General features: G+C 49.6%; 1 protein-coding gene across 1 annotated transcript; it reads left to right on the forward strand.

Annotated features, from left to right (window-relative positions):
* Positions 1-49063: 49063 nt before the first annotated feature.
* LOC138803600 (testican-1-like) lies at positions 49064-397366 on the forward strand. The gene is made up of 11 exons (XM_069987667.1): positions 49064-49139; positions 50005-50184; positions 196051-196096; positions 293559-293673; positions 311894-312020; positions 350345-350459; positions 385239-385355; positions 388125-388346; positions 391272-391334; positions 394982-395119; positions 395455-397366. Exons 2-11 carry the CDS (start codon positions 50005-50007, stop codon positions 395598-395600), a joined length of 1269 nt encoding a protein of 422 aa, XP_069843768.1. The 5' UTR covers positions 49064-49139; the 3' UTR covers positions 395601-397366.
* Positions 397367-576716: the final 179350 nt, after the last annotated feature.

Below are 576716 nucleotides of genomic sequence, written 5' to 3' on the forward strand. Positions count from 1 at the left end.
GACTGTGGAAGAAACCTCCCTCAGATGTCTTATTTTCACAGAAACCGCACTGTGGTTTCTCATGCTGTATGTTTAATAAAAGCCAAACGGTGGTGGAAGACTTTCTCGTGCGTCATTTCTACACTGGTGGGTCTACTCATCATCTCCGACGGGAAATGGACACTGAACTCCCAGCTGGTCTTCCGTGGATAAACTTCTCCCCCCTGACCCGTGGGATGGGGGTCTGCCTTCACCTGACCCCAGCACACGGTCAGACCCCAGCATTGAGGCCTGGCGAGGAGACCCTCTCCAGCGGGTGTCAGGGGGTGTGGACTGTGGTCAGGTGTGTGCACTGGTCCTGGGGCTTGAACTCTGGGCCTGGGTGCTGTCCCTGAACTCTTTAGCTCAAGGCAAGCGCTCTACCACTTGAGCCACAGTTCCACTTGCGATTTTCTGGTGGTCCATGGGAGATCAGAGTGTCATGGACTTTCCTGCTCGGTCTGGCTTCGAACCATGATCCTCAGAGCTCAGCCTCCTGAGTAGCTGGGATGATGGGTGTGAGCCACCAGCTCAGGGCTACTATGATCTCTTTGAACTCAACACTGAGTTCGGGAAGGGGCCTGAGGAGGGGGCACGGGGCTGGGGGAGGGGAGGAGGCTGTGTCATCATCAAGAGTGCGTTTGCTGTCTGCCAGGCCTGGTTAATCTGCACACCCCGAGTGCAGTAGAGCGTCAAGTTGAGTTCAGCGTTACTCCCATACTCTGAACCTCCTCCTCCCCGGAAGAGATGTCCAGCAGCGCCTTTGAGTCACACTCAAATCCTAGGGGGTGGAGGGGGGGGTGCATTTTCTGCAGGTACATCCTGAAGCAGGAGTTCCCGTGTCTGGCCCTCAGGCTGGCTCCACGTCACCCAGCATGGCTAGAGAGAGGCCTTGACCTGCCGTGGCGTGCCAGGGGCCTGCATCGCTGGCCAGAGGAGGAAGGAGGCCTTGTTCCTGGCGGCATGACCTTTGCCCTCTGCTTGTCCAGTTCCTGTTACTGCTCCACGAGATGGCACTCTGAGAGGTAAGAGATGGGGGTCGCTGGGGCTCGAACTCACGTCTTCTGTGGTGGTAGCTTTTGACCGTTGCGTTGCGTGTAACTTTAATCTCTTAGGTCCCTGGGCGCTGAGCTTCAACACAAAACAATACAAAACAAACGACACAGGATGATGTTTTGACACATCCTCTGACATTAAGCAAACTATGCGTGATGATGTGTTGACGCATCCGCTGACATGAAGTCCAGTGAGGGTGACACATTTGGCTTCAGGTCTTTCCCTTCTCCTCCTCAGATCCCGGCTGCCTCCTGGACAGTCTCCTAGGGCTGTGTTTTGTGGGGTTTTTTTCCCCCTCCATTATTCTCTGTGTCCCTGTCCCACTTCAAAAAATAGATTTGTGTCCACCCCCGTGTGCCGTACAAATCACTTGTGATGCCAGTGCACGTGTTCCCCGCTCTGACACAGAGGTGAGAATCTCACAAGGGTCAGAGTCATGTCCCCACGCAGCTACAAAACCGTATGCTGGTGGAAGAAACACACACACACACATACACAGGACAGACAGGCCTGGGGAAAGTAAGAGATTGACAGCCAGAGAAACAGCATGAGAGAGACCAATGCACGCACACGCATGCACACACACACACACACACACACACACACACACACACGCACGCACACATCAAAGGACAGCCAGCCAGAGAAACAGAAGGAGGTGGAGTAGAATCATCTGACGTCTGTACTGATTTTATGGGTGATTTTTTAAAAAAGCGGATTGTCGTAATTAGGTGTATTTGACAACCTGAACGTTTTGCACTGGAAGGAAAAAAAAAAGCAGCAGGGGTACAGGGAGAGGGGGATGAGGGAGAGAGGCGGGATCGTGCCTTGGAAGGGAGATAACTCAGCATGGCAGCCCTTCACCCGGACGCCAGGAGATGCAAGTTCAAGCGTGAGCTGCCGGCCGGGCGGTCCCATGGCTTTGAGCCCGGCCCCGGCCTGTAAAACCCAGTTGATACTCCAGGAGGCGGACGGGGCTAGCTGTCCTGGCTGGCACCGTACCTAAACTTCATTTCTGCACGCTGCCCAGGAGAGGCCTCCAGGGAGAGCCAGACATCACCTGAAGCCACTTGACTCTTCTAGTTTGCCACACCTGTGCTGACGTTCCCTGCCTGCCTCCCCCTGTACTTTTGAAATTGTTGCAAAAAAAAGAGGAAAACATTTAAAAAAAGATCTACAGGATCTTAGTCTAAGAAAGGTTTCTAGCAAAGCAAAGAGCACACGGTCCAGACTTGGGAGCAGGCTCCTTCCATTAACAGGTGCAGAGGGCTCTCTCGAGCCAGGACTATTGATGGTGAAGTCGTTGTAGGTTGCAGTCTGGCTTGAGTTTGCTTGAGGGAGGGGGGCGTGTCTGATCTTGCTGTCACTGTTACACTGATGTATTGGGCTCAGAGACTTTAAGGTTGGTTCATGCGTACATGTTGGTGCATCCATTTAAACAATGGATAGCTTCTTCCAGATGGTCCACTCAGGACAGATGTCTGTCCACGAGATGAATATTTTTCTTTTTTCTTTTTTTCTTTTTTCTTTTTGGGTCCGGTTGTGGGGTCTGAACTCTGGGCCTGAGCGCTGTCCCTCAGCTCTTCAGCTCAAGGCTAGCACGCTACCACTTGAGCCATAGCACCACTTCCGGCTTATTTTTTTTCTGCTTATTCAGTGCTGAGGAATCGAACCCAGGGCCTCATGCATGCAAGGCAAGCGCTCTACCACTGAGCCACCTTCTCAGTCCCATCAATATTTTTCTTTGTGAACCTCCACCCTCTTTCTTGTGTGTGCTGGTCCTGGGGTTTGAACTCAAATTCTGGGTGCTGTCCTTGAGCTTGTTTTTACTCAAGACTGGCTCTCTACCGCTTGAGCCACAGTTCCACTTCTGGCTTTCAGGTGGGTAATTGGAGATAGGAGTCTCATGGACTTTTCCTGCTGGGGCTAGCTTTGAACTGCAATCCTCAGATCTCAGCCTCCTGAGTAGCTGGGATTACAGGTATGACCCCTGGCATCTGGCTATGAACCTTTATTTTGGTGCTAGAAGAGCCTTTTTTTTTTCCCTCAGAGTTTTCCAGCATAAGTATCTTTCGTGAAGATATCCTTGCTCAATTCCCAGAGCACATCGATTATTTAAGTGGACAGGGTTAGAAGGAGAGAGCTGATCTGCTTCCTGTTCTTTTTACTCAGTTGTTGTAGCTTATTGAGGGACCATAAAACTCAAGGAAAAGACAGTAGTGTGTGTGTGTGTGTGTGTGTGTGTGTGTGTGTGTGTGTGTGTGTGTGTGTGTGTGTGTGTGTGTGTGTGTGTGTGTGTGTGTGTGTTGGTTGAACTCAGGGCCTGGGCATGGTCCCTGAGCTTTGTTGTTATTGTTGTTGTTGTTGTTCAAGGCTAGCACTCTACCACTTGAGCCACAGCTCCTCTTTTGGCTTTCCTGGTAGTTAATTGAAGATGAGAGTCTCACAGACTTTGCTTGCTCAGGCTGGCTTTGAACTGGGATCCTCAGATCTCGGCCTCCTGAGTAGCTGGGATGATGGGCCTGAGCCACTGGTGCCCGGTTCCACAGCTGTTTGTGCAAAACAGGCATGACAAAGAAGGGAAGGAGAAGGTGGAGTTAGGTGGTGTCTGCAACAGGGAGGCAAAACCCTCCCAGAAACCCCTTGGGCGATCGCTCTTGCAGGGTCGGGGCCCATGTGAGGTGAGCAGATAGATACTTTTCACCAGTTTTGTTGTTGCTTCAAACAAACTATGAAGTTTGGCACGGGCCAAAGTGGACACTGCGTGGGCAGCTAAAGATGTTGGCCACCATCAGCGCCATGATTCCCTCTCCACAGGCCAGCGTGGACTTTGCTTTCTTGGATTCATAAATCTATATTTTTTTATCCCCTCTTCTTCCATCTTTTTTTTTTTTTGGTCGGTTGTGGGACTTGAACTCAGGGCCTGGGCCCTATCCCTCAGCCCTTCAGCTCAAGGCAAGCGCTCTACCATTTGAGCCACAGCTCCACTTCTTTTCTGAGTAGTTTATTGGCACTAAGAGTCTCATGGTGGCTTTCCTGCCCAGGCTGCCCAGGCTGTCCTCTGTGTCCCCCAACACAACCTCACGCTTAATGGTGGCCTGTGGAAGGGTGTCCATGCAGAGCTAACCCGAAGGAGGTCACACACACACAAATGATGTGTGTGGTGGTGGTGTCAGGGGACTGTCCTGTCCGCTCTTAACTGCTGTTAACTGACTCCAGCCTTGGTCTGGGGCTGGGCAGAAGGAGGATTCTGAGCTTTACGCTGCTCCCTGTAAGAACGACAGGGGCTATTGTGAGACAAGGAAGATGCGGCTTCAGTGTCAGGAGCGCAAGCACAGGGCTTTCACAGAGTCCAAGCCCTGCCCGCCACGAACGCACAGTGTCCTGATAATAAAAGCAGGCGCTTGCTGGCCGCCGGTGGCTCACGCCTGTCATCCTAGCTACTCAGGAGGCTGAGATCTGAGGATCGTGGTTCAAAGCCAGCCTGAAGCAGGAAAGTCTATGAGACTCTGATCTCTAATGAACTGCCAGAAACCCGGACAGAGAAAGGCCGGATCTGCAGAGGACGCATAAATGTATTTTGCAGCCGCAGATCCATCATTTTAATGTAACTTGGCCTTCCCATTTGAATGATTAACTAAGGGACTGTCGGTCCCAGTGCTGGTGACCGACCCTGCAGAGTCCCGATAAGCCGCCCATAAAACTGTCTCCAGGCAGCCCGGCCACAGCGGTGGCTTGATTATTCTAGCAGCTTCTAGCAGCTTCTTTTCTGCCCAGTACTGCAAAGCACTTAGGAGCCAGTTCCGTACACACTGCACAAAGACCCCAAAGACATGATGGGGCGGATATGACAACTGGGCTTGGCCGTGGTTCTAGTCACATCCTGGGGCTCACGCCTGTCACCCTAGCTTCTCAGGAGGCTGAGATCGGAGAATCGCCGGTTCAAAGCCAGCCTGGGCAGCAAAGTCCGTGAGACTCTTACCTCCAATAAACCACCAGGAAACCAGAGGTGTGCTGTGGCTCAAGTGGTAGAGCGCTCACCTTGAGCTGAAGAGCTGAGGGACAGCGCCCAGGCCCAGAGTTCAAGCCCCATGACTGACCAAAAAAAAAAAAAATCTATGGTTGGTGCTTTTCCAAGAAGTAGAGTCCGAAAGGCTGCGTTGTGAGGGCAGATCTCAGGGGTTTGGGAAACGAGGTAACCAAGGGAGATGCTGAGGTCTAAATAGCGAATGAGTTAGCAGAGGCCCTGGCCAGTCCTGTGGGGAGCTGTGTTGTCGGTGGCCTGTTAGTGGGGTTGACACAGGGAACAAAGTGAAAATCCGTCACCAACACCTAAAGCACAGTCGAAAAAACAGCGGCGAAGAACTCAGAGAAAATGCGATTCCTTGAAACGATAACCAGGTGCTTCAAATGAGTAAAAAGACAAAACCTGGAACGGGAGGAAATATTTGCACCTCACCTAGCTGATAAAATCCTAGCATTCAGACTCTGTGAGGAATTCCCACAATGCAACAGGCACCAAGATAAATAAGACCAGCCAAGAGCTGGTGCTCAGGCCTGTCATCTTATCCTGGCTTAGCCTGAGATCTGAGGATGGCAGTTTGAGGACAGGCTAGATGGGAAAGTCCGTAAGACTCTGATCTCTAAACCTCCCAAAAGTTGGCTGTGGAGGTGTGGCTCAAGAGGTAGAGCACTAGCCTTTAGGGGAAAAAAAATCAAAGTTAAGGGACAGCAGTCAGACCCTGAGTTCAAGCCCCAGGATTGGCACGTGCCAAAGGAAGGCTCTGGGGAGGCGTGTGGTGTGGAAATGAGGTGGTGGTGGGCTTCCATACTTTGGTTTGTCGGAAATATTAAATAAGAGGACACAGAGAAGGCAGGTGTGGGTGCAAATGTAGCCACGTGAGCAGTTTCTCTGAGGGCAGTCTGATTTTTCTCACTTTGTTGGCTAGAGGGAGGGAAAATGCTTCAACGTTAGTTGGGTAAACTGAGTCACGGCCATACGCCGACCCAGCACTCAGCCTTCTTCTCTTAGACTCGCTCAGCTCTCACTTTTTTTTCCCTCTGACCCAGTGTGGCATCTTCAGTGTGGAAGAGAATAAGTCTGATCAGAATTCAGCCACATGGAGAAGGAGAGACAGCAGGACATTTAATGGCTTGTGAAATTGTTCCGGAAAGATCAAGAAACAGACTCCTGGTTAGTCTGCCTCATGTCACCTCTGCCGTGTGCATTACACACCAGGAGTGTGCCCCTGGCCTGTGTCCTGTCCCCGTAAGCCTTGGTGCCCAGGCCCCATTTTGTTGGAAAGCATCTGATTAGTAACCTGTACACTGCACCCATGAACCCTAGCCAGCTGCAAGTGCGTCTGGGAAATGTAGTTTTTATTTTGTGTTCTGTGGGGCTCTCCGTCTCTCTCAGTTCTGGTGTTTTGCCACATCTCTCCCATCGGGCGACTCAACATCCACTCATCCCCTTCACCCTCTGTGTCTCAGTCACCATGGCAACCTCAGTGCGCTTCCTTGGAGCCCCTTGAGACTCTTCTGGGCAGACATCAAAAGGTGCTCACCTTTTCCTCAGAATGAAAACCTCAATGTGTCACTGGTTCTTGGGGCTCTGGGTGATGCACCTAGCTCGGTCACAGTTCTGCCTTGTTATCATCTAACCCAAAGACTAAATATAGGGTGAACCACAGCTTATACAAGATATATATATATATATATATATATATATATATATTTTAAATTATTTTATTTATTTATTGTCGTAGGGCCTGAACCCTGGGCCTGGGCGCTGTCCCTCAGCTCTTCAGCTCAAGGCAAGCGCTCTCATGCATGCAAGGCAAGTAGTTTACCACTGAGCTACCTTCCCAGCTCATTATTTTAAAACAAAAAAGGAGACTAAAAGAGTAACTTGGAGTTTCACTCTGGTGGCTCATGCCTGTCACCCTCACTTAGTCAGGAGGCTGAGATCTGAGGATCACAGCTTGAAGCCAGCCTGGTTAGGAAAGTCTGTGAGACTCTTTGTATCTCCAATGAACCACCCAAAAGCCGGGAAGTAGAGCTGTAGCTCAAGTGGTAGAGCACTAGCTTTGAGCCAGCTAAAGGACAGTGCCCAGCCCCTGAGTTCAGTCCCTGGTATACACACACACACACACAGATTATTTGGGTATACTGTGTGTGTATTACACAACTTGAGTATACATCCATGTCCACTAGTTAACTGCTGTGTAAGAAAACACTCCTTAGTATAGAGGGTCGGCTGGGCAGCTGTGGTTGAACACACATCTGTAGTCAGCTGATAGAGGGTGGACAATGTAGCATCACCTGGATTTCATTCGCAGTATCGGGCTTCAGAGCACCGTGAGAAGCCTGGCCTTTTTAAAGGAAGCTTCTGCTCATGGACCATTGCCCAAAGCCAAGCCACGTGGCCTCTCAGCCCAAAGGATGGAGATGTGGGTAGAGGGCTGGGAAGGTGGCTCAGTGGTAGAGCGCTTGCCCTGCATGCATGAGGCCCTGGGTTCGATTCCTCAGTACCACATAAGCAGAAAAAGCCAGTAGTGGCACTGTGGCTCAAGTGGTAGAACGCTCGCCTTGAGCTGAAGAGCTGAGGGACAGCACCCAGGCCCAGAGTTCAGGCCCCACGACTGACAACAACAACAATAAATATATATGTATATACCATAGATCACAACAGACTATATGCTGGGCCCCAACTCATGTCTTGATAAATTAAAAAAAAAAAGGCTTAGATTCCTAAAAAATAGATCCTCTAACCAAAATGGAGCTAAACTGGAAAGGAGTAATATAGGATCTTTGGGTGGTAGGAGGAGATCAAAATACTCAAAAGTTAAGGAAAAAAAAAAATCCTTATCAAGCTTGAAGGAGAATAGCAGGAACTTGTCCCTGTCGGCAGCTTCCTTCACTTCCATCTGGTCTTGATATTTTTTTCTTCCCCCTCCTAAGAACGGCAAAGATTTGGAAAAATTGTCAGCTAAGGGTTCTTGATTCTTTCTTCCTTGGCACAACCTGTTGACACTTTTTTTTTCTGACTTAAAAAGAATTCCAACACCCTCCCTCCCCCCCCCCCCCGGGAATTAATGTGATCAAAGATGCTATTTTTCGGGATGGCTCTCATTACATTCCATCACCTCCCGGGTGGCCCAACTCTGCAGTTTCTTCCGAGAGACACAAACAAAGCACCACTGCCTCCTGACAGTAGTCTTCTCTCCATCATTCTTTTCCCTGTTTGCTCCACAACTGAGCAGAATCTGCTTGCTATTTCTTATTTTTTTGCCTTCCTAAGATACTGGAGAATTTTCTAGAATACAGCAATATCTATCTATCTGTCTGTCTGTCTATCTGTCTGTCTATCTATCTATCTATCTATCTATCTATCTATCTATCTATCTATCTATCGTGCTTCTGTTCTGAGCCTGAGACAGACATCATCAATCAATTACGATGCGCTGGCTCTCTGACAGCCTCCAAGATGAGCCCCGCACCAGGCAGGCCCTGTCAATCAAGGAGTTGACACCAGAGAGAAAACACATTCGTCAGCTCACTGTATAGCACCTGTCATTTTGTGCTTTTCTCTGGCTCAAATAAAAATCCACTGTGCTGACAGTCCTGATGGTGGAGGTGGGGAGAGAGGAATTGAAGCCCTGGGGATACGGTATCGCGTCAGGCGGGTATGAAGTAGGGTCTGGACAACAGGGAACCAGCCAGCAGCTGGTGGCTCACGCCTGTCATCCCAGCTACTCAGGAGGCTGAGTATCTGAGGATCCAGGTTCAAGGCCAGCCCGGGGAAGGAAAGTCCGTGAGATTCTGAATGTCCAGTTAAAAGCTGGCAGAAAGCCAGGAATGGAGCTGTGGTTCAAATGGTAGAGTACTAGCCTAAAGCCCAAAAGCTCAGGAACAGCACCGAGGTCCTGAGTTCAAGTTCCAGTACCAACACACACGCACACACACACACACACACACACACACACACACACACACACACACACACACACACCAGTGAAATAATGCATGCCACCCCCAACCATTATAATTTTATAAAATTTGCAAAAAAACCCAACCTTGAGCAACATTACACAAGGGAATGAAATATGCTGTGTTTCTCACAGATTCCTCCTCAGGAAGACTCTAGAAACTTCCCCCTCTCAGAGGAGAGAATCAGAGATGGGTTTGTATTCATGTGTGTCTTTTCTTTTCTTTTTTCTTTTCTTTCTCTGTGTGTGTGTGTGTGTGTGTGTGTGTGTGTGTGTGTCTATGTCTGTGTGTTGGCAGTGGGGCTTGAACTCAGGGCCCAGCGCTGTCCCTGAGCTTTTTTGCTCAAGGCAAGAGCTCTACCACTTGAGTCACAGCACCACTTCCAGTTTTCTGGTGGTTCATGGGAGATCAGAGTCTCATGGACTTTCCTGCCCAGGCTGGCTTTGAACCACGATCCTCAGATCTCAGCCTCTCCCATAGCTAGATTGACGGGCGTGAGCCTCTGGTGCCTGGCTCCTCATTTTACTTATACTGAGTAAAACCTTTTGTGTCTACACAACGCCCTGGTCTCTTCCAAGGAGTACCAATTGGTTGTCCTTTGGCAACTTTGGACTGTTCTGGAAAAAGAGCTGTCACCTCTTGTGGGTTTCAAGGTGACTACCTAACTATTCGAGGTACGGTAGGGGGATGTAGCTCAGTGGTGCAGCTCTTGCCTAGCATGCGTGAGGGTCTGGGCTTGAACTCCAGCACTATTGCACATGCGCGTGTTTGGAGTCAGATGGTCTTACACCGAGCTCGAGATAGGAGGTGGAAATTGCCAGGCAGAAATTGAATTTCCCTCCCGGGGTGGTGGACAGGCGTCTTCACCGCGCATGCTTTCTCTCCAGCTGTGCAGGAATCTGGCATCGGTTCCCCCAGCCCCCAAACGTGTCAGCTGGAGAGTCGGTTTTCTGGAGCCTTCTTGAGCTTTCTCTCCCCATCTCCTGAACCACTCGGCTTCCTCTGCGCTCAAGAATATTAGATGGGGAGTCCCCAAAGGCCCTCACTCAGTGGACCCCAACTTGGCGAGAGGAAATGTGGCCTGCCCTGTCTGATGCACCCCAGTTACTCGATTTCCTCGGGGTGCGGGTCGGGGTGGGGGGCGTTGATTCTGACTTGCTTGGTGCCAGAGGGGCGCTTGCTGTAAAATCTTAGACCTTAGCACGTAAAGATCAGCCTGTGGTGTTAGACCCAGGGCCTGGAGAAAGCTCTATTCGCTTGGCACTTAATAATAGACCTGGATGGCGTCCTCCGTGAAGAAGCCAAATGACAGCAGGGTGACATCTGTGTCACCAGCCTCCTGGCCTCCGACCTCGGTCTCCGTGCCAAGCGTCATGCTGGTCCCAGCACCGTTCTTCCCCGTTTTCATGTAGATGGTGACCTTATTCTTTTCATGCAAGAGATTATCTTTGAATTACTTGTTTTCTTTTCAAAAATCTCTGGGCTTGGGGGTAACTTTTGGGGTATAGTATAGCCGTCTTTATGGATTTCTGGAAGATATGTCCCGTCTCTTCGTTCATCTGTGTCACAGACTTGTATCTGGCAGTAGAGGAAGTATGTTCTTGCCACACAGACACAGGAGTTTCGATCTGATCCTCGGATCGCTGCATCTGGGGTAAGAAGCACTAGCACGTTCCATTGCTATGAAGTCGAGTCTCATCAGCTGAGAAAAAGCTGAAGTGACTTTGGTAGGACACAGATGTAGGCCCTCTGTTAAGTATTCACTTATTATTATTGTTGTTGTTATTATTTGCCAGTTGTGGGGCTTGAACTCGGGGCCTGGGCGCTGTCCCAGCTCTTCAGCTCACGGTGAGCTCTCTACCACTTGAGCCACAGCGCCAATTCCAGTTTCCTGGTAGTTCATTGGAGATAAGAGTCTCATGGACTTTCCTGCCTTGGCTGGCTTTGAACCTCGATCTTTAGATCTCAGCCTCCTGAGTAGCTGGGATGACAGGTGTGAGCCACTGGTGCCTGGCTTTAAAAAAAAAAAAAAAAGAAATCCTCTAGGAAACCAGCTAAAAAGCTGGAAATGGACGTGTGGCTCAAGTAGTTCGAGTGCTAGGCCTTGAGTGAAAAAGCTCAGGGACAGCGCCCAAGCCCCGAGTTCAAGCCCAGGACTAGCACAAAACAACAACAACATGAACAAAAACCAAGCGCCCGGTAACAGCGCGAAGTTGTTTGCTGAGTGCAGGAGTGGAGGTTGCTGGGACACTTGGCCTTTTGTCTGTGTTGTGAGTGGAGCACCAGGGATGGAGCTCCGGCTCTGTCTGGCCTCCAGACCTTGGCCAGGGCCGGGGCTGGTTTCCCAGAGCCCGGGTTCAGGGCCCCTGCTCTCCTTACAGCAAGGTGGTGGGCATGTGCCAGCCAGTTTCCTCCCAGAGTTCTGTGCGGCCCTGAGAGTCTCCTTGTCTGTGAACCACGCCCTCACTTCCCTACATGCTCTGGGTGAGCACCGGGCTCTGAGCCAGGCCCATAACAGGGCCACGCTTAGACTCCAGCCATGGTAGGCCAGCTCACGCCGCCTCTCACCCACAGCTTTCCCATCTGTGGAGATGAGTGCCCAGAGCAGAGATCGGGGGGTGCTGAGGCCTGGGGCCTGGGGGTGGGGGTGGATTACTTGGGTCTGTGTTTGGTCCATAGGAAACAGCACTAATGGTTGTTGAGCTTGCTTGTTGGCTCCTGCCGTGTCAGTAAAGGGAAATCATCACAGCCGGGCGCCCGTGGCTCATATCTGTCATCCTAGCTACTCAGGAGGCTGAGATCTGAGGATCGCTGTTCAAAGCCAGCCCGGGCAGGAACATCTGTGAGACTCTTATCTCCAATAAGATGTGGAGCTGTGGTTCAAGTGGTAGAGCACTCGCCTGGAGCTGAGGAACCCAGGGATGGCACCCAGGCCCTGAGTTCAAGTCCCCCACCCCAAATAGAAATCTTTACTTCCATTCATCCTCTGAGCAACATCGCTTAGTCTCGGATAGGGTGAGTTCCTGCTGGGAGGGGTGGAGGGCTGAGGTGGGGGGCGGGGGTTGAGGGGCTCTGTGAGAGGGCCTTAGAAATCCAGCAGCCCTGTGGGAACCCCTCAGGAAGTTTGTTCTAGTGGGATGTCTTGTGGGGGTGGAGGGGAGTCTGGGGTTCTCGCTCTGCTCGGCATATGGCACCCTTGGCTGGGGGCCACATTTCCCTGGGGAACCATGGGCTGGAGGACCGGGATCATCTAGACAGGGAGGGTTGGGCGGATGATCCCCTCCACCTGTGGGGGCTGAGGCTCTCTTAGCTTTTCGTGGAATCACAGACGCCTAGACCCAATAAAGAAAGGTGGAGGCAGCCTTAGCATTGACCAAATTAATCATGCAGTTTAATAAAAAGGAGCACCCAGTGCTCAAGTCAGCCGCTTGACTTCGTTGTACCTGTTTCCTTCCCTGTACGCTCAGGGACATCAGCTTCTCCTCTGAGGCACTAGGTGCTCAGTGAATTGAAATCTCTTCCTCCGTACTCGTAACTTCCTGTGCTCTGCTCCGTTTCTCTTCTAGCCCAGAGGAGACAGGGTAGATAGAAGAGGGGGTGTAGGAGAGGGCTCTGGGATTTCTCTTATAATGTACTTCTTGTGTGTGCATCCTGAAAAGAGTCTCAGAACCGTGAAGTTGTAACTCTGGATCTCTGTCCTGGTACTACTTAAGGGAAAGCCCTCTGACTTGGGCAAAGCCATCTTGGGAAGTTGGTTTCGTCTATACAGAGCTGCAGCAGACCCCCGTTCACCAGGGGACCTTGTAAGACCGGAAATGCTCTGCCACGCCAGGGGTATTGTTGTTGCCCACTCTTTCTGTTGTCTCTTCTGTGCCCAACGGGGTGGGGGTGGGGGGTGAAGTTCTGTCCAAGGAACAAAGTCTTCAGCAATGAATTCCGACGGGAGTTTGCCTTACAGTGTGATCTGTGAGTCTCAGAAGTGTGTAAAGACCGCGAGCTAGCCCAATGGATTCCCACCTGCGATTGTTCCCCTTCCTTTCCTCTCTCTCCCCCCTGATTTGGGTAAAAGCTGTGCAGGCCATGATTTTTTTTTTTGTCTTTTTCTTTTTTTGTGTGAGCAAGGGCAAAGTGTTGGTGAACCGGCAGGAAATGATCCCAGACTTGTGAGCCCGTGCACCAATCCCATCCTAACTCAAATTAGCTAAGGGTTGAATTTCACCACAGAGCAGGCAAGTCTGTGGCTTATTATTTTATTTTATTTTGCCAAGAGAAGAGGCCATTTAACTTGATGTGCCCAGGACAAGGTGCTTTTACGAAAACAACAATAACCCTGGTGTCTCTTCTTCATGTTTCTCCACTAAATGGCTTTCATTCTGCTCTCTCTTGCAGACCCGCTTAGCAAAACCATCTCTTTGTTCTCATTAATACAGCCATTCCTCTTCAGACGTTTACTGTGCTTCATTAATCAGGTTAGAGGATTAACAAATATTAGGACTTTTTTTTCTTTTTCTTTTTTGTGAATCACAAAATAATAAGAACTCCAGTCTACTGATGGCTTCATTTCCCAGCCTGTCTTTAGATGATGAAGAAACTATTTTGTTTTCTTTGTGGGTGTTGGAACTCTCAGCCCAGAATCTAGGGCTTTGGGGAATGAGGAAGGTAAAATCATATCATCTTCTGCACACACAGGTCCTAAGACCCCCTGTGTGCCCTGTATGCACCCATCATCAGTTCAGAATTCAAAAGTGATTATTTTAGACTTGGGGGCATGGCTCAAGGGGTAGAACCCCTGCCTGGCAAGAAGTGAATTAAGGAGAAACCTTGAGTTCAAGTCATAGAACTTCCTTTATTTTATTTTATTTTTTATATTTTGGGGGCTGAGACTGGGACTCAAACTTGGTATCTGATGCTTTTGCTCTCTGGCTGGTGCTCTGCCACCTGAGCCACGCCTCCAACCCTGAATCTTGTGATCTAGCTCATAAGCCTTCCTGAAGCTCTGATACCTAGATTTCTTTCTAGGGAATATGGAAATGTGAACAATGACATGAGTCATAATGAGCGTTTTCACTACTTGAAGATTCACCATGCTTGCTTCTTCACATGAATTTCCTCATGGACAACCCTCATACGAATACAAAAAAGGGGGTGCTGATTGGGTCTTCTTCCACACACTAAAGGACTCAGGCACAAGAAAGGTAAGTAGTGCATCTGAGGATACACAGACAGTTGCGGTATTGCTGGGTTGATTACGTACATGATGTTAAGGACTGGTTTCCAAGCCCTGATGGTTTGCACTGGGTCTATGTCCTGGAGGGTCACATGAGCTGTCTGGATTTCATTTTGTTGTTGTTGTTGGTCATGGGGCTTGAACTCTGGGCCTGGGCGCTGTCCCTCAGCTCTTCAGCTCAAGGTGAGCGAGCGCTCTACCCCATGAGCCACAGCACCACTTCTGGTTTTCTGAGTGGTTCGTTGGAGGTAAGAGTCTCATGGACTTTCCTGCCTGGGCTGGCTTTGAACCGCCATCCTCAGATCTCGGCCTCTTGAGTAGCTAGGATGACAGGCGTGAGCCACTGGCGCCCGGCTGGATTTCAGGTTGGTTTGATGGTTCTCGTCCTCGTCTACTTGTACATGAGAACATTTAGAAAAGATGAACTTCATTTCAGCCTCTTTCTAGCTCTGACTTTCCACAGCCCTGAGGAGTTATATGGAGGGGGTGGGGATAGTGGGAGCCGGCACGGAATTATCTCCCATTCGGAACGCTGCATGCGGCCTTCATTTCCAGTGGTGACACCTCTGTGTCTCTGCCTGTGATTGCCTGGCAGCCACAGGTCCTGCTAGGCTCTCCAAGCCTCTCCCAGCTGAATAACCGCCTTCAATTTTGCAGTTTCCCCTCAGCGCCACCGAAACCACGGTGGTACATAAACAACCCAGCCAAGAGCGGTCATTCTGTTTCTCAGTATAGAAGAGGCGTGGATCCATTTTCATTTATTTTTTCTTTTTCTAATTCCTTGTAAGAGAGTGGGCATACATTATCATGTTCAAGTGTTTTGGAAATAGGCTATGAAGAATCATCATCTGCTGAAAAACAACAACCTACAAACGTGTCCATTTGCGTGTGTGTGTGTGTGTGTGTGTGTGTGTGTGTGTGTGTGTGTGTGTGTGTGTGTGTGTGTGTGTGTGTGTGTGTGTGTGTGTGTGTGTGTGTGTGTGTGTGTGTGTGTGTGTGTGCTGGTCCTGGAGCTCAAACTCAGAGCCTGGGCACTGTCCTTAAACTATTTTAACTATTTTGCTCAAGGCTTGTGCTCTTCCACTTGGAGTCACAGTGCCACTTCCATTTTTTTTTTTTTGGAGGGGGAGGAGGTGGTTAATTGGAGATAAGAGTCTCACAGACTTTCCCACCAGGGCTGGCTTCAAATTTTGGTCCTTAGATTTCAGCCTCCTGAGTAGGCTGGGGTTACAGAGTGGAACACTGGTATCTGGCTCCAGCCCTTTATGCTTTCGTTATTCTAGAGTAGACTTGCTTTTTGCCCTGGCCCATCTGGACTTTGATCCTCCTGGTTATGCTTCCTGTATAGCTGGGTTGATAGACTCATATCACTGTACCTGAGGTGGAGTCTGTTGAACTTTTTGCCTGGAGTGACCTAGGACCATGGTCCTCTTGACCTCAGCTTCCTGAGTAACAAGGATTATAGACATGAACAAGTATGCCCAGCTTCCTTCCCTCCTTTCCTTTCCAGAAATCTTGGAAGAGGTTGTTTGATGACCACCGCTATCCCAAGGTTAGGAAGAAGACCGCAACCAGCCCTATGCCTGTAGACGCTTTTGCAAATCAATTTTAATTGTTAACTTGAAACATATCAAGCAACATCCCTTCAGGGCAAGTTTGAACCGTGTAGGAAAAAGTTTAGGGCTCACTCGGAGTCTTGGAGCTGGAGGTAGATGGATAGATCCCCTGTCGTTCGAGGAAAGGAAATATGGAACTCATGGGAGCCGTTGAGCCTCAGCCAAAATTTGTGTCAGAAGTTAATTGTTGCCAGCTGTGATCTGGGCAGGATGATTCTGTGACAGCTGGTGAGGTCAAGGGAAAAGAAAAATCCAGAGATGACTTTGAGCAGAGTTGTGGGGTTGGAGTCGGGGACGCTGGCTCATGATGGAGGAGCTCCTGAAGTTCATCGCTGGACTTGGGCCACGTGGAGGACCAGTAGCTGAGCTGGTAAGCTTGTTATTTGTTTTGTTTTCGTGCCTGGATCTAGGTGCAGTCCCTGAGGTTTTGTTTTGCTTTGCTTTCTTTTGCTCAAAGGTAGTGCTTGACCAGTTGAGCCATACCTCTACTTCTGCTTTTTGGTGTTTTCATTGGAGATCAGAGTCTCATAGACTTTCTGGCCCCAGGGCTGGCTTGGGACTGCGATCCTCAGATCTCAGCCTCCTGAGTAGCTAGGATGACAGGCATGAGCCACCAGCGCCCGGCCCATGCTAAGTTTTAATTCCAGCCTAGGCAACATTGCTGGACTAACAGCTCGGCCTTTGCAGTGGGCATTTAACCTCTGAGGGAAATAACAACACCTTCCTGCAAACTCTGCGCTTCCCTCCAATAATGTGTGAGAGATTCTAGACACTGAGAGTGGGTGTTGAACCCATGGCTTGGACACTGCGCTGAGACAGACATCATACCACACTGTAATAATAATAATAATAATACAACCAAAAGTAGTAGCCAGCCAATGACAGGGCGGAGTAAGAAGGTATTGCTCTTTAAGCTCAGTGTATTCTTGTGTGGATTGTTCTGTCTACGCTTCTGGCACTTTGTGTGTGTTCTGTCACTGCTTTGGTGTGTGTGTGTGGGGACAGCCATTATCAGGGGCACACCCACTCTCTCTGTCGATGAGAATATTAGGTCTCGCCCTGGAAGGGAGCCTGTTGGAGCGTGGTTGGTGATGCGCTGTTGTGAAGAACTGGGACCGAGATGGGGGGAATGTGAGCTTCAGAAACCCAACATGTGGGTCCAGAAGAGGCCGCCGCTAATGGGGTTGCCTTGCAGATGGTGTGCCGTGAGTGATGTGGGGTTCGGATGCCCTGGGCGGCCTCCTCTGTGCTGGGACCCCTGCGGGCTGTCAGCATCTGTGAAGGCCTGGGTTGGGGTGTTTGAAGGAATCAGGCGTGTGGGGTCACAGACTGGTCCACAGGGGCCTAGCGCCCGGCGTGAACCCCTTCCTGGAGACAAGCTCATAACCACATCTAGATCCCGGGGTCGGGGAGACTCAGAGGGCTGCCCGAGGAACCTCAGGAATTCAGGGAGGCCAAGCCGATGCTCCTGAGTGGCCTCTCAGCCTCTCCAGGCTACACAGGAGCCAGCCTCAGAGAGTCTGCCACAAGGCCGTGAAAGGAGTTCTTGTGTTCGGTTCTGTCCACGTGGGCAAGTACAGCAGTGGAGGGCGTGACCCGCTCTACCACTTGAGCCACAGCGCCACCTCCATTTTCTAGTGGTTCATTGGAGATCAGAGTCTCACAGACTTTCCTGCCCGGGCTGGCTCTGAACCACGATCCTCAGATCTCAGCCTCCTGAGTAGCTAGGATGACAGGCGTGAGCCACCATCACCTGCCCGGCTGGAATCAGGGTTTTCTGTCTAGGGAGAGTCCATGTCTCTGGGAAGACATGACTGGAGGGGCTGTGGGGACAAGAGGGAAGGAGGAAGATGCCCTGGGGAAGGATTCTCTCTCCCCTTTATGTGGAACAAAAGGGGGCATGTGTGCAGGAGATGCTGGGTTGTGTGTGTGTGTGTGTGTGTGTGTGTGTGTGTGTGTGTGTGTCTCAAGCCAATTAGGAGAATAGATTAAACTGCTTTGGTGTCAAAATAGCTGTGTGTGTGGGAACCTTAATAGCAGGTTGCCGATGAAAGAGGATGGAATGGGAAGAAAGCAATCAGCCGAGAGAAAATAGAGGGAGGCGATAAAGCCTGGCATTTTATTTTATTTTATTTTCAATTGAAAAGTAGGCCGGGGCCGTGCGTGCGTGTGCTGAGCGGCGGGCGGGGACCCCACTCCCCTGGCTTCCTCTGGGCCGCCCCCCCCTTACTTTTCTCCATGTCTGAGTTAGGAGACACTGTTGGGCTGTCACCAACAGCTTTGGGACCGGGAGGATCTGCTCTCGGTCCCTTCTCGGCTCCAGCTTGGTCACTCCCTGCCATCTGCCCTCAGTTTCCCTCTCCTCAGAGATCCCCGGTCATTCCATTCTTCCCACGCGTGCTTCCCGCCGGCTTTTAGAGGATGGTTCTCCAATCCAGCTCCCCAAGCCGAAGGGCCTCTCCCCTCCCCCTCCTTACCTTCCTTTTCCCCCCAGTCCTCGAATCCTCTAGCTGGTGGTCCTCTGCCTCTAGTACCATCTCATTTAACTCTCCACGCTGCTGCTGCTGCTGCTGCTGCTCATGTGTTCTCCTCCCTGCTTCCTCGTCGCCGATCACAACACCACCATCTACCCTGCCATCCACGTCTGGAAACTGGGCGTCTTTATGGACTCTCCTCCTGTCTGTCATACCCCCAAGAAGCCAGGCTCTGAGTCTGTGTGTGTGCTTGCTTTGTGACAGAGCCTTAAAACCCAGGATTTCTCTTCCCTTGGCTGCTACCATCAGTTCATGTATACAACTCCACACAGCCCAGAGAGTTCTTACTCCTAGCCCGGTCCATACCCAGCTAAATCAATTATTTGAAGCCATGAGCCATTGGCTCACTGGCTACTTTAGGAGGCTGAGATCTGAGGATTGCGGTTCCAAGCCAGCCTGGGTAGGGAAGTCTGTGAGACTCTTCTCTCCCATGAACCAACTCCCTCCCCACCCCCAAAAAAAGATTGAAACAGAGCTGTGGCTCAAGTGGTAGAGCATTAGTCTTGAGTACAAAAAGCTCAGGAACAGCACCCAGGACCTGAGTTCAAGCCCCAGGACCAGCACAAAATCAAAGAGAATTTTAAAAAAAGAAAAGCCAAACATTTCATCAGATGTCCTAGTCTGTGGGTCGGGAAAATTCAAGGCCGGGCTCAGCGGGGAGATTCGGTTGGGGCTTGCTTCCCCGTAGACTGGCTTTTCCCATACTGCAGAGCTGCGGCCAGAGCCGTGGAAGGCTGAGCTGAGGCTGGACTGTGGTTGGGAGCATCTGTATGCGGCTCCTGCAGCCGAGTGCTCGTGGGGAGCTTGGTCCATTCCCTCAGTGGCTCACAGATCCACGGGTGACAACTGAGAGAAGGTGGTAGATGCAGCCGCCTGGTTCTATGGCTTGGTCTCAGCGGACCTGTGGCACCAGTTCTGTAGTCCTCTCTTGGATGAGGTCAGCCGTTTTCAAGGACAGATTTAAGGTGACAAAGACCCCTTAGTCAACAATGCCCAAGATGGGCAGCCATGTCCTTTTTGCTGACGTCTGGTGGAGGATGGCATCCCAGAGCACAGTGTGTATGTGTGGTCCTTGGTGGCTGCATTCTGCTCACCTTGGCACTGCCAAACTTATTCCTCTTTATTTTTTTGTCAGTCGTGGGGCTTGAACTCTGGGCCTGGGCGCTGTCCCTCAGCTCTTCAGCTCAAGGCAAGCGCTCTACCACTTGAGCCACAGCGCCACTTCTGGTTTTCTGGTGGTTTAATGGAGATCAGAGTCTCACGGACTTTCCTGCTCTGTCTGGCTTTGAACCATGATCCTCAGATCTCAGCCTCCTGAGTAGCTAGGATGACAGGCGTGAGCTACTGGCGTCCAGTTTTTTTTTTTTTTGTACCTGAGTTTTGAACTCAAACTCTGTCATTCTTGCTAAATAGGCATTCTGATTGCTGATCCATGCCCCTGGGGGGTTGTTGTTGTTGTTGTTATTGTCCATTGTGGGACTTGAACTTAGGGCCTGGGCGCTTTCCTTGAGCCTTTCCATTTACTAACTGGTGTGTGTGTGTGTGTGTGTGTGTGTGTGTGTGTGTGTGTGTGTGTGTGTGTGTGTGTGTGTGTGTGTGTGTGTGTGTGTGTGTGTGTGTGTGTGTGAAGTTAGGGCCTGGGCGCTTTCCTTGAGCCTTTCCATTTACTAACTGGTGTGTGTGTGTGTGTGTGTGTGTGTGTGTGTGTGTGTGTGTGTGTGTGTGTGTGTGTGTGTGTGTGTGTGTGTGTGTGTGTGTGTGTGTGTGTGTGTGTGTGTTTTAGAGAATTAGTTTACTTTTCTGTCATTTCAGTTTCCTGTAAGTAAGTTGTGGGTAATATTTGTTGTAGAAGAGATCATGCAGTAAGAACAGTTTTCCACAGAACACGGTCAGGACTCCAGAATGAACTGTGACAGTTTCTGTGGTATGATTATCCATCTTTTTATCATTAAAGTAAGGCCTAGGTCCAAAGTTATCTGAATTCCCAGAGGTGACTTGGAACTTCGTTAAGGAGAACAAAATGGAAGGGTCCCAATTTGACTTGGGCAGTAAGCTTTGAAACTGAACCTGGTGGCAAATTGTGGCTCAGTCCTGGGAAATACTTCTCCAGTATTCTTGTCACAGCCCTAGTTTCAATCAAGACGTCTATAAAGGACAAAGAATGACAGCTTTTCTAACAAGCCAGATTGCTTGACCAGAGAAACATAATTTTGTCCTTGGTGAAGAGAGGGAAGAAATGGCAAAAGCCAATAGAAAACGATTGATTTCAGACTCTGAATGTGTGTGTGTGTGTGTGTGTATGTGTGTGTGTGTACATGAATGTATACCAAATGTATACCAATCTAAGAGGGGTTAGAATCAAATTCCCCAGAATTTGATGTTTGTCATTGAGAATGACTTAAGGTGAAGTTGAATTATAAAGTTTTAAAAATAACTCATTACCTGACTTATAAAATGGCTAGCTCTCTGTATAACACCTTAATAATAACAATAAAATCATATGTTTAAAAAATAGTAATAGGCCAGTCAGTCTCTGGTGGCTCATGCTGTAATTCTAGCCACTCAGGAGGCTGAGATCTGAGCATCATGGTTCAAAGCCAGCCTGGGCAGGAAAGTCCCTGAGACTCTTACTTCTAATAATCTACCAAAAAGCCGAAAGTGGAGATGTGGGTGAAGTGATCTAGTGCTAGTCATTAGCAGAAAAGCTCAGGGTCGGTGCCCTCACCCCGAGTTCAAGCCCCAGGACTGGCACATGAAAAAAAAGGAACAAAATAAGTTGATTATGAAGTTTAGAAACTCAATAATTTGGGAAAAATCAACAGAGGGCGATTATGTAGAGACCTGGCACTGTGTAGAAGACCCGGGGAGCAGCAGGAGACGGTTAGGTGTTAATCTGATTTTGGGAGCGTTAATGCACAGAGCTCTCCAAGCAACAATGACAAATGCACTTTTAATCATCTCCATATTAAATTTGGAACCCAGGCGAGGGGTACTTTTCCCTGCTCCATTTCATAGGAATGCGATTAACATGGATATGAGAAAAGGCGAGAGGAGAAACAAAATCTGATTTGAACTTGATGGTGGGTTTCAGGGTGGAAATTAAGATGTATTTGTAAGATGTTCGTGGGGAGGTTTCCAAGGGACCGACTGTCATTGTGATTGAACCCATTTCATCTTGTACTTTTCCTCTCTGGCTCTCCCTTTTCCCAGAGGTCTGAGTCAAAGGAAAAGAGCAGCCGGTGGGGAGAAGACTCCATGTTGGGGTGAGGAGGGCCTTGGGGTAACACTGGCCCCAGCATGGAAGGTTTCAGGTCCAGCTGGAAACAGGGGTAGTGAACCCCCAAATCTTTTGTGGGCATGAGAATGGGCTCCCCCTTAATCTTGGACAAGAGCGTTGGATACAGACCAGTGACAAGAGCTCTAAAACAATGATAGCCATGATGGTCAGTGGTGGGCTTCAGGGTTGACAAGGAAGAGGCTATAATGTCAGCTGTTACTTCCGGATCCTCCTGCCAATCAGGACGGGCCACTGCCGGATCCTGTCGGCCAAGGTAGGCCACTTCTGGGCCCTTCTGCTAGCGGCTCTCCCTAACCGGCGTCTAAAGCGTGGGAATCAAACACTCGGGACTTTCAAAGCCATCTGCATCTGGAAAGGTCTCTGCTTCGCTGAGTCCCCTTCTTTGGTTCTCATAATTTTGGGGGGGCTAGTGAAGGAGAGGAGAGGAGCTGTGGGGTCCCTTGGCTTTGGCAATGAAGGTACCTGCAGCTCTCTTGTCATATCTTGAAACTAGGGTATGCTTTTGTTTGTCCCTGTCTTACTGGAGTGTTTTAGACTCATGTATGTATGTATGTATGTACGTACGTACGTACGTACGTATGTATGTATGTATGTGCCATTCCTGGGGCTTGAACTCAAGACCTGGGCACAGTCCCTGAACTTTCCTGCTCAAGGCTAGCACTCTCCCACTTGAGCCACAGGTCCACTTCCAGCTTTCAGGATGCTTAACTGCAGATAAAGAGTCTCACAGACTTTCCTGTCAGGGCTGGCTTCAAACCAGGATCCTTAGAACACAGCTTCCTAAGTAGCTAGGATTACAGGCATGGGCCACTGGTGCCAACTCTCATCATCATCATCATCATCATCATCATCATCATCATCATTATCATCACTTATTTAGTAAAAGAGTATCTGTACAAATGGATGTCTTCCTACAGAGGGACATTTTTAGTACATGCTCTGCAGTAGTGTAAGAAACACAGAACTTTGGTCTGGTTAGATGTCAGAAAACAGGGTAATTAAAAGGATGTGTTCAGTTCATTCAGAAATTGACCTCACAGGCCAATTTATCCCGTTCGGTCGGGGCCAGATGAGCCCAGCTCACACTGGTGAGCTTGGCCGTCTCCAAAGCTGGGGACGGAGCTTGCTTGATTAAGATGTTCCCTGGGACATGGAATTAAGCCTAATGATTTCCAATGGAAAGGACTGCTAACTGGGACGCCTGTGGGTAACTAAAATCTCCCTCCCCATTGCCTTCCCCACTTAGGGCTCTGGGAGGTGGAGACAATGGGAGCGATCTGGGCAATCTCAGCCCTGTAGGTCCAGGTTCTCCTCAGGTCTGATGTCTAAGGCCACCAAACACGGCTCCTTCCTACTCCTTAGCGTGATGTCCTTCAAAAACACGAGGAGCCTGGATGAGTTTCCAGCTCAAGCTCAGCTGCTACTGGGGGAACCTGAGGGAACTCTCTAGAAAGGCCAGGAAAAGGCAGTGAGGATTCATGGCCGTGCCTAGGGAGGGCCCTGTGGTCTGGTCACGGCATCCAAACCCTCGGGACCTCTGTTGACCGTGACTCTGCTGGCTGGCACTGCGACTCGGTTGTCCCGACTGGAAAAACAGGAGTGATGACCTCTCACTGTGGACCACCCGCCACCCTGGCCTCCCAGGGGCTGGAAAAGGGTGGAATTTCAATCTCGGTCGGTCGGTTCCATTTGGCGGGAGCCTTGCCCCTTGTGAACCAACACTTGGCGTTGGGTGTCACCGATCCTACTGGGAGAGGCCACACATCAGAGCTCCCAGAGGACTTCCGGGGAGGGGGGACACCAAAGAGAGTTGATTGGGAAGAAGTTGGGTGGCTGGGTGGGGCAGTAAGGGGGTTGGGGTCCCACACCTACAGATATTGAGGGCCCCTCGTGAAAGTGTTGCTGGCCGAGCATCTCCGTTGGGTGGAAAGGATGGAGACTATGGAGAAGAAACAAGCTGGGGGCAGGGGGAGGGGGGGAGGGGAGCACATGATGACCACCATCATAGGAGATGGAGCCTAGGACTAGGCCCTGTGCGCCTTGCTTAGTCTCCCTCGAATGGGCCCAGAGTGATTATTGAGGAATCTTCACTGTGGCCATGAGTTTGAGAAAAGCCACGATTCCAACTGGGGAGCTGGAAAGTTGAGGGGTCCGGGGTGGTGGTGGTGGAGATAGTTGGCTAGCTGTTAGAACAGTCTAGAAGGTGGCACCAGGATCCTAAATCCAGGCTAAAGCAAGGGCACCGTTTGCACGGGTATCCTGGAAATGCTCTGGCTGCAGCTGTGTCTATGTCTGAGCTTCCGAGAACGCAGGAATCAGAGTCCCGTGACAGCCCTTTGTCCCCCTCGAATGAAGCCTGCCCCCGCTGCGTGCTCTGTGAGACAGACTCTCCAGGACCTGGCTTCGCAAAGCAAATGCTGGGGTGGCCTGGATTCTCCCCACATCCGGCGTCCTCAGATAACACCAGCGAAAGAGGAGAGGAGCCTGGGGCCTCTCCCCTCCCCAGGAGGCTTTGGAGGGAGGCCCCTGGGGAGACAGGTCCCCACTAGACTTTGAATGGCGGGGAGGATTTAAATGGCAGCCAAGCTGGGAAGACGGTCGCTTCCACCCTACCGGCCATCTGATCGTCTTGTTTTTCTCACGGGGAGACTGGGTGATGGGCACGGGTGGATTCAAGTAGGGTCTCATTTCCAATTTTGTTTGGAAAGCTATTCACCAGCGTCGGGTCCTCTTCAAGGCTTGGGAGCAGCTCTTGCTGTCGATGAAGACGCTAGGGTACCAGAGCGATTCTCTGCTAGCCTCGTTCCCAGCAACGTCAGCATTTGGGGTTGGAAATGTCCGGCTGTGGTTTGCTAACTGAGCGCTTCTAGTAACAGCAGCTGTGCAGAGGTGAGGAGCGGGGTCCTGGCAGGCCGCCGAGGGTTCTCTTGAGCTATGGCTGGTTCATCCCTACGGTCCCATCTTACCTTTCCCAGCCCTGCCTACCGTGCAGCTGCTTATGAGAGATGCCTGTGTGTGTGTGTGTGTGTGTGTGTGTGTGTGTGTGTGTGTGTGTGTGTGTGTGTGTGTGTGTGTGTGTGTGTGTGTGTGTGTGTGTGTGTGTGTGTGTGTTTTGGTTGGTCATGGGTCTTTGAACTCTGGGCCTGGGCGCTGTTCCTTCAGCTCAAGGTGAGCATACCACTTGAGCCACAGCGCCACTTCCGGTTTTCTGGTGGTTCATTGGAAATAAGAGTCTCAGGGACTTTCCTGCCTGGGTTGGCTTTGAACCATGATCCTCAGATCTCAGCCTCCTGAGTAGCTAGGATGACAGGCGTGAGCCACTGGTCCCTGGCAGGGACCGGTTTTAGTCCAAAACCATGACCTGTCCAGGTAGAGCCTCCACTGGGTAGGAGCCAGGGACTAGATCTTGGTTCCTGCCCCGAGCTTCTGAGGTTGGGTGATGGTGGAGATGTCCAATGGCTGAGTTCTGCACCCACAGTTAGATAGAATGACAGCCTTAATCACTTGATAAGAAGAAAGGTGGTCTGTTGGCACAGAGCAGTTGAGGTAACCCCTCATGGTAGGCTGCCATGTGCCAGCATTGGGACAATTACCCTGGCACCCGTGGATACCGTTCCTGTCCATAGCAGACTTGAGTACAGACGTTGGTGCCTGTGACCCATTGGCCTTACAAAAGGCACCCTCCCAGGCTGGGAAGGTGGCTCAGTGGTAGAGTGCTTGCCTTGCATGCTCGAGGCCCTGGGTTCGATTCCTCAGCACCACATAAGCAGAAAAAGCCAGAAGTGGTGCCGTGGCTCAAGGGGTAGAGCGCTAGCCTTGAGCTGAAGAGCTGAGGGACAGCGCCCAGGCCCAGAGTTCAAGGCCAGGACTGGCCAAAAAAAAAAAAAATCTCCCTCCCCTTTTAAGACCCTAGATGCAGCTCATTTTTCTCCCCCAGTTGGAGTGTTTTCCTTCAATCTCTTACCCCTACCCCTCCTCTTTTTTTTTTTTTGTGTTCAGGGCTAGTGCTCTACTTCTTGAGCCCTAGCTCCACGTCCAGTTCTTCCTTCCTTCCTTCCTTCCTTCCTTCCTCTCTCTTTCTCTCTCTTTCTCTTTCTCCCTTCCCTCCCTCCCTCCCTCCCTCCCTCCTTTCTTTCTTTCTTTCTTTCTTTCTTTCTTTCTTTCTTTCTTTCTTTCTTTCTTTCTTTCTTTCTTTCTTTCTCTCTCTCTCTCTCTCTCTCTTTCTTTCTTTCCTTCCTTCCTTCTTACTTTCTTTCTTTGTTATAGGTCATTGGAGATCAGAGTCTCACAGACTTTCCTGCCCAGGCTGGCTTGGAACCAAGATCCTCAGATCTCAGTTTCCTGAGTAGTGGGAGATTATAGGCGTGTGCCCGCTGAGTGGTTTGATGTAGCCACTTTTGAAGCACTTTTTTTTTTTTTGAAATGATTGCTGTTGAAGGTAACGGATCGTGCGGATGAATGGTGTTATTTGCAATTTCCCAAGTTCTGTCGCTTTGAAGCAAGGGTGTAATAGTTCTTAATGGCTAACTGAGAAAACCAGAGGAGAGAAGAGATGGCTGTTGCCTGCCTTTCAAACAACTTTAGAGGGCCTGGGGGAGGGGTGTGTGCATTTGAGGTTTCGTGTATGCTCGTTCCTGAACTCAGTAGGCTGAATTTCCAAAATGACTGTTTCTCATTTTTTTTTCCTTTTCTATCACTATTGCATTTAAATGCACACACACATACACACACGCACATTTAATTATACAAACTAGAAAGACAAGTAGAATAAAGATTGCTGGAAAACCTACCACCTGGATCTAACTGGTAGATAAGTTGGTGAAAATTTTCCCCAGTATTTGTGTGTGTGTGTGTGTGTGTGTGTGTATGTGTGTGTAGAAAAATAGCACTTTGTTTTCAGAGAGCAACATTCTGTATAGACTGCTTTACCATCTACAGCCCCTCCCCCACTTAATATTCTGTGATGTTTTCATGTCAGGGGATATAGTGCTCCATCATTCTTTTTAATGGCTCTATAGGACTCTCATTGTATGGCCGTTTCATGATTAATTGAACCTGTCTCTTATGATGCACATTTATCCACCTTCATGTGGCACCATAATTATCCACTGATTCACCTCTTCTCTCCCTCTAGGCTGTGTGTTATTGAGGCCAGAACATATCTAAGATCCATAGTCCCATGCTAGGTCTCCCATAGATGTGGGGATAGACCGATGGACGAGCAAGGGGAAAAGGAGAGAAAGGAGTTTTGTTTGCTCTTTGCTGTGCTTTGTTTCTGGATGCAACTCTGTCCGTGAACCCAGGGCTGTGGAGAGCACTGCGGTGATTCTTAGGGTGAGCTGTCACTGTGTCTTTACTGTCAGAAGTTTAAATCCTGACGCCAATCGTACAGTTACAAGTCCTTGGGTTGGTTGGTTTGTTTGTTTTTGATCCTGTGGATTATTTTCCATGGGACTGTATCCTGCTCACCCGATCACACAGACTTCCCAGCGGAGGTGCACAATGTTTGTAGCAGCAAGCAGTTGTGGGACTTGAACTCTGGGCCTGGGCGCTGTCCCTCAGCTCTTCAGCCCAAGGCAAGTGCTCTACCACTTGAGCCACAGCGCCACTTCCGGTTTTCTGGTGGTTTATTGGAGATAAGAGTCTCAAGGATTTTCCTGCTTGGGCTGGCTTTGAACTACAATCCTCAGATCTCAGCCTCCCGAGTTGTTAGGATGACAGGCGTGAGCCACCTGCGCCAGGCTCCTTTTGTTTTGTTTTGTTTTGTTTTTGATGATGTTACTCAGAGTTGAACTATGCTCTGGCAATGTTTAGATAGGGTCTCACGTTTATGATAGGGTCTCACGTTTATGGTAGGGTCTCATGTTTATGGTAGGGTCTCACAGTTATGCCTGAGCCCATCTGAGTTTCAGTCTTCCTATTTGCACCTTCTGGGTAGCCAGAAATGGCAGGCTTGGGATGCCAGGCCCAGATTGTATTGATTGAGATGGAGATGGAGTCTAGCCTCAGCTGGCTTCGAACCATGATTCTACCCATTTCTGTGTCTGCGGTAGCTAGGATTTCAGGCGTAATCCACCGTGCCCAGCTCTTAGGGAGCATTCCAGAATCACAGGTTGTGAGACATTTAAGGTCAAATCCGTCAAGTGTCTCCTTTACATCCTCATTTGCAACTTTTTAATCCTGGCTGGGGAAAAATAATGAATCATGAGGCATCCTGAAATTGCTTAGCAAAGCAAGTGTGAATGAGGCCACAGTGCAGACCTTGAGTATTCTCTAGAATCGAGTTACGTGTGTGTGTATGTGTGTGTGTGTGTGTGTGTGTGTGTGTGTGTGTATGTGTGTGTGTGTGTGTGTGTGTGTGTGTGTGTGTGTGTGTGTGTGTGTTTGGTAACCACTGTTCCAGCCCTTTCCATGTCAAGGTCTTCCAACCTTGTCATGTTCAGGAGCTCTTTCTAATGTACAAAAATTGTGGGTCCTCATAGCATATGATTATATAATTAATACAGTCTACAAGATAGGGATATCTATATGTATATATATATATATATATGTGTGTATGTATGTATGTATGCATCTATCTATCCATCTATCTATCTATCTATCTATCTATCTATCTATCTATCTATCTATCTATCTATCTATCTGTCTGTCTGTCTGTATCCATCCATCCATCCATCCATCCATCCATCCATCCATCCATCCATCCATCCATCTATCTATCTATCTGTCTGTCTGTCTGTCTGTCTGTCTGTCTGTCTGTCTGTCTGTCTATCTATCTATCTATCTATCTATCTATCTATCTATCTATCTATCTATCTATCATAGGGGATAGAGAATCACCAGAAAGCATCAAAGGATTCAGTCCCTTTAAAGACAATTCCCATTGTACCACTCACCATGGCTCTTATCCATGTTTTGAAGAAGGAGGATGCTCTATGTCCAGCATGACTTACGTGTGGAGGAGACAGCTGGTGTGAGCGTGGCCATCTGGCCCCTGTAACACAGTCAGTTTGGGCCACGGGCCCATTGAGGGCAGAGCAGAGGCCCCGCTGTGTGCCCCCTACTTCTTTGAACTACTTTCTGCTTAGGAATTAGGAGAAGGTGGGTGGACTTGGGGCTTCTGGGAAGAATCTGGGATTAAAAATAAAACGACAAAACAACTTTGTTTTCCCAGCTACCCTCTTCAATTTTGAAGGCCATGTTCTCATTCCAGTGTTTCAGGAGTGGCTGAAAGAAAGATCTATATACCATCCTCTTCTTGGCCATTTTCTTTCCCAATCAAAGCATCTTTAACCCAGAAAAAAAAATAGCATGTGGCTTTCCCAAAACCCTTTGTCATTTTGTGAGAGAAGGTGTGTGTGTGTGTGTGTGTGTGTGTGTGTGTGTGTGTGTGTGTGTGTGTGTGTGTGTGTGTGTGTGTGTGTGTGATTTGGAGCATGTCTGCTTAAAGGAGATAACAAGTCGGACCCCATCCCTCACCCCCATCCTCCCAAACAGCACAAGACCTGGCCTACAGCTCATGCTCAGGAAATCTTTGCTCTTCTCCCTTTCTGTCCTCTGAAGCAAGTTCTAGCTCAGAACGCTGATCTCATAGCAAATATGATTTGGCTTAGTGATGAGTCCACTTGACATAAAAAAAAAGAAAGAAAAGAAAAAAAAGAGCAAGAACTATTTAAATTATTGAAATACCTTCATCCACGAGCTCACTCACATCCACAGTGTTTGGAACTAATGGTTTTGTTCATTTTGGAGCCGGTCTCGTACTTAAACATCCCAGGCTTTTGATTTGAAAATTCCTTTTGTGTTAAACTTGCAGTGGAGTGTTGGATTGCTTAGCACATTTTTGTGTGTGTGTGTTTTTTTCCCTTTCTTTTTCTTCCCCTCCCCAAGCCCTTTATCAAAATGTTAAGCTTGGTTAATTTGCATAAAATATTTCCCCTGCAATTTACTCTCTATTACTTTTGAGACACAAATCGCCTATGCTTGCAGCACAGGGTGGGGGGGAGGGGAATGTGGCTGTGATGGCCTGCAAGCTATGAGGGCTTTTGCTTTTGGAGATGAGGACGGCTCAGGTCTGAAGCTCAGGGAGAGAAATTGCAATCCGGCAATGCCTGACTCTTGGGTGACTGGAGTTGCTCTGAAGAAGAAAAGCAGGGGGGAATAAAAGGAAAGGAAATGGAGGTTGCAAAGGGAGAATCTGAATGCTGAAGCGTATGGTTGTGATGTGGCATTATGCACATTATTAGAACAGTGCTTCTGGATCATTGGCTGGGTGGGAGGTCTACCCACCATCCTTAGCCAGGTCTTCCCGCAGAACCCCAGCCTCACCCCCGGCCATTGCTCTACTCCACAGCCAGCCGCTGGTAGCCCAGCATCAACTCTATGTTCAAACAGACGGTCGGAATAGCTGATGGCTTTGATGCTGAAGGAAATGGATGAGCCACCCCCAAACAGCCTAGCCGGAAACCAGAAGCTCAGAGATGTTCCTGGGTTTAGTTGATTTGATTTGGTGTGTGTGTGTGTGTCCATGCCACTACTGGGGTTTGAACTCAGGGCTCTTGCTTGGCTTTCGTATTCAGTGCTGGTACTCTACCCCTTGAGCCATGCCTCCACATCAGGCTTTTTGCTGGTTCATTGGAAAAGTCATGGATTTGCCTGCCTAGGTTGGCTTGGAACCAGGATCTTGAGCTCTCAGCCTTTGGAGTTGCTAGGATGAGAGGCATGAGCCACTGGGACCTGACCCATTCCTGGGGTTGTGTGACAGGGGACCCTAATATCTTGTCTCTGTCCAAGACACCTGTCTCTGAGCCCAGTATCCTGACTCAGTGAGAGGTCCAGAGCCCCAGGGGGGGCCTCTACATTTATCTCACCAGCTTCCCTTCGAGGCAGACTTCCCAGCCCGAGAAACCCTGGCGTTCCCAAATAGCAGATGGATGGGCTATAATTAGAGCTGCTGTCTCCTTCCCCTTTTCTTAGAAAGGGGGAGACTCAGAAAGAAATGGATGGGTTACCCTAATGGGGAGGGGGTGCTCTCCCCTTTTGCACACTCAAAGTTCCTACCTAACCCATCCAAAAGCCTTGTCCTGAAAGCCAGAAGGAGCTGGTGCGAGTCGGAGCGCACGCATGCGTGCGTATTTGTTGAGAGGTAAGATCTGGTGTGCAAAGACAGGAGGTTATATTTAGATCTTGGGTGATTAAAGGCCCATTTATGTCTGAGCATCCTTTCAGAGACAAATATAAAGCTCATGAATACCAACTCCTATTTGGGTAGCTGGCTGGGAACACACACACACACATACACACACATACACACACACACACACACACACACACACACACACACACACACACACACACACACGAGTTTGTACTTGTCTCTGGCTATCTGGTTAGAAGTCCAGGCCACATTGGGCTGCTGAGATGCCATGTCCGTGCCCCATCCCCCCCTGCCCCTCTCCCCCGCCTCCCCCCTTCCCCGCTGTCCCAGGGTTGGGGCCTTTTCTGCTTCAGCATGGAACCCAGCCCCAGCTGAGATGGACCCCCACCAAGGATGGGCCGGGTGGTTCTTCTCAGCCGCTTTTCTCCCAGGAGACGAGTAGAAATCATATCAAACATCTTAACAGAAAATAAGAAAGGGAGTCAAGGATTGGTACCTATTGAAAAACAATGTGTTTTCACCTAAAAATATTTCCAAAAGAAAGAGAAGCACAGGGCTGGGAAGGTGGCTCCGTGGTAGAGCGCTTGCCTCGCATGCATGAGGTCCTGGGTTCGATTCCTCAGCACCACATAAGCAGAAAAAGCCAGACATGGCGCTGTGGCTCAAGTGGTAGAGTGCTTGCCTTGAGCTGAAGAGCTGAGGGACAGCACCCAGGCCCAGAGTTCAGGCCCCACAACCAACCAAAAAAAAAGAAAGAAAGAAAGAAAGAAAGAGAAGCACAAATTCCCAAATTCTGAAAAACCTAGCCTGTCTTTAAACTGGATCAAGTTCCTATTTATTATTTATATATATTCATATATATACATGTATATATATGTATATAAATATATCTGTATCTATTATATAATATATAATAAACAACACATATATAGTATATAAATAATATGTATTTATATACTGTATATTTAAGTATAATACTTATATAATACTTATATATTATTTAATTAATTTTTTGCCAGTCTTGGGTTCCCTGAACTTCCTTTGCTCAAAGCTACACTCTACTGCTTGAGCCATAGTGCCACTTGGGGCTTTTTTGAAGTGGTTTATTGGAGAGAAGAGTCTCACGGGCTTTTCTGCTGGGGCTGGCTTTGAACGATGATCCTCAGATCTCAGCCTCCTGAGTAGCTAGGATTGCAGAGGTGAGCCTCTGAATCTAGCTCATTTACATATATATATATATATATATATATATAGTGTGTGTGTGTGTGTGTGTGTGTGTGTGTGTGTGTGTGTGTGTGTGTGTGTGTGCCAGTCCTGGGGCTTGAACTCAGGGCCTGGGTTCTGTCCTTTAGCTTTTTCCGCTCAAGGCTGGCACACACTCCACTCTCTGGCTTTTTAATTGGAGATAAAAGTCTCTTGGGTTTTTGCCCTTCAGCTCCTCAGCCTCCTGAGCATCTAGGATTACAGGCGTGAGTCACGGGCTGAATTACAGTCTTGGTGAGCTTGATGTACAGGCCGTTGAAGCTTTGGAGTCTTGGTTTTAGTAGCCTTTGGCCCTTGTCAGCTTTTGCGATTGGATTCTCTGCCTGCGGCGTTGCTGGAATTGCTCGTGGGCTTGTTCGCTGATGACAGGTGTGTTTTGTCCCTGCTCTCCTCTCTCTGAGGCCTAGCTCCTCTGTGGCTAATGTCAGTTTGCCTGGTGCTATTTCCAAGCACATTTATAACCAGAACAGCCAGAGTTACTAATCAGGGGTCCCCTTCGAGGAGAGTTTTCACCCACCCGGATATCCAGTGGCAATGTTTCAAGCGTGGAATTTTAAGGAAAATCTAGGGAAGAAAACGCAGCCTGGGAATGCTACGGGTCTTGCAGTCAGACGGCTTTGCATATGAATTTTAACCCGGCTGTTTTCTGTGTTCTTAGAAAAGCCTCTTTCCTGCACTCATTCATCTGCTCATTTATTCATTTCATTCACAGCAGGTAATTGGCTACTGTCTCTGTGCCCGGCTCTATTGGAGGCATTTGCGATATAGCGTGGCACAGACAAGCCCAGAACCCCTGTCTTCTGGGAGTCTAAGGGCCTTTGGGAGGAGATAGTACATGCTAAATATGATCAATATGGAAATTATATAATATGTAGAGCGATGATAAGCGTAGTGGAAAAATACAAAGTAGAGCAGGGGTGCAGGCCTTGGGGTTTGGTAATTCAAGCAGGCTGGCTGGGTAGAGCTCACTGAGAAGGTGGCACTGCACCAGCAACCAGGGAGGTGAGGGGCGGTCCTGGCATCCACGCGCCAGATGTCTGTCTGCCAAAGCCTGCAGGGGAGAGGCTGGAGGGGCCCGGGGGGGGGGGGGACAGGCCCTTACTTGTTTGTTCAGGTTTCTGTACATCCACGAAGAAGGGATCAGATTCCTAAGGGTGTTTTTTTCCTTTTATTATTATTGTTATTGTTGTTGTTGTTGTTATTTGACTACCACAGTGCATCATCTCAAACTGGGTTGCTTAACACCATGTGAATGGATTCTCTTAGCGTTCTCAGGGCTGAGAGTCACAGCATGCCCGGCGTTGGACAGCTCTCTACTCCCAAACCAGGGAACTCCTGAGAAGCAGAGCCAATTGTGTGCAGCAGTGTGCACGTGTGTGTGTGTGTGTGTGTGTGTGTGTGTGTGCGTGTGTGTGTGTGTGTGTGTTTCTAAAGAGATTTAGTGCAAGTTGCTGGCTCTCATGATTGTGGAAGCCGACAAGTCCTCAGACCTGCACCTGGAGACCCAGGCAGGTCAGAATGCATGACATCCGGTGTGAAAGGGGGCGCCCGTGACCCTCCATAAGTCAGAAGCAGGCTTGAGACGTCCCACAGCAAAGGCCAATGTCCCAGCTCAGTGGTCGGGCAGGAAGAGAGTTCTGTCTTATGGAAGTATTATCATGATTACTATGTTCCATTCAGGCCTTCAACCGATTGGACAGGATCAATTTGCTTTGCAGCTGACTGATTGAGATATTAATCTTATCTCTCCCCCGCTCCGGTAACACCCTCTCTAGCAGACTCAAAGATTAACGGTTTGAGTAAATACTTGAAGTTCCTGGGATCTGATTTTCCTTATTTGATTTTCTGATCATTCTGATGTTCTCATAAAGCAAGGCATTTCCGGGACTTACACAAATGAAGTTCCTTCGCTAAGGGATAAAGCCTGGATTTTCTTGCTGAATCTCTCTCTCTCTATATATATATGTATGTATTTCTTATTCTCTCTCTCTCTCTCTCTCTCTCTCTCTCTGTTGTGGGGCTTGAACTCTGGGCCTGGGCGCTGTCCCTCAGCTCTTCAGCTCAAGGCGAGCGCTCTACCACTTGAGCCACAGCACCACTTCCAGTTTTCTGGTGGTCCATTGGAGATAAGAGTCTCATGGACTTTCCTTTCCTGGGCTGGCTTTGAACCACGATCCTCTGATCTCAGCCTCCTGAGTAGCTAGGAGGACAGGCGTGAGCCACTGGCGCCCGGCTTATATTTCTCATCATCTTGACATAGAATAAAGTTGGCTTGGAAGGCAGGGTGATCTTTCCTCTCACTGGGCCTCTCAACTGCTTTAGTCCATCCTAACTTTTGTCACATACCAGGGAGTTTTGCTCCTTTGGAAAGTACCTGTTTCCACATGAACACTCCCTGTAAAGGATGGACTCGGGCTGTCTATCCCTTTTTAATTTATTCATTATGTTATATTGATTTATTATTTTTGTGCCAGTTCTGGAGCTTGAACTCAGGGCATGGGTGAGGTCCCTGAGTTTTGGTGTTCAAGGCTAGCCCTCTACCTCTTGAGCCACAGCTCCACTTCCATCTTTTTTTTTTTTTTTTTTGGTAGTTGATTAGAAATAAGAGTCTCATAGACTTTTCCTGCCAGGGTTGGTTTTGAATCACAATCCTCAGATCTCAGCCTCCTGAATAATTAGGATTACTTCATCCCTTTTAGCTGAACTCCACTGGAAGAATCTCAATTGGGTGGGGGTATGGCCCAGACGTGGGGACCCAAGTCTCCTGAGTTGGCCTCCAGTTTCTTTCTTTCCAAATCCTGTAGCTCTTGTCCTCCCTCCCCCAATTATTCCCCGGGAATAATTTGCCTAGCAACAATCATGAGAAACATTAAATACATCATTATCTTCCAGAGTCCAGAGTAGAGAAATAGCAAAGACAATTTCTTAGGAGATTGTGGTGCCCACTTGAACACAAACTCTCATTTCCTGAAGTCCAGCTCTGTTTTGAAGAATGACCTGATGGATATTCCTTTTAATCGAATTTTGCCATCAGGAAAAAAAAAAACCCTGCCAATAGGTAACTTCCAGAGTTGTTTTTCTTAACATATTTCTTTCTTTCTTTTGGTCCAAGCCCGCAAATATCAAGAGCTCCCTGCTTTCCTTCCTTCTAGAAGTTCACTCTCAACTGCGTGAGCAGATCGCTCCATGTTGCTCAAGTTCTGGCGTGGCCGGGAGATACGGCAGGCTGACATCTCCCGCTCTCTTCTTGTAAACTGTAGACTTTCCCCCCCCCAGGGGTATCTATGTAAAGGATGAGGAGAGAGGGCAAACAATTCTCAAAAGTAAGAAGAGTCTCAAGGGAGTCTTTTTCTTCTCTTTTCTTTTTTTTCCTCAATGACCATAATCAGCAAGTTCAGAGGACAAAGAAGTGTGCTCTCTTTCTCTCTAGCGGGACCTGTTTGTTTTCTTCACCGTTAAAGAATGAAAATGTTGGGCCAAATGGCTCACGCCTGTCATCCTAGCTACTCAGGGGGCTGAGGATGGTGGTTCGAAGGAAGCCAAGGCAGGGAAATCTGTGAGACTCTTATCTAATGAACCACCAGAAAAGCCAGAAGTGGTAAAGTACTCGGCTTGAGCAAAAGGAGATCAGGTTCAGTCAGTGCCCAGGCCCTGAAAGTACTTTGGGATGGATGGAGCCATCTATGAATGGATGCAATGGCCTGAGAGATCTTGTATACACTTCAGAACATCTTACATTTAGAATCTGCCCTGGCATGGTTCCATGAGATACGGGCTACCCCTTGAGAGAAGTCCAGCCTTTCTTTGTGGTGGTCCAGTGGGAAGTGGTTTTCTTTCTGGGGGAGAGTCGCAAAGCATGCTGGGTCTTGGCTGAGGTTGTCCTGACCCATGTGCGGTCCCCGCCCTCTCCGGAGACCCCCACATCCCACCTGGTTCTTGAACCCACACAGGTAACGGCCTGTCATGACCACCCTAATCCTTGGAGACTTGACACCGACCTGTGGAGCTATCAGTTCGGAGGCGATGAGTGCAAATGAAAAATGAAAAACAGATAACATTTTGTGCTTTTTTTTGTTCTCCTCCTCCAAATGATGTCATACCAGGTGGTGGTTGGTGGCTCAGGCCTGTCATCTTGGTGAATCATCAGGCTGAGGTCAAGGATGGAGGTTCAAAGCCAGCCTAGACAGACAAATCGGTGACCTTCTTATCCCCAGTTGACCATCAGAAGAAGCCCCGAACCAGAACAAAACCGGAAGTAGCAGGTGCTGGTGGCTCACGCCTGTCATCTTAGCTACTCAGGAGGCTGAGATCTGAGGATCTCCGTTCAAAACCATCCCAGGCAGCAAAGTCTGTGAGGCTCTTACCTCCAATTAATTACTCAGAAAAAGCCAGAAGTGGCACTGTGGCTCAAGCGGTAGAGTACTAGCCTTGAGCAAAAGAAGCTCAGGGACAGTGCCCAGGCCCTGAGTTCAAGCCTGAGGACCAGCAAAAAAGAAGTAGAGTTGGAAATAGAGTTGTGGCTCAAGTGGTAGAGCACCAGCCTTGAGTGAAGAAGCTAAGGCAGAGCATGAAGCCCTGACTTCAAGTCCCTAAACTGGCATATTACATACGCGCACATGCGTGTATGTAGATGTGTGCATGCGCGTGCGCGCGTGCACGCACACACACACACACACACACACACACACACACACACACACACACACACACACACACACACACACACACACACACACACACACACACACACACCCCACACACCAAGTAAGGCATGTCAAGTCTGCCGTTGTGTCATCTTTGGATATGAACTCTTACTTCTTCTCTTTCCCCAGTGGAGATTGTTCACCTCACAGCCTGTGTTTTCTGATGTCTGCCCTGCTCAGCTGCAACAGCTGAAATCGAATGTGCGGTGCGCTTTTCCAACAGCCATGTGCCTGCTACCCCTGCCCCCCAGAACGCTCCATTGTGGGCTCTCTTTGGGGCCTTGTGGGTCAGAAGCCGAGTAGCCCCTCCTCAGACACCCCTGATTGCGGGTTTGGGGGGGGGGTAATTGGCCACCTGTGTGGAGACCCCCACCTCTCTGCCACCCAGAGCATCTTCTTAGTCTCAGGAACTTCACTTTTGAGAACCCAATGGGCTGGTGACAGCAGATTTTTTTATTATTATTATTACTATTATCATCATCCATCGTGGGTCTTGAACTCTGGCCCTCAGCTCTTCAGTTCAAGGTGAGTGTTCTACTGCTTGAGCCACAGCGCCACTTCCGGTTTTCTAGTGGTTTATTGGGAAGAAGAGTCTCATGGATTTTTCCTGCCCAGGCTGGTTTGAACTGCGATCCTCAGATCTCAGCCTCCTGAGTAGACAGGATGACAGGCGTGAGCCACCGGCGCCCGGCTTAGGTTTGCTGTTTTAAACATTTTAAGTGCATGCTCTGATCTCACTAAATGTCTTCATTTCATCCTGCATTCTTCTTTCCAGCTGGAAACTCTGAATCCTTGCAATAGTAACTCCTCAGTCTCTCTTCCGTTACCCTCTGCTCCTAGTAACTCTGTCACCGTGAATAGTGTCTTCAAGGCTCATGGGGCTCCTGCCTTTTTAAGGTGAGTCATCTTCTCGTCTAGGTACCTAGTACATGTTATTTACATATTCATCTCTGCCCTTCACTCATTGTGAATAATAACACTGCCGTGAATGTGGATGGACGGATACCAGTTTGAGTCCCCATATTTTGTTCCCATGGCTGTATTCCCAGACATGAATGGAATGGTTGGGTTACCTGGCAGTTCTGTCTGTAATTCTTTCTGGCAGCTCTGGGGTCTGTGCTTGCTTGGCAGGTGCTTCCTTCCCCTTCCCTCCCCTTCCTCCTCCACCTCTCCTTTTCCGTCTGAAGGAGAGGATGAAAGTTCACATTACAAAGATCAGATTGTTTATCATTGTATAACAGAGAGAGTGACTGTAGAGACAGCTCTGAGTAATAAGATTGTAAATAAAAATTTTTGTTTGGAGCTGGGTGCTGGTGGCTCACCTCTGTCACCCCAGCTACTCAGGAGGCTGAGATCTGAGGATCTGAGGTTTGAAGCCAGCCTGGGCAGAAAAATCCCTGTGAGACTCTTAATTCCCACAAACTACTCAAAAAAAGCCCGAAGCGATGCTGTGGCTCAAGAGGTAGAACACTAGCCTTGATCGTAAGGAAGCCCAGGGACAGTGCCCAGGCTCTGAGCTCAAGCCCCAGGAAGGGCCAAAAGCAAACAAGCCCAATGTTTGGGGGGGGGGCCTTGAAATCTTGATTTGTAATTGTTTATAATAAAGGTCAAGCACTGTATAATGCTACAGAGAGACGGAGCTGACAGTACTCAAAGCTGGGAAGGGGAAGAGGAAGAAGGAGGGGAGGAAGAAGAAGAAGGAAGGGGAAGAGGAGGGGAGGAAGAAGAAGAAGGAAGGGGAAGAGGAGGGGAGGAAGAGGGAGGAAGGGGAAGAGGAGGGGAGGAAGAAGAAGAAGGAAGGGGAAGAGGAGGGGAGGAAGAGGAAGGAGGAAGGGGAAGAGGAGGGGAGGAAGAGGAAGGAGGAAGGGGAAGAGGAGGGGAGGAAGAGGAAAGAGGGAGGGGAAGAGGAGGGGAGGAAGAGGAAGGAGGGAGGGGAAGAGGAGGGGAGGAAGAAGAAGAAGGAAGGGGAAGAGGAGGGGAGGAAGAGGAAGGAGGAAGGGGAAGAGGAGGGGAGGAAGAGGAAGGAGGAAGGGGAAGAGGAGGGGAGGAAGAGGAAGGAGGAAGGGGAAGAGGAGGGGAGGAAGAAGAAGGAAGGGGAAGAGGAGGGGAGGAAGAGGGAGGAAGGGGAAGAGGAGGGGAGGAAGAAGAAGAAGGAAGGGGAAGAGGAGGGGAGGAAGAAGAAGGAGGAAGGGGAAGAGGAGGGGAGGAAGAGGAAGGAGGAAGGGGAAGAGGAGGGGAGGAAGAGGAAGGAGGAAGGGGAAGAGGAGGGGAGGAAGAGGAAGGAGGAAGGGGAAGAGGAGGGGAGGAAGAGGAAGGAGGAAGGGGAAGAGGAGGGGAGGAAGAGGAAGGAGGAAGGGGAAGAGGAGGGGAGGAAGAAGAAGGAAGGGGAAGAGGAGGGGAGGAAGAGGGAGGAAGGGGAAGAGGAGGGGAGGAAGAGGAAGGAGGAAGGGGAAGAGGAGGGGAGGAAGAAGAAGGAGGAAGGGGAAGAGGAGGGGAGGAAGAGGAAGGAGGAAGGGGAAGAGGAGGGGAGGAAGAGGAAGGAGGAAGGGGAAGAGGAGGGGAGGAAGAGGAAGGAGGGGGAAGAGGAAGGAGGAAGGGGAAGGAGGAAGGGGAAGAGGAAGGAGGAAGGGGAAGGAGGAAGGGGAAGGAGGAAGGGGAAGGAGGAAGGGGAAGGAGGAAGGGGAAGAGGAAGGAGGGGGATTGTGCATAGTAGTGCTGCCCCAGCCTGCATGGTTCCCTATCACCAGAGAAAACAGACCCAATCTTCCCCTGAAAGTCCAAGGAAAGTTCTAGAACTGAGCCTCTTCCAGTCCCTCTTTGAGGTGCCAGGCCCTGGTGATATCAAAACCCACACACCCAGAGTTTGTTGTGTTAAAAAAAAAATGCATTCACCTAGGTACATCCTCCTAAAACAAGTCCCATCTCCTACACGTCGGTGCATCTCGTATTGTTCAATGAATACCCTATGGAACTTTCTAGAAAAAAAAATTTTTTTTTTCTCCCCAAATGATTTGGATCTAAGTTGGATGGAAGTCACAGATGCAGAAACAGAAGGTGGGGACTGAGAGGTTTTTGCTCCTTATTTTCTGGAAGCCATGGGGTCGGGGTGGGGGCGGTGGGAATGGGGGGCAGGAGATGGCTCCACTAGTTAATGCAAGACCAAAAAAAAGCAGAGAAAAAATAACCACCGAGAATCCTGGGCAGACAAAAGCCACAGGTCTCCCCGCCTTTGTCCACACAGCCCCGTGTTTATTTACCTGGACGTTGTCTTGTGTGCAGAATGAAACATGGCCCTTGAAAGGCTGGTGTTGAATAGCAGCGCTAACCTCCTTTGCAGGAATATAATTATAAAGCATCCCCTTTTCTAATTTCCCTACAACCTCTGTGCTCGTCACAAACAGAGAAAATGAACAAGGCGATTGCATTTGAATGCAGTCACGGATTTGTTCCACCGGAAGGACACCTGTACGCACACAAGAGGGGACATTAACTTAATTACTAATGGATCCAATATCATAGGCCATTGCCCTGAGAATTTATCTTGTGTCATACCCGGACAGAGGAGCTGGGCATATTTCTAAACACAGTCAATTTCCAATTATCCATGCTAATAGAAGAAACACAGCATGCGGAGACTCTAAATACAGTTTCTGTTTGGTTTAAAGACTGGACATGATTTTTTTTTTTTTAAATTTGCCTTCTTGGGTTATTTGTCTTGCTTGGGCTTGTATGAGTTTGTATTATTTGAGGGGCTACGTGATTTTTTCCCCCTTTTGTTCATTTTACAGATGCGAGTTATAGGTTGATTGTTTTTACTTGGATTTGGGGAGAGAGAGAGAGTGTGTGTGTGTGTGTGTGTGTGTGTGTGTGTGTGTGTGTGTGTGTGTGTGTGTGTGTGTGTGTGTGTGTGTGTGTGTGTGTGTGTGTGTGTGTGTGTGTGTGTGTGTGTGTGTGTGTGTGTGTTGGTCCTGGAGCCTGAACTCAGGGCTTGGGTGCTGTCCCTTACTTTTCTTTTTAGTCAAGGCCGGTGTCATACCACTTGAGCCACAGTTCCATTTTGGACTTTTTGGGTGGTTCATTGGATATAAGAGTCTCATAGACTTTCCTGCCTGGGCTGGCTTCAAACCATGATCTTTGGATCTCAGCCTCCTGAGTAGGTAGGATTTCAGTGCCTGGCTTTTTTTTTTTCTTTTTAAATTTTCACTTTGAACTAATTTTACATTTATAGAAGATTTTCAAAACAGTCTGGAGAGTTCTTTCACAATATCTGATGTCATTTGTTTAAAATCATATATAACCATATGCTAAACGCAAGAAATACCGATTCATCACTATAAATGAAAATAGAAACAGTACTTGAGTTTCACCCGAATCCCATCTTTAGTTTTCCCTCGATCTCAGATATAGCAACCACAAACTCACACTCCTGTTACGTAAGTTTCCAAGGTACTCCATCCACTGGAGTCTTGGAGTTGGTGTGCCACAGGATTGGAGTGAATTTAACGTCACAAGCAAGTGGGTATGAGCTGTGACCTTGTATTGACAGTCTTGTCCTTGGCAGAGATATTCTGGGATGGTTATACTCGCCTCCAGCCTGGCAGTCAACATCCAATGCCATGACAAGACACAACATCAGCTTCTCAAGGGAGACCAATGAGTTGTACCAACTCTGTGGTCCAGAGTTCTCCAGGGATCAGACTAATGCTGGTATCCATGGCGACCAGGCTCGCTTGGCTTTCTTCCATCTACCCATCTCCTGTTTTCCTTTGCTCTCTTTAGTGCCTACCCTCAGTGAGCTGCTTCCGCCGGAGTCCTGGTAGATAGATCACAACTGCTCAGTATTCCCTCGTGATACCACTTTTAATGGTGGTATAATGTTCTATTCTGTAATCAAACGTTGTCAGACCCTATCCACTGTTTCTAGACATTTAGATAACTTCCAGGTTATTATTCTGATTACCATAATAAATAGTTCAGAGAAGAATATTCATTGCTGATAAAAAAAAATTCTCCGTTGTCCTTTTTGTTTTTAAATTCCTCTGGGGGAAAGTGCAAAGTGGAAGTTTGTGCACATTCTGTGGCTCTTCGTGTGAAGGTCAGGTGCTTGAGCCCCAAACGGTTCAGGAGAGTAGCTCGTCTGTGCCTTTGTCAGCCAGAGACGTTCCCGCAACTTTGGTTAGAGGACCTCTAACTTGAAATGCGCTTGTTTTCACTGCCAGGCATGTAGGTACCTCATTTACAGCTGGGCCTTTCATGTTTTTTGGGTCAGTTGACTCTTCAGGCCTTCCTCTTATTTTCCCACTGACAGGTTTTTTTTTCCCTCTCTCATAATTCATTGGATTGTTCTTTGCCATGGACTCAAACTATGTGGACCCTTCGAGTGTAGACGCAAGGGGAATCGGCGTGGAATGCCGGGGTATGGGCATCGTGGCCCTCTCCTCTTATCTTTATTATTCTCCATTTTGTTTTACTTATATTATATTTTAGATGAAAAGAATATCTTTGGCTGTATCAAGGGGTTTCCATCCAACATGTCTGTGTGTGAGGACAGTGTGATACATCCTCACCCCTTCCATCATTGCCCCCCATCGTTCCCAACCCCACCACCCCTCCCCCTGATTCTCCCCGATCCATCTCCGCAGGTATTCATCCAATATGGCTGCATTGGTCCACCTTTCACCTCTCTCCATGGGCTTCCCTCCCCTTGCCCTCATCCTCCACCCCCGACAATGCACGTTCCAGAAACGAAATCCCAGGGCCACCCAGGAAAACACAGAATTACCCGAGCCCCGGCCTGGTGTCTCTCTCTCCAACGGCGGCCACTCTTCCAGTCTCATGGCAGATGGGGACAGAGAGGAAGCAGGGAGGAAGCCGGGCTTGGGGCTTCTTGTAAATGCTCACCTCACATCCATCCGGTACTTGTTACTGGTCTCTCTTCTCAGAATTCCCGGTGGCTTTGTGTGGATGATCGTCGCCATTTAGTCAGGTCATCGGTGTCCTCTCCCTCCTCCTCCCCCTGCCGAAATCACTCTCTACCACCAACTTCCTAACTTGATGTTTAGAAAAAAAAATATTTTTTTTACCCTATGTTTCTCCATGTTGCTTCATGGATTTTATAGCCATCAATTTAATTCCCTGTGTAATATTCCTTTGTTAGGCAGATGCTCAATTCTTGGGTTTAGTGCTTCTCCCCCTGCTCCCCCATGGACGGTGTTGGGAGAATTTCCGGGGACCCCTGCTGTCTCCCGTGCAATTCTCCCTGGATGGATAATTCCATTTTCCCTTCCTGTGATGAGTTCCACGACCACAAATTTAACTTGCAAATTGCCTGCGTGTCTCTCTTCGTTCTTCGTTTCTGGAAATTACACGTGAGTGTCTGTGTAGGCAGGCGGGTTCTTGCTCATTCTTTGACCTGAAGGAAAATCTCTCTGGGCACTGGGCACTGGTACCCATCACCACCCTAGCTACTTGGGAGATGGAAAATGGGGGAGGGAGGGAGAGAAATCACGCTTCTAGGCCATCCTGCAGAAAACACGGAAGGAAAGCTGGCGGTGGTGGCAGGCGCTGATCTCAGGGATGATGGATGCCTCATGATGGATGCTTCTAGGTGGACCTAGAAGGAACCCATTCCATCGTCACCCCCATTTCTCCCACAAGCAGATTGGCTCAGGGGGGATTGCCAATGAATCTGAGGGTCTCTCGCCGGGATTTGAACTCAGGCCTCTCAAAGCCTGAGAGACAGAGTAATGGGTTGATTCTCCTGCCTCCCACTTTCATCTTAAGTTAATGACTTCCTTCCGAAAATATCTCAGGAAGGCCTGCAGCCCAATTGCGGACGATCTTTCACTCTATTGAAAAAAGACCCACAAAAACATACATGCTGAAGATGCATGGAGAGATTTCTCCAGGGAAGTCGTACAAGTGGCCGATGGGTACGTGGAGAGATGCGCTGTGACTAGCCATTGAGGGACCTGGACACAGAGCCCTGTCACCCCCCCCTCCCATGCGCGTCTGGGCGGCTGAGTAGCAATGGGCTGAAAACATAACAAGTGTCGGGTAGGCTGATGCTTGCACGGGGGAAAGCCAAACCCTTGGCGGCTGTGGCTGGCGATGTGAGAGCTTGTGGAAAGCAGTATGGAGGTTCTTTGGACCCCACGTCTGGGTAATTCAATACAGCGCCCTGCGGTCTTGAAGAGGGAGAAGCGTTCCTGTCAGTCTGGGTAGCCATGGGTAGCCACGGGAAAGACCGTGGTGTGGATCGCGAGGAGGCCGGTGCTGGCCCATAGGGGATCAGCCCAGAGAGGAGTGAATTAAGTCGAGATCAGTGGGTCACAGGACAAATAGGTCTTGATTCTGTGTCTCCTGGATCACGACACGGGCACCCAGTGCGCTGTCCTTGTGTGGCTGTTACTGCGATTTCCCTCGGAGGTATGATTCATTTCCTCCCGAGCTAGATCGGCCATTCAGCATGGCTCCATTCAGCATGGAGGCACAGAGGGGAAGGGCAGGGGAGGGCTGGGGGAGGGGATGGAGAGAGGCAATGGGCCTGCTGTACCCAACACGTCATCAACAGATGAAACCGAGGTGTTCATGAAAGTTCCAGGCCTTGCTGGGCGAGCTGTTTCCTGTGGGGATGAGAAATGCATCTGTGGGCTCCCTCCTCCCTCCTCCTTCTGGGGCCAGGATGCTCTCCAGAAGCAGAGCATGCTGGGAGTGCAAGGGTCATGCCATCCTGCGTTGTTTCCAACCTTTCACCTGAGGATATTTGGGGTGAAAGCTTCCAGAAACCCCTGGAAGCGAGGGCACACGTGCTGAGTTTTGAGGATCCACTCATTCGGATAGTATTGGTTGTAAGGCTACTGTACAGGAGATGTGTGTGTGTGTGTGTGTGTGTGTGTGTGTGTGTGTGTGTGTGTGTGTGTGTGTGTGTGTGTGTGTGTGGACTTGAACTCAGGACCTGGGCACCGTCCCTGAGCTTTTTCACTCAAGGCTAGTGCTCTACCACTTGAGCTGCAGCTCCACTTCCGACTTTTTGGTAGTTGGCTGGGGATAAGACAGAGTCTCACAGACGTTCCTGCCCAGGGTTGGCGTCCAGCCGCCACCCTCAGCTCTCAGCCCTGAGAGTAGCTGGGATGACGGGCGTGAGCCAGCTGGGTGCTGGGCAGCTCTCTTGAACCCTGGGTAGCTGCTGAGACCCACCCTGGCTTCGTGCCCGTGAGCATCTGGTGGGAGATGGACTCAAAGCCATCCTTCAGTGGTGATGGAGAACTCTTTGTTGAGGAGTTGGAGTAAGTCTGTGGTTTGGGGTAGGGGGCACCGTGGGGGGCTGGACAGGGACCCTCCCTCCGGACAGTGGGGAGGAGGGTGTCCAGGCCTCAGGGAGCCCATGGAAAGAGCCTGTGGGGCAGGGGTGGGGATGGAGGATCTGGGCATCAGGGAGACGAGCTGGGGGGACAGAAGGGTCTGGAGGGACCAAGTGAGGGACTTCTGGCCTTCATCCTGAGGGTATGGACATAGAGAGCAGGGCTCCCATTTCCATGTGGAGGGGACCCCGTGAGTTGGTTCTGTGTGGAGATCGCGTTCCACAGGGGGAGAGATGGAGACCCTGGACGGGGGTTCTGGGGAGTGAAGGTAAGAGCTGGGGGGGGATGGAGGCAGGTAGGAGGGGGCGGAGAGGGGCACAGATGTGGGGAAGAGAGGAGGAAGGGAGCAGGGCTAAGGTGGACTTGGCCGGTGTGTGTGTGACTGAAAGGAAGGGGAAGGTCAGAGGGTCAGCGGGGTTTGGGGTACAGGGAGGGGAGCAGGCTCGATTGGGGGTGCAGTTCCCACGCACCACGTTGGACACAGTGAGTTCGGAGCAGGAGAGACAGCGCATAGCTAACGATGATGACGGTGCTAAGAATGAAGGAACCCACCGGGGGAGCTCTCATTCCATTCTGAAGTCCTTCTAGAACTTTCCACTGCCAGGCCATCTTCTCTTTCTGTGACCTTCGCCATTTATCTCGACTTTCCTGGGCCTCCTCCTCCTCCTTCCTCAGCATAAAATGGCAAGAGTTACATCTGCTTCCGTCCAGCCGGCAGCCCGTGCTGGAGCATGCATTAAACTGGAAATAAAGCATGCGGGCCTCCTTGGACGTAAGAACCATGGTAAAACAAGGAGTTATTATCGCCGCGCATGAGCCGATGCGGAGCAGAAATACAGCTCTGAGGCTCTGGTATTGATCTCGGTCCTGGGCAGAATCAATCTGACATTTCTCCCTTGGAGTCTGGCTGAGAGAATGGCAGGGGTCCAGCTTCTAGCCTCTTCACCCCACTTCAAGGTTGTGTCCCCTTATTAGTGTTATTTTTTGGCTCCATCACCCCTCATCTCCCCCCTCCCCCTGCCTCCCCTGGCTGCCCTTTCTGCCTGCCCTGGTAAGGTTGGCGTGTGGCCAAGAACGAATGCCCTCTGATTAAGCTGGAGGGAACGGGTCACCCCCACCCTCCTCCAGAATGGGCTCCGATCCAGAGACCGAAGGAGAAAAACCACGTGCTCAAAGCAGCTCGAAGGTTTTCAAACTTCAGGACGCATGCAGGGTCATGGAATCGGTTTGACCCATCTGTTCATTCTGCAAATCGCAAGACATGTGTTGATGGTGTGTCCGTCAGGCTGAGATAAAATTTGGGGGATCTGAGGCCAGTGTCCTTGGATTATAGGTCCAGGATTATACCCTGGACCCTCTCCTCTCAGGACAGGAAAGGAAACGGCTCAGGTGATGGCAGAGGGTTGTGAGACAAACAACTGTCCTTTCCATCAAAGTGCATTGCTTCCAAGTTCCTATTTTGGCCCAGGCGGCTTGGCTCTTCTTGTTAAGGAAAAGAAGATGTGGTCAGGGATAAGAAAAGCTCTGTGAGATGCAAGGTTTTATCTTAAACTGGTTTCTTTCCGAGATGGAGTCGCCACAAGCCCCCAGATAGTTCAAGAAATAGCTGGAGGCTGCCGGTCTATGTTGAGATCACTCCTGAACTCTTCATCGCACTTCAAAAGATCATCTGATGTGAACAAGGTTCACCCTATTCAGACTAGCCAATAGCAAGCAGACTGAACCTGAGCTCAGCCAGTCGGAGCCAAGGGGCGGGGCCTGCGGTGCTAGGGATAAATAGGGGTGCGGCCTTGTCTGCTCCTTGTGCTTGCTTGCCACGTTTGTGGCTGATGGCATGCCCTTCTGCAGAAGTCCTTGTGACTCCAGTGGTTCTTGGAGAGCATATTTATGACGGGGCGTAGAGCAGCTCCCTGTGCGGGCAGGAGAGCTAGGAGGGCAGGTGACCCACGGGCCACAGAAACTACTCAGACCTGAGTGTGGTGGCCGAGAGGAAATGAGCTAGGCTGACAGAATAGGCTGATGAGGAGCTAACTGGGCAGCAAATCCCAGGGGGGACTCTTTGGGGTGCTTTTTTGGTCCAACTGGGCAGAGAAATGGGGCCCCTTGAGTGGGTTTCTCCACACATCAAGAATGTATTGTTCTCCATCATCCCTGGGCCTTTCTCTCTTGGAGGCCCACCCAGGATGTGACACCTAAGATGTTTCCATGTCAAATAAACTCAAAGGGCCAGCTCTCCTTCCCTTCCCTTTGCTTCCCAGAACGCTCTCAGTATGCCCCAAGTCACCTCCAGGGGCCTGAGACGGTTGATGATTTGTTTTGTTTTTGTTGGTCTTAGGGCTTGAACTCAGGGCCTGGGCGCTGTCCCTCAGCTCTTCTGCTCAAGGCGAGCGCTCTACTACTTGAGCCACAGTGCCACTTCCTCGGTTGATGATTTTAAGAACGTCGTGATCCAACTTAACCTAGCCATACAGGAAACAAAGCGGAGGACCACAACACGAGGTCCGATTGAGCGTACCTGCGCTTGCTGGCCTGCTGGCTGGGAAGTGGGAGTCTCTCATTCATCAGCTGTCTCTTGCTCTACGTCCTTGGAGTCTGGGCCTTCGGCTTTGGAGGCCACCCCACGTGGGAACATTCTGGGTGCTCATGGAGCTCCTGTCCATGGGGGAGAGACACAGGAAATGAGTGACTTCAGGGCAGAGAGCTTGAGGATTTCCCAGGGCATGAATCCTGGCTCAACCCATGGACTCTGTGAGAATCTCTTCTCTGTCAGTAAGCAGAAGCTTGAGTTGGGGCGGGCACTAGTCCAGGCCCAAGTGAGCTCAGTTTGGGCAGGACCCTGTCTCCACGGGGGTCCGTGCCCAAGGCCAGCCGGTCCTGTGGGTCAGGGGAAGGGGAGGAAGGAGGGGATGGAGGCAGCCACAGAGGACGCTTGCCTTCCCTGTGGCTGCAGCCACGGGGCCAGGTCTTCGCCAGGAGAGCCTCACCAGGTGCTCTGAACTTGTGTGTGACCAAGTTGCTCTGATTTTGCTTCCTTCTCAAGAGGTGATGACAGAAGCAGACTTCCTCCCGGATGCCCACACTCAAGGATCTCCTTAGGATCAGTGTGGGGACAAGGATGGGGAGACAGCAAGGAAACGGTCCCAGGGCATAGACGGAGGCGGCCGGAGGGAGTAGCATGGAGGACAGGCATGCCCTTTGGTGCAGGACCTGGCTCAGCGGGTGCAGAAATTCACTCAATTTTGCGCTGTCTGGTAACAGCACTAAGGGGACTTGTTGAAAGTGCATATGGGTTGTAAGGCCTGTTAGTTTAGCAAGCTGGGGGGCTGGCACCAGGTGTATTCTCCTCCCTCCACACCAGTGCCTTCATTATTTGACTTGCATATATATTATATTATATTATATTATATTATATTATATTATATTATATCATTATATTATATTATATTATATCATATTATATATATTATATTATATATGAGCCACAGCTCCAGGCCTGGTTCCTTGGAGATCAGAGTCTCACAGATTTTTTTTTTTCTTTCGCCCCCCGGGGGTTGGCTTTGAACCGTGATCCTCAGGCCTCAATCTCCTGGGGCTCCTGGGGGGGGGGGAGCTGTGCGTGCGCACGGCCGCCAGGGGGCGCGCGAGACCCTCCCCCTCCGCTCCCCGGGCTGCGCGCGGCGCCCCCGACAGCGCCTGCGCACGGCCGCCAGAGGGCGCGCGAGGCCCCGGCTGTGCGCCGCCCCGCCCGCGCCGCCGCCGCGCCGGCGCCGAGCCGAGCGGAGCCGGAGCCGGGGCCAGAGCGCTGCGGCGCGCGGAGCGGCGGGAGCGCGGGGAGCGCGGGGAGCGGGCACCGCGGCCGGCAGCCTTCCCTCCGGCGACCGCGACTCGGACGCGGGGACCCGGCGGGCCCGCAAGGTACGCGCCCCAGCCCGCGCCCAACTTGGCGGGGCCCCGGCCCCGCATCCGGGCCCCGCGGGCGGCGGCGGCGGCGGCCGGGCCGGGACCCCCGCCTCGGCCCGGTGCTGCCCGGAGCCGGGTCCGCCGACGGCGGGGAGCGGGGCGGGCGGGGCCGGGCCCGGGGTCCCGCGGCGGGGTCGGGGGTCGGGGGGTCGCGCCCGGGCCCGGGGTCCCCTGAGGCGGGGTCGGGGGTCGCGCCCGGCCCGGGGTCCCGCGGTGGGGTCGGGGGTCGCGCCCGGGCCCGGGGTCCCGCGGCGGGGTCGGGGGTCGGGGGTCGCGCCCGGGCCCGGGGTCCCCTGAGGCGGGGTCGGGGGTCGGGGGTCGCGCCCGGGCCCGGGGTCCCGCGGTGGGGTCGGGGGTCGCGCCCGGGGTCCCCTGAGGCGGGGTCAGGGGTCGGGGGTCGCGCCCCGAGTCTGGGGTCCCGCGGCGGGGTCGGGGGTTGCGCCCGGGCCTGGGGTCCCCTGAGGCGGGGTCGGGGGTCGGGGGTCGCGCCCCGAGTCTGCGGTCCCTGCGGCGGGGTCGGGGGTCGCGACCCGAGTCTGGGGTCCTCCTGCCACGGGGTCGGAGGTCGAAGGTCGCGCGCCCCGTGTCTGGGGTCTCCCTGCGGCCGGGTCGAGGGTCGCACGTCGAGTCTGGAGTCCTCCTGTGGCGGGGTCGGGGGTCAGAGGTCACGCTCCAAGCCTGCGGGGGGGGGAGGCAATGGCGGGATGGGGGGGTCAGGGTTTCCTCTCTCGGGTCGGTCGGCTCACCTCGGCCCCTCCCCCCTCCCTCACCCTCCCCCCCGCACCCTCCCCCCCCCCCCCCCCCCCCCCCCCCCCCGCAGATGCCGGCCCTGGCGGTGCTGGCCGCGGCCTGGTGCGTGCTGCAGGTGCAGAGCCGCCGTCCCGACGCGCCGGCCCCGGGCGCCGCCGGCCTCCACCGCGGCAACTTCCTGGACAGCGACCCGTGGCTGGGCCCCGCCGCCCAGTACGACGGGGGCCGGTACTGGAACCGCTTCCGAGACGTGAGTAGGGGTCGGGGGTCGGGGGGGCCCAGGCCAAGGAGGAGGCCTGGGGCAGCGGGGACGGGGGGGTGGCTGCCGTCCTGGAAGGGACACACCTGGAGCCCCGGATGGTCGCACCTGTGCCTCCAGCCCCTGGCCCTTCCCAGGGGCAGTGGGGGGTGGCACCTGGTACCCCGCTCCCAGCAGGCCGCAGCCCCCCCTGCACCCTGGGAGAGGCCGCCAGCACCTCCCCACACTCCCCACCCGGACAGGCCCGGCCCGGCCCTTCCCGGACACAGCTGGTCCTCTAGGACACTTGGCATCATGAATTGCCATCTCTGACTGTTTAAATCCTGTAACAACAACAACAAGCTGTCCACGGCAAAGAAAAACAGCTTGTCAGGGGCAAATGCGGCTTTTTTTGGGGGGGGGTTGAGGGGCTAAATGAATAACATATATTAATATGCATTTATATAACATATCTGTCTGTCTGCTGGTACTGGGGCTTGAACTCAAGGCTTAGTTCTCTCCCTCCATTATTTCACTCCAGGATGTCGCTATGTCTCTGCTACTTGTGGCTTTTTTGTGGTTCATTGTAGATAAAACAGCCTTTTTCCCACCCTGGCTGGCTTTGAACCTCGATCCTCAGATCTCAGCCTCCCCAGTAGCTAGGGTGACAGGCATGAGCCCCCCCCTGCCCCCCAGTGCCTGGCTCGGCTGCGATCTGAAGAACCCCACACCTTTGCCTGAACCAGGGAGTGTGTGTTCAGAGAGTCACCTGGGGCTGAGGGAGTTTTGCTTTGGCTCTTGCAAGGAGTTGTGGGAAGGGGAGCATGTGTGGCTGCTGATCAGTTGAGTTGTGGGGTGCTCTGTCACCCGTTCAGGCTGGCTCACAGTGTGGTTGTGTTCTCTGTGTATCACGTGATCCCAATATCTCATTTAGCTTCACATACAAACAAACACCTGATCTTTATTTATTCTGGATGGATGGTACTGGCTTTGGGTTAATGTTTTTTTTTTGGGGGGGGGTGGAGTGGATTCCATGTTTCTGGGGGTCTGTATTTTATTTCATTTAGTTATTTTGGTCGGTCGTGGGGCTTGAACTCTGGGCCTGGGCGCTGTCCCTCAGCTCTTCAGCTCAAGGCAGCGCTCTACCACTTGAGCCACAGCGCCACTTCCTGGGGTCTGTATTTTAAACAGATAGGCCAGGCAATTCGTAGGATCTTGGAAAGCATGAAGACAAAAGAAGAAAGAAAAAAAAAGTGATGAAGGCTTTACCCTTCCCCAGATGAGAAAAGGTTCAGTTGCATTTCTTTCTTTTTTCTGAATTGCTTTAGGTGTCAAGGTAATACTTGTTGATTGGAAAAATGATAATTGGATCCAGCCTGCCAGTAACAGATTGACAAGTGTTCCCACAAAACTTCAGGCCTCGTCCATCACCCACCATTTTCTCTGCTTCATTGGTGCCTTCCCCCACAGTGGCTCAGATGTCGCTTAATGCCATTAACCTCTTCCTGGTTTTCTTTTATGAAAGAGGACAGAGCCACGCATCTTGTTTTTGTCAGTTGTGGGGCTTGAACTCGGGGCCTGGGCGCTGTCCCTCAGCTCTTCAGCTCAAGGCGAGTACTCTACCACTTGAGCCACAGCGCCACTTCCGGTTTTCTGGTGGTTCTTTGGAGGGAAGAGTCTCCCGGACTTTCCTGCCTGGCCTGGCTTTGTACCATGATCCTCAGATCTCAGCCTCCTGAGCAGCTAGGGTGACAGGTGGGGGGCGCCGGTGCCCGGCTGGCCTGAACATTTTCTCAGAGCCAGGCTTTGCTCAAAGAAGACAAAGCTGCAGCTTCTTCACTATTGTTCCTCGCCCCCCCCCCCCCCAAGTCTCTGATAAGCTTTGAAAGGCTGTGTCCTAAGATGACCGTGAGGCTGGAATGCGTTGTCACTTTTGGAAACTCACTTTGGAAAAGAACTTCTCATCATTCTTGTTACTTGGTTGGACAAGAGAGATTTAGACAGTGATCTTTTTTTTTTGTTTTTTTTTTCAATCTTGGGAAAATGAAGAGCCCAGGGCTCTGCTCCTTATGAGGGCCCAGTGTGAGCTGGAGAGGAGGCTGGGCCGTCGGGCATGGCTGTGTTCTTGCTGGTGACTGTCTGGCAGACTCGACTTTCCACTTTAAAATGTATCTCATTGCTCACGGTCTGCTTTCCGGAAGTAACGCCTTCAGAATGGCCCCGTGGCCTCTCTCCTGGGGTTACAGATGCCGGAGAAAAATACCAACTTGTGGATGATTGTTCCTAGAGGCATTTGGAGTCTGCTAGGCTGATCCTTGTTCTTTGATAAAGACTGGTTGTTTGGCCAGAAATGAGGCGTAAATACAATATGAAGCGGGAGGGGGGGATAGGAGGTGAATGCCGTGTTCCCTAGTGTAACTAATTTCACATCTGGCTGGTTTGAGGTGGAGAAGTCAAGGCAGACCATCTCAGTGATTCTGACTTCTCCTTACTCTCACTATAACAGGAATTTCCTGGGCTAGGTCTTCATATTCATTCATTCTAATAAATAGAACCGTCTAAGCACTGGAATCTACAGGCGAACAAGATTAATACAATCTCTCCTGTATTGTAACTTCTTGTGTGCCATTATTTTATATCACACATTCCTTTCTTATCCTGTGTATGTGTGTGTGTCTGTGTGTGTGTGTATGTGTGTATATATGTTTAAAAAATACATTTCTTTTCCTGAGGATCATGGTTCAAAGCCAGCAAATCCAGTAGACACTTATCTACAGTGAACCATCAAAACCCAGAAGTAGAGGTGTGGTTCAAGTGGTATTGCTCCATCTTTGAGTAAAAAAAGCTTAAGGACAGTGTCCAGGCCTTAGTTCAAGACAGACAGACAGACAGACAGACAGACAGACAGACAGACAGACAGACAGACAGACAGACAGACACACACACACACACACACACACACACACGATTATGAGATTGCAGAAATAACCAACATTTGTGGACCACTTAGTGTGTCAGGCATTGTTGAAGAATATATATACATATGTATATTATTTCACGTAACATGTACACCATCCTAGGAAAGAAATGTATTCATAACACCGCCTCTCTCCCCACCCCCCATTTCCTGGGGCTGCTTGAGTCTGTTGGCTGGAATGACAATGCTGGAGCCAGTCAAAGTGAGAGTCCGCTTCGCGGTCACACAAGGGCTATTCCCCGCTTCCTGTCCAGGGTGGCTGGCAAAGAACCTTAGCTCTCACACAGCTGTGTGGGACACAAGTAAACAATAGGTGTGTACCTGATACCAGGCCTCAATCTTCTAATAAGGAGCATCTGGCTGGATGAGAGTAATGCATTTTCTTTTTTGTGCTTGAACTCCCAGCCTCCTGCTCTTCCCTCAAGGCTGGTGCTCTACCACTTTGAGCCACACCTCCCTTTCTGGCTTTTTGCTGTATACGTGGAGATAAAAAGAGTCCTAGGAGACTTTTTTTGTCCTGCCCAGGCTGGCTTTGAACCTGCCTGCTCATCACTCAGCCTCCTGAATTGCTCGGATCACAGGTGTGAGCCACCAGCGCCTGGCTAGATTAGAGTAATATTGTTGCTTACAGTAAATATGGCATTTTCTTTTTTCTTTCTTTCTTTTTTTTGCACGCATGAAAATCGCCCTGACATTTAATTCCAGGATAATTACCTTTAGGAATCTGGCAAAATCAGAAGTGTTGCTTTGGCTGGCATTTCTCTTACTCCCCGGTGACCTGGGGTTTGTAATCGTGATGAAAGATTACAAGGACCTGCCCTTGTTCTGGACTTCTTCCTTCTGGAACATTCTCTGTGGGCCAAGGCTGGCTGGTTTTGGGGGGCTGGTAATGAGAGGTGGGGCCTGGCTTCTGTCACCACAGGAGCTCGAGGGGAAGTAGCAGAAAATCATTCTGATCCAACAGATTCAGGAAGACAAGAATCAGTCTGTGATCTGGACTGTTTGGAATGAGAAACCATCTTTCCTCCCCTGGGCCAGATGACGGCCGATAGAAATCATTAATTCACACAGACGGTGTGAATTAAGAGCATTCTTGGCTTCTTCAGTCTGAGAAAAAGCCAGCTCTGGCCTGGCGGAAGTGGTAGAACTCTCGGCTCTGGTTGATCTTCCGGGTCCCCGCTCCGAGGCTGCAGAAGCTACTTTTCAAAGCTGAGAAATAGCTCTGCCCAGTCGGATAATTGGGTCTGTGAGAGTCTTTCACAGGAGCTTGGATCTAATCGTTAGTACCACTGTTTCATCTTGCTTGAGGATACAAAGTAATTTTTAAGTCATTACCTATTTTATAATACTATGTGATTTCTGACGTATTACACGTGCACACGTACACACAAGATAATTACCAACAAGCAATTTCCCAAGGTTACAAGTAATTTTTTATTTAAAAACATCTTTTAACCAAGTTGTGGGTCTTGAACTCGGTACCTGCGTGCTGTCCCTCAGCTCTCCAGCTCAAGGCGCGTGCTCTACCACTTGAGCCACAGCGCCATGTCCGGTTTTCTGGTGGCTCCTTGGAGATGAGAGTCTCATGGACTTTTCTATGTGGGCTGGCTTTGAACTGCGATCCTCTGATCTCAGCCTCCTGAGCAGCTAGGATGACAGGTGTGGGCCACCAGTGCTGGCCATCACTTTATACACGGCTAACGAAGAAGCCAGGGCCAGGGGGGTGAGTGGAACAACCCTGCCCCTCCCCCCCCATGCCTGCACGCGGGGCTGCGGAGGGCCGTGTGAGATAGGCCACCTGTCCATCCTGGCCTCCATGGATGGCCGGACAGGGACAGACAAACCCTGAGCCTTCCCGCAGGCTGGCGCTTGTGCAGATGTTTGGCTCAACTGCTCACCACTTTGCCACCCTCACCCCAAATCGTGCGAAGCCAAGTGGGAGCAGCCTGGGGTCGCTTGCCCTCTCTGAGCCCGCTCAGGCCTCAGGGGGAAGTTACAGCCCTCTCCCTGCTGAGCGCAGAGACCCCGCCCCAGCCGGCTTGGATGGGGTGGAAAGTCTCATTGATGGGCGTGGCTTTATGTGAGGCAGGGGTGTGGGGGGCAGGCCTGGGCTTTGATGTGCCTGTCGGGATCTCTCCTGTCCCCCACTGCTTTGGGCTTTGCTTCTCGCCACGCCCCCGACCCCCATGTTGGTTTTGATCTCAGGTTTGTTCTGGGCAGCAGCTCATGGTGACTGAGAGTTCCACCTCTGAGTTCTGTGCCTCCACCGTGCCAAGAAACTTCCAGAATCGAGGCTTGGGTCTGTCGTTTTGGTCAAGTGTTACGCAGGGTTGCCCCAGGGGGTTCCATGGTTTTAGGGAGGGGACAGAGGGGCAGAGGCTGTTCCTTTCATTCGTCTGAACTCCAGCCGCTGTGACTGTGCATCTGTGCCCTGCCCCTCCTTGAATAGCAAGAGCCTGAGGTATTTTGTTCTTTGTTTTGTGCCAGGCTTGGGGCTTGAACTCAGGGACTAGAAGCTGTCCCTGAGCTCCTTTTTTCATTGTTCAAGGCTAGCAGTCTACCACTTGAGCCACAGCCCCACTTCTGCCTTTTTCTTCTTTTTTTTTGGTGGTTCATTGGAGATCAGAGTTTCATGGACTTTTTCCTGCCTGGGCTGGCTTTGAACCACAATCCTCAGATCTCAGCCTCCTGAGTAGCTGGGATGACAGGCGTGAGCCACCGGGACTCGGCAGAACCCTGAGTTCTATCACACACACACAGTGGTCAGGAGGGTTTTGTGGGCTTGATTGGCCCGCCCGGCGCACCCCTTGGCCAGCCCCTGGGAAAGGGGGCAGTGAGGCCCCAAATGGGCAGAGTGCCGGCAGGCTTTGATGGGGGAAGTTTTAGGCCTCACACTAAACCTGGGTTTGTTTTCCGGTCTGCCCTCTGTATGTCACCCAGCAAATTGCCTGGCCTAGAGATGTTTCTTGTTAGCATCCAGCAGTCCCCAATCCCAGAGTGCTGTAGAACCAACTAGAAAATACAAACAGGATCCCCACTGCTCCTTCTGGCCCAGAGACCCAACTCTCTTCAGTCCGGGCTCATTAAAGACAATCCGCAGGGCCTGTAACTCACCATGGCCCGTGGAGACGCAGGGTGGGGGTGGGGGGTGCCATGCTGGCGGGAAGAGAGTCTCCCAGGGCTGACAGCCCCAGGGCTTTGCCCAGCATAGAGGGGGCAGGGCAGGAGCCAGGTGAGGCTCATGCGGGCCTGGGGCTTACAGTCTAGCGTCAGCAACGAATGAATGATGACCGCACAGGTGTAGTGGAGAAGGAATCCACCGAGACAGGGGCACTTGGGCACGGGGAGGGGAGGCCCTGGCAAGTCAAAGCTGGGGGTCAGCTCCCAGGGGGAGGCCCTGGATGTATTTCTATGTATGGCTTGCCCTCAGAGACCCTGGAGGAGCAAGCTCTCGTTTTCTGTGCTGCGAAAGCCCTCCCCCCCCCCCCCCCAGCTTGGGTGGAACACACATTTTGGGAGGTGTGAAATGGTCAAAACCCTTGGGAGACTCCAGTGGAGGTTCAGCATGTTTAGAGGCTAAACATGGAAAACCAGGCTTCCAATCTCAGGGATCATGGCTGAGAGGGAGGCTCCTGTGGAGACCCCAGGGCCACGGGTGGGGCGGGCTGTGCGTCTGGGTCTGGACCCCGGGGCCACGGGCAGGCGGGCTGTGCATCTGGGTCTGGACCCCGGGGCCACAGGCAGGCGGGCTGTGCGTCTGGGTCTGGACTCCGGGGTGGGCTGTGTGTCTGGGTCTGGACTCCAGGGCCACGGGCAGGCGGGCTGTGCGCGCCCTGCGTCCGTCCCCAGGGCAACCTGAGCAGAATCATTTCTCCTGGGGAGGAGGGAAGGCGGGTTCACAGCCTGGGGGGTCTTTGAGAAGCAGCATCGTAGTGTCCAGGTGAACTTGGAGAGAAGATGCTGTCTTTCTGGAGATGGTTCCACTTGATGTTTGAAGGTGGACTCTCCCTCGTGGCGCGCACGCCCAGGGCAGGACAGAGGGACATTTCACACCGCTCTTGGCAGTCGTGGTTGGGTTTGTCCCGTGTGCTCTGTGACCGACACCCTATGGTGGCGCCATGTTCCCAGGATGGGTTTTGTGGTCAGCAAGTGGCTGTTGACACAGATTCTGTGGGCTGGGAGAGGCAGAACCCGCCTCAGGTGTCCCACGCAATCAGCACACATGGAGCGCCGGGAACCAAGCCGGTGGGGGTGGGGGGGGCTCTTCTTTCTACCCCGATGGGGTGTCCTTCCCGCCTCTGCCTCGCATCAGTCCAGAGAGAGGCCAGGCCGACGTAGGCGATCCGCCAGGGCCACGGTAAACACAGACGTGCTGCAGAGTGGACGGGGACCGGATCCTTCTCTTCCTCTTGACAGTCTTGGGGAGCCCTGGCCGGGCTGGCCTCAGAGTTGCACCTGCTGCTAGCCTGGAGCACAGCACCCCCTCCGCAGGAGTGGCACCCGGGAGCTGCCCAGGGGACCCTCCCATGGGTCCGTTCTTCAGAAGGGAACGGATTGTTAGTTCAGAGAGCCAGTGAAGAATACAATCTACCGAATAGTACAGTCTCAGACGAAATGGACCTTTTATTTGGAAGACCTGCAGTAAGTTATTCCAAGGCTGCTATTTTCCCCTCTAGGCTAGCAGGGCAACCATCACCGTCAGCAGAAAGAGCACGTCTTCCGGTGTATCTGAGAAGCAGGAGGAATGGCATCTGGCTTTTCAGTCCCGGGACATGGAGATGCTTGCACGCTCAAACCAGTGCAGTGGAAGGCATGGGGCGGGGAGATGGGGCAGAGAGGAGAGAGCCCAGTTCCAGTCTCCTGAGGGCCTGCGTGCAGCCAGGTCTGGTTTGCTCTGTTGCTAGGCACCGGTGGCTCCAGCCTGTCATTCTAGCTACTCAGGAGGCTGAGACCTGAGGATCGTGGTTCAAAGCCAGCCCAGGCAGGAAAAAGTCCATGAGACTCATTTCCAATGAACCACTGGAAAACTGGAAGTGGCGCTGTGGCTCAAGTGGTAGAGCACTTGCCCTGAGCTGAAGAGCTGAGGGACAGCGCCCAGGCTGACAAAAAAAAAAAAAAAAGATTTGCTCTGTTTTTGGCACAGAGGAACACAGGGGAATTGACTCTGAACCTTGCCTTGGTTTTGGTGAACGGGGTGCCGGGGGCGAAGTAGTGTAGGCAGGGAGGATGTAGCAGAGTGCCCACTCCAGCAGGAGGTGTTTTCTTAGGCGCAGACAGTGGCAGCTGAGTGCCAAGAAGGCCCTGGGTCTGGGCTGCAGGGCCGGCGCTGCCCGCTTCTGCCTTCTTGGCGTTTGGTTTGGTTGTCAGGCCTCATTATTCTGGAGAGATCAGAAGACACCCAAATCAAAGGCGCCTTGAAGTTGAGAATGCTGAGCTTCACCAAAAGTTGGCAGGGTTTATTGTTTGTTCTGAAGCCTTTCTTTTCTTTTCTTTTTTTGGGGGTCCAGTCGTGGGGCCTGAACTCTGGGCCTGGGCGCTGTCCCTCAGCTCTTCAGCTCAGGGCTAGCACTCTACCACTTGAGCCACAACGCCACTTCTGGCTTTTTTTTTCTGCTTATGTAGTGCTGAGGAATCGAACCCAGGGCCTCATGCATGCAAGGCAAGCGCTCTACCACTGAGCCACCTTCCCAGCCCTCTGAAGCCTCTCTTCCTTCCATTGCTGGCTGAACCGGCCCTGGGATCTTGCTTTACTCTTTGACTGTACTCAAACGAATAGAAAATAAATGGTGCCTAAAGGAAGACAGTTGATACACAGGGGAGACTTGGCTCTCTGGCCTCTTTCCATCACCCCATTGCTAGGGGCCATATGGGGAGTTTCTAGGCCTTTCCATGGTCTTGGGGGAAGTATGGATTGGGTTTGGAAAATTATTGCAGTAGTGTGTGTGTGTGTGTGTGTGTGTGTGTGTGTACATACATGTATGTGTGTCCTTTAAGGAGCAGCGTTAGCTTTCGAAGGCCAGTTACAGACCCCATGTCCCTATTGACCACGCACGTATGGGCCAGTGTATTGAGGACTTTCAATCTGGGAAATCAACAGGAGGTACTTTTGTTTATTTCTATTTGCCAACTTCCTTCAATATCTTGGTGGGTTTTTTCTCTCTCTCCCTCCCCCCTCTCTCTATACATATATTCACATATATATTATTATTTTTTGTCAATTGTGGGCGCTGTCCCTGAGCCTCTGTGTTCAAGGCTAGCGCTCTACCACTTGAGCCACAGCACCGCTTCCAGGTTTTGAGTGGTTCATTGGAGATGAGTCTCACGGAGACTTTTCTGCCTGGACTGTCTTCGAACCGTGATCCTCGGATCTCAGCTGCCTGAATGGCTAGGGTGACAGCGTGAGCCACCGTTGGTGCCCAGCTGCCTAATTTATGGATATGGTGGTTGGACTCCAGGCCAGCCTCTTCCTCCTGTTTCCTGGTGTTAGTGGGGTGGGTTACTCTGGGGGGACGGCTCCAGAACAAAGCACAGATCTGGCTCCGGGCAGCCAAAGCTGGTTTCCACCTTGTGCTCTGTGTCTCTCCAAGGCTGGAGGCGTTCCGCTCTGTACGGTCACCAATCCCCACATCAGGGAGGCCACACACACAGGAATGGGAGGGGAGGGCGGGGGGGGGGGGGGAGGGCTTAGAGAGACAAGAGTAGAGAGGAAAGGAGAGAGAGAAGAGAGACAGGGCTGTTCCTCTGTCCCCTCAATAACTTCCATGCGTCACTCTGCTGAGCAGCGGGTTCGAAGGCTTCCCTGAGTCACCTCTCTCCTGTTGGATGAGTCAGGTGTCAGATTAGCCAGCCGGGCATGGCAAAAGTGTCTCTCCTTCTCATGGCTGCTCTGGCTCAGCGATTCTCTAGTCAGCCCCTCTACCCTCAGTGAGCCTTTTGTTTAAAAAAAATTACTTGTTTTATTTCTGTGGTTCCAAGGAATTGAACCCAGGGCCTCCTGCATGCTAGGCAAGCACTCTACCACTGAGCCGCATCAGTGCACGAAAACCCTCCACTGGGAAAGCCTTGTGGAGCGCTGTGTCCCCAAAGGCTGGTGACCCCCTCTCCCCCCTCTGCTCCTTCTGGCTAGGGGAACAAGGGAGGGCAGGTTCGGGGTGAATTTCCACCCCCTTCCTCAAAGCCTCCTTGTTAAGAGTTGTGCTTTAGTGCCAGGCACTGGTGGCTCACACCTGTCATCCTAGAGACTCAGGAGGCTGAGATCTGAGGATCGTGGTTCAAAGCGAGGCCAGGCAGAAAAGTCCATGAGACTTATCTCCAATGAACCACCAGCAAACTAGAAGTGGCACTGTGGCTCAAGTGGTAGAGTGCTCGCCTTGAACTGAAGAGCTGAGGGACAGCGCCCAGGCCCAGAGTTCAAGCCCCACAACTGAAGAAAAAAGAATTTTTCTTTAGTATCTGGGAGTTTGGTACCTTCCCTTAACCTTCCTTTAAGAACATGTAGGAATTTGGTGCTGAGCTTTGGTCTTATTAAGCATCTGGGAGGCCGAATAAAAAGTCTTCTTTCAATGACGCTGTCAGGGCAGGGTCCTAACTCGAGGCTCGGCATCAGCGGTGGTTCTGACGCGCGGGAACCTGCATTACGCTAAACCAGCTCGGAAAGCCTCTGGATTCCTGACCTGTATTCCATTGGTTAGCCTTGAATTCTTTGCTCAATGCAAATTTCCTTTTCTGTTTAAAAAACCAGGGAGAACGCTTGTTTAATTTCTTAAAACAAACATTTTATTGGGTCATTTAGCTTCTGTTCCATTTAGAGTAAAACAGTGATTATTTCAGTGTCTCTGATCTGAGGGATTTGTGGGTGTGTTTAATCCAATAATTCATATTTCTTTCCCCTCCCTCCCTCCCTCCCTCCCTCCCTCCCTCCCTCCCTCCCTCCCTCCCTCCCTCCCTCCCTCCCTCCCTCCCTCCCTCTCTCTCTCTCTCTCTCTCTCTCTCTCTCTCTCTCTCTCTCTCTCTCTGAGGGGCTAGTGCTGATGCTTGAACTCGGGGCCTTAGCTTTTTGTGCTCAAGGCTAATACTGTCACTTGAGCCACAGCTCCACTTCTGGCTTTTTGGGGATTAATTAGAGATAAGACTGCCATACACTTTCCTGCCTAGGCTGGCTTTTCTCAGATCTCAGCCTTCTAAGTAGCTAGGATTATAGGTGTGAGCCATCAGTATCCAACCCAATGACTTCTTTTTTTGGGGGTGGGGGTTATGAGTGCCAACTTTTAATTCCTGGAGACAGTGAATCTTGTTATAGGTTACTGTTTCTCTAGTCTTCCAGCTTGTGGTCTCTGATCCGTTAGTGTCTAATCCTGGATGACTATTTAAAAAAATTATTGTGCTTGTACCAGGAATTGAACTCGGGGCCTTGCCTTGTACTCTTGCTTAGCTTCATTGCTTAAGGCTGGTGTTCTACCACTTGAGCCACAGCTCCACTTCTGACTTTTTGGTGCTTCATTGGGAGGCAAGCACTTTCCCACCTGGGCTGGCTTGGAACCATGATCCTCAGATCTCAGTCTCCTACGTAGCTAGGATGCAGGTGTGAGTGAGTCTCTGGTGCCCGGCTCCTGCTCAGCAGACGGGAAGTTGATGGGATCTGGGACTTTTTCGGTTGGGTGACCGGAAGCCAGCCTCCCATTGCCACGTGGGGAGGAGGAGGTGCCAGGGTGGGTGGCATCCTGCAGGGTCCTCGGCCTGGGTGCTGGCTGGCTGAGTGGAGAACCTCGCACTGAGCAGGGGACTTGGGGAGCAAGCGGGGAGCACACCGGGAGGCATGGGGGGGGTCATGCTGAGAACTTTCTGCATGTGGCTTTTCCTATTTACAAACTCACCATTAAAAACAGAACCCCCCCCCCCCCGAACCTCAGAATGACCTGAGAAAAGTAAATGGAAAAATTAAAATACCCCTCGCCCAGCACTGCCTGATAACTAGCTCACTTTGTGCATTTATGTATTTATATGTGAACGCTTTTCTTGTTTTGGCAGTACTGCGGATGGAATTCAAGGATGTTGCTCTACCGCTTGAGCTGCACACCCCCAATTCGTTTTGCTTTGCTTTGTTTCTCCGGTAGGGTTTCGGTTTTTGCCGAGGTCAGCCTTGGACGGCCGCCCTCCTACCTCTGCTTCCCAAGTAGCTGGATGACAGGCGCGCATCCTTGCGCCTGAGTGACACACACTGTATATTCCATGTTTATTTTAAAAGGCAGCCATTTTCCAGGTCCTTTCATAGACTTTGATCACATCTTCTTAGTATTTAACTCATGTAAAACTTTTTTGCCCCCTTTGGTTAAATATTTGGACTATTTTTCGTTTTTCTTTAGTTTACTGATATGATGAGCATTCTGGTGATGAAATCTTTGTCCTTATAATTGTTTTGTTAGAATAATTTTTAGCACAATTATAAAATTGCTATAAAATAAAAATACGTATATATATGACCTAATATATATACATACATATACATACATACACACACACACACACACACACACACACACACACACACACACACACACACACACACACGACTTGTTTTGTACTAGCACTGTTCTCTTAGCACTGTCCCTTAGTTTTTCCACCTGAAGTTGGTGCTCTACCACTTGAGCCACACCTCCATGTCCAATGTTTTGCAGGTTAATTGGAGATAAGAGTCTCATACATTTGTCTTCCTGAGCTGGGTTTCAAACTGCAGTCCTCAGTCCTCAGCCTGCTGAGTAGCTAGGATTGCAGGTGTGAGCTACGGGAGCCTGGCTGAGTTTTCATCTTTTATCATGAGTGAAGCAGAACATCTTTTTCAGATACCTTTTCTGTGGACTATTTATAAATTTTGCCTCTTTTTCTGTGGGTGCCAAGTTTTTTTTAGAGGTGCATAGTATACTATTGTGCACATACATTTTATACATTTTTATTTACCTGGTTTCCTATTGGTGGAGACTGGAATTTCTACTCTTCAAAAGAGTGCTCAGAGAATAATCTTATGGAAACTTCATTTTATTCATATACTTCTCTATGCCAGTTAGTTTTCGGAGGTGGATTTTTCGGGTCAAAGGGCAAATCACTAGAGCATATGTGCACACTAATGGATATGAATGCATTTTACTCTCTTCTGTGGGCACTCTGCCTGGCCGTGTACGTGAATGTCTACTTTTCCTTAACCTTTGTGAGCCAAGCCACTGGGGTTATTACTTTTTTGGGTCTTTGTCTTAATAGATGAAATATAAGGTGGCCGGATGGAGCTGTCTCCTCTTTGATCCGGAACTCATCGAGGGCTTCACTGTTCTAGAACAAACTGCTCCTGAGGTTCCCTGCCTCCCCCCCCACACATTCTGGACCCCATTTCCAGTGGGCACCCGGGCAGGGGGTGGCTCTTGGGTTGGGGTTCCCCAGTGCCCAGTGGCCCCTGCTGCGCTGACCCGCGGTGCCGTCCTGTGGGGGAGGGGGGGAGGGGAGCTGGACTCTGCAAGGCTCAGGACCGGGTGGAGGGATGCCAGCGTCTCATTTCTGCTCGCTCTCGCCAGCTGCCTCTCCACCGAGACGAAATCACTCTGCCCTGTCATTTTCCACACCCGAGGGGCCGTGGCAGGTGATTATCTCTCTGTTGATTACAAGGCTGTGGAGTTCCCTGATCACCTTGCTCTCGGGCCTCTGACGTCTGAGCTGAGAGGTATTGGGAGCTACGAAGCCCCTCCTGCTCAGGGAGATGCCGCCGCCGCTGCCGCTGCTGCTGCTGCTGATTTTATTTTTTAAAATTCTTTTGCTGCTGAGCGCCGCTCTCTAGGGGCTGGGCTGGAACTTGCCCTGGGTCTCAGCTGCTGATTGCTCCCCTCCCCACCCACCAACCCCCACAGCCACCCAACTGCTCCTGGCAGCCCTCTGTAGGATCAGCCCTTTCAGGTGATTGCAGAGTATTTAAGAAGAGCTACAGAAGGACCCCGTGCTCGGTGGCTCAAAAGCTGGTGATCTTAGCTCCTTCTGGAGCTAGAATGGAAAGGTCCTGGTTTGAGGCCAGCCTGAGCAGAGAACTTTGTGAGATTACCGCCCCCCCTCCACTTCCCCTTCTCAACCAACAGCGGTAAGCAGTGACCTGCACCTGTCAGCATCATGGGAGGCAGAGATCAGTACCATCACCATTCCTCCAGGCCATCCCAGGTAGAAAACTCCACCGGCCTGGGTCTCCGTGGAAGCAGCTGGGTGTGCTGGTCTGTACTCCGCAGCAGCGGGGAGTCTTTAATGGACACCTGGTTGCCCGGGTGTGCACCCAGGGAGGAGGTGAGATCCAATGTCAAAATCACCAGCGCTCCTCGCTAGCCATTACCCCCCCCCCCCAAACTGGAGGCAGGAGCAGGATTTCTCCATTCATCTCGGTGAGCCAGTCATGCAGTGGTCTGGTCTGCACCAGGCAGACAGGCGGGATGGGTCACCAGGCCCTCAGCTCGTGTTTCCTGGCTGGTGCGCAGCCTGCACCACCAGGAGGGATTTGGAGATGTCCCGCAGCTGGATGGGCGCCGGGCCAGAGGGACTGGCAGCCTTCTCTCCCCCTGCAGGGGCTGCCGCGGCGGGACCTGGTGCCGTCAGGGGCCCCAGGCTCTGCCCTGAGCGCCTGCCCCTCAGCATCGGAGCACGATGCAGTGGTGGCTGGGCCTGCCACCCACAAACCAGCCAGCCATGGCCTGGGGAGAGGAGACACCTTCCACAGAGCATCTCCTCCTCCTCCTCCTCCACATCCCATCACGATGAGGACCGAGGCCCAGGGTGGGGGCTGGGGGCAGCAGAGCATGCACATGGGAGGGGGCCACGCCACGCAGGCTGAGGGGGAGCAGAGCGGCCTGTCATCCCGTGAGCTGCCTCTGCAGGGCATCGTGTGCTCCCCAACTTCCCAACCCACTGCGTCCCAAACTTACTTAACCATGAGACCCCTCCCCTCCCCTCCCCTCCCCTCCCTTCATCTCCCCTCCCTCCCTTCCTCTCCCTTCCCCTTGCAAAATTAATACCCAATGGAACCAGTGTTTGTGTTTTAAAATATTTCGGGAAGTCACGGGATAGAATTATACTTTCCGTACTCTTTAAAAGCTTTTATGTATTTAATTTTGTTTTAAAGATCGTGGCGGCGCCCTTCCTGTGGGTGCTGTGGACTTGGTTTTCCTCCCCAGTTAGAATGTTAAGTCCTCTGAGGGCAAGCGAGGCCCCTGCACCGCCTTGGGAGCGGCCCCTCGGCTCTCTCCGCGCTGCTGACGGCTTCTCAATCAGGACTTGTTAATTGATCGATTGAAGGTGTTTATTAGAGGCCAAAGAGTTAATTAATTGAGGCTGGAACCAGTTCTTTGAATCTGCAGCCAGAGGCTGCCGTTGCCGGCCAAGCCGGCTGTGCCTGGAGGGGCTTCAGCCGCCTGCAGTTTCCTGAAGCCGCTTTGAAAGCTAAAGGAACTTCTTTGTTCAAAAATTATTATTATTAAGTGGTTTACTCCAAGTGCATCCCTCTTGACTTCTCTCCAACGTGGTAAACCTCAGATGCATTGAAGTGGGTGAGTGAACAGCATGTGGGCAGGTGCTGTGTGTGTGTGCGTGTGCGCGCGTGTGTGTGTGTGCGCGTGTGCTGTGTGTGGTCAGAGCTTCTCCCCGTAATTTCTCTCACCGAAGCTTCTTGCCTGTGGAAAGCATGCAACTTTGATCTCTTCTGCTTTGTTCTGTCTGTGGGCTTTGCTTTGGGAATTCCATCCTAGTGGAAGGAGGGAGAGAAACGGGGATGGAGGCCTGCCTGCAGCCAGAAGAGGTTTCCGGCCGGGTGCTGGCGGCTTAGCTACTCCAAAGGCTGAGATCTGGGGATCGCGGTTCAAAGTCAGCCCAGGCAGGAAAGTCTCTGAGACTCTGACCTCCAATAGGCCACCAAAGAAAGCTATTAGTGGAGCTATTTATGCTCAAGTGGTAGAGCACTAGCTTTGACAAAAAAAAAAAAAGAGAGAGAAAAAAAAAGCTAGGGGACAGTGTCCAGGCCCTGAGTTCAAGCCCCAGTACAAAAACCAGCAAAACAAGAACACATCAGTCTCCATTGCATTGCCAGGTGTGAATCCACCGTTGACAAAAGACTTCGCTACTAAAGCTTACGCAGAATCAGTAGAAAAGACACGAGGTCCTTTGTGCCTGAGGTTACAGCCTAGGCGATTTGTCATAACTCTCTCAGACGAGGTCAGCATGGTATACAGGGAACCTGCTAATTCTTCTCCTTTTCAACGGTAATCCGTGCATTCTAACACGTCTTTGATGGCTGTTTGGCACAGGAGAAAGCCTGGAGCACTGGGCAGCATCTGCGTCCATCTGGTCTATACTCCAACCTTGGGGAATAACAAGAAATGCATGTTGGCTTTTGACCGAGTCTTGCTCCAGCTTGGTGTCTACAGTGCCCTGTTCTTTGTAACACCAGGAGTCACTTTGGAGCATCATTTATATAAAAATGGATTGAATTTAATGAAATGTATGAGAGAGAGGAACATGAGTGTCCGGTGGTTAGCAATAGCCGTTGGCCTGAGCTCTGACGTTGGGTTGGGGGTCGTGGAACCTTCCTGGTCAAGGATCATACAATAACCGCAAGGCCCCAAGGCGCTGGGTGTTTACAAGTCTTGAATGTTGAGACCTGAGTGGGTTTTATCACCTCTGTTTATCTGGATACTTTGCTTGTGGGTATAACACAAATTATGGAGGGCCAGTGTTTCTGAATGACTTCGTGCAAATTTACTTCCGTTGAGAATTAGGGGCTACTTTGTGTCTTGCCCATCTCCTGTTGCTTGGCAGATCTTGCCCATCTCTTGTTGCTTGGCTCTGCTAGGAGCAAGATACTTTCAGCTTAGTCTGTCCTCCCTCCTTCCCTCTTTCCCTCCCCTGCCCCCCTTCTTCTTTCTTTTTCTGGTGTGGCAATACCTCGGCTTGAGCTCTACTGACTTGAGCCACAGCTCCACTTTCAGTTTTTTGCTGGTTAATTGGTGATAAAATCTCAGACTCTCCTATTCCAGCTGGTTTTGAACCACAGCACTCAGTTCTTGGCCTCCAGAGTAGCTAGGATTATAGGTGTGAGATACCAGTGCCAGGTCTTTTTATTGTTGTTGTTGGTCATGGGGCCTGAACTCTGGGCCTGGGCACTGTCCCTCAGCTCTTCAGCTCAAGGCAAGTGCTCTACCATTGAGCCATGTTCCTAGCCCGTGGTCTCGATTCTATTGTATCTAAACAGCGGCTCTCTTTCCTGGCCCTACGCTTTGTCTTGTCTATTTTCTTTTTCCTTGATCTTTTGGTCTCAGCCTTCCTCTGGGAAGGCTTCTTTGAATTCTGAGTAGCATTCATTCTATAATTTTATAAGATTCCTCCCCCCCCTTTATAGCACTTGTCACTAAATCCATCCTAATCCCTCCCCTCCCCTCCCCTCCCCTCCCCTCCCTTTCCCTCCCCTCCCCTCCCCTCCCCTCCCCTCCCCCCCTCCCCTCCCCCCCCTCCCCTCCCCTCCCCTCCCCTTCCCTTCCCTTCCATTAGAGCTGGGGATTGACCTCAGGGCCTGGGTACTGTCCCTTAACTATTTTGCTCAGAACTGGTTCTGGCCAGGGCTGGCTTTTGAACTAGGGTCCTTAGAACTTCAGTTCCTGAGTAGCTAGGGCTCCAGGCATGAGCCTGGTTCTGTTTTTTTTTCTCAGATGAGAGAAACGGGTCTGAGCGGTGGAGTCTCTGGTCTGTGGGGTTGGCAGACAAGCACCAGTGGTGGTGGAGCGTGTGCTGGGTTCACGGCCAAGGGTGAAGTGTGTGCCCTGGGAGGGGGCCCGGCTGCTTTTCCATTTCCATGCTGGGCCTCCTGGCAGTGCCACCACTGGTCTGTGCGGGGGTCTGGGCAGGAACAGCTTGGGTCTGCCTCTTCCAGAAGCAGGACTAAGTCCTCGTAGGAGAGATCAGCTGTCGCTTTATTTAGGCACGACCCTTTTACGGCCTGGAGAATTCACACTGCTTCCTATGGAAGCCCAGGGAGATGCTTCCAAGTCCACCATACCTCCCTCTGGTGTCTAAGAATAAAATCCAATCTCACGCAGGAAGGACAGTAGCTTCTGGAATAAAATGAACAGCATCCCGTGAGATTAGAGCTTGTTTTTCAACTTGCGCATGATGAAATTAAGTTGAGTAATTGTTTGCCTATTTAACCACATGACTCTGATTTGTCTGAGGCAGATTGTGACATGGCGAATATTTACATCAGTAATAAAGTCTTTTTGAATGTATGTATTTAGGTTTTATTTTTTTTTCCTCTCACATTTATCCACAGATCTAAAAATGCAACTGAGTTAAGAAGGATTTTTTCTGAGGAAAGGATGGATGTTGGGCGAGATCACCGAGGGTTGAGGTTATGCAGTTCCAAAGCCTGGCTTTTGGAACTGATTTTGTGTGCAGATTCTACCATATACGTTGTTCCAGGGAAATCCTGGGAGAGCAAGGCCCCTGTGGGTGTCTCCTTGCGTTCTTGTCTGCCTCCTGACCCCGAATCGATTTGGCTTTTCCCCTCGAGCACTGTGGAGTTACATTGTAATTGCTCACTGAAATAGATGCATTCAGAGTGATGGACAAATAGCCAGGCATGCACAGATGACAACCGAGAGTTGGGATTACAACCTGTTGGGAGCGTATACTAGGAAATCTCACTTCAGGATCAGACCTTATATTCTGCAGCTGTACCTGCATCTCATAATCCAAACAAACAAACACACAAGAAACCCTGTATGCTTTCCTAGAAGCTCTACCAGATAACAGCGATCGGGTCTCAGCTCTTAGGAAAATATCAGCTTATGCTTTGTCAGACGCATGAGCACCAGTCTTAGTGCTTTATTGGATGCAAGTTGAGGTTTAAGAGTCCAAAGCGTTGCTTGCCTTTCCCGTTCAGCTGCCATGATTTTGGCAGCCTTTTAATCCTGGCATTGGTTTCTTACCTGAGTGAAGTTGCGCATGAATGCAATCAGTGTGTTGGGTTTGACCCATCTCTCTCTCTCTCTCTCTCTCTCTCTCTCTCTCTCTCTCTCTCTCTCTTTTGGTCAAGCATGGCTCTTGAACTCTGGGCCTGGGCGCTGTCCCTCAGCTCTTCAGCTCAAGGTAAGCACTCTACCACTTGAGCCACAGCGCCACTTCTGGTTTTCTAGTGGTTTATTGGAGATAACGGACTCTCACGGACTTTCCTGCCCGGACTGGCTTTGAACCGTGATCCTTGAGTAGCTAGGATGACAGGCGGGAGCCACCGGCGCCTGGCTTTGACCGATCTCTTTAACCAGTGAAATGTGGAGCGCTGTGTTCGTTGAGATGAGCTGCTTACGTTTTCTTCGGGGAATTTTATGAGTCTAACAGCCACCACCATCACAAAAGGACGGCCTGAGTGTCACTGATTACCTCTTCCCGTTCAGCCCCAAACCCTGGATTCGGGTGTGATCCGACACTCTTCCCTTCCATTGTGCGCTTTGGTGGCTTTCTGACCTGGCCTTCCTGGTATCTGTGGCGCTGGTTTTCTTCTTTTTCTTTTTGGTCTGGATAGGTGTTTTCCTTCAGCCCCTGAAGTACTGGTGACCCCCCTCCCTTGCTCTCCCCGCCCCCAATTCAGTGGCCTGGTCACTCCCACAGCCTTCTGTACCTGCAGAACTGCCCTCCTTTAATGCCTGGACCTTTCCTACTGCCCCGTCCCTGTCAGGGGCACTGCCGACCCTCCCTCAGACACCAGGTCTCTAGGCTGAGTCACCCACCCTCCCCCCCCAGGCCCATGCTCTCAGGCCCATCTTCTCTTCCCTAGCGTCTTGTCCTTCCTTCCTTCCTTCCTTCCTTTCCTTCCTACCTTTCCTTCCTTCCTTTCCTTCCTTCCTTCCTTCCTTCCTTCCTTCCTTCCTTCCTTCCTTCCTTCCTTCCTTTCTTCCTTCCTTCTTTCTTTCTTTCTTTCTTTCTTTCTTTCTTTCTTTCTTTCTTTCTTTCTTTCTTTCTTCCTTTCCTTCCCTCCTTCCCTCCCTCCCTCCCTCCCTTCCTTCCTTTCTTTTTTCTTTCTCTTTTTTTTGCTAGTCCTGGGGCTTGAACTCAGGGCCTGGGCACTGTCCCTGAGCTTCTTTTGGCTCAAGACTAGCACTCTACCACTTAAGACACAGCACCACTTCTGGCCTTTTCTGTTTACGTGGTGCTGAGGAATCGAACCCAGGGCTTCATGCCTGCAAGGCAAGCACTCTACCACTGAGCCACCTTCCCAGCCCTGTCCTTTGTTAATGACACCTTTGCCATGGTGTCTCCAAGCATGCTCCATATGCCACTTGCTCCCAGCTCCTGCTCAGGCCGGGTAACCCGTCCCCCTGGAGTGGTCAAGATGGAATTCTGAGCCTGGCAATGTAACGATAAATCTGTCCCTCAGTGCTGTGCCCAGCTTCCTGGGGCTGGAGTGGCTGTGACCTGGTTGGTGTGTGTATGTGGGGTTGGGGGGAGCAGGCGCAGGCTGGAGGTCCAAGGATCCCCAGCCTCCTGACTGGACTGGGTGCTTGGCCCTGGTCTGTGAGCCGTGGGGCTCCCGCCGGCCCCAGTGCTGCAGCGGCCTGTGGTGTCTCCAGAGCTCGAACTGTCTGGAGATGACGGGGCGGTAATCAAACGCCTGGAAATGGAGGCAGGTTTATTATTAGATCAGTGAGGGGCTGGCCGGAAGAGGGTTTGGAATTATCTAAGGCTTTCCTTTTTCGTCTCGTTAGCCTCAGTCTGTGAGACCTGTCTGTGTTTTGTGCTTTCTGGGCCATGAGGAAGTTTCATAAAAGGCAGATCTGCTTTTCATAAAGCCTCATTAGACCCCGAAGGAAGGGGATGGAACAAAGACACGGCCCGGGCCACACGGCCACTTCCCGCCCCGGCTTCCAGGACACGTCTCTTAGCTCAGTCACTAGGGCCTGCTGGCAGTGTCACGCTCTCCAGCCCTGACCTTGCTAACAAGGGAATCTCATCATCCTTGACAACAGGTTTAACGGGCCCTTGACAACAGGTTTAACGGGCCTTCCTCATCAGCCACTTGGCGAATGAAGACATTTCTAGAAGTTTCTTTTCTCAGGGACTGTGCGTTCAGCAAGTTTCCCATTTAATGTGAACATACACATACACACACACTCACACACACACACACACCCCAGCTGCCAGTGTTTGAGGTGCAAATGAGTGTGTCACATAGTCCTAAACAGATTTCCCTACCCAGGGAGGTAAACTTCCATGGATTTTTTTTCCCCCTCATAAGACATAGATTGATTAATTAATTATTCCATTCATTTAACAAGTATTTATCGAACACTGCTATTGGCTAGGCACTGGTGTAGACCCCGGAGCGGCAGAGGTGAGCAAGACTGAGATGTCTCTGCTCCCTTGGGTTTTGTGTTCTAATTTGGATAACAGCAAACCAAGCATGCAGCACGGCGGGTAGAATCTGTGGTAGGAGATGTGCAGGGTGTGGATGGCTGTGCTCGGCTGGAGTCGAGTGGAGCGTCTCCTCCCCAAAGGTCTGAGGAGTCACCAGTGTCTGGCGTCCACTCGGGACACAGAAGCATGGTGGGAGGGGTAGGCGCGACCTGGCAGGCCCCTGTCAAGAGTTGGGTCTTTCTTTCTTTCTTTCTTTCTTTCTTTCTTTCTTTCTTTCTTTCTTTCTTTCTTTCTTTCTTTCTTTCTTTCTTTCCTTCTTTCTTTCCTTCTTTCTTTCTTTCCTTCTTTCTTTCTTTCTTTTCTTTCCTTCCTTCCTTCCTTTCTTTCTTTCCTTCCTTCTTTCGTTCTTTCTTTCTTTCTTTCTTTCTTTCTTTCTTTCTTTCTTTCTTTCTTTCTTTCTTTTCCTCCCTCCTTCCCTCCCTCCCTCCCTTCCTTCCTTTCTTTTTTGTCAGTCTTAGGGCTTGAACTCTGGGCCTGGGTGCTGTCCCTCAGCTCTTCAGCTCCAGGCGAGCACTCTACCACTTGAGCCACAGCGCCACATCCAGATTTCTGGTGGTTCATTGGAGATCAGAGTCTCATGGACTTTCCTGCCCGGGCTGGCTTTGAACTGCGATCCTCAGATCTCAGCCTCCTGAGTAGCTAGGATGACAGGCGTGAGCCGCCGGCGCCCGGCAGGACATGGGTTTTATGTGGGGTTGGAGCTCTCCTCGCTTGCGCTCCCAAGTCAAGTGCAGCAGGTGGGAGACCTGGGTGCATTTGCCTGGAGGGTTTTGCAGTGCTACCTTAGAGAGCGTCCCTGATGATTCCTCACGTGTCCTGGGTTCAGTCTTGACCTTGACCGGAGCTTCTTGGAGGGCTGGAAGCACTGCAGTGTGCCCTGTATGGTTGGGGCACGTGGGTAGGGGCAGGAGGCGGCCCTCCGTCTGGCTCCTCTGCGTCTTCTCAGGGCATGGAATAGGCCAGTCTTTAATTTGCTTCCTGGCCTGGAAGGTTTTCCCTGGAGGTCCCCATCCTAGGGTCCCATCCCCCTGCCCCTCCCCCCAGAATCATCAGGCAGATGGACACCTCAAGTTACAGGGGGGAGCAGAGTGGTCAGCCTTGCCGACATGGACGCCTTTCCCCATTCTCTATCTTCCTTCAGCGGCCAGTTCTGGGCCGGGGCCTCTGGGCTGCCTTTCCCGACGGCTTGAGCTCACCGGGCTGTCTGGTTTGCCTTGCTTCTGGAGGACCACCACCTGCTTGCTTGTAGATGCACGGCTCAAGGATGGTGGGGCTGTGGCTTAAGCGGTGGAGCGCCTGCCTAGCGAGTGTGAGGTCTGGTGTTCAAACCCCCTCTCCCCCCCCCCCCCGCCCACAAAACAGCCTACGAGATGGCAAGAATCTGTGAGTTAGAAACCACACCTCTCTCCTCTGGGTCAGGGCAGGAGAACATTCTAGATGGGACAGTCCAGAAGGACGGAGTATCACCACTTAACTTTGTAGAGAGTTCCGATCAGCTCTAGAGATGAGAAGGTTTCTTGTGGAAACAATGCCTTCAAGTGAGGTGTGTGTGTGTGTGTGTGTGCACATGTACATGTGTCTGTGCTTGTACACGCTGGGGGTTGAACCCCGGGCCCCGCAGGCTAAGCATGATCTCTGCCTTGGTGCCACATACTGGCTCTAGAGGAGTGTTTGTCATGGAAGGCCTGTGTCTTGAATTGGCCAGGACAGCTGACTCTTGGGGGTGGGTGCTCCCCCGGGGCGTTGGGGGTGCCCTTGGAGTCTGAGCTCTGCGGATGGCCGTGTTTGGTCACAAGGACTGTCTTCCTGCTTGTGGCATTGGTTTGATGAACGTTCTGATCTCGGATGTCTGGGAGCTGCTCTGCCCTTGGATTCAGCAACGAGTCTTGCAAGTTTTTAGGGCCCGGGAAACTACAGGATGCAGATATCCACACCCCCTCACCTTGAGCGCCGGACACCCCCCTACCTGCTTCCACAGTCACCACGGGGTGTGCAACGCGTCTGCCTCCGGCACCGCCCAGCCACACGCGTGTACACACGCAAAGCCACACGCGTGTACACACGCCTCACCGAGAAACCAAAGTCCCCAGGCGAGGAGGGCCACGTGTGAGTTCCTCCTCAGTGGGTTCTGTTTTTCTGTGAGGGAATAGCATTTCAGTCTCGTCGGCCACCCATTCCTATGCATTTGGGATACCATAAAAGTACCCACAGGGGCCGCCTCTGATACGCACCCCAATACCCGTTTCCCGTGGTGTGTTGCTCCCCAGGGGAGAGGAAGGAGTGTGATCTGCGTAATTTGGTTTGGTGCCTTTCCATCAGACATGCTCCTTAAAAGGGACGATCTGTTATATCCGAGAATATTCGCTGTGTTCCCACCTGTATTGGAAAAAGCTATCGACACAAGAAATGAAGCGCTAACTCTAGAAGGCAATGAAATGACAGAAGAAAATAATGCTTCTTAAATTCCATCACACATGAGTTCTTAAATGTATCTTACCATCAAATGTATCTTGCCTGAGGGGGCTGCCAGGTGGCTCACGCCCATAATCCTAGCTGCTCAGGAGGTTGAGATCTGAGCATCAAGGTTCAAAGCCAGCCCAGGCAGGAAAGAGAGACGCTTTTTTTCCATTGTACCATGAAAAAGCTGGAAGTAGAAGGTTTGCTTAAGAGGAAGCATGCCAGCCTTGAGCACAAAAGCCCAGGTCTATGTGTCCTCTCTCTCTCTCTCTCTCTCTCTCTCTCTCTCTCTCTCATGTATTCTCCACAAGAAGAGTGGATTATTTCTCAAAATTCAAGTGTGTCTAGGCCTGAAAGATATCACCCCCAGCAATATTTAGTACATCCATTTAAAAAAAATTCTCTTATGGCAAAACTAATTGCCATATACATTTATTACAAGACACTTAGAAAATAGAGTCAGCTCTCGTTTTTGTTTGTGTTTTTGTTTTGTCCCTCCCTGTGAGACTGCTCTGCATCGGCAAGACAGACTTGAGTGTAGAGCCAGGTTAGGAAACAGTGATTGAAGCCTGGGGCTTCGTTAGGAAGTTTGCTGGCCCAGTGCCTGGGCCCTGAGCCTTCGGAAGAAGCTGACGCCTGCGTGGGGCTGCCAGGTCCTCTCTCCCCGTCGAGAGCCGTGACGCTGTGTCAGAGCGAAGGCCCAGGCCGATCTGGGGCGAGGAATGGTATTACAGTCCGTGGGGAAGCAAGCCCCAGAGCGAGCAGACACCATCACACTTCCGGAAGCACCTGCTGCTGTTTCCCGGCCACCACCCTTTATTTCCAGGAACTCCCAAACCGGATTGATTCATTCCTCTGGGCTGTCGTACTTGGTGCCCTTCGATTTCTTGCCCCACATAAAGCTCCCACTTGGTTTAAAATCAAAGGGCATTTATCTTGCTCGAGGAAAGAATCTCTCCCCCTGCCCCATTTCTCTGAGATAAGTAGAAAGCCAACACATTCCCTTGGACTAAAAGAGAAAGGATCATTTTGAGAGTTTTTAATTTAGCACGTGCTTTCACTGTGTCTTTCTCCACTGTAGCACATAGTAGGCATTCAAACAAGGCTAAGTGAATTAGTGACTCAAACAGTGGTGCATTTTTAGTGGTCCTTTCTCCACTGTGGAATGACTGAAGGCAGTAGCTTTGTCTAGACTTGAGTTGGTCTGAGACATGAAATTGGCATACCAACTTGATGTCTGGTATGGTTTAAAGATTCTTCTGAGGCCAGGCACCGGTGGCTCACGCCTGTCATCCTAGCTACTCAGGAGGCTGAGATCTGAAGATTGAGGTTCAAAGCCAGCCCTGGGCAGGAAAGTCCATGAGACTCTTATCTCCAATGAACCACCAGAAAACCAGACACGGTGCTATGGCTCAAAGTGGTAGAGTGCTAGCCTTGAACAAAAGAGCTCAGGGATAGGACCCAGGTCCCAAGTTCAACTCCTATGACTGACCAAAAAAAAAAAAAAAAGATACTTCTGAGGTCTTGGAGGTAGCTCAGTGCCACCTGCCTGGGTTCACTCCCCAGTACCAAAAAAGAAAAGACACACACCCCAAACCCAGTTAGAGAGATGCGTCTGATAGCAGCACTGCATTTGTACGTCTGCAGCTGCTCTGTGTGCCCGCCGTCCCACACTGGTCCCGTTCTTTGGTCTCCTCCAGTCTGGGAACACTGGATTCTGCTCAAGGTCATCCTTCCTGAGTAGGCTTTATCTAAATTCCAATCCACGCCAGCTCCGCTTCCCTTCCTATCATTCTGCTCCAACCCATTCATGTCTATTTTCTCTTTGATCTTCCTCTGAAAAATTCATAAGGACCTCTGTAGGTTGCTGCTCAGAGCCAGCCATATGTGAAACTCCTTCTTGATAGCAAAGCCTCATCTGAGCGAGTGATTTTCTTCATATCAGAGGAGTTACTCTTGAGTTTAAATTTATTCTCACCTGGATAGTGGACTACGCTGGGAAGGCCCGGGCCATTAAAAGTGAATGAGTTTTCAAAGACGATGCTACACAACCAGAAGACTTTCTTCAGATTTGTTGTGTGGTTTTCTTCAAACAAAGGTTAATATAGCTCCCGTAAATGAGCAATAGTTGGTGGTGTGCAGTAACGGTGACTTTCTTCTGTAGGAAGAATTTCTGTTGGATGCTGTGTTGAATTATCAAGAAAAGTAGCTTCTGTTATAGTCTTGTGGGTAAACTGGAGACTATACCAAGTTCTCACTGGCGTGAGATGACTCGCTCTTATTTGGAACGAGGTATTATGGTCTTACTGCAATCGATCACTGGTAGTTATTCCTAGGGTTCATTTGACTGATGGTGTGTTCCTGCGTCTCTCATTCATAATGGTCACCTTTCTTCATATACATTTTCAGGGGTGATAATCGTGCCACGCCGTAGTAGTGATGCATCAATACTTGTCAAGTGCATAAATGCACTGAGGGTTTTCATTGATCTATTGGGATCAATACCATCTGGGATCAGAAATGCCCCCTATTCTTCAGCACTTGGTAGAATTGGGAGATTTAGGGGCAGAGCAGAAGGGCACATGGCTCCCAGCTCACCGAAAGGAAAGAAATCATGCTGTGTGTAGGAGCTAAAAGTAGGCCACCAGCAGCAACATGAACTGTGACGTGCGAGTTATTGGTTATGTAACTACAGGTACCTTCCGGTCAAATAGGGAACTCCAAGTCCAGGATGGAACAGGGACCTCTTGAGAAAACACGAGACATACCAGGAAATGCAGGAAGAGGTGCACCGGGTAGCTAGCTCAGACACAAGGGCTTCTCAGGTGTAGACCGTGGCCCAAATCCATTCCATCTAGCTTATTAAATTGTGCAAGAAAAAGAAATTAGTCCCTCAATTTTAAGTCTGTGATCCAGAGAGGATCCAGCTGGATCCAGAGAGGAGGCCTGGCCCCGAATGCTGGGCCTGCAGGTCCCAGACTGTGTGGGAATGGCTGCCTTTCATCCTGGGCCGTCTCAGAGCTAGGACTTTGGCTGGTGCCTGTCTTTAGTAATCTCTTAATTTAGGCTCCACAAGGCAGTTGCTTTCCTCCCGAACCCTGTTAGACCAGCGTGGGCCCGGGCAGGATATCCTGACAGCAACTATCTTCGTTTGATTTGAGTAGGATGGTGTCTGCAGGAAGTAGGAAGGAAAGATCTCTCTTCATGACAGCTCTGACACCCTGGGCAGATCCCTTCATCTTTTCTAGCCTTCCAACTTGGGGAGGAGAACTTCTTGTTTCATTTCTCTTTTTAAAAATTCAAGTAGTTATACAAAGGTGATTTCAACTGAGTGTGTCAGATTACGGACATCAGAGACCTTGATCAATGGGGGAGAGAATGTCTTCCTCATTGAATCAAGGGGCAGTGTGTAGAGGACCGTCCCCTTGGAGGGAAGGTGCTGGGGGGATGACGGTGCGGCGGTTACGTCAGGGAGCGAGCACACTCTCGTGTGAAAGGGACTGCCTGTTAAAGCTGCCAGGCTCAGCTTTATTTCTCCATTGAGCATCCAGCTCAATGAACAGCTAGGAAATGGAGCCCAGACTAGCACGGACGCATGCCCGCTGTCAGCCTGGCTTCTCCAGAGGCTGAGAGCTGCGGACCATAGTTTGAAGTACTGGCAAGCACGCGCGCGCGCCACACACACACACGCACGCACGCACGCACGCACGCACGCACGCACGCACGCACGCGCGCGCGCACACAGATTTCTTACAGCATTCTGAGAAGGACTCACAATGATTAGTACTCTCATTCAACGTGGATAGTGATTCCTCCATGGACGGATTAATAAAGATGAAAGTTACATGCTTGTATGATGAGCATGAACTTGGTTTTGACAAAGCACAGTGAAGGCCCCTCAACAACTCGTGACAGTTGAGGACTTACAGCCGCGAATGACCCCAGACCACATCGCTGTCACGTCGCCTCTGTGCAAACAGAATGGCTTTTGGTCTCTAGGTAACAACGTTCAGAAAAAGATGCCGCACATCATTTGGACCATTTGAAGACTGAGCATAAATTCATCTATTGCTTTTCAACTCAGACACTATGGGACACAGGGGAAAAAAAGGGTTTCTGTTCTCCAAATGAAATCAATTACCCCAACAGACCTCCACTGTGTTGAAGGTTAAGCTTTTTCAGATAGGTATTCACTTATCTCTGTGTGTGTGTGTGTGTGTGTGTGTGTGTGTGTTGGTTGTGGGGTTTGAACTCAGGACCTGGGGACTGTCTTTGAGGTTTTCAGCTCAAGGCTAGTGCTCTACCGCTTAAGCCACAGCTCCACTTCTGTATTTTTGGGGGGGATACTTTTATTAGAAGAGTCTCATGGGCTGGGCTTTCCTGCCTGGGCTGGATTCAAACTGTGATCCCCAGGTCTCAGCCTCCTGAGTAGCGAGGGTGACAGGTATGAGCCACTGGTGCCTGGCTGAGGAATTATTGCTATTATTTAAAAAATATTTTCTAGGAAGACTGTCTTCCTCCCTACTCTCGCAGTCTTTCTGTCTGCCCCCCTTCTCAACAGGTTCTTTGGTACTTGTCTGGACTTTTAGGGCTGTGGCATTTGCTACAGGCTCTCTTGGTGCTATAGAAGAGATTTTAAATGATCTTTCATGAGAATATTCTTAAAATACTTCAAACAGGAGCTCAGGGATTCTCCTGAATGTATTTCCTATTCTAGGTATTATTATTATGAATCATTATTATTGTCTCTTAACTTTTTAATTCAAGGCTAGCACTCTACCACTTGAGCCACAGTTCCTCTTCCAGCCTTGGGGTGGTTGATTGGAGATTAGAGCCTCACAGACTTTCCTGCCCTGGGCTGGCTTCAAACTGCGATCCTCAGGTCTCAGCCTCCTGGGTAGCGAGGATGACAGGTGTGAGCCATCAGTGCTTGGCCAATTGTTGTTGTTATTTTGGGGGATGAGCTTTGCATTTAGCCCCATATCCTCCCTTGTAGTAGAGCTGCCCTCTTAGAGCTGAGTTGTCACCCGTGCCCAGTAGTGCCCAGGTTCGCCTGTCAGCTTCGCTCTTCTGGGTGTGCATGGGCCGAGGTCCGTGTGGAGGGGCAGCTGTGGATCTTTGGCGCTTTCTTACATAAATATTTGCCTTCTCATCGGTTCTGTCCTTTAAAACAAGGGGGGGGGGGCGCACTCTGGGATTTTGTTTTCCTTGCATTTCTCTTCTGGTCTTGAAGTACCTTCAGGTTTTGCCAGTGACACTCTTATCCACCATGGTGCATTTGCCACTAACGAGCGTAGGATGTTGGTGCACATTATCCAGGCACAAACAGGTAAATGTAGCTTGGAAAAAAGTAGAGCCCAGGGGATTTGGGGACTCCGTTCTAGTCATATTAATTAGACCTCTGAGACTTGTAGTTGTCATTTGCTCTGTCCCGTGAGAGCCCTGCTCCTGTAAACACCAAAAAACAAGACACAGGTGGGCGCCCAGATCCCCCTCTGAGTGGCCTCACTGCTGGGACCCCTCACATAGGGCACGGTGGTAATGTGTGCTTCCGGATCTGTCCATGGTGCTGAACAGGCTCATGAACCTGTACCTGAGCCAGAGCACAGGACGTACACCGAATTCTTGATTGCATTCTCACCCTGGACCGCACCCGTTTCAAGTACCTTCTTCCTGGTGTGTGCTGTGTTGAACTCCAGACCTTGCCTTTCTGAAGGAATTACACTATTTGAGTTCTCCCTGGAATCTACCATATGTTCGTGAATTTATTTGTATCCACGTACCTTATTCGTTTGTAAGCTAATTCTGGCCTCCACATATGAGGAAAACACGCAGTCTTTGTCTCTCTAGGCCTGACTTCCTTTGCTTAGTGTAACTTTTTTCAAGGTCCTTCCCATGTCTTTGCAAGTGGTACCACTTCATTCTTTCTAATGGGCTAAGATTCCATTGAATACATACACCACATTTCCTTGATCCATCTGTCCACTGAGGGACATCTGGGCTGATTCCATGCCTTGGTTATGGTGAATCATTAGCTGCAATGAAATTAAGAGCAGTGAAGGAAAGAGCTGGTTGAGAGGCACCGGTGCGAATGTGAAAAGGGGAACATTGTATGTGTTCATAGACGGCTTTGTAAAGTGGCAACTCCTTTATACAATGACTTAAAGTTTATGCATCTATGTACCTATATAGCTATTTATCCATATATCCATTTCCAGGGTTATGTGCTGACACAGGGCAAAGCATAGCAAATTGGTGATGATCACTTTCCTGCTTTGAGCCAAAATGATATTTTGAACCTGATTTCTCTTGGTCTTAAAAATTGGGGCAGATTCGAATGTCTGGGCTGTTTTCTGTTGGTAGCAAAAGCTCACGTTTTCCTTTCTTCTTTCTTGTAGCCACCCCAGAGTGTCACACAGGCCGCACAGGAAATTGACAGTCCTGGGGCTTGAACTCAAGGCCTGGGCACTGTCCCTGAGCTGCTTTTGCTCAAGGCTAGCACTCTACCACTTGAACCACAGCGCCACTTCTGGCTTTTTCTGTGTATGTGGTACTGAGGAATTGAACCCAGGGCTTCCTGCATGCTAGGCAAGCACCGTACCCCTGAGCCATATGAGCTGTGGAGAGAAAGCAGCTTCTCATCCTCAGTTCTCTGCAGTGTCCTGTAGTGTAACCAGGGGCCATTTCTGGTAATGTTTGAATCAATGGCCTCTCATATTCTGGAAGGAAAAATAGGTTTTGGTTTTGAGTTAAGTTTCCAAAGTGTGTCTTCTTTTGCTCAGCAAGCCAGCTTTCATTATAGAGGAGAAAACTGTAGCGTTCTAACATCTGCCTTTGGTTTTAATGAGGGTAACAAGCCAAGTATGGTGAAGAAGAACTTAAGCTTGATTCTGTCAAGTCTTAACATCCTCCATCATGATCCCCTTAAGACTCAGATTTATGGGCGTGGAGACGTCCTGGATTCTTAGGGTACTCATGTCTTAGAAATTTCTCAGGAAACAACAGAGTTGTTGTTGTTGTTGTTTTCTATGTTACCCATGTCGCCGTGCCATTTTGCTACAAGTACGGGAAATGAAAGTGATATTCAATTTAATGTATACTTATTGAGAGTTTACAGCTGGACCCTGATTGAGATAAGAGTTCAGTGGAGAAGACGGATAAAGGATAAATAATTGCCTGTGTGCTGTGTAAGCCGCGTGGAGTTAATACCCACATGCAGGTCGGGGCCCTGTCGTAGAAATCTGTCATCGCTGTGTTTGCCTAAAAATATGACATGAGCTATCGTACGGGGCCTTCCTCTCAGGAACATCGAGAGCTCATTGGTATGTTGGTGTGTGTTTTAGGCACATGTAAATTCAAGAAGGAAGTTCTTCTTCACCCCTGGTAATCCTTGAGTCAGATTCACTTGTATTCTGTCTCCAAGTGGCAGTGTATAGTAGCCAATTCCAATGGGAACACATAGAGAGTCAATTAACCCTAACTTTTCAAAGTGGCAGCTTCATAATGGCCTGATGAAAGACTCTGTTTTTGTATTTCCTTAGCGACAATAAGCCAGCAGAATAGATGAAAAATATATCTCATTGGCAAAGAGCCCTGCAACTGGTCATAATAACATCACTGGGACAAAAACATGTGGGGAACACAGAATGCGCTTATGTAGACGATGATTTATTTTGCTGGTACTGGGGCTTGAACTCAGGGCCTGGAACAACACTGTCCCTTAGCTTGAGTTTGGTGCTCTACCACTTGAGCCACACCTCTACTTTCAGCTTTTGGTTAGTCAAGTGTACGTGAGAATCTCACAGACTTTCCTGCTTGGGCTGGCTTTGAACTGTGGTCCTCAGATCTCAGCCTCCCAAGTTCCTAGGATTATAGGCCTGAGGCTGGTGATCTTGTTTTTTTTTTTTTTTTAACGTATATTTAAGGCTGTTTATGTAGCCAGTGGTAGAAAATGCAAAGTTATTATAGGGTGTGAAATTATACTAATCAGACCTGGAAAACAAGCTGGGTACAGGTGGCTCACGCCTGTCATCCTAGCTACTCAGGAGGCTGAGATCTGAGGATCATGATTTGAAGTCACACCAGAGAGAAAAGTCCCCATGAGACTCTTATCTCTCAAAAACTGGAAGTACAACTGTGGCTGAAAGTGATAGATTGCTAGCCTTGAGCAAAAGAGCTCAGGGATAGCATCCAGGTCTTGAGTTCAAGCCCCACAAGTGACAAAACAAAAAAATGAAAAACAAAAGCCACCCTCAACCCCTGGAAAGCATACATCCATACTTACCGCATTAACCCGTTCTTGGGCTCACCGGAGGAAAGCAGTGTACGTGCTGGGGACAGACACAGTGTCCTCGCCCACAGCTCTCCACATACCAGAATTAGTGTGCTCCAATAGGATTATGATCTCAAAAGGAGGCATAACAAGCAAAACATGCTCTGATGGGGCTAAATCCATTTGTTTTGTTCTGTATAGATCTAGAGGGAGATGTTTACCAAGATGATGCTTGTTAAATATTCAAATGTGGGGGAGGCAAAGCGTATTAGCTAGCTTAATGGAGATCTTTCCCGTAAGGCGGAGGTAGATTCCAAGAGTCTGTCTGTGCGTAATGTAATTCTTCTTTGTACTTTGCCATTAAAGTAAAGGAGCCAAAGCTGGGCACTGGGAGCTCAGCCTAGCCCTGCTCCTAATCCTAGCACCTCAGAAGGTTTGGATTTGAAGATCATGGTTCAAAGCTAGCCCAAGCAGTAAAGTCCATGAGACTGTTACCTCTACACGAATCACCCAAAAGCTGGAAGTGGAGCTGTGGCTCAAGTGGTAGAGCACTAGCTTTGATTGAGGAAAAAAAAAAAAAACCAACCGAGAATGCGAGGCACTGAGTTCAAGCCCTAGTACCAGCAAGAAAAAAAAAAGAAAGAAAAAGAAAAGGAGCAGACAAGATGGCAAAGGTTCTGCAAGCCTGAATGCGCTCCCATTGAATTCCCCAGAACATTGAATTGGCTAGAACACTGTCAAATGTGCCAGAAGAAATCACTTCCAACAAATTTCCTACTGAGTAGGAGAGGTGCTTGAGGTCGTCAGAAATGGACGGATTAAGCATGAATTCGGACCTGGGAGAGCGAAGTCAGGCATTAGCCCGAAGTCAGGCATTAGCCCGTTGTGTTTTAGAATAAGGATCTAGGCATCACAGGGGATTCAGCCCCTGAAAGGTTAGAGCCCGGGGCAGGGTGAGCCCAGGGGAGGAGAGACGAGAAGGGAGAGGGGTCGGGGTGGTGGGAGCAGGCCAGCAAGCCAGCACACTGGGAATGGGTAGGAAGACACAGATGCGCGATGGTAGGAGAACAGACAGCCCCTGGCAGCTTTCAGATGTGGAGGTGAATGGAGGGAGAGGATGCGTGATCTCAGTTCCAGGCAGTGGGGAAGGTTGTAGCGCCATGATTGGAAAGAGAGGGAGAACCGGTTAGGAGAAATGCTGCACTGTCAGCTGTGGTGTGCAGGATGGATGAAGATGCAAGGCCGCTTGTTAAAGATTAGAGTCGGCAGCAGCAGAGCATGGCCCTGCTACACATGGGTCCCTCTGAGGATGTACCGGAGTGTGGAAAGGCGCGTGCACCCCCACATCTTTCCTGGGCACCAGCCCCGGGTCTTAGCTGGCCCAGGTGGCAATGTGGAGCATCTGTGCACAGATGTGCACAGAGGTGTGGGAAGCTGAGGGGTCAGGACCACAGCCAAGCAGGCTCTGAGTGGATTGGACCCCATCCTTCCCCGTGGGAGGGTCTTAGGCCAGTACCATCCCCTCCCCCAAACAGATGCCCCGCTGGAAGGAAGGCTTCTGAGGGTGGATGAAAACTCTTTCAGTCAAGAAGACTGTCGAAGGAGCTCAACGTGCTACCAAAGGGTACGGGCTAATGCATGGAAAGCCAGGCATCCAGTCCCAGGGCTTCTGAGCAGAGCCGGGTCAGATTTTATTTCTTGGGTTGTTTGTGATTCTGGCTGGGGTGACTCTGGTGGCCATAGCATTGTTCATGGTCCTGAGAGGGGACAATCATCATCCACCACACTTGGATGAGTGGGTCACGTACTGGAGTATGATTCAACCATTGAAAGGAAGGAAATGCTGTCACTTACCGTGGCAAGGATGAACACCAAGAACATTATTCTAATGAGAGCTTTCTTTGCTGGCTTCAGCTGCAAGCAAACAGCTACCATATGACTGAGCTCTAGGAGAATCAGAAAGAGGCAGCGGGGCACCGATGGCTCACGCCTGTCATCCTAGCTACTCAGGAGGCTGAGATCTGAGGATCACGGTTCAAAGCCAGCCCAGGCAGGAAAGTCCATGAGACTCTGATCTCCAATAAACCACTCAGAAAACTCGAAGTGGCTCTGTGGCTCAAGTGGTAGAGCATTTGCCTTGAGCTGAAAAGCTGAGAGACAGCGCCCAGGCCCAGGGTTCAAGCCCCATGTCCAACAAAAAAAAAGGCATTTTTTCCAAGTGCTGGGGCAGAACACATGGAGGAGGAGTTGTTGGATGGCTATAGAGGTGGGGCAGCTACAGAGAATTCTGGACATCTGTTGTAAAATGTTGCTAATACCCTGTTGAAAAAAATGGAGAAGATGCTAAATTCCATGCCAGGCCTTTGAAAAAGAGTTAACGCATGGGGTCTGCAAGCCCGGTGGCTTGCTCCTGTCTTTGGTCTTTGCCTAGGCTTCGGCACATTTCCTAATTTCCCTCTCGCCATGCATCTTGCATGCCTCCTTCCCCCTAGGAGAGTTGCTAGAATCCAGGTTAGACTTGCCTCCAGAGCCTGCAGAGACCTAAGGAGACTGCGCGGGCTGCGGGGCCCTGCTGGGCCGCCCCTCCGCTCCTCCTGTCTGGGCCAGGGCTGTGTTTCTCCCGGTGCAGCTGTTCTCTCCAGATGCTGGCATAGGTGCCATCTTCTGCAGCTGCATTGATTAATTGCAGCATTTGGTCTGGTTTAATTGCAGCGAGTCTGCCGTTAACCGTTTCACACAAAGTAGAGCGAGGCAGGGGGAAAGTTTGCGCATACTTTCATCTCTCCCCAAAGATAAAATGTAACCATTTCTTTTTCGCCCTGCATCATTTGAAGTTTTTACTGCTAATAAACGCCCAGCACCGCTTCTTGGTATGATGTTTAAGTGTAAAGGGATATTGTAGAACCCACATCCACATAATTTAATGTGGAATACCGAATGTTTTTAGAGTTGGGAAGGAACTTGGAGAGCTTTTATTTTTACTTCCTTTGTTGTATAGTGGAGAATTTTGAGGAAAGTCATTAACAGGGTGGGCAGAGCTGTGTTGAGGTGCTAGTTTGAGTTGTGAGCACTTAAAATTTTTTTTTTTCTGGAACTCAGGGCCTGGGCACCATCCCTGAGCTTTTTCACTCAAGGCTAGTGCTTTACCATGAGCCACACCTCCACTTGTGGATTTTTGGTGGTTGACTGGAGAGATAAGAGTTTCACAGATTCTCTTACCCCGGTTGGCTTCGAACTAAGATCCTCAGATCTCAGCTTCCTGAGTAGCTAGGATGATAGACATGAGCCACTGGCACCTGGTTTGGTCTTTTGGTTCTTTGGAATGTCTAGAACTTTACTAGTGGTGCCAGGATTCTGGGACCACCCACTTGAGAGCGTACTAGCAATGTGGGCTTGATGTGATCATGAATGGTCTGGAACCTTCCAGAGCCACTCTCCTGTACTTGAAGTCTCGGGTGGGTCATTACTCTCTTCTTTCCTCAAAGGTGGGATTCCAATGCTGTGTGTAAAAGTCAACTTTTTGGACTTAACTCTTCCAAGGAGCCAGCTGTTGGAGGACGCTGGATTCCATCAGTTTGAAAATGGGCAAGTTCTATGACCAGGAAAAGAAAAATCACCCTCGAATTCACCTTTCTCGGGGAGGAACATGGGGGGGGGGTGCTCTTCTTTAAGTACCTTTCCTTTCCTTTGGGACACTGTGACACATCCCTCCTCCACCCTCAGGGTGGAGAGCGTGGAAGTTCCTATGCATGTCGAGTGAGCATCCGTGGCTCCCGTGCGGTCCCTAGCTTGGGGTCCGGCGTACAACAGGGGCGCCGTGTGACTGTGGCTGAGCCGAATTTAAGTTAGACCATTTGCAGAAAAAGATGCGGCCACACAGGAAATACGGCATCCTCCAACACGGCGACTAGGGTTTTGTAACTGGATAGAATCATCTCCACAGAAACCGCCACCGAGTAGTCAGGTGCCTTGATTTTACCAGCTCAGAGGTTCGATAGGGCGTTCAAGGCCAGCTGTCAGGCCAGCGCGGCCGCCCCGTTTCCTTTCCATCCCTTGCCTCCCCTTGAGACTGAAGATCGGGGCTGAGATGAAGGCTGCGGGTGCAGAGCACCTCCAGATTCCAGGCAGGTGGCCACTCTGGATGCGCGTCTGAGAGCATCACTGGCCTTGTGCTCCGGCTTTCCCCCTGAGCCCGGCTCTTACTGGAATCCTGGGCAGGGAGACGCTGTCTCTCCTGGAATACGGAAAACAACGTTAGTCGTTTAATTGCACTGTGGATTGTGGCCAGCAGAAGAACCTAGCAACAAACTCATTTTCTGTGGGGCACAAGGCACATGGGATGAGCGGTAATTAGTTCTGGCTTTCCTTTCCCTCTTGTTGGCAAAGCCCTCTCCATTTGTTGTTGTTGGGGTTTTTGTGTTTTTGTGTTTATTTCTTTCCTGTGGTGTAAGGTTTACACCCAAGGTTCTGGGGTTAGAGTTGGCAGATTGTCTTGAGAAGAGTTTGAGAGGTTCTATAATTTGTACAAATGTGACCACACACACACACACACACACACACACACACACACACACACACACACACACACACACACACACACACACACACACACACACACACACACACACACACACACACACACACACACACACACACACACACACACACACACACACACACACACACACACACACACCATCACCACCATCATCATCATCATCTGTTGTATACCTGCTGTGTACAAAGTTACACCCGTGGAGGGTTATACGTGCATTATCTTATTTAATTCTTGCCATGTGAGTTTGGTGATAGTACTATCCGTTTTACTGTAACATCTCTGCTAAATGGGGAAAGTTAATTTGCCCTAGATAACCTGGCTAACAAATGTCAAAGTAGAGACCGGAACCTAGCTCTCTCTAACTTTTCCAGTCATTCTCTTCTCTGATCTGGCATTGTATCCAAGTCCGAGAGAGACCCATGGACGTGTGTTTGTTTCTCTCCTGTAAGCAATGGCTATTCCTGATGACATCAAAGAACACGCAAGCCTGCTTAAGAATGGCTCACCCCTACGAGGTGCTGGTGGCTCACACCTGTCATCCTAGCTACTCAGGAGGCTAAGATCTGAGGATCACGGTTCAAAGCCAGCCTAGGCAGGAAAGTCCATGAGACTCTGATCTCTAACAAACCACTCAGAAAACCAGAAGTGGTGCTGTGACTCAAGTGGTAGAGCACTAGCCTTGAGCTGAAGAGCTGAGGGACAGCGCCCAGGCCCAGAGTTCAAGCCCCACGACTGACAGAAAAAAAAAAAAAGGCTCACCCCTGTCTGCAATCCCTGCTACTCGGGAGGCTGAGATCTGAGGATCAAGGTTCAGAGCCAGGCAAGTCTGTGAGACTCATATGTCCAGTTAACCATCAAAAAAGGGACAAGTGTGGCTCAGGTGGTAAAGGGAGGCTGTCAAATGCTGTGTGGTCCTCGGGGGCAGCCCGGGGCTCCTGGTTGTTGCAGTGTGGATGCGGTGGGGCCTGCTGGCAGCTCCAGGCTGCCTCGCTGCGACCGGCTCACCCCCAGAGGGTGCGTGTGCTTTTCGGAAGCCCGTGCCTGAGTGCGTAGACAGAGCAGCGCCTTTCGCTTGAGGCCTCTTGCGTATGGATTTTCTTCGGCACCACGAGTGCCTCTGTCTTCTTTTGCTAACGAATTACCCAGGTGTCAACAGTCCTGGTGGATCGATGCGGTGGCTCAGGCAGCTGAGACACAGCTGCCAGCCTGGTGTGACAGGGACCCCTGGCCACAGCTCCCAGCTGATGGCAGGGCTGTGCCGTGAGCTTTTGGCGACTTCCCCCTCGTGGACGCCACGCTGGCCTGCAAGTACACATCTGCTCGCGCGTCTGCGCCGCTGGCGAAGATGCTGATTTGATTGATCTTACTGTTAAGTCACATGTGTTTGGATGGAAGTTGGAATGGCAGATGGATGCTTGAAAGAGTCTGGGGGTTATTTCCCTTTACCTTGCTCCTGGGAAACTGAGGCTGGAGAAGGGAGAAACTTTGCCCAGGGACTGGTAACACACTCCTGGAATCCTAACTACTCTGGAGGCTGAGACCTGGAGGACCTCAGTCAACTGGGCCAGCCATGGGGCTTGAATGCTGGGCCTGGACCCTGTCCCTCAGATCTTCAGCTCAAGTTGGGCGTTCTACCACATAAGCCACAGCACCACTTCTGGTTTTCTGGTGGTTCATTGGAGATATGAGTCTCACAACATTCCTGCCTGGGCTGGCTTTGAACCGTGATCCTCAGATCTCAGCCTCCTGAGCAGCTGGGACAAAGGCGTGAGCCACCAGCGCCCATCTCAGATCCCTGAGGCTTTAACTTGAGTCGACCAGCCTACTGGAGGTGTGGCTCAAGTGGTGGTAGAGTACTATCAGTGAGCAAGAAAGCTGAGCAAGAGCGCAAAGACCCTGGGTTCAAGCCCCAGGAATTCCACCAGCACCAAAGAAACCATGAAGAGTTCAGAGAGATTTCATTGGCCTCCCACTGTCGGTTGGGCGGGCCTTATTCTCAGACAAGCTCACCTGTTGAGTTGAGTGTTGGGCTCTGTAGTTTTCCTTTTTCTTTCCGGAAATCCAGGAATAGTTGTGACAACTGCTCGTCCTGTGAACAAGGATCAGTTGTTGTTAGAAAACTCCTTTGCCCTCTGGGTTATTAGAGACCCATTAGAGACCTCTGTCAGTCTCAGAACCGATGACACCCGGGAGGCTGGATGGCAGCCGTCAGCCATGTCTTGGTTGCACCAGGGACTCACGTGGTCAGCGGGATGCTCGTCAGTGGACATCATAGGACGTTTGCCTCCCACTTTTCATACTAGGTCTATTTTCTATTCCCTAGACTCTTGGAGCAATAGAGGAAGGGGAAAGGAAGGAATATACAGCTAGTAGATTGTAGAAATAAAACCTTGAATCAAATTTATGAATTAAAAATACCTAACTTCCGGGGAGCTAACTCCTTTAATGCTTCCATTGATACAGCATGTGAGTGTAGCGTGGCTTAGATTCAGAACTCACTTTTGAGTTCTGGGAGATGATTGGGTGCAGGAACGATGCTGTTATGTCTGCTAGATAGCTCCCAGGTAAGTTCAGAAAAGACTGTTGCTCTGAATGGGGTGTATCTCGGGGGGCAGAGCTATCTCCAGCATGTATGGGGCTCTGGTTCAGGCTTTGACACTGGAAAAAAGAAAAAGGAGCTTGTGAGCCCTGGACTGATGGCTCACGCCTGGAATCCTAGTGACTCAGGGGGCTGAGATCTGACGATCGTGGTTCAAAGCCAGCCCGGGCAGGAAAGCCCATGGAGCTCTGATCTCTAATTAACTAGCAAAGAGCCAGAAAGGCAGGCCTGGCCTCAGTGGTTCATGGCCTAGCTACTCAAGAGGCCGAGATCGGAGGATCTTAGTTTGAAGTTAGCCTGGGGAGGAAATCTGTGAAACTCTTTATTTCCAGTTAAATACCAAAAGAGCAGGAAGTAGAGCTGTGGCTCCAGTAGCAAAGCACTAGCCTCATGAAACAGCTGGGGGACAGCGCCTCGGCCCTGGGTTCAAGCCCCACCCCAGCACAAAACCGAAACAATGCTAAGCAAAGGCCATTTTACTCATCTTCCTGGGCATGCACTCGAAGAAAAACAAAGCAACACCCATGTTGATTGCCGGTATTTTCACAGTATCACACTACAGTCAGTCTAACTCTACCTTGCGGTATTAGTGGATAAAGAAAAAGGGTGATATATATGATGGAATATTATTCAACCATGAAGAGGAGCAAAAGCCTGTCACTTTGGGAGGAAAATGGGTACAATTTGATGTGCATATCAGCGAGGCCTTCTTCCTTCGGGCCTCACCTCCTTCAGAATAAAAGTTTAGTAGGAGACCGCTTTGCCTGAGCCCACACCTGGGGCGCAATCAGAAGGGGTCAGAAGGGAGGGAGAACACGGCACGGGGCAGAGCCCTGGAAGGATCCGTGTGATCGTTTTCGGATGATTTTCTTTTTGCTTGCTGTGGCACGCGCTCACTGCGCTCCGCACACAGGCCAGTGCTTTTGGCTGCCACTGTCGTCCACTGTTCATTCGTTTGTTCATTCAGAAAGTGTTGAGGAGGGCCCCGCTCTTCCAGGCCCCCGCCAGAGCAGCGGAATGCAGACGTCCCACGTCCAACCCCCTTCGCCCGCGCAAGTTTGCTCAGGAATAAGAAAGTAATACCAAACAAGCAGGAATCGCAGAGCCAGAGACACTGCCAGATCCCAGATGAGGAAAATCACAAAGATGTAGCGGCAGACGTAAAAGAAGACTCAGACGAATGGCCGTGTGCACTGCTGGTTTCTCTCAGTGTGGGGAAAAAAAAGATGTCAGTTCTTTCCAAAGAAATGTACCCTTTCATCCATTCCTCAACATCTCAGCTGAGATTTTCTTTCTTTTATTTTTGGACCAGGGGGTGGGGGGAATGTGTCAAATTTTTCTCAAATACTTGAAGAAGAAACTGGCTGGAATTGCCAAGGAAATTTGGAAAATGATCTCTCGTGAGAGGAGATTTGCATTTCCAGATATAAAATTTCCTCAGAGGATGCTAATTGAGACCACATGGCTGTGTGTATGGGGACGTACCCATCCGTGGAACAGAATATTCCAGAAAGAACACAGCGTGATGAGGGCTGGGTGCCCAATGAAGGGAAATACTTAATGCATCCTAAACTATCCTTTTGGAAAAAAAATAGTATTTTAAGGCCTTTCTTCACACTATATACCATATTAAGGTTTGGTTATATTTGTTTAAATTCAAAATTTATTCCAGTAGAAGTAAAAAATACTTGCCAATTTAAGACACTAAACACAGGAGAATTCATATGGTACTCTGGGATTAGGGAGTTAACAGACACAAAAATCTCAACAGAGAAAATAAACGAGTGCTACCCATAAAAATTAACATTTTTATAAGACAAAAGCTCCAAGAAATGGAAATTAAGATGCAGATTAAAAAACAAAACAAAACAACAACAAACATTGGGCACTGGTGGCTTGTACCTGTAATCCTAATTATTCAGGAAGCTGAGATCTGAGGATCGTAGTTTGAAGCCAGGCTGGGCAGAAGAGTCTGTGAGACTCTTATCTCCAATAAAGTACTCAGAAAAAAGCCAGAAGTGGCGCTGTGGCTCAAGTGGTAGAGTGGTAGCCTTGAGCAAAAGAAGTTCAGGGACAGCGCCCAGGCCCTGAGTTCAAGTCCCTGGACTGGCACACAAACAAATAACACAAACAGCTTTGAAGCTGGGAGTAGTTACTCAGGAGGCTGAGATCTGAAGATTGCTGTTCAAAGCCAGCCTGGGCAGGAAAGTCTGTGAGACTCTTCTCTCTAATTAATTGTTAAAAATCTAGAGTGGAGGTGCGGCTCAAGTGGTAGAGTGCCAAGCCTTGAGCAAAAAAACCCAAGAAAGCATACAAGGCCCTGAGTTCAAGCCCTGTCCCAGCACCAAAAACAAAACAACAACAAAAACTTGGCAAAAATACCTGTAGTAAATTTTGTTACACTATAAATAAATGGAATTGTCATGAATTTACATACATTTCATATGATTTCTGTAGGTTTGTTAAGAGACACATTTTTATAAGTAGAAAAAAAAAGCACAGAAAAAAATCCTGTAAGATGTTCACTGAAAATTTAATAATAGTATGGGAAAAACAAAATAAAAGATATTTATTATTTGGCCAAACCATTAATTAGACTGTTGGTAGACATGTATAATGAATATAACTTTTTTTTGGTCGGTTGTGGGACTTGAACTCAGGTCTCTTTTCCTGAGCTGCTTTGTGCTCAAGGCTAGTGCTCTACCATTGAGCCACAGCACCACTTCTGGTTTTTCAGTGGTTAGTTGGAGATCAGAGTCTCACAGAGACTTTTCTGCCAGGGCTTTGAATCGCAGTCCTCAGATCTCAGCCTTCTGAGTAGCTAGGATTACAGGCGCCACGGGTGCCCGGCTATGAATATAACATCGTAAAACAGCTTTGCCTATCTTATTACAAACCTTATAAACTCATTGGACATTGTCCCGGGAGATCTTCCTTTCCTTCTTTTTCCTTCTTCCCTTCTTCCCTCCCTTCCTTCCTCCCTTCCTCTTTTCTTCTCTTTTCTTCTCTACCAGTCTTATTTTTGTCAATATTGGGGATTGAGCTCAGGACCTTGTGTTTGCTAGACAAGCAGTGTATCACATGGGCTGAATTTCTAGTCCTTTTCTCTCTGTTTAGTTTTTTTTTTTTTTTGGTTGGTCGTGGGTCTTGAACTCTGGGCTTGGGCGCTGTCCCTGCGCTCTTCAGCTCAAGGAGAGCGCTCTACTGCTTAAGCCAATACACCACTTCTGGTTTTCTAGTGGTTTTCATTGGAGAGTCTCACGGACTTTCCCTTCTGGGCTGGCTTTGAACCGTGCGATCCTCAGATCTCAGCCTCCTGAGTCTCTAGGATGACGGGCGTCCGGCGCCCGGCTCCTCTGGTTAATTTTTGAGGTAGCATCTTGCCTTTGTCCCAGGCTGGCCCTGACCTGGCATAACGTAAGTACCACATTTGCTCAGCGAATGGTTGGCATGAGCTCTCGCAAACATTTTGCCCGGGCTGGCTTGGATCTTCGATCCTGTAGGATTTCAGACTCCAGGCCTGGCCTATGAATTTTCTTTCTGAGAATCACTCCCAAAGGAATGAATCAGAAAGATGGCCATAGCTCTACCTAGGTCAATGTCAGTTTATTGGTCAATATGTAAAAATTAGGAACAAGCTATAACCCCAATCACAGGGGCTTGCTTAAAGAAATCAACATTAAATGACCTTGATATTTCACATAATATTTAACGAGAGAGTAAGATGTAAGATTTAAGAAAGAACATCCCCCAGTTGTGATTAAACGTGTACTCCAGACACACACTGTGAGGACAGAAGCTAACATTCGAATCTGGGTTACATGTACGTTGTGAGCTGGTTTACCACCATCTTCCCTTTCTTCTCTGAACTGTCGTGGGCTTTCTGTCTTTTGAGCACTTATTGCTTTGATAAATCGGAATCATATCTTCCGGAAGTGCTTTGTTTTTGTTTTTTTTAATTTAATTTTATTTGTGAACATACTGTACAGAGGAGTTACAATTACATGGGCAGGATAATGCGTACATTTCTTACCAAGCATTGCAGCCTCCTCCTTTGTTTACCCTTCACATCCCTTCCCAGCCTCCCCTCTCCCCCCAATCCCAATCCTTCTCCTCTCCCCCCTCCTCCCCCCACCACTTTATTTGACATTTCCTGACTTGTGCATCTTCCTGGGCCGTTAATATTTAACCACTCCCATTCTCACACAATGGAAGGAGGGACACTTTCTCTCAACCCTGTAGAATCTGTACCTGCCTTGGTTAGCTGTGGTGGAGATCTGGGATTGACACCTGGAAGGTAAAGACTGGGAGATTTCCCTCGAACTCTCTTGTGTTGTTGAAGTAAATTCTCTGATGAAGGACTGGAGATCAATATCGAAATCTCTTTCTCTCTGCCTCTCCCCATCCCTCCCCCCTTTTTCCCCCAAGTGACAGTTAAGGAAAGAAGATAGAACATCACTCTCTGCCTTTTTGCAGGCCATTCACGAAACGCTTTTAAAACCCCGTGCACGGTCCAGCGAGCCTGCCATTCCTTCGGGTGGACTCGTCTCGGCACGTCGATTTAATTAGATTTCAACACAGCGTCTGTAGCCCCAGTAAATTCAGATAATTAAGCTCCATGATTTCTTGTGTGTCCGAAATGTCACTAGAATTACTGTCGCAGAACGCATCATTTCTTCGGCAATCGTAATTTCTCTCGTGATGGTTTCATCACGTGGAGTGGTGGATGGGAACTCTGAGATAGAATTTTCTGGGAATTGGGCTCAGTGGTAGGACTTTTAGTTTTGGATTGAGTCTCCTTGTGCCTTTTTGGTTCTTCTCCTCCTCTTCCTCCTCGTCTTCCTTGTCTCCTTCTTTCCTCTACCTCCTCCTCTTATTCCTTCTTCATTAGCCATCCACATAGAGAAGGTGGTTGCTGTGGAAGAGTCCAGCGTTGAGGTCAGGCTGGGAAGAAGCTCAGTGTCCATTGAACCAGCAAGCCAGGCTCTGATGGGCGAGACCCCAACCTGAGTGTCAGGACTGACCCACAGCATCCATCCGTAACCCAGGCCATCTGTGGCGTTTGTGTATTGGCCCTGGCGCCTTTGGTTCCGTGAAAGAAGGCTAGGTGGTAGTGTGAGTGTGGTCTCTGCCTTCCCCCGTTACCAGTGCTACTCAGCTGGGGACAGGAGAGGTCTGTCTCCTTGTGGTAGGGGATAGAAGATGGTTTTGTAGTAGTGGGGTTTGGACCCAGTACCTTGGGCTTGCTAGGCAGGCACTCTTCACTTGAGCCGCCATATTGCTAACTCTTCTTTAATCCCCTTTTTTGGATAGGGGCTCACATGTTCCTGGACCATGATTCTACTGTTTTTGCTTCCTGCCTATCTAGGACCGCGGGCACTGGAGGACAGGCTGTGTGAGGCTTCGCTGGCCTCTTGGCCTTTCTGTTTCCCCGGTGTGACATCCCAGACCCTGAACCATCCCTCCTGCCCTACCTTATTTGCCGCTGAGCAAGAGCTCACCTGTCTGGGAGCTGAGTCCTCCGGTTGGACCAGCGATTCTGTGGATAGCGTGGGGCTTGGGTATGCCCATGGAAGGCTGTGAAGTGGACAGGAATGGAAACTTCTGGACTGTACAGCACAGGTACCAGTAAGGGTAGTTGATTCTGGACAGGTGAGAACTTAAGGCACAGAATCTGGGTGGGGGCAGGACAATTCACCTGCCGTGCGGCCCGATATTGCCTTACATGAAGAGGAAGTTGTTTCTGGACTCGGGCGGGCGCGGAGGCTCAGAGCGCTCTTGTGAAACCCTTTGTGTTGGTGGCCGCCATGTTTGGGGTTGGGTGGCTGGCATGACCACCAACCTCAGGATCCTCAAAACCTGGATCCCAGACCTCTTCCTGAGCCCAGCACCATCCCGATGGTGTCCTCTAAGACGAGGGACTGGTTGTCTTGGGAGAGGTAACAATGAGATGTTCATTGGGGAATGGGGTAAGGGACAGTACGAAGATCACCACTTCTTACCTGTCAGCCCGAGCGACACAAGCCATTTGCGCTCACAGTGCTGGCATCTGTCCCACACTCCTGGCTGGTGGGGAGGGCAGCTGTCCCCTCCTTAGGACCACCTGTGCTCTACCGGAGGGCATCGCGGGTCTTGGGTGAGCCTCTCAGCTCTTTGAGCTGCTCGTGGCAGTATCGCAGACGCCATATTTCTGGCAGAGGTATCTGTGTGCTTCAGATGTTGCCAGGGTAACGCGGAGCGATGAGCCGTCTAGACTGGGAGCATTCTTGGTGAGCTCATGCCTTCCAGGGAAAGTCCCGGAAGCAGGAAGTCTGCTATCCCTGAAACCCAAGGTACACATGGTATGATTCTTTTTCTTTGCTAGGGGAAGATATCCAGATTGTCTCCGAGGAAATGTTCCCTTGCAGGTTGTAAGAGAATAACTCATCAGGGCGCCATTGTTGGAGGTCCCTCTGGAGCGCGTGTCTGGACTTGATCCTGGTCTCCTGAGCCACTTTCTGATCTGTGCTGAACCGGGGACAGGTCCTGCTTGTGTGGATGTCCGGGTCTTGTCTAGAAGTAATACTCTTGATGTATATGAGTGGATGAATGGACCTCAAAAGTATGCATTTGTCTTAGCCTTTATTTTTGTTTCCAGCAAGAAGAAAGCAGTTTGTTGGCCCATCTCCACTGCTGAACTGAGAGATTTTTGAAGCTCAGCCTCAAAAATTCTCCATTCCTCCCTCCTTCCCTTCACATTTGTAAAGAAGCAGTCAGTAATCTAACGGCTGAATGGATTGCAGCTCATAGCCAGAGGTGATGTGACAGTACATGCAGCCGAACGAAGAGTAATAAAGGATAGTGACCCCAGACGGCTGATATGTATCCATCAGCTCCCATTGGCCAGGCTTCTGAGCCTCGCGTGCTTTCTAAGTCAGCCGCTGTCATACGGAAAGTAGGACAGTTCATCTGAGACTCCGCTGTAGCCATCATGTGGCCAGGTCAAGGTTGGAGCCTGGCTGTGGGAGGCGCAGGGCAGGAGGACTGGGCGGCAGGCTGTACACGCTGTGGACATGCCACCTCTGGAGTTTGAGACCCATCAGTTTAGAGAAGTGTGTGTGTGTGTGTGTGTGTGTGTGTGCGCGCGCACGCGCCAGTATCCTGGCTTGAACTCAGGACCTTGTGATCTTGCTTGGCTTTTTAAAATTTTTTCTCAAGGCTGGTGTTCTGTTCCTGGAGCTACAGAGTCACTTCTGGCATTTTGCTAGTTAACTGGAGGAAAGAGTCAAGGGGCTATTTCTGCCTGAGCTGGCTTTGAATCTTGATCCTCAGATCTCAGCCTCCTGAGTAGCTAGGATGCCAGGTGTGAGCCGCTGTTTTGATCCTATTCTGGTTCTCACAGCAGCTTCTTTTCTTTCTTTTCTTTTCTTTCTTTCTTTCTTTCTTTTATTGAGACAAACCCCAAGCAGGGGGTCTGGATCCCGAAGAGTCTTGAGAGCTTCAGGGTTTTAACCTGAAGCATCTGTTGGAGATGGAAAATGTCTTTGATGTGTCCTTTTAAGCATGCTAACAAACCATGTGCGTTTTGCTTCCCCTGACATAAAATAATGTGACTGTTGGATCTCAAACATTTCCTCCCTCCTCAAGTTCCAGGAAAAGGGATGCTCCAGATGTGTGCACCGTAGGAGGAAGCAGGTCCTAGTTGGATAACTAGGATTATGCGGTTTGCTACTCGAGAGGTTACAGATGTGTTGCTAGTGTCTAGGATCTGGGGAGCCCCCAGGGACTGCTGGGCATGCATCTGCTCTCTGCAGGCCTGTGAACCATCTATCAGTATTGCTAGAGTTGCTGTTATGTCAGCAAAGACACACACACACACACACACACACACACACACACACACACACACACACACACACACACACACACACACACACACACACACACACACACACACACACACACACACACACACACACACACACACACACACACACACACACACACACACACACACACTCTCTCTCTCTCTCTCTCTCTCTCTCTTTTGAAGATTAATTTGGCCAAAGAATTTCAGGTCATTCTCTTGTTTTGGGGGTCCGAGTATGGAGGAGATGTGTATGAGTGGAAGGATGTGGAGGTGAGGAACGAGAATGTTCCGCTGGGTCATGTCTGCGTTGAATATCGTGCTCTGTCTCCGGCCATCATGGGCGTTGCTATTTCAATGACTTTAACAGGAATCCAGAAAAGAAACAGTGAACGCAGATCGGTGAGTACCCAGGAAATAAATGTATCGCGATGAAGGAAGCCATCCGGCCCACTGTTAGGTGTTAGTTTAAAATATTAGTGTCCTAAGATCCTTTTAGAAATAATCAATAAAAAGCAAGGGACAGCCTGATTATATCAAGCATTTTGAAGAACGTACTTACGAATATAGACAAATTCTTGAGTAAAGTTTTGGAACAAGAAAGCTCTTACTGTTACCGGGAAAGATGGTGTATTTTTTTTTAAACACAAATCCATTTCATTGAGGAATAATCTACATACAGTAAGCTGCACTGGTTTAAGTGTACTGTTTGAGCGTTAATAAATGTTTGCACGGGTGTAAATCCCAGCACGATCAAGGTTTAGAGCAGTTCTATTACTGTAAGTCTCCTTATTCTCCCCCGCTTTCCGTCTGTCAATCCGTCCCCAGGAGACTGCTAATCTAGTCTTATCGCTGTAGTTAAGTTTTGCATATAAATTGAAGCATACACTATATAATCTGTTCTTGCTGGCTTCTTTGTCTTAGCATGATCTGTGTTAGTTTGCCCGTGGTATTTGGTGTATTAGTAATTCTTTCTTTCTTCTTCTGCTTTTATTGCTGTCTGGTTTCAACATAATTTGTTTATGCATCTGCCGTGAATAAACTGTTTCTAGTGGCGATTATTCTGAATAGGGTTGTCCTGTGAGTTCACGGGTGAAGCTTTTCTCTTGGGCTAGCAGTAGATTGTTGGGTCATGTGGACAGATGTGAAGAGTCTAGAAGTCAGCAGACACATTTAGGATCAGCTGAATTTTTGTTTCCCACACCGAGGTCAAAGTCATTCACCTGTGGAGAAGACTGTTTTCGCCCAGCAGCACTGGACCTATCTCTGTCCTCCTCTTCTCTAACTCAGGGATTATTCAGAAGTCTCCACTGACATTTATATTCTGAGATCCCTTTTTGCCTTATCTTTTGCTCGTGTCCCTAGGGTAGGACTTAGAAATATCATCTGGTATCTTCTTTTTACCCTCGTTCCAAAATTGGAGTACTTTGCTGGTTCTAATTGGGTACTCCTCTGTGGGTTTTGATCTCGGAATGAAAGGGCTGTGATTAGCGAGGACAGCATTGAAGGAGGGATGGAATGTCCACATATTGAGTATCCCCTGTCACCCCATTTATTACCAGAACATTCAGCATTCGAAACTCTGGCCCTCAGGGGACCAACTTTGACATCTTGGAAAACACATCCCAGACACTCAAAGCATTTATTGCAGGAATTAGTGAAAATGTAAACCTTTGTGGTTTCTTTAATTAATTAATTTATTTGCTTGTTATTTATTTATTAATTTTTTTGGTGGGGGGAGAAGGGCCAGACCTGGGGCTTGAACTCAAGAGTCTGGGTGCTGTTCCTGAGTGTTTGTGCTCAAGGCTGGTGCTCTACCACTTGAGCCACAGCTCCACTTCCACCTTTTTGGTGGTCAATGGGAGATAACGGGCTCACAGACTTTCCTGCCTGAGCTGGCTTCCAACCATGATCCTGATATCTCAGCCTCTTCAGCAGCTAGGATGACAGGTGTGAGCCACTGGCACCTGGCTCTGTTTTTCTTTTCCTAGTGATGGGCACAAGGTCACATCCCCGTTTAATACTATTTCTCCCGCAATAAATCATTACCAGGAAGGCAATTTTCAGCGTTTTTTTTTTCCTTCTTCTTCTTTGCCACCAGCAAGCGAATATCTTCCACTTATTAGAAGGAAATGTAAACAGAGCCAGCATCCCCGTTTCTCCAGGCTTTAGGAGTCATTAATAAAGATGTCTTTTCTCTCTCAAAGGGAAGGGTGGTTGCACAGTTACATTTTTATTATGCTACTGAATAAGCGAATTTACCCAGCACATAAATTAGCAAATACATTTCCTCCCCGAAGCACATGTTGACATTTTCCCGCAGATGGCGTGGCAGCAGGGAGAGCCGGAGAGGTGGCTCGTGACAAAGACAAGGCATGTCTGGTCACTGCCTCTCACCACCCCGAGTGCCTGGCCAGCTCCTCTCTCTGACCCACCTCCTGCCCTTGCTGGGAGGAGACGGACTCTGCGCCCAGGCAGGGCCAGTAGAGACAGAGCCGGGGTGACAGGACCTTTAGAATTTGTTTCCACGGACCCAGGCAGGTCATAGGCCTTTCCCCCTTTGCTCCAGGCTGACACTCTTATCATCTGAGCCACGGCTCTTTGCCCTGTGTCTCTCTGCCCTCTTTTCCCTGGTGCCTTCCACTTGGGCACGTTTTCCTTCACTTGTCCAACACATGCCCCGCCTTGCCTCCTGCTCTTGAGAACACGCCCCTGTCCGCGCGTCCTTCGTGTTCATGGGAACACAAGCAGCCAGCCCGTCTTCTTCCCGGGCAGCCCCAGGCTCCCTCTGAGTGATCGGCCTCCGTTGGGTCTCATTGAGCGGTGAGGCGGGACCCCCCCGGTCCCCAGCTCCGCCGTCTGTCTGTTCAGTAGGTCACCCACGCCGTGCCCAGGCCACAGGACAATGCTGAGATCGCGGCTGGGGTCAGCCTCCCCGTGGTACCGGCACCCATGGGGGCTTGTGACTTGGATCTTGGATTTTTACCCAGGGTGAGGATCTCAAGGCCCCCAACTTGAAGTGCTCATGCGGGAGGAGGTCAGCCATCTCTGCCTCTTCCCCCTGTACATCGTCAGCTTCCTCCTCCTCCCTCACTCTCTCCCTCTCCACCTGGCTTTCCCAAGGAGAGAAGGTGGTCCCCTGTATCTCAGTGATGCTTCATGACACGCCCCGGTACCCCGCCCCCCCTCCCCCCAGTGTGTGCTCAGAAGGGCGCCCCAGCGATCCAGCCTACCTTGCCTGCTGGCTCTTCCTATTGGGCCCTAGGCTGCTGTCCATTGAATGCTTGGGGATCCCGTTCAACTCAGAGCTGTTTTCCGGGCCGGTTGTACAATGGGCCACACACGGAATTTAGTTTGGAATAATGGAATTGATAACAGCAGCCCCCCATGGAGCATCTGTGCAACCACCACTACGAGGATAATTTTTCCCTGTCCTACAGCCTGCCTGCTGGGAGCAGCAGCTTAAAAAGGCCCAGTTTTTGTGATAAGACTATATGGTCATCGTTTTCCCGAGGCTGCTTCCGCCTAACATCTTGATTCATTTTTAAAAAAATTAATTATCCTCAGGAACAAATCAAACAGTACCTGGGATAGGTCTTCTTAAATGCTAGCAGGCCCTGCGGTGGAGTTCTCAGATAAGGGTATGAAATAGATCAGGCTGGAATGGCTTGGACTAAACCATCAGAGCCCTGTCATGAAATGCCTCCAAGTGCTGAGTAGCAGGAGTATGGTAAAAAGGAGAAAAGACCAAGGCAGTAAGGTCTGTAATGAGTCAGGTTTGCCCTGGAACTGGGGGGAGGAGGGCAGAGGGCAGCTAGCTAGGGCGTTGGCACCAAGAGCAGCTTGGGATGCTCTATTTCCCACCTGTGTCTCAAGCACGTTGGCATCTTTGCCTTCCACCCCAGCTCTGAGCCCTGGCCTGAAACAGGATGTACCCAATACACACAGGCCTAAACTCAGTTTCCCTCTGACCACAAGTTCCCCAAGGCCCAGATACCTGTTTCGCTCAGCATTTAGAGTGAGCCACGCACTTCACAGATGTCCAGTAACTGAATGAATGGAGTGCGTGTGCACGTGGGAACAACAAGAGAAATTTAACTGTCGCCACCCGATGATTACGAATACAAGCACTGCATCCCCACTCCTCTGGGCTTCTTCCCACGGGGCGATCGTGAGCCGCTGGTTATTTCACTGTCTGTTCAGATGCTGCTAAGGTTGACCGGGCTTAACCCTCGTGGACATGCCTACAAAGTGGGTTGTCGTTTTGCCATTTGGTTTTCGTGTTAACTTACTTTGGGTTTGGTCGTCCCTGGTTTGAGCTCAGGGCCTTGCACTTTCTAGGTAGGTCCTCGTGGGCTTGAGCCACACCCTCAGCCCTTTCTGCTTTAAGTTATTTTTCAGATGGTGGGGTGGGTGGGTGGTGTCTCCTATTTAGCAGAAACCTGTCTTCCATCATGATCTTCCTCCCTCCGTCCACCTCCTGAGTATCTGACCACGGGTGTGCACCTTGATCTTTGGGTTACGAGGTTGTCTTACAGAATGGGAAATGGGCTTACAACGGTGAGCTCGTGGCAGATCTGTGTGCGAGCTGGGGCTGTCTGACTCTAGGCAGCCCACCTCCTCCGGCGTTCCTCCAGCTCAGTTGCCCCCAGCCGGGTCTCTTGCGGACACCATGCCCTGTGTGCGCAGCCCAGCCTTCTCTCCACCCGCACCAGGACCACACGGGCAGCCACGCTTCTCAAACCGGGCTTTCTTTGATCTGCTTTGGGAAGAACAGACAAGAGTTTCCTGCCAGGAACCAGTGGTTCACGCCTGTCATCCTAGCTACTCAGGAGGCTGAGATCTGAGGATCACAGTTCAAAGCCAGCCCTGGGCAGGAAAATGAGACTCTTATCTCCAATGAACTACAAGAAAACCGGAAGTGGTGCTGTGGCTCAAGAGTGCTTGCCTTGAGCTGAAGAGCTGAGGGACAGCGCCCAGGCCCAGAGTTCAAGACCCATGACTGACAAAAAAAAAAAAAATAAAAGGAAAACATATCTAGGGGGGAAATAAGGAAGCCAGGAGTGCTGGATCTTGAGGCTAAGTGATAATGGTGAGGAGCAAAATGCTGTCCTGTCTTTGGTCTAGCCGTGTGTCCCATCTCTCCTCCTGGTCCCCCGCACCCCATCTCCTCTCCCCTCCCATCCGCCCCTCTCCCCTGAATATTTGGGAAGTCAGATCCAACCACTGAGGATTCATGGGATGTACTGAAGACACAGCACTAAACAGATCATCTCTTTTCACCTAGTGGTGAGGGCAGTGGAGGATATAAATCTAAATTCAGTGCAAGGATGTTCTAGCGTGACCCAAAAGCATCTGCAGAACTTGGCCGGCTGTAGGGGCTGCCAGGAGCCCCTGTGGCTGGGGGCCGGGCTGGCGTAGACCCCCGCAGGGCCCTGGCCACTTGGCTGTAGGACATGGGATGCCATCGTAAGCGTCGGGAGCCATTGGTGAGGTTTAAGCCAGGGAGTGATGGGACCCACCAGGCTTTCATGGTACCTGGCTGTGTTTTCTGCTCTGTGTAGAGCAGAAAGACCTGTGACTGAGGGCTGGGCCAGGGAGAGAATGAGGTCCTCTGTGCCAGGCTGCAAGACGAGAGTTCGCTGTGTAGTGCAGCCACAGTCATTTGTGTTTTCCGTTGAGCTCAGGACTCTAGAAAGTAGCATCTCCTCTTGCCTTTGCCATATGTGTTCTGCAGGGACCTTGGGGAAGGAACAGATGCAGGCAGGATGCAGGTGTCCTCTGGTCTCAGGGCAGCGCTGTCATAGGATAGATTCTTCGTCTGATTCCCACCTCTCCTTTGCAGGTATACCTGGCAAAACCCTCAGGGCCCATGTTCCAGACAGACGTAAAATCCGAACCACATCCCACTCTCTGGGTTCAGCCAGTCCTGATTCTTCTTTCTCTGACTCCTGTCTCTTCCCGCATTTCTCTCCACGTGTGAAATAGAACTTAAAGCAGAAAAGCCTAGTGTTGTCACCTTTCTCTAGAAGAGAAAAAGAACATCGAGGTACTCCAAAATGACTCATTCTTCACGGACAGCAGCTGTTTCAAAGTGACAGCCATGGAGTTGAAGATCTTACATCTTTTATTCCAGACCATAAAATTCTCTCCTGCTCCAGTTTATATCTTTGGTATAATTAAGCTGTTAATTCACTCTGAGTTTATTTCTGCTGCGTTCTAGAGGCTTCTGAAGCTGCTGTTAAGGTTTCCCAGTGGTTGAGGACCAGACCTCAGTTCAAGACCCAGCCCTGCCTCTTTACTAGCTCTTCAACTTAAGGCAGATTCCTTTCTTCTAGAAGCATCTACATCCTTGATTTAAAACTGAGATAATTGCAGAAGCTAACGGTCACACTCTTGGACTGCTGTAGCGTTTTCACTCAGATAATTCGTTCACTTTTCTGAATAATCCTGCAGGGCGCCGCCGTCGTGATGTCCACTTTGTAGATGTGAGCGCTGAGGTACTGGGTGGGGGGGGGGGTCACTGGGCCAGGTCTGTGCTGTCAATGCCTGACCATATACCTTTGCGGAACTCCCTCTGAGCTCCCTCTGAGATTCAGGTGGAAACATGGGCTCCCAGAACCCAGACACGCTCCTCCTACCTCTGTCTCCCTATGAGCACTGAGGAGCTTTTCTCCGAGAGGAGGGCGGCTGCTTTAACTCCGCATGGTGACAGTTTCCTGGCACCAGATGCTCAAAGAAGGAAGGCGTTCTGCACGTGTGCCCACTAGGCGTCCACAGGAAAGTCTGGTCCCAAAGTAATGGCCACGCCAGTCCCCAGCTAGTGGCCTCCTTCAGCATTACCGAATGCACTGGCTGCTTGCTTAGTCCTGGAATTCACGGTTTCATTCAGGTGACCTTGGCATCTGTGGCGTTTGCCACCAGGGGCTGACATGGCTTGGACAGTCACCAGGTGTGACCGTCCAGGTGTAAAGTCTGGCCCCGGGCTGTGAACATCTGTCTATGGCGCTGTCTCACCTGCTGGGCTCCTTGGGCAGGCGGGGGATGGGATAGGGGACACACAGCTTCTCAGTTCACCTGCCCAGAAGTGTCCTCCTCACTGGCTTAAGACAGGAGTCCGGACAGCAGCCAGCTGTCTGGGGCCAGGGAGGGAGGGAGGGAGGGAGGGAGGGAGGGAGGGAGGGAGGGAGGGTGTGTGTGTGTGTGTGTGTGTGTGTGTGTGTGTGTGTGTGTGTGTGTGTGTGTGTGTGTGTGTGTGTGTGTGTGTGTGTGTGTGTGTGTGTGTGTGTGTGTGTGTGTGTGTGTGTGTGTGTGTGTGTCAGAATCAGGCCGCTGCGTGGCAGCAAACTTGTGATTTCTTTTCCTTCCCCGATGGCTGGACCAGCTGCGTGAGCCCAGCTGGAGAGGTGGCCAGTTGCGGGAGGCCCATGGGATGGCTCGGCTGCCCAGATGTGGGCATGTGACCCAGGACACAGGGCCTGGACCTGCGCTTCCTCTTCTAGAGATGGGATTAGGAAGTTAGGTCTGCAGCTAAGCCAGGCGTGGATCAGCCCGCCTCTCCTCTGCTAGCCCCCTGTCATTCGCGGGCTCACTCAGAGAGACCCCACCCACTCCAGGCTCTCCTCAGCCCCCAAGGCTGAACTTCCCATTCAACTGATTTAGGGGCTAAAATAGGCGCCTTGTGGGGATTGTTGGCAATTATGTGGATTGATGAAGGGGTTTTTCTTCACTTCTTCTTTGGGATGCGTGCAGAGATCACTTCGGGTTGATTTTGCTTTCCCGATGTGAACGGTGGTGAATTTAGCCCTTAGCCTTTTCCTGTCCAGAATCACTTGCGGTCTCCGTCCGCAGCTGTGGCTGTGGGGCCAGCTTCTCCTGGGTGAGCGCTCAGAGGAAACCCCATGGAACCACGGGTGAGCAAGGGTTCCTTGCATCTCAGATCGGCTGTGTGGTCTTTGGTGTGCTGATCATGAACTGCTGGAGAAGGGTTCGTCTGTGGAGACCTCAGGCTGCCGGCTCTTGCTATCAATGTTTGCTGCCTTGGCAGCTAGACTCAAAATGAACAGTGGAAGGTTCTAGAAGGCGGAAACCTGTGAGCACCCTGGGACATTATTTGCTGACAGTGTGGAGGCGGCGCGGCTCTCCATGTGTCAGCAGGTTGGGACGTCGGGGACTTTTCTCTGAGCCATTTATTCCCATCTAAGTCATCTCATGCTTTCTTCCTTTAAAAAACATGTGGGTTATTTCCCGCATTGCTGTCGTAGAATGTGAGCCGCACAATGCTGGGGGTCTGGGGGTGGGGGTCCTCGCTGTTCATCACGAGGGTCTTCAGTATTTCTTCAGAAAGCTCTATTGGGTGGCGTCGAAGCCCCGGGAGTTTCCCAAGAAGCTCTTGCCCTGTCGGTGCTCTCCTCCTCCTCCTCCTCCTTCCCTCCGAGACCTCCTGGCTTTCTCTCCTGCCACCGAGCACAGGGGTGGCAGCTTATGTGTCAGATAGAACAGAACGGTGGCAAGAAGGAGGGATCAGAGGGATGCCTCTGCCTTGCGGGCACGAGCTGTGTGCCTCGGGCGCAATTCTGGGCTTCCCTGCCCACCGGCCAGGGAGACCCGGGAGACTCGGGGCCCACGCTCATTAGCAGCCCCGCCCTGCTGTCAGCTGCTTCCGACAAGGTCCTATGGGGCCTGGTCCACCCGTATCTGGTGGGAGAGCTGCGGCATTGCTACCCTACCCCTACCCCTACCCCTCCTCTCCTCTCCTCTCCTCTCCCCTCCTCTCCTCTCCCCTCCCCTCCCCTCCCATCTCCCCTCCCCTCCCCTCCCATCTCCTCTCCTCTCCTCTCCCCTCCCATCTCCTCTCCTCTCCTCTCCCTTCCTATCTCCTCTCCTCTCCCCTCCCCTCCCCTCCCCTCTCCCCTCCCCTCCTTTCCCCTCCCCTCCCCTTCCCCTCTCTTCTCCCCTCTCCCCTCCCCTCCCCTCTCCTCCCCTCTCCTCTCCCCTCCCCTCTCCTCCCCTCTCCCCTCCCCTCCCCTCCCCTCCCCTTCCCCTCTCCCCTCCCCTCCCCCCTCTCCTCCCCTCCCCTCCCCTCTCCCCTCCCCTCCCCTCCCCTCTCCTCCCCTCTCCTCTCCCCTCCCCTCTCCTCCCCTCTCCCCTCCCCTCCCCTCCCCTCCCCTCCCCTCTCCTCCCCTCTCCTCTCCCCTCCTCTCTCCTCCCCTCTCCCTTCCCCTCCCCTCCCCTTCCCCTCCCCTCCCCTCCCCTCTCCCCTCCCCTCTCCCCTCCCCTCCCCTCCCCTCTCCCCTCCTTTCCCCCCTCCCCTCCCCTCCCCTCCCCTCCCCTCCCCTCTCCTCCCCTCCCCTCCCCTCCCCTCTCCTCCCCTCCCCTCCCCTCTCCCCTCCCCTCCCCTCCCCTCCCCTCCCCTCTCCTCCCCTCCCCTCTCCTCCCCTCCCCTCTCCTCTCCTCCCCTCCCCTCCCCTCTCCTCTCCTCCCCTCTCCTCTCCTCTCCTCCCCTCTCCTCTCCCCTCCCCTCCCCTCCCCTCTCCCCTCTCCTCTCCTCCCCTCCCCTCCCCTCCCCTCCCCTCCCCTCCCCTCCCCTCTCCTCTCCTCCCCTCTCCTCTCCTCTCCCCTCCCCTCCCCTCCCCTCCCCTCCCCTCCCCTCTCCCCTCCCCTCCCCTCCCCTCCCCTCCCCTCCCCTCCCCTCTCCCCTCCCCTCCCCTCTCCCTCTCCCCTCCCCTCCCCTCCCCTCCCCTCCCCTCTCCCCTCTCCCCTCCCCTCCCCTCCCCTCCCCTCCCCTCCCCTCCCCTCCCCTCTCCCCTCCCCTCCCCTCCCCTCCCCTCTCCTCTCTCTCCTCTGCACTGTGTGGGAGCAATGCTGGCCCCATGGTCGTGGATGGTAGTGAAAAGATACTTTTCCTTCCTTCCTTTTCCCAGCAGGAATTCCTTTCGGGGTTCAGGTATTTCCCCCACACTCCCCTCAGTGAAATGCAAAGTGACTGTACAGAGTGTGTGAACGCGGCCTTTGCCGTGCATGCCGGCACTGGGGCTGGACCTCAGGGCCCGACCTCTCTCTCTTGGCTTTTCAATTTTCGTAATTTCCTTTGCTGCTTGAGCCAGCCCCACTTACGGCTTTTTCACTGGAGACAAGAGACCCATAGATGTTCCTGCCTGGGCTGGCAGAGAACTACGATCCTCACATCTCAGCCTCCGGGGAACTGGGATGACAGGTGTGAGCCACCCTCACCCGGCTTAGCTGTTCGTGGGCGGGTGGGGAGGTGGAGGCTGGTTCCTCAGCCTCCTTGGCAATAGTGTTCATGCTGTGCTGTCTGCTCCGGTCCCCAGCTCGCCTCTGCTGCTTCTTCTTAGTGGAGAAGTACCTGCAGACTCATAGGATCTAACACAGGCCGGCCAGCACCTTGGCCTGGAGGAGTAAAACGCACCTCATTTCCACTCCAGGGGTTGTCAATAAAAGGTGACATTTAAAAAACGCTGATTCAATGCAAGGCCGGTGCAGTGCTTCTTCTATCATTTAAATGCCTTTTTTTCTTTTTGGTGGGGGGAGCTTTGTAAGTGTGTTCTATTCAGATGCCTATAAGCATATCAATCTTACACGAACGAGGAAATCTACCGTGGCCGTACATGTTCCTAAAAGCTTTTCCAAGAGAAACTCAACAGCCTCTACCAAAACAATTGCAAAAAACCCCTGTAACTCAGGGGAAACGGAAATAAATGGACCTATTTTCTCCCAGACACGACAGCTCTGCTCTTGTAACCTGCCTTCCCTGGCTTTTTCAGTGCTGGCCTCAAGGTGAAATCTTCATGAAACAGATGGGGCTCCTGGGGAGGAAGGCAGCAATGCCTCCCAGATAACACTAATAAATGTGCCATTTCAAAGCCTCCTTTCTTCCCAGAGAAACCCCAGGCTCCAATCTCGAGATCTCAGGTGGGACAGAAGCCTTTTCTGAGCAAAGACACTTAAAAAAAAAAAACCCACCAAAAAAAAAACCCATCCCCTAAAACAGTGGGACGTGGGGATCTCAAGGCAGCCAGGGACGACGCGGCTGCACACAGCTGACCTCACCTGCTCCCACAGCTAGCGTTTGTGTTTTTGTTTTCCCTGGGAGGGGGTGGAGTGGGGACCTGACATGACCTTCCTGAGCCTCGACTTCACGCTTGCAGATGAGAATATTCAGAATTCCTGCTCCCTAAGATCATTGCAAAGACGAGAGATGGGATGGCTTATGCAAAGGCTTGTCCTGTGACTGTGCTTTGATTCCCCGCTTCACACCCCCATCCCCTGTTGGGACACTAGAAAGACACAGAGAAGGACCCCCCCCCCCCGCCTTCTAGAATCTGCAGGAAGCCCCTGCCTCTTAGCCCTCTGAGGTGGGTTGGGCGGGAGGGTGCTGTTCAGCCCAGGCAGGGTGACATACTGTCCCTCGGCCTTCCCCCAGCCTCGGAGTCCGCAGCCTCCAACTCCAGCAGAGAGGCCAGGTCCTATTGGACAGGCTGGGGAGGGCTGTCCACGGGTGCTCTGCGGGGAAGTCTGGACGTGCCCGCAAAATGGGGGCTCCCCTGGGAAGAGCACGCACCCTGAAGAGCTCTCTGAAGCTCCCAAGTGCCATGTGGTCTGTAAGAGCCAGCCTGAGGCCACTAGGCTGCCATCTTGCCACAGCTCTCTCTAAGAGCCCAAGGTGGAGTCACACTGAAAGCCCTTCCTTGTCTTAGTCTCTCAGACAGGCGTGATCTGGTGCTCCAGGCAGTGCAGCACAAAGTCCTGTAGGTTTGCTGTGGATGAGGAAGGGGCAGGGGTGTGAGGGGCCTGGCCTTGGTGCTCTCCCTGCCCACGGGTGGGTCTCCCACACGGAGCTGGCCCCCGCCCCTTCTTGCTGAAGGCTGCAGCTGTAGTGAACTCTTTCCCAGAGTTAGGACCGATGATTGGTTTCATTTTTTAAAATATATACACGTCCACACTTCATCCCATTTTGAAGCAGAGCTTGAATGCGAACGCGTTGACTTGTAATCCGCAGCCTTCCTCTGCTGTTGGGGAAGGGTCTTCTCTGAAGTGAGAATGTTCTGGTCCCTCTCTCCAAGCCCAGGTTAGGCCTCGTCTTCAGGGCCTGCTCAATTGTGGGGTGGGGAGCGGTGGAGGTGGTACTGAAGGCTTCTAGTACTTTCTCATGATGGAGTCATGTTCGCACCTTTTCTTTTTTAACCCTTAGAAAGGCAATCCAGTAAGGAACGGTGAGGATTTCGTGAGGATGTATTTGTCTCCAAACTCTTTAGGTTGGGTGCAATAAATATCTACAGCTTTTTGTAAATCATTTATGTTTCCGGAGAGTGGGTCAGAACTGGTGGGGTGCTGTAATCCTAGCTCCTTGCGGGGGCAGCGGTTGGCCAGTCACTATTCAAGGCCAGCCCAGCCCAGGCACAGACGTTCACAAGACTCCATCGTACTCGACGTCTGGGGACAGTGGCACATCCCTGTCACCTCCAGCGACATCAGGACCCACACACAAGAGGCCTGCACCCCGTGCCAGCCCTGGCAGGAAGGTGAGACCCTCTCTACAAAATAACTAGCACAGAAAGGGACTGTAGGTGTGGCTCAAGTGGTAGAGTGCCTACCTAAAAAATGCAGGGCCCTGAGCTCAAGACCCAGTACCTCCAAAACAATCAAACAATAACAACGAAAGAGATAAAATCGCATGGCCACGGAGAGTCTGGGCTCTGGATAGTTTCTCCCTGGGGCGGCATGATGGAGACTCACTTGTAAAAAGCTCACAGCTCGCCGCGGCTGGTCCTGCCTTTGAATTATCATCCGCGGTTACTTTTTACAGCCTTTGCTTCTTGTCCTCATTCCCCGGCGTATTTCAAATGTTCCCTAGCATTACTTTTAGCACCCAATCTGGGCTACTGTGATGCAGAAAAATAGAATTTTTTTCGGGACAAAAATAAAGGGCTTGCTAAAATAAACGTGAAGTGCTCATCTCTCAGGTGGCACACGCGCTGTCTCCTCGCCTCCCTCGGGGCCTCCTTTAGCGTGGAGTCATCTGCTCCACCGTGCCCTGATTCATTTGGCAAAAGTCACTCGCCTTCTTGGGCTCTGCCTGGCTGCCTGCGTCGTAGGTGGGTAGAATGTCCAAATGGCTCCGAACACACTTTGCCAATGGGCTGGGCGCTCTACTCCATCTACAGTGGATGGAGTGGGGGCTCCGCCCCAGCATTAGATTCTCATCCATCACTTAACTCGGAAGGAATGATGGAAAATCTTATCTAGACACTCACCATCAAAGCCCAGCGAGTCTACCAAATTTCCAAGATGAGAGGACCCCCTAGGCTTGTTGTGTTTATTTGTTGAAGCTGCGGTCTCTGGTCCTGCTTTTCCTACGCGTTGTCTCTCTCACCCAGAGATTTGTTCTTGTCTTCCCGAGAGAGGAAGGTGTGCACACCCCATCGCCAGCTTGCTGGTAGAAAGGAATGAGCAGGGAGATAAATTAAGCAAATATTTCAGATTTGTTACTGTATTTTTTTCTGCGAGCCGTAGAAGTTAATGATCCAGGGCCAGATACATTGCTTAATGCCAGACACAATCACACTAGATGCGGCTTTTCCTGGGGGAGCGGTGGATGGATGGCGGATCCGGGTTTCTCTGGCTGGTCTCCTGGGGGTGACGGGTGTCTGCTTCGTGTCGTTTTATCTGGGATTGAGCATTCTAGTCTCCAGGCACCAATTATTGCAAAGGTATGAGTTACTGTCATAGTGCCACCTCCTTGCAACCCATCAGCCTAATGAGGCTGTGTCTCGAAGGTCTGCACATGCCCAGAAGTGGTAGGCACGCCAGCCAGCCTCATTGAAAGTCTCCTCAGGTAGCAGAATGGGCTCATGCATAGGTAATAATGACAGCCGTCAAGAGTGGGTGAGCTCATGGCTGGACAGGGCCCGGGGAGGGCTGTCCACACTACCTGTGATTGATCCCATCATTACTCTTCCAAGAATTGGTTTTCCTTTTTATAGGTCCTGATGATCCCTATTCCTTTAGAATCCTCATCAGATATTCCCTTGATCTATCTATCTATCTATCTATCTATCTATCTATCTATCTATCTATCTATCTATCTATCTGTCTGTCTGTCTGTCTGTCTGTCTGTCTGTCTGTCTGTCTGTCTAATCGATTGATTGATCAAGCTTGCGCTGAATGCTGGAGGTAGCCTCGCCTCAGTGAGGGGGATCTTAGGTGGTCTTAAGAAGCCTTCGTGTGGCTGGTGAGGTCTGAGCCCAGGCTCGAAGGGTGTGTAAGAGAGCTAGGCGAAAAGATTTCTGTGAGTTCCATTCCTTGGACCTTCCAGAGCTCTAGAAAGGAATGGAATCTCAGGGAAGGAAAGGACCTTGCTCCAGGTCAGAGGCTACTAGTGAATTTAGGAGTCTCTCTCTCTTCAGAAACCATGTGCTCAACCAGTGCATTTTAAGTAACACTTCGCTGTTGTTATTGTTACCGTGGAGGTGGTGGACAGAGGGTTGCAGTTACATAAGTCAGGTAATGAGTACATTTTCTTTTTGGATGATGTTATCCCTTCCCTCACTCTCTCCTGGTTTTTTCCCTCCTGACCCCACCCACAAGCTGTGTAGTTCATTTTCACATAGTGTCCCGTTGAGTACCACCGCTGTATCTGTTCACCCTTTGTTCCACCATGTCTGGGCCTCCCCCCTCCCCCTCCTGAACACAGATCAATGAACGGACAAGAGAAAAAGGAAAGACAACAGAAACAACAACAAAGAAAAAAACCCACTTGGTTCAATTTCCTTGAGTCTATTTTGATAAATATTATTTTCATCAGTGTATCTGGCCCACAAGTTGGCCCAGTGTTGGCAAAGAAAAAGGAGGAGACAGAATGAACCCGACCTCCTTCAGGGTTGGCTCTGTTACAGGTGCACAGCTCGGGGTGAAGGCAGAACTCAATCTCTGTCCTCCACGAGTTGGTAATCCTGTTAGAAAAGCCAAGTCCGGGAAGACTCTAGCTGGCAGAAATAGATAATTGCAGCCCTGGGTACAGCCCAGACATCACTTGCCAGGACTTGGCAGCAAAATGGTGCAGAGCCGCGGCCCTCAGCACCGGCTCCTCGCTGGACGCGGTTCTCAAACCTGCAGCGGGCGTAGCCAGCTTGAAGCGGTCCTTGTTGTGTGGGAGACCCCTACCCCAGAGGCCGGAAGCCTCTGAAGGAATTCCCTGAAGGAATTCCCTGGAGAACGCGCTGGCTCCTTGATGCATCAAGTGAAAGGATCAAGGGGTGGGTTTGAGCTTCTAGACCTTAAGAGTTCCGCAAACGTTAGTTCTGATCCAGACTCATGTGGCTCGCACGCTGGGGCAGTTCTGGCTCATCTTCATTCAGCACATGGAGACCGTACTCTAAGGAAGGGAACATTTGTGACAAGGGGATAGAAGAGTAAGGCTCTTTGCAGAGTAAGTTCTGAACATTGTAATGCTGAACACTGATGGCGGGGGCAGGCGTGGACAGCGAGATTCAGTGTTGCTCAGTCTGATGGCAGGGGCACACGTGGACAGGGAGATTCAGTCTGGCTCAGTCTGATGGTGGGGGCAAGCGTGGACAGGGAGATTCAGTCTGGCTCAGTCTGATGGTGGGGGCAGGCGTGGACAGGGAGATTCAGTGTTGCTCAGTCTGATGGCGGGGGGCAGGCGTGGACAGGGAAATTCAGTGTTGCTCAGTCTGATGGCAGGGGCACATGTGGACAGGGAGATTCAGTCTGGCTCAGTCTGATGGCGGGGGCAGGTGTGGACAGGGAGATTCAGTCTGGCTCAGTCTGATGGCGGGGGCATGTGTGGGGATTGCTGATGAATGAAAAGCAGAGATCCAGGTCGAGTCAGAAAGATCTCACTATTACAAAACGTGGCGGCCTGCGAAAGACAACATCCAAGAAAGCTAAGGAGCTGTCAGCGCTTCTTTCAAGGCGGGCGAAGTGCCGTGTTCTGGGACGAGGTCATTGGCATAAACAGGGTACATGATGGACAGTCGACAAGGCAGGAAGGACCCCAGGAGGGAAATGAGGAGATCCGGGTTGTTTGTTCTCAGTTCTGCCCACTGCCCACTGGTCACCAGAGGGCAAATCAGTTCATCTCGCTGGAACTCAGAATTGCCCTGTCACTGACTCCACCTGAGTATGTGAGCAAGTACACACACACACACACACACACACACACACATTTATATACTATATAATATAATTATATATATCCTATATGTAATTGTATTATATATTATATGTAAATTATTTTATACTATATATCATAGGTAAGTATATAATAAAAATTATTTTATATATGCAAATATATAATATAATATATACTATGTAATAATTGACATATAATTATATATATTTATAAGTTATTATATGTATTATGTATTTTTATATTTATATATAATTGTACATATTTATATACATATTTTGCACAATGCAAAGCTTGGTGGACCTCAGGTGTAGGATCTGCAGATCTAATGCTTCCTTTTCCCATAATGCCCTGGGTTACTCAACATCCTACGTTGGCAGTGAGGTGATGCCTCCCGCCTGACCAGGCATGACGAATCAGGCTTCCATACCTGCGGCCTGAGAGCCGGACCCATGAAAGCAGAACCAAGGTGGCATGCGCACAATTCACCAGGCCATCAGCGCAAAGCCTGAGAAGGGAAGGTCAGCCAGGGGAGGAGCTGCGGGAGGAGCCCCCATCCTGGAACTCTGCAGTTTCTGTACTTTTCAGGCCTGGGCGCCAGTCCTCTACCCCGCCATCCTCTTTTTTCTCTCTCTTTAAAATAGAAATGGAGCCTGCAAGGAGGCTCTCCCAAGGACCTTTTTCCTTTAGACAAATAGATGGGTCTTCCTATTAAAATGGTAATTTCCTTTGTTTAAAAAGGCAGATGTGGTCAAATTAAGCTAATCTAATTTGCAGTTTTTCATTAAAAATATATATATGAGTGAGTCCGGGAAGCTGTTCGGGTCCCAGGGGTCACTGCGTTAGCAGCCAGCGACAGGAACAAACGTCCCTTATCTGCTTATAGATACAACCCATTCCCAGGCAAGCGCCATTTCCTCACACTGACTTCTCCCTGACCTTGTTCCCCACCACGGGGGATTTTTATCTGCCAACTTGTCTTGTGTGTTGCCCTTTTTATTAAACAGAAAAATCCCTAAGTACCTCTAAGTTACAGAGTCCCCAGTAAAGAGACGAGGAGAAAGGGTCTCCTCTAACTAATGAGGGACACAGGACAAAGACACGGGCATTTTTATATTCAGAGCAAGGAAGGCCAAATGTGCTGCCGGCAGATGGGTGGAGTGGAGAGCCTCGGACCTGAGGGCAGTCCAGTGGCAGGGCAGGCCAGTGGGTGTCCTGTCTGTTGCATTCCAGAATCTGCTGTTGTTACGTGTGGACTACGATCCCCCCTCTCCCCCCCAGAGAACCACAAAGCCTGTCTGACAGGGACATGTCCCTATTTAAGCCTTGATGAAAATCCACGTTCTTGGCCATTCGGGTACTCACCGACCCTGCTACGAGAAGTCCACCAAGGTATGGCGAGCTTGTGGGTCTTCCAGTGCGCTCCTTGAGATCTGGGTTTGAGCGCCATCTTGCAGCGTGGTGACCCCAGGCCTAGAAAAGCATGTGGCATTCCTGCTGGGCACTGAACCTTCGAGGGCTCTGTGGGAAGCTTGGCCCCTCAAGAGACGGTGCCTCTTACCACCACTGCTAGCTTGGGCATGGCTGTCACGAGTCGGGACTTCACGGCACAGTCAAGGATGGCGGCTTCTCCTGGGGTACCCTGAGCCTGGACGAAGAGCCTTTGATCCAGAAATTAAGGCCTGGAACAGTGCTAGTTGGTGGGTACCAATGGTTAGGGGGGAGGGGCGTCGATAAAAGCAGGCAGCACGCTCCACTAGACAGTCGAACATCTTCTGAAGGATGGACAGGACTTGAGAAAATTGTGCGTGGAATTCTAGAAAGTTCTGGCCCTCTCTGGGGGTCCTGCATGGAAATCTGTAGAACTTGAGAGGAACCGGCAATGCCTCTGAGCTATTTTAGAGCGGGTTGACATCCTTGCGACTGTGTTTATCTGCATGATCATTCCTAAGAACCATCTCCCGGGAAGTGTGAGGTGCGGGGTGCTGTACTGGTGCTTCTTGCTTCCTGTCTGATTGGTCTTTGGAAGGAGCCTTAGGTGTTTTGCTGTAGTTGTCCTATTTTTCTTCCCTACCTAAATGATGCCAATTTGTGCAAAGAGCTACATACAATGACAAGCGGATGGGCGGTGGGTGAATCCTCTCTCCCTCAGTCCTCTCATCAGTGTCAAAGCTCTGAGCGTTGGCAAGTTCTCTAGTTAGATGTTTTTCTCTCTCTCTCTTAAATGTGTGTCTAAAATTAAATTTGACTCTTTTGAAGAGGTTGCCGAGCAGACGTGGTTTTGCAGAAAGAGTCTGTAGGCCTGGCAGAGGCTCTGAAAGCTTCAAGCCTGGGGTGATTAGGCCTCTGCTGCATCCAGATGGGTGGGCCGTGTCTGGGTGGGGCTGTGGGCGGGGCCGGTGTGCCGAGTAGCCATCACATTGTTGAGCAGACCCGGCTGGGCCCGCAACTCCTGTCTTGGAACTCCAAGCCCAAGAGATGGCACCGATCAGACTAGACGACACACCCTGGGCGTTTGGCTGTGTATCAGAAAAAGCGATGTATTTTATTGAAGAGTACGTGGGTCTGTGTGGCCTTGCCTCTGCTACGCAGTATTGTGTGAATTCACCATCACGCTCCCCTTTGTGCCCTTTGCCCCCAGAGGTGGCATCAAAGAGCACGGGAAGCGCTTGGCTCGTTCTCTGAAAGAGCACTGGTGCTCGGTGGGTTCCTTTGTATGCCTCGTGTGTGTGTGTGTGTGTGTGTGTGTGTGTGTGTGCGTGCGTGCGTGCGTGTGCGCGCGTGTGTGTGTGTGTGTGTGCGTGCGTGTGTGTGTGTGTGATTTCAGTTGGCACCTAGCAGGGTGTCCTCAAAGGAGGAGGAAATGCTCGTCCTCTAGGCCGTGGGCTCCGGTAGAAATGGAGTTTGCTGGGTTTCCTGCAACACAAATCTCTACTGCCCGTCAGGGGCCAGGCACTTCAGGAGCTGAGCTTCAGAACGTGGCTCCCAGAATAATGATGTGCGTGCATGTGTGTGCGCGTGAGAGATAGTTCACAATTTGTATTTGTTGGTTGGATTTTCCACAATTTGAATCACCACTGTGCCTTCTGGTGTTGTGTATGTGGTGAGTTTTTGGACAGATGATACAATGACATACCTGCATTATTATAGTATTGGACCCAATAGCTTCATTCACTTAAAATGTCTTCGTGCTTCTGGGCATTGGTAGCTCACGCCTGTCATCCTAGTGCCTCAGGAAGCTGAGGCCTGAAGGTCAAAGTTCAAAGCCAGCTTGGACAGAAAAGTCTGTGAGACCCCCATTTCCAATTAAACAACATGTAAGCCAAGCTGGAGGCACGGCTGAAGCAGCAGAGCACCAGCCAACTGAGCAAGCGGAGCAAGTAGGAGGTCTTGGGTTCAAGCCTTGGTTACCAGTAAGAAAGAAAAAAACCCTTTGTGCTCTGTCCATCCATCTCTTATAAGATCTTGATCGCTTGCAACCACGGGCAACCATGGAACGTCTTAATCACTTGGTGATTTTCACTTTCCTGGAATGTTGTTTAAGTAGAATCACACAGCACGTAGACTCTCCAGTCTGGCTTTTCTTCCACTTAGTAATATGCATTTAAGCTTCCTCTGTGTCTTTTCAAGGCTCATTTCTTTTTAGTGATGAATAATATTCCATGGTCTGGTATACATACCACAGTTGACCGTTCACATGTTGGAGGGCATCTGGATTGCTTTATACAATGTTAGTGATTATGAACAAAGCTTCCGTAAACATCAGTGTGCACTATGCTAGCTTTAGTGTGGATATAGATTCCAAATTTCTTTTTTGGGGGCGGGAATACAAAGGGAGGTGTTGGCTGAAAAGTATATCAAGTGTTGTAAATAGTCTGCCAAAGTTGCTGAGCAATTTTACATTATCACCCACAAATGGGAGTTCCTGTTGCTCCTTATATCACCATGTTTGATGTCATTGTTTGGGTTTCTGGACACTCTAACTCACCCGTAGTGCTGTTTCATGGGGGTTTAATCCACATTAAAACAAGTTCAGTGATACGCTACGTAACAGTTTTTTTTGTTGTGGTCATGGGACTTGAACTCAAGGCCTGGGTGCTGTCCCTGAGCTCAAGACTAGCGCTCTATCACTGTGAGCCATAGCGCCACTTCCAGTTTTCTGGGTTAGCTGGACAGAAGAGTCTCACAGACTTTGCTACCTGGGATGGCTTTGAAACCTGATCCTCAGATAGGATCCTTCTGAGTAGTTAGGATTTACAGGCATGACCCACCAGTGCCCAGCTGTGAAGAATCTTTTCATTTGCTTATCCGCCATTTGTATACCTTCCTTGGTAAGGTGTCTGTTTTTGGATTTTGGCCAGTTTCTGAAATTGATTCATTTCTTCTTTTTAAGTGTTCTTTGCATTGTTTCAACGACAGTACTTTACTGCTTTTGCAAATATTTGTTTTTCCAGCCTGTGGGCGTATTGTTCTACTTCCCTTGGTAGTCTCTTTTACAAAACAGCAAACTTTAACTTTGAGGAAATACCACTTGTCAATTCTTGCTTTCATGGATTAAGCCGTGAGTGGTGCCTATAAAGAAGTCATCAGCAAACCCAAGCTTGTGCAGATCTTCTCTTCTGCTATCTTCTAGGAGTTTTTTTTAGTTTTATGTTCTCTACCGAGATTTGTGATCCATTTTGAGTTAAGTTTAGTGGTGGGTGTAAATCTAGATGAAGATCTAGCTTTCTTTTTGTCTTCCTTTTTGTGCTGTCTCTGCATGTCTATCTATCACCTTCTGTCTCCTACTTTTTTACATATAGATGTCTAGGTCTAGTGCCATTTGTTTCTCCTTTTTGCTCTCCTCTGTCTCGGTCACAGCTTTTTAGGAAGTCTTGATGTTGGTTGGTCTCAACCCCACACTTTGCTCTTCTCTTTCAGTGTGGTTGAAGTATTGACTCCTCTGGGTCTTTTGACTCTCCTCCCATATAAACTAGAGCGTTACGTTGTCAACACACAGAAAGTTAGCTGCTGTAATTTTGATTGGGATTTCACCAAAACAATAGAACAAGCTGGAAAGGGGTGACATCTTGACAACACTGTCTCCCTATCCATGAACATAGGATGCCTTTCACTATGCTTAGCTCTTACTTGATTTCTCGCATCAGAGTTCTGTAGTTTTTCTCATACAGCTCTTGTACATAATTTTTAGATTGATACCCGAGTATAACATTTGGGTGCTTAATGTAAGTGGCATTGTGTTTTTAATGTCCAATTCTGTTTGCCCACTGCTGATCTATGTGAAAGTGATTGGCATTTATATATTAACCTTATATTACTGCCACATTGCTGTCATTGTGTATTCACCAACACCTATTTTTTATAAATAAGATGCACTGGGAGTCAGATACGTTTGTTTGTTGATGTTTTCAGTGGCAGCTTTTTTTTTTTTTCTCTTAAAAAAGTTTGCCCATCCTCCTTTAAGAGCAGTCAGGAGTTGCTGAGCACGTGGTAGGAATCTGGCAAGAGTGTGTGTTCTGTGAAGGTCTGAAGATGGGAGGAATGCTCACCATTCAGCAGGTGTTCATTTCTTTGGGGTCCGGAGGAGGTGAGCTTGTGGACGGCCTTTAAGTAACTCCTCCACCCCACCCCACTGCCTGTAAAGGGCTGTGGAGGGCCTGGCTTGACATGCTGGCTCTGTGGATCAGGAGGAGGTGAGGTCGGTGGTGCCCATGTATTTAATCATGAGACATGTATTGGCCTGGTTCTCGTGACGAATCCTCACTCTCCTGATGGGTCGTGTACCGCCGCGCGTTGGTCCTGTACGTGTGTGTATTGTGTGAATGTTCCCAGCCTTCCCTGGAGCGGGTCATCCTCCTGTTTCTCCGAATGTAAGGGTGAGATGTGAACACGGCTTCTCACGACCCAGTCACGTTGTGAGAGTGGGGGACCTCAGCGCACCGTCCAGTGCAGGCCCCCGTGACGTGGCCAGCGAGCCCACAGGTGTCTACAAGCGCTCGACCGTCCCCAAGCGTGGCCTTGCTCTTGAGGTGTTTGTAGTCTAGGGCGAGTCTGAGGGAGCTGGTGTGTGAGGAGGGCTCTCTGGAGACAGGCGGGGATGATGGCTGTGCTCATGGCAGCACGGAAACACGGATTGTTCGTGGCTGGCTGGGCAGAGCATGCAGCAGCCTTTTCCTTTAATCTGGGTGTTGTCCCCTTCCCTCCCCGCCCCCTTCTTGCTCTGCCTCTGTCCTTAGCGGGTCCTTGGTGGAAGATGGGGAAAAAAACAATCACGGTGTCCCAGCATTTTGAGTCCCGTCACACCCCACGTTTACTCTGCCGGGCTGGTGGTCTGGCGCGTTGATTCCGTGTGGGTCTCAGGGAGTTTGCTATGTTGAATAGGTTAGAGGGAGGAAAAGAGAATGCAGGGAGCTTGGAAAGCGCCCCCCCACCCCCCACCATGCTAATTCCTCCCCGCTAAGTGTTAAAGTGGCAATGTTTAGTGTGATGATTCAGTCTGTGCTGGGGAATTGGTTTTCCTGCCTCTGCCATTGCAGCTCGTGAGGGTCGATCTGCCGCCAGAGGAGTCGGGACTGTCTGAGAGACGAGCTCATTTGGCCTTTAGAGAGGGAAGACAGCCCCAAACCCCACTGACCTGACGGTCTGTGTCGTCACTCTAGGCCTGACCAGCGGCTCGGGCAGTAGCACTGCCGGGCTGGTTTTGATTTCACATTCAAATCAGATACTGACTTAATGCACGCTTTATAGCTATTAGGCCAAAGAAATGAGTACAATTTGAAAGCACTGGCTTGTCTGGTGTGATTTTTAAGTAGCACCCAAATAACGCTGGATGGTAGCCTGTGCCACAGACAAGCAGGTGCGGGCCGTTCGTAGCGGGTAGAGGGGCGGTATTACAAGATCTTGCCACTCAAGCAGGGTCTTTAGCAACATTAAACAACCCTCCCTCGTTTTCTTTTTCTTTTTCTTTCTTTTTTTTTGGGTAAAGCCACAGGATGGCTCAGACATGCATTTGCATATTGCTCAGGATTTTTTTCCCCCCCTTTCTTTTTGGCAGTGAAGATAAATCTGTATGTGTTTGATCTTTCTTGTGTTTGAAGGAGATTAAAATAGATTCATTACGATGAAACTCATTTCCAATGGTAAGTCTGTCTTTGCTGTGACAGAAAGCTAGAGTGGGTTTTTATTTCTAGAGGCTTCCAAACATGATCCTGACACGATCAGTTCCCAGGAGGGGGGGAGAAGGAGGGTGTCCAGGCCAGTGCCCCTGGCTGGCCACCAGATGCAGTGTGGGCGGCGGTGGCGGTGGTGGCGAGGGGGGTGGGCAGCCTGGAGGCTGCTGCACCTCTGCGGTCCTGTTCTTGAGTTCGCCCAGGCTGCTGGGGGCTGAGGCGTGCCTGGGGTGCTATGGAAACCCGGGATCGTTTCAGGCAGAGGGGAGGAGGAGAAGGCATAGGACAGCGTCTCAGTTGTACAAAAGCCAAACCTGGCCTGGCCTGGGAAGCAGGTGGGGGCAACAGCAGACATCTCTACAGGCATCTGGCTCCCAGGGTATGGGTATCAGATGCTCACACGTTAGCCCCGATGCCTCTCTGCCTGCCCCTCACAGCCATACGGGCTGTATCACTAGATGTGCCGACCCGGGGGTCATGGAATCCCATCGGGCCGTGGGGCTCTGAGGGGTGCGGCTGGAGACCTTGCTCTCTTGGGCTCACGAGGCCATGCCAGCCTCACTCACTCACTTTGGGGTTCATTGAGTGTTTCCAGCTCAGAGGCTACACCCTTCCATGCCCGAGACAAATGACTCAGGCTTCTGATCATGAATACCCGCCCCGTTCCCGTCCCTCATCTTACGGAGCAGGCCTGGCTCTGTCCAGCCCACCTGTACCACCAGAACCAAGTCTCTCTGACCTCCCAGTAGGTCTGCTCTCCCCTCCCCAGCTCCCCAGCTCCAGAGCCACGGAGGCCACGCGGGGCCTCCATGCAGAACTCGCGCGGAGGGCAGGAGCGGGTTGCTTTGCATCTCCACCGCTGCTGCGGCCTGCGTCTCCCGTCTTGCCCGGTGCTTTTGCAAAAAATACAAATACAAATCGTGCTTTCTCACAAGGAGAGGGCTCACTCGCAGCCCTGACCTCAGCTAACGCATTGATTTGGGAAGCTGTAAACATGCTGGGAGAGAGTCCCGGACTCAACCACAGCCGGTGGCCACACAGAAGGCTAAGACCTCCCCCCTCTCCCCCCGGCCCCCTTGGTTGGCGCACAGTTGATCTGTCGGCTTATTGAATTGCTTGTGTCTCCACTGGTTCCCCAAAACTCCATTCATTATTCCACAAGCAATCCATGCTCCTTGTAGAAAAAAAAAATTCAAAAAAAAAAAAATGGAAAGAAGTCGTGGGAACAAACGGTTCCCTGATATTTGGAGACTACGACATGGCGTGTGCAGATTTCCCTTTCATCTCTGCTCGGCACCGCCCCTCCCGCCACTGCACCTGACCCGCCAAGCAGGCTCGCCTTTGGAATGCTTCCGTGTACTTCTTGCGTGCTTCCTTGTAGGCCTCTTGGCTGCCCGTGGCTTGTCTGCCTGTATTGCTCATATTGCCAGGCTCACAGATGATGTCATAGGGATCTGCCCTTGGCAGAGAAAAGCTTCCCCAGCCCTGACAGAACCCCCCGGGCGACCCACAATCCCGCCGTGATGTCTTATTAGCCGCTGCCCACCTTTTGTGCTGGAACTGTCATCTAGTACAGGGGTGTCTCAGAAGTTGGGGGAGGAGGGGTTTCAGACTCTCAGAACCAAGAATCATTCACAGAAGAAACAGAAATGCGGGACGAGTGAAGGCCCGAAACTCAGCTCTCTCTAGGATTGCCTTTCTCCCCCCTTTTTTTCTTTTTCTTCCCCCTGTGCTCCAAAGGCTCGTTTCACAAAGAACTTCAGAGTGAAACCTGTTCCTTGGGTGGCTCTAATTTCCTTTTTAAATTTTTTTTTTAAATTTTTTAATTCCATACCCCAAGGCCCCCCCGGGAGCTCCACTCACCGAGGACCTTGTAATTGCTAAACTGCAATTCAAATCAGAGTGTGATTGTGATCACCCAGGACTCTCGTTACTCCTTTGCCTCTTAAATCAAAACCCTGCATCCGCGGTGAGTCCCTTGTTGCAGCACGAGGGCCTGCGCTTCCCGGCAGGCCGGCTTCCAATGCTTTTAATAAGCAGGGGGGAAATGGCGTGAGGGGCAGGGTTGGCTAGTGCTGGCTGCAGGCGGCGGCACCGTGCCCGGAGAGAGCCTGTCATGCATTTCTTCCTGGGACCAGGAGGATGGCGGGGCGGGGGGAGCTCTGGTTAGCTCGCTGGGAGGTGTCACCGAGCGGATCTCTGGGCTTGCATTCTGAGTCTAGCCTGCTCTCCAGCCTGGAGCTAATTAGAGGCAGGCATGCCAGTGGTGGTCCAGAATAGGGTCAGAGCCTGGTGGGCGGTGGGGCTTCCCCTTGTGATGTGCATCCATTTTACCCCATGCACCTGCCTCTGGACATGGCCAGAGACAGTTTGACTTCAGCCCAGGCTTTGGAGATGAGTTTCTTCTGGGGCCTTCTTAAAAGGCAGATGCTCCTCTAGGTCACCAAGAAGGGAAATATCCTTCTAAGTCCCTTTGAAGTGGCAGGTGGGAGCTTCGTTCTCCGCAGACCTGTCCTCCCCCAGTCTCACTGTGGGTCTCTCCAGCTGTGCAGGTTAGGGATGGCTGTAGGGAAGGGGGCGGGGGTCAAGGCATAGCTTTCTGATTTTGGGGCATTCAGCTCCTATGGGCTGATTCCCTTGCTTGGATGTTTTATTGTTGCTGAATTTTGGAGATGACTGCCACTCCTTTATTAAGTGCAAGAGTTTTGTCTTTTTTTTTTGGTCTCTCGTGGGTCTTGAACTCAGGGCCTGGGCGCCGTCCCTCAGCTCTTCAGCTCCAGGCGAGCGCTCTACCACTTGAGCCACAGCGTCACTTCCAGTTTTCTGGTGATTCATTGGAGATAAGAGCCTCACAGACTTTTCCTGCCCAGGCTGGCTTTGAACCATGATCCTCAGATCTCAGCCTCCTGAGTAGCCACCGACACCCAGCTTCAAATTTTTGTCTTGAAAACTATCTGATTTTAATTTCCTTCCTTCCTTCCTTCCTTCCTTCCTTCCTTCCCTCCCGATCCCTATCCCTCCCTCCTTCTGTCCCTCCTTTCTTCCTGCTTTCTTTCTTAAAGGACTGTGGTCCCCTTCTTACCTAAAAGTAAAATCCTGGATCAGATAGTTCAGTGACATCTTCTTGAGTTCTTGCTTTACATTTTTATTGAGGCATTATATATATACAGGAATGGGCACGAATCTTAAGTGTACAGCTCAGTCACTGCTACAAATATTCATCTATACCCTTATTCTGATGAAGGTGTAAATCATTAACAGCCCCCAAAAGCCCCTTGTGGTTTTTGGGGTCCCCTTCTGTCACCAGACTCAGTTGTGCCTGTTTTTGTATTTGATATGAAAATCAGCTCCTTTAGGGTATATTCTGTATCTTTTTTAGTCATTTGGCTACTGTCTGTCTATAGCCCCTTTCCATTGCTCTGTTGTGTTTCCTTTTTTTGTGCTGGTACTCATGGCCTTTGAACCCTTGCTCAGCTTGTTTGCTGGCATTCTATCATTTTGAACCATAGCTCTACTTCTAGGTTATTTTTGCTGGTTAATTGGAGATCAGTATCTCTTGGATTTGTCTGCTCAGGCTTGGTTTGAACCACAATCCTCAGATCTCACCCTCTTGAGTAGCTAGGACCACAAGCATGAATCACCAGTGTGTGGCACTGGGTTGTATTTTTTGTTGTTGTTGTTGTCAGTTCCGGGGCTTGAACTCTGGGCCTGGGCGCTGTCCCTGTGCTCTTCAGTTCAAGGCGAGCGCTCTAACATTTGAGCCACAGCGCCACTTCCAGTTTTTTAGTGGTTTATTGGAGATAAGAGTCTCACAGACTTTCCTGCCCAGACTGGCTTTGAACCTCAATCCTCAGATCTCAGCCTCCTGAGTAGCTAGGATGACAGGCTTGAACCACCGGTGCCCAGCTAAGGGTTGTATTTTTTTAAAATGTGAATTTGTAAGTATGATTTCTCTATTCTAATGTTGATAAATATTTTACTAAGTCTTGTTTTTTTTTTTTTTAAATCTTAGTTTATAAACCTTCTTTTGCTATCAGGTATCATTTGCTACAATGATCTTATTTTTCATCCGAAGGGAATTTTATGTGCAATCTGGTCACAGAAAAGCGATGGGATGTGAACTGTTATGACGGAGCGGGAAATGAGTGGCGTGGATATCCGCATCCCGCAGGCTCTTTGCCTCTTTTATTTTTGCACCCATGGGTGGGACTTTACTGAGATGGCTTAGCTCGCAGACTCAGAGCCTGGCTTATTAGCGATGCTCTACATTCCTGGACCAAGACTTTAACCTTCCCTGTCAGGTGGAGAATGAAAACTATGGCATTTCTATAGAATACACAGGAAGGAAGGTAATTCAAGGTAAGTTGTACACTGAGTTCACACTCGGGGAGTGTGTAAGCAGGTCGTCGGTGGTAAGTTGTTCAGTGAGTGTGTAAGAAGCAGTCTGCTCAGCCTGCTGCTATTATCACGGCCAGCATTGTTTCCCTCTCTCAGATCCCAGGTCTCCCTGAGACACCATCAGAAAGCCCTGGGTTCATGTCAGAGTAATCTCGGCACCCCCCCCGCCCCCCCCCCACCTGGTTGTCCCTCCAACCCGTGAAGATGAGAGGTGTGTGCCCCCGGCTGTCTCTGGAGTAGTCTTGCAGCTAGTGTGGGAGTGTGGGTGTTACAGGTAGACAGGTTACTTGGTCTGGGAGGCCGGCAAGCTGGTACTAGCCCGGCTGGGCACCCTGTGTCCACAGAGCCCGATCTTCCACGCCCACCTTCCACTTGGTACCTGAGGGACTGGGTTCTCTACATCCACAGAGCCCGATCCCCCACGCCTACCTTTCACTTGGTACCTGAGGGAATGTTTGGGTTTGCTAAATGAACACAGTCTGGGGCTCAACCATGTGGCTTGAGTCCCAAGATTCCAGAAGACAGAACATGGATCGGAGCCTGTTCCCGCTTCCGCCCTGGCTTCTAGCCTAATTGGACATTTGGAACGAGGCCCAGCCTCAGGTATAGCTGGGAGAATCCAGATATTACCGTTGTTACTCCCTGTGACAACAATAGATAACATTTATTTAGCCCACACAGTCTACATTGGGTGAGTCCTTGAATCTTCAGGGCGGCCCCATGAGTGAGGTGTGGTTATTCTATCTATCATTAGGCATCGGAAATGCTCTCTGGGCAGCCTGCTTCTAACTAGCAGGAAATTTCACGAGGGAGAGATTTTCTGTACTATTACTCTCAGATGCCAGGATAGCATGGGCTCAGCCTCCCAAATGAATGAGCGATGCTCTTTGGGATGGAGAATGGGGTGGGGGGTGCTCAGAGCAATTACAGAGTTCACTTGGGGTAACACTGTGTAAGGGGGGTTGGTTGGTTGGGTATGGAGCCCCTGCTGGCCACTTGTCCCCGGGAGGGTGGGGTACAGGCCTGGAGTGGAAGAGACTGGGGGTGGGGGGCATGAAACTCCAAGCTCAGCATTTGTGGGTACTGACGTGTCCCGTGGACCACGTGGAATGTGGCATCCACCACCAGACCAGGGCTGGGTCATTTAGGACTCTTATGTGTGGACCCAGGTCTCAGCTGCCTTCAGACGGCCTGAGGAGAGGCCTGGGCCTGTCTCAAGCCTTCCAGGCATTGCAGACATAGGAAGATATATTTTTTTTTTTTTGGCCAGTCATGGGGCTTGAACTCTGGTCCTGGGCGCTGTCCCTCAGCTCTGCAGCTCAAGGTGAGCGCTCTACCGCTTGAGCCACAGCACCACTTTTGGTTTTCTGGTGGTTCATTCGAGATAAGAGTCTCATGGACTTCCCTGCCTGGGCTGGCTTTGAACTGTGATCCTTAGATCTCAGCCTCCTGAGTAGCTAGGATGACAAGTATGAGCCACCCGTGCCTGACAGGAAGATAATTCTTTAATGAACCATCAGAGAGGGGTGTTGCGTAGACTCAGCAGGGCAAGAGGTAAAACCCACCCTTATCTACAAGGACACTGGAATGGCTTTAAGTGTAGATGAAGGACTATCCATGCTTGAGGGTCAGGGGTGGGGGGACAGAGAGATGTGTATTTTCTTTCTCATGAAGTTGTGCCTATTTCTACCACAAAGCTGTTGGTTGTGATAATCTCATAAAAGCTTTTTAAGCTATCTTTTCTGTGTGTGTGTGTGTGTGTGTGTGTGTGTGTGTGTGTGTGTGTGTGTGTGTGTGTGTGTGTGCGCACTAGGACTTGAACTCAGGGCCTGGGTGCCATGTCTTAGCATTTTTTTTTTAATCAAAGCTGACTTTTGAGCTACAGTTCCAAACCTGACTTTTTGATGGTTAACTGGAGATAAGAGTCTCAAGGACTTTCCTGCCTGGGCTGGTTTCGAACCATGATCCCCAGATCCCAGTCTCTTGATTAGCTAGGATAGCACACCTGGCTCCATCTTGATTCTTGAGTGTACTTCCAATCTCAGTTCTGCAGTGGAGATCACCACGCTACCATCTGACTGCGCATGGTTTTTTGTTTTTTTTCTTTTTGCAAAATTTCTATTCCTGTGATTTTCCTGTCTTTGAGGAGAAAACTCAAGAGGGGAGACTTGGCCAATTTGAAGCTCCTCCATTCAAGGCTGTCTCTAGCTAAACAGGCCTGTTCCCCATTTCCACTGAAGAACGAAGTACCTGTTATCTTGTTTTGTATTTTTCTATGCTTACCATTTTTTTTTCTTTCTGGGAGTTTTTTTTTTTTAACATCAAAATTCTTATCCAATTGCAACAAATCTCTGTAACCTTCATTCTCTTTTTTGCAACTTCCAACACAGAGTTGAACATCTTATTCTTCTTTTTTTCCCCTTCCCTGACAGATCTGAGACTCTCCTTTGACACATCAGTTGGGGGCTTTGAAAAAGTACTTGTCTTCTCATACCCTGGGTTCCTTTTTTTTTGCAAGTTTCAGGGATGGTGTTTGCCAGAATCTTTTCTTTTTCTTTTTTTTTAAACAGCTACACAGCAGGTGTCTCTTTTCTCTGCTTGCAAGGTGGGTGGGCCTTCAGTGCTTACAGCAGCGAAGGAAGGATGAAGCTCCCATTGTTCAGTGCCCGAAAAGTGTGGAATTTAATGCGTCCAGCAAACAACAGCCTGCTTTCTTTAAGCCTCGCAGTCCAGTTCGGGTAATGGTCAGCTATATCTGGAATTCTTGAAATGAGGCTAGTCTGTGTTGAGATGGTCTATGAGTGAACATACACACACAGACACACACACACTTACACACACTTAGTAAGCAGGAGCACTCATTTTTTTAGATATCAATGGCATGTGGAAATGAAGCTTATGTTATTGAAATCTCACCTGTTTCCTTTGACTTCTTAGTGTGACTTGTAGGACGTTTAGGTTGTACTTGGGAGGTCACTATCTCCCTGACAGTTTATTTCTATTGGCTGGCACTGATCTCCACCAAGGGTAATGACTGATGGGTGGTTGTGACCGTTACATTGGGAGCTCCTAGCTAGGTGACTAGTGTTTAATTTGACACGTGGCATGTAATAGCTTTCACCAAACTATTGGGCCATTATCACCATTCTTGTTTTCCAATCCAAGATGGCGGCCTAACCTAAGAGGAACGAATTTTAGGTGTGGCAGCTGCTGGGTTTTGGTTTGAGGGGAACTCATCTTCTTTCTCCTCAGAGGCTGTACATGATTTTTCTTTTCTTTGTGTATGTGTGGGGTCTCAGATGGGGTAGGTAGTCCTACTGCCTTTAACTTCCAGTCTTGGTTCATAATGGAAGGTTGTTTGTGTTGTTCAGGGTAATTCTTGTTACCTAGAGAAAAGTGACTCCTTTTGAAGTGCTCTGTAGAATCTTCTAAGGATCTATCCAGCATGCTGTTACATGCATGAAGAGTGTGTGTGTGTGTGTGTGTGTGTGTGTGTGTGTGTGTGTGTGTGTGTGTGTGTGTGTGTGTGTGTGTGTGTGTGTGTGTGTGTGTGTGTGTGTGTGTGTGTGTGTGTGTGTGTGTGTGTGTGTAAATGAAATCAGTTACCTTTAGGGTGTGCTCAGTACTTTCTGTATATTACTTTATCTCTTGTATGTGGCAGCCTTTCCCGCTAAGCTCCGGTCTCTCTCTGATTTACATCAGAGTGAAGTGCGGCGTGAGTAGGTAGCATGTCCCGAGTTTTCAGAGCCACTGTGTCTGGATGCTGAGCCTGGAATGCAGGTCTGTGCGATTCTACTGTTCCTACTCCATTTATTCCACCTCATTCCAACTCAAAAGAGCTGTCTTCTCATCAGGAAACGTCACACAGCCCTGACTGGGTATCCCTGAGATCCTCCAGAGAGCATGAACGCAAAAGTGGAAGAGGCCCAGGGCATGGCTAACCCTCCTCGATGGGGTCCATGGTGGCCAGGGCCTGTGATTGGCTGTGAGGCACGCAGCCCACGGTGGCCAGGGCCTGTGATTGGCTGTGAGGCACGCAGCCCACGGTGCCCAGGGCCTGTGATTGGCTGTGAGGCACGCAGCCTCTGCCTTGCAGATCGGATTCCCTTCTTCTAGCCCCTGAGTTCCATGTGGAGAGAAGGAGAAGGCCTTCTGACAGTCCACAGACGTAAAGCACCTGATAAATGCATTCATTTCACTTATGCTGCTCAAAGGAGGCATTGGAGAAAATGGTCCCCAAACTCCAGTACTTTCTAATTTGGTTTTGTTTGTTGTTTTGTTTTTGTGTTGGTCTCGGGGGTTTGAATTCAGGGCTTGGGCACTATCCTGTAGCTCTTTTGCTCAAGGCTGATGCTGTACCAGCCACACTTCTGCTTCTAGCGTTTTGGTGATCAGTATCTAGGATGACAGGCATGAGCCACTGGCACTCTAGCTGGGTTTTTTTTTTTTTTTTTTTTTGGTTGGTTGTGGGGCCTGGGCGCTGTCCCTCAGCTCTTCAGCTCAAGACGAGTGCTCTACCGCTTGAGCCACAGCACCACTTTCGGTTTTCTGGTGGTTTATTGGAGATCAGAGTCTCACAGACTTTCCTGCCCGGGCTGGCTTTGAACCTCGATCCTCAGATCTCAGCCTCCTGAGTCGCTAGGATGACAGGCATGAGCCACCGGCGCCCGGCTGCTTTTTTTTTTTTTTTTTTTTTTAAGAAAAATCTCACACCAGTTAAACTCTTAATGACTGCATGTGTCAAGAAAAGGTCTTCTGTTCCATTCAAGCCTGTTGTAAATTTGCTGGTGAAATACCACATTAGCTACCTGTCAGGAAGGATCTACTCCACAGAGTTGGGTGTTTCACTGCGGGCAGACGCTGCGTGGCGTGTTCATTAATGAGTGAGCGCCAGGGATTGGAGCAGCTGCTTTTCCGGGAGGCCCGTGCTATTGAATAAAAGATTTCTATTTAGTAATCCCAGTTACTTCCTCTTCAACACACACTCCCCCCTCCCAGCCTCCCTTCAGTCAAAATATGCAAGGCTTATTCCTCACCTCTTGACATCCAATGGCTGTTAGAGTCTTATTAGCATTTGTTCTCATTGATGCTCAGTGCACTTTCAATCTGGCAGAGACGTGATTAAGAGGTGGAAAATTACCGGACTTGGTTGGTTGGCGTGTGACTGTCAGATCGTGGCTTGATGACCAGCCCAGCATTTAATCACATCTCTTTATCCTTTTTTTTTTTTTTCTTTCATAACCCTGGGGATGGGGAGGGAGAGAGTTCAATTCCAAGTCATGCTCAGGTTCAGCGGCGGCAGGCAGAGGTGAGGCGTGGAGGGGGGGCCCTGGGTTGTGCTTGCCTGGAGGAGAGAAGCTGGGGTGTGAGTGGGAAATGGTAGCTGCCATTATCCAAGCGTCTTTCCATCAGTCGGCTCAAGGAACAAGGAGGCTGGCAGGGCCGTTGCATGGCTGGGTACTGTGCTTTGCAGTGTGCAGGGGAGATCTCAGGACAGACCCATGCTAGTCTGTCTGTCTGTCTGTCTTTTTATTTTTTAGTTGGTCGTGGGGCTTGAACTCCGGGCCTGGGCGCTGTCCCTCAGCTCTTCAGCTCAAGGCAAGCACTCTACCACTTGAGCCACAGCCCCACTTCCGGTTTTCTGGTGGTTTATTGGAAATAAGAGTCTCACAGACTTTTCCTGCCCAGGCTGGCTTTGAACCACAACCCTCAGATCTCAGCCTCCTGAGTGGCCGGGATGACAGGTGGGAGCCAAGGGCGCCTGGCCCATGCTTGTCTTTCAAGGCTGGTGGTGGCTGTGGACCTGTTGTGTCTCTGGTCTGAAATTCCACACCATGGGGTGATGGATTTTGGGCATGAGTCTTTGAGGAGGGGGTTGGGGTTACATGAGTTCATAAGGATGGTTTCATCGTGATGAGAAATCAGTGCCCTCATGGGAATGGGGGCCAGAGAGCTTTCTCCGTCATTCTCCACGTGAGGAGCACACAGTAGGACAGCAGCTGTCTACACGCCAGGAAGAATCCTCCCCATACTGCCGCCGTTACTTTGACCTGAGCCTTTTAGCCTCCAGAACTGTGAAAAAAATGGACCTCGGTTGTTTCAGTCACTCGCTCTGTAGTGTTGGGTGGGTTATGACCCTCTGAGCAGAGCCAACTTTGAGAAGCCGACCCAAGGCCCCCAGCCAAAAGGCATGCGCAGGCCGGTCTGCCGGTACGCCCGCTGTGTGGTGTTCCCGGTTCATCTCTGCTTCTGTGTAGACATCGCCTCTGCGTGTGTGTGCGTGCATGTGTGTGCACGTGTGCGCTCTTTCTTGTGTTTTCTTCGAGAGACTGTCCTGTGGTCCTGTCACGTATCCCTGGGTCCAAGCTGTATTTAGTTCAGACACGGACTCAAGGTACAGCTGTGAACACGGAATCAGGTAACTCAAGGGGACATAAACTGACGCGCTGAGTTGGAACCCCCTCTGTGCAACTACTTAAAGACAACAGCAGTAACTAAACTCTAGAACCAGAGTAGACACTGAGCAGATGCCACAACGCCATGAGAGGAAGCAGAAGCTGGGGATGAAACTCGCTAGGGACAGAGAGGAATGCGGGAGGGGCAGCATCCTCTTTCCTTTTCCCCAGACATACACGTCTGGTGAACGTCACGGTCATCTGAAAGAGCCCACTGGGGGCTCCTGCCCCTCCCTTCCCATAGAGGCCCAGCTGATGCCCTTAGCTGACACCACCCTACTGGGTGTCCAGATCTCTCCTGTTCCCTGAGTGCCTGGCTGGATGGCAAAGAAAGAGTTAAATCCTGCAAGTGTGAGTCCCTTACCCAGAGCAGCAGCTTCTAGGTCATCCTTCCGTGCAGGGAGCCTGCGGCTCTGTGGGGAATGTGGCCAGGCCAGCCACCAGGCCATTCTCCTCAGATGCAGCGAGATCGATCAGGGAGCAGGCTGCATGTTCCTGGGGGACATGTGCTCCACGTGGTAGGAGAGCACAGGAGGACAGCAGTGGGGATGGACGGGGTCTTGTGGGGGACAAGAAGCAGGGATTGCAGCCCTGAGCGAAGGCCAGTCCAGGGAACTTCCTGAGGGCAGGGTAGCATCAAGCCGCGGTGCTTAGCAGTCTGTGGTGATGACCTAACATTTTTGTTTTTTGGTTGGTTGTGGGGCTTGAACTCTTGGCCTGGGCACTATCCCTCAGCTCTTCAGCTCAAGGAGAGCGCTCTACCACTTGAGCCACAGCGCCACTTTTGGTTTTCTGGTGGTTCATTTGAGATCAGAGTCTCATGGACTTTCCTGTCTGGGCTGGCTTTGAATCTCGATCCTTAGATCTCAGCCTCCTGAGTAGCTGGGATGACAGGCATGAGCCACCAGCACCCGACTGATCTAACATTTGATGGTCCCATGCCACACACATGCATGGCTCCTTGTGAAGTGCTCTGTAGCCAAGCAGGCTTCATTTGTGTATTTGTTGTTCCTCTTGCCTGGATCATCATCCTTCCCCCATCTGCGTCCCCCCCTCCCTCCCTCCCTCTCTCTCTCTCTCCCTCTCTCTCTCCCTCTCTCTCTCTCTCTCTCTCTCTCTCTCTCTCTCTCTCTCTCTCTCTCTCTCTCTCTCTCTCTCATCTCTGGCTCAGCAATTTAAACCGTCTGAGGTCTGGCGTTTGAAAATTGCAACCACAATCATTTGCTATTCTTCTTATTTGCTCGGTCTGCTTTTGCCTTGTTTTGCTGGCCCGAGGCTGGAGCATTTCTATCTCTTTCCTTTCATGTTTTTTTTTCTTCTTCCTCCAGGGCTATGCCCTCTTCCCTCTGGTCCTGGCTTTCCCAGCAGAGGCCTGGTAGACTCGCCCCCCCCTCCCCCCGCCCCGCCCCGTGCCTGATGGAAACTCCAGCCTGATCATGGGTGTCTCTGCATCGCTCTCCGGTCTGCCTATCAGAGGAACTGGGCTGGTTGCACAAACCAGTGGGTCCACGCGGAAGGGCAGCAGTTCCTCCCTGGGAACCGAGCGTACTGCGCAAGCCCAGGCGCGTGCTTTGACCTTCTAGGCCAGTCTGGGGAAAGGGTGCTGGGCACAGGGATTGGAACCCCTGCTCCAACTCAGCTCCGCCTTTGGTCACGCGCCCAGTTTGTGAGCATCTCTGTCATAGCTGCCAAATGACGATGGCCACCTCCTGCCTCCCCCCAGGAGCTCTCGTTGGGGACTAGATGAAATCTCGCCTCTCTACGACGCTTCAGCCCAGCGCCTTGTAGAACGTGCTTCACCTGAGTTCTGATTTTCCAGCTTAGAGATGGCTAAGTTTGCTGATTGGGAAATAGTGAAATGGACTCTTCCCCGCTCCGTGCCATCCTGGGTGTCCATAAGACTAGATAATGCTGTCTCGTCCTTGGAGTCCTGGGACGGTGGTCTTGGAGATGACATCTACGACATTTTGGATCAGGGTGCTGACAACTGCCATTGTTGTCACCTCTGCTTCCCTGCTCAGCGGTCTCAGCTTGGGGAGGGTTCCTGGGAACCCGTCCCCTTCCCCTGCCTCCTGTGGCCCCAGGTGGGACTCCAATGTCCCCCTGGGGACAATTCCTGAGGATTGGCTTTTCTTCCCCTCAGTGCCTCCAGAAGTTTTGAGGCTGTACTTTTGTGTGCCGACGCGCGTAAAGGATGCTAGAGAATATTTAATAAGGTCAACCATAATACATGTTTGAAAACTGTGTAAGTTGAGTTAGGAAAACAGCTCTGATTGCATGAGTAATATTTAAAGTGCCTGCTAAAAATGCAGTAACTTTTCTGTCAATAAAAGGAAAGCCGTCTGAGTTCTGCCGAGATTTTTTTTTATTATTATTTTTTTTAACACAAGATTCAGTGGCTCTTGCCCGCCACGGTGCAGGTTTTCCATTAAACAGATGATTCATGCTAGGAGAGCAGGGTGATTAACATGAATTATGGGAAAATTATTCTGGGACTCAGATGTCTCAATTTATGAATGATTCGGAAGCAGATTTCTCCAAAATTTTCTTTTTAAAGGAGGATTTTAGCTTACTGTAGAGCCTCAAAAAATGAGGTTGTCTTTCTTCCTTCCTTCCTTCCTTCCTTCCTTCCTTCCTTCCTTCCTTCCTTCCTTCCTTCCTTCCTTCTTCCCTCCCTCCCTCCCTCCCTCCCTCCTTCCCTTCCTTCCTTCCTTCTTCCCATCGATCCTGCCATTCCTGAGGCTTAGGGCTTGAACTCAGGACCTGGGTTCTGTCCCTTAGGTTCTTTTTTGCTCTACCACTTGAGCCACAGCTCCATTTCTGGCTGTTGGTGCTGAATCAGAGATAAGAGTCTTACAGACATTCCAGCCTGGGCTGGCTTCAAACTGTGGTCCTCAGATCTCACCCTTCTGAGTAGCTAGGATGACAGGTGTGAGCCACCAGTGCCCAGCTTGATGTTTCTTTAAGGTGGCCTTTTAGGGTTCTTGATTTGAAGAGGGATATCAGAGGAGCTACCCGTTTTCCTTGATTTTCAGAGTAGAGTGTAGAATGACTCCCAAGCCCGAAGGTCAGGAAGGTCAGAACTCACCCTCATCAGGGGTGGGACCGGTCTGCATAGGGACCTGTACCTTCTGACATCTGCAGAATTAGCTCAAGCTGGACAGAGCTTCCAGCACCTGCTGACTTGCTGAGAACTCCAGCCCAGGAGGAGAGGGGGCTACTGAGTTAGGAGCAGCTCTGAAACCCCATGCTCTGTAGATCCTCCTCCATGGCAGGTCATTGTGTGCGTCCCATGCCTGGCCCTTTGCTGGGCGCTGGGAGGAGCTTCCTCGGATGAGGAGCTCACCTCGCATCTCCAGCAGGGAGCACTGGAGACGTGGCTGAGCGATTTACATGTCCCCTCCCCTTATCCTAGCCCCTCCCCTTATCCTAGCCACTCCCCTTATCTTAGCCCCTCCCCTTATCCTAACAGCCCCTGTGGCCAGCCCCCGTGGCCAGCTCCCATAGTATTCAGATGAGGAGATTTCCTCACCCAGCACGGCAGATTCTCTTCGGAGCTCTTTAGGCTCCAATTTGTCTCTTGACTTCTGAAAGTCAATATTTACTGAAGCTTTGCGCATGAGCTCACCTATTGGCAGTACCCTTGCATAGAGTAGCCGAGCCTTTTGCAAAGAAACCAGTGCCAAGGGCTCGTGGGCAGTGGGCATGGGTGTTACCGATGCCCATGCAGGTCCCGTGGGCGAGGGTACCGGCGGAACTCTGGGGGGGAGATGCCAGAGGACTTGAAGAACTTCGGGGAAGGGTGGGGTGGGCCAGATCTGCATCTTCCTCGCTGGGGCTGAGGATGCTGGTGCAAAAGCCTGTGCAGTATGTTCACCAGGTGAAGATGCCCACGGGTCGAGGCTGAATAATCTTATGGAGCAGTGTGGCTGCAAGGAGGCCAACCCTCCCGCTAAGAGCAGAACCTACACAAAGGAGTTGATCTCCCTGATGCTTGGTATCCTGACTAAAGTGTGGCGAGAGAAAAATCAAGAGCTCAGATCCGTGGCCTGCCACACGGAACCAGGCCTCAGGCAAGGCGGTCACGGGTCCATCACTGATTACCCAACACAATGGTGCCTATTCTGTTGTGCGTCGTCCGTGACCGCTTTTGAACCATCAACCACAGACTTCAGCTGTGACAGAGACCACAGGGCCCCACCGAAGATCAAAATGAATACTCCCTGTCCTTTACCGCGCAAGGTGGCCACCGTAGAAAGCACTAAACAAACGGTGAGTACAGTCGTCATGGTAATTACTGTCACTATCTCTAACTTCCATCCCTGCTCCTTCATCAACGCAGCGTTAAAGCAGCGGCCTTCCTCGAAGCTCTCCGGCTTTGGGAATGCTTTTTCGATGGCTTGGTGGCCCCAAAGCTTTGGGTGGATGGGTGGAGTTTCCTTCCCAGTCTTTTTCTTCTGCTCTGATGATGCCTCCTAGGTTTGGCTCTGTCCTCTGAGGTAACCCTTCCCTGTCCTTTCTGTCCTTACATAAAGTTTTATTTGGGTAAGCAGCCAGATGAAAGAGCTTTAAGGTGAGGCCTTTCTTGCTTGTGGAGAAGTCTGGAAACGTGGGAGCTTCTGAGCTCTGGGGACATGGATCTAGACAGAGTCCTGACCTTCTTTCCCTGTCTCTCTGACATTGATTTGAAGGTGAAATCTCTTATGGATGTGGAAGCATACTTTTTTTTTTTTCTTCCTAATTTTCTTTTAAAAAATGTGATCTGATTTTTGGATTACAATGTAATACGTGGCATTTGTGGGAACATGTGAAATGCGGGGAACCACAGCAATCAGTCTACATCTTACCACCCTGAGGTAACCGATATTAGTCTTTTCAGCGTGATTCCTCCCAGACTCCTAACCATGTGTAAATGTTTACATAGTGCAAATCACATGGCTTGTGTAATTTCACTTCCTACGTGTTTACCCGCTATGTCATAACCATTTCCTCCTGCATTGAGTGTTTTTTTTCCTCCCCAAACCGTAACGTCTATCTGTGTATGTACATACGCATCCACACCCACACCTCCGCCTGCCCACCTGTTAATGCACACGTCCCTTCCCTAGGTATTTCCTTAGCGCCTCTCAGATGTCATGTACCATGTCAAGTGCATAGCTAGGCTTTGTCTCTCCTCTGCCCTTTGGGCTGGTACCAGGGCTTGAACTCAGGACCACATGTTCTCTCCTGGATTCTTTTTTTTTTTTTTTTTTTTTTTGCTTAAGGCTGGTGCTCTAACCACTTCTGACACCTCTAACACCTCCACTTCTGACCTTTTTTTTGAGTTAATTGGAGATAAGTCCCTTGGATTTGTGTGCACAGGCTGGGCTTGAACTTCGATCCTCAGATCTCAGCCTCCTGAGTAGCTTGGATGACAGGCGGGAGCCACCAGTGGCTGACATAATCTCTCCTTTTGAGGAGCTAACAATTGAGTAGAATGTAGACAAATGATTGTAACCTTGTATCCACTTGGGCTTCTGTAACAAAATACCATAGAATTGGGTGGGGTGTCTGCAACACCAGACACAGGGAAACGCCTCAGGGTTTTGGTTGATTCTGTTTTTGGTGAGTTCTTATTTTCAATTTGGAGGTGACCATACTCTGGCTTGTATCTACACGCAATGCTACTAAATGTCCATTTCCGAGGTCACCTCTTTTGGGGGAAGCATAAGGAATCTTGACCTGCCAGCTCTCTTTGGAATAGTAGAACATATTCTTAGGGGTGTGTGTGTGTGTGTGAACACAAATGGAAGGAAAGGAAATTGGTAGTTATTTTCTGAGGCAGAACCCCAAATATTGCTGCGCCGTGCTATTACTGCCGCTGTCTTCCCAGCATGGGACTCTTTAGAAATAAAAGGAGGCACCGCAGAGAGGGAAGCGGGCAGAATTACGGGCAGCATCCAGCCCAGCCAGGAAACAGAAGGCACCGTCCCCCAGGAGATCCCTTCCCTGACACCGAAGGGCACGTGTTAGGAGGGGGAGGATTCAGACAGAACTCAGAGACCCAATGCGTGTCCAGAATCCTCTGCGCGCCTTCTTGTGCTCACCCTGCTTCCTGTGGGCCCGCCCTTCATTTCCCCTGAGAGATGGCCATTGTCATAGACGGATTACCAATGGCGTCTTGTGCATGCAGGGGGGACAGCAGAGCTGGGCCCCCGAACTTATACCCCCGTGAGCATTCTCTGTCCATTCTCTGAGGCCAAGATGGAAGTGGCCACATTTGTTCTTTTCTGGATGTGTCTGGGAGGGGGTTGGTCAGGGGCGGCCCTGTGGGCACTTGGTATCACATCTGCCACCGAGGGGGCCTGTAATGGCTGCGGGATGAGTCTGTGGGCCATGCCTCCTCCCAGCAGCCCACGCAGAAGCCCATAGTTACAGAAGCGACAGGAAGAAAATCCATAGCTGCCCGGAGAGCGGGTGGCACAGGACCTGAGATCCTACCTACTCAGGGAGCTGGGGTCAGAGCACTGAGATTTGAAACCAGCACAGGTGGGCTAGTCCTCTAACCGTCAAAAAGCCAGAAGTGGCTCACGCCTGTCACTCTAGCTACTCAGGAGGCTGAGATCCGAGGATCATGGTTCAAAGCCAGCCTGGGCAGGAAAGTCCATGAGACTCTTATCTCCAGTAAACCACCAGAAAACCAGAAGTGGTGCTGTGGTTCAAGTGGTAGAGCGCTTGCCTTGAGCTGAAGAGCTGAGGGACAACGCCCAGGCCCCATGACTGGAAAAAAAAAGTCAGAAGTGGCTCAAGTGGTATAGTGCCAGTCTTGATCAAAAGGCTAAAGGATGGCACCAAAGTACTGAGTTCAAACCCCAGTACTGCCCCCTTCCTACCCCCAAACAGTGCTCAGTGATATTTACATCACAGAAGGAAAACAGAATTCCAATTTAGCAAATGTATCTGTTTCTGCATTTTTTCCCCTTGACTTTGTATCTTTATTCAAGTTGGACAAGCAGATAAAAATGCTGACTGCATTTGCTTCTAAGTATGGACTTGCAATGCTTTATAAAAAAAAATAAAATAAAAATGTCTTTTCATTAGCAAACGCCTGCAGGCGAGGCAGAGAGGAACAACATTTGCATTTTCTCACCTTCATTTTGCAAAATGTGGAACTACACTCACACTACCCCATAGGGTCCCTTGTTAAGGATTAAATTAGAGATTGCAAATCCTTAACCTGCTGCCTAGGATGTAGTAGGTACTCAATACATGGAAGCTATTATTTTTATTGATATGATAGCGGAGTTTGATTCAGGGTTCAAAGTGCTCTGCCTGTATTAACTCTCTTAATTGATTTTATATGCTCTGGATCTCGGTACTTTGGTCTTTAATCAGAAGTGGGGCTGCAGAAGCGAATGCCTGCTTGTGTCTCGCTCATCCTCCTTGGGGTGAGCTGTCTGGCTGCTGTCCATATGATGAAAGGTTGGAGAAAGACTTTATAACCAGATGAGTGGAGCTTTCAAGCTCAGTCCCTGGACTGCTCCCTATGATACTACTACAGCAACAACTACTACTACTTTGTGATGTTACTATAAGGTGACTCCAAGTTTCTATTCTTTAGATGGTCCTTTGCTCCAATTAGAGGGAGTATTCCTTTTTTTTTGGTCGGTTATAGGGCTTAAACTCTGGGCCTGGGCGCTGTCCTTCAGCTCTTCAGCTCAAGGTGAGCGCTGTACCACTTGAGCCACAGCGCCACTTCCGGGTTTCTGGTGGTTCATTGGACTTTCCTGCCTGGGCTGGCTTTGAACTGTGATCCTCAGATCTCAGCCTCCTGAGTAGCTACAGCCCGGGCGCCCAGCCTAGAGGGAGAATTCTTATTTCCTGAAGACAAGATGCTCAAAAGATGGCTCTGGCTCGTAATAATAGGTCTTTATATCGTAGGCTTCCTCTGCGGGCTTGATTTATTTAGACATCCTTTGAGGCTAACTGACTGCGATAGACAAATTTTAGCCTTCATCCCAGAACCGCTAGCTTATGAAGCTGTCTCCTGTTCTGTACTGCAGGCTTTGTGATGAGTTCATACTTTCCGAACGATCCAAGCAACTATTAAATTGGAGTTCAGGGTACCCGGATTCTTGATTTGATCGTGTAAGTCTCGAAATTTTGTCCAGGAGGCATAGAGGAAGAGAAAAAAAAAAACCTTCAAAGTTTTGAGTGTTTAATCTCTTTCAACAGAGTTTGGGAAAAGGGTTAGCCAAGAAATACCAGACTCTGATAGACACCATTTATCTAAAACCAACAGAGAATGTCCATTAAACACACAACCACCCTATGCATTCACGTTTTACAGGAGATGGCTGGAGAGCTGTTGGATGGATTCAGTGTCTTACCATGATGGGTGGAAAGGATGTGATCGGGGAGGAAGTCCTTCTGTCTGGCTGTCTGTTTGTCTTTATTGCATGCAAGTGACCAGAACCAAGTGATTTGTACAGATGAGGGGTGAGACAGTGCTCCCCAGGGTCAGTGCTTTGTTCCTTTTTGTCCCTTGGCAGATAGGAAAGATGGTGAAGGTTGGTTTTATGTTTTTGGCCTTGGCAAAATGCAGAGTCTTAGTTCTGCCACCTCTCAGAATTGTCTCTCGTAGTTACAGACTATAGAATGCGGTGACCAGCACACATCTTGGGAAGGAATCAGGGCTGCAGAAGCCCTCAGTCCCTCCCTCCCCTTTTTCCCTCCTTTCCTCCCTCCCCCTTTCCCTCCTTCCTTCCTTCCCTCCCTTCCCTCTTTTCCTCCTTCCCTCCTCCCCTCCCTCCCCTCCTTCTCTCCTCCCCTCCCTCCCCTCTTTCCCTGTTTCCCTCCCTCCCTCCCTTCCTCCCTATCCCCTTCCTTCCTTCCCTTTCTCTCTTTCTCTCTCCTTCTCTCTCTTTCTTTCACATTTGCCTCTTAAGGTGAAGTGAATCTGGCAATGATTTCTTGATTCCCAGGAAGATCCGTGAGATTTACATGGGATGGGACCTTGGGGTAAGAATCTTTTATTCTCTTTGGAAGATGGATTATTAACGGCGGCTAGGGAGAGGTGTCTGTAAGAGGTCCAATTATTCTGTTAGGAAAGAATGGGAAAAAAATCAATTTCCCTTCCAGCTTCACAAAGTTGGTGTGGGTACCATTAGTCACAGATGGGGTAGAAAGACTTTTTTTTTTTTAAATAAAGGAAATAGTCTACCAACAACATGTCCCAGAAATTCATGGCTGGCTTGTGTTGCAGCCCTCATGGCATTTATGAATGCTAACCTGCCAGCTCTTTGGCAAGAAAAGCATTCTGTGGCTCAGGCTTTTGTACATGTTAGTCATTTTCCTAGGCTGCTTAGCAAACTCCTACTCAACCTTCAAGACCCAGCTCGGGCATCTCTTCCTCAGTGCGGCCTTCCTTGATCAGCTTGCCACATACCAGGGCTGATCTCCGACTCTTTTGCTCCCCCCCACTGGCTGAGGACATTCCCTGGTTTTAATTCCATCGTCTAGTGTCTAGCAGCACAGGCCCTGGGAGCTGATCTGTTTCCTACAGCACCTGCCCTTCTGGCCTGTGCATACTCTATTAGCAGAGTATGAGTTCTGTTCATCTCTGCGTGCAGCAGTCAGTGCCATCCCCGGACCATAGTTATAGCTGTTCATTTTATGATGCACGGATGGATGGACGGACGGACGGACGGATGGATTGGGCAGGGTGCTCTCACACTGGATGGGGAAGTCATTGATGGTCTCTTCATTGTAAGCACTTCTCCTCTGGCCGGGTATTTCCATCAGCATCAGATTGAGCTGTGGGTGAGCAGAAATCAGTTCTTTGCATCGACCTGAAGGGGGAGGGAGGGAGGGGGAGGAGAGAAGTCTCTGCTAATTACCAGGTCAGCATGAAGTGATATTTCCCTTTGTGTTCTGGAGAAGAAAGTCAGCTTCCTGCCATCCCTGTGGTCTTAGCGGTCACAGGGGTGGGTCTTGGCCTGTGGCCAGATCTCGGACCCTGGAAAGAGCCACCAGAAGGAGTTGACACCCCCCCAACCCTCCCGGGGGGTGGTGGTGTCTACACATGGCTGGGACTCGGTTTCAAGGGGTGGTGGATGGAAGTCGTTTGCTGGGCTTGCTGGCAAAGGAAATGACAGCAGGCGCAGAAATCCAGGGATCTTTGCTCACAGAGGCGACGCTGGACAAATGCCCGTTCCCTTTTTAAATTTCCCACCAAGGTTCCCTAAAATGTCCAGATGGCAATTTGTGACTGAATAATTTATAACCAGACAGCTTATGCATTATGCAGGGCCCGTTTAAATTATACATTGACCTCGCCTGGCAGTTTACCTTAGTTAATAAGTGGACTTGGTGGTGGTCGGCTTGATCTGCTAAATTGGTGCTGAGTTAAGTGTTAGTCAAAGGGAAATAGCACGTATGGCTGGATCCCACCTGCGGGGACGAATGTGTTTTTGTGTGTGTGTGTGGTGTGTGTGTGTGTGTGTGTGTGTGTGTGTGTGTGTGTGTGTGTGTGTGTGTGTGTGTGTGTGTGTGTGTGTGTGTGTGTGTGTGTGTGTGTGTGTGTGTGTGTGTGTGTGTGTGTGTGTGTGTGTGTGTGTGTGTGTATAAGAGTACCCTGGAGACTTGGACTCCTCCAAGCCCGCTCTCTGAGGGTGAGCTGAAGACAGCTGATCGTTCATTCTCTCTAGGCCTGAGCTAAGTATAGCAGGGAGAGAGAAGATTGCTAGAATCAGGCCTCCTCTCTTCCTAGTCTGTGAGTTCCCAGAAGGAGGATGCTGTGTTCCGGAAGGCACATCTCGGTACGGTGGCGGGGGGGGGGTATTTGTTCCCCCACAGGGGTTCTGGTCTGTGTAGTGGACTGTGTCCAGTAGCAGCTCCCGTGACTGGAAGCCCACCTCGCCTGTAGGGCCAGGTCCTCTCTTGGAGGCTGGTAATCCAGCAGGGAACAAGTAGACAGGTCTCCGTCCGTCTGATGGCTCTATTCGGGTTGTTGGGCACCAAATAGAGCTGTCACCCAACAGAGTGCCTGACGTCTTGTGGCTGATACGGAAGCCTTTGCCCTTAAACTCCACGCTGTATGGATTGGGCGGATGGGGCTCTTCTGCAGGCATCGATCCACAGCCTGCATCATGGAACGGCGCTGCACCATGAATAATGTACACACAGACGAGATGCAGTCTGAGCTGGGTAGGGCTCAAATTCTGGGAGACGTCGATCACACATGGCATGGGAAGAGGGCGTGGCTCCGTGGGGGCGTGGTTTGGGGAGGGAGGGGCTTCACAGGGGCATGACTCTGTGGGATAGTGGCTCCGGGAGGTCCTGCCTGGACCCTGTGGAGCAGAGGGAAGAGCTACTCACCTTCTCCATGCACCGGTGTGGGTTGACCTCACGGAGGGAGGTCGGGCTTGAGGTCACATTGAGAAGTGAGGGGCGTGCCAATGGGGACAGAAGCCCCTGTGGGCTTTCTGACTGGAGTGAGAGTGGTAAGTAGATGGATGTAGGACAGTGGGAGCGGAGATCAGAACCAGGACTCAGGGACATGTGTCCAGGACCGGGTTGTGTGCGGGCGAGAACCAGGGCACTTGCAGCCCTGGACGGGGGATGAGTCAGGACAGACTTAGAGGGAACGTGGAAGAGGGCCGCGAGGCTGAGTGGCTCCCACAGGCCGCTTTCCCAGAAGGACACGGGCCTACCAGGGAGACAGACTTGGCAGAGAATGAGGACAGGGGTCAGGAGTTTGAGAGCATGATCTCGTGTCCCACTGTTTTAGGGAACCTTTGATCTGGTCATCACTTTGGTACGTAGTGGTCAGATAGTAAAAGTTCGTTCCCAGGAAAGTTCTGGAAGTAATTAAGAGTCGGAAGAGGTGGACCCATTGCCACAATGAGATGTACTAGTCGTTACATAGAAAAATGAACTTTATAACTTTGGCTAGGGAAGGGGTGGAGGTGAATGGGAAGGGGAAACCAAGGAGGAGGTAACAATGCTTGATAAACGCACTCATGACCTTGCTCATGTAATTGTAACCCCTCTGTACAGTATTTTCACAATTAAAAAAAAAAAACAGTCAGAAGGGGTAGAATAACTGGTCTTTTAAAACGGATCCTTCTGTCATTCTGGTCAGAGGAGTTTGTTTCTGACGTGTAACGAAAAGCCAGCTTTTCTGATAGTGCTTGGTGCTGGGACGGGTTCAGAGGTCAGAGGTCATGCCGTTGTCTGCCTGCTTCGTTGACTTTGCTTTGAATCTAGGTCCAGTATATATACCCTCGACTGGAGTAGTACTTGGAAAATTCAGATCTGCACAGGTGTCTTCTTTGTAAATGCCAGAAAGCCGTTAGAAGTACTTGGTACTCCCCCCCACACCCCCAGCCCCTCAAATACAGAAAATAATTGTGTGTGCAAAGAGAACAAAGAACACAGAGATGAGTCACCATGGTGTCTATGCCCCTTTAACTCACACAGCATAATCCACCCCCTCTACCCGGCCTCACCTGCTCTTCCAGCTAGAGAAGTCAGTTCATTCCCATTTGCCAAGAAATGGCGGCTTCTCCTCTGCTCTAGCCTGTCAGTGTTACAGCTGCCTTTCCTGGAACCTGCTGGCATCTTCCATCCCCTTCCTCCTCCCTGCCTGCCCTCCCTCTTCTTCTTCCCACTCCTTCTCCACCATGGCTTCCTGCGGAGCTCCCAGGAAAGCCGTGAGCCAGGCGCCTTCATGGCCCTGGAACAGATGTCGTCCTGTTTTTCCAAGGAAGGAGAGTCACCTGCGTAAAAGGGGACATAACAATTCGATGAGAATATAGGGAATCTCACGGCCTAAGCGTGGTGCACCTGTCCTTCGGTTGTCACTCCATTCTGACTACTGTACCCGGTTCTACCTCCATAGTCGATGATTAAATCAAGGGCTTATCAAGTATTTAATGATCAGCAGACATTTCTAAAGATGGGAGCGCTAGGCTGTGAAGGAGCAATAGCTTTTCTTACTGGTATACTTAGTGGTATACTAATAACTGGTATATTAATAGTTGTTGATCATTGAGGGTCTGGGGCGAGTCAGCTCCCATTCTGGAGATTTTTCTTCAATTTCCTCAAGCCCTCTCAGCAAACCAGCGCGGCTGGATTATACCGCAGTTATGCTGAGTTGTGCAGCAAAGGCCTAGTGGCTCTGCGGCATAGGAAAGTCTGGACACAGACACAAACATGTGCAGAGAGGAGGCTCATGGGAAGAGTCCCAAGAAGGTAAAGGCAGAGCTCAGAGTAGTGCCCACGAGTTACTAAAGATTATCAAGAACCAGAGGCTAATGGAGAAGCCTGAAGCGGTTTGTGCCTCGTGGGTCTTCAGAAGGAACTAATCCGGCCCACCTTGATCGTGGCCTTCCAGCCCGCAGAACTGAGTCCATAAACTTCTGTGTCATTCCAGCTTCCTGCTTTGTGATCATTTATTGCAGCAGGGCTAGGGAACTCTGTTGAAATGATCTCCCTCGCTCCCCTCCCTCACTCCGCCAATGGTCATCCCTTAGTCCTGGTCTCAGCAAATCGCTAAATCGCTTCTCCATCTATTTATCAATTTGCTCAAGCCGGAAGCCAGACTCCTCAGCAGCGAGAGCTAGACCGGCTTGAAGCCAGGCACTCAATAATATTGACGGTATAAATAGATGCCCTCAAAGATGGTGGGTCTTGGGGCGACAGCCCGTGCGTGATATCACCCAGAGGAGGGGGACATGCAGAGCAGGCGTGTGAAAAGGTGTCCTCAGAAGTGTTCGGCCGGTCCCTGGGTGTTCCGGGTTTCTAGAGGGGAGCTATTGATTTCTTCTGTCAGCCTCGGGTGCAGACATCTTTTCAGAGCCACGTATATGTAAATAAGGACGCAGTGCCGGGCTGCCTTTCTATTCTTCAGAGAACGATTGATTTTTTTTGGGGGGGGGGAGCGACTGGGGAAAAGTTCCCTAGAAGTCCCCCCTTTCTGCTAGCTAGACTCTTCGTCTTTATGTACGTCCCTTACGAGGGGGTTGAGGTGCACAATATGGTCTTTGTAACGCATCTTGCGAGTCTGGCGGAGTTCTTTGGAAATCTCGGGGTGAGGAGGGCTGTCTCAGAGTTATGTATTGATCTGAGGCGGGTTATTGAAGTTTTTCTAAATGCTTACCTCCATCTCCTCCCTCCCCCCCCCGCCCCCTGCTTCGCACCCCCTCCATTCAGTAATAACTCAAATCACTGGGCTGCAGAATTAAAGCGTCAGGTTTCCAAAGAATTGTTGTGCTATTCCCCCCCCCCCCCCAACCCCCTTGATGGTGATTTAAACAAGTCCCTTGGCTCCATCCTTTTCAATCATCTGTATTACCCCCGGCACCAGAGAAGCAATGTAATTGTGGCACATTTATTTTTATATTGAAATGACTTCAACACATTTCTGATGCTGGCCGGGGTCTTCTCCCTCCTCCCCCCCCCCCCCGCCCGCCCCCAAAAGGAATTATAGTTGTGTGTGTAAACCCTTAGCAGGGCACAAAGACATCAAAGTCCGCTCTAATCATAAAAAGCACATGCAAATCTTCCACATTAATAATTCACAGTTAAGCACGAGTCTGGAACTGCAGCAAGTAGCAATTTGTTTGGTTTGAATAAAAGGGCAACAGCATCACCGGGTTCAGATGCTCTATGCTGGCCTCAATGCTGGCCTCGTACTTGGCTTTAGGGATTTGAGTCAGACAACTCATTCTACTTTGTAAGGGGGTACTTGCCTTTTCTCCTGGAGGTCTGGTTTGTAAGGGACACACCTGTGCATGTACCACCATGGCAGGCTTTGGATGAATGTGTCGGTGGCAGACTGTGGGCTATAGTCGGGGGAGAGCCAAAGCAGAACTTCCGGTCCCTTAGAATTGGTTTGATTAGCTTTTCCAGTCATGGGAGGGGGCAGGTTTATTCTGTGGGCTAGACTGCTCTTAACAGAAAGCGCAGATTTCCAGAGAAGTTAAGACTAGGCTTGCTGTGGGAAAGAAATTCATGGGCGTCTGTGTGGACCCCAGCCTGACTGCAGGAAGGTGGCTGAGGCTCTTCTAGAAGACAGAGCTAATTCTGTGTGGTGACCAGTCTAGTGCCCCCAGAGGCCCCTGCGGGAATCTCCATTCAATCACAGTTTTCCTTCTAAAAGCTTCAGTGACCCACAACCACCCACGACCTGCAGATAGGTTAAAATTCCAGAAATAAACAGTTCATATCCTTTGAAGTCTCTATGGTAGCCTGGCACTGGTGGCTCATGCCTGTAATCCTTGCTAGACAGGAGGTTGGGATCTGAGATTGCTGTTCAAAGCCAGCACAGGCAGGAAGGACCATGAGATTCTTACCTCTGGTTACTTTGCAAAGAGCAGCAAGTGGAGCTGCGGTTCAAGTGGTAGAGCACCAGCCTTAAGTGAAGAATCCAAAAGGGATTGTGAAGCCCTGAGTTTAATGCCGCCCCTCTCCCCCCAGGATGGCACAAAAACACAACATGTGCTCTTCGAGCAGGGTGAGGAAATCCCTCTGGGTCCTGGGTAAGAGGACCTTACCATATTCTGCAGGAGATAGGGGGGAAGGGAAGGAGGTTGGGAGGGAAGGATGAGAGGGAAGCGTAAGAGCATGCGTGCACGTAGCGCAGCGTTTACTACAGCGTACAGTCATGACTCTGTTTTTATTAGCCAGCCAATTGGTAATGTCTTAGTACAGGTGCAAACAGGGCTTGGTGCTAGGTTTCAAGAAGCTGGTGTGTGTGTGTGTGTGTGTGTGTGTGTGTGTGTGAAGTCTTGGGGTGTATTTCTGGAGGATAAGGGGTACTACAGAGTACAGTTAACGTGTCCACTGGAAGAAAATCTATTTGGGGGATGGAGCTACACCCCCCGTGGTGTCATCTTCCGGAGCCCAGGCAGGCGGTGAGCTTGCTGGTGCTGCCCAGTGAGCAGCCGTGTGGGGTGGGCAGCAGAGAGGCAGCGGGAGCCTCTTCCACCTGTTCCCTGCTGTCTGCTGGGGGGCACCATTTCATCCACTGTACAGCAGCAGTGTTGAACTTGAACTCCAACTTCTAGGCACTGAGGGCCAGTCACATCGTGTGGGGTTTGCAGGTCATTTGTCCTGGGTGGGCTTGCTTGGATCTTGTCCCTCTTGGGGTACAGAGAAGGGAGAGAAAGGAATGTTGAAATATGATTTTTTTTTTGGGGCGGTCATGGGGCTTGAACTCTGGGCCTGGGCGCTGTCCCTCAGCTCTTCAGCTCAAGGCGAGTGCTCTACCACTTGAGCCACAGCGCTACTTCCGGTTTTCTGGTGGTTCATTGGAGATCAGAGTCTCACAGACTTTCCTGCCCGGGCTGGCTTTGAACTGCGATCCTCAGCTCTTAGCCTCTTGAGTAACTAGGATTTCAGGCGTGAGCCACCAGCACTGGCTTGGGTAATTTTTAAAAAAAATTGGTAGTGGAGCTTGAACTCAGGTCCTGAGCACGGTCTCTTAGCTTTCTCTATTCAAGACTGGAGCTGTATGATTTGAGCCACATCTCTACTTCTACCTTTATGGTGGTCAATTGGAGATAAGAGTCTCACAGACTTAACTGCACAGACTAGCTTTGAGCCACAATCCTCTAAGTTTCAGCCCCCTGAGTAGCTAGGATAACAGCTGTGAGCCACTGGTGCCAGCTTGTATAATTTTTAACCGTAGTCTAATACACGATGTCACATTAAACTGAAGGACTGGCAGCACGGGGCTGTGAGTAGGTGAGTGTCTTTGAGTGGAAGTTCAGCCAAGCCCACGCCCACGGGCTGGCCACTGGCCACCTAGGAGAGGAGTGGGGGGTCTCAGCCACGTGAGGGCTGGCCCCTCCCACACCTGCTGTGCGAGGCAGAGCCCTGTGGTTCACGCCTGCACCCCTCTTCCGGTGGGAGGCTCCAGCCACATTTCTTCAGCCCAGACAGTCCGTGAAGATCCACATCCCCTGCCAGGAGCCTTCCGCCAGGCATTCCACAGCACCCCGGCCCTGCACGCCTGCCTGACAGCTCCTGCAGGAAATCAACTTGGTTTGGTTCCGAGCGAGCAGGAAGGAGGTCAGGAGAAACCCCTCTCCAGGTTACAATTATTTTCATCCTCCGTGGACGGGCGAGAGATGGACTGGGCTCACAGATGAATATTTTATTTGTGTTTTCAATTATTCACGACAATGGGTTCCATAGAGTCAACCCAAGGAAGGGCTCAGAACAAGATACAGCTTAGTGACAGAAGACAGGAAACAACTTCCAGTCTTGTGTTTTTTGTGCTCTCCCATTGGAAGAAATGTTGGTGCTAGAAGAAATTAGGAGCGTCCCCTGACACCTGGGGCTTCCCATCAGAGGCTGCCACGGCTGCGGTGACTTCTGAAAACAACTTTATTAGTGTGTATTGGTTGTACAGAGGGGTCCCATTTTGATATCTCCAAATATGCATACATTGTACTTAAATCCATCTCCTCTGTTCTTCTTATTACCCCTCAGTCACTCCCCTCCCCCACTTTGTATTTGTGCGTTGGTCTTGGGGCTTGAACTCTGGGCCTGGGTACTGTCCCTGAGCTTTTGTGCTCAAGGTTAGTGTTTTACACAACACCACTTTCTGTGTGTGTGTGTGTGTGTGTGTGTGTGTGTGTGTGTGTGTGTGTGTGTGTGTGTGTGTGTGTGTGTGTGTGTGTGTGTGTGTGTGTGTGTGTGTGTGTGTGTGTGTGTGTGTGTGTGTGTGTGTGTGTGTGTGTGTGTGTTTAATTGGATCTGAATCTTTCCCTGCCCAGGCTGGCTTTGAACTGTGATCCTCAGATCTCAGCCTCCTGAGTAGCTTGGATGACAGGCGTGAGCCACCATACACACACACACATGCATATATAATATGTATGTAGATATCCATATATATTATATAAACAGCTGACGTAGTTTCATTCTTTTTTATGGCTGAACAGTACTCCATTGTGTGTATACATTACATTTTCTTTGTTTATCAGTTTTTTGGGGCGCTGTGATAATTCTGTAACTTGGACTATGTGATTAGTGGGGCTACAAACGTGGATTCCCAGAAAGTTGACTCGCATTCCTTTGGATCTATCTATTCCCAAGAGCACAGAAAAGTCACAGGTAATTCTCTTTGTAGTTTTTCCCTCCAGATTTCCAAGTGGCTGCACTAACTTACATCCTTACTGCAACCTTGACAGCATTTGTTGCCGTTGTTTCTGACGGCAGCCCTTCTGGCCTGGTGGGATGTGATCTGTGCTGTTTTGGTTTGCATTTCTGTTTTAGCTAGGGATATTGACCATTTCTAAATACATTCATTGGCCACTTGTCCTTACTTCTCTTGAGCATTCTCTGTTTGATTCATCTGCCTATTGATTGATTAGATACCTTTTGGTATCTTTATATATTCCAGATGTTATTCTCTTACTGGCAAAGGATTTCTCCCATTCTGTAAGTTGTCTCCTGGTCCTGGTAATTGTTTCCGTCGTGATATTGTGATGGTTTTGTGGAATGTTCTCTTCAGAGAACTGTCACTCACCGTGTCTAGTAGATCAGACTTTGCCTCATCAGGGATATTTTTGCAAGGCTTTGACCATCTCTTGGAGTTGAGAAGCCCCCACCAGCCCCCATTTTGCAGGTCTGGTCCTTCTTCTGCTACTTATGGGCATGTTCACCAGTAAAAGATCTGAGAGGACTCGCAATAAAAAGTCTATCCTGTCAGCGTTAAAACCACCCGTTCTCTGCTAATTTGACCACAGAAGCTTTTTGTTTCCCTTCTGTGACACCTTATTAGAAGAAACAAGTTTTTTGGAATGTTGCTGCTCCACCAAACATTTTCTCCTCAGATTTGCTGTTACTCACTTCACAATGAACTTGGAGGTTTTACAAGCCTGTGGAAGCCACTAGCCGGGGAGGCAGGAAGGTGATCATCTGTCTGGCCTGGTCAGCGGTATGGTCTCAGCGTGGACCACTGTGCCCAAGCATGTAGAGGCTCATTGACAAATGGAAGCTGGTGCTGGTAGCTCATCCCTGTAACTCTAGCTACTCAGGAGGCTGGAGTCTGATGAGCACATTTCAAAGCCAGCTTGGGCAAACATATGTGTGAGACTCTTACCCCTAATAAACTAGCAAAAATCTGGAAGTGGAGGGAAGGCTCAGAGTGGTAAGAGTGCCAGCGATAAAAGCCCAGTGGTAGCACGAGGCCCCGAGCTCAAGCCGCCACAACTGGCACGAAAACAAAGGGTTACAAAAACAAAATAAGAATCAGTAAGGCGAATAAGGGAAGGCTTATTTAACAGCTGGATCAGCCTCTCTAGTTCCATGCATGTCCTCCGTGCTCAGGAGGTGACACATTTCACCTTGCCTCCCCTTTTTTTTTTCCACCACGGTTTTTCCAAACCAGCAACAGGATCACTTCCCCACGGCGAAGCCATCTGCCCCAGCCGCGCCGGCTTCCTTTTCCTCTGGGAATGCAAGGAGGTTCAATCGCAAGGAGTTTCCTTGACGCTCTGGAAATGGAAAGGCCCTGGGAACAGGTTTTGTGGATTCCGAGTCGTCCTTAAAGTACAGCTCCATGTATAACATACCCGTTAGATGGAGCTTTCTTCTTGTCCCTTAACCTTTCTGAGTGCAGTTTTGGCGAGCGTGTGCGGAGCATCCGCTTGAAGTTGTTTCCCCGCCGGGAGACTGGGTGGTGCAGGAAATGCAGGCGGGCATAGAGGCAGCTAAGAGCGAATCGCCCGCGTGATGGTGCATGCTGACTTCCAGAGTGGTGGAATGCTCAGGGAACCGGCTGGTGTGCCAGTGTGGGGAGCGATGGACCTGAGTCCTGCAAGCATTAGTTCTAGGATGTCAGTCTTCTTGCATGTATAACCACAGTTGACACCTGCTACCATCCTGCTCCTCATTGAGGAGCGTGTGTGTGTGTGTGTGTGTGTGTGTGTGTGTGTGTGTGTGTGTGTGTGTGTGTGTGTGTGTGTGTGTGTGTGTGTGTGTGTGTGTGTGTGTGTGTGTGTGTGTGTGTGTGTGTGTGTGTGTGTGTACTAAACCCTGGAGCTTAAACTTAGGGCCTCACACCCTTGATCAGGTTTTTTCACTCACACTGGCTCTCTACTACTTGAGCCATGCCTCCAGTCCAGCTTTTCTGTTGGTTAGAGATGGTGACTTAGACTTTTCTGCCCAGGCTGACTTCATACCTCCATCCTCAGCCTCCTGAGTAGCAAGGATTGCAGGTGTGAGCCACCAGCATCTGGCTACACCTGTTCTTCTTCCACAAACGCAGGCCGTAAAGGCCATTGAGAAGTAGGGCCACTTGCTCTAGGGTTAGGAAGAGGCGATGCTGGGAACTCAGTCAGATGCCTAGGACCGGCCACTCTTCTACCTGCTTGGGTGAGTGGTCAACAAGGGCTGGAAGGGAGGGGCCAAGAGTGAAAGTCCAAACATGCTGCATGGCTTCCCCCCATGCAGCGGAGGAAGGCAAGTCTCCCAAGCATTCCAGTTTCTCTTTCTCACTTACCGTTCAGGATCAAGATCTCCTTTAGTGGTCGCAGCTGGAGATTAAAGTCCTTTAACTGTCCACCTCCTTTGTGTGTTCCCACCAAGCCATTGGTCAAATAGAATTGATGAAGTCCTTCTGCCCCATGCTGCAGGGCACACAGCCCTTGTAAATGTCGTGGTACTGCCCACCCGCAGGGACGAGAGAAAAGTCAAAAGCCCCACCATTTCCTCAGCGCATCTGTGCCACAATCCAAACGCGAGTCAAGAACCTGGGGACTTGGAAGCAGTGCCCCGGCTTACCAAGCATGATCTGGCTCTCTGCTTGCTCCCCCTGGTGCTCAGTCCCCCCATCCCCCAAGTCTCTCCGTGTCCCAAGACAAAGTGCTTATTTCAAAAGAAGCCTATAAGGAGAAATTTTAAGGCCCAAGCAAGAATTGAAGAGGAAGTTCTTGCTTTAAATTTAGCTTGATTTGGGGCCATAGAGGGTAACAAGCTCTGAATTCTAATTTCTTATCCTCTTGGGCAGGGCAGGTGCATATAGGGTAAGCTGGCCGCAGCAGCTCCTGTCATCATTTACATTGAATAGCAGTGGTCTTTCAGCCATTCTCACAACATCGTAGTGCATTTCCTTACCTCTGATTGTATCATGCATCCATCCATCTAAAGGAAACTGTCATGCTTTGGTTGGCATGGATTTGAGTCAAGACTCCCATCCTGGAGCTGGGAGGTCTATATACTGCCAGAGACTAAGTGTGATCTGTTGTTCTCATAGGAAGCAAAATTAATATTGTATCCTGTCCTTATCTAAGAAGTTAAGACAGATAAAAATGTTTGCTGCTCCAGGTTAGCTTGGTCCCCAAGTTGCTGGAGGATGGGTGTAGTACATAGCACATCTCTGTGCAGACCACAGAGTGATATCTGTGCTCTGGCCAAGTGCTCACATTAGCATGACAAGGCATAAAATCAGGAACAGTGATTGTGGCCATCCTTTTGAGTCCCTACCCCATGGCATGCACTTTGAGATACACTTTGATGTAAGTTCTCTAACGCAGTCTTTGAAATAACACTGCAGAAGGTGTTACTAGTCCACTTAACAATGGGAAAACAACCCTTGGAGGTGTCAGGGCTTGCCGAGTCACGTTGTTAGTGGAGAGGCCCTGGGGAGGAGGCTCCTCCTGGTGAGAAGTCCTTCTGCTGGAGTGGCCAGGAGTCACTCATTCTACCACATCACCCATGTCCCCCCAGGGAGGCTCCCCTGGGCCTGTCGCCTGGACGTTTGACCCTGGAGGCCTTTCTTTGGGAGCTTGGATTTGAAGCTGGCCTGTCTTCCAGGCGTGAGGAGGAAAAGGAAAACGTCTGGTTCCCCTGGCTGTCATTTTGCTGGTGTTCCCAGGCAGAGAGAGCTGAGGGAGGTATTTTCTGTTTGCACAGTGGAAGTTGCTTGTCCTGCGTCCAAGGCCTCTTTGGATGTTGATCAGAAACCCAAACAAACAAACAAAACCGATTCAGGCTGAAAGAAAGTAGCAATCAGAAGGCCGAGGGACAGCCCTTTTTTTCTATTAAGCATTTAATTAAAAAAAATTACCTGTCATTGTCCAAAGGAGTTTCAGTTCAACATGCCAATCCTGAGTTCCTGTGTCTGGATCAGTGTCACTCCTCCATCATTCCCCCTCTCTCTCTCCCAACCCCTCCTGTCTTCTCAAGTTACCTGACTCCATATTTACCTATGTTCGTAGAGTGTCATGGCTGCATTCCTTCTCTTGAATGGATAGTTTGTGCTGTCTGTATTTCTGTACCGAGATACCCCAGGCTCTCACATCTGTGTGTTCTGCTTTTCTTCTTTACCTCACTCTTTTGAGCCGAGCTTTATCTACTTCACCAGGTACATCGGTGTAAAGTAATTACCCTTTGGTTTCAGGATTCACAGATCCATCTTTCAAATGACAAGTGGAGAGTCATAGTAAATTCCAGCCCCTAGCATCAGAGAGGACACGTGGGCCGGGGCTTTCCACAGCCTCCGCAGCTGTGGTCTGAGACGGGCGAGTGGGGTTTGCGTTGCTAACGGGGTGGAGCTGGGGGAGCAGGGAACATTCATACATCAGTGCCCACAGGCAGAAGATTCTATTCTCAAGGTGTTAGGTCGGGCCAGGGCAGTGAAACACCATTTTGCCTCAGTTCACGATTGTTCTTCACACCAGCAAACTGTGGGATTGGCCTCGGCTCACCTTTGTTCTTAGTCTTAACACCTCTGATGTAGAAACTCCTGTGTTAGCATGGTACTATTTATTGTCTTAGAAACTTCCCTGTCAGCAGTGTATCTAGACATCCAGTGTGCGACATTAATCTCAAAGGATAGAAAATCACTAGTTGTGGTCAGTAGATTCCCCTGTTACAGTAAGACCTTGAATTACAAGGAAATACAGAGACTTTCTTATTGGGTGTGTGGGTGTGTGTGTGTGTGTGTGTGTGTGTGTGTGTGTGTGTGTGTGTGTGTGTGTGTGTGTGTGTGTGTGTGTGTGTGTGTGTGTGTGTGTGTGTGTGTGTGTGTGTGTGTGTTGTTCTATGAATATGTTGTTCTGAGTTACAGATAGGCACCTTTAGGATCATTCTTGCTAATTTATATTGACTTTGGATTGAACACATAGAAATGTGTTCCAGAGTTCACAGTAAAGCTTGATGGACCTGAGATTCATGACTGCCTTCTCTGTATGGGACCCAGCCCACTGAGCAGAGAGGCTATGTGCTTGTCTGTGCTTGTCTGTGCTTGCCTGTGCCTGATTGCTTATTACTTCATTGGTTTTTGCCCCAGAGTTTCATCAGCAGCCATGGTGCTAAATACCTCCTGCTGTCCTCAGCGGACACACACCGAGTGGCATCTTCTCACGTTCATGCCTTCCTGCTTGCCCTCCCTGCGATGCACTCTGCCAATCACTCCAAACCCACATCGCCCAAGCGCAGCTTCCGTTCTTGGTCACGAGAGCCATCAACATTCATGGTAGAAATTCAGAACACATAGAAAATAGAAAGAAGAAGATAAACTTCGGGTTCTACCGTATCAAAGATAACCCAGGGGAGCCCTTTTTGGCATATTGCTTTGTCTTATTTCTTTATGTCCGTGTGTGTCAGGTATGTGTTTTTTAAAACTTAGGAGCAAATGATGTATTCCATGTTCCGTGTTGCTTTTTACCTTCTATTTCTCCTTATCGTTAACTACTCAGTGAGTATGTTTCTTTTATAGGCTTATAATTTAGTATCACAACTCAAGCCCGTTTCAGACGTACAGCTCGGTGAGTTTTTACTAATGTATCCCATTCACACAACTGTCCCTACCATCTTGTTTGCGAGCATTCGTGTCGGCCCTTCAGTTTCCCATTTTACCTCTCACGTGGGACACCTGCTGGTCTACCCTGGGCTTCTCTGATGTGTGGTGTGCAGAGTGCCCCCGTGGTCCTCTGCATCTGGCTTCTTCTCTGAAGGAGGCTCCCGGGGCGGGGGGCAGCATTGGAGTGTCTGCCATGCCAGTGTGGGTTCTAACACCCAGCTCTTTCCAGGGCATTGGGTGCTGTCATCCGGATATTGTCTGTAGAGAAAGGAGCGAGGTGCCTGTGGACAGGATCATGTTCTGAGCCTGAGAGGCCAGCGATTACACATGTCCCTGACACTGTGAGGGGACCATGAGGTATCCATCTCAGGATCTTATTGACCTCATCTTAGGGCCAGGGTTCCTGCTTCATTATGAACCAAAGACTCTGTTACAGGTATTGATTTTCCCCACGAAACCCAAGGGCTGCTCTGGACACAATGGGAGACAACGTGAGGCAGGCAGGAGGCCGAGGGCCTTGGTTCTGTGACAGAGCCCGCAAGTCCAACATCCTTGCTCTGCCTCTGCACCCAGCTAGTTAAAGGTCTTTCTCCAACCATTGCCTTTCCTGACTCAGAGCTTAGCAGGCTCCCTAGAAAAAGCCAACCAGGATGTTTACAGCCTGTCTGCCTTCAGACAAGTGGAAACGATGGAAATGATGGCTGGAACCTTGTTCACCCATTTCAAAGAGAGACTCTTTTCACAGTCACCTATATTGTGTTCATCGCGGCAGAAAGGAAACTTGTTTGGCTGCTCACACACTCTGTCATCTTGTGTCCAAGTTAAATATGTACATTGTTTTGACGCTAGTGTGTCTCAAAGAACCAGTACCTTCTGGTGAAGACACTGACTTAGATGTCGCTTACAATACAAGAGCCCCCAAGTACCAGGATGGGAAGAAGACAGGACTCCCCTGGCAGAGACCCCAAGGGAGTGGGGATCTTCATGGGGACCCAGTGGGCATCCTTTAAACTCCCGAGTCAGGGGCAAAACTACCCAGCAGGTCTCCATTCTAATAATGATACTTTGGCTATGAGGTTCATAGATTTTTCTCCCGATTCTTTTCTTTCTTTCTTTTTCCTACTGAGTCAGAGAGGTCATTGCAATTTATCTCCCCCACAAATGGGCAGACCTGTTTGGGAAACATCAGTGTTCACAGAAATATGTGAGTATTTATAGGTATGACGTGCATGTAATGCTTTTCCTCAGAAAAGCAAATCCTTGGCTTTGAGTGGATTACAGTGATGATGGATTTGTTTTCAGGAATTGGGACATCCAACATATAGCAGATCACTGTCCAACCTAGGACCTGGGCACTTGAGTTCTGAAGGATCTCTTGACCCATAAATAAGGCTTTCCCTCATGCATTGAGGTCCCGTGTGTTTCCCTAGACCCCTCTGAAGATTCGTGGCAGGCTGGTCTGCATCCTGTGTAGGCCTGAGTTGGCTCACGTTGGATTCCATAGTGGCACAACAGGGATCTGAGCACGGGAAGGGGGCTCTGTTGGGTTCAGGGTCTCTTGGAGACTTTGTGGCCTCCTGTCTGTCTCTCCGTCTCTCATTTCCCAGTCTCTCCCGAGCCGTCTCTTGCCTGGACTTGACATTCCCAGCCCCACCTATGATGCAACCTTAGCCTTTGGATTAGTGTTAGCGTGTCTGACCTTTTCTTCCCTTTATCCTGTGTTCTCTCAAGTGACCGCGTTCAGAAAAGAGCTGTGTGTTCTGGCCCCTGTCTCATGATGGGCTTGAGGTTCCTCATCGTTCATGTGATCAGAATTCCCTTTGCGTGTACTGAGTGTGCAGAGGCCCAGGCCCAGCTCCCCGTGTTTATGCAACCAGCGTAACCGAGAGGGTAGAGCCACCCGAGGCTCTTCTGGCTGCTGACCTATGCAGAGCTGAGCCTCAGCCCAGGGCCTGGCCTCCCCTGGGCCCTCCTGTGTCTCCCACCCTTGTTTCTCTAGCGCCGGTGATTTGTGATGCTCATTTTGCACTTAACACTCTTCTGCTTTGGACCATGAGTGAAATGTCACACCTGGGCGCTCACACTAGTTATAGCATTCAAAATCTCTTCTATTGAGTTATAGTCTCAAGACACGTGTGTGTGTGCCTAGTAGGGCAGAGGCCCCGCTCTCCCCATGCGCCTTGGCACCTCCCACTCCTCGGTCAACCTTCAGCAGCTGGGCAGGGCTGTGGCGTGGGCGCCAGGCCGCAGGAGGCTACAGCTAGGCCTGGTGAGGATCAGGAGTGTTTGTTGCTTTGGACATTGGGTGCGCATTGCCGATGGCCAGTCTTGCACTAGGTCTTCTGTTAGGTGCTGGGTGCTGAGTGATGGGACTGGGAGGGAGGTGCGCATTGCCGATGGCCAGTCTTGCACTAGGTCTTCTGTTAGGTGCTGGGTGCTAAGTGATGGGACTGGGGCCTTGTGGAGGGGAGGGAGGACCATCACAGACGAGAGGGAGGAGCAGGGGTCTTCAGAGGGAAAGAGGATTCAGAACTGGAGGGGTGGAAGCGTGGAGCTGGGGGTTATGGGCTGAGGCCTGGCCAGGGAGGGACACAGGAGCCAGAGAGATTGCCGGGACCGTGTAGACCCCGGACAGGACTTCCCATTTGATAAAAGGCTTCTTTCGACACAGGAGAGTCGTGTGGTGTGAGTCATATATAAAGAGTGGCTCTAAATCAACACGTACGGTGAAGTAAGGGGAGGGCAGTGAAGTGTGTTGCAGGGGGTTGTGCTAGCTGGGAGGTGGAAGAGGCAGGGTCTGGGGGAAGCTCTCTGCATGTGGAATCCCTGCCCGGGTCTGGTTGTGGTTCTGGAAATGAACTAGGAATTCTTGGCTGTGCCCGGCAGGTTTCCGGTCACAGGCTCAGAAGACTCTAGGGGTGGGAAGTATCTCAGGGATGCCCTGGTTGACTTGTTTCGAGGATGCTGCAGTCTCACCAGCAGCTCTCTTCTCTTTCCCTGGACAGGGGACCACATGATCCCTTCGCACAAAGGAGGGTTGGCCGCTGGTCCTGTGAGAAGTAGGCCCTTTGGGAGCCCTTGGGATCCAGCCGATGCTGAGATTCAGATGGGGAATTTGAGCCCTCCCTCTACCCAGCATTGGCAGAATTATATGACTTTGGACAGCTCTTTGAAGTCTCGCTGTCACTTGTGAAACAATAGTGCTAATGGCCATGTATTTTGCAGAGGTAGCTGGATGAAGTGACATGATGATGAAGAGAATTTGTCCACGTCTGATATTGTAGGTAATTAGTAAGCACGATGATGGAGTGATCTGTGGTTGAGCGATCCCTTAGCCGAGAGCCAATGCAGGGCTGGGCAGGCCTCTGCAAATGTCCACACAGCCTTTCCTGGCGCGCGTGCGCGTGCGTGCGTGCGTGCGTGCGTGCGTGCGTGCGTGTGTGTGCAGGGGTATTGAAGGTACATGGACCACAGCGAGCTTCAGTGGCCATGGCCTCATTTCTCCATCTTCCCATCTTCACTGCCTCTGCCTGGACCCGAGTCCCCCTCACGGCTCAGCGGTGGTGCATGAGTGGGTATGTTTACTATCAGTAAGTGAAAACAGGGGCCATAGACCCAGATCCCAGCCTTGCGGTTGTGATTGCAATCATGTTGGACTTTGCTTCTCGCTCTCCCTGTGGATCTTCACACGGCATCTGATGATAGGTTGGGAACAGGTCATGTCTTCAGATCCGCGAGAGGTGTGGCTTCCAGATCAATGCTGATGGCCTTCAGCGGTGAGTGAAGTGGCTTCTGCCTGTGTCGGAGGAGGCCGCTTTGCTTTGTGGTCTGGGAAACGCAGGAGGACTCTAGCCACGTAGCCCTTACCTTAAGCATCCCCTGTGGCCGCTGAGGACCCCTGAGTCAGCCAGCCAGAGGCGCTGAGCACAGACAGGGAATGGACAGGATCATAAATATTATGAATTGGCCCCACAGGGCACCTCTTGCTCCTGTGCTCTGGGTGGATTGTCATGATGGAAGAGCTCATTTTCAGGAGCCAAGCGTGGAGGGAGGTCTCGAAGAGCAGAGGTGAGGTTCCTGCTCAACGGCCCACGTGACCTGCAATAATGGCTGGCCCGGCCCCAGTCCCATGACAGATGAATCCCCACCAGGCCTCGTTGGAGGGCCGGGGGGGGGGGGCTGTCCTATGGATGGGAATGGGGAAGAAAGGCGAAGGAGAGGAAGTCGGGGGGAGGGAGCAAGTGGGAGAGAGGAGACCTGCAGAGAAGCTTTTAGCTTTAAAGCAGCCTTCTCTGCTACTGTTGGCACAGACTCTTCTAGATTCTTCTGTAGGCTCAGGGATATGGGCAGACCCGAGGGTGGTACGCCAGGGGGATGTGGCAGATGTGGCGTGTCAGCAGAGCCAACGACACAGCTGCCTGGGAAGCGGGTGCTGAGCACAGGGCAGACCCCCCGCTTGCCGCTGCGCCCTGCCTCGATGGACTGAGTTCACAGCGGTTACTTTTCAGGTTCAACATCTCTAAAGTTCTGTTTAAAAAGCTGGGCTGCTGGATGCGTTGTGTCCAAACAACCCATGATAAAATCTCCTGGCTTAATGAAGGCTTTGATTGGATTTCTGTGATGATTGGCACCTGTATTGTCATATTTCTTCAGGCCAACAGCCTGATCGGGGACAGACCGATCAATTGATCCATGGATGTATGGATGCATGCATGGATGGATGGATGTATGGATGTATGGATGCATGGATGTATGGATGCATGGATGGATGGATGGATGGATGGATGGATGGATGCATGGATGGATAGATGATACAAAAACAAATGATAGCTTATAAGCAATAGCCAGACACACATTAATTGGCAGGTCCAATCGTGTATCACTATTCCTTCTGCAATTAGAAGCATGAGGAGCCGAGCTGCCTGCCGAGTGAATGTCAGGCAGTGGCACAGGCTGAGATGCTGCTGCTGCTTCTGCTTTAAGCGGAATTTCATCTATGGACCGTGGATGTCCACAGTGAATGTAAGAATCTGGAACCACACCGCTCTGTTCTTTCTTCTTGTTGAGACCCCTTCCCCCATTGTTTGCAAGGCTTGAGACCCGGGACAGCTTGGCAGGTGAAGGCCCACTGTGCAGAAAGCGGGCAGGTGAGCCTTTCCCAGTGCGCCTTCAAGTGCTGTGTGTGAATCTCGGGACTTTAAGCGCAGCAGCCCTGGGGGGGGGGGGGGGCTGGGTGTCTTTATCACTGCCCACCTCACAGAGGAAGAATGGAAGCACAGACTGGCTATCCGCTTTGCCCACGGTTACAGAGCGTGTGTGTAAAAATGAAGGATTAAATTACTGCCGAGAAGATACCAGCCTATTGGGAGAGGATGGCTGAGATACCGTTTAAACAGCCATGAAAGGCTGAGCCTCTCTTTTCCTCTTCTCTGGCGGTTGAGAGGCTCCACCGTTGGAGAATGACTCAGTTTCCCTGACTGTGAGATGGAGATACTTGTGTTGACTTCTGCCATTGTCAGAGGGGCCATTTCCCACCCTAATATTTCATGTTTTACGACTGTTTTCCTACTTATCCTTTGGGGCTGCTTGTTGGATTATGAAAATGAAGCTCTTCTTAGTTCATATTGGCAAAATAAAAGGTGATTGAAACCCCACAGCTCTGTGATTTCGGTAGAGCGCATCCATCTCTACTGCTGGTTGGGGTGGGTGAGCAGGGCTGGGGCGTGGGCGCCATTGTGGGTCAGGTCTTTAGTCCCCTGTGTGGTTCGCTCTGCGGCCGAGGCTGAGCTGGGACTGGAAAGTCCAGGCAGTGCCAGTCTGTGCTCACTCCCACGATGCCTCAGCCCCTCCCTGTACGGACAGCACCCAGCTTGGACTGGCTGAAAAGTTCCATGTAAGTCAATGATGAATGAAAATGATCCCTTTTTAGGATTTAAATGGAGTGTGTTCACCGTGAGGCTCTCTCGGACAAAAAAAAAAAAAATCTCACCAGAGATAATGAGATGTAATGCAATATGTATTAAAATGCACCCCATTTGAGGACATCCCAAGAGAAATTACTTGGTTGGTTTTTACAATGGACATGAACACAATGGCATGATAGGCTAGACAAATTCAGGTAATCTCCAGATTAAAATTCAGAGCAGTGAAGGAGGCATCTTTCGTAAAAGGTTGAATCGCCTGATAAGCTCCAAATTATATTCCCACCTTATTTAAGAATATGTGTTGGCAGGTTTAACAAGATCTTGGCACATTCTAATTTGAGATTTATTACAAGATGTGTGCATGTTTAATAGGGGCTTAATTATTCATCTCCATATCTTCCTGACAGTAACGTACTTCAGCTTTAGATAAATTCCTGGCACATTGGGGAATATTGGCTTCTGCTGTTAAAAAGAGCCAGTGAAAGGAAAGCAAATGCATATGCAAGAAATTACCCTGGACAGCCAGTACTGCTCAGGCTCGGCTCCTCTCCGTGGGGTTGACCCCAAAGCGCATTCATGTCCCAGGATAGGTGGTAGGGAAAGAGCTAAGAGTCAGGACCAGCTGGTATCAGTTCTACTTACACAGTAGGGGTTTCTGTGCCTTGGCTCCTTGTAGTCTTTGGCCTGAGGTATTTCTGCATGAAGAATCGGGCTCCCAGTGCGTCCTCAGAGGGCTGAGGGGAGAATGAACTGACACGGAGGCCAGGCAGGGAGAAGGCTCGGGACATTTGCCCTCCATCCCCTCCCCAGCCACCATCAACTCCTTTAAATATATCTGTCCAAGGTTCTTGAGGAGAACACTGTGAGGCAGTTATTCATTTACTTACTTACTTAATTTTTGTAGGAAATACAGGTGAGATGGTAGTGAAAATGTTGGGAAACAGTCAGATCTAATGATAAACACAGATTTGGTTTATCCAGGGAACTACTTTCTTCTTTCATTCTTAAAGAATCCTTCTGCCAGACTGGGTTCTTTGCTGGCAGGTTTTTTTTTTCTTTAATTTCAGCACTTCTGAATATATAATTGCATTCCTTTTGAGGCTGTATGATTTTTGTGCTGAGAAATATTCTGCTAGTCTTCGGAGAGCTCCCTAATACAGTTTGATTACCATGTATCTTGATTACCACGCCTCTGTGTTTATCCTGCTTGTAGTCCATTAGGGTTTTTGGAGCTGGGTGCCCATTCTTTTTTCATAATTTGTAAGGTACGGTAAGCTCTCTGCCCAGTTCTCTCTCTCTCTCTTCTTGTAAGATATCTATAGCGCACATACTGGAATGCTTGGTAGGCCTCAAGTTTCTCAGATTTTCTTCATTTCCTTTCTATTTTTTACCTCTCCTATGATTGAATAACTTCAAATGATCTATAATTTATCGATCACTTATTAATTTTTGCTGAACCACTGTAGTGTTTCTTTTCAATTCATTTACTATGCTCAATTCCCAAATTTTATCTGTTCTTTAAAAGTTTGAACTCTTCGTTAGTATTCTCATTGCATTTGTGCACTGAGCAATGTTTGTTATGAATTCTTTCTCAAGAAACTTATATACCTCTGTTTCTTGAAGATGAATTCCTCCCTCCCTCCCTCCCTCCCTCCCTCCCTCCCTCCCTCCCTCCCTCCCTCCCTCCCTCCCTCCCTCCTCTCTCTCTCTCTCTCTCTCTCTCTCTCTCTCTCTCTCTCTCTCTCTCTTTCTTTCTTTCTTTCTTTCTTTCTTTCTTTCTTTTCTTGTGGGGCTTGAACTCTGGGCCTGGGCACTGTCCCTCAGCTCTAGGCTAGCGCTCTACCATTTGAGCCATAGCGCCACTTCCGACTTTTCTATTTATGTGGTGCTGAGGAATTGAACCGTTCCCTTCTGGCCACATCCCCTCTCGAATCCAGGGCCTCATGCATGGGAGACAAGCACTCTACTGCTGAGCCACCTTCCCAGCCCCTTGGAGATGAATTTCTGCAAGCTTACTTTGTTAATTTGATTGGGTCATGTTTCCTTGTTGTTTTTATTATTGTTCTGTGTGTGTGTGTGTGTGTGTGTGTGTGTGTGTGTGTGTGTGCGCGCGCGTGTGTGTGTGTGTGTGTGTGTGTGTGTGTGTGTGTGTGTGTGTACGTACTTTTGGTTTTGTCTTGGGATCTGCCATTTGAAAATTAGCCTCCTCTTTCCACAGATGTACTTTCTCAGAGAACATCTCTGACCAGTCAGACCCTCTAGAGATTCCAGGCCCCCCTTTTCTGAGGAGACTTTTTCTGGGGACATGCGCTCATATGCTTGTAAGTTGCTAATGAGAGGTTTGCCCTCCCTTGGGCTTGTCCTGGGGCCTGCAGGTTTGGGCACATTTTGGGGCCTCCTGGGCTCTCTTCTGTGTTCTGTCGTCCCTGGGTATCTAAGCTGCGCTGGGCCTGTCAGTCTTGGAGGCATGGTCACCCTCCTGGCAGCCCCTGAGGAGCCCGATATTGGATGCACACTCTTCCTTCTCCCCCCAGCCCAGCAGAGAATGCAGGTCGCAAGGCGCTGTGGCTGCTTGGTGGTGCAGTATTCCAGTTTGTCCGGGGTTACCCCATCTGTTCCACCTCAGTTTCCTCTGCTCCCCGCTCATCTAGTGCCTAGTCAGGCATGGCAGGAGGCAGTCAGTCTCGGGCATGCCTCTGAGGAGCAGACACGCCGGACATACATGCTCCCGTCTCCCTCCTTTCTGAAGGAGAAGCTGTCCACCAGGCCTCTCCGCCTCATCCGGAACGGTTCTGGGAGAAGCTACAAGGTGGGCTTGTCCTCAGGTCCTCAACTGTTCTGGTGTCGGGGAGGGGTTAACATGACTGAACTGAAATGGCCTCTCTTTCCCATTTGGTGTTCTTGTTCTTGTTTTCAAGCTTGCCTCGGGGTACTTCAACTTTCTAACTATCTCCCAAACTCTCAGGAAGGCTTTTTAGACCATATATTTTTGTTAAGTCGGTGTTTTGATGGGAGAATGAAGCCTGGAACTTCCTGTTCCACCATGGTTTTTGTGTCCCTTGAAGAGCAGATACACTCTTCAGCATGTCATAAAACTGCATCCCACACTTCTGAACTCACTCTAGTTTCATCATTGACCTTCTAAGAAACCATTTTACAAGTGTTTGAAGGAATTACTCTTCAAGAGGTATCTGCTGTGAGTTATAATGAGCAATGAATTATTGGGAAAATTTGCTGCATGAGAGAAAGGGGTTATGAAGGTCTTTGGATTCATAGATGTTTGATCTAACGCTAGCCCTAGAATGTTATCCCAAATCAATTAAAGGCCAAAGAAAACCTCCATCATCAAGCTGTATGGGTTTTTACTGACGGAGAGACTTTCCTTTAAAAAAAAAATCTATGAATCTTCAGTTCTCAGAGGAGAAGCAGCTTAAAATTCAGATGGGTTTTGTGATGTCTCAGACAGCCTTCACCACCTTCACGATAGATATACAGTCTTGAAACCAGGCAGTGTGTACCACCTCTTTCCTCTGGAACCTGGCTTGTGGACTCCGTCTTTTCTCTAAAGCAGAATTGGGACAGACTTGAACTGGTGAGGAGGAGGAAGAGACTTCTGGCAATTTTTGCTTACAACTGCATGGTGGCAAATTGTAGGAGCCAAAGCCTGAATTGTATGCCCTAGGAAACCATGGCCACAAAACGTTCTCTGTGAAGGAAGTTCTATTTCCTGAAGGGAAGTTGGCCAGCAAATCGGCATTATTTAGTGACTCCGCTCTCTTCTTGGGGTTAGGAAGAAATATTCTGTCAGCTGGGTGAAAGGTACGAGGCCGGCCTAGGCTGTGTCTTCTTGTGAGTGGTCTGGTTTTTGGACTTTTTGGCTTTTCCGTCCAGCATCCCTGCTTATTTATGAAGGGTGAAAACCGAAACAATAGATAGTCGATCATCTGTGATTCTCATTTCACCGTGGGGGGGGGGGGCGGTTTTTCAGAACATCCCGAATCTGTCTGCGTGTCCATTCCTGGTGTGCTTTGCCTAATAAACAATGTCCTGGCTCACTGCCCACTACGGGACAACCGGGGACGGGCCTACCTTTTCCTGAGGCTCTGAGGCAGGCTTCCCCGGGGGACAGCCGAGGAGCCCGACCAAACGCTCATCACCCTCAAGTGGCCCTTCAGGGCTGAGGCCTGAAGACAGACATCCTGCTTGACATTCCAAATAATAGAGCCCCCCCCCCCCCCTTTTTATTATTTAAACACAGTTTTTCTTCCCTCTCAGGTAGTCGACAGCTAGCGATTTAAATGAGCTGGGTTTATGGATGGCTGCAGAGATCCTCTTCATTCAAACTCAATATCTATCCATCAGCCTGTGCAAGGCGCTCTGCCACGAGCCAGCCAGGGGACAGCTCATCAGAATGGCCTCGGTGGAATGTCGGGATAGGAAGAGAGAGCAATAGATTACATATTTATGCGGTCTTTGAAAATGCAGTGGGACAGGAGGATTGCTTGTAACGCGTGCAGTTACATTAAATGACTATTAACCTTCCTAGTGGCCAGTGTCTGGCGCATACGTTGGTGCCCACGTATGTTGTATATCTTGAAACATTCATGAGGATTTACAAATAACTCAAATTAAGAATATTCGTTAGCCCAGGTTCTGGCGATCGATCAAAACAAAACTGAGTAGAGCTTATAAAAATAAAGTATCATCTGAGAGAAAGAAAAAAATATGCAAGTAGAAGAGAAGGAAATGCCAGCTGCGCAGGAGTGGTTAAGCTGGTCTCATTGGTGGAGAGAATAGGTTGTGGATGAAAGCGGATGTGTGAACTCTGGGAGGGAGCTGTGCGGGAATGCTGACTTGTGGGAGTGGCTTCCCAGACCTGGCCAAGACTTCCGGAAGTTTCCAAGTGGCTTATATAAACCAGGGCAGTTTGACTCCATTGTAGGTTTGTTCATGCTGTCAAACTTCGCACGTATTTTGTCCCCACCCCTTTTACCAGTCCACCCTCCGTCTTCTGTTCTTGAAATCCGCCCACTGGTGATCTGGTCCGCCCAAGCCCCTGTTCTCCAGTGTCTTTCCCCACATCCAGTCAGGAGCAAATCCCCTGGATGAGGAGCAGCTGCCTGGCTCTGTGGCCATTCCAGGAGAGAGGCAGGGAGGTAAGAGTTCCAGGAAGCTGGTTGTAAGAGTTAGAAAAGGAGGCACTTCAGGGGCTGGGAAGGTGGCCCAGCGGTAGAGCGCTTGCCTTGCATGCATGAGGCCCTGGGTTCAATTCCTCAGCACCACATAAGCAAAAAGAAAAAAGCCGGGAGTGGCGCTGTGGCTCAAGTGGTAGAGCGCTAGCCTTGAGCTGAAGAGCTGAGGGACAGCGCCCAGGCCCCACAACCAGACCCTCCCCCCCCCCCCCCTGCAAACTTGGAAGGAGAAGCGCTTGGGGTTCACCATTCAAGGCACTTACCAGCTTGAAGGAAAAAAAGACTGATCCTGAAAAGGCTTAGAAGGTGGGGCCCAGTGGGGAGCCCAGAGCAGGCCTATTTGTCCTCCCCTCCTGAATGTGTTACTTTAATTGTTAAGCCAGAAGGACCAGGGTTTGTGAGTCAGGCTAATTGATCTGCAGAATTCTGATTTCCTGCAATTTAAGACTCCATCCTGGGCATGAATGAAATATTCAGAGGGCAGAGGAGCTAGAGATAAAACCTGTAGGGGGGAAAAACTAGTTAGAATACAGTTTCACAAGTACAGTTCTGAAGTGCAGGGATTTAAAAGCCCAGGTTGCCACCCAGGCCTCGGTCATCACAGCCAGGCCGCGGGTAATGAACCTGAGAGCCGTGAGCCCCGGCCGCAGGCCTGGGTGCCGGCAGGTGGGTTACACCTGGACAGTCCTCTGGCCCTTAGCTCTTTGGTGAAGAGTGAGGTCCCCAAATCATATGCCATCAAGAGCCTCGGGTAGAGAATTCCAGCCGTAGCTGAGAGAGCAGAGCCGTAAGTTGTCTAGAAATGAAGATCCTTCCTGGAGAGTAGAGGGTTTAGCTCTCCGTGCCGGGGCCTCCTGCAATGTGGGCCTGCCCCTCAGGGCCAGCTGCTTTTCAGAAGCCCATCACCTGGGGGCCTGTCAGACTCTTGGTGACTCTCAGTCCCTTTCAAGACCTACTGAGTCTCACACTCAGTATAGCATGTTGACATGCTCCCCCTGGGGGATTCCTATGCGCATAGAAATTCGAGAAGCAGAGACAGCCTGGCCTGCCACACTGGATTGGAAACCCCGTGCCTGGTCTTGGGGACCTCGGGGTCCAGGGAGAGGGCGGCATATGATGATCACGGGGTACTGGTGCCAGTGGCATGCGTCTGTCATCCTCGCTACCCAGGGGGCTGAGATCTGAGGATCATGATTTGAAGCCAACCCCAGGCAGGAAAGTCTGCAAGTCTCATCAGCAGTTAACCAACACAAACCCATAAGTGGAGGAGCTATGCCTCAAGTGGTAGAGCGGCAGACAGTCTTGAGGCAAAAAGCCAAGGCAGACGTGAGGCCCTGAGTTCAAGCCCCAGTACCAGCACAAATATAAACATACAGACAGCGTGACCACAGAGTGCGTGGCTGATTTGGGGGGAGCTCTGTGGAGCGTCCCATGGTCCCGGCAGCCCCTGCATGGGGTTTGCTGCGCGGTGGGTTTCTTGGTGTATTCCGTGAAAGAAGGAAGGAAGGCCAGGTGGAACTCTGACCCTCTCCAGCCTCAATTTCCTCAAACAGACGCAGCAAGGATGTCTTCTTCTCAGACCTAGTCTGCTGTGCCCGAGAAGTTTGCTGAACCTCTATTCTGGAGTGGAGAGAAAGATCCTTGGAGCTTGCAGCCTCCTGGGAATGACAGATTAGAGGAAGGGGAAACAGCCCGTGACCCGTGATTATTCAGCGAGGCACTGAGCATTGGAGTGTGTGCAGTGTGGGGTCTTGGAAGGCTTCCTGGAGGAGGAGATGGAATGTTAGCTGAGATAATGCAGCTCTTCAAGGGCCGAGTTCCAGCTCTAGGGCTTGCTGTTCTTCATTCCTCTCAGAGCTGCACAGGGTCCCTGGTAAACTCATGCAGAGGAGAACAGGGAGTTTGGGAAAGCCACAGGATTTCCTACATACATGGTTGTTGTACGCACAAAACGACTGTCTCAGATGTTCCTGAAGACAGCTCATTTCTATACTGGGTATTGAGGCCGAGCCACGCACGGGAGTGGACAGAGAGCTTTAGATGCTAGTGACCCACTCCTGCCAATTAAAAAGGCGGCAGTGGCTGGGGATTCATGTGAGGAGCCCTCTCCTGTTGCTGAGCTGACCGGGAAGACACGGGCCAGGCACTGGCAGACTTTTAAACATGGTGGGGTCCCATGTGGTCTTTTAAGTAGAGCCAGCCGAGGATCCTGGCCTAAGCAACAGACGTGTGAGTACCCTGACGGTACCCTCTCCCGTAGAACGGGATCTGCCCCTGAGCGGCGGCCAGCTTTACCAGGGCCATTTCCGCTGCGTCCTCACGAATCCCAAGGCAGGCTTTCTGATGTCTGGGGTGCGGGAGAGGATAAGGGGGCCTGCCCGGCTTTTCACCGGCAGAGCTGGCCTTCTGGGCAGCTGTGTCGGGTGTCAGGCTCTGTCTTCTTCCTGCTGGAGCTCTCCTTCCAAACTCAGAGAAACGGGGCTAGCACAAGCCCAGGAGAAACTGCTCGGCTTTTGTGCTGAAGGCTGAGCCTCTACCACTTGAACCACACACCTCCACCTCCAAATTTTTTACTGGTTCATTGGAGATGAGTCCTGCAGATTTGTCTGCCTGGGCTGGTTTCAAATGGAGATCCTCAGATCTCAGCCTGTTGAGTAACTAAATTATAGGTGTGAGCCACCAGGTGGCTGGTAAAGATAGTGTCGTTTTAATTGAGTGCCGTTTTTCAATTTAGGGGAAAGAGAAAAGTAAATAAAAAAGCAAATTCTTGCTGCTTTTTCTCACCATTGTGATTGAATTCTGGGGTATGGGTTCCCGAGGGCTTCTCAAGTTTTTCTTTATGTCCCCTCCCCTCTCCCCTGGAGAGCTGGGGCCCTGAGCTCACGTGATGGTCTCCTTTGGGTGGTGGTGGCTGAGACCCACTGGGATGGGAGACTTCCCTGCCTTCTTCCCCTGGCCGCTTGGGTAGAGACGCCTGGGCGGGGCATGGATTCCGCTCTTCCCACGACTTGCACTGTAAGGGAGCTGAGTTTGAATATTGAGTCATATCCTGGGGGATTCCAGGCACGTTGTGGAATGAGATGTATCTGGAATCCCTTTGCCTAAGAGGTTCCCCCCAAAGAACCAGCACATTAATGCAGCTGCGTACGAAGCACTGGAGCACATGTGCATTTCCAAACACCTGATTTCCCCAGTTTGGGGATGGAAATGGAAGAGGAACTTTGGTCAGGCTGTAAAACCTAATTAGTTCAGACAAGCTAAGTAAATGAGGGCAGAGGCACGCGCCGCCATGCTAGGCAGCCAGGAAAACGATGCTGGAGAATATTTAATGAGGTGGAGAAAAGTTCATGCCTTCTTCAGAGTAGAAAGCAGGTTACAGAGGAGTGCAGACGTCCAGTTCGCCTATTTGCCTGTAATTTAAATGCAAGTGTAGAGAAAGACCGAGAAGACAAACATGGGAATGTGAACTGAGGCTGTCTGTGGCAGTTGCCTTGTAGGTGATCCTTTCTTTTCTTTTTTCTCTTCTTTTCTCCTCTCCCCTTCTATCTCTTTGCAGTCCCCTCTCCTCCTTTCCTCTCCTTCTCCCTTTCCCTTCCTCTCCCTTCCTCTCTCTCATCCTTTCCCTCCCTCTCTTCTTCTATCCTCGCCTTTCTCCCTCTCTCCCTTCCCTCTTTTCTTGTGCTAGTCCTGGAACTCAAACTCAGGGTCTGGTACTGTCTCTTCGTTGTTTTGCTCAATGGTGACATTGCCACTTGAGCCGTCCTGCCGCCTCCAGCGCTTTGTTGGTCAATTGGAGATAAAAGAGTCTAGTGAATTTGTGTGCCAGGGGCTGGCTTTGAACCAGAGTCCTTAGTTCTCCATCTCCCGAGTAGCTAGCATGGCAGACGTGAGCCACCCATGCCTGGCTTAGTTGTGTTTCTCACACCAACACCAGGGGCTCTGTCTCGTGGCTTGAGAGATGAGGACTCCCTTGAAAACACTCTTTTTAGGATGAAGACAACATAGATTTCTAGACTGGCCTGCTGAAAGTTTTCTCTTGACCAGGAGGAGGATTCCCGCAGCCTGTCTCCTTGTGGACGGCGGCACCCGTGTCTGTAAACAGAACAAGTTGTCTCTGTTACTTTCTAATAAGATCCAAATTGATTTTTAAAGCTTGTATCTCACCTGCCCCTGGGGGAGGTTTTTTTTTTTCTTATCCTGTCCAGAATTAGTTTCTCATTTCCTGGATTTCTTTCGCCATTTTCTATGCTCAGGAGTCACTAGAACACAGCGAGTCAATCTTCCCCAAGTTTTAATTCATTAATAAACCCATTAGGCCCTCAGCACTTTGTACTGGTGAAAGGCGGAAGCCCGTCTTCCCCTGAGCTGTCTTGCTCACACCCGCGTTCCCAGGTCAGGGCCGGACAGGGGAAAGGCCCGAGATGAATTGTGGATGACAGACGGTCGTCTTTTTGTGCAAATTTCCCTTTGTCACTGAGAAAGCGCGCGCGCCTGCATGCACCGTGTGGAGCCGGCTCCCCCAGCCCACGTTGCTGCAGTGGTGATTAATGATGCTGGCTTGTTGGTCCTTCCTGCTCGCCTCACAACAGGTATTCCAACTGTCTCCCTCCCCAGGGAAGTGCTTCCTACGGCTAATAAATCAGTAAATGACTTAAAACTCTTAAATGAAGATGATACTACTGTGGCTCCACCTGCATGCCATTATGCTCTGGTGTTAAAAAAAAATCATAGCGAGCTCTGCCTGATTTTTATATCCACTGAGATGAGCCCCACCATTCCCAGTCCTATGGAGACTCATATTTGTAGAGACCTCTTATGCCAGAGGGTGCTGTGTTAAGTACTACATATGTTCTTCACTGACTCTTAATAGAATTTCTTTGCTTTATTATTGTTTTTGCTGCTGTAGGATTTGAACTCAGGACCTTGCGCTTGTTTTGCTTGCTTGCTCAGCTGGTATCCTGCAATTTGAGCCCTACTTGTAGCCCGACTTTTTGTTCTGGCAATGGCGTTTTGTGGCTTCTCCACCTGGCAGGCTTTGAATCATGATCCACCAGCATTCATTCTCCTGAGCGGGAGCCGGGATGACAGATGTGAATAGAAATCCATCTGAGGAAAGTGGCATCGGTCCTGTTTTTCAGGAATGATTCAGAGAGGTTCAGTAATTTGTCTGAGACCCACAGCTAATGAGTGCTGAAAGATGAGATTAAAACATAGACCTCTGGTGCTCAAATCTAGGCTGTTTTTAGGTATTTATGCCTCTGGGGTACCAAGAGACTGGGGATTCCAAAAGAGGGTTTCCCAAGGCCCAGGTTAGTGTCATGTATGAGAAAGAGCCATTAAATCAGAGCTATCCTAGAGAACACCAGGGTGTGTTGTGCGTGTGTCTCCCGTGAGGGGGACACCGGGGGACCTTGGAGGACCTGGGATGTGTCTGAGCTGGAGTTGGGAAATGCCTGGCAAAGCTCGGAGGCAGGCAACTTGGCATAAGGGCTTTTATACGTCTGGAAAAATCCTTCTTAGCACTAATTGTTTCTGCGCTGACTGAAGTCCACTTGGGCTCGTGGGATGTGACCCTGCTCTGCAGCACATTCACAACCGCTGCTGCGCGAGTATTTACAAAGTGCCTCGCTGCACACTAAACGCTTCCTGTAATCATCATCTGAGCCCTCCCATCCCGTTTCGTTCCCCATTCTGTGAGCGCATCGCTCTTTCTGTGTGGGATGTGTTCTGGTCATGAACGCGCTGTTTGACTGATCAGGACCCCGCAGGGTGTGACACCTGCGCCTCACAACGCGCTGTCCCTGACAGTCACCCTTCCAGCCACACGCCCAACGCTGTGCCAGGTATGGAGGCCTGTGTGGCTTCGGCTCCCTGCTTCTCCGAGTTGTGGCCCAGCCCGCGCTAGGAGCAGGGATGTCTGTGAGGCCTGAAGCCACCAACATGGCCCTTGGCTCTGGAAGGCCCAGAGGTCTTCGCTGTCTGTGTCCTGGAGGTTTTCATCTGGTCGGTGGGAGTTAACCTCGCCTGCCTCCCCCTTCCTCCCGTGCTGTGTGCTTCTCGCAAAGCATTCTGGGTGGGGCTCACTGCGTGCACATCTGTTGACCAGGCCACAAACTAGAGGGTGGGGAAAGAGGCTACCACAGAGTACACACACCCTGCAGAAGGAACCCAGCTCCCCAGAGGGCTGCAGAGCTCTGGTTGGCCATAGCAGTGTTTGTCCTCTCCGGGTGGGGTAGAAGTATTCTTGGAGAAAAGCAGATGCTCATTAAAAGTGTACCTTTGAGGCCTGGGCACACATTTTGGGTGCTTAGGGAAGGATTATGGAGTTTGTGGTTGAGCGATGGCCCTCCCCTCAGGGGAGGTCTGCCTCTCACGACTCTGTCTGCCCACGACTGTCTCTCTAGTTGCCAGCATAGCACTTGGAAGTGGCCCATGGCATGTTAGGAGTTAAACCCAGAGCATTGCACATCCTGGATGAGAACTCCACCTCGGAGTGACATCTCTATCTCAGGTGTGGAATCGTCCATAGGAACTCTCCCAACTTTATGGCTGAGGAAATTGAGTGTACAACCACCAGATGATAGATCTGGGGAAAGGGTGGTTCCGTCCCGGCCTGCGCATGCCCTTGCCTGAGAGCTCTGCGCGTGCACAGTGTGTCCAGAAAGCAGCGTATTGGCCAAAGAAGCTCCCAAATCCAGTTTCCTCATGGCTCAGGTGCGTGTCAATCCCGTGTTGGATCCAGTGCTAAGTTGTCTGGAGCTGGTCATGTGTAAGGGTCTTGTGTGTGAAAATAGATATTGAGATTATTTGCTGTTTGGGCTGAGCAAATAAATAATCACAAAACGGCCAATCTGGTAAAGCTCCCTCGGGTGGCAGCGATCCAGTCCGGGAGAGAACAGATTGGTGTTGTACATTGGCTGCCCAGCACAGCTCCGTAATGAATTTCTGCTGCGTCTCCTTTGCTCGCCTCCTCGTAGGACATCAATTCTTTAATCTTCTCTACAGAGAGATCGCACAGATAATTCAGCCTCTCCTCCAGCGTGCTGATGAAATTTGGTTTGTTTTTGAGAGCTGCACGCCCAGTCGCACAGCTTCCAGAACTGTCTGTAGAGGCGGCGTCCTCACGCACGGGCTTCTCCTGATCTCTGTGCCGCGTGACTCCCATCCACACACAAAGGACGGCGGCCTGCGTGTTAGCCCGTGCGTGCCGCGTGACCCTCGGTGCTCTGCCCTTGGAGCAGTCCCCCCCCAGATCCCCACTTCCATCTTGTGCGTGTGATTTCTGGAACGTTGTCCCCCCAGTCCGGATCCTGGAACGGTGTGTTCACATAGCGTGGCCCCTCAGCACCGCGGATCCCTGGCTGGGCACCGCAGGGCACCCTCCTCCCCCATCTGGCTTTGCCGTTCTTTCCTGTTACCTTCGCACACCGTGAGTGGACACATTCCCGAAAGCCGTTTGCACACCGTGATGACGAGCTGTGATCCCACCCATCCCAGAAGTGACTGCAAACTCCGCAGCCACACCCCCTCCCCCTTGGTGCACCTCGAGACAGAAGGGTCTTAACTGTGGTTAAAAAGGATCTGTAGCCAGGTACAGAGGTTCTTGCCTATAATCCTAGCTTCTTGGGAGGCTGAAATAAGGAGGATCACGATTGGAGGCTAGCCTGGGGAGGGGGTGTGCGAGACCCCATCTTAAAAGAAAAAAGCTGGACCTGGTGGTTCATACTTTGTATCCAGCATAAGCCGAGGCTCCGACTCTGACTTGACAGTTTGGTTATAGCTGAGTGGCGAGGCAGAACAGGAATGGCTCCCCCAGAGCTGTCCACGGATTGACAGCAACCGTGGAGCTGCTGACCTGTGTCCGGTACTTTCTGCGCAGGTGCTGTGACAAGTGCTTCCCCGGCCCTCTCCTAGTTACCATGGCACTGTGGCTCCAGGATGCCTTGCTCGGGTCTGATATCCCGGCACAGAACCTTAGCTGGGAACAGGGACTTACAGATGTAATGAGCTAAGCTAAGGGCATTAGGGCGGGCGCTGATCCCATAGGACAGGTGGAGGAGCCGTGAGCCTGGGGGGGGATGACTCGGTCAGAGGCGGGGACTGCCATCTGTCCTGGAAGCTGGGAGAGGCGCGGAGGGGTCCCTGCAGCGGGCAGGCACGGGTGCGGGCAGCCCGCTGCTCCTGCCTACACGCTGTCTTTGCATTCCGGCCTTCTGGGAAACTCTGACAGCACGCTTGTGTTGTTTGAAGCCGCCGCTTTCTGCTGGTTCTTGCAAGAAAATCGCATGCTCCCCTGGAGCCGTACGAAGTAGGGAACAACACAGTCCCCTCTGCAGATGAGGAAACTGAGGTACGGGAGGCCAAGCAGCTTGCCTGGATCTCTCTCTCTCTCTCTCTCTCTCTCTCTCTCTCTCTCTCTCTCTCTCTCTCTCTCTCACACACACACACACACACACACACACACACACACACACACACGAGAGACTCACTTTTCATTTTTGGTTTGGCTGCACACACACACACACACTGCACACACACACACACTGCACACATACACACACTGCACACACACACACACTGCACACACACACACACACACACACACACACACACACACGAGAGACTCACTTTTCATTTTTGGTTTGGCTGCCAAATGTGAATGAATGCTAGACAGGCGCTCAGCCACCCAAACAGAGCCTCTAGCCTTCAGCCACCTTGAAACACCTCCTCTTCCTCTTTCCTCCCTCCCCTCCCTCCCTCTGGCAATACTGGGTTTTGAACTCATGGTCCCAAACTTGCCAGATACTCTACCACTTGAGACATGCCCCTCAGCCTGGAGAGATGTCCTCTTAATTCGATCTCCTTAACCATGGGAAAAGGTTGTGTGAGTTTGTGGTTACCTATTGTATGCGATTGCATGTGTGTTTCCCAGGGCTTGAACATAGGCCGCTGCACTAACCACTTGCGTCAGACCTACAATTTGGCTTTTTGCTGGTTAAATGAAGTTTTGTGGGCTTTTCTGCCCAAGCTCATTTAAAACAACAGTCCTCGGCTCTCAGTCTCCTGCGCCGCTAGGGGTACAGGTACACTTTGGAGAGCACACCAGACCTTTAAGTGATCTGGAAGATCCGTGTGTGTGAACTTCCTTCCTTAGGAGAGAACACAGTTGCATCAGACTGTGAACGGCATCCAACACTGATTTCAAGGAACTTCGAGATGACTTCTCCCTTCGTGATGTGAGAGGTCCGCAGCATACGTAGACGCGTGCTTTGACACTAAGCCTCCCCGTGGTTTTCTCCTCGCCTCTGCGTTTGTATTTCCACGAGGAAGATCTGGCTGTCTGTCTCTAGGCCCGGTGATGGTCTGTGGAGGGGAGCTGGGTTCGTTGCTATCTAGAGGCCTCTTTAGAGCCCAGAGCACCTCGCTGTAGAAGCTTCGAGGCCTTGGCCTCCACTGCCTGGCCTGGGCTTGTGCATGTCCGTCAGCATACGGGCCGCTCACCTGTACTCCTGAGAACAGCTGGGACTTCCCTAGTGCTTACTGTCACCCGCCTTCCCACTCGCGGTGCTGAGCGTCCCTTCTCCCCCTCCTCCTCTGCTGTGGTTCCTCAGCCTGTGAAGGCTCCGGGGGCGGGGCTGTGTGGCTCTGGGCGGGGCTGGAGGGCGGGGCAGCCTGGGGTCCGGGAGCCTGCTGCGGCAACAGGGGGTGGGTGGGCCTGCAGCTGGCACCAGCGTGGCGCTGGCCGCATTCTCACCCTGCTCTCGGGGATGACGATTTTGTCTCGTGCAGAATCAGGACATTTCCACAGGTCCTTCCAGGGGGGCCGGCCCCCAGCCCCCGGGGGTCCTGCATTTGTGTCAGGCCAGTGGAAGCCGCCCCCTCTCCCTACCGTGGACTGAGCCAGGAAAATGCCACACACACAGCAGACACTCCTGCAGGAGGGCCGTGGGGCTTCCACAGACAATCGTGGGTAGGAGCCACTCACAAGGGGCAACCGAACAGGAAGCAAGCCATGCGGATACCCGAAGGAAGACCGCTTCAGGGAGGCAGACAGCCAGGGCCAAGGGCCCGAGGAAGGAGGGTGCTGCAGGGTTGGTGCTGCAGCAGAACAGCATGACTGGAGCAGAGTGAACGAGACGGGGCATCAGGGAAGCACATGCGCCCACCGTCCCCCGTGTCCCGCGTGGTTCGCTCGGGGGCCTTCCCTTTGTCTGTGTGGCACCGACTTTGCCTACAGAACCTTACACAGGGCTCATCCGCCCAGAGGCAGTTTGTGGCGATGGACCTCGGCAGGTGTTGGGGTCCCCACATCGGCTCCCACTCTTGGCTGTCTGGCCCAGCCAGGCACGCTGGGTGATCACTTAGCCTCTCGGATGATAGAAACTCTCTATTGCATTGTCTCTCCCGCTGGAAGAAATGGCTGCAGATTTACAGTGAGAAAGGAACATGGTCTCACCCTGAGAACTGATTTTCTCTTCCGCTCTGCCCGGGGCCCCTGTGAGGCCCACAAACCCGCCTCTCACCACCACCCGTATTGATAATACTACGTGACCCAGGGCTGATGTTACAGATACCTCAGTGGCTCTGGGCAGAGGAAAGGTTCCATAATGAAGCCAAACGACCCATGTGGCCATTTAAGCTAAAATTAATCGTAATTAAATGAAACAAAATGCTGAAATCCTGCGTCTTCTAGTCGCGTCCCCAGTGCTTGGCCAGTGTGTGTGGTCACTCCGCCTTTCTCCATCACCAAGGGCCTTTTGAACAGTGCTGCTTTTGAGTTAGTGGCAAACTTGATTTATTTTGGGTCTGACCCGTTTGAATATATGTGTGTATGTGTGTGCATGTGTGCACACACACAATCACTGGGATTTGAACTCAAGAGCTCTGAACTCAGCTTTCTTCCCTGGCGGGCACTCTACCACTTCAAGTGTGCCTCCAGTCCACTGTTGTGCTGGTAATATGGGAGACGGAGCCTCAGGGACTTTTCTGTCCAGGTTTGCTTCGAATCACGATCCTCAGATCTCTCAGCCCCATGAGCAGCCAGATGATGCGTGTGACCCCAGCGCCTGGCCCATAGCATGCTTCTCCATGGCAGCGTTTCCGAGGGTCGTCTCTGGACCTCTAGGGGAGGGGATGAGGTGGGAGCTCAGAGCCCCAGGACAAGGCCCAAGGGCCCCTTTCCCACGTCCTCCGACCCCGGTGCACCGTGAAGTTTAGGGTGAAGGACACTGAAGCGCATGGCCACACACGGCTGTCCTAAGTGCTCGGATGATGCCAGCCACAAAGCTGCAAAGTGTTATTAACAATGGCGGTTGCTGTAGTGGGCACTTCCCGGTGCCCACTTGAGATTAGACTAATTTGTTGGACTCGGCGAATTACCAGGCAGGTAGCATTCTGTGTGCTTTAATAAAAGCTGTCAGCATATTATTTGTACTTTCAAAATATTACTGATATAAATGATCCTACTCGTAGTTGGTTTATTAGATTTATTTATAAAACAAGACAAGCCCAGTACCCAACGGTCTATGGCATATACATTGGGAAAAACTCACGTTAACCACAGAATTGGATTAAACAACAGTGGTCATGGTTTTCTTAAAAGAGGAGGCTGCGTGGGCTAGAGCCACAGGGGGTTACCAGACCCAGAAGATAAACAAGATTAACACGGAATTATTTCTCAATCCAAATCAGGGTTTTCCTTTTTGTTTGAAGCAGTGACTCTGGAGGAAATTCAGCCCACATAGAGTTACTGTCACCGAGCCGTGGTGAGTGTCCAGTGATAAATCAGAGGATTTATGGATTTAATTTCCTCTTATTGCCGACTCCTTTCCTATCTAAAGATATGAATTTAAAAGTTAGGGCGCGTAGCTACAGGAAGTAAAATACCATTTGGCTCTTTCTCACCACTGAGTGCTCTGTGGAATTAAAATCACAGGAAAAATCTTGTTAAAGTTGAGTCAATTCATTATGTCGGGGAGATTCATGAGTGGGAGATGTGCCTGCCTGGGCGTGGACTCTGCTGGGGGCGGGGCTGTGTTCCAACAGCCGTTTGTTCTAGAAGGTGATGTTTGGCTCTATCCTGGGAGATCACCTGGGCGCCTGCCCTCCCGCTGGGGCCTGACCCTCCATCTCTGTCTGTCTGTCTGTCTGTCTGTCTGTCTGTGTAGTTAGCTAGACAGTTATGTAATCATCAATAGTAGGGACTGTACACAGGCCCTCAAAATTGCTAAGCAAGTACTCTACCACTTGAACTGTTGCTGATACTGGGATTTGAACTCAGGGCCTTGTGCTGTTGCTTGCTGTTGCTTAGCCTTTTCACTCAAGGCTGGTGCTCTACCCCTTGAGCCATGCCTCTGCGTCTGGCTTTTTACTGGCTAATTGGAGTTGAGCCTCACAGATTTGTCTGGCTGGGCTGGCTTTGACCTCTGATCCTCAGCTCTCAGCCTCCCGAGTTGTTAGATGACAGCCTTGAGCCACCACTGTCTGGCTGTGCCCTTTTGAGTGTTGATTACCAGCGCGGTGCAGTGGGGCCCTCTCTTCCAAGTTTAACTTAACAGTAGTACTTTCTCAATTCTCTGGCTTGCGGCTTTATGTGCCTGTGGCTTCTCACCCCATGTAGATACTGCCTAAAGCACGAACAGCTGTTTTCTGGGTAATTTCCCACACTGCTGGGTGAACGTTTTGCGGTAGCAAAGGGCTCTGGGAATGAATGCCCCCCGCCCGAACCGGCCATCCGCAGACACAAACACAGTGACAGCGTCGCAAGGGGCTGTCTGGGGACAGCAGAGCGTAGTAATTGCCGAGAGCAATTGGCTTTCTCTCCACACCAGTGTCTGCCTGGTGACAATCGTGGAAACTTTTAGGGGCATCAGAGAGCCATTTCGCCTTTGGGGGTGGAGATGGAACTTGGGGAGGAAATGTGGTTTCTTTTATTTGCGAATCCATTCCTAAACAACTCGGATCTTCACTTGTTTCTGTGGTCTGCAGACTATGGGGTTGCTGTCCTCAGGAGGAGGGAGGTAGGATGGGAGAGAGCCTCCCGGGATTTAAAGGCCCTCCTTCCAGGAGTTACCCTCCCCCTACCCCCATCTTGAGGCCGTAGTGAGGCTGTGTATGAAGGGACCTCCTGCAGGATCTGGCAAGTCAGGCCCTGACTGTATGAGTCCCCAGGGTGCTGAGGATCGTGGGCATCCAGCCAGGTGACCCAGCCCTGGCGTGGCTCTGCTCTGCCAGGGAGCCCCGCCGTGGCAGTGCACGGGACACCCGTGGGTCCCAGTGATGTTTGGGTTGGGAGTTCAGGGATGGTGGCCTCGCAGGAGGTGGATTCCCCAGCCCTCTCCCCTGACCTCTCAGCCTGCAGCACCGCAGTCACCTACCACTTCCTTGATGACGCCCAATTCCCACCCCTCACCACGAGCACGCACCACGCCCATTCCTTCCTAGACCGTGTCTGAAGCCGCACGCTGGCGTTCTGTGCGACGGGAAAGTCACTTCCGAGACACGGCGGGCGGCGGGCTGTCCGGACACCCACCGCCCCATGCCGTCCTTCCTCACATCCGTGGACCCTGCTCTGTCTCCCTTCACTCTGCTCCAGCTTTTGGTGAGGCTGATCTTGCCTCCTGTCCTCCCAGGAACTATTAGCAGGGCACAGTGGAGCCTTAGTGAGAGACGGGAGGCACGGAGCCCCCGGTGAGCGAGGCCCGGCCTTGTGTGCAGTCCGGAGGGACGGATAGCTTCCCGCCCTGGCTGCCGAGTGGGGACCGTCATGTGCAAAGGGCAGGGCGAGGGCCAGGCCCATACGCCAAGGCTTCACCAGCATTAGTTCCTCTCACAGCCCTCATTCCCATCATACGTCACTTGCTAAACTTAAAACGAGTTTTTAGTCTTATTGATATTTACTGTGCAAAGTAATAGGTTTGGATTTTGGTATTGTACTTGGCCTGTTTGTAGGCCACATCCAGCTGAGGCCAGTAGATTAGAGTGAATGATATATGTGTGTATGTGTATGCATATATGTTGATATATGTGTATAAATTAATATATATATATATTGTTGTTGTTGTTGTTGTTGTTGTATGTCCAGTACTGAGGCCTGAACTCAGGGACTTATATTCTTGCTTGGCTTTTTTTCACTCAAGGCTAGTGTTCTAATATTTGAACCACACTTCCACTTCTGGCCTTCTGCTCGTTAACTGAAGGTAAGAGTCTCTCAGATTTGTCTGCCTGGGCTGGCTCTGAACCACAGTCCTCAGATCTTAGCCTTCACAGTAGCTAGGACGACACTGTGAGTACTGGTGCTTGGCTGAAGTTTACATTTTTAAGACACAGGAGGGGCGGGTCATAAAAGAGGAAAAGTGTGTGACACAGGCTGTAGATGATCCACAAAACTCGAATGGCCGTTCTTGGGAAAAGGCTGGAAGGTTGAGCATGGCTGGCTGGAGGAGCTTCCCAGGCCTGGGCGCCTTGTCTTCATTGCTTGGATGTTTGGGGCAAAAGGCTCAGAGGCCAGCCCCAAGCCCACCCAGGGAGAGCCCAGCATGCAAAGGGAAATCCAGGGACATACTGCGTCATTGGACACTCTTCTCCTTTGAGTTCTGTGCTCATGGAGGGCTAGCTTGGCTTCTGGGTGCCACAGGTGTGAGTGGCCTTTGATGTTTGTAAATAATCACAATGAAGCAGGCTATGTGGGGAACATTTTTTTTCCCCCTGACAATCTATAAACTGGCTATTTATTTTCTTGGAGAAACAGAAAACCCTGAATGGCTCGGTAATGAAGTGCGCTGTGGTTATGGGACTGGCCCGTGTTGTGTTGAGGAAGATTTATGTTCTCAGGTAGATTTTAATGGGAAACAGAGGAAACTAATGTGGTCTTCAAAAGAGCAGAAAGATCCTTAACAGCAGGCGAGGTCCGTGTCCGTCATGCAGTGTTCTTGCCAGTCCTGTGTTTTGCTGTGTGGAAGGAGAATGCAAAGCCTCCGGAAGGTATGCAGTGATGCGTTTAAAAAAAACAACAACCCGGCACTGCTGGGTTTTGAACTGAGAGCTTTGCTTGCTAGGAAGACACTGCACCCCCGAGCTAGAGCTACGTCCCGATACAACGTCTTCTTTTCACTTTGCCTCGGTTATTTTAGAGAACAGGTCAGCTTCCTGTCTGGTGCATCATGCCTGGTGCATCTTCCTTCTTCCTTGAGCTGAGGTGACAGGCATACTACCACACCCAGCCTCTTCTGTTGAGGTGGATTCGTGTGCACGTTTCTGCCTGAGCTGCCCTGGAACAGAGATGCTCCCTATCTCAGCCTGTTTCGGCTCACGGTTTCAGGGACGTTGGTCCATCATGGCAGAGAGGGCGCAGTGGAGCAGAGCAGTGCACATCATGGTGGCCAGGAAGCAGAGAGAGGAAGCAGGAAGGGGCCAGAGCCAGACAGAGCCCCAGGCTGCCTACTTCCCCCACGTGGGCCCGCCTCCTCCTTTTACCACCTCCCAACAGCACCAGGACTCCAGGACTCCATGCGGGATTACGCCTTCCTTTAGGATTAAACGCCCAGGACAGTCACACCAACAAGGGAACCTCGGTATGCGAGGCCACAGGCAGCATCCACAGTCACAATTCCTCCAAGGCTACCGCACAGCCTTTCATTCCCCTCCCCTCTCTTCACTCCCCATCTCCTGCAGACCAGGGCTGAGCGGAGTGCTGTGAATTCCGGGGATAGACCACCCCGGCTCTGGTCCCTGGAGACTTGGGTCCTTTCGCAGTGTGCCTGGCCCCAGCGCCATTCCAGTCCTCCCTGACTGGATCTGAAGGAAGGCTCCAGAAGCATGTGAGAACCTAAGGGCACAGAAGCCTCGCTGGGAGGGGCAGAGTCTCTGAGGACGAGTCTGGCTGCGTCAGCACGACCTCTTTGTGGGGAGCCCTCCCCAAGGAAGGTCAAGGATGGGTGCTGCGGACCTGGCTTGAACGCCAAGAACCAAGCCTTACGGCCTGCCTGGGCCTTCCGAGCCTTTCCCCTTCAGACTCCTACGTCTGCTCTGACGTGGCCTTTCTAGAAGCTGAGCACGAACGGTCTGAGGACCATCGGGTTGGGTGATTCAGGGACCCTTCTCAGAGAGGCACCAGGTTTCAGGCTGACACTCTCTCGGTGCTTGACTTGTGGCTGGGCACTTCGGAGACGTAGAGAGCAGTTAGCTCCTTGGTGAGTGAAGAGGCCCCACCCCGCCCCATCTAGTAGGGCCAAGAGGATCACGCTAGCAATCCGCTCTGGCCCAGACGGTTGGGGGAGCCCCTGAGAGCCAGACACGTGACCCTTAATGTAACGGCTGACTTAGAACCTGGCAGTGCTCTTCCAAACAAACATTTCTGTCCATGTTACCTCTTCAAAGACGTTCACCTCCTTCCCGCCAGCTCTGTCCCCCCCCCCCCCGATTGCAGAGCCTGTGGGTCCCGTCGGGAGCAAACTCGGATGTTTGAAGCCCACACTGCCGCAGACAGCTGGGCGGAGCTCAGTGGCACCCGACAGACAGGAGAAATCCATCACACACGTGCGCTTCTGTCAGATCCCATGCAGAAGCTGTGAGCGATGTGGCATTTTATTTACACTTTCTCACAGAGCACAGGCTGCTGTTTGTCCAAAGCAGTCCATGACCCCCCAGGTTACCTCCTGAGTGTCAGGATGGTGGCTGCGGATGGGGTGGGATTCACGCAGGAATCCTGAGCCTCCAGTGTCCATGTCCCCGTCCTCCGGGCGACCCCGTGTTGTAGGCACTACCTTGTCATCCTACAGGTGAGGAAACTGCAGTTTAGTCAGGAAAAACCACTCATTTGCAGTCACCTGGTCGCAACATCGAGAGAAGTTACCAGCTAAAAATGCTGCCTTTGGTGTTTCTGTGTCTTGTGTTTCACACCGAGACGTAGAGCTGTTGATTTTAGGTCCAAGCTGGGTAGGTGTTCTGAGATCTGTGAACAGAGGCGTGAAGATGGCTGGGGCTTTGGTAGGCAACGTGAAAATAAGCTGTGCAGTGTTGCTCCGGAATGACTCCAGCAGGTAGCCCTGACAAGGTGCGTGTGTCCCGACGGTAGACTCCATGAGGTGTCTGGCCCCCCCGAACACCGTATTACATTTAGCCACAATTTGGGTTTGTTGTGGAGTTGTCTGTGTGTCTGGGTGAATGTATGATTTCTGCTCGAGCTCAGGCTCCTCTCCTGTGTGTTTCTGCAGCTTGTGGCTGAGTTAAGAGTCACCTCCTGCTTACATGTTGGGGTGTGTGTGTGTGTGTGTGTGTGTGTGTGTGTGTGCATGTGCGTGTGCGTGTGCGCGCATGTGCATGTGCGTGTGCGTGCGAGCGTGCACGCCAGTCCTGGGGCTTAAACTCAGAGCCTGGGCACTATCCCTGAGTTCTTTTGCTCAGGATCGTGTTCTACCACTTAAAGGAGAAGTATTTTTCTACCACTTAAGCTACAACTCTACTTCTGGCTTTTTTGCTAGGCTTTTCTGCTCAAGCTGACTGGAGCTGGCTTTGAACTGTGATCTTCAGTTCTCAGCCTCCTGAGTCGCTGGGTTTGTAGGTGTGAGCCAGTGAGATTTTGACTCAGATCTTTCCTTTTTTTATGAAAAAATAAGAACAGAAATGTCAGGACCAAAGGAATAAATGAATGGATGATGCCACTGGCTATTCTAGACATAGGTTATGAGTTTGTGGTTCTTCTGAGTTCTGTGGGGATGTTCCTGGGACTTTGGCCTTGGTCAGGAGCTCTTCCTTCTGGAGTCCCTGGGTGGCTGTGGGGCTCTACTCCTTGCAGTCTCAGCGTTTGGGTCTTAAGACAGCAGAGTTTAATTTTCTGTGAATTCCTGTAAAAACAGTTTTGGCTATTCAGGCTGCAGTTTCTCTGATTATCCTGTTACTGTGAGGCTGTCTTCATTTAACCCATCCCACAAGGACTTTAAATGAATGATAGAGTAGACAGTATATAAATTCATGAAGTAATCCATCTCCATGTTGTACAAGTTGCCTCACAATTAGAAAAGGTAGGAGCAAGAAGAAAGCCCTTGTGTTCTCCAATCCATAGATCTTTGTCCATACCATTTGACTTTATCACTTTGATCTTAGTCTTTTCGTGTGACGACTCTTTCCTTTTCCTCCTACAGCGAGGCCTGGGAATAATTCCGGCATAGGAGAGACCTTTAAAGTAATGGAGCTGTGCAGCTGAGTAGACTAGTTACAGCCAACAGGCCTGACCTAGTCCAGTGGAGCCCCCGTGTCCCTGTAAAGAGCTGGTGACTTTGCTTCCCTGTGCCTTCAGCAGGGCCCAGGGGAGGGCTGAGTGCCTGGAAGTGTGTGCTTAGCTTACTGGCGAGGAGGGATGAAGCAGGCGCTGGTACGTCCTTGGTCTTCCTTTGCTTCTTGAATTTTCCACCGTCTTGCTATCACGGCCTTCCTCTAAGCTTGCAGGAGAACCCAATGTAGCTGAGCGATTGGGTCGTGGAAATCTGCTAAGGCGTTTTACATTGCTGAGGAGTAAAACCCCACTGGATTCTTTCCTTCGTGTTCATCAGTTATCGAACAGGAAGGGGACTTGGAAGATTTAGCAAAGAATGACTACTTGTGGTCATATCGGGTCTGTAAAAATGCGTTTGGTAAACATCAAAGCAAAAGCAGGTTCTTGGTTTGGTCCACCTTGCGTTATTTCTGTTATGCTGGTTGTTGCTAGTCAGTGAAAAATGCTCCTGCTTTATTGGCGCAGAGCTTTTGGGCAGATTTGATTTATTATTTGACGTATTTAGAGTCATAGAATTTTAAGACTGGAAAGAACTTGCATTGTATTTCCCCAAATAATAGATGGGAAGAAAATATAAAAATAAAAAGTATTGCAATGGTTTCTGCCATCTGAGTACATATGTTCTCACTGAAGCGTATTTTTGTTACTGTATAAATGATGTCACCTGATCATTTCACCGTGGAGGATTTTGACTTCAAAAGTGGGGACCAGAGATCTTGGCTGTTCATCTCTCTGTACCTCTGTCTCCTATGTTGAAACTGGAGGCTTTTCAAAGGCTCAGGGAGAACAATGGGGCAGTAATTGCTGAATCAATGTCTGAAGCTCAGGGAGAGGGACCCCCATCCTGGCTTCCGTGGCGTGGCCCCAATTCTCAGGGAGCTCAACTTCAGAGAAGAGGTTTAATTATTGAATACAGGAAGGCGTAGTGGGATCAAACTGTGTCTCTGCAGGAGGAGGGGCAGCGGCAGCCAGCGCGTCACTTCCAATTGTGTTTCAGAATGACACGCAGGTGTGGACAGGCAGCCCAGGGACACGTTCTGGGAGGAGAAGGATTCAATGCGCAGTGCCCACGTGGGGTGTCCATGGAGAGGACCTGAGGGCGGAGCTGCCCAGCCCGGCCTGGGGACTGGCCGTGGGGGCCTTCCCCTGCCATTGTGTGCGTCCTGTGCGTCGGGAGAATGCAGATCACAGTCCCATGCAGAGCGGGTGGGGACAGCGAAGGCATCCCACAGGAAGTTGAGTGTGAGCTGGGGTCTGCTAGTGTGTGTGTGTGTGTGTGTGTGTGTGTGTGTGTGTGTGTGTGTGTGTGTGTGTGTGTGTGTGTGTGTGTGTGTGTGTGTGTGTGTGTGTGTGTGTGTGTGTGTGTGTGTGTGTGTTTGTGAGAGCAGAGCCAGGCGGTGTGTGTCTGGCAGAGAAGGGGCATCACAGGCAGGGCTTTGGCGGCTGGGCTGTGGTGGGAAGTACACACACACCGGCCGGAGGCCACGGGCTAGACTGCAGTCACAGGGTGGCTGAGGGTCCCCGGGCCTTGGGCTGGGCTGTGCAGGGGGCGAGTGGGCTGGGCCCGCGCCTAAAAGCCACTTTGGGATTTGGGGAGGGGAGTCACGTGACCAGAGTGTCCTTGAGGAGGTCACTGTCAGCACCTGCGGAGAGGAAGCTGGGGGGACCATGGGAGCCGTGGAGGGTGGAGGCCGGAGGGGTGGATGGCCCTGAGGCCGGAGACCTGGGCTGGGTAGGAGTGGAGTGTGCAGACAGCGCCGAGGAGCTCGGAGGAGGGCTGACTCCACGGGTGGGGGTGGAGGAAGGAAGGGAGACAGAAGAGTCCAGCTCGCAGCCCGGGACCTTGCCGGCAGCTGGGCCAACAGAGGCCCGGGCTACCAAGGTGGGAATCTCAACGGCCAGACGCTTAAGTGTGGAAGGTACAGGAGGTTATAGAAAGTCCCAGAAACCAGGAGTTGTGTCCCTGGTGGGCGATCCACGGCGGGCCTGGCTTTCCCTTGGTTCCCTCAGTCCCTGCGATTGGCTGCGCCTGGCTTCACTCGGCCCACCAAGGGCTGCGTGTTTACAATCGCTTGGAAGGCCCGACAGACCATCCAAGATGGAGTCCACAGTCCAGGCCTGCTTGTCCTCACCTCCCGAGTGGGGCTGGGCCTCCGAGATGGGAAGCCCACCTCTGCCGCCCACTACCTGCCTCAGTGGCCAGCCGGCGGGGGGGGGGGGGGGGTGGGGAGGGCTGGCGTTCATTCTCTGAAAGGTAGCATCTGCGTACGCGTGGATGCCTGCCGTGTGGGAAGGGGCGTGCTTCGACGTGGGTGGGACCTCATTAATTTGGAACTCATAATGGTCGGACAAGGCTGGGCCTCAGGCCAGTGTAATTTGTACTTTGTGGGACATAAAGATTTCCATGTGAAAAGGTGGCAAGGGCCTGGTTTGGTGTGCCAATGGGCCAGACACTTAAAGGGCTCTTCCATCTGCTGTGTTCAGAGAAGTCGGTGATTACACAGAAGCTTTGTCAGGTGCTGGTGGCTCACGCCTGTGATCCCAGCGACTCAGGAGGCTGAGGTCTGAGGAACTTTTTGGTCAGCCTGGGCAGAAAAGTCTGTGATTCTCTTATCTCCATTTAACCAGCGAAAAGCCAGAAGTAGAGATGCGGCGCAAATAGTAGAGCTCCAGCCTTTAGTGGAAAAGACAAGAGTGTGCGACCTTGAATTCAAGCTCCAGTATTGATGGGTGTGTGTGGGTGTGGGTGTGGGTGTGGGTGTGTGCACATGCACGTGCACTCACCCACCCACACCCACACAGTGCCAGTTTGGGCTCATTTCCCTTAGGAGGATCTAGTTCATCGTAATTGGAATATTAATTCATTTATGTTTATACGGTGAGTAAATCTTTGCCTTACTTCGAGGCACAAAACTGTTAAATGGCACAGATGTTGTGTTATCTTTTTGTGCTAGGTGGGTTGTATTTATTAGATGAGTATGGTCAGACCTTTGACAGAGTCAGACTTGAAATACCAATATGCTTGTAACTTAGGTTTTCAAATTTTATTGAGTTTTTTCCCCTAAGGGACTCTTCATTCATGAGACTAATAAAATTACATGCACGTAAAGTATTTAATAAGTATCATGCACTGGTGGCTCATGCCTGTCATCCTAGCCACTCAGGAGGCTGAGATCTGAGGATCAGGGTTCAAAGCCAGTCTGGGCAGGAAAATCTGTGACACTCTTATCTCCAACTAACCACTAGAAATCCAGAAGTGGTGCTGTGGCTCAAGTGGTAAAGCGCTAGCCTTAGGCACAAAGAGGCTCAGGGACAGGGCCCAGGCCTAGAGCTCAAGCCCCAGTATTTCTCTCAGTTGCAATTGGTCTTCTCTTACTTGGGCTTCATTGGTAAACTTCAAATGAAGAAGTCACATTATCGAACTTTTATTTAGCATTATTTCTGCAGAGCCTGACGTTTGCCTCTGTTTCGGGTACATCTACAGCCACAGAGCTCTGGACATGCAGGCTCTGTGGCTCTGTTATTTATTCTGTGCTGGGTAATGAGCCAGGCCCTCTGCATCACTGTCAGGAATCTGAGATCATGCTCCGAGGTAGGTGCATGTGGTCTTAGGATCAGAAGCTTTGACAAGAGCCACTTCTGTGTCCAAGCCCGCCCTGCCCGTAGCAGCCTCCCTTCCTTCCACGCATTGTCTTTCCTCGAGATGAAGCAGGTCTCAACAATTTGAGGATGTGGGTGATGTCTCCAAGGACATGGATGAATCTGACCCGGGACAACGCTCCCAACTTGGTACGGGACACTGGAGAGCCGCCTCTTACAGTTGCTGTCTCTGGAGGTGAAACCCAGACGCACAGCAGCATTGCCGGAAGGAACCTCGGACAGACTTGTTCAGCGTGGGGAAAGACCAAGTTCATGGTTGCTTGCTTTCCACTGCGGTGGGGCCGACTGACACAGGGGTCAGCGCTTTCCTCATGAAGGGGCCCTGCTCAGCCTGCCCCCATTACCTGGTTCTAAGAAAAACACAAATCCATGGCCCTGGGGTGGGGAGCCCTACTGAGTACTTTGGAGCTGCGAGGCAACATAATCTTTTCTTTTTCAGAAGGCGGAGGTCTGCCACGCCTTGGTCTTTATTGATGTCTGGGGGTCCTTACTGATTATCGCCCCTATACCGAAGGTCTCGGGCAATCACCCACTTGAGATGCTCCCGGAGAGCCATGGGGTGGAGAGTGTGGATCCCCATGGGACTGTGCCCCCGCCCCTCAGTAGGGGACGTGTCCCTGTAACCACATCTTCCTGCCTGAGAGATGGGCGTTTTCCTGGTGGGTGACTCATGAGAGGGTGGCGGGCTAGCTAATGAGAGAACTTGCCATTGTGTGTGATTGTCAAAACGTACACGGTCCAGCCTGCTGTCTGATGTGACTCTTTCTTTCTTTTTTTTCCCATTTATAATGCTTGCGTACTCAGGAGGTTGAGGTAGGTTTTTGACTTTTCCACTCCATGTAGACATAGTATCAAAGTAGTTACCACATAAAATGTAAATGGCACCCTACGTCTCAAATCTCAGCGATAAATATTTGTTTTCCTTCGGTGAACCAGTACCTCATACATTTGTTTTTCATTGGTGTATCCAGGGGATACAATTTATCAAGTGTATATCAACAGTCCATTTACCCGCTTTATCTTTTCTCATTAGTTACAGTACAAGTATGATTGTCAGTTATTATCTCTGCTTTACTGGTGGGTTATTTATTGAAAGAGCAGAGCAACTGACATTGTTATTTTCTAAATCACTTTGTCTAGGGCCTGCAGGACTTTCCACTAAATGTCAGACCAATTTATCAAAGAATCGCTCTCCTCTGCATGAAAGTGATTTCCAGCGTGTATACAAACACACGCCCACCTGTACTTAATGCACACCAGTGGCGGGTGGTTAGGGGAATTTCACAGGGATGCTCATAAAACTCGGAAGCAGCTTCCTTGGATTTGAAGCGATACAGAGAGGATTGCTCACACCTTAGAGAATACACCGGTGAGCGTGGCTTCTCCCTGCTCTGCAGTAGCTGTGGCTCACACTCATCGTGGAGTGTTTCTGCACACAGTGCTCCTCCCTGGTGGACAGGCCTCTGCTGAGTGGGGCCTGGGAGGCCCCATCTCTGCCCATGCGGGGCCAGGCGGTTAGGTCATTCTATTCAGAATGATTCTCCACCGGAACTCTTCCAGGGATGGACACAGACAGCCCTTCCCCTGGCCAAGAGGTGGGTGGACACAGGTCAGCGCCGAGGGGCTGTGTGGGACGCTAGCCCTCTCCACCCTTGTAAGTAGCCCGATGAGCAGGCAAGTCCATTTTTCCTAAGTTCAAATGACCAGAAAAAATGGCACATTAGATGGCAGATGCTCTTATATGTAGCCTTGTCTGGAGCACTCACGGTGCTAGGGGTTCAGTTACGATTCTGGGGAGCCTCCTCTTACCCAGTCACCAAACAGCCCTTCCCTCTGACCTCCACAGTCACGTAGCAGGACAAAGAAATGGAGTGGCTTCTACAGAATCCCCCGGAAAGCAGTTTGGTTTTGAGGGTGTCTCCGCTGGGGTCTGTCACCCGGCAGGGGCAGGCTTCCCCGGTGGCACTGAGTGGCCGTGGGCCCACGCGAGTCCCCGCAGTGAGGGCCCGGCCTGGCCCCGGCCACCCTTGGCCTCCTCTCAGACATGGCTCTCTTACACATCCCCGGTCAGGGGAACGAGGCTCCTCCTCCCCCACCGTTTTCTTTTCTTTTTTTTTTTTTCTCAGGTTGGTCATTTGTATTATCTCAGGTGATCCTCACCTGGCACGGCAGGGTTCAGACAGTTTAGCTAAAATATGTATGAAGGAGAAACGATCTGTTTCGCGTGAGCTAAGTGCCTTTGAGCTGTGGCCTCCGAGGCTGTGGGGAGTGATCAGTCACCCCAGCCTCCCCCACTCTGCTTGGCTTAACGTTCTTCGGAGCTTAACTAGGAATCTCCTAAAAGGCAGATCCTTGGGTGAGAAAGAATAGAACCGGCACCAGTGGCTCCTGCTGGTAAGCTTAGCTCCTCAAGAGGCCGAGATCTGCCGGGCGCCGGTGGCTCACGCCTGTCATCCGAGCTACTCAGGAGGTTGAGATCTGAGGATCGGGGTTCAAAGCCAGCCTGGTCAGGAAAGTCCGTGAGACTCTGATCTCCAATCAGCCAGCAGAAAACTGGACATGGCGCTGTGGCTCAAGCAGTAGAGCGCTCGCCTTGAGCTGAAGAGTGCAGGGACAGCGCCCAGGCCCAGAGTTCAAGCCCCACGACTGACCCAAAAAAACAAAACAAACAGAAAAAAAAGAGGCTGAGATCTGAGGATCACAGCTGGAAGCCACTCCTGGAGAGGAAAGTTTATGGGACTCTTATCTGCAATTAACTAGCAAAGAGCCTGAAGTAGAGGTATGGCTCAAGTGGTAGAGCACCAGCTTTGATGGAGAAAGCCAAGTGAAAACACGAGGCCTCTAAGTTCAAGTTCCAGCACTGGCACCAAAAAAAAAAAAAAAAAAAAAAAAAAGAAGAAGGAGGAGGGGGAGGAGGAAGAAGAGGAGGAGGAGGAGGAAGGGTAATAGGTTGAAGATGATTAAAGTATTTTATATAAGTTTGTGGGAATACCATGATGAAACCCCTTTGATACATGCTAGCAAATGAAAATAAATAACATGAAAGGCGAAGCCCTGGGCAGTATGTAAGCTGAAGCCATGAAGCCCATCATTCAAGATGGGCGGGGACCCTAGATTGGTCTGTTGATCAGGTCCACCCACTCACAGTGAGGCAGGGATGCTTTGCCCTCATTCCATGTTAGGAACACTCATGGCGGTGGAAGGCCCTGGACATATCCAGGCATCCCTTCACAGCGGTGGACCCCCAGACCCCTTCCACAAGATGGCATAGTACTTACGTGCTCCCACACAGTCTGAACCACCCGTCCATTACGCACAGTGCCCCCGACAGTGCAAGTGCTGGGTAGATAATTACTGTGTTGTGTTGGGAATCATTGCAAGATAAAGAAGCTGCCATGTTCAGTACAGAGATAATTTATTTGAGTGTTTCTGATGTTTAGTTTGATCTTTGGTGAAATAGAACCCGTGAGAGAGAGCAGACCGTGGGTGTGTGTGTGTGTGTGTGTGTGTGTGTGTGTGTGTGTGTGTGTGTGTATCATATATGTTAGTAATATGTACAATGATATATATGTATATGTATCTATATACATATATACGGTAGGTACATCTTTCCCATAAACACTCATAGGGACAAAATTCTTTTCATGTTACAGAAAACCTTTGTACCAGCTATTGGGAGACAATAATTTTATGCCATCTAGTACTTTGTTACTGGGATATTTTAATCAGTAAGGTAAATGGAAAAAGATAATTTTGTTTATGTTGATCAGTCATGGAATTTATTTATTTCGTTGTGGGGCTTGGACTCAGGGCCCAGGTACTATCTTTGAGCTCTTTTACTCAAGGCTAGAGCTCTACCACTTTGAGCCACAGAGCCACTTCCTGTTTTCTGGTGGTTAATTGGAGTTAAGAGTCTCATAAGACTTTCCTGTCCAAGCTGGATTTGAACCACAGTCTTCAGATTTCAGTATCCTGAGTAGCTAGGATTGTAGGCGTGAGCCAGAGTTTCTATTTATTTTAATGTATTCATGGTCCTACCAGTCTCTAGTCTTTTTAAAACTAAAAACTTAAAAAATAACTTAAAAAACTTAAAAAATAAGTTTTTTATTGTGAAAATACTGTACAGAGGGGTTACAGTTATATGAGCAAGGTAATGAGTGCATTTCTTAGCATTTTTTTGTTTTGTTTTGTTTTGTTTTGTTTTGTTTTTTGCCAGTCCTGGCTCTTGAATTCAGGGCCTGGGCACTGTCTCTAAGTTTCTTTCCTTTTTTTTTTTTTTTTTTTTTTGTTGGTTCCGGTCAGGGGGCCTGGGCGCTGTCCCTCAGCTCTTTAGCTCAAGGCAAGCGCTCTACCACTTGAGCCACAGCGCCACTTCCGGCTTTTTTCTTTTTGCTTATGTGGTGCTGAGGAATCGAACCCAGGGCCTCAGGCATGCAAGGCAAGCGCTCTACCACTGAGCCACCTTCCCAGCCCCTCCCCCCACCTTTTTTTTTTTTTTTTAATTTGATGTCTACTTTTTTTCCAAGGCAGAGTAAAAGTCCTCAGAAACGGAAGAATTTTCTTTCTCTGCTTGGTCTTGTAGGGCAAGGGGCTGTTTAAAGCCTTATTTTGCATAATGAGTTTCCCTTTCAAGATGTACTTTTACATTTTGTAGTAATTAGGCAGCATTATTCTACTTGCTGGGAGTTTTAACTATTCTAATGCAGATATCTGCATTTAGAGGTTTCCTCTAAATGGTAATCTCCTCCCCACACTTGAGGTGACTGTGGAGTTGATGGTGAACCAGTGAAAGTTGGGAGGCCCAGAAGAAGGCTTTGCATTCAATCTGGGTGTGGGTTGAAGTCTTTAGGGAATATGCCATTCTCCAGATTTGCTCCAGCCTTTTCCTTGACTTCAAAGAGAATGTGATGCGGGAAATTAAAGAGACTGGTCTTTGGCTCCAGCCTTTCCCGGTCAGACGCACCGCGGGAGCTCCCAAGGACTTCCATGGTTCTGAACAGCACACTCAAGTAGAAAACAGCCCCCAGGGTTTTCCCCCTGACCCTGGTGCCGCAGAACACAGTGGGAAGCGTGTGCTTATTCTTAACCTTTGTGAAGAGCAGAATCTGTGGATAATTCAGTAGAGTAGTCTAAGGTAGCCGTAACACTGAGAAATCTGGTGCTAAATTTCCTCCCTTCCACCCAGCGCTTAGGTTACAATGAGTATTTTTAAAACAAGTGTTAACTTACCTTTCAATGTTTTAAAATGATCTTTAAGTAGTTGTACCAAGGGCTTCATTCAACAGGCCGGTTGATGAGTGCAGTGGGTTTTGATCAGTATCACCACTTCCCTCATTCCCAACCCCGCCACCCAGGCCCTCAGTTACCTGGTTCCTTTTCCACAGGTGCAGCTTGACTTTTATGGTGGTGTTCTTTCTCCATTCATATTTCCCCTCTCCCCTTGACCTCCCTCCTCACCGCCCATGCTCCGGCTCCCTGGAATTCATTTTGCTTAGCTCTAAGTCAGTTGTTCAAAGGAGTCATACGGTGGCAGTCCTCCCCTGCGAATACCACACTTTAGACCATATGTTTGTGCATCTACGCAGATGACCCCGTGTGGGTTTTCACATATGCTTGTGATTTAGATCTAACTTCCACATTCTGACAAGTTTTAGACAGCACACTTTTGAAAGATTCAGCTTGCATTCAAGTAAAAAAATGGAGGATCTTTTTTTTTTTTTTTTTTTTGTGGTTGTTTGGACTTGGAGTCAGTACCTTGTGCTCTTGCTTGGCTTTCTTGCTCCTAGCTGGTGCTCTACCACTTGAGCCATGCCCACAGCCCTGCCTTTTGCAGGGCTGGAGATAAGAATCTCACAAGCTTTTCCATAGACTGGCTTTGAGTTGTGATCCTCTGATTCTCACCCTCAAGAGTAGCTAGGATTATAGGTTCGAGCCTTCAGCACCCAGCTGGGAGAGTGATTTTCATGGTGTCGATCTCCAGGCTAAGTGAGCTAGGAAGACGACCAGTTGGACCATACAATTGAAGCCAGGGAAAAGCGGGCCAATTCCTCAGAGTTAAAAATAGTTTAATGCAGAATCTCCAGGATCCAGAGAAACCTGTTCATGTTTATTCATGCTCTGGAAAACGGCATCACTGGCCAAGAAGCAATATGTTCTGATTTTCCTCTAAACCTAGTTTCCTCAAATCTATTTAAGGGCTTAGGTGAACTCAACAAGGATCTAATAAAGCCAGGTAATTGAGGGACGTGGAGCCAATAGGATTCACGGGAGATGGTGTGGGAGATAAGCTGCAGCAGGAGACGGCATGGACAATATTTTAAACTAATTGTGTACTTTGATGTAAATTAACTTTGCCGGAAGAGAAATGGACAGCTTTTTTGAGAGTGTGATAAGCATGCCAAGTGCCCCCAGCAAAGAAACCAGATAATAATTGAGAGGAGGGAAATGCCAGCCGACGGCGTGGGTCTGCGTGCGGGACTGGCAGCCGTCCAGTGGTACAGACAGTGGCCGTCTGGGCGGTGGTGGGGGCTGGGGGAGGGCAGAGGGGGCAGGAAGCTCAGCACACAGCGGCTATTTGCAGCAAAAGGGTTGCCTGGAAGTGGAGGAAGCCCGGTACCTGCGGCTTAGGCCTGTCATCCCAGCTACTCAGGAGACCAAGATCTCAGGGCCATGGTTCATAGCCAGCCTGGACAGGAAAGACTGTAAGACTCTTATCAACAGTTACCCATCGAAAAGCCAGAGGTAGAGTTGGGGCTCAAGGAGTAAAAAGAGAATGAGGTCTTGAGTTCAAACCCCAGTACCAATACACACACACACACACACACACACACACACACACACACACACACACACACACACACACACACACACACACACACACACACACACACACACACACACACACACACACACACACACACACACACACACACACACACACACACACACACACACACACACACACACCCCACCCCCCCAAGAGGGGAGGCAATTAGAACTATGAAGTGAGTGGTTTAGACTCTTGCCATTTCAAAGCCACAAAAGACCTCCCTCACGGAAGCAAAAGTTGCTGCCAACTGCATGCAAGAGAGACACGGTTACACATGGCCCAGATTGGCCAGCGTTTGCTTTTCCATTCTTCCACGACTGGAAGAGATGGCGTTCAGCTACATACTCATCTACGGATGATTCCAACATTTGAATGGTCCTCCGTGTTCAGGTTTTGTGTGAGTGCCAGAAAACTGAAACTGTGCCTGGGGAGATATGAGAAAGGTTGACAGCTGGATTATCAGTGTTACAGACACAGAGGCTTCATCTTAAACCAGAGTGGCCAGGTACCACCGGAGGTCTAATTGATAGTAATTCCACTTGCACTGTAGAAGGTGTCTGGGCATCTATGTCAAACCGTGATGAGCAATGCTACTTCCGTGTAGAGGTGAAATGGTTACTCTCCTCAGTGTTTAATTCATACAGCTTGAAAGAGAGGAATGTGACAAATACCTCCATCTTTTGGATTGCATGCTTATGCCTGCTTGGGGAAAGAATTCTAAGTGTTTGCTTCTGTGTCTTTGGGGCGTGGCGGGAAAGGCAAGCGTGTGGGCAGCTCTCTGAGAAGCCTTGTGAAACCTGACTTGTGTTTTCTATTTTTGCTTTCGCAGGATGATTATTTCAGGAACTGGAATCCCAACAAGCCCTTTGACCAAGGTAACGGATGCCACCTTTCTTGCTGTCTGGTCTGTGGGAAATGCGGTCTTGCTTTTCTTTCCTTCGCTCACGAAGGCCAGCTAGCTCTCTTATTTGCTTGACTGTGGGGACTCAATTGATTGGGATGGTAGAAATTATTTTCTCAAGTTGGTTTATTTGTCTAGGACAGATTTAAGCCATTTTTCTTTAAAAATTGAATTGACTGATAAGATTACTGATTGCCTTATTTTTTTTTTGGTTTTGATAGCGAAATGGTTATCAGACTTACCTAAAGAATCGTGGGCTGTATCCACTGCTTTTATTCCTGAAATCTACTGTGCCTAGAGTTACCATAAAAATGAAGCTTCCTTTGTTTAAAAAAAAAGGCTAATCCTGGGAGATGTTTTTCAAGGTCACTGAGATTTCATGTGTTAAATGACTTATTCATGGTTTCTGAAGCTTGCTTGCAGGTTGGCTTGTGGATGGTGTGGGTCTCAGTCTGGTCCTGTGAGGGCTCTGTCCATCCACATCAGCAAGCAGAGGATCAGATTCATGAGACAGGTCACTCACCGTGTGACAAGTCTCACACCATGTGTGTGAGAGATTTAAGACTCAGGAAGAACCACAGTGAACCAGGCTCTCTTCTCATTGTTCCCTGTGGAGCCATCTTAGCCCGGCTCCACGTGTACCTGGGACCCCAGTATGTACCAAAGCTCCTTCTTAAAACCCAGAGGAAGACTATTACACAGTTTGTCTAGGAGGGTTTATGCTTCTGAGAATGCGTGCAGCTTGTGGCTATGGTGATCGACTTGAAAGGAGGCACTGGAAATGGGGGAAGGCGCCCTTTCTAGGTGCCCCTTCTTTTGCCAGCTGTCCTTATCTTGAGGTTTGTCTCAGAGACCTGTGCCTGGATTCACAAACACTCCTCCTATCCACTATCTGTAACCCACGGGGCCAGAGCGGGTCTTGCAGCCACTTTGAAGAGACCCACCTGCCAGGCTGATAGTGAAATTTTTACCTCCGAGCTTATCATTTGCCTGGAAGTTGTGTCATGCTTTACTTATTCATGCCTGCCTGCCTGCTCCTATCTGTTCATTCATGGATATTCATTGAGCTCTCACTGTTTGCTCAGCCCAAGCCAGCTACTGGAAGAGTGCAGAATTGTTGGCATGCCTGCCTTAGAGCGGGTCAGGGTGAGGAGCAGGAGCAGGGAGAGAAACTGGTCTACAGGATAGGCTAATCAATCTGATGTAGAGCTGTGCAGAGAATTGTGATTGGATAGGTGGGGTCACTGTGGGGGGTTTGTGCGTGTGTGTGTGTGTGCGCGCACGCGCGTGTGTGCGTGTGTGTGTGCGCGCACGCGCGTGTGTGCGTGTGTGTGTGTGTGTGTATGAGAGAGAGACAGAGACGTAGACAGAGACAGAGAAGGGAGGAATATACAGCTTTCCTCTGTCTGGGCTGTAGATGTCTCAGTCCCTCAGGGTTTGACTCCTTTAAAACTCTGAAGCATTGTAGTAACTCAACACAAAACCATAATTTAGGAATTTTCCGTGAAACATGGCCCCTTCCTTCCTTCCTTCCTTCCTTCCTTCCTTCCTTCCTTCCTTCCTTCCTTCCTTCCTTCCTTCCTTCCTTCCTTCCTTCCTTCCTTCCTTCCTTCCTTCCTTCCTTCCTTCCTTCCTTCCTTCCTTCCTTCCTTCGCAGTAGGACAATTTGAACTCCGAGACGTGTGCTTGCTAGGCAGATGTCCTAGCTCTCGAGCCACGCTCAGACCCCTTTCTGCTTCCTCTTCTCCACGCCCCAGTGCGGTCTGGCTTTTTGCCCAGGTCAGCCTGGGCTGGGACCTCCTATGAATACATTATGCATAATAGCAGAGTTAACAGGCACACGCTGTTGTGCCCAGCTTTTTGTTGCTTGAATGGGGGGGGGGTCTCACAAACTTTTTACCCAGGGTGTCCCTGAACCATGACCCTCCCAAACTCTCTATGCTGAGTAGGTAGAAATACGGCACAAGCTCCTGTACTTGGCTTAACCGAATGTTTTTGAGAGATAAACCTTCATTTATGAAGAGTACTCATCCATGCAGAACAGCAAATTCCCTGTCTAGACCTGCTGAATGAGCCCCTCTGCGCACCTCTCCCGAGCAGGCCCTTACTTGGGAAAGCAACTTGACTAAGAATTACCCAGAACTGATGAGTTTTGTTTTCTTAGGTAAGAGCCGGAAATGGGGTCAAGTCAGTAATAGGCTCACAGTTACTCTTTTTTAAGACTTTCAAACAGCTACGAAAACTTTTCTTTACTTGTGCTAATAACGTACTTTGGAGATGACAGGCACGCACTGGCTGTCCATTCCTGATTGGAGTGTAGCAGATTGCTCCCCTTGGTTTGGTTAGACAGAAACGGAGTGTCGAAAAGCGCCTGTGATTTAGTTCAGGTAGGGGTTTTCTCTCTGGAGAGTGGCAGCTGGCATATGAGGAGGCCTTGCCTTTGCAAAGCACATCGTAAGAAATGATGGAGCCGGGCACCAGGGGCTCACGCCCGTCATCCTGGCTACTCCGGAGGCTGAGATCTGAGGACCACGGTTCAAAGCCAGCCCGGGCAGGAAAGTCCATAAGAAACTTATCTCCAATAAACCACCAGAAAACCAGAAGTGGCGCTGTGGCTCAAGCAGTAGGGCGCTCGCCTTGAGCTGAAGAGCTGAAGGAGGGCGCCCAGGCCCAGAGTTCAAGCCCCGCGACCCACAAAAACAAAAACAAAAGAAATGATGGGGTACAATCAGCAGCCTCAACTGAAAAGCATATTAAGAGTTTCAGTGAGGCATCTGGGCTTGTTTCGGGGGGTGGGGGCTTCCAGATGACTGCGGGCTTGAGCAGCAGGGCAGAAGAGGGGAAGGAAGGGCCCGCCTGGGCACTCCGGCTTAGCGCTGTCACAAAGGCGATCTGGGGCGCACGGAGGGGTGTTCCACACCTGCCGCAGGCTTGCACTGGGGAGCCATGCGAGGTTTCTGAGCAGGCGAGTGACATGAAAATGGTGTTTACTTTTAGACGATCTGGTTGGATAACTCAATAGGCATGACCAGGGATGTCAGACACAGTCCTGTAGGATGCTGGGGTCACTTCCGCATCCCATCATCCACCACGTTGGAGTCCCGGGCTGTGGCGGTAACGGGTGGCCAGGGGCGTGGCGCGGGCGCTGATCAACCTAACTCTTCCCTGGAGCAGCCTCAGGCCCCGCGAACGCTTCTTCTCAAGGAGAGCTCTGGTCCTGCACACATTGTGAGACACGGCAGGTCCTCCGGCCATCTGGAGACTCATAATGCTCATTAAAGCTCCGGGACACGTTTAACTGGGAAAGCACTTTCAACCTGTCCATTTCTAGCTTCACCTTTGAGCGCCTGTTGTTTCTGTTTCTGGTAGTGCTAGGGTTTGAACTCAGTGCCTCACACGTGCTAGGCAGGAGCTCGGTCCTCGACCCACATCTTAGCTTTTTGTTTTGAACTGTTCTGTTGAGAGAGGGTCTTGTTGTTTTTTTCCCCTGGCCAGTCTCAAGTGTGATCTTCCCTACGTTTCCCACCATAGCTAGGGGGCAGACCTGTTATTACCATACCTGTTTTTCAGTGTTGAGATGAGGTCTCTTGAGCTTTCCTCCTGGGGCTGGCCTGGAACCGTGATCCTCTTCCCTCTCCCAGATTCACACACAGCTGGGATGGCAAGCATGAGCAACGGCGCTCAGCTGCTGACTGAGATGGGGCCTCCCACATGCTTCGCCTGGGCTGGTTGTGAATAGTTCTCCTCCCAGGCTCTTCCTCCTGAGAAGCTAGGACGATTAGCATGAGCCACCAGTGCCTAGCTGGGACATGGGTGCTGATTTCGCACCTTAATCTGGGCACCCAGAAGAAGTAGTGTAGTACGTGACAGGTGTAGCCTTGGGCTCTGGAGTGTGATTCCCAGGCTTTAGAGCTTGATTATCAGTCACCGTGTGGCTTTGGACAGTCATCTCAACTTCTCTGATCCCAAGCGTTCCCACGGGGAAACTCAGTGCTGATCGTACTTTGAACACAAAGCACTGAGGAGATGCGACGGATTCCTACTAGTAGCCCCTGTCTTCCATGCCTTCTCTGCCTCTCACTTTTAGCTGCCTCTCTCCCTGGCTTCCCTCCCTCCCTCCCCACTCAGGTGTTCTTTCTCCTCCTTTCCCGTGTGTGGACCCCCCAGAGCTGAGGCACGCTCCCCCTGGTAGTTGATGGGAAGGACTGCGTCCCAGCTCCCTTCAGCTAGAGCCGAAGAGGTCCAGGTCCTTAGCGTCTTCATTTATTCCTTCATTCCATGAGAAGCTCGAGGTGTGTGGTGTGGACAGTAGACCACACCAAGGAAAGCGCCTCTGTGGCGTACCCCCATTGCTAGCACCTCCACTGGTCCCCCAGGTATGGCGTGTGGGGGCCAGGCGGGTGGGGTTGAGGAGGGAGCTGGGGCCTGGGCTGGCCTGCATTTGAGCAGGTGGCTTCACTCTAGTGTAGCAGCCGGGGTGTGGTTGGGCCACGACTTGGCCTTAGACATGCTGTGCCTTTGATCTGTCCATCTGGATCCGGGGAACCTGCCTGGTGACAGTCCCCACCCCCCATGTTGACAGAGGCGTCCCATGTCCTCTCGCCCTCTGAGGGAGGTGTCTCGGTCAGGACCGTCATCCACAAAGCGCAGAGTGGGAAGGAAGGGATAATGTACTGAACCACAGTGCTGCTGTAAAAAGCTAAAGAGCTTGCTTCGGGGATTCCCAGAACGGGTACTGAACAAGCTACAAAGCTAGTTCTTTTAGGAAAAGACACCTGAAGCTTCCTCCTACCATTTCCGTTGAGGGAGCAGGCCTGTCGCTTGCTGGTGGTCATCCTGGGCGATTGGAAAAGGTAGCTGGCGTGTGCCCGTGTGCATGATGCCTACCTTACCTTCACGTGGAATCTGGATCCCATGCAGACAGCTCAGTAGCTCAGGATCTCCACTATAGCCATGCTCCACCAGGGGACCAGCTCACTCATTTCTTTGGGTACAAAGTCTTTCTTGCCGAGCCAAACCATGTTAGGGAGAAAGGGCCAGTGAGCCTTAGAATGGACGAGATTTGCAACAAAGTAAATGCACGTTGTAGACAAAATGTGTGGCACTGTCGTTAGGTTCGCCATTCCTCCTTCAAGGAGAACGCCGGTCATTCTTGTCCAGCAGCAGCTTGTGCTGGCGCTCTTCAGAGCAACATAGGAGCACCCAGGAACTGATTCCCAGAGAGAAACAAAGCCTAGAGAGTCATCCCGTGTGCTTCAATGGAAGAAGAAAACCCTTGACCTTTTTGACTCCTAATCTATTATACCAGCATTCCGGCAAGTCCCGATCCTGAGCACAGCCTTGCACTGTGTGTTCGAGACAGTTCTACAACTCAGAAGGAGAAAGTGCTTCCCCCTGGCCTGGCTGCCTCTGGACCCTGGGCTCAGAGGGTTCCTACAGCGCTGACATTTCACTGCGGTTTTAAAGGAGCATCAGGAGAAGAAATTGCTTTTTTTTTTTTTTTTTTCCAAATTATTCCTTAGGAATGATTTTCCCCCTCTAGATGAATGTGAAACGTTACAGGGTGAGTTTAATAGAAACCGCACATGTCTGTAGCCCCTTCCATCTAGAGGTGGACTTAGACCTCATCTCTCAAGGAGCCTCTGATTTGCATTCATCAGGCCTTGAACAATTTATTTCTTTGTTTCCAAAAGAGCCTTCCCCAAGCCCTGGAGCTGTTGATTTGCAGAAGCAGCTGGCCCGGTGTGTGGGAAGCATGTTGATCATCTTCTCCTGGATCCTTCACGTGGGATGGCTGGCTTGCTCTCCCCCTCTGCCTTTCCGTGTGGTTTCTGGAAGATGCTTTTTTTTTATTTTTTTAAGTCGCTGCTCTGCTAAATCACATGCACTCCGTGCTCGGTGGCCTCCGCTCCACCACCAGCGCGTATGCGTCTGGATCCCGACAAGTAGTTTCTGTTTGAAAAAGTAGGTGGAGTCTGATTTTTGGAAGTTCAAACTCAATTCTGGCAGAGAAGACAGAAGACGGAATTCAGATATGGCGGTGTCCCTGCCTAAACTCGTCTCTCTGCTTTGAAGCCAGATTGAGTTCAAAGGTTCCTCTTTGGCTAGCTTTCCCTGTTTGCTTATTCAAGAGAAATTAAGCAGTAGATGCGTCAGGGTGAAATCCCCTGGTGGTTCCTTCTTGGTCTTCTTTCTCATTTCTATAACGACTATTAATTTACTTTTGCATCCATGTCTGGAAACTGTTATATCTTGTCTGTGTGTCCACAAATTGGTGCATACATACATATGTACATACATACATATGGTTCTGGGGCTTTAACCCCGGCCTCACACCCATTCTGCCTGTTTGCTTGCTCAACTGGCAACTCTACGGCTTTGAACCTTAGCTAGGATTACATGTGTGAATACGGGTACCCAACTCTCTATAGTTTTTCGTTGTGGTGGTGGTTATTTTCGTTTCTGTGCTGGTACTGGGGCTTGAACTCAGGGCCTCCTGTTCTCAGCGTTCTGGTTCATGGCTGGTGCTCTGTCACTTGGGCCATGCCTCCGTCTAGTTTTTTGCTTGTTAGTTGGAGGTGGACTCTCACAGACTCCCCTACCTGGGCTGGTGTCTAACCGTCGTCACCCAGACTCATCCTCCTGAGTAGCTAGGATGACAGGTGCGAGTCACCAGTGGCTTTCTTGACTTGAGTGTCCCCTTGTGTGCACACAGGGCATTCCTCCGTGGCTCCTGACACGTTTGCCATCTTGTGAGTCAGGTTCAGACAGCATGGCTTTCTGTGTGATTTCTCATAAAGGAAGCCAACCTGACAAATTAGGACTCTAATGCTCTGATTGCCAAGGTTACAATTTAACCAATGAGGTCTGAGTCCAACTTCAACAAAAACCAGTGGGATTAAATGGATCTCTTCTCCATCGGGGTGGAGAGGGAGATGTAGCATAAACAGGGGAAAAAGCCAAAGGAAGCTCCTCTCACAGAGTCTCTCGGGACTCCGCAAACGTGTCCCAGGATTTGGAAGGTTCGAGCTTGGACCCCGGCGATCCCTTTCATTTGCTGAACACCTTGCCTTACACCCTCGCTTTGCCCCCTGCAGTCGGGACAGTGAGATGGGTCTCATCAGGCCTTGGTGAACCCAATCGTAATCTGGTTGGCAAAGGTACCAGATGTTGGTATGATGCATGTTCTTTTTGTTTTGTTTTGTTTCAGTCCCGTGGCTTCAAATTCAGGGTCTGGGCACCGTCCTGAGCTTCTTTTGCTCAAGACTAGTGCTCTACCATTTGAGCCACAGCACCACTTCTGGCTTCTTGGTGGTTTATTGGAGATGAGAGTCCCACGGACTTTCCTGCCCGGGCTGGCTGTGATGAACCACCATGATGCTCAGATCTCAGCCTCTCTAGCATGGATTACAGGCGTGAGCCACGGTGTCCAGCAGCGAGGCGAGTTCTCAGTCAGCCTGCATTCCTTGCAGCTCGGTCAGTTCTACCAGGTGCAGTGATGTAAGCCCTGTTTCCTCTGCGTGCAGGCGCAAGCACGTGTGCTGGCATGGTGCTGGCTTCTCAGAGGACACTGTGGCCCCTTCCCTAGAGCTCCAGAAGAGGAGCCGTTCTGGGTGGCATCTCCCCTTGGGGAGTTCTGGGGATCAGGAGAGTAGTCCAGCTCACCATGTGGTTACAGGCTTTCTGTTACTGTGTTTAGGGGGCTTTGGGGCATGATCAGTCCACCTTTATTACCATTTTCCCTACCTCATAAAATGTGGTGTTAATTTTTGTCAAAAGAAGAAAAAAAAAGTATCTGCTATTCCACTTGCTCAGAACAACAACCTTCCCTGAATGAATTATGGAATATTTGTTGAGTTTTAATGGACTAGCTTTGGTTTAGGTAAATTCTCAATAGGGGAGCATATATCAGCTGAATTTTCAAATGGATCAATATTGCAGTTTACATTTGTTTTCTTATTGGAGATTGGGGATCAGAAGGGAGAGGATGGCTTCCAGCACATTGCTGAGAAAGGAGGGCTGTGCTCAGTGGAAAGTCCTGGCTGGAAGGCGGTGTGTGTGTGTCCAGTGTCTGATGACGACGATGTGGTCTGCCAGGAGGCTGCTGAGCAGTGTCAGGATTTGAACTCCTTTCTCTCCTCACCCACTTGGTAGCTCTGTGTGCCAGGGCAGGTGCCCTACTTCCCTGAGCTTTCATTCCCTTATCTACTAGATAGAAATTCAGACATTTCCCCCCATTATCCTTTCTGGTCCCCTCTCCCCCTTCCTACTTATCACCCCGACCTTCCCAAGTAGAGCTCCTTCGTCTACTTTTACATCTGTTTTTCTTTTTAAATCTTGATTCTGTACATGCCAGAAAACATACGGTATTTCTTTCTTTGAATGTGGCTTAGTTTGGTAAGCATACATATTTTCAGTTCTGTCCATTTTCCCACCGATGACGTGATCTTGTTCCTCCCTGTGGATGAATAATATCTCATTGTGTTTATATAATAACACGCTGTCTTTATCCATCCATCTATTGATGGACACTAGGGCTAATAGCACCACACTAACCAGGGCAGCTAAAAGTGGCACACAGGAATCTCTCCTGTGGCTCCCTTAGATGTATGCCCCGGAATGATATACCAGAATCTCAGGAGAGTTATATTTTTCCTAACTTATGTGTTTATATTATCTTTGTGCGGTACAGGGGTTTGAACTCAGGGCTTCATGCTTGCCAGGCAGGCTCTCTAGCTACCATGCCATAGTTCCAGTCTTAATGTTTTTGAGGAGTCTCCATACTGATGTCCGTAGATTGTGGCACTAGTTTGCATTCCCACCAAGCGTGTATGAAGCTCCTTTTCTCCTACATTTGTTTATTTTCCTGATGATGGACATTCTGACAAATGAACCAGAATATCAGCGTAGTTTTTTGAATGTTGAACATTCCTTCACATAGTTATTGGCCCTTTGTAGTTCTTTTAATAAATGTCTCTACAATTCTTTTACCCATTGATGGATTATTTGGATTTTTAGTTACTTGTGTGTTCTAGATATTAATATCCTGCCAGATGATAGCTGGCAATTATTTTCCTCCAGTTTTTAGGCTGTTTGTTCTGGTAATTTATCCTTTGTTGTACAGAAGCTTCTTAATTTGATAGAGTCCTACCGACCGCTTCTTGCTCTCATTTCCTGAGCTACCTAAGTTGTATTCAGAAAGGCATTCCCCATACCTATATCTTCAAGAGTTTTCTGTGTTTTTATGGAGTAGTTTTAGGCTTTACATTAAGGCCTTTGATCCATTTTGAATTGATTTTTGTACAAGGTGAGACTTTGGGATCTAGTTTCATCCTCTTACACAAGGATACTCAGTAAGAATTATGAAATTTATTGCCCTCAGGTAGGGTCTGCAAACCAACCCAGACTTGCCATAAACAACATGATATGGAACCAAGCCTTGGTCAAAGATCGAACCGACTCTTCCTCATTATAAGCAACGCAATAAGGAACCAAGCTTTGGCTGAAGATGGAGGACTGAAGTTTCGTTTTGAAGTCTGAAGGATCTTAGCCCTTTTTGATGTGTTGACTTATTCCATCAGAGTATAAATTAATTGATCCATTCAAACCTGGGCCAAGTAGTTTCGGAGCATGTAGGCTGCTCTGGTTGTAGTTTACATAGCGGAGAGAGAACCACAGGAAATGAAATCAGCCAGAGGCGGTGGCCAAGACAAGGATCCAGGAGCAATCTAAGGATGGGTGGATGTTTGAAGGTGGCTGGCAGGCTCCGTGCGATAGAGGATAGTTCTCTCCAATTTTAGGGTGGCAGATGTGAGATTGGACAAGGCCTGTGTCCCTCGGGGCTCCTGTAGCAAAATGCCAGAGGCCGAGTTCTAAGTAGCAAGCATGTTCCCGCGGCACGGGAGGCCACATGTCCGTCTGAGTGCCAGCACGGCTGGCCTCGGAAAAGGGCTCTGTGCCTTCTGGGTTGTATGCAGTAGCTCTCTCCACATGTGTTCACGTGGAAGAAACAGTCAGAGAATTGTCCGGGGTCCCTTTTATAAGGTACCAGTGCCAATTGGGGGGTTCTCACACCTCTCAAAAACTACCTCCCAATACCATCACGCCGGGGCTTGGGATTTCAACATCTGCAGCTCCACTCCGCGTAGACAGGGTGCTGCTTTTAAAAGTGAGCCTGATAGACAGGAAGAAAGTGCAGTACGCTGAAACGCAGGCCGATGCGCTCCCCATCCGTGTCTGAAGAGCCCAGATGTGCCCTTTGTGGGGCAGAGGCTCAGTGCCTGGGAGACGGGGCTGAGGCAGCTGGCACTGTGCCTGTCCCTCTGGAGAGCAGACCCGGCCCGCTCCAGCCGAGTCCAGTCTTGAGGGCTGTGCTGGGCAGCATCGGGACTTCACATCGCTCAGGAGTAGCAGGAGATGAAGATGCTTTCATGTGCGTGTATAGCTGGGCCTACCGAGCGGTTCCTAACCACCAATCAGGGAAGGAGACACTCAGTTGTACCTCCCAGGGAGGTGAAGGCAGGCGGCTGATCAGGAGAAATGCAGACATTCCTGGGTCTGAGAGCAGAATGCCCTTGCTCAGGGGCCTCAGAAGAGGCTTGCCAGGGCTCCTTTGTCTGTGCCAGTATCTGACAGTGACAGAAGTCTTCCTCTACAATATCTCAGTGTATAACAGCACTGGCCGCCAAGCACAGTTCTTTCAGTTAATCCAGTAATACCAAGTACACAATCTTCGAAGGGTCTGGCCTGATACACAAGTAAAATTGACAGCCTGGAGAAGATGGTTGGCCTGTACCTCCATCAGGGAATAGTCTACATTGCTTCCAGTAACTGTTTAGCAGGCAGAACAGAGAGTTCTAGGCTTTTCCTGGCAGAGACAAGGAGTTGGGATGATCTGTGCTGCCAGCTAATAGAAGCAACTGAGTCCACTCACTTCAGCCAAGTGGCAGGAAGTGCCAGGCCCTCCATTCGCGCCCACCCCAGAGCATTCAGCCCCCACTGGTCACCTCTGTGCTCAGAGCAGGCAAGCCAGACATGAAGAATGTCTGCATTCTCCTGTAAAGACCTTAGAACCCTGGGCTGTTGCAGGGAGCTGTCCAGGGTCCTGCCGAGTCCCTTTGGGTGATACACATGCTCACACACATTCGCCCCCTTTTTTTTTTTTAAATGTGTATAGACTAAATCTGCACTTTTTATTTATTTTATTTAAAGACATTACTAAGTTTGTAGCACATAAAATATAAAAAAAGAAAATATGAAATTTATAAATTAGAAAACGTGTAAAATTCTCAGCCACCACCTGAATTGGTGGCCCTTTGCAGATGTGAAGTGGGTGTGTGCAGATCTCAGTTTCCGTCTAATAAAAAGAGATCCTCATGGCAGAAGAGCTAAACATGTTGCGAAAGTTCAGAGAAATAGGAATGTTATCTTAGAGCTTTTTTTTCCCATGGAAGTGTTATGAAATCATAAAAAAAAAACTCAGTAGACACACACTGAATACTTAATTTTAAGCCACATCTCTGATCTAGTTAAGATACATTATTTATTAAGAAAACTCTCCCCTTGGGGAAAATATAATTTTTGGATACAAGCCATATACATGTTGGCAGGCATATGCTAATATTTAAGACTTTTTCCCCCCACTCTTAGTGAGGTTGCTCCTCTGTTGTTTTTTATGTGTTTAGTCAGGAAGAGAAATTCCCGGCTTGTGATGGTAAAGTCTGGTTAGGGACGCAGGTTCGTCATTCGGCTTTCATAGCAGGGCCCAGACTTCTTCCTCCTGAACTGCCTTCCAGGGCAGGTTTTCCAGGAAGGGGTGGGAAGAATACTGAAGGGGCTGGGCAGGCACGCAGGGCATCCGGTTTCCAGCAGCTCTGCTTGGTTCTTCTTCTGATGCTTCTCAGAGTAGCTCAGAAGCCAGGGAGGCTTTGGTTCCACCCAAGTACAGCTTCTGAGCCCCAGGGCTTGAGGTAGTCTGTCCCTGAGGTGGGGGGGGGGCGACTGGGTCAGCTTTGGGGGGGCGCACAGGTCATATCGGGCGGCCCCCTAGGTGTAGTGAGCACCGTTCTGATTTGGGGTCTGTGTTGTCCTGTGAGACAGTGGGTCCAGGGACAGGTGTCGATTTACTTTACGCAGTGAGTGATTCCTCATGGAATTCCTCCAGGCAGCCCGCCCCGCCTCGCTTGCCCACCTGCAATGCATCTTTGCAAGACTAAGAAGTGAATGGGTACAGATTTACACAAAGCCGCCCAGTCCCAGCTACAGGGGGGTGGGGGGAAGGAGACCGAGGGATCTTGAGTTCAGTGTCAGCCTGGGGAAAATTAACAAGACCTTATTACTCAAGAAAAGTAAAAACAGAAGGGCTAGGGCATAGATGGAAGGCCCTGGGTTCAATCCCCAGTACTACCAAGAAATGCCCCACTCATTGCCGCCAGGAAAGAAAGGTAGCCGGATCAATATATATGCAGCGAGGAAAGGTAGCCTGTAGTCTGTTTAGAGCATCAGATTATGGGTGTGGAGCTGCCCAGTCCCTCCAAGAATGCGGGGAGTAGCCAACCCTGGCACCACCATTTATCTTGCTAGATCTGCAGGCACCAACATCATTTTCCAAATACAGTGCAATCTCTGAGGTGTTAGGTTCCTGTGGAGAGATTGGCATCTTCAATCAAGGAGACGCTTTTTTTTTTTTGCAGTATATCCCAGACTCCAGGAAATGGGGAAAGTAAGTATTGAGCAGGAAGTCAGCACCTCTACACAGCACCTGCAGCAGACCTGGAGAGAGGGCATCACCCTGGTCTGTGTCCTCCAGGAAAGCTCCGGTCCTGCCGGTCAGTGCACCCAGCCAACCGCAAAGGGTAGAGTCTCCTGGTGGAGCATATGCCGCGCCCCACAGGGCACAGCGGTGCTCTTACTCAACCATGCCATGTGGCTTCCTTCTTGGGGAAACCTAAAGTGCATGTCAGATGCAATGTGATTTATAGCTTACCATTTCAGACGCCGAAGAAAAGACCTGACAAATAAAGACCCTCTCAGATAAAGGCGGGGTACGACGCTTCGGCAAAAAGATAGAAGCAGGGGCAGGGCTCACGTGGCAGAGGATCGGCTTTGAGTGCAAAAGCTAAATGAGAGCCAGAGGTCCTAGTTCAAGCCCCGGTGCTGGCACAAAAAATACCTGCAGAATTAGGTAATCAGTGTGGGATGTGAGAGCTTTTTGTCACCTCACCTCCAGCAGCATTGATTGGAAGGTACCGGACTATTCTTTTTCTTTTGGGGGCTGGTTATGGGGCTTGAACTCAGGGCCTGGATGCTGCTGTCCCTGAGCTCTTTCACTCAGGGCTAGCACCCTATTGCTGCTAACCACAGTTCTGCTTCCCATTTTCTCATGGTTAATTGGAGAGCAGAGTCTGAGGGATTTTCCCGCCTGGGCTGGCTTTGAACTGCCATCCTCAGATCTCAGCCTTTTGAGTAACTGGGATAGGCGTGAGCCACCAGCAGCCGGCATCAGGGCTATTTTATATACCACTAAAACCCCCCAAATCTTACATTCAACCGATGGTTTAAAGAAAATAACCACCATTCTGGCTTCTGTATTAAAATACGAAAATTAATATTGCAAATATAGCAAATGTTAAGCATTGGTAAATTTGGTATTCTTGGCCTGTCTGTGGAAGGGGCTTAATACTGCACTTATTTAACAGGGTAGGAAACCTAGCCTCAAATCGGTAGTATTGGGCAGAGGTGTCTACCATTTTTCTTCTGCAAAAGGTCAAGTAGTAAATATCGTAGGCAGCTGGGCCTATGAAGCCTTTTTTGCAACAGTTGAGTTTGGACTTGGACATAGGAAACATGCAAATGAATAGAAGGTCTGGCTGGATTCCAGAGAAATTTCACTTGTGGAAAATGGAATTTGAATCTCATTTAATTTCCACAGGCTATAAAATATTGTTTTAACATTTTGAGTTATTTAAAAATGTGAAAATTGTCTCAGCTCACGAGTCACGCAATGCCACCAGCAAACCAAATTTGACCTGGCTTTGGCACTGGACTGGAGGTCGTTGAGCCTTGGATAAGAGCCATGAAGGGTCTTGGTTCAAATCCAGGCGTGTCTCCACAACCATGTTCATTCTGCACTATAGTAGGCTGGTTCGTATAAGGAGAGTTATCAGCTTGTTTATTCTAAGAAAAACAATCCACTCGAGTATGACTTGCTTTAGGTTGAGAAGTTTGTCAATGTTTTCAAAGGGGGACTCATTTTTTTCTGAAGTTGTTTCATTTTTTAGCTCAGCATTAATTATGATGTGGTGATCCATTTTGGCTCTTGAACTGACAGCTTGGAAATGTAAAGTTTTCTTTAAGTATAACAAACATGTACAAGATCTTAAAAAATTCAGGTCATTAAATGAAAAGTCAGGATTGTCACTTGCTCATTCCCTTTATTCTATAATTCATCTTCTTGAAGTAGAAGTGTGGCTCAAGCGGTAGGGTGCCTAGCCTTGATTTACAAAGCCACAGGAGCGTGTGGGGCCCTGGGTTCAAGCCTCAGTACTGATACAGAAATACCTAGCATTCATCTTCTCATCGACAACACTGTGAATAACTTCTACATCATTCTGAAAGCTTCCTGAGGGAGAGTCGTGCGTGTGGATTCATGGTGGCTTTTAACTTCGTGATGACTTTTACTTTTCATCACTGTTGTAATGTAATTTAGCTTAGAGAGCACACCATGTAAACTCACACATTAGCACATTGCGTATTCCATGTTTGGCCTGGCTGGAGTTTGCACTTAGGGCCTTACACTTTCTAACAAGTACTCTACCATTTCAACCATGCGGCAGCTCTTTTTGCTTTAGTATTCAGTCAGACTCTCATGCTTTTGTCTGGCTGGCTTTGGACTGTGATCCTCCTACTCCCTTCTCTTGATTTACAAGGATTTCAGGCATGAATCCGGTATGCACTTCTTGTTTTTCAAGGTAAGTCTCCCTAAATAGCTGAGGAATTTTTCCCAACTAGGCTACAGGCCTACAATCTCTGACTCTGAGTAGCTGGTATTACATGTGTGCACCACCTGGCAGTATATTATTTATACATACCCTGTGCGATCTACTCTTTAAGTATAGCTACTTATTTAACATTGTTTTTTTATTGCTGGATTTGAGCTGATTCTAGATTTTAGTGATTATAATGGCTTACACACTGTTGCAGTTAAATCTATCATACTTGGAGCACAATTGTGTACGGTATGTCTCTAGAAGTGAAACTATTGCATTAAAGAAACTGTACATTTTCTCTACATTAGCATATTTTCGCAGTAAATTTCAAACCAGTTATCTGCATGGTGAACAGCCTTGCCGGTGGGAAGCGAGCCCTGTTTTGTCCCTGTGATGCTTCCCAAGGCCTGCTGTACTCTGTTGGGTGGCAAAATGCATCCTCTTCCATGGTGCCGTTGGTAGAGAATTAGTGTGCAGTGGCCCTGAGGTTTGGGGTCCCAGAGCTCATCATGATCTTTGACATCTACTTAAAGAGCAGTCACTTTATGAACATAAGAAACATGTGTTCTGTGTCTCCCTGGCAGGAAGCAACATCTGTCTGTGAATGTGGTGGTTCATGTCCCTAAATGTCCAGCGAAGCCGACAGGAAGGCTGAGAGTCGCTGGCGTCCGCTCACTTCGGGGACTGTGGCACTTATGCGCTGAGCACTTTCTGTGGGTCATCTTTGAATTTTCACAATGACCTTATCAAACCTGGAACTGTCCCCCTCCTGTGTTCAGATGAGGAAACGGAGAGGGTCACCGAGCTTATAAATGTGGGTCACAGAGCAGTTCAATGGTAGAGCCAGGCTTTGAATCCAGAGAGGACTTGGAAACTTCTCTTCTTGGTCAGTTCTATCATTTTGTAAATATCCCAACATTTTAAACTATCGTCTGCTTCATGGTCCACATTACTGAGACTGGGATGCTGTTTCTACCTTGTTTCTCCAGCCTTAATACAAAGGCTTTTCTACCAGAGTATGAGTTCCAATGACAGGGTCATGAGTCACTCAGACCTAGGGCCATGGCATGTTGACTAACTTAATGAATTTGACAGATTCACATAAAAAGAATTGGAAGGTCACCAAGACTGTATCATCAGGAGCTGAGTAATGGGGAATGCAGGTTAAGAAGGTTGAAGAAGACTCAGAGGGTGTGACTTCTGTATCTGCTCACCCAGTCATGAGACCAGAAGAACAGCAAATTTTATTTTCAATATGTTAAAACTGTACTTGGTCCCTTATCCTTGGTCTCCACATTTCTAGTGAAGACGCGCGCGCGCGCGCGCGCGCGCGCGCGTGTGTGTGTGTGTGTGTGTGTGTGTGTGTGTGTGTGTGTGTGTGTGTGTGTGTGTGTGTGTGTGTGTGTGTGTGTGTGTGTGTGTGTGTGTGTGTGTGTGTGTGTGTGTGTGTGTGGTGAACTTACCCTATGGTGATGATTGGTTGTGTAGTTGAAGTCCATTCCGTTTTCTGAGATGATTGGTTGTGTAGTTGAAGTCCATTCCGTTTTCTGAGATCTGGTTGGTAAACTAGCCTAAAGAAGATCACAGATGAAACCCCCATGTCCATCTCATAGAATGAGGTAGTTTCTTAGTTTCTGCATGGATGGTGACCTCTGAACCAAGGGAGAGTGTGAACCCCTGACTCCTGGTGCTGGCCTCAGGAATCGAGGCCCTGGGCGAGGCAGACCCCCCTCTGAGTATACCTTCCCCACCTCAGCGTGCCCCCCCTGCAGGTTTTTTCTCAGAGCTTCTTCATGGCTCTTCTCTACTGCCACGACCCTCCTTCCCTCTGAGTCTTTTCTTTAACCTGACCAATACCTCTTAATTCATCGGTCTTACGGGTTGTCCGCCGAGTGAACTGAAACGTTAGAGGCTCTCCAAACCGCAGGGCAGGGGTCCTCCAACTGGAGTTGTGTGATGGAGACGAACAGTGGAGCCGGTAGAATGCTGACCCTGGACTCGACTCACAAGGGTTGGTGCAGTAGGAGGGTGGGCTTCTGGCCTGGGTGGTCCGAGGACCGTCCTTGAAGATCAGAAGCTCCATACAGGGGACCCAACAGCTTTCAGCTTCTTCCTGGTGTCTCGCCTTGACTGTATATGCCTCTGTTGCCCCAGCCAAAGGCTGAGCAAGGTGGCATGGGCAGCGTCAGGCAGAACATGTATAAAAGAGTGAAGCCCAGCATGGAGGGTGGAGAGATACTCACCAGATCACGGTCTCCATCCAGAGCTCGCAGGACCGACAGATTGGAGACGCCTGCACAGCAGACGTGAACACCAAAGTTAGAGACACAGAAGCAGTGATGGATGGGGGGGCCTCGGAAGACAGTTGGAGGAGCGAAAGCTCTTTAGCCTGAGATAAAGCCGTGTGGGAGTGAGCTGGAGTAAGGTGCACGGTATTGGATTCTAGCTGGTAGACGCCGTGCAAGCGTGTTTGAGCTACAGGGAGGTTGTCCGTAGCTCACCCTCAGGGCCCCGTGCTGTAATCATCCCAGCAGCCAAGAGAGTGTGTGGAAGATTGGCTGCATTGCTGTAAGAGGTCCCTGTTACCTGACTTCATTGACGAGGTGCCAGTGAACCTGTGAGCTCAGAGGCGAGCGGGAAGGTTGCTGACATACTGGTGTTGAACTGGGCAGTGAGGATTCACCTACTGATAAGATTCACAGGAAGTGTGAAACCCGATATGTGTCCAACTCTGCTGTTTCCTCTCAGTAATATGAGTTGTCTGTAGAAATGGAATGAGATGCTGGTGGGGTGGGGTTGGGGGGATCCTGTCACCAGCTATTCAAGTGCACCATGAGAGAAACCTTGTCCTCTCTTCATCCATATGAGTAGGGATTAATGTGTATGTGTGATAGGAAGGCAAGTTGGGAAAACAGTAAACAGTAATTAGGCATCCTTTTCCCTGGACTTCTCTGAGCTTCTACGATGCTAATATACATTGTGGACCTTGGAAAACAGGCAACACATATAATCTCCGAACATATGTAAGCCTGGGTTCATTCCTACAGAATATCACAAGGTAGTCCTGGGCTTCTAAGAAGACATTGCTCACAAAGGCAATGTTGACAGAGCTTATGCTTCAGAGAATGCATGTGTTAGTCTGGTTTTCATATGCTGGAACAACATACTCCAGACTGGATAATTGATAAAGAAGCGAGTCTTACAGTGCCTCATTATTCTTGAGGCTGGGAAATCCAAAATGGTAGATACATCTGGTGAGGGCCAGGAGGAACTTGCAGAAGAGGTAAAGAAGCTAAACTCCCTTGTCTCTAAAGGCTTGCTTCCTACCAGAAAACCTTTAATTCTTTCCTACGAGCTCCATTCTCTTGACCCAAATACCTCCTAAGATTCCACCAGCTGTCAGACTCATTGAAGTGTTGGTGGACACAGGTATGTTCAAACCACAGTGGGCCTGTGATCAAAGCTCCCAGAGGGTGCTTTGCAGAGGGGAAGCCATTGGATCTAGGACGTTGTCATCTGGGACTTGTGTGTTTTCCTGTTTTGGAGGGGGCATGCATGGTCTCTCTGCCTGCAATGCCTTCACACTTCGCTTTCATTTTTCATGAGCAAATATTGAATGTTTAATTAATTCCCTCCTCTGCTTATGTCCTTAACTATTGATTAGAACAAACAATTGGCATAATAATCATTAGAAGTATAATCATTTCCTATAAATGTTACATGAATCTGGGGAATGGCCACTGGAAAGCAATGGGAAGACACACTTACATCCATGTGTTTTTCCATTCTGAAACCAATTATTTTCCTCAAATTGCTTTTCAGATTGGCTATTAAGTTGAAAAGATCATTGATTTTTTTTTAATACTGGCATCAAGGAGAATCTCAATGAAAGAGGATGTGTTTGCTGTTAATTATGTTAGCACTCACCTGGAGGCTTAGTGCCAGTAATATTTATGTGTTATTTCTGGTAGGACAAAGTGGCCATGCTCACTGATACATCCTTGATTTTGCGGGGGAGGGAGAGACTGATTATCTTTTTATGGAAATCGGTGGAAGGTTATTTGGAATTACTGAGTTAAAAAGCATAATTTTCCTATCACTTCCCCATTTCCTGGAGCTATATTTTCTTATTAGGTTGAGGTGAACTTTACCTTAGTCACTGGTAAGGAATCAGAGTAAGGTTTTAAAGCTATTTTTGTTTAAAAGTCTCGAGTCTCTGTAGGATAGGACTCATCCTCAGTGTCTACGTTGGAGCACGGACCAGGTAAGAGACGCTGGAGTGGCAGAGAGCTCCATGGGGAAGGTCTGCCCAGGGAGCCAGCAGGTGCACAGGGTCTTGTCTGGAGGAGATCTGCAGTCACAGGTGGGGGTCCATGTGCTCCCGTCCTTTTCCAGGTATTTACACACCTCCCTTCAAAGGTAGAACAAAACCCAAATGGCCAAGGCAAGTAGGATTCCACCCCCGCCCCCGGCAGAGCACCCCTTACTCACAACCCACAGACCCGACTTTCTCCTGACTTCACAATCGACTGCTGCTCCTGGGTCATCAGTTCCCTCGGAAGCCAAGGGAGAAATCATTTCCGTGTGAGGGCTTTTTGAAAGCATTTAGGATCTACCTCCCATTCATGCACACTCCTTTCAGTTTTCCTCCCAGAGTCCTTTATATTGAAAATCCGACAGTGGAAGATATGTGTATAGTCTTGTAGTTACCTGAAGAACGATGAGTTTCCAAGAGCGTTCTGCCCAGGCCCCCGTACACATCTGAATGTTGGTCTGCACTGAGCTTTGAGGGGATCTTGTTTGTGGGTCCCTGTGCTGTTGGCTCACAGACTCTCTAAGCTCCTGGCTTGTTGCTGTGTGTACCTGCATCCTGCTCAATAGTTCCTTTATAGGCAACATGTTATTTTTATGTGGCTTACTTTATTACACATGAAATGAAACCATCTCTGACATTTTCTATACTCACTGAATTTTTATTAGAGTTCTATCTTTCATCAATAATAGCATAAGCTGCAGCACCCTTCTCCAGAATATTTACGGAGATTGCCGCTCTGCTGCCGTTGGACAGAGAGCTGTTGCCACCTTATTAGAAATACCATGATCCTTACTGCTTTTTATCTCATTAGATAATCCTTTAATCCCGTTCATGGCCCATAGATTCTACCTCTCCTGCCAGGGCTGCCAGCGTAAGCCCACAGAACAGTGAGGTGAATGAGGCTGGCCGGCCTGCGAGTTCACCAGTGTTGAGTCATTACAGGATCATTAGTTCTGGTGGCTGTGCTGATGACAGCCAGAGGTCCCATACCTGAGGCCAGCTCATTCATAATAAGGGATTTAGCAGATTCATATGCAGGCAGAAAATTGAATCAGCAGTGCCATCGGTGCGTTAAATGAGGGCATATTTCGCCCCCATAGAATTCTTGTAGAAATACATCTGTGGCTTTGGACGGAGTTATCATCTCTTAGGTGAGTTAGTTTAGGGTGGTTTGGGTAACACAGGGAGCTAAGAAGTCTACATAAGTTACGTTTTCATTCCCTGAGACTGCAAACCAGCTTGTTCTGGTTGGTACAATCATATGAATGTCTGTTCACATTTAGGTCCCAACCTTTTTTACTACCCATTTGGGGAAATCACCTTCATGCTGATTTCTTTAGTCACAGAAAAAAATGAGGTAGGAAACACAAGAAAGCAGACAGGCTCTAGCACTGAATTTAGAATCTAAAATATTAGTCCAGTGCCGGTAGCTCCACGTGTAATCCTAGCTACTCAGGAGGCTGAGATCTGAGGATCTTGGTATGAGGCTAGTGTAGACAGGAAAAGTCCATGAAATTCTCATTTCCAATTAACCAGCAAAATGCTCAAGTGGTAAAGCATCAGCTTTGTGCAAAAAAAAAAAAAAAATCCAAGCAAGGCACTGTTCAAAAAATGTACTTATTACCTGACCTATGTAACTGTAACTCCTCTGTACATCACCTCTACAATAAAGATAAATTTTAAAAAATCCAAGCAAGAGTGAGAATCTATGAGTTCAAGTCCCAGAAGCAGCACACACACACACACACACACACACACACACACACACACAGAGCTCACATGACCTACAAACACACACACACACAGAGCTCACATGACCTACACACACACACACACACACAGAGCTCACATGACCTACACACACACACACACACACACACAGAGCTCACATGACCTACACACACACACACACACACACACAGAGCTCACATGACCTACACACACACACACACATACACACACAGAGCTCACATGACCTACACACACACACACATACACACACAGAGCTCACATGACCTACACACACACACACACACACACACAGAGCTCACATGACCTACACATACACACACACATACACACACAGAGCTCACATGACCTACACACACACACACATACACACACAGAGCTCACATGACCTACACACACACACACACACACACACAGAGCTCACATGACCTACACATACACACACACATACACACACAGAGCTCACATGACCTACACACACACACACATACACACACAGAGCTCACATGACCTACACACACACACACACACATACACACACAGAGCTCACATGACCACACACACACACACACAGAGCTCACATGACCTACACACACACACACACACACACACACACACACACAAAGAATATAAGATATTAGACTGCCTTTGACAGCTGCATGTTGTATTTAATTTTAAAAGATCTAAAAAGCTGCTGATTTTGTGACATCTTAAGTTCAATGTTATTTCCCCTGGGTACTAGCTGTTAGGGAAAAGAAAACCTGGGGCTTAAAAGACCCTTAGGAAGAGGCATTTCCCAGAAAACATTTGAGTAACTAGTTATAAATCATCACAGAAGAAAAGTATAGTATTTCTTCATGTTTGTAAATGTAACTTTAAGGCAGGTTCTACCTCTAGTTAGTTCAGAGATAAACATAGGTAGGAAGAAACATTGTAAAAACTCTCCTCATGCCCAATTTCTCACCCTATAGGCACTGTTACACATTTCTTTCATACCCTTCTGGAGATATTTAAATATGTGCCTATGTTCTTCCTGTCTTTTAAGACATAAAACATAGCATGGAATGCACAATGTCCTCCATCCTGCTTTTTGCAAGAAATGATCTTGGAGATAACACCCATATTGATTCCTGGAGATCCTTGATTGTCCCTTCTTCTGTGGCTGTATAGTGTTTCAGGTGAAAATATTCCCTAGGATCTTTAACCCATTTCCCACTGATGGCCACTGGAGTTGTTTCCAGTATTCAACTGTCAGAAACAGTCCTACAGTGTTTTCCACACATTATGTGCTAATCTTCCTCTATGCTAACTTCTCAGAAGGGGTGTTCTGGGGTCAGAAGATATATGCCATTGTGAGTTTTGATGATTACTGGCAGATTTCTATCCCCGCCTCCCCCATAAAGTCAGTATTTAGGCACAGCTGAATCCTAAAGCCGTAATAGATATACATATCCTTTATCCATTTTCCTAATTGGTCCTTGGTGTATTTGTTAATTTCTAGAAACTCATGATATATTTACAGAGGTTCATATTTTGTCTGTTATATGAATGCATTCATTTAGGGTTGGTGTTTGTCTTTTTAATTAAGGTATCTTTCCAGATGAAAGTCTAATTTTATGGATTCATATTTATTCTCTTTGATTTTTTTGTAGTCTCTGGATATTGATACATGAATTAAAAGGCTATAGAAAACTTCTCTGTGCTTTTCATCTTACCATCTTTTAATACACGTGAGATTTAATTTGGTATATGATCCAAAATAGAAAACCAACTTTCTTCTTCAGATGGTACCTGGCCACCTTTATTTCAGGAGTTTGCTATACTTTTTTTGCCCACTGATTTGAGATGTCATTTTTTTTACCCATTTGTATTTAGACTACTTCTTGGACTTTGTATTCCAGGCCATTTGTCTATTCTATTCCTGGATCCAGTCCCAGTATCACACTGTTCATTGCTCTACCCTATATTATACGATCTAATAGGGCTGATCCCTTTTGTTACTTTTTCCAGAAAGTTTTGCTTTTCTTCCTGGTCTTATTTGTTTTTCCAAATACACTTAAGGATTAACTTGTGTAACCCCAAGTTAAGAACAGTGTTTTCATGAGGAGAACATCACTTTTGACATCTCTTGAGTTTTGTCTTCCTATCTAAGAACATGGTATATCCACCTATCCGTGCAACTTTCCTCTTCTCTCTAAGAAGGTTTTGAATATTTTCTACTAACAAGCCTCACACATGTCTTAGTTAATTCCTTGGTATTATTTTATGTGTTCTCCAAAATTTTCTTTCTTTCATGATGGTTGGTGGATTGTATCTAAGGAAACTATTTGCAAATTAATTTTGTATTTTATTAGTTTTCTGAATTGTCTTTTGGCTTATGGTTTATTTAGTTGATGGTATGTGCATAATCAACTTGGACTTTGATAGCCTTTCTTTTTTTTAAATTTTTTTGGTTGGTCGTGGGGCCTGAACTCTGGGCCTGGGCGCTGTCCCTGAGCTCTTCAGCTCAAGGCTGGTACCTTACCACTTGAGCCACAGCACCACTTCCAGCTTTTTCTCCGTATGTGGTGCTGAAGAAACAAACCCAGGACCTCATGCATGCAAGGCAAGCGCTCTACCATGGAGCTACCTTCCCAGTCCCGATAGCCTTTCTTTTATCTATTGCTTTCTAATCTTGAGGCTTTCCCTAGCTCTCCTTCTAAAATGTGAAGTAACAGTAGTTATAATTAATTCCCTTGGTTTAGTCTTGATTCTCACTGAGAAGAGGAAAAACCCTTTTCCTCTACCCACAGAACACTGCAGATAGCAAATCTATGAGTTTGCTCCGCACCAAGCAATTCTCTGCCATCACTAACTGGTTGTCCTCCAATTCAGTTAAATTCTGACACTACCTGGAGGCAGTGTTGGTTCTCACCGCTAATGGATTCCGTCCCACAAGCCTGTGCCCATGCCAGAGGCCGGTACCAACCCCACCTCGCCACCTTTACTTCTAGCAACCAAAGGTACATTCAGAGAACTGCCCCCCCACGGTCTCCCCCCCCCCACCTCTGTTCTACCTGTCCGTAACTTGGTATAATATGAGCACAGTATTCAGAGGAAGGCTTCTGGCTTATTATGAAGGATATTTTCAGCGGGTAGAAATGAACAGATGAAAGAATACACAAGATGTGGAATGGCGTGGGTCATGGAAGCATCTGTCCTTCGGAAGTGGTGTGGCACACTCCGGGCATGGGGCATCCATTCACCAACCAGAAACACATGCGACTCTGTCCCCTGGGGTTGTGACAGAACTTGCTTCATTCATCTTCCAGCGGGGGTTAAGTGAGTCTCCAGGCCATCTCCCCCCACGGGAAGCCAGGGGTCATCTGAAACTTCCCATCTTCCAACCCTCCAGGCACCTCATTAGCATAAGCTCAGGCACTACTGAGAGGGTCACGTGATCAAGGCAAAAAGATGCTCCTATCCACGCACCACAGGAAATTCCAAGGGAACTAGGAATACACAGACAACTACATGTTTGTGATCATAGCATACAAGTAGTGTACATGTATTTCAATGTTGCCCCATTGAATGTGGTCCTGCTTTGGGTGTGAGATGAATACATAGATGAATTATCATGCCAGAGAAGTACACCTCTGTTTTTGTTTCAGTAACGTGTTACTGTTACCAAGAATGGAGATTGACTTTTGTTCAGTGTTTTTTTCAATGTCTCTGGGCTGGTTATGCGACATCACTCCTAAATATGAAGTCGTTTCTTGGATTTACTAGAAAAGGTTAGTCTTACACTTCTTATGTGTACTATTTGGTCAACAGTGCTTTTTTTGCACTGCTATTTTTAATATAGTTATGAGGTTTTACGCTTACTTTAAATAATCTCATCCTGTGGGAAAACGATGACGTGCATGTTTGCGTCAAAGGAGCAGGCAATTCATGGACTCCAGTGGTTTCTTGTATATGAGTGCAGGTTTAAACCATCAGTGAAGTAGATACTGTATTTTTAGGGAGATCAATAAAATTACAGTATTAGTTAGGCTAGTTTGATGTGAAGTAGGTTAGTGTCCATATATCAGGTCATTTTTATCCTCAGTGTAGCCCTGAAGAATTGTTTTCAACTTAAATAAGAAGTATCGTGCAGAAGTGTTTAGGATGCTGATGATTTCAGATGTAGGAGAGGTTGGAATCACATTTCAAACTTAGATCTGGTCGATCTTAGCTTCCACATCCTCCCTTCCTCCTTCCCTCCCTCCTTCCCTCCCTCCTTCCCTCCCTCCCTCCCTCCCTCCCTCCTTCTCTCTCTATACTTCTCTAGTGTGCAGGCACTAGGGCTTGAACTGTGGGCCTTTGCACTCTTGCTTGACTTTCTGGCTCAAGGTTGACACTTTACCACTTACACCAGATTTTCAATTCTGATTTTTTCCCTGACTAATTGGAGAAAAGAATCTCACAGACTTTCTGGACTTCTCTACCAGGGCTGGCTTTGAACTGCAATCCTCAGATCTCAGCCTCCTGAGTAGCTAGGATGATTATGAGTATGAGCCACCAAGTGCTCGGCTACGTTTTCCAGTTTTCTTCCCAACACATTGCATTTTCAACCTAAGTTTGAAGCAGTGGCTTCCAGGCGTAGCCCTCAGACCAGCACCTGCTGAATCGTTAGATGATAGAACTTCGTTGACATTGCGGAATGGTGCTCAAGTCCCGCTCAGATCTGCTGTCTCGGAAGCTCAGAGGACGGGCCCACCGTCTTCGTCTTTGCTCTTTGCTCTCCAGGTCTTTTCTGTGTATTTTAAAGCTTGTGGCCCACCGCCTTGGAGACAGCAGAGTCTTCCCCCGCCTGCGGTGTACATTTTAGGAGCAGTTACCTTGTTGACTCTATGAAGAAGGGCCAAACATTCATTATGTCCTCTATTACTCCTCTGAAGTGAAGGCCAGTCATTTGTTTGACAGCAGATGGCTTGTTCACAAAAGGGAGTATTTGCCTCCCTCTGAGACTCTTGAGCGTTAAACCCTTGTGACATGTCACTGCAGCATCACTCCACCTGGGCAGAGGTCTTGAAGCACACTAATGAGACTTCATGTTAGGAGCGGAAGCATCTTGTACATGCAAGTGCTTTGCACGCCTGGCCCCCACGCACGCTGTGTGGGGACTTCCCGGATGAGAGGGGTTGGCCAGGCGTCCTCAGCCCTCCACCTCCCAGCACGGTGCCCCCAGGCCTCGGGTCCGTCCTGGAACGAACGAAGATGACATCAATGTCACAGTGCCACCGACTGAAGACATAATGATGAGTCATTTAACCTTAAACGGCTCAACCAATTAATAATTTGCGTGCATTTGCCAGGTGCCTGCACTTCTCTTATGGGTTCAGCACTCATTTCGCTGGCATCACGGATTCACAAAAGGCATACAGCTCACACACTGATTGGGGACAGTCGCTGGAGAGGGTGGTGTGGCTCAGCGCTGGAGCCTGGCTAAAGTGGTTTTCGATAAAGTCTCCCTCATCCCCGTATTGATGTTGCCCCCAGAGCAATTAGACCTGAAATGATTGGCATTGGTTTGGGGCTAGGAGGATTCTGGGAGGTTTGTCAGTGACCATGTGTACTTGGCTGAAACTGGCTCTTAATTATACTCAGACGCCTGTGCGGCTTTGGAGGCTCCCTTGGCAGACATGGCTTCTGTGCTTGGTGGAAGTTAGCCCCGGATGTGAGCATGTGCAAGGGTGTACTAGGTCATGAGGGTAAACGAGCTAGTTGTGAGGGATTGCGGAGTGGAACCACTGTAGGAGTTAACTCAAGAAGGACCCCATCCCCCTGCACCCCCAGTTCACAGGACACATGCTGCTGTACCCCATCTTTATCTCTGTGCCTGGAGGATTAAGGGCTGTCAGTGGACTTGCTAGCGTTCACAGGAGATCCAGGGAAGCCGGTGGGTCGGCATGCCCCCCACAGCCTGTCTCTTCACAGGTTTGAGACCTGGAGCAAGAATATAGCCGAGGTTTACACGCCTGAATTCTCGTAACTGAATCTGAGAATATACTTACCCACTGCTGCTTAGCATAATATATATTCTAACCCACGTGGGCAGGTCAACGTTTGTAGCAACCCGGGATGTGGCCGCAGGGACACGCCCCCTGTCCTCCCACCCTTGGGTTCAGCCTATTCAGGAAGGGCCCGGTGTGTGAACCTGTATGTGCACACAGCATTTGGTGCAAGCCACCTGATCATAGCCAATCTTCATGGCACACTGTTGCTCTATGGCTTCTCCTTGGACGTTTCTAGAAGGCCCACTTAGCCTTCTAGAAGTTGGTTCAAGGCTGTTTCGACCAAAATTTTGGGTTCCTGAGACGAAGGATGTGTCAGAACAGCCTGGGTATGAATATTGCTTATCTTCGAAGCCACGTAGAAGCTTCAACAAAATGAAAACCAGAGTATGGGCACCATAGTTTGTGTCTGAGGGTAAAGCTGGGCTTGTGCCAGCTTCATTCACAGGGTCTCGGTTAGAGGCCTTACGTGTAGGATGCTCACCCCGTGTACCTTCACTTTTAGCACCCCAGCCTGAGCCGCCTTGTGAGCTACCTACCTGTCACATTCCACTCTAACCGCTCACAGGCGCATTGCTATGCGCAGAGCCCTGCTTCTCCATACAGAGACAAGAGCTCAGTATGCCACTGACTACCAGACGTCCTGAGAGAGGTAGAAGCGGGGTTTTCCAGGCACCCTCTCTGTAAAGCTGCTACCTGCTGCTTTCCCTGGTCTCTGTTTGCATGCAAGTCACGAATCCAACCCCACCCTCCTGGGAAGGAAGGCAGGAAGCAGCGTCTGCCCTGGGAGGGCACCTACATGCTATTATCACTTATTACTTGGAATTCTACTCAAAGATAGAATTCACTAACCATAACTTACAAGAAGTTAGACAAGTGCGTCTTTTGGTATCACTTACCTTTTCTCTAACCTTAACTTTTAGGAAGCTATAAAGGTGTATCTTTTGTCATGAATCGCTTTACCTGCTGTTAAGGCTTACGATACATAGCTGTAGTAATCAAGACAGCGTGGTGTTGGCAGAAGGTAGACACATGAACCAGTGGGATAGAATAGTGAACCCAGAAATAGAACTAGACAAATATGCTCAACGGAACTTTTGACAGAGGGGCAAAAGCAATTCAGCGTGTGTCATTGGAGGGTGCTGAAGCAGTTGGACATCTGCAGAATGTATAAAGAATTCTCCAAACCCAAGAGGAAAAAGTCTAGTTTGAAATGAGCAAAAGACCCAAAGAATTTCACCAAGGAGGAAAACGATAAGTATGTGACTTGGTGTCCTATATGATTAGTCTTCCAGGAAATACAAACTTAGTAACAAGATATCCCGACACACCTGCCAGAATAGCTGACATCAAAAAGAATGACCAGTCCTGGCACTAGCAGGCTTACAGAGAACCCTTCATTTATCTCTTCCCTGAGAAGATAAAGTAGTATGGCTTCTCTCAGATCAGTGCCGTACAACCCAGCCATTGCTCACGCCAGCATTCACCCGAGAAACAGGAATTTATAGCAGCTTTATTTTGTTTATTTATTTGTTTGCTTGTTTATTTATTGCAGATCTAGGGCTTGAACTCAGGACCTGGGCACTGTCCACGAGCTTCTTTTTGCTCGTCTAGCCCTCTACCACTGGCACCACAGTGCTTTTTGCTGATTAATTAGAGATAAGAGTCTCAGGGACTTTTCCTACCCTGGATGACTTGAACAGTGTTATATCTTATCTGTCTAGATAGACAGATATCAACATGTGTATCTATATAGATAGATAATGTAATGATGCTGTGCATCTTTAATGAGCTATGTTTTCCTTTTCTTTGTGTACAAGTAGCAAAGGTGTCTTACATTTAAAATTTCCCAACAAACCCAAAGAATATAATACGTCTGTGTGAATTCTGAGCTGGGTTACTCAGGCTGCTGCACTTGCGGTTGCTTTGTCCGGTCCTGCCTGTCCATTCTTTCTGCAGTGGGCTGGCGGGGTGGCATTTTCTTGCACAAGTAGAACCCCCAAGTCCCTGGATGTGAAGATCTTTCTGTAATGGAATGGAGCTTATCTTTCTGCAGGGACGCTTCTGGTTTGAAACAAGTCTGCTGCCCAAAATGTACGGAGCTAGCCGCCCAAGAGACTCTAGGCAAACATGCTTCCCACCTGCCCTCCCCCAGCTGGTATGGGGTGGTAACCTGAGGGCTTGCCCGTGGATGTGTGTGCGCATAACGACAGGGTGAGCTGTGTATCCAGTCCTGCCTTGATTAGCCCCTTGATTTGCTAGGTGTGGACTGCTAGAGGTTCTGCAGTTAACCTTTCTGCAGAGGCCAAAGTGGATCCTCACTGTTAGCGCCCCTCATGCTGCTCTCAGCCTGCTGGGTGCCCACGGTTCTGCCTTCCCAGAAGGGTAGCAATCCGGCTCTCTTGGAGGTGTGCCTCCTTCCTCCAACCTTGTCGTTCAAGGGAGTGAAACCCGGGGCCTGGGAGCTACCGGACTGTTTTACCAGGACCTGGTAGTGGCCAGCCTCAGGTACAGTTTGTCCCTAACCTCATCGACCCTTTCAGCTGTCCTGTTTACAGGAATGACCAAGATGTGTGCCTCGCCTAAACCAGTTCTTGTCGAGTTGTTTTCAGTGGTGTCCGAGCGTCCCGATTCATACCGTCTCCAAGAGCATGTACATTCTTTTCTCGCTCCCTTCTCCTCTGTGTTTTACTGTTCTTAGCTATAGACAAGAGAGCCCCAAAGAACTGGAGCTTTTCCTTCTGTTGTTCAGTTTCCTGCTGAATCCCAGACAGGATCAGTTGCTGAGTGCCTTTGTGTGTCTAGAGAGGATCACAGGCTTCTCCAGGACCTGCTCCAGTCAGACCAAATTAGGACCCAAAGACCCAGGGGCTCCTCTTCCGTGGAATTCCAGGGCATGAGCGCATCTTGTTGCTTGAGACGGATGTCATCACCCTGGCCAAATCCAAGCTGGCTCACAGATACAAAGCCAGGCATTGATGGGAGAGGTATATTTGGAATGTTCCGAAAGTTTTTGACATTGCTTCAAGGTAAATCCATTACCTGTAGTAATTACATTGGAGATATGATGTTTGTACATGCTTTCTCCCTCCTCCGCAGAACATGCTTAAAACGTTCTCAGAGGTGATTTTTTCTAAAACTCGGCACTTTCATACTATATAATTCTACCTGAACACCATCCGGCGATTTCTCAGAGGTGATGGTGTTTTGTGTCTTGTGGTGGCTCCTGCGTGGCCCCCCCTCCTGGCCAGGCCTCCCTGGTGGCTGTGTGTCCACCCAGCTTGCCGTCACTCCCTCCTCGGCCATTGATTTGGGCCGGGGCCCTCCCGGTGATTGTACCGGCAATGTGACCTTTGCAAATCTCAGATCTTGTTTGAGTCTCTCAGGGACGTTCAGGTCAATTGGCATTGATGAGAATGCCAGGCACTCGTGTTTGCTGATGAGGGGAGGGAGAGCAGAGCGAGAAGAACAGTGCACGCTTTGATTGCTCAGCATGGCCTTTTTGGCCTGATCGGCTTTGCCGAGGAGATGGGATTCGTGAGTTCCCTGCACAGAGAACTTGGTGGTTTTCTGCACAGAGCTTCGAGGTCCTTGTCCCGGCGTGCCTTGAGGAGGAGGACAGGAAAGTCTCCACGGAGGAGGGAGTCTGAGAAGCAGGAGCTTCTGACCTGCGTGCCCTGTGGCGGTCTGGGGGATTGTGGGTGCTGGCTGTCGCTCTGTTTCTGCCGGTGTGGGGATGACTTGTCCTCATCTCTGAGGGTCTTCTGAGTTGCCGATTCAGGGTGCTGCCATGCCCCGTCCCCTCGGCCTGGCTGGCCGCTCTTTGCAGACAGGATGAGCAGATGGGAAGGGGAGCAGATGCTGGCCCAGAGACCGTGGCTTCCTTGTGATGACATCAGGGCCGGAGCATCGGGAGGACGGGAAGGTCCTGTGAGGTGACCCCACTCCAATCAGAACCCAGTGGATCAGTCAGTTTCCTGGGTCTAGAAAACCCTCCCCAGAAAACGGCCATGACTTCCACATTTCTCTATATTGTTGTTTGTTTTGTTTTGCTTTTTGTTCTAATTTTTTTTTTTTTTTGGTGCTGGAGTTGGAATTGGGCCTCATGCATGGTGTGCAAGGGCTCGACTATTGGAGCCTCTCCACCACTCCCTGCTTGTGTTGGTTATCTTCAACATAGGGTCTGTCTTTGCGCAGTCACTGGATGACAGGCATGCACCACCGTGTACAACCATTTGTGGAGACGGAGACTCATGGGCAGGTATGCCTGGGCTGGCCTCAGGGCTCCAGCTCTGTTTCTCGCGTATCTAGGATCACACCTTCTTCCTCTTTCTTCGTTCTTCTTCCCAAGCAGTGCGTCTTTATTTCTCCCAAATGAAATTTCTCTTAGAACCTAATTCAGGAAACCTCTTAAAGCAGGATTTCTTTCCCATCCCTTCCCATCCACAGTCACTTTTGAGACAGTTCCTGGAAGCCCAGGTTTGAGGGCTACTGGTCTAAGTACTTCTCAACTCCCTTCTAAAAATGGGGGGCTGACAAGTCATAGCGGCGGCCCGGGTTGCCCCGCAGTGGGCACACGGATAAGGAAAGTGTCATTTTATACACACGCACATGTGTATATGTGTGTGTGCCTGATATATATGTGTAATGAAATTGTATTCAGCCCACAGGAAGAATGAAATTATGTCATTTGCAGGGAAATGGGTGAGTCTGGAAAAAATTCATACTGACTGGAGGAAGCCAGGCCCAGAAAGACAAATGGTACCTGTTTTCTCTCATACATGTATTGTAGACCCAAAACACAGCCTCCTGTTTAAGCACACACAGGAGCATATGCCCGTGTACCCAACCAAGCTGACTAACGTAGCATATGCAGGAGTGAACTCCACCGAGTAAAGCCTGTGCAGACGAACAGCTCGCTCAACCAAGTAAAGATCAGGAAGTCGAAACATGTTTTGAATGAGAGGAAGTGGGTGGGGGTAGAGAGAGGGTATGGATGAATGGAAAAGGGAATAGTAGATGAATACTCAGTGTAGATCAGCGGGGAAACTTGATGTGACCAATGTGTGTGGGGATGGAGGGAGGAGCGATGCACGTACGTGGACTTATCTGGTTATAACTCCCTGAACAATGATCTGCAGAGAAAAGGATGGCTTGTTGTTGTTGTTTTATTGTCATGGAGGGCTGAGCAGTTTCCACAGGATAGAAGTGTTTTATGGTAGGACCTTTTGACTCCCTACATTCTCTGAACTTAATTCCTTTAAGGAGTCTGGGTTTTTCTGGCCACAAAGTGCTTAGAAATCCCGAGTCGGAAGTCCTCATTTTGCAGATGGATGAACAGGGAGGCTGTGAATAAAAGACAGGGTGTTGCTCAAGGTCACCTACAAGTACTTATCAAACACCTCCACCTTCCGTTGCTTCACTGGGCACTTTCCCGGAGGAGGGTTTGGGCCTCAGAAAGCTTGCAGGTTTGATATAACACGAATGACCACCCGTCTGACTGCGTGAGAGGCGAGGGCTGGGCTGTTCCTGTGTCTCCCAGTCCTCATACTTGCAGGGATAATGGGAGGTACAAACCTTGAGAAACAGGGGGAGGGCCGCCTTCCAGACAGAGGGACTGGCCTGTGCAGAGACGCAGAGGCAGGGAAGCCCTGGACCCTGGAAGGGAGGTGGAGAATGAGACTGGAAGCGATCAGACACTGGAAACTGGTAAGAGTCTGGTCCTGCAGGGCTGGTGCGCCATGTTAAACGGCCTGGATATAACTCCAGACTGGTATGGGGGACTTAAAAGGAGCAAAGCCCAGGGGCCGGGAGGGGGCTGGGGTGTTTGTGTAGCACTAAGGACCCAGCCTGCGTAGGGACGCATCCCAGGCCAGCATCCTTTATTGAAAATAAATGTGGTTGACTCTGTAGTGTGACACGCCAGCCCTCGGGGCAAGTAGATCAAGCCACAATGTGTGTGGTAAACAGATTAATTTGGTCAATAGTTTAATTCTGGCAGGAGTCGAATGACATTATAAAGAATGCAGTGGCATTTCCACTGGAAATGTCTGCCATCACTTTCTTTTTGACATGAGGAAAATAAAGGCTTCTCGGCTCCAGAAAGAATTAGCATGAAATATGCCCATCAGTCTCCCCGCAAAGAAGCCTTCTGCTGCAGAATCGTGTTAGCACGGAGGACCCAAGGACAGCTGGACGGGACAGTGCACTGCCCACTGGGAGCCTTGTTTCAGAAGCTCACGTCTTTGCAGGGCCCAGCTCTGCCTCATACTCCCCCTGGGCTGTGTCTTTGGGTTAGCCAACGGTTTGGAAGGGCGAGGCTCACCTCCTGGCTTCCGCAGGGCTGGGCAGTCACTGCTTCTTAGCTTCCAAAGGAAGCTGTACCTTCCACACATCCTTTGAGGTTGGCTCTTTGTCTCTCCTTCCACCTGGCACAGTGGTGCTCACAAAACCTGGTCCAACAGGAACCAGGATACCAGCACACATGCACCTCCATGTTCATTGCAGCATGGTTTACAATAGCCAAGACACGGAAACAACCCAGATGCCCCACCACAGATGATTGGATCCAAAAATCGTGGTACCTATATACAATAGAACATTATGCAGCCATTAGAAATGACAAAATAATGGCATTCACAGGGAAGTGGCTGGACCTCCACTCATCTGGTTGTATCATTATTAAAGGACCCCATGCTGCGTACCACATATATGTGCACATTAGAGGGAAACTAGGAGGAGGAAACAAACAGAGGGAAACGGGAAAAACATACAGCAGTGGGACCCATCAGCTGCGCTGGTCATTGATATCAAAACAAAACAAGACAAAAAAAAAAACCTGGTCCATGAACCAGCACCAGACACGCAGGTTTGGGGTTCCACCTCAGATACTGAATTGGCATGGTGGAGCATGGGACCCCAAAACCTGTATTTTCACAAGCCTTCTGCGTGCTTGTGAGAGCCCCCAGTGCAGCTTGCCCCTGCCTTACCGAACGCGAGCATGGAGGATGGAGGCTGTGTGTGCAGAGGAGCGTACGCACTTCCAGGAAAGGTTCTGGACGGTCAAGTAATATAGGGAGCCCCTGGGTGGCTGGTGAAGCTGGAACATTCTCCAACGCTTGTTGGTGGTACCTGTTGATAATGTAGATGATGGTAGTTGATAAAATGGAAGACAAGCCGTGTGTCACTGTGTCAGTCATCGCTGACACTATTTCGCTGTTTCCACATAGCATTTCTTGTTTGAACTTTATGATGTCTAAAAGTGAGGTTCAGGGCACTTCACTAAGTTGTTATATTTCATCCAGCCAGCAGTGGAAGATGGAGCCAGTGTGCACAGGCCTGGCTTGGGCCCGTGTGCACAGGCCTGGCTTGGGCCCGTGTGCACAGGCCTGGCTTGGGCCCGTGTGCACAGGTCTGGCTTGGGCCCTGCCGTTAAACTCTTGTCCTGCTTTGCTCATGTCTGTTTTAAGCTCATCGAAGCTTCCTGTGTACAGTCCTGGGGCAGCCTTGGGGGAGTCAGTGCCAAGTCCCACCAAGCGACCAGCCATGCAGGACTCCTGTGCTCTTGGGGTTTGCTGTGCTCATCTTCTCTCCAAGAGTAACTTCAGATGCATAAGCAGGAAGCAGAAAAATGAGGCGAGCTATATTTTATACTGCAAATGCATCACAAGTGATCCCGTTTGGGCTGGACCTGTGTTCCTAGTCCCCTTGCTGGAGATCATTAACATGAGGCCGTGGCGGGGAAGGCCGGCTGAATGTCTGCAAGAGAGGCGGCAGTTTCATGCTGCCCAGGGCGCGCTCTGTGGAGATTCCTCTTGTGACCCAACACGCAGCAGTGTCTCCCTTTACTTAGGAGGCGAGGGAAGCTGGGATGAGATCTGGAAGCCGTCACCAAGCCCCGTGTGCACGAGGCTCTCATTTCCTCAGGCTCCGCAGGAGACAGCGTCTGAATCTCAGCATAAAGTCTCCTGGCGATCAGTGGTGTTTCCTCTGGTCTCTGGTCAGTTCTGAAATCTGAAGATGGAGGAGTACTTTGGGACACAGGTAGTATCCGCCCTCTCCCCTGCGTCCCAGTGCTGGTCCAAGGTCTTGAACTCAGAGCCTCACGCTCTTGCTTAGATTTCCTGCTCAAAAGCCACAACAACCTTTGTGTGCTTTTTTGATGATAACTGCAGATAGGAGTCCCATGGACTTTCCTGCCCAGGTTGGCTTTGAACCTTGATCCTCAGATCTCAGCCTCCTTGAGTAGCTAGGATGACAGGCGTGAGCCACCGGCCCCCTGTGGAACTGACTGGGCTTTGATTTTATATCAGCTTCCTTTCCCAGCTATCCTCTTTAAGGAATTCTATTTGATCTCCCCCCCCCCCTTCTAGACCCCATCTTTGCCGTCTGTACTAGAAAACATGTCATTCCGTGGACCAGTCTGCCTGCCTTGGCTGCAGCCCTGCGTCCATTGTGCATCTCACATCTTTTCCAGCTTCGAGTTGCAGTCACCCAGCAATGTATTGCGTTTCCCCCACGATTCCTTGCTCCCAATTAGCTTGTAGCCAAGCTCCAATAATATATTAAGCCAAGAGCTTTTCTTGTTAATTTCCCCATAGAAAAGACGTTGGGGGAGCTGCAGAGAGGCTGAACTTAGGCTACGAGCAGTGCTGAGCTCTGCTGTTCTTCCTTTCAAATCATAGCTGGCCCCCTGGAGAATAGGTTTGTTTAGCATCTGTAACAAAGTCTGAGTGTTACAGGGAGTTGGAAACTTTGTGGCATTATTAGTTAGGGGAAACGCCACCTCTGGAGAAACTTCTTGAAGCAACTTGTGCAACTTCTCCTATTATCCAGTAGATGAGAACCCTAAGGGGTTCTGACATTTCCACGTTCAGCTTTGACGTAAGCCTGGCGCTTTGAACGAATGCCCATCACCAGCCTTTCCATCCCTTGCTTTTTTGCTTTGTTTAGATGATCCCTGGAAGACAGGCATTCTGAGCCTTGGTCTGCCGGCTGGGTTTGAAGGGCAATGCGATTTTTCTGGCTACTCTGCTGGTTTATCCTTACATATATCCGAGCACTGCCTTGATTGTCTGGTGTATTTTATATATTGCTTTACATGTTTGTAATGGTATTTAACTACTCAGGAGGCTGAGAACTGAGGATTCATGGTTCAAAGCCAGCCTGGGCTGTTGAAAATCCAACTAACCAGACTAAAATGCATCTGGAAGAGGAGGTGGTAGAGTGCCAACCTTGAGCAAAAAAGTCAAGCTAGAGTATGAGGCCTTGAGTTCAAGCCCAGCACCTGTGCCTGGGGTGCGCTCTCTCTCTCTCTCCCTTTCTCCCTCTCCCTCCCTCTCAATCTCTCTCCTTCCAAATCTCTCCCTCCTTCCCTTTCTCCCTTTCTCCCTTCCTCCCTTACACACACACACACACACACACACACACACACACACACACACACACACACACACACACACACACACACACACACACACACACACACACACACACACACACACACACACACACACACACACACACACACACACACACACACACACACACACACACACACACACTCCATCTCTCAGTAGCACAGTTAGGGGGAATGAACAGGTTGGTATTAGTATATAGAAATGATTTTTGGTCCAGTGTCCCATTCTTTGTCTCCCAGCCTATCTGCTTCTCTGCTTTGTTTTTCTATGACACTTACACTTAACAGATTATGCATCTTATTTCCTGTTTATCGTCTGGTGCTGCCAGTAGAATATTAGCTCTATACGGGTTGGAAATTTTCGTCTGTTTTATTCATTATTCTAGACCAATGCTTCTCAATTGTTTTCATTATCACTTCCCTAAGGAGATTTTTAAAAATGTTTTCTCCTTAATCCATCCCCCTCCATGAAAGTTTAATATCACACACAGGCTGTAATCTGTTTACATGATGTGTGTGTGTGTGCACACTTTCTGCACAGGATGAGTACGCCTTTGTTTATCTGTCAAAAGCCAGTTTGTCACCCTAGAGGGACATCAGCGCCCCCTGAGAATGGCCGTCCAGGCCTTACTTCAACAAGAGGACTTAGAGCCTTAGCCGGTATCCAGTGGGTTTGTGTTGAATGAGTTTGACTCACCAGGATTCCTGTGTTGAGGAAACCTGCTAAACCTACACGAGCAATACATGGACCTGCTTTGAGCCCGTTTTGAGAACGTCTGTCCTTGGTTTTGCAATTGAGAACAAATGCATGTTGGGTAGGTTTTTGACAGGTATGTGAAAGGACCCCTTCCCATAGCGGTATGAAGCCCTCGTTCTGCTTTTAAGAGGGTTTGCTCACCAGGAAAGGGGATGTTTTAGCTCAGGCTCTTATTTAAATCCCTCGACAGTTCTACAATGATCAAATGATACCCAGATAGCGAAGCGCAAACCTATTCCTGCTGGCCGCTGGCCTTTGTCCCCATGTAAGTTGGGCACTCAGTCTGAACTGTTGGGTGACAGAGCTCCAACAGCATTTTGCTGGGCTCCCCAAGTGGCCTTCTCCAGAGATTTTCCCTTAGCCACTTCAGAGCGAATCTGAGAACAAAATAGCGATGCTTCGTCAGGTGGTAGAGTGCTGTGGCTGGGCCCAGGTCCTCCGCTTGTGCTGTGGTCACAGGACGCCCCAGGACCCTTCTGTCGTCTGGCTGCCAGCCTGTGTGTATGGATGGCATGAAAACGGCAAATGGTTCCGATGGCATCAAACAAAACACGAAACGCGATGCCGGCAGCTCATCCCCGTGACCCTAGACACTCAGAAGGCTGAGATCTGAGGATTAAGGCTCAAAGCCTCTTCCTTCCAAGTAGGCAGGAAAAAAAAAGCCAGAACACGGAGGTGTGATTTAAGTGATGAGTGCCAGTTTTGAGCAAAAAAAGCCAAGCAGGTGAGTGAGGCCCCGAGTTCCAGCTTCAGCACAGCCGGAACAGCATCAAGCGGAAACAGAAGAAGTAAGGACACTCAAGGTTTTGCGCTGCCCTCAGTGGCGGCTGGTGAGCGCCCGTTCTGTCAGCTACTTGGGCGGCCCCCAGACTGGAGGGCGGCCCAGCCGGAAGCCCAGGCCGAGGGTGGGTGCTGCTTCCTGCGAGGCTGTCCTTGTGTTCCCAGGAAGGGAACTATTCATTCATCATTCTGGGTTGGCTTGTTTCTCCGCAGACATTTGCTAATTTCCTTGGTAGAGAAGATTGACGTTCACACTTAATTTTATACCAACGATTAAAAAGAAAGCGATGAATATTCATACCCAGAAAATGAATTGACAGTCCCAGCAACCATCCTAATGAATGGTTCTCACCGCTCCCCCGTCCATGACGTTCCAGGGAGTGGAATCTGTTGTTCATTTCCGCTGCTGACTCCCTCGTGTAGTTCTTAGGTAAGGGATGGCGCAGACAGGCCTTGCCACGACCCAGAGACCTTGCTCATTTCTGACACTGGTCTGACTGTTTACAACACGAGGTCCTGTCTTACTATCTGTCTCTCGTTGGTCTTTTGCCTTAGGATGGACAGAAGTTTACAAGCGAGGGTTTTTGGAAGATGCTGACATCAGACATCTTAAAGTGAAATTTCCAAGGCAACAATGAGCTATTTAGAGGAAACTTACGGTGAAGCCTTTTTTTAATTGAATGCCTCCCTCATTTATATCTCCACGTAGCTTTTTAAATTTTCATTCCCAGTCTTCTCAAAGTGAACCATACTGTTCTACAAAGATGTATTTCTACTGTGGTTCTTGTTTGGTTCTGGTGGAGTGCTACGTAAGGAATTCCAAGAGAATACTTGTAGAAGTGTCTTGAAAACACACACAGTAAGTCAAATACCCTAGTACTAGAGTTGGATAGCTTTTCTGCTCGAATCTCTTATGAATGTTAACTGTTTTCTACTCTGGAACTGTGCTAGGCTTTTGAGGGAGGCTGTGGACTCAGTATGGAAACCAGTGACGTTCTCTTGTGTTGCTTGCGCTAGCTTTCAGGCACCTACCTAGGTCACCTTTTCTCAGGACCAATAGGCAGTGCTCCTTCTGCCCAGTGCTGGGGAGAGGATGACACTAGGGGGCAGGGCTTAGGGCACCTGGACCCTCAGCCAGTCACGTGTGACACTGGCCAGATGGTTTAGGTCCCTGTGTTTGCAGCATCTGTAGAGAGGAATTGAAGTGGTGACAATGCTCTCTCCAGGCTCCTTGAGGGAGTGGATAACCCAAGTCCATTCTCGCGACAGTGTCTCCTGCTGGGTGCGACTGAGAAAATGATGGTCCAGTCAGCAGGTGCCCAGACAGGCTCCGCATGCCCGCAGGGAACCAGCCCCAGGCCGGGCCACTCACTGAGGGCACACAGAAGACCACCCAAAGAGCGAAATTCACCACAATGCAGCTCTGGGGAAAGAAGGAGTGGAGGGTATGGTTTTGCCATCCTTTGATGTTGTTCTGGAGTTCTCTGTCTCTGCCCCTTCCACTTCCTTCTGCCAAGCGTTGGTTCTTGTGAGTTTGCCTAGAAACAGTACATGGGTGAGTCAGGTGATCCCCACACACCCCCTCAGGGGGGCATGATGTCTAGACACCCTGGGATTTCCATTCAGAATGTGCGGGAGCGGGCAAGGGATTCCACTTTAAGCCAGTGATGGCTCTGTGAACCTTCATGTGTGAGGTGTCCTTGTTAGGATCTCCTCTCTTTTGGGAAGCAAAGCAACCATAAATAACAGGAGAAGGAGCTTATAAAATCCCTCCCCTCCAGGAAACAAAACAGTGCTAGATTATGTTCAGTGAATCAAGCTTCACGTTACAGTGTACTACCACGATTGACAGATGCTTGTTGAATGAATGAACCAATGAATGAATGAATGAGCTACGAGACACCAGGTAAATGCATTGTGCCAGTTGTTTCTTCTCATCTGTGTATTTTTTTTTTTTTTCTGGCAACAAAGCCTAATTTCTCAAGGAATTAGACCTGAGATTTTGTTTGGCAGTATTTTGAGCTTCTCATTTGGAGAAGAAAAAGGCATGGTTCTTAATTGGTGTAATTTTACCTTCATGAATTTAGAAACGTGGCTCTGGGAATAATGAATTCCCCTTTTAGAAAGAAACATATTTACAGAAATGCCAACTGTTGGCTCATTAGCCTCACTGCAGCTGGTGGATGTACGGCTTTCCCTGGGCGGGCCCCGCCCGGCTCGGATGCGCCGTCTCCTTCCAGCTCTACTGCCCCTCGTCGGCTGGACGCTCCTACAGCCACCATCCGACATGCCGCGAAGGACCTCTGAGATGTATGCTGCCCGGAGCCTGCCTCCTTGACTATTGGCATATATTCCCAGTGACTATTTCTTCCCATCTTATCCCCTTCCACCAAGCCTGGGGCCTGCCCCTCATGACCTCATCAATTCCACTCGCCTCCCAGCCCCACCTCCCACACCGTTAACACGAATTTGGAGATTCAGTCTCCAGTACATGAGTTTTGCTATGATGCTCTCTCACCTCTGCATCCCCGTGTCTCCGCCCCGTGCCGGCTGGCTGTGTCCATGTTCCCGGGTTGGCATGTCTTCCCTGCTGGTGTGGTGATGTGATGAGACATAGCCCTGGTGACCCCCGTGGTCTTTGCTTCAAGGGGATGGGAAGGGTTTGGCTGGTTTCTAGAGGATTCTGCTCCAGGAGCTGGCTTCTGTGTGTCTCAGGAATGGGATTTATGGTTCATCCTTTGGATGCAGCTGAGACATAGAACTTGTCACTTTTCCCTGCAAAGCTTGAGGAAAATCTGCCCCCTGCAGAAGGAATTAAATGAGTAGCAGTATTGTTCTTTTACTTATTTCACGGGTTTTCTAGGATTCTCAAATATTTGTTAGCTTGTGGGGTTAAAAATATAATATCTCTCAGCCTTACAAGTTATTAATTTCATTCAGAACAAATCAGGAGAGTGATTTTAATCAATCAGATACCTTGTAATATCCAAGAACTATGTGTCAGGCTGGGATTTGGAACAGTCTTCTAGCCCATGATGCGATCACCTTTGACATCTCAGTTCTACTGTTTATTCTGAGTCAGATACAGAAAGCCTGGGTGATTTCACCATCAGCCTGCTAGTCCGGAAGTCCAGAGAACAAGCGTGAAGTCTCTTCCCCACCACTGACAAGCTGTGTTAAACAAATCACACTGCCCTTACACGATCAGCCTTCTTCATCTTGAGGTCTGATTAGTTAGCAGTGAATCTGTGGTACCCATGAAAAAGAATTCTTTGATTAGTCATGTCTGCCATAGGTATGGAGAAGGTCAGTGGTGGCCTGGCTGAGCACGTCAATGCCAGAGCTTCCCTTTCTGACACCAGCCTGAGTAGTGCATAGTGGTTGTGAAAGTGAAGTAATCCTGCCCAGGGGAGAGCAGTAGAATTGGAGCCATACAACTTGGGAGCTGGGTGTGTTAATGACTCTCTGTGGCTTTATTCTCTTCAGTAAAACGAGAATGCCATAATCCTTGCAAGATGGTGATAATGATAGTCAGGCATTTTAAATACTCAGCCAAGATTAGATGATCAATACCTTGCAGGCTAGGTGTTGTTGTTACTGTTATTATTTTGGATTGGTACTGAGGCTTGAACTCAGGGCCTTAGCTTTCTTACCAGAGACCAGCGCTCTCCTACTTGAGCCACAACTCCACTTCCCACTTCTTGCTGGTTATTTGGACATAAGAAACTCACGGACGTTCCTGCCTGGACTGGTTTCAAACCTCAGTCCTCAGATCTCACCCTCTTAAGTAGCTAGAATTACAGGTATGAGCCCATCGGTGTCAGGCTCAAGGTGTTATTAATGTAAGACGTACAGTTGATTCTCCCTGCAGAGATTTGCTGCCGTGTACACGGCAGGTGTACACGGAGGGTGTACGTGGCAGCCCCAGAACAGTGCAGCAGTGTGAACAGCTCGACTTCGGAGTCGTAGAGAACCCACGTTTCACGGGCGAGGGAACGGAGCCCTGGTGACCAGGTGAGCCGAAGGCCAAGCGGGTCCTCTTGTCTCGCCTCCACCCCGTTCTTGATCTCCATCCTTGTTTGCTCTGTGCGGCTGCCCCGCCCAGGGCCCCCGCAGGGAGGGGGCAGCTCCTTGGCATGGCACCGCACTCCCTGGGTCTCCATCGCTGCCCTGTAGAGTTATGCAGCAGCTGAGTGCTGCTTAGCAGCCCCTGGACATGTATTTATTTATTCCCTGTGTTTGGGAAGGGCCTCTACTTCCAGAAGGAAATGCTTCTGTCACCCGAGTTTCGCTTTCTTCATTGGTTTACTTTGAATCCTTGTGGCTTCCGATGGGGCATCCCTGACTCCGCTCAGTTTGGGGTATCATGTCTGAGCTCTGCTCTGCCTTCTCCCCATCAGGCCTCTGGACTGGCCTCCCTGCCCTGTGTCTCTGATGCAAGCGTGTCCCGACCCCTGTTTTAAAGCCGCATCCCTGCCCTGCCCAGCCCTGCCTCGCAGGACCGCCTGCCCTGGCACACCGCTGCACCAGTGGCCGTCCGTGGGCCTCATGCCTTCCTGTGCCTTCTTTTCTGCCGAGGTCCGCATCCCTACACCTCTCCACGCGTTTCCAACTTGTCCCAAATGATAAAGCCCCGTGCCAGCCCCGGAGTCCTGGAGGCAGACAGAGTTTCAGTGGAGTTTTCATTTCCTCTACTTTCGTTTCGTTCTTGTTTACTGACACACTGCATGATCTCTGGAGGAAAGAATGTATTAGAAACTCTTTGTCCTGGAGCAAGTATTTAATAGATGTTTGAATGTCTGACTGGATGGGCATTATGTTCATGCTCATTGCATATTTGTTCTGTGCACGATACTGCACTGAGATCATTGCATGGTAGTGTCATTTAGGATCACCATTTGAGAGCTGAGCAAGTTGAAGTCCGAGAGGATGAACCGTGTCCAAGCTTTGGCTAGTGAGTGATAAGGTCAGGATTTGAATGCAGGTTGGGAGGTACGAGGTCCCAGCTCCTGGTGCTGCGACAGTCGCCCACAGGGGCAGTATTTACTCCAGGTGATCATCACCTTCTGAACAGATTGCCTGTTCTCTCCGGCCTGAGTCCTTCCTGTGGTTCACGCCCCGCCCGGGTGTTCCCGTCTCCCTCCCACCGCGTCGCGGCTGGTTCTGTGGCCCCCGTCGGGATCCCTGTGTGATTGGCTGGTTCTGTGGCCTCCGTCGGGATCCCTGTGTGATCAGGATGGGTTGGAGCTGAGCCTTCTGTTTCACTGTGCTCCTTTGTCATCTGCCAGCTTTCAAATTTGAACCTGGAAAACCAGCAGTTCCAAAGGCCAGCAGGGAACAGAGCAAGTCCTAGGACTCTGTGTTGGGCCTGACCCTGCGAGGTGGGGCGTAGGCAGCAGCCCCCCACCCCCCGCAGCCTTACCCCTTGCGTTCTCCATGGTCCCCATCCTGGCTGGTTCCACTCACGCCCTGTCCCACGCTCCTGACATCTCCAGCATCTGGGGTCTGCACTGCAGCATAGGCTCTACCCACACGACTTCCATGCCTTGTTCCACACCTCCGGGCCTCCAGGCCTTCATTTGAAGTCTAGGTGGAAGCCTCCATGACCTTCTAAACCCTTGCCTTCGGTGTGACCAAAGACCCAGCACCACAGGGATGATGTTGAGGTCCGCGGCCGGCGTGGGGGTTGTCAGGTGTCAGGAGTTTCCTTGTGCCTGGGCGTGGCGGGGCTGAACGTGGTGAAACCTCTTGGTGGCTCTGAGTGGGTCCTCTCCTCCAGGAAAGTCCTTCAGAAGAGCTACCCTGTAGCTGTGGGTCGATGCTGACTAACCCACTCCTGAGACGCCCGCCAGGCATCTTTCCCCGTCTGTACTTGGTTTCATTTTAACGGTGGTAATCTCTTCAGAAACCATACCTTTACACGTCCTTTTTTATGACCCAACTTCAACTTTTTCATATTTCTGCTCCTCTTTTCCTGATTCTCACTGTACACTTGATTAAAATCAGCTCGCAATATCTATTCACAGCCTGAGTGCTGGGCCGCCCTGAAATTTCTTCCACCACATTAATCAGTTCATCACATTTAAACTCAGTCTCCCATAAAGTCTGAGGACATGGACAAAATCACAGAGGAGTTCTTTGCCGGCTGTAATGTGAATTTCTTCTAATCCAGTACCCAGTGGATCCTCATTTCCACCTTCAACCTCATGAGCTCTTTACTCTCTGTATTCTGTCTGCATTGGAACTAGAATCACCCATTAAGCTGTGATTACAGCACACGGGGGCCGGAAGGCCTTTTTGTGAATATGGTTCGGATATTTATAACGTCATTTGCACACCATATAAAATCATCGGTCTGCTTAAAATAAAAAGCTTCTGCACAGATAAAGCTATCGCAACCAAGCTAGAAAGACAACCAACTAATTGGGAAAAAATATTTACCAGCAATATATCAGACAAGGGGTTAACATCCTGTATATACAGGGAACTCAAGAAACTAATCCCTCCCAAACCCAACACACCAATTACTAAATGGGCAAGGGAACTAAAGAGGGACTTCTCAAATGAAGAAATAAAAATGGCAAAGAAACACATGAGGAAATGTTCATCATCCCTGGTGGTGAAGGAAATGCAAATAAAGACAACCCTGAGATACCACCTTACCCCAGTCAGAATGTCCCACATCCACAAATCAGCCAACGACAAATGCTGGAGGGGATGTGGAGAACGAGGAACGCTATTACACTGCTGGTGGGAATGTACACTCATACAACCACTTTGGAAAGCAGTCTGGAGGGTCCTTAGAAAGCTAAAGATTGACCTCCCTTACGACCCAGTCATACCACTTCTAGGCATCTACCCTGAACAACAGGAACCAATATACAAGGACACGTGCACCTCCATGTTTATTGCAGCACTGTTCGCAATAGCTAGGATATGGAAACAACCTAGATGCCCCACCACAGATGAATGGATCCAAAAATTGTGGTATCTATACACAATGGAATATTATGCAGCCATTAGAAATGACAAAATAATGGCATTTGCAGGGAAATGGATGGAGCTAGAAGGAATCATGTTGAGCGAGGTAAGCCAAGAACGAAGAGACAAACAGTACATGGTCTCCCTGATAAGTGGATGATGAATCCAAAATGTTAGGTGATATGACAAAACTAACAGGACTTAAGAAACAAAGAACTCCCACTCATCTGGTTGAACCACTACTAAATATCCCCATACTGCTGATCACATATATGGTATATAACATATGAGCACCGTTATATATTACAGACTGTGATAGACAATTTGCTCCAGGAAAGTTAGAATGAGCTTGTGACTTTAAATGAGCATCATTATTCCACAATACTGTGAATTTCCGGAAATTAAGTAATCACTTAATCACGATCAAAAAAAAAAAAAAAAAAAGAACCTTGGGGAAGGGAGGGAGGGAGGGGATGGTAGGGGGAAAACAATGGAGGGGGTAACAATGTTCAAGAGGAAGTGTACTCATTACCTCACTCATGTAACTGTAACCCTCTGTATAGTATCTCCACAATAAAAAAAATTAAAAAAAAAATAAAATAAAATAAAATCATCGGTCTGACCAGACAGCCTCAAGCAGCTAGTGAGAAGCAAATGGGTCTGACCTGCCACACACAGCGATGTGGCCCTTGACCTGTTCCCCACCCTTCAGCTCTGGGGCTTTTCTAGTCTTCTCTTTCCAGTCTTTTCCAAATTCTTTCCACAGCTCCTCTCCAAAGTCTTTAGAACCACACGTGCAGGTTTGGTACACCAGTGACCCTACTTCTTGGTACCAGTTTTCTGTTAGACTTCATCGCTGTGGTAACACGTCTAGCAGACCAGTGTAGGTGTCAGAGATTCAGTACTGTGTCCTCGGTGTCCCTGGTAGACTTGATGGGAGCAGGCTCGTGTGGCCGAGCCGTCCACCTCCTGGCAGACAGGAGACAGCGCGGACAGGAAGGAGCCCCCGGACAGCTCAGAGACTGGCTCCTCCTTCTAGGCTCTGCCTCCTAAAGCTTCCAGAACTTCCCCATACTGCCCCTCCCCTCTCCACGAGCCTGCTGAGCATACTGCATGTTCGAGTCACAGCACAGGCTGGATTTTCCTAGCATATCTCTGTTTACTTTGCAGTGAAAATGTGCAAATTTCCTGTTCCAAGTGGGTGTTCTCGTCACAGCTGTTCCGGTTTTCATTGCAGACCAGGGGAGTTGTGCGCTGGCCTCCCCGGGTCCCCCGACAGCGGCTGGCACGCGTCCTGGCTGGGCGATGGAGGAGTCCAACTCAGCGGTCCTTCAGGGCAGGGCGCCTCTTCTCTGCTGTTCTGGAAGCCAGACATTGGAGAGGGGGCGAGTTCATCAAGGAAACGAGGCTGTTAGAACACCGTTTACCTCACTGCCTGGGCAGACACTCAATTCCTAGCATTTAATTGGAAGGAAGATACCTGTTTTCTGTAGAAGTCAGGACAGCCTCCTTGTGGGAAAAGCTCATCTATTTCTCAGAGGAGGAAGCCTATGAACATTTTAGTTCTTGGCGCATAGGACATGTTCAGAGATGACGTTAGGCTTTCCTACACATCCCGTGCTCCCCTGGGTAATACCTTCATCTTTCATCGCAAGGGTCACAGTGTGTGTCTGTGAATATAACCTGCTATTCTTTAGGTCTGTACTCAACGAAGAAGGAAATATTCAATTATCCCCTGAAACAGATACATTGAGCTTAGCATTGGAATGGGAATGGCTAACTGAACTACATATTTCCTGAGAAATGATCGTGATTTATTATGCTGTGGATTCTGCCTCACGTCCACGATCATTCATGACCACCTCAGGGCCTGCTGGCTGCCTTTCCCTGGACCCCTCTATCCCTTATCATCTGTATCCTCCCTCTGGAACTTGGAATACGAGGTATTCCATCATTTCTGTTTCTGTTTCTATGCCTCTGTCTAATTATCCTAATTGTATTTAGGGCAGAGACTGTAGCTGTCAATACATACTTATTCAATCAGTCATTCCAAGGGTTTTGTTTTGTGTTATTGTTGTTGAGAAACTGTAACATCGCAAAGTGTGCTGTGCTGTAGGGAAAGAATGGAGAAACCGATAAACAGAGCTGCTTCTTTATGAATGAATAATGAGGGCACACGCTTATGCACGGGCACGCACAGCCCCGTGGCAGTGACAGAACTGTGTGCGTCTGGATGGCTTTGCGGTGCTTAGTGTTAGAGCTAGCCATCTGATGCCCACCGCTCTGAGAGCTTTGCTTCGGGATGCGCGCAGCTCTGGGGTTTGGTTCTGTCTCCACTCCTTACCAGGTCTGGAACCTTGGCTGACTGGCTGCTTTCTCCCTGCTGAGCTTCAGTTTTCTCTGTGCGTGTTTTTAATGTGTAAAATAAGAATAGAAGAATTCCCCTTTCATAAGTTGCAGAGGTAAGTTGAGATAACCGGGCCTACCTCATAGCAGCACTTGGCAGTAATTTGTTACATTTTCTAGGATCCTGAGATATTTGGGGTCCCAGGGTGTGAGAGACCATGGGCTGGGTTTTACGCTCAGAACTGGGAAATGTGGTGGTGACAGAGGAGTTGTCTTGAACTCAAGGCTGTGAATGCTGATGCAACTGAACACAGGCATTTCTGGGTGCACCTTTATCATGTGGTGGTTTGATTGTTGCTTGACTGCAGCGATATTCTGTTACCACTCTCCTTGCTCTAAGCAGAGAATGAATTAAAATGAGACTGTGAGGGCAAGACTTGGGCCTGGCCACATCCAAGAGCAACGGCAGGTGGACCGGCAGTAGCTGCTCCCCAGCAGAGCCTCCGTCAGACCAAACAGGTGCTGTCTCCCTGTCTGGCGGATGGGGAACCACGGGCCCATCAAGACTGCTGACTTTATCTGTCAGTAAGCGGCAGAGGCAGGACGGGAACGGTCTTGCTGGACTCCTGATTAGCATTGTCACGGGCGGGGTGGTTAGACCCAGCCTTGTCAGCCCTTGGGATGGGACCAGTTTGTGTCCTCTGCCAAGGGGCAGAGCAACAGCACTTCTTTGGTAGTGGTTTGATGGAGGTGGAATTGGAGCGCACAGAGCTCGACTCCGAAGTCTAGAAATTCGAGCTGTGGATAGCAGTGTTAGGATGATCTGCATGCCAGGGTTCAGGGTTTCTTCTTGGTGCTCACTTGTTGGCTGCCTTGAATTACGTGCTTACCTTCTCTAAGCCTGTTTCCTCACGAGCATCGGGCCCAATCCTAATCAACCAACACAGTTCAGCTCGCACGTGCTCAGTAAGGACTGGTTATCACGGTGATGATGGGGAGGTGGTACGCTTGCTCTGCCTCTCTGTCCTTTCCGTCCTCATCAAGAATGGAAGGCCTGGCCACAGGCCTGAGATAGGCCCTTCCGTGTCCTCTAGCTGCGGGCTTGTCCAGTTTCCTCTTTTCTGAAGGACCCGGGTGAGCTGCAGTGGCCTCTGCAGTGCACCAGGCCCAGGACTCATTGCTTTGACCTCTTCGTACTCAGCTCAGCACAGTCTCCCGGGTGCAGCCGCCGTGATCTGGGAGGTCAGAGGCAGAGCTGAGGACGACAGATGCTCTACTTCAACACAGTGCAGGATTCTTGTGCCAGCCCGTCACTGAAGGCTGTTACCGTGTTCCAGAAGGCTGAGCCTCAGACCTCAGCCCCCGCCGGCCAGCTCCACTACGGGGAGAAGCAAACGTGGCAGCTGATAAACACAAGTTCGGGAAATTCTGACGTGCAGGGGAAAAATCTAAGGCTCCTTGCCTCTGGCCCAGGAATTCTAAATTAGATTTAAGCATGGGCTAAACATGGAGTCTTCACCTAACCAACATGAGATTATTTACCAGGCGCCGTGCAAGCAATTCTGGCCACAGTTGGTGCATAGTACCAACTTGAATCTTCCACAGCCAAACCCACAATGCAAGGCAGGAAGTATGAGTTCAGTCTGTGTCTGAATGGAAAGGATCAATCTGCAAGGGATGCTAAGGAATTCCACCTTCTCTATACATAAACATGCGTACTTACACGCCAGACGCTGAGCTCAACACTTCCTGTGCAGTATCACCGTTCTTGATCTGCTTTTGATGTACTTACACTGAACACACTTAGTACAGAACATTTTACCCTACTCCTCAAACTGGGTATACATTTCTGCCTACTGGCCTCTAGCAGACACTAACCCAGTGTCTATGCTGTGACTCAGTTCTTACACTGTGGACCCAGAGTTATAGTTACCTCCCACAGATGAAAGATTTGGTATCAGATTTAGATGCTAATCCTATGCCCCAGGGGCATATGACTGGCCAGATACAAATGGAAGTCCCCCAAGAGTCTCTCCTTGGATTCCATTTAATTTCCCGGAGTGCTTCACAGACCCCAGGGCACCATTTCACTCTCATTTACCCACTTATTACAAAGGATTCAGAAAAGTTTACCGAGGGAAAGCCAATTGGAAGAGTAAGCAATGGAACTTCTGTGCTGAATCTGACCAAGCCCCCCTCCAGGATCCTCTGCGTGTACGTTGATCGAAGCTCTCAAACCATGTCCCTTGAGGTTTTCTGAGGCTGCTCTATACAGGCATTATCAGTTGTTTCTTTGGCTCTGAGTGAGGCCTGCAGATTGAGGACTGGGACTAAAGTCAGCTCTCTAATCATACCTTAATCTTTCCAGTGATCAGCCCCCACTGTGAAGGTCTCTGGAGATCCCAGCTACCACTTACTTATCCATTACCCTGTAAAAGATGCTCATTGCTCTGGAGATCCCGCCCATGCCAGGAATTGTGCCAGACCCCAGACCAGAGCTCTCCCAGTACCCCTCCCACCCACCTTTAAGAGCATTAGGAGCTCTGTCTCAGAAACAAGTAGGAGAAGACAAATCTGTCCCTATTTCTTACTATATCATAATAGCCCACAGCTACAGTTCTATTAAGGTAGGTGCCATTCCCCCCCTCTTTTTTTTTTAAATATTGTATGACCTGACCCTCAGGTTTAGTGACTAGTTCTGAGTCACAGGACTAAGGGGAAGTGGAGGTCAATATTTGTGATATGTTTGACTCTGAAGATACTGCTCTTAACTCATAAGGAATCCTGGGGCAAATGGGGGCTAAAGCGTGGGCTTGTGTTCCCTCTGCCTCTCTGGGCATCCATTTCCTTGTCTCCAAGGAAACAGGGACTTGGGAGTACTGTCCTGCTTCTTGCTGTGCTGTGCTGTGCTGTGCGTGTGTGCGTGCGTGCATGCGTGCGTGCGTGCGTGTGTGTGTGTGCGCCCTCCTGGGCCCTGACCCAAGCCTTACTCTGGCTGCTGCTCATCTGCCGGCCTGTTGGCTGTGGAGGATGAAGAGGACTGTGTTCCCTTATTGTGTTGGCTCATTAGAAAGATTCACAGTTAACTGGGTTTGGATGGAATACTGGGGGGAATGAACAGCCTTAGAGTGAAGCCCATAAACTCCAGTCACATTATGCAGGCCCAGCTTATTAGCGGTTTCAGGTCTAGATATCTCTCTTCTGTAACTAGCACAAAACAAAACAAGGTTAAAGAGATACAAATAATGCAGTTAGAAGATGGACACTCTGTATATAAAAAACCATCCAGCAACTTTCCCTTTCCCTCAGCTGTTCCTTGCAGCTCTGCCTACCTTTTAGGTGGCCCTAAAAACCGGAAAGAGATGATTCTGAAGCAAAAATCATCTTTCCACGGCATTCCAAAAGCCCAGTGCATGTGATGAATCTTAATTTACCAGTGACTAAGATGTGGTATTGCTTTGGGAGTCCCCAGGATACAGAATTTACCAGCTCTAGCCTGGGATATGTTAAGAAAGCAGGGACTCTCTCTGCTTGCTTCTTTCAATCCCATTTTGAGGGTTGCTTTGAGTTGTAGTCACAAAAGACTTGACCACACTTCTTTTGCGCATTGGTTGTGTGGAGAAGGAAGGCATGTTCCCAGGCACACGCAGGAACAAAGGAGGGAAGCTGACAGAAGGTGGAAGGCAACTGGAACTCACCTGATAGTGTGCAAGTCTCCTACCCCTTTGCTCCATTGTGCTATGTATGTATCATGGGGTGGAAGCGTCATCCTCAAATTTGCTAGACTCAGACAAGTTCAGAGAACACAGTGGCTGCTCCAGATCATACCTTTGGTCCCAAGATCTTTCAGTTCCTAGCTTCCTAACAAAAAAATCAATATCAAATCTAGTTGTGTGGGCAAACACACAGGTTTGAAAAGACTCAGCGAACGTTGAGAACATGAAAAATGCTGGACTCTTTAATGCCCGAGAATATATAAATATGAACTTATTCTCTCTAGCATTTGAGGAAGTTTGTCTTTCCCACATTTCCTGTGGCTGTGTCGTTGTCTGGAAGGTGTTTTGTGTGCCCCTTTTAAAACTTGACTCCAGTAATCGTATGCTAATTGACTGGATGAATCAGTGTCTTGCTCCTCATACCAGATAACTTTCCTGGCCATTCTCAAGCTGCAAGGTTGGGTTCATGGTTTGTATCTTATCTGACTGATGCTGAGACGAAATTCTCAGGAGCCCGATAATGGAAGCAAAATGCAGTCAAGCAATATGCGGTTAGTCTGATTCAATCAAGCCCAGGGCTTTCTCATCTGTCACATAAGCCACTCTCGAGATTCTTGGCTCAAGAAATTATTATGAAAGTGGTTTCACATTTGCTGCCCATGGTAATGTTGCTGGGTTCCAACTTTGGGTAGGATATTTACAGTGTTTCTATTAGTTTGAGTCATATCACAGCAAAATCAGACTACCTCCATATCTAACTTAACACTTAGGAGCAATTCATTTATAGCGGGCAGGTCATTCAGCGCTGGCTGTGACATGGCCTGGTTACTGAGGGCTTTGCCAGAATTAATAGCTTTGAATTGCCTAATAGAAAATATATTTTGGAAATGGTAAACACTCTGAAAGTAATTCCTACCGTGCAGCGGGATTTGATTTTGAAAGGTAAAAAGTACCATGCAAGCAATGTTCAAGAGAATCCATCCAGGCTTTTTTTTTTTTTTTTAAAAGATGCTTCATCAGGTTGAGGGAAAGAAATAACATTTATTGAGAGCGCTCTCTGAATTCTCCCTGCAGTCTTATGAAACAAGCATTGCTCTCCTGGTTTTGCAAATGAGGAAATGGAGATCAGAAAGAGATTTACCAACTGATTGCATTAGGAACGAATGAAACTGGGCTTCATACTCACGCAGACTAATTCCATATTCTGGCTTCTTCCTTCCAGTCTACAAAGTCTGACTTCTCTTTAGTCTTATTTCAGAGGCAAAAATTAAATAATAGAGACAAATAACATGTTTGGGATGGCGCAGTCTCTCTAAGGGAAGCAGAATAGGGGCTGATAGCTTTCCTTGAGCCCTCTTAGGTTACATCTGATCTACAGTAACTAGGGAGAGTACCCCCAAATTCACAACAATATGGTATAGGGTCAAAGTTATAAACACCAAAGCACTCTACTCACCACCCATCAGGTACCTGTGGGCCCAATTATTATTCCCTGTCTCTTTCCTTGTAAATCAGGGAACCATATTCTAGTTGGAAGAGAAGCCAAGCCAATCAAGAGTTAGGGTCAGCTGGGCACCTAGCTAAGATCCAAGGATCTACAGGCTGAGATCTAAGAATCTGGTTCAAAGCCAGTCCAAGACAGACAAATCTGAGTGTCTTACCTCCAAATGACCAGCAAAAAGCTGGAACTGGAGGCATGGTTCAAGTGGTAGAGTACCAGCTATGAATGAAAATGTAAAGAGTAGAAGGCCCTGAGTTCAAGCCCAGTTCTGGCACAAAAATAAAAGTCAAAGACAAAGAACAAACTAGGTCTAGATGAGGAGAGGGGGCGGGTTGTCTTGGAGACTGGGCTTCATGAAGCCGGCCCCTTTGTGGTAGCAGTGGGGACGTTTGGGAGAGGAGACGTTTTGACACGTGTGCTGGAGATGGCATATGTAGATCATTTGGGGCAATAAAGGATGGAATTCCACGTTTCCAAACTCTTGAGTGCAAACCAGGTTGGATTTTGGATTAGAGTATGATAACGATGAACAGTCAGCAATAGCAGTCCCCCAGTCCAACAGTTGGCATCTGGAATGTGTCGACGGGTTCTGGGCCACGCGTTGTGCAGGTGTGATCCTACCTAACATGCAATAGGCTCTGCTTGGGCTCAGCTCATCTCCCCTGCTCTGTACATGCTAGGTCCTGTCCACTACCATTCCCCGAGCAAGCTCCCTGTCCCTGCTCCTGCTGCACGGCGATGGGGCCCCTGGGGGCTGAGTGGAGATTCCTGGTGGCCTCTGGTTATCTTCAGGTAACACAGATACAAGTTTGGGGTCAGGCCAGAGTAAAGCGCTGCTACTGAAGTTTCAGGTCAGCGTGGCAGGCTTCACAGGACATGATGTTTTTAAGAGGAATGGCAAGGGATGCTCCGTACTGAATCTTGTTTCTGAGGTCCAGGGAAATGGGAGGTGTGATGGCATTCTGTGTAGTTTCCAGTCTGCTTGGCTGTTCCTTCCGCCTCTGCCACCTGTAGCAAGTTTGACCTTGAACATTGTGCAGTGACCCTGTCAGCACATAATGTTCTCATTATCCAACGACAGAATCTAGCACAACTTTCTCACAGGGCTGTGGCGAGCACTCGTTGAAAGAATGGCAGCAGGATGCTTACACCTTGTCCATGCGCCGTGTAAATCAGTGTTGTGAAGTTCTTTCACTTGGCTGTTTCTGTCTCCCGTGTCCGGCCCTGGCCGGCCTGGCGCTGGGCTCTCGGATTCAGGCTGCGTTTGTGACAGCTAGGAAGCATTGTTTTGCCTTTTGCAGCGGCTGTAACTGGGCTGTGCATCCTCGCTCCAGCGGAGGCCCCGAGGCTGTGTTTCAGGGTCCTGGGGCACGAGGACTCTGGCGGTCGGCCGAGGCCGGGAGCAGCTGCGGATTCTCAGGGCCCCAGCCTGCTGCCCCCGCTCTGCCACCCCGCTGGCTGCTCATCAGAGACAGGAGCAGAGCCTCCTGCAGCTCAGAGCTGGCGAGGCGAAAGCCACTGCCGGCTCGTGCAGGCCCATCAGCGCTTTCCTCTGAGCTGCTGGCATGTCCCCAGGAACAGGCTGAGGCCCCAGAACTCGCTCCTCGGGGCAGGCAGGCAGCTCGTGTGAGGGAGCCACAGCCCTCTTGGCAGTTTGCAGTCCGCAGTCCGCAGCGCTGTCCCGTTGGTCCCCACCCCCGTCCCATCCCCAGCCCTCTCCCCCTCCCCTCCCCCACTCCCCTCCCCCATCCCACCCCCCTCCTCCATCCCCATCCCCATCCCCATCCCTCATCTCCATCCCCATCCCCATCCCCTCCCCCCTCCCCCACCCCCACCCTCACCCCCATCCCCATCCCCATCCCCCCCCCAGCTTGGGAAGTCATGAAGAACACAGGCCACATCTGTGGCTGGCGGGTGGGGGGCGAGCCCCAGCCGTGGGTGGAGCCTGACTGGTGGGCGGGGCTGAGTGTTGGGCCGTGGGTGGAGCCTGACTGGTGGGCGGGGCTGAGTGTTGGGCCGTGGGTGGAGCCTGACTGGTGGGTGGGACTGTGTTCGGCTGTGGGTGGAGCCTGACTGGAGGGTGGGACTGAGTGTTGGGCCGTGGGTGGAGCCTGACTGGTGGGCGGGGCTGAGTGTTGGGCCGTGGGTGGAGCCTGACTCAGGTGGGCGGGGCTGAGTGTTGGGCCATGGGTGGAGCCTGACTGGTGGGTGGGGCTGAGTGTTGGGCCGTGGGTGGAGCCTGACTGGTGGGCGGGGCTGAGTGTTGGGCCGTGGGTGGAACCTGACTGGTGGGTGGGGCTATGTTCGGCTGTGGGTGGAGCCTGATTGGTGGGCGGGGCTGAGTGTTGGGCCGTGGGTGGAGCCTGACTCAGGTGGGCGGGGCTGAGTGTTGGGCCGTGGGTGGAGCCTGACTGGTGGGCGGGGCTGAGTGTTGGGCCGTGGGTGGAGCCTGACTGGTGGGCGGGGCTGAGTGTTGGGCCGTGGGTGGAGCCTGACTGGTGGGCGGGGCTGAGCGCCCTGTTCACAGTGGCAGTGCTGCAGGCGAGCACGTGGTGACTTGGTAGTGGGAGAAAGGAGCAGAGTTTGGGGCGATGGGAGGAGGGGTGAAGCTCCACCTCGTGCCCGGAGGCACCCCGTCCTCCCCTCTCCCGGCCGGGGAGCGGGGCCTTTCGGTGGGTGCGGTCACGGTGGGCAGCTCTGCGGCGGGCCGGAGGGCGCCAGCAACGGTAGAATGACATTGTAACCCCGTGAACATCGCCTGTCTAGAGGCCAGTGCTTAGAGCTTACGGGTCTGATCTTAGGAAGGCATCATGACAGCCAAGAACCGGGAGCCGCCATTCCCATTCCCCGCCAGAGCAAACCGGTGACAGAGCAGCCGGGAGCCTGCGGCCGTGCGCGTCCCCGCCCAGGCAGAGCCCGCCTGGCCGGCCCTGCCCCGCTGCCCTGCCCGCCGGCCTTCCCCACTCAGGGTTTGACTTTTCTTCCCTCCCTCTGGAAGCAGGAGATAACCATGAGCCCACATCACTTAGAAGGGATTTTCCATATCCTCCCTCTAGTCAGCCCTATTAATGAACGAAAGGGAGACCACAGTGTGCGGGAATGGCAATGCGCTGATCTCGGTAGCCTTTTGTTTACAGACACAATGTTCAAAAGTCCCCAATAAATCAAAAAGCTGTAAGCCCGGACAGTAAGTGATTGACCTCGCCGACTTGCTGGGACGCTTTCAGTTCATTTCTACTGCATCATGGGTGAAGATCTTAAGGATTAGAAAGAGGCCACGGCTTTCTCCTCTACCTTCACATAAACAGTCATGCCACCCAAAGCAAAAACCAAAGTGTAGGTGGTGGGAATGGTAAGTAAATCATAAGCCAGACATCGGGAATTAGACACAGCTCCGCCGGCCTTCTCCAGGGAGTCCATAGCAAGATGCTCAGGCCCCAAATGGGCTCAGCTTGACTTGGGGAAGTGTTGTTCTCATAAATGGGCGGTAGAGGGCTGGACGCTCTCAGGAAGATCACCAGTGATGGGGTCAGAGCAGATGTCCCTTGTCCCCCTTTGATGAAGTTGATCCATATCGGGGAGGAAGGGCATGGAAGAGCAGATCATGCCGTGACTACAGAAGATCAAGGCCAGGAAAATGGTCCCAGTAACCCATGACTGGCATGGGACTGCAGCCGCGTCCGGGGCTTTCGAAGGCAAACCCTCTCATCAGTTATTAAAGCGAGGTGATCGTTAGCCTAAATGAAGTTTCATTAAACGTAATGTACTCATTAAGCATAAAATGGCTGGGAAAAAAGCCTAACCATCATCATTTCTTAGAATAACTCAAACCTTGGCTAGGAAGGTTGACTTTCACCTTTGTGCAACAAGCAATCAACATTTAATTAGTTGAGCACTTCGATTTGTTGATTAGCGTCAGCACATCAAGGACGTGAATATGTATGAGATTCTTAAAGCCACAAATTCAGATCTTCTCAGCTTTTCGGAAGCTGCTTGTCCAGCGAGTTTAAAAGACTCACAATGAATATGGAACAACTCCTCTGTTTCCATCTTTAGCCTTTACAAAGTTATTTCCGAGTTTACTGTGACCTGATTTTTAATTCCAAGAAAAGAATACTTTGCTGATGTTTTCCTGTGCACTGTCTGAGTTTCTCCAGTGAAGGAGCTATTCGAGCCTAGGAACACCTAACTTGCTCATTTACAAACTGAGGAAATAATGTTTGAACTCAAAACCTCTAAGTACTATACTCTATTTGTCTATCTATCTATCTATCTATCTATCTATCTATCTATCTATCTATCTATCTATCTATCTATCTCTGTGTGTGTGTGTGTGTGTGTGTATGTGTGTGTGTGTGTGTGTGTGTATTTTTCCCTTGGGTCTCCTGTAGAGACATATGGAGGGAACACAAAGAAATTGACATGTCATGTGAATTTGTGTCTGTGTCTTCTAATTCATCTATACCAGCATACATAAAATCTGGTATCAAGTACAGTTGAGTACTGACTTTCCTGAGCATTACGAAACCCTCTGAATATGTTTTTATTTCTAATTTAAGAATATTGTAGTTGATTGGGCTGGGAAGGTGGCTTAGTGGTAGAGCACTTGCCTTGCATGCTTGAGGCCCTGGGTTCGATTCCTCAGAACCACATAAGAAAAAAGCCAGAAGTGGTGCTGTGGCTCAAGTGGTAGAGTGCTAGCCTTGAGCTGAAGAGCTGAGGGACAGCGCCCATGCCCAGAGTTCAGGCCCCACGACCGGACCCCCCCCCCCCAAAAAAAAAGAATATTGTAGTTGAGCACTGGTAGCTTACTCCTGTAATTCTAGATACTCAGCAGGCTGAGATCTGATGATCACAATTCAAAGCCAAAGATCAGTAGAAAACTCTGTAGACAACCAGTCTCCAATTAACCAGCAAAATATTAGAAGTGAAGGTATGGCTCAAATGTTAAAGAGTCAGACTTGAGGCCCTAAGATCAAGCCTCAGTACCCAGCACAGAAATCAAAGAACTTTAAACACAACTAAACTTGTATTAGCTGTAGACTCGCACGACAAGTACACAACAAAAAGGACCACCCATGTCTTTCTGTACTACTTGCTTCTTCTCAGATGACGGGCTGGCTGTTGGACGTTTTTGTGCAGTGGGGTGGACAGGCACAGAGAGCAGTGGGCAGAGAGCTGGGTACCGGTTTGCACCCCGGCCTCCTCTGAGCAGCGCGCAGCGTGGCTCGCAGTGACGTACTTGCTGTGCATGTTTAGGTCATGGGATTTTCTGTTCATGCTCCTCTCCGTGGAATGGAGCTGCCTGTATGTCCTGTAAGATTCTTTAGAAGGGACAGAGAGTGGATGATGATGATGAAGAAGGCAGGCCATGTACCAGGAATGACGGATGCCTGGTTCTGACCAGCTTATCCAAATCACGATTGCGTGGCCTTTCTCACTGGGGTACAGATAATTATTGAGCTCTTCTATTTTTTTTCTAGAGAAAAGTTTGTACTGCCTTGCTTGTTCAAATGAAGTATGCCCGTGAGGTACTTTTCAAAGTTAACATTGCACTTGGCACCAGAGCCAGGATTACGTCCCAAATGTGGTATCTCTGGGACTTTGTTAATAAGGCTCTGTTTATATTAGCAGGGAGAATATTAAAGCTTCCCACAAACAGCTTGAATTGTTACAGTGGCTTTGTTTCCCGGCATAGCAGGAATGCAGCACATTATTAATTTTCGAAATGGCGCGGCAGAGCCGTCCGCCCCTCTCCTCCCTTTAGAATTTAATGATGAGAATGGGCATTTGTGAAATTGACTGAGCGCTCTTTGGGGGGTGCCCATTAAAATCCAAACATCATTGCAGAGTTTTGTAGTGGCTTCATTATGAGCTGTAATCTTATTAGGATTGTTTGGTTTTGTAACCACCATTCCATCGGGCCAGCCCCGAGATGCACTCCATGTTTCTACTGGTCCAGCCCTTCTGATCCCTTTTGTTCTGACAAAATCATTCCTTTCCTTTTCTGTCCATCAGATTTTTATCTCCTTTATCTTGCTTGGGTCTTTTTCTCTTCCTAGTCCTATTATTCAGCAGGACAGTTACTTTTGTGTTTATACTTCCCAGACCCAACTACTATCTAAAGATACATTCGAAGACTTTCTCCTGAGCTGGACTTGCTCAGGAGACCTAGATTCTGTGGCAGTCTTAATGCCTTAAATCATATGCACAGTATTATGAGCACAGGCCTGAATTAGAAGTGTTAGGTGGATGGATGCTCCGTTTGCTTGGTGGTAGATTCGATCAGGACCGGTGGCTGGCTGGTCTGTCTTCTCCATTCTCATGTTAGAGATGGGGGAGGCCAAGTGGAAATGAGGAGCCTGGGTGGCTGCTTCCAGTGGGTTTAACCCGTCACACAGACCAAGGCTCCTACGGGTGCCTTGCACAGTGGCGGCATTCTTTATCTGCCGGCTCTGACCAGAAATGGGGAGCGTAGCAGTTGAGATGATGCTGTCTCAGAGAATCCTGCTTCTCCTCCAGGCCAGGATGGAGAATGGCAGAGGAGGAGCCATGAGCTTAGAGTTGCTTTCCAGCAGTGAGCTCTAGGGCTGGGGGTGGGGAGAAGGAAGCTTGTGTTGGGGAACGTAGAGGCTGTCGGGGGAAGGGAGGAAGACTTGGCTATCCTCAGTCACCTCGGGGCTGCCCGGGCCTCTCTTAGCTGCTCGGCCTGGGGGAAGTCCGGGCTGAGCCCAGAAGAGGCAGAGTCCTTGCCCGCCCTTCTGCCCTCACGCGCTGCACTTGGCACCTGCCTTCTGCAGAATTACTCTGGACCACTCTCAGGCACACGTTCCCGTTCCTGAAAGCTGTGGCTCTTCCACCCCCTTTGCCGGCCTGATTCCCAGGCACCGTCGCCGACACATTATACCTCATTTATAAATGGTAAGGCCTCGGCACTGCCGCTTTCCTTTCCGTGAGCACAAAGGGCTCCTGGCTGGCGAAGCAGGAAGGAGAGGAAGTCGGCTCTGCAGCCCGCTTCTCCCACCGGTGGTGGTGCCGTGTGGATCGGCACCCCTGCCTTCTGAGACAGGCCCACTGGCATCTCAGGTGCGCAGACGCCCAAGCCCCTGAGCAGCCCGGGGATGAGAAGAGCAGTTGTGCACCTTCTGCTCAGCTCCACAGAGTGAGCTGTGAAGTTGATCATGGAGGAAGGGCCTGTTCCAGGGGCCTCGGCGCTGTCTCCAGGGAGGGAGAGCAGACCTAGGGCGTTTGGGGTTGGAGTAGCTTGCTGGTTTATCTGCACAATTGCAATAGCATCTCTCACCCATTCCACACTATTAAATCTGCCTTTTCTAACATATCCTTAATGGGGGAGGGATAAATGACCAGTGCCCCTGTACCTACAGCCCTGTGTTATTACTGCTAATGTAACTTCTCAGGGGGGAGCCAGGAACTGCTCATATTTCATAGTTGTTTGCACCCCCAGAGCCATAGTGAGCTATCGAGTATTCACGCACCCCCTCCAGACCTCCAGTTTTTCCTCTGCTGGTTGTAACCAAAGGTTCCAAGGCAGAATCAAGCCTGGGTTGCAGGCTGCATGGGGCTTCAGCTCTAGCCTTTCCGTCCCTTCTCTACTTGGGTTGGTTCATCAAAGCCGCGCACCACGGATGACTTAGAAAGAATTCTCGTGGGGGTCCATGGCCGCAGCCCATCACGGGTCTGTTGAGAGCTGCGGGTCTCACTTCTTTTGCCAGGGGATGGCACCAGGTGGCTGGTCCTGGATCTGTTTCTGGAGTAGCTGGACATTTCTTCTCCACTGCCGGTGCCTACACCAAGGCTGCCACTGCCCCGTTCCAGAAAACCGGATGTCAGAGTTCCTCCTCCTTTTCCATGAACTTCTACTTGCTCTGGATGCCCACCAATATCCAAGGCCTCTGGCCACCCAGCACTCCTGAAGATGAGCCTGAACTGAATCTGCTCACCTTCCATTATCCTCACGGTCTTCATTCTGTCTCCTGTCTGGATTATTGAAGCCACCTCCTAATCGGTCCATCCGCTTACAGTCTACCCCTGCCCCCTCTTGCTCTCACCCATTGGCCATATAACCACGAGTGACTCTTGATTCTTTATAACTCAGCTATCTGCAGTGTCTCTGCGCTCCCCTGTTAGCTGTCACACAGCCGCAGTACTATGCCTTTGAGCTTGCTCACAAAACACCAGGTCGCATTCCCTTCCTTTCCTCTCCATTGGTAACTCCATTCATGAATTTGCCATCTGCCATGACCATGCACGTTTTTACTAATCATACACAGTATCCATTTGTATTATTTTGCATGTACCACACCTTTTATAAACGATATCACCCATGCTGTGTCTCATGACGTATTGTTGAAGTTGACCCATGTTGACTCATGTATTACTAGGCCATGTCCTTTAGTTGCTGGGTGGTAGTTTCCTGTGTGCACAGTTAATGTGTCCATCCTTCTACTAATGGCTGTTTTGTTTCCTTTGGGTGATTCTGAGGATTGAACCTAGGGCTTTGCGCATGCTAGGCTCTACCACTGAGGTAGATTGTCCGCCTCTCAGCTATGGAGGAAAATCAGACCCTGTTGAGGAGAGAGGAGGGGAAGAAGAGAAGGGGAGAGGAGAACAAGAGGTGAGAGGAGAAAATGGTGACAAGGTGTGACTGGAGCGAGGAGCAGGTGGTTGGAGGAACGCGTGGGCTAGAGTGAAGTAGCACCATCATGAAGATCCTGTGCGCCATCATAACAACATGTTTGTGACGCCTGCACCTCCCAAGCTATCCTGTCTGTGAAAAGAAAGGGAGGGAGGAAAATCACTAGGGGAGGAAGGAAGGATGCCTGGTAAGGAGTGGGAGTTTCAAGGCCACCCCCCTGCCTCACATGCCAGTCATGCTCATGGAGACAGGAACAGTGTAGACTCCTGCTGGTCACCCCGGTCCTGTCCGCAGGGTCGGCAGACTCATTCTCACAGGAATTTGCCTCCCCCTGCTGCACCTCCCTTGCGTCCCTTCAGGAAGGCTCCGTTTCTCATGACTTACCAGGTGGAGCTCTGCTCTGTTCTCACCTGTCCGGTCGGAATGCCACACTTCCTTTGGCTTTCCATTACAGAGGCGTCCTGGGAAAGCCCTTCTCTAGGAGACACGCAGCCTGAATCTCCCCATCCAGTCTTGCTCTGTGGTCATCCTCCTACGGATGGTTCTGCACTGGGTGGGCAAGGCTCTCCTCGGTGCTGGCCTGGTTCACGTCTGTTTCCTGTCCCTCAGCACTGTGGCCCCCACGGACGCTGGGACCACCGTAGCCCACCGCCAGCTCACACCAATTCCAACTACAGTTATTCCATTCCTTTGGAAGATATCTTTTCCTTTATTTTATGAGGACTTAGCCTCAGATGCATTAGCTGGAAAAAGCAAATGCTATAAAACTGTCAGGTCTTAAAGCTGTACCACTGTAGCTAATTTGTCGGCTTCTGTTTCCTAACCTTAAAAGAGAATGCCAACACATTAGAATAATTGCTGAGACTCGGTGGGTGCTGCAGCTGAAGCCATCTGTGGGGAATTCCAGGGTCTTTCTTCAGCCCACAACCCACAGGCCTTCCCTTGGTGGCAGCCAGGCAAAGAGGAATGTTGTGGCCATTGTCCAGGTCCCCTCACCCCTGCAGCAAGTGAGCACGAAACGGACAGAGTGAGGCCTTCACAGACTTCCCAGGCAGAGAGAACAAGAAACGGAGAACCCCAGGTCACCAGGACAGAAGTCTTTCCCTCTCTCTGTCCTTTCCCTCTCTCCCTCTCAGAGCAGAAGGCTTGCATGGTCTTCTCCTTGCCTGGACTGCCCACTTGCCTGCCTCTCCTGATCATCTTTCAGTCTCCATGTTGTCATTCTGTTGGTTCCATTTCTATGGTGGGTAGAATGAAGATGATAATAGCAAACATGGGTCAACCCCGAGAAGGTTATAGCAAGTTCCTTACAGAGAAGAAAGCAGAAGGGGTGAGAATGGCGATCCAGAGGTGGACACGCATCAGGTGAGCCCTGGGGAAAACCAAGATCATTGCTTGGGACACAGGTATCCAAGGGGAGGCAATCTTAAGGTCTCTCAAGATAGTAGAATCCCAGAGAAAGTAAAAGGAGGCGTTGAGGGTGGAGATGAGGAGAGGCAGCAGAAGGTGGTGTTGGAGGAGCTAGAGAGAGGCTGGAGCCCAGGCAATTTCTTCCTGATTCTCTGTAGACACAGCTTGTTATCCGAGCGCTTTGCCTTCCTGCCCTTCTGTGGCACCTCCCCCAAGCAGCATTTTGGAGCAGCTGCCCTAATATTCCCAACATTGGTGGAAGGCCCAGGAGTCTCTCATTAGATTTCCATTACTCCGTGGTCCAGCATGTGATTTTACCGGGAACGCCAAGGATCCCCAGTGAGAACCTCTCCCTGTGGGGAGGCCGGTGCCGGGAGCCAAGGGGCAGGAGACGGGGGGAGCCCGGCCGGGTTGGGAGAGGCAGAGGAGGATTAGTCCCCAGGGGAGCTGCCTTGTTGGCTTCCTCTGACTCTGACATAAGAACAGAATACTCGTGAGGCTTGTTCCGCTAGTGACCTAAACACAGTTGTGTGCCCTCAGGAGCAAGTCAAAGCCCAGATGCTCACTGGAGATCGCCCACTTGATTTGATAATTAAAGAAAGGAAAACCTGTCTTTTAAGTGGGCAGTTTGTCCTTGTTCTGGGGGAATTCTCCTGCTGGTTGTCACTGAGGCCATACTGCCAACCCATGGCAATGCTGTGATGGTAAATGAGCATTGGGGGGGCCGGGGGTCGGGGGGGGGGCGCGCCTCAGCTCTCTGAGTGTGTTAGAAGGGTTCTCTCCCACCAGGTAGGTAATGCTCAGGATTCCATGCTGGGCACGAGGAAAGCGCGTGTGCGTGTGTGTGTGTGTGTGTGTGTGTGTGTGTGTGTCTTAGTCTAAGTCACCCAATTGGGAAAGAGAGAAGCTAGGCAGTTAGTCCAGAGTGTCTAACTCTCATGGAGCCTTCTTCTCTGTCGTGGAAGACTTCCCGAGGCACCCAGAGATATGCTTGCGTCTGAGCATCCAGCATGTGGACTCAATTGCAAGCCTGTTTGACTTAACTCTGAGGTGTTCTCAGCCCCCTCCTTGTTCTCAGATCCCAACCCTAGACCAGTGTAACACAACCTGCAAAGGAGTCATCTGTGGGAATTAGAAGAGCAGCATCTTGGAGACCCCCACAGTTCTGATTTCAGGAGGCCCACTGACCCATATACTGATGCTGTGAAGGATGGTCAGCAGGCCAGGTGCCCCCTTTGTGGACTTTTTCCTGACTTTCACCTTAGTAAAGCAGGTATTTCCTCCTTCGATGGCACCACACAGACCCTGAAATACCATGTGAGGGCTTAGTGTTTGCTCACCACCCTGGTCTTTTTAGTCTGCTTATACTACAGTGAGACATGAGGTCAGTGGATGTTTGAAATGACAGGTTGCAGCAAAAGGTGCTATGCTTGCATACAGTGTCACCTGTGTTTTCCTGGTGGGGATTGTGCAGACTTGTAGTTGAATCTCATGCTTGACCACAGTGCAGGTGCTTTGAGACTAAAGCCCACACTGATGTTGTTACTCATATCCCATTGCTTCACCTTGTCTCCACAGAATAAATGACTTGGGCCACAGCTGAGGATAGTCAAATTGGGAGGACGTCTAGAGCTGGGGAGCTCATCCTGAGAATACCATCGCCAATTGTGCTATCCGTGTTAGGGCCTCTTGACATGCTGCAGGCCAGCATCCCTGTACTGGTCAGAGGGCTGAATCCAGGGATCCAACCATCCCTGCCTTCCAGGTATTTAGAATCTAGTCATACACGGACACAGACCCATATTTGTTGAACAGCTGAGACTGAGACATTGTCCAGAAAAGGCTCACCAGAGAAAGAGACATCTGATTTGAGTTTTAGGGAAAAGCAATGTTTAGTTAGAAGAGCAGCATTTCAGATTGAAATAGGGGTGGGGCGGGGGGGGGGGAGTGGGGAGGAACAGAGGGAGAGGAGAAAAGCTGCTAGCAGTCCATTTATTTTCAAGGCATCAAGTATTAGCTGGTTGGGGAACCACAGGTGTTGAGGACTGGAAAGGTGTGCTTTTTAAAGTCTCATTCCAGAAGCGATGGTATCCTTTGAAGGATGTTAAGCTATGAAGTAACACCACCGAGCCTGTGCCACATACACGTTCCATGCACACAGAGGGAGCCTCTGATCTCTTTAGCTGTGCCTTGATCAAGCTGGGGGTCTGTTTTCTTGAGCCCACTGCTACAGAATGATCTGTACAGTACTGTCCCCACACTCTCGGTGGCGCCAGTGGAGGCCAGCAGAGGAGGGCCTTGGGGCCAGGAGTGCTGGGGACATGTCAGCTGCATGGCCAGGTCCTGTCTGCCATGCCCCACGGCCTCCTGGGGATGAAAGGGAATCATCAAGCAAATCCTAATCAGATTTCCCAGGCAGGCATCTGCCCAGCCCGATTTAGATTACCATACATTATCCTCAGCTCAGAGAACTTGTGATGGTGGCGAGATTAGCTCAGGCTTTGCATTTGCCAGGGGAGTTTACACAGCAGCAAGCCTGTTTGTCAGCTAATGCTCTAAAGTTCTCAGCACCCACCCACAGGGACCATGTTTCCAACCCTGCTTCATGATTTATTCAAATGTAGCAAAGGGAAAGTGCAAAGCTAATGGCAAGCTAGATGCTTCTAGAAGCTTCTAGAATTGGTAGATTGCCTTTGAGGCCCCTTTCAGTCAGTCTTATCTTGTGTTTGGTTTCCTCACTCCCTGAACCCCAGGCGGAATTTTAATCTTCAAGGCAGAAATTTTAGGTGGCCCTGTTTTGTGAGCAGAACCACAGTCCCTTGTGGCCGAATTCTCCTTGCTGACAGAAACTAAGCAACTTCCTCTGGATGGCGCTCCTCCTCAGAGTCTGGCGGTGGCTCTTCCTGGTGGCGCAGTGAAGTCCAGAATCACTAGCACAGGGTTCATAATTCTTCCTGTTCTAGTTCCAGACTCTACCAGCCTTACTTGCCCCTATACACATCGAGACTGGAATGTTCCACACCACAGCCTCAACTTCTTGCCCTTCCTGAGTTTGTTCAGGCTGTTGTTACCCAGAATACCTCACGTCCACCCACCAGAACTCCTGTGTGGTTTTTGGTGCTATGGGCTCGATGTGGTCGCCGTCCGCTGTTGGGCCTTTCTATTTCAGCAGGGGGCATTCCTTGGTTCTCACGCACATTAAGCTTGGTAGTTATAAGAAACAGACAATGCACCAAGCTGCAACATCCTTAGGCCTGCGATCTTGAGGTCGCTTCTGTGCCCTGCCTCTCTCCTTGATACTCCCAGCCCACACGTGCAGCTCATGGTAGGTAATAAGGTCATACTGGACACAGTTCCAAGACAAAGCTTCCACACCATCCGCTTGGTGTTACACCTTATTTCAGATTTTCCCTGGGAGGGCAAGGAAATGAATGGCTCATTCAGGGTATTTTGTGTTTTCCCATCATCCCTCAGCGCCTGGACCCTGAGGGTTTCTATTTCCAGGCTGTGCTTGACAGAGTACGAGAGGGAGGAGAGCTAAGAAAGGGAAACGAGGCTTCCTCCCAGCTCTGACCTGAATGTTCTGGAACAAATGGCTCGCCTGGTTTTCTTTCACCTAAATGAGGACAGGGTGAGTTGGCCCTGGCTGGAGAAACAGTGATTGTAACCCCTGGGAGTCAGGACAGCAGTTATTTGGTAAACAGAAGTCTGCTGCTAGGTGTATGAAGCTAAAGATGTCTTTAGGATGAGCATGTGTAACTCAGAGGCATTGAGGAATAAAATAATTCAGATAACTTGCCAGTACTTTCAGAAGATAAAAATCTCTTCTTTCCCTTCCCCAGTTTATCAAACCCCTTGTTTAAATGAACCCCGCGCAGATTTAAAAGCGTGACTGTTAGGAAAATAGTAATAATGAGTATTGCCATCCTGTAATTTCATCGTTTTACTATCTAAAGTACACTCTGCTTGGCACGCAGTCTTCGCGTGTACTGCGTGTCTGGTGGGCCTGGCCAGCCAAGGTGGGTGGGAAGGTTGAGGGAGGGAGGGAGGCGGGGGCAGAGCCTTTCAGGGTACAGGGCTCCAGGGGGAGGTGGTCACACTTACGTATAATCACAACAAAATTACATCCTGCCAATCCTTCCTCTTTAACAAAGTTAGGGACCAGCCCCAAATCGTAGAGCTGGCAGTGAGTGACTAGAAACTCGGGATGTCTTCTGCCATTTCCCCTTTCACTGTGACCTTGGGGATGAATTCCAGTCAATCTCTGCTGGGAATGGCAGGAGGTAAACAACCTGCCATGACGCTGTGTCAGACTTCTGCTCATTACTCTGAAGAACTCGGGGCTGTGGCTGTGGAGGAAGAGATGTCCGTACAGGGTGATAGGCCAGGGCTCCAGCATGGTCTGAAGGAACCTGAGACACTGGATGACCCCTGCAGTCAGGCCTGCCGGCTCTGCAGACCTGCACTTCACCCCGGGTAACAACTCAGATACGTAAGGTAACTAATTGGTGCCATTAAGCCCTATTAAAGGAGAGCAAATGCCCGTGCCTTTTCTGCAGAGGAATCAGAGCTTAAATCAGACGCTCTCCAAGGAATTTGGAGCCAGTACCTTTATTTTTAGATCAGATGGGGAAAGGGGCCAATTTTTTCAAATTCACTGAATGTGGTTAGAAAGTTGGTCTCTTCTTCTTAAACCACTGTGGATGTGGTCCTTGGCAGAATGGGGAGGGATCCGCCTTTTTTTTTTTTTTTTTTTACATAGTCCTGGTTTTGTAATAAATGTCTAGTTTTAACATGGGAGAGAAAATACTCCCATTGCTTGTGTAGTGTCCGTGGCCTTAGGCATTCCAAGGCACACTCATTGATGAGCCAGCGTGGAAACAGAAGTCCCTGATCACCACGCCCACACAGCATCGTTCTTTCCCAGGACCTCGTCTGAGCCAGGTGCCGTGCTGGTCCCTGCGGGCAGGGGACCGGGGTCCTCCGCTGACCGAGGCCAGGCCCAGGGAATGCAGTGGTTTACCCCACAGAAGAGACCACAGTGCTTCTAAATGTACTTGCCACGGGGAGGCGATGACAGTCCGGCTGGCCAGTCAGGCAGAGGTCAGTGGTAGAGGGCATCTGTGTGAAGTGACTTGCGTGTTCCCGCCTCCCTCTGCCCCCAGCTCGCACGACGGTTTGGGCTGGACGTAGACTGTCTTCCCACTCTCTCCGCTCAGGAGTCCATAGAGAAAAGAATTGGCCTTTAGAGTGGGACTCGTGCCCTTCAGTTATACAGCACATCAGAGTGTCTGGGTCCTGGGTCTCCTCAAATGGAGGATGGAATGTTGATGCACAGTCCGTCGGGTGCATCAGCCGCAGGTGGCGAAGCCAGCTTCAGGCCATTCCACAGGGAAGCAGGTGGGTGATGAAGGCTCCCCGGAGGAGGAGATCTTGGCCTTGAGTCAGGCAGGGACGTGGGAAGGACTGGAGATGGTCTCATGCTGATTTCCCATCTCCCACTCCCCTTGTGAAGAGACCATTTCTGCCCACAGTCCACGGGTTTCCCGGCTCTGTTTCTCACACACACTAGCTCAGCACAGAAGGCCACCGGCACGCTCTCGCTTTCTTCCTTCAGCCCATTGCTATCTGGTCTCCAAGGTCTCCAGTCTGGCCTTCTCTTCCTTCCTCTCTACTAGCACATCCAAGCACGTTTCCATACAGAGGCTCCTCAGAATGAGTGCTTGGAGCGCCCTGCCCCTAGCCCTGGCGCTGATGGCATTGCTGGATAAGAATGTTGTTAATGTAAGCTAATATCCAAGAAGGGAGGTTTAAACTTAATCTTCCTACACTCTTACTTTCTTGTCCTTTCAACACAAGCACCTTCCCCTCCTGTTCTCAAAGTCTGTCTGCTGCTTTCTGGCCTGGTTTTCTTCCCTCCTCCTTCTCTGTCCACTCACAGCCTCTAGCTTCCTTTCCTTCTCTAGCTCGCCCTTTCTCTCGGTCAGTGCTGGACCTGTGAGCTCCTTAACCCAGCCGTCGCCGAGGGCTGTGCTGTAAGCGAAGGGCCTCGGGTCTCCGTCTACCCCCAGACCTCATTGAAGATGCCTTTGATAGTAGAGCATGGCCCCCGGCCGGCCTGGACCACACGGCCTGCTTCTCTACCCACTGGCAAAGAACACTGTCCTGGTTTCAAAGAAAGCAAATGTTGTCCTTTAACTTCACATGCTGATTTTCCCAGGGAAGCACTTCTTCAGGTGCTCAGAACACCCAGAATGCAATTACTGAGGGTAGATGCTGCTCGGTGAAGCCATTTCTTTGTCCCTGAGCACCCCACATCCAGCCTTCTGCTAATCAATGGCTTCTTCTAGTCTCTGAGCGATTCCTTCTTTCTGTAAGTTAGTTCCAGCCTATGAAGGCTGCTGATTTTTTTATTTTTGTTTTGATTTTCTACAGAAGAGGACATGATCTGAATGTGTATTTTTCATTTTAGTTGTTGATGTCTGGGCCAGGACTTTGCGTTCTTGCTTAGCTTTTTAAAAAAAAAAAAAAATCAAGGCTGACACTTTGCCACTTGAGCCACCCTCCCAGATTCAGCTTTTAGAGTCTCAGATTTCTCTTCCCAAGCTGGCTTTGAACTTCAGCCCTCGGATCTTAGCCTCCTGGGTAGCTAGGATTATAGGGATGTGCCTTGAATTTTTTTTTTAAGGGAAAAGGTAGGTTAAGGTTATATTCTTACATTGACAGTCCTGGTTACCGTCCCCTCTGTCCAACTTCGGTGCCGTGTGTGTCCTGTAGATGAGTATTACAAGAAGGAAAAAGGAGCCCCTAGGATTTTATTGACATTACATCAACTATTATTGCATTTCATAAACTGCATAAGCATCATTTTTCTTCTTCCTTCATTCTGTCTTCATCCTGTCCAGCCAGCTCCTCCAGCTGATTTATATTGATGAGACCATGATTTGAGGTTATTGCCTTGTTTAATGAGGGAGTCATCTTTCTAAGCACTTCCGATAAGATGGGTTCTTACAGTCACTTTTAAATTATTGATGGAAAAAAGTGTACTTTTCTAGCAAGGTAAATAATTGCATGTGTGTGCGTGAGTGCTCACGTGTACTTGCAGTGGATTGTGGTGGTGGGATTTTTGTAGTCACTGAGTCTTTCCATCAGAACATTTCAAGCTGATTTTAGCAGAGTCTAAATGGCCACCAAGACATATCAATGTCTTCTTAGCATCTGGGGGGACTTCTGAGGCCGAGGTGACCTTGGTTGCAGGAATCGAGGGCATGGTGGCCATTTGTATGATGAAGGAGCAGCATCTTCCTTACCTGAAGATAAATGGGACCCGCCTGTGGTGTTTTGCTGGGAGCATTTCATCTTAGGGGCTTTGCTAAAGCAGAAGAGCTGGTGATATGAATGGCTGTTGCCTCAGATGAATTCAGCCATTATGAAGGTCGAGCAGAAGCTTAATTCTATTGGTATCCCCATGGGTCAGATAGCCACTTTCCAGAAGCTGTTCTCTGTAGCATTTGAGTTAGCAGAAATGCAGTAAAATATAAATGGGTCCAGTGTACGCCTCCTGTCCTTCCTGTTATTGTCGGTGTTGGCGTTCGGAACAGTTAGAAGCGTGAGTGGCGGGGTAGATGTGGCAGGTGCGGTGTGTCCTCATATAGGCCGTGAGGAGACTGATGGAGCCGGCCGTGTGCTTCAGCAGCTCCTGGAGCACGTTCTGCCTGCCAGGGACTCTGGAATGCACTTCCCAAGGAATTTCCTGCTGTAATTTTTGACATCCCAGTGAGAGAGCGATACTTATTTTAGCAACTCAAAAGTAAAGAACCTGAGGTAAAGTAACTTATCCAAAGTTGCAGAGCTGAGATTCGAACCTGGATCCTAAGCTCTTTATCACTAGGCTGTATTACCTGACGGTGACACAGTAGAGCAGTGCAGCCATTCCCTGTAGTAGGTAGATCAAACCACCTCAAACATTAGTTCCCTTCACACTAGAATATTTCCTAGCTGTTACGGTTGGGATATGAAGTATCCCCCCAAAGGGCCCACATTTCTAAGGACTGGTCTCTGAATTCGCCGAGTGTGCAGACACGGGCTCAGGGAAGTGTTTGCCTTCATCAAATGGTGGTAGACGCGTAATGGATGGCATTGCTGGGCAGTGATAGAAACTTCTGGAGGTTGTGTCTCGCTGAAGGAAGGGGGTCCCTGGGGGCGAGTTCTTGGGAGCTGTATCTTGCACTAGGATCCTTTCTGTCTCTCCGCTTCCTGGGCAGAGGGTGAGCAGCCTCTGCCTTCCCCTTCAACCGCGAGGATACGCTGCCTCCCTCCACACCCAAAGCAGCAGCTCCAGCCAGCCTCGCAAGCAGTGAGCCTCCCTGCCTCCCTTCCGTTGTTTCTATCAGGTATTTAGTCACGGCAGTGGGAATTACGATGCACACGCTGGCATGATTGTGTGCTCTACCCCGACACCGCATGGGCCTTCGTGATAGGGACAGAACACCTCGTGCGGCATCATGTATAGCTCCAGTCATGCTATAACTTAGAGTTTTTGCTCCAAGTTTGCCCTACGCATGCAGCACACCAGGGCTTTTATTGTGGCCTTTGGTCCTAAGGTCACATGATTCTCATGTCTCATGCTATTCATTTTTTTCATCCAGCCTCCAAAATCTCTACCCAAAGTGCTCCCTTTCTATAAGCTTACTTTCTTTTTTTAAAAAATTATTGTACAGGGGAGGTACAGAGGGGTGATATTTACATAATTAATGAGTGAATTTCTTTTTTATCCAAAGTGTTTCCCCCTCCTTCATCTTCTCCTGCTTTCCTCTCCCAGCTTCCCCTTCCCCAAGTTGTAAAGTTCATTTGCAGCAGTGTCTAGTGCGTTGCATTGGTTTCATTGGTTCACCCTTTGTCCCACTGTTTCTATGCTTTCCTGTCCCCCAATCAGATAAACTTCTATACAAGACAAATAGTACAGAAATAAAAAGTGACAGCATGGAATTAACCAAAGGAGAAGAAAAAAAGAAATAACTGCAAGCAGTACACTTAAAAAAAAAAAAACCAAACAACCTCTCGTTTCCAGTTCTTGGAGTTCATTTCGATAAGCATCATTTTATATGGTCATATGCATATAGTTATTGAGCTATTGTGATTCTCTGCTAAAATTATATTAAGCGAAGCAAGCCAGACACAAAGAAACATAGGCTGCGGGGTTCCCTCATTTGTAATAACTGGAGTATGCCTGGGATATATATTCTAAGCTTACTTCCCTCACGCATGGGATGGGTAATGATTTCCCCCTCTTCATCATTCTAGCTACATAGTCACACGTCATTTCTTTCTGGCACTCTTCGTTTTGACTTTATAAGCTCCTTGAGGGCAAGATTAAATTGCAAATTTATGCAGACTGAGGGGGAAATTAGCTCTGCTACGGTAGATAGTTGGGCTGGGGAGAGGATCTGTAATGTTGAGGAGAACGAACATTCAGCAAAGAGATGGCAGCCTCCACGGTGTGCAAGGGTCATTCCTTGGGGTCTGGTACTCTTCGTCTTTTCATCTCTCCATGTGGTCATGTCTAGAAGACCTCTTTTCTGGCTATCTTGGTGGTTCCTCAGAGTCTGTGGAGGCCAGGGAAGGGCCAATACTGTTCTGATTCTAAACCAGGTCAGTATTTCTTACCCGATCAAAACCAGCTCATAGGTGGTCAGGCCTGCCAGTAGGACAGCTTGGGAACAAAATCTCTGATCAAGGCAAATGCTCACATTTGGAATCGACAGTATTATATTCAAGAATGATCCTTTGAGCCGGGGGCTGGTGGCTCACACCTGTCATCCTAGCTACTCAGGAGGCTGAGATCTGAGAATCCCGGTTCAAAGCCAGCCCGGGCAGGAAAGTCTGTGAGACTCTTATCTCCAGTAAACCACTAGAAAACCGGAAGTGGCTCTGTGGCTCAAGCAGTAGAGTGCTCGCCTTGAGCTGAAGAGCTCAGGGACAGCGCCCAGGCCCAGAGTTCAAGCCCCATGACTGACAAAAAAAAAAAAAAAGGATCCTTTGACTTCTGTCCCTCCCTGGGCAGATCCATAGTCAGACACAAAAAGATGGCTGAGGCCTGGCCCCAGGGCCTGGTGACCAGGTGTCGGGACCTCTGACCAAGGAGGACATGGCTGAAAGGAGAGCAACAAATTTGATTGTGGAACTGGGAATTAGGGCATGTATGAAAAATAATTAGGAATCGTAGCCTCTGGAAAAGAAGCCTGCAGGGAGAGCTAGCAATGGTCTTGAAGCATATGAAAGCCAATTTACCACCGGGTTAGGCCAGCTTGTTTCTCCGCCACAGAGAGGAGAAAAGCATGTCTAAAGCTGGAGAGGGAGGGCGCCAGCCTCGAGTACAATTGTGGCATCCGCGTTTGAGGGGTCTTCATCAACTGCAGAGGGAGCGCCTTTCCAGAAGGAAAGTTTAGGTAGAAGCAGAGCTCTCTTAGGAACGTCTCAGGGTTTGAATTTTTTGTTTTGTTTTTTTTTTTTAGTCATTTGATTTGGTTGTGAATGATATCTTAATATGTGTAATCGTTAAGTAGTAACTATTAAATAACATAACTTGGTACTTAGGTGAGACACAAGTACCTTTGAATATCATAGAATAGCTTTAAATCTCAGAGCTGTCTTCCATCAGCTCTAGGTTGTTAGGTTTATTTCTTACCTTCTGAACTTCCCATCCCCTCCATTGTAAAGTAGTAATAATACATGTTTTGTGGCATTGTTACAAAGATGAAGTGAAAATATATTTCCAAAGAATTTAGTCACTTAAGACATCGATGATGCTAAATATATTGTAGCGAGATATTTAATGTGATAAATGTTGCTCAGTCTTCCCTCTGGAGGAGAAAATACCCTGGTGAAACAAATTTGATAAATGCACAGATGTGTGTGCACTGAGTGGAGCCAGAATGAAATGTGAAGCTCTGGTCTCATACGCCATGCAGAATTTTAAAAATGCTAAAAACCACAAACTAAATGCCCGGCAGACCGCCTGTATTATTGCATGCGATGTTTTCTGTGGTTGAAGTCCAAAGCTTGGTGTTAATTTCACTTTTGAAATAATAGCAGAAATGTTGAAGCAATACAGCCTTAACAACATTTTGAGGGTACGGAGCACCTTCTCAGTCTGCTGGTAATGTGTGTGATGGGGGCCCAGCGCCAGTCTCTCAGCAAGCAGGGCCTGAACACCCAACCGGTCATTGCTTCTGCTAAGAACACAAGCCAGCGCCTGATAATTTACTTAAGATAAAAGCGATTTCTTAGGATGGGTGCTTGAACTGTTCACAGAAATTGAAGTCAAAACATTGCCAATGGTCATGTCCAAGTGCCACCATCTTGACTGAGATGATTTCCTTTAAGTCATTCGTGGAAGACTTGGAGATCCCAGAAAGATACCTAGTGAAACTCTCTGGCCATATACATTCCAACAGTTAGGCCAGAACTTGGGGATTATCTGGTCCTTTCTCTTAACAGCAGGAGAGACAGGGAGCAGCAGGAACAGCATGCCCATTTGTACCACACGTGACACATTGTACAGAAAAGACAGAGCCCCGCCATGCCCCCTGCAAGCCCGATTCCGTGTGTCACATGAGTAATCATCAGTCCAGTACATAGCGTGTTTGCAGTCTTTATCAGTTACTTGTCCATGCATTTTTCCTCTGTCTTCACGGAGACAAGACAGAGTGTTCTACAGGGCAGGAACCTTGTTTGTAAGCTTTGTATCCCCCGGTAAATGTCTGGTGATCAGTGGAGAGCCCAGTTGATTAAGTAGGTTCTCAAGCAGAGGCAGACAGTGTATCCCTGAGGTGAAGAGCAGGTATCCAACACTGGAAGTACATAGTCAGGACTAGAAACAGCCCTTCAGTCTCAAATGCCCAGCAGATGCATCTCTAAGATTCTGAGCTGAGTTTCAGCATGACCTAGGGTCCTTGGTGAAAGGGTTGAAAAATAAAATAAACTCATCCTCTCAATTGCTTTATTAAATAATGCACAGATGACAGCGCATGAAATATTGATGCACAGAGAGCTGGCCCTCCTGCAGGAGAGAGGGCCTCTGCATAATTGGTTTTTCTACATGGCAACCCAGATAGCTGGGAAATACTGTTGCAATTTCCCTCACTGCATCAAGGCCCGTCTACTAATAGAGGTACGCACCCGGGTGGTTTTTGTGTCCCAAATCCTTCTTATCCTGCCACCGCTGAGCCATCAAAATGAACAGAAGGCTCGGCGAAGTACCAGCATTTTCATATAAGTCGGCATGCAAGACCAGGCAGCTACTTCTTGGGAGCTGAGCTTGAGGACTCTTCTGACCATCTTGGTCAAAAATTGGTGGAGTATTATTATTATGTCTGTCTGGAAGATTTAGCAGTGTTCTAAGTTTTGTATAGAAGACCAAGGCTGTCTTACAGTCTGGGAGGTAGTTGAATGAAATGCGTTTTGAATTCCTCGAGGAAGCTATTTCTACAGAGGATGCATGAAGACCTCGACCTGTCAGAGGCCAGGAGCTCAGGCCACTTGTGGACCACCGAGGAAAATTGTCCACGGTGATTGAATATGTCCAACAGGCAGAAAAAGAGCAGCTGCTGTGATGGCTCTTAATGGAATTTTGAGTCGCAGTCACCTTTATAATTGGAGGCACAGACAACATATGTTTATTAGAAAAGCACCAGGGGACTGTGGCTCTCCGCTCAGATGGGAAGGTGGTTCAGACTCTGGCACGAGCTCTTCCTTGTAGGAGTTGTTACCCTGTGAGGTCAGAGGTCAGGGAACATTAATTGAATGCCTGTTGTGTCTCCTTTGCTTTGTGCACTTGCTTCGCCATTTTTATCCACCCCTCTCCCCAACAACTGCGTTGGTCTAAGTGTAAGTTGAAGCTGTCTGGATATAAATATAGATAGCTCTGGTTGTTGCATAAAGCTGATGAGTGGATTCAGCCAACATTCAGGGAAACCACATGGCGAGCTGGGTCCTGGGCCTTGGCCATGATACGGTGGTCCCTCCTTCCACAGGGGGATCTAACAGGCTGCTTCCTCGCTCAGCGGTGCGCTGGCTCAGTGGCAGCCAGGGTGCCACAGGGCCGGCCAGGCCTTCCCCTGCCTCACCCTGGGCTGCTCTGCACTGCAGAGCATCGTCACAGACAGGTGATGACCAGGCGGTCCAGGGTGCGCCAGCAGCACTTGCTCTGAGTCCTCGGCCTGCTTGTGTCTGAGTTCCAGCTAACGCTCTTCTCGTTAGCTCCCACCCTGCTGCCCTCAGAGGACCCGTCATGCGCGCACCTGCATCTCGGCTGTGGTGACGGTCTCCCACTTGGTCCCCCGAGCCTGTGGCAGGCTGAGAGCGTGCTGGTTCATGATGAGGCTTTGCAGTCACCCACAAGAGCCCGCGACATGAGCCACCTAGCCTCTGTGAATTCTAGCTTCCTTATCTTTAAACTGGCCAGCGTAGTAGTAGCATCTGTCTTAGTCTACCTGAGCCGCTGTACAAAATGCCAGAGTCCAGGCATCTTAAACCGTACAAGACTGAGTCTGAGATGACAGAGCCGGCATGGTGAGTCTCTGGAAGGGCTTCTCCTTGGCCTGCTCACTGTGCACGTGCATGGCTTTTCCTTGGTGCAGAGAGAGAGGGAGTGGAAGAATGGAGAGAGAACCAGAGAGAGGGAGACAGACAGACAGAACAGACGGAAGATGACACGTTTTCTGACGTTTCTTCCTATAAGAACACTAATCGGATTCAAGGACCTCCCCCTTATTATATCCATTAGCTCTTAATTCCTTCCAAAGACCCATCTCTGAATACCATCTTATTAGGTTTGAAGATATGAAACCCAGATAAGGTTGAAACCAAATACGGATCGTTTACTTGATCTTGGGCACCACACACTTAGGAGAAACAGAAAGGGAGCCCACCCATCCGAAAGCCAGCCCCTTCTCACTGTGTAACCCCAGGCAAGGTCTCTAACGAGGAAGACGGAGGCAGACGTCCAAGATCAAAGACAAGGACCTGAGCCGAATCGCCACCTTTTCCATGGCAACAAGGTAATAATAGGTATACATCTGTCACATCTCCGTGTGCAGTTGTAAGATCCTCAAGGTCAGGCCTGTGTTCCCCTTGTGGGTGGCTCCTCGCAGATTTCGGTACTGGGATGGCCAGTGAAAGGAGACAAGGAACGCAAAGCTTGGGTTTCACACTGGAGACTCAGACTTATCTGTCCCAGGGCAGGGAGCAAACCTCTCTGAGCCTTTTTCTCTCCTGGCTGGTGACATGGGAGCAGGCACTCTTATGTCTCATACTTCTGATGAGGTCGAGCTGATCTGAGTCATACATAAGCCCTGCATTTTCTGATGTACAGTGAACACCCTGCAGATGTTGGCCGCGTGAGACACACACATATCGATCTGTCTGCTACGTACTTGGCGGCAGAGGGTGAATTGTGATCCTAGACCCTAGTCACCCTGATTCTGTCGCCCTTGGTGGTGTTTTCTGTGTGCCTTGTCAGGAAACAAAACAACTTAATCTGCTAGAGAAGCAATGACTTAGATCAAATAGTCACATAGGAAAAAATGTATCATTTTGAATGTTCTTGATCCCATTAACGAAATTTAATCTAGTGGCAAGAATTGATGGGGCAGCAAGCAATCTGTCTTGCCTGATGGTGTTCTCAGGAGCAAGCGAACACTTCATGTAACCTCCCGGCTTTTCACAGTTTAACAACGCATGAATGTTTCCCTTTCACACAAGGTGGCTCCTCACTTGTGTGTCTTTTTGTGTTTCATGAGAAGTATGCAGTGTACAAACGACTCAGGTTTCCTGAAACACCACTGTAGCAGGGGGAACTGTCACGTACTTTAATGCAGTCGGCTGTTCAGTGTGAGACCTCGTCAGTAAACCAACAGCATGCAGGTGGGGACACCACAGAGAAACAAGGAAGGTCGGGACCGCCAGGCAGCCTGGAGTGGCCGCCATGCTAACGGATTGATCTTAGCTGGCCAACCTTTGCAAGTCTGGATGCCTCATTGCTGGTCATGGTGACGAGAGGTCTTGGGCAGCAGACCTGGAGAAGGGTCCTTCTGCCCAAATAACCTCGGGTTAGTTACTATCTGGATAGCACTGATTGAACTCAGGTTTCTGCGTCTATAAATTGGGGTGATGACAGCTACCACACAGGATTAAGCAAAAGAAGTTAGCGAGATAGTACATGCCAGGTGCATAGTAGAGTACCCTGTGTATCTATCTACCTGTGCCCAGGAACTGTTGCTAAGTATCCTTACAGCTAACACTTTGTTTTTCCTTGGTGGTACTGGGCTGTGAGCACAGGGCCTTACTCTTGCTTGGCTGGTGCTCTACCACTTGAACAACAAAGCTGGCCCTACTTCTTTGCTGCTTATTTTGGTGATGGGGGTCTAGGATACTTTTCTTCCTTGGGCTGGCCTTATGCTTTGATCCTCTGGATCTCAGACTCCCGAGTATTTAGGATTGCAGGCATGAGCCACCAGTGCCTGGCGGTGACCTGTTGAATTCTTCGAGTTTGAAGCAAACTGTTGCATTATCCTAAAACCCCCTTTATAAAGGTGCTTAGAAATCCCACCCTCCACAGATTTTGTTGTTGTTGTTCCCTGAAGGAAGTCTCCAGGGTATTGGACTTCCTGTAGAATTGTACGTCCCTTTGCTGCCTTGCTGCGGTGGCCATGCTCTCAACACCCTGTGCGGTCACCAGAAAGCAAGTATCCGGGCAGAAGAGCTTTGTTTCTCCCCATCACCCCCATGTTTCTAATGGTAAACCCATACCCGGCCTATAATAGGTATTGGCTTTCAGCCTTGAGTCTCTGAGTTTGGCCTCCTTTGTGTCCAGAAAGGACTCTTCTCAGCACTCAGCTCTCTTAGTGTCTTCAAAGACCAGTGGGAGGATTGGAGTTAGGTTTCCTTTGATCTTCTCGGTAGAATCAGCATGCTGTGATGGATAGACAGATGGAACACGCAGCTGGAGTTATGGGCCTCTCCATTATATAGTGAACTTGCTTCAAAACTTGGAACAGGTCGGCCTGCTCTTGGACAGGTCAGCCTCCCCTTGGACAGGTCAGCCTCCCCTTGGACAGGTCGGCCTGCTCTTGGACAGGTCAGCCTGTGCTTGGACAGGTCAGCCTGCTCTTGGACAGGTCAGCCTGTGCTCTTGGACAGGTCAGCCTGTGCTTGGACAGGTCAGCCTGCTCTTGGACAGGTCAGCCTGTGCTTGGACAGGTCAGCCTGCTCTTGGACAGGTCGGCCTGCGCTTGGACAGGTCAGCCTGTGCTTGGACAGGTCAGCCTGTGCTTGGACAGGTCGGCCTGTGCTCTTGGACAGGTCAGCCTGTGCTTGGACAGGTCGGCCTGCTCTTGGACAGGTCGGCCTGTGCTCTTGGACAGGTCAGCCTCCCCTTGGACAGATCAGCCTGTGCTCTTGGACAGGTCGGCCTGCTCTTGGACAGGTCAGCCTGTGCTTGGACAGGTCGGCCTGCTCTTGGACAGGTCAGCCTCCCCTTGGACAGGTCAGCCTCCCCTTGGACAGGCCAGCCTGTGCTTGGACAGGCCAGCCTGTGCTTGGACAGGCCAGCCTGTGCTTGGACAGGCCAGCCTGTGCTTGGACAGGCCAGCCTGTGCTTGGACAGGTCAGCCTGTGCTTGGACAGGTCAGCCTGTGCTTGGACAGGTCAGCCTGTGCTTGGACAGGTCAGCCTCCCCTTGGACAGGCCAGCCTGTGCTTGGACAGGTCAGCCTCCCCTTGGACAGGTCAGCCTGTGCTCTTGGACAGGTCAGCCTCTCCTTGGACAGGTCAGCCTCTCCTTGGACAGGCCAGCCATCTCCTGGGCAAGTCAGCCTCTCCTTGGATAAGCAGTCTCCCCTTTCTTCACCCCAGTTCCTCGACAGCATCATGAGGAAATTGGTTCCTGTAATTCCTGCAAGACCCTTTGATGCTGACATGGGAACGCAGGTGCTCTCTGAACGGACCTCAGTGTGCTCCTCCTCCTCTCTGTGTCTCTGGTCCTGGCCGCCCCAGCAAACGCTTTACCTTCCGCGCAGAGAAGGTTCCAAACAGCAGCTCTTTCCAAAGCAGACTGTATGTGTGGTTCCGGGCTTCTCGACGCGGGCCCTGTTGACATTTTGATATAGTCAGTTCTTTGTTGTGGCATTGCCACATTTAGTAGGCTTCGGCCTACTAAATGACAATACCACCCTCCCTGTCCCCACACTCCCACTGCGAAAGCAAAATACCTCCAGAGCTGCCAGATGTCTCCGGAAGGGCAGGAGAGGGGACAGCATTCCTAATAGAGGCCCTCACTCGCCCATGGCCTGGGGAGGGGGAGGGGGAGGGGGAGGGAGGGCCTCCCTGGGAAACAGAAGCAAATGGAAATAGTCTATTGATCAGAGGCTTCTTTTCCCCTAAGGATGAGGAGAAATAAAAAGAGGAAGCAAACAACTTTCTTACCAGCTTGAAAGTAAGAAATATAAGACTAGCCCAGTACTTTGCTGGGGACCCGAATTCACACTGAGATAATTCCATGTCTAATATATCACCAAGGATGAGAATGGAGAATGACAAGTCTTAGATCTTTCCCAGAATATGACAGCTACTGGATCTTATTCTTGTATCATGGAAATTGGGTAGCTGTAGCACTGAATACTTGATGAAAAAGATAGTTGTTTTTTTTTTTTAAGTCTTAACATCTTAGATGCAGGAAAACCCTGGAGATGCTTTTAATACAAAAACAGTGTGGAAACAGTAACATTTTTACTGGTGCCAGGATATTATAAACAAGGCATTTATTACAAACTTGTTGATCATATTTTGTCAACAAAAGTAGGATGCTTGGCTGAATGCTTTGAGGGAAGTAAGATATATTTATAAGACCTCAGCTTGCAGCTTCTGATGGCCAACACCAGAACCAGCGAAATCATAAATCAAAAGATAAAATCATAACGGGATGATAGCAATAGTGATTTTATAGCGTAAATAATAATTGCCACTGGAGCCCAAATAAATGCACGTATGAGCTTACCTTGGCAGCAAAGGTGGTCAGCCTGCCCTGGAGATAGTTGAACAGCTTACAAGGGACAGTGTACACTTGAGCATAGGTCGATTATGAGGCTCCGCCGCTGCATCTCGGAACGGACGAGACAACAGATGTCCGACGCCACACGTCTAATCTGAGAGTAGCGGCGAGTCCAGCTTGAAAGAGGGCCCTGCCCCCTTGTCACCTCCCCCAGAAGTTGGTACCCTTGACATTGCTCGACGCCGTCCAACCCATTCTCTGGGAACATTGCATGTCCAGCAAGGAAGAGACGCAGAGGAAGGCACCGACTAGTGGCGTGTTCTGGATGTGATTTTTGTCCCACAAGATTTCATGCGTTCCAGACTTGTCCTCAGTCAGAGGTGGCGTGGAACTCTTAAGAGTTGGCGCCTGGGGGCGGTCTGTACGTCGTTGGCGGTGTGTCCTCCAGAGGGACTGCGGGCCCTCTGTGCCTGTGGAGCGGCGTGGTCACTTCCTCCCAGGCGAGGTTGCTGCTTCTGTGTCTGTACGGAGAGCTAGCCATCCCACCTGAAGAGCAGGTGAATCATCCCAGGCTGACCTTGTGGAAGCGCCGAGATTTGCTCGGGGGGGGGGGTCTTCTCACACCCCGGGCTCCCCTCTGTTGCTGGCCTTTCTCACAGTGCCCTAGGCCTGCTTCCTGTCTGTGGCGCGTTCAAGGCTGGCACCTGTGAAGGTGTGCTTCATAAAGCTCATTTCCCACCTTCCGGTGAGCCGCATGGTGTTTCCCTCCATTCTATGAACTGTGGCGTTGGGGAAGGCCTGCTTTTATCCCACTCACTCAGTGAAGGCTCGCCACAGAAACCTGCCCACGTGTGGCCATCCTCCAGCGGCCATGAGGGGATCCAGGCTCACGCACTGTGGCTGCCAACCAACCACAGGCACCTTTGACGTTCCACAGAGACAGTGAAGTTATGTTATTGTCCAGTTGAGTTCTTTGTCTGTCATCAGCAAGCCATGACTCAAGTCATGGGGCTGGGGAGTGGGATTCCCAAGCTCACAGAGGCTGAGAGAGGCTGTGAAACGCTGGCTCAGAAATGGGAATTCGTTTCCATGCAGCTTCTCTGAGGGGAGACTGAAGGGTGGGCCAGGTATCACAGGATGATTCTCTGCAAGGGAAGCGGGGTGCTGGGAGGAGGAGGAGGAGGTTGGAGGGCTCCACGTGAAATTGTGTGAGCCAAAACCTCTCCAAAGATGTCTGGGGATTCACCAGGAATTTAACCCGAAGGTATTCCTGCTCATCCGTATCATTTGAGGTTAGTCAATTGCCTACGTTACTCAAAATTTGGTCCTCTAATTCTATGCCAATTCACAAATAACTGAGATCAGGATTATGAAGAAAGGGAAATAAAGGTTTATTATTAGGGGCAGGCAAGTTGAGGATGTAGGTGAGCTGCAGTCTCACAAAGAAGCGCAGTCCTTGTGTGTGATTCGGGGGGGGGGCAGGAGCGTGGGCCTCCAGATGTGTGTGCCGGGAAAGGGGTCCGGGGTGACGGTGGCCCCGGCCACACCTCTTCACACGCTGGCATCAGATCCCGGGAGTTGTATTCCTTGCTGTCCCAAATGTTCTTGGGAGAAGAACAGGGGAACTTGCCGGGAGCGGTGCAGACATGCTTGAATGCCTTCACTCGAGAGCTGGAGGGGGCGAGGGAGATAGAAGAGTGGGAAAGAACAGAGCAGGACCACACGGCCTTTTAAAACCTTACGTAGTTACCGCGCTAAGACCCCGGCCGCGAGCATGGTTAGGTGTCTGTGTCTCTGCCAGCCAGGGGCTGAGACTGGGGACCAGACTATCAACAGAAAGGTCTACAGTGAGGAAGGTGTCCTCGTGTGCCACCCTGGATACCTGGAATCTTCTGGAAGAGGTTCCCTGCTTGCCGGGATCTGACAGCACTACGCTGCCAGGCACCATTAAAACTACACGTTAAACTCCTGTAAGGAGGAGACACACTCTCCCGGGCAGAGGGTTATTAAATTAATTACTCAAAGTTTAGCGAAATTCAAAAGAGGATAACGAGACAGCCTGTTAAGGCTAAAACAGAAGTGATGATGCTGTTTGCCAAACAGTGAATTACCAAGGCTGGGGGGGGGGGCTGTTGTTAACCACAGAAACGCGGTCTTCTGGAGCATTCCATCCTGCCGTCCCAGGAGGCTGTGCTCTGCTAAGGAAAGCCCGCAGCTTGTGGTCTACAGACACCAGCATCTTTGGAACCGAGCAGACCATGTATGTTCCGGTTAAAGGAGGAGGAGGGAAGGGACTGAGAAGATGCATGAAGAGGAAATTGCCATGAAGCTGGTGGGGAGGGGGGGAGGGGGCATGCATTCTTCCATTTCGGAGCTTTCCACCCATCGTGGGGGTGGGAGGGAGGGGGAAGGGGGAGGGGGAAGGGGAAGGGGGCAGCAAGCATCTCTCATCATGGCAGACAGGAAGGAACTTGAGCGAGGCCTAGTCCTCAAGGTCACATCCCCCTGACCTCCTTCCTCCAGACACGCCTCACCTCCAGCCCCTCCCAGTGCTGCTGCAGCCGGTGAAGCTGTCAATGGATTAAACCATTCATTAGGACTGGAGCTTTGGGATCTAATCTTCTTGGGCAGTACCTCCCAGACACACCCAGAGGAGGGCTTTACTAATCTTCCAGATGTTTCTCAGTCCAGTCAAGTTGACAGTCAAGATTAACCATCCCCGAAGGCGTGTGTGTGTGTGTGTGTGTGTGTGTGTGTGTGTGTGTGTGTGTGTGTGTGTGTGTGTGTGTGTGTGTGTGTGTGTGTGTGTGTGTGTGTGTGTGTGTGTGTGTGTGTGTGTGCACTCCTGCACGCTGCTCTGCCAGAACTGACTCGAAAAGCAGCTGCTGGGGGTTGGTCTGCTGCAACCCAGAGACTCAGATCCCACTTGGGATGCAGTTGACACTCTGACCCTTTGAGCTCTGGGCACTGGGTGAATCTGATCTCATCTCTACAGAAGTTTGTCTTGGCTGTGAAGTGAGGATGAGGTTAGCTGGTCCCAGGGGCTAGTTTTAGGAAGCCATCAGGTACCCGTAATTCTCGTGGGCCTGTAGGTAACAGAAACTCAGGGAACACTCTTCTTTGAGCATCGGGCATGATGTCTGGCATCTAATAAGTGCTGCTCGGTGTGGTTAACCAGTAAGAAAACTCGGTCCTCCTGCTGTATAAACGCAGTTCTCTTGATTTCCCTTTGAAAGCTGGATGAGGAGGAGGCGGTGTCCATGAAGGTATGTCCCCATGGCAACTGTACCCCAGGAGTTGATCGCCCAGGAGGGGTTGGGCCGGTGACCCGGGACTATTCATGACCCTAGAAGTCTCCAGTAGTGGACCCCGCTGCACACAGGAGACCCTGTCCAGCCTGACATTGCCCTTCCGTGGCAAGCATCGGCGGGCATTCTGCCGCCACTGAGTCCTGGTGGCAGCGGCATCTCTGATCCACCCACATCTCAGGATTTGTAACTAGGAATTTCACTTGCCTGACAATGTCACATCACCCATAGATGTTGCTGCCTTCATTAGTGAACTTAATCTGGAAAGTGGTCAACCTGCTGTGTAGAAATTAGTCAAAAATCGGCGGTGTGCTTCCTTCATTGGAGCTCAGGATTCTGATTTTGGACTTGGCCTGCACTGGTGAGGCTGGAGCCGGGGGACCCCGCGCCTGCCGTTGCGGAGAGACTCTGAATAGACATCCGGGGCCTCCCGCCCCTGTCGATTGGACAGGGCCCACAGAAAGCCCAGACGGAGCTTTTGTTTGTCTCAGAAAGGAACACACCAGGGAGATTTGTTGCCCATTTAAAAAACGACTGGGCATGAAATAGATACTGTTTGGATTAAACAGCAACACATACTCTCATTAGCTCTTTCAGGATCACAAAAGGCCTGATGGCTGGTTTAGTCCCAGGCAGCAGGATCCCATGCCAGAAATGTCTTGTCCAACATTCGCAGAGGGAAGGAGTGTGTGGGGAAAAGGGAATCTCCACCGTGTCACCGGTCCCCTTCTCCTTTCGGCTCGTTCTTTATGTTTGTGCGTGGATTGCCAGGTATCAGCTCTGAGCTTGCCCCTCACTAGGCAGACCTCATAAAAGCCCCGGTTTCCCCTTCTGCTGTTGGCTGCCTGGGAAATGAGGAAAGTAAAGGAGTTGAAGAGGTTACTGATGCATCGAGTAGCTCCTGGGCAGGGGATTCATAGGTCGCCCGGAGGGCCAAGATCAGAAGCAAGGTGGTTTCAGGGGTGTGCTTTGGCTCTGGGATAACCTGGAGAAGTTAAGGGCCCCCGTCTGGACTGTTGCAACCATAGGGATATTCAAGTGGGAAGGAGGTGAACGGACACTTACGGAGGGCTTCTTAAGATCACTGTGAAGCACTTGCTGCCATGTTTTCTCTAGTCTCCCTAACGACCTTGTGAGGCAAAGATCGACCTCCTTCCATACTTGCCCCAGGTCACACAGCATTTGGCAAGTTGAGATCAGCCGGGGAATTGGCTGTGTCAATTCCAAGGCCTTTCCTGTAATTCCTTTCACAGTCTAGTGACTTGCTTGTATGAGCAGAGTGTCCAGGAAGCTTAGGTCTGAGATGTGTTCTTCTGTCAACCTTTGCTGGACTCAGAGTCCTGGGCCTGCTGTATCTTGGTGGTGATCACCAGCTGCGTGCACGTGTGGAAGAAGAGTGCATTGTTGCTGGTGCACCTTGGTATGGGACCTTGGTGTGTTAGTGAGATGTACGGAGACACATGGTGGTAAGGTGTATTCCTGAGAACCAGTCCTCCTGGTGATCCATCTTTACCATTAACTTATATCTCCTCCTCCTCTTACACCTCTCTATTTTGCCTTTTCTTTCCTTCCTCCTTCCTTCTTCTACCATTTCTCTACCACAGTGTATGCTCCTTAAGCCCAAGAACTTTAGCCATCTCTGAATGCTCAGTGTTTGGAACCGGCCTTGGCATGTAAAAGGAGTTTCACAGACACATTGAGTTGGTGAGTCAATGACTTCTCTACTTTCATGATGAACTTGCTGATCCGGAGATGCCAGGGCTTCTTGCAGCACTAACACTGGTGGCCTGGACATTTACATCCAGAGATTCCCCCCTGTGGAGAGAGTTTAATTCAGCCTTTACTGAGTGCTTCTTTTAGAGAGACAGGTCAGGAGACCGACCCAGGGCTTGGGAATAGTGAGTGAGTGTGGCCCCTGGTTGTCCAGGGCAGGCTGGGGCGGGGAGAAGCCCACGGACCTGAGTGTGGGGGCTGCGCTGAGCCCCGCAGCCCTGCAGACAGTTGGGGATAAAGGGCTTGGGAATAAGGAGGACACTGTCTCTGGGGGCTCCTGCAGGATTGAGTCAGACTCGGGGACACATTCTGGGTGGCTGCTTAGTTTGCGTGATCTTTGGGTAGGTCTAGTTGCCTTTTCCATCCGTCATGGAAGGAATAATCCTGGCCAACTGCTGTAGCTGTAAGAACAGAATGGCACCACATGTCTGTGTGTGTGTGTCAGGTGTCCAGTGTAACCACGGGCCTGGTAGATACTGGATGAGAGGAGAACTGAATTCCGGAAGGCCAGACTACAGAAGATAGTTGTGAAGCTTTTTAAAAATTAGGAATCTGTAATCTTGACCAATATAAGAATATCTATGGCCCACCATCGACTCTGCCTGTCCTGCTCTCTGTGTGCTTAGAAAGAAAAGATCTTTTTTGGGGGATCATTCCATGCTTGACTTAGAAAACCCCCTAAGTACTTGGCCTGTCATTTACTAGTTGAGACCCGATATATGCTTTATATTAGTCCATGTCTTAGAGGTTGTGTTGTTCGTGGCAGAAAGATAACTGGGGAAGAGAGCGGCATCTGGGCAAGCTTGGGACAATGAATTGCTCAGTTTATTCTGATACACGTAATGCTGTCTTCTAGCAATGACCAAATAGCACCAGGCACAATAGCAAAACAGAGAAAGGAGAATACACATGACTTACCTGGCACAGTACTTACCAAAGCCGACAGTTTGAGATGGTTTCTAAATAGACTACAGAGTGTCCCGAGAAATCCCAGCTCCACTCAGCACTAACTTTGTCATGATTACTTCAGTGTTCTCAATGAAGGAATGAAATTTAATGACCTTGGGATCCATCTCAAAGAAGCAGAAATGAATCTGCCCTAATTGGGGAAAGAAAGGACTTAGAAATGAATAGTCTCTGATTACCCATTTATAAATCCACAGCCAAGTGTTTCCCACAAAAACAATTAAGAGTGAGAAGGGACAAAGGCACTAACAGCTTTAATTATGATATTAAATTTGATGCCTGGGGAGTCACAAATGCTTTGTAACTCATTTATTATATACCTTTCCCAATGCTTGGAGTGAGAACATTTTCAGAAAAGCTTTGGGCATACAGGGCCGGCGCTCTAAACAACCCTGGAACTTTTTAACCTGTGAGACTCTGAGATCTTGGGGAAAAGATAGAGTGGAGGTTTGTTCTAGAGACACGGGATACATTTTTTGCATTAATCAGCTTTAATGGGATCTGCTTTCTGGTCCCGCCAGAATGAACAATTTGCTTCTGAAGGTTCTTTGTATGTACTTTTACTAGTATTGATTTTCCATCTTAGATTTCAGTACCCTGGAGAGCTCTCGGCTTCCTTCTAGGACCCTTTCAGCTTAGTAAACACTTTCCAAAACTTTGCAAACTTTTCTCTCCCAAAGTCCCTAAAGGCAAATGAGAGTAAACAAGTAGTCTGAGGCCCTGGGGAGTTTTCCATACCAGCAGCAGGTATGCTCTTGAAGTCTCTTCTACACCAGCTTCTATGGTTTCTGTTCTGTCCCCTGGTAGATCTGTGTGATTGCTGTAATATAAGCAAGTTTAAATTGCCTGCAATGTAGTAAAATAGAGGTCGTCTGGAGATTCACAGTACGTTTGCATTCTCCTTGGCCCACCGTAGGGTCTAAGAGGCAAGATCAGATTACGCCACGGGAAACGGGAGGGTGCGAGTGGGCAGCGGTGGGCTGTGTCAGCGGCATCTGGCAGGTTTGTCTTCAGCTGCTTCGTCTGGAAGCTGGCCAGTGAGTTAGCACGAGGTCCCTTCCTCCCCTCCCCACTGCCCCGGCTGGGCTCTGTGCTGAAGTTCTGCACCATCGCAGGCCACACTGTGGCGCAGACAGCCTCGTTGACAACTCTACCCTGTCACTTGGAGCCGGCTGACTCTGCACTGTACTATGTGTTGTTTTTGCTTTATACCTGCTTGTCTGATTGTACAGGACAGACCAGAAGGCATCAGGTAGGCAGCTTCTGCTTGAAGACCTGAGCGCACCTCCCTCGTATGTCATACCTGCTCTGTTGACTCCTGTCAGCCTAGTTGTCCCCAACACATCACACCTACTAACCACCCCGAACTCCGACTCTAGCCTGCCTGCATCGAACGTGTGTACCAGGCCCCTTTCCCTTAACCCAGCTCTCTCCTTCCTTGCTTTTTACCAGTAGTGCTTAAAAGTGGGCTCGTAGGATACTGTAGCACTCAAAACTCCATGACTCACCAAGAGAGATTTTTCCAAAGCCCACAAACCTCTCAGAAACAAAACGTTACCAAAATGGCGTGTGGCGGTGTATGGTCTCATACAAAGCTCTGCTGTGCTGTCTGAGTGCATGGAATTTAGGGAGAATATTTGCCAGCCTTTCTAATCTTCGGGAGCACACTTGGCAAGACCCTGACTGTACTAGCCATGCTCAGACAGCTTGATTTACAGGATGGATTCAGCCGGGAGGGCGGGCCTGGTTAACCAGCAGAAGTTTTCTGGACAAAATGGCCCCTGAACTCAGTGTTCCAAACAGACATTTCAGCGTTCCTACTTGCAGAGATTATAAGAGAGTATACAGTTCTGAGACTGGAAAGGATGTGACAGAATCATGGCCTGGGTCTCGTGTCTCTGGAATACACTGAGTCCCTTGCCCTTGGTGGACGCTCATTTCTGCACTGCAGACTAAGGACCTGCTTATTCTACACAGATCCTCACAGGATCCCAGGGAAGCAGATCTGTTTATCTGTAGCTGGATCAGAGAGCTGAGGAACCGTCAAGATCTTACAGATTTGGGATTTTTTTCTGGATTTTCTGAATCTCATCTTTACATGGTCAACAACCATGGCTGCTGGATAATGATAGATCATCATAGAAAGAATTACTTCCGAAAGCCTTTGTTCTGGGGAAAGTACTATGTCTTATAGGCATTTTTAATTGCATTGAAACAAAGCACAGGCACAAAAGATAGACTTTATGAGCCACAATGATCTTTAAAGTATACTTTTTTTTTCCTGGAAATATTTGATTTTTTTGTGCTTTTTATGTCCTCTAATTCTCCTAGGTTATAGAATTGGTTCCTTTGTATTTTGAGTAATTCTCCCTTCTTTGTTCATAAATGTCTTATGAATAATTTATGTTGGTTACAATGAAATAGAACCCAAGTACTTTAACTATTAAAACATTTTAATAAATTCTGGCCTTTCTAATGGGGGAGAAGGTGGAGAGTTCTCTGCGCATGGTGGCTTCCGCTTCTCCTTTGTGTGAGACCTTTTTCAGGGTCCTGTGTTTTTGGCTGTGTTGCCACCAGACCTGTCTCTCCATCTGCTATGTGGATTGGAAACCCCTTCAGAAGGATCCATAATAGAGATCAGACCAAAAGGTTTGCCTTGACACGCGGTTCCTTAAGTCGGAGTTACACGCACTGGACCGGGGCAGTGGTTTTGCCTTTGTGTTTATTATAAAAGTAGCACAAGCTTGTTGGACCTGTAATCTAGCCTTGGTTTCTGTGGTGCCATCTTTCCTTCACAGTAGGAAGTTCTTTTTGGAATCTTGCAGCTAGCATGGTTCTTAGGGGCCTGGCTGGACAAAGGGGGCTGGTGGTGTAGTTACCACCTTTATTCCAACCACAGACTGTTGTCACTCGTGGCCTAGTGGCTCTGAGCTTCAGCTTTGCAGAAAAACTTACCAACATTCAATTCTGGGCCCCGCTGACTGATAAGGTAAACTGCCCAATACCTCGGTGTCAATCAATGACCAGTGAGGAAGTTAAGAATAACCACATCTCTGTATCCGTTTCGTTACTGTTAAATTTGAATCTGCACTCGTACCTAACTCTGTAGATTGGTGGATGTCACTATCTGCATCATTGTTCTTCCAATTATATATACACTTATATATATGTATATATCTTCCAGTTATATTTATTCCAGCTATATTATATAGCAAAATGTTTCCCCTTTGGGCTGGGGAGGTGGCTCAGTGGTAGAGCGCTTGCCTTGCAAGCCTGAGGCCCTGGGTTCGATTCCTCAACACCACATACGCAAAAAGAAAAAAACCGGAAGTGGCGCTGTGGCTCAAGTGGTAGAGAGCTAGCCTTGAGCTGAAGATCTGAGGGACAGCGCCTAGGCCCAGAGTTCAGGCCCCACGACTGGACCAAAAAAAAAAAAAAGTTTCCCCTTATCCTTGCCCCTCTTTCCCCTCTTTCCCTTCTCACCCCTCTTTTCCTGCTCTCTTCCCCTCCTGTTTTCTTCTTCCCTTCCATCCTGTCCCCTTCCTTCCCATTTCTCTTAGTTTCCTTTCCCTCCCTACTTTTGACTTTCCCTACTTTCCCATGAGGGCCATTTCTCTCTCTCTCTCTCTCTCTCTCTCTCTCTCTCTCTCTCTCTCTCTCTCTCTCTCTCTCTCTCTCTCTCTCTCTCTCTCTCTCTCTCTCTCTCTGTGTTTCTCTCTCCTCCCCTCTCTGTCTCCTCCTCTCTCCCTCTCCCCCCCCCAGCCTCTCTGGTACTGGTCCTGGGGTTTGAACTCAGGGTATAGGCACTGCCCCTGAACTCTTTTGTCCAGGGCTAGCACTTTACCACTTGAGCCACAGCTCCACTTATGGCCTTTTGTAGTTAATTGGAGAGAGGAGTCTCTCAGTCTCTCTCATTTCCTGCCCAGGCTGGCTTCTTTGCCATTTCATAGCAGCGTGGGATCATGGGAGTCTGGGACAGTAGTTTGAGGAAGGGAGAATGGCTGGCCAGGATAATAAAATTTCGTGGCTGCTGATTTTATGGAGCACATTCCCACAGCTGCTCTAGCAGACCCCTCTTCATGCTTTCTTTCCTAATGAACACGGCATGTAAAGGGCCATTTGGGGCTTCTCAGTGGTTGCTTGTAATGTCTTCTTTTGCACTGGGGCAGGGTCCACTCTCCTCCCGGCAGCAGCTGCCATTAGTTCCAGTCAGTCCTGGGTCATCCCCTACTCCTTCATCTATGGGGAAAACCCAGAATCTCACAGACCGGCCGGCATGCGTGCCCTGACCAGGGGCTGTAATCCCAACTCTGTGGCTGCAGATAAATTCTCTAGGAAGCAGAAAGAGGCTAGAACTTTGGTGGAAGTTGTTCCTAAGTCATTTAGTAACAGACAGAGGGTGTTGGCCCGGAGTCTCGGGAAGGCTGGGTTTGCTTATGAACCCTCCTCAAGATGTGAAGGAGCCCTCAGGAGCAGCTGTGTGAGTGGGAGAGCTGAGGCTGGTGTGGGACCGAGGTTCTTTTCAAGGAAAGAGAAGGGAGGGGATGGCTTCTTTTGAAATGGGCAGGTGCCGAGTCCTGGCGTCCATGTTAAGACTGTGGAACCAAGGAGTGACGCCATGTTTCTAGTGGTTTCGATCTTCTTCAGCTTTCTTATTTATCTTTCAGAAACATCTACCTGTATTATTAAGGTAGTCACGTACTGTTTGATAAGTGAAACCCCTGTAATGAACTGAATCATTGACCTTTAGGTGCATGTATACATTCCCTCCAACTTTCTGTGTTAAAAGTCCAGTGGCCATATTTGAAGATGAGGTTTTCTTAGGCAAGTAATTAAGGTGAAACAGGGTGGACCCCTGACCCAATAGGGTTGATATCATTGTAGGAAGATTCTCTATCTGTGCACACGTGGCCACGTGAGGATATGGAACCACACTGGCACACTAATCTCAAGCTGCCAACCTCCAGAGCCCTCAGGACATTACTTTCTGTCATTTTAATCACTGAGTCTTGGGTATTTTGTTACAGCAGCCCCAGAAGACTAATACAGATTGTTTATAACTTTCCCTGGTAATAGACCATGGGAATGAACATTGTGCCTAGTATGTTGGCTTGCGGGGTCATAGGATTTTCCCTTTCTTTTCTCTTCTTATGAAACTTTCTTTTCTATATACCAAGAAGTTGAGCGAATAATAACTTTAAAATAGTTGTCATATAAGTCCCTATCAAATAGACTGTTACAAGTGCTGCACACATGCATGTGTGCACACACACACATGTATTATAACAGGGAACCCATTTTTAGCTTTGCTGTGGAATGAAAGGAGTCCTCAGGCCCTGAATCGAAGGAAATGGAAGGGCAGCTCTGGTCAGGTGCATCTCTCCATGCTCTTCCCTTTGTCCTCGTCTGTGTCCTGCCGTTCCCCAGTCCCCCAACACACAGGGCCAGCCTCCCGTGTCACAGGACTGACAGGCCCCTTAGTTTGGCCTCAGGAGAACTTGGTCAGCCCTTTGAATGTGAAACCCAAAAGGAGGGATTCTTTGCAAGCCACCATTCTTCTCTGCTGACAGCCAGATCCAATGGACAAGCCCTTCTATTTTGCATTATGTAGCGTGTTGTCATCAGCCGGTGAACAGGCCGCTCCAGAGAGAAGATCAGAGGCAGGATGCAGCCCCACGAGTTGCCATGGGGACAGACAAGCAGAAAGAAATAGCTAGCATCCCAGCCTGATGAGGTTTTCCAGGTCTGGAGTCGTTGCTCTGGCAGTCTTGCATGCGGTCACTCCCCAGGCATCCCTGGGCGCGTCTGTTCTTTGGATGAATCCTAGGTGTGTGGGACGGGGGCACTGAGTCATGGCAGAGGTTGGGAGGAGTCAGCAGACCCTCGTGAAAAGTGTAGACATTTTCCAAATGGAGCAATCCTCTGTCTGAGGAAGCTTTGAGGTGCCACCGGGCTGGACTGTGAATTCACACCAAGTCTCTTCCTGCTGATCTCAGAAGCTGCCTTGTATCCGCCAGCCGTGTGTGGCTTCCTGCCCCTGGGGAGAGGAAAGAGCAAAGGAGACTCTTAAGAGCTGACCGCAGACCTTCTATCCTCCCTTGGAGGATGACGCTATGTAACCTGTCCTTCTCAGAGTGTGACTGTCCACATAACGTACGTGGCACCCTCTTCTTGCCTTCTCTCTTATTTAACTTGGAAATAGGAATGTCTGCCAGAAGCTGCCAGGTTCTGCCATGTTTGGAGTCACTGTGGAACTTGGAGGCTTGTTTCCTTGTGGGCCTCGCTGTGGTTTCAAGGCTCCCCCGTGACCATGACCCCCTATGACCTCTCCAGCCAGCTACCAGTCTGGTCAAACGCATCCCCCGTCCTCCCCCCAAACCATGCTGTCAGGTCTCTGTTGGCCCTGGCTGACCCTGGATTATTGTGCTTTGCGCTGTTTAAACCTCCTTTCCCATTCATGTCAGTCTTTCCAGAAGTCTCCGCTGACTTTCTAGAAGGCTGGGTTGGGTCCTCTCCAGTTGTGGCCCTTGCAGAGTAGAGAGGACATCTGGTTGACCCCAGAAGTGCTGGCCTCCGGCCTACAAAGATTCCACCCATAGAAGGATGCTCTGTATACACTCACTGGATACACACAGGCGTGTGTGAGTGCCGGGTGACCCAGGGACCCTCTGGACCAACCCACAGAGTAGAACCGCCCTCTGCCCAGCCCCGCTGAGGTGCGGCTCCGTGACCCTGTGTGCAGTTAGCCTGTAGGATGTGCTCAAGGATGACGGGAAGGCTTACCTCCGGATTTCCAAATCAATGTAGCTAATTAAAAAATAACTCATTGAACGGAAAAACAAGTTCAGAAACAATTAAGATAATTAAAATATCGCCACCTTAATTGCAACCAAGCAGTGAGCTTTAAAAAATAAAATTAATTAAAAAAAAAAACCTATGCCGAGACATTAATTAACTGGCTTTTTGAATTCAATGCAGCTCAACCAATGTCTCTTTAAATTAGTTCTTGCTTAGCTGTTTTTGTTACTTTAGGAAAGTAAAAAGTTTCTGTCAAAAATACTTTGAAAAGCATAAATGGGATGTGTACCCAGTGCCAGCCGGCCCTGGATGGATTTCTGCAGGAAAAAGGAAATTAACTTCTCACAGCCCCTCTGCAGTGGTGGGCGCGTTCCCCTGCCCTGCCGACGTGGCCTGACTGAGGTCGTGGGACAGGGCTGTGTGGTCTCCTCGGGACTGCTGTACCTTGTGCTCGAGTATGGGCAGAGGGAAATTAGAATGTGGAGCACCCACCATCTCCAAGAAATCAGTGCCGTGACCAGGAGGCCTCAAACCAGCTAGCAACCATCACTGATTCTCAGCTCTCGCTCCCTGCCTCCCTACCTGCGCACCTCCCGACCCCACAAGGACTTCTCAGTGCCAAATGGTCCTGGTCTCTTATCATTGCTTTTGAAAAGAGGAGCTCCATAGCCCTGCCCAGTGCCCGTGCCAGGCCTGTCCAGGGCCTCGCGGTGAGCCCGTGGCAGCCGGGGAGAAGCATCTCTCTGAGCTGAATGTTTCACAGAAAGTGACACACTCCTCATCCCCTTACAATCCCTGGATTGCTATTTTTCAAAAACAAAACGTGTTCTGATGATTAAACAAGCAGTGACAGCTTGATTTGTTACTGTTTTGTTGTGCTGTGAAGTTCATTTACTCTCAGTAATTCTCCTGCATGTTTGAAGTATTCAGACCCTCATAATTAATTTTTTTTTAGCAGACTTGATCTCTGTATGCAGATTGTTAAATATGTGTATGGCGTTAAGCCGGCCATGCTGAAGAATGAGTATTTTCCTTTGGAGATTTTCTAGTTGTTGGTTGGTTAAGAACCGTTAGTTTCCCAGATCAGAAGGGATATCTACAGTAGGAAGCCGCATCACCAGATGGCGGGAGCACTCCTGGCCAGCCGTGGGTCAGGTGACTCAGCCAGGGGGTTGCTCCCTACAGAGGGGAGAGGCACACGGTGTGGTGGTTCACGGCTGAGCACCCGGTACTGCTGCTTCTGACCAGTCCCAGAGGGTGTGTTTCCCCTGCCTTGCAGCCCTAAGCAGCGAGGGGAGACGGGCCCAGCTGAGCTCTGTGTGTGCCTCCATCCACCCTCTAGATCAGCCGAGATCATCCCTGCATCCCATGCTGACGGCGTGTTTATAATGAGCATTCGGGTTCTCAGAGCAGACATGTAGCGCCATCGGCACCGGGCAGCCTCAGCTTCTCTTGAAGAGGTGTGTTTGCAAAATGGGTGCATTTGCAGCAGCCTCTCCATGGCTGCTTGTAAGGATTACATGAGCTAATCCAATTAGAGGGCTTAGTCCACTGCCTGTGTGTCAGAAGCCCTTGGTGAGTGCTGACTGCTGTTCCCGCGATGACAAATGCTCATTATTCACTCAGAGAACAACATGAACACCTGTAACCCATAACACGTACCAGGTGCTTAACATCTACCGGCTCTATTGCAACAAACATCAACTCATTTAGTGCACTTAGCGTCCGTAGGTATTCGTTTTCCTTCCTTTGCAGAGGAGGGAGTGGGGGAATGTGAGACATTAATAAGCAGCAGAGCCAGAGGCCTGAGCTGTACATCTGTGCTCTTTTCTGCCATGCAACTGATTTACCGTATCACTCAGGCCAACCGACGGGCCCAGTGGACCTCGGGGTATTGGCTACAGGAGCAAAAAGATGCCAAAATAAACCTTAAGACTTCCCACACAGTAGGGCAGGTTTTGACACACCCACCCACCCTCCAGAGTCAGCCTGGTGATCTCCATTTCTGAGACACCACCAGAGCGGCACCCAAGCACATGTCAGAGAAGTGTGTCAGCAGGGCGCCCCAGCAGAGCCGCCAGCGGTGGCTCCTCAGGCTTCCTTAGATGCCCAGCATGGCAGGTGGCACTATGGAAGGGGAGACGAGGATCCGCGTTGCTGGTGTTTAGTGGTCATCAGACTGTCCGTCCACCCCAGTCCATTCTGGAAGGGACTTGGAAAGCAAGTGAAGGCCACCAGCTGAGTCAGCCCCAGCCTCCCAGCTTCTCAGCCTTCTCAGCCCCTGGCTGAGAACCTAGCTCTGCCTACAAATGTCTGGAAGGCCTGGTCTCAGAGGACGCCAGTGCTAAGACACGGCCTCTCTGCTTCCTGCTTCCCAGAGGTGGCCCTCAGCTTAAAGAGCAAGAATGATCAGCCATCCTCGGGGTGCATCCTCTCTCTCTCTCTCTCTCTCTCTCTCTCTCTCTCTCTCTCTCTCTCTCTCTCTCTCCCCCCCCCCCTCTCTCATTGGCTCTCTCTCTTCTAGAGTCTAGACATTAGAGCATGTGTCTCGGGCAGTAGCTCTGCCACTTGTTGTCCTCTTGTCTCCGCTGACCTAAGAAAGTACCCTGGTTCCTGTTCGCAGTTGGTACCTCGAGGGGCCGTGCTGAGCTGCCCAGGCAGCAGAAATGCTGATGGGTGTTTTACGTCCAGAATCCCGGAGACATTCCCAGCATTCCCCAAAGAGTGTCAGATTCTGTGGCTGGGTGCCCGCCGCCGCCGAGGCTGAAGGGTGGTGTTGTGAGATGCCGGTGCCTTGTAGAGCGATGCGGCTGTCCCTGCTTAGGATGCCAACGGTGTGGCCCAGTGTTTAGGTGGACAGGGAATGGGGCACATCGCCTCCACTGGCAGTGGGAAGCGGTTATGAAAGATTTGCTGCCTAATAAGCTCTGGCCTGGAGCTGGGAGGTGGCACAACTGCTTTTGTTTTTCAGAGAACCCCACTGGGGGCTCTCCCCGGCCCAGCCCAGCGTGCCGAGCGCTGACGAGCAGCCGGGTCTGGCCTGCAGCCCCACTGAGCCCCCGTGTGGGAACTGCTGCTGTTGGGGACCCTCTCGGGGTTCGTGTTTGGACCCACTTTTCTCACCTCATTATCCCCACCCACAACACACAGTTAATTTTTTACGGTTGCCCAAACATGCCTCCTTGTAGTATCGCGTGGCCTTCTCTCCCTGCCCTCCTTGGCTTGTCAGACCCTACACGTCCTTAAGATCCAACTCACACATGAATGCTTCCCTAATCCTTGCCCTAGAAATGGATCTCTCTTTCTCTCCAGCTCCATTATCGGTTTTTATATGCCCATCAGGGCTCTTATCTAATTCTGGCTTGCTCAATAAATATTTATATAGAGCCCCCCCCCACACACACACATTACATTGTAACTGTGTGTGTGGGTCTAAACTGCCCTGGACTTCCTCTAGCTCTCCAGAATCTTGAGCTGTTTACGCACAAGACGGTGTTTATTGAACTCATCCAACCAACCTGCATCTTTGAGGACTTTTTTTATGTGATAAGATAAAACATAGTTGAAGACATAAAATGAAACTCCAGATAAATAACCAGAGAGCTCTCGGTGCCTCTTTGGATCACATCAGACTCTAAAAGGTATTTTTAAAAAGTAGATTGTGCTTCCAATGAAATAAATGGTTCTGAAATGCCCAGCATACACTGGTGTCAGTGTTCTGATGTTGAGGGGGACAATGGGAGACATGCACAGAACTCCCCCTGGCCGAGCCTCTCGTTCCCATCCTCATCCCTCTCAACCGGTTTCTTTTCCATTCATTTATGTGAGTGGCACATTAAATGAAATTTGCCTGATGCCCCTAACCCCCTCCTTTTCTCCCCTTTTGCTTCAGCTCTGGACCCGTCCAAGGACCCCTGCCTGAAGGTGAAGTGCAGCCCTCACAAAGTGTGTGTGACCCAGGACTACCAGACGGCGCTCTGTGTCAGCCGCAAGCACCTGCTGCCCAGGTGAGGCCAGAAGGGAGCTCCCCGGAAGCTGGGGGCCGGGAGTGTGGCAGATGGCAGATTCCAGTCTCTGACTTGGGAGACTGGGAAAGGAGAGACACCGCCATCGAGTCTGGCGTTCGGTGCCCGTATTCTTGCAAGAATCTCCATTCCTGAACATGTATTTTGCAAAGAAGGTCAATCGTCTCTCCCCCGAATCGGTCTCGTTTTTCCAAGTCCACACCTGAGCTCTGATGAGTGGAAAACCCCATCTTGCCATGTGGGGGGAAGGGGGTCTTTCTCTACTGGGCCAAGTAGGCCCAACATGCAGGAGCTTACAGCTCAGAAAGCAGAGACTGGCGCTTTAGCCTCTTGGTTGTGTGTGTGACAGCCTGAGCATGATCATGCCTCCCAAACCCCGCAGCCTAGCCGGGGTCGCCCCCCCAGCATCCCTCAGGATCTCGGGGTCTGCCTGGCTGCTTCCTCAGGACATAACACCCCATGCCCCATTTCCTCAGCTCTGGAGGGGCTCTCTCCCACTCTCTGGGGTCCTCAAGCTGCCCCCAAGGGGAGCCACAGCAGGTGGACTTAGGATGACTGCGCTGCTGACGAACGGGCCTATCGGTTTGTTGGGAAAAGAGTCCCAGAGGCGGCTTTGGCTGAAGCAGCATGCTGGTGGGGCTCTGGCGGGCTCTGGTGTGGTGGCTGCCTGGGGAAACCCTCAAGGGGTCTCTGCTGTGATCATGGGTCCAGCCTTCTGTCCCTCTCAGAGGCTGAATTACTCAGTCCTCAAACGTGCAGACGTCTTCAGAGGGTCTTGGCCATCTTCCCAGATGAAACATCTGTCCTTGCGCATTCTACTTCAGGGGTCCCCTCTGATCAGGGAGACCATGTTGACAACTCTATTGATGCGTCCGTCAGGGAAGTAATGTTTCCTTCTGCAAAGCATCTGCAGGCAGTCCCGCCATCCAAAGGTGGCCTGTGCCGCAGCTCGAAGGGCAAACCCTGCCCCGTAGCCAGGCGGCAGGACGCACAGCTGGAGAGGCGGGAGGGCCAGCGGTAGCTGAGGATGATGCTCCAGACGCAGGCTGCGTTCGCCAGCCAATCAAGGGGGGAGGCAGCGAGTATGTCAGCCAGGGAACTGCACCAGCTGCCCTTCCCCACGGAGATGGGGTGAGTGGAGAGGGACAGCCATCTGCAGGGTTTAAAAATTAGTGGCAAGGCAGGCACCAGTAGCTTACGCCTGTAATCCTAGCTACTGAGAACACTGAGGTCTGAGGACTGTGATTTGAAGCCAGCCTGGGGTAGAGAAGTCTGTAACACTCATCTCCAGTTTACCAGCCAAAAACTGGAAGTGGAGCTGTGGCTCAAGTAGTAGAACCTCAGCAATGAGTGAAATAGCCAAGGAAGACAGGCAGGCCCTGAGTTCGAGCCTCAGTACTGACATAAAAATAATTGGCTGGGGGCTGGGGGCTCATGCTTGTAATCCTACTACTTGGGAAGCTAAGAGTAGCAGGGTTACGTTTGGAGGATTCTTAGTTTCTGTGGTAGCTCCCTCCCCAGACGAGCAAGTACAAGCCCTGAGTTCAATACTACCCCTCAAAAAAGAAATCCGATCTATTTTTGCTATGATGATAGTTGTTGCTTATTGTAGAATATTTTACTATATTCAAATCAAAAAGCAGGAAGAAATAGGAAATAGGCAAGGGTCACTTTGTCTAAAAATAGTACTTAAAACATTTTAGTTCTTGAGAGTTTTTCTGTGTTGGTTTTTTTTTTTTTTGGTGTGCGAAAACTTTACTAACAAGTAGTATTCCTGGTGTATATAAAAGTTTGTTTTAATATTTATAGATGACTGTTTCTATATACTTCAGACTGTATAAAACATGCCACACAACTTGAGATAGGTCATGATCCTAAATATAAAAGCTAAACACTTTTCTGAAACAAAATTTTTAGAGGAAAGTATAAGAGCAGTAACTTGGATTTGACACAATCCAAGAAGGACAAATACAGTAAAAAGAACAAGAAATTGGCTTTCCTTAAAATTGAAGTTACTGTTGTCCTAATGGCAATTTTGCAAAACTAGAAAAAGGCCAGTCACATTAGAAGATAATATATTTTAAAACATGTACAGCACAGATCAGCGTCTAAAATAAAATTATAATAAGTGTATTGAAAGGTGAGTTTGCTTTACTTGAATAGAAAACCGGGTAAATGGGCACCCAGTCTATATAGTCTGTACAGTACAATGGATCACTGCGCAACAATACAAATAAGTTATTGATACATCCAGCAACATGAATGAATCTGATAATCACTGATGGGAAAAACAGCCCCTCCCCTGAAGAAAGCAAACCTATGATTTCAATTTCCATTTGTGTGTTGTTTTGTTCTTGGGAATTGGATTTTGGGTCTCAAGTTTGGTAGGAAAAAGCTCTGCCACCACGCCATAGTCCTTCTTTTTTGTTTGTTTTACAGATAGGGTTTCAAGTTAGCCTGAACCCTGGGCCTGGGCACTGTCCCTCAGCTCTTCAGCTCAAGGCTAGCACTCTACCACTTGAGCCACAGCGCCACTTCTGGCTTTTTTCTTTTTGCTTATGTGGTGCTGAGGAATTGAACCCAGGGCCTCATGCATGCAAGGCAAGCGCTCTACCACTGAGCCACCTTCCCAGCCCCAGCTTTTTTTTTCTTTAACTTTACTTTTTTTTTTTTTTTTTTTTTTTTTTTTTTGTCGGTCATGGGGCTTAAACTCGAGGCCTGGGCGCTGTCCCTCAGCTCTTCAGCTCAAGGCGAGCGCTCTACTGCTTGAGCCACAGCACCACTTCCATTTTTCTAGTGGTTTATTGGCGAGAAGAGTCTCATGAACTTTTCTGCCCAGGCTAGCTTTGAACCGTGATCCTTAGATCTCAGCCTCCTAAGTAGCTAGGATTATAGGCATGAGCCACCAGTGCCTGGCTTTTCTTTTTTTATTATTTTTTTAAATTTTTTTTTTTTCGGTCGTGGGGCTTGAACTCTGGGCCTGGGCGCTATCCCTGTGCTCTTCAGCTCAAGGCGAGCGCTCTACTGCTTGAGCCACAGCACCACTTCCAGTTTTCTAGTGCTTTTATTGGAGATAAGAGTCTCATGGACTTTCCTGCCCAGGCTGGCTTTGAACCATGATCCTCTGATCTCATCTCCTGAGTAGCTAGGATTACAGTCAAGAGCTACAGGCGCCTGGCCTTAATTTTTTTATTGTGAAAATACTGCACAAAGGGGTTACATTTACGTGAGCAAGGTAATGAGTACATTTCTTATCCAGCATTGTTGCCTCCGCCTTTGTTTTTCCCTTACCATCCCTTCCCTCCCACCTCCTCAGCTACACCTCCCCACCCCCAACCCCCTACCCCCACCTAAATTGAAAAGTTCATTTTTCAACATAGCGTCTTGTACATCTCATTGTTGTAATGGGTCCACCTGTATCCCTATTTAAACAATTTGTTTTTTCCCTTCCCCTCCCCATCAAATACAGTGAAAACAGGGGTTATACCATGGGGGAGGAACATACAAAGCAACAAAAAAAAATTACATGGTACCTTATAAATAGGTTAGAAACAATAGCAAGGAAGAAAATACCACTTGTGTCCCTACCTTGGGGTTCATTTCGCTAACATCATCTTGCCTGACCTTTTCTACTTGTCCCTGACATATACTAGATATTGCAAAAAAGGGAAACCATGGGGCCTATGTTCCTTTGGGCCTGGCTTACTTCACTTCATATATTTTTTTCCAAGTCTTTCCATTTCCTAACAAATGGGGCGATTTCAACCAACGCAGACGGCCCTCGGGGGATGAATGGATCAGGAAAACGTGGTCTGTACGCAGTGAATTCCGTGCCTCTGTCAGGTTCGCTTTTGCCTGAGACTAGCTCAGATCACAGTCCTGTGTCTACCTCCCAGGGAGCTGGGATTATAGGCATGCACTACCATGCACACCTGACACCAAAGATTTAAAGACAAAGATGCATCTGTGGTGACAGAAAGCTGATCGCTCGTGGCCTGGGGAAGAGGAGAGTACTAGGGGTCGTTAAATGGTTATGTAGTCTGTAAGGGTTGACTTCAAAACAGAAGATCCTTCGAGAAACAGTGGAGTCAGATTGGCCATCGCTGTCTCAGATCCACTGGTAAAAGAGTCTGTTTGTAAAAGGCCTTTTATTACAGTGAAGTGTGTTAACGTCCTGACTTAGGTTTTTATAATACTCTGTAAGGCATTCTTAAGGGAAAAAAAGTATCTCTGAGAGGACAAGGGATAAAAAAAGGTCCTCAGGTCCCAGAGAGGCCTTTGCTCCCGCCAGGCAGGATGGCGGGTCCTGAGTCACTGTGCGGTGTGTGTGGGAGGTGGGGGCGGGGCAGGGCCTTCCTCGCAGAACGCTGAATGTTGATTTTACCTCCCGGTGGCCATCGATGTTCATTTGCAGAATGGACAATGGAAGCATTTGTTTCAGGCCTTGCAGATGAACTGCGTTCCCCAGTTGTGCGAGTGTATTGTGAGTGTGAAGAAGGGGCGTCCGGGGCCGATCTCAGTGTCTAGGTGTGCCCCGTAGAGCCCTGGGGAGCCGTGGGAGCACATCTGTTTTTAAGTAAAGCGCGAGATGGCCGGACTTCCCCGAGGGCTGGGCTTCTGCAGCGGAATGGCTCTTCATCTCCACAACTACCCGGAATAACAACTAATTCTCCACGCGGGCCAAAGAATTCTGATCAAGTCGAGGCTTCCGGTACAGTAGACCAATCTGAGAGCTTTCTCTCTTTTATGCGAACTTGAAAAAAAAAAGAGAAAGGAATCAAAGTGTTTGAGGTCAGAGAGAAGTACATCACAGGACGCGCCGCCGAGGCCGGGCGCTCGGAGGACGTTGAAAGGATGGCGGTTATTTCATCTCAGTTTTGTTTTACAACAAAGCACTGCCTGCTGCTACAGGAGCTTTGAACCATTTGATTATACACACACAGATGCGCTGGGGTTCGGCAGCCACGTGGCCACGTGGAGGGGGAGGGTCCCTCCCTTGTGCCCGGCCGGCCGGCCTGCTGGCGCTTCGTTGTGAATTACCCACGTTAGAGCCGTGCCCACATCCATCGCTCTGCCGTTGGATTTCTGCGGCTCACGCTGTCTCTCCCAGGGGGTGCACGTGATGGCTTGGGTTCTGGGTATAGTTCCCAGGACCTCCACTGACACCAGACCTTCTGGTCTAGGTAGGGTGCTAATGAGAGCTTGGTGCTCTGTATTAATGATTAATTAATTATTAATTATTAATTATACTCTGGACCAGTCATGCTTGTTCTCTTCTGAGTCAGTTGCTTCAGTAAATAGGGAAAACTTTACCATACTCGAATATTTTGTGGATTCATCTCTCTGGTTATATCCTTTAAGCCCATCCCCATATATATGTACATATATATATATATATATATATATATATATATATATATATATATATATGCCCTAGAAGAAGAGGGGGAGGGGAAGCAGCTGGTTCAGGATCAGCACTAGGGACACGTTTCCATCCCCAGTTGACAGATGGGACTGCTTACCTTCCACCAATGACTTACCTGAGCGGTAAAGGCAGATTTGGAACCAGAGATTCCAGACCTGTGCTGTGCTGTTCTGCGGGGCAAAGAGTTTGCTGTTTTCCCAACTGGAGCCCACCGGCCTACATGCTCCTGGGCTTTGAGGCGCCACTGAGCATAGCCCTGGGACTATGCTGCCAGGCCCTTCCTCCTGCCAATGCATTGCTTTGAGCCCTAGCTCTGAACATGTTTCCTCCTCTCTGTGCTCAAAGCAGTAATTCTGGTCTCATTTTCCCCTTGGTGGTTTTCCCCAAAGCATTCAACGAAACCACAGGCCACCTAAACTTAGAGATATTTAATTACGTTAAACCTGCAAGACATTTTTTTTTTTTTTTTTTTTTTTTTTTTACCATTTACGATGAACGTGCCGCATGCCGCTGCTTCACCAAGCCTGCTATAACTCGGGCCATTCACATTCTTTTGTTTCCTCCTGGAAACGGAAGGTATTGGTTAGGTGATCACCATGACAGGAGCAGTAGAGAGTGAAAAGCAGTCCTTGGTAGAGATGTCAATGACTGCAGGAACATTTCTTCACTGGGAGCCCAGCACAGAGGGGAAGGCAGATTCAGGAAAACACACTGGTCAGGGTTTACATATGTATACAGACATACGTGTTTGTGTGTGTGTGTCTGTATATGTATGTATGTGTGTAAAATATAAGGCTCTCAGTAAAATGTATGTATGATATCCATAGTTTGTCCTGCTTTATTTTCCTTTTCCTGAGGACCCAACCTTTCAGTGTGAGCTGTTGCTGGCCACATCAGTCTCTTGGCCTGCTGTCTGGCACCGTGTTTCTGGGCATGACCCTTCCAAGGGTCAGAGCCTCTCCCAGCTTCAGTGCCTTCCCAAGCAGCGCCTTCTATTTCCCATTGACTCCACGCCAACTAATCATCATCTTTTTTTTAAAAAAAATCCGCTTACTTTCCATGGGGGATGGAGAGTGTTTCAAGGTTGAATTCCTGGCTTGTGCAAACCCAGATGCTAATAAGCCAGGCAGGTGTGGTGCTGGGAATGGGGTTGGTGGGCAACAGCCTCATCTCTGGTACAAAACACTCAATATACGTCCTTGTCCTGTAGTGCCACCTAGGAGACTGAGGGGCCAGGGGCCGTGTTTTGGGGTTCTCTTGCATATTAGGAGAATATAGATGTGTATTTCCTGCTTTAGATGTAAATGTGTTAGAAAGAGGGGCTTGGAGCCGGGCGCTGGTGGCTCACACCTGTCATCCTAGCTAATCAGGAGGCTGAGATCTGAGGATCGCGGTTCAAAGCCAGTCCAGGCAGCAAAGTCCATGAGACTCTTATCTCCAATAAACCACTAGAAAACTGGAAGTGGCGCTGTGGCTTAGGTGGTAGAGTGCTCACCTTGAGCTGAAGAGCTGAGGGACAGTGCCCAGGCCAAGAGTTCAGGCCCCACGACCAACCAAAAAAGAAAGAGGGGCTTGGGCGCATGTGCAGTTGTGAACAGATCATCACTAGGTGTCAGAATGGGGTCTGGCTGGGGACACACAGGTGGGAATATTGGTGCGTCTGTCCTTCCACATTGAGACCCAGGAAACTCAAGTCCCTGTTTATCTCAGGGAACATCACAGGTGGCCTGTAACCAGGGCTGAGATCTGGGGACGCCTCCCCTTCCAGGAGAATCGCAGCCCACGTGGACCTTCACACGGCTCTCATCTTCTGGAACAAAAGGGACCCGTGGGAATTTGCCCACTTTCACTAGTACCTGTTTCTTGATTTCTGTTGGTGTCCTTCCTCCGCGTTTGTGCTGACAATCTGTTGCCCTTGTGCTGCTTTACAAACTCCTCAGGACCCCAACTCGCACTTTATGCCAGAGTAACTCAGCCAGCAGCCCATGAACATCAGCCATCACAGCGAGACTCCAGTCAGCCAGGGCACTGACCCACCGTGCAGATTCCCGGGCCAGAAAATGGGCTCCGCTTGATCCTGACGGACGATGTTTGAGTCTGTCTTCAGAAGGACTTAGGTTTTAAATAGAACACTCCCAAGGTATCCCTTGTGTCTTTGGAGAGCATTCCCTTAGTACCTGACATGTGATCCATCGGTTGAGCTCCAAAGGCGTTCATTCGGGATAGCGTCTGTACAATGGTCCTACCTCTGTACTCTCCCAGGGCATTGTGACCCACGGACACAGTTATGCCAGCATGCTCTGGGGCATCTTGTCTCTACATGGGAAGGGGCTGGGCATCCCACTGATGAGCCCAAACTGGCCAGTGATACAGAACCGCGTAGACAGCACATCCCAGAGAGGGACCGGACTGCTCCTGATTGAAGATGAAGGCCACAAAGCCAAGCAAGCCAGGCTTCCTTCTTGGCCACTGCTCCAGAAAGTTCCCCACCCGTCAGGGCCTCAGAGGCAAGAAGGAGCTTCTCAAGGCTCTCTTCCTCCCTTTCCAGAAATGACTGTGAAGATCGCTTTTCAGAGTGATGCTAACTGCACTACCTGTGTCCCAACTGGGCTCTCAGTGAATGAGTTATCCATTCAGCTTGAATCTGAGTCTCGTTTGCCCAGAATCTCTGAAAAAAAAAAAAAGCGTGTGTGTGTGTGTGTGTGTGTGTGTGTGTGTGTGTGTGTGTGTGTGTGTGTGTGTGTGTGTGTGTGTGTGTGTGTGTGTGTGTGTGTGTGTGTGTGTGTGTGTGTAAGGACACCATCAAGGTGACGGATTGCAGATGACAGTATTCTGCCAAAACTCCTGAAGTGCCACGTGTCAGCGAGCACCCAGCCTGTCTTTACATCTGTCCTACAAATGATCATGTCCTGATGCAGCCTCTCCATTCTGCTGACGTGGTCCTTCCCGAGTCAGGCCCCCGGCCTCCCTCTCAGAAGGGCTGCTTTGATGCCAGGAGCGACAAAACAAACAGAGGTGCATTTTTATGGCATGCAATCATCCCATGATAATTAATTACCCCCAAGAAATGCAAGCAAATATTTTCTAAGATTATACTAGCCAAGCTTATGGGGAAATTGCATAGACTCCCATGGTACACACACACACACACACACACACACACACACACACTCTCTCTCACACACACACACACACACCTGAGCTTACACACACTTAGCTAGAAGCTTTGTTAGCAGAACCCTCGGCTGTGAAGGGCAGGAGGGGAGGGCATTATGAGCGCTTAGGGACAGGACACTAAATGAAATTCTCAGCCCTGGGCTTCCTTGATTATTATTTGCTTTTTAACCAATTACTGTGTCCATGGCTAAAGATTTCCTCTAAGGTCTCAGGGCTAGAGACGGACCTCTCTTTATTGGACCCATGACCAAAGAAGAGCAGCTAACTAAGAAATCAAATGGAAATGTCAAAGGTCATTGGCTACAAGTAACAATTTCTTCTCTGTCCAGTTAGGATGAAATGGATCTTTTGAAACAGAGTACATCACTAACAGTTGTCCTAAGGGAATCGGAGGCTCAACCGTTCTTTTACATTTCCCTAATAGCTCGCTATTACATGCTGCTGGCTTGGCAGTTTTCCCTCACTACAGCAGACCCTTGGTTGGAGAGAGAGAGAGAGAGAGAGAGAGAGAGAGAGAGAGAGAGAGAGAGAGAGAGAGAGAGAGAGAGTGCGCGTGTGCGTGTGCGTGTGTGTGTGCGTGTAGCTTCCTTTGCCCCCATGTGGGCCTGAGGATGTGCTTGTCAACAAGCTAAACTTTAAGTTAAAACCTCAGCAGTCTGCCTCCCAGGACTCTTTTCCACATGGCTGTGGTCTGTCACCATCTTAATGGAAGGAGACTGCAGATTCAGCCTCTTTCCAGTTAGTGGCATTTACATAATCACATCAGCCTGCTGATCTTTATTATCCGGTCAGGAAACACTAGAGATCAGTTTGCCCAGGCTCCCTGAACATATATATTTGTCTGAAGTCTTAAGGAAACTTTGACTTAAGTAATAGCCAAAACTCTGTGAACCACCAGAGATCTGGATCAGACAAGTGCCTTTTCTTTTTGACATTTGCCTATTGACCACACAATTGGCTCCTGGCGCTCTCAAATGTCAAATGGTTTGCAGTATTCTTGAAATTAATGTGCGTTTCTTGACATATGGAATTTTTTTTTCAAGAACAGTTAGCAATCTGTGTTAAAATATGAATAAGAACAAAGCTAGGAAGTTAACATCTCTTCTGAGTAAATTCAGCTATGTCTAGAAACTAAATATCCTGTTCAATACTACTCATTATAATTACACTACAAATTAATGTCTATTATAGGCAGTACATTTAAATTTGTGTGTGTGTGTGTGTGAGCTGAGGCCTGAACTCAGGGCCTGTCCCTTAGCTTTTTCTGCTTAAGGTTGATGCTTTACCAGTTGAACCACAGCTCTGTCTTTGGCTTTTTGCTGATAAACTGGAGATTAGAGTTCCACAGATTTCTGCCCTGGCTGGCTTTGAGGCTTGATTGGCAGATCTCAGCATCCTGAGTAGCTGAGATTACAGGTGGGAGCTACTGGCACCCAGCTTACCTATTTGTCCTTCAGTCATATCTCAGGATTCCCTAGACAGCATGAGTTTTGTACCACCAAATGCCAGTACCACTTGGGAGATGACTAGCTCAGGTAATTTATTCTTTCTACAGCTCTCTTTGCCTTGTTAGGAAAATTGGATTCTCTTTGACAGGATCTTGTGTCTGGGACCTTCTTCATTTTGAAAAGCCAAGGACTCTTGAGCCCACACATGCCGGGAGAATCTGTCATGCGGGAGCGTCTTTCCTTTCATCAGGGCAGCTTTTGTAAACGACACAGGCCATTATGCTCTTCCTGTGTAATTTTATGACTTCGTATAATGACTGGAATAACCCTAACAACCAAGGAATTACAGCTCCATTTTACACGACAGATTATTTCAAATGGTTAACATGTTTTTCATTTCAATTAGCATTCATTATTTTGGTCCGTGGTTTCAAAACAGCCACCATGTCAACTATCTGAGGATCGTCCACCCCGGCTTCCGCAGCAATTAGTTTTGATTCTGCAAACAAATTCGATTTTATTTTTTGAATGGACAGCTTGATATTAACATGATAATAAAATGCATGCAACCCTTTTATGCTAGCAAACAAATGCTATTACTGCCGGGAAGGGACTGTGCTTTGACGGATTCTCCACACCTCTCCGCTGACAGGGCTGTCTTACAGATCTGACAAGGGAACAAAGAGGGGACAGAAAAGCAGGTCACGTGACCAAGACTGGTTATGTAAGCCTTGATTTTTCGAGCTGTCTAGTGGGGTTGGAATGGTATCTGTCTCTGGAGTGCTGTTGTGTGCGAGGAGTCAGGAGACACCCTGAGACTCTCTTCACTGGCCTGTGGTGGTGAGCGCAAATGAGATGCCCTGCCATGATTATCTGCCGTCCACGTGCAGAAGACAACAGCTCCATCTGAAGCCAGGCAAACGTGGCGGAAAGCGCAGGGTCTGAGGTAAAGGGAACGGCCCTGCTCTGCGTATTTTTAGCAGCCACCCAGTCTCTCTGCCTCCGCTCATCAGTACATTTTTTGACAGACTACGTTGAGTTCCAGTCAGCTGGGTTATGTCAGGGTGCTTCTTCTTGCAAATGTATTTGTTGCTGAAACAAATCACTCTGCCTCGCCCCTTCTGGCTGGGAGCTCTGACCCCGGCACCACTCGGCAAGGGTGCGGGGAATGCTCGGTCACAACTGGTGCTACCCGTGGGGTGGGGCGACGCCAGGGTGTGGGCTGGTTATTGGGGGCACCCCCGTGTTGTCAGGTGAACCATCCCAGAAGCCGCATTTTAAAATATAGAGCCTTGCAGTCTTTATTGTACAGTTAACAGGCTGCAGGCGGCCAGTTGTTACAAAGGCCGGCAGCACGCAAATACACATCACACAGCTAGGAAACATGCTAAAGAGGAAAGAAAGAACAAAACAACACCAACAAGCCAATTCGGCTCCAATGGAGAACTGAATTGGGACTCCGTGATGACTGGAGCCAGGACACAGGACACAGGACACGATCACGGAGAAACACATGGCCTGGAGTCTGGTGGCGGGGCTGGTCCAGGCCTAATAGGGTTGGCACAGCGGGCAGATCCTCAGGAAATTCCCAGTCTCAGGCACTGGACTGACAGATTCAGGAGCCTGTCAGCCAAGTGCCCGCCCTGTCTCCAGGGATCCCGCCCCCCCCCCCCCCCACCTGGGAGGCAGGTGATGGGCAGGGGCGTTTCCTTCCCCCAGGATGAATACAAGATGCCAGACCTGTAAACTACCATGTGGCCAATATGGCACCAGCAGACCTGACCTCTTTACTTCACCAAGATGAAAGCAAGCGCGGGAGACGCTGATACTTGGAATTAAGGGTTCAAGGTGACACACAGGAGCCAGGGCAGGAGCTCCTGGGACAGCATTCTTCCAGCGGGTCAGTGAGGCTGTAGCCACTGCCGTCATCGGCAGCCTGTGATGTGCTCTCATAAATGAAATGGGTGCTAGTAGATCCAGCTGCGTAACCTATTTGGCAGAATCCTCCGAAGCAAAAGTGAGCACAGTTTCCGAGCAGTGGGACTTTACATGGAAATGAGCATGTGATTCCGCGTCCTGTTACCTAAGTCCCATTCATCTGTTAGAAGGTGTGAGTTTTTGTGTTGTTGGAAGGCTGGCGGGCGCTCTCACTTGTTGAAATTTTCCTCTGAGGCTAAATTTCTTTTAAATATCTCTAAACTTCATGTTTACTACTTAAGAAAAAAATACCTGGGCTGGGAAGGTGGCTCAGTGGTAGAGCGCTTGCCTTGCATGCCTGAGGCCCTGGGTTCGATTCCTCAGCACCACATAAGCAAAAAGAAAAAAGCTGGAAGTGGCGCTGTGGCTCAAGTGGTAGAGCGCTAGCCTTGAGCTGAAGAGCTGAGGGACATTGCCCAGGCCCAGAGTTCAGGCCCCACGACCGGACCCCCCACCCAAAAAAAACCAGATATACTGAATAACTAGAAAAGTGGCTGAGTGCAAGTGGTCCACACCTACAATCATGGCAGCCTGGGCTATATAGCAAGACTTTATCTAAAGAAAAAAAAAAAGTAACAGAAACAGCAAACATTCTGTAAAAAGCCAGCAATTCTGAGTTGTGTTTTCAAATACGAAGAGCCGTGCAACTGCTGCTGTCTGGCGATTCCAGTGGGCTCCACACATGGGGCTCCTCAGCTGTGCCTGGAGCCCGTTTACTCCTTTCCTAATAGTTTGGGGGAAGACTCTGAATGAGAATTTCTGGAAACAAGAGGCCCTTGGATTTTTTTGTTGTTGCTGTTTAAAACACACACTATTTTTGTCTCCTTGTTAGTACTAATAATTTCTAGAAATAAAAATTTCTGAAGTTCTGTTTTTATTTTTATTTTTTATATAGCTTTTTTTTGGGTCAGTCCTGGGGCCTAAACTCTGGGCCTGGGCGCTGTCCCTCAGCTCTTCAGCTCAAAACGAGTGCTCTACCACTTGAGCCACAGCACCACTTCCAGCTTTTTCTGCTTATGTGGTGCTGAGGAAATGAACCCAGGGCCTCATGCCCAGGGCGCTCTACCACTGAGCCACCTTCCCAGCCCAGAAGTTCTTATGTAATGAATTCACTTATTTTGCGCAGGTTCGTACAACAAGGATCAACCCATTTTTCCCAATAACAGAAGTACAGAAACAGTTAAGACCAGGCACTGCTGGGCACTGGGCATGGGAGACACAGGAAGGGAGGATCAGAGGTTCACGGCCAGCTCGGGCTACATAATAAGACCTTGTCTCCTAAATCCAAAAGAAGACCCAGCGATGCTTGGGGAGTGTGCAGAGGCCAAAAAACAAACAGACTTCATGCTGCACTGAGTGTCACTGCCAGGTCTAAAAGTTGTTGTGTTGGGACAGACATTGCCATGCTGTGGGACTGAGGGTCACAGGAAATCCTTCCCAGAAGGCAGTGAATGAGGAGCTTGAACAGGAGTGGCGTTGCTGTGTGGATAGAAAGTCCTCCCCACCCGAATCTGCATGGCCCACGGGAGGGCTGGGGCGTGGCCAGTATGTCCGGCTGCAGACAGAACCAGTAGAACTGAGTGGTAGGAAAGCCGGGAAGGGCCGGGAGAGGCAGGTATGCAGGGGCCGGGCCCAGGTTTTCAGTCTGCACATGGCCATGCTCTGTTGGAATAACGGTCGCCTTTTGTTCTTCAGTTGGGTGGAATCAAGGCAGTGGTTTGGAGTCTGACCTGACCAGAACTGACCGCTGGGCCACGGTGGAGCATATATGCAGCCTTCCTGCCCAGGCAGAGGCTCGGGAGGCTTCCTGGGGAAGTGGCATTTGAACCAGCCTTGAAGAAAGGATGAAGGGGAGATGGGAGCAGGAAAATGGCACGCCAGCTGGAGGAAAAGGCGATACAATGGCACAGAAGTATCAGGGTCCTTGCTGCGCTCTAGGAATTAGTGAAAATGACAGAACTTCATAGCAGTCATGCTGTGTGTGTGTGCAGGTGTGTTGTGTGTCAGAGAAACCATCAGAACCTCCACCGCCGCTGCCGGGGGGGGGGAGGGTAGAATCGTAAATACCCAAACTCAGAGGCTCTAGAACACCCTAACAGATGGACAGATGGGGCTCTCAGGGTGGGAGTCACATGACTCGATCAATGCGTCCTTCTTCAAAATCATGAATGTGGGGAATTTTTGAAAGTTAAGAAAAAACAGATGGAGTCCAAATAGTTTTGCAGGTGATAATTAGGAATACTGGGTGAGGGTCCTGTGCGCTGTCACTTACGAAGAGCACGTAGGCTGGGGTTTTCTGTATGATCCGGGTTGAAAATGTTACCCAGGCCGAGATGGAGTCAGCCTGGTGACCAAGGGGAAGCCTGGTCCCACCAGCCCAAATTACTGCGTTCTAACCCCCTCCCCCCAATGGCGAGGGTCTGTGACCCGGGACATAGCCAGCCCAGCAATACACACCACTGCATTCCACTCTTCCTTGACTAGAGAACGGAAATATTTGAGTCAGAAATCTTAGTCTCTTATCTTGACCAAGTAGGTTGATTTTTTTTTAAAAAAAATATGTGTTCTGAATTGTGGGGATTGAAATACAAACACAGCTGCCAGGGACGCTACGCCTGGTCGGGCTCCCAGATTCTCATACGTAACTGTCCACGCGCAGGCTCCGGACAGAGACCACGGCGTTGGCTGCCATCACCCCTGGGGTTAGGTAAGGAGCAGCCATGCCGGGGAACTTGGAATGGCTTAGGCTTTGTGGTTCTTCCCCAGCACGATTCGATTCACGCCTGCTCACAGGGGTGTGGAGCGTATTCCTCTCACCTAGAGATCCAAGAGGGGGCAGGATTTGAAAGGAGGTCTATATGTAAAACGAAACCCCAGTGATGAACGTACAGATCCCAGGTAGGAGATTCAGACAGTCCTGGATCACTGCAGTGCACAAACATGCGTGCTGTAATGGCTGTGTGTCTGCGTGGCCCTGCAAGTCACTTTCCCTCGTGTCTCTAATTCGTCCGTTATAAAGTGCAGGTGGATATCTAACTTTAGTGTTAAGGAGTTGTCTGATCCTGACCTGGGATTTGGGGCCTAAGTGTACAATGGCCACTGCAGAGTCTGTACGTCTAGAGTATCTGGGCGGTACCAGGCCCAGGTACGAGGCACCAGCCAGCCTCACCTCCCTACGCCACTGAATGGTGCAGGGTAGATCTACAGACAGGAGTGCCATGGTCTGCAGGCTGCCAGCCGGCCAGGGGCTCAGCGTCCGCCTTCCCTCCAGCCTTTTGCTAAGACCCTTCACACTCCTTCCCTACACACTCACGCACACCCAGCCTCCCTCAGACACACCATCGTACACACTCACACCCAGCTTCAGAAACACCATCACACACACTCACACACACCCAGCTTCAGAAACACCATCACACACACTCACACACACCCAGCCTCCCTCAGACACACCATCGTACACACTCACACCCAGCCTCAGACACACCATCACACACTCACACACACCCAGCCTCCCTCAGACACACCATCGTACACACTCACACACACCCAGCCTCCCTCAGACCCACCATCGTACACACTCACACACACCCAGCCTCAGGAACACCATCACACACTCACACACACCCAGCCTCAGACACACCATCACACACACTCACACACACCCAGCCCCCCTCAGAAACACCATCACACACACTCACACACACCCAGCCCCCCTCAGACACACCATTGTACACTCACACACACCCAGCCTCAGACACACCATCACACACACACACCCAGCCTCAGGAACACCATCACACACACTCACACACACCCAGCCTCAGGAACACCATCACACACACTCACACACACCCAGCCTCCCTCAGACACACCATCGTACACACACACACCCCAGCCAACCTCAGGAACACCATCACACACACTCACACACATCCCAGCCACCCTGCCGCTCCTTGGACTTCATGGCCCTTTCTGGAAACTTATAATCAGAATTGCTTCCATGTGTAGCAACTGACCCCAGAAAAGGGGGCTGCCAGCTGCTGGAACTTCTCCATGCATCTGCCGATTCATTATCAGTGTCAGGCAGTCTGCTGTGCAGATGATGATAAATGTGTGGCGTTGGGCTAAAGGAATCATGATCTCTCACGATGCACCCCAGCCTGCTCTGCGAGTGGAGCCCCCCTCCAGGGCCCCTCCCCCGCACCGCCAACCAGAGGAGCAAGCATGTCTGCTGAAGCCGAGCTCCAGACCGCAAGGCCACGTGACCTGAATATTAAGTGATAGGTTTCCTTTTTTTCTTTTCTTTTCTTCCATTCTTAAGTTTGTTCACTCATGCTCGTACTGGAGCTTGGACTCAAAGCCTGGGCACTGTCCCTTAGCTTTGCCACTCAAGGCTGGTGCTCTACCACTTGAGCCACAGCTCCACTTTTGGCTTTTTTTGCTGGTTCATGGGAGATAAGAGTCTCCTGGACTCTTGAAGCCCAGGATGGCTTCAAACCTTAATCCCCCGGTCTCAGCCCCCTGAGTTTCTGGGATTACAGACGTGAGCCAGGGGTACCTGGCATTCTTCTTCAGTATTGGCAGAGAGGTGGGGCCAATGTGGGTAGCCACTGTGGAAGCGAGAAATCGGTGAAGCACACACAGAGCTGTCTGCAAAGAACTTTTAAGTCCGGGTCTAGTGATTACACAGAGAGGTTTCATCTTGTGATAGCTGAATGCGTGCCTATCCTACGCTTTGATCTCATTCACTCCGTCTATTACATCTCAAAGAACTTTGAAGCTAGTGTTCTAGTTGAACTGAGATGCATGAAGACAAAGATGCATCCGTGGATACTTCCCTGAGACTGTAACTATTCCCCTGGGCCCAGCCGCCAGACCCACCCGTGACTTCAGGCAAGACTCGGCCCCTCTTGGAGGTTCCCCTTCCTCCCTTAGGAAAGCCGGCAGGTTGGGACTCTCAACTGAGGCTGGCAGGATGGAATACCTTGTCGTGGTGGCGTGAGTGTCAGTGCTGAGTCTGAACCTGTGTCTAGATGGTTGCAGCGTCTGACGTACTGCCACCTCTTTGCAGGGCTGCCATGCAAACGCTCTTCAAGGACATGGTAATTGCTTGATTGATGGGCAGTGCAGACACTTGTCCCCTACCTGAGCCCAGCCCCCTGGCCAGGAGTGTCCCTCTGAGTGGTTTTCTGGGAGAGCAGCTTGGGCTCGGGGAGGAAGGGGGGGCAGCCACCGCAGGCCTCTATTTCGGTGGTTTTATGATACAGAGATGAGGTTACTTCTGTGGACACAAGCCATCCTAATGGTGTCATTTATCATTATGACAAAGGTTAGGCTGGGGGACCGGAGCTGGAATGAAAAGAGAGAATTCTGATGATTTGGGCCGTTGGGAGTGACATCACCCCAGAGCCGGTATCGACTAGCAAATCGGGAGCCCGGCTGAAATTGCTTTAAAATATATCCAGCGATCGTTTTCTCCAGCCGCGATCAAGGCCTTTGGATGGGCTGGGTGCTGTGTGTCTGTCCCACGTGATCACGCGCTTGCCTGTGTGTCACTCAAACGGAAGGCTGCCCCTCAGCTCTGAGAGGCCTTCTGCTGGGCCACACCTGGCGTTGAACTGCATCCGTACTTGTTCCTTCAAAAGGCACTGTGAATCCCTCTCTGTGTCTACGAGTAATGGAATTGTGTGGGGGTTTTTTTGTTTTTGTTTTGTCGATCATGTAGCTTGAACTCTGGGCCTGGGTGCTGTCCCTCAGCTCTTCAGCTCAAGGCGAGCGCTCTACCACTTGAGCCACAGCACCACTTCTGGTTTTCTGGTGGTTCATTGGAGATCAGAGTCTCACGGACTTTCCTGCCCTGGCTGGCTTTGAACTGCGATCCTCAGAGCTCAGTCTCCTGAGTAGCTGGGATGACAGGCGTGAGCCACTGGCACCTTGGAATTGTGTTTCATGATAGTGTACAACATTTTAATGGTGACCATCTGGGCTTTTGTGGCAACACCTTTAGCCCCCATCAGTGAGCGTGAAGGAATGGCCGCGTGGCTGGGGTGGTCAGGGTCCCCCCTGCCTGGCGGAGGGCTATTTCATTTACGTGTTCCATCTTGTATTCTGCGAGCCTGAAAGGACTAATGGGGAGTAAAACCTGAGCTAACGTCTCCCCTCTTCTTCTTAGGCAAAAGAAGGGCGGCGCGGCCCACCAACCCTGGGTTGGTCCGTCGAGTCTGGTCAAGTGCAAGCCCTGCCCCTCGGCGCAGTCAGCCATGGTCTGCGGCTCGGACGGCCACACCTACACCTCCAAGGTCAGTCTTCACGGTGCTCATTGTTTCAGTCATTAGAAAGCCCCCAGGTTTGCTCATGCGTCCGGTCTGAGTCCCTTGGTGGCTCAGGGCCCTGCCATTGAACAGCTGGCAGGCAGATGTGCTCAGAGAGCGCTCTGCCGGAGAGGCACCCCAGGGAAAGCGGTGTATAACTGCCTGCGACCCGGAAGTAAACCCAGAGGGGCCCGGAGGAGTGAAGTGGAGGATGCGGGTCACACAGCTGGGTCTAAGGGGGCAGGGGCTCGGGTCACCACCTTGTGAACCGTGCGTGTCGGGACGGGAGCTCTGCCGCCGCCCACCTCATCCAGCAGCAGCAGAGCTGCTTGGCAGCTCCCCTGGGCCGAGGAGCCCGCGGACAGCACGCTGTCAACGCCCTGCTTGCTCCCGGCCCCCGTGCTGTGTGGCGCTGTGTGGGTCTCCGTCCTTTCCTCTGGCCCCGCCGCCCTCCCCCTGCTGCGGGGGCGCTGATGGCTTCTCTCCTCTGTGAGCCCTTGTGGAGTCCGCAGGGAATGGCCGGGCCCTGGGGAAGCTCTCTGGCAGTCCAGCTCCGAGGTGAATTCTGGTGATTCTGGGCCCTAGCCACTTTCCCCTAATGATCTTGTGATGATGCGTGCATCCTATGCTTTTGTTCACCGAAAGTAGAGTTCATCAAGGGAGGAGATGGGCGGGAGGGGATGGAAGAGAGCGAGGGAACAGATGACACCATGTGAAGGACATGCACTTACTACCTGGCGTATATAAAGGTGACTTTCCTTGTGTTAGCAAGGCCCTGCAGTCTGATTCCTTGCCGTTCCAGAATCACGTGTAGGACAGGTCTTCCTTCCCTCTTTCAGTAGCTGCCTACTGCCCACTGCCAGTTGGGCAGAAAACACGGATGGGAGAAAACACGGGTGGGAAGACATCTGCATGTATTCGACATGGGGCGCATTCAGGATGGGTGCTCAGAAGTAGTACTGGGTCGAGAGCAGCCGGGGATTCTCATGTGTGCAGCGCGCTGTGCGTTTGCCAGGATGACAGAGACAGAGTTTAGTGACTAAAAAAATAAGCCATCCCAGTTCTGGCCAAGATCCTTAGCTAAACACCCAGCCCAGGGCATTGGCAGAGTTAGCAGTTCCTTTTAATGCTTCTGTCTTCGTGAAGATCCGATTTGTACTGTTCAAATAATTGCCTTCAACTCCGGAATGAACAACCCGATACTCCAGCTGGAGACTGGAGTCCAGCCATGAGGTATCAGCAGGGGATTAGGGTTCTGTGTTCAAGAGGTATGCAGTCATCAAGCCCTGGGCAAAACCTGCTCTGGCACTTTTTTTATTCACAGGTGGAACTAAAAGGCCAGGTCCCCATGGCCCTGACCTTGCCGCCTGCCAGATGTGGTGGCTTGAAATACTGTCAGTTGCTTGGGGAATGTCTCTGGGAATAGTTGCTGGTCAGGGACCCCGGTCTGGGCTGTGACATTGCCTTTTGTATACGTGAAGTCGCCTGCTTTCAGGTACCGGTAGAGAGCTGGCTTAGTAGGCAGGATTGGGATTTGAAGAAGCTCTTGCGTTGATTCTTGGACTGATCTCGGTGTGGCGTTGGGCATAGTCTACAAAGGCCAGCAGCACCTGCCTGCCTGAATTCTGTTTCCCCACCTTAAAACTCCTCCCAGAAGAAAAGGAGAGCCGCTATGGCGGCCTTGGCAGAAGCTGGCTTGTTCCTCCCGCTCTTCACATGTGGTATGTAAGTCAGCCCTCCACTGCTGTCACAAAGCGCCGGACACAGTCAGCTGATGACAGGGAACCGCGTGGGCGTGGTCGCAGAGGTCTCAGTCCACCGCCGTCTGGCTCTGTGGCTGCTGGCCTGTGATGGCAGAGTATATTATGATGGGAGTGTGGGACTGAGGACGCTGCTCACTGCACGGCAGCCGTCCAGCAGAGAGAGAAGCAGGAAGGCACCAGAGAAGCAGGAAGGCCTTACCTCCTCCCCCAGGGTCCCATCGTGCAAAGGGTCCAAAGCCAGGGACCAAGCTACTAAATACGGCACACTGGCATCCCAAGAGACAAAGCCTGTGGCGGTTTGACACCCATGGTCTTCTGTCTGGAACCCGTCACTCCCCCCACTTCTGTTTGAGGTTAAAACACAGAAGTGCTGGGCATTGGTGGCTCACCCCTGTCATCCCAGCTACTCAGGAGGCTGAGATCTGAAGGTCAGGTTCAAAGCCAGCCCGGGCAGGAAAGGCTGTGGGACTCTGATCTCCAAGGAACCACCAGAAAACTGGAAGTGGCGCTGTGGCTCAGGTGGTAGAGTGCTCGCCTTGAGCTGAAGAGCTGAGGGACAGCGCCCAGGCCCAGAGTTCAAGCCCCCACGACTGACCAACAAAACAGCCCCCCCCCAAAAAAACACACACACACAGAGAAGAGGGATGGAGGAGCGGCAGTATGGCAGGGAAGATGTAATGATTCTTGGCATCAGTGTCCTTGATTCCTCTCTGCTTCCCGAGTGAAATGGATCAACTATGCTTCCATCAAAGCTGTGGGTGCGTCATTCAAGACCTCTGCCCCGAGCCCGGTGGCTTTACTACAGGGCATTTTACTTGCTTCTCGTGAACACATGACCACTCGACAAATCACTGGAGAATAGTAGTGGATGCTCACTTAACATAATGAATGACTGATTTCCCAGCCCGTGGTGATTTGGTCTTTGTGGATCATTAGCGTCAGGAAAGGACAGAGGAGGCCAGGATGCATAGATAACCAAAGGTGATTTCATATTGCTGAGTCAAATTCATTAAAAAAAATAGTTTGGGCAACAATGTGTTGTTTTCCAATCATGCCATCACCATGGAAACCTACACCCCATAATGACAAGTTCTAGCTGTGCGTGTATATTGATTGGCCCTGAAGCCTGTGCAGAGCCGTTTGGCGTGTCTGGAGGAAGGCAGTCTGAGTGTCAGCCCACCTTTGACACTGCTGTCTCTCCCTGGGGGACATCAGATACACTTTCCTTCTGTGTCTGGGCCCTGGAGAGTCGGAGGCTTCTAGAATTGAGGGCTGTTAGGACTCTCGTCTGAGGCAGGCTTATTCAGTGATCCCACTCCAGGGAGCCACTCAGAGTTCTTCCCCCTCCCAGGATCAAAGAGAGCATCGGTAGGAATTCACAGTCTGAGATGCGGTACCCGCATACATGCACGGCACCAGTGTATTCCAATTCCGTGGAGCCGTGGAGCCACCCTGCCGGGAATCAACACTGCAGGCCAGCCGCCCACTCAACCCACTCAGAGGGGAAGTAGACCGGGACCCTGGGCTCAGCTTCTGGACAGCCAGCGTCATTTTACCCTAGGCAGTCCTTAACTGCTTAGGATATCACAGCAAGGAAAGCTGATGTAGTGCAGAAATCCAATTAATACTTATTGAGTCCTTTCTAATGGTGTGTCAATCACCGGGCTAAGTACTAGGGATATGGCTAAGGATGAAGCAGACAAAGTCCCAGTTTTCATGGAAATTACAAGGAAGATTGACAAATTGAGAAGCGATCTACTAGCAGAAGAACAGGTGGTTTGGAAGATTATTGGGTTCCAGTGGCTGTGGTGGGGCCAGTAAGAAGTCAGCTTTCCTCTGAGGTAATTGGATCAGCTGGGCCCTTGGAAGAGATCAGCACCGGTGGTGTGGACTGAGTCTCTTTTAGCCAGCCTCGGCCAGGGCTCTGGATTCCTGTTTTAACACGAGATCTTGTCTCACACTCTCACTAAGATGCCATCATCAGGATGCATGTGTAGCCCAGGAGGCCCTGCGAGCTGGATAAACTTCTTCATACAGTTCCCAACCTCAGACATTTTCTTACAGCACCAGAAAACAGATCAAGACAATAGTTGTTGAAAGTCCTCCGCCATCTCCCAGTTTGGAGGTGTCAGCGGTCTTCTTAGAGGAGGTGTTGGTCCCACTGAGATCTCAAGACTGGAAAGAATGAGCAAAAGACGGGTCAGGGGGCTCCTGTCTCCAGGAGGAGGGGCATGAAGAGGAACAGGAAGCAAGGCTGGGGGCGGGGCGGGGGGTGGCGCACTAGAGCCCCGATGTCAACATGGCTGTCACCTTCAGGGTGGAGATGGGGGTTGACTTACTGCAGGAATGAGTCTAGAGAAACAGGTAGGGGTCGTGGCTAGTAGGGGTTGAAGAGCACGTGAACAGGGCTGGACTTTGCCTGGAATGACCTGACCATTGGTGGATGAGCAGATGGGTAGACGGTGGGTTGATTGTTCAGTTTTACATCTGCCTGCAGTTGTATAAGAAGGAAAGAAAGTCTGGGCAGGACCGGAAGGCAGGGTGAACTGTGCGGATCCCCAAAGCGCAGTCCTCAGGGGCTGCTCCAGCACGGCCTGGGCACCAGCTAACGCGGTGTAGAGGTGGCAGCTGGTCTTGGCAACTGGATTTCAGACAGTGAAAGTCACTTTGGGCCCAAGCCCAGCCGTCCGAAGGATTTCATCTTCGTCTTGGCTGGACTTGCAGGCCTTCCTGCCAACAGCTTTGCGGCTTCACCTGGTACATCTGGGAGCTGAGAAACCCTTTCTCTTTTGTTACCTGCAGAGAAAGATGGAATGTTCCAGGGAAAAGCAGCTTGAACACTGCTGACTAGCACCAGTCACAAGCACGCGGGCCTGGGGAGCGCAGGAGGGCGCAGGGCAGGTCCCCGCTGGTCTACTCCTGACTCTAGAGGGATTTTATGACCAGGAAAGGATGGCTTCACGGACGCCTGGACCGGGGCTCTGACGTCTGGGGTGCATTGCTCTCTTCCCAGCCTGCAGCCCAGGGCCCAGGCTGGCCTGTAGGGACCAGGCGCTGCGGGCCTCCAGGTATCCCGAGAGCCAGCTCTGGGCTGTGGCCCCAGCTCAGCTGCTGGTAATTGGCACGCAAGCTCACAAACAGCCATCTGCTTTCTCTGCCTCTCCCCTTCACACTTAACTTTCTTAATCGCTGTTAAACAATTAGCAAATGGCTCATTTATGTCTAGACAAAGAAGAGGGATGGGGAGCTGAGGGCGCTGCAGAGGAAAACATTTCTCTTCCCTTCTGAAAGTGAGCGTGGTGGGGGCAGTGGCCGGGCGTGCCCGCCTCCCCGGCTGGCATTTCTTGCAGTGTATTGTCACTGTGGATGCTATTATCTCCTCGGCGCATCTTAATGGTCTCCAACAATTGCGACCAAGTAAAGGTCATGTCTGAAAAGTTCTTGGCGAGCGCAGTCTCTGGGGGCCGACATTTCTCAGCAACGGGAGCTTCTGAAGGCTGGAACAATCAAGGGCGTGGACCTGTGAGGCCTTTCCCCAGGGCTCTGGGGGCCAGGTTTTCTCAGGCTCCCCGGCATCCGGCCTCTGTGCCTGTCAGGAATGAGACGTTTCTGGGGCTTTCTCTCCAGCAGCAGAAGCAGTCATTATTTGGGAACTTTTGGGGTAGGCCCGGACGATCCAGACCCATGGGGGGGAGAATGGTCTTTGTAAATAGTTCATGAGTGAGGTCTTGCTTTTTCTTATGTGTGTGTGTGTGTGTGTGTGTGTGTGTGTATGTGTGTGTACGCGTGCGTGCGTGCGTGCATACATGTGTGAATGTGGCATGTGCATGTGCACGCTCATACTAGAGCTTGAACTCAGGGCCTGGCCACTGTCCCTTAGCACTCTTTGCTTAAGGCTGGTACTCTGCCACTTGAATCCTGCCTCTGCTTTCAGCTTCTTTGGTAGTTAGCTGGATATAAGTCCTGTGGTCAGGGAGGCAGGGGCACCGGGCATCCGTGAAGGCCGCAGGAGCCAGGGGAGCCTCAGCACGCTTCCTCTCGGCAGCACTGGGGGACAGGAGTGGCGGCCCTGGCCACGTCTGGATCCTCTCAGGAAGAGAGTTCCATGCAGACAGCCCGGTGGACGTCAGCAGTCTGGGAACCGGCTAGCATAGATTTCACTATTCTGATCTACTGCTTCAAAAAAGCCAACCATGAGGGTTTTGAGACTTTAGGAAAATACAAAATGGCACCTAGCCAACTCTAATGAGTGCGTTTGCTTTGGACATTAGACAGTGGTGATTTCAGGACAAATCCCCGATGGCAGAGGCCCCATTTCGCCTTTCCTCCTCAGGCCTTGTTCGCCACACCTTTCCCTCCATAGTCTGGGAAAGTCACATATCATCTGATAACGAGAGCTCAGTTCCACAGTCTGATCCCTCCTCCCACCCCAGCTATTGGTTTATTAAATAGAGTGGTCCTAGTTATTGTTTGTTGTTTGTTTTTGGTTGGTCATGGTGCTTGAACTCTGGGCCTGGGCGCTGTCCCTCAGCTCTTCAGCTCAAGGCGAGCACTCTACCACTTGAGCCACAGCACCACTTCTGGTTTTCTGGTGGTTCATGGGAGATCAGAGTCTCACGGACTTTCCTGCCCAGGCTAGCTTTGAACCGCGATCCTCAGATCTCAGCCTCCTGAGTAGCTGGGATGACAGGCGTGAGCCACTGGCGCCCGGCCCTTGTCCTAGGTTCATTGTACTCACCCTTGTGTCCCTCAGGCTTTTGGAAGGAGTATGTGCAAATAATATTTAAAGTATTAATTGTATATCAGTTAGAACTGAGGTTTTCGCTCCTGTCACAGAAACCCAAATGGGACAGAATTGAGTGGGATCCGCTTTTGTCTCTTCGTTCATGTAAACTCTCTACACGAGCAGCCTGAGGTCAGTATTCAGTCCCCACAGGGAGGGCGGCGGTTGGCCGGATCCCCCGAGCTTGCAGTGTGGTCATTCTCAGTCATTGTAACTGTGGAGCTTCTGTCCCTGGGGCCGGGGTGCCTGGAGAAGAAAAGGGGAATGGCTAGAAGCCACCTCATTACTTTTGCTCATTTTCTGTTGGCCAGGGCTTAATCACATGCTACCCCCAAGCTGCAAAGGAGGCTGGGAAATGCAGTTTTTAGTCACAACTATGTGCCTAGCCACAATCTGAAAGTAATTAAAGGAGGGACAGAGTGAATATGGGGTTATCTACCAGTCACTACGACAGTAATATCTAAATACCAATAGCAGTGAAAACACAGCATTTATTGAACATGTATTTGTAAGGTTTTAGGTGAGGAAAAGAACACGCAGGAGGAGGTAAAGGTGAAGGAAGGAAAGCTTATTGGGGTACGCTCTCGGGCAAACTCCTGGTGGGGATCAGAGAGGTCACGCAGAGTTTGATTGTAGCAGTGTTTATATGGCCGAAGTCAGCAGGAACCTTTAGCATATAACTTTGTTTGCGAGTTTGAACAGTTTCGGGCTAGAGCCCCTGAAGGACAGGCTGATTGGGACAGGTGGTGTGTAATTGGGACAGGTGGTGGGTAAGAAACTGGCTTTCCTCAGCTGCCCTGCCCTCCAGGGGCCTGCCAGTGCCAGTGTTCTTTACCATGACATTGTGCTTAAGGGCTGTACTGTTTTATTTTCTGTATCATTCCATCTAATTTAAAAAATCAAATGAAGAAAGTACCACTACCAGTCCCAAAGTGAAATGTTATCTTTAAGTGAAAATTAACTTGTGAAGAGAAGCTTTCTGCTCAGTTTGTTTTGTATGTTTATGTTTTAACTGTTGGCATCATTTAAAAAAGTATACTTGTAGGGCTGGGAAGGTGGCTCAGTGGTAGAGCGCTTGCCTCGCAAGCATGAGGCCCTGGGTTCCATTCCTCAGAACCACATTAGCAGAAAAAACAGAAAGTGGCGCTGTGGCTCAAGTGGTAGAGCGCTAGCCTTGACTGAAGAGCTGAGGGACAGCGCCCAGGCCTAGAGTCAGGCCCCACGACCAAAAAAGCAAAAAAACAAATCTTGTGCCAGGTGCCAATGGCTACTTAGGATGCTGAGATCTGAGGATCATGGTTCAAAGCCAGCCTGGGCAAGAAATTCCATGAGACTTTTATCTCCAATGAACCACCAGGAAACTGGAAGTGGCGCTGTGGCTCAAGTCATAGAGCACTAGCTTTGAGCTGAAGAGCTGAGGGACAGAGCTCAGGCTCAGAGTTCAAGACCCACAACTGACCCCCCCCCTCAAAAAAAAACAAACTTGTGAAAGGAAAAAATGAAAAATCCTATTTCAAGGTTAACATAGAATAGACAGCATGCAGCTCAATAGGTTATTTGAACTCCAGCCTGACTCAGGAGTTAGGGGGGTTTTTTGTTTTATTTTTGGGGGTCCGGTCGTGGGGCCTGAACTCTGGGCCTGGGCGCTGTCCCTCAGCTCTTCAGCTCAAGGCGAGCGCTCTACCACTTGAGCCACAGCGCCACTTTCAGCATTTTTCTTTTTGGTTATGTGGTGCTGAGCAGTCGAACCCAGGGCCTCAGGCATGCAAGGCAAGCGCTCTACCACTGAGCCACCTTCCCAGCCCCAGGAGTTAGGTTTTTTAAAACCTCCATGAGTGGAGAGAAGGGGGAAAAAAGCTGTAAGGCTGTAAAATCCCAGTTGTATTATCAGGATGCTTTTAACTTTAAGTGAGAACAACATACAACTCAAACTTAGCTTAAATCAGCAAACAAAGAATTTCTGCTATGCAAGGATAGAGAATACACTGAGGTTACCAGACCTCAGGGAAAAAAAAGAAAGGAAAATTCATCATTCATAACATTGCACTTGCTCCGTCATTTGCTTTTCTTTGTCTCTATTTGGCTTCCAAGAGGTCTGTCTCCTCTGAAGAGAAACACAGGTTATGAAAGCTCAGGATTTACTTGTTCTCAAATTTACCACCGACTATGTTACACCGTAGGAAGGATTGTAGTCACTCATCTTGAGCCGTGTGTCCGTCCGTTTATAACCAAGCACCACGCCCAGGCTGATGAGGCTACAGGTGGAGCCCATTTCATGATGGTTTTATTAGCAGAAGAAAATGGAGAGAGCAGATGTGTATTGGGCTGAGTAAAATTTTAATAGTAGTGTTCAACACAGTCACTTGTCTGAATATCAAATCCACTGGTGACTTCAAATTCTCCATTTCAAGACAGTATTCTGAGCCAGGAAGAGTGATACAGGTGTGCTGTGTTTCTAGGGATGACGGATGTAGCCAGGCGTATGAGATAATATTTGTTCCTAGTTTTCATCAGTGCATATTAATTGTACAATGTGTGAATTTTGCTGTGATGTGTTCATCGCATTCATGAAAAATATTTTGCTCATATTCAACCTCTATTTAATTTTCCACCCTTCCTTCTGCCCTTTCCAAAAAAATCCTCCTTGAGATTAAAAAATGGACTTACTAGGACTTTTTCATGCATAAAATGCACTTTGATCATATTCTCCCCTTATCCTTCTCTCCCTCCGATGCTCTGTTCTCCCCTCAGATAATTCCCATTTATGTTCATGTCCAGATAGATAAAACTTTATATATAGTTTCTAAAATAAGGCATGCAATATTTATCTCTCTGAGTCTAGCATATTTTAGTTAACACGCTACCTAGTTCCATCCATTTCCTGCTAGTGACATGATTTGTTATGGCTGAATGGTACTCCAGAGTATGCATATGTACCACATTATATTTAGCCATTCATCTGTTCATGGGCACATAGGCCGATTCTGTAACTTGCCTATTGTGAGTAGTGTTGCTATAGATATGAATACGGAGGACTGACTCACATCCTGAGATATGCCTGAGGGTGGTCCACGTGCAGAATCATGTGGTAGTTCTAGTTTTAGATTCTGAGGAGCTTCCATGCTGACTTCCACAGCGGCTGTACTCATTTGCATTCCCAGTAGATATAAGTACACATGTATAACACATACACACATATATAAAATAGTACAATATAGAATGAGTTTCTCCTCCATCCTTGATTGCATGTGGTATTTGTTTTCTTTTTTTTATTGTGAAAATACTGTACAGCTTATAATTACATGGGCAAGATAATGAGTACATTTCTTATCAAGCATTGTAGCCTCTTCCTTTGTTTCCCCTTCCCATTCCTTCCCATTAGTATTTGTTTTCTTAAGGAGAGATGTTCTGACTTGGGTAACATGGACTGTTTTATTCTGATTTGCATTTCCTTTACAGAGAGTGATGTTAAACCTTTGTGTATTTACTGGCAAGTTGTGTTGTTTTATTGAAGAATTAATCTGCCCAATGCATTTGACCATGTATTATAGGTTTATGTGATGTTTAAGTGTTTGAGCTCTTTATACTTTCTGAATATTAACCCCTTGTCCAGTGAGTAGCTGACAAAAATTTTTCTCCTATAGGCTAAGAGACAAGTTTTTAAACTAAGTATGTTGTCTAGTTGAAGAGAAAGTTCACCTAAACGAAAGTCAATTCAATGCTAGTTAAATTCGGGACTCTGTGAGACCATTTGGCCTCATGCCTAACACTTTCTTCTAAGCAGGAGCACATTTATCCTTACTTCTCCTAAGCCTCTATTGCTTTTAGACATGCCAAGATAACATGGTCTTTTCTGGCTCCCCAGGATAGACTTGCAGGCAAAGTGGTTATTATGACATTTTCAGAAATCACAGATGTTCAAACACCATCCATGGTGAAAATGCAGCTCTAGGATTTACACAGACTACTTCAGCATGCAGATGAGTCGTGAAGTTAGAGCAGAAGGAGGCAATTCAGCTAATTATTTCACCACTTATTTCTGTGTTCTATATGCAAACATGCATTTAACAGAGATTTGAAGAATAGATTTTCATTTCTTCATCTCCACTGCCCTGAGTAGAAAACCATGTAATTAGTTAGTGCTTTTGTTAAAAACACATTAGGAAAAATAGCCTACGTGTTGTCGGTGCTGTTGAGAGCACAATTAAGCCATCTGATCAAGCAATTACCTGAGTATGATGATGATGCCTGTCCCTCCCTCATCAGGAGATGAAATTAGGGGTTAGGTAAAATTGTAATACACGTGAGATCTCTACCTACCAATCTTAGAAAAGACAGAAAGGTCCCTGGCCATATGAACATTCACAGTGCTATAAAATCTAATTAAATCATTACAAACAACTTTAATTAAGCTCACGATCATGTTGCTTTTGTTTTTCTTTAAAAGAAACAAAACAACATATTCCCTGTTGACATACTGCTCAAATGAGTACAGTCAGATTTCTTTCAGCATTTTCCAGAACATTCCAGTCCCAGATATAGATATTGCTCAGAGAAGCTGAGCTTGTTTTTCTAAGCCTCAGGCTAGGGCCTGAGTGGTACGGGAGGGAATTAAGGAATTCCTTATTCTTTAATTAGAGTTACCAGGAATTGTTGCATTTACTGAATATTGAAGGTAACGACTTTAATGATGCTCTCATTTCTTCACTGAAGCAACACCCCTTCTCCCCCTTTCTAAAACAAGGGAAACATTTTGGGATATTTCTGTACCTTGCACAAAACAAAAGTGCCTTCTCTGGCAAGAGAGCCCCTCCTGAGCTGCAGGTCCTGCCCAGGGAAATGCTCAGAACTGCTTACACCTAGCAGCAGGGAATATCCTGGGTCCAAAAGACTATATTCTGCCAAGCTCTTCTCCGCAGTCATTGAGGACTGCTTTGAAACCCAAGGCTCCCTAAAGAGAGGCTCCGCATGGCAGCCAGATAAGACACCAGGTGCTGTAGGAATCGGTTTGGTGAGATATTCATTAGAAAGGTTCATTTGCTCCCCACCCCCGCTCCCTACCCCAGAAGAGCACCTGAAAGATGATGATGTCTTATCAGGACAGGTGGGGTGAACCCAGCCCTGAGCTAAATAGGCTTCATTTCTCATGTCTTCTACATGTTCTTGATATCGCTTGTCTTAGACCATCTCTTTGATCTCTCTTTAGAACAAATCAACATGCAACCCAATTACTGGGTACTTTAAGTACAGGTAGAGGTACCGTAGAGAGGGGATAGGTCTAACTTGGCCTTTTACATGCTGAATACACACTTGCTCAGCTATAATCCTTAGCTCACCTCTTCCTTGTTTTACCTTGAATGAGATAGAAGGGATTGAGCCTTCCTTGCCCACATCTACTCTCACTAAGAAAAAAGGAGTAATCGTGTTCATATGTGACTTGAACTGTAAGTTCATTCTAAATACCAGCTCCTCAGTGAAGCCCCTTGGTGCCAGGTGAGACCATGCCTTTCCTCTGAACTCTGACAGTGCCAGGCACTACCTCCTCCTCCTGGGCAGTGACCGCATCACTTGGGAATTGTTTGCACAGTGTCTATCTGGCTATTTGATAGGCTAGAGGAGCTCAAAATCCTCTGATAGAAAATGGCTAGCTGCATATAATACACAAATCCTTTGGAATGACTGGGCTTGCATATTGTTAAGGGAAATCCCTGGCTACGGGGAGATGACACTGAAAACCAGACAGGATGTTGACCATTGCCTCTTACCAAGAGGCTGGTTCTAATTCCATTAAGTCCTAAGTAGGTGGGAAGTGGGAACTAAGACCCACAGATCCAGGCTTTCAGAATGTTTACTCGGGATTCAAGGGTAGATTAGACTTTCTTGGTTTTTGTTTTTTGTAGCATCACTATTGTATGTGCTCACGCTCGTCCCACCTTTTCTGTGGCCCCCTTTTCCCTCCCAATACAAACTAACAAACCAGACCAAAGGAAAAGAAAACAAAACCCAGCAACAATGGCAACTGCAAAGGCCTCCTGTTTCCTTTTCTTGGAGCTCATTTCATAGAATATTATTTTACAAGTCTAGATTTGATGTTTTAAGGTCTGCCTGATAGTGAAGCAGAACAACAGAAATAGCTGTCAGTTATGGGCTCTGAGAAAGGACTGAGCTATGCATCTATAACAGAGAAGCTGCATTTGTTCACGTAACACAAGGGTGGTATAGACAGTAATAAAGACGTAGAGGGGAGAGGTATATATCAATCAGAGCAGTTACTGGCTGGTAAGCTGATCTGTAACACACACACACACACAAGCACACACACACACACACACACACACACAAGCGCACACACACACACACACACACAGTGAATCTAGGCCTGAGTATTTGGTTCAAATTTATCTTCTACATGACCCAGGAAATGGGAAGCCGTTAAGTTGACTTAGAGTGGTTCTGGAAAGGAATGCACGAGGGGTTTCGGAAGAAGCGCCCTTTTAAGTCTCCTCCCTGAAGATCTGAGTTCACAATTCAAGTTTCACAGGGTTCAGAGACTCTGGTCAGCAAGCGTCAGTCCTTTAAGGCATAGAAAGACGCCTGTGAGAAGAGGCAGCATAAGCAAGAGTGGAGTCAGACCCCCAAGAATTTGAGTGATGGATTTTTCTGATACAGAATATAAAATAAGCTTAAGCACGCAACATGTTTAAATACAAAAGGCAATTTAAAACTTCAGCAATGAATTATTCACTATCAAAACCCACCAGATTAATGAAATGCCTAGAGTTGGAAAATACAATCATTAAAAGTACATCTTGTTGAAGGAAACATGAATATAAACTGCTTCACTGGGGATCCAGCCCTGTATGCTAAATTAGACAATTTTTTTAAAAGGCAATTATTAAACATGTACCCATTATTATTATTATTATTTTTACAAATCACACTTCAGTGGAAGTTCTGAATTCCTATTCAGGATGGGAATGTGATTTATAGGAAAAGAACAGTGCAATAATGGAGGAATGATAATAGTCTTGGGAAAATCATTTCTCCACCCCAATGATGCATCTGCAGACAACCATCATCAATGAATAAAATCACTGGACTGATTGAAGGTTGATTGGTGAACTTCACGCTCTTGGCATCTGAGCCCCCTGGTAAATCTTAGAATGACCTTTTTCTCTTTCTTTCTTTTTCTCTTTTTGGTGTCAGCACTGGGGCTTGAACTCGGGGCCTTGTGAACTGTGGCCCTCCCATATCAGCCTTCTGAATAGGATCAAGCACCTGGCTTGACTCTTAGCATTACTCTAGTGGACTGCTAGTATTGCTTATTCTCTGGTGAAGTATTTCTGGAAAGAGGAGATGAACGTAAATGTAGTCAGTCCCAACTCGCCTTGCCAGGGCACTCGGGGTCAAAGAATGTACTGGAGAACCACAATGGAGGACAACAGAATCAGAGCATGGACCCTTGTAGGGGTCCAAAACATGGACCCACTTTGTACATGAGAGAATGTGTAGCTAGAGATGTGGGATAGTTAGCTACCGAAGAAAGAGAGTGGGAAACATAGCCACCAAGTATGGTATAAATTGCGGTAAACTGAAACAAATCAACTGAACTTTATACAGGAAAAGTTATTTGGGAGATACTAAGGAAAAATGATTGGAAACAATGGGAATAATTAAGTATGATGGATGGGACAATGCTTCATATTTTAAGAGACATTAACAACACAGTGTTCCCTTTAAAATAATTTAGTCAAGAAAAAAAAGGTACGAAGGAAATATAGAAGAATTTTGAAAATTGTGAAAGAGAAGTTATGGAAGTACACTTCAGTAATTTCTCTTCTTTGGCATATAGTTGGAATTTCATCAAAAGAAAAGGGAAGAAACTACCTCTACTTAATATTATTATCCAAGACTGACTGCGTACAAAAGAGTGTTAGAGGAAAGATGCACGGAACTAAAGCAGAACACTTTGAGGAGGAAAATGACCAATTTGCAAAATTATATTAAATCATGTATCTTACAGACAACATGTAAAAGCTAAATCTAAAATACAGAAATTTTAGGAAACAGAAAATCTTTGTAGTCTTTGGAACGAGCAAGTGTTTCTTAGGTACAACACCAAAAGCATGTTTCACAAAATTATAACATTTTTTTTTCAATTCTGCTCCTTGAAAATTACTGCTAAGAGAACCAGCAAAGAAGCCATGGTTTGGAGGCAATATTTGCAAGTCATACATCCTAATATATGTGTAAAGAATTCTAAATTCAGGGGCTGGGAAGGTGGCTCAGTGGTAGAGTGCTTGCCTTGCGTGCATGAGGCCCTGGGTTCGATTCCTTAGCACCACATAAGCAAAAAAAGAAAAAAGCCGGAAGTGGCCACAGCTCAAGTGGTAGAGCGCTAGCCTTGAGCTAAAAAGCTGAGGGACAGCGCCCAGGCCCAGAGTTCAGGCCCCATGACCAGACTCCCCCCCAAAAAAGAATTCTAAATTCAATGATACAACTGGGTGCCAATGGTTCACACCTGTAATCCTAACTACTTTGGAGACTGAGATCTGGGGATCCTGGTTTCAAAGCCAGCCCAGGAAGACAAATCTTGAGAGACTGTCTCTAATTAGCTAGCAAAAATCCACAGGTGGAGCTGTAGCTCAAGAGGTAGAGCACCAACCTGGAGTGGACATAGTTAAGGAAGAGTGTGAGACCCCACATTCAAGCCCTAGTACTGGCAGACAAAACATAAAATTCAATAATATGTAAGTAATGCTCCCAAATGTGCATCTCATGAAAGAGTCTGATGGATGCATTCGCAGTGGTCTATGGTGCTGGTGTGTGACCTTCAGGCTCTCAGAGCTGGAGGTCCAAGACTTCTCTGGGGCTTGCTTCGAGGGGCCCCTCTTCCAGCTGGCTGCCCGTTAAGGAGCTGAGCCAGGTGCGGCGGTGGAGGTGGGTGGGGAGGCCCAGCGGGGGAGGCTGGCCACCTCTGGGTCACAGCTCAGAGCTTGTGCAGGGAAACCGAATGCTTCAGTCTTGGGTTGCAGTGTGGCCTGTTAGCGAGGTGGCCGCAGTGAGCTCCCTCGCCGCTCGGGGCTGCTCCCCTTATCTGTAAAATGAGGATAAAGGGCCTTCTGTGAGAAATGAATTAGTTAATGCCTATTAGGTTCCTGGAGCTCTGTGTGTCACGTAGATAAGCCATTTGGAAGGATCGCTGGCTCCCTCCTCGTCCTCCCTCTGGCCCCAGTGGCTCAACTCTTAGATCCCGTTTCCTCCACGAAGTCCTTTCTTCTCCTTGCTCCCAGGTATGGGAAGTTTCTGGAACAGCGGAGGTGGCGCTGGCCGGAATGACGGCAGAGGCCCCGCGGCTGGGGTGTTGTGTGCTCCGGGCGCCAGCGGTGGGGAGGCGTTTCCCCCTGCAGCCCTCGCGCCGCCGGGGTGGCGGGGAGCACGGGTTCATGTCCGATCCCTTCGCCAGCAAGGTGTGCACGTTAGGCCTCATCAAGGTCAGGTATCCGGGCGTGCCTGACTAGAACAATCTGCATAGGTCAGGCTGGTAAGAAGCACGGAGAGCCCTCCCGGCCCGCCGCGGGGGGCCCGCCTCCCTCCACCGCACTGTGCTCAGGTGCGTGCCCAGACCTCGAGGTGCCCAGACCTCGAGGTGCCCAGACCTCGAGGTGCCCAGCGTGCGCGCAGCGTGCTGGGGGCACGGCCCCGCTCTCCGCAGCGCTCCCGGAGACGCGTCCCCGCCGCTGCTCGCGGGCCCCGGAGGCAGCGTCCCGTTGGGAGCCACAGTGACCACAGCTTGGGTCCCACCGCTGCTGTGCTGGAGTCTGCTGAGTTCTTGCGGGTGCCCTCCTGGGACACCTGCTCCCTGTGGAGGACACAGGGTCCAGTCCAGAGCGTCTCAGCAGCCAGCTGCGCCACGTCCCATAGACCAGGAGACATGATCCGTGACGCGAGGCCCCGGGGCCCAAGCAAAGTCTTCCAGGGATGCCCTGCGGGCCCAGCGCGTGACACGCCATTGCGTAATTCTCACACCAGTCCTGAGACCCCTTCAGATAATGCAGAGAGAGAGAGACAGACAGACAGGCCAACCAACCAACCAACAGACCCACCCAGCCAAAAACGCTCGTGTGGTCATGTTCCCTTGGTCCTGAGGTCTCGGAGGGGCTGGGCCTCAAAAGTCGGTGTCAGAGCACATCCCCGATTCTGACCGACAGGAAACAGGTCAGGCTCAGTTAGAAATGGCCAGAAAGCGAGACTTTATTTTGTAGTGTTTTACAAGATGAGGGGTCTGTTGCTCTCGCCGTGGCAAACAGCTCCTGACACTCACCTCTGCTGTGTGGCTGCTCGGTCCCCAGAGTCGCCAGGAGCGCGTGCTCCCTCGGGCTGAGTCCTCCCCATGGACTGTCCCCGGGGCCCCCGCAGTGTCCTGAGCGGCGGACGCCGTCCCTGCTCCCCGGGGGTCTCTGTGCGTGCATCATCCAGGGGGCACCGGCGTGGTTGTCATGGGAACCGGTTTGTTGTCGTTTCCATTGTGGTCGTGGGCAGTGGTCGAGATGGAAAATGAGCAGGGCGGCGTGCCGAGCAATTTCAGGGGTCACAGTGGGCGGGCCGGGGCTGTGGAAGGGTGCAGTGTGGGAGCCCCCAGGGCAGGGCCCCCCTGTGTTCACCACGTGAGCCAGGCGGGGTGCTCTGGCCCCGTCAGCCTCCCGTTCCCACCCCGCCCCCGATCCTTCCGTCCTGCAGGCACGGAACAGAACAGCGTGGGAGGGAAGAAGGGGCCCTGGGGTCACTTGGTTTTCACAGCTCACAGGTTTTCTTGATTGCATGTTTGGCAGATCCCATTTTTACCCCTGTAGCTGTCATTTTTCCCGACCTGCCATTTCAGTCACTCAAAACAATATTAGTGTATTGCTCTGGAATTTCTCTGGCATTTCCCCCCCCTCCTTCTCCTTTCACAAGGCTTCTATCAACCCAGAGCTAATCACAGCTAATGGTCGGGGTGGAGAGCTGAAGCCCCCAGCTGGGCCTCGCTCCCACAGAGCAGGGCTCGGCCGGTGCGCCTGCGCAGCCCAGCGATCCCGCCCCCCCCCAGCGCTGCCCCGAGCTCCCTTCTACCCTCACACCTACCACGCACCCCAAAGCTGCTCCCGTCCTAGGAGACAGAGGTGTGGCGCCTAATCCCAGATCTGGTTGAACCCCAATAGTTTTGCTCTCCGGTCATCACCTTGCCAGTCTGACCACAGTGAGCAAGGGTGGCCTCCCGTGGAGAGGTGGCTGTGAGTGGCCTTCGAGAGCCGCCCACCCGCTGCCTGCCCGCGTCTGCGGTGTGACGTGGTCACGCAGAGCCTCCCGCCCTCCCCAGGCCCACGCAGCCTCTCCAGCCCAGAGCCGCGGTGTCCTGTCAGACTCCTTGTTCCTCTCATTCCCTTCAGCTGACACCGTTAGGAAATGTCCTCTTTACCCGTACACAATAATAGGTCAGTGGAAACACATCACTCCTGCCCCTCCCTGGGCACTGTGCAGATCACCGACATCTTGTACCCGAGCCAACGTGGCCTCTCTCCTGGTGTCTGTCCATAGTATCAGCTTCTGCTCAGAGCCACTCGGGCCCATCAGATCAGCCCCGGCTCCTGTCCTGTGACCCCCAGGTCCTCCGTGAGCGGGCCCCGGCCTTCAGGTTCACCGGGTCGCTTTCTCCTCAGCTCTGCTACGGCCACCTCTGCCCACTGTCCTGCCTCCCTGGAAGCTTGACCTCCATCAATCAGGGTGTTTGTGGCTACCATTCCTTCTGCCCCAGTGCTCCTGAGCTAGATCGCTTGATGACTACATGCTCCTCTACGGGGCTCTCTTCTCTTGCTCTTCCCTTTTTCTCCACCTTTTCCCTTTCTCCTTCCCCCCTCCTCACCCCCCTCCCCTTTCCTTCCTTTCTCTTCCTATAAAACTGTGTTAGGTAACATCCCTGCCTGCCTGGAGCTGGCAGTTCAGAAAGACAGATGGACGAGTGTTGGTGTTCAGGTGGACGCGTCCTGAGCACATGTGGATACAGAGGCTGGCATGTGATCCCCGGCAGGCCGGCAGGCCGGCAGGCAGGCTGGCAGGGTCTCCTGGAGGAGGTGCTGGTGGAGCTGTGTGTGGGAGCTGCTGCTGTGTAGAGCAAAGAGCAGCTTGCAGAAGCCAGGGGAGCGGGGCAGGCCGGTGCTCACCCTGCCCAAGCCTTGGCAAACTCCAGCTCATCTATTAGACGGTGGCGGCCTCTAGGTAGTGGCAGCCCAGGCCAAGGCCCCTGGGCCTACACTTCAGCCGTGCCTTCGGCCCTGGCAGTTACCATAGTTACAGCTTTCAGCATTTGTAAGATTACCATTGTCTCTTTCCCAGTAAACTGGGAGCAACTTGGAATGTGGGACTCTGTTTTTTTCTGGCTACTTTATCTCCAGCATCTTGTCCAATGCCTGGCACAGAGAAATGACTCCATAGGGAGGTGGTAGGGAGAGGAGAGATGGGGCTGGAAAGGGACACATGAGCCAGACCAGGAGAGTGTCCGTGGCCTGCGGGGATTGTAGCCTTGGGTGGACCAACGCGGTCTTAGCTCCTGAGAGAATGCGGCAGAGTCTCTAAGGACGCGTGAGCTCCCGGATGCAGTGTCCAGCCTGGGGAGGGGCTGCCCGCCATCCGCTCTCCCCTGGGGTAGCACCCCAAGGTGTGTGCACCTGCGTCCGTGGGCCGTCCCCCAGTGCAGAGGAGCGCACACGCACCCACACACAGCCCCGGGGCGTCCATGAAGAAATGACGTCTCAGCCACGTTTCCAGCAAAGGGTGTTTGTATTGGTCTAGTGTAACTCTTGGGGTTGCCGTTGCTTGATAACCCCAGCGTCTACCACAGAGACCACGGGCGAGCAGTTAATGTAGCCAGAAGGATGGAGCAGAGGACAGAGCATCTTTGTGGAGATGGAAGAAATGGGTCACAGGGTGTCCCCAGATTGATCGAGAAGTCAAGCAACACGTCACTGCTCTGAACCCCATTGAACGCAGAGGGGTGGAAGCACCAGGGTCCATGGCTCACGTTTCCTCGGCTGCCTTATCTCCCCTGGTGTTGGTTCTGTTCCATGGCGGGATTCGTATGCACAAGGAAAGGCAGCAGTAGACAGGGGAGGGGCTCCATACTCGGTGACTGAGCCCGAGCGTACTGAGAAAGCTAAAACCATTCATGAGCAAGGGAGCCTCCCAGACTCCGGAGAGTCGAGTAGCATCTTGGCAAAGCCCCTTGCTTAAAAGCCCAGGGGAACACAGAGAGATTTTCCTCTAAAAGAAAAATCTGCCTATTCCTTTTGTGCCAGAGCCCTCTCCCTCTCCCGGCGTGGGGACAATGGAACATGTGGGCAGTGTGCTTACTTTCAAGATGAAGCGAACAGGGTAGACCCTGACCGGACCCCGCTCTTCCACCTGCCGCAGCCGGTGCTCTGATGGGGCGTGGGGGAAGGGCGGGGCTGGACGGTGTCCCCCAGGACAGCTGAGCTGAGCACCGGGCAGCGGGTCCCGAGTCCCCTGAACATCTGCATTTGTTCTCCAGATGTGCTGGGACCTGCAGAGGCAGGGAGGCCTGGGTACGTCCGGAGGAAAACCCTGAGGCAAGCTGCTCCTCTGTAGGCCTCAGAGAGCGTTTCCCCGGGCCTCAGAGCCGGGTCTGCGGCTGATTGTTTCTCTGTGAGAAGGTCAGAAATCGCACAGCAATTTTGTTTGAACTCCAAACTTCCCTTTACTTTTAATTTTTTTTTATCTTTTGGCAACAAATGATTTGTTCTCAAGGCGGGCTCAACCTTTTTCCATGGAAATGGAGCCTTAAACACTCAGCGTGCATTGTGTGGGTTTGCGTGTTTGCTCAGGGAAAGTATCCCTTCCATTTCTGTTTTTGCAAGGAAGGCTCGTCTGCAGATGAGCTCCGTGTCTCCCTGGGGCCCCAGGCAGGCCCAGGGTCCACATTGGCAAGACCACAGATGTCCATTCTGGTCGTTGTTGGGAACCCAGGGCTCCACAATCGATGTTACAAACGTGGATTTCCAACAGCCTCCCCTTCTTTGGGACTCGCCACTAAAGCCAGTGCACGGCTGATGATGCTTCTGTCTCAAGGTCAAGTGATGCGTTGGGGGCTGCGGCTGGCGGGCGGTCTGGAGTTAACCTCCAGACTGGCGTAGGGGAGGCTCGGACGGTGCGTTGGAGAGCCGAGGTCACCTGCCAGCACTGAGTCCATCCTCCAGAGCGAGGGTGGACGCGGAGCAAGGACGCGGGCTCACGTGCCGTGTGGTGACATGGCCAGGGTTCCTCCCCAGACACAGGTCTAAGGCAGCCACCCGATCCTGGGGCTGAGCTAAAGAAACCTCTCTCATCATACTGTGCCTAGCCTAAGGCATTTTGTTATGGTGGAAAAAGGGGCAGAGATCTGGTACTGAGAGTGGGTGGTGGCTGATGCCGTCCCTACTTATAAACACGGAGCAGCGTTGGGACTGGCTGGGGCCGGGCCGGGAGCACCGAGCCCGGAAAGCCCAGAGCACGCGGAGGAAGCCAGCATGTCTTACAGACTGGCTTTGTGGCTGTGACCAGAATGCTAACGAGGTCTCACGCAGGAACACAGAATATTCTACAGGCAGTTGGAAAAAAGGTCATCTTGTTACACCATCACAAAGAACCTGGACCAACTGTGTCCCGTGCCTCAGGGCTCTATGGACAGCAGAATTTAAAACGGATTCCTTTAACAGTATCTGACAGAAGAAATTCCTCCAAACAAATACAAGGAGGGGGGAAATGGAAGAAAGGGAGGGAGGGGGTAATAGTGTCATTACCTGACTTACGTAACTGCCACCCCTCTGTACGTCACCTTTCCAATAAAAGTTAAATTAAAAAACACAGAAGGAACAGTCAGTATCACAGCACCACTGACTAATTTATAATTAGTCGAGAAACAATATAACATTTTGGCAAACTCACCACCTGACCCGGGAAGGAGTAAAGAGAAAGTGCGTAAGCACAGCTTGCTGAAGCGATTAGCGCGGATTGCATAGGAAACCCCACGCTTTGCATCTGCACAGAGCAGGAAAAAAGGCTTCCAGCAGATCTCAGAAACCTGAGGCTTCTCCCATTCCCGGCCCAGAGGCTCCGGCTCACGGGCTCACCGCCCAGTACTGCCTCAGCTGCTCCGGCTGTGATCCCAGGGCATGGGGTGAGAAGGGGGGAGCCTCATGCCTGGGATCCTCACTGCCGACGGAGGGTTCCAGAGACATAGAAACCCCTCCCTGGAGAAGAACTTGGATCCTGCTCCAGGCAGGGCTTTGCGTGGGCTGATGGAAGCGTGAAGGGCTCGAGAAGGAACAACATCTAACACTCATCCTCTCCGGTACTCTGCTGCCCTACTCCCTGATGTAAACCTGAGACCCCGGGTTACTGCCTGTGCAAAGACAAGAACCCACACCCCGTGTCTGCCACACACGCACCTCACATGAAGACATGGCGGACGCCAGTGGGAGCCAGTGAGCCCTGAGAAAACTTGCAGTGAAGGGACACTATGCAGGGAACCCCCCCCCCCAGGAGTGTCTTACACAGAGCCACCTGTGAGCTTCGCCTCTCAAGACCGTGTCTGCCCAGTTCCTAGCCTCCTTTCTGCGTTTTCCCGGAACTGTCTCTGCCGTAGACCCTGGGAAGACACGGTGGGCCCTGCAAACTCCAACGATGCTCCGTTCCTGGATCTAACTACTTCTTCCCAGCACAGCAAGGGTGTGCTTTTAGTCCCCTCTTCTGGGATACATGCTGCCCAGTTTTGTTTTGTTTTTTCTGTAATCTCTTGATTTCCAGAGAGAAATGTCCAGCACTGAATGCAGTGCACACTCTGCAGGATTTTCGAGGATGAGAGACACTGAGAAAGAAACTCCTTGAGCAAACTTGACGGCATAGGCAACGATATCAGTGAGGGTAAGATGACTCACTTTTGTTGGATGATCGCTGCTTTTCCGTTACGGTGTAATTTACTGCATAGCCCCAAGATGCTCTTCCTCCTTCAGCCAAGGATGCTGGCGCTCAGAGACAAGTCTGAGTCCGTGCCACTCAGTCAGGCTCACACCCAGAGCTCGGCTCCCGCAAGCAGCCCTTGGAGATGCAGCCAGACAGAAGTCCTTCCCCGTCTGGGAGGACAGGAAGTCAGTGACCCCTTGCCCAGTGCAGCCAATCAGATGGGAGGGAAAGGGGAAGGAGCGCGCTGCATCGTTCTCTTTGGGAAACTTTTCTTCCTGGAGACTCTTGTGGTAGTGAGTTCATTCATTCCTGCAAATATCTACAAAGAGCTCCCCCAGCAGCTGGGAAAGCGACAGCTTGTTACAAAATAAGAGGCTGCGACTGAGACTCAGGAAACATGGGTTACGTCTCATCCAGCTCGGGTGCATGCCTGGATTCCCTGAGTCACGTTCTGCATCCTTCCTGGAAAGGTGAAGATGTCTTCACAGAGAGAAACATCACGCAGGGAGGCGCTCGGAGGAGGAGGAGGAGGAGCGGGAGGAGGAGGGGAGGAGGAGGGGGAGGAGGAGGAGGAGGAGGAGGAGGAGGAGGAAGGTTGGCGTTCGTGTTCTCTGTTGTTGACTTGTGATGAAACATGCCCAGTAAAATGGAAACTTTCTGACAGCACAGTGCGATCTGCCCCGGCCTGCTTCGCGGTGGTAGTTCCAAGACCTGGTAATGCCAGGCACATGCCAGATGCTCGGTAGACGTGAATGGATGATCTGCCGAACCGAGGCACAGATGGCGGAGAGGATGAATGCTTTATAAACAGTGGTTCCCCGGGGCATGAAGACGCAGGTCAGATTCTTATAGTCTGATTTGCCTTCAATTCAGTAGCTCTTGAAGCAGGCATCCTGACTTTCAGTCTACAGAAGGGAGAGGTGGACTCAGCTGGCACGTGCAACTATTAGGATCAAGCTGAGGACGGTCCTGCCCTAGAGCTTGCGTTCCCTGAGGGGAGGGAGCGAGGCGAGCGGACCCTGCTGAGGTGCGGAGCTTGCTTTACCAAGAGGGCGGCGGCCGGTGGCTCTCCCCTGTCACCCTAGCTACTCACAAGGGGATCCCTGACAATCAGGGCTCAAAGCCAGCCTGGGCGGGAAACTCCACGAGACTCCCACCTCCAACGAACCAGCAAAGAGGCCAGAAGTGAAGGTGTGGCTCAAGTGGTAGAGCACCAGCCTCAAGCAAAAATGTCCAGCGAGAGCCCGCTCCAGTAATGACACGAACAACAAACAAGCGGACAAGAGGATCATTGCAAGAGGCCTACAAACAGATGCCCGGCATTGCCTACTGCGAGCACTACCATGGTCTCTGCCACCGTAGGTACCACTGGGAGAGCGCTGTCCTCGCCGGTGAAGAGCGAGGCCTTGCCCTGTGGGGTGGCAGGTGATTCTTCTTCCCCAAAGGGGGGCCCCAGCCTGCCATTCATGCTCACGAGGGCACTGGTCCCCTTCTCTAAAATCCAAGCCCCAGGCCCCCTCTCTCCTTCAGTTGCTCACTCCTGGGGTGTGTGTGGGGGGGATTGCCGCTCTGAACTGCCGGGCAGATGGTGAGTGGGAGTGGCCGTGGGGCTGGGCCGGTGCTGGGAGAAATGTCACTGTCTGCGCTTGCCTGCCTTTCACACGCCTCAGGCTCGTGGCTGGAAATGGCTCCACATTTAAACTGGGGGTTTTTCTTTCCAGCAACTCATAGGTCCCGCCTCGCAGCCACAGTGAGGTTCTGCTGCACCAGCTCCGGCTCTGATTTTGGTTTCCGGCCCCGGGACTGCGCGGGGGGCCGTGTGGGGGACCATCTCCTCCCGTCATCCTGCCGCTTCCCTGAGACTCGCCTTGGAGTCTGGCATTCTTCTGGATTCGTGGGACCTACTCTCACTTGCTTTTTTAACTTTGACAAGTGTTACTGCTTAGTTCTCATTGTGCCGGACTGTGTGATGGTGGGCGGAGCTTTGCTTCAGGCTGATCCTGGCCTTCTGCGGGGGGCAGGCCCAGGGAGGACCCTGGCGCATGCATGCATGCCCTGCTGGGCCTAGGGAGTCGGGCAGCTCCGAGGAACTCTGGGCAGGACTGACCAATCCCGCAGAGGCTTAGCCTTTCCCTTCGTTGTTGTTGTTTAGTAGGGTCCTGTGGTGTATAGCCTTTCCCGTCTAGCACAAAGGATCTGGCGGAATATTAATTTCTCACCAATGCCTCTCACGGAGGGTCACTGGGGGAGGAGTCGGCGGTCACTGGACAGACCTCGCCTGAAATGTCACTTCTCAGAGTCGCATCTGGTTTCAGTCCGGCCTCCTCCCTTGCTGCCTTCCCTGTCCTCAGGGCTGCACGCCCGGCCTCCAGGGGCTCCCAGTGTGCAGAGGGGAAAGGGAAAGCGCATGCGTCCGTGGCCCCAGGCTGGGTGTGTGCCCCACGCTTGCAGTTCCCCGATGATCCTGTGACCGTCGGAGCGGCTTCCTGAGTCAGCAGGTGGATCCGGCCTTGAGCTGACGGGTGGCAGAGCTGGCACCCCAAGCCAGGCACGAGGCTGGGCCCCGTCTTCACCAGCCCCCACAGGTGACTCAAGGAAGCAGGTGGCATCATTTGTCCCCATTTGATAGAGGTGGAAACTGAGCCTCCGGACTGAAGCACGAGCTAGGGTTGGAGTCCAGTCAGAGTCCAGGTCTGTCTGCCAACAGATGCTTTCCTCAGTGACGGCGTCTCCCGGCACGGGCCGGACCCTCGCCGGGCCGGGGCGGTGGGAGACACGAGCAGTCGCATGCACCCAGAGCTCCGAGAGCTTCGTGAATATTATTCAACGTTCGTCTCTTCTCCTTATTTTCTAGCTATTGTAAAGGTTCACGTGTCCCCCGCTAGGCTCAGTCTTCCTTCCTGCACAGAAGCCCAAGGGGACCCCAGGCCACCCCTCCCCCCTCCTCCCAGGCAGTGGGAGCGCTGGCTGGCAGCACCCCTTAAACACATGCCCCCAGAGGCATCTCCACTGCAGACTAGGAGGGTGAGGGCACACCCCCATAGTTAGGAAGACTAGAGCCAGGAAGGATTTGAACTCGGGCTGGTTGTGCGGGTTCCGAGACGTCAGCCTGGGCCGGCACTTCCGGAGTCGCCGATAGATCACCTTCCCCGTGAGGCCCACGCGTGACAGACTCCGAAGGAGGCAAAAGGAAGGAGATAATGGATGAGCTTCATTATCTGTGGCAGGGACGTGACGAGGGGACCCACTGCTCCTCGCACTGGAGCTCGCATACTGTGTCAGGTGCTGCGCAACACAAGCTGTTCCCGCTCCCTCACGGGCCCCCTCCCCACCGCACCCCCCCCCCGAAGCGTGCCGTGACGGTGTCTGAAAAATCACTCGTCTGTACAAAACACATGGAGAGCAGCTGACTTCCCGGAGCTCAGAGGTGGCCTTCCGCAATGAATTTTGGCCTGATTAACGCAGATTCCAAATTGACCTTAAAATATGCAAGCAACATCTCCGTCTGAGTGGGAGAAGACTGGAGTGAGCTTCCTAACGTCAAATTGAAGAGGAGGGCGGGCTCCGGGGGAGCTGCGAGTTGAGGCCTGGACGTGAATTGAAGGCCCCGTCTCTGAACCTGCCCAGCCTTCTCAGACCTCCGTGGGCTGGGTCCCTGTCTAGGCCACGAGGCCTTCATGGCCAGTCCAGCCCACAGCCACCTCTCCAGGAGGGAGATGTAAGCTGAGCTGGCCCTCAGAGGTGCCCAGATTCTTCCCTCTGTAACCTGTGTGCCGGTCACGCATCCTCCTCTACATTCACCATCCCCTTCCCCCATCATTGGCCTTCCAGCGGCTTCTTGTCCCCAAACGCTCTGTCCTCCTCACTGCGGGGTCCCTATTCTAACCTTCCCCCTCTTAGCTTACCCCGATGGACCTAGCTAGCCCCTTACGATATCCACCCGCCCGCTTAGACTCTCTGCATTCGTCCCATTCATCCCAACAACTCCCATGGCCTGGCGGATCTGTTCCCCTCTGAACACCTCAGGAAATACCCAGGAGTCTGCCTTCCCGTGTCAGATGGGTCACCCTGCCCATCTGGGGCTCACCGGTCACAGTGCTGGTCTCATAAGAAAGTACAGCCCTCATACCAGGGGAGGGGACTCCACGTGAGCATCACACCTCAGACATTTCCAGTCACAAGGCACGCGCTCCAAACCATTAGCACACAACCTGGGTCCTAGGGCTACAGGATCGCCAGGGTTGGTCTCCTGGGGCACCTGCTCCACCTGGTCCATCTTCCATCAAGTCCCATTGGGGGAAAACTGTATAACCGAAAGAAAGGAAGAAATGAAAGTCTTTGTCTAGCCCTTACCAGTCTCACACACCAAGGCCCCTCAGCAGAGAATGGACTTATACAAGGGCCATTTTATTACTTGAATGTATCTTTCACAGAGTGAGTGTCAAGCAAAGAAAATTGTCTTTGAGTTATATGGCTTTTTCATTCAGCACTACGGGGTCTTTCATCTGTAGGCAGGCAGTAAAATCAGGCAGTAATTCAAAGTTTAAGTTACCGTTTCATTTTAAAAATACCACCTTAATCTTGTTGCATTTGGCCAGAAGTCTGCTTTGGCATTTTTGGTCACCTTTATCTCTGGCTTTATTTCTGTTGGCTCTCACAGACATAAAGGCTGTATTCACAAAGACATTGGGAGTTTGTTTTCTCCAGCAAGTACGGGTGGGGAAGAAATTAGGCTGGAGCCCAGATATAAAGGGATGCTGAGTGGCTGTGATGGTTATCTGATGTCAGCCCAAGGTGAGATTTTAATAGCTTTTTTTTTTCCTTTCTGGACCTTGTGAAATGCTAGCATTGGACACGAGTTGGTAGATATGCTTAGCATACGATGCTGGCATCTGTTTTCTCATTCTCCAGTGTGCATTGAGGGATAAGTTATCAAGAACTGAGGAAACCAGTGAATTTCTTCTCCCTTACCCGTGAGAGCACGGCAGGTAATTGACCTCCCGAGGAGTTTCACATGCAGATTCTAAGTCAGGCCACTGCTTCCGAAGCCTGGGCTCAGGAGCCTGGCCTCCACCAAGTGTCAGCCATGACAGAGAGATGCAGCATGCGTGAGGAGGGCCGGGATGTCAGAACAGACAGCGTCTGAGCCCCACCCACGAAGTGCCCTCGGACCTGGCCTGAGGTCCACACTGGAGAAAGATGGGTTTGAAACTACAAAGGACACTGTCTGTCTCCTTGCAGTCACAGGTGGCATGCTGACCTTCTTCTCACCACGGCTGCCATCAAACCATCCCTGCCTTCCGGTGGCCGCTCTGGTCACTCAGAACACCTGTGGTTGGTTTCCACATTTCTCCAAGAAATTCACTCATTTATGTATTCATTTATTACTCATTCATGTATTCTTTCATTTGACTAATAGTTCAACGGTACCTACCACCGCTGTAGGCACTTGAGATATTTGTGGGGAAGAGCAGGGCTCCTGTGGATCCTGGGCAGGGTTGGGGGGGGTAGGGAGCCCCTGGGTCACAGCAGGGATCCTGGGGAGACACTGGGCAGCCTAGCCCCTCTCCATCCACCCTTCCAGATGCAGAACAGCGTAAGCCCCATGATGCGCTGCCCTGCGCATTTCAGAGAGGATTCCCCAGCACTGCCATCTGTCCCGTGGCTTCGTTCTTTAAAGTCAGGGCTCCTGCTGCCACGACAGCCAGGGGAGCGGGAAAGGAAAGAAAGAGGAGGAGAAGGAGAGGGGGCGGCAGCCATACCTCTAACCTGAGGCCACACATTGAACCTCTGAAGAGCTCAGGTCGCAGAGTTGGAGCAGGCTGTGCGTCCTGGCCCTGATCCTTAGAGCTGGCGTCCATCAGGAGCAGTACTTGTGAGCCTCGGTTCCTCAGATGTCACATGGCTGTGAGTTCTTCTCCTGGAGGATCTGGGATGAAAAGTGAAAGGTCACATCGTGAGCGAAGCTTTTCACATGACATCGGTTATGATGCCCTAGAGTAACCCATACTCGCCCATCGTGAAGACTCTAGACGCCATCTGTGCCGGCCCTGGGAGGTGAAGGGCGGACTGTGGAAGTCCCCAGGGACAAGGGCCCTGAGGTCCAGCGGCTCCGGTCTCCTTGGGAAGCAGGAAGGCAGAGGAGTAGGCATGGGGCAATGTGGGCTGAGGATGACCCGGAAATGTGCTGCCCGGAGAGCTCTGCCGGGGCGGAGCAATCACAGGGGCCCAGCGGGGATGAGGGCGGTGGCTATGAATCATGGCGGTTGCAAGGGAAGTAAAGTCAGGAAGAGGGTAAGCTGCCTGGAAAAGGAGGGTCTGGGATCTGATTGAGGCTGGTGAACAGCTGGGGCTCGGGTGGCAGGAGCGGCCTCTGCCTGAATGTGTGCCCCAGGACGCCATCCAAGATGCTCAGGAAGAGCTAGGCCTAGAGCTGGGGGATGACTGGCTTGGGGCAGCGCCACTGGAGCCCACAGCAGAGCCTGCGTGGAGCTGCCCGGCCGGCGGCAGAGGCGTGGGGATGAGGTCGCTGTCCACCCATCTGTGGGTCTGCCTCCTGGCCGCTGCTTACTGTGTGCCTATGGCTTTTGGCATCTTTTGCTGGGTGCTGGGAGCAAGACTGTGTGGCGTTCTTAAGACAGGAGGGTGTCACCAAGAGGAAGTGCTGGGGACCCGGGTGGGCACAGGTGCTGGGGGTACGCGTCCCGGGGGTACAAAGCAGGACATCGGGAGCAGGGGGGTCAGCACATGGAGGAGAGCTGGGTGGCCTGCTCTGTAAGTGCGCAGGGGTGAGGGGTGAGGGATGGATGGGGGAGGCGCGTAATGCCTTACCAGAGCCTTTTCTGTTAGGTTAAAAGCTGAGTGTTTTGTGTTGTCGGGCATGGGGCTTGAACTCTGGGCCTGGGCTCTTCAGCTCCAGGCGAGCTCGAACCACAGCGCCACTTCTGGTTTTCTGGTGGTTTATTGGAGATCATAGTTTCATGGATGTTCCTGCCCGGGCTGGCTTTGCATCGCGATCCTCAGATCTCAGCCTCCTGAGTAGCTAGGATGACAGGCGGGAGCCACTGGTGCCTGGCAAACGCTGGGAGTTTTATCTGAGGCTGATGGAGAACAAGGCCTGCTGGTGAGCTGGGGTGGGTGTCACAACCCGATTTGCATTTTGCCAGGACCACTCAGGTGTGACGCTGGTGGAGGAGGCGGGGAAGAATGGAGCTAGGACGGCTGGCAGGCCGTGAGGCGCAGGGACTAAAGAGGTCCGGTGGGTCGCTGCACCAGGACTCTTATGAGCTACCTCTCCTCCACAGCCAGCCGCAGGATGCTGGATTACCTTCACTCAGGGAGGAGCAGCCAGGCTGGGCTCGTGAGCTCCCATGATCCCCGGAGCTTAGGTGTCAGATTCCCATCCCAGGCGCCCACCGAGCTGGGGCAGGAACCTGGGAGGAGATGAGCCCGAATTAGGTGCTGCCTCAACTTCCCCTCACCTCCCTGGAGTCCTGACTGCGGAGCAGAGACAGCTACAAGACGGGGCGCAGAGGGCCGGGTCCCCGCAAGGACGCCAGCACAGCGGGGAGGCGGGCGCAGAGGGCCTGCGTAGCTGCAGGGACGGTTTCTTGGAGCACACACACCCCGGGCGGGGTGAGAAACACGCGCAAGGTCCCTCCCCGGTGCTTCCTGCCTTTTTCCTTTGGAAACATGGCTGCCTTTCTTCCTTGTCTGTCTCCTCACTTTTCTTCGTTTCTTTCTTGCCTTGCCTTCTCTGTGGCTTCTTTCTTTTCCCTCCTTTAAAAAAAATAATGTAGGTTTTTGCTTTTGGTGCTGCTAGGGTTTTGACTTCTGAGCCCTATGCTCCCTAGGCAGACACTGTATTGCCCTTGTTTGTGTTCTTTTACTTGGTTTTGTTTTTGCTGGGCTGATCGTGGGCTGAGGTCCCCCTACGTGTGCTTCTTGGTGTAGCTGGGATAGACGGTGCCCTGATGTGTTTGTTGAGATGGAGCCTCAATCGGCTTTTGCCTAGTCTGACCTAGAACCTTCAACTGTGGTCCTCCTGATCTGTTCCTTCCAAGTAGCTGGGCTTACAGATGTGAGCCACCAGCCCCAGCCTTACTCTCTCCCCCTCCTAGTCTCACTCATGTTCCTTCATCTCTTACCCTTTTCCTTCTCATCTGCAGAATGGAAGTGAAAGTCCCTAACCTTCTAGGGCTTCTGGGAAGATCCGTAATTAATTTCCACCAGCCCCTCTCGCCCACTCGGACTTGCTCATGCGCCGGGGCTGAGGAGCAAGTACAACTTCCTCAAGGAGTGCTCAGACCCAAGGATGGCTCAGGAACGGTGTATCCGTTCACCTGAACACCTGCTGGGCCTCCATCAGGGGAGGCTGAGGTCCCCTGCCAACGGCCTCTGCACCCACCGCATCCGAGGCAGGTCTGTGGGCCAATCAGCGCCTTCTAAGTTACCTTTGCTAACCACAGCCCAAGGAGCACAGTGTGCAGTGTGTCTGCTGCTCCTGGAAGTCACATGTGCAGCTTCGTTTAGCACAGTAGAATACGGGGTGGGGCAGGGGGGACGCCCAGGACCAGGCGCTGTCCTCCCCCTGCGCTACAGCGGTGGCTTCCTCCACAAGGGCCCCCTGTTCTCCCTTTCCCCGGCTCTGACGTCACTTCCTTCCCAGCTCTGACATCGCTTCCTTCCCAGCTGACGTCACTTCCTTCCCAGCTCTGACGTCACTTCCTCCCCCAGCTCTGACGTCACTTCCTCCCCGGCTCTGACGTCACTTCCTTCCCCAGCTCTGACGTCACTTCCTCCCCGGCTCTGACGTCACTTCCTTCCCCAGCTCTGACGTCACTTCCTCCCCGGCTCTGACGTCACTTCCTTCCCCAGCTCTGACGTCACTTCCTCCCCCAGCTCTGACGTCACTTCCTCCCCCAGCTCTGACGTCACTTCCTCCCCGGCTCTGACGTCACTTCCTTCCCCAGCTCTGACGTCGCTTCCTCCCCCGGCTCTGACGTCACTTCCTCCCCGGCTCTGACGTCACTTCCTTCCCCAGCTCTGACGTCACTTCCTCCCCAGCTCTGACGTCACTTCCTCCCCGGCTCTGACATCACTTCCTCCCCGGCTCTGACGTCACTTCCTTCCCCTCACCTCTCTTTCTCGGCCTGGTCATTCAGCCTTGCTAAGAAGAGGGAGAGACTTTACCGACGTCGGTGCCCTGCAGAGGCCAGTGAATCAATCACGCCTTGCTTTGCTGCACTAGGGAGAAATGGAGGGGCTTGGATTAAAATAAATGTGTGCTCTTCCCTGGCTGCGAGGCAGGCAGTGTGCTTCCTTAGCTTGAACAGAGATGCCTGCCCTCACTCAGGGATCCATATTTCCCGTAGACAGACAAACGCAAGGCACGTTCGTACCTGTGTGCCGGGCTCGAGAAAAGGTGCTGCTCCCCTCAAGGGGGAAGGGCCAATGCACTGTGCATGCACAAAAATATCATTAACTGGTTTTTTATAAAGGCGGTCAGGGCGAGGGGACCAGAGGGGTGTGGTAGGAGTATGTCACATCACTCATTCTGCTGGAATGGAGGTTGAGGTGCTGGTCTGCCAGTCCGCTTGGCACACAGGCCACTATTTCCCTTCGTTTTCTCAGCACGTGTTCGTTGAGCACTTGCTGGTCTGTGTACAGTTCCGGGTACTGATAGGAAAGCGGCAGGCGGATTCTCAAGACTTTCCCCATCTGTATAGTCTCCCAAAATTCCAGCTGGATGGAACAGCCCATAGAAATTTAGAACTCCGTGCCGGGCAGTGCCGGCTCACACTTGTAATTCTAGCTCCTTGGAAGGCCGAGATTGGAGGTTCCAGGCCAGCCCAGACATACACAAGATACCCTTTCTCGGCTGGTAGCTGCATGCTGCAGTGCATGCCTGCCTCTCAGGCTTATTGGAAACTGAGGTCGGAGGATCTGGCTTCAAGGCCAGCCACATTAGAGACCCCTTCCCCTCGGTTATTAAAATAACATCGCTGGACACCTGCCAAGCCTGAGGAATAATGTAATGAGCCCGGTACACTCATCGCAAGATCTGACAGGTAACATTTTACTCTGTCTGTGTATACGTGCATACTTTACAATGAGCCATTTAGGGGTAATTTACAGACACTGCAATACCTAAACCCCTCATAAAAGCCAAGGTGGTAGGTGTGGATTATCCCACCCAGGAGAACAGCAATTCTATTATATCAGAGATCTCATTAAAATCACAACGATTTCTCCCCAAATGTCTTTTATAGCTTTGAGTAATTATTGTTATTCAAGAACTAGCCAAGCTCGCGCACTGCATTTGCTTCTTCTCTTCCTTTGAATACGAAACAATGATCTACACACTCCAGGGCTTTTTATTTTTATTTGGTGTCAGTAGTTTTCTGTTTAGAGCTCAGGCAGTTGTCCCCAATCTGGAGTCTGTTTCTTAATAAATAAGTTGAGGCTCAGCACCTTGGATCAGAATTTCACCATTGTATTCACGTCTCTTCTTTTTAGCACATCTAGAAGTGCTTGTTCCTTGTCCCGCCAGTGTGATACTGACTTGATTCCTTGATCCTTTTCTTAAGGGATAGATGCCATAGATCTTGTTGGAAGTAGGCATTTTCCTTTTTATAATAATGGTGTAGTCTTCAGAGTAGCATTTTGAGATAGTGAATGCCGGTTCCTCATTTACTGGTACCCATTTTTTTTTTTTACATTGAGTGATCTCTACTTAAATCAGGACAGTGTGTTGCAAATTGGTGATTTACTAATTACAACCTTCCATTCTAAATTTAGCTGGCATCTTTTTGTGAAGAACTGCTTTTTCCTTGTTCTTAGATTTAGCAACTTGGTTTTCGAGTTTAATGTTCTGCAAGTCAAAAATGTGTGTGTGTGAGAGAGAGAGAGATGCAGAGAGGGAGGGAGGGAAGGAGAGGAGAAAGTGAGAAAGAGATACGGGGGGGAGAGAATAAGGAGAAGAGGGGGAGAGAGGGAGGAAGAGGGAGAGAGGAGGAGAGAAAGTTGAGCAAACACGGCAGTGAGCACACAGACTGAGCCCTGGGTCAAACACAGCCAGTCATTAGTCCACCGAGATGTCTGCTGGTGACAGCTAGCGTCTGTCTGCTGGGGCTGGAGTGGCTGTGGTTGGGCAGAGAGAGGCCTCTGGCCTTGGCAGAGCCTTAATGAACATACACACATGAGCATGTTTCTTCTGACACTTAGCAAGCATTCGTGAGGCTCTTGGCACGGGCCCCATGCTGTTCCCGGCCCTGAACCAATGGAACAAAGGCCCGTTTCCATGAAAATTGCATGGCAGACGCTCACGAGGGCCACAGAGACAGCGAAGGAGAGAAAGAGACAGAAAAAATGGGGAGGAGTTGATGTGCGCCAGGAAATTTCCTGGCATGACAAGATCTGAGTGTAGAAAAAAAGAAAGAAAGAAGGCCACTGTGTGGGGTAGGGGAAGGGACAGACAGAGGGAAGTACAAAGGCCCTGAGGTTGAAGGTTCTGAGCTGCAGCGGCCCAGCGGGGCGGAGAGACGCGTGGACTCTCGCGGTGGGCCACCAGTACGTCTCACTCAGATCCCTCCCCTCCCCCTACTGCGACAACATGATTTTGGGTGAATAAAAACAAATCAGAATTCATCAACTGTGAACAAAATTGTCAACTGTGAAGCACCAACAGTCTGGCTTCAAAATAGACGATAGGTTGATGAAATACAGTAGGGAAAGCAATTGAAATGGAAGGCGTGGAGCCGCAGCGAGGGTGGCCTGGGGGTTGCGATCTGCGTGGGCCCAGAACCCGAGAGAAGCCGTTCGCTTGGCTTTCCAAATCATCAGCGAGGAGGGCTGGCTGGCCACTTGCCAGGAAACCCCGGCTCCTTGGGATGTACCCGGCCTGCCACGCAAAAGAGAAGCAAGGGTGGGCGGGGAGGCCTGCTGCCACGTGCCTTTTAAGTAGGTCGCCATGCAGACTACTTCTGCACCTTCTCTCTCTGAGCCTGGCTCGCTCTCCTCTTTCTCCATTTTTGTGATGATGGGGAAGGCCCCGGTTATAGATGCATCAGGGTGTGCATTCATAGCTGATGTTGCGTGGCGGTGGGACTGGTCCATATTCAAAAGTTTGTTATTTCCCATCGTCTCAAATCACCTCCTTCGCAGGGCTAGCGGTAATACTTACTTCACTGCTGCATCATGACAGTAATGTGAAGATTATGACTTGGCCGAGTTCATCCTCAGAGCCCACGATCCCCGCATCGGTGTGTTGTATGTTAGGACTTCTTGCTTTTTCTTTCTTGTAGACCTGAGCCATCTTGGGAAGCAGCTTGTTTGGTGCCCCGCTCCTCGCCTCGAGCCGGCGGATAGATGGCCCCGCCGTGTGTCTCTTCATTCTCCTTTCCTCTCTGGTCATCTGTCTCCACAGTCAAAGCCCCCTCCCTGTCAGAACACCAGGAATAAATACCCCATCCCCATGCGCTTCCCCGAATCTGATTCCTTCTCCAAACTCCCTGTGGTCAAAAGAGGCCCCATTCTAAGCTACTGCCAGGTAAAGATTTGGGGACGCAGTTTGTTATTTTTGGAGTAATAGAAGTTGAACTCAAGACATTGGACTTGCTACATAACCATGCCAGGGGAAGTTCTGTGAGATCCACGCGGGGTTCCGTGAGCTCATTCCGGATGTGGTTCTGTTAGGTAACTCTGGGTTGGGTTTTGTGAGCTCAGTCCAGGGGAGGTTCTGTTAGGTAACTTTGTGGGGTTCTCTGGGTCTGTCTGTTCTTTCAGGTGTTTATTGGATCAGTCTAGTTGGGGTTATAGGAGGTCCCTCCAGGTGGGGCTGTGAGCTCACTCCAGGCGCAGGTCTGTGACTCACTCTCGTTCGTGGCTGTAGCGTGTGCTCACTCTTGAGTTTATTTAATTTCAGCGAAGGTATTGTGTGAAGTTACCATTGAACTCTGTATGGGCTGTTCTATGATCTGAGTATGGAGCGAGTTCTCTGTGCTCATTGTCCGTTTGGGTTCTTTGAGCTCGCCAAGTGAGTGTTGTTTGAGCTCATTACAGCGCGTTTCCTGTGATCTCAGGAGCTCACTGTTGGTACAGTTCTGCTAGCTCACAGTGAAGGACTTCAGTCACCCCACGGTAAGCGTAGCTTCTGCATTGTAGGGAAGTTTTCTGCGGTCACTATGGGTAAGGTTGTGGCGTCAGTATAGGGAGATTTCTGCGATCTCACTATTGCTAGAGTTTTATGAGCTCACTGCAGTGAGGGCTGTGAGTTCACCAGACAGAGAGCCCGTGCTGTCTAGCGGGTGTGCGTGAAGTCAGTATGGGGAAACACTGGCGAGCTCACTCTAGCTAGGGCTCTGTGCGCTCCTAGAAGGAGAATTCTGTCTGCATCATGCAGGTGTGTGCCCCGAGCCCCCTTCCGGAGGGCCTGTGAGCTGTCATGGTTCTCGGGTCAGGAGGCAGCGTCGGGGCCCTGGGATGAGAGGGTGCTTGCCTTTCCCTCCTCGCATGCTTTTGTTGTTGAGACAGTATTATTGTATCACCCGGGCAGACCTGGTACTTGCTTTGTAGAACAGCTAATTAGCAAGCCGGAAGGAGATTGGAGAGGAGGATGAAGAAGAGGGAGGAGGTGGGAGGAAGACAGAGGGGAAGAAAAGATAAGAGGAGAAAGAGGAAGAGGAAAAGGAGCAGGAGGAAGGGGAAGGGGAAGGGTCGGCCTCGGCCGGAGGATACGTCAGAGGAGGAAGAGAGGGAAGAGGAGTGTAAAGACCCAGGAGAAGGAGGAGGGGGAGAGAAAGGAGGAGTGGAGATGGAGAGGAGGAGGAGGAAGAGAAGGAAGACCAAGAGGATGAAGGAGGGGGAAGAGGCAGGAAAGGGAGAGGCCAGCTGTGCTCAGCCACGTGAAGAACTCGCTGGTGACTCTCCTGCTGCTTCCCGCTTCCTTCCCGACTTCCCCTCCAGTCCATCTGTGCTGTCTGGCGGCCCTGCCTACACCCACGGGAGTTTCGTGTTCTGTCTCCACGTACTCACGTCCTGCCTAACCTCAGCGTCGCGTCCAGTGGCTCTTTGTGCTTCATCGTGAAGTCGGTTGCCTTCTCATACAGCTGCGATAACTCCCTGACCACACTGGACCTGCACTGAGACTCTCCAGGAGAGTCCCGTCCCCCACCCCTCCTCCTTCCATCCTCGCGCCCCTCTTCCCCTGCATCAAGAGAACCCAGCCCTCTTCCTCCCCCTGGATGGGTGACTGCTGGGGTTACACAGGGTGACCCCAGTGCCCTTAGGACCGGGTTTAAAGCACTCTGCTCCTGGATTTGTCATCAGCACAGACCACAGAGCCCCTCTGCCGGTTCGCAATCCAGTGTCCACCTGCACTTACCTATGTGGCTCTGCAGATTCTGGTGGCTTTTTGTTTTTCCTCTCAAAGGTATGCATGTGTGTTTTCCAAGGGCCAGGACTTGTACCTTCTCTCTGCATCCTTTTAAAAGTTCCCCAAGGCACCCGATACGAGCTGCCGTCCAGCGAGCGCTCTGTGCATTTTGGTATCACTGCCACCTTTGAACACTCGCCAGGTGCGTAGGCCATGGGCTTTCGCAGAAGGCTGATTAGGCAGGCCTCGATCATAACAACTGTGCAGACAGAAGGGGAGGAAAATCCCAAACAGCTCACCTTTGAGGGAAGAGCGGAGATGCAGAATGAGCCCACCTAGTGCACTGTGGGATGCCTGTGTCCTGAAACCCCACCCACCGGCCCTGGGGGGTCCCGAGACTCAGACTTCAGAGTCAGAGATGCATGCAGATGAAAGCCGTGGTGGTTATGAGTTACTGAACCCTTCTAGCTCTCAGTTTCGTCCTGGTAACTGGCGTGGCCTCTCCCATTGCTCTCTCCTGCTTAGGTTCTCAGTTTATAGAGGCTTAAAAGAATCAGAAGAAAGTAACCAAAATATAGCTATTGCTGATAAAAGGTGACAGACTGCAGCTTAGAGACTTGTAATTCTGTGTCCTCAAATTAGACATTGCCACTGAGTCACAGGCTGGTTCCACAGCCAGGGCCCTGCTCCAGGGAGCTAAAGTCAGGTACCCTTTGGACAGTGGGAACAAAAGCATCCACTCTGCCTTGTTCCCGAGGGGGAGGTGTAGCGTGTCGGACTTGCCCTCCAGGCAGAGCGGCCTCCGTGTGGGGAGGCGGGGAGGGGAGGGGCATCCACAGAGGTGGAAGGGTGCCTCACAGTCCACTTAGGAAATATCAAACAGTCTTCCTTTATAAGTAGTGATAGTTGAGCACACTTGTCATTAAAATAAGCCTTCCAGTACTTCCACTGTGTTTTGGAAGTTAGCCTGCTCAGCTGGAAAAACATGAAAGGCCAGTCCTTATTTAGCACGCTGGGCCTTAGACCTTCCACAGAGCTGTCCCTGCCTTCTCCACCTTCTCTAGATCAACGGCTCTGGCTGTTTCCTAGGAGGCTGAATGGGGGTCTGTAGTGACTGCGTTCTTATTTCCATGTGTGCGTCCACGTCTGAACTCCTGGGCCTAGGTGCTGTCCATGAGCTTTTTTGCTCAAGGATAGTGCTCTGTCACTCGAGTCACAGCTCCACGTCATGTTTTTTGGTGGTTAATTGGAGGTAAGAGTGTTGCAAATTTTGCTGCCTGGCTGGTTTCAAACCTCGATCTTCAGATCTCAGCCTCCTGAGCAGCTGGGGTGACAGGCATGAGCTGCTGGTGCCTGGTCTGACTACATTCTTACCACCTGTTCTCTCTCTCTCTTGCAGTGCAAGTTGGAGTTCCATGCTTGCTCTATAGGCAAAAGCCTCAGCATCCTCTGTGATGGGCCCTGTCCGTGTCTCCCGGAGCCTGAGCCTCCCAAGCCCAGGGCAGAGAAGAACGGTGAGTAGAAGCCTCAGGGCACTACTTGAAGCGCGTCAAGTGGCCCAGAGCAGGCCGGCACAGGCAAGCTTTGTCCCACATTCACAGGAGCAACTTGGCGTTCTGCATGGGGGGGAAATGTGTTACCTCAGCAAGGAAGTTCTCTAATTTGTTTAGGGATCCTAAAGTGAATTTCCTTCATCTATCATTGAAGATAAACATTAAACACAATGCTAAGAGGCTTTGAGAATAACTCTGTTGGACTGAGCTAGACGCTGGGTCCTTTTAGAGGTGGAATTTGCCGGGGTGGAGGAGGAGCAGGTTCTTTTAGCATCTGAGACCAGGGCCTGCCCTCGGGTGTATCTTGGGTTTTCTTGAACTCTAATCTCTCGAATCCTTTGAACTTCTCATGGCCAAATATCAAAACAGAGACTGCGGAGAGATATCACAACCGCGGCGCCTTCTTCCTCCAAGCATGTCCTCATTAATGTATTCTGCTTGGAGGACAGCACAGAGCCAAGCCATAGATCAAAGAGACTTCTTTCCCCAGGGCGCCGGCCCTCCTCCAGGGCCGAGGGGTCAGGAGAGGCCGGGCTTCGGGGGGAGTTTCCACGCGCGAGAAAGCACCGTCTCCACTTCCGAGCCGTCCTTCGTGAGACCCAAGACAGAAGTCTAAATTGTCTATTGTGGCACCGGGCTCTGTCAGCTGTGATTGGCCTCCTTTGGCAAATGCTGTGTATGTCCGTGTGTGAATGCGTGTGCGTGTGCACATGTGCATGAGAAGCTATTGGTGAAAGGGGAGGGGCGAGGGGAGAGAGACAGAAGTAGACCTCAAGGCTTAGGCACCGTTGTCGTGGTAACGTCGGGGAGACGGGTTGTGAAGGCTCTTTGGAGGTTCAGCTCAGGATGTGGAGACGCAGCGTGATCCCACGTCATCCGTAAAGACGACTCACTTGTAAACACCGGACCTCGTTGCACTTGAGGGCGTTATCCATATAATTATAGGAAGAAAGGTGAACTAGTGCACATCAGCCTCCACGTAGCCTCGTCAGAAAATCAAAAGCCCTGTGGCATTAAGTGACTACTAAATCCAGAAATTTCCAGAAATGCCTTGAAATTTCTTGAGGGCCTGCTTAGGAAGTTTCAGTAGCTTCTATTATTCTAGTCCTACGTTGTATTGCTTTGATTTGCTGTTGTGTTCTGAGACTAGGGAACTGGGCCAAGAAAGCCATCCGTTGATGTCCGCTGGTGCGCCCCCACCGGCCACAGGAGGTAACAGGCCCCTTTTCTGAGGGGCGCTTAGACTCTCTGAATGAAGAGCCCTTGTTCTTAACGGTGGCCTTTGCCCTTAACTAAATGAGACTTTCCCTCACATGACACATTCTGGGGCTGGCTTTGGCTGTACCATCTATTTATGCCGTTATTTGCTGAAGAAACAAATCCTGCGGTAAGCTCACTGCCGTGAGACATAAAGAGGCTTGCAGAAGCCTCATTCCTGAAATCCGAAAGGTCAGGTAGAACAACGCCACCTTTTAAAAATGTCTCAAGACATTCGCAGAGGCTTGGGCTGCTAAATTAGTGGTGAGAGGCAGTTCAGCAAAACAAGAACAGCCGCCATTAAATCGTATTAGAAAAGAGAGACCGCCCCCAACAACATTCCAAGACAACCACTATGGCATTTCCGCATCATTTCCTTCAGCACCGCATGCTGGCTTCTTGCTCCACTGGACCTTGGGGCAACAGTTTGCTTTTAGTTTTGTTTACATTTTGGTTTGCTCTTCATGTCCCTGGACTGCACCAGGTCCTACAAAGCCTCCTGGAAATCATCTAAGAAATACCACAACCTTGAAAACTCCATCAGTGGGTCTGGCCCTTAGACTAGCAGCATTTCATGAACGCTCTCCCCACGGGTCCCATGCGGGGATTTCACGAGACAGGCCTTTTTGTTTTGCCAAAAAAATACCACTTCTAGTCTATGGCTGATGGCAGGAGTTCCACGTAAGCCAGAAGCAAAGCAGATACATCCTATGAATGGTTATCACGTGAGCGGAACGTTCCCATCTTTCCATCTTACGATGGAATCCTACGGGAGAGGCATCTCCCTCCCCCCACCCATTAGCCAGGAACGTCCCGCTGCTTAACATGGATCGGATCGGTGTTTCCCGGAAGGTTAAGGACATGCTACAGGCAGTGAGGGCTTTGATGATTCCCCAGGGTCACGGGCATGTGAAGTGAAGCACTTAAATTAATCATGTTTTGCCTGGACAAATTTGATCAAGGGAGGACTCCGCTTCTCCTTGGAGCTGACAGTTCTCAGCTGACATAGGATGGGGCCCGGCTGAGGCGGGACGAGGAGGAGGGGTAGAAGAAGGGAAAGTTCAGAAGTGACAGCTGAGCTTTGGGGGTAGAGAGAAAGAGGAGGGGGAGTCGATCGTGAAACCCCCTTTCCATGTCTGCGGGCCCGCAGTCCCTTCTGGAAGCTGCGGGAAGCGGGGTGGTGTCTGCAGGCATTCGGTCTCTCTGTCACCAGCGACATTCTTCAGAGCCTCTCTGGAGCGGGGCTGGGGAGGAGGAGGCTCTAAGGACAGGGCCTTCCTCTCTTCCCTTGGGCGCCCAACCTCAGGAAGGCTGGCACGCGTGCGGGAGGAGGGCGCAGGGGCCCCACGCAGGCCGGGGAGAGAAGGAAGCGGTGTCTCCAGCCGGGCGTGCCAAGGAGGAAATCACGGCCTCCCTCCAGCTGAGTGATTGGCCACAGTAGAAAACTCGTCTGCAGCGATGTTCTTTTCTCAAATGGTGTTTTCCACCTGGGGGCTAGATTCTGAGAGGAAAAGACACTGCTGCGGGTTGACAGAAGGCTGTCTGACTCCATCACTTCTCATGAGTGGAGTGGGGGGGGAGTTGAGTGGGAGGCGAGGGGGGGAATCCTCCCAGTAGTCAGGTCTTCTTGGAAGTCTTAAAGAATCCCGCTACAGGGGCTCCTGGAGAAATGGAGGCGTACCTCTACATTCTGGAAAGCACCTCCTCCTTTCGTGTCTGTTGTGTACAGGGTACGGGCCTCGGGCTTGCAGACCTGCAGTTTAGAAGCAGCTCCTATTAACCTGTCTGCACCCATTCAACTTCTGTCACTTAGGACTCCGTGCTAATACAGGCAGGAATTACACATATAAAGAAACATTTAATTTTTTAGGGACCCATTCTTCTAAATGTCAGGACCCCCCCCAAAAAAAAGCTTGAAAGCTTAAATTGGCAACTGGATCAAAGAAGAGCTCGGAGTTGGCTGCATGTACAGTGATAGCTACGCAGATCCATTAGGACTGCAGCCAAGATCAGAACAGAGCCACCCAGATGTCTCCAGTCTGAGCAGAGCGAGGAAGGAGGCAGAAAGCTCTGAGCGACGTGTCCGCACCTTAAGTCCTTGTCCTCGTCCAGAATGTAACTCCAGGGCCCCTTCCGTGTGAACCGCGGGGAGCTCTCAGCAAGACCAGCAGATGCCCAGGTAGGGCCCTCACTGTCAGGATGAACCAAAGAAACAGTTACGGGGCAACCCCGGAGAAGCACGGACTCTTTCCTTCTTACGCCGCCAGCTCAGGCCTGTCCTTAGGCCTTTGGTAGTTGGAGTTGCTATCGTCTGCTCTAACTGACGTGGGAGCACTCCCTTTAGAAATAGAGATGATGGCTTGGCACTCAGAGTCGGCCCATAATGCCATGGGAGGCTGGAAGTTTCTAGAAGTAAGTGGGAGCAGCTGTGTGCCATTCCTCTCCACAGCTCACCCAGGAGGAGAGAGACAGTAAGCCAGTGGGACATGGCGGAGTCCATCACCCTGTTGCGAGCGAGCATGGGAGGATTTGCCAGCTGGCGGCTGGGCAGGTGTAGGAATCGGGGCAGCAGACAGGCAAGGTTTGAACTAGGGTTAAAAATAGGATTTGCACATGCATATTGTAGAATGTGCCAACAATACCGCAAAATATAAAGAATATTTTTAAATTACCCAACTTTCCAAACTGAATATAATCACCTATTACTTTCCCATCTTTACCATTAGCTTAATAGTACTTAATAATATTCCCCTATCATCAATGACTCCTTTCAAACTTTATTTTTAATGTCATGATGGTGTTTGATTATATAAGTGACTGTAATTTTTATAATAAGTCCTCTATTACTGAGCACTTAACTTCTCTTTAATTTTTCATGATTATAAACACTGCTCTTATGAGCATCACTGTGTATTAATTTTGTAGGCATATTAATCATTTTCCCGGGATACATCCCCAGCAGGAGAATTTCTGGGTGAAAAGGTATACGTATTATAAAACCTTTGTTACACATAGCAGGACTTTTTCAGGAGAAATATACCACACGCACACACACAGGGCCTACCCCAACTCTCCACGCTACCACTCTAAGAATCTCCCTACTCTGTGGGTTAAGAAAGTGAGATTTCATTTACTGGAATCTAATTGACACTCCAGGTCCCAAATAATAATGGTTTAAACAAGAGAAAAGGGTGCCGACCATTACGTTCATATAAACCAGGTCACGTGGCAGGAGGCCGGGGGCCCATCCATGACAACCTCGATCTCATCGGGTTCTCGTTTTTTCCACGTTGTTGCTCTGACAGGCTCATTCCCTGGCCAGTGGCGTCTGCTCGAGCCCTGGCCATTCCATCCACACTCAGAGAAGAAATCATGTCATGTGCAGGTCTGCTTACCTCTTCGTGGCTAACGCAGTCTGAATTCAGCCCAGGGTCAATCACAAAGCCCTGCTTAGATGCTAAGCGAAATAGACTCTTAAGGTACAAAGCAACAGACCAGATGGGAACCAAGGCTCTTACGTACCAAAGCAAAGGAGAACCAATGGATCTTAAGACACAGGTTATTTTACTCTGTCGAAGGTGGAATTGTTTTTTCTTTGTGCCGATACTGAAGCTCAGACTTGGGGCCTTGTGCGCTCCCTTGTTCTTTTCCCTCAAGGCTGGTCCTCCACCATTTGAGCCACACCTCCTCTTTCAGCTTTTTGTCAGTTAATTAGAAAGAAGATTCTTCTAGAATTTTATAACTGGACTGGCTTTAATCTCCAGTCCTCGGATCTCAGCCTCTTGGGCGGCCAGGATTATAGACATGTGCACAGGTGCCCAGCTCAAAGTTCAACTTTTTACTTTTGGACTACTTACTCTGGAGATTGGATTGTGTGCGCGCACGTGCATGTCCCCATGTGTACACACCCACCCCAGTGTGCCTGCTAGTTATAATTCTTCTGGAGATTTTCCATATCCCCTGCGATCTCATGTTTAGGGCATTGTTTTCAGGGCAAATCTTTTCGATAATAAAGATATAAATCAGTTTTTCTACCATTTTCAAAGTGCCATTTGCCTTTAACAGGTTTTTCTTTTATTGATGGTGGTGGTTCGTTTTGTTTTTGACAGAGGTTCTAGCTCCCTAGCTCCAGCTCATTTTGAATTCTGATCCTCAACCTCAGCCTCCAGAGTGCTGGGATTACAGGCTTGCACCACCACGGCTAGCTAATGCCTTTTTGTGATACACATAGACTTTAAGGGTTTTATGCATTCACTCTTTCAAAGTTGCTGCTTTGATATGTGTGTAAAAATCTCTCCCCTATGCTAAGGCTGGATACAAACTTGACCTGTTTCCATTTTGTCCTTTCACGACTTGAATTTTTCATGTTGGATGCATTCGATGAGCACCACTCACACCGCTGAAGACAGCGTTCATTAGCTCCACCCTGCCTCCCCTGGACCCCGGAGAGAGAGGCTGGCCATCTTCCTTCCTGTCTTAGCATTATACCGGGATCCACGCAGAGATTGCAGCTTAGAGCTGGATTTCCATCTTAATCAACCTGTCTAACACCTCTCAGGACGTGATCGGAGAAGTGTGTCTTAGGTTCTGTGGTTCCTTGAGTAATTCATCTCCTCGCCTGACGCATCCTCTTCCGTTTTGGAATCTTTTCATGGCTGTTCTGACCCGTGCGCTCTTCCCACTGATATCAGAATCAGTTTTGAATGATTCTGAAATCAGATTTTTTTTTCCTCAAAAAGGAAAAGAGATGTAGATTGGGTTTTCAAAGTCATTTGGGGAAGAGACAAGTTGATAGCCAAGGCGCTCCGTCTGGAAGCGTGGTGCACATCACGCCTCCGTGTTCCCATTACATCCCTGACTAGAGAGCCCGTGTTCCCCACTGCTTTCTGCAGGTGAGATCCGCTTTCCATTCTTTGTTTAAATGAGGATTTCTTTCGCATAGGATGTCTCAATTCTGTAGGGATTTGGTGTGTCACCTGGGCTTTTATGTTGAAAATATAACATCTTTAGATAACAGGCAGCTTCTCCTGGCATCTTCCTGCAGGTACACATTTTAAGAAATAACTGTCATTTATTCATGACTGGTATAGAGGGACACTGGGCATCTCGTGTACCTACGTGATCATGGATTCAGTGGGAGTTCGGTGATGGAGGGACTATGATCTCCTTGGAAAGGATAAGGAAATGCCAAGTCACACACAAGGTTAAGGGGAGAGCCATGGTTTGAACCCAGATCGCTCTGACTCCTAAGTCTGGAGTCTTGAGTAACTTACTCAATGTGTGTGTGTGTGTGTGTGTGTGTGTGTGTGTGTGTGTGTGTGTGTGTGTGTGTGTGTGTGTGTGTGTGTGTGTGTGTGTGTGTGTGTGTGTGTGTGTGACACACGAGTGTCACGGCTTTGGTTAAAGCTTCCCAAGTGAAGTCAAAGGTAATACTGCGTTGCTAAGACCACAGCACGCTGGTTACCTTCCCCGTTCTCGGCGTCGAACCAGTAACTCATCTGTGCTAGGTAAGGGCTCTGCCCCGAGCCACGTTCACCAGACTTGGTTCAACTCTGGCTGCCCTTGCAATCAGAAGCTCCCTGCCTCAGCCTCCCACCTGCTAGGATTACAGACCACGCCCAGCCCCTCTAGGCCAGCGTGTCCCTGTGCGTCTGGAGGCGAGGCCTCTGTCCCGGGTCCCCCGTGGCTGGTCTGCTGGGCGTCCCAGGTGTCACCCGCAGATGCTGGACCTCTCCTCCTTGAGCTGGCCAGTTCTCCACCAATCTTTGTGCTTAGCATCTTTCTTTTTCTTATATCTAAGAAAATCATCCTGTTTCCCAAAGTCATTGTTTAAATTTTACTTAAGACTTCCAGAAACATAGTGAACAGGGCAGAAAGTTTCCTGCATCCATTTCTTGCAGTTATTAATGCCTTGCATTTATATGAAAATCAGCTGCTAGGGTCAATTATTTAGTCTTATAAGAAACTGTCAACACATTTCCACGGGTACAGTGTGTCTGCTGTTCGCCATATTTACCAGTGACTGGTACTGTCAGAATTTCTTGTTTTCATTTCATCCTTTTCAGGATCTTAGACTTTTTTCTTGTATTGGTCCTGGGGCTTGAACTCAGGGTCTAGACACTGTCCCTGAGCTTGTGTGCTTAAGGCTAGCTCTCTACCATTTAACTCACAGCTCTACTTCTGGCTTTTTTTTTTTTGGTGGTTAATTAGAGATAAAGTCTCACAGAGACTTTTCTGCCTGGATTGCCTTTTGAACTGGGATCCTCAGATCTAAGCCTCCTGAGTAGCTATTGAGTTCATTACTGTGGGAAGTCGAGTTCTGTGTGAGGTAGAGCCATTCTATCTGGGTTCAGGCTTTAGTTTGGGGATATCCAGTTGTCCCAGCACCATGCATTAAATTTAGCTGCATGTTCATGGTCTCCACGTCAGACTCTTACCCCGCTGCGTCAGCCTAGTTTTTCAGCACTGCTACACTATGTCCATTGTTATACCCTTAGAAATCAACCTAGAAATCTGGTCACAGGTGCATTCCAACTTTGCTCTTCTTTAGTATCTTATCTCTTAAGAACACAAAATGAAATATTTATCCCAGACTTCATGTCTAAAATGAGTACTCTGGATGACCCGGTGCCAGCCACACACCAGACGCTCCCTCGTCTCCTGGAAAGGAGGTGTGGGGAATTCTCCTGAGCGAGCGGGCAGGGAGCCGGGGTGGCTGTCCGTCTCTCACCTCTCATGAGTGGATCAGAACCTGCGTTGTCTCCAAAAGGAAACCCCTCCATCGCTCCTGCCGAGAAGAACCCTGGAGTGATAAGAAAGCATTGAGGAGCTGGTGCTCCTTCACGCAAACCCAGGCCCCAGGGATCAGTTAGAGCACGTAGCTGAATGAGAATGAGATGCAGTGCTTTCTTGTTTCATGCAGATACAAGAAGAGTGTTCATGAGACCCATTCTCCTAAGTCCTCTACCGCGTAAACACCTGTGTGCGTCATTTCTTCCTGCTGGTGCTGTCCGGCCTGTTGGGATGGGGCGTGCGGGAGGAGGTATCTGTCCCTGGGAACCTTCTGGGTTCATATTTACCTGCCGGCCTCGTTCCCAGCTCTGCCTGGAGAGTGTCTCCAGCATTTGTCTACTCCCTGCCATATGTAGGCTTCTTTGTACTGCGTTTTCTGGACATCGAGTGGTGTGGACGGGCAGTAGATCCCTGGCTGGCCACTCGGGCTGGAAGCTGGTCAGTAGGGATGATCTTTCAGCCGCAGGCTCAGAGCCCAGTGTCGGTTGGCATCCCCGTCCAGTGGGCACCGGGCGGCTGTTGGACCGAGCCGGAGCGGAGGGGGACGCGCCGCGGCAAGGCCTGGCACTGTGAGCGGCGCCGCGGTGACCTCCAGCCAGCTCCCCTGGAAGGCCGTCTTGGCAGGCCTGGCCGCAGCTGCTGCTTCCTCTCCACGGAGGAGGACAGTGGGCGGGATCCCCTGGGATCCCCTGGGGTGGCGTGGACCTGCGGTGGGCCGGCATGGGGAAGCTGTTCAGGTGGAGCACCGGCAGCAGTCCACTTACAGACACCCGGCGCTGACCCGGGCGTCTGGACGCCCCCTTTGGCCAGGCTGCTCTTCCCTTGTCCTGCAGAACTTACCCAGTGTGTGGCCCAGGAAGAGCTCCCCACAGCTGAGGGGCGATGGGCTAAAGCAAACTCTAGGCCCCCAGCCCAAGGCTGCCTTCCTCTGGCCAGCGTTTCCCAGCCTTTCCGGCTAATGGTGTTGGCCCTGCCGGGGATGGGGGGGTGCTCATCCTCCAACCCCGGGCCTCTATACAAGCCAGCCAGCCAGCCAGCGGGCGCGGTAACGGGAGGAGGAGAAGCAGGAGGCCTGCTAGGATTGTTGTTGTGCTTATGATTAGGATTAGCAGGCCCCAGTGTGGGCAGCGGGCCTCTGCGCCTCAGTCTAGTCCCAGCTGCACGCCCAGAGGGGGAGGTTCGGCGTTGGAGGTCAGTCCTGGCAAAGTTGGCATCCGACTAAACACAAGAGCTCTGGGGGGGGGTTGGCTCAAGTAGCGGAGCACTGGCCTAGCTTGCGCCAGGGCCTGAGTTTGATTCCCAGTACGGGGGGGGGATGTAGTCAGCAGAGCCGTGAGTGTTCTGCTTCTAGTGTTTGGCTCAGGAGTCTAGTGGGTGTTGAATTTGCGGTGAGGTCCGAATGAGCAAAGCACTTGCATGGGCCGTGGTGTGCAAGCTCACACCCGTGTCCTCACACCCGCCACCGCCGTCTGCACTGATGTCGCGTGGCAACCCTTGCCGCTCCGCCAGTCCCCTGCCTCAGATGAAAACCCGAGACCTTTCTCGATTCCCACAGAGTGCAGGATGCCAGCATGCTCGCCCATTTCTCTTTTCATAGGGCTTACAGCAAAGGGGCAAAATGTATACATTCATTTCCGCAGCACAAAGCTAAGCAGTACAATATGCCATTGTGACTCGTGAGGGGAAATCAAAGTCACGCTACTCATGTGATGACCGCTGAGCCCGACCTTTGGCTCGCACCTCTGTCTCCAGAACACCACATCCAGGAGAGCCAGGGAGGGCCGGGGAGAGCCGGGGAGGTACCACAGGGACAGCCTGCCATCTTCCCGCTCTAACTCTGCAACCTCCTCCCCCTCCCCCTCCCCCTTCCTCTCCCCCTCCTCTGCCTCCCCCTCCTCCTCCTTCTCTGCCTCCTCCTCCTCCCCCTCCTCCTCCCCCTCCTCCTTCTCTTGCCTCCTCCTCCTCCCCCTCTTCCCCTCCTCTCCCTCCCCCTCCCCTCCCTCCCCCTCCTCCTCCGCCTCCCCGTTTAGTGGAACTGTTTGTGTTCTAAAGGAAAAACACGGTTCTTGTGATCTGCCCCTTCCAGCATCGCCGCACACGGCTTCTCCCCATCAGATGCTTGCACCGTGTGTGTGGCAGGGAGGGAATGACAGACGGACAGACAGAGATGGTGACCCAGAATAATCGCAGCTTTGTGGAGTGGGCGTTTTTGTAAAGCTTCTAATGCTGTCTTCCCCTCTCTCCGAAAATGAGAAAAATGCTCCTCCCCTGGCCTTCCCGTCTGCACCGTCCCGAGGTGTCTGCTTCCTGCCCCGCCACAGAGCCGAGAGCTGGCCTCGGGCCTCGTCATCTCGCGCTTGGAAACGTCTCTCTTGGGCCCTGTGACAGCTCCGGTGTGCGGTGTGCCCTCCGCCGCCAGCCCTGCTTCCGTGATCATTAAAATATGGAAATGCAGGCCGGGGCAGCGCGGGGTGCGGGGAGGGGGCGGGCGTGGCTGTCCCTCCCCCCACCCCTCTGGCCTTTGCCCTCTGACCTCAGCACCAGCTGTCTGGCTAATGAGATTGAATGTGGCCGCCGCTGCCGCTCCACGGAGAGGGGTCTGGAGTCTCCACAACTCAGTGTGTGGGCTAGGCGGGAGCCCCAGAGGGTGGACACTGGGCTTCTGTGCTGAGCCAGCTGTGCTGGGGAGGGGCTGGGCCTTACACAGGGGCTCCTCACACAGAGGAAGAGGATCTGTGGGGCTGGGGCTGGGTCCCTCCTCCCCCATCCTGAGTCCCCCATCTAGAAAGTGCTGGAAACTACAGTGGCGTGGGGGGGGGGGTGGATGGGCCGGGCGGGAGATCCACCGCACGGCGAATGTCTTGCTAAGTCAGTGTGGATGCCGCGGGGCCCAGGGGAAGCCGGGGACAGGGATCGCGGCCCGCCCGGGCATTGCCTCTGCGCAAAGCCAATGGACGGCTCGGTGGGTGGTGTGAGCACCAGAGGCCGTCGCCCCTGGCTCAGCCATGTTCAAGCACGCGTTTTCTGAGTGCGTGTGCGCTCCGGCGTGGGGCAGGCCCGCCTGGGCTCCGCGGTGTGCAGTCCCCACACACGGCTAGAGAGTAAGAGAGCCGGGGGGGGGGGGGGGGGGATCAGAGGCCAAACCGGACAGAGGAGCCCGGGACTGCAGGATCAAGACCCGCTGCAGCTACTGGGTGGGTAAAGGGCAGGTAGAGCGTGAGATGGAGCCGGGGTGGAAGCAGCCATGCGCCCCCATCCGCTCTGGATCCTCCCCGCCCGGTGGCTGCTGTCCCCAGCGTCCCCCAGCGTCCGGGGCAGCTCCCCCTGCTGGACGCGTGACTCTCAGCCAGAGAAAGCCTCTGTCCCCCACCCCCTCTTCCTGTCCTTCCTCCTCTCCTCCTCCAGGCAGAAGGAGAGAAAAAAATCACTCACAGACTCCTGCACAAATCGCACTGCTTCTGCCTGGTTTCAATTCAAGTGTGAACTTGTGACCGCTGCGGCCTGGGGGGGGGGGGGGGGGAGCGCTCTGACACAGGGCTCGGGCCTGGCTCTCCCCCGCCCAGCGCCCTGCCCTTTCCTGTTGGCTGGAGGGCGGCTGCTGTGGCCGGGTCTGCTGTCCATGCCCGCCCTGCCCGGGGGTGGCCGTCGCTGACCCCATGGGGCTCCTCCTCAACCCAGAGCCTTCATCTCTGCTAGTTTTGTGTCTGGACTATCGTCGTGGTTCTCTGGGCGACCTCGCTTCTCTCAGCTGTACCAGGTGCCCACGGTGCCCGGAGAGCCTGTACTGAGATGTGCCTAACGGTGCCACCCTCCATTGGCACGGGCTCAGGCCACCAGAACTCCAGGCCGTGAAGCCTGCCTCCACCAGAGTTCATTACCACAAACCTCCGCATCTGTCCATCCGTCCATCCGTCTGGCTCTCTATAGCTGGAGAATGGAGAGGGGAATTTATTACGGTGTTGGCCAAAAGTAGGGAGGGAGAAATGCTCAGCCAGTGTCTGCCTAGCCCGCAGCACCGTCGGAACATCCAGAAAAGATAAAACCGAGGTCAGCAAACAGGCACAGGGAACAGGCTCGGGCCGAGTCACTGAACCGGGGGTCAGGCCAGAACTCCTGCAGGAGGCAGCTGCGTCTCTGGTTTGCTGGTGGTTCGCCGGAGATCAGAGGCTCATGGACTTTGCTGCCCGGGCTGGCTTTGAACCGTGATCCTAGATCTCTGTCTCCTGAGTAGCTGGGATGACAGGCTGAGCCGCCGGCGCCCGGCGGGGGGAGGAATGGCATTTCCCGCAGGGACCCCAGTCCTGGGCCTCAGTTCCTCTAGTCCAGTGGATCCCCCCACAGCAGCTGCCTGGCCCCTGAGAGCGCGTGCGCCCTGGGGATGGGCCGGTGAGCCGCAGGGGAAGGGAGGGGCTCACGGAGGACGAGGCAGAAAGCATTGCAGGGTGGGTTCCTCTCTTTCCAGATGAGGGAAAGGAAGGGTAGGAAACAGAGAATGTCCCACATCAGCGTGCGGGGTTATTGTTGGCTTTGGCCACAAGCTTACGCTGCTTTTAAAAAGATAACTATGGATCAGCCGGTGTTTGTGAAATATTCATTATCTGAGCACAGCAAAATAAAAATCACGGGAAACAGGGACTTTTCCCTCCTGTAAGAGTTTCTTCTTTAGACAATTTTATTGTTTCTGTGTATGTGGTGCTGAAGAATTGAACCCAGGACCTCACGCATGCGAGGCAAGTGCTCTACCACTGGGCCACCTCCCCAGCTCCACCTGTCAGAATTTTCTGAGGAGGGTCTCGCTGTGTTGTTCAAGCTCGTCTCAAACTCGTGGTCATCCTGCCTCAGCTTCCCAAGGGCTGGGATTATAGCGCACGCCACCGCGCTCAACTATACTATGGATTCTTCCAAGGAGGAGAGCCGGAATGACTCCATAGGTAGTGTTGTTATTTTAAGCTAGATCACAAAATGCCCCCCAAATCAATCTTTAGAAGGAATTGAGATTTGGTGGCTATCTTAGGAGATGTTTCTGGGTCACGGGCATCCTGTCATATGAAGTATTTAGTCAGTTCTTGGTTGTAAGTCGTCTGGCTGTCCTCAATAAATTTTTAAGCACGCTTTTCTATACCCCTTATATAAATCTTTACAAGATGAATATATAAAACTAAGATGAATATATAAAACAAAAACACAGACTGTTAGGGGGTTTGCTCTTTGCAGGTTACCAGCTTCCTGCCAGTCCTCAGTGGTGCTGCAGAATGCTCAGGCTCTTCCTGTGTCGCCTGCTGGCGCGGCGCCCTGAGCCCATTCCTGCTGTACTGGGTTGTTTTGATTATTGGGGGGGGGGGCGTTGATCGCTTACATCTGGCACACATCAGTCCTTTGGCAAACGCCGGAGTGTGTCCTCGGTCCTCACAAGCAGTCAGGAAGGCCTGTCGCGCTGCGCAGTGGTCAGGGCGTGGCGCTGACCCTCTGTCCCGGGGTAGCTGTGTGTGGAGTGGCTGAGTCCTCAGGCTGGAGTTGCATGCCGGCCGGCTAAGGGCTGTTATCGCGAGATCAGTGTCTCCATTATTCTAGCCAATAATAACTTTTTAAGTGTGGTAAGCTCTCTTGAAGGGTTTAGTTCCCACTGTCAACCATGTCCGTCTAAGGGAGCAGGGTTTATAATACAGTAGAAAAAACCTGCAGCACAGGGGCAGCTGTGACAAGATGCGCTTTTGGCTCCCGGGAAATACCAATGGCTTTGTGAGCCAGCGGGAGGGCCCTGACCGCCCTGGGTCTCTGGGCTTCCTCAGGAAGACAGGTGCATTGCAGTTTGCAGAAAACAAACCAAACCTCCAGCATGTTTGCTGCGAGAACCGATGCAACGCCTTTGCTCTCTTCTTGGCTTCCACCGTGTCCTGCCCATGGATGGCGGCCTGTCCAAGCCATGTTTGAACACCCAGGCCAGGGCACCACAGCCAGAACTCCACTTCAAAGACTTGGGCTCCTTCCTTATCTTGTTTGCGTCTCAGCTCCAAGTTGAAAATGTGGAAGCAAACCTTGGCTCCTACGGGCTGTTTCAGGCACCAGTAAAGATGATGATTCGCAGTGTCTGGCACAGGGTAGAAAATTCCTCACAGCCATTTCCCTGATGGGTGGTAAGGTAATCCAGGCCCATCACCTGGGAAGTCTAACTGGGTGGGCGTGTCCTTTGACCAGGTGGGCGTGTCTTCACAAAGCACTGTGTAAGGTGGCTTTGACTGGTACAGTCACTGGTTTGGATCTGCCTGCCTCTTGTTTTTACACATCTGGAGCTTAAGTTTTTTATTTTCCCAGAGACACTTGCAGTAGACAGGTGCTCACGAGGCAGCTGAATAAACAAACACCGGAAAACTCAAGTCAAGTCAATGGAGACTAGAATATTCAGTCTCCCTCCTATCCAGGGGGTTCCGTATGAGCCAGATTAGAATGAGTGCTCCTGAGAGGAGCAGGGACTTAGTCGTAAGAATCCGGGCCCCGTCCACCCCGTCTGCCTCGTTCTGGGTTACTCGCCCGCCAGCCGCAGGTTGCAGCGGGGCAGCCGTGCAGTCTGTGCTAAGGCTCAGCTCTCTGCTGTTCCTGTTGAAGAGAAGACAGAAGCAACGGGGGGAGGAGGAGAGGAAGGCGGGGAGGAGTCGCTGAACTCACTGGCCACAGCAGGCGCTGGAAGGGATATGCGTGTGCAACACACCGGCCTGTGCAGACATCTCAGGCAGCCAGGGGTACTTCGCACTCAGGGCCTGCTTTTTCTCTGAAGGTACCATATCCATAGCACCTTTCAAAAAGTGGCAAGAGCTGGAGGAAAATCATCCCCAGATGTGAAGCAGGAGCCCCGGGGTCCAACATCACCCTCGCCGGAAGGTGTGGTCATCTAGAATGGAGTCTTCCATAAAATATGGAAATCACAACATGAACTTTTTAGAGAGAAGAGTGCACTCACTGAATAGACTGAGTACGTATTTATGGGATGCCTGCCTGGTGCCCAGTGCAGCCAGAACCTCCAGCACATAACACGGGGCCCGGCCCACCATGGACACTGAGCAAACGTGTAACACAGGCCTGGTCCATCACAGACACACAATGAACACGTAACACAGGCCTGGTCCATCACAGACACACAGTGAACATGTAACACAGGCCTGGTCCATCACAGACACAATGAACATGTAACACGGGGCCCGGCCCACCATGGACACTGAGCGAACGTGTAACACAGGCCTGGTCCATTACAGACACACAATGAACATGTAACACAGGCCTGGTCCATCACAGACACACAGTGAACATGTAACACAGGCCTGGTCCACCATAGACACACAGTGAACATGTAACACAGGCCTGGTCCACATCATAGACACTCAGTGAACATGTAACACAGGCCTGGTCCACCACAGACACACAGTGAACACGTAACACAGTCCTGGTCCATCACAGACACACAGTGAACACCTAACACAGGCCTGGTCCACCATAGACACTCAGTGAACACGTAACACAGGCCTGGTCCATCACAGACACACAATGAACACGTAACACAGGCCTGGTCCATCATAGACACACAGTGAACATGTAACACAGGCCTGGTCCATCACAGACACACAGTGAACATGTAACACAGGCCTGGTCCATCACAGACACAATGAACATGTAACACGGGGCCTGGCCCACCATGGACACTGAGCGAACGTGTAACACAGGCCTGGTCCATTACAGACACACAATGAACATGTAACACAGGCCTGGTCCATCACAGACACTCAGTGAACATGTAACACAGGCCTGGTCCACCATAGACACACAGTGAACACGTAACACAGTCCTGGTCCACCACAGACACTCAGTGAACATAAAACGTAGGCTGTTAGTGCGGGCTCCCAGCAGAGAGACTAATGAGGAGGTCATGAGGAGCCAGAGAGAAAGGAGCCGGCTCCTGAGGTTGTGGAGCCCGCCACCTGCCCACAGAGCCATGGATTTATCGGTGTTGCTGCACTGAAGCGTTCCACTGCATACAGCCTGCATGTGTCTGTGGACCCTGAGGTGGTTTCCCGTCTTGGTTGGGACTGTGCCTGGTGGAGATCCTGATGTCATCTGTTTGGGATAAACGCCCACCGCGGGATTGTGGGCCATGTGGGGGCGGGGCTTCAGCGGCACACAGCCATGTCTGGCCTGGGGTGAGCATAGAGGATGTCCAGCCCGTCTGCTTCCCTGTCTCTCCTGGCTGTACTTTTCCTCCATGTCCGATGGCCCTGGACTGCTCTAGTTTTTATGATTCAGACGCTTAGCTCGTGGGCAGCAGTGAGGCGCACAGGTCCCGCACACAGGCCATCCTCTCCTGCGTTCCGCAGACACCTTCCACATCTTGCTAAGTCAAAGGCTGGCGCTCCCAAGATTTCCAAAACCCGGAGCGATTTCATTCATCACGGCACCGTTCCAGGATCCTGGCTTTAAATCAATGTTGTATTTAATAAGGATTGAGCAGTCAGTGTAACTTTTTTTTCAGTAAACTGATGCAATTTAGTGCTTATGGAATTTATCTGTCTGGCAGATTGGGAGCCGAACGTAATTTTAATTACGCCTGTCACCCTCGGCCGCGCTCGCGCCCTCCGCGTGCTCCTATTGGAGGGGCCCTGCCCGCCCCGCCCAGTTCCCCTGCAACAGCCAGAGCGTCTGCGTGCCACTCAAGCACCTGCCTGGCACTTTAATTTCAGAGAGCAGCTAACTTATTAATATAAAGTGACTTAATAGGAAGTACAAGCTGTTAGGTTGCATGTTGGACTAAAAAAGCTCCTCACAGCTTCCCGAAATAGCGAAGCACACAAGTGTGTTAAAGTTTGCAAAGAATACTCCATTGACACTTGCTGATTAGATCCCTTTCACCGTGCCTGGGCTCTTCCTACCCCCATTTGTATCGCAGCCAGGAAACCTTTCTGGAAGGAGAGCAGGCAGTGGGCTTCTCATTTTTGTTTTTTTTCAACTGGAGGCCTGGGTGCTGGTTCTGAGCATTTTTTGCTTAAGGCTGGTGCTCTACCACTTGTGCCACAGCTCCACTTTTAGTTTGTTTTTTTTTGTCGGTCATGGGGCTTGAACTCTGGGCCTGGGCGCTGTCCCTCAGCTCTTCAGCTCAAGGCGAGCGCTCTACCACTTGAGCCACAGCGCCACTTCCGGCTTTTTTCTTTTTGCTTATGTGGTGCTGAGGAATCGAACCCAGGGCCTCAGGCATGCAAGCCAAGCGCTCTACCACTGAGCCACCTTCCCAGCCCATCCACTTTTAGTTTTTTGGTGGTTAACTGGAGATCTGAGTCTCATGGACTTTTCTGCCTTGGCTGGCTTCAAACGGCAATCCTCAGATCGCAGCCTTCCGTGTAAGTAGGATGACAGGAGAAAGGCGAGACTTGGGATGAGTGAATGTTGACGTCTGTGCCCGGGTGCTGGTGAGGGTACTGACGTGCCTGGGCCCGCATTGTCAACCAGGCCCCATGCGCCTTGCCCGTCTGCAGGACGAGCGCTGGGCCTGGAGCCCTGCAGAGCGGAGCCAGCCCTGCCCGCGGGGCCCGGGAGGCCGAGGGGCCCCGAGCAGCCAGGCGGGGTCCCAGCAGTCACAGTGTTGGCGTTGGCAGCTCCTCTGTGCTGCTCCCGAAGACAGCCTGCCATGGGGTTCACGGGGTGTCACACCCGTGCACCAACAGACCAGAAATGAAGCGTGACCTCAATCCACCATCTTTCCCTGAGAGAAACTGAGGCTCACCGGCGAATGAGGCACGCAGCTTTGTTGTGTTGGGTACATTTCGTAGACTATGCTTTTGATGGGGGGGGGATTTGGTGTTCCCCAACATGCTGCCTTTACTGCCTTGCGGGGCTTAAGTCACAGTCTGTTTGGGGTGGCTGCCGCTGCGTAGCAAGCTGCCCGATCGTGGTGGCACACGGTTAGCAAAAGGACTTGGCGTGGTTACCTCGCCCCGGTTGGGGGCTTGCAGGGGGTGCGTGTGGGTGGTCGGGGGGTGTCTGCATGGCCTGGGGCATCTTCCGTGTGCCTGGCATGGATCTTGGCTGTCAGTGCAAACCCCCCCCCCCCCACCATGGTCGCCCCAAGCCTCCATCCCGGTGTCCAAGGCAGGGGCCAGTGCAGGGGTGAGACCCTGCTGCTGGAGGGGAGGGGCGGGCTGGACCAGGCCAGTGGGAAGCTCCGTCCGAGTTTAAGGGGAGACCGAGTCATGGATTCACCCTCTGCCCTAGGCAAGCTGAGCCACGCCTGGGGAGACTACTTGGGCTCCGCTAGAAAAGGAAATCTGTCTTCCTTCTGGAGCTGAATCTCGCTCCTTCCCTTGTATTTTGAGACATGACCTCACGTATAGCCCAGTAGCCTCGACTGGCCCGGAATTCACTGGGTAGCTCAGGCTGGCCTTAACTTCACGATCCTCCTGTCTCTGCCTCCCGAGTGCTGGGATTACAGGCATGAAACACAATGCCTGGCTAAGCCAGTACTCTGTTCAGTGTAGATAACATTGGTCCCAGGGGTGAGAAAAAAACAGAGCAGTTAACCATTAACAGAAAACATTTAGAGAAATCTGAGAGATGATGGACAAAACCACAACCATCTGTAGCCTGGTCCACTTCCCACCTTGGTATTTTCTAGTTCACAGAGTTTTCCCCTCACCTCTACTATATTACTGTAAATACAGTCAGGGCCAGCTCTGCCTCAATGAATGAACAGTTTTGACTAGCATATGTTATTTTATTTTGTGGGCCGTGGGGCTTGAACTCTGGGCCTGAGCACTGTCCCTGAGCTTCTTTGGCTCAAGACAAGTGCTCTACCACTTGAACCACAGCACCACTTCCGATTTTCTGATGGTTCATTGGAGATAAGGGTCTCATGATGGACTTTCCTGCCTGGGCTGGCTTTGAACTGTAATCTTTAGATCTCAGTTTCCTCAGTAGCTAGGGTGACAGGCGTGAGCCACTGGCACCTGGCTATTTTTTAATTGACAGAAGAATTATATAATATAAAATACCTGATCTTTTTGAATCAGTGAAACATGTAAGGGCTGAACAGCAACCATGGAAAGATAACTAGTCACCTTTAGCCATGGACCTACGGAAGTGTGCCTGTGTGCACACTTTCCAGAAGAGCCATTATCCCCATTTCCACGTTCACCGTAGGTGTGTTTGCTTCGTGGCACACACCCCAACCAGAGATGTTTAGTGCTCTGCTTTTAGCACACCTTCATAGTTGGAGTCATACTCTGTTCTCACGATCACGGCCACGCTCCCAGATTCCAGTCATGTATGAACTTATAAAGAATAACAGAGTATCGTTTGATGGACGTTTCTTTTCCTCTGGCTTCCCTCCACCCCCCACACTAAAAGCAGTGCTGATGGGAAAATTCTCACGTGTCTCCAGGCGTATGAGCTAGCTCTTCCCAGGGTCTTAACCAAGGAACGAGACTGCTGAGGTGTGACAAATGCTTGTTTTCGTCTTTATTAGAAATGTCACGCTGTGCCCCCAGCCATTGCTCCAGCTGCATTCTCATTTGTGTACAAGTCTCGGGTGCTTTTCATTCTTACAAAAACTTCTTTTCTCATTGCTTATTTTTCTCTTTAACTTGTCTTTCTGGTGTTTATGAAATGTTATCTTGGGGTGGTTTTATTTTTGGCATTTATGAGCTTTTCTTGCATTTGTCCCTCTGGCTTTCTCATTCACTGGTACTTTCAACTCTCCTATGAGTTTTGCATTGGGTTTTTGGTTTTGGTTTTACGTATACGTATTCAATTTTCTGAGCAGACTGAGCTCTATTTCAGTTGTGTGCTTTGCATGTCCTTAGTTTTGTTGTTATTTTTGTCTTGTGGTCATACCGGGTTTTCAGGCCTGGGCCTCTACCATCTGAGCCCTGCCCCTCGCCTGGGGTTGTTGCTTTATAATCTCTGAGGTGATTTTCAATATCTAGAAATTGTTGATGTTTTGCTGTCCCACTTTTATTTTTTAAATCCTCCCAAAAGAAATCCCTTCTCCTGCTTGAGATTATATGCTGTGTTGTTGCATTTTCGTTTGTCTCTGCCGTGTTTTCCTTAGTATCCGTGCGCGTGCTCAGCCCCGGTTGGCGTTTGACTTGCCAGGCTCACGTCTGGCATGCTGAAGGATCCGGCTTCCTCTTGCTGTGACTCTTCATTGTGTCCACATGGGCCATGTTTTCATTGAGCTTTCAGATTCAATAATGAGAAACTCTGAGAGCCAGGCTTTATGGTTCATTCCTGTCATCCTGCTGCTTGGATGGCAGAGGCAGGAATATCGAGGTTCAAGGCCAGCCTAGGTGGTTAATGGAGGACGTGCTCTGAAAAACAAAAATGAAAATGAAAGCAAAAGGATTGGAGACACAGTGCTCAGGCTGGGAAAGCACGTACCCAGCACCATCCCTGCTACTGAAAATAAGCTCTGGTACTGAGATGGTGTTGTCGGGGAGCTCCCTTAATCTATGTGCAGAACATGGCCTGCATCTTTCCAGCTCACCATTTCTTCTTCTTTTGACAATATATTTTTATTGCTTAAAAGATCATTTCAAAAATGCCTGAATATTTAAAAATTTAGCAATGTATACAAAAGAAAGAAAATGGAATATAGGATGGAAAGACAAAAGGATGAAAGAGGGACAATTCCTCATCTTTTTACCCTTTTTTTAAGTGATCTGTTCACTGCAACTAATTAGGTTTTATCTTTCATTCTCTTATAAACATTGTCTCATACATTAAGCCACATTAATTCTTTTTAATATTCTCTGCTTTTTATTTCCTTTGCCATTCCCGTAATTATATTTCTCTCCTTTTTTTCTCCTTTTGGATTTATCATACATATGTGTGTATGCATGTATGTATGTGTGTGATGATATTATATAATTATATATTATCACATACATATGATGTGATTATATGCCATCAATTGTGAAGTAAACCACTGTATTCCCATTTTAACAGGAATTTATATATGTATATGTGATATATATGTCATTTTGTGTGTGTGTATGTGTATATATATATATATATACATCTAGCTAGATAGCTAGATTCCCTATCATATCTTGCTCTCCCACTCCATAAAGGACAGAAGTTAGGATAATTATGCTTGAATTGTTACATTTCTGGAGCTTCCAAGATGTTATCATTGTTTTAGATGGGTCATTGTTTGTGGTTTTAGGGGTGTGTGTGTGTATATATGTTTTAACTACGTATTTGCCTTTCTCTGTTGCATTTCGGGAGTTTGGTTTTTTTTTGTTGCTTTTTTTTGGGGGGGGGGAGGGTCCAGTCGTGGGGCCTGAACTCTGGGCCTGGGCGCTGTCCCTCAGCTCTTCAGCTCAAGGCTAGCGCTCTACCACTGTAGCCACAGCGCCACTTCCGGCTTTTTCCTTTTTGCATATGTGGTGCTGAGGAATCGAACCCAGGGCCTCATGCATGCAAGGCAAGCGCTCTACCACTGAGCCACCTTCCCAGCCCCGCGTTGCAGGAGTTTAGTATGTCCATTTTCCTGCTGTCTGAAGTATTTTCCTTGGAAATCTCTGTAATAAGAGAGTGTTGGTAACAAAGTCCCTGACTTTCTCTCACAATATCTTCATTTCCTGCCATTCTTTGAGATGCAGGAAAGATTGAGACATCATGATGACCTCAACAGCATTATTTATGATAGGCAAAAAACAGGAACAAGGACAAGAAAACCTACCTACATTCCCAGGAGACAGACAAGGAAGGGTTAATTATGCCACTACACCCACACAGCATCGTACAGTCCTGATATATTAGGTTTTTAAAGGCAACACAATGCCATGCTTGTGAAAGATGATTACATCGCAAGAGAAGGGACCAAACGCTGTGTGCAGCCTCATGACACTCTCTACAGACACCTTGTCTTCAGTGCGTTCTGCCAAAAAAAAGAAACCTTACTGGGGCTTTGAAAGGCTAGGTGGTTCCATGTACAATTCATGACTCTGGTATTTCATAAACCTCTTGAATGAGCAAGCACACTATTGAAATGACTTAAAGTCAAAATCATTGTCAAGAACACCAGATCCTTTACACTCATAGCCAACCCTAGCAGTCTATGAATAGCAGTTAAATTTTTACTGTCTGCCAATTCCATAAATGTGATGAAGTATTTCATTATTATGCCCATTTACATTTTGTTAATTATTATTGAAGTCAAACACTTTTTTATGCCTCTTACTGGCCAATTATACTTCTTCCTGCTTTAGAGGTTTGCCCAGACCCATTGTCGATTTTTCAATTACAATTTTAATGGCTTTCCTATTGATTTGAAGTAGCTTTTTATATATTAAGGATATTGACCCTGCCTTTTTTTAAACATTGTTTTCCAACTTGTCTTTTATTGTCACTTACAAGAACTTGGATTTCAAATTATTCTTTTTCATTTCAAAGATGATTTAGGTCTACATTTTAAAAAACAGGAATAATTGTAAGGCATATACGTATGTTTGAAATTATATTTAAATAGGTGTATGCTTGGAATCCGTATTTGAATATCTATTTGTGTATAAATGTATATATACATCTTAAAGCTTCTGATAGAAATCTTGATGCCAGGTAGAGAAGAAGTAGTAAGACGCATGTGTAGAGCAGGTTTCAGGCGCGTGTGGGGAGGTGGGGGGGGCGGGCGCTCTTCCACCGTGGTGGGGGGTGGCGGCAGCTAGGAAGCAGGCTGAAACCCCGGCTGTAGAGATCGCGGCCGGCAGGAGCTGTGTGGGGCAGGGATGGCTCATGGGTACTCTACGATGAACTCGACAGAGGGAAAGGAGAGCAGCAGACTGCACCTGGAGACAGGGCGGCCCGACGCCCCGGGAAAGGAGAGCAGCAGACTGCACCTGGAGACAGGGCGGCCCGACGCCCCTTGTAGCAGGCATTGGTCCCGTCCTCGCTCCCTGTACCAGCAGGCCGGGGGTCTGGAGCCTGTCACTGGAGCAGCTGTCACTCCAGTCGCGCTCTCCATAGAGGGACGGCCTGCTCTTAGGGGTGGACATGAGTAGCGGGGAGGGGGGGGAAAGGGGGGAGGGAGAGGGGGCGTGTTTCTCTTGTGCGCTGTGAATGTGGGTCTGTGTCCAGCCATGACCAGCAGATGCCAGGAGGATTGTCACACAGTTGTCACACCCAGAGCTGACACCAGACTCTACGGAGTGCTCCTTGGGGGAAAACGGCCTTGAGACCCACTGCGAGTGGCCCAGGGTCCCCGGAGATTTCACCCCGCGTGCTGGGGTGGGCGGTGGCGGGCTGCTCACAGGTCCAAAGACCAGTGCAAACCCTTCTTCTTGTCAGTTCCATGAACGTGTCACTGACTCGAGACACGAGTTCCCCTTTACTCGTGTTCTTGGGGCCGTTATTTTTACCCTAAGCCCTTCATCCCTGCAAGCCTTACAGTGATGTATATGGTGAGGTGAAGCTTTGCCTTCTGGTAACTTTTCTTCTTTTAAAATAACAAGTGTAATGGTGCCACTGGTTGGATAATTCCGTGATGGTGTTCCTTAATGCATTCATTAGGTGACTGCTTGTAGAGTCCTGGAAGCTCTCTCAGGGTGCAGACTGAACGATCCTCCAAGAGCAGCCTGTCTTTAAGAAATGTGCTCAAGTAGCAAAGCAGCTCTGCACCCATCACTGTTCACATTACCCCCAGCCAGTGTTAGATCTCATAACTCAAAATACTTCAAAGCCAGGCGCTGTGCCTCCCGCCTGGAACTCTATCAGGAGGCTGAGATCCGAGGGTCGCAGTTCAAAGCCATTTAGCTGGAGTGGCAGCCCCGGTGTTGTGCCCGGTCACAGGAGGCGGCGGCCCTGGCAGCTGTCCGGATGGAGGCGGGGCGGGGCGGGGCCACGCGTACTGGCGGACACTCTGAGGTTCGTCAGGGCGTGGATCCTAACAGAGCAGCTGTGCTCCAAGGCTCCTCCTTGGCCAGGCCTCCTCCCTGCCACACTCCTGCCCCCGGGACAGCTTGCCTGAGAACATCCTCCTGAAGAGGAGAGTCCGCTCAGCTCCTGCAGGAGCCGCCTCGCTCGGCACAGTCCCTGAGCGCTCACACTTCTGGGCCCAGATGACAGGAGGACACATGGTTGGGGGAGTGTGGTGACGCAGAGCTGTGCATGTGCCCCAGAGAATCTGACGCGGTGTCCAGCAACGCTGCGCGCCCCAGAGAATCTGACGCGGTGTCCAGCAACGCATGCGCGCCCCAGAGAATCTGACGCGGTGTCCAGCAACGCATGCTTGTATCTGATAAACCCTGGCAGTGCCATTTCCACCTCCCAGCCATGAGGCCAGCTAGAAGAGGGGAGGAGACGCAGCCTGGCTCTGCACCTGATCCCCAAGTCCCCCAACACCTGGATCCCACCCCTCCCCCGCCCGCACCTGGCTCTGCCTGCACAGGGGTTGGCCCGTGCTTTAGGTTGTTCTGCTCTCTTAGAATACAGTAAGTGCGTTCGGTCCAGGGCAGTCTTTCCTTGACTTTGTTCTTAATGTGACAGCCAAGCATGGTGATACATGCCTATAATCCCAGCTTCTCAGGAGGTGGAGACAGAGTGACCGTCAGTTCAAGGTCAGTATGGGCAAAGTTAACAGTACCTGCTTTCAAAAGCAAAACAGCAAAAGGGCTGGGTGTGTAGCTCCAGGGCCAGAGCATTAACCTAGCACGCACAAGGCCGTGGGTTCAGTTCCCCATGTCCTCCCCTAAATGACAGGTTGCTCCTTTGTGTTCAGAGTTGGCTAACCTGGTTGGCCTTAAATTGGGGTGATTTCTCCAGCCCTTGCGATCTGGGCTCAGCTTGGGGAATGAGCTTGTAGCAAAAGGCTCGGGCCCAAGGCTGGCATCTCATGTTTCTGGGTCTGCTTATTGTGAAGGCATGATGTGAGACACGCGGAAGAAAACAGTGCTGTGGGAAGCCTGCCTTACCTTACCCAGCACTGCCGATCTTACCCAGAGAGTGCCGATCTTACCCAGTAATGACGATCTTACCCGTAGTGCCGATCTTACCCAGCGAGTGCTGCAAGGTGTGGTGCTCACGATGTCCTGTGAGCTTGCCCATCCACACACCCGCGCGAGGGGTCACTTGCATCGGGGCTCGCGTTTGTGGGTGTGCAGTGGTGGGAAAGCACAGGGCGGCGCAGTGGTCCAACCCCATGGCCCTCTTTGGCCTGTAAAGCGGCAACCTTGGCCTGCCCACCATGTGCCGTTTCAGTAAGAGGTTGCTTCAGAGCCTGAACTGTGTGTCACAAGTGTGGAAGGCGTTCCCGTCTCTCCCTCCGCAGCCATCCACCCTTAGATCCATAGATCGTAGATTCGGGACGGCGTTGCGGGCTGGGTGGTGCGACAGGCAGTCCCATTCTGGCCCGGCTCCATCTGCCTCCTGGAGCACAGGATGCCCATCGGGACATCAGTGCAGGGTGTTCTAGCCATCTGGCGTGTCTTCAGATCCTCCCCTAACGCACAGGCCGTGGCGAGAATGTGAACCACCTAAGGCTGGGTAGCGTCTTCCCCAGGACTAATGTGGTCAGAACCATGCTACACGTTTTCTCCACTGAGGCTTTTGGGATTCCCTTTTACCCAGAGAGCCTTGCGACTGAGCTTTGCGCGATTGCGCAGGGGAAGTCTCTGAGCAGCGCCCGTCAGGCCCAGTGCAGGGCAGCTGGGGGGGGGGGCGGTGGCGGGAGCCTCGGGTCTTTGCATCATTACACAGGATTACAAAAGCAGTGCCAACTGATGGAAAGATGACGTGTCCCCAGCCCCCGCGGGGACCAGGGCGTCAGGACGCACCGCTGGGGACAGGAACCTGGGTGGATGAGTGGTGGCCATGTACATCCTCTGTTCCGAGCAGCGGGCTCGGGAACAGCACCAACACCAAGTCCCTCTTGCGGGAAGATCGTCAACGCGGGACAGTCCTTCCAATGAGCCCCACACCCACTCGAGGATGGCTGCCGAGGGCGACACGTCGGGTCCCTGTGGCAGCTGGCAGCGTGGGACCACTGCCTCAGGCCAGGCCACGGAAGCCCACGTCTCTCCCCAACCTGCTGGGGAGATGGATGGCTGCAGCGCCAGCTCCCAAGGTGAAGGACTTGCAATTACGTCTTCAGCATCGTTTATCACTGACCGGGGCGGGGGGGGGGGAGGCCGCAGGCCCACGTGGACGGAGCCAAGAGCAGCGATGCTGGCCCTCCCCTTGCTTTTGGCCTAGACACCTCTCCGTCAACTGGAGGAGGAAAACGTGAGCTGGGTCACTGCGTGGAGCGCAAGGAGTCCCCATGGAACTGAGTCTGAATCCCAGCCTCATCCTGCCATGAATTCCATCCCGAGACATGGGTCCTTGCACAAGCCGGGACACCACTGGTGTCCCAGATCAGACCTGTGTGCTGCTCAGCGTCTCGGGGCCGCCGGGGCCACGCTCCTGGACCCCACACAATGGCTCCCTCGCATTGAAGCTGCCTTGGAAGGAGCCTTTGTTTTCTTCAATGCTCTCAAGTGTGGGTCTGTGTAATTTGTTAAATACATCATGTTTACATATGCATAAGCCAGTTATCTCCAAATCACTGGCTCCTGCCTGTACCATTGGCTGCATACTTCAAGAAAATGAAGCTTAATTTTCTGTAAGCAGTGCTCCATGGTTTCCAAATAAGCTCGCGGAGACGCCTGCGAACCAAATGACACGGTGCTGACTACCCCGACAGGATGGGAGCCAGCGCCCGCCACACCAGGTGTGCAAGCCAGTCACAGCACCAGGCAGGGAAACACGAGCCCCACAGGGGCATCCGGGACAGAGTCGGGGCGTGGGGTGTGCGGTGGAAGACTCGTGAGTGGATGGGGGGGAGAGCACAGATTGGGGTCCTTTGGCACTGGGTTCAAATGTCAGCTGTGGCGTTTGGGGAGTTGAAGTCGGCAAGGTGTGGGCTCCGCCATCCCCACTGTTCGGGAGAGACCCTCCCTGGCACTGCAGTGTGTGTCTTCAGGTAGTGCAGGACATCCCTGGATTTCCCCTCCTGGCCACCCTCCTTTCTCCATCTGGCTCCAGTGTTCCGCCTTGACTGCCAGGTGCTCACTGGCCATGTTCTGGCATGTTCTTTAAGCTGTCATGGTAATGAAGTAGTGTTGTCCCTTAGTGTTCACGTTCTTTCTGCTCTGCTTTCTGCAAACCTCCGCCAGTGGCACTCGGCTGGAACGGAGGGGAAGGTTAGGGACTAAAGCACCACGCTGTTTCAGGTCTTGAACTTGGTGACAAGGACAGAGAAAGGGAGTGAGCAGGGCGAGGAGACAGACATTCAATGTGTGTGTGTGTGCGCACATGTGTGTGTGCGCATGTGTGTGTGTGAGAGAGAGAGAGAGAGAGAGGGAGAGAGAGAGAGATCTGATATTCAGGGATGTTTTCCACTTTGAACAGTGACAAAATTAACAGGCCTTCCCTCCTCTTGTCCCCTTCCCCTCTCCCGTCCCCCCTCCTCTTATTCTGCCACTCGCTAATAGCTAATACGTATTTACCCTGTTAGGGTTTACCTTTGTTCTACTAAATAGAGTCAACCTCCTACTACTTGCTTTGACGTCTTTTAATACTATTGTCTGAGACACGGCTACCATGTATGAGGCAGTCCAGAACATTCACCTCCTCCTCCTTCCTTTTTCTTGTTTGGTTCTATCACTCCATTTCTATAGAACGTACTGTCTTGTCGCTCAGTCTTCGCTTTTGCTAGGATATGTGTTTCAGAAGTCATTTTCTCAGGTGGCTGCCATGACTCCTTCAGGTGGTTCCTTTGATGGTCTCATGGGAACAAGAGTCCCTGTTACTGTGTTCAGCACTGACTTTCTGTATCCTGTATTCTTGGGTAAGCGAGTAGGTGGGCGTGAAATCCTTGATTCAACAGTCTTTTCTGCGTAACTGGGAGACTACACTGAAGATCACTGTGCGGAAACCTGAAGAGCCTCATCTCTTCTCTCTTCTAGTAATTTCACTGGGATGGATGTTAGCATTGATCATTCTACACCCATTTCTCTGCTCGCTCTTGCCTGGGTCCAGCTCTGTCTTTGAGGAATGATGTGATGAGTTCCTTTCCCATGGCCTGTGATGTTCTCGTGTGTTCCTCAGCTCCATAGAGTCTCACGTCCCTTTTCTGTTTCATAGAAAGGTTTGAGGAGCATCTGGTGTGTGCTCTCGTGGATCTGACAGCAAATCCATGTGGTCTTGGCTATTCCTCGTGGAGAGGGCCATTTCTGGATGCTTTTCATTGCTGTATTTATTAACAGCTTGCTTGACTTACTGCGTGTATCCTTTCAGTTCAGTGTTGATGTGTCAGAGTGATCTAGAGTTACCTTCACAGCCCCATGAATTCCACTGGCCGTTGTGTCCCTCTGTCCATCCCCCCTTTCCTCGGCGGGCAGGGTGTTGTCTGCAGTGCGTCCTGGCCCCTTGTCTCCAGGCACACCCATCACCCACATGCAGAGTGGCCCGTGCTGCTTCTCCAGGGCTCACTTCCTCTCTAGCCCCGTGACTTCTCCTTGCCTTCCTTTTCCTGTTCCCTCCCTCTCATTCCGGCATCCTTCCCCCTCCCCACATTTTCCAGGGTCTCCTTACTCTCTGCTTCCTCCAGCTTTGACTTCGATTCTTCCGCAGTCTTTGTGGCTTCTCATTTTTTGTTTGCCTGTTGACAGCCCGGGCACTGTCTCTGAGCTTTTTCTGCTAAGGCTAATACTCCACAGTGAGCCACAGCTTCACTTCCGGTTTTCTGGTGGTTAACTGGAGATAAGAATCTCCTGGTCTCTCCTGCTGGGGCTGGCTTTGAACCTCAATCCCCAGATCTCAGGCTCTTCTTGAGTAGCTAGAATTAACAGGCATATGAGCCACCATTCCCCAGTGCTTCTGTTTTGTGCACTGCTTGCTTTGTTGGGTTTGTTTATAAAGGTGTTTTTTTTTTTTTCATTTCAATTTATGGTGTTTTACTTGGTCTATGTTTTCATGCTTCTCTGTTTTTCTGCCTAATAATAATGTCGGGCCATCTCCTAGTTCAAGGTAAACTTGTGCATGGGTATATCGATGTTGACAGGGAACGGCCAGGCACCAGTGGCTTATACCTGTAACTGTAGCTACTTAAAGCATCTCCAGTCCTCCAGGTCTCCAATTAACCAGCAAAATGCTTGACTAGAGACATGGAGTAGTAGAGTACCAGCCATCAGCTAGAAAGTCAAGCAAAAGCATGAAGCTCTGTATTCAAGTCCTAGTACTGGCACCAGAGACAGAGAAACAGAGATAGAGACAGACATAGAAAATGGAATTTAAAGCTAGATTTCATAGCACATTAATGTGGGTGTTGAATGAGCAGGGGGCATAAAAGTGCAGATTCTTCCTAGATATCCCCTGAAACTGCTTTCTGTCACTAAAAGAACTTGAGGTTTAGCATGAGTTCCAGAATATGCATGGCATGTCAGAGCTCATCCCCTAGAATGCATGTGTTTATAATGTGTAATGGAGCAGATTCACACATTTGCTTTCTAGATGCGTTTCAGATCTAGAAAGTGACTGAGTCATGCAAGTTGGGTGCCTTTGAGTAGCGCTAACCCTTAGCACGAATTCATTTCAGTAGCCACTCCATTCAAAATGGCTTCCCCGTTGTTCCTCGGCCTGCCTGATGTGTGGTCTCTCTTCCCATGCACATGACACTAGGCTCAAACTCTTCCACCACCTGGAGGCCTTCCCTGGCTGCAGTTGGCCACTCCAGCTCAGAGGCTGACAACAGGCAAAGGCAGAGCGACTTTCCGAGCTCCGCCTGCCTTTGTGCGGGGCAGCTGCCCAGGTGGGGACTGGCCATGGTGCCGGCCTTCCCCAGGGCTCCGCCTGCCCTGGCTCTCTAAGTCCTCTGTTGGCCCCATTCACACCTAGCCTCAGACACCTGCCATCATAAATTGTAAGTGCGAACAGCAACGAAGGTTTCTCCTGCTTAGTCCATGCTAGTTGCAGGCCTATGAAATCTGGTGGGCATAAAGCCCCTGCGAACCTGCCGGGTACACTTCTGTTTCCCGTAGTCTGTTCATCTGTGCCAGGGCCCCATGCAGGCAGATGCTGACCCACTGGCAAGAAAATACAATCAAAGCCAGAGCTGGCACTGCCAACCAGTGTTTTGCATATCCAATATATATATACATATCTGTATTTGCCCTGGAGTGTGGAAAAGGCTGTGGATTTTATCAGAAGCTTTAAAAGCTTATTTCATCTGGCTAAACTTCCTGCCCTAGACTATTGGGGGGAATAATAAGTATTACTCCTCAAATACAGCTACCACTGCTGTGCGTGTTCCCATGCATTTCTTTTCCCAGATGAAGCGTTATCATTAGAATCGAGGGAACTTTAAAGTCTCTTCAAATCCAGGTTACCAACCATCGTCATAATGGCTTTAAAAGGGAAATTTATCCGATCTTAGTGCGCAGGTTGTACCATTAATTAGTTTAACTCGTCTTCTTCTGAGTCGAATGTTAGTATTTTAAGCTCTTCCAAAGACTGCTTCTGAAGAAGGGCTTTATTAGCAAGCCCCTGACTCGAATTCCTTTCTTCCTGTCTGCTGACATAAATTAATGCTTTCTCTAAGAAGAAGAGTGTACGTATATATGAAAATTATGTATACACACATACATGTATAATTATGTGTGTGTGTGTGTGTGTGTGTGTAGTAGGCAGAGTACCAGTGGCTCACAATCGTAATCCTACCTTCTCAGGAGGCTGAGATCTGAGGAGAGTGGTTCAAAGCCAGCCCAGGCAGAAAAGTCTGAGACTTTTCTAATTACCCATCAAAAGTTCAGAAGTAGAAGTGTGACTCAAGTGGTAGAGCACCAGCCTTGAATAGAAAAGGCCAAGGGAGAGTGTGAGGCTGTGAGTTGGAGCGCCAGTATTTGCATCGAAACAAAAACAGCAAAACCTTACTTTTAGATAGACTTTGCTGCTGAAGGGAGGGGCACTGAAAACTATGAAAGTGGAGTTGTGCGGGGTCGGGTTTGAGCGGACGTGTGCTAGCTCATCCCTCTGCCGTGATTCCGGCTAGAAGTGGGCTCATGCGTGTGCCCACACTATGCTGGAATGTGCCTACAGCAGCCTCTTCTGGCCCAGGCCCATGTGGACAGCACGCAGGACAGCGAGCTGATCTCCGAGCTGTGACCTACCTCTGCAGCTGGTCCCGGCCCAGTCTTTGCCCATCGCCGATGGCAGGCAGGGCTCAGAGGAACGCCCTGACTGGCCTGAAGAGCAGCAGCGGCTCGGGCCTTGCGTGCTGTGGTGCACTGGCCCCGGCGAGGCCTCGCTGGCTGGGCCCTCTGTGCAGGAAAGCAGGTGAACGCCAGTTCTGAGGCCCCAGTGCCATTCGCCAACGCGGGCGTGGAGGACCTGGGAGAGATGAGGAACTCCGCTCCCTGGGTCCACTCTGCTCTCGCAGTCTGTGGTTCCCACACTGCAGCTCCTGCTGCCTGCCCCGTGCTTAATGGCGGACTGATCCAGTCCCCGTGGAGGAGGGAGACAGGTGAGCGGGCCGGCGTGTGCCGGGCAGGGCAGGGCAGGGCAGGAAGGTGCCCTGGCCTTTGCAGATCTTGGCTTTGAAAAGTCTTCCCCCGGCATGGCAACTCCATCCTAACAGCAGCTCAGCTGGACCTTTGACAGGAGCTGCTAATTGCAAACACTGATCCAGAGCCGCTCTGATTAAGTAATGACTCACAGGAGCGCAGAGGGGGCCGAGGTGGATTCGTGGGGAAGGGCCGGCTCCAGGTCTCCCCGCTCCCCGGCAGAACTTGAGTCTGGCCCAACTCTTTAATTACCTTCCGAGGCACTAGCGTTTAAATTAAATTCTGATGGTTCTCATATTGGCATTCCGCAGCGCCCTGAGCTCCCCATCTGTGCAGCTGGGCGGGGGGGGGGGAGGGGAGCAGCCCTGGTGACAGGTGGCGTTTTGTTCCTTGGGCCATCGGCCGACTGGGGTCACGCGTTGGGGAGTACACCCGCACGGCCACGTGCCCCAGCGTCCCCCGGGACCCCATGTGTATCATTTCCCCAGCACTTCACAGTTCTCATTCTGTTCTTTTCATTCCCTTTCAAGCTGAATCCTCTGGGGGGAATGTCAGCACCCCCAAATTATGCTGAGACCGGTGTGGACCCAGGGGTGGCCTTGGGGTGCTGTCTAAGGAGGACTGCACTGCCCAGCTTCCTGTCCTCTTCTCTGGCACCAGTCCGTGCCTATTCTGCCGCCTCTGCACTGGGCCTGGCCTTGGGGGAGGGGGAGGGGCGGCTTCTCCAGGCTGGACGTGGCTGGCGTCTGCTCACTGCCCGCCTGGCCTTGGCCAGCGGCCGAGGGCCCACAGGCTGCGCTCGTGTCCTGATCTTCCTGCACTACCGGCCTCCCAGCCTGAGTCCTGGGACTGTGGGACCCAGAGACTCGGATCCCCCGCACCCCTGTCAGGGTGGAGCCCAACGCGGCCGGCAAACTTCTCTCCCTCCTGGCAAGTTGACCCGGCGGTGTTCTCAGCCCAGAGGATGCTCTGGGTAGCTGGCGTGCATAGCAATAGAGAAAGCAAACGGATGATGTTCATTTCCCACCTTCTAATGGGAGATGAGCCTCAGAGTCCACATCCCGTCCTCCCCCAAACCACAGTCTTCCAGGAGAGCTGAGCCCTGTCGGGAGAAGTGAAGCAGGCCCGAGGGGAGTCGCGGACGCTCCCCCGCCTGCAGGGCCCCGGCTCATGAGTGGGGCTGTAGGCTGGTTTAGGGTTTTCCAAGCACTGCTGTGTCCTCGGCACCACACAAGGGTGTCGGTTAGGAGAGGAAGCCAGACATGCTCAAAGGACCGCTGCCTAACCCAGGGTTCCCAGCCTGCTGTGCTGCAGGGACTCTCGGCGTGCACACCCCACCAGCCACCGCACGCCCCGCTCCCAGCCCTGGGCTGGACACGTGAGGAACTGGATGTAGGTTTGTGTTCATTTTAACTCACCGTAATGGGACAGTACAAGCATTCATTTCCTCTGCGTCCGATGTGGGCAAAGGCAGTTTTATTTCCATGCGTTTATCTTACTGGTTTGGGGGAGGCTGGGTTGCTTGCTGTCACATTTCCTATAAATCTTCAACTTTAAACAAAGTAACAACTGCAATAGTAAAAATCCTCGCTGGCATGCCCTGGGTAATTACTAAGAAGCCCGGCAGACTGTCCTAACTAAAGGTCACCGATGCCGTTGGCCTGAGGGTCTGACCAGCCAGTAGGCAGTGTGCTCCCCGACCCCGCACACCCCTGCCTGGTGTCTTAAAAGCAAGGCCAAGGACTGGGAAGGTGGCTTAGTGGTAGAGTGCTAGCCTTGAGTAAAAGAGGCTCAGGGACAGTGTTCAGGCCCTGAGTTCAAGCCCCAGGACGAGTTAAATAAATACATACAAAGCTGGGCATCAGGACTTCAGTTCAAATACTGAACATACATTTGCAAAGTGCTTCGCAGAGCTTGAAGTCGAGTCCTAATGGGGTGAAGGCAGTAGTCAGGAATGATGGCAGCCCGCTGGTCGGCTCCCCTAGTTTGGTAGGTGGAGAGAGGCTTTTCCTTCCTGGGGTCTGGGAAATTTAGTTCCAGCCTAGGGAAGGACGGGCTGGACCAGAAAGCAGACGTGGATTGTAAGACTAGCATCTTCTAGTAATTACCCAGGCCTCACCTTCCCACGCAGACAGATCAGATTGGGGCCTGTGCTGATTGGCTGGTGGACTGTGCCCGTCAAGCCCTGTGCTGATTGGCGGACAGACTGTGCTCATGCAGTCAAGGCCTGTGCTGATTGGCTGGCTATGCCTGTGCAGTCAGGGCCTCTGCTGATTGGCTGGAGGATTGTGCTCGTGCAGTCAGAGCCTGTGCTGATTGGCTGGCTACAGTCGGTGCCCATACTAGTTGGCTGATCACACCCATGCTGATTGGCTGACAGTGCCCGTGTAGTCAGGGCCCGTGCTGATTGGAGGCCGGCTTGGAATGTAGGTGAGACTCAGCTTTGCCCCTCCTCCATCCTTTCCTTGGTGGCTTGCAGTGACTCCCAAGCCCTCAGCACCGGGAGACGTGCAGAACTTAGCTCTGCATCCAGTCGGCGTTTTGTGGGTTCCTTAGTGGCATGCTTGTGGAGAATTGGAGTTTGGGGAAAAGCCACAGCTCTGTGTCTCAGCTCATCACTGGGACGGGGCCCCCTGGCGTTCTCCTTTCTCTCTAGCCGGCCAAGGCCACAGAACACATGGTTCATGACTCTCATGCTCTGCATCAGGCAGGCCTGGGCCTCCAGGACAAAAGGAAGTAAGCTGTGTGTCAGACACCCTTTTCTCTCTTTCGGGATTTCTCCCCTCAGCCTTCTAGGAGGCCTTCAGATAGGCTCCACCCACCTCCTCGTCTGCCTGTCCATCCATCCAATCACACAGTAGGGGTGTCTGTCCCCACCAAACCTGCTGTCCCTGCCAGGATTGCGATGGTGAGCTTGGTGGGTGCACAGCGGTGTGGTTGCCCAAGGGGAGGCGTTAGCTTGGAGGCCGTCAGATGCAAGTCTGAACCGTGCCGCCCGTCCTGAGAGTCCAGGCTTTCTCTGTGTCTTGCTTGGCTGGGAGGTTTTACTTTGCCTCCCACACAGGGGGCAGAAGGCCCAGGGACTCAACGTTTGTCTGTCTGTGTGTGTGTTTCTCTCCAGCTTGCACCGACAAGGAGTTGAGGAACCTTGCTTCCCGGCTGAAAGACTGGTTTGGAGCTCTTCACCAGGACGCCAACAGAGTCATCAGACCCACCAGCTCCAACGCAGCCCCGGGCAGTAAGATACCCCACTTTTCCAACCGACTCCACCGTACACACCAAACATCGTTCATCAGCAAATAGCATTATTAGAGTTTTTTGTTGTTTTAAAGGAAACATTACACTAAAGGTATGAACAGTAACACATGACTGTAATCCCAGCACTTGGGAGGCTGAGGCAAGAGGATGATGAGTTCCAGGCCAGCCTAGGTTACACAGCAGGATCCTGTCTCAGAGTAGGTGGAGTTTCTGAAGGCAGTGCTGCTGAGGGAATGCAGGTGAGAATCACAGCACGCCTCTTGCAGCCCAGGAAGGCAGGACGATCACTTGAGCCAAAGTCAGACCCCATGTCAGAAAACCAAAAACCTGTATCTTTGAGTCTTTGGCTGTCTTTCTCTGTGCATGGCGGCCTTCTAGAATGCCCAGTGCAGACGATTCTAGGTGATAATTGTTGAAGTGTTTTGTCAAGCTGGATGTGGGTGGCTCAGGTCTGTAATCCTCGCTACTCAGTAGACTGAGATCTGAGAATTGTGATTCAAAGCCAGCCCAGGCAGACAAGTCCATGAGACTGTTATTTCCATTTAACAAGCAGAGAGCCAGAAGTGGAGGTGTGGCTCAAGTGGTAGAACACCAGCCTTGAGTGGAGAGCATGTGCACGCGCGTGCGCGCACACACATACACACACACACACAGAGCCAGAACGACAGGATAGCATTTGCTGCCCAGAGCGTACAGGTTCTGGAGGTGCTCTGGGTGTGTTTGCAGCAAAGGGAAAAGGTCTGGTCTGGTTTTCCCCATTTGGGCTCAAGAGACCTGGAGCCACAGCGGGTGTGGACAGACGTCCTGGCCGTGGGGTCTCGGAGCAGCCTTTTAGCAGAGAGAGATGAGGAGCTGCTCCAGGGCAAGGAGCCTGGAAAAGACTGATCTGGCCAGAAGCTGAACCCCCAAGGGGCTCTGGTCTTGAGGTCCTGAAGTCACCAGAGGAAGGGTGTGGAAGGGCGTGGGGGAGACGAGGTTCCAGGGTCCCTGCGGGGAAGCTGTCAGACCTGCCTCACGCCCCCCCACTATTGAGGGGTCCGCTGTCCGGGCAGCCACCGATGCCGGGCACAGGGGGCCTTATCTGGATTGGTACTTTGGTCCTCTGTAAATGGTTAAGTATTCTCTCCCGTGTATAAAAATGTCACTATTTTATACAAGTGACGTATAGATCCTTAGCCTTTGGAGTAGCTAGGACTGCAGGTGTGAGCACTGAGCCCTCAGCAAAGATGCCAGGAAACTCCTTCCAGCAACATCCCTGGCATGTGGAGACACAAAGGACTCACGTCACTTTGTCCTCAGCTTCTTTAGGTCTGGCTGGCACGTACGCCTGCTGAGCAGGTCTCCCGTGCTCCAGAAAGGGCCCCCCGCTGCCTCTCCCATGGCCTGGAGTGCGCAGGGGCTGCAGGCAGTGTCTGTGGAGACCTAGGGACCCGGGCAAGGGAGGCACTGCAGGGGGGCCTGTCGTCCCCATGGGGACTTCCGCTGCCATTTCTGCCTTGCTCCCTTTCTCTGCTGTCCCCAGAGATGTCCTCAGGCCTGTCCAGGAAGGCATCAGGGGACTGCCGATGGGGCCTGGGACGGGGCTGCCTGGCTTTGAACCCCAGTTAACAGTTGCATAACCCTGAAAGCAGAAGGAAAGCTCCTAGCCGTGTGTGTGTGTTGTCTGCAAAGCGGAGAAGCCCAAGTTCATTTCACAGGATTACTCCCAGGAGTAGTAGGAAGTATAGGGTGTCCAGGAGTGTGCAATATGAAACTCCTTTTTGATTCTGCAGTGCTAGAATTTGAGCTGCAGGCTTGTGGCGTGCTAGGCAAGTGCTCTACCACATGAGCCACACACTCGGCTCCTTTGACACTATGTGTTAGTCAGGGTCTCACGCTTTGCACAGGGCTAGCCTGGCAAACAGCGATCCTCCTCGTGAGCATCTAGGACAACAGTGGCACCAGCACGCCTGCCTCCGTCGGAGGCTGAGACGGAGCCCAGCCAACTCCTCCGAGTGGCCTTGAACCACGGTCCTTCCGATTCCCAAGTCCCTGGGATGGCAGGGCATGGGGTACATGCAGTGCCCAAACCGGGAATCATGGAGACTGAAGACAGTCTAGGCTAGATAGCAAGATTCTGTGTATCTCCAACCATGAAAAAAGGAGAATCCAGAAGGGAAGCAGACCTAGGGATCCCAAGAGAAAGATGCGCTCGTGACATGAGGCGTGCCTTTCCGGTGCCTCGTGGCCCCAAGTGGAAAGCTAAGAAGTTACTATCGAAGCCATCCAATTTCTGCCGTGGAAGCAAGTGAATTCTCCTTCCCAAGGTAAGTGAGTGGTCACTGTCTGGCTCGACCTGGATCCCCTGTCAGAAGAGACGGGGTTGAGGCAGCCCCTGGCCGGCCAGCTGGCCACACCATCCCTCTGTGGGATTCAGCAGCCCTCTGCGGTAGTCAGTGCTTCTAGATTACTGTCTTGCTATCCCTTTGATAATGTTTTCAGTTGATTTTTTTCACCTAAAAGCAGTTTTCAGTATAGTTTCACACACACCCTCTTCTAAGCAGGCCTTGTCCACAAAAACCCTTATGTGCATCACAGCTACATTAGCATTGGAGAGTTCCTCCCTTTAGAACACCCATTCCCCAGATGCTGGTTTCTGTGCTGTGGCACGTTGTACTGTGTGTTGCTCAGAACCTGCAGTCACTGAGGCTGTGGGAAGGAAGGAGGGGCGGGGCGCACAGCCAAGCCTGAGCCTGGCCTTTGCCTCCAGGGTTCGACACCAGCATCCTGCCCATCTGCAAGGACTCCCTGGGCTGGATGTTCAACAAACTGGACATGAACTACGACCTGCTGCTGGACGCCGCAGAGATCAACGCCGTCTACCTGGACAAGCACGAGCCCTGCATCAAGCCGCTCTTCAACTCCTGCGACTCTTTCAAGGACGGCAAGCTCTCCAACAACGAGTGGTGCTACTGCTTCCAGAAGCCGGCAGGTGAGGCGGCGCGCACAGCTCCCTGCTCCCGTAACGTGGGCTCCTAGGACCTTCGCCGTGACTTCACTCCCAGGTTGACTCATAGTCAACTCTATTCCCAGGTTGACTCATAGTTGCACTCTATGCAAACACTAGGGTGATTCCTTCCCACAGGCACATGAATTCCCTGCACGTCTCAGGTGAGTGTGCGCTTACTGGCGTCTGTAGACAGCAGCTAGTGATGGAGAGAGATGAGTATTAGAAAGGACTCCCAGGGATCGCCTGTAACTGAGTCAGACAGGAGGGTGAACCTGCGGTGCCTCTGGGAGGGACAGGAGGGGACATGGGAACCCGCAGCCCCTGTACCCATTGAGCTTCCTGTGCTCAGGCCCAGGACCAGCGGTGGCAGCCCTGGCGGGCGCTGCCTCCTAGAAGTGCACATGCGCTGCGTTTGTTTACATCCGATTCTCAAGTGCAGCAGCACCCGACCTCCCGCCACCCCAGAATACCATTAACATCTGCGGATGTGTCCCCCCCCCCCCCCCCGCCACGGCTCCTGTCCTCTCCGTGGAATGACCGTCCTTCCTGATTTAATTTTTCCTGCTAGGCTCTTGTGGGGTGTTGCTGTTATATTTAGTAAGAAATTCAAATATTATTTTTTCTGTGACTGCATGCATTTTTTTGGTAGAAAATTTTGACATCAAGATAGAATACCTTGGTTTTTTCTCAGTTAATAGGGCTCTCGTAGGTTTTCTTCAATACCTTTTGGTTTTCAGTTTATATATTTCCAACAGATAGTTTTCAGTTTATTTCCAACAGATAGTTGTCCTCTTTATCAATCTATTCAAATTAATTCTACACTATCCAAATCACAGTTGCTTTGCTGTGCTCTTGATATCTGGTAGGACTATTCCCTTTTAAATCTCTTTTTCCAAAATTTTCCTGGGTATTCATCTTTTTCTCCCTCTATGAACTTTAGAATCAATTTAGCTAATTAAAAAGAGTTCCTGTTAGCTCTGGAATGTTGCACTTTGTTAGAACAGAATGTGTCTTATCACACTGAGTTTTCTTCCAATATTTCTGTTCTTGGTGAATGAAGTCTACTTTTGTTCCAGTCCTTCGTGACATTCTCGTTTTGTTTATGTTTAGGTTATTCTGCATGGATTTTCCAGGTGCAATCATATCTTCAAATAGAGAATTTACCTCTTTGCCTTTTCAATTTTCAAACCTCTTGCTTTCTGATTTTGAATTACATCAGAAACTACTTAGAAATTGATGCCAAGTAGAGTAGCCCTGATTTGTATATTAGCATAAAGCATTTGCAGGCATGCACCACCAGTAAGCTATGGTAAAATACACACAGCTGTAGTTTTGGTGTGTGTGAGCACAGAGTGGGTTCTTACGGCTGCTCACCAGGCCTCGGGACATCTGGGACCTTTTAGCACTTGCTGTGGGCCAGAATCCTGAAGTAGTTGAGCAAAACCATTTATCATTCTCTCCTTTTCTCCTGACTTGGAATCACTTGCATTTTGCTTTTCTATTATACATCAGTATTTTCGAAGCTTGGAATTTTCCCTAATTGACGGCCACAGATATTTTTATTATGATTACGTGAATGATTCTGATTTTCTTTCTCCTCAGGACTGGTCTTTTTATGCCTATACTTTCTTCTCTTTCTGCAGTTCTAAAGACAAGCATTTCCACTTGCAAAATAGGCGGTGTCAGCGCCGCCTTCCGTGTCACACTAGTGTGGCTGTCCCTGCGGCATGCTGCCTGTTCTAACCTCTTTCTCTGGTGGTTTTCATGTTGGATCTTGTTTATCTAAAGCCAACAAAATGGGTCTCACAGCCCTACCTTCTGTCCCAGAATGCTCAGGAAGACCAGTGGCCCTGTGAAGTCCTCAGTAACAGTGGGGGATGCCCACACACTTGGGACCTCTGGAAAGAGGTCCAAGCCAAAGCCCAGGGCTTCCCAGAGACTGGGGAGACCATGTGGTCACAACCCCCCAAAGCTGGTGAGGTTGCTTTGCTTAGAACAGATGTCTGTTCTTTGGGGAGACAAAGGCAACACATACCCCATGAGCCTCTAGGACCCCTGTATCTGTCCTTTACTTACGAGTGGAGGGCTTCAGGCAGCACACACAGGCTGTGCCTCAACCTGGACTGGAAGTCTCACTTCTGACGCCAACGGGTATCTCTCCAGGCTGCTGTGCTCTGAGGTCTTCACAGCTGCCCCTGTAGGGTTCTAATCCTCTTTCACCCCACAGCGGGGTCTGGACTTGATGGAGGATTTGTGGCAAAGCCTTAGGTAGTTTAGAACACTTACCACAGATCTCTCCTTCCAGCTAGCCGGGGAAAGTCTGCTAACTGGGTGTGAAGGCTCAGACCTGTAATCCCAAGGAAATTGAGAGGATGGTGGTCAAGACCAGACTAAGAAAAAAGTTAGAGGACCCTCTCCCCTCCCCCCGCCACCACCACACATACCCCTCAATAATTTATAAGCAGGTGTGGCGGCGTACATGGATAATCCCAGCTATAGGGAGGCCTAGTTAGGAGGTTGGTGGTCTGAGGTTAGCCTGGGGAAAAATGCAAGACCATACGGTAAGCGCCTGCCTAGCAAACACAAGGCCTTGAGTTCAAAGCCCTGTACTGCCACAAAATCTGTTAGCAAATTATTATCAGACATACATATTTGCTTGAAATGGAGCTAGGAAGGAAAATTCCGGCGCGTTGCAAGTAGCCTTGAGATACTGTTTTAAGTAGTGTGGTGTGAGGTTTAATTAGCAACACGAATGGCCTGGATCTGTTTTGTTGTGTGGTTCGTGCATATGGAGCCATTCCATTCCCAGGTGTGTCATTGTCTACGCCGCACGTCAGGAGCGAAGTCAATCATTAGAGATGATATCCCATACCATCTGGAAGCTGACTTCTGTAAATTATTTTTTAGGTCTCCCTTGCCAGAATGAAATGAACAGAATTCAGAAGCTGAGCAAGGGGAAAAGCCTGTTGGGTAAGTTCAGTTTCGTGTCACTTGCTCAAGCAACTAATTACACTGTGCATGTCTCTTACTGCATTCAGCACCGCAGGGGCCGCTCAGCTGGGGCCGGTGCCATGTGCCAGAAATGACCAGGTCCTGGGCATTTTCTCCCTGGACCCCACTCTCAGGGCAGCTGGTGGTATGCCATCACGCCACCCACAAGAAGGTCAGAGGTCAGGGCTGGAATCAGCCCCGGCCCTGCTGCAGCCACCTCCAGATCTCGGGCTACACTGAACCTCGAGTTTCCCTTCTGTTAGCTGAAGCCCCTGGTACGGGCTTGCTCAGATTCCTGCCAGCTCGGAAGTGTAAGGTCTATACGTTAGAGCGGGAGCTGTCCACTGTAGGAGGAGGAGCTCAACCTCAGAATGTCCTGGCTCTGATGAGAGCCTGTGCGCCTGTGCGTCTCTGGAAGGATGTGTTGGGCTGCTTTCCCTCCTCCAGTGTGAGAACAGAGGTCGCAAATGCCGCCCTAAGCCCCTGACTGCCTGGACCGCCCTCCAGTCTTCAGCATTTGCAAGAAACGGTGGCAGTGCCGGGCCACTGGCAGCCTCATCTGCTAAGAGAATGGAGTCTGCGGTCCTTGACATTGGCTCGCTGACAGCTGCAGCATGGTCTTTCTCTGTGGCCTTCTCTGAACACTGAGGGGCAGGGACACCCCTAAGCAGCCCACTGTCTACACGGGTGTCTGCCTACCTAAAGGAAACGGGTGATGTCCAGCACCAGCCACGGTGTGGATTCTGGCGATTTCTCTTGAGTTGGGGATGCTTTAGCTGCTATGGCGACTCCTGCCCACCTGCTCCAGTCAGGGTCTCTGTCCTGCCGTCACGGCTCTGGGGTCCAGTGGCACACGCTAATCATCAGTCACTCTGGGGATGCCTTGCTTGGAGTTCCAGCCCAGAGCAGTTAGGGTTGTGGTAGACCTTTAGCTGTTAGGTCCTGGTGCTATTTCCACACGCATGCAACTTCTGCCCCTTTCCTCCTCCACCTGTATAGACGGCGCGTGGGTGCGTATTGCTATGCTGTCGTGGTGGGAAGGTATGCAGTGCCCTTCAGTCCTCCACCCCTCAGGGATGCCCTTCTGCTGGACAGTCTCCCTGTCACCCGTGTAAGCTCACTCATTCAACATGATGTCCAGTTTCAAATGACATAATTCCAGCTTTCTTTATGGCTGTATAATATTCCATGACACACACACACACACGTCCCATATTGTCTTTACCTGTTCATTGATCAGTTGTTGGCTACCACAGCTGATCCCTTGTTTGGCTGTAACAGAACTGCAGTGAACTTGGGTACAGGAGGCTCCTTCCCTTTCTGGATGGTGCTCTGCTCTCCTTTGGACACAGGCCCAGGAGTCGTGTGGCAGGATGGTGAAGCAGTCCATTTTCAGTCCCTCAAGGAGCAGGGTTCCTCTCCACACACCCCCACCAGCACCCGTGGGCTATGGGATCTTGCTACCGCCTCGCTCATTTATAATCAGTGCCCATGAATAACATGCCTACCTTTGTCTAATTGCACAGAGTTTTTTACTCGGGCTGTCATAAAAATTCCATTTACTTCTTACAAATCATTTTGTTCCTAGGAAAAATCTAATACATAATCACTGTATTCAGAGATATTCATATTAAAATAAATAAAATAAGCAACAACAAATTATAATCAGTTACAATCACCATCTTAGAAAAAGCAGTAATCTTATTGAATTATAGATTTCGTGCAGCACCTGCTTCCTACCAGCCAGGGGCTCAGCCCAATTTCTGTTTATTTTTTTGGTCTATTAAGTGCTGTTTTCTAACCACAGCTCCCGGGGAGAGGTCCTGCCCTCTGCCTCTGCAGTCTTTTTGAAAATCCGCTCACAAACTCTGCCTTTCAGCTCTGTGCACCATTGAAGGTGTCGGCTTTTCTTTTGTTCCCTCTCCTACTGCCGGCTAATCAGGGGTCAGGTGCACTGGCAAGCCCCGGGCTGAGGGGCAGCAGGGTCACGTGTCCCCCCGTTGAGTACCAGCAGCCTTTCCTAAGAGGTGAATATGGAGGTTCAGGGGCATGTGCCTCTCGCGGAGCTCACCTGATCGCTGAAAATAATGAGAAAGTACATTCTAGACTCAGATGGACCTTGGTTTAAAACCTGGTTTAAAATCAGAGAACTCTTTTCCTGCAGTGCAATACTTTCACTTTTCTGAGCTCATTCCATGAAAGGAAAGTTCACGTACAAAACCATACTGGCCACCAGAAAAGAAGGCAGAAGCCAAAAGCCACAGGTGAGCTAGAGCAGCTCCTGCAGACGTTTCAGGACCTGGTCACCCCCAAGTCCCTGTACAGAAAGCCATCAGGAAGATCACCTACGGCTGAACGACACACGGATCCACATCACACTTCCCATGAGCAGCACGAACGTAAGCAGAAAAGAGCGCGTCCAGAGTGCTGAGGGGAAACCACGGAGCCTGCGCGTTTCAACTTATCCCAAAGGCAGATCGAGTGTGGTGACAAAGACAGTCCCACGCTGCTGCAGGTTCTGTCCACTCCCTGGCACAAAAGCCCAGGAAGAATTATTGGGAGTGTGAGGTGACATGCTTGATAGCAAGTTGGAATTAAAATTCTAGCTTGTTCAGGGCAGTGGCAGATAGTTCAGGGCAGTGGCAGATAGGGCTTATTAAGAAGAAAACAGATTCTCTTTAGAACTCATTAGGAAGAACAATGCTGCTCTTGAAGGGTAGCCACGAGAAAGAACATCAGAAATAAAAGGATGAGGATCGTCTTAAAACGTACAGAAGAAAGGCATGGAGAGAACAGGACAGGAGTAGCGTGGCAAAGATGGATAGGGTGGCAGGAATAAAATTCAGCGATTTGTACGTAATCACAGTAAGTGAACAGACCGCTTGCTTACCCTAAGACACAAACTGTGTGTGGGTATTTTTAAAGTTACATCTACAGCAATCCTAAGGAAAGCTGAGATTAAAAGATGATGGGAAATACTCTTTTTTTATAGCAATGTTTCAATTGCTGGCAAAAGCAAGTATGTTTGCATTATAAAAATCCATAGTATCACCTTGCCAAAATATGCCTTTTACCCTAATCATGCCATCAGTGGGTGTAATCATAACTTTAAAAGTGGAACAGAGCTGCAAAGCAGTGCAGTTCCAGTAGACAGAGGATAAAGCCCTGACTGACGCCTTTGCATCCACACTTGCGCGCACAGTCTTGACTGTATAGTCTTTCAAGCACACGTGCATTATCTGCCGTGGAAAAGTCCACGGAATACGCAGCGATCCCCTTTGAAGCTTCCAAACCAAACGAAAACCCTGAGTGCCGAGCTAGGCCGGGAGGAGCCTCGCGCCAAACAGATCTTTAGAAACCGACACTCGATGAGCTCAAGAAACCGAGCCGGTGGCCGTCTGTGCTGTCCAGGAGCGGCCTGAGGACCACACGGAGGGCGCGCGCGCGTGCGCGTGGCGTGGCGCGGGGCCGGGCTGGGCGGGGCGGCACCGGGCAGGCCGCGGCCCTGGGCAGAGGCCTTCCTCTCTCCGCGCCTCCGCGTCCCCTTCGTCGGGCGGGGCGGTGGTCTCGGAGGCAGGGGCACGCACGCTCACTCGGGCGTGGCTTCCGTCGGTGCCGTCCCGCAGGGGCCTTCGTGCCGCGCTGCACCGAGGACGGCTACTACCGGGCCACGCAGTGCCACGGCGGCACGGGGCAGTGCTGGTGCGTGGACAGGTACGGCAACGAGCTGGCGGGCTCCCGGAGGCAGGGCGCCGCGGCCTGCGGTGAGTATGCGCGGGGCCGGGCGGGGCGGGGCGCGGGCGGGGTCCCGGGCGGGGTTCAGGGGTCCCGGGCGGGGTTCAGGGGTTCCGGGCGGGGTCCCGGGCTGGGTTCCGGGGTCCCGGGCTGGGTTCCGGGGTCCCGGGCTGGGTTCTGGGGTCCCGGGCGGGGTCTCGGGGGTCCCGGGCGGGGTCCCGGGTGGGGTCTCGGGGGTCCCGGGTGGGGTCCCGGGCTGGGTTCCGGGCGGGGTCCCGGGCTGGGTCCCGGGCTGGGTTCCGGGGTCCCGGGCTGGCTCCCGGCCCGGCTGACCCCGCGCGGTGCGGCGCGGTGCGGTCCGCAGAGGAGGAGCCCGAGGCGTCCGGCCTGGGCAGCGGCGCGGCGGCCGAGGAGCCGGAGCCCGAGCGGGAGCCGCGGGCGCGCGCGGCGCGGGAGGACGACGAGGACGGCGACGACGACAAGGAGGACGAGGCGGGCTACGCCTGGTAGCCGGGGCCGCCCCGAGACCCCCGCCGCCCGGGGCGATGGATCCAGCTGACGTCCACTCGCCCTCCTCGGCTTCCTCCACCGCCTTAACCCGCCCGCGGGACCCCGCACGACACGCCGGGGTCTCCCGTCGTCGTCTCGTCTCCTCTCCTGAAATCACCCCGGCGGTGGCCCCGAGAGCAGGGCGGCGGCACACCCCCCGGCGGGCCCCCCAGCAGGGGCCCGGGCTCCCGCACCAAGGGCACCCCCCACCCCCAAAGAGCCCCAGGAGACACAGCAGGCCGCACTGCCCCCCAACCTCGCCACCTCCAGGCAGGCAGAAAGCCAGGATTGGCGTGGCAGCCCAGGAATCGGGGTGTCAAATGAACACCCGCCAACAAGCGCCCCCTCCATCTGCACGCAGCCACCACGCGCAGACCCTCAGCTCTGCTGCCCCTCGTTCCACAGCCTCCCTCCCCCTCCAGCAAGCAACACTCCGGGAGCATAATTTAGAAAACAGGTGCTTAATTGCAGCCTAATTATAATAGAGCACATAAGAAATAAAGATGCATTTTTAAAGACTCAGTTTAGACCACTGAAAGCCATGGTAGCCCCTCCACGCTTGGGGGAAATGCACACGAGAACACACTAAAATTGACAAATTGATTTTGCTTCGAGAAACTTCCAGGAACAGAGTGAACCACTGGTTTTTAATTTGCCTAATTATCTTATGACAAGTGTCAAATTAAGATGACACTTGAAGATCCTAGGTATTAACTTAATGACGAAGAGGAATACTCAGTCAGCACTTCCCCTAACTTAATGATGGAGAAGAGCACTCAGCACCTCCCAGGAAGGTGAGGAGGTTCCACGTCCAGACATTCCAACAAGGTGTTTTGATTTGTTAAACTATTAAATACAGAGCCCTCCAAAGGCTGGAACTAGAATCAGCAGAGCAAAGCCAACACATTCTGTGTCTGATTCCATTAGGGCACATTAGGTTTTTCACCATCTTGAGTCCTTTAACAGAGGGACTTTAGATGAGATTTTGAATGACTTTATCCTTGGGAGAAGGGCTGGGTTCCTCTTTGCCAAAGGCCCTTTCTTCACAATGAGCAAGTGCATGTAAGATACGTACTGGTTGAGAGGGAGATATATTGCAAAAAGGTTGGATCTTCACTAACTCATTTGTGGAAACTCTTCAGTGAATATTTATTTTATTCTCATTCAATAAACACTTATTATCTAATACCATTACTACAGGATTCAAGTCAATCTGAGGGTGGTCCCTGGCTGGTTGTCTGCCTTGGAGACGTCCTTTTGTTATACGCAGCAGGGGCATGCTGGCCCTGCAGCGCACCCCTCTGAATGCCCGTCCCCTCACACAAGGCAGCCAGAAAAGGCGCCCATCTGGGCAGCCCCTCTGCTCTACCAGGATGCCATCTTCATTTGGTTTTGGTTGGCCGTTCCCAGTCTGCACTGTACAGTACCATCCAGGAGCCCTTTCTACAGTGGGTGGTTTTTGGTCTTTTTATACCTTTTTCTCAAAGCCACTGATGTTTGTCCCTGTTCCATGTGTAGCCTTGTAAGGAGAGCCATCAAATCCAGTGTCGCTTTGTTGTCCCTACTTGTAGATGAAATAGTGACGTAGACAAACTAGTATTCTGAATGCTTTTCCATGTAGACTTACCTGGAATGTGAAAACAGCTCTTTGGTTGATAGTGATGCTTACCTGTAGTCCTGAGTAGGTGCATTTCTGTCTGTCTCAATAAATTTTACTTTGTCTGCAACACTGCAGTGTTTATTTCCTTAGCTCCAATGTGAACTCACCCACCCTGTGGATGGGACAGCAACCAAGGCCTTGCGTCCACGTGAGGGGACATGGCCTGGCCTCCGCCCTCTCACCTGGTGCGCACAAGCATATGCATGCATGCACGCGTGCGCGCACACACACACACACACACACACACACACACACACACAGAGCACCTGATCACAGCCACTCCTACCAGAAGCCTCTTTTAGAACTTTGAACTTTTTTTAAAATGGTACTAGAGTTTGAATTCCAGGCCTTAACAACTGTTAGGCAAGCTTTTTATCACCTGAGCCATGGCCCAACCCTTTTGCTTTTTTTTTTAGAGCCTTCTAACTGCTCAGTTGGCCATCTCCACCTCCTGAGTAGCTGGGATTAAAGGAAATGTACCACTGCACTGCGCTAAACTTTTCCGACTCTGCTTGTTTAGTTCTCCTTGGGGTAGAGACACCTCTCCCCTTTACAAAGGCCTTGCCTTCTCCCCCACTCGTGAATCAACACACCAGATGCCTGTCAAACACATCAGTAAGCACCCAAATTAGAACAGAAACTCTTTCCTTCCCAACTTTGTCCACAGTCGGGCCAGCATATCTAATTATACCCTGAGTGAGTAATTTCACCATGAACAGAGGTACAAACTGTCTTATGAATAATTCCATTCCTTTACCCCTTGGGTGAGATTTTACAGACAATTTACAGATTGACAGTTCAAGAAAGGTGCTTTCTAAACCCACAAAGTAACGCCTGCCACAGGGAATGCCAGGGCAGCACAGGGCTGGACGCACACTTCAAATGCCTCTCCCCTCAGCAGGGTTTCCCAGGTGAAGCCCGGCATCTCTGCTCAAGCTGCACCTTCCCTTGACCCATGGAGGACCAGGATGGAGGGAAAGGTAGGGGCAGGTCCTTCTCCAGGTGGGGGGTGAAGCTGACTACGAGGTCACAGTAAAACTGGTCCTTTCAAAGAAAAGGGAAGATTGCAGAATTTCTTCCATCAGACTTTGATGTCCTGTGGACAGGAAATCCACTTGGTTCAGAAATGTGAAAGTGAGTCAGAACTGGAGCATGTCCCATGAAGCTGTTCTCTTCCTTGAGAAAACAGACCCATAGGAACGACAGGGACAGATGTCACTGACGCCCGTGGCTTCTTGGCCCTCTGTCGGCCCCTCAGCCATCGCCGCTTGGTTCTCCCCCAGCGCTCAGCCATGCCTGTTAGGCTTTCCACACACCCTGTTGTTCACCATTTCTCAGAGTTCTGCAGCTCCTCGGCTACTATCCTTTGCCACCATCTCCCTAACTGCCCATTTCCGCATTCCTTGAAACACCCTCTCTGAGCAACTCGCAGCCCATGTCTCCAGCATAGGCTTGGCTTCCGCTCAAAAACAGTTGCTTCAGGTTAGCTAATTCTGCCTGAACCTCCAAGCCTTATAAAATAAAGACGACAGAATATACCATGAAGATGCTCATGGCAAGAACAGTGCACAGGGCTTTCCTTAAATCCCAACAAACATAAGCCATAAAGGAAGAGATTGATATATGTGCTTACATAAAAGTTAATAATGCATCATAAACTCGAAAGATAAAAAGAAAGCTACAGAAGGTATCGGTGACATAAGCCAGCTGAAAGATTAGGGTGTAAAATACATACATATACATATATATGCACTAATTCCCACAAATCCAGAAGAAAAATATAGCCCAACCAGCAAGTAAAAGATAAAAATAAGCAATTCACAGAAAGCCACAATAAAGGCAGTGAAACTCTGATCTCACCCATGATCAGACAAACACAAATGGCAGCAATGATGTGCAAGCTTCACTCAGAATACAAGTCATGTTCAAGCCACTGTGAGTGTGGGCTGTGGGGTTCACTGTCTCCAGGGACCAGCCATCAGGAGGCAATGACGACCAAATCAGTGGCCAGTAACCACTCCTGGGGTAACACAGAGCACTGGACTTCCAGCCAGGTGAGGACAATCAAATTGTCTCCTTCAAATGACACTATTTTCTATGTAGTGACAGTTTCACCAGACACCTCCAGACGAACACAGTAAGGCTGCGAGGGGTAAACTTGGCAAGCACACAAGTCATTTGCATTCCTGTGTCCTCACATGGAGACTCTGCAAGGGGAACTCAGGAAACAATTTCACGTGTAATCGCATCAAACGGTAAAACAATTAGAAACACAACGACCAGCGAGGCAAACCCTTACATATTAAAAAGTTGCAAAATACCACAGAAAGAATGAAAGATAAAAGTGGAAAGAAATTGCTATCCATAGAGCAGATATTGCCTCCCTGTAAACCCCAACACCTACCGCTTCCACCCACTCCCCTGCAGCCTCCCAACATGCTTCGCAGAAATGGGAAAAACATCCCCAAATTCATACTGACTCTCTAGATACCCTGCCTATCAAGTACTACCTTGAAAAGAACAACAACGTTGAAGGGCTTACACTTCCTCGTGTTAAAACTTGCTACCATGCTAGGGTAATAAAATGGTGTGGTGCAGGCGTGCAGATGTGAAGGCAGTGAGAAAGAGGCTGCAGAGATACATCTCACAGATGGGTCCTGACTTCAGGTTTGGCTATGATTTCTTGAATAGGATACCAAAAGCACAGGCAACAGATAGATAGACAGATAGATAGACAGACAGACAGATGGATAGAAAGATAGATAGATAGCCAGACAGATGGATACTCAATTTCACAAAAACTGCTCTAACTCAAGTGCTAGTGGCTCATACCTGTACTTCTAGGTACTCAGACAGATCTAAGCAAAAAACAAAAAACAAAACCCTCTGGGAGACCCCATCTCCAAAATAACCAGTAAAAAGCTGAATGAATGAAGTGGTAAGGTGCCAGCCAAGTAACTAAGCTGAACAAGCACAGGGCCCAGAGTTCCAACCACCAAAAAATGAGAACTCAGAGCTGTTGCGGATTATGGAACCCTGTCAATAGGATGAAAAGCACCCCATGGAATAGAAGGAAATATATGCAAATCATATTCTGATAAGGGTTGTCTAAAACATATAAAGAACTATAACTCAACAATAAAAAGGAGACCAATTTTTAAAATACTTAAAAGACTTAAGCTAGAAGTTTTCCAAGCTACCAAAAATGAAGGAGCTACGTCTCATAACATTTTGAATGGTTATTCATGAAGAAGAAGAGTAGCCAGTGTTGCAGAGAGGAAGAGTAACTAGTCAGAGACCGAGATAAGCCACAGCCCTCGTGGGGAGTAGTGGGCGTATAAAACGGCACCTACACTATGGAAGGCAGGCTGGAGGCTCCAGAGAAAAGTCAGCAGAGAATCTCCACCCTACCCAGCAACACCACTCCCAAGAATTAATGTGAAACAGCTGGAAACAGGGACTTGAGCAGATTCTTATAGGCCAATGCTCCCAGCATTATTCCCAACAGCTAAAGATAAGGGCAACCCAAGCATCCATCAAGGAACAAATGGAAAAAACACAATATGGCACCATTTATACCATGGGAAACAAAGGAAATCTTTATATGTGTGACAGTGTGGGTGAAACTTGAACACATCATGAAAGGACTGGATTTCTCTGAATCCTCTCACATGAGGTCATGAGAACAGTCAAATTCAGAGAAAGTAGAGCAGTAGCAACTTGGGGATTGCCGATGGAAGTGAAGACTTTATGCACAGAGCTCTGGTTTGGGCTGATTAAGTCACTCTGAGAACCCATGTCTCAGATATTTACCTGTAATTAAAAACTACTGTCTTATTCAGTCTCAATTTCTCACAGTAGATGAGCGTGTACTGTCTGTCCAATAAACTGGAACAGGCAACTGAGAACAAAGAGGACTGACAATTCTGCTGGGCACTGGTGGCTCACGCCTGTCATCCTAGCTACTCAGGAGGCTGAGATCAAAGGATCACAGTTCAAAGCCAGCCCAGGCAGGAAAGACCATGAGACTCTTATCTCCAATGAACCACCAGAAAACCAGAAGTGGTGCTGTACCTCAAGTGGTAAAACACTAGCCTTGAGCAAAAGGAGTTCAGGGACACCGCCTAGCCCTGAGTTCAAGCCCCAGGACTGGCACACAAGTGCACACGTGTGTACGCATGCATGTGCACACGCGCGCGCACACACACACACACACAGAATGAAAAATTCATTCAACCTGGAAAGGTATTTTCAAAAGGAAGATCTGTCATAACCAGGATGACACCTGATCGATACCTTTACACAGACTGAATGTTTCATGAATTCATAAAACTTGAATTGCTTTAATAGCCCTGAGTGATGATGCATTTAGTATAAAATCCATCCACGGAAAGTGTGATTTTTATTAAGCCTACGGCGCTATCACCCACACATTTACTGTTCCAACATCCCCATTATCCCAGGCGTGCAGTCCTGTCTCCCCACCCTGAGCCCTGGGCCACCGTGGGGCTCTTGGTCTCCACAGATCTGTCCTTTCTGGATATTTCATCTTTAGCAGTCACACAATCTTGGGGCTACGGGCAGGTCCACTGATGGAAAATCTGCCACACGGGAGCTTTTCACTGTTCACAGCTGGAAGATGACAGCTCCAGAGGTAGCTCAGTGGTGAGTTACGGTCAGCAAGGGGTTGGAGCATGCATTCCGAGACTGAACAGCTAACAACACGCGCGCTGCAAAAGCCAACCGCAATTCTCTTTACTTGCCTTTCCCGCGGTTTTATGATTCTGCCCTCCCATTCCCAGATTTACTGCTCACCCCTTTAATGTTCTCTCTCTGAAAAAGGACTTGGGAGGTCATTTGGGTATATATAACAAGAATGTGTTCTTCCTCCAAATTTGAACTCTATTCATCGAAATCAAAATTAGTTTTCAAAAGCTGTCTCACTTATTGAAGCAAAAAGAGCCAATAAGCCCAATGAAACGCCAGGCCTTAGTTACACACATTCTAGCTAGTTCTTAGGCTGGGGATCTGGCTTCCAGACTCCAGGATACCTGGGTTCATCTTCTGATGATCCCTGTAATTTAAAAGCCAGGGATGTCGCTAACCATCAGCTCAGTGGTCCCTGCGCCTCCTCCACAGTGAAGCAGTCTGCGGCCATGTTCACCAGCTAGAGCAAGCAAGTGGGCAGGAGTATTGCTGCTGGGCCAGTACAGACAGTTGGGCCTTGCACAGGGCGCTGCTCCACGCATGAGAGCGTGGGGATGAGGAGGAAACACGGGCGACCACCTCAGACGCCCGTCCTGGACAGAGGCTGCTCATCTGCGTCTATATCACTGCACTGAAGTCTCGCGATGGCTCGAGGTAATTACACACACACACACACACACACACACACACACACACACACACACACACACACACACACACACACACACACACACACACACACACACACACACACACACACACACACACACACACACGAGACTTGGTGGTCTGTGGGGAAGTCTAGCAATGCACTAATCCCCCACATGAATCAGTGAACAATAAGAGAACCAGACTCTGATCTCCAGAACGTCCCAATTTCCACACTGCATACGAGAAAGGGCCATGAGGCCTGCTGTGTAGACAGGCCGATAGGAATCTGGGTATCCTGGGGAATGACACCCTGCCGCTGTGCCCTCCGCCAGCATCTGCTTGGCCCTCCAAAGGTCAGCCCGCAGCAGCAGGAATGGCTGGCCCACAGCTCCTCGCCCGTGGGTGACCTGGGAGATTACTTCCGGGATAACGCACTTTCTGCTCACGAAGGGGTCAACCCTGCAGGGGAAATCCTCCGACCTCAGAGCTTCAAGGACAGAACACCCCTACCTGTGTCCTAAACAGCTGTGCCAGGGCACGCTGCTTCCTCTTACAGATGGGGTGAATGAAGATGAATTCTGTTTGGAGACTTGCTCAATCACACACCGCCCTCCCTTCCCTCTGTGGATGATGGCAGCCATCCTGTGGCTTCTCAAAGGCCAGGACTCAACTCGACAGTGCACGCAGTGCGTTCACCACGAGCGGCCGTATTTCACTTGGTGCCGAGTGGGGAATTCATTGCATTTCACTGTTCGGTCTCAGTGGCACGGGCATGTATTCTGGGCTGACATGTTTTCATGATGGAAAAGCCAGGCTCTCCAGCCAACGCTGCCTGAAGGGATTAATGAGGGGGGAATGGCTATTTGTCCGCAGCTTGACACTTGGTGTGGAGTGGGTCCCACGTCATTTACGACTTTTAATTGGTGAGTGTGAGGACTCAGCACTCTGGACGAGCACCCGGCCCAGATGGAGGCGCTGGCTGGAGTCACCTTGCAGAACGGCGGTGATTGTACAGGTCACTGCTGACGTCACAGCCAGCAGGCCCAGGGGATGGGGCCCCACGCACCCCCCACCACCACAGAACCCCAAGGACGCTCACGTAGCGTCCTTAGTGAAGTAGTTCCCTTAACATGAAAGCACCCTGGGTCATTTTTGTGACCTAAACAACACACACATCCCTCAGCTTCTCATTGGACCCTGGCCATTGCAGTTTAACCCTTTCATCACCTACTGAGGGGAGGGGAGCACAGGTCTTCAGCTCGGGGGCTTCAGACAATGCCGGGGGTCTGTGTTTGGTGAACTGGCTACTCCCAAGATCCTCAGAGAACACACTGGACAAGATGAGTCTCATTAGCTCCACCATCAGGACAGAGGTCCATTGCATTCTCCCCTGGTGTGGCTGAGCAGGTGCTGGCGCTCGCGTCGGCTCTGGTGAGGCTGGCGGCCAGTGCTCGCCGTCCTTGGTCAGCACAGAGCACCCAGGCCACGCAGGCGCAGACTCCAGCAATCCGGGGCCTCAAAAGACACCACCTAGATGGGAGGACGGCCGGCAGGTGGGAGATGGGGCGGCCACAGCAGTCCTTGTCCCCATCCGGAGCAGGAGAAAAGCAAAGAGAACACATCTCCCCTGGGAACCTATGGCAGCCCCTGAATTCCTGCAGGGTTCAAAGCGGCCTACTGAGTCCTTTGGTGGTCCGGAGACCCCAGGAGGAAAGCAAATGCAGCAGGAGAAAGGTGAGTGATAGGGGGACCGTTGGGCTGGGGGACAGGAAAGACATGAAAACTGGAGGAACTGAACCTGTGGAATGTAAGGCGGAGACATTCCACATACACCTAAAGAAGATTCCAGAAGTAGGTAACAGAATATCAGTGTTTTAAGAGGTAAGTCATAGAAGTCACCAAAAGTTGGATTCAGAAAGTCCAAGCAATCCCAAACAAAATGACTAAAAATAAATCCATTCCTAGACTTATCCTAGCTTATATAACACCAGAGATGAAGTTTAAAAAAAAATCTTAAAAGCAACCAGAAACAGAAGGTGGATTATTTTATCCCCCGAAGAAGGATTACATCACTGACCTGCCAACTTTTGTTGAAGTGGAAAAGCATCTGACTGACATTAAAAACTCACTCCTGAACTCCAGCTGCAGAGTTTGGATATGAGAGTTTAAAATAAGGTCAAACACTGTAGGTTTAATAGGCTTCAGAGACCATGCTTTTAAACAGTGAGTTACACCGAACAGCAGTCAGTGACAGGAGACAGCGGGATGGGCATCTGTGAAGTATCAAGTGAGAATGGGCGTGGAGCTCATGCCTGTAATCCTACCTACCCACGAGGCTAAGCTGAGGATAGAGGTTCAAATCCAGCCCAGGCAGAAAAATCTGTGTTGCTCTATCTTTAATTGACAAGAAGCCAGGCAGGAGGAGTGGCCTAAGTCGTAGAGTGCCAGCTGAAAAAGCAAGCAGGAACAAGAGGCCCTGAATTCAAATTCCAGTACCACAAGAACAAAGTATTAAGTGTTAACCTATGAACTTAACATTGATATCCAGCAAAATTACCTTTAAAAACAGTAAAGACACTGTTAGACACCAACTGAGAGGTAACAACAGACATCATCATAGTAACTTCTAGAACGTGTACTTTAGGAAAAAGGAAGAAAGAATGGGGAAAATAAGAAATATCTGATGTGAGTAAATTTAAACAAATGTTGAATGTACAAAATAGAAATTCTCTAATTTGCAGGCCTATAAAATTTAAAACTAGAATTAAGATTGTAGTATACTAATACCTCAGAACAAAGCAAGAGTGGTCAGATTAAAAAATTATGATTCTTATTTTATATGGAAAGAAATGTTCATTAATGTATGCTTATAAATTAAAACATAGACACTAACATTTCCAGAATGTAAGAACAACAGACATTCAAGACCAAATTAATGGATGGCAACGTGCAGAATGAGAGAATAAGATAAAGGAAAGGAGTCCTTTTTCCAAACAGCAAAGAAGAATATGTAGGCAATACTCACAGTCACAGTCAATGCACTGACTGGGTTTATTGTTTTAGACAGTAGGGGAATGCCAGTAAATGAAGCAAAAAGCTGTAGAGCAAGTGAATTAAATTTCTAAGCTTATATGTACCTTAATAAAGATTTTCAAGCCCAACAAGCAAAAATAAATGGAAATAAACCACAGGCGAAAACTCTATAAAAACAGATGTTTTAAACAAACTGCTTGATGACCAGTCAAAAAGGAAATAAAGAGTAAGGTCCTGCAGAGCACCAAGGCTAAAGCTTGGATTTTACAGGTAAGCCCCTACCAGGCTGTGAAGCAGTGGTCAATAAATTCCAAGTAACACACATCACACAGACCTCATCCGATGATTGTCAAAGCTGGAAATCAATAACTAAAAGAACAAACAAAAATGTAGGTTTGGAATTTGTAGTAACTAATGAAATAGAGAAAAAAATGGAAACCCTACAAAAGATGAGGGCCCACCAATATCGACATTAAGTATATTAAGTGGGTTGGTTATTCAGCAAGAAGAAGGAAAAATTCAAATATGTGATAGTAGCAGAGAAAATGAGGCATGACCACAGATGGATCGGAGATTCAAAAAATAAAAACCAATTACGAACTTGGGTTCAATAAAGTTTAGATCTTAGACAAAATGGAAGGCTTTGGAAAAACATGAACTACTGAAGTCAGTACAAGAAGGACATCTATTTAAAAATTAAATCAAGCATTCACTTGGTGAAACATGCAGGAAACAGATTAAAATCTTACACACACGTGCTGGAGAATAGAAATGAGCGAATACTTTGCAGATCCTTTCATGACATTAGAACCTCGAGACACAACACTAGACCAGTCTACTGGAGAAGAGAGACGTCACCATGCTTAAAACTACCAGCCAGCCAAAGAAGGCAACGTCAGATCAGAAGAATCAGGGCCCAGTCAGGCTTACCCCAGAAATGTGATGTTGATTTGAGATTAGAAACGATCTATCCATTTCAACAGGATAATTAATTGAAGAGGAAGAGTCAGCTGACTTTAGCAACAATGCAAAGAAATCATACTAAATAATCCGCAGGCTTGAGCTCTGGGTTTCACATTTATGAGCCATTTTCACTCAGGTGCTCTACCGCGTGAGCCATACCTCCAGCCCGGGGATTTTCTTTAGCTGTTGTTGGTTAAATGGAGAAAGGGTTTCTCAAAAACTGTTCTGGAGGAGATGGCTTCGAACCGCCATCTTCCAGATTGCGTGGCTTTGAGGGACGCAGCATTGCACTGGTTTTTCACAAGTTACATGAGGAAAGGGAGGAAGTATGGTTCTGAAAGTGAGCAGCACTGTTTGGTTGGTATCCAGAGGACTTGGAGCAGAAGCAGAATCCAGAGCTGTGTTGCTTCGAGACACGTCAGCATACAAAAAGCCAAAGAAAAAGGAATTGCCCAAGGAACCCTGCAGGTGTGCCCCCATGCGTCCCTCTGAACCCAGCTCGGCCAGCTTCCTGGCCTTTCTTCTCTACCTCCACCTTCCCCTGCCCTGTGTCCCACCCCATGCCATTCCCATGGTCTTCCTAAACTTAGGCTCCAAATTCCTGTTACACTAAGATCTGCTATCCCCTGAAGCTGGGCAAGCTGCAGCTGGAAGAGGTTGGGCTTGAATTAAGAACGATCATTCGATACTTTCCTAAACGGAAACAAGACCTACAAATATTCACAGAAGCCCAGTGCTCATGACCCGGCACCCACTGACCCACATCACCTGACTCAGATTCCAAAGCCCAGATAACGGAAGCCTCACCACTCAGGAGGCTGAGATCTGAGAATCATGATTGGAGGTCAATCCGGACAGACGAATCCATGAGACTCTTATCTCCAATTAACCAGCAAAAACATGGAGGTAGAGCCATGGCTGAAGGGGTGAGAACCGTAGCTGTGAGCTGAAAAACTCAAGCAAGAGCACCAGGCCCTGAGTTCACACCCAAGTACAGGTACCAAAGGGGAAAAAAAAGTTGACTGGACAGATCCAGAAGAGACCTCTCATTTCTTTTCCCCCCACAATAAATCTGAGGCCCCAAAACAGGCCAGAAAAGTAGGTCAAAGTCTCCATACCTAACATATAAACACAAAAAAGCAATGGAAGGAACATTGCATAAGGGAGCCAACCCCCTCCCCCCCCCCCCACACACACACACGAGCTCTCTTTAAGAGATGAGCAAGGCCCTCCATGCGTCTCCGCGCAGCTGGGAGGGCCCTGTTGTAATAGCTGGAACAAACTCCTTCATCCTCTCTCGGCAAGGGCATTATACTCGAAGCTGCAGCTCAAGTTCAAAAGTAGAAATTAAGAGATGAAAATCGCCCCTTTAAGTGAACGGCAACGCCTGCCCCCTTTTCCTAGGGCTTTAGAACAAGAACAGACAAGATCGCAGTTAAATGAGGCAAAATCCTGGCAGACGGGGGCGCGGGCTGGGTGATCCCCGTGCTGCTGGAAGAAGTCACAGCAAGCGACTTAGGGTCCCAACCTCTCAGGCCCTTGGCTGAAGAGTCCACGGCTGAGGCCTGGCCACGGGTCTCCCCGCAGTCCCCGCCCCTCCGCCCGTCCAGGCTGGCCGCTTCAACCTTCCACTCAACCCCAGCTCCGTGGAAAGCTTTTTTGCTTCCACATCAAGAATACTTCATCTCACCCCGTGTGGGTTTCCCAGCTCTCCTTCCCCCTGCAGTTATGGTAGGGTCATCTGTTTCTCTAGGACATCTTCCTTACTCACAGTGGGAAATGGTACAGACAGACCATGACCGGTGCCCAGGTGATACTGAAGCCCTTCATGTGAAAAATAGATTTCTTTTCTTAACTTTAAATTGAAGGGATCATAGCCAGGCACCCGTGGCTCACACCTGTCATCCTAGCTACTCAGGAGGAGCCTGAGATCTGAGTATTGTGGTTCAAAGCCAGCCTGGCAGGAAAGTCTGTGCGACTCTTATCTCCAATGAACCACCAGGAAACCAGAAGTGGCACTGTGGCTCAAGTGGTAGAGCGCTCGCCTTGAGCTGAAGAGCTGAGGGACAGCACCCAGGCCCAGAGTTCAAGACCCACAACTGACAAAAAAAAGAGAGGGAATTATAAACAGCATGGTATTAATTAAATGAAGTAAACCATATAATCAGGGTTTGATACAGGTTAGCTTTTACCTGTGTCTCTGATATACTTTATTGGGCACATACTAGGAGCCCAGTGTGTCCTGAGCTATGGGAAGAAGAGCAGTGGAAACGAGAAGATGCAATGCTGCCTGAATGTGGTTTGTGTGTAACAGAGGGGAACAGATAATAAAGAACACACGAGATGCTCGCACCTGTGAAGGGGACTAAAGGAAGGAAAGGAGCTAGGGGTAGAGCCATACCTCTAGTTGTGTGTATTATTATTTTTAATAACAGCATAAAACTACTAACAAGGGGGCTGGGAAGGTGGCTCAGTGGTAGAGCGCTTGCCTTGCATGCCTGAGGCCCTGGGTTCGATTCCCCAGCACCACATAAGCAAAAAGAAAAAAGCCGGAAGTGGTGCTGTGGCTCCAGTGGTAGAGAGCTAGCCTTGAGCTGAAGAGCTGAGGGACAGCGCCCAGGCCCAGAGTTCAAGCCCCACGACCGGACTGCCCCCCCCACCCCCAAAAAAAACTACTAACAAGATACAGAGGCAATATTCTCTATAGAGGTGATGGGCTCCAATACAACCGGACAGGCAGAAGCAAATGTGGATGTTTAATCTCACAATGCCACAACTGTCCAAGTAGACTTGGAAGGTCCACGTGCCAGGGGTGGGTGGCACTATTGGGGGGTGGAGCCTAGTGGGAGGACCTTAAGTCATTGGGAGATTGTGGGAAGCTGGCCGGCCTCTCTCCCTTGTGTTTCCTGGTGAGATGAGCTCAGAACAGTACCATGCTCTGACTCACTTCAGGCCTAAAACAATGGGGCTGGTCAGTTATGGGCTGGAGCTCCAGAATTCTCAGCTTTATCTTGGGGATGCTGTTATAGTCATCTAACGCTAATACACCCATTAGGCAAATTATAAATGAATCACTCCATGAAGTTTTTATACCCTCCTCTCCTCTTCATCCTCCTCTTCCTCCCCCCCCCCCCGCACACCCAGAGGGGATGGGCTTGAAGCACGGGGCCCCTGCGCAGTGCCTGTCTGTACTCTCTCTGCGCTCACAGGCCAGGCTGTGGTACGTGGCTGTCCTCCTTGGGACACGTGGGTGTATACTGTTCTACTATGCTTTCCCAGTAAAGGTCAAGAGACGACCTTTTAAGAGATAGTAACCCCACGTCTGCCTCTTCATCTCACTGCTGGGATTTCAGAAAGCCCCTCCCACGATGACCCAGGAAAACGTCTGCAGGGGCTGTAGGACCCACGTGCAAGCGAGTTTGTATTGTAATGTTTATTGACAGGATGCCAAAGAACCAAATAAAAGCGTTTTATTTGGAGATACTTTGCTTGAGGCAGCCACCATTCAAGTGGCAGGAGTGACTGGCAGGTCCCCCCGCAGTCCCAGGGCATCTGCATAAGCCACGGGAGCACTGCGCCCGAAAGCTGTAAAGCATTTTTATGGGGCTCTAAATTCTACTGGCGTAGAATAAACCAGGCATTGGAGACAAATTTCCGAGATTGTGGATATATCAATAGAATAGACAGTCCAATCTATTTCTAGAGTAATCGTTGTGTATATCTTAAAGATACATTTTTTATTAAAAATGAGATTTATTCTAGATGAGTGGCACTGCAAAGTTTCTGTCCAATAGAGTGGCGTCAACTTTTGGGGAGAATGATTCACGGCTGGCACTGCGGTGTCTTTAGCAGGCTCTGGTGGAGGGCGCGTGCGCAAACTCCGACATCGCCAGGGTGCTGGCTTTTAGAAAGGATGGCTGTATCTCTTTCTTAAGATTTCCTTAGGTGCCCTTTAAAGCGACAGAGACCCATGGAAGCTACAGTAATGACGGCCTGGGTTTGATCGTCTGCCTTTCCCCATTAGCACAACATGGCTGGTAGAATGAGAAGCCAGAACGGAAAGACATCTCACAGCCGATGTCCGTCCCTGAAACCCTTGTTCCTCTGTCCACCCGGCCATGGGCTTCCCAGACAGCCTGCCCAGCCTCATCCCTGGCTGCATCTGTTCCCGCTCTGGGATATAACCAGAGCCTGGAAGGGCGTGGCACAGACTGAGGATTTCATTTCTTTGTGCTCCTAGTTAAGTTTTTCCTTACAAATTCTACCATTTCCACAGTGATTCCTCCTCCACTTAAGAGTTCTCACGTGGTCCCCCCAACCACCCAACGCGTGTTCTGGCTATGACCTGCACCAGAAGGCCTATCCCTCCTCCACACTCCAGGAATCCTCTCTCCCGACCTGGACCTTTCAGTACTGCTGAGTGACTGCAGTCAGATACACACAGCCACGTCTACCCCTGCCCTACTCACAGTAGCCAAGACAGGGAAAACAGCCCCCCTGCCCCACCACAGATGAGTGGATCCAAAACAATGTGGTACCTATACACAATGGAATGTTACGCAGCCACCAGAAAGAATACAATAATGTCATGTGCAGGGAAATGGACGGAACTAGAACAAATCATGTGAAGGGAGGGGAGCCAAGCTCAGACAAATGGCACACGTTCTCTCTGCTTTGCAGAAATGAGATCGAAAATATACTGGGATATGATAAATAATACCGGATTCTAGATACTTACACAGTGAGACCAAAGGAAGATAGTCTTAGGAGAGAAACACAAAGGCAAAATGCCTAATGCCTCGTCCTATTTATATAAAATCACAGTCATACTGAAATGAACTCCAAGATACAGAAAAAAGAGACCTCTTTTCTTTTTTTTTAGTTGTACATCTGCAGAAGGGTTGGGGAGAGGACACAGAACTCCAGAGAAAAGAAGGTGAAACAGCATAGTGGTGGGGTTCACTAGACATGAATGGACGTGAACGACACAACTCGGGGGTGGAGATGAGAGGGAGGGACTGGGAGAGAGACGGGGAAAGAAGACACGGTATAAAGGGAAATGTACTCATGACCTGACTCATGTAATTGTATTCCCTCTGTATCTCACCTCTACAACAATAAAGTAAATTAATAATTCAAAAAAACCCACAAACACCTAGCTGATTCTTGGCTCAGTGAACTTGACTTTCCTTCTTGTTGCCAGACCTACTCCCGTGTGTGTGTGTGTGTGTGTGTGTGTGTGTGTGTGTGTGTGTGTGTGTGTGTGTGTGTGTGTGTGTGTGTGTGTGTGTGTGTGTGTGTGTGTGTGTGTGTGTGTGTGTGTGTGTGTGTGTGTGTGTGTGTGTGTGTGTGTGTGTGTGTGTGTGTGTGTTTTTCTGCACTAGGGGCTTGCATGCTGGGCCTTGAGCTCTTCCTGGCTATTTTTGCTTTCCTTCTCCTAGCTTTTTGATGGTTGACTGGAGGTCAGAATCTTGAGGCTGTGTCAGCCTGGGCCAGCCTCAACCTTGGTTCTCAGATCTCAGCATTCAGAGTAAGCAGGACTGGAGGCCTGGCCTGCTCACGCCTCCCTGTCTTCCTGCCTCAATCTCTGACACAATCCATCTTGGCCACGTAATTCAATCCTTCGATACACAGTTTTGTTTAAGTATTGCTCAAGTGTGATTCCTTCTAAAACTCTCAAGCCTCTAACACTAAGCCCTCAGGATCAGGCTCTGTTCCTTGCATTCATCCTAACATCAAGGACACAATCTAGACAGACGGGCCATGTGAGCCTTCTCTCTGCACACACTGCTCTCTCTGACAGCGATGAACACTTTACTTGAGAAGGCTCTTCTGTCTCCTAACTCACTGCCTCTCTGCCCACAGCCAACTGGACTATGAGCCGAAGTACGAGGGATATGTAACACAGGGGGAAAAAAAAAGATGAGCCAGGAGAAGAGAACTCTCCGTCTTAGCACCTGTGTGGAGAGCGGGGTGAGGCGGTAGCGCAGGGTAGGTGTGACAGGCGATGCCGAGATGATACCGCTGTCTGAGGTGCTGCGACAGAACGTCCACCCGCGGGCCCCAACGCAGAGCACAGGGAGCCCACATTCCTCCCCCAGGCACCGAGGCTGGACGCAGGGAAGAAGGTCTAGACGGAAGGTGGGAACCCAGGATCTCCTCCACCAGCTCCCTCATCCCCCTCTCTCCTGTCTGGTGCTGTGGTCTGCTGAGGTTTCCATAACCAAATACTGCAGCCATAAACAACAGGAACTGCTTTTCTCCGTGTTCCAGAAGGTGGGTGTCTGGGCTGAAGGGCTGGGCTCTGGTGGAAGCCTGCTTCATGTCTGGAAGATGGCTGACCTCAGGGAGGAGGAGGAAGAGGACGGCTCCTCCTGTGGGGCTACCCGCAAACCAAACCGCATCTGGGGGTCAGGGCTCCACCATGATGTCGGGGTGCATCATGCAGTTGGGCGTCTGTGGGGTGTGGGGAGAGAACACCCCACGGGGGTCTGTGTCCTCCCCACCACAGTGGGGGAGGGGGAGGAGGATCCAGCCACGGGGATCCCAGAGGACAAAGACCTGTGGAATTTGAAAGGATTTCAGATGGAATACACATGGAATAAATGCATGTCATTCAGTTCTCAACGTTTTCTGACTTCATTCTTATTTACTGAGGGCCCGCACTGTGTAATGACCCTCTTATTTATTCCATTTAGCGAGAAGCGCCATTTTAACTCCAAAGGAAAGTGATTAATGTCAGATGGGGTCTGTGGTTTGGGGTGGCCACGTCCCCGGAGCTGCCCAGTGCTTCAGGGCTCAGCACCGGGGTGCACAGAGCTGAAAGGGTGCTTGTGGTGGTCTGAAGTGGAACCTACGGGTGTTAACCTGAGCGCTTGCTTTGAGGCTGGTTGTGTGATACTTGGAAGCCTGAATACACAGCAGCGACGGGCAGTAAGGCCAGGCCTAATGGGAACTAGAACATAACACCAAGATCTTCCGCCTGGCGGGAGAAGAGAACCCTGCACACTTCCTGCTCTGCCTGCCCAGAAGTTCAGGTAACTTAGCAGCTTATTTGATGTCAGTCCATGTTCGGAGTCTGGGAATGAATAAATCAGCTGAGGTGAATTATTCCTTTTTCAATGCTGTCAGATCTCATGTGCTAGCATTTTATTTAAGGCTTGTTTTTTAATCTACTGACACAGAGAGAGAGGAGAGAGAGAGAGAGAGACAGAGAGAGAGACAGAGACAGACAGAGAGAGAGAGAGAGAGAGAGAGAGAGAGAGAGAGAGAGAGAGTGTGTGAGAGAGAGAGAGAGAGAGAGAGATTCCTCCACCCTATTTTTTTTTTTTTTTGGTGCTAGTCCTGGGGCTTGAACTCAGGTCCTGGGCTCTGTCTTGGGGCAAAAATGCTGTGCTTGGGCTGGGAAGGTGGCTCAGTGGTAGGGCCCTTGCCTTGCATACATGAGGCCATGGGTTCGATTCCTCAGCACCACATAAGCAAAAAGAAAAAATCCGGAAGTGGTGCTATAGCTCAAGTGGTAGCACACTAGCCTTGAGCTGAAGAGCTGAGGGACAGCGCCCAGGCCCAGAGGTCAGGCCCCACAACCAGACCCAAAAAAATGCTGTGCTCAAGGACAGCACTCTACCATTTGAGCCACAGCTCTACTTCTGGTTTTTTGGATGGTTAACTAGAGATAAGAGTCTCAAAGATTTTTCCTGCCTGGGCTGTTTTTGAGATGTGATCCTCAGATCTCAGCCTCCTGAGTAGCTAAAATTACAAAGTAACTGTGTGCATGCGTGTGTGTGTGTGTGTGTGTGTGTGTGTGTGTGTGTGTGTGTGTGTGTGTGTGTGTGTGTGTGTGTGTGTGTGTGTGTGTGTGTGTGTGTGTGTGTGTGTGTGTGTGTGTGTGTGTGTGTGTGTGTGTGTGTGTGTGTGTGTGTGTGTGTGTGTGTGTGTAACAGAGACAGAGAGATCCGAGCACTGGAGTCAAGCTATTTACAAAGTCTATCAGTAGGTAAGCAGTGCTGAGGTACCCGGCTACTGTGATTCCTTTCCCAGCTGTCTGAACCGCAGTTCCTGCCACCCGCACCCCTCGCGCCCCCCCCCCCCAGCTCACAGCCCTGCACCAGCTGGCCTGCACCAGCCGGCCTGCTTGTGCTGCACACTTCTATCTCCACTGGACTTTAAACCCTGCAAGGGAAAAGCCCAACTATTTCCTGGCCTCTCACACACTGCCTGAGGTACAGTGGGGCCTTAATAAAAATTTATTGAATACATGATGGACAAAAATGCGTGATTCAGTCTGATGCAAGGTAAGCTCCACTTCTGAGCTGTATACAATAGAAGGAATCTAGAACACTAATATTGATCAGTTATGGAGTATTGACTAGATAGGATACACGTGAAAACCTAGGAATATATAAAACATAATGCATGCTAAAAGCACCACTGATCTGAAAATCCCAAACTCTGCCACGCTCCAAACTCTGGGTATTTCCTGAAAGCTGTTTAAGTGGATAACTCAGCACCAGATTTTATGGCATAGTTTGTAACTTAAAATGTAAATGCACTTTAAATATAGTTAAAATGACTTTCAGTCTAGGTATATATGAAAGAGAATTAAAATTTCTGTTTAGACTTAGATGTGAAAATATTTTTAAAAAAGTTGAAAAAGAAGTCCCAAACACTTCTGGTCCCAAGTGTTTCACGTAAGTTATATATAACTTGCTGCTGCTGAGATCACTGCATACTGATGAGAGGGTTTCATTCTCTGATCCTTTCAAAAGCCTTGTAAAGATGGGGCATGGTGGCGTATGCTTGCAAGCCCAGCACTTGGGAGCCTGAGACAGGAGAAGACTAAGTTCAAAGCTACCCTAGGCTACACATGGAGGGAGACCATATCTTAAAAACCAAACAAATAGAAATACTTAGAGCTATCCAGTTAGTAAGGATTCAATCCCGGGTCTTTTAGACCTGAAAGGTAATGTATGTTCTTTACAACAATGAAAAACTGCTTTCTCCCTAAAACAAACTGCCGCAGAGAACTGGGCAGTAAATTTTCCCTAATGGGAGGTCACATCTTACTTGATGTGTCCCAAATGTGAAGTTCCTTAGGCCAATGTTACATTAACATTTAGAAGGATTTGCACTATATATAATGAAACTACTGTTGCATGTAGAATAAATATGATTGTTTAAATGCCTAAGGAACTTCATTTAAAATGCAACATTCGTCTTAAGAGAATAATCTTCCTGCTGACTCTTTTGTTCAGGATAATGTGTCTGGAGAGACAGAGGAAGCGGGGGTAGGGAGTGGGGGGGTGGGGGAGGGGTGTCTCCCTCTAGTCCAGGCCTGGTCCAGCAGGGTTGGGAACCGAGACTACACGCCATGTTCCCAGCCAGCCAGCCAGCGCACGCATGGAGCAGCGCGTGCACAGGGCAGTGCACGCACACATGGAGCTCATCTAACCCTCTCCCCCTCCCCATATCAGTGAGCAGCTGGGGCAGAGCCATCGGGGACAGTTCTGCAGCTGACACATGGATGAGTTTTTCTCCTTAGGGTGGAAAGGAATAGGGAGTGAATAAGGCCATGGCCCATACAGGTTGGCTGGATGGAGGGTCCATGCCACAATTATTTATTGGGCCATTACTCTATATGTGAAGACTGAAAATTATGGACGAAACCCAGGAGCACACTATCTTTAACAATTGCACTTGTAACATGAGTTGAGATGGAAAACTCCAGGGTGCTCTGAAAAGGTACACAGAGAATCCACTCCGCCGGCTGAGGACAGGTGTCTGAGAGGCTGGCCTTTACAGAGGCCTGCAGGAAGAGCAGTAGGTGGCCAGTGACAGAGAGAGGGATAGTACCTAGGCAGAGTGATCGCTGTGGGCAAATTCTCTGCAGGACAGAGAGCACTAACATAAAGAACAGTGACGGGGGCTGGGCATGCACACCTGCACCCTAGCAACTCAGGGGGCTGAGATATGAGGATCGCGGTTCGAAGCCAGCCCGGCAGAAAAGTCTGAGATTCCTATCTCTAATTAACTAGCAAAAATCTGGAAGTAGAGATGTGGCTCAAGGGGTAGAGTGCCAGCATTGAGCAAAAAATGCTAAGGAACAGGGCTCAGGACCTGAGTTCAATCCCCAGTACTGGCACAAAAATAAAAGAAGAAGAAAAAAGAGAAGAAGGCAGAAGAGGAAGCAGAAATGAGGGAGGAACGGAGGAAGGGAAGGAGGGAAAAGGGAAGGAAAGGAAGGAAAAAACAGTAATGGAGGTAGTATTCAAAGTACCTTTTTGGATATATGGAAATGTCAAGCCCCTAGTTCACAGCAATTTCATATATGTAAACAATCTATGCCCGTGAAACACCAGATAACATCCAACATTATGCCCTGAGACAGAACAGGATGGACAGGTGCCTTGTTTTGCTCTTATTTTGGTTTAAAAGCTTGAGATATCATATACCCATCAGTCACAGATTTATCTAGTAGGTCTAACAGAATCAGCTATGAGCACTTGCTAGAGCCAGAAACCAGCATGGGAATTCTTCACCTGCTCAGAGAGGACAGATGAAATCTGAGATGATCCCTCGGAGATGTCCAAGTTTGCCAGATACCCCCACACATACACAAGATACCCACACACCAGATATCCACACATACACAAGATATCCACACACACTAGATACCCACACATACACAAGATATCCATACATACACAAGATATTCACACATGTAAGGCACACACACACACACCCCACACGATATTCACACACTGCCTGGGTGGTTCTGATGAGAAGGCCTTTCCTGAGCCCCTGGTTTCTAAGACCTTGGTGACCTAACAGGAACCTTTGCTCCTGGTGGCGAGGCTTGTGGGACACAGCAATCCGTGGGAGCTAGGCCAGGCTCGGGACAGCAGGCCAGCCCGGGAAGGCACAAGTTGACTGTAGAGGTGCTGTCGGCTGTGAACTGAGAGGATCAGAATGTGGCTAGTAGGAAGGACAGCAGATAGCCAGACCACAACCATGACAACAAAGGAAGATGGATGGCTCTTCAGATCTGGAGCGGAGAGGAGCAATGATACCACTAACGACTTCATAGCCCAGAGAAGACTCCCTGGATAGCTGGACACAAATGTGCTACATATCCAAAGAATTCGCTGGGGGGGTGGTGTGTGTGTGTGTGTGCGTGTGCGCGTGCGTGTGCGTGTGCGTGTGTGTGTGTGTGTGTGTGTGAGGCTGGGGACTGAACGCAGGGCCTTGTCTTCTTACTTGGCTTTTTCCTCTCCATTTCTGAGTTTTTGTTAATTAATGATAAAATTTACTACCTGGGCTGGCTTCAAACCTTGATCTCAGAGCTCATCCTCCTGGCGAGGCTGAGAGTATAGGAATGAGCCACTAGTGTACCCCACCCAAGAACTCACCTTTAAACTCCTCATTCCTTCCAACACCATAGTTCCACTTGAGGAGAGCAGTCCTTCCCGGGTGATTTGGGGGAAAATCTAGTTGTATTTACACAAGGAGATTTTTAAAAATTAACTGGTACTACACTTTCATGACTTAGTTAGTACCTCATATGCAATTGAGGAAATACTCTGCCTTGCCCTCTGGCTGCTTTACTAGCGTGATGCAGCCCCGTGTTCTACCTCTCATATTTGTATGAAGGTGAGACAGAAAACAGATCAATATTTATAATTTGCTACAAATGCAGTGACTGTTTTCAAAATAACAGCAGAAAAGGGTGAAATGCAGAGACTGCCAGAGAGTAAACACTGTATCTCAAAATTCCACAGGGAAAGCAATGCACCGCAGCTACCATTGAGAAGCAAATAAGGCCACAGAGAAGACTGCACGGCCGACTGAAGCCCGGAGCTGCGTGTGCACCGCTTCCCCGCCAGGACAAGCTGGCGTGCATTCCCAGGGCCACCGGGTCCTTCAGCTTGGCCTCGAGTCCCTGCTCTGTCCCCTACCAGATCTTGGGAAGATTACCCTCTTTTAGACTCAGTTTCCCTATCTGTAAAATGAGACAGCCGTGGCTATTGTGGCTCTGAATGGCTGATCCACATGACGCTGACAAACTGACATGTTGGATTAAAACCTGCACCACCACTTAAAGATGACAACAATATAATGAAATATCAAAACAAAATTATGTACAGAGAGCCTGGTAAGTCATTTTGGGAACCATAGATATCATCTTAATAATCTAGCTAACTCAGTGATATACCTTTCACTGCATTTTAAGTGTGGTGTATTTAATTTAATTAATTTAACCAGGATACCCAGTTCCGTGATTCTGTAAAAGGAGTAACAGGACCTAATGAACAGTTTTGTACCACAAACGATTTTTTAAAATTGTAGATTCCTATGTTTTTGTAATGGAGTAAAATATTATTGTTTTTAAAAATCAGATTATAATACTATCTTTAAATTTATTGTGTTGCTATTGTCCCTTCAAAAAGAAAACAAACAATAGGTAAGTGACAGCTACAAATAATCACCCAAAACAAATCCACACAGATTAGGATAAATAGCGTTGTAACCACCTATTCAGGGGAAGAAAAATGCAAAACAGTTGAGCAAATGGCGTTAACAGATTATACACGGAGTGTTGGGATTTCAAAATGTGCCTCTCTGGAAGCACAAATGTTTATCTTTCCTTTTCCTTGGTGTACTATGCGGCCAGCAGACGTGCATCTGGGCTCCCTAAACTACACGCTGGGATCCCACTTGTTTGCAAATCCTTCCCACTGTCCTGTCGTGGTTTCCTTCTAACCTGATTGTTCCACCCAAATGGGATCAGAGCTCTTTCCTCGTTTGGTACTCTGGGCAGTGCCCCTGCTTACCATGGTGACCTGCTGGGCATGAAACACCTCTGGTTCAACGTTCAGAAGGGGAGAAATGAGTATCGGAACCGGAAAGCTCAGGGAATCTCCGGATTTGGGAAGCAGTGGGATCGGGCTGTGCTTCTGAGGAGCCGAGGGCATCTTTCAATGTCAGGATGCGCCTCGGCTCCCATTCCAGCCCCTTCGCCTCCATCCTGGAGCTGGTCATCCCGTGGTCCCTCAGTGACCCCACAGGGGGAGAGGGTCAGAGGGCAGCTGGCCAGCTGTGGGGCTGGCCGGTGGGGTGGGTGGGGTCAGGGAGGGCTCTGGCTTCCTCCCCACAGATGGCTCATTTCTCATTCTCATCCCTGCCAGCTGCCGCCTACCTGCCCTACAGATCAGTCAGGACTGTGGTTAGCTCATTCTAGAAAGTTCTATGCTCCAGGACCCACTCCAGACGAGAAGTGGAGCCGTGGTGAGAACCCTGGCTTGCCCACCATGACGTCCTGGGCTGCGGCTTCCCAGCCACAGCAGCCCGATGCCTGAGGAAAGCCAGGTCTCCCGGAGCCCTTGGGAGGAGGCCACCATGCTGTTTCTCTCGGGTGCTGATTTTGCTTCTTCCCAATGGCTGCCATTCACCAGACTCAATCGCAGACCCGAGCAAGCCCGAGGAGGGCGCGGGACACGACGTGGAGGCACAGGTGTCTGGGGTTCTCAACCTGCTCCAGCTGGCGGGTGGGGAACCCTGGCCAGCACCTCCACTCGGCTCATCCGCCCCAGATGCCAACGGTCTTCCCAGTGTATCTTAATATTCTTAAAAGGTATTTTTACCTCATCCTTTCTAAAACCCAGCTGCCTCGGGACAGTGGGTGGTCAGTATCTGAGTCTTTGTTCTGTGCACAACCAGCACCTCCCACCCTCCAACAACGCCACGCAACACTACCACGCGTTGGAGAAAGAGCCAGTCTGCCTTTCCTCGCCGCCACATCAAGTCCCTGGACGTATGTCAAAAGAGATAGAAGGCCATCCCTGCCTATTTCTGTCGTTTTGTGTGTGTGTGTGTGCATGTGCGTGTGCCTCTGTGTGTTGGTACTAGGACTTGAGCTTGGTGTATATGTGTGTGCATGTGTGTGTGTGTGTACATGTTGGTACTGGGGCTTGAGCTTAGTATGTGTGCACATGTAAGTGTATGTGCGTGTGCATGTATGTGTGTGCTGGTACTAGGGCTTGAGCTTGGCATGTATGTGTGCATGCATGTGCGTGTGCCTGTGTGTGCATGTGTGTGTGTATATGCTGGTACTGGGGCTTGAGCTTGGTGTGTGTGTATGTGTGTGCATGTGCATGTGCCTGTGTGTGTGTGTTGGTACTAGGGCTTGAGCTTGGTGTGTGTATGTGTGTGTGCATGTGCGTGTGCCTGTGTGTGTGTGTTGGTACTGGGGCTTGAGCTTGGTGTGTGTGTATGTGTGCATGTGTGCATGCATCTAAGTGTGCGTGTGCATGTGCCTGTGTGTGTGCTGGTACTGGGGCTTGAGCTTCGTGTGTGTATGTGTGTGTGCATGTGCGTGTGCCTGTGTGTGCTGGTACTGGGGCTTGAGCTTGGTGTGTGCGTGTGTGTGTGTGTGGGTACTGGGGCTTGAGCTTGGTGTGTGTGCATGTGCGTGTGTGTGTGTGTGGGTACTGGGGCTTGAGCTCAGGGTCTAGCACTCTCATTTTTGGCTCAGTGCTGCTCTACCATTTGAGCCATAGATCTACTTCCAGCTTTTTGCTGGGTAATTGTAGCTAAGATCCTAACAGACTTTTCTTTGCAGGATGGTTTTGAACCAAAATTCTCAGATCTCAGCCTCTGGAGGAGCTGGTGGCGTGAGCCACCGGGACTGTTCTTATTTCTTACTTGAGTCGTGTCTAGGTCGGCGTTTCACTAGGTGACTTGAGGATGTACTATGTTCATACTTGGAAAGTAAGTGTTGATTTGATTACGGGTCACGGAGCAGTTAAAGACGAAGCCCCGTGGAGGAAGCACATTCCTGGGCAGAATGGCCAGGAATGCTCCGTTTCCAGTTTTTCCAGAAGCCATTCTCCCTTGGCTTAAATACCTTCCCCCGTGTCTGGCTAATCAGCCAGACACGTCTGTAATTTCCCCAAACAGGCTCAAATTCTACCACCGAAGCTGCCCTCATCACGCCTCCTGGCTAGGTCCATAAAATTTATCGCGCATTGTTATTGTTTGTTTTCCCTGCTAGACCTAATTTCCTGAGGGCCCCACGCCGGGCCTGCCTTGCTCACCGCTGTGTGCCTGGGGTTTATCACATTGCCTGTCGTGAGCCAAGCCAGCCGTAAAACCAAGAATTGGGAAGCAAACCAGAGTCTGAATGAATGAATGTGTGAATGAGTGAGTGATCCAAGGGTCCCATATCTCGAGGTGATGCGAATTTAGTCAATATCCAAGACAAATCACATCTATTGGCACTGCAGACATAGAGAGAGAGCAAGCTGTTTCATGAGAAAGGCTACTTCTCAAAGAAAAAAAAAAAACCAACCCACCAACAACAAAGATTAGTGAGCCGTTTATGGAAGATTATATTTGGGGAACGAGACTGAGAAGACGCTTACCAAAATGTTAATTACCACTGGATGAAGCCATCTGGGGATAAAACTATATTGTGTTACTTTCTTTTTATGCATTTCCATAATGCATGAACAGCTCATATGAAAACAGATCATGTTGATATAAAACTTCCCAAGAAACAAAACTATTAATCTGGAGAAGATAGGCACATGCACACGTTTGTTTTGCTCTGACGCCTGCAGGACCGACGTGCTGTTCGGGGGCTGCGTGGAGCACCAGGAGCGCTCTCGCACGCACGCACGCACACACGCACGCACGCAGGGTGCTGCCCAGCCCGGGCAGGGGCCCAGCACACACAGGGTCTCTGCACGCGTGCCTAGCACATTCTTCCTAATTAAAGAGCTTGTTTTCCTCATCTCCACGGGAGATTTCTGCTCCTTTCTAATCAAAAACACAAAGACACCACAAGGAGAATGACAACGGTGTTTCCTGTGGTTTGCTTGTCCTTTCTGTTGTTTGGAGAAGATGGAAGCCATCCCAGAGGTGATGTCTCGCCGGCCCTCGTGTGTGGCTTCACTTGTGTTCCCCTCCACCGCCCTCACCCCAGCGGGCGGAGGGGCCATCCGAGCGCGGGCAGGTGCACTCTGCCACCTCCTCGTTAGTAACCGGGAGGTGGCAAATACTCCGTCCTAGAGCCAGTATTCACCAAGACTCCAGAAATTCACGCTTGGATAATAAGCGAGAACTGTACTAACAAAGGAGAAAGGAAAACAGACAATCTTGTGCTTTACTGGGGTACAGACATAGGGGGGAAAAAAGTACTAGCCTGCTATAGAAAATAACACAGGAATTTAATAGAAAGAGCCAGAACTCTTCCAATAGGAGCCAAGACCCAAGATGCACTGTTAAATGTAAACAGCAAATTGTAGCATAAAATATAATATAGATGAGTATTTATTAACCACACACATATGGAAACAGTGTACTATGTATGTCTATGTGTAGGAACACATAGAAAATTCTAGAAGGATGCCCTAAAAAGCTGTTACTTGGGGGTAAAGCAGCAGTCATGAATGAAAATAGGGATTGGGATCAAATTGAGCTTCAGTGTTGTATCAAGTGTTGGAATTTCTATACAGAGAATGAATTTGGGTGCTAAACACTTTTAAAACTATATAGTACTTGTCAAGTGCACAAATACTTTTTGATTTAATTTGCCTTCAACCTTGGCATATGGGTCACAGAGGAATTTCCTTCCCCTGTGTACATACTTTTGAAGCCAGGTAGAGAAGTAAGAAGAGAAACAGACGCCGCCACAAGGTTAGACAGCATGCGCACTGTGACGTGACCACCTCCCAGCAACTCCAAGAACAGAAGGTTCTAGAACAAAATACATTTCACCTTTGCATCTCTCTTAATGGGCCATAGAGAGCCAAAAGGAGTATTTAAATACTCCATTTACTCCCTGAAGGACCCAGTGTGACATTTCCACGGGAAAGAAGCTTACACTGTATTACCTCTTAGAAGGACATCAGCTCCCGACTGTACAGTTTGATCATTGAGAAATCCAATTGGCTCTCCCTGAGGCAGGGAAAATGGATTTGAGAGGAGATGGAATTTGAGCAGTGGCTCTCGGGCTGCCTGGTCAATAGCTCTAAAAGGCCAGACTGATTGCAGGCCAGCAGTGAGCTGAGGGGAGGGGGGGGAGGAGGGAGCGCGGACCTCAGAAGCCAGGCTCCGGTCAGTTCACTACCTCTGGCTGCCCGGCTACAATGCCTGGAGGAAACAGATTCAGCCTCGTTCCTGCTGAGTGTCTGCATCCAAAGATGGCCCATGTCTCTTTCTCCAGGCCTTGCGTGGGTCAGGGTAAGTTATTGAGAGGATGGGACCTGTGCAATCTCCACAGCGATCAAGACATTGAAATGTGCTAATACTTTCTCTGCTGTTTTTCCCTCCTTAAATAAACGGAGATTCATGGTTAGATTTGTGGGGTTTTGTTGTTGTTGTTTTAACCAACACAGTAGTCCTGCTCACGTGTCTTTCAATTTGCTTTCCTGAGTGGCTAAGAAAGATCCACAACTATTAGCACAAGGCCTGGAAAGGTCTTAGAAGCTCAGCCGGGGACCACGGTATTTTCTCTTACATATTACTCACGTTCTGACTCTGCCACTCACCTGTGAAAACCCCACTGAGGTTCAGGCCTCCTCTGTCACACCGGGGGGCCCCCAGAACACGGTGGGTTCCCCGTCCCACCCATGCCCCGGATGAACCCAAAGCAATGAGCAGTACCTCTCTGCCCACGTTTTACCCCTGACTGTATTTTCCAGAGGTTCAGTTAGCAAGGCGCGAATGTCCAGGCCAGCTCATCCTGTCGCCCGGGCTGCTGGCTGCTTCTGACTAGTTCCCAGTGTCTGGGATCTGCAGCCGGGCTGGAGAGCACTGCTGTTCTCCCCTTGTGGGGACCAAGGATGGAGTCAAGAGACCACACACGTGTCCCACTGAAGGCCCTGAATCAGCCCTCAGGGCTGGTGCGTGCCCCACGCAGCCAGGTGTCTGGACACCCTGGGAGGATGCGGGGTGACCCGCCTAGCCCAACGTCAGACATTGTGGATCATTTATGTCATGTAGAGTAGCCGGCCAGTCAGAATTCAGACCCAATTTCATTGAATTACCGCTCTTCCTACCTCCCTGGAAGGAACATCTCACGCTGCGCGTGGTAGGCTAGGGTAAGCCCCAGATCCTGGACCAACAGCTGTGCATCCTGGACAGGAAACACAGCATGAGGCAGACAGGACGGACCAACTCTCCCCAAGGATGTTATGGCAAGAGCTAAGCCATGGGAATGGGCGCCATGGTTCGCTGTACGCAGCACCTTTGCCGCATGCCTTCCCTTTGAAGAAGCCGCATTGCTGAAGCTGATTTTTCTCTCTGGGCAGCAGCTGACTGTCCTTGTCAACCAAGCAGCGCCCCCTCTTGGCGGCCAGCGGGATTGTCCCTAAGGCAGCCAGCTGTGTTGAGCGCTGGGTAAATACCTGGAGGCAGGGCTGAGTATAAAGAGGGACCCCGCTCCCTCCAGATCACCAGCCCGGGGGCAGGATGGCACCTGCAGACCAAAGCTGGTGCTGCGGCTACTCTCCCTGGCCAGCAGGGGCTCACTTCCCCTGGTGACTCAGCAGAGAGCCTGGGATTGGTTCCTAGGCGAGACCCGTGATTGGTGGAACCGGAGCTGCACTGTGAGTGGTGCCAACACAACCGGTTCTTCCCTGGCAGGCCTGTGGCCCTCTCCTGGCTATGCAGCCAGCCCCTCGCACTGGCTCGCTCTCCTGAGATCTGGGAAGCAGCCTCTGAGGCGCTTGGGATGACCACGGATGGTACAGGAAGCCAGAGGAGGCAGACTGAAAAGTCAAAGATGAGATGGTGGGCCAGTTCTGGAGAAGTTCAAGAGGGCTGCCAAGCCCTAACTGCCAGGGTCCCACTACCAAGACCAGAGAGCCTAACATCGGCACTACTAGGAACCAAGGGTCTCAGGACTCAGGGCGTGAGAGGCCGAACACTGATCCCATGAGCTGTGGCTGAGTCAGGGATTGCTGTTTGCTCAGAGACTACTAGCAGTCAAGGCTGGGGCAAGAAGGCTTTGATCTCAGCTCCTACGGTTGTCAGTCTCTGGCTCTGGACATGGAGACTCTAGTTCTCAGGATCTTTAAAGGGAAGGCATGCGGCAAAGGGTGCTTACAACAAAGCCATCGCTCACATTCAGTTCACTTCTAGTTCCCAGCTCTGGGTCTGTTAGAACATCCCAGGGGCCCTCGGATCACCTTCTTTAAAATTCGTAATTTCAACCCAGTGGAGCAAAGCTAGTGCCCAAGAAGTAAAACTTGCAATCCAAACCTAGCCAAGAAAATAGCTAACGTCAAACAAAGGAAGCAACACTCACTGAGTAAAGCAGGTTCCCAAAACATCCTAACTTAACATTCATAAATGCCTGGCTTTCGAAGAATCTGGAAAAACAAAAGGAGCCAATAGGGAATATAAACCTGAAATACCGATATACAAGAGTCGTCATGCAACTACAAGAGCTATGCCCAGGGAGTAACCCAAAGCACGGTTTCAATAAAGGAAATCTTTGGCAGAGAAATGAGAATTTCAAAAGTAGAAATTCCTGAGAAGATAATTTTTTTTAATTCCTGGGATGGACTTAGCCAAATGGACATGACACAGGAAGTACATCTGAAAATACAAGAACAGAGACTATACAAGGTGAGGAGGACAGAAAAGATGGGGGGGATGAGCAGGCATCATGGACTTGTAGTGCCACAGAAGTGCAAAGATACTACAAGGCTCTATGCCAGAAAGTCTCCCTGGAGTAAAGAGATAAACTTTATCAAAGAGGATATTACCAAGAGCATCTACCAAGAAGGTATCGACTATCCCAGCTTCAATTTTTCTTAAAAGCAGAGAAAAAAGAATCTGGAAAACAATAAAATTCACAGTTATACAAATTTACTATTTTCCTGTTTTTTTTAAAAAGGGGGTATGAATAACGCACTATTTGACATTACACTTCAGAGCTTGATATATTTGTTGATTATCAGGAAGTAAAAGATCCAACGAGTAGTCAGGAATAGGCTGGGCATAGTGGTGCACGCCTGTAATCCTAGCTACATGGAAAAGGCAGAGATCGGAGGATCATAGTCTGAGGTCACTGGGCAAAAGTGAGAGACCCAGTTAGAAAAACAAAGCAAAAGAGGTCATGGCTCAAGTGATAGAGCACTTGCCTCGTTAGTGTGAAATTAGAGTTCAAATCCCAACAGCACCAAAATGTTTTAAATGCTTCAGAACAAGGAGGTACAGAAATAATAGAAAACTATAAAATATTATATGGTGAAATAGGATCAAAATCAAATTTAACAAAATTTGTAGAAATGATCAATCCCCTGGAAGATCAGGTAGAAAATAGTGCGCAATAAATAATGATGAAAATTAAAAAGACTCATCAGTACAAATTTTACAGACATTAAAAAGAAATTATATTATTATGAATAATTTTATGCCAGGAAACTAAAAATTAGATGTGATGATCAAATTCTTAGAAAATGCATCTTAAAATTACTGTGAGCAGTGGAAACTTGGAATTGCCTGTGTTCATTAAAAAAAAAAAGTGAATATATAAAAACTTTCTGCAGAGAAACCTTCTTAAAAATTCCATCAAGGTTTTAAGGAAGAAATAGCACTAATAGTACACAAATCTTACAGCCACAAAAAAAATGTAGTTATCTTAGGATAACTATACAATCAAAGCAACAAAGATCCTTAAGAAGGATTTACTGGAACATTTGAAGGTAAATAAAACAAGCATTAAAAAAAGGATCCTTTAAGAATATCACAAGCCTCTGCCATCAGTGGCTCACGCCTATAATCCTACCTACTCAGGAGACGGAGATCTTGGGACTACGGAGATCTTGGGACTGCGGTTCAAAGCCTGCTTGGGCACAAAAGCTTATGAGACACTTTTTTCCAATTAACCACCCAAACTCTTGAAGCGAAGGTGTGATTTGAGCATCGTGAACAGAAAAGCCAAGTGAGAGCACAAATTCTTGAGTTCAAGTCCCATACATGCCAGAGCTCGGCCATTTGTGAGCATAGACATGCATTTTTAATGTACAATCTTATCAATCCACGCCCAGCAATCTGTACCAAGGATATTGCTTTAGTCATTTGGGTTAGTTCCAAGAATGAAGGCGGGTGTTCGCATTAGAGAAAAGATCGATGTAGTTCACCCCATTAACAAAATCGAGGAGAAACATCATGATTGCCTCCGTCAATACAGCGAAAGTAGCGGAGAAAATACAACACCCACACAGGAGTTTTTAAAATATTTCAAGCAAACTGAGAATAAAAGGCAACTATTCGTCTGAAATGTGATGTTGGCAAATCATTTATCGCAGTGTCAGGGGAACGGTGAAACACTGAAAGGTTTTCCCGAGAGATCACAACTGGAATGAATGTTCATTATCATCCATTCTAAACCCCCATCCGGCAGGTGTTAGTAAACACGTTGAAAGAAGTGGAAAGAAAAATGAAAGGACGGAAGGATTGGAAAGGTAGACATGAGACTGTCGGTATTTACAAACATAATTATGTAGGTAAAAGACTCAAAAGCAACGTGCAGAGAAGATGATTTGAATGAATGGATGGAATTTGGAAATGGTTGGGCTCCGGGCATGGTGGAGCACATGCCTATAATCCCAACACCTGGGGGTGCTGAGCTGGAGGGTTGCAAGTTCAATGCACCTCACACCTAGCAAGCAAGCACCTGCTATGTATTAGGACTGTGGAATGGTTCCTGGACAAGCTAGAACGCTGAAGTGGAAAACAGAGGTCTGAGACTAGAGACGGCCTGGCTCGGGGCCAGCCATACAGCAGTTGGTCACCGGGATGGGGTAAAATTGGGTAAAGACAACTCTCTATCTTCTAGAAGAATTCACATCGGCTGCCAAGTTTGAGGGGGAGGCTGGTACCCCTCCAGGCCCCTCTTGTCCCAAGGAAATACAATCTTTGGCTCACTCCCCCCACCAAAAAAAAGTAAAGATGTTTTTATTAACATTGGCTGCAGAGGAACAGTTTGCTTAAAATAGTCTTTTGTGTGTGGGGGGAGGGGGGGGATGTCGGTTGTGGGGTTTGAACTCTGGGCCTGGGCGCTGTCCCTCAGCTCTTCAGCTCAAGGTGAGCGCTCTACCACTTGAGTCACAGCGTCACTTCAGGTTTTCTAGTGGTTTATTGGAGATCGGAGTCTCACGGACTTTCCTGCCTGGGCTGGCTTTGCACTGAGATCCTCAGATCTCAGCCTCCGAAGGAGCTAGGATGACAGGCGTGAGCCACTGGTGCCCAGCTAAACTGGTCTTTTCAAATGCCTATGGATCCCAGACATAGTTTGATGCAAGATCCAAACAGACTGTATTCATAAACTGCTTTACTGAACGACAACTAAACAATAATGCAGTAATAAACCAGGGCAGAAGCTCCGCTGAGCTTACATATGGGGCGCGGCACTGAGCGGCGATTGGGGTGGTCGGTTGCTCTCCTCTCCACAATCACTTTCAAAGCCAGCTAAGGAAGCAGATCAAGGTTGTTTTTAAATACATCGATCCGCTAAGCCATGCTGGACCCGGGACTAAACGCCCGTCATTTCCCAGAATTATTCAATCAGAACATCAAAACACAGCGGCAACTAAAGGGTCTCATCTTTGTGTTTTCAGTAGCTTCTTGGGAGCCTCAGTGGGCAGCAGAAGGTTCCAAGGGGGCACTGAGGTTTGAGACGTACAACAAGACCCGATTAGTGATCAGACATGCAGAAGCCGGCTCGGCCATCGGAGGAGACAAGACGTGTATTTGTCTGTGCATTCTGCACTTGGCTGCATGTATCAGGCCTCCAGCTACCATGGCAGGGTTTGGCCTCTGCTAAATTCTCCCCAGGAAGGGCAATCTACCTGACAGGTATAATTTGTTACCCCGAGAATGCAATGTTTTCTTCTGGAAATACACTCCTCAGGCAGAGTGCAGACATCAGTGCGTTTCCCAACAGTCCCCAGAACCGACAGAGTTTGATCAAGGGAAGGTTTCACTGCTCCTGACACTGGGGCTCCGGGTACAAGCGCATTGTCATGCAAATAGCTTCAAAGCTTCTGTGGGAATCAGGAGCTTTTCAAAGCTGTACAAGAGGAGGGAACAAATCCCCGTTCAAAGCAAGATGCAAGATAGAAAGCAAAGCTGTGTCACCGCCTCGTGTCTCGGGGAACCTGGGAGCTGCTGAGAAGCTGGGGCTGGAGAAGGCTGCCACCCCAGCGTTACTGTGGGGCGAAAACCCACCCGACCATCTAACGAAGCCTGTGTTCTGAAAGTGCAGAACCTCCCCTGTTGACAGACGCTTCAATTAGAGCAGAAACACGAGACAAGGGGTAGGCAGACAGGAATGGTGGAGAGCTAGCAAGCTCAGCCCTGTGGATTTCCCACACAAGCATCATAGGCCTACACCACCATGCCCAACTTCTTCCACTGAGATGGTGTCTAGCAGACTTTTCTGCCCAGGCTGGCCTACAACAGAGGTCTAACGCCATCTCTGCCTCCGACTAGCTGGGATGAGAGGTACACACACACTGTCCCTGGGCTGAGAAGGGAGGAGGAGGGGTCTCAGGAGCTGTTTGCCTCTGCGAGGCTCATACTGCAATCCTCCTGACCTCAGCCTCCAAAGTAGCGAGGAGCCACTGGCACAAGGCTCAGGACCCCAAATTCTGAATCCCAGGGCACATTCACTCATCAGAGGTGGGTTTAGGTGATTAGAAAGGACATGTAATTAATCTACAGTGACTGATTTGAGCCAGACTGAATGTAGACAGTGAAACTCAACTATCAGAGGTGCTGGAGTGGCTTAAGGACTATTTGTTGAAGGAACAGATTTATAAATAAATGCGAACGCAATTGGTTTGGCCAAGGATGTGGGAGGGGGGATGCTTTTTTCTCTGCCCGTGACACATACTAGCATTAAATGTTCATTACAAGCACTTTCTGCTGCTTTGCTGATAAGGGACGGAAGAGTTAAGACAGCTCCGTAACAGATAACACAGCTAACAACGAGCAGAATTTGGACTTCAATAACGCATTGTCCCGACTCCCACATAAAGTCAGGAATAACAACTACAGGAGAGAAACGAAGAGAATAAGGCCCACTTGTGGATTTGGATCACGTGCGCCCCAGCTCTCAGACAAAGCCCTTTCAAATGAAAGAGCAAAGTGGATGGGATTTGCATGCCTGTCTCCCTTCCCGGAATGCATTCAACCCAAGGTGAGGTGTGGAAAAAGCTTCCGAAGACAGCTGACAAAGACCCTCGCTCTTCCCACTCACGCGTAGACCCTTGGCAGTGAGAGAGGATCTTCCTCCTCAGGACCAGCTCTGGCCTCTGCTCCCCATGTCTCCAGGGCTCTCTCTACTCTCCCTGGCCCCAGCACCAGAAAGCAAGATGGCCGTGATCTTGGGCCTCTGTTTCTTTTGTCGGTCATCAGGCCTGAACTCTGGGCCTGGGCGCCGTCCCTCAGCTCTTCAGCTCAAGGTGAGCGCTCTACCACTTGAGCCACTGCACCACTTCTGGCTTTTTTCTGCTTATGTGGTGCTGAGGAATTGAACCCAGGACCTCATGCAGGCGAGGCAAGCGCTCTACCACTGAGCCACCTACCCAGCCCGGGTCTCTGTTTCGTAAAACAAGCATTGGCCCAGCACAAGTCTGGCCGTAAGGCTCCAGGAAGACAGGGAGATAAACTCTCGGAAGAGGCTCAGGCATTGGGCCTACAGCCCCACACATCCGTCGTAGGACAGGAATTGTAACCCATTTCCCACACTGCTTCTCCAGAGTGGAATAAGAGCCTTCGTCTGTTCTGGGGAACGCTGGCATGTCTGACGTTCCCAAGGAGGTGAACAGGATGGAAGGAGCCACTGAGGCACAGGCCACCGTGTGCTAAGTGCTTCGCTCTGTCCCATGGTGCAGATGCGCTTACGAAGTGGTCTGGGATTGAACCACTGAAGGAAGAGACAGGTGGCTGCAATTTGAACCTGGGTCTGAGAAGCTGCAAGAGCCTGGAGGTGGCGGGGGGGGAGTCCCAGGATGTCAGGGTCGTGGTGACCAGTGACAGACAAGGACAGGTCAGCCGGGAGCCAGACCCACGAGTGGCCGGGCCTTCCTAGCAGGTCATGGCTGGGAAGGTCCAGCTGCTGTTAGCCAGAGAACATCTAGAAGGGTTTTATGGCCCCGGCTGCCTCCCCATGCCGATGTGTAGTGTTAAGCAGGGGTCTGTGACAATTTGACATAAACCTGGCGGATGCTGGTTGCTCCAACATTGACAGGTAAAAGGGCTTCCCAGGTTTCTTGATCACGAAGGCAGACGGGTGAGACGGCCGTGTTTAGCCGCCTTGAGCCGTTTATGCCATTTGGCTTTACCTGTAAAGGATTGGAGCTTGTGTCTGGCTCCTACGTAGCTGTCACTGCTGTCGAAAGCAGGTCAGCAAGGTCCGCAAGCACTGGCTCGTGAGTCGTTGTCAAGTGGGGATGGCTGCTTTTAGGTCTTACTTCTTCAGCTTCAGTATTTCCATACGTGGTCAGCCTTTCCCTCCGATCCCATAATCCTCGAAGACTGAGAACCAGAATCAGTTGGGTTCTCAAACGTCTCCCCGTTTTTATGCATTAGTCTTTTCGTATAACCACAGTCTACAGGCTTGGGTCTTAGCTTGAGAACTCCCTCCCCCCCATTTCCTTCCCCCACTGCCCCAGGTCACCAGGGCAAGAGAAGAGATCTCTCTTCTTTCAAAGGATAGGTCTGCCCGTCCCTCCCTTCCGGGCCCCTCTGTTTGGAAGCTCCAGTTTCTCCTCCCTCCCTGCGGCCATGACTGACCCCCGCCTCTCTCGGTCTGGCCTGGCCCCTGCGGGCTGCAGACTCGGTTTCCCCACCACCTACTCATGACTTCTGTCTCTGTCGTCAGCCGCAAAGGTGATGTTCTCATGGCAAACATGGTGACCTTTTCCCCATCGCATCCCATTTGACCTTTCGGAGTGTCATAATGCTGCAGACCAGCAACTTGGAACCTTTCTGGAAAAGTCTTTTGTTTCCATTATGCTTCTCATTGTGGTTCTTCTCCTCCCTTTTTTCTTTTACATCCCCCCTTGTCCTCTCTTTACTCTCTTGTTATGGCTTAGATGTGAATGTACCCCCCAAAAGGCACATGTGTTCATGGGTCGGCCCCCAGCTAGTGGGTCAAATCCTCGAGAAGAGGCTGGATCCGAATGTGCTGTCAAAGGTGAACCCCCAGATGAGTTCACAGGGGCTTGACTGGATTGGCCTGGGGTCCACTGGACAGCTCTCAGCCTCGGTTTCCTAATCTTTGCCACACACACACACACACACACAGACACACACACACAGACACAGACACACAGACACAGACACACAGACACAGACACACAGACACAGACACAGACACACAGACACAGACACAGACACACAGACACACACAGACACACACACACAGACACACAGACACACACAGACACACACACACACACACACACAGCGAGTGTCAGAATCGCAGGAGCTGAGGATCTCTAAAGCCCAGAGGGGTTGCTGCTCTTAGCAGCCCAGTGGATTCGCATTACTCATGGTAGTTATGTTCTATGAAGTTACGACAGAGGCTGAATGAGTGTGCACAGTTTAGCCCAGCGCCTTCTTTACCTGAACAGCTCATCTGAATGAGCCTGGCTCTCTGCTTTCTCAGCTCCCTCTTCTGCCCTGTCTTACTATTTGAAAGCACACTCGTGGCATTCTCAAGATTAAAACACATGTGACAATGGCCCCTTGAACATCTGCAGAATCCTCTCCATTTCCTCTCCTCCCTGGAACAACTCGACTCCAGAGTTGGCTAGAAGGAAAACGAGGCGCTACAAGTCACAGACATGAACCCCTGGTCCCAAGATCAGTGGACTATTAAGTCTTTCTAAGTCCCGCTTCTCCTTAGTTTAAAAAGTAAGCATGGCATTCCCTACTGCGTGCAAACTATTATTTCGGCAAGATACAGCAATACTAAGATAATGCTTGCTGCAATAAAAAGTGAATTGCTATTGTTTTCTTTCTCCCTTCTACTCCTCATCACTTTCTCTCATTTTCCTCATCTGTTTTTTTTTTTTTTAATTTGTTTTTGGTGCTTGTTACTTGTTACTACTCCTCCCAGACTGTAAGCAAACCTCTGTGGCTGGGCCCTGCTTCACGATCTCCTGCTGTCTTTCCCTAGAGCCCCCGGCCTGCATGAGGTAGATCGACATCATCACATGAACACGTGAAAGCAAATAAATAAGCCGGGCACTGGTGTCTCATGCCTATGATCCCAGCTACTCTGGAAGCTGGTAGGAAAGTCTGTGAGAGTCATCTCTAATGAGCCAGCAAAAGTCTGTAAGTGGAAGTGTGGTATAAATGGCAGAGTGCTACAGAAAAGCTAAGGGACAGTGAACAGGCCCTGAGTTCAAGCTCCCCATCCCCCCCCAAATAGAATGGAAACAGGTACTTTGCTCTGATGCAAGTTTATTATCACACGGCTCTTGCTTTGTGTGTCTGTATCAGCGGGCTCAGGCGGGGAGCGAAGTACTGTCAGGGTAATTGGTTCTGCACCACAGAACTTTGAAAAAGCCCTAATTGATGATAACATTTCAGTAGCCTACCACTCCTGAAGTCAGAAAGGATTTTTTTTTTCCGGCATCATCTTTATGTTTAACGGAACATTCAATCCTCCTCCTTAAGACTTTTATTTTCTAATTTCCTCAAACTACATTTCTAGTTTGTACATGTTGCTTGTCTCTTGGTGACAGTTTCAGGCATTTTCCCAGTGCTAATGATACGAAGGACGAATGGTACAGGGGTAAATTGCTCTGGAGCTGAGCTTTTGAAAAGATAAAAAGGAGAAGAAATGAGACTTCTCCCGTTTCTGTTCAATTTCAATGACACATTTCTTATTAGCTGTCTTTCTTTTTACTCTGTGGGTATTTAAATTTTTGCAAACGGAGTAGATTGGCGCTGAGAACTACCAATTGAGCCGCTTTCAGCTACGGCAAACAGCACTTTTGCTTATATGGAGTAGATTATGTGTTTTTGCTCAGAATCACTGAAAATGTCCTTGAATTGTTTAACTTGTTTCCCTAAGTGGTTTTCCCCTCGCAAGGAACATGATAAAGAAGAAATGCTGGGGGTGGGTCCCGTGCTTAGGCGTACGTACCGCACATTCTCTACAAAACTATGGGTCTCCCTTGGCCTGCATCCATTGGTACTGTACATTGTAGCTGAAACACGTTCTTTCTTTTCTTTCTTTAGTGTTACTGGGATTTGAATTTGCGTGGATGGTGCTCTACACTTGAGCCCTGCATCCAGCCCTACTCTTTGCTGGTTATTTTAGAGATGTCTAGCAAACTTGCCTGCCTCAGGTGGGCTCAACCTGCAGTCCTCTGGAGACCTCAGCCTTCTGAGAAGCTAGGGTTACGGGCATGAACTACCCGTGCCCCGCCTCCTAAAGCACATGTCGGAAGACGCTGCCATCCTCCTAACTTCCTGCAGTGTCTCCTTTGCTTGCTACGGCCAGTGCAAGCTCTTCACCTCGACAGGTTTAGCGTCTACTACTTCCTAGGTGTGCTGATCCTTCATCGCTGTGGATCTTCACTGTGAGGTGCCATTGTTAGGATCAAGAGCAGACTCTCCATCTGACCTCCCAGTCCTCACCCAGCCTGTCAAGCATTGCCTTAACTCCTACCCACAGCTCAGAATTCCAGCCGGGGGCCACTTGTTCCAGGCAGTCTTCTGTGACTCCCTGCTGGCTGAGAGCAGGTCTCTGTGTCCTCACAGGTCCTTGGGACCACCCCTACCACACATGTCCCTCTCACAACTATTCCTTAGTTAGGCACAGCATAATGAGTGCCTCATATGTTCACTGTGTGTGTGCCAGCAGATGGGGTTGAAGGGATAAAAAGACCTACGCAGGATGCCAGTGGCTCATGCGTATCACTCCAAGCTACTCAGGAGGCTGAGATCTGAAGATCGTGGTCTAAAGCCAGCTCGAGCAGGAAAGCCGTGAGATTCTTATCTCCAGTTAACTACCAAAAAAGCCAGAAGTGGAGCTGTGGCTCAAGTAGTAGATCATGAGCCTTGATTGAGCAAAACAATCACAGGGACAATGCCCAGGCTCTGAGTTCAAACACCAGGAGCAGTGCACACGCACTGGCACGTGTGCACACGCACATGCACACACACACGCACATGCACACACACCCCTAAGAAATATCAGGATCCAAAGCTCATTTTACTGAGGGTAGACGTAGACATTTGCCTAACGCGCTCTGTAAAGTGGTTACTTCGTCACTTCTAAAGGCTTCTCAAGCCACAATTGATGACGCTGCTGCGTAGTCCTTAAGAAGCCACCTGCGGGGACCTGTCTGCCTGGATGATCCATCTATACTCTTAGCGGTGCCACCCCTAAGGCTTCTGAGTTCCTCTCTCTCACCTTGCCCTCTCCCCTGCTTTTCCTCTCTAACTCCTCAGCACAACTTAAACAACTGGTTCTTTGCTATCTGTAGAGGAAGATAAACCAAAAAAAAAATTAAGCTTAAATTCTAAAAGAAGACCTTCTTGGTGACCAGGATTATGAATGTGAGGATAAGTTACACAGAGAGATTGTCAAACATTTCCTGTGACTACTGCTTTTGAGACACAAGTCTTGCAGCCAAAGCAAGCAGCAGTCCATCTCTGAGAGGTCGCTACCTTGAGACAGTAAGAGCTTCTTAGGTGCAAGTCATGGTAATACCTACAATACTCCACAGGAACCCAGGGACCTAAGTCATACAGCATCATACTTGTGAGGATCTGGCCGTGGTGCTGAAGATTGCTGAAGCAACAGCTGGACCAGAGGAAGCGATTAGAAAGGGTAAGGATCTGCTTAATTGGCATTTATCTGAAACACTAACTCCGTGCAAGGTCTTCTCAACAGGCTGCCATTTATTTCATGAACGTTTGCCTGAAACTAGCAATAATCATAAAGATAATAATTTATTGCAAACATAATCAATTCAAGAAAGATAATTAGCACGAGCCATTATTGAAGGAAAATATTATCTGTCCATAAAACATATGCCTAAATGTACTTCTTGCTGCCCGTGGGGGAGTTGAGTTACATATGGCTTATAGAGTACCCCTCTTGCAGATGTTGATACTTAAAAAAAATATGAACTAGCATTATTAATCTTTTTTTGTGAAGAACAAAAGAATCGAGAGCTTCATTATCATGGATGATTGAGGTTTTCAGATGATAATAGCATTTTATTTCCAAAGTTCATCAAACGGGATTTTAATTGTGCGGCTTGACTAATCACGACCACTTCTGACTCTCGATAATTATGTATCAAGATGGAAGTTTTTAATGAGCCTTCTTGAAAAGGAGGGTACATTCTGCCATTGTGCATTTGATACCGACAAAATAAATGTTCTGACTTCTAATATTTGAAAATGTCAAAAACCTACTTCTAAGCGTACTTGTTCCAAAAACCACACACAAAGAATTTAGACTGGAAGAAGACGAGCTGGGAAACAAGAGGACTGTTGGAGTGGTGTTCAGCATGTGAGAGGGAACATCAAAGATCAGCCAGCAAAAGAAACGCGCTGAGGAGCTGCCTTTGAACTCCACACAAAGGGGTTAAGGTGCGTGTGTGAACGATCCGAAGCCGCCATCACGAGCTGGGCCCACGGACGCCAGGTTCTGTCTCGGCTCTTTCTATCCTTTGCATCCCTGTGGCAGGCACCTTAGAAGAGCCAGCGCATCCTGAGTTTGGACTGTCACACGGTGGCCCGAGGGCTTCATGGTGGATGTGTACTGTCAGTGATGGGGTCCGGCAGTGGTTCCTCTAGGAGCATCTTCTGAAGCCGCTCCAGCCTTCGGAGACAAAGCCACGAGAGCAGGACCCTGATTTCCCTGGAAGTTTGCACCTGCGCTTTGGCTCAGACGTACACGCGATGGTGGGGAAAGCAATCGGCTTTCTTTTACAGGTGGCATTTCTGAGATGTGACTCAAGAAGTAAAGCCGCCTCCCACGTATTAGGCGATAAGAGGCTCCAAAGATGTGGAGAATGAGCTTCTCTACCCCCTTTCCGCACCGGCTCTCCATACCGGGAAATTATTCCAGACCAACAACATTCCCACCCAAGTAGAGCAAAAGCCAAGTCAGACATGAAGACACTTGCCGGTGTGTCCAGGAGGCGGGTGGGCCTTGAGACACACCTCGGGAGAACACCCCCCTGTCCCCGCCGGGGGACTTTGGTCAGGACAGCTCTTCTGCAGCCGTGGTTTCTGCAGCTGGAGGCAGAGGCAGAGCGCAGAGTCGGAGGTGTGGAAACATGAGGCAGGTAGTACAGGCTCCACTGGCCAACACAGGAGCCTGGTCTTCCGCGGAACTAACACTGCAGAGCATCCAGATCTTAAAGGTAGGAAAGTGGACGGAGATCTAAAGTCCTGCAGGCCCTACGCCAGGGTAGGTGGAGAAGGGTGGTCAGTTTTTATTTAAACCCACCAGGAGGAGGGCTTCAGAGTCCCCTGCCCTGGGGTTAATCAGGGATCATTAGAAAAGAGAACCAATACAACCGATGTGAACATAGAGAAAGTGCCAGGTGCAGGGCCGTGGACGCTGAGTCCCAGGAGCGTCTGTCTAGAAGCCAGAGGCCCGCAATGGGCAGAGTTGCAGTACACTAGCCCCCAAAGACCGGAAGGAGAACTGGACCTGGTGTGCACCTGATGCTTGAGAACCAGAACAGTGGATGTTCAAGGACCACAGAGGAGCAACAGCCCCGCTCAGGCCCGCAGAGCTCATCTGCCTCTGTGTGCTTCTTGGTTGGCTCGGGATTGATTGGGTGGTGCCAGCCCGCTTGGTGACGGCCATCTCCGGTACTGACTTCACGGATGCTGATTCTCGTCTCTTCCAGGGCCTCCCCCAGGAGCAATGCGGCCCAGCTACCTGGGCAGTGAAGCCAAAGTCACCACCACGTGTGCCTGCTTTCTCTTGGCCATGGTTTCCAGAAGAGATAGAAAATGCTGAGAAGCCCAACTGGAAATGGACAGTGAGGTGGACACGGCATTGAGACGTGTCCTAGCTGGTCCACCACCCGCCTGCACCCTGGGAAAGACACCCAGGCGGTGTGAGAAGCAGAGGGGGGGCGTGGGGGGGCTCAGCTCAGGGAATGCGGCACGCAGCTAATTTAGACCACATGAGCTCAGTGCTGAGACGACAATTAAAATCAAGAAAGATGGATATTTGTGTGTCTGCGCCGTTGCCGACTCTCGGAAAGGAGCGTAAGAAAGCCTCACAGCTGCAAGCCAGCCCTTAGAGAATGCAGAGAATACGGGCTGAGTGGAGAATGAAGTTTTCTGAGGATTTGGTCCCAGTAAATCCTGCTAAGTCACCCGCACATGCGTGGATGTGTCCTTGCACAACCAGATTATAAGACGCGTGCATGTGTCACTCTTCCTCCTTCTACCCCCTGCCCCTCCTCCACCTCTCTAACGGCCCCTGGTCGCCCCTGGTCCAGTTTCCTTCCTTCCTGCTCTCTATCCCGCCCGTTAGCTGAGCACTACCTCTACGTGTCTCATGGTGAGGTCCGGCTCTCTCCTTTGAGCTGGCTGGTCTTGGCTTCCTGCTCCTTTCTAAAATGAGGCGATGTCTCTTCTTGGCCTTGAATACCTTGGCTCCAGCTATGATCCCCTACTAGTCATGTTCTTAACAATATCTATCCAGAGGGCTGGGACTGAGTGGGTGTCCACTTAATACCCACCTTCAGCAAAGGGTAGAGTCCAAGGTTACATAGGGCACAAGCAGCCATACACGAAGTATCTGGTGAAACACTGATAAGGGCATTTGGTGGCTAATTTCTGCCACTGGTCGTTTGGGGACTGCTGGGTGGCCCTGGGGGGGGGTCTCTGGATTTATCTCACTGATTTAGTCTCAATTAGGGCTTGGTTAATCAATCTACCTCAAAACCATATTAGCTGCATGGTTAGGCCTATGATGAGAACCATTTATCCATTGGCAAATGAGAACTGATTGAATTAGCTAAAGATGGCAGCGCTATATTAGCTGCTGGATAAAGAATAAAAGGGTAAGTTTTAGTGATTTGGAGTTAGCTGTTCCCCACCTTGAACACTTCACTGGGTCTTCTAAGCCAGGACGGCATGGGAAGCATGGATGGAGGTGAGCATCAAGCACACCAGCCGTGAGTGGCAGCCGCCAGGGCTGGCCTTACAGAGGAATCTCACTGGTGAAAAAGAGAGCTGGTGTCTCCCTCTGAATAGAAAAGAAACAGGAGCAACGAGGCACAGTGACTTGTCCAATGTAAATAAACTGGTGGGTGCTAGAAGCTAAGGAGAAACTTTCTGCTCTTCCAGCCAAAGCCTGGGGATCCAGGCCCCTCCAGACTCACGTCCAGGTGTAGCAGGAATTCTCCCCTCACAGCTCATGCCTGGCTCCTGGCTTCTGCCTGCGCGTCGTCATAGTGCGTCTACCTCGCGCGGTCCCCATCTCAGATGGGGCCCAGTGCTCTTCTTTCTGTCTTAGCACTGTGCTGCTGGTGGCCTGTGGTCCTCTGCCCTGAGCCTGTGTCTGGATGACCGGCAGCCCCGCGTCCACCACTAGCAGGGCTGCAACGCTGCCTTGGCCCATTTTGTGGATGAGCACCTGGGGGCTGAGATGAATGGGAAGGAGGAGGATGTGCCAAAGCTGGTTTCCAAATGCGGGAGACCTGAATCCTGTTGGCCCTGGGTCCCATGCTCCGTGCCAGGCTTGCCCATAGCTCAGGACGCAGTGCCACGGGCTAGTCGGGGCACACACGCTCCCAGAAGAGGGGAGACAGGAGAGGTGAGGGTGCGGTCAGCACTTCCTCCCTGCAGGGCACCCTTCCTCTTCTGCCCAGAGCCCAAGCGGGCCTGACTCCTCTGTGGGCGTGAATGCTACCCAGAGCTCGGGCCAAGGCCCCGAAATCATGCTCTGTTTTGGCCCCGGCAGCAAAGCAATGAATAAGATCTAGCTCTCGGGCCATCCGCTGATCCCCGAACTTCACCCAACGCCTGCCACCATTTTAAAGAGAATGTTAGTTACAATCCCAAGCTAATTAAAACTTTCCATGAAACGACTCTTTAAAATTTAAGTGGCCTTGAATGCTAACAGCCTGGGCTTGTTTCGAGCTGCAGAATTATTAACGCGCTCGCACAGCCACAGCAGCCACTGAATAAGAATAACGATGTTTTTGCATGTTTCCAGCTGAAATGGCGAATCCCTTTCCATTCTGATCCGGCGGGCGCCTGGCTTCCTCTCCCCCGTCTCCCTCCTAATGGCCCCGCCCCTCGGGCAGCCCCTGGGGTCCTGGCATTTCTCAGCCACGCAGCCCCCTCCTGAGTGCTGCCTCTTGCAAGCCCTGTGATCATGGGGGGGGGGGTGCTGCGTGGACTGCTTGGACGGTCAGGGAAGGGCCGAGCTTATCCAGACCTGCGGTCCCTAAGTGGCTCTGAGACTTTAGAACAAGTTACTAGGACGCCATGGCCGCTAGCGATAATCATTGTTGAGCATTTGCAATGGTGGGGGGGGGGGTGGTTGGGGAGCACAGTGTACACGCATTGCATCTCCCTCAATCATGTCATTCTCATGAACAACCAGCTATGATGCGCTTACTGCAGAGCTCATGGTGTGCCATTTTGATCACCAAAGCCTTCGGCACAGTGTCAAAGAACCTGGGGGGAAAGATGCACCACTGCGTGTAAGGACACAGATGAGGGCGTCAGAGCCAGGCTGCCCTGGCTGAGTGGCAGGGACTCACGCGACCCCACCCCCTCCCTGCCGGGTCTGAGGCTGGGCCTGTGGACGGGGGGAGGGTCTGAGGCCATCCTGGATTCAGCCACGAGCCTCCCTCCATTGAACAGATGGGAAGGGTGAGGCTTTACATCTCTGCCTCCTGAAAAACCTCATCTGCAATCACTGTTCAAAAGTATCATCTTTGGGCTGGGAAGGTGGCTCAGTGGTAGAGCGCTCGCCTTGCATGCCTGAGGCCCTGGGTTGGATTCCTCAGCATCACGTAAGCAGAAAAAGCCAGAAGTGGTGCTGTGGCTCAAGTGGTAGAGCACTCGCCTTGAGCTGAAGAGCTGAGGGACAGCGCCCAGGCCCAGAGTTCAGGCCCGACAACCAACCAAAATAATAATAATAATAATAAATAATAATAATAAAGTGTGACGGACAGAGTTGAACAAAGGAAGATACAGACATGGAATGCAGAAGAGGAGGAGGAGGAAGAGGAAGACGAGGAGGAGGAGGAATTCTGTGATATTTGGTTGGAATTAAATACAAAAGTATGAACCTTAAGTTTTTAAATGTTGTGGGCTTTCGTCACAGAATGAGTATGGGAACCAGTGCTTAGCTACCATTTCCCATAACATGCCAGTTCTAAATACCATTTCCCATAAAAAGAACACAGGCTCTTTTGAGACCCTGGGCGGGTCTAAGTCTTCTGCCTAGAAAGAATGAAGCAAAACTGGCTAGCCTTGATGAGATAGAACATAAAAATAGGGAGAGAGTAGGACACATTTCAGTTAAAAAGGAAACCTACAAGTCTATGTTAATAATAAACCTAAGCCGATGAAACTCATAAAACTAATAGTTTGGTGATAGAGGCCAAGAGCTAAGTGTGTGTGCAAACATACATGCGTGTGTAACACACACACACATATAAACATACTTCCTGGTACTAAATAGATATATTGGAAGAGGATACGAAGTGAGGAACGTAAAAGCAAACAGAGAAAAATCCCACCGTTCTATTGCCAGAGTAATAATGGTTTTAGGCAGACAGAATTAATGGATGTTTAACCTGTTGATTCAAAGACCATTAGGACACAGGAAGCCCCCATCTCTTTCATCAACGTGAAAGATTCTTTTATCAATTAAAAATCTGGGGGACATGAACTTTGGCAAGAGGTCAAATGTGCTGGGGACATGACCTTTGGCAAGAGGTCAAATGTGCTGTCACCAATGGGGGGCAAAGCTGATGGTCCTGTGTCCCCGGGTAAGGTTCCTTCAAAGGCCACAATGTAACCTGTGTGGTAATCCTTAACTGAAGCCTTGGAAAGCAATCAGAAAAGCATACTATCTAAATTCTTTTTTTTTTTTTTTAATGCTCATGTCCTTAAAAATAGTTCCCCATACAGAGAAACATTCAGACGACTCCTCTAAATTAAGGAAAACTGAAGACACAAACCAATGAACTGCAATCCATGCACTTCTTTGATTGGGTGGATTGTACAAATCAGAGCTCAGATTGTGCTGAATCGATAGTTTATTTTCTGGAGGCGATCACTGTTCTCACACGGAAGACGATCTTATTCTTTAAAGATAAGTACAGAACAATTTTGGTGTCTGAAACTAACTCTCAAGAGGTTGAGAAAAATCGGTCTATCTATAGCGGGAGAAAGAGTAAGCAAATGATACAATCAGTAGTAACACTGAAAGAAGAAAGCGAGGTGAGACCAGGAGGCATTCCAGGTTTGGACTGCCCGCCAGATCCTCCATGCAGAACACGCCGTGGATACCCTGAGCCATTCTCTTCTCCTCCACGGCAAATCCCAGTGAAGCCAACAGCTGCCTTCTCTGCCCGGCACCTGGTTCAGTTTGGGCAGGGGGCGTCCAGGCCTCTCTTGAGCTTCACCCCAGCATTCGCCTCTCGTGAGGGATTCTCCTCTTTGCCTCCTTCCCCCTAAGGCCTCCCTGTGAGCCTTGACTCATCCAAGAACTGAGCCTGCAAGATGAATCACCACCCCGAATTCTGGAGAAACGGGTGAGGGTAGGAAATCGCCATCCTCAGAGTAAGCAGCCAGGAGAATCGCCTCCTGATTCTGGAGGGAGGAGGGAAAAGGAGGCTTTGGGAACTCGGCTGGCCCATTTTTCATAACATTCCTCCCTTTCCTCAGAGCCCCCGCGTGCCCTGCTTTAGGCTTTCTGTCTCGCCCAAGGGTGTAAAAGAATTTTTATATTGGAAACACAGAACCAGTTACAGCAGCATAAAAAATGGCACCTGTGGGTATTAACCCAACCAAGCACACACAGGGTTCTGATAACATACAAATCAAAGTGACCGCAGAGCGGTCACAGAGAGAATACAATTTCTTCTGTGAGCCAGGCAGACCGGCTGGTGGAGGAGGCAGGGACGAGGCCGCCCTTGGACATCATCTCGGTGACCGAATCTGCCAGAGGGAGGGAATGGTTTTGGGGACTCTAACAATGCCTTGCAGAGCAAGTCGCTTGCCTGGACATGTCCATGCACTTGGGAACTTTAGTGTCACCCTGGCTAACGCCACTTTGCTGCTGCCCCTCAGGCCTAGGAGGGCAGATTCTAAAATTAAAGGCAAAGGGAACTTCGCTCAGCACTGGGAGTGCTGTATTATAGTGGATGAAGTCGTTTTCTCTGAACTGCAGGTTAAAGGAAGGACTTCAAAATTAGCAGGGGCACAGGAACTCTATGTGGATGACGTCCTGTCTCCAGGACATAGAGGCCAATGGGAAGAGCTTCCCAGGTGGTACAATCTACATAAAACTTGAGGCCATGGAGTACCTCATGAATATTCATGAGGCCACAGCAACATCATGATGGAACAAGTAAGTAACTGCTGGAGACGCAGCGGATTGCTCAAACAGAAGAACGTCTAATAAATCACATGCTTTTTTTCACCCTGAAAGAAGAGGAACACGAGCCCGCCCTCCTCCAGGGGAGGGTTCAGTGGTGACTTCCTTCCAAGGAGGGGGGAAGATTTTGAGTGCCTCCCTAGAATAGATCGCAATGGTCTGGCGGTCCCAACCCCATAATCTCAGTGAAGAAGAACACAGGCGAATCCCACCCAAAGGACGTCCTACAAAGTATTTGACCAGTGCTCCTCAAAACCACCGGAGCTGCTGGGGGACCGCCGTTCACACCTCAGGAGGGTGCAATAGGAGGACGGCGGTTCAAAGGCAGCCTGGGCAAAAACCTTGCGAGGCCTCAGCTCAATAGAAAAGGCTGAGGCGGAGGTGTGCTCCTGTAATCCAGTCTATGGCAGAAAGCAAAAATGGGAGGATCGCAGTCTGGGTCAGCCAAAGAAAACCTGAGCACCTAGCTCGGACAATCACCAAAGCAAAATGGGGGAGGGCATGGTTCATGGCGGCACAGTCCCTGCCTAGCAAGCAGGGAGCCCTCAGGTCAAACCCCAGTCCCACCACGAGAGAGAAAAAACCTACTTAGAGTTATAAAAGAAGGAGGGGACATGAAACTGCCACCAGTACCCTCGATGGAATTCTAGGGCAAGAAAAAGCATCTAGTCAAAGGAAGGACATCTGAATCCACTCCAGGTTTTCAGTGAGTTAATGACACCGGGCCAACGCTGGTGCCAGAGACCAGTAACACAGGCAAGCAGGCTTGGGCTGTGGGGAGATTCTGTATTATCCTCTCAACTTCGGGGAGCATCCGATGGGTCAGGGTTGTGCTAGGTTCCCCGCCCAGCTCCTCCCTCCGTGACCTGCTTCCCTCGTCTTCTTTGTTCCGTCCTGACTCCATCACTAGATAGTTCTGGTGGCTTGAAAATCGCACCACCTGCCCGCTTCCTCATGGCTCCTGGCCTCGTCTGCCCCCTCCTGAAGCCCTCCTCCTCCAGGCTGAAGTGAAGGAAGCATCCCTGCCACTCTTCCCTGCTGCGGTGGGTGTCTCAATGCTTCACCTCCCTTGACGTGTCCCTGCGAGTATGAAGTGTGAACGCATGAGGAGCCCTGGTCTAAATGTGTTTCTTCCAGTTGTAATCTGAGTAGAACTGAGCAGAACGACATTTTCCTTTGGGGGGAGGAGCATTGTATTTGTTTTCATCTACTGCTCTCACTAGAGATAGTGTTGTTTGGCTTTTCCATATTCACTTCCAGAAAGTAAGCGACATCTAATTGAAGTTATTCTGTGCATCCTCTTGCACATCATTAAACTCATCACCTGGGGGTGTGGCTCAAGTGGGAGAGCCCCTGCTTAAGCTAGGCTGAGGCGCTGAGTTCAAACCCCGGTACCGCTAAATACACGTCGCAATCCAGGTGTGGTGATTCGTGCCTATAATCACGGCAATGCTAAAGGCAAAGGCAGCATGGCTGCCATCCAGAGCCAGCCTCGGGGGGAAATTATCCTGAAGGGAGAAGGGCGAGAGGTGTGGCTCAAGTGGTAGAGCACCATGAGCTCAGAGCCCAGAACTGAAAAATGACGCCACTGATGACCATTCAAGCACTTAGACGCTATGCTCTGGGCAGATGCTCTCACCACTGACAATCAACCCTCGCTCTGAAGGAAGGCCTTCTCATGAGCAGAGCCTTACGTTACCCGGAGGAAGCCTGCTGACCGGTGGCAGCGTCAAGGATTTGGAGACCTGGGTCATCTTCGGTTTTCACGCTGAGCACAACACCAAACATGGTCGTAAAATAAAGCTCGGGGAATAACTCCCCAGGGACACATTACAGTACCCTGCCACACACACTGGAATTAGCCGCCACTCTTCTGCCTTTCCAGGTAAATCTTTCTGATGTGTGCAGGAAGACGGCTTTTGCCCGTGCGATCCTTCTTTGGGGATTTCCCTGCTTTCTCCCTTATGGGAAGACGTTCGAGGTATAAGCTAAGACTTTCAGAAAATACTTGCTCAACTCACCGAATCTCAGCGTCTGTCCGTGTCTGCCTGCTTCATTAATAGTTTCTGGGTGTCTGGAGTGAGTCTCTGTCTTCCCTTTAGCATCTGCCCTATATTCACCTCTGCTCATATCAGCAGGATAAAAAAAAAAGGCCCCTTAGCTGTGAGGCGATGGTTTTGAGGGTGGATCTATGTTCTGAGCTCTGTTTTGTTTGTTAAGACTCAGAGGATACTAGGACAGGCTCACCAAGAACTCCTTTTGAATGGATCATATGGATATGTCCTGAAAGCTGACTAGGCCAGCTTAACGAAACCCTTTAAGAATCATTCAGAAACAGTGGATTTGATTCGACTACATCCACGCCACTAAGCGTCCAGAAAAAAAAAAGTCAACACTTGAAAGAACTGATGGAGTGTTGCGCTGGGCTCGGCTGTACGCATGCGCTGGGGGAGAGGAGGATTTGTCTGTGCGTTTATAAACACGTTGAGGGCAGATGAGGCTGGCGGTTCACACTGCTGGGAATCTGGCCTGCTTAAGAGATTTAGGATTCGTCCTGTGCCGTCTGACAGCTTATCCACCTCAGTGGCCGCCTGTGCCAGCGGCAGGTGCCCACTGCGAAGAAGGCCAAGCCGGCTGTCTCCAAGCTCCCCGCCGCCCTGCTCAGCAGAGCCGGGCAGCTCGTGAGGCTCATGAAGAGCAAACACTCTCCTCCACTGCGAGGAGGCGGGAACTGCACGTTCATCCACAGCAGGGCTCCTGTGCGCACTCTGCACAGAGCTGACCACAGTCACCTGCAGCCCCCTACACTCACACACAGAAAAGAGGCAAGGTGTCGGGTGGTATTTGTGGGCTGACAGCCCTCCAAATCTTCTCCCAATCTGACTTGAAGTTGTTTGCATGGAAATCAGATCTTTTCTTATCTCTACGACTATCAGCCTTGTACACAGTAGGATTTTTGATCATATTTGCCGCTTAATCAAAGCTGGAAGCATGTGAAGGAAAATCCCAGGCCCATGGAGAGTCTGGTTTGGGCCACTAATATCTTTTCCAGAATTAGCAGGTTAAACTAGTGAGAGCTGACCCACACAAAAGCCATACACAATTCCATGCTTCTGTTTTGCAGGACTTACTGGAAAGCTGAATGCCAATTTATGGAAAGGACTTGTTAACCCATCTTAACTTCTCTTCAGACCAAGGCAGGATGCAGAAACAGGGGTGCCCAGGAACGTGTAAGAGTTACTAGCAGCTAACCCTGGTTAAATCCAATTTTCTGTCTGAAAAGGTAAGTAGCATTATCCTTGTTTTAAGATCACAAAGAGGATGATTCTGTAATTCACAAAGTCGTAAGTCTAAATTCTAGTCATCCAAGAGGCTGACTTTTGGGGAGGATACATAGCAATTTCAACATGACACGGTTTATTAGTAACTATATTCATTTCCTAGGACTGCCACTACGAACGGCTGGAAATCAAATAGCTGAAAGCAACAGAAATGTGTCCTCTTACAGTTCTGTGGCCTAGAAGTTCAAACACAAGGTGTTGTTAGGGCCTTGGCTACTCTGAAAGCCGGGGGAAGATCCACCCTGGTCCTTGTGTTCCTAGTTTCTGTAAACTCCAGGTAATTCTTGGCTCACCAACCTCTGCCTCTTCTTCCCCCTGCGTCTCTTCTTTTTATAAAGCTTCTTTTTCTCACAATAAAGCTTCGCTATGTACTGGCAATAAGCATATACTGTTCTTTCATCAAATTCACCTTGTTTATAGTAATTGCTTGGAGGGGGAGCTGTTTGCCAGAGCTGGGATTGGAACTCAGGGCCTCATGCTTGCTTGGCTTGCTTGCTCAGCTGGTACTATACTACTTGAGCCATGCCTCCAGCCTGGCTTTTCGGTATTTAATAACTTCTCTTAAAAGTGTGATGCTCACACCTGAAAGCTACTCCGATAGAGGAGATTGGGAGGTCACTAGACCAAGGCTAGTCTTGGCAAAAAAGTTGGTGAGACTCTAGCCCAATAGAAAAAGCTGGGTACAAAGGTGTGTGCCTGTCATCTTGGCTATGCAGGGGGCAGAGATAGATAGGACAATCATGGTCCAGCCTGGCCTGGGAAAAAGAAAGAAGGACCTTCTTTGAAAAAATATAACCAAAGCAAAAAGGCCCAAGGATGGCTGGCACTCTAGGTAGAGTTGAGGAGGGGAGGGGGAGGGGAGGGAGAGGGGAGAGGGATGGAGTGAGAGGGGATGGGAAGGGCTGGTCCTGGTGACATTGCTGTCTTTGTTACTCCTCTGCATGGAACAGAGGCTTCCTTAACTGCCTTGTTCAGTCTGGCAGTGAAAAGCTGCCAATTCTGGGACTGTCTCTGGGAATGTTCTTTCCTAGGTGTGGCTTGCTTTTTACTGATGGTAAAGGTGGTAAAGACTTTTTATTCAGGATCTGGTTCAGAAAATAAATAATGGGTATGTGCAATAAATAATGCTGCAGGAAAAGAGAAACAGCTGCCCCGGGAGACGGCTGGGCAGGACCTTGACTAGGATCTGAGTGAGGCTAAGGATGACGAGCAGGGCCGAGATCTGAGTTCAGAGTTCAGAGCCAGCCAAATCTGAGCAGATGACTCTTATCTCCAATTAACCAGCAAAAAGTCAGAACTGGGGTTGCTGCTCACGTGGTGGAGCACCAGTGGTTAAGTAAAAATGCCAAGGAAGAGTACAAGTCCCTGCGTTCAAGCCCGAGTATCAGCGTGCACACACACGTACACGTACACACAGAGTCAACAGAGAAGGTGTAAACTCTCCTCCCACTCTCTGTCCCTCAAGGGGCATCTCCTCCTCCTAGACATGACTGTGCCTGCCTGGTGACTCTCTCTGCTCCTCGGTGACTGAAGCCCATTGTGCTCTGATGTCCTCTTGGGCTTGGGCCACCATGCTGTTTCTTCTTCCCTGTCAGCACTTGGCACCTCCTTTCTGAGTCCTGCCAACCAGTTACAATTTCCTGTGAATATGAAGCTCCCATATGGAGAGTTGGAAATCAGCAAAGGATCTTTGCCAGGAAACAGGACACCTCTTGACACAGAGAACCAAAGACTTGCTTCAACTCTATCATTGGGGGTGGGGAGGGGGAAACCTTTTCAGGAGACACAAAGAGAATTTGAAAAGGACAGGGAAAGAGGAAGGAGAGAGATGGGGAGAATGATTAAGTCTGGACCCCGTGAATTACTGAGGCAGCATCTGAGCAGAGTAACCAACATCATTGGTTTCTTATGCAGCAAACATTGCTGGTGGTAATGAGCATGGTGATTTAGCATGTGGGTTTTAGGGCGGGCAGAGAAGCCTGGGCGTAAGCCTAGATTTTTCTCATTTATAGGAGAAAAACAGGAACATTGCTTGACTTTGCCAGTTTTTTTTTTTCTTGCTGTTTCTTTTTGAAAGATTAGGTACCATCATAACTTACCCAACAGGCACTGGGTTGATGAGATTAATGCTAGTGGATGGAGCTGGTGCCCGGAACAGCACAGGGACCGATGCCAAGTCTGTGTGTGTGCATGTGTGTGTGTGTGTGTGCGCATGCGTGCGTGCGTGCGTTTGTGTGTGTGTGTGTGTGCGAGCGAGCGCGCGCAAAGCAGTGTTCCTCTCCAGCGTGGGTTTGGGGTGATGGCGGTGGGCAGTACTTGCTCTACTCAGGAGAACCCAGACCCCCAAGGCACAGGCCCGTGGGCAGTCCTGAGCGGGGCTGGCTGACTTCTACTTCTGAGGCCTTCCCGGTCACCCCGAGGTTGTTGGCCAGTGTCACGCCCTGGCAGGCCGGCTGGCCCTGTGCATCACGGGTAAGGAACCTGGGGAGGACACCCCATTTCTGGACGCCCCTCGACTTCTGGCTCTGTCCCCCCCCCCCCAGCCATGCAGCCTCGAACTCACTGACCCCCGTCGGCGTCTCTGTTTAGAGAGGAAGGGACCTGGGCGGGGAATGCCAGGGGGAGCCAGGCGATGGCCGGCGGGGCCCAGGCGCCCAGGATGGATGGTCGGCAGGCCGGGAAGCGGCCCCCAGGCCCGCGTGGCGTCTGCGATCCGCATCCGAGGGGGCGGCGGCGGCCAGGCCGGGCGCTCGGCTCAGCATCCGCGGACGGGCGCCCGGACCCCAGCGCCCCGCCGTCCGTTCACAGCAGCCACACTCCTCCCCAGCACATTAGCCGCCACCCCCCGCCCCATTTGACTAGAGACGTCACGCATCACCAACGTCCGGGTCAGAGATAAAAGACGGCGAGAGGAGCGGATCTTCCCCACACAGGACCACGGGCGTTCATTGGAGGACAGACCCTCCCGCACCAGGACCGCGGGCGTTCATTGGAGGACAGACCCTCCCGCACCAGGACCGCGGGCGTTCATTGGAGGACAGACCCTCCCGCACCAGGACCGCGGGCGTTCATTGGAGGAGAGACCCTCCCACACCAGGACCGCGGGCGTTCATTGGAGGAGAGACCCTCCCACACCAGGACCGCGGGCGTTCATTGGAGGTTGGCTGACACTCCACCGCTTAAGCCACACCTCCAATCTGGCATTTTGCCGATGGATTGGAGGTAAGAGTCTTGCAGGCTTTCTGCCTGGACTGGCCTTGAACCCACAGCCTCCGGGGTAGCCAGGATGATGAGCGTGCGCCACCGATGCCCAACTGTGCCTCGATCCCGGGCCTTTGCTTCCCAGAGTCACATGCACACACGCTGTTCCAGGGCAAAGCGAACATCGGTGGTGACTCTCTGTCCTACAGCCACTATGATTCTCAGATAAAGCAACCACCTCCTTCTTTCCATGTGGAGAAAACAAGATGGCCATGCTGTACCTACCATCAAGATCAGGAGCGAGGGGAAAGTCGTTCTCCACGGACCCAGGGAAAGCCAACTCCAGCAGGGATGGAGACACGGTGACATCACCACGCTCTCGCCACGACCACAGAGTCTTCTGGAAGTAGCTTCTAGCCTGACGAGATAAGACAAGGACAGGAAGGTTCGTTTTCTTGGCTTCCTCCACAAGCCCATCTGTCCCCCTCGGTGAGTTCACCCATGGTAATGGCTTATCTACTGCAGACTTGCAGGATATAACACACACAATTTCACTGGAGTGGATAACCTCTCGGGTTCACTGCCTCTCTGGGATGTGGGATCACAGTCCATTATCTGCGTTTCCAGAAGAGCTGCATCGCTCCTGTTGTTGAGTTTATACAACCCAAAGTCCATATTATCTTTGCTATTTTGTCATTTCCCCTTTCAAATAAGAACTGTAAGCCAGGCTTACCTTGATAAATGATTTCTAAAGATCTCCCCCTTCCAGTTGGGAACGAACACACACACACACACACGTAGATATAGTTAATTATCAATGTTGATACATTCTTTCAAAAAGGACTTATTCAGTCAACAAATGTTACACTGTATTCAAAGCATAGTGGTAGAGCTCAAGGACACACTCCTGCAAAACACAGTCCCTTCCCCCTGCAGTATGGAAGAGAGAGTCTGGATGGACATTAGTACTGTAAGATCATATAGTAGGGGAAAATGACTGTAACTTAATCCAGGACTTAATTCTCTAAGTGAAGGGAGGCAGGGGGGGTCAGGGAGCATGGGAGGGAAGCTTTCTTTTGGTTCTTGGTCTCCTGTGCCCTGGATGTAAGACCTTTTATCAAGTCACACAGCCAGGCAGGGCTTGCGGGGCCCGTCACCAGCTTGCTTGGGGTTGGTTCCTTACTCCAGTAAGCTCCAGGATCACAGACCAGGAGTATTTTCCAGTAGCTCTTGGGGAATGAGTGATCATTTCTAGCCATTACTCGCACGAAGGCTGAAAACTATAGTCCCAGAATTCAAGTGTACTGGCCTGCTTAGGCTAACTTGGTCCTTTTCCAAACCAACTGTTCCAGGAAGATGGCGACAAGGAGATATAGGGGCATTGATTTACTTATGCCAGTCAAGACCCCCTCCAGAAACTGGACATATGTTTGGCATTTCCCCCCCCCCCAAGTATTTTGTGTTAATCTTGAAGAAAATGAGACAAAGAAAATCTGAGTCACAGAAGTCCTGGCTTTAAGGTCATGTACATTAAAATGCCAGTCATAGGATTAGGGGTTACAGATTTGATGTCAACCAAGGCAGAAAAGTCTTCAAGGCTCCATATCTAATTCTCAAGCAAAATGCCAGACTGGAGGTGTGGCACAAGTGATAAGTACAAATAATAGATCCAAGTAATCCTTTCAAAGAATACACTAGGTAAAAAAACAAGAGTATATGAGAATTTCTGTTGCCTTAAGATTGTGATCAATATGTTTAATTATTTCCCATTTACTGGCTAAGAAATGGGAGCTAATTGCTGATTTAATTTTCATTTCTCTGATTACTCATTAAATTGAGCAACTTTTTATATGTTTACCGTCTGTTGGCATTTGTTTTATACTAATTGGCTATCTCTATTTTTTCATTTCTTGGCATTTATATGAGCTTTTTGTATATTCTAAATATTAATCCTGCCTATATTTTGCACCATGAATATTTCTCTGTTTGTTGCATTTTTTTCTTAAAATTTTATTATGAAAAGTTTCAAGTACTCAGCAACTTGAAAGAACAGTTCATGTGTGTGTGTGTGTGTGTGTGTGTGTGTGTGTGTGTGTGTGAAAACTAGGGCTTCATCTCAGGGCCTCAAGTTCTCCTTTGCTTTTTTGCTCAAGGCTGGTGCTCTACTACTTGAGCCACATCTCCGCTTTTGGCTTTTTAGTGGTTAGTTGGAGATAAGCATGTTATAGACTCTTCTGCCCAGATGTGATCATGAGATCGCAGCCTCCTGTGTAGCTAGGAGGACAGACATAAGCCACCAGCGCCCAAGTGATCTTTCTTAGCTTTCTTTATAGTGGTTTAAATTTATTTTAGATAAATGTGAACAGTTCTGGTTAACTTCTAACATTCTGCACCCCACAAAATATGACTTTTCGTTGAATTCATTCATTTCAAGGTTATCAAAAGTATTACCACTTATTTGAACCTAGTGTCACTGCCTTAAATAGTATTTGTGGGCTGTCAGAGGGCTGGGATGTTGAGAAGAAACAGACTCTTAAACTGAGGGGAAAGAAGTCTGATTTTTCTACCTGTGGGGACTCCGTCTGTTCCCTGGGCTAGATCTGTGTGTCGTGGGGTTATGTATGCATCCCGATTCATTCTAACAGCCTCCTGATGAACCTGGCCACCATCACCACCTGTCTGCATTACGCCGACCTCATAGAATTCTACATGTCTTGGGCTAAGTGCAGCCTCACTGTCTTCTTTCAACCTTTTTTTTCTTTTGCTTTTCTCAGCTTTATAAACTTTACCATCAACTTGATGAGCTCCACAGGATGCAGTGCTGGGGCTTTGATTTGGGGTTCACTGGGATGAAGCTGGCGATAGTGACGTCTTAGCCGGTTCTCTCTGCCTAGGAACAGTGTCATCCAGCCGGCCCGTCCTCCTGCGGGCGCACACAGCCCCCTAGCTCTCAGAAGGGACTGTGCCAGGGCTCTACCCTCTCGGGAAAAGCTGTTCAGCTGAGGCTTGGAAACTTTCTGCTGTCCACAGGAAGAACAGATTCACCTCTTGGTCTGATCTCCTTAGGCCGGGACTACAAAGACTCTCTCCTCCCTCTGGGACTCAGCCAGGGCTGCCTGGAGTCTCTCCCTATGTCCAGTATCTCATGAGGATCTCGAATGTCATCGTATTGATATTTAACTCAATCCATGATACAAACCTTGTACTCCCTTCTCCACTGAGTACTTAGACTGTAGTGCTCGTGCCTTTGGATATTTCTGCATGAGTAAGGAGGTAAGAAGTTTCTTGGGTTTGGTTTTGCTGTAGGGCTGGAGTTTGAACCCAGAGCTTCATGCATGCTAGGCAAGCGCTGAGCCACCGAGCTACACTGTGCCTTTTGTGAGCAAGGATGATCAGGCCTCTTTAAGAAGCCGCCTTTCCCCACAGCCAGCTCTCCAGCTCTTCCTTGCATGCCCACCTGACTTCCTCCACCATCTGCTTTCTCTCTAGATCTTCTACACACTTCAACCTGGGGAGGGCCATGTAGCACCTTCCTGCTGCCAGCATCGTCCTCATGCTATGGAATATTATATAAGCTGCTAATTTGCTATCTGACTTACCTACACTCTCAAGATCTCTGTTTTTCTCACCTGCAAAATAGAATTAATACCTCAAGCTCTCTTGCAGAGGTTTCGTGAAGGATTAGCACACTACGTGTAGACTGCTTAAGAACAGGACCTGACTCCAACAAGCACGGCAACTAGTGCTTATGATTCCCATAATTAATGTTCGCCATCTCTAAATCAGCATTCCGGACATGCCACGGTACTTAGCTTGTGACGCTGGCTCTGCAGTACCCTGGGCTGGTACTGGCTTCCAGAACGCAACGGTGCTGGTGCTAACTTGCAGCTACCTCTTTCGTTTCTCAGGGACCTGTTGTGATCCAGCAGGTGTCAGGATCTCTTGCCTACCATGGGTGGTGACCGGTTCGGGATACTGAGAATGCTGATGAAACCAGAAGCAATTGAGGTTTCTCTGCAGATGAGTTCTGCACAGCCCTCCTGTCCTGGCTGGCCTGCTTGGCGGGGGGGGGGGGGGGGGGGGTGGGGGGAAGGCTGAGGGGAGGGGAGGAATGCCCTGCACTTTCCTAAGGCGGTGGGAGCCTTAGGAAGTAGCTGGCAGCCTCAGGAAGGGCATCGCTGCCCCCCACATGTCCTCTGTCACATGTTCCAGTATGAAGATGGCAGTGCTGATGTCTGTGCCTGCTTTAATCGCTTCCCCCGGTCAGCCCGGGAGCACATAGGAGGTGACACTTGGGGCAAAGCCTGGAAAGGGAGACAGGGTCCTTGGGTTGTAGAGGTCCCCACACTGCCCAACTCCCCCGCTGTGTTCCCAGAAGGTCACTCGACAGCAGACCTGGCCCTGCAGCCACCTGTGCTGAGTCCAGACACGGATTTATTTCCAAGCTACAAAGTCACGCTGACGGGACCAGCTTGTCCCACAGTCCCCGGGGGCGCAGGCAGCGGGCCCTGCACCCAGACCCCCATTTGCGTGTGTTCTGCCACGCTGCTTTGCTTGTGCTGCTGGTCTGCCTCCGCTGCCTTTCCTTTCTGCTTTCTCATTTCCTCAGTCACACTTTGATTCCTTTCCCTGATGCCATCTGAGGAAAAAGGAACTTACTGCTGAGCACCACCTGAATGCACATTTGACAAACGGGGCGGGGCGGGGCAGAGCTTGCGTCTGATTTTCCTCACCTACTTCCAATAGTGGGATCAGCACCCGCATCTGAATTCTGGATGGAAGGATGAAGGAGTCGTTTACAGTGTTTTTCACGTGAATCCTACAACGCCCTCACAATGGACTGTCGGCATCTCCCTTTTACAGATAAGGAAACCGAGGCTTAGCCGTGATCGCACAGCCAGCATGCGGCTGCCAGCAGACTCAAGCCAAAGCTGCCGGCTTCCTAAGCCATCCCGTCCACACGGCCATACTTCCTCACCCCCCTCCCCCCCCCCCCAGCGATACCGCACTGCAGGTCACGACAGCGGGGTGCTAACCCAGCGCACAGCATTCACCAGGATGACTTCTTACCTAGTTCTGGGGCTTGAACTCAGGGCCTGGGCCCTGTCCTGAGCCTCTCTGTACTCAAGGCCAGCGCTCTACCACTTGAGCCACAGTGCTACTTCCAGCTTCTTCTGCTTATGTGGTGCTGAGGAATCGAACCCAGGGCCTCATGCATGCGAGGCAAGTGCTCTACCACTGGGCCACCTTCCCAGACCTGAGCAGGCTGGCTTTCTAATGGTGTGACTCAAATCTGGGTGATTCACATTCTGGTTCCCTTCCACCTGTCCCCTAAGTTGATACTGCCACCTGGCCTGAGAGAAACGTCTGCTCCAGCCTTGTCTACTTCCCCACGAAGGGGCCTTACCCTCCCATCACGCCTGCGGTGCAGAGGGCAGGGACCTGGCTGTACATCAGAACGTCAACCGGAGAATCAAGAACGATGAGAAGGAAGTATAATGGAGAGAAACAACAGGAGCAGCTGAATGGGCAAGGCCGGGCTTTGGGGAGTCCCATCCTGTTATGCCTTTTACTCACAACCCAGCAGCTTCTTTGTGACAAAGTAAAGTACTTCACGTTGGTTCTAAATCAAGATATCTCTCTTTTTCAGAACTGGGGAGAAACGTTTGTCTTACCCTAGTCTCAGGTCTACCTGCCAATCATTTTTCCCAGGATGATTGACAGCACACTATTTCCATCCTTCCAGGTGTCTTACCATCATTTCACCCCCTATAAGTCTAAGCTGAGAATGGCGCAAGGGCCCAGCATGGCTACACCCCAGAGTTTGGGATATGCAATGGTGGGAAGAAGCCACAAGGGCCATGCACGGGACCCAGTCCCCCACGGCCTCCGACTCCATGCTGCATGCTGAGAGTTCTCACAGAAGTGCTCAGTGCTTTGGTTGCAGAGCTGTGGGACCCACAGCTCCTCTCCCCTGGGCCAAGCCCAGCGCCCCATCTGCAGTTCCGTGCAGATGTCGGCTGCGGTGAGCGGATGCTCAGGGTCTCCTTCCCACTTGTCTGATTCCTTACTGCGCCCTGGAGAAATGTGAGCGTTCTGCACGAGAGCCTTTGTAGGCCTGGAATCTGGAATCCATCTGAGTATTTCAAGGCCTGGAGAGAGAAGGCTTTTGCTCATGTTGCCCTGCGGGTAGGTACCAGACACTCCCTGAGATTCTGGACAGAAAGCAGAAGACAAGATGCAGAAAAGACGGGGTTGGCAGAGCACAGCTTTTGTGTTCTCTTCCTGGCCTGTGTTGACAAGACAAATAATGGCTCTCAGACAGTGTTAGCCAAGATGTGACAGAGGCAAAGGCAGGTAAACAGCTCAGCCTCGGAGTCCACTGCCAGACAGTCCATTCAGAGCTACCTAGGGACCTTCCCTGTGCAAAGGGAGAGTCCGTGCAGTAAATGGCCCTGTACGGGGAGGGGAGAGGTGGGGAGAGGAGGAGAGGGGAGGGGAGGAGTCTGATGTGTGACACACCCAGACCAGGCTGCAGGGAATGCCCAACCAGGCCCTGCCTTTGCGTACATTCAGCACCCTCATCCGGGCTCCTACAGGGCTCCTACGCACAGGGCTGAGGTCATGGGATTGTTATAGCCCTCAAGTTAACCACCAGAGAGATGCTTGCTTCTGGGCCAAATCCATATATAACCAGGACCTCCCCCCATACCCTCCCAGAGCATTCTGGGACAAAGAGGTATGCAATCAGGCCCCCCCCATGCCCCAGAGCATTCTGGGACAAATCTGTATGTAACTCAGACCCTCCCCCCCCCCCCCCACACACACTCCCAGAGAAGTGGGGATTGCTGTGGAAATGCCAACCTCATTTTTGAAGCTGACTCAAGGTTGAATGAGGAAAAGAGATGTGCACAACTGCTTGCTGAGAGAAAGGAAGAAGTCCTTGGAGAGGGTGGAGAGCCCGTCGAGAGCGATGCTATGCTGAAGGCCACAGGAGGAAAGGTCTGCTGAACGCCAGTGACAGAGGCCCCGCACGTCGGGCTGCGTCCTTGGAGCTTTCCACCTGTCACAGCGGTCTCCTGGCATTCTGCACAATACGTATTATCACCATCCTTCTGCAGAGGTGAATACCACAAGGCATACAGATGGATGAGCTAGCTCAAGATCGTATGGCAGGCGACGTAAGAGTAAACCAAAATGCCCATCCATTATGTACTAGATGGCTGTCCTTGGAATCAACTAGGCACTCTTCTCTTTTATGTCAGGAGGAACGGAAGGAGCTGATCCAGGGGAGAACTGAGAAAAACACAGCGCGCGTGCGCGTGCGCGCGCGCACACACACACACACACACACACACACACACACACACACACACACACACACACACACACACACACACACACACACACACACACACACACACACACACACACACACACACACACACACACACACACACACACACACACACACACGAGCATCACAACTGAGCTACGCCTGCTCCCTGGCGGGGCCCAGGGAGATACACGGCTAGGGTGGGCTTCAGGTCCCAGGTGCCTCGATCTGATTTGCCTGGGAAGATGACTGGCCTCTGGCTCAGCCACTCAGATCCTGTGGCCTGAGAGAAGGCACAGCCCACCAAGTTCTGATTGTGTCCAAGGCTGGCACGTGGCAAAAATAAGTGATGGCATATGTAGCAATGTAGTATTAAATGTGATTTTTTATCTCAAAGCCCAAAGCAGGAAGAAAAGTCTAGTACGCTGGCAAAGGCCTTTTCCTTATGTTGGTCAGGCCCAGTAACTGTCGACCAAAGTTGATCTAATGCAACCCAAGACACATGCAGCCAGAGAGAGAGAGAGAGAGAGAGGGTAACAAAAGATGGCAGTTTCAGGTCCCAATAGCTAACGCAGAGCTGGCCCAGACCTCATCAGAGGCAGAAATGCAGGGCTGTCTGCAGATAGGAGGCAAGAAGACACCTTAGAGAGAAGCTTGCCTGCTGAACTGGTTTGAACGGGGGCTGACCTGGGTCTGTTTCCCACGGCCAGCTCACCGTGGCTCTGCCCCGAAGTCCTGGCCTCCACATGCGTGGCTTTCCCACTTGGTAAGAGCAACAGGAGGCGGAGGGAGGACTTGAGGATATCTGTTCCCAAGGGCCCTCTGTGCTTGAGCCGCTCCCAGCTCCTAATCACCCAAGCAGCAGCTGACAGTTGCTGTCAACTTGCTGATGACAACCAGGCTAGACAAAAACCCAAGAATTAACGAGGCCCCAGAGACTGGACTGACCCACGCGGGCAGACTCGGGAAGGGAGATGACAGAACCAGGGAATACGGGCTTTGTGGGGATCAAGGCGGTCTGAAACGCGTAGTTCTACAGGGCAGCCTAAAGTGTAAACTGCAGAAACTCTACAATTTTATGGGTCTGAAAATCTAGAGGACTGAATTCGGGCAAACCACAGCATCTAGGAAGTAAGGAAGAATCTCAGAAAGGCCCAAACTATAGAAAGAGAACCCCCAAGGCCTGTGTATAAATTCTACCCGTGATCTCTGAATCATGCACTATCAAAGGAGACTCCAGAAGATCTTGGAATAGGATTCATAAATTCTGAAGACAGAATCCAAAAGCTCTGCGTGTGTGAGTAACTAGAAACGCCTCACCCAGTGACCAGGGCCTCTTAAGGAGAGATGATGGAGGCACTGGCTCTCAAAGCAGGGTCCCTGGTACCTTTGCAAGGAACCACGAGGTCAAATTATTTTGCTAGTTTATGATAATGCTGAGATTTACCTTTTACGTTCTCACTGTCTCACAAGCGTACAGTCGAGTTTTCCAGAATCTCTCTGACCCATGATGTCCAAACAGGCTGAATATAAAAGTAACATGGGAATCCAACCGCCTTCTATTAAACCAGACATGGAGGAATTTTGCAAACATGTAAAACAAGGCCAGTTTTCTTACCATAGTTTTTTTTTTCCCCCACTTTGGAAAAGATACCTATTCTTTTCCATAAAATGATGAGCTTATTATTTGAAACAAACAGATAAAGCATGTCTTTTCCTTTCTAACATGGCAGGCGCAGATGGATACAAAGGTGAAGTGCCTGCCGGGGCAGCCACAGCATCGGCAGAATAAATCACCAGCATCGTACAGCACACAGCGCCGCTCAGCCGCAATGTTCTGCCGATGAGATGTATTTTCATCAAGATGCACATTTTCATCAGGATGACATTTTGGACTGAAACACCTTTGTACAGCTACTTGAAGATACAGACAGATTTATAATAACATTTTTTTTTGTCAGTCGTGGGGCTTGAACTCTGGGCCTGGGTGCTGTCCCTCAGCTCTTCAGCTCAAGGCGAGTGCTCTACCACTTGAGCCACAGCACCACTTCCGGTTTTCTGGTGGTTCATTGGAGATAAGTCTCATAGACTTTTCCTGCCCAGGCTGGCTTTGAACTGGGATTCTCAGACCTCAGCCTCCTGAGTAGCTGGGATGATAGGTGTGAGCCACTGGAGCCCAACTATCATAACATTTTGATTGATGATGGGTTTCTCAAAAGACCTTGTAAGTGGTGGAGTATCTGCATATAAATTTGCAACAACATCAATGATGTAAACATAGCTGTCTTATGAACTTATGCTAGATTAGATTATATTTTTAAAAGGTAGTATCTGCTTACCATGGATCCCATCCTAATTACTTCACTGCCCCTAGGTCACTGTTACCAGTTGTGCCTATAGAGAGGAAATAGCACAGAATGATGCATTTATTCCACGGGTACAAAAGATGGCCCTGCCGGGTGCCAGTGGCTCACGCCTGTCATCCTAGCCACTCAGGAGGCTGAGATCTGAAGATCACGGTTCAAAGCCAGCCCGGGCAGGAAAGCCCGTGAGACTCTGATCTCCAATGAACCACCAGAAAACAGGAAGTGGCGCTGTGGCTCAAGTGGTAGAGTGCTTGCCTTGAGCTGAAGAGCTGAGGGACAGCGCCCAGCCCCACGATCAGCCAAAAACAAACAAAAGATGGCCATAACGTAAGAACACATATGACGGAAAGGAGAAAACAGCAGGGCTGGGTGGCCACGGGACTCAGGAGTCATGGAAAAGCCAGTGAGAAGCGGGAATGGTATTGTCTGCTCCAGCCTGGAAGCTGAAGGTCTCAGCCCAGCCCAAGGGGACGGGCTACAGAGGCTGCCGCTTCCCTGAGCCTTTGCTGGCGGCTGGCCATCCGGTGCCCTTCCAGCTCCAACTCCCACTGGAATCCCAACTTCATTATTATATCCTCATTGGGTTCTCGCTCTTCCGCCACTACCACTCGATGCTGGGCTTTGCCTGGAGTCGCGCCAGCCCACCTAGGACGGAAGGAGTCAGACGCACGCGCACATCTTAGTGAAGAGGGAACCTTCTAAGTGACAGTGGAACAGGACTTGTGGTCGGCACCAGGAAACTGGCTGTGGGGCCCTGGAAACCCCGCGGCGGTGCAGGCACAGCTGTGACCTGCCGGGTAGACAAAAGTGCCCACTGGCAAGGCCCAGAAGCAAGTGGAAGTGGCCTTTGGGCTGTGGTCGTGAGGCCTGTGCGGCGCTGCCCACGGGCTCCCCGGGGCCCTGCTGCCCGTAGGCTGTCCTGGCAGTGTCGGGTCTGCTGGCACTGCGCAGAGGCCAGCTGGCTTACATGGGAATCACAGCCCCGACGAAGCCTGTGCTCACAGGCTGCTGTGATCCCCTGAGCGAGTTGGACACGATTTCTGTATCTGTGTGCTCTTGGAGTGCTGGATGATGAGTCAGAGGCTTTTATGTTGAGAAAAGACAGCTGTAGACCTGGCTTCCCTGAAGATCTGCCAGAGGCCTACCTCACCCCTTGTGCGCAACGGTTTAGCTAGACCTTTGGGGTAGAAAACACAGAGGAGCAACTTTTGCTCTCCGATTATAGGATTATATCCAGACCTGGACCAGAGCCTCCTCCCAGAACCAATGGTCTGGATGGACTGAGATCTTGGGACAGTTCCTAGGAGCTTGCCTGGGCTGCCCTAAGGACTTGTCTCGTTTCTCCTGTGCTGAAATCAGGACACAGCACTGGTGCTCCTGGCCTCCAGTGGAGTTGGAGCTTCCAGATCTTTCTCTGGAACCAGAGGCTGCAAGGCGCTGCCACGCACCACCAGGAGGCGTCGCCCTGAAGGCCAGGGGGAATGTCCTTCCAGCCCAGCTGCCACATTGCCAGAGACCGCCAGCAGGTTCCCACTTGGCAGGCCCCACATTTTTCAGATGGATTATGTCATGACAAACTCGCTAGCATTTCTGCCTCTCAAGTACAACTGCCAACTTACTGAGGGCAAAGAATTGGGTTTGACTTATATCTGAGCCCCAAACATGTTATGAGTGGAAAAGCAGAATGATGGATAGAAGAATGGATGGAAATATGGACAGATGGATGGATGGATGGTAGATGGATGGATGGGGTAGATGAATGGATGGATGGAAGGATGGAGGAATGGATGGATGGTAGATGGATGGATGGGGTAGATAGATGGATGGGATGGATGGATGGATGGACGCTTGCCTTATAGGAACTTTCAGTGAAAATTTTACGTAACTTTAAAAGTATTTGTTAAATACTTAACAAGGGGGTATGGCTCAAGTGGCAGAGTGCTTGCCTACCATCTACAAGGCCCTAGATTCAATCACCAGGGCCAATAAATATATAAACAATTACCTGCACAACACTGTTTTAGGTATTTGTGGATTATCTGAACCTTGATAACACTCCTGGGCGATATACATTTCTTTTTGGCATGCCAATCTTTAAGTCCTCTTTATAAAACTTCATTCCCTTCTCCAGATCATACCGCTAACGAGAGGAAGAGCCAAGGTTCCGGTTCATCTTTATCCTGACAGCTGAGTAAGAGGGGGTCGAGGGTGCCCGGTGCTGGTGGGAGGCAGGGGTGGAGGAGGCTGGGGCAGGGAGAGCCCACTTCTGGGACCAGCTGGCATTGTCTCTGGGGTCCAAAGGGTGGTTTCAGAATGTGGAGGGCCACCAATGGGATCAGAGAATATTCCAGAAGGGAAGCCAGGCTGGGAAGAGCCTTGCTAGGATTACAATGTCCTTTACCAGGCAGAGAGAAGATGCGAGGAGGGGGATTAGAATATGGGGGGCAGCTATGGCTTGGGACCACTCTCTTCCTCGGCTTGTCCCCTGGGGCCTGTCCCAGGGTGACCAAAGCTCTCGCTCCTGCACGCTGCTTCCTACATCCGTGAGGCAGGGTCGTATGTGACTCCGTGGGGCGGCACGGGAGGTATTCCTACACGCTCTGTGGCTTAGCCAGCCTCGGTGAAGTCTCTGCAGAGACTGCCACTGACATGGGACAGGGAAAGAAAATAAGGCTGGATGAGGTCAGGGTGGCTCAGAAACGGAGGGCAGGGAGGAAGGGGCGGGGCAAGTCAATAGTTAAAATCCCAGCCCCTGTGTGCCCGGCCTCCAATGCGTCATCTAACGAAATCCTTGTAACATTTCTATGAGATTAGAGAGACGAGGAAAGGTTCACGGACTTGCCCAACACCCTTCGGCTTTTACGTATTTAAGTCACGTCTGAAAGCCAATCCTGCCCAACTCTCAGCATTCTGCATTGCAAGGATGCTGAGAAAAAGATTCCATCTATTCTCCTGGGCATAGAGTGAGACTGACTTGAACAAAAAACTCAGGCTCTCCACCACTCCGCCCTGTGAAAATGCTCTGGTCTTGCAAATCAAGGGAAATATTAAGGCCAGTTATTAGAAGACGAGGGATGCAGTCTCTAGGCTTTTGGGGAACCTATGTGTGGTTCTTCTTCTGCTTAGAATATAGATCAATGAACTATCACAGTGACTAGCACTGAGTGAATGTACAATAAATGGAAGCTGCTATTTGGAAGCACTAAAATAGGGCTTGAGGAGCTCTCCAAGTGAGTTCTTTACATAAATCACAGTATTAGAAAGTCTGTACAGTTCTTTTGAGTTCTAACTTTCCAATCCTTTTGTTCTCCATCCTTATCGTCAAGATTTTCCTAGAGAGCTTTGAAACCACGTGGAAATACGAAGCTCGGTTTCAGCCCTCCTATGTAGACGCTCCTACAGCTAGCATTCACTGGCTTTTCTTCCAATCTACTTTCTATTTTTTCTACCGTAAATAATATTTTTACACAAACTCTGATCATGTTTTTTATCATCCCTTTCTTTTTCTTTTTTTTTTTTTTTTGGTCTAGTCGTGGGGCCTGAACTCTGGGTCTGGGCGCTGTCCCTCAGCTCTTCAGCTCAAGGCTAGCGCTCTACCACTTGAGCCACAGTGCCACTTCTGGCTTTTTTCTTTTTGCTTATGTGGTGCTGAGGAATTGAACCCAGGGCCTCATGCATGCAAGGCAAGCGCTCTACCACTGAGCCACCTTCCCAGCCCCATCCCTAACTTTCTAACCAAAGTATTTTCTCATATTCTTAGAATCTCCCTAATATCTGTCACTTGGATATTTCTAATATGTTGGAATTTCTTTCTAACATCTGACCAAAAGAAGGCCTTAAGTAATAAAGCATTATTGGTACAATAAATCATGAATTGTAGAGGTCAAAGTTTAAAAGGCAGAAGGTATTCCAGTGTTTTCCGTTGCTGGCCTAATTCTTACAGCCCTTTTCTTTTTCCAATTGAAGCTATTTCAAGTCTTTTTTAAACACAGATATGTAAATGGCACATTTGTTCAACATATATGTACTGGAAAGCATTTTCTTATAACTTACAAGTATTTTATTGATGACTTACCATAAAGCATTGTTAATTCCTCAAAAACATTATTCTCTTGGGGCTGGGAAAGTGGCTCAGTGGTAGAGCGCTTGCCTTGCATGCATGAGGCCCTGGGTTCTATTCCTTAGCACCACATAAGCAAAAAAAGAAACAAGCCAGAAGTGGTGCCGTGGCTCAAGTGGTAGAGCGCTAGTCTTGAGCTGAAGAGCTGAGGGACAGCGCCCAGGCCCAGAGTTCAGGCCCCATGACCGGACCCCCCAAAAAACAAAAAAAAAACCACATTATTCTCTTATTCTTTGTAAGTCAGAATCACAGAGGGAAAATTTAGATTTGATCACATACATGTTCTTTGTGAATTACATGTGAGTCACTGGCAAGGATAATATAGAATTTTCTTTTACTATAACTAAAATATATTATTTGAGGTTCATAGCTAGGTATGGATATAAAAACCTAGAAATCATTTTCATTGATTCTATTTTTTTTTAACAGTCCTGGGGCTTGAACTCTGTCAGGGCCTGGGCACTGTCCCTGAACTTCTGTTGCTCAAGGCTAGTACTCTACTGCTGGAGCCATAACACCACTTGTGGCTTTTTCTGTGTCTGTGGTAATGAGGATTGGAACCCAGGGCTTCATGCGTGCTAGGCAAGCGCTCTACCTCTAAGCCACCTTCCCAGCCCATTTTCATTGATTCTATGTAAGAATGTAAGTAAGATTCTCCACCCTCCAAATCTTGCAATTAAAAAAAAATAACTGGGCTAAACTTTCTTCTATAATGTTCTCGTTTTTGTTTTGTTTTTTTTTTAAATATCAGAAATGGTGGGGTTTTCTTCAGAAAATCTTCTAATTATCAAGGAGCCTGTCTACTTCTTTTGTTGCATTTATTGTAACTCACATTTTAAATCCTTGATCCATTCTTCTAATAATTAAACATTTTTAAAGCATGCTTTTTAGTAGAAGCCAAGATGTGTTAGGACGCTGGTGAAGACACAGCGGGGCAGCTGGATACAGACAGAGTTGCTGACAGCCCGGTGTTGCCTCTAATCTGGTGTGGGGCTGGGGACAGACTTTTCCAGCGTTTGGAGGAATTCTGGTGATTGGCTTTTTCCTTTCGTGTGGACCGTAGAGTCTGGCTGTCTCTTTTCTGGATCACGGTTTGGATTTCACACTCTGGAACATCCTGAGAGCTCTGTTTTTCTATCTCCACTCCGTCTGGCCCTTCCCTCCAGCTTAGCCTGCTCTGTGCACTCAAGCTCATTTCCACATTCTACCTGGTCCGCGGTGTGTGCTCCGCTCTGCTCCGCACATCACCTAGCTCTGGTACTTTGTGTCTCTCCTGTCTCCTAACCTGGGTCTCCTCCACACTCCACCCCCGTCCCTCACACACACACAGGGGGACAGTACCAGTCCTGGTTTTAGTGAGACAAATGTCTGATCATCTTGAGGAGGGTCACGGAGATGTCCCTATGTATTTGTTCTTCGGGAAGAGTATGTTAGTGTGGTCCTGGGAGGGAGAGTGGGATCTCACTCAATATTGGAATGACAGTGCACAGAAGCCATGTCTAGAGGGCTAAGGGACACTGGAGGGCCACATGGGAAGGTGTGGAAGCCATGTTAGAGCACTCGTTTGTCATTTTATGGCCCAGTGCAAGAAGAAATGAGTTTGGTTAGGTTAATTAAGCCATGTCCAATGGCAAAGAGGAGTGAAATGGATACCAGAGAATAAGAACATTTTTTTTGGTGGGTCGTGGGAACTCTGGGCCTGGGCGCTGTTCCTCAGCTCTTCAACTCAAGGCGAGCGCTCTACCATTTGAGCCACAGCGCCATTTGCAGTTTTCTGGTGGTTTCCTGGAAGCTCTCTCATGTAAAATCCTCGTTACCCCCAAAGAAGAAGCAGTCCTGTCTCCATTTTCCCCAGCAGCGAGCTCACAGGAAGTCCTCACGGCTTTTCTTTTTTGTCTCCAAGCCTGCCAACATTCCTACGAGGATGAATTCGGTGTGACAATGCATGATAAGAAAAATCATCTTCTTCTGCAGGTCTCCGATTTACAGAATTTACAGAACGCAGACATCATCAATTTCTAATGCAGTGCAGAGTTAGGCTTAATTATTTTTTACATCATTTCCCACTAATGTGCTAAGGGGACGCGATTATTGGAGATGTGATTGAAACACTTGCAATGCCATTTGGGAGACAGATGGTTCGTCTCAACACAAGAGCTGCATCCATCAATTGGAAAATGGAATTGCGTTCCACGTGGAATTGTAGATGCGTGAGACCCCATGTTGGTGTGTGTGTTGTGTGTGTGTGTGTGTGTGTGTGTGTGTGTGTGTGTGTGTGTGTTTGCCACCATGTATGAGCATGGTACTGGTGCAGAGTCTGAAGACTCATTAAACCAGTGCTCTGTGAGCTGGGATAAGGCCCCCCAGCTCTCTGAGCTACGATCTCTTCAGTGACTGTCCACTCTTCCAGTCCTAATGATCACTGAGAACTCATTACCATCTCAAAGAATACGGGGAGTTAGTACAGACTTGGTAATTACCTTGCACTCATGTAAATGTCTACTGTTAAAGGAAGAAATGGACATTTTAGGAGGAGAAAAAACATGTCCAATAAATGCCCTTTTTTTTTCTTTTGAACTCCATTCTCTCAGGTCTGTCCACTTTACATTGTGACCGAACTTCTCTCAAAGATCCTTCCTTCCCTTTCCTTAATCTTCCTGTTTTCTTCTGTCTGACGCTGGGAGGGGGGACTTTATTCTTGCCTCATTTTAAGTTCCGTCTCTTTTAAGAATTCTGTGCTGTCAGGGACCCAAATTCTGACCCCATATGCGCTCTTCCCTTTGCCCAAACTTAACCACCCTGAAGAAGACAGAGACGCAAGCACCAATAAACATGACTTCAAGAGTTAAAAAAATGATGAACAATGTTATCTAAGAACTCCAAGAGATTTAGAATACCGAGGATCACAAGAACCTCCTATTGTGAATAATGATAGCAGTTTACTCAGTCTTAACAACACGTCACACGTAAGCTTCAATTTGAAAATTAAGTCACGGCTGAGATCAGGTCCCTTTCCTGGCCCAGCTCCAAAAGCAGAAAGAATACCACGAGGACCATCTTTGATCACCTGTAGGTGGACTCACTGAGGGGTGATTTGCTGCTCAATGTAGGTGCCAGGCTGGTTAGATGGCAGGATGCACAGGTAGCTGGTAAAGCATTATTTCTGGGTCTGAATCAATAAACTGAGCAAGGCATGAGCAGGAGCAGAGCTGACATCAGAAGTGACGAAGGAAGGCCCTCACTGTGAGACAAGGGGTCTGGGCTCCCTCTGTGCATGGTCACAGAGTGGGTGGGCCCCCAGCCCGTGGCTCTCCACCACACTTCCTGGTCTGCATGTGGCCCCGTTTCTCTCTGTGGGGCAAGTCAGTCTCTCCAGCTGCGCCGTGGTATGTCCTATGCCCGAAGCTGCTCATTACAGCTGAGAAAGCTCGAGGTAGACTGAAGTTCGGTGACCAGCTGGAAAGAAAGCCGAGGTTCCCAAGCCACCTGAGCCCCTTGGTGCCTCTTCAGGAGAAAGCTGCTTACAAGGAAGGCGACTCCATAATGAGAGCTACCAGGGGCACTAAACGTGAACATTGCAATGTATAGCGTGAGAAGAATGAGAACACAAGGTCACGTCCCCCCAGATTTCTCAAAGAAATCAAAATGGATGGAGTATCTGATAAAATTGCCAGAAAACAGCCCAATGAGAACTATCAAAACACACACAGATGAATGAATGTCTTGTCCATATTCTGCAGTGTTGTCCTATTCCGTGAAGAGACGGAGATTGTGGAAATGAACCAAATAAAAATGTTAAAAACAAAGAATTCAATGGCTAAAAAAAAAAAGAACTGAAAGCCTAAATAATACATTAGATCAGGTAGAAGAAAGACTATTTGAAGTGGATGATGGGGGCTTTGAAATCTCACCCACACAACTCTCCCTCGGCCCAATACATACAAGAAAATGAAAAGAAATAATAATGAAGAGAGCATTCAAGACTTTGGGGGCACTGCTAAATGAACAAATGCTCACATTTTTAAAACATTTTAAGATGAATTTAAAAAGAAGGCAAGAAAGAAAAGGAGAGAGAGGGAGAGAAAGAGGAAATAATAGCAGAAAACTTCCCTAATCTTGGGAAAGGTATGGATCTCATGTCCAGAAATTGATAGGACTCCAAATAGACATGATCAGAAAAGATCTTTGTCATAGTGGATTCTATACTCAAATTGTCAAAAGTATAAAGAAAAAGAATTCTCAGATTCTCAAAGGAAAAGGGCCAAGTCACATTTAAAGCAGTCCAGTTGGACCAAGATCACATTTTCTGCAGAAATCCTACAGGCCAGCAGAGAATAGAGCGACGCATCTCAAGCTCTGGGACGTTCCCAGCCGAGGACGCCACATCCAGCATGGCTCTTCCTTTTAAGTCCTTGAAAACCAAGCGAATGCTGAGAGTCAGGAGAACCGGCCCCGCCTCACAAGAGACAGTCAAACTGAGTTCTCCATTCAGAAGTGAAAGAAAGATCGCTACGTCATGAGACCATGTGAGACTACAAACCCCACTGTGGGAGCAGATACACAGAAGAGAAAAGAACCTGACATGATCGGTGTCAGGAGCCATCGACTCTCAGAGATGGAGAGAGGAAGGAAAGAAGAAAGTTAACAAAATGATTTACCTTCCAACAATAACCTTGGATGCAAATGGACTAAATTCTCTGATTAAAAAGGTTTTTTTTTTAAAGTTCCAAAAAATGTTATGTATAGGAAACTCATTCTACTAGGACACACAAGTAGAATAAAAAGATGGAGAATGATATTTCAGGCCCAAAGAATACTAAAGTGAGCAGGAATAGCTATACTTGTGCATAAGAAGTTTGCAATGGCAAAAACTGAAAGAAGCAGCAATGATGATCACTATGTAATAATCAATTCAACAAGATAAAACAATTAGTCTATATGCACCTACTGTCAGAAAATTCAGTTTTGCAAAACAAAAGTAACACTTGTGGAATTCAATACCCCACTTTTATTAGTGGATAGAGAAATCCAACAAAACATCAACCAAGAAATATTAGACTTGCTGGGCGCAGGTGGCTCACGCCTGCCATCCTAGCTACTCAGGAGGCTGAGATCTGAGGATCATGGTTCAAAGCCAGCCTGAGCAGGAAAGTCCAGGAGACTCTTATCTCCAGTAAACCACCGGACAAGCAGAGGTGCTGTGGCTCAAGTGGTAGAGCGCTTGCTTTGAGCTAAAGAGCTGAGAGACAGAGCCCAGGCCCAGAGTTCAAGCCCCACGATCGACAAAAAAACAAAACCAAAAACATTAGACTTAAACTGTATGCAGAGAACAGTCCATCTACCAGCTGCAGCATCCATATTCTTTTTCATTGATGCATGAAAATTAGTCCACACATTAAGTCACAAACACGTATTAACAAATTTAAAAAGAAAATAAAAACTGAAGTCAAACCAGGCATCTGTTCTTATCACAATGGAATAAAAGAAGTCAACAACCAGCAAATACAGAAGTTATATAAATACATCTAAAAAAACCACTTCCGAAACAATCATAGGTCATTGGAGAAATCAAAGGGAAACTAAGACATTTCTTGAAACAAATGAAAATGGAAACATAACATAGGAAAATGTATGGAATATACTAAAAGTAATGTTAAGAAAGAAGTTTATAGCAATACATGCCTAAATAGAAAATAGAAGGATTCAAATAAAGACCCCAATGGCCCACCTTAAAAGATTAGAAAAGTAAGAACACACCATGACAAAAATTAGTAGAGGAACTAAGTAATGAATGAAGAGCATAGCAGAAATAAACCAAATAAAGAAAAAGCAAAGCACATTAAACTCAAAAGTGCTGAAAAAAACCCCAAGAGAGACAACCTATAGCAATGGATAAAATATTTGTCAACTCTTTATCTGATAGAAGGTCAATATCCAGAATATATAAGTAACTCAAAACACTTAACAAGAAATAAGCTTGGCATGCCTCAAAAGAAGAAATAGAAATAGCCAACAAATATATGTAAAAATACAATCACTAACCACCTGAAAAATGCAAATCAAAACCATTTCACTCCAATCAAATTGACTATTTTTAGAACAAGTAATGTCTGAGTGCCAGTGGTTCACACTTATAATCCTAGCTACTCAGGAGGCTGAGATCTGAGGGTCACAATTTGAATTCAGCTCAGTCAGGAAAGTCCATGAGTCTTATCTCTAATTAACCACCCAAAAGCGGAGCTGTGGCTAATGCCAACTTTGAGCAAAAGAGCTAAGGAATAGTACCCAGATTCTGTACCAAACACACACACACACACACACACACACACACACGCACACACACACACACACACGCACGCACACACACACACACACACACACACACGGGTAGAGAGGTATAGTAGGAAAGGGAGGTTGGAGTTATTAGTGTTTGCTACATGAGAAGCATCACTCTGAATCTTACCAACATATGCAATTAATATGTCTTAATTTAGAAGTTTCTCTAGGCTTTGTACTGCAAGGCTTGCAGTAGCACATGCTCCTCACTCTCGTTTTTCAAGTCTTTGGCCCTGAGCTGAGAGTTACACCAGCAGTCCCCTGGGTTCAAGGCCTCTGAACTTGAATTGAGCCATGACAGTGCTTTTGTGGTTCCTGATTGGCTGTTTACCCGGCATAGTCTGATGAGTACAAAGGACTCTATCTGAAGGTTTGGAGAAGGCATGAGGAAGACGTAACCTGTAACTTGGGTTTTAAAGAAGGATCCGGAATTTGGATCAGGCAGAGTAAAGTGGTGGAGAAGCTTCCAAGCAGAATGAAGAATCGGTAAAGTCTTTGGAGGTGTTAATAAACAGATAACACAAAGAGGAAGATGCCCTGGTTTATTTTGTGCTGAGAAACCAAGAATTGGACTGTTTACAAAGAACAGAAATTCTGGAGATCGAGAAATAGGAACTGGTGAGGACAGCAGACTGAATCTCTGGTTTCAACATGGCGCCCACCAAGACATCTTCCAGGAAGGAGAAACTGTGTGTCTCTACATGGCGACAGTGTAAAATAGAATGAACCCCTCCCACACGTCCTTTCTTATAGCAACATCCATCTGCTCATAAGGTCAGATCTGCCATGACCTAAACACCTCCCCCTAGGCTCCACCTCCAGCACACTGTGGAGACCCGAGAAGGAGGCCGAGTCTGCGTGTCTGAAGCACAGCAGGAGGAGGATGGCGGCAGTGGTCTGACTGGAGGCGGGCTTGAGTGGAACACAGGGTGCTCAAAGGCTTTTAGCTTCTAGGTGGTGGAAGCCGCTGGTAGGACTTGAGGAGGGAGGGATATGTGACCGGGGCTGACGCTTCCTTGGAGAGTTCATCCAGGCTGTGTGGGGTATGGGCCTAGGAGTCCAGGTGGAGGAGTGGGAAGGTAAAGTAGCAAGAAAGCTATACCATGGTCCTGCAAGCAAGGCCTACATTAACCACCGGGGCGCAGACACGCATTCTGCTCTTGGCTGACTCCACAGTCCATCCACGGGGTCCAAGAAACGTAAGGCAAGAGTGTGCAGAGACTGGCTCTGTCGCTTCCCACAGCTCAGCTCTGCTGAACTCTAATCCCCGCTCACATTGCACTGTCCAGGAGAAGAGGAACTGTCATGGGCATCTGTGGTGTTTTCCGCATTAACAATTCAATGTCTTATTTTATTGATTTCCTCACTCATTCTGTTTGTGCAGGAATAAACACAAACAGAGCCCCAGTGGGACTCACGGGGGAACAGTGCTGCACCTTGGCCACCGGTTCCCAGTTCCTTCAAGGGAAGGCCTCTCCCCGGAGGAACCACCCCAAACCCACCCACCTCCTCCAAAGGCCACTGTCTGGTCCAGAACTGGATTCTGAGCCAGCAGCGCCCCCTGCTGGTGACGCGAAGACATGACGTGACATTCGCCATTTCCAACGCCAAGGCTTACAGAAATGATGTCCGTGATGATATTAGTTTTCTCTGCCTGCAGACCTGAACTAATGAACAATTTGGGATCACGAGCTGTGGCTGGAATGAGGCTGAGGAAAAGAATGTGTTCATGCAGACAATGTAAAAGAGAGAGGTAAATTATTACACAAAACAAACAATAGGCCTAAATTTGCTATCTGAAGCTGGGTTCCAATTGAATCCCCATCCCCGACCCCCCGACCCCCCGACCCTGGAACCCCAACCAGGTCACCTGTCCTTGGCCAGCCCTGAAGGACACCATGAGAACGTGCGACTGAGCATCGGCACTTGGCAAATATCCAAGTCTTGTGTATAAAAACGCGACAACCTTACAGGAATACAATCGATACAGTTTCTGGAGAGAAAAAAAAAAGAACCTGCTGGCAAATACCAAGAATGGAAAGAAAGTTACAGGCTATTGTGTACAAAGGTGCCTGGGTAAATACGCTTTTAGAACTCATCCTAAGGGAAAAAAAAAGAAATATGTAAAAAAAAAAGCTGTGTATAAAATATGTCCAACAGAATAGTATGTATAATAATCTATTAATGTGAAAATCAAAAATATGAAAGAAATGACATAAATCGTTGCATCTATGCTGTATTTTAGAGTGCAACTTAACAAAATCACAGGAAATTTTAATTAGGTAAAGCTACATATGATGTTGAAAGAATAAGCGTTGTACAATACTTGTTAACAGGGCCAGGTGTCAGTAGCTCATGCTTGTAATCCTAGCTATTCAGGAGGCCGAGATCCAAGGGTCATGGTTTGAGGCAGCTTCAGCAGACAGGTGTGTGAGATTCTTCTCTCCAATTAAACAAAAACCCAGAAGTGGAGTGTTGCTCAAGTGATAGAGCACCAGCGCACACACAGACACACACACACACACAGACAGACAGACAGACAGACACACACACACCGAATAAAATCTTAGAAATAGAAAACTAGAGAAAATCAAATATTGGTAAGGTGTGGACAGAATGGATATTTTATGTATTTCTAACAGGACTGAAAAATGCATGCAATGTTATTTCAGATAGTCTTTTAAAAATAAACTGTTAAATTACTGAGAATAGCACCCTGGAACCTGTTACAACAGTATTCAGAAGGGGTTAGGTGGAAGGCGGGCTAAGAAAGTACCATTTCTTAGAGTACACAAATCAAAGTGCTACATATGTATGTGTGGAAACATCACAATGAAACCCCCTTGTACAATTAATATATGCCAAATCAAAGTGTGCACATGATTCCATTCTGGAGAAAAGGCATGTGGGCTGAAAAAAGTGAGCATAAGGATCCTCACTAAGGCAGTGTGGGGACGGTAAGAAATGGGGGCTAGCCACAGGGCGTGGACCGGTGAAGGATGATGTGGATACCTGTCCACAGGAGAAGGGGACCTCAGAGCAAGTGGCATCCATGTTTCCAAGCCTTAAGCCAGAGCTCCACTCACGCCATGCGCCATCACTCTGCGGCTGGGGACCCTGCACGGTCGCCTCTTTAAGACCCAGCTAGAGCTGCACTGTCCAGGACAGCCACCGATGTTTACCGACCCCATATAATACACTGCAAGTCACAGCACCATGATCTCAGAGGCTTTGTCCTACGCTGTAAAGCATCTTGTCAATATTTAATACTGGCCGGGCATGGGTGGCTTGCAAGGGCGATCCCAGCTTCTTGGGAGGCCAAGGTAGAGGTGGTCAAAGTTTGAGGTCAGCCTGGGGGGACCCCCCTTTCGACTTGTAGATGAAGGAGAAATCTCCCAAGCCAGCCCAGGCAGAAAAGGCGAAGGTGAAGCCCGGCGCCGGTGGCTCACGCTTGTAATCCTTGCTATTCGGGAGGCTGGGGTCTGAGGATCATGGTTCCAAGCCAGCCTGGACAAGGAAATTTGTGAGACTCTTATGTCCAATAAGCCAGCAGAAAACTGGAGTGGTGCTGTGGCTCAAGTGGTAGAGCACTCACCTTGAGCTGAAGAGCTGAGGGACAGCGCCCAGGCCCTGAGTTCAAGACCCACGAGCAACAAAAAAAGAAAGAGTTGAGTGGGATGGTACCCACCTGTCACTCCAGCTAGAAAAGGAAGCCTAAATTCTCCTAATGTCGATCCAGATGCATGCTGGGCAGGAAGCGAGACCTATCTCCAAAGTAACCAGTACAGAAAATGGCTTGCGATGTGACTCAACAACAGGCTACCTGCCAAGCAAGTTCAAGCCCACTGCCAGCAGAACCAGGGGCTGTGGATTACATGCTGAGATGACCAAAGCCCGAATGCCCTAAGTCCATAACTTATTAAAGTATGGTTATTAAAAATAATTTTACCTGTGTTCAAAGTTTTGTTTGTTTTTTGTTGGCCGTGGGGCCTGAACTCTGGGCCTGGGCACCTGGGCGCTGTCCCTCAGCTCTTCAGCTCAAGGCTAGCATTCTACCACTTGAGCCACAGTGCCACTTCTGGCTTTTTCCTTTTTGCTTATGTGGTGCTGAGGAATAGAATCCAGGGTCTCAGGCATGCAAGGCCAGCGCTCTACCACTGAGCCACCTTCCCAGCCCCAAGTTTTTGATTTTGTTTTTAATGTGTCTTCCTGCATGTGCTCCATGGTGCGGTGGCTTGTGTTCTCTCTCTGCTGGCCCCGCTGCACGTGCTCCATCACAGTGCAGTGGCCTACGCTCTTTCCCTGCTGGCCCCGCTGCCCTGCGGCGCCGGTCAGGCCCGTGTGGAACGCTGCTTTCCGGGCTCTGCACCCAAGGCAGCCACACAGCACACCCGAGTCCCACCGCGTGGAAACCGCCCTCCTCCCGCACGCGCGCCCAGGGGGGACAAGCAGGGTGCAGGGAGGACGCCTCCTTCCACACCCCGTGGAGCACCCCAGGGACCAATGCCGGCGTAGACACTGCACATGGGAGGAGCCCACGACGCACTGGTGCGCTGTGCACCAGGCCGCTGCAGGAGCCTGCTCACAGAACACCCCGTGGACTGCTCACAGAACACCCCGTGGACTGCTCACAGAACACCCCGTGGACTGCTCACAGAACACCCCGTGGAGCACCCCAGGGACCAATGCCGGCGTAGACACTGCACATGGGAGGAGCCCACGACGCACTGGTGCGCTGTGTACCAGGCCGCTGCAGGAGTCTGCTCACAAAACACACCCCACACACATAGCACAACTGCAGGTGCCAGGCAGAGACCTGCCTAGAAAGAGGCCTGGAAGGATCTAGACAACACCCTGGGAGGGGGAGGGGCAGCGGTACCTCTCATGTGTGTGTACTGGATAATGTGTCTTCCACATAGCTGAAGAGGGGGAAAGAGAGGAGGGAGGGAAGGGGAAAGGAGGGGGGAGAGTAGGGGAAGGGAGGGAAGGGGAGGGGAGAGGAGAAGAGGAAGGGAGGGGAAAGGAGAGGAGGGGAGGGGAGAGAGGGGCTTCTGGCACGGTAAGGTCACACAAATGGAAAGGAAGAGTTACGGCACCAGAGATGGGAGGGAAGCCGGCTGCTCGCTCTGACCTGCGCCTGCCCCTCGCTGCCCCCGCTACGGCGCTCTGGGCTTTCTCACTGAAGTGCCCCAAGCTTCCCGCCTGCAAAGCGGAGTGCGGAGTGTTCTACTTCTACCTTCACAAAGCAGAGACGGGGCTGTGTTCTGCAAAAATGACCATAAGGTAGAACGGACGGGCATGTCACACACCCCAGCCTGGTGGTGGCTGGGGAGATTGCACGTGGCCTGTGCACGCTGCTCCGATTCCCCCCCGGGTGGCTGGTCACCCCGAGGATTTGAAGGGAGAGGATTCCCGAGGCCGGAGGGAGGACATGACAGCACAGGGCGCATGCGTCAGGACTGCACAGGTCCTCGCTGGTGACCCGCCCCGGCCACTGAGCCAGAGCACGCACTGTCCAGCAGTCCGAGTGACCTGGGCCCGGCCCCACACTGGAAAGGCCGTGCAAGTCACACAGCAGCCGCGGCAGCCATGTGCAGAAGCAGCTGGCGCAGTGGAGATCGGGATGCGCCTCCAGGCAGAGCGAGACCTGCTTTGCCCTTCTGAGGAGATCGTGCTCATTCGACACAAAAAGTAACCGCTTGATGGATGACAGTTAGGAGCAGTAAGAGCTGCTCAGCTTGACTTCGAGGGATTTTCCCGCTTCATCCCACAGGAAGCGGTCTGGAAGCATCTTTGGCGCACTCTGTGGACAGGTGGAAGCGGTGTGGACAGAGGCAGCCACGGAACCCACAGGAGAGAGCGCTACAGAGCCATGAGGCTACCAACATCAAGCCTCCACACCCTGCTATGAACGGGACCTGACCAATCAAGACGAACGAAGGCAGAGATGGGTCCGCAGGAAAAGAAGAAATGAATTTGGTACAGAGAGATGTCTAGCCAGGCGCCAGTACTAGTTCACACCTGAAATCCTAGCTACTCAGGAGGCTGAGATCTGAGAACCTTGGTTCAAAGCCAGTCTAGGCAGCAAAGTCCCCATGTCACTCTTACCTCCAATTAGTCACTCAAAAACTGGAAATTGGCTGGGTGCGGCTGGCTCACACTGTCATCCTAGCCACTCAGGAGGCTGAGATCTGAGGATCATGGTTCCAAGCCAGCCCGGGCAGGAAAGTCCCTGAGACACTTATCTCCAATAAACCACTCAGAAAAACAGAAGTGGCGCTGTAGCTCAAGTGGTAGAGCGCCTGCCTTGAGCTGAAGAGCTGAGGGATAGCATCTAGGCCCAGAGTTCAAACCCATGATGGACAAAAAACAAATAAACAAACAAAAACCCTGGAAATGGTGCTATGGTTCAAGTGGTAGAGAGCTAGCCTTGAGCACAAGGAAGACCAGGGACAGTGCCCAGGCACTGAGTTCAAGCCCCACAACTACCACCACCACAACCACCAACAACAAAAAACAGAAAGATGTCTATTCCAGTCTGACCCTGCTTTCACCAGATATGTGAGTGAGCAAGGCAGGTATTGCTTTATAACCAGTTTTATGTCTATAATTAGGGTATTAAGACTTCCTCAGATGGCAGCAAGCGCGTCCCAGTACCTGAACAACAAATACATCTTAAGGAAGGAGCGTCGTTGTTCTTTATTTTTAATTGATGATTAAAAATTATGTCTGGCTTGTAACAGGTCTTACAATACTTTGTGGAATGACCAAATGAGCATATGTATAATAACACACATCACTGTTTATGATGAGAACACTGAAAGTCTATTCCCCAACCGGTTTTCAGAAACCATGTTGCTACTGTGCTGCAGGACAGCGATCTTCAACTAAGGTTTTGGATCCTCTGAAAAGCATCTCTCCCATAACCAAGAAGTGATTTCTAAAAGGTATTCAGCTTTATTACATCCAAATCCCTTCATAAAAACATCAACAACAACAACAAGTGAAGTTGGAATAAGTGAAGGCAGCGTAAAGCCTTATTGGATGAGCAGATAAAGCACATTTTTAGTGAAAGAATTGTCCCCAGCACAGAAGGGGTCCAAGGACTTTGTAATGGTCTTATCTCCCCAAGTTTAAATCCTGCCAGTATCAGCATAATCCTATTTACTCTCCTCCTCCACACTCATGAGGAAAAACAAACACCACTGTGGCTGACTGGCAGCGATCTTGGTTTGTACATTAGTGACATCAGATTGCAGGATTGGCCTGGTTAAAACTAGCCTGGGGCCAAAATGAACTAAGCAGCGAAGGGAAGGGGAGGGAATGAGAGGGAGAGAGGGAACAGCCGACACTCAGCAAAAGGAAAGGAATGTACATATCACCCCATGTGGAAGAAACAACTGTACTGTCAGGGCTCACAGAATCCACGAGCTTCAGAGACCACGATAAAGACAACTGGCCTCCTGAAGGTTAGAACGGTTTGTGACTCTGGCTAAGTATCACTACCTCACAATACTGTGAAATTTATGTAATCACTTAATCATAATAAAAAAAAATTAAATTTAATTAAAACAATAAACCCAGCTGAGGGGATAGAATTTAAAAACACACACACAACTAGTCAGGGGAGACTTCGTGGTGATCCACAGGGTAGAGATTTAGATCCACACCCCTCACCTCCAAGGCCCCACACAGGCCCACAAGCCCAGGGCTTCTGCAGCCTCTGGGGGGAATCTGCCCAGAAAACACTTTGTTCTTGGAAGAGTTGCCTCTGCACCCGCATGCACCAGCCACCCTCTCCCAGGAGGGGGCACTGTGACACAGCGTCCTCCCCCAACTCCCCCCCCCCCCCCCCCGCAGGGCTGGGCCCATTAGAGCATCCTCGGGTCCCTGCTCCTAATACCAGACTAGGAGCCACTGAACACGCTCCCAAAACACCCTGACAAGTTAGGATCATTAAAGCAAACTGAAATATCGCTTCATTTTTTTTGTCACTCAGGAAGAAAGAATTGCATTGTTATTACCCAGCAAATAACTGAACGTAATTCCAAGTGTTGTTCGGTAACTTCAGCCCTCCCATTTGAACTCGGGGGCCTGGCACTTGCTGGGCAGATGGCTCTACCGTAAGTGGACATGAGCAAAGGGTAGGAAGCAAATGCAAGGGTAAGGGTGCGTTAGTTAGGGTGAATATGGTCTCGGCAGAAGTAATCATTGGCAGATGAAACATACAACAATGGAACCTGTTGAGATGGTTTTAAGAAAGGGAAAGGGTGTAAGGGGGAAATCTAGAGGGGGGTCAGGATATACTGTATACATTATAGAAATGTTATCATGAGACACCCCTCCCCCCTCGTATAACTAATATATGCTAATTAAAAACCATTGCCTGTTCGTGAAGGTATTCTCCTATGTGATCCGCTAGAGCATTCTGTCTAGTGCGTCCAGTCTCACAGTGGATGTATGGTCTGCCTGGAACCGAGTCTGTGCACAGTGCAGGGATAACATGTCCATCTGGCAGCAGTCAGTACAGACAGCCTTCCTCATCATTATGCCCTTGAACTCGGTTCACAAACCACAAGTGCCTAAGTACATGGGTTCGTACCGTGGTCTCCCGTCCATTCTTGAGTCAATGCCGTGTTGCCTTAATTACTGTGATTAACCAGATATCAGGAGGGCGACTTCAAGATCGCTTTAGCTATTTCTGGCCCTTTGCATTCCACACAATTGACCATTTTTCATGGTCAATTTCCACAAAAAGAAGTCGAATATCATCCATTTCAAGACTGTTTCACATCTGTAAATCAATTTGAAAATCTGATATGTCAACCAGTAAGCTGGTACAAATATCCTTTTGAGTAATGTTCACTTTTCTAGGCAGGGGACTTGCACATGTTTTCATCAAAATTTTGTTTGTACATTTATTGCTTATTGCTAATTATCATGAGATATATTTAGAAATGCAAGTGATGGATACTGATCTTCTGAGCAGTGTGACACCTTCTCCTCCTCTTCCTCCCCTTCTTCCTCATGCTCTTCCTCTTCCTTTTTGTGGTACTGATGACTGAACGAAAGGCCTCAAGCTTGTCAAGCAGATCTCTACTATTTGAGCCATACCTCCAGCCAGGTTTTGCGGCGGTTAGTTTTGAGGCAGGGTCTGGTGTTATGCTCTGTCCAGTCTGGGCTGTGATCCGCCTACTTAGAATGTCAGGCATGTGCTACTGCACCCATGCATGACACCCAGCTGTTGGTTAACCTCAAGACTCACAAACTTTTATGCCCAGGCTGGCCTTGAACTGAGATCTACCAGTCTCTACCTCTCAAGTTAATTGGGGTTATAGGCTGGAGCTGCCCAGCGTGGTGGTAATCTAGGACTCTTTGTAAGTTTTAAGTGGAGATAGGGATCAACACTGCTGTCTCAGTCATGGGTTCATTTTTGGAGGTGACTTTCAGTATTTCTGATCATAATGTGTATTTGATGACGAGTTTTTAATCAGGTAGCTATTTGGCATCTTTGAAAACATCATATGACTTTTCTTCTTTTATGTTTGCTAAGGTAGTAAATTACGCTAATTTTCAAATATTAAACACCCCTGAGTTCTTGTAATTAACTATGCTTGGTACACACACACACACACACACACACACACACACACACACACACACACACAGTCTAATCAAATGAAATGTTAGGAAATGAACCAGTTACATACATATACATACATGTGTTTGCATATGTATTTGTGTATATGCATATAAGTAAAATATATTACATTTTACATTACTTAGAACACATAACATGAAGCACAATCTATAGTGTACATAACATTTGCTTAGTCCATTTTTCTCTATGTTCACTTTCTTCTTTTTTTGTTAACCGAAGGAGTTGCTATTTCACAGAGCAGTGTGTGAATACAACATATCTTGACCAATCTCACCCCTTCCCGTATTCTCACAGTGGTTGATAATTCACTAAAACTGACGTCATCCTGCTAAAAGATTAAGGATGTGCTTTTGCTTTTCCTTCTACCTGGAAGATTTTGTGAGTGGCTGACTATTATTACCTCTTGAAGGTGTTGAAGAATTTACTAGTGATGACTTTGTGTCTTGAATTGACTTTTGAGAAAGTTTTAAATAATTTATTTCATCACAGAGAACTTGGACTTTTCTTATTTTCAGTCGCATCAGTTTTGGTGGGCTCTGTTTTGCTTCCCCTCCCCCTAGAATTTCAAGCTTAGTGGCATACAATGTCTGCCATATTCTCGTTCTGTCTAGCACACATCTGAATCTCTTTGATTTCTGCTGTCAGCGTGTCTTCCTGCTTTATTTCTCTAGATAACCCTTGCCAATAGTGAGTGAGTCAATGGATTCGTATTGTACAAACGCTCGGCCCTTGAGACTCGATTCTGTCTCTGTCTCTTATTCATTCACATTATGAAATGAGTGAATGAAGAAAGCAATTAATCCCTGCTGTGTGTTCTCTGATTTTTATAAACTGATCAAATCCTTAATCCTCTGGTCTTCAGTTTCTCTCCTGTTCAAAAGTTCGTGAGACTTACTATATATCTCCTCTAAGGTTTTTCTGGTTTTGTTCCTGGTACGAAGACATTTCTAGGTTCAACCTGCTCTTGATGCCCTGAGCCACTAGAGGGCAGGAAAACCACACACATCAGACCATGCCCGCACCCCAGGTACCACAGAGAGAAGGCCCTGGCTAAGCCACATCCTCTTCTTGCCTGGGTTGATTCTAGCAAGAGGGGCCTTTCCAAATCCGCTACATTTCTGGCACAGGACAATTGCACCTTTTTCGCCATTGGTTCTCACTGTAGTGACTTTCCACAATTGAAATTCAGAACCCTTGATGGAAAGCTCGGGTGAAATCATCTGGGACCATCTGGGGAAATCCTTGACACAAGGTTATCACGGCCAAGAACCTGGTGTGTCTGATCAAAGCCTCTGTGGCTCCGTTCCTGTCTAAGGGTGGGACGAAGCAGACATTCGCTGGTGCTGAATGACAGCGGCGCTGGCAGGGGCTGAGGTGGCCTGACATATACTGCTGGCGACCTCAGCATGGGTGTGAACAAAGAGACCAGAACCCAGAGGAGGGGCGGTGCCTTCTCTCTCTGCTGGAAGCCGGGGAGTTTAGGGGCAGACTCCAACTATGACAGAGACGATTTTGATTGAGAGCCACAAGTTCCCCGGTCTAAGGCATGAGCTGCATGGAGGATGGAATTCCGGGGAGACCCTCAGAGGGTGCAAGCCATCCCCCACTGTTCAGCATTCTTCCTGGGGAAATATAGGGGCCTGAGAGGGGGAGCTCACAGAAGACTCAGAGCAAGCCTGTGGCAGGTGTGTCCCTATGGCGAGCTCTGGTGGGTCATAGCTTCGCAGACGGAGGAAGAGATCTGATCCACCCACTGGTGCCCCGATGGGAGGCACGGCTCCCAGAACGTGTTCACAGCATGCACTCACACCCGGGGTGGGTGGCTGGCCCCAAGTGTGGGACCTGGGAAGTCATCCATCACTCCCCCTCCAGAGCGGACTGACACAAGGGCTTTGCTCCTTCCTTCCTTCCTTCCCTCCCGTCACCCGGAAGGGCTGGCGGTGACTGGGAGAGGCCGTGTGTGCCCACAGCCACCTCTCTCTCCACACACTGTGGTTCTTTCCCAACATGACATTCCCACCTTTTGTCTTACCCAGAAAAATCTCGTTTTTGCCCTCTGTTACTAGTGCTGATGAGTTTGTTGATTAGTTAAGATTGCTCAGGGACCTATGGGGAAGGATTAAGTTAGGAGTCAGATAGCAAGGAAGCCGCCACAGCCCATGGCTTTATTCAATCTCAGGAACTCCCTGATAGGGAGTGTCATTACAATGGCATGGAGATGTCGAAACTGAGCCTGAATTTTTTTTTTTCTTTACTATCAGGCTTCCGAGAATTTTTATTATTTGTCAGTCCTGGGGCTTGAACTCTGGGCCCAGGCACCATCCCTCAGCTCTTCAGCTCAAGGCTAGTTTCCTACCACTTGAGCCACAGCACCACTTCTGACTTTTTCTGCTTACGTGGTGGTGAGGAATCGAACCCAGGGCCTCATGCATGAGAGGCAAGCACTCTACCACTGAGCCACCTTCCCAGCCCCGCTTCCAAGAAATTTGAAGATGAAAAACCAAAGTCCCTAACACAGGCCTGTTTGATTTTAAACTACCTTTTTCTCCAGAGAGAATAAAGCCCCTGATGGTGGAAATTAGGTGTGAAATGATGCAATGTCCAAGGCCAATAGAGAGAAGCAGATAGAACACAGCTCCTTGGTCCACAAGGGAAACACTGAGGCCCTGGGATACAAATTCGGGGGGTTCAGGGTTGTGCATACAAACCGGAGACACGCTGATTTAATCATGCTGCACCCCAACGTTGCATGACGCCTTGTGCTTTATGGAACAATTTTATGTGCAGCATCTCATTTGTTTTTCCCACTGCCGCCGCCGCACACGACATATGCTAATGTTAGGAGACAGTCAAAGGAAGGCTTGCATAATTCGATAGAGCGTGATGACCCCAGAAGAAAGGAAGTGCCCAGTGCGAGACATGACCTCCCTGTGTGAAAACGTGATGAGAAAACTTGGCCTCCGAAAAATGGATTTCACCACCAGCTACAGGTTTCACTTGGTGAATGATGAGTGATAAATGTCTGGGTGACTGGGTGTCAGCCTCTGAGGAGAAAAGCCAGAGTGTGCCATGCCTAGGGGCTTGGGGGAATACCCTCTGTGTCTGCAGTAACAACAGCAGCGCGAGGTTCCCGTGTCCATGCACTTGGCCAGACAGATGGGAAAAGCAAGGCTCGGGCATGCACGCCTCAGCCCTGCCGGGCACTGAGTACTTAACTACTTGCTGGGTTGATACCTTAGGTGATGAGCAACATCAGACCCTCTCTGTACCTTTATGGGTGATGACGGTATGTACTGAGCCCTAACTGGGGTTTGAACTTCTATTTTTTCAGGCTACTAAGGAAGTTGAGCGTCCATGAATATGGACAGCCATTAAATATCTCTGGTTGGAGTGGAAATGCACAGTTCTTTGTTTCTATTCATTCCCTGGGCTCCAGGATGGAGAACAGACTAAAAAGGCCCTTGGGGAGGCTGGTTCAGGTGATCGCCTGTGAAGAGAAAGGTTTTCAGGATTGAAATGTAAAACTGGGATTATTTGAGCATTTGCTGGTATTTCCAAACTCCATGATTTTTCATAAAATACTGTCAACATTCTTCATGCACCTTAATCCTTATTATAGATATCTAAAGTGTTTAATAAATAAGATTAAGTAAGAAAATGTTGTTTGGGGAGTAAGAATAAGAAAAATAAGGAAACTTAAGATTCATGTGTTTACAAAGAACTGCAGCCTATAACAAGATTTAAACACTGGAAAAAGCTGGCAAACATTATTGGATGGGGTTCCAATAATGGATATTCAGATCTTCAAGCCAAGATTAATGACAACGCATAGAATTGTGTCATAATTGACAATTCTGCATGCAAAATTTACTTCTTGGAGCTCCACCCTAGGATTTATATAAAGTATACAATTCGCATAAACATACTGATACTCACACTGTTTGCAAGAATGACTCTCCCCTAGCAGCACACAAGGCCAGGGACCATACCCACCTAGCGATGGCTGCTCCTAAGACTGACTGGATAGCTTCCAGCTCTCCTGCCAAGTCTTCCTGCTCTGGCTTTTGACAAGAAACCAATGGATTCCTTCACACCCGGAATGTTTTGATGTTATGTGATGGGCTTCGTTTCTTGAAGGAGATTTAGAATACTTGATTCCCATTTCCCTTGTTTCTTGATTGATTTTTCTCAAAACTGGGGCATTTGTAGAGCTGTCAATTTCCCAAAATATTCCTCCAAAACACTGGGGAGGAATCATGGAACAGAAACAGAGCGCTCATGACAGACTGCCCCCAGAGGGACCCCGGTTGACAGGTGGCTGATGAACTGTGTGCCTGTGTTGTGCCTGTGTTCTGTCTAAGTGACTAAGATAGGTCATCATTATGGGGGACTGAGGTCAACAACAACACACTTGTCTATACCCAATTCCTCTCTCCCCCGCCGCACAGACTGAGGACCACACTTCCAAACTCCTACATGAACAAGTAAGGCAACCATTAAAAGATCAGGCCAAAACACAAGTCTCTCTTAATTCTTTTTTTTTTTTTTTTGTTTTTTTTTTTTTTTTTTTTTTTAATTTTTTTTATTGTAGAGATACTATACAGAGGGTTACAGTTACATGAGTGAGGTAATGAGTACACTTCCACTTCCTCTTGAACATTGTTACCCCCTCCATTGTTTTCCCCTACCATCCCCTCCCTCCCTCCCTTCCCCAAGGTTCTTTTTTTTTTTTTTTTTTTTTTTTTGATCGTGATTAAGTGATTACTTAATTTCCGGAAATTCACAGTATTGTGGAATAATGATGCTCATTTAAAGTCACAAGTTCATTCTAACTTTCCTGGAGCAAATTGTCTATCACAGTCTGTAATATATAACGGTGCTCATATGTTATATACCATATATGTGATCAGCAGCATGGGGATATTTAGTAGTGGTTCAACCAGATGAGTGGGAGTTCTTTGTTTCTTAAGTCCTGTTAGTTTTGTCATATCACCTAACATTTTGGATTCATCATCCACTTATCAGGGAGACCATGTACTGTTTGTCTCTTCGTTCTTGGCTTACCTCGCTCAACATGATTCCTTCTAGCTCCATCCATTTCCCTGCAAATGCCATTATTTTGTCATTTCTAATGGCTGCATAATATTCCATTGTGTATAGATACCACAATTTTTGGATCCATTCATCTGTGGTGGGGCATCTAGGTTGTTTCCATATCCTAGCTATTGCGAACAGTGCTGCAATAAACATGGAGGTGCACGTGTCCTTGTATATTGGTTCCTGTTGTTCAGGGTAGATGCCTAGAAGTGGTATGACTGGGTCGTAAGGGAGGTCAATCTTTAGCTTTCTAAGGACCCTCCAGACTGCTTTCCAAAGTGGTTGTATGAGTGTACATTCCCACCAGCAGTGTAATAGCGTTCCTCGTTCTCCACATCCCCTCCAGCATTTGTCGTTGGCTGATTTGTGGATGTGGGACATTCTGACTGGGGTAAGGTGGTATCTCAGGGTTGTCTTTATTTGCATTTCCTTCACCACCAGGGATGATGAACATTTCCTCATGTGTTTCTTTGCCATTTTTATTTCTTCATTTGAGAAGTCCCTCTTTAGTTCCCTTGCCCATTTAGTAATTGGTGTGTTGGGTTTGGGAGGGATTAGTTTCTTGAGTTCCCTGTATATACAGGATGTTAACCCCTTGTCTGATATATTGCTGGTAAATATTTTTTCCCAATTAGTTGGTTGTCTTTCTAGCTTGGTTGCGATAGCTTTATCTGTGCAGAAGCTTTTTATTTTAAGGTAGTCCCATTTGTCGAGTCTCTCTCCAATTTGTTGTGACCCTGGGACTCTGTTCAGGAAGTTCCTTCCTGTGCCTATTAGTTCAAGTGTCTCTCCTACTCTGTCCTGCAGTAGTTTCAGAGATTCAGGTTTAATGTTAAGGTCTTTAATCCATTTTGAGTTGATGTTGGTGCATGGTGATAGGCTGGGGTCCACTTTTAGTTTTCTGCATGTGGCTGCCCAGTTTTCCCAGCACCAGCGGTTGAAGAGGCTGTGTTTCTTCCATTGTATGTCTTTGGCTCCTTTGTCGAATATCAGCTGGCTGTAGGCCTGTGGGTTTATTTCTGGATCTTCTATTCTGTTCCATTGGTCTTCGGGTCTGTTTTTGTGCCAGTACCATGCTGTCTTTGTTATTATAGCTCTGTAGTAGAGTTTGAAGTTCGGCATGGATAGCCCTCCCATATTGTCTTTATCCCCTAGAATTGTTTTGGCTATTCTAGGTCTTTTGTTGTTCCATATGAATTTTTGGACTGTTTTCTGTATTTCAGTGATGTACGTCATTGGGATTTTAATAGGAATTGCGTTGAATTTGTATATTAGTTTTGGAAGTATTACCATCTTTACTATATTAAGTCGGCCTATCCAGGAGCATGGGAGGTCTTTCCATTTCCTAGTGTCTTCTGCAATTTCTTTCTTTAACTTTTTATAGTTCTCATTAAATAGTTCTTTTACATCTTTGGTTAGGTTAATTCCTAAATATTTTATTTTTCGGGAGGTTATTGTGAATGGGGTTGCTCCCTTTATTTCCCTCTCTTCCTGTACATTATCAGTGTATAGGAAGGCAACTGATTTTTGTGGGTTTATTTTGTATCCTGCTATTTTGCCAAAGTGATTTATGATTTCTAAGAGTTTGGGGATGGAGTTTTTGGGATCGTGGAGGTATAGTATCATGTCATCTGCAAAAAGGGATAGTTTAACTTCTTCTTTTCCTATGAGGATCCCTTTAATATCTTTTTCTTGCCTTATTGCCCTGGCTAAGGGTTCTAGGACTATATTGAAGAGGAGTGGAGACAGTGGGCATCCTTGCCTTGTTCCTGATTTTAGGAGAATTGGTTGTAGCTTTTCCCCATTAAGTATAATATTGGCTATTGGTCTGTCATAAATGGCTTTTATTGTTTTTAGAAATGTTCCTTCTATTCCTATTTTCTCCAGAGCTTTTAGCATGAATGAATGTTGAATTTTGTCAAAGGCCTTTTCTGCATCTGTAGCGATAATCATGTGATTCTTGACCTTGGCTCTGTTGATATGTTGGATTACATTTATTGACTTACGTATGTTAAACCATCCCTGTGTCTCTGGGATGAAGCCTACCTGGTCATAGTGAATTATTTTTTTTATGTGTTTCTGGATTCTGTTAGCTAGAATCTTGTTAAGGATCTTTGCATCTGTGTTCATCAAGGAGATTGGCCTGTAATTCTCCTTTTTGGTTGGGTCTTTGCCTGGTTTGGGGATGAGTGTGATATTGGCTTCGTAGAATGAGTTTGGGATAGCTCCTTCCTTCTCTGTTTCTCTGAAGAGCTTGAGGAGTATGGGTATTAGTTCTTGTTTAAAGGTCTTATAGAATTCTGCTGTGAATCCATCTGGTCCTGGGCTTTTTTTTGTTGGAAGACTTTTGATAGCTTCCTGTATCTCATTATAGGATATTGGCTTATTTAATTGGTTAACTTCTTCTTTGCTCAGTTTGGGCAACTTGTATTTCTCTAAAAATGCATCCATTTCTGCCCGATTTTCTTCCTTTAGAGAGTATAGCTTTTGAAAGTAGTCTGTTAGAATTGTTTGGATATCTTGGGTACGTGTGGTGATGTTTCCCGTGGCATCCCTAATCCTATTAATATGGGTTTCCTCTCTTCTTTTTTTAATTAATCTAGCCAATGGGCCATCAATTTTGTTTATTTTTTCAAAGAACCAGCTTTTTGTTTGGTTTATTTTGGTTATGGTTTTCTGATTTTCTAATTGGTTAATCTCTGCTTTTAATTTGGTTATCTGGCTTCTTCTAGTAGCTTTAGGTTCCATTTTTTCCTGTTTTTCTAGCTGTTTTAATTGCAACATGAGGTTATTTACTTGGTCTGTCTCCATTCTCTTGATGTGGGCACTGAGGGCAATAAATTTGCCCCTCAGGACTGCTTTTGCTGTGTCCCACAAGTTTCTTTGTGAGGTGTTTTCATTTTCATTGAGTTGTAGGAAGTGCTTTATTTCTTCTCTGATCTCTTCTGTTATCCAGGCATTGTTAAGGAGTGTGCTGTTCAATTTCCATGTATTGGAGAAATTTCTGCGGTATGCTTTGTTATTGAGAGCTAGCTTGATTCCACTGTGGTCAGATAGGATACAGGGGATTATGTCGATCCCTTTGTATTTGCTTAAGTTCCTTGCATGAACTATGATATGGTCTATTTTGGAGAAAGTTCCGTGAGCTGCTGAGAAGAATGTGTACTGTGTTGTTTTAGGGTGAAATACTCGGTAGATGTCAGTTAATTCCGCTTGAAGTATGGCCTCTCTTAATTCGGTAGCTTCTTTGCCAATCCTCTGGTTGGTAGACCTGTCCTTTGGTGAGAGTGGTGTGTTAAAGTCTCCTAGTATTATCGTATTGGGATCTATTTTATTCTGTAAGTTTGAGAGCATTTGTTTGACATATCTGGGTGCACCAATATTTGGGGCATATAAGTTGATGATGGTTATATCCTCCTCTTGGATTGTTCCCTTTATTAATATGTAGTGTCCGTCCTTGTCTTTCTGTACTGATTTTAATGAAAAGTTTATTTTGTCAGATATCAGGATAGCTACACCTGCTTTCTTACTGGGGGCGTTTGATTGGTAGATCCTTTTCCACCCCTTCACTCTGAGTTTGTTTGTATGTTTGGCTGAGAGGTGGGTCTCCTGAAGGCAACAGATGGATGGGTCTTGTTTTCTTATCCAGTCCTCAGTTCGTTTTCTTTTAATTGGCGAATTCAGCCCATTTATATTAAGAGAAAGTATAGAGAGATGCATTGTTGTCCCTGCCATTCCGTTTTCCTAAGTTTTTCTTTTTTCCTTTCCTCCTGTGCTTGCTCAGTTAGACTTTGAGTAACGCCTGTTTGGGGCAGGCCCCAGTTCCTGGCTGCTTTCTTCAGGTTGTGTCCCCCCTCTTAGAATTCTTTGTAATGCTGGCTTAATGTTTATGTATTCATTTAGTTTTTCTTTGCTATTAAAAGTTTTCAGTTCTCCATCAAATGTGAATGCTAGCTTTGCCGGGTAGATCAGTCTGGGTTGGCAGTTATTGGCTCTCAGGGCTCGTATGGTGCTTTCCCAGGCTTTTCTTGCATTCATTGTTTGTGTGGAGAGATCTGCAGTAATTCTTATTTTTTTCCCATTGTAGTATAGCTCCTTCTTCATTTTTGCTGCATGCAGGATTGTTTCCTTATTATTCAGATCTATCATTTTTACTATAATGTGTCTAGAAGTGTTTCTCCTGGGGTCTTGCTTGTTGGGTGTTCGATAAGCTTTTGTGATGTAGTTAAGATGGTCGTTTTTGAGGTGGGGAAAATTTTCATTGATTATCTTGTTAAATAGGTGTTGCATTCCCTTGCTCTGGAATTCCTCACCTTCGTCCACTCCAATTATGCGAAGGTTAAATTTTTTAGCATTATCTGCTTGCTCTTGAATATCCCTTTGGTTTAATTTGAGTAATTTTTCCATATCTGTCACTTTTTGGTCCAGTTGGTGTATTCTGTCTTCTGTATCTGACACTCGACCTTCCATTTCATTCACTCTGTTGACAGTGGCTTCTATTGTGGTTTGCATGGAGGAAATGGATCCCTTTATGGATTCAATGTTGGTTCTCAGAGTACTGATCTCACCTCTCAATGAGGTATGCATTACCTCTAATTTGGCGTTTATCTCACTTCTTATTGAGGTTTGTGCAGCTTCTATTTTTGCATGCATCTCTTGTTTGATACCCTGTATCTCTTTGGATAGTTCATCCTTGTGCTCTTTCAATTTCTGATAAATTTCTCGCTTTATTTCTTGAGTCATTGCCTCCAGCAACCCTTGGAAGTAGCCTTTGTCTTCCATTCCTGCTTTGCTCCCACTGGGGCTCTCCCCTGTGTGGCTGCTGGCTTTTGAGGTGAGCTTGCTGTCCTGGGTGGTAGTAAACCTTGTGATTTTTCTCTGTGATTTTCGCATGGAGGTTCAGGAGACTGCTCTTCAATTTTGTTTTGGTGTGTCTGTCTTTGCTTGGTTGCTGATTCTGTATTGGTAGAGAGAGTCTGTGCCTGATCTGGGTTCTGTTGGGAGCCTATTTCCAGCTGCTATTCTGACTTACTTAGGATTCTCAGCTCTCTGCTGTAGATTGCTGACAGTTCCCGCCTTTGGAAGGGTTGAGCAGCCTAGACTGCTTGTGTTTGCTCCTACGGGTGCTCTTGTGAAGAACAGATGCTCTGGATGCACTCTCCCAAATGCTGGAGTCTGCTATGGGCTCCTGATGTGTTTTTGTTTATTTGTTTTGGGCTGGTTGTGGGCTTGAACTCTAGGTTTGGGTGCTGTCCCTCAGCTTTTCAGCTCAAGGCTGGCACCCTACCGTTTGAGCCACAGCACCACTTCTGACCCTTTTTGCTTTTGTGATGCTGAGGAATCAGATCCAGGGCCTCATACATCCAAGACTATCACTCTATTGCTGAGCCGCCTTAACAGTCTGAGCTCCTGCTTACTATCAGGTGCTGGCAGCCTGTGTTGCCCAATTCCCAGTCTAGGGTATATGGGTGGAGTTTTGGTGGGGTTTGGGCTTCTCTTGTCCTGGGCCTCCAGGTCTTTTGTTGTCACAGGCGTGCTTCCCGGGGGAGTGTTGTTTCCTGGTTTTCTCCCCTCTGTTGAGGCGTATGCTCAGCTTTTTACTTCAATTGGGAGGAGTTGGTTGTGTTGTTCAGGCGCCGGGTCCCCGGGCCTGGTTCCGGCCCCAGCCTGGAGCGCGCTTGTTAGGCCTGTGCTGATGTGTATACCACCTAGGTTATGCAGCCTGGAGCGCACTCGTTAGGCCTGTGCTGATGTGTATACCACCTAGGTTATACAGCCTGGGGGACACAGTTCAAATTTCTTCTACTGTTGGTAGTCTTGACCCAGGGGCGCTGTTCCTGGCTTGGGCATTTAAGCTCCCTTCCAGGGGTGCTCTTGCTCTAGCCTGGCCAGCTGAGTGTGCTCCACGGGCTGGTGGAGCTCTCAAACAGTTCCCAGTTTTAGTGGGTCCTGTGGTCCGGGTGTTGGGGTAGGGAGTCTAGGTCAGGGTCTGGGGATTCCCTCCAGCTCTGGTCTCCCTTGAGGGATACACTTCCCCTGTGGGGTACTCACCCTGGAGCTGGTTGTTTCTGTGTGGTGTAGGTCGTCAGTTGTTGTTGCAATCCGGGCTGGGTTGGGCGGTGGTGGCTCTGTGTGATTCTTTTCTGTCTCTGCCTCTGTCGAAGCTGTCGGGTCAAGAGTGTCCCCGCTCAGACAGCTTCTTCGCGGTACCTCTGGGGCCCGAGTGGCCCCGCCGGGTCGTTGCGATCGTGATCGGGCGGTCGGGTGGGTGGTCTGCAGACAGTTCCCTTTGCGCGCTGCTGGCGGTTTTGGCGGGATGGAACCTCTCTGCTCGGGTGGAGAGTGCCGGGTCGTTGCGATCGCGATCGGGCGGGCGCGCTGCTGGTGCCGAGCGGCTTTGGCGGGATGGAGCCTCTCTGCTCGGGTGGAGAGTGAGGGGTGGGGGTGGGATCCTCGTGGAGACTCCCGGCTGGTAGGCTTCTCTGTTCCTGGCGATCCGCTGTTCTGTAAACCAGTACCTGGTGATCTGAAAGCGGCCCCCTGTGTCTCTGCTGTGTCGCTTGGGGCTCCCGCAGCCCCCGCCGGGCCGGCTGGCCGGCGGCTTGGCGCACTGCCGCGCGGCCAGTAAAGGTTGGGGGAGGGGTCTTCGCTTTTCTTCTGAAATTCTTCTTTTCCTCTGTTTCTTTTTTGTTATTCTCCGCCTCTGGTTTTTCTCTGAGTGTTCGTCTTTTTGTTGTTGTCGGTCTCTTGGGGAGATTAAGCGTTGGAGCTCGAACTCTCTTTTTGGTTGGAGAGAGCTGTGGCGTTTCCCTACTGCCCCGTCGCCATCTTGGTCCCCCCCTCTCTTAATTCTTTTGAACAGGAAACACAACTGCTAAAAGATCATACCAAAGAACAGACCAAAAGACAAGTCTCCCAAATCTAGGGTTCTTTCTATGGGTATTTTCTAGGTTAGGAGTCAGCTGACACAGCAGATGAGCTGGGGAGTGGATCAGGACTCCTACAGGCTGATTCTCTTTCAGACATGTTGACAACTTTCCCTTAATTCCAACCGAAAACTTACATTAGCTACTTCTAATGATTAGGTGGCTGACCACTGGTAAACCAGGGCTAAAGGTCTCATACTGATGCATGCATAATTTAAAAGACCGAACAAAACCATGAGTGCAAAATTAAATTAATTAATTGAGAAAAGGCTAATAAAGAAATTTGATTATCTCAACAAACAAGTTCTCTGCCGGCAAGCAATCTCCATTCTGTTCTTTGGATCTGAAGCTGAATGGGTTTGACCCAAGATGCATTACTAAGTCGGAAAAGAAACGAAAGCGGGGACTGGAAACACCACCTGGCTCTGGTAGCCGCCCCTGCTGAGCTCCTGAAAGGTAAGTCTTCCCTAATGCTGTCTTCAGAATTGTGAGACAAAGCCCATCTGGGAGTGTGCTACTGTCAGGAGTTCTGAAGGCTGTCCAATGGTGTCACGCCTTGGTGTGGCTGGGGCGGGACCTATGTCCTAGGACAGGACAGCAGGGTGCTTTTTCAGGCAGGGTAAGAATAAGAAAACCGGCAGGAAAATCAACACTACAGAGAATCAGAGGAATGCAGTGTTCTAGAAGAATCTTACAGAAACCCGGTTATTTATAGATCTCTAGATAAATGGCCTTTCTTTGATTAGAAAAGGCACTTCTAAAGGAACTTTCTACAGAATAGGACAAGAACAGGATGGTGAAGTGGGGAAAAATTATCTAAGACTGTCTGGGGGAAAATTGGAATTATCACATAATCACATGTACCAAAAAGAAAAAAAAATGAAAAGAGGAAAAGTTAAGTTCTTTGAAGAGGTAGATGGCAGATAGGCAGATACAATGAAAAGGATTTTTTTTTAGGCTAAGGACAAAAATCAATTGAAAACTGGTTTTGTGAAACAGACTGAAAATGGAAAACAAAATCTTTGGTTTGATGACGATTTTTAGCAGTCCAATTTATAGCTACGGAATGTGATAGGATATAATTACGCATTGACTTCCACAATCTTGTTCGGTTGTTTGGATGAGCTTGAATTGCATGACTCTAGCTCATACCCGTTGTGAGGAAATCAGTACAATTAAAGGACCATGATGTGTACCAGAAACGGGCAATGAGGGGGATGGGCAGTGTGCGTAGGGCAGGTTGTCAAAAAGCTGCCAATAATCGAGAAAATGCAGTCAACGATCATACTCTGGAGCCATGGCTCCCAGGCTGGCCACTCCTGAATCACTGAGAGGTTCTGACCACTTTGATGCCTGGCTCACACCTACCCTGGAGACTGAGATCTGAGGATCGGGGTTCAAAGCCAGCCTGGGCAGGAGAATCTGTGAGACTCTGATCTCCAATGAAACACCAGAAAACCGGAAGTGGTGCTGTGGCTCAAACGGTAGAGTGCTCACCTTGAGCTGAAGAGCTGAGGGACAGTGCCCAGGCCCAGAGTTCAAGCCCCACGACCACTACCACCAACAACAGACAATCCACCCCCCCCCCCAAAAAAAATTCTAAGATGACTTTTCTGGGAGCTGGAGGAGGATGGCTTGGCAGATACTTTATATGTTTTTCCAGATAATTCTGATGTTAGCAAGGTTGAGAATCCTTGATATAAAGAGCTTATGAGGCAGTGTAACAATAGTACCTTCTGTCCCTTCACCTTCACCTTCCTGGATCGCAGCCTGGCTCTGAGGGGAGCTGGATCCTGAGCCCCGACCCCATCTGGGTGAGGCGTGAAGCTGTGACCGCCCCATCCCACAGGCCCCCCTCTCATTCCCACAATCCAATGCACGGCATCATGGCCGCCTGGAATGCAACGACATCATCATTCAAGCCCTCCCTCTTTCTGCTTTTCCTTTCTCCTTTGCATGAGCCTGCCTTAGTTTGCACTGTCTGCGCTCTGTATTTACCTTGACTCAAAGGGACACGATGACTCTCACCGCAGCGTGGAACAAATGGGGCCGCCTGGTGCATCTGTGTGTGCAGCTGGCTTCTTGTAAAGGCGTGTTTGATATTCCAAAACGTTCTCTGAAATCCATTTATATTTTCCTTTTGAATACTTTCCCCGGACCCAACGACAACTCACAACTGCTGTGCTTTCGGCCCTGGGACTGGGACTGCTGTAAGGAAACAAACTGCCAGCCTGGCTTTTGGACGGAATTCCTGCAAGTGACTAACTTCCTGGGCTCAGCCGGCTCTGGTGATGCAGGTACAGAGCGCAGCACCGCTGGGAAGCGCGCTGGCCCCGCGGACGGCGCCCTGGGTGGACCCACGCCTGCCCCTGCGCTGGCTGTGTGCGGGGAGAACCCCGGGTCAAGCGGACCAGAAGCCGAGCCCAGCAACAGCCACAGGGAAGTAGTTCTCCCGCTGTGATTTACGCCTCTTCCACTCCCAGCCACTGCCCTGCGCTGCTGCCCGGGCCTGGCGCTGTATCACAGGGCAGAGCTCTTCTGTTCCAGTCTCCTGCCTCCCTGGGTCCCTTTCCCTGCACAAATGCCACCCTCTCCTGTGAGTATGGGCTGCATGTCCTGCCCCATCTGCCAGGGGCCCCACCTCTGCCGGCAGAGGGGAGACCTTATGCTCAACCTCCCTGAGCCTTGGCTTTTGAATCTGTAAAAGGGGACAGGTGAATGCTCCCCCCAAAATTGTGCCCCCCTCCACCCGCAATGATCCTGGCGGAGCTCGGATGCGGCAGATGCTGGGAGAACACAGGCCCTGTGAGTGTCCCTGCCTCCCCCTGCCCCGGGACACACTGGACACACTTCCAGGCTGGCCTTGGGGCCAAGGGCTGGTCACTCATGCCCGTGTCTTCGAGACCCACCCCGTTGGGGGGGGGGTGTCAGGTTCCTCACTGGACTGTGAAAGGGAAAGAGTCCTTCAGGGCACACCACAAAGTTAGGAAGTTGAGGCGAGGATCCCGGCCCCCCTCCCCAGTAGAAGATGGGTCGCTCCTCCTCATGGGCTGTGGGCTGCAGGGGTGTCCTTCCTGGCAGGGGTCCCACACACCCCAAGCTTCCCCTGCTTTCAGACACCCTTCTATGCTGGGGGCTCACGCCTGTCATCCTAGCTACTCAGGAGGCTGAGATCTGAGGATCATGGTTCAAAGCCAGCCTGGGCAGGAAAGTCTGTGAGACTCTTATCTCCAATAAACCACTAGAAAACCGGAAATGGTGCTGTGGCTCAAGTGGTAGAGCACTGGTCTTGAACTGAAGAGCTCAGGGACAGCGCCCAGGCCCGAATTCAAGCCCCACAATTGACCTCCCCCCAAAGCCCCCCAAACACCCTTCTAGGCCTTTTCCTGCACTCTGTGCCTCAAGGGAAGATTCCAGAAGTTCTCCCTACCCACCATCTGTCCTCTAGCTGTTAGTTAGCACTCTGACTACAATATGAAAACATTGAATTTAAAACTCCGGCAATACTCGGAAGTGTACGGGTTCTGACTGAGGGGTGCTATCACCCTGCCCGTTCCCTCGACCCGCAGTGTACACTGATCCATCGCACAGTGTCCAAACTGTAGACACTGCTCACCTGGGCATTAGCTGCACACTGTTACAATTCTATCTTTTCATGACCACTGTCAATCTTCTCCTGGGCCTAATTTATAAATTAAACTTCATCGTGGATATGTATACACAGGAAAAAACGTACGTACAGTGTAGTGTAGTACTACTGTCCAGGTACATCTCTGGGTAAGGAGGGCCCTAGGCCTAGGTGGACAAGCCAGCGGTGAGCTCAGGGGCAGTGAGCACAGACAGCCACTAGGCGGCGATGAAGGACCGGGCTGGGTGGCTGGGCCTCTGCACTGGGAGCCCAGGGAATGACACAACCAGGTAGGAGGACCCAGAGGAAGGCCGGGCCTTCCAACCCCCACGTACAGAGAGGCCCACAAGCACACCCTCCCCCCCCCCAAGGGAAGTTCCTGGGGAATGCCTCTGTGGTGCTCAGGAGTCCAGGCTGGGGCTTTTTTTTTTTTTGGCTGTCATGGGGCTTGAACTCTGGGCCTGGGCGCTGTCCCTCAGCTCTTCAGCTCAAGGCGAGCGCTCTACCACTTGCGCCACAGCGCCACTTCTGGTTTGCTGGTGGTTTATTGGAGATCAGAGTCTCACGGACTTTCCTGCCGGGGCTGGCTTTGAACTGCGATCCTCAGATCTCAGCCTCCTGAGTAGCTGGGATGGCAGGCGGGAGCCGCTGGTGCCTGCTGGGGCTCCTTTCTAACTGCCCATGTGCCCTTTGGCCCACAGCCCACCAGGTGATGTTTCCAGGGGTGACCAGATGAACCCCCTATGGAATTACAGGGAGGGAAGAGCAGACTTCCCAAAGCCTCAGAGCAGCAAGGAAAATCCCCAGAGCACAGGCCGCCTTGCAGATCAAGGCCCAGCTTCCTAGCAGCCCGGTCAATAGCTCCCTGGAAGCCAGACAGATGGGCTCCATCCAGGCAGTGAACCCAGCCTGGCGGCTCCCCTGCCCCCTCCCTCTGGGCTGGTCCCTGATCCGAGCTGACACCGACAGCCCGGGGGCTGAGGTAGGCGTGGGGGGTGGGGGGAAGCTGGCCCCATGGTGGTGTTCCTGGTGGTGTTCCTGGTGGCCGAGCTTGGCAGCAGGCCCGGCAGGCCCTTCCCACTGCTCGGCCTCCTAGAGAAGCGGTGATTGCGTCTGCAGAGACCCAGCAGGGGCCGGCCCAGGCCCTGGCCGCAGTACGGGGAAAGGCAGTCTAGGGAAGTTCCCTTCCCATGTCAGCTGCCAGTAATTCTGATTTATGGCCTCTGTGCCTCCCTCCTTCACCCGCTCTGTGCAACGCTCTGTAGCAGGTGCTGTGGGGATTTTCCTTCCTTCCTGATGCCCTGGGCTCTGAGCACCCTGCCTCAGCCTGGGTGGCAGAGGGAGGGTCACCCAGGCCCTCCTCTGCCCCCTCCACACCTGCACACCTGATCTCTCCCTGCCTCCTCCCCCTCCTACTAATAAGCACAGCTGTCCCTCCAGCCTCATTTTCCCCCCTTACCCCCCCTTCTTTTGATTGATTGTGCTAAAAAGAGGCTTCCTTCATTTACTGGGCAGTAGTGAGCACTGGTGGTAAGCCAGGCTTTGAAATACTGCTATGGTTTGGATATTTTTAAAAGCCTACCAAATGGGCTGGGAAGGTGGCTCAGTGGTAGACAGCTCGCCTAGCAAGCCTGAAGCCCTGGGTTCGATTCCTCAGTGCACCACATATACAGAAAAAGCCAGCAGTGGCACTGTGGTTCAAGTGGTAGAGGGCTAGCCTTGAGCAAAAGAAGCACAAGGACAGTGCCCAGGCCCTGAGTTCAAGCTCCAAGACTGGCAATAAAGAAAAAAAAAGCCCATCACATGTGTACATGTGGAGATGTAACATAACGGGATCTACAGGAGGGTGGCCTAGTGCACCCAGCCCTTGCTTGCTTCAAGATGCTGCTCCAGAGTGACACTGTCTCTGGAGCAGAGCTGGGAGGTGGGCAGCAGCCAGGAAGATGGCACGGGTCCGGCAGGGAAGGCCCCGTCTGGCCAGGTGCTCCGGGAGCAGGAGGAGGGCCGTAGGAGACTTAAGGAGATGTCTGATGGTTTCTGTTCTCCCTGTTCCCATCAAGGTGACCTTGTCCTGTTTGCTGTGTCAGGGTTAGCTGGTACCCGGTCACGTGGCAGGGACAAGAAGGGGGGGGCACTCTGGGAGGGGGTTTCTCTGGAAGAGCACATGTCTCCCCGTAGTTCCTGAGGGGGACCCAGGGCAGCAGCTGTCAAAAAGCTGATGCAAACCTGTTCTTTGCAATCACAGATCAGCACCACCAAGGAAGGGCTTCCCCGAGCTGGGAGGTTCCTGGAGCCAAAGGAGGAGCGAGTGTCTCTGGAGCTTGGTCTGCGGCTGCTGGCTGTGTCTAGGGCTCAAACACGCTGCCCACCACGCCCGTGGCCCTTTCCACACTAGATAGGAAGCAGGTGGCACTTGAATTCCCTTCACCCGTCCTGCTGAGCATATCCCTGTGGTCATTTATAGTTAACCCTTGGCTAGTCACCTAGCAGGCCCAGCTCTAACTCCATGCTTCCACTAAGTCTCGCTGCCCCGTTCCAGATTTCTTTGCCCCGTGCAGCAGTGTGTGTCCTGGTCTGTGTCCTGCTGTAACAGTGCCTGGCCTGAAGACTGAGTGGGGGTCGAATGAGACAACACTCCCAGAAGCCCTGGTGTCTCCTCTGCCTCCTGAGCAACCTCTGATAGGCTGTACAACCTTTTCTGGCTCACTTGGCTCAAAGGTGAAATTATAACAATTTAGGGGATGCCATTAATATTGTGTACATAGCATTTTTTAGCTCATTAGAGATACAGGAAAATTAAAGCACCAGAACATAAATGGCAAAAAACCTATTATACAATCCTATTTGCTAACATGCAGAAGGCAGAAAGTTCAGATGGTCCATGGTGAGGCTTCCTGGCAGCACCCTGGGTGCCTCCCACGCCACCCACCGTGGACCGAGCAGACCCCTGAAACTTCATCCCAGCTACTCAGGAGGCTGACACCCCAGGAACATGGTTCAAAGCCAGCCTGGGCAGGGAAGTCCCTGAGACTCTTATCTCCAATGAACCACCAAAATCCAGAAGTGGAGCTCAAGTGGTAGAACACCAGCCTTGAACAAAGAACAATAGACAGTGCCCAAATCCTAAGTTCAAGCTGGAGACACACACACACACACACACACACACACACACACACACACACACACACACACTCACACACACACACACACACACACTCACACACACACTCACTAATACAAAAGCTCATAGCTTCTCTCTCTGTTCAGATTCTGCCCTGATTCCAGGGAACCTCTGCAAAGTGACCGCCCTCCTGGTCATTTCCGTTCCCTTTTCAATCGGAAGGGGTGTGAGTGTTTTGCCATCTGTGGGATCCCATCTCTGCGGGCTTCCATGTTGGACAGCTTCTGTCTCTGTGGGCCATTCCTGGCTGGCCTAGTGTTTCCTGACCCAACATGGAGAAGGGTGGAAAGGAAGGTCGCTCAGCCCGAGCACCAAAATGGTGGCTGGCCATGGGTCAGCCGGCCCTCCCACAACCCCAAAGGAGCATGGCATAGTTCTCTGGCCGGGGCCAGGCCTCTGTGTTCCTCCCGGGAGCGTGTGGGGCTGAGCGAGCTCCTGGGACTTTCAGAGGCGCCATCCCGGGGTCACCATCATGGGGCTCCAGCACGACAGAGTGCTGGTGGGCCCTGAAACATGAGGGTGGGGATGAGGGAGTGGTGACAGTGTGTGTGTATGCCTGTGTGCTCATGTGTGTATGCAAAGGTGTGCATATGTGTGCATGTGTGTGTGTGTGCACATGTGTGTTACAGCATGGGGATGAGATCTAGGATCTAGGAGATGAGATCAAGGATCCACTGTCTTTAGGGTAGCTAACACTTGCTTCTGCAATTCGAGGAGGTCTTCATCTCTGTGTGAGTCACCAGCCCCGTCCAGGGAGCGCTGGAGCAAGTATTTAGAAGTCTAGATAGTTGTAGGAAGTGGGGGAGGGAGGGAAGGAGGCATTTTTTTTCTCCTGGCTTTCAAGCTGTGTCTCTTGGGGTAGTTTATCTCATGATCAAGAGACTGTTTTGGTTTTGTTTTTTTGTTTTTTTTTTGGTTGGTCCTGGGGCTTGAACTCTGGGCCTGGGCACAGTCCTTGAGCTCTTCAGCTCAAGGCAAGCACTCTACCACTTGAGCCACAGCACTACCTCCAGTTTTCTGAGTGGTTTATTGGAGATAAGAGTATCATGGACTTTCCTGCCTATGTTGGCTTTGAAACACAATCCTCAGATCTCAGCCTCCTGAGTAGCTAGGATGACAGGTGTGAGCCACTGGTGCCTGGCGACATTGATTTTTATCTACAACTCACTCTGTGTCAGTCATCCAAGGGTACTGAACACTCACACCAGGCATTCTATGTCACAAACTAAGGACCAGAGTAGACAAAACAATTCTAGTGTCCAGACACCCACAAACTAGTGAAAGCTCCCGGCGTGTTAGCTGAGGAACAGGCTCTATCCTAAGCCCTGGGTATTTAATTTTTACTACAACCTGAGGTGGTAGAGGTATTAATACCAACTCTGCTTTACAGATGAGCAAGCTGAATCACCGATTCGTTATCTAAAATAATAGCTTATCATTTGCTGTCCCATAGGCACTCGGCCTCTTCAGGGTAGATCCTGAAACCATGAGAGTTCATTGCGTTAGACATCAGGGCGGGTCTACATAACCAAATACATGCTTGCCTACTCTGGAGGGGAGAATGGGGGACCTGCTAGAACTGAGAATCATGGGGTAACATGAGAACCACCAGAGCACCTGCCCTGAGAGCTAAGACAGGTTCAGCCGAATGGGGATTTAGGTTCCCTAGAGAAGAAACAGCAGAAATACTCAACGATGGCACATCTATAGCGTGATGGGTGTATTTGTGTTTGCCTTTGCTTGTTACTGCTGTGAAATCACACTTGAAGTTACATGGGCAGCGCGCGCGTTAGCAGCCTTGTGGAAAAGGTGATCGCAGAGGCTGGGTGTTTATTGTCCTGTAGAAAGTGAGCCGATTTTAGCTGTGTCCCAGTCCATTTGTTTCTTAATGTTGCTCTAGCAAATTACCACGAAGTTAATGGATTCAAACCACAATTTATCTCACAGTTATGGAGGTCAGAAGTCTGGCTGGACTAAAATGAAAGCACGGACAGGCTTTGCTCCTTTCAGAGGTACTTCTGGCTCACTGAAGTGGATGGATGTGTGACTGAGGCTCTTGTTCTGGCTCAGGGACAGTTTAGGGCCAAATCAGCTTGTAGCCGTCATGGCTATTCTTGGCTCGTGACTTACTTTGTCCGTCTTCAAAGCCAGTAGCCGTGGGATCTTTGCAGGTGACATCGGTCAGACCCACTCTGAGCCCACTTGGAAGGATTTTATGATAAAACCAAGGGCGCGGGGATAATTCAGGATTACCGATCTCAACATCCTTCCCTCCAAATCCTTTCTCCCGTGGGAAGGTAACATCTTTGGCTCTGACGGAGAGGTCAAGTGTTGACCTCTACTAAGATGCAAGACTCATCAATTGTTCAGAATGCCTTTCTTCCACAGTAAACTCTATAGCGCCCCAGTTCCTCAAAATGCAAACTCACAAGAAATAGTGGGAGTAATGACAATGTGATTTATGTCTGAAAAATGTCTATTTAATTAACTACCACTGCTATCTTCCTGGTGTCCTCCATCCATTGTTGAGGCAGGCTTTGACAGTCATTCTGTATTTCTGCGTTTTTAATTTCTTATTTTTTGGTGGCAGGTTGGTCTCAGAACCGCATGCTTTTGAGGTGCGCTCCACCACAGAGCCCCACCTCCAGCCATTTAAAAAAAATATTTATTTATTGTGTATGTGGTACTGAGGACTTGAACCCAAGACCTCATGCATGCTAGGCAAGCACTCTACCACTAAGCCACCTTCCCATCCCCCTGCATTGGTTACTTTAGAGACAAGGTCTTACACTTCCTGTCTCCACTGGGATCTGCCTGTAGTCGGCTCTCCATGGCTGTTGCTATGACAGGCGGGTACCAGCTACTGGCCAGGGTGGAATCACAAGAATTCCTGCCCGGACTGGCCTCAAATCACAACCCTCTCACTCTCAGCCTCCCGAGTAGCTAGGATGACCGGCGTGAGCCACCAGGGCCCCGCTTTTAAGTTTTCAAGAACGGTATTCTGGGTGTCAGCTTGGAGTCTTCACCAAGCCTGCTGCACAGGAAGTGGACCTAGTGTAGTCTAACCTGCTCCTGCAGCTCCTGCGATGGAAATTTCTCTTTCCAGGCTTTATTCTTTCTCTTTCCTTCCACTATTCCCTCCGCTTTGCTGTTTTTTTTTTTTTTTTTTCATTTCTAATCCTTGGCTAATGTGCTGATTTAGGCCCAGTAAGTATGTTATTTATCATGGGTTAACTGCAATGATTGGGACTCTGCTTTTATGGTCTGATCATTTGGTGGCCTTTGCTGAGAAGAGATCTCTCTTTTGGGTGAGAAATAACCAAGAAAGCCCAGCTTATCATCATCATCATCATCATCATCATCATCATCATCATCATCATGATCATGAGTAGCAGTTTGTCTGTTAGAGCATCTGTGAGCTCAAGTCGGGGAATATTCTCTGCTTTTGGCACTGCAAGAGGCTCTGTGTGCTGTTGAGTAACGAGGCTATGCGGTCTCCTGTCTGCTTGGCTTGTGACCGAGCGTGTAGGACAGACGCTGGAAGGTCTCCATGGGTTTGAGTGAGTGTAATTAAGGCAAACCTTTCTCCTCCCTGTGTGAAATATTTTCCTCCCAGTGAAGGGGATTAATAAATTAGATTACAATATCTGTTAATTAATTGCTTCGTCGAGATTTTTAAGCATGCATATTAATCTAATATACCCAGAATTCACTCAGAGAAAGAAAAATCTACACTTGTGATATATTAATAAATTCTACACTTCTAAGCTGATTTTCTAAAATCCTACTTTTTTTTTTAAAGGAATCAAAACAAATGATTAGGCAAATCAGATTGATGTGACAGATTGATTTTGCAATAGTTACAAGTAATTTTCTGTGATTTTATTTCTAAGGGGATATAATGCAATGTAAGGCTTTTTTTCTTGAGGAGTCTAATTTGAACTTCCCATTTGATAATAATTTAATAGATATGTTAATATTCTTACATAATCACTGGATTGTTAGAAGTACAAACTTCCCACAAAATCGAGTTAGAGTCTAACCGCATTGAACTGAATTACATTGAATTGAATAATTCTAACAAACATTTGTGGTGTATCTGCTTGAATATAAATTCCAACATCCAAAGTGAACCTGAAAACTACTGACCAATATTAATTTGAATTAATTAATGGATAATATTTCAATTCAGAAATTTTAGCTACTTGGCTAATAAGCACAGTCTAGGTATCTAAATACGTATGTTTTTTCTTCCCATTTTCTTTTTCCTTCTCCTTTTCAGAATTTGAACTCAGGGCTCTGTGCTTGCTAGGCAGGAGGCTGTATTTCAGCTATACTCCCAGCCTTTTGTGCTTTATAGTTATTTTTCGAACATGGTCTCACGTTTATGCCCTGGCTGACCCAGACAGTGATCCTCTTATTTGCACTTCTTGTAAACAGGACAAATAGTTAGGATGATACCTATACCACCATGCCCAACTTCTTGGCTGAAGTGGGATCTTGCCAACTTTTTGCTTGAGCTTAACTATGTGATTGTATACATTTTATTTATTTTTTTACGGTACTGGAGTATGAATCAGGGCCTTGAGCTTACGGGGCAGGTGCTCTAACACCTGAGCCACACCTCCAGCTCTTATGCTCATATTTTTGTAGCACAGCATGGCCATGTCTTTGGGTCCCTGTCAACCAAGTCTTCCTTTTTGCCACTTAGGTATAAAGGCATACTGGTGACGGTCAGGGGTCATCTTCTAGGCTCCGCTGAACATTTGGGGCTCAGCGCTAATGTATAATAATAGTTTGTTCTCTATTATCTCCTTCTCATTCTCTCTGTTAGCAAGTTTTAAAGAATCAGGCACAAGAGTGAATCAACTCAGTTATTTTGTAGGATCACTATCTTAGGAGGAAAATAAAAGAGGTGCAGTATATGGGTGTTCCACAATGTGAAAACAAAAACAGAAGGCAAAACAATGGTTTAAGAAGCTGGGTACTGATGGCTCACACTTGTAATCATAGCCGATGGAGGGGGGCTGAGATCTGAGGATCACGGTTCAAAGCCAGCCCAGTAGGAAAGTCCACGGGACTCTTATCTCCAATAAACTACCCCAAAAAGGCAGAAAATGAAGCTGTGGCTCAAGTGGTAGAGCATTTGTCCCCAGGCCTTGAGTTCAAACCCCAGGACTGGACACACACACACACACACACACACACACACACACACACACACACACACACACACACACACACACACACACACACACACACACACACACACACACACACACACACACACACACACACACACACACACACACACACACACACGGATAAGCTATAGAATTCACATTTTTATTTACCTTGGTTTATAATACAATAGTGAGTCGGGAGGAGAGTGAGGAAATGTGTTGTGCTCCTAAGTTAATAAAAGGTAGAAGAAGGAGGAGCTCAAACCTGTTTGAAAACTGCAATTTGATTTCACCCTGTTAAAAATTGGTACTAGAACATTTAGGTGGCTCTTACAAGGTTATTTTTTTCACATCTATGTAACCCACGTAAAAAGCAAGGATTCCAGTTCGCTCCAGAACAATTCTGTGTGCTTTGTATGACTTCATCATACCCATGATTGTGAAAAAGCCCAGAGTCCAGGAACTTTGCCACTTCTCCAATGCTTGTTTATAATACTGTATTGTCACTTTGATGAACAGGTAACTAGGTTACTGTTTCTGTCTTAATCCAGTGTCCCAATCTCCTCTCCTAACTCAGCCATCTTCAAGTCAGACCATAATTTAGGGAAAAAAAACCATTAGGGTGTATTTTATACCTAAAAATCCTGCCCAAGAGATATGTCTTCTAGAAAAAGAGAATGTAGAAATATTTTTGTTTTGTCTGTTTCTTAAGTGACTGAATTGTTAAGTCAAAGGATTCTTGTGTCGAGGTAAAATAAATACAACAGAGGCTGTGCATTTCCAAGGAGGCAGTCAGAGGCTGATACGTTCACGAAGCTTTGAGCAAAAAAGCTCAGGGACAGTGCTCAGGCTCTGAGTTGAAGTTCTGGTAGTGGCATACACATGTGCACACACACACACGCACACACACGCACACACACACACATACACACACACGTGAACCACAGGCACACAAATCTTATCTACAAAGGGTTTCTATTTCCTACTGTACTTTCACAGAGGACCACGGGCTGGATCCGTGTCTTCCATGAAAACCAGGTTCAAAGTCTTGTAGAAAAGACTAAACTGGGTAGCTACTGATGTTTCACATCTATACTTTCTAGAGCGAGCTTCAGACTACATGGCTGCAATTATTTAAACAACCCTCAGCCTCTATCCAGGGTCCATCAGAGTTACCAAGATTTTTATTTTTTGAGATCAGAAACAGTTTCAAGAAAGCACTTGTTGACCCAAGGCATCATGGGATAAAACTTAATTATAGAAAACTTGATCTAGGTTCAAAGCCAGCCCAGGCAGGAAAGTCTATGAGATGCATCTCCAATTAACCATCAGAAAACCACAAGTGGTGCTGTGGCTCAAGTGGTAGAGTGCTCGCCTTGAGCTGAAGAGCTGAGGGACAGCACCCAGGCCCAGAGTTCAAGCCCCATGACTGACACCAGAAAGGAAGGAAGAAAGGAAGGAAGGAAGGAAGGAAGGAAGGAAGGAAGGAAGGAAGGAAGGAAGGAAGGAAGGAAGGAAGGAAGGAAGGAAGGAAGGAAGGAAAAGCAAGCAAGCAAGCAGGCAAGCAGGCAGGCAAGCAAGCTGAATAAGCTGATGAGAGAAACCCAACTGCAGTGAAATTGGTTTTGAATATGGTCACTTTCTATTTTATTTCTGATAGGTGAATGAGGAACTATATTATGTTTTGGGAAACTAAAATAGAATACTATTAATGGCATCTGATTTTGCAAACATCTCAGAGTTCAGAAATGAATGTGTTCACCGAGTTCCTTTATTTTTTTTTCCAGTCAGTATCTATTTGCATAACTTCTGGGGGAATTTTATTCTGTTGCTGCTGAGGTTTAATTTCACAAGTCAACCGTGAAACTCCAGCCAGCTCTGCCTTGTGAGGTTGAAAACTCACTTCAACAGCCAGACCAAGGGCTCTTAACAGTTAGCTTGAGGAGCCTGGGCCAAGACTACATATTCACCTTCCATGGCAGGAGAGGCCCATACACATACATTCCCAGAAAAAGTAGTTGGTTTAATGCCTTGGCTTTGAATAGTATTTACCAAATGAGAATGGTGTGAGCCGGGCGTTTAGGATATGGACTGCACAAGAAAATCCTGCACTTTCGACTAATATGGTAGAATACATCATCTCCCTCTCCTCCACCCTACTGCCCTTCCACCATTAGCAGTAGATTAAAGAGGTCCAGGCACTTTCTGGTTAGAGATTCAAATATCATCATATCCCCTGCCCTTGAAGGGCTTAGAGTTAAGGAACAGTAATGTAGGAAAGCGGAAAGGAAGGCCAGTGGGGTAGTGAATGTGAATATTATAGACATACATTATACAGAGACAAGAGAACAGTGCAATAAAACCCAGTTAAAAAGAACACAGCTCTTTGCAAAGGGGAGGGAGCTGGTGGCTCACGCCTGCAATCCTGGCTACTCAGGAGGCTGAGATCTGAGCATCACCAGAGCAGGGAAGTCTGTGAGACTCTTATTTCCAGTCAACCACCAAAAAGCCAGAAGGGGAGCCATTGCTCAAGTGATCAGAGTGCTTGTCTTAAGCAAATAAAGCTCTAGGACAGTGCCTGAGTCCTGAGTTCAAGCCCCAGGGCTGGCATAAACAAAAGGAAGAGGAGGTGGTTCGAGGGACTAAGAGACAGTCCTGTGGGGTGGGGTGAATATATACATTACATATACTACCTAAGGTATGCCATAGGCATGTATGGAACATCACAGGGAAACTGCTTTGTACAAGTCATTTATGCTAATGATTCAGAAGAGGGAAAGAGAAGTAATGCACCCCTAAGCGCAAAGCAAGCTGGGATGAGAGAGCAGAGAGACCAGCTGAGGGGAGCAGCCTCAGAAGAGAAACACTGGAGCTGGGGAGAGGGAAGGCGCGGAGACTCCAGGGGAGAGCTGAGCTGCTACAGGGCAGGGGAACAGCAGGGCAAAGTGGATTTCCCGCGCGAGGAAGGAAGCCGGAGCGGTTGGTGAGGATGGCACACAGCCACCTGTTTTCTCTGCTGGAGTCTGTCCCGACGGAACCCAGCGCCAATCACGCCTTGTCTCCACTGGCTGTCCCCACCATTGCTGAATGTGTGTGACAAACTAAACAGAGTGACCTGTGCGCCCACGTGGGTGTGATTTACCAACACCAGGACCCCACTGGGGCTGGAAATCACCAAGTTCCCCTCCCTCCCGGCCCCCTTGCTGCTGGTCCGAGCAGAGCCGTGGACTAAGCGTGGTCCTGCGCTGCCTGGTCTGGTTGTGTTGAGCAGGGGCCTGGTTGGGGTGTTGAGTTCTTATTGACAGGAGGGGCCGGGCGGGGGACACTAGCTTTATTACCTTAGAAACAAATTTATGCTGCCCATTGAAGCAGCATTTTCTCAAATTAAGGAAGGATGGAGCGCTGTGGAGAATTCACTTTCCCTGGCTTTCTGGCTCACTCCCTTGGGAAGGAGGCCCCCTATTTTAATTACATGAAGCTGGGCGTAGGCATGGCTGCCGGGGACTGAAGGCTGCCCGGCGGCGGGCTCCCCAGTTTCCAAACGCCTTGTCACTACAATTGAGTTCATTTACTGAAGGAGCTTATTTCTACCTGCTGTTAAAATCACTGACGTTGGGCCCTGCTGGGTAACAAATACGTTCTGCGGGCTGGCTGCCTTGTGCTCTCGCGTACCCTGTTCCGATGGTCTCTTGTAGCAGTAACATGGACGTGAGACCTCGGGACACCTGGCAAGCTGTCTTTCCCTTGTGTGCCCCTCTGTCCGCCCAGCCCAGGGGTGGCCTGATTGTAAGAACTGATGCTGGGTGACGTCCCCCCGATTCACCAAGCCCTGCCTCACCCAGAGGACGGCAGAAAGACAAGGCTCTCTCTTCCATTTCCTTCTCTGTCTCTACCCGGAGCTCTAAGTGAGAGAGATCCCTTTCCATCTGCTGCTCTTGCTTTACCGGAAAACCCCCCTCTGGAGGAAGAACTTTGCAGTAGGAGGAAGTTAAACAGCACGTGATTGCAGGAATCCTCCGCAAGTGGGACACTCATGATAAAGAAGGGGAGGTATGCGCGTGCGTGCGTGTGTGTGTGCGTGTGTGTGTGTGTGTGTGTGTGTGTGTGCGCGCGCACTCTGGGTGGGCAGTGCCATGTTAAGGTGTTCCGAAGCAGAGACACGAAGCTAAAAGAACACGACAGGTACTCCGGACCTAGAATAACTCAATTAACAACTGTCCTTTTTTCTTATTTGTCATAAGGTTTGAACTCAGGGCCTGGGCGCTGTCCCTGAGCTCTTCTGCTCAAGGTGAGCGCTCTACCACTTTGAGCCACAGCGCCATTTCTGTCTTTCTGGTGGTTCACTGGAGATAAAGTACTTAGACCATGTTCCTCCTCATCCACCCTCTGCATTTGCTTTCTTTCCTCTTCTCTCCTCCTGTACTAATTGTACCAAGGGGTTTCACCACTGTACTTCAGATGGTATCAAAAGCATGTTAATGATGGAATTACTGGTAGTGTTGGTTGGGAAGTGATGGACGTGTAATACAGTTCTCGGCCAATAAACAGACTTATGAAGAAATACAGAGTTAGTTATGTGAAAACACTAAATCAATATCTGAACTTGGTTATTAGAAAAAAAGAGTCTCACAAACTCTCCTGCCTGGGCTGGCTTTGAACCACTATCTCTCAGATCTCAGCCCCCTGACTAGCTAAGATTACAGGCGTGAGCCACCAGTACCTGGCTTTAATTGTCTGTTTTTTGAGAAGCCATGTGCCAGGACACTCAGCGCTAAGACACTGTCCCATTGTGGGAGCCCTGGGATCTCATAGGACAAAGGCCGCTTTTTCTTGTTGATTGCCACACCCTTGGCACTTAGCATAGCTCCAGCAGGTCGATGCCCTATTCTATTTTTCCTCAAACTATCCATACACTTTTCCAGGTTTCCAGTTAGGGTCTTCTTTCTGATTGAAAGGTTCTGATCTGAAAGGTTCAGCAACATGGGCCTGGTACTGTCAGCACGCATCCATCTTTCCCGCATAAGCTCTGGAATTCAATTCCGGGCCATTCTGTTATCATAGATGGCTCCCCTTGGCGTCCCTGCTGTCTCTCAGCAGACCGAACAGAGGAGAGGAGAACATGGCTCCCCGGGGTTATGTGGAGAGCCTCCCGGGCCCCCAGGGCTGGCGGCACGTGGACTCCGCCTCACAGAGCTCCTTGTAGGTCCTGACAGACACAGGCGAGAGAAGGGTATTCAGAAGGGGAAGGATGAAGAGGAGCATGCTGTCACGAGCACCCTGGCAGGACCAGCGTGGAAGACTGGATTCCCCAGACCGTTACCTAAAGGTTCGGAACCAAGCCTGCCAGCTCTGGCAAGGTCAGGGACCAAGCCTGCCAGCACTGGCAAGGTCAGGGACGGGAACTGCACACCAAGGCCATTAGATTCACAAGGATGAGGCCTGTCACAGTGGGAAGCGGAACCATCTACCTCTCCCTCCTGTGCAGTCCCTTTGTCTACACCTGGGGCACTGCACGAACACACTCTTCTAGGCACAGAGACTAAAGAAAGGTCCAGGAACCATCATGCATGCCCAATAAATATGTGAGCCAAAGACTTCAAGAGAAACTTCTTGAAGAGGAAGGAAGGGTGGCCAATAGACACATGAAGAAACGCTCAACCTCCCTCGCCATAAAAGAAATGCAAATCAAAACAACATTGAGATAGCACCTCATCCCAGTTAGAATGGCTAAAATCAAGAACTCTAATAACAACAGATGCTGGAGGGGATGTGGACAGAAGAAAACCTTACTGCATTGTTGGTGGGAGTATAAACTTGTTCCACCACTTTGGAAAGCAGTATGGAGGTTCCTCAAAAGACTCCACATAGAGCATAGAGCTCCTCTATGACCCAGCAATCCCACTTTTGGGCATTTACCCAAATGATCACAAACAAGACCACACTAAAGCTACCAGCACGACTATGTTTACAGCAGAATTATTTGTCATAGCTAAGATATGGAACCAACACAGATGCCCCTCAGTAGATGAATGGATCAAGAAAATGTGGTATATATACACAGTGGAATTCTATGCCTCCATCAGAAAGAATGACATTGCCCCATTTGTTAGGAAATGAAAAGGGAAAAAATTATATTAAGTGAAGTAAGCCAGGCCCAAAGAAACATAGGTCCCATGGTTTCCCTTATTTGCAATAACTAGTATATGTCTGAGACAAACAGAAAAGGTCAGATAAGTTGATGTTAGGTGAAATGAGCTCCAAGATAAGGATTCAAATGTTTTTTTCTTTCTTTGGATTGTTTCCAACATATTTATAAGATATTTCTTTGTTGCTTTGTATGTACCTCCCCCATGGTATAAGCCCTGCTTTCACTGTATTTGATGTTGATATAATTTGTGGAGGGGAAGAAAAAACAAATCATTTAAATAGGGTTATAGGTGGACCCATTGCAACAATGAGTGAAAAACGAACTTTACAACTTTGGCGGGGTGGGGGATGGTGGGTGGGGGGAGGTGGTGGTTGGGGGGGGTGGGGGTGAGGGGGTGGATAGGGGAAGGGATGGTAAGGGGAAACAAAGGAGGAGGCAACAATGCTTGATGAGAAATGTACTCATTACCTTGCCCATGTAATTGTAACCCCTCTGTATGGTATTTTCACAATAAAAAAAAAAAAAAGGAAGGAAAAAAATCCATCATGCACACTAGACTTGACTATCTGGCGCACTTGCGGTGTGCATGCAATTTTAAACTCCTTAAATGCATTCTCCGGTGTATATTCTCAACTTAGAAGCGGGTCGGGGCTGCAGATCTCTGGAAAGCTGGAAGCCTGGGCGGCATGCCGGCGGACGTGGCCAAGCTTGTCTGGAGGAGTGTGCTTCCTGGGGAAGAGGTCACCGGGCACAGGGCCACTCAGGAAGTGGTGCCGAGTGCAGGAGGGAGACAGGAAGATGCTCCGGAACTTCCTGTCCTTTGGACCTTCAACGCTACCTTCAGATTTGCTTCTAGGATAACTCGGGATGAATGCTTATTCCAAAGCTCATCCCAGAGAAATCTGAAATGTTCTCGCCACAAAGAGCACTTAGGAATGCGAATGCTTAGACCCGAAGGGCGACGGAGGCGGACGGTCGGCTCACCCTGCTTGGAGCAGCACAAGTACCTTGCGTTTGTGGGAGGTGCTCCTCTGCCAGCGCATGGGCTCCGCCTGGGTTTCCTACAGATGGCCTGACCTCCCTTGATAGCCTGATGTGGGCCAGCTCCTCAAGGGCAAGCGCACATTAGCTCGGAGATCTGCAGAAGCAGGGCGGCGGGAGGTCCCCAAACACCACGAGGGCGGCCTTGGCTGTGTGATGTTCCACACCGGAAATGACTTCCCCAGCCAGGCGAAGCTCTGTCCTGACCCCTCGTGGGTTCTGCCTGCCCTTGGATGTGAGTCCAAGCCCCGGCACCCACACACTGCGCCCATCAGATGTCTCCTGCAGAACGGACCCTGCTGCAGACCCCGGCTGCCTGCCTCCTCCTGCCCGGCTCGGCCTCACTGGACACTCCCAGGTCTGACCTTTGCTCCCGTTGCTGCCGGGCAAGTTGCTCTAGCGCCCCTCGGCTTTTGGCTTCCCCTGCTTTGGGGCTGACAGCTGGCCCTGATGGCTTCCAATCAAATGGCGAAGAACACGGGCTCCTTCCACTAGGGTGCGTGGGCATGCCTCTTCATCAGGCTGAGCCCTGGCAGGAGAGATGGGACGGGCTCCAAGCAGCACTTTTTGGCCTTGCCTAGAGATGGGAACAGGCCAGCCTGCCCCAGGGGGCTCCGTGGCTCACGATCCTGGTCCAAAGGCAGATCTAGAAGCTTCACCTTGGGAGAAGACGGCACAGGCACTTCCTGGATGATTCAGACTGTGGCAACCTACAAGACGCTATCTGCTATGCCACGCTCTTCCATTTTTAATGTGTGTAACTACTATCCCCACCCCAGAACTCCTGCTCAGTTTCCTGCTCAACACAGCCAACATGGATGCCGACGCCTAACCAGAGTCTGACTTCTCTCAAAGGGCGTGGCACTCTCCCTGCAGTGAGATCGCTTCTCTCCTCCCCTTCCCGGAGCTCTGGATGTTCTTTGTTTGTTTATTTTTTCCCAGAGGGTCGTTTTGGTGATGTGCAGAAGGAAGGCAAGGTGGGAGAACAGGAGCTTTGTTTACACGCGCATCTGCTAGTTGTACAAAGTGAGTGACCTCACTGTGATCGTCCCGTACATGCCTAAGATATGCTTCGGTCGTGTGCACCTCAACTACCTTTTCTTGTTCCCCTCCCCATCCAGGAAAGCAAGAGTAAGATGCACAATCAGACCAGGTGCCTACCAACCAAGGGACGGATGAAGAAAATGTGCCGGGTACCCACAGTGAAGTATTAGTCAGCCATGAAGAAGAGCGAAACGACGTCACTCTCAGGCGGCTGGGTGGAACTAGAGATCAAGAGGTTAAACAAAATGTGGGAAAGATTACTGCTGCAGATCTGTGGGGTCTAGGCCGGAGGTCCTCTTACAGAGCCCCGGCCATGCACGCTGCTCCCGGACATTTGCTATGACTTGTTTGCGCCCAAGTGATCTCAAACCAAAGAGGCCATCATTACTTCCTATCCCACCCCACTTCCCAGCATGCATTATCCAAGAAAGACGCCCACTAGGAGAGATGGAATCCGACAGTGTCTCCTGCCCACTGGGCTTCTTGAGGCTCTGAAGCATCTCCCAGCCTCACTGGGCAATGAGGCCATGTGAAGTGACCAATCAGATGAGTGCCTCCTTCAGCGTGAAATGACAGTGAGCGGAAAGCGCTGATCTGAAGTCTCTCTCCTAAAAGCAGCGGAAAGTATCAGTCCATTCGTCGGCGCCTTTGAGCTCGAGGGTCATCGAGGTCATTGTGGTTACTGAGGGCCCTTCCCAGTACTCCCCCCAACGTCTCAGGGATAGGAGGGGGAGACACAGGCCCAACCTGGGCTTCCAGGGAAGAGGCTGTGAAGCAGGGGGGAGCATTTCCCTACCAGGTATGAGATTCCACTGGCAGGAATACTATTTGTCAAGCATCTCGGGGACAGCAGGGAGGCGGTGGCATATACAATAACCCGAGGCAGCAGGTGGCAATAATGTGCAGTGATAAATTAAGAGACGCTGAGCCAAAGGAACCCGCATGCTTGGCAGCGATTCTCTGTATTAACAACCAAAAGAGAAAACATTCCCTCAGTCTCCTTTAAACTTTGTAAGATTAGATTTTTTTTTAAAGTCATAGGAGGACAGGAACCGTGGGGAGAAGAACAAACGATAACCCGGGCGGAAGGGCATGACTCAAACCCAGACAAGGAGAAAACAAATGCACAGAGGCCAAGAGCATAATTCCCACTCATCACTCAGTTGGAAAGAGAGGAGAAGAGGAAGGAAGGGGAGGAGATAGATGGCACAGCTTTAGTGACCCAAATCCAAGACTGTGACATTTTTCCTAATAGCTTAAGATCTGCGGGTATTCAGCCTAGCTTCAAGCAGCAGGACGACCCAGTGAGAGACACAGAGACAAGGACGGCACAAAGCAGGTTGTTTCTCATCCTCTGGCCAAAATAATGGCAAATCTTCCACTAATCTTATGAATTAGGAGTGGCTTCGTATGGAAAAGGGATTGGAAGCTTTCTCTGGGATCGACCATGGTGCACTGCGATTGAATAGTAATGTCTGCCACTGGCCCTGCATCCAACAGGGAGCCCCCGTCACTGTGCGTGAAAGGGGGGCTACCAGCAGCCTGGGTGTTCTAATCCCCATCATGCCTGTCCTACAGAGAGGGACAAGGACGTGATGAAGGTTCGAGGTGGCCCTACTGGTGGAGGACATCTTCATGGGTTAACACGGGACCACAGCACAAGTCAGCACTCTGTGACCTGAAGAGCCCCCACCAGACCTGACCAGTCTGCTCCCTGATCCTAGAGCTGACTCAGACACCATGAAATCATGTAGTCAGATATAAAGCACTATCCTGATTTTTTTTGTTGGTTCTGGGGTTTGAACTCTGGGCCTGAGCTCTGTCCAGAGTGGCACTCTACTAGTTGAGCCACAGCACCATTTCTGCCTTTTTCTGAACAGTTTATTGGAGATAAGAGAGTCTCACAGACCTTTCCAGGCTGACTTCGAACCACGATCCTCAGATCTCAGCCTCCAGAGTAGCTAGGATGACAGGCGTGAGCCACCTGTGCCCGGCATGAAATTCTTATTCTTTACAATAAATAGACTGAAGAGCTCGGGTCCCTGAGAGGGAATGTGAGGTCTGTGTGCAGGAAAAACTCAGCTCTTTCTGAGATGCCCCTTGAGATGTTTGGCTGTTATGATGTCCTCGTGCTAGATTTTGATGATGAGAAGAAGCCATTACACAATTAGGACTAACGAGGCACAACAACTAGGCCCTGGGCACCCAATTAAGCGGGGCACCGTGGTTCTGCTAACCTGCATAGTTTTCCATTCCTACTGCTGCAGGCTGACAGCTAATCATCAAAAAAAGCCCCAGGGTCCTCTGGGCATAGAGAGTTCCAGAATATTCTGGAAAAGCCTTTGATGTTTTCTGGCCTCTTCCTGCCTCTGATTTTACCTTTTCATCCTTCTGAAAAAGCGGGATCTGCCAGCCACAGGAGGGAATCGGTGTGGCCGCCGGCCCTGCCCGTGTCTGGAGAGGGGAACGGCCCAGGGAATGTTTGCTGAGTGAATCAAGGATTAAATGAAGTGAAAAGGAATTGGCGGCCATCCGAGGTCTTGGCTTTGGCATGCAGGACACACAGAGACGGCCTGGAACGCGTCTGGTGTGGTGCGGACGGATGTTTATGGAGTCTCTGGGCAGATCACCCCAGCTCAACAGAGATGCCTAGGGGAAATGGTCCAGCTGCGGTGTCACGTGTGCCTGCTACATCTGGGCTGAGCCATAGGTCATCCGGCTCCATCTCTACCGCCTGTGGGTTTGGCCTCTGTGCTAAACCATGAGTCCCTACCGATTTCCTGTCCAGCCTAGACTGTCCTGTAAACCCACTGCCTAGACCAGGGCTCAGCACGGAACTGCTCTCCATCAACGCTGTGGAGTCTAATCGCCCGACTCTCAAGGCAGTGGGTCCAGTCTCTGATTTAAGTGGTAGTTCATCTCCTCTGCTGTTCACTTTCTATTGCAAAGTAACCAATAAACACGAACTAAGAAGGGTGAAACAATACTTGTTAATTTTCTCCTACTTGCTTCAGCCCAGAAGTGCAGAACCGCTGAGGCTGGCCTCCCTGCTAGGAGCCGTCTGCTGGCTGATTTCCTGTCTGGAGCTGGGCCTTTCAAGCACACGGGATGGTTGGCTATCGGCCTGGGGCTCCTATGTTGCTGGAAATGATCCCCACTCCTCAGGCCACTCATGTCCCTGCGCATGTGGAAAATTTCCAAAGTGATCCACCGAGCAATCCCTCTGCAGATTCCTTCCCTTCTCCACGTAGATACAAACAACTCAGATACATAGACCACTGGACAGAGTCCTTTTGATGAGCTCTAAGTCAACTGATGAGGAACTGTAACTACACCTGAGCAACCCTTTTGCCCTGTCATTACGAAAGTGATGCCCCGTAGAATTTCAAGGCTCACCCACACTCAAGCACAGGGAAATACAGACATGTGCCACAGGGGTCATTGAATTTCGCACACTACACCTTCTCTAACTTAATTTCATTTCTTTGTTTTTTACTATTTATTTTTAAGTAGTTGCACAAGGGGTGTTAATACCACAAGTTAGATTTCTATTCCCTTACCTTCTCTTTTCCTTCCTTCCCTCCTTTCCTCCTTCTTTTCTTAATTTCTTTCTTTTCAGTGCTTCAGCTACTCATTAAAAAACAGATCAACATACCAACACCAGTGCTGTAGTAAAATTAAGTTAAAACTGTGGAAAGGCCCACTGATAACTGTATGTACCTTTCCCTTTGCCTGTTATTTCCAGACTGTCTTCCATAACTGCTCCCAGCTTATCCTGAGAATGGAGAACAGCTGGGCTGTGAACCTAAGGAAGAATTCCATCAGCTCTTTAGAAACAAATACAGATAAAAATAAGGCAAGTGGATAGTATCTGATGATAGTCCTCTTTGAAGAGTGGTGATAACTGAAGGCACCCAGCATTAGCCCACGACTCGAGTGGAGATGATTTATATATCTCTCTCTCAAGGATGACATCCATGCTCTCAAAGGACAAAATTACTCCTATAAAAGTCGTAGGTTAGTATTTGTTCTTGGCAAAAAGCAATACACGCCTCACTTTGCCGCATGAGGGTTTTAACAAACAATGTCCTGAGCACCAAAGAGCCCCAAGGAAAGGCTGCTGGGCTGTGTGTAGCCCTCAGGACACAGCTGATACAGGGTAAGGGGAGTCAGGGCTCATCCGCTCTCCTCAGTCTTTGCTGCAGGCATGTCTTGCTTTTGCCGGCTCCTTCCGTTGGCCCCCGAGAGCTTTAGAGCCGTGTCCCGTTGGGCAATTTCTGCCCTTGGGAGCATCTGATTATTCTCAGAAAACTTAATACCCATGTTTTCGGATCACTTCTATGCCAAGCAGGGCGCCTGCCTAGGGGCAGGAGGAACAGAGATGTCAAAGAGGACAGCTAGATACGATCACGTCTTCTGAGTTACATCTGGACTTCAGAGAGACCTTTGGTATAACTCAAGTTCCCTCTCAGCATTTAGCTGGAGCCCACAGCTTCCTAGTGCGGGCGGCTAGAGCTTCCCCTCTTGGAGCATCTTGCTGAGATGGCCAATTTACCACCAGCGGCCAGGAGATCCTACGCTCATAGTAGGTCCTGCCCCCTATGTCCTTCGCATTGAATGAGGGGCGTGCTGGGCAAGTACTCCACCACCTAGCCATACCTCCTACCTTCCATGTGCATTTTCTTTTTGTTGTTGTGGTTGGTTGTGGGGCCATGCCACCTGGGTTTCTTTGGATCTGGCTTCCTTTGTTTAATATATTTTTTCCAAGTCTTTCCATTTCCTTACAGATGATACAATATCATATGCATAGGAGCAAAGGCTCAACAGCTATGTGCATATGATCCTATGAAATACTACCTTATGAAATGGACTCCAAGAAGAAGATAGTGTGAACAAATGCAATAGTGGTCCTCACTGGACACTATGTGCAAAATGAACTGGACATCTTCTCACCTGATAAGCCCGTGGCGGAAACAGGGCCCAAATCAGTGCAGACTGGAGGAAGGCACTGTAGACTCCGGGTAATCAGACAGGATTTGAAGTGTCCTGTCATCACGTGGCATGGCTTTTCTAGGCTGCCCCGGCTGGAGTGGCCTGACCGGAGAGATTATTTCAGAGGGCTGATTAGAGTCAACATGCTCTTCTCCTGACCTTTATTAACAAAGCCATCCAGCCTTCTGCATTTTGAAATGTTAATGTCTAGGAACAGGATAAAAGGGCTCTGGTCCCTGAGGGCTGACAGGGCAGTTTCTGTGTACTTTGGCTTTCAGGGCAGGGAGAGAAACTGCTCCTCCTCCTTGGTGCGGTGAGGGCAGGTGGGAGTGGCCGGGCAGGCCGAGGGCAGGCTGGCCCGGCCACCTGGCCAGTTCAGGTGGAAGGACAGGCGGGGGCCCGACCCCTGGCCGCCATCAGAGCGTCTACATCAGCTCTGAGCGTGTTGAAAGGGGGTGGCAGTTTGATATTCAAAAACTGCTTCGCTCATTAGAATCCCTTTGTACAACGACTTACATATAATACTTTTTAAAAGGTTAAGTCACCAGAGGTGTCAGGCGTCTAACTCCATTGTTCTGGCTCCAACCATCTCACCCCTGTGACCAGAGCTATCCCGACTCCATTTATAGAAAGAAGGTCAGAGGTCTACAGATCAGCGAGAGTGCTCGCCAGTGACTTGCTCGAGCCACTGTGAAAGGAAACTGTATTGTCAGGATGGCTGGGGGAAGGGGCAGAAAAGCAGCAGTCCACAGCAACAGTGAAAGATAAAAAACCCAACAACCCAATAATAGTGCGTGTGTCGGGCTGGGAAGGTGGCTCAGGGGTAGAGCGCTTGCCTCGCATGCACGAGGCCCTGGGTTCGATTCCTCAGCACCACATAAGCAGAAAAAGGTGGAAATGGTGCTGTGGCTCAAGGGGTAGAGCCCTAGCCTTGAGCTGAAGAGCTGAGGGACAGCGTCCAGGCCTAGAGTTCAAGCCCCACGACCGACCCCCCCCCCCAAAAAAAAACAAACTAGTGCATGTGTCTACCTAGGGTTCTTTCCCTCCTCCTCTCTGTGAAGCTGGGTCTGCCATCAGACTGAAGAGCACAGATTTTGTGACAAACAGCACAGGACTCTGGGCACTACTGGCATGGCCGTCCCGGAAAGAGACACACTGGGGACATGCGGGAGGAGGGTGAATGCGGCAGCACAGAACTTGGACGTGAGGATGAAGATCCTGAGGAGAGGCAAGGCTTGACTCCAGGGGAGAGCGGCAGGAAAGACGGCAGGGCAGGGAGAGTGGGGACATGGGGACAGAGGCTGCTCCCAGACCACGCTTCAATTCATGCCACTAGTGTGAGAGGAACAGTGAAGGGAAATCTCACACCGGAATCAGCACTCTGGACTTGCGCTAGGTTTTCATTTCAGTAACAAGAAGAAGCTACTTGTCATTTCAGACCCTGGAGGGAGGACGGAAGGGGCGCTCACCACCACGCCCAACCCACGCAGGCTTGGCCGACTCCAAATCCAAGCGTAACAGGATTCACTTCCATCACTGCTGGCGTTAATGTCTTAAGAGGCCTGGTTTTGGAATTAAACATTACCACATGTATGAGTACATGAGCAGAAGAGACAAGCCACATTCGATGCTTTTGTGATTCCCTTTCCTGCTTTTGCAGACATGTGGCATTTGTTTTGTAAATAAATGGAAGGTGTGTGGCCAGCAAGTCTGCTATCAGTACCATTTTCCCAACTGCATGGGCTCTTTGTATGCTTGTCACATTGAAGCACTCCTCTGGGTATTTTGTATTTTCTATCATTATTATATCTGTTATGGTGATCTATTACCAGTAGTCTTTTTTAACTGAGCTTTCATTAGCATATATTAGTGGTCACGGAGGGCTCGTTGAGACCTTTCTATAGTTGCGACCTTTCTATACAAGCATACAACGAGGCCTGATGAAATTCACCCCCTCTACGACTCTCCCTCATTTCCCTTCCCCCCATTCTTCAAGAAATCTGAACAGATTCCATTGTTCTATTGTCATACATGTATATAAAGTACTTTGACCATTTTCAACCTCTCTGTTCACCCTCCCTCTCCCTCTCATACCTTCCCCCAGCAAAACCTGTTCTACATGCCTCTCATTCATTTTCTTTAGTGTTTATCAATTGTACAACGATGTATGCATGTGTGAAATGTTAGTGACCTTTCAACTTGCCGTGGTAAGTCGGGGCGCCATGTCATAAGGCAATGAACTCAACTGATAAAAGAATGTTCTGTTCCCCCCCCCATCACTAACCCTTCCCACCTGCCTCTTTCTCTTCTGAACTCCTAATTCTTTGAAATTAGGCAAATTAAGAACCCCATAACTGTCCTTAGGTAGTCAAGTGAAAGTAAGAGCCTCACCTCTCTTGAAGCCAAGAGCTATATATGATTAAGCTCAGTGCAGAAGATTCTTTGTAGAGGCCAGGAGCTAGGGCTACTGCACCAGGTAAACAAGCCATGAATACAAAGAGAACGCTCTGGAGGGAAATGGGAAGTCCTACTCGAGGGAACACACAAGTGATAAGAAAGTGAAATGTTCAATTCTGATACAGAATTTTTCGTGGTGTAGAAAAAAAGATCACAATGGCCGCAACTTCCCTTGCACCAAAGTCTACTGGCAAATGGAGTACATTTACAATTTTCAACTGCGGGAAGAAATACAACGCACATATGGAAATACAGTGTAATCCCTTTGATTTTTTTTCCCTCTTATGAGCATGTTGCTATCACTTTAGTTTGTTAGAATCAAAAAAATATTGTGAGCTGGCCATCAGTGGCTCATGCCTATAATCCTAACTACTCAGGATGCTGACATCTGAAAGATCACAGCTCAAGGCCGGCCCAAGCAGAAAAGTTCATTAGACTCCATCTCCAAAAGTAATCAGCAAAAAGTTGAGCTGGAGGTGTGGCTCAGTGTAGCAACTGCAAGGCACTGAGAGTTCAAATACGAATTTCACCAAGAAAAAATGTTAAAGATATTTTGGTAAGCAGCATCACGATAAAGCAAAAATCTGTAACAGACAAAAAAGCAAGGAGTCAACATACAGTACTAGAATATATCACTTAACCACAAGGAAAGAAACTCAACAAAACTAGAATTAGAAATCAAATTACAAAATAGCTATAATACAACTGTAAATATCTTTAATTAGGTACAGGGGATTAAATTCTCCAGTTAAGAAAAGTAAGGAGGAAGCAGAGAAGACAGAGGGCTAACATTATAGAAATGCACTTAATTTTTATATATGAAATACCATAACAAAACCCACTAAAACTTAAAAGATGGGGGATGAGGAAGGTTGGTTATGAAAGGGGGTAAATTTGACCAAAGCAGATTATATGCAAGTTGCAAATATAACAATTAATCCATTTTATACAACTAGTTTATGATTAAAAGATTTTTTTTTGTCGTTCATGGGGCTTGAACTCTGGGCCTGGGTGCTGTCCCTCAGCTCTTCAGCTCAAGGCTAGGGCTCTACCACTTGAGCCACAGCACCACTTCTGGTTTTCTGGTGGTTTATTGAAGATAAGAAAGAGTCTCATGGACTTTCCTGCCTGGATGGCTTTGAACTGAGATCCTCAGATCTCAGCCTCCTGAGTAGCTAGGATTACAGGCATGAGCCACTGATGCCTGGCTTAAAAGATTTTCTTAAGAACAGAATTAGAGTAACTAAATGCATTTTCTTTTCTGGCCATGGGGCTTGGACTCAGGACCTGGGCTCTGTCCCTGAGTTCTTTTGCTCAAGGCTAGCACTCTACCACTTTGAACTACAGTTCAACTTCTGATTTTCTGGTGGCTAATTGGAGGTTAAGAGTCTCACAGACTTCCCTACCAGAGCTGGCTTTGAACTGCAATTCTTGAGGAGCTAGGATTACAGACATGAGCCACCAGCACCCGGCTTTAAGTGTATGTTTTGTAAAGGCCTAATTCCATGTAACAATTTGCTTTACCTCAAAGAACACATAACTGAAAGTGGATGAACTAAGGGATTGCATTCAAGTGGAAACCAAAAAGAAAGCATGAGTAGCCATACTCATATCAGATTAAATGGATTTTAAATCAAAACCAATAAAAACCAGTAAGTCAAAAGCAGTAAAAAGCTGATATAGAGTTCATTTTGACAAGGGGAACTAATGATTATAAATATTGATGGATCAAATATTACAGCATCCAAATATGTAAAGCAAATATCAGTAGGCTTACAAGGAGAGAGAGGCTGAGATGATATTGGTATGGAGTTTTCTCACTCTACTTTCAGCAACGACCAGATCAGGCAGACAGAAAATCATCCTAGACTAAATGGACCTACATGCGTCTTTAGAGAGCTACAGCCATCAACGGCAGAATACGTAACCTTCTCCATATCACCTTAGAGGTCTAGGCCAGAGAGTCTACTTTCCATCTAGTGATCCTTCATCTACACCATGTGACATCATTTCTGGAGATGTATGCAATCTTTCAACTGGAACTTCAAGAATGAGAGAGAGGAATGGGTAGAGGAGCCGTAACTGTCTTGGGATAAGGAGAAGACTCAGAGAACTGTGAGATATGAATGTAGTAGTGAATGAAAGATAATTCACTTGAATCTGGAAAAGGAGAGAAGAGAATCTAAGGGATGGGGAGGGCCCTCGGGTGGTCTGCGGGCATGCCCGAGGAAGGCAGGTTCCGGAAGTCACCCAGGATTGGCATGCCCGAAGAAGGCAGGCCCTGGAAGTCACCCACAACCCTGGGGGCACAGAAACACCCACAAATGTCGTCAGGAAGAGAATCTCTGATTTGCCAGTCATTTGCTCATTTCTAGCAGATTCAGTGAAGCACTTATTATATATCAGTGCCCATTAGAAATTTTCATTCCATCTTGGCCCAAATTGATTTTCTATTTTTCTGACAGAAATTAGGTTGGGATATTCTGAGAAGCAAACCATTTTCCAAGTTCAGTTTTCAACATTCATAGTATATTAGTTTCTGCCGCTGATACATCTAATGTGACTGGCAAAGAATGAATCACCATGAAATTGATAAAAAGAGATTATTTTTCCCCCAAAGAGGAAAGAAGACAAAGTAGACAAATTATGGCTCACAAAAGTAGATGTTCACACAGTTTTAGATACCAAGAATATACATTATGTAATAAGCAATTGTGTTCGATGTCTCTGCATCTGTCCAGGGCATACCACCTCTGTTGAACATCCCTACAATTTGGAGTGGAGTTTTAGCCCAAAGGAGAAAAATCTGAAAGGAAGGCTACTCTCCTCATTTCTTGGAGAACAAGACAGCCCAGCCCAAGACTCACCCTCAGATGTTCAGGCCAAGGATGTGAGGGGGCAGAGGGAGGAGCCATGGGCTAGACTAGATCAGCATCTATGGAGACTGAAATCTGGAAGGATTTTGAGGTCAAAGAAATGGCATCCTCCTACATGAATGGGAAGCTCATTAGAAAACCAAGCCGGGCGCCAGTGGGTCACGTCTGTAATCCTAGCTACTCAGGAGGCTGAGAACTGAGGATCAAAGTTCAATGCCAGCCCATGCAGGAAAATCTATGAGACTCTTATTTCTAGTAAACCGCCAGAAAACTGGAAGTGGCACTGTGGCTCAAGTGGAAGAGTGCTCACTGAAGAGCGCTCACTGAAGAGCTCAGCGACAGCACCCAGGCCCGAGATGAAGCCCCATGACTGACAAAAAAAATTAGAAAACCAGGTGTGAAATAAAAGGAAATGTACTAAACTATCAGTATTACAGCCAACACTGTAACATCTTTCTATGCTTTCCAGAGTAGTTTAAATTATGAATTTATCATCACAGAAGCAGGTTTTTAAAAAGGCTACATCCCAAATGCAGGAAAAGAGAAAGGGTCAGGAAGTCAGTGATCACATGTATTAATTACTTATTAATATTTCTCTCGAGTTTGCTGTTTGTGGGATTCGCTTTTTAAGGTTTTACATTACTTTAAGACTATCTTCTCATTCTAAATAAATTCTCATGACATGTCTAACCTTGTACTGATAGCTTAGTAATATTTTTTCCTGTGTTGTTTGTCTTAATTTTCCCCAAATTGTGAAAATATTAGGCCCCACGAAACCCAACTTCCTCCCAGGCCTTGTGTCAACAAACAATGCAGATCTGCAGGGAAGGACTGCCCAGAGCCCGAGGTCCTGGAGCTGGGCCTGGATGAAGACCAAAGAGTGCTCATGGCTGTGTTGGGAATGCACGTCTGCAGGAGAGACAAGGTGTCTGGAGGGGGACCCAACACTAGAGGCGTGCTCAGCATCGGCAGCCTGCTATACGCCCTACCACGAGCCATCTCCTCCCTTGTCTGTTCACTGGCTACTCTCTCCCCTTGAGACCCACAGTTCACTGGCTCCATCCCACAAGTCCCGAGGCCGATTTTATAGCGCGTGGCAGGTCCTTGAATACTTCAGCAATCAGAAGGCCAGAGAAAGACACTGTCCATCATGATGAGGAGAGAACTTCTATTCCACACTGCAAGCAGCCTTTACTGTGGCAGGGAACTGGCGGCAATAGGGCTGTTGGAACTGAGCGCAGAGCTGGAAGGGAACACTCCCCCTGCCTGCTGTGTGAACCCCCAACTCCACCACCGCAATTCCCGCCTGGCCACTGACTTCGTTATACAAGACCCATAATTTCCTTTATAGTTAGCTGGAGTTAATATTTCTCGTAATTAAAAGCATCGTTAATGACACAGCATGAGCTGAAGTCGAAGTTCTTGTCAGCCTCTTCAAATGATATCATTTTGGAAATTTATAATGTTAGCTCAAAGCATGTTTACCTAAACTCTTCATTCTATTGCTTTACCATTTGTAATAACAGTGCTTTAATAGCTTGCCATTTGAAAGCAAATGCAATTGTCTCTACGTGATGATGCAAGCTACATACTTTAGTCCACAAATTTGTATTAGCTTTTGTACAAATAATATACCAACTGATATTTTTAATAGCAAATCAAACTGCTTTTCACATTAAATCATATTTGAATGAAAAGTACCATTTGCCTTCTTAAAAAAAATACTAGCATCTCTTTTTTTTAATGTCCCAGAGAAAGAAAGTAGGTTTCATCATTTCTATAAATACTTCAGCAGTTAGATTGCATGTTGTGAGAGATTTGAACAATTGCATGTAGATAATCATCAATTTCCCTTAAATTGTCTCTGCAAGCTGAAAATAGCTAAATTCTGCAAAATGGCTGTTCCCAGATACCCTGGCAAAGCAACAGGGAGTGGAGCGCCGACTGGCCACTGCTTCAGGCTGCCGGTCCCAGTGCGTTCCCTGCAGTCACGGTGGAGACCTGAAGAATTCGGGTAGACTCTGTAGGGTCCTGACATCCAAGCCTCCATGAAAACCAACCCCTGTGTCTCAAGAGCGTCCAATGCTAGGGCTGAGCTGCCTGGCAGCCATGACGATCTACCTCGAGTCTCCTTGGAGTTTCTTCCTTCTCCATTACATTGGTGATCGATGGTTCCAACTGAATCCCTGTCTCATTTTACAAAGTCAGTAGTGACATAATTTTTTTTTTCTTGTAGACTAAGAAAAGCTGTTAGGTTAAAAAATGGACTTCTGGCTCTCCATGTTGCTCATTTATATGATGTATGGTTTCAAAGCTGGCTTTTCAAAGGGAGGCTACACAGACAGGAGGGCTGAGGCAGATGATGTGCACAGGACGAACCCCGGGAACTGGTGGAGGGTGAGGGGCAGCGAGAGTGTGCCACATGCAGGCAGGCAGCTTTTACAATCAACCCCTTGTATTAATGATTGCCGATTTTTTAAATGCCTTTTTAAAAATTATTTGTTCGTGTGAATGGCAATTTTATTTCATGGAGTCTAGACCTAAATAATGGTGGTGGAGGTGATAGTGGTGGTGATGATGATGATGATGACAGGAAAATAGTAGGACAGGTATGACAAGACCAGCAGGAGGAGGAAGGGAAGGAAACTGAAGGGTAAAGAAGATGGAGAAAGAAATACATATATGTCTATATATTTCCTATTATATGTTATATAATATATAACAATACAATATATAATATACATAATATATACTATATAATAGATACATTATTATATGCATCATAATGTATTATAATACATTATATACATTTATACATATATATTACATATACATTATAATATATACATATATGTACATATAGAATACATATGTATACATTATAATATATAATGTATTATAATACATTATATACATATATACATCATATACATATATACATTATATTATGTACATATATACATATATAATACATATATATAATACATATATATACATTATAATACATTATTATGTATAATATATAATGATGAATTATAATACATTATGATGTCTATAATATATAATGTATCTATTATATGATAGTGTATATATGTTTATTTTATATATATATATATATATATATATATATATATATATATATATATATATATATACACGCACACATATGCAGACAGCATCACACATAAGCCCCCAAACATTGGTGTTTGGTAGAGGTGGAGGGGATATCAGAATATGGTAGAGGGATGTACTACTCAGCTTTGGGATTAGCATAATGAACTTCTCACTGTTATTAATGTATGCCAATTTAAAAAGTTAAACTAAAAAAGCGAACAGCACAGTCTTCAGAACTAGGGAAAATAAAGAACATTACAATATATGCATTTTTAATATTTTGCTTTTGTATGCCTGATACTTTGGTAAATATTTGTTCTAGAGGATGTTAAATATTTTAACTTAAAATTATTTTTCCAGGACAGTATGAACAATATCAGTACCTAAAATAGGAATATATAATTTAATGAGCTCCATAATCATTAGCTATTGTAACTCTGTAATGGTGTGCAAAAGCTCTGTCTTCATCTCTGGCTTTCCTGACACAAACTCTCCAGAAAGTGACTTTTTTCTATTTCAGAAGTGGGATCTCAAAGGAGGAGCTGAATCTACAAAAAAAAAAAAAAAAGGCCTGGACACAAGTACTACTTCATTTCCCTAAGCCTCAGTTTCTTCATCTGTACATGAGATCACAGCCTTGTCTAATTCACAGGACTGCTGTTGGAATCAAATGAAATGACATGACATGTATTAGTGGGGCCCCCATGAGCCCCAAACAGTACTATGAAATGCAGTGATCGTCAGAGGAGGCCTTTACATATACCTGCAGATGTATATAAAACATATGTATTTGAGGTACCTTAAAAAAAACAAAAAATGTCATCCTCACCACACCATGGGTTTCCAGACATCGATATTTCCTTAAATGTTTTCAGATGTTTTTTTCATTTCCCCCGAACATGAATCCATTCTTCCTTACGAAAGCTCTTACAATGTATGTTAAACCTCAAATCTAGAGTTCATTGGTTCTGCTGCAATCGTTGGTTGTCTGACTGCCCGGGCTCTCTCCGCCACCTCCTCCTGCCACCCAAGGCCAGTACCCCAGGCCCATGACACGGAGCTGCAGCTCAGCCCTGCCGCAGCCTGCCTTCTGTTTTGCTCTCTGGAGCCATCTTGGTTAGCACTGAAGCCTGTCGTTCTCTTAGTCTCCTTCCAAAGTACAAATTAGATTCATGTTTCTATTATGATTTGAACCGACAGGGAGCCATCAGAATATGGCACCCACTAAGCATAATCCAGGAGAACGAGCTCCAACCTCACGGCTCTGGAACCTGATTATGCCCGAACCTCCAAAAGAGAGCCGACGCTCAGGCGGGACTCGCGTTCTCTGGCTCTGGCAGACGCAGTTCGCTGTGGCTGTCCAGGCGCCATGACCAGCCCTGCCTCTTCTCCAAAGGCAAACGTGGAGGACTGGGAATGGAATGGAGAAGTTGCTTGGCATGTATGCAATTGGGATTAAAGACTCGTAGAACAGATGGCCAAGTCTTTCCAGAAAGATGCGGACAGCTAGCTTTCTAGCAGTGTCCCTTTTATTAGACTGCAACTCTGTTCATCACAGAAACAGTTTTAGTGAATCTGCAGGCTTGTTTCACTGGCATCAAATGATAACTTTGAATGCTCTTTTCCACGCGTGAGAACAGCCCCACACCAATCAGCCTCCTACACAGTTGTAACAAACAGGTTTAGTCTCTGTCTGGCTCCACCAGACAACCCAATACAAATGACCTTCGCAGCCACATCTGGTTATCTACCAAGAAGTCAAATCTGAAAAGAAACAGCTTGCCAGGGAATAAATACAGAGCCACTTCTGATTCATCCTGCAACACTAGGTTATAACCTTTCCCCTACCAGTCACACCCCGGGCTTATCTGAGTGCTCAAAGCACCCTTGGTGTTCACTTTTTGCCATCCTCCAGAAGTTCACTTATAACATGATGTGAAGGGGGTGGGTACAGGGAGAAAAGGAGGGGAGGAGAGGGGGAAGAGAAAGGGATGGGAGAGGGAGAGGGACAGACAGAGACAGAAAGAAAGGGAGGGAGGGAAGAGAAGGGACAAAGAGAATGAGGGAGAGGGAGAGGGAGAAGAGGGAGAAGGAAAGATAGAGCGAGCAAGAAAGAGAGGGGGGGATAGCAATGTGGAGCCAGAGGGCTCATAGTCAGGACCACACCCTCACCAGAAGGGAAGCAAGAGGTCTAGGTCTTCCAATCAAAAAGAAATTAAACATTTACACTGGACATTAAATAGGGAAAATGATATCCAATATCCACAGTAAAGCAACGTGAATTTCTGAGCTCCCTTCTGATGGCACAGTGAAAGTAATATTAGTCCTTGTCCATCACCCACGCATTAATTATATAGGAGCAGGTGTCACTAATTTAAAACGTATGCATGGAATACAAATTCAACTCTCAGTATTTATTATTCATGTGACCTTGAGAGAGTCGCCTGGCCTGTCAGCTTCTCTGTCTCCCCCCTAGAAACTAGCACCTCCTTAAAATGCTAAGCAGAAAGCCGGGCACTTGGTGCTCCACAAACACCAACTATTACCACCACTCTGGGATGACTATGTGCTGGGCATTCTGCAAGGCACTGCTCTATCTCATTTAATCTTCTCAACTGAAGATTAAATGTGTGCACGTCAGTGGTCAGCCTCAAAGGCTTGTGCTCTACCACTTGACTCATGGCTCCACTTGCAGCTTTTTGGTGGCTAACTGGAGTTAGGAGTCTCGTGGACCTTCCGGTGTGGGCTGACTCTGAACCTCTAACTGACAGCTCTTAGTCTTGTGCAGAGCTAGGATTACAGGTGTGGGCCACCAGCACTGGCCTCACAAGAGTTCTTTGGAGATGATGGTGCTTCCACTTACAGGTGATGAAGAGGTTCTGAGAGTCACCTAAGGAGGCCACTTCGCTCTACGCGTACTGCGCCCCTAAGTGCCCGCAGTGGCCCCTCTTCCAGGAGGAGGAATAGGAGGTTTTTCTTAAATCAGTCACGTACCAAACTCCACACCTGCTTTCTTGTGACACCTTGTACAGCGCCCTCTATCCATGCAATCTGCTAACTGCACATCTAACGCTAGAAAATCCACTCAGTCCAAAGTCCAGTGAGGACTCTGCTCATAAAACCTCTTTTCCTTTCAACCAGGCAGAGTCCCGGGGCTGCTGGTGCCATGGGGCCCTTCCACACGCCGCTGGAGGTCTGCCCAGGTCCTGGCCCTGCTTGTCCCGGGCTCCCTGGCTAGTTTATCGCACGTTTCCCCCACCTGCCTCCAGTGGGAGCACAAACGCTTTGTACTAAGATGCAATGAAAATGGAGTTATCCATCACCAGGGAGGCTCAGGAGAAGCATTCCTAGTGCTTAGGGTTTGCATCTTGTTTTATTGTGGGATTCAAATGGACTCATAAATATTGGGTGGGGCATGACCAATGCCCCTTCTAAATCAAGCGTGGAGATTCATGCCTGCCCAAGAGATGAGACTTATGCGCCTGCTTGGGAACATCCCTTACTGGAGCTTCATGCGGGGCGGTCACCGACTCTGGCTGATCTACCAGGCTGTTCCCTGCGCCCACGATGGCAGCTCCAGTTAATTCAGGTGTGCTCTAGGGCAGTGCTAGGCTGGGGCATGGGAGAGCTGGTGGAGGAAAGGCTGCTTGTGCAAGGAACTTGGGCTTGTGGGAAAGCATGCAGGGCTGAGAGAGAGAAGACGCAAGCTCCATCAACTCAGCCAGTTGTCAGGATTACAGGAAGGGAAGGGAAGGGAGGAATGGGGAATTGTTTAGAGGATATACAGCTGAGATAGACAGACAATGATATACATATAGGTGTATGCTTATGTTTATACAGGACATATAACTTCACTTATTAATATCTGCATTTTAATACATTCTGGAGATGCGTTGATAAACTAGTGCCTGTAGTTAATAACAACATTGTGCATTTAAAATCTGATTAGAGGCATATCTTATGCAAAGCGTTATTACTAACAAAAATGTAATAACCAAAATGGGAAGTTTGGAGGTGATGGCCATATTTGTCATCTTGATTGTATCGCTGGTCCAAGCATATGTGCAAATGTATCAAATTGCACACATGAAATATACAGCCATCTGCATAGCCATCATACCCAGGTAATTGTAAAATGCACACACACAAATGACGCCACCTCATCCCATCAAGACAGCTACTACAGAAACAAACTCAAACACAGCAAAACCCCTTCAGCAGTGCACATACTTAAAAATCAGAATGATAGGAATGCAAACTAGGTCCTTCCGGGCTGTGTAGGAGGCAGATGGAGGGGGAAGGAGGGGGAACTTGGACAAAATGCTTTACAGACCTGCCTGAACATGGAAGCAGGAAGCTTGTAGATTGGTTTGGGAGAGGGAGAGCGGGAGGAGGAAGGGTGTGATCACAGTACACTGAATGTATATCTGCACATGGCCGAACGAAACTCCCTTAATGCTAATAAAAAATGGACAAAACACTCTGAAAACAAAGCAAAACCAGAAAACAACAAAACGCTGGCAAGGAAGTGAGAAGTTGGAACCCTGGGATTGGCTGGTGGATATGGAAAATGATACGGATGCTGTGAGACCCAGTAAGGCAGTTCCTCAAACATTTAACATACAACTACGACTGAAAAAGGTCTGGAGACACATTCAGTTGTCAGGGGTCAGGGATGGTTATCTTGCACTAGAGAGCTCCTACCACCAAAGAATTATCTTGTCCTAATTATCGCTCATGCCAAGGTTGAGAAGCCATGGTTTCAGGCAAGCCTAATGATCCTGTCAGGGGAAAAAAAAAATCCAGAGCAGATGGAACGTCCAATCTTGTCACAGGCAGAGGAGAACAGCTATGGGGAAATAATTTGGAGTTTCTGTTCCTTTTCCCCTAGGCTTTCAGGCTAGATTTGAGCGTTATCCCCAGAAAGAAGTTTCCAAAGCACAATCAGTCTTATTCTTGTCCGCGGTGAATCTGTCCCAGATCAGCCATCATCTTTGGCAGTCTTTAAAGAGTTGATGGCTGAGAATAAAACGAACAGTGGTTATCTCTGCAGGCCTGCGGTGAATTCGTCCTGGCTGCCTGGGACATCTTATCTGCACATCTCTATGGCTTAGCTCCCCTCAGCCTCATGGCCTCCATGTGGTCTGCCTCTGAATGCAATTCTCACATCCACCTTTCTGTGAATTACAGAAAAGCTGGCTCATCCCTGAGCCATTGTCCTGAAGGAAGCCAGCTTGAATTGTTTCACCGTTTGATCGATAAGGAGAGCTGTAACAACACCAGCAACAAAAATGCTCAAGTAGCTCACAAGGGTGGACGATGGCTTTCCTGCATGTGTTTGGGTGGAAACCAAGGATCCTGTTTGCAATGGGATCTACTGTTTCCCCTGAAAGTGACAACTCGGGAAACAGGGCCCAGAAATAACACAATCCTCTCCCTTTTCCTGTCATAAGGTAATTATAAGTACAGTAATTTATGCTAATTTTAAAGTCACCCTATCTTTAGACTGGTGCAGCTGGGAGGGTGGATTTCAGCAACTCGGTGGCTTCGTGCATGAAGGCAAAGGAAGCGATTTGTCTAAAGTTCACCAAGCCAGCTAGCGGTGGAGACCTCTCTGCCAAGGTCCACACTGGGCCACGCAACTTTGTCCTGAAGTACAGATTGTCCTACTGTTCCAGCGACTGCAAGGCCTGGGCGAATCAGGGTTAATGAGGGTGGAGGAGCACACACCACATCTAAGTGACAAGGGCAGGATCTCAAGCCTTTCAGCATTTTCCTGGGCAAACCATGAGCTCAACACTGGCTGTGTGAAGACACACACACACACACACACACACACACACACACACACACACACACACACACACACACACACACACACACACACACACACACACACACACACACACACACACACACACACACACACACACACACACACACACACACACACACACACACACACACACACACACGACACAAGAAGTCTTGTTTTAATCTTGTGTTACAAACATCTCAGTCACATATGGCAGTTCCCCCTTACACATGAAGGATGCGTTCCCACACTCAGTGGACAAACACAGGCAGCCCGGAACCCAAGCCACACGATGCTTCTCTTCCATGCGCATTCCTGTGAACAGTTTGACTCACAAGTCAGACGCCGTCAGAGATGAACAGTAACTAATAACATACTTAGCTGATTCCTTTCATCCTTACAATTTCATATATAGAAGACCCATTCTTACCCTGTATCTTGGCAACCTGAGCACCTGATTGGGGTTGGGGGGGGGGGTCTTTCCTTATTCAATGGAGAACTTAAAGGCCTAGTTGTAGGGATTTCCACTGGCATAGTTAAACTGACAGGGTCAGTAAGTGAAACAGAGGTAGCGTGTGGAGCTCACTGTGGTGACGTTAGAGCTGCCTGGCTGCCGAGTGGCCAGCCGAGGGGTGGTATGGGTATACCACATGGATATCTGTGTGTACCATCTGGATACCCTGGCAGACACAACTCCTATCCCAAGAGCTCCTCATTCTACTCAGAACAGCACGAGAAAGGAAACACGCAGGAAAGCTGACAACAGCAAACATGGATGAGGATTTGGAGCAACAGGAATTCTTATATATTTTTGGTGGAGTGTAAAATGGTACAGCCATTACTTTGAAAACAGACTGCAGGTTTCTTAGGAAACCCAGTAGGCCCTACCTAGGATCCACTCTTAAGACTTTTACCCAGGAAAAGAGGAAAAATACACCCTTAGAAACATTTCTACTCACACACTCAGTGAGCCAAGCACCTAGCATGCGGAGAAGGAGCACCATACAGATACACGCGGCCATGCGACAGGGCACGGGAGAGAACACGTCACGTACACGTGGCCATTTGTACAGAAACCAATGCTCAGCCTCACTGGGGAAGTGAGTGCCTTAGTTAGAAATCTGTTTCCATCGTGAAGATGAAAGGCAAATGCTGGTGAGGACCTGGAGAAAGGGGAGCCTCTCGCTGTTCAGGGGGACGGGAACTAGTACTGGCATTATGAAGAACAAGATGGAGAGTCGCCAAGGGAGGGCGAGGTACATTGTAGAATGTATGAAAATGTCGTAATGAGAGAATATATGCTAATAAAAAGGGGGAGGGGAGGAGGCTAGAGGCATGGCTCTAGTGGTAAGAGCACCAGCTAAGCAAGCAAGCTGAACAAATGAGAGCTCCTGAGTTCAAACCCCAGTAATGGCTTAAAAAGGCGAGAGAGGGGGAGGGAAATTAAAAGAAAAAATAAAGGTAGAAATTCCTGTGGTGGGGTAATACCATCTCTTGGTATTTAGTCAAAAGCTCTGCAAACAGTTTGTTAAGGAGAGACCTATGAGCTGGGCGCTGGTGGCTCACGCCTGTCATCCTAGCTGCTCAGGAAGCTGAGATCTGAGGACAGCGGTTCAAAGCCAGCCTGGGCAGGAAATGTCAGTGAGACTCTTATCTCCAATAAACCACTCAGAAAACCAGAAGTAGAACTGTGGCTCAAGTGGTGGAGTGCTTGCTTTGAGCTGAAGAGTTGAGGGACAGTGCCCAGGCCCAGAGTTCAAGCCCTACTACTGACGAGAGAAGGGGGGGGAGGGAGAGGGAGGGGGGGAGGGAGAGGGAGAGGGGGGGGGAGAGAGAGAGAGAGAGAGAGAGAGAGAGAGAGAGAGAGAGAGAGAGAGAGAGAGAGAGAGAGATCTGCCTCTCTCATCCTTGCTCATCCCCAGCACTGGTACACTGGTAATGACAGCCAAGCTAGAAATGAACCTACGTATCTATCAACAGATGAGTAGACAGGATGTGCTATGATATGCATGCACGATGGAACAGCACTCAGCTTTATAAAAAGGAGGGATCCTGTCATTGTGATGAGATGCACGTACATGGAGAGCCTGATGCTGAATGGAGAAACAAACACCTCATGTCCTCAGTGTGTGGCATCTGAGGCAAATTCACGGACGTAGAATGCAATGGTCACATCACAGAGGCCAGGACTCACGGGAGGTGGTGCTCAGAGGCTACAAAATTTCAGTTTCATCTGTCCTGTTTTCAGGTCTATTGCAAATGTGCACTCCAGTGAATATAGTTCTTTGGGTTTTTTTTTTTTGCCAGTCCCTAGGGCTTGAATTCAGGGCCTGGGCACTGTTCCTGAACTTCTTTTGCTCAAGGCGAGCTCTCTACCACTGAGCCACAGCACCACTTACGGCCTTTTCTGTGTATGTGGTACTGAGGAATCGAACTCAGAGCTTCATGTATGCTAGGCAAGCATTCTACCACTAGCTACATTCCCAGTCTCAGTGACTATAGTTAATAAGGCCATGTTATATGTGTTTCTAAATTGCTAAGGGAATAAACACCAAATGTTCTCAACACAAGTGGATGCATTTATTAACTAGCTTTATGCAATTGTCCCATGTTGTAGTCACAAACTGGAACATCATTTTATACCACAATAGATAGATAGATAGATAGATAGATAGATAGATAGATAGATAGATAGATAGATAGATAGATAGATAGATAGATAGATCCAACTATAAGCTGACAGTTTACAGTTAAAAGGGGAACACAGTTAAAAGGGAAGGTGGCTCGGTGGTAGAGCGCTTGCCTTGCATGCATGAGGTCCTGGGTTCAATTCCTCAGCACCACATAAGCAGAAAAAGCCAGAAGTGGTGCTGTGGCTCAAGTGGTAGAGCGCTAGCTGAGGGACAGCGCCCAGACCCACAGTTTAAGCCCCACAACCAACAAAATAGTGTGTGTGTGTGTGTGTGTATGAGGACACAGTGTGGGATTGAACTTCTATTAAACTCTAGAATGGACAAACTAATCTCCAATCAGAGCCATCAGAGCAGCAGAGGCCCCTGAGAGGGATGAGGCCACCAACAGACTTGACTGGCTTGAGTTTCAGGAGGACACTGGACGTCTGGATCTTGACGACAGCTTGAGTTACTCATTGATCGAGAACTGTACACTTCACTCATTGTATGAATATTTCCAAGCAAAAATATCAGAATAGGTTTTACCTGGGTTTTGTCTGTCTAACGTGGTGTTGCTATCACAAAAATCTGAGACTAGAGAAGTTGTAAAGAGGAGAGGTTTATTTAGTTCCCAGTTCCGGAGGTTCACAAGCGTGGTGGGAGCACCTTCTCGGTTGTTGGAAGGAGTCTTCCATGGATGTTCTTACATGGCAGGGGTATGTGAAACAAGATCACAGTGTGAGGCCAGACTGAGCAAAGGAAGCCAAACCAAAAAGCCTTAGCAAGACTATCTCAAAATTCCAAACTGGGCATGGTGGCACATACCTATAATCCCAGCTACCAAAAAGGCAGAGGCAGCACAGTTGTGGTCCAAGGACAGACCGGGAGAAAATGCCAGGCTCCATCTGGGAACAAACTGAAGAAAACAAAGAAGGGCGCTGGAGGGCCCCGAAGTGCTGGGGAGTTAGAGCACTTTCCCAGGAAGAACAAGGTCTAGAGGTCAAACCACTTCTTCTCGGGCCTCGGATTCTCATCTTCCTGTCTCAGCCTCCCAAGCGGCCGAGATTATGGGTGACATCATTGCCATTGGTGGTGAGTCTTTCCTTAATTATTAAAATGAAGTTGGGGGCCAGGTGCTGGTGGTTCACGCCTGTCATCCTAGCTTCTCAGGAGGCTGAGATCTGAAGATCGCAGTTCAAAGCCAGCCTGGGCAGGAAAGCTGGTAAGACTCTTATCTCCAACGAACCACCAGAAAACCAGAAGTGGTGCTATAACTCTACTGGTAGAGCACTCGCTGTGAGCTGAAGAGCTGAGGGACAGCGCCCAGGCCCAGAGTTTGAGCCCCATGACCAACAAAAAGGAAAAAAAATCAAGTTGGGAGAGGAATGTGTGTGTGTGGAGTAACCGAGGACAGCCAGGACGACAGCTGCTGTGACCTCGCCCTGCCCTGTGACTGTCAAGGGCCATCATTTCTCCAGATCAATCCCATTTTCTCTGACACTTCGAACTGTGGCATCCCTGGACCCCAGCTGGGTGAAGGTGTCTGAGAAATTAGCAACCAGAAGCTACCGTGTCAGAAGCCTTGCTTTTGACGCTTGGTGGTGGGTAGGCGGGCACTTTTCTGCATGAGCTGGCGGCCTTACGAGGCCTGTGGCATGGCACTTATCCCTGGTCTGCGGACGTGTGGCAGATGCCAGAGCCTGCAAACGCGTGGGGACCGGCCCCCGCCGGCTCAGTGCCTTCCCCGGGACGGAGTCCACTGAGAGCTGCCTAGCACTGTGTGTGTGGGCATTCGCAAGTAGAGCAAGTGAAAATGGAAATGTCCTCTTTTTTTCCTTTCTCATCGACGGAACTGAGTGGCCAGTGGGGAGTCATCACTGCAAAGCCAGATGTGTGGATGAGAGGAAGCCCGGTTCCCTGTCTTCCATTAAAAGGAAACACTGGCAGGTGTGACAGGTGCCGCGAGCCACAGAACAGGCGGAGAAGCAAAGCAAAGCCCCGGACTAGAAGCAGGGAAGCGCTTCCCAGGGATCAGCAACACCAGAGGTGGAGAGCAAGCATCCATGGCTAACCTCAGGACGCTCAGGACAGGTCAGAGAAGAAGGAAAATTCCAGGTGCCAGTGTCCGAGTATGCTAAGGATCTGCTGAGCCTAAGGTGGACAGGGCTGGTGGGAATCACAGGATCTGTCCTCACAGAAGGTGAGGGAGAGGTAGAGGTAGATGCAGGGGTGACTTCTGCAGGGGGAGAAACCATCAGGAGGACGTGGGGAACGCGGCGTCCCTCACCGAAGGGACAGTCTCCGTTCAGATAAGCAGGACCACCACTCAAGTCAGGAGACAAGGGAGCAGAGGCCTATGGGTAACAAATCTAGGACACAATAGGAGAGGGGAAGGCTGGGGCTGGCTCCTGGGGAGAGCCCAAGGTAAGTCTAGCTCATTTCTCAATGTTGAGCCAAGAAAAGATCAGCCAAGTGGTATCCTGAAATCTCCTTTGGATGGAGGAGGCTGACTTCCAGTCTTTCTGATTATCAGAAGCTAAGGGCGATTCTAAAGCCAGTCAGAGGCTGACTGTGGGAAGCCAGGTAAGGGCGTGAGCTGAACTCAGCAGAGACAGGAAGAAAGGCGGTGCTGGGAGAAAGGCCGAACCTCATTCAGAACACAGGGCCGAGGTCTCAGCCTCTTCCATGAAGCCGACCCCCAGGTAAGCATCTGCCACTCTACTGTGTCCTGGCGGCTGTCCACGGAGCGTGGGTGACAAAGTGGCACAGCTGGCCTTCGTGCCAGCTGCTTCGAAACCCGGTGCTGACGGATGCGCGCATGCCAGTGTGCGCCCGTGAGGGAGAAGGCTGCCGCCTGGAGACGCTGTCATCACCCAGCCCACACTCTACCTCGGCTCCCTGTGCTTCGTGCTCCTCCAACCCCACCTCCTTCTGAAGGCAGACATGGGCAGGTGACCTCCCTTCCACCCAAGGTTTCCAAAGGTGCCCAGGATAAACCCCAAATACATGCCACACACAGACACACAGACACACAGACACACAGACACACAGACACACAGACACACACAGACACACACAGACAGACACACACACAGACACACACACAGACACACACACAGACACACACACACACACACACACACACACACACACACACACACACACACACACACACACACACACACACACACACACACACACACACACACACACACACACACACACACACACACACACACACACACACACACACACACACACACACACACACACACACACCCTCTCTAAGGTCCCTTTGTTCCCACCTCTTCTGACCTCCTTCCTCTCCAGTGTGAACACGCTTACTCCTTTAGGAATATCGTAGACACCTTTCCACCACACCCCCTTCGGGAAATCTGGAATATTCTTCTTCCTCTACCCAGCTTTATCTGACTCCTCCATTAGACTTCTCTTCATCCTGTCTCTCCCGGCAGCTGCAAGGAGATATTCCCGCTTCCTTTCAGCATCTTTATTGCCTGGCACCCAATCACTATCGATCCTTGCGTGGCACCCGTCATTGTAACGGCCTTGCTAGATGGTGTACTGCACGGAGGCCAGGGTCACAGCGGCTGGTCCCCAGGGCCTGGCCGTGGCTGTGACCAAATGCTGGCCCTGCTTCACCTTGCCTCCCACACCAGCCCACTGGAAAAACCCCGGGACCAATCTACAATTCCCATCTCTTCTGGAAAGCTGGGCTGGCCTTCCTAGAGGAAGAAGACAGTGGCCACCTTAGTGGCTTTTTCTTCTGAGTCTAAGCTCCACCCATGACCACTGTAGTTTTACCTGTGAGCGTGTAACGTATTATCCCTGCCTGACAGGTATAAATCAGAGATACTCGTGCGAGTTATCTTCCTGTGGTTTCAGAGGTGTTGTGTGCTCGCCACAGCCCTCGTTAGCAAAGACTTTGAAAGATCACAACGCTCTATTTTTAGAAAAGCCCTTCATATTACCATAGCATTTTTGCAGTGACAGCTTCAACCGCAGAAGGGATTAGTATAAACAGTGTGAGACACAGCCCACGCTAGCATACCTAAACACATGCCCTTCAATGGCCCAGCGGCAAGGGCATGCCCACAACCAAAAACCCAGCAACCCAAGGATGAGTACGTGCGTCTGCCTGTGTGCACATGCGTGACCTGGGGCCAAGGAACTGGGACACGCGTGAGCTTTGACCCTGGATGTGTATTTGCAACCGACACCTGGAAATAAAAGTCCATGAGATGGACACGCCCACCTTTGCCAGGTGAGCCTGGTCATTACAGCCGGGCTCCATGGACTATGTTAACGCCAGACCCAGAAAAAATTCCTCAGCATCTTTGGGATCCTACCCAGGGAGCATTACTTTGCAAAGGTCCCCAGGCAACTACAGAGAAAATCAAGTTTGACCACCCCTGTGGGATTACAAGAATTGTCTTGAATCCGTAAGCTAACTTCATGACTCCTCCTACAAATCAAGCCCTCCTCGCCAGCAGAGTTCACGAGACAGAAGGAGGCTCAGGACTTGCTATGAGAGCCAGTTGCAGCAGGCTGAGGGCATTCATTCGGAACGAAAGCCTGGCTTTGCCACCTACCTGTTATGTGACCTCTGACTCCTGCTTAAACCCTCAGCTGTGCTTCTGTGGTGCTTCAAAGCAGAAGTGCATTCCAGAGCATTCCTGAATCAGCTGGTATGACGCCTGAGGGCCTGGCACCAAGGGACAGACCCGAATGACCTCGAAGGGGCCCAAATCCCCAGAGAACAAAAGTCAGGGCAAAGCTGATGTGTGGGGCCTTCCATTTGGATTCATGTTCTGATCACACGAGAATACACTGACCACACTCAATGTCTGAACTGCCTGGATGCCCAAGAACAAGAAGACTGTGTGAAGCTAGGACGAGGGTCTCATTCCGAAACACATCCAGTCTTTATGAGATCTATATGGAGGAGTTTGGCACGCAGAAGGCTCGTTTCTCCTTATCACTCTGAAATGTTCTTTGTATTATAAATAGCACTGATTCAGTGTTCTGTGGTTCATGCTATGGTACATCTCTCTATGGTAAATCTCACTGAAGATCTACTACATTGATGTCTGATGCCTTGACAATCTCTCTCTCTCTCTCTCTCTCTCTCTCTCTCTCTCTCTCTCTCTCTCTCTCTCTCACACACACACACACACACACACACACACACACACACACACACACACACACACACACAGCAGCTCAAGAGTAGACAGACAAATCTACACATGTGATCCAGACACTGGTGGTGAGGTAACATTTTTCCCTCTTCCTTAGAGGCTACTGAGACGGGTGACTCTTAGACCCCTTGATAAACTTCTTACTAGGCAATGTGAAATGACACTGATAGCTTCCATGGATCGCATGATGCAGCTGGACCAGCCATCGGTCACAGCACAGTGGCGGGGTGAGGATCTGACCAAGTCACAGAGAATGGTGTGGGTGGGAGCCATGGCTCAGGAGGCGGAACACCAGCCGATGAGTGAGAAAGCAAGCGTAAGCAAGTTGGAGTCCTGGTCTTGAACCAAAGAAAAAGAGAATGAGTGACAGGAGACGTTCGGTAGAGCTTCTCTCCCACTGGTGGAGCTGTTTGCGGCTTCCACATGGCAGCTACTGGGCCCAGCACAGGGCCAAGATCAGAATGGGGGAAGGGGGGAATTCAGGCCACTTTTTAACCCCTTCATTAACCTCTGTCTGTGCTCCATGAGCTTGCTAGAAGACAACATATTCCCACGCATTTGTGTTGGTACATGGGGATGTGTTTTTGCCAGATTAAGTTGGGGTTTTCCACTTTGTAGAGTCTTACTTCTTCAATTTATTTTCTTAACTTTGCAGCTAAGTAAACTAAGTCTCACCAAACCCAGACAACCAAACTAGGCCCACATTGCTCTGAAACTTCCGTGATAGCATCCAAACCTGGCTCTGTCTGATTTGAAAGCCATTGTCAATCTTTCTTCCATCCTTTCTCACTTCTTTACCAGAAGAAAAGATTCTGATGTTCTATTGCTCCTCATAAATCCCAGAGATCAGAAGCTCATTCTGTGGGCATTAGCTTTCTCTCAGAAATGGTGGTCTAAGCAATTCTTGACAATAGTTGGATAATCTTTTGTCTGTAGGTATGTAGTACTGGTGATCTTTGTGGATTTGATCTTGGTCTATAGAGAAATACTTAATAAAATCCAAATTTGTCAATTCATGAGGGAAAGCTATTAAGCAGAATGACCTGATCACCATTTTCTCTGCCACTGGGACATCAAGCTATTGTGCATTTAGTTACAGTTCAGAAGATCAGGGCTAGAACAACTAGATGTGGCCGTTGGGGCGAGGCTCTGCTACACCACACTCTTCCACATCAGGGCTGGTAGAACCAACCTCCACCAGAAATGATGTCAGAGGAGCCTCTTTAAAGGGCCTACTTCAGTGTCTCATTCCAAACTGGCTGAATCTGAAGGCAGGGCAGGACCTAGGAATGTGCACTCTGAACAGACTTCACTGAAATTTGGGGGTTCCCACAACTGGAACGGACCTGGCAGGGTCAGACAACCTAAGCAGCCACTGCCCCACAGGCAAAACGTCAAAGAATGAAACCTCCTGAGTACAGGCCTTAGGCACATGCGAATGAAGTGGAAAGCCAGCGATGGCCTAGCACCAGCTTTCACCAGGTCTCTGTTCCTGGATTTCACCAGATTTAACAGGAGACTCAAGTGTGGGGTGATGACCACCATCATCATCACCAATAAATGTGAACTTTTACCTTAATATCTAGCAACGGAAGATTATACCATCCAGCTAGTGGGCATGTGGACTGATCTTAATTGATTGTTTGGGTAAAAATGTCAGAAAAGACAGTTTCATTGAAAAGGTTTAGCAAATCATGGGGTTTCCCATAGAGAGTTTAGACTAAGTAAGCCCTGGAAAACTATCTTCTGAGTTACTTCAAGGAAAATGTAGACTTTAAGATGGATGTGTGCACACGCCTAATATCTCCACACTTACAGAGGCTGGGACAGAAGGCTCAAAAGTTCAAGGCCAGCCTATTGTACATAAGTGAGATCTTATCTCAAAAAAGAATCTCACTAGTTTTTAAAATCTGTAGAATGAGATTTTTAACAACCTACACAAGTAGACTGTTGTGTATCAGAAAGACAAAAGCTTTGTAACTTCTTTTTAAAGGACAGTTGTACTAGAGTGAGAAAAATTAAATCAATAAGTAAACTTGAAGGGCAGGTACAGTAAAGGAGGAGGCCACCGAAAGGCTCGCATTTGAAAAGCTTGGTCCAGATGCTTTTGAGAGGCCACTGGACCGTATGAGTTCTCCCTTTATCAACAGGTCACTCCACTGATGGATTTGTAATTTGATGGCACTATTACGAGGAAGGAGAGGCAGGTGGTGGCGGTTCGTTGGAGGAAGTCAGTCATCTGAGCACCTCGTTCCCAGTCCCCCCCCTCTCTCTCAGCTTCCTGGCCACCATAAAGTGAGCAGCCTCTGCCCCATCACAGACCACAGCAATGGAGCCAGCTCCTGTGGATGGAAACCTGTGAAACCATGAGCCAACAGAAATCTTTCTTCCTTTCAACTGTCGCAAGTATTTGTCGCAGCAGTGATGACAAGTCTGACTAGAATGGCCAAAGCAGTAGGAAGGCAGGGTGACGCATGTCTGTGGGAATGAGACAGACGGCTCTGTCTCCGCTCTTGGAGCTGTCAGGAGGGGAAACCCTTCCAGCATGACAGAATGAGAGCCCTGCTCCCCAGTGGTAAAATAAAACCTACCCACATGCTGTAAATGGAAGGTGTGTTCAAGAAGCCCTTCACCATTTTGGTAAGAAAGACTGGATCTACATGGCTGCAACCAATAAGATCTCCTCCCTCCTTTGGCTCCTGACTCAGGGAAACAGACTCCCCTCTAGAGTATTGTAGCCAAGAATGCGGGGACCCCTCTCCCCACATCACCCAGTCAAGAGCTGCTCTTCCATTGTGGGGCTTGAACTCTGGGCCTGGGCGCAGTCCCTCACCTCTTTAGCTCAAGGCCAGCGCTCTACCACTTGAGCTACAGCGCCACTTCTGGTTTTCTGGTGGTTTATTGGAAATAAGAGTCTCATGGACTTTCCTGCATGGGCTGGCTTAGAACCCAGCCTCCTGAGGATTACAAGTGTGAGCCACCGGTACCCGGCTGGGAGCTGCACTTTGTGTGAGGAGAGAACCCCAGCATTTCTCATAACACCACTTGCTTGCTGGCAACTCTAACCCCAGTTCACTGCAGCCTCCCTTAAACAACGCGAGGTTTTATCTAGATTGCTGTGCCCTCGTCTCTCTTGCCTGGCCAATGGTTCCATGCCAGGAGAGGCAAGCCCAGGGGTGCGGGCTGCCTGCTGGCCTCCCCTCTGAGCACTGAAGAACGAACCTGTCCCCCTGCTGGTCATTATCCGACCTCAGCTCCAGGGCTTCGGCACAGAGATTCTGCCTGGGGCAGGAGGCAGAACGGAGAACTGGCAACTCTAAATGACTTCCCAAAGAAACTGACTCCATTTGCTCTCAAGAACCATAGGAATTAGGATGATAGGAAGTGGGGAGGAGATTCATGGGTTTAAGGAAGATACAAGCTAGACTATAAGCTAGCCGGTATATAGAAAAGTGAGCTTTGGAATAGCCCGGAGCTGTGCTCCTATGCAGAACCGGCCATCAATCACCTTCCTGGTCTTTTCATGGAGTCGCAATTTGTAATTGATGCCCACAGCATGGCTGAAAATAAGAATGCATGCAGGGCTGGGGTGTAGCTCAGTGGCAGAGTGCTTGCTTAGCAAGTACAACATCCTCAGCTTGATCTCCAGCACCAAAAAAAGAAAAGACAAAATTATTATTAATAATAATAATGCATACATAATTTCATACATGGAGATAACAGCAAAAGAGAAGGACAGCTCAAGACCATTGTGCGGAAGGGGTCTTTGCCAAATTCCTGCAGGTAGCCATTACGATCTGAAGAGTCAGATAATAGCAAACTCGGGGGGCGAGGGGGGTAAGGAGAAGAAGGGGAGGAGAGGAGAGGAATCAGGGAAGAGCAGCACTCAAAGTTGAGATAAAGAAAGAGCAAGACCAGGACACCGTTACAGATCAGCTAATGGGGGTTATTTTGCTCTACCTGGACGGGAACTGTACATGGGTGCAGTGCTGGTTTCCCATGATGCATGCACCCTAGAGTGCTCAAGGCCTCGGGAATGGCTCACAGTTTCAAGACCTGAAGGCCAGGGGACTAGGGTTCCAGGTTGTAGAAGTCATGGACTATGGCTCTAGGCACCCAGGGAGAGGCTTGCTGCTTGGGCATTATCCACTAGCAGTTCTGACCTATAGCTTCTGTAATTTTCAGCTTACTGCAGTGCCTTCTTTGTTACTGTTCTCAGACCCCAGCTGTGAACCCCTTACTCCTTGACCCAGCTCTCTGTAAGCTAAGGAACAGAGTGACAAGAAGAGGGGCCATAAGAGAGGGTATCAGGGGGAGACCCCAGCAGAGTCATCAAGAAGCACATAGGGGAGTCGGGTGCCAGTGGCTCACACCTGTCATCCCAGCTACTCAGGAGGCTGAGATCTGAGGATAGTGGTTCAAAGCCAGCCTGGGCAGGAAAGTCTGTCAGACTCTTATCACCAATAAACCCCTAGAAAACCGGAAGTAGTGCTGTGGCTCAAGCAGTAGAGTGCTTGCCTTGAGCTGAAGAGCGCAGGGACAGCGCCCAAGCCCAGAGTTGAAGCCCCACGACCGACAAAAAAAAAAAAAAAAAAAAAAAAAAATAAGAAGCAGCACATAGTGGGATCCCAGAGTGAAAGCCCAGAGAAAAGAGAGCAAAATGGCCAGAAATATATAGAAACTTCCATTATTCAAAAGCAACCACTTATAAAGAGCAATGAACTACCAATAGTATAAACACAAGGAACCCTGCATACATCATCATAAAGCTCTGAAACCCAAGACAAAGAAAAAAATTCCGGAAAAAAACGACTCATCTCTTATGAAAAACCCTCAATAAAACTGACAGCAGAAAGGAATGGAACAGCACTCAAAACCTCCGAAGGTAAAGTCACCACTGCGCATCCTGCATCAGCAAAGCTGTCTCTGGAAACTGATGGGGAAGGAAATTGTCCCTAGAATAAAGAAAATCAGAGAGAATTTGTTGCAAACAGACCTGTCTTACAGGAAACACCAAAGGGCATTCTTCAGGGTGAAAGATCTGTCCCGAGACAATAATTCCAATCCACACAGTAAAACAAAGACCCCAGAGTCATAAATAGATAATTATACAAATCAATAAAAATGCAGTTTCCCCTCTCCTCTGACAGCCAATTTAAAAAGGCAGTTATATAAAATAATAGGCATATACTTTAATGTTAGACCCGTAATATGAGAACTATAATAAATGTGTAATATTTGCTAATGACAGCTCAAAGGAAGTGATTGGGAACAAGATTGTACTGGGCTAAAAAAAAAAAAACAACCCATAGATGATCCAGTAGCAGTCACAACAATGTATTATCCATGTGTAACAACTGGTGTGGAGATCACTGTAAGAAGGAAGGGAGAGAATGCAGGCATGCAGGGAGGAAGGCTGTGCACGGGCCTTTCTGGGCGCTGTGAAGGAGATCATATTAACTTGAAGCTGATTCTGACAAGTTAAGACGTATATGACAAACCCTAGAACAGCCACTAAAAATATAACTTGAAACCGACAGTGATGACAACTTCAGAAAAGTTAAAATGTTGTTTTTAACTGACACTGTTGGAGTGACAAGATCTTCAAACATCAAAACAGACCACGAGGAGGAGGGATCCCAAGCGTTTGCTTTAGACAGGAGGGGATGCGTTGTTAACTAGCTGATCTTCTCCACCAAAGAGGTCCTCTTTCATGGTTCCTCCTTTCTAATCATCCTGGGAAATACCCTTATTTGTCTGTAATCCACGACAATTGGGAGAGACTGACTGACAGCTGTTCTACTTACATTGCACTGCTTGGAGGTTAACTATCTAGGAGGGAGCTGTGATATTTCACTTGGTAGCTGGTATGACCATCTCAACCCGTCTAAGCTTCTAGAGGTCTGGGGCTGATTGGATCATAACAGCGTTCCTTCCATCTAAATGAGGGCTGCTCAGCTGGATTCTTGTACAAAAGTTCCTAACATGGGAGGACAGGAACGAATGGGCCTACTGTGAGGCTGTTCCTGTCTAAAACACATTAGTCTTTCTTGAAAGATTGAGAACTGCAAAATTAGCCAACTATATTTAGAACTGACATCCCTATCATTCAGTGTTTTAAAGTGATGATAGTTTTTCCAAACTACAGAGGCAAATGCATCATCACCTTTAAAAATATACTTACAGAGGGAAAAGTTACAATATATAAGAACTGTATGAAGAAAGTTAAAGGTTTGATAGATAAATGTGGTCCAAAATAGAAAAAAAAAACCCACTATGTTATAAAGATGCTAATTATCTTGGCATTATTTTGTAACTTTGATGTAATTCCAAAAATCCTAATAGGATTTTGAAGGATATTTAAAGATAATTTTAATACCCTGGTGTACATGAAAAATCAGTGAAAGTAAACAAAGTAAGCTTATTAAGAATAGAGTGTAGGCTTGTACTGCCAGAAAATAAAATTAGATTTTGTACAAAAAGAAAACATATTTAAAAAATGGTAGAACTACCATGAGGAAACACAAACCCAAACCACAATAACTTCTGAGCTGGCTGCTAGCGCTCCAACCTGTAATCCTAGCCACTCTGGAGGCTGAAAGATGGAGACCTACAATTTGAAGCCAGCCCAGGCAGAAAAGTGCTCAAAAGTCCATCTCCAAAATAGCCATCAAAAAAGCCAGACTAGAGACATGGCTCAAGTGGTAGAGCCCTAGCTGAGCCAGTAAACCAAGCGTGAGACCCTGAGTTCAAATGCCAGAACCACACACAAACGCACACAAAAGGGACAACAGTTCACCCTTGGAATAATAGCTGTTATCAAAAAGACTAAAGAGATGGGCACCGGTGGCTCATGCCTGTCATCCTAGCTACTCAGGAGGCTGAGATCTGAGGATCGTGGTTCAAAGCCAGCCTGGGCAGGAAAGTGTGTGAGACTCTTATTTCCAATAAACCATTCAGAAAACCGGAGGTGGTGCTGTGGTTCAAGTGGTAGAGCACTCACCTTGAGCTGAAGAGCTGAGGGACAGCGCCCAGGCTCAGAGTTCAAGACTCACAAGCAACCAAAAAAAAAAAAAAAAAAAAGACTAAAGATAACAGGAGTTGGTTAAGACGCACAGAAGATAAAACCCATGCACAGTATTGATAAGAATGTAAATTGCTACAGAAAATATGGAAAACAGTGTAGAGGAACCATAAAATAATTTAAAATAGAATACCATATGAGCCAGAAATCCCACTCCTGGATGTATATATATTATATATCACTGTGTTGAAGAGACAGCCATATAATCACAGTCATTACAATACCATTTACAGCAGCCAAGATAGAGAAACTACCTAGCTGTCCATCAGTTTGATAGAAGGCTCAATGAGGTGTAATACAAGTACATCATGGAATACTAGTCAGCCATAAAAAAGAGTTTAAAAAAAAGGCTGTCATTTGCAATACCTGATTAGAGCTAGAGAAATGATATAAATTGAAATAAACCAAAGATGAACACCACATGATCTCACACATGTGTGGAACAGAAAGAGTTGACCTATGACTGGATATGGTGGTCCATATCTACAGTCCCACCTACTTAGGAGGTAGATCCCAGGAGGATCACAGTTTGAGGCCAGCCAATCAGTCAACTAGGCATGGCGGTATTCACCTGTGATTCCAGCTCCATGAGCAGCCACAGGGAGGTAGATGGAGATATGATGCCCGCGCTGGACAAACATATAGACTCTACCTGTAAAACTACTAAACCAAGAAAGGTCTGGCGGCACAGCCTGTGTGATACCCCTGGCTACCTCCCAACAGCCCCAGTGTGGGGACCAAGCCGGGCCTCTGAGAAACAAAGAACAGCCAAACTGCAGTGGTGGTTTCTCAATGCAGAAAGCTTTACTGAATAGGCGGAAAACAGCCACCTTAAACTGCGGTGTGCAAAAGAGTGGTGTGAAGCTGCTCCCCGTTACCCTGTGCCTCACCCGCAGACCCAGCGCCAGTCCTGGGCATCTTTGTCCCCTGCCACTCCCTGTCCACTGCCCTCTGGTGGTCGACCATGGGGACCACACCCTGTCCTGTCCTCCCCTTCCAAACTGAGAACTGGAAAAACGGACTGTAGAGAAAAATGTGTTTTCTGTTTAGAGCATCTCTAAAGGAGCCCTACAGGCCAGAACTGGCCAATACCGGACCATAAAGACGGAAATGGCGCCAGACTGGCCTGGTATGGCCATCACACCTTGGTAGGCTCTTCTGACTTATAGAAAGGTCTTGCTAAACTCCCTGAAAAGTTCTCAAAGCTGGTCCAGGTAGCAGCCAGACCAAATGAGACAAGCCAGTCCTTATGCTAAGATGAAAGGAGTTTTACCATCTCACACTACAGTCAGGGCCTAGAACCCTTCATTGTTTCCAGTCCCGCGTCACCCCCTCCCTGCTGTCTCTGAGGCTCAATGTACTCTACTAGATGCGGTTTCTCAGGAAAGAAGCCATTGTGCAGCATTACTGTTGCCTTTAGTTTATCATCAGTCGCAAACACCCACGAGGCAGTTTAAAATTGCATTCCCATCTTCTTTCCACAGCTCAGTTTTTTAATGGAAAAGAAACCTTTAGTAAAGGTAGCTACATACCAATGTAAAAATGTTCAAAGATACGTAAATGAAAAGATGGAGAGCAGACTGGCACAAAAGTTGAAATGCAAATACCTTTGTTGGCAAGGGGGAGGGGGAGGCCAGCATTCTTCGGGCAGGGCTATAAGTGATCCAGAATTTCTGATGGAAAATTTGACCAGGTGTCACAGAAGCTCTAAAAGTAGTGCACGATCCACTGTACCTACATGTCGTTAAAAGGACCATTTACTCATACAGCAATCTACAATGGTACATTGTTCAAGACCTTTATCAGAATGTCATTTAGAAAATGTAAGAAGTACAAATAAATTTTGAACAGTTGATGAAGCCAACTTTGACGTCGTGTAGTTTAGAATGAATTAGAATGACCTGGAAATTATTATGTGAAAACTATTTGCAATATATCACTTCATGAAATAAAGTACAAATATTATGTACCGTGCATGCGTGCGTGCGTGTGTGCGTGCGTGCGTGCGTGTGTGTAAGTACAGAGTGGGGTCAGGGAGAAACTACTGGATGCACATTGGAATATCATTACCTGTGGCACATTCCACACAGTGTTATCAGGAGGGAATTAATATTTTGTGGCTCAATTTGCTATGGGACCATAACTGAGTGCTATCACTTCCGTGAGCCAGTGGAAGTTGCGATTTCCTGCAATTGAAAATCCAAATACATGCATGCTGATGTCATCCTCACTCAATAGCAGTCTATGAGACTCTGAACCCCACTCTATGAAGTCTTTCATACTTGTAAGAGCTACCTCGTGACAAATACTTGATATGACTTGAACCGAGTGGCAAGAACTTTCTAGAATAAATGTAGAGGGTCCTTTCACTAGAGCCCCATGACTTAGGTGCAAGGAGTAGCCTTACTGCTGAGACCCCCAAACTCAAGGGAGATCAAGAGGCCTGTCCAGGTCACAGTGTGGGGTGGCCGCACGGCTCTGGGTAGCCATATGGACAGAACCTCTCTCCCCCACCCCCTTGAGGCAAACTCCTTGGCCCTTCCACAACTGATCAGCATCTGGTAAGCAAAGAAGAAAAGGAACTCATTTGTCAGAATGTCTTTAGGTATGTGTTTATAAGAACACGCGGAAATAGGGGGGGAAAAAGGCTTGATATTTTTGCAGCATAAATATCATTAATCTTGTAAGTTGGAAGTTCTGTAAATATTGACTTAAACACTGTCTGAAGCCTTAGGGGAGAAATTAGCATGGAAATCATTTGTTTCCTAAATGCAAAGCTGAAATAACAGCACAGGGATGTCAGTCCGACAGCCATCCTCTCTGAGATGACTTAGGAGAAAAGCTGGTCCCGCGGCCCTGCTGCCTGGTGGCTGGTCTCCCGAGCCTCAGGGCAGTGCCCTCTGAACGCACCTGGGATGTTCTCACCCAGACAGAGGCTAGCAGTGAGGTGGGTGGGCTGTCTAAACAGTAAACCAATGCAGATTTCCAGGAGGGGGGGGGGAAGGGCTCCAGACAGAGACACAGTCCCCAGACACAGTCTTGCAAAGGTGGGCAGGAAGGGCCCCAGGCTGCTCAGCCCTCAGGCCCCGAGGACTTGCTTTGAAAGCAGCTTTCTCTGCGCAGGGAGGGGCCCTGCAGCTCTGCCATGGCTCTCCCTGGCCGGAAATGAAACTGCACTGGATTGGGCCTGGAACCACCAGGGGAAAGCTGAGATGATGGCTCCAGTCCTGTCGCTTTTCTCGAATAACCCAGAGGAGCTTGTCGGGTACAGGGCCGAGGCTGAGGGCCTGGGGTGAGGATGGGACTGCTGGTCGAGTTCAGTGGGGGCTTCATCCTGGAAAACACCACTCGATCCTTCCTGTGTCTACGTGGGGTGGCCCCTTTCCTGGGCTTCTTGTTCTTTTCGATGTTTGTGTTTTAGGTTTGTTATTATTTCTTTACTTCATTTTTTGTTTTGTTTATTGCTTCCATTTGGGGTTAATTTAGTCTCATTATCTTTAAGTAGTTGAACAAAGGGGCTTGATCTTTTTAAAGCTCCAAGGGCTGACACATCTGTCCCCATCCCTTTGACTGGCCAGGAAGGAAAGGCTTCTGGGGTGCACGGATTGGGTACCCCAGCTTCGGCTGTCCCCAGGCTGTCCGTTGGGGATCAGATACATCAGCTGGTGGCAGGGCTGGCAGAGGGGTGTGGGCTGAGAGCTGCTAGTCTTGTTCTGTCTCCCACGTCCCTGGCAAGAATTCCCAAATACAATCATTTAGAAAGAAACCAGAGAATGATTTTGCTGACAGAGCCTGCAGCGTGTCACACAATCCATGCGTGTCATTCTGAAAAGTCCCTTTCACTTTCGTCTTGTTTCTCTTCTAAATGACGATGTTTGGATTCGTGAGATTTGGGGAATCTGATGTGGGCTTGTAACTTTCTAAAATAGCTTCACACGTATGCTTCTATAGCTGCTGTCATAAATAACTCTGTTCATCTTTAAGGGTTTTAAAAAACATCTTTACTGTGCCATGCTATTGGTTGGCAAAGTGTAAGAAGGCAATCAGAATTACACCGAGGAAGACTGGAATGGAATCCATCAAGCTTCAGTCCATTCTTCCTACGAATCATGGAGGAGACTGAAAGAAGCTTTCATGCATGGCGTTGATGGGAAGAACCAATTTTCAAGCAGCACAGTTAGAGAAAATAAGAGTGCTTCCCTCTGAATGCATCTGCCTTACACCAAGGGAGTTAAACCACTCAAAAGCCCATTGTGGCTCACCACTACTAACACCAGCCATGTGTTCTTGTAGAAAACCCTGAAGCCACAGAAGATGGAAATAATAGGTTACAGGAACTCAGGGGAGGGAGGCCCACAGTCTGTATTCTGCAGGCTGATTGTGGCTCTGGTAACATGCGCACCGTGTTGCCTGTCTTGTCTTGGAGAGGTATCTTGTTAGCATGTGCCTCTAATTGTGATGCTACCACACACATCAAACCCGCATGTGTGACCTCAATACAGCATTGACTAGAATTGGGTAGTCAGGTCAGTAACTGAACTGAGCCCAAGCATCTGTCCATCTCTGGATGATACAAACACCACTTCTCAGTGGGCACAAATGAGTAGACATGTTTGCTCTAGAAGATACCAATTATAACTAGGTACCAAGTCCCTTAAAATTCTTCCCCATGCTGTTATGACCCAAGTTATTCCCACTTTGAGAACACGCCCATCAATGTTTTCCTTGATTGTTCATTCACCTAGCACTTAACTATTCTCTTTTCCTAGGCTGGGAGCTGGCTGTTGGGCCTATAGGAATATAGGATTATCGATTCATTTGGGGCAGCGAGGGCTACTTCATCATGCTACGCCCCAAGGGAGTCTGTGGTTAAGGGATGCTTACTTTCAGAATTATTGGCCTCTCTTAGGCCTAGAACCTTCTTCAGGAGGCTCACTAAGAGTTCCCTAGTCCCTCTGAGATAAGGAGAGAGTTAGGTGCTCTTACACCTGCACCCTACATCTTCACAGGTGGACGCAATGGGAAACTGACGTGTCTTCAGCCAGGCTTTGAAGGCCTATCGGTTTTCCACGTAACTAATTGTACAGAGTGGGCAAAAGTGGATTGTGTGGGGCTTCCTGGACTCCTTCCCTGGGGTGGACAGCACTAGACCTGGAGGCCACTTGAGGCCGCTAGGTAAAGTGTTGTTAGGATAAAGCCTGGCTTGGTCCTTAAGTCAACTGCAAATATCCTAGCTGCTCAGGGGACTGAGATCTAAGAATCAAGGTTCGAAGCCAGCCTGAGAAGGAAAGTCCGTGAGACTCTCATCTCCGGTTAACCACCCAAGAGCAGGAAATGGAGCTGTGGCTCAAGTGGTAGAATACCACCCTTAAGCAGGAAAAGATGAGGGACAGCACCCAGACCCTGAGTTCAAGGCCCAGGACCAGGACACACATACACAGACTGACCGACCGACCAGACTAACAGAAGTGGCGCCTGCTGAGTATGAGTGACTCTGGGTAACTTGCAGACCCTGCTTGTGGCCCGCCCAGCACAAGGCCAGAGCAAAAAAGGAACTAGATATGTACAGGGACTGCTGCGGTTCCAATGTGTGGGAAACTCATCTCGGGGGACCGGGCTGGGAAGCGGGATCTGAGGGGAAGTGTGTCCACCCCCAGGAGTAAGTTAGAGCCCTTAGGAAAGGACATTTCTGAAGTAGAGTCACCCTTGGGGGATCTCTGTCCTCTTGTTTCAGGCCACTGCTCAGTAATCAGGCCTCTGCCAAAGGAGAACTTGCAGATCTTGGGCTATGAGCGAATAAGTTCTATTTAGATCACAAGGGTGCAATACCCAACATCTCCTCATATGCATATGATATAATATACACCCTGAAACAAGCTCCAAAGATATGCAAAGGACTTTTTTTTTTTAATGAACCCATGTGTATTTTTTAGAGAAATAAAATCTGCTGCTTAAATATCCAGATGTGCCAACAGTTAATGTGTAAGCCAAATTGTCATTCGGGAAAGTGTTAAGATGACAATAAAAATCTGCACAGATACACACAGATGATTGCAGAACTGAAGGACTTTTTTCTTACTTTGTATTTTCTTTTCTGACTCTGTATTCTTTACCCTATACACAGTGTATTCACCGCACATGAGGGAGGTGGGGAGGGTACAGAAGCAGAGAAAATAAAAAGGTGGAAAAGTGCAGTGGCAGAGCGCACAGGCTGTACCAGACATGGCTGAAAGTGAGCTGTGCGGCACGCGGTGGGGACAGGAGAGAGGGAACAGATGACACCAAGAGAAAGGAAATGGACTTACTCCTGGATGTATTTGGTAAAGGTAACCCCAATGTATACCATTTCTAAAACAACAATAAATCGGGGGGGGGGATTTTTTTAAGTTTCTATGTAGTATAAATCCCCCAGCCTCGGGTATTTGGTTAGAGCAGCACAAAACAGAGTAAGCCACGGTCTTTCTGCTGTCATCTGCTCTTATCATGTCATTTGACACTTGTCAGTCATGAAAACAGAGCCAGTCCAAGTATGAGACTAATGGCTGGACGAGTACTTAGAACACATTGATGCAGACATTAGAGAATCAACGAAAGTCACTACCTTGTCCACTGGGTGCCTTGGTGATGATGGCCAAGTTGAGCTTACAGAGAAACATGAGAAGCTGTGTGCAACTAGCCTCCAAAATAGGACCGCTTAGGGGTCATTGAGAAGAGGTCCAAAGGCCTCTAGCCCCCGTGGAGTGAGCTGCTCGCTGTAGTGCGCTCCTCTGCAGTCTGTGGCTCTGACCCTGGTGGAGAGCCTAAGGTGGTGTGGCTTGGCAGGGGCGGACGAACTGTATGGGCGACAGGAGAGAGCGGGGGCTGCCCGAGGCCCACCAGGTGCCCGCGCTGGCTGGGCAGTGTATTACCTGCCACTGAACGGTGTGCTCGCATTGAAGTTCAACACAGGAACCGAACACCGTGAGCTACTTCTGAGGAGAGCTGCGCGGTTCAGTCACCACCAGCTAGCAGCTATGTTTGAATGTTGTGTGTACAAGTATACATGTGTGTCCTGTAAGGTAACATTTCTATTTATTGGGTAACTATTAATGAAAGGTCAGGCACAATGTTAGGTATTAACCATTTGATGACCTGTCATAATGAAAAATCAAAACTCAGACCGCTCTGTGAGGGGCTGTCTTTGCGGGGAGGTTTTGAGGCACCAGCCCTCTTGTGCCCCAGGGCGTGTGGAGTTGCACAAAAGATACTTCTCGGGGTCCTGCCTGGTGCTGGCTCTGTGACAGGTAGAGCAGTCAGCCCAGTTCCATCAGGACTTCAAATACCAGCCCTTCCAATGTAACCGAATCAAATTAGACCAGGATTTCTGGGCAGAATATGCAAAGTGTGAGCCCTCCAGGGTCAATCGAAGATTAGGGGGTGTGGAGAACGTGGCATGAGTATGCATAGTGGAATACCATCTCAACATAAAGGAATGGCATCTGATCCGATCCAGGTCCTCAGGCTGGTTTTCATCGTGTGTCTTTGCATACATGATGTCATTTACCATGACTTCCAAATAACTGGTGAAATCACTGTAACTACTGGTTTGATAACTGTACTAGCATTTAATCTTGAACTCAGAAAAGTAGGCAAAATACAAATTTACATTCACTTAAATCTTAATTATTCTCCTTTGAGTCTGAGTAAGCAAAGTTCTAACCAAAAAGGGCCAAAGGCCTTTGTGTTGTTCTTTGTGATGTAACTTTTTAGTGTATGGGTGCTTGTGCTACCTGTGATCAATAAAAACACAAACCAGATAGCGTAAATGTATGGGAAAGATCCCCCCGAAGCTAACTACTAAAAATGTTTTAATGTCTATTTTCTACAATATACTAGAAATTATTCAAGCCTATGATTGTATTAACATTTATTTTATGTTACCTACCCCTATTGCAGCATAGGTTATTTTTTAAACGGTAGCTGATAGTTATGTTTCATTTTTATATGTGACTAATTTCTAGGGCAACATCCTAGAAACAGGAATACTGGATTAGGCTGTACCAACAGATATCTGGACATAAAATTATACATTATGAAATTCATGTTCTGGGGCTGGGAATGTGGCTTAGTGGTAGAGTGCTTGCCTAGGATACATAAAGCCCTGGGTTCGATTCCTCATTACCATATACACAGAAAAAGCCAGAAGTAGTGCTGTGGCTCAAGTAGTATTATGTTATCCTTGAGCAAAAGAAGCTCAGGGACAGAGCGCAGGAGTTGAAGCTCCAGGACTGGCAAATAAATTAATTAAAATTTTAAACAGAAATGCATGAAAGACAGTCACTGATAATTATTAGCCTTTTTCATCCACTCGTGAGTATGGCCTCCAGGACCTCAAGGCTTGCAGCAGGTGTGAATATAAGTGGTAATGGTGTGTGTGTGTGTGCGTGCGTGCGTGCGTGCGTGCGTGCGTGCGTGCGTGCGTGCGTGTGAGGTCCAGCCCTTAGGAGGGGATTCGATGTTTCCTGGAACTCCAGGAAGCCATGTCACCTGTGTGCACAGCATCAGCCTCACTAGTGCCTGCTCGCGGCATATTCAGCGTCCCCCTCTCAGAGCCTGTAGAAAGGCTCTTCACTTCTAAATGCATGCTTCCCCACAAGCTTGGCCCCTCTCCACATACCATCCACTTCACAGAAATCAATGGGGTGGCGCTTGCCCATTCCAAGAATAATCACTTTAAAGACTCCTTGAATATATAAAATCAATAGCGAAGCAAGCCATGGCAATCTGGGTAATTAAATCACTCCTGAGTATCCTCATTTTTTGTTCTCTAAACGACGGTAGGCCCTGAGCTGACAGTCTCCTTAGAGTGCCTCCTCTGAGCTCCAGAAAGCCCAGTGCCTAATTCAGACTCACCTTATTCCTGTGGCCGGCAACCTCAGCCCACAACCATCTGACTCGAGACTATGAAGCCCCAGACCTAGGGAGGAGGCGGGGTGAGACCGAGCACAAGCACCTGGCACTGTGCCCGGCAGCTTGGTGTGAAATGAGGAAATCTTGTCCGTCAAGGCCAAGCCATGAGCCCTCTGTGCCAGACAGAGTTGCCCATGAGAGGTGTGACCGGTGGCAGGGGTCTGTCGGCCAGGGTGGGAAAATACCCCGCAGCACGCTCCTTGTGTGAGGTGCTGAGGTGAGAGAGGGAGACGATGAAATAAGATCTCTTTGGGGTACGGAGAAGTAGGTGGGTGCATAAATGAAAGCAGAAAATAATGAGCAGATCCCAGCGTGACTGTCAGAGACACAGGAGTCCACTGAGCTGCAGGAAGCAGGCAGAATATACCACAGGGACAGAGTGAAGGGGTGCTAAGTTTTTGATGCCAAGTGTGCCCCAGTAGATCCGTCTGGTCAAAGTCGGCTTCCCCGGGGCACGCTGGACAGTGATGGAGCCTTCACATTAGACCCTGGCGGGAGGACTTTAGGTCATTGGAAGCATGCTTTCAAGAGTCTGTTGATACCCGACTCCTCTCCTCTTGTAGTTTCTCGCCATGATGTGAACACTTTCCCTTCCTCGTGTGTTCTGCCACAATGCTCTGCCTCACCAGAGGCTAAAAACAATATGGCCAGCCAAACCCAGACAAGACATTCCAAAACAGCAAGCTGAAATAGCCCTTTATCTTTACAAGTGGATCCCCTCAGATGTTTTGTTACAGTGCTGGAAAGCAGACTAACTCAAGTGGGCATGAGAGAAATCTTCACAGAGCCATAAGCCTTTACTAGGGAATCTGTTTATTATGCTGGTAAGTAAATATTTCAGACCAGTTTTCTCACTGGGAACAATCAGAATATGGATCTAAGGCACATGAGGGTGTGTGTGTGTGTGTGATTGAAGAGGTATATATTTCAAAATTAAGAGACATGGTTCTATGAATCATGAATCAATAAGGAAGTTAGAATGAAAGTTAGAAAACATTTGAACCAAAACATAAAGCACAGAAATGCCAGTGTTTTAAGATAAAACTAGAGGTGTGCTGAGAGACAGCCCTAAAATCCTCTAGAATGCATATAAGGTTCAAGGAAGAGTACTGGAACATTGACAAAAGATTAGAAAAGTAAAAAGGCCAGGTGTAGTAGTGGTGCACACCTGTAGTCTCAGCGACTCTGGAAATGGAGATCAGGAGGATCTTGGCATGAAGGCAGCCCAGGCAAACACGGAAGGTGTAGTGGTACATGACTGTAGTAGCAGCTACGTGGAAGGCAAGGATAGAAGTATCTATGCCAGCCCTGTGAAATCAAACTGAAAAATAAATAAAGCAAGAAAGGACTAGGAATGTGGCTCAGGAGGCTGAGTATCTGCTTAGCAAGCACAGCCTAGCTAAGGCGTTCAATGCCCAGTTGAGAAAAAGAAAAAGAAAAAAAAGAAAGAAAAGACAGAGAAATAGTGAAAAATAAAAATAGAAATAGAAGCCAGCAAAATAAAAGGCTACAATAAGCAGTCAGCAAGTCTTCTAGACACCACATCGTGCATTTATATACCTCCTGATAAAACATCTAAAAGCCCCTCAGGCTGAGAACAAGACAGCAATGTCTGACATGCCCACAGTTCCGTGCCAGACAGGAAATCGCCGTCCCCACGTCAGGACAGGACCCACACGTCAGAGTGCCAGGCTTCCAAAGGAGGAATAAAACCGGTCTTTGTAGTAGATGCGGTTTTGTTCAAAGCAATCGCGAAATAATGCAGTGACTGGGTTAATAAGGGAATTAGGAAGGTTGTTTATATACAAGGTCAATACTTAAAAATCAATTGCGTTTTTAAATAACAGCAAAAATCAATTTAAAAATCCAATTTAGAAAGATAACATTTATGGTGCTGAAGGCCTAATTTATGACCCATCCCTGGAAGGTGGGCTGGATTTAGCGGCCCTTGTTTGAAGAAGAGAGGTAAAAGGAATTAATTTTACACTGGAGAAACCTGACCACTCACCACGTAAGGAAGGGGCTAACACCTCCTGTGACAGCGCCATGTCACGTGACACAGAAAACCTACATCATCCATTTAACGGTGAGCAAAACAACAGAACAAAAAAGCTAGGCTCAGTGGTGCATGCCTGGGATCCCTGCTATTTGGCAAGTATAGATAGGAGGATCACGGTCCAGGGTGGCCCAGGGAAAAAGACTATTTTAAAAGTAAAAAGTAAAAAGCTAGGAAGTTGGCTCAGCTTGCCTCGCATATCTGAGGCCCTGGGTTCCATTCCTCAGCACCACATAAGCAGAAAAAAGCCAGAAGTGGCGCTGTGGTCCAAGTGGTAGAGCGCTCGCCTTGAGCTGAAGAGCTGAGGGACAGCGCCCAGGCCCAGAGTTCAAGCCCCACGACCAGACAAAAAAAAAAGTAACAAGAGCAAAAAGTGTTGGAGGCGCAACTCAAATAAGAGAAACTGCCTCACAAGCATGCTCGGTTCACACCCCAATACTGAAAACTGTGAAATGCAGACCTTTAAGAATCAGTAGCAATTCTCACATTACGGAATTATAGATCTATTCCTGTAACTGAAGTTGTACTATTTTGTGAACTAAAATTACAGAACCCTTCTTAACTGCTGAAGTGGTTATCTAAGAATTATTACAGTATCCGGCACTCAATGGACCTTTTCTGTGTCATTTGGTACTTCGTCGGCCCAACAAATCTGTGAGGTGAAAATTACTTCACCCTCTTGCTGTGGGTGTGGCTAGGAACAGGCATCCGAGGTTGGTTAACCCTCCCTGTGAATTCCAGCCTCAGCCTCCTTCCATCACCGGTATGTCTATCTCTGATGTGATGGAGAGCAGTAGTCTAACCTCTAACCCCGAGTGTCTACGAAAGGGCACTTGCTGGGCACTTAGCAAGAGATGGACGCTTGAGGGAAAACAAAAGTCATGCAGAGCTGGAATGTGAAACCTGACATTACTACGGAAACACTTATCTGACACCAGTCTATTACACACACACACACACACACACACACACACACACTCACACACACACACACACACACACACACACACACACACACACACAATAGAAACTTATGCCATGTCAGATCTGAGTGCAGAATGCACACACAGACCTCTGTGGTGGCCCTCAATGACCCAGACTCTATCATTCTCTTTGGTGCTTGGCTCTAGCCTCGAGGTCACAGCTCTAGGTTCAGAAGTCGAGAGGAGCCAGGTGTGGGTGACTAATCCCTGTAATCCTAGGGAACTGGGATGCTGAGATTGGGAGGATCGTGGTCTGAGGCCCAACCTGGTCACAGAAGTTGGCAAGACCCTTCTCAAGCCATAGCTGGGTGGAATGGCGCCCACCTGTTCCCCTCGCTATGTAGAAGACTGACATTAGTAGGATCAAGGTTCCGGGTGAGGCTAGGCAGAAAAGCAGACGAGACTCCATCTCAACAGCAGCAGCTAGGTGTGTTGGGGCGCATCTGTCAGCCTTGCTACAACAGGAAGCCCAAAGAAGGAGGATTGGGGTCCAGGTGTAAGGCTAGGCAAAAAGTGAGAACTGTTCTCAAAAATAACCAGCGCGCGCGCACGTGCACGTGCACGCGCACGCACACACACACACACACACACACACACACACACACACACACACACACACACACACACACACACACACACACACACACACACACACACACACACACACACACACACACGAGGTGCTGGAAGCAGCCTAGCAAATACAAGGTCCTGAGTTCAAACCCCAGTACCACCCAAACTAAAACACAACAAAAAGGCAAGAAGAGGAAGGAAAAGGAGAGACGGGTGGAGTTCTATCTTAGAATCTGGTTCACTAGCTCCACCTTTCGTCTGAGTCCTGACAGTTAGGGCCGGTTTTCCTGGGACGTCACAGCATGCCATAGCATGTCCTAGCATGTCGGGAGGGGGGTTGCTTGCCCCCCCACCCACCACGTAGGACAGGCTCTGAATCACGGCTTCCCTGTCTGAGGCCCCAGGCCAGGCACCTCTCTGAGCCAATGCTCCTGGTGTGCCCAGGAGAGATGAGGACAGGAGCGTCCCTCTCCCAGACGAGGCCCAGTGGCACAGAACAAAGCGTCACTGCCCCAGTCGGAGACCTGCTTCTTGGGTGCACGCCTTGCTCCAAGCAAAAGTTTCCCTGTAGAGGTTCTACACCCTTGCCCACCTGCCTGTCACTTCTTTTTGGGTCGGTCGTGGGGCTTGAACTCAGCATGGGCTCTGCCCCTGCGCTCTTCAGCTCAAGGCGAGCGCTCTACCCCTTGAGCCACAGCGCCACGTCTGGTTTTCTAGTGGTTCATTGGAAAGAAGAGTCTCATGGCCTTTCCTCTCCGGCCTGGCTTTGAACCTTGATCCTCCTATCTCAGCCTCCTGAGTAGGTAGGATGACAGTGTGAGCCACCGGCGCCTCGTTCTGCCTGTTCACTTCTGCAGGTGCGGTGACTGCACACTTGTGGGTCTAAGGCCCCATGTGCTGGACCGTTCTGAGCCCCCTACAGCTCTCCAATCCTCCTTCCATCCCCACCACGGCCTGCCTCCCCACTGCTGACCCCAGCCCTCAGAGAGCATGATCTTAAGATCAGTGCTCACAGCCCGGCGTGGCTCCCAAGGAAGAAAGGAAGCCTGATGGCGCCTTTAAGCGACTACCACCTTACCATTGCCACCTCCTCCCACGTCAGAGCTAGGGACGTTCAGGAGCTAGTGTGGTGCCCGACAGAGCACTCAAGCTGCAGTTTCCTGGCAGGAAGCCAGTGCCTCCTTGGGGCGGAACTTCCAGCTGTCTCTCAAGTTTGAAATGAGGAACGTTTTTGTGCTCTGGGCCGTATCTGGGGCCCCAAAGCCACTGTGTGCCTTCTCTAAGTGTTACATGGAGAGTTAGTGGCAATGGATTAGCTTCTTCTCTGGGGGCTCACATTGGGGTTCACGGCCCCCTCTTTACTGGCTGGTCAGGGAATGCCTGGGGCATCTCTGCCCACCGGCACGGGAGCACTTCACCCCCACATCTAAATTCTAACAACGACATGGGCTCTCCACACCGGGCACAGGTGCCTGCGGCTTCCTGCAAGAAAACGCTGGCAGGTCTCCAGTTACAGCTCGAGGCATGGCTGGCCTGGATTCACCGCCTCTTGAAAAGGATCTTTTTTCTTGCTGTTCTGCAGAAAGACCGAATAAAGACGAGTTTGCTGACAAAGAGCCCATGAAGAAATGTACCAAGGAAGAATTTCAAAGAGAGAGAGAAGGAATCAATAACCCTGGAGAAGAAAAAAAAAGAAACAAACCAGGATGAATGTGAAACCTGCAGACATGTTCTTCACAAGGACTACTGTCTCTCCAAAGAGTGACAATTCTAAAGACTCGCCCCGTAAAAGATTCCTGGCCCAGGGTTGCTGAAAACAGCTAATTACAGGGAAATTAGGAGGTGTGTTCAGGGCTCCGAAATGTGTTCAGCAGACCAGGAATTTTTAAAAGATGATTAAAAGGTCTTCTTGGGGGGGAGGGAGGGGGACTAAGTCTGCAGTCTAAACAATTTGGAGAGACCGAGGTTAGACTGAATTACCTGCATCTTTTTGCCTCTTTCTTGATTTCCCAGGGTCTTTCATATGCTAATCACCATCATAAATTTTCCCAGAGTGAACTGAAGCAATGTAGAGTTTTCCAGCCTGCACCATCTTGGCCCTATCTATTGTTTCTCGTTGCCCAGCAAGGGGTGACTTCCTCCCTCGACTGTGCCATGGCTGGTGCTGTGGGTCTTCTTTCCTGGCTTCCTGTCCGTGGCTGTGTGGAACACGCTAAACACACTGCGTTCACATTAGTTTTAGATGCATTCCTCATGAAGCGAAGTGTCAGGCCCATCGTCAGAGTGTAACAACAGGCACTGTGGCTTTCTCCTTTAACACAGAGCGAGGGCAAGGCGTTACTCCACAGGATTTGGCCGGGGCGTTGTTGTGCCAGAGTAGACACTACGTTCAGTGAATGTAGCAAGTTCCCGCTCAACCCCAAAGAGAAGCCAAGGGGAGAGGGAGCAGCAAATCCTGGCTCGGAGGGCAGCCAGGATCCCCGCGCGCAGGCTGGATGGGCAGCACCTCCCCGGGCTGCTGGGAAGTCTGAAGTTCTTCCTGGGTGGTGGATGTCCCTTCACACCTGTCAGCCCGCACAGCCCTCGCAGCGCTTGAGTTACCAGGTCAGGTCCTTTTGGTGGGAGCCAGACTGAAGCTCAGCAACCAAGGGGCCCGTCCAGACCCGCCAGTCCAGGAAGCAGAAGAACGGAACTCTTTCTGCGTCCAGAGCTGCTGGCCAAGGCGGCCTACTAGGGTCAGAAAAAACAGGGGACAGCAGGGAGTTCATGGAGCAAGAACTGACACCCAAGCTGCTTATTGCTTGCATTTATTGTCACAGTCCCATTCCAGGGAGCTGTGTGGCATACAGCCTTCAGCCTTGATGTTGTCCACACGTATTGACCAAGAGACAGACGACAGACTGTCCCCTTCTCTTTGGATCTTCTCTTTTCACTTATTTGACATCTTTGCTACGTGACCCTGAGCTAGCTGACATGACACTTGGCAACATATTTCACACACACACACACACACACACACACGCTACATGTTCCTGTCAAGTCTGCAGAACATTGTTGGATGGCAACATACATCTGAACGTTGTGATCTCAGATCCTAATTCATCAACTCCAAGCTCTGTTTTTTTGTTTTTCTAATTGTGAGGCTTGAACTCAGGGCCTGGGTGCTGTCCCTGAGCTTTTTCACTCAAGGCCAGTGCTCCACCACTTTGAGCCACAGCTCTACTTCCAGATTTCTGGTGGTTCACTGGAGATAAAGAGGCTCATGGACTTTACTGCCTGGGCTGGCTTCAAACTGCGATTTTCAGATCTCAGTCTATGAGGATGACAGGCGTGAGCCACCAGCACCTGGCTCTGTTGCTTTTTGCAGTTTTTTCCATCTTCACTCTTTTCTACCTTGCAGTGAGGGCCCTAGTAAGCGGTATCACAGAGCCAGGCAAATGTCACTGGTAGAAGCTGAACAATGCATACCAAATGAGCATGTCCATTTTCAAATTCAGCCAAAGGCTGTTGAGAGAGATTTCCCACACAGCTGGCGAGGACTCTCCTGCGGACACTTCTTATCAGAAGGTACTTGCAGAACTCTCTTCCAGAGAGTTCTCCTGGAGCGTGGAGGTGGTGGTAGGCAGAACCACGGAGGACTGGATGGAGGGCGCTGGGGCTGGCTGCGGGTTAGCTGCACCCCCAGGAGAGGCCCCCGGCACACCTGTTTGGGAAGCATCACGTCACATCTGGACAACTGCTGTTGAGAAATCTCTTTGTGGCTTCAGCTGGGCCAGGAGGCGCTGAGGAGCCCAGTCATACATCTAAGGTAAAACCACTTTTGTCTGATATTCATCAGACGGTCCCATTCTTCGCCCAGCTGGCCTGCCTTCTGGGTAGGACACTGAAGCACCCAACAGATGGCGGAATCTAAGCGCAGAGGGACCTCATCCAACGAACTTTAACAAATGCATCTCCTCACAGGAACTTTAAAGAGGGCATCTCATCCTGCCGGGTGGCGGCCATGAGTCTTCGCTATCCATGGCAGCTCAGGGCTGGGCAGACAGGCAAATCTAAGAAATCTGTGATGAGCCCCTTGCGGGTGGAGTACTGAGGAAGAATCATTGGTGTTCATGATTTATTAAGTCTGGGAACCTGGGCCAGGCAGGGAGTCCCATGGCCTTGATCACATCTGCTGAGTCCCTGATGCTTGTGCAGCTCTGCAGTAGGGCGTGAGCATCCACAGTTACACTGGGTGTGCCTCCACAGACTACATCCTCCTGCTTCCCAAGACTCTCACTGCCAGTCGTAAGTTTGACGACACCGGACCGGCTTGCTCGGACAGATGTGGAAACTTGAGGAGCCCTGGGCTGGGGCTAAGGGCTTATCCTGACGTTGTTGCTTGGCCTGAGCTCATAGGGTCCATGCATTCACACTCCGTGTGCTGTGCTGTCATCAACACGCCTCTGGCCTCTGCTTCCTGAGTGGAAAATTCCATGGACTGTTGATCACCAGGAGGAGAGAGAGAACTATCCTGAAAGGGTCTTTTCAAGGTCAAATGTGGTCCTGCATAGAATGTCCTGGGAGGCCTGTGTGCTATATGCAATGTGGATTAGACCCTCAGAACGGGCTTGCAGTCACCGATGCCCAATACTCCCAAGGAACTCTTGTTGCAAAGCCAAGGCCTCCCCTAGGCTTCCTAGGATGAGTGGAAAGCCTTTGCCAGAGAAAGGCACAAGGTGCCCCTCAAATGGCAGCATTTTTAACCAGAAAAAAAAATTAAGTCAAGAAATATAAGCCAGGCGTTGGTGGCTCACGCCTCTCATCCTAGCTATTCAGGAGGCTGAGATCTGAAAATCATGGGTCAAAGCCAGCCCAGGCAGCAAAATCCATGAGACTCTTTATCTCTAGTGAACCACCAGAAAACCGGAAGTGGCGCTGTGGCTCAAGTGGCAGAGCGCTAGCCTTGAGCTGAAGAGCTGAGGGACAGCGCCCAGGCCCAGAATTCAAGACCCACAACCGACAAAAAAAAAATAAAATAAAATAAAAAGAAATATTATAATGGTGGTGATTCTCCATGCTAGTGCTGGAGATCAATGCCTGACCCACTGGTCTGATCTCTGAATGCAGTGTGCCTGCCCACCGTGCTTATCAAGTAGGAGCTGAGCTATAGTTGAAACAAGATCAGAAAGAAGGAGAAGAAGGAGAACAAAAATTTTTTGAAGCTCAGTGATGTGCCAGCTACAAGCTAGAGGGTTTCACATAATTAGTACCAACAACTCCATGAAATAGACAACACTACCCCCATCTCATAAAATAACGCTATTATCCCACCAACAATCCATAAGATAAACACTGTTATTATCCTCCACCATACAAGGAGGAAAACAAGACTCCCCACAACCAGGGAGCTGGTAAGCATCTCTCTTGTTTAAGCTCTGAGCCCCTAATTTACACCGCTGACTTACATGGACCCCAAGAATTGGATGGAGGAAATTTTGCATTTCCAATTAAATGCCGGCACCCAAGAGTGCAATCTCCAACTGTGTTGATTTTGACTCTTTCCCAACTTTAGGGTTCTTTTTTTGAAAGTTATTTACAATGATTATAAGCAGAAAGTTGAAAATAAAGTAGGAAAAAAAATAAAAAGGATACAAAACAAGCTGTTTCCCACTAATAGCTAGACAGTTATCTTCCCAGTTGTATAGAAATTGAACAGAGAAAGAAATAAGGGGTAGGCAAGGCCTGCTGGCTGCAAAGATCCAATGCCAAGCCCTCCGTCTGCCAGTCATCTGTGTTAGGACAAGTTACCTATCTTCTGATCTTCAACTGGTTATCTCCTGCAAAGGGTCTTTTGAGGACTAAATCATGTAAAATATGCAACACACTTAGAACCAAATACACAAGATATGTAGTAGACTCTAACAAGGAGAACTATCATCAACGTTTTCACCAGTTATTCACAAATATTCCATCCTATGCACTGGGCCTCAGGAAGATGCGAGGATTTGTTGTTGTTGTTTGTTTTGGTGCCATTTTGGGGGGCTATCCCTGAGGGTTTTTTCCCCCCTCAAGGCTCGTATTCTACCCCTTGAGCCAAGCTCCACTTTTGGCTTTTTGGTAGTGAACTAGAGATAAGATTCTCACAGCCGGGCACTGGTGGCTCATGCCTATCATCGTAGCTACTCAGGAGGCTGAGATCTGAGGATCACGATTAAAAGCCAGCCCGGGCAGGAAAGTCCGTGAGACTCTGATCTCCAATAAACCACTAGAAAACTGGAAATGGCGCTATGGCTCAAGTGGTAGAGCGCTTGCCTTGAGCTGAAGAGCACAGGGACAGTGCCCAAGCCCAGAGTTCAAGTCCCACGATCGACAAAAAAAAAAAAAAAAAAGATTCTCACATACTGGTTTCCTCCCATACTGGTTTCCAACTTTGATCCTTAGTTTTCAGCTTCCTTAGTGGCTGGGATAACAGGAGTGAGCCACTGACACCTGGTGTATGAAGTTTAGTTTTAAGCATATTATCCACCTAAAGACAACTGAATAAACCCTGGACGAATAGTTAAGAGTATCTCCACTATAGATAAGATTACTCAGAAACATTCTACTAAGGAACATTCATAAATAGTGTACTGAGGAACACGCACAAATATCACCTTCATTTGCAAAACTTAACCACTTTTTCTCCATGGAGAGCCACAATTTATGTTCTTATATTTATATGCAGACATTCTAAATTCAGGGTCTCAGGTTCTCATTTGACTTTTCTGCTCAAGGATGGAACTCTATCACTTGAGCCACAGCTCTATGTACTGCTTTTTGGCATTTAATTGGAGATAAGAGTCTCATGGACTTTCCTGTTCATGTTGGCTTCAAGTAGCTAGGCTTACAGAAGCATGCACCACCAGGCCTACCTTGCATCCTTTCAGATTCATTGAGTTTTTTAAAGAGAAAGACTGTACGAGATACTTCTAAAAGAAAACTTCAGAATGAGATCTGGAGTCCTTAGAAACTCTCATCCTTCTGCTTCTCATTTGAGACTCATAAGGCCTTTGTAGCACTCCCTGAGGTGTAGCCAGACTAGTTTCCAATCTCCTGCTCTTCTTTTCCAGCTTTCCAGCTCCTGTTCAGAGCTATTTAATTGACCGGGCCCACGTTACTGGGGTTTTTAGTTGTCTGATTAAATTGGAGTGTTCAAAGCCAAATTTCTGAAGACAGTCAAGGGAAGTTGGAGGTATGGGTTCTTTATTTTTCTTCTTTGGGGGAAAGCTCAAGAAACTTTCCTTCCTAAACCCCAATAAGCTGCTCCTACTATTCAAAATTTACAGCAGAGGGACATTTCATTTTGCCAATTAATAACACACCTTTTCAAGAATGAAAATGACCTAAAGCCTCTGCGCACAGCTCTTTGATCACTTCTTCTTAATGACTAGAAGGCAGAAATAACAGCATCTCAGACCTCAATTGAGACTGCTTCAGAGAGCAAGCACCTAATGAATTTTTATGTTTCCCTTCCCTGTAGTTTAGGGCATTTTGACACATTTGTTGTTTATTGGGGTGGGAAGTGTTTGGGAGGGGGAATTGGCCAAAAGGAAAAGTGGCTGGCTGGCTTAATTATTTCTCTTTGTGTATAAAACTATCCTTTGTAGTGAAGAGGCACAGTGCGTGGCCTGGGATGAAGTGCTTTGTTAGCTTTATTACCAGTGGGAAAGGAGGTGTGCGCGTTCAGTCTACAAGCTCTGCCTTGGGGAATGGCATCATGGGAGTGTGGTGGACGGGCCTATTAAAGGCATGTGTGGTTCCTGGGGGAGAAAAAAACCTTTGAATAAAAGACAAAATTGTTTTTGTATTCCCAGTCAGAACCTATGCCCACCATCCTGTGAGTATGTATCCTTGTTAGGTGGGAACCCAGGATTTGGAAAGATGGTTAATTCTGGAAGATTAACTCCTTGCATTCATGCTTTTAAGTTGTAAAGATGAGATGGGTCTGCATATAACAGGCATCGGGTCATAATAAAAATTCTCAGCTCTAGCTGTAGAAACATAAAAATATATACCTTCCACTTGCCAACACCCACCTTGAACTTGCAGGCTGCATTTCTGATTCAGAGATTCTGGTAAGACTGAGTAATCTATGTTTTATGAAGTGTTGGCTGAGTGTGACAGGGTATACACGAGATCTCAGCTGCTAGGGGGCTGAGGGAGGAAGGCTGCTGTTTAAGGTCAGCTCAGGTGGTTAGGGCAAGATTCTGTCCACAAAGCAAGCTACAACGAAAAAGAAAAGAAGGACTGGCAGTGTGGCTCCGATGGCAAGGTGCTTGCCTAGCAAGCTCAAGGCCCCGAGTTCAATCTAATGATGAGAAGAAAGGGAAGGGGCCGGGCCCATTGTATGGAGCTTGGGCCCTAGATGCAAAGCAGCACCAAGGAAGAATTGGAGAACGCTTGCAATAGAGATGAAGAAAACCAGCCAGGCACTGGTGGCTCAAACCTGAAATCCTAGCTACTCATGAGGCTGAGATCGGAGGATCGCGGTTCAAAGTCAGCCGGGGCAGGAAAGTCTGTGAGACTCTTCTCTCCAATGAATCACCAGAAAACCAGAAGTGGCGCTGTGGCTCAAGTGGTAGAGTGCTCGCCTCGAGATGAAGAGCACTCAGGCCCAGAATTCAAGCCCCATGACTGACTCAAAAAAAGAGAGAGAGAGAGACAGAGACAGAGAGAGAGAGAAAGAAAGAGATAAAGAAAACCTACGTCTTTGGAAATAAGACAATGACATACTATGTAACACCATATACTAAATGTGGGGGAGAGGAAAGGGTGTAGAAAAGACAGGAGCCCTTTGCTCTCCGCACTCACTCAGGTTTTGGGGACAGGCGTCTGCATAATAAAGCTGCTTCTGGTTCGGGAGGCTGTTTCTCCCTGCCTGAGAGCCTACCACAGCACTGCTAAACAGGCAAATAAACAAATGCTCCAGGTTGAGTCTGAGGCTCATCGGTCAGTTCATCTGTGAACTAGACTGGATTGAGAAAGGCCTAAGGAATTAGTAAGGCGTACTTCTAGATGTGTCAGTGAGAAGTTCAAGAGATAACTCATGAGCACTGGATGGTCAAATAGCTGTAGAATTTGGGAAGTCTTGGAACTATGGAAGGTGAGGTCTAACTGGAGGAAATAGATCAAGCATGTCCTCAGGGGTGTATATTCCTTCTCTTCCTGCCACGCCCCTTTCTACTTCCTGTCCAATGATGTGAGCTGCCTTTCACCTGCTACCTGGGCTTCCCCAGGTCAACTGTTCCAAGCTGCCTCACCTTCCCCTCCACGGTGGGCTGATACCTCCAAGACCGAACCAAAATGAATCTTTAAGTTGCCAATAGGCACTCAATCACAATGGTAAGAGCAGTAACTAATGTAGTAACACTGAACCTGGAAGTGTGGTTCTTAAACGTTAGCATGGATCCAAATCTGCTGGGCTCCTTTAGCTGATCCCAATCTCTAGTGTTTCTGAATTTGCTTTTCCACCAAGTTCCTAGGTGATACTGAGTGACATAAACTATGGCCCAGAGACCATACTAGCTTACTTCCTATTCTTGTCAATAAAAACATTAGATGATAGTTTCACTCATCATTTACATATGCCACGAGGCTGTCTATGAAAGACAAGGGTATTGTTGAGTAATTGTAACCCATAAGCAGCCCATAAGCCTCAATTATGTGCTATCTAGATCCTTTAAAAAAGGTCTGCCAACTTCTGATCCAGAGTAAATCCAACCTTGGGCTTTTTACGCAGGGGTATGGCTATGAATAAAAATTGGGAGACCAACTTTGTGTGTGTGTGTGTGTGTGTGTGTGTGTGTGTGTGTGTGTGTGTGTGTGTGTGTGTGTGTGTGTGTGTGTGTGTGTGTGTGTGTGTGTGTGTGTGTGTGTGTGTGTGTGTGTGTGTGTGTGTGTGTGTGTGTGTGTGTGTGTGTGTGTGCGCGCGTGTACACACATACACACACACATGTGCACCAGTTCTGGAGCATGAACTCAGGGTTTGGGAGCTGTGCCTGAGCTTCTTCACTCAAAATGAATGCTCTACCACTTGAGCTACAGTTCCACCTCCAACTTTTTGGTAGTTCATTGGAGGTAAGAGTTGCATGGACTTCCTGCCCAGGCTGGCTTTGAACCGTGATCCTTAGATCTGTTTTCTCAATAGCGAGGATTACAGACATGGCACTTGGCTTTAGATAATTTTTCAATTATATCTCTAATGTTATACTTAATGTTCTTTTTATCTGGTACCAGGGTTTGAACGAAGGCCCTTCAGCTTGCTTGGCCTGCTCTGATGACTATCACTTGAGGCTTGCTTCCAACCCAGCTTTTTTCTGGTTATTTTAGAAATGGAGTCTTGAAGGATTTTTTTTGCCTAAGCTGAAAGTAAAAATGTCGTCCTCTAGGTCTCAGCTGCCTAGGACTACAGGCATGAGCCACCAGCGGCCAGGGGCATCCTTAAATTAAGAGCTATTACTGGAGAATGGGCGCGAGGCTATGACTAACCCAGGAGGCCACTCCCCATGATGTCTTTCAGGATTGGATGGGGAGGGACCTTCACCTGAAGTAGAGTGTGGAGCCAGGCAAGACGGGCCCCCAGAGGGTTCTGATCACAGCAAGACCAGTTCCTCTACTCCTCTGTGGTATGATACTTCCCGACAATGTTCAGCCCGTCCCAGGTAAGACTCGAAATGTTTTTCAGAGATTCTCACTTGCACTTAACATTCTGTCTTGCTCCTGAAAGGAATCTCATCATACTACGATCTCCCCTTAGACATTTTCAATATTTTACTAAGTGGCTGTCTTATTTAGTGTTCCTTCATGGTATGTTGATCATTATGTCTCAGGTCTGAGACACATGCAAACATTGGGCTAAGGCATTATATAGTATAGTGGGAAGATCACATACTTCGTAGTAGCCTAGAATGTGGATTCGATACTATAAACTTGACTCCTAGCCATACTGCTCTCCTATTTCTCTTTTTGGTTTGCTATTTACATATGACCTTGAGCAAGGACAAGTTATGAAAGCTTCCAGTGACTCAACTGACTCAACTGAAGAATGAGAGCAAGAGCAGGCCCTACCCCATAGAGTTGTAGAGCAGGTAAAAGAAGGCGCTCATGAAGCCAGCCTGAGTACGAAGCTGGACGTGGGGCAGCGGGGTCCTCGCTCTGGCAGCACACCGTCTGCTCCCAGCCCCCCACTCCCGTCCACAGGCCCCACGTGTCCTTTCCTCTAGGCATCTGTGTCCCCTTCCACGGTGTGTCACAGATAGCCGTGGAGCAACCCCAATCCGTGTTTGGGAGCAGGGCCCGGAGGAGGAATGGAAACTGCTGACCTTGAGTCAATGTCATTCCCTGGCTTCTCTGTGCTGCTGAGCTGCAGGGGCCGATGGTGGCAGACTCGGGAAAGGCAGAGAGGTGGCTCGGTTTTGCCTCTGCCCCAGGGGGAGGTAGGTACAGGCGAGGTAGACACAGGAGCCCGCGCCAGGGGGCTCTGAGGCCTCTGAGGGGAAAGCCAGCACAGTGTGGTACAGAGCTATTCCACAGCTATCTGGCCAAACCACTGGCAGCCCCACACCCTCCCCAGGCATGCTGATGATCTTGGCATACCATGACCCTGCAACACTGCAACTGAAACAACACACACACACACACACACACAGCCCCCCACCCCCCAACAATCCACACAAATGTAGCACAGTCTGGATTTTGGACAGAATTATTAGCACGGAGTCCATGTGGGTCTGTGAGATCCGGATGGGAACTGCACGGATAAGTAAATTACGGATAAGGCCTGGGGGGGGGGGGGGGGGAGGTTCCCATCAACTCCGCCTTCATTGTGAGCTGGTTCTGGAAGTCCCAGCACTATGCTCAGCACACACCACCTGCTCCTCTCAGGCTGCGGACCCCTTCACTAGGACAGAGCCCACAGTCTACAGACAGGTATCCTACAGCCCGTGCGAGCAGCTGGGCCTGCTTCTCCACCGTGCCTGGGGCTCAATGGGGCAGACTCCTGACCTCCCGGGCAGCACTCACTGCGCAGGGGCAGGGGCCATGTCTCCTGTATGTACCCTCTGCGTGGCAGCAGGCCCTACCACAGCACTGGCCTGTGCCTCGCAGGGCCGTTTTGCAGCTGGGCAAACTGGGGAGTAAGGAGACCGACACTTCTTAGGTGCCACTGCCTGGCCTGGGTTCTGAGCCGAGCGCAGAGCCTGAGATTCTGCATTTGTAGCAGGTTGCCGGAAGCTGGAAGTCTGGCATTTAAATCAGTCGTGCTAGGCAGAGTGCGGTTGTAGGTGGTTGTGTGGAAGCCTAGTGCCTGGGCCCATCGTCTATTTGCCAGGCCTCCCCGGGGGCTGGGGTGGTTGTATGGACTGAATCAAGACCTGGTGCTGCCTGAGGGAACTCCCCAGCCCGGGTCAGGGAGGCACACACCTTCATCCAGCACTGCAGTGTGTGCAGTGGCCCATGAATGGTGTGAGCAAAGTCCTGGGGTGCCGAGGGGAGGGGAGAAGAGGGAAGAGATTCATCATCTCTGGAAGAGGGAAGGGAGGGAGAGAGAGGACGAAGGGAAGGAGGAGGGGGAGGAGGAGAGGGAAGAGGAGAAAAAGAGGTGGAAGAGGAGGAGGAGGGGGAGGAAGAAGAGGAGGAGGGGGAGGAGGGAGAGGAGGAAAAAAGAGGAAGAGAAGGAAGAAGAGGAAGAGAGGAGGAGGGGGGAGGGGAAGGAGCAAGGGCAGGGGTGAGGGGAGGGGGGGAGCAGGAGTCAGCCCCCAGGAAGCATAGAACTGGCATCACAGGACACTTTAGTCTGAGCAGGCAGCCGAGGCCTGTGTGCGGCGTTCCGGAACGTGAGAAGTCTCTAGAACTGGAGTGTGTGTCCTTGTGCTCTCTGCTTTTGATGAATCTCTGCTCTCCTCCAGTCCTGAGTCCTCTCCTTGGGAGCCGGGAATAAGTAGGTCAGTGGGGATGGGTTGGGGGTGGGGCTGGGGAGCCAGGCACCTGCTCTGCCACTCCAGCAGCCTCCTGACATAAAGACGGACACAGGGAGGCTGGGGTGGGCCGGGGGGCCACGCTGCCCCAGCTGCTCCCGGAAAACCACATTCTGAGAATCGTAGGGAGGAGCTCTCCACTCCTGGGCTGCCCAACTGCTCCCCGAGCCTTACTATAGAAAGCTTCTGCTTTTGTGGGTCTGGGGTCTCCGCCCTGGTTTCCTAGGGGATTTAGCTGTGCAGCCAGCATGATAAACCAGACACGCATGAACTCAGGAGGAGGAAGGCTTAGGGCACGGGAGGGGGGAGGGGAGAGGGGGAGGGGAGGGGAAGAGCAGTATTTCCGACATTGTTACAGCTGAGAGGGGGGAAAAAAGACTCATGCTTCATTTCTCACATGGAAAAAAAATTAAATGAAAGAACGTAAGAGAAGGCTGCTAAAACCATATGTAGCTGGGCAGGATTTTCTAAGATAAAATTCAGCCTTTAATAATATTATGTGCCATCTGATTTTATCAGAAATTACAGCTGCTAAAGAATATTTGAATTTTTTAGAGTGAAAGAAAATAAAAATCTGATCATCCAGAGATAATCACCCTTATGGGGTTTTTATCTTTCTAGTCTGTTCTTTAGGCAAAAAAAAAAAAAAAAAAAAAATCTAATAACGGTGCCTTGATCGCCACGGACTCTCTCTGCTCACACAAGCACTGCGCCCTGGCGGCCCATTCCGCGGTTACTGGATGGTCCGTGGCTCCTCCTGGTCCCCTAGAAAAACCCCACAGGCAGGAGATCGCCTCCCCTCTCCCGTATGGCCAGTGCCTATGCAGTATCCAGCACAGCGAGGGGCAGGCATGTGGAAGTCAGACCTGGATAGAATCCCAGCTCTTCTGCCAGGTGGAGGAGTTACTGAGCCCTGCCAGCCCCCAGTCTCCTCGTCTACACTATGGGTCTGAGAACAAGATTGCTTGAAATGCTGAACTATGAAGTCATGTGTTGTAGATCAGGCAAAGCCTCCTGGAAGTCGGAGAAGGAAAGGAAGGGCCAGGAGGAAGCTGGTGTGAAGAAGAGTATACCTTATGAATGAAGATGCACGCACCCTGGGCACAGGGGTGCGAGCTTCCACTGACAGTGTCTAGAAGGTTCTGCCTCATAGGACGTTCTGCAGTCCACAGCGGAGACTGGGAAAACCTGGGGTATAACTCAGCCCTGCACTGAGGGCAGGAGACCAGCAGCCCCAAGGGTTCGGGGCAGGGAGATGACGGAAGGCTACGCTCAGCTCAAGTTCACCCTTCCTTCGCCTCTGTACACTACTCAGGCCCTCCGTCAATCAGACAACACTACGCCTACTGGTGAGAACCTTCCGCTCTGCTCTGCTCAGGTGACTGATTCAAATGCCATCTCTTCCAGAAACACCCTCAGACACAGACCCATCTAGAAATTACATGTTTTAGCCACCTGGGTATGTCATAGCCCAGTCATGATGATGCAAAATTCATCAGAAGGACCAAAGGAAGAAAATGAAGACTGTCTTACTTCCTTAGATATGCTAAGATGCTTTTTTCAAGACTTGTGAGAAACACCTTCAGATAATGCTTCATGAAAAGTGATTTAGTTTTTTTCCCCCCCAGTTTTTCAGGGTCAGTCACTGGACATGACCTCCTTGTCTGAGGCAGAATGGCCTGCTCGGTCATCCATCCACCTTAATCAGGGTGGGTGTGGGTCCTAGTTTGAAGGACTCCAGGGCAGAACTCCCTGCTGTAACAGGGAAGCTCTACCTGGCTCTGAGGAAGGCATTTCCCTTCATCTGCCTTACAATATACAATGCCCCTAACAGAAGCCTGACAGAGAGACCACTCTCTGTAGGGAGAAGCCTTCTAAGGGTAAATACTCAAGGACTTGAGCTGAAATCATTTTCTGGAGAGAATCACTGAATTATGTAGCGTGATCTCAGGATTAGGTCTATCTTTCTGAAACGCTGCTTGATTTCTGAGCACAGATACCTGGCCATAGCGGGGTGTGCACTACGTGTTATATACAATGGTACAGATGTGTGCCATCGTGATAGCTAGTGATTGTATTACTGGCATTGTAAGCTCTCTGCTCCAGCTGTGACTATGATGTGCTTCACACGTATGTGCTCCTTCCTTTCAAATACTTCAAACACTTCTCCTTACACAGCAGGAGAGAGTCCATGTTTTCCTCAGCTCATCTTGTGTGGCTCTCGTTAGTTCTGGGCAGCCCTCACTTCAGGTGATGGCTCTCCAGGGTGAGACTGCTCTGGTTATCCCGGGCACGTTGGGAGCTGGTGGTCTCGGCAGGTGCCAGGGTGCACCAGGCCAGTGATGGTGGCCGCCTGAGCTGGGACTGCTGTTCCGTCTGCTTCCGTGGAAGCAGAGCCCACCACTGTGTACAGGACATGGAGTTCTGGGTCAGGCGTGGGGAAGAGCCTTGGCACTGCCAGTTCCCTGCCAGGGCCTTCGGATGAGCCATTTCACTTCTGTAAAGCCTTACGAGCCAGTGGCATGAGTGCCCAACTTACAGGGTCATTACAAGGATTAAATGGGGTAAATGCATTGCAAGGACCTTGCAGGAGACCTGACATGTGGGAAGCCTTCGGTGACAGGAACAGTAACTGGAGTCACAGCTCAAGGTTAGAGTAACAGTGACAAGGACCTGATCTTACGAGAAAACTATATGAAGTGTGTCAAATGGTCTCTAGAGACCTGCTCCTTTCTGCCCATTCATTGGCAGGGCTGGGGGGGGGGTGTCTTTCTCAGAGCCTTATGCATGCTAGGTCGGGACAATACCTCGAAGCCATGTTTCCAGCCTGTTCTCACTGCTCACTTGTAAGCGGGGGTGGGGGGGGGTGGGGGGGATGGGGGGGGTGGGAGGGGGAGCCCTGCTTCCTTCCTGGGCAGGCACCTGACTGAAATCCACCTGCGTTAGGCCTCCTGTCATTACTGGACTAACAGATGCATGTCACTGGATCTAACTTCCCTCTGTGGAGACAAGAGTCGCTCTGACTGTTTCCTGCCCATGTTGGCAGAATCCTTTTCTGCCGGCCTCCGATATACCTGGGACAGCTGTTGTGTGCTATAGCATCCTAGCATCGAGCTGTGGGCTCAGAAAGGGTCTCATAAGCCTTTCTTCCCAACTGGCCTCAAGCCCCAATCCTCCTTAGCTTCCAGGAGGTGTAGTGAGGACCACAGACACGCACAACCTGTGCCCTATCAGAGTCACGTGGTAAAGAGAAAGGGGGTTGGCTCTGGTGGAGAACACGCCCTCCCAAAAGACAGTGAGCACCTTCCATATTTCTCCCCCTCTACCTCAAGTTTCATTTTCACTAAACCCCAAGGCTTCTGGAAAGAGAGCAAAATAAAGCCTTGTATAATATTCCATCTAAGGTGAAAATAGATTCCGGGGATGAAACTGGTAAGACCGCCATTTCTCCATCATAGTTTAAATTCTTTACAGATTCAAGGCGGAAGAAATTTAGAGTGTAACACTCAAGAGCTAAATAGCTACACAGTTCCTAAATGGAATAGAAAGCTGGTGTCGGGGCACCTCTGATGAATGCAGTCTTTGTAAGCTGCTTTGGCGCTCGGTCTGCTCAGTTCCTCCAGTACAGAATTGCCTTCAGGTTCAGTCTTAAATCATTTTTCCGCCCACGTATGAATGTTTCCAAAGCCAAGCTTGAGGTCAGAAGGAGCTGTGGAGGGAGGAGGTTGACTCTGAGGAGGCTTTGGATGCGACTGGAGAAGTTTGGGAGCAGGTGGGGCTGCCAAGCCTGATGTCTGGTGGATAGACTGAAACCAGTGTATCACTGGCTGGGGACAATTCTAAATTCTGAGGGGGAGACGCGGGGTGCACCCCATTCTGTGGATGCTATCTCCTTACTTGAGGGCCGGAGCTCGTCAGAGAGTGGCCACCGAGGTCAGGGGTCAGAACAGCGACTGGAACAGCGGCCGTGGAGCTGAGCCCTCGCGAGGCCCTGTGAACCAGGACCACCTTCTGCACAAGT

Source organism: Dipodomys merriami, unplaced genomic scaffold, assembly GCF_024711535.1.
Source record: "Dipodomys merriami isolate MVZ:Mamm:240054 unplaced genomic scaffold, mDipMer1.0.p SCAF_342, whole genome shotgun sequence".
Classification (NCBI taxonomy): Eukaryota; Metazoa; Chordata; class Mammalia; order Rodentia; family Heteromyidae; genus Dipodomys; species Dipodomys merriami.

What these genes read in the sequence shown, in the direction of transcription:
- LOC138803600 (XM_069987667.1), top strand. Translation starts at nt 50,005, where the DNA reads ATGCCGGCCCTGGCGGTGCTGGCCGCGGCCTGGTGCGTGCTGCAGGTG. An exon ending in CAACAAGCCCTTTGACCAAG is followed by an intron (nt 196,097 to 293,558) that starts GTAACGGATGCC and finishes CTTTTGCTTCAG; the next exon opens with CTCTGGACCCGTCCAAGGAC. An exon ending in CGCAAGCACCTGCTGCCCAG is followed by an intron (nt 293,674 to 311,893) that starts GTGAGGCCAGAA and finishes TCTTCTTCTTAG; the next exon opens with GCAAAAGAAGGGCGGCGCGG.